The sequence below is a fragment of the Camelus bactrianus genome, chromosome 35 (assembly GCF_048773025.1).
Source record: "Camelus bactrianus isolate YW-2024 breed Bactrian camel chromosome 35, ASM4877302v1, whole genome shotgun sequence".
NCBI lineage: Eukaryota > Metazoa > Chordata > Mammalia > Artiodactyla > Camelidae > Camelus > Camelus bactrianus.
In genome coordinates this window covers 21,894,379-22,471,094 of record NC_133573.1, presented here as the reverse complement: position 1 = coordinate 22,471,094, position 576,716 = coordinate 21,894,379, and the positions used below count along the sequence as shown (strand labels likewise).

The 576,716-nt window shown below is 41.2% G+C and overlaps 2 protein-coding genes, 1 long non-coding RNA gene, 2 other non-coding genes and 7 pseudogenes across 12 annotated transcripts; 7 read left to right on the top strand and 5 right to left on the bottom strand.

The window, feature by feature from the left end:
- Positions 1-123,438: 123,438 nt before the first annotated feature.
- Positions 123,439-126,402, bottom strand: LOC105063495 (ATP-dependent DNA helicase Q4-like). The gene is given in 4 exon segments (XM_074358195.1): positions 123,439-124,743; positions 124,746-125,754; positions 125,756-125,897; positions 125,900-126,402. Coding segments are annotated over 4 exon segments (1,959 nt in total). The 5' UTR covers positions 126,144-126,402; the 3' UTR covers positions 123,439-124,179.
- Positions 126,277-138,878, bottom strand: LOC141573279 (ATP-dependent DNA helicase Q4-like; annotated as a pseudogene).
- Positions 138,879-143,424: 4,546 nt separating this feature from the next.
- On the bottom strand, positions 143,425-453,915 carry NEBL (nebulette). 8 transcript variants are annotated; one of them, XM_074358285.1, is made up of 29 exons: positions 241,954-242,027; positions 241,102-241,166; positions 239,514-239,585; positions 232,216-232,320; positions 229,946-230,056; positions 224,069-224,179; positions 214,314-214,415; positions 212,999-213,100; positions 209,023-209,136; positions 206,927-207,028; positions 203,008-203,112; positions 201,192-201,299; positions 194,953-195,063; positions 192,256-192,366; positions 189,843-189,953; positions 187,454-187,564; positions 187,178-187,288; positions 184,927-185,031; positions 183,342-183,434; positions 180,072-180,164; positions 177,634-177,726; positions 176,233-176,325; positions 174,832-174,924; positions 173,717-173,821; positions 172,558-172,729; positions 169,789-169,881; positions 168,402-168,551; positions 150,505-150,611; positions 143,425-148,838 (listed from the first exon to the last, which is right to left on the bottom strand). In XM_074358285.1, exons 3-29 carry the CDS (start codon positions 239,556-239,558, stop codon positions 148,662-148,664), a joined length of 2,934 nt encoding a protein of 977 aa, XP_074214386.1. In that variant the 5' UTR covers positions 239,559-239,585; positions 241,102-241,166; positions 241,954-242,027; the 3' UTR covers positions 143,425-148,661. The 8 variants fall into 8 exon arrangements, with proteins under 8 accessions (XP_074214386.1, XP_010946077.2, XP_074214385.1 ...); XM_010947775.3 differs by lacking the exons at positions 241,102-241,166; positions 241,954-242,027 and adding an exon at positions 239,670-239,867; XM_074358284.1 differs by lacking the exons at positions 206,927-207,028; positions 241,102-241,166; positions 241,954-242,027 and adding an exon at positions 239,670-239,867.
- On the top strand, positions 161,753-165,284 carry LOC141576041 (dnaJ homolog subfamily C member 4 pseudogene; annotated as a pseudogene).
- LOC141576042 (uncharacterized) lies at positions 282,405-287,278 on the bottom strand. Its single transcript, XR_012504262.1, has 3 exons — positions 285,258-287,278; positions 285,094-285,167; positions 282,405-282,464 (listed from the first exon to the last, which is right to left on the bottom strand). It is a non-coding gene; the product is annotated as an uncharacterized LOC141576042 (long non-coding RNA).
- Positions 333,006-334,316, top strand: LOC105063282 (DCN1-like protein 1 pseudogene; annotated as a pseudogene).
- LOC105063421 (inactive tyrosine-protein kinase 7 pseudogene) lies at positions 407,480-409,454 on the top strand (annotated as a pseudogene).
- Positions 409,471-409,842, top strand: LOC141576006 (inactive tyrosine-protein kinase 7 pseudogene; annotated as a pseudogene).
- Positions 427,297-427,369, top strand: TRNAP-AGG (transfer RNA proline (anticodon AGG)). Its single transcript has one exon. It is a non-coding gene; the product is annotated as a tRNA-Pro (tRNA).
- On the bottom strand, positions 431,587-431,693 carry LOC123614794 (U6 spliceosomal RNA). The gene has a single exon (XR_006722273.1). It is a non-coding gene; the product is annotated as a U6 spliceosomal RNA (small nuclear RNA).
- Positions 453,916-540,278: 86,363 nt separating the features above from the next.
- LOC105063319 (prothymosin alpha-like) lies at positions 540,279-540,737 on the top strand (annotated as a pseudogene).
- Positions 540,738-553,664: 12,927 nt separating this feature from the next.
- LOC105063324 (serine/arginine-rich splicing factor 10 pseudogene) lies at positions 553,665-554,645 on the top strand (annotated as a pseudogene).
- The last annotated feature ends 22,071 nt before the right edge of the window (positions 554,646-576,716 follow it).

Genomic DNA, 576,716 nt, shown 5'->3' with positions numbered 1-576,716 from the left:
GAGGACAGTGGGTTTTAAGGATAACTTATTAAAGTTAATGTTAAGTGTTGTCATGACAATGCATGCTAATATAAACTGGGAGCTGTGTACCAAGGAGACTCCATCCACCAATAAACAAACAAGAACCCATTTCTCAGGGTGAATTCTCAGGGTCCACGGGGCCTGACTTTTCAAGACTGGATTCAAAGATATCACCCACGTTGGATAATGTAGAGATGAAAATATTGACAAGAGTAAGAGGATAAGATGAAATACACAAAATTTGGTTAAGAGAGTAACAAAGCCCATTTTTCACTTGATGAGGGCCCAATTATATTTGCCCCTAAATACAACAAAAGTGACAGAGGAGACTACAGTGAAAGAAAACAATACTCAAAACTTCAATTATATATTCTAGGGGCCAGAGGAAAATGTGAGAGAGATTATTCAAAGTGAGATATGGCTAGCAGCAGCAATGGACTGACTTTTCCAACTAAAAATATATTTAACATAAATTGTTAGTGGATCAAATATACCAAATGGATGTTCATGATATAGTGGAAAGAATATCAATTTGGGAGTCAGATGCCTGCAACCATTTTATTAACAGGTTATATGATTTGGAGTGAAAAGAAGCTTTATTCATTCTTTTCAGCAAATATTTATTGATCCCTTGTTACAGAAGCAGGCACAATTGACTACTGTCCAATTTCTTTATCTGTCAAGTGAATGGAGTGGACTAAATGATTCCTAAATGACTTCCACCTCTAAGAATCTTTGCCTAAAATGTTAACTAATATCTTCTGTATCTCAGAACAAAATAGCAGTAGACTATGATGCATTTACCAACAGTACCTCCAGTTGTAGATTTTAATTATGCTCAGAGAAAGTTGATGCCAAAGAAGAGAAAAAAAATATAGAATACAAATATTGAAGTGATTTAGTTAAGTGATACAAAGTATTTCTTGGAACAGAACGATTTGAGGAATTTATCATGAGAGTGTAGAATACAGATATTAAAAGATTCTTAAATCACTTTTATGTAGTTTTAAAATGATCAATAATTGTCATTTGTCATGACACCAAATGTTCTATCTGTGCTTAAAATATCAACCTGTAATTATCTTATCTTAATGTGGAAATAGTTTATGATTTTAAATGAACACTTTTAGAAAATATTGCATCAATTTGTGAGTTAGTTACATTAGTGCCAATACCATACATATATTGAATTTCTTTGTTGGTAAGGTTGGAAAGACTCAACACATAGCACTGTGAAAAGGGTACTGGACTAGATGTCCAGGAATCTGAGCTACATGTCAGACTCTGGCACAAGATTATAGACCCGTCTCCTGTCCTGAAGTGCCCCTGTTGATAAAATGAGGGCATTAGACTAAATGGAGCCAGGATTTTGATGAAAAATAATTAAAATCCCTTCCTGTTACTCAATCCACCTTAAAGTTCAGGATCTCCAGGAAATGGTTAATCCCTTCAATCGGCTCTGGAAGAAGTGACTCTATATTGTCTGGTGACCTATGACCTAAGTGGCCATTATCTGCCTACACTGTCCCTGCTCCCGAACATGTTCAAAATCCAATAGTGCATTCAGGCCAGGGATAAATGCTCCCATTTGCAAAAGGAAAAGAATAGGAGATGTGCAGATGTCAATGATCCATGGCAAAGATGGACTCCTGCCAGCCAGGAGACATGAGATGGCCCTGCTGTAGCAGTGCTGGAAATTTCTTAATTAGACTCCCATTCTTATGTTCTGAAAAGAACTCACTCATCCATTTGCCCTGAACCTTCCTGGTCCTTTATCTACCATGGCCACAGCTGAACTTGGGATTTGGGAGCATGCCTCAGCAGAGAACACAGAGCTTTCTGCTAGTGCAAATTTGGAACTTCACAGGTGTTTCAAACTCAATTTTTTATTCCAGACTTCTCATTTCTTGGCAATACAGCTTTCTAAAAATTTACTAGACTTTTAAATCTATATTTGCATAGAAACATGCCTAAATTTCTTCTTAGATGTAATATTCCTGATTTTTTTTCTTTGTGTCTAAGCCCCATGCTTCTTTCTAGCCACTTAATGACACATACTTGGGAGCTATCTGAAGTAATAGGTGGAAAGGCCCCTCCCCTAACCTGATGTTTGCTGAAAGCTGAATCAAGTTGACTTGCAGCATCCTGTAGTGTCTTACTGGCCTTCGTCCTTCACTAAGGCTCTTATTCATTTGTGTCTCTTCCATTTGAAACATGTGACTTCCAAATTTGCTATAGATGGGAGCAAAGAGTTAATAATTGGGATTGAGAGGTTTTAAGACCAGGTACCTATTATTTTCACATCTCATTGACAGGAACTCAAAAATTGGCAAGGAGACTGAGTAATGCAATCTAGCTCAGCATTGCTCAGTAGTTTCTACAATGATGCGTATATTCTGTTTTCCACACTGTTGTAGAATTAGACATTCACCACCTATGGCCATGGAGCACTTGAAATCTGACTAGTACAAGTGAAGAATTGAAATTTTTTAGTGATCTTTTGTATTTATTTGACAATTTTTGATTTTATTAAAAGAGTGAATATTTTCCTATTTTATTGGCCTTTTTAAAAACATTATTTATTACGTTATAGTCATTTTACAGTGTTGTGTCAAATTCCAGTGTAGAGCACAATGTTTCCAGTTATACATGAACATACATATATTCATTGTCACATTTTTTTTCACTGTGAGCTACCACAAGATCTTGTATATATTTCCCTGTGCTATACAATATAATCTTGTTTATCTATTCTGCTTATGCCTGTCAGTATCTACATATTTGGAACTCCCAGTCTGTCCCTTCCCCCTTGCCCCCCCTTGGCAACCACAAGTTTGTATTCTATGTCTATGAGTCTGTTTCTGTTTTGTATTTATGTTCTTTTTGTTTGTTTGTTTTTTGAGATTCCACATATGAGTGATCTCATATGGTATTTTTCTTTCTCTTTCTGGCTTACTTCACTTAGAATGACATTCTCCAGGAACATCCATATTGCTGCAAATGATGTTATGTTGTAGGTTTTTGTGGCTGAATGGTATTCCATTGTATAAGTATACCACTTCTTCTTTATCCAGTCATGATGTTGATGGACATTTAGGCTGTTTCCATGTCTTGGCTATTGTAAATAGTGCTGCTATGAACATTAGGGTGTGGGTGTCTTTTTGAAGTAGGGTTCCTTCTGGATATATGCCCAGGAGCAGGATTCCTGGGTCATCTGGTGAGTCTATTCCTAGTCTTCTGAGGAATCTCCATGCTGTTTTCCACAGAGGCTGCACCAAACTGCATTCCCACCAGCAGTGTAGGAGGGTTCCCTTTTCCCCACAGCCTCTCCAGCACTTGTCTTTTGTGGACTTTTGAATGATGGTTATTGGCCATTTTTTAAAAATTAAAGTACTGTCTGTTGCAATGCATCAATTTCCAGTGTACAGCACAATGTCCCAGTCATTCATATACATACATATACAGAATTGAATTTTTAATGCTATTTAATTACATGTAAATTAAACTTCAACAGCCACATGTGGGCAGCGGCCACCATATTGGCCAGGGCAGGATCTTGTTTCCCCAAGAAGAAATGAGTTTGGTGAGCAACGTGCTAGTCTCTGCCCCAGCTGTGGGCACTCCCACTTGTGCTACCAAGACTAGAATGCCTCTGTATCAAGTATATCCCCTGTGTTGCCTTCCAAACATTGTTCTTATACAAAAACTAGAAGTCGTTCCTACCCTCTTCATCCATGCATCCCAATCCATGCTGAGAAAAAAAAAAAATGCACCACTTATATTTACAGTGGATTGTTTTAAAAACCCTACATAAGAACATTGTTCATGTTCTATATATAGAAACAGGAATTGAAAGTAAGAAGAAGGACCTATGCTGATCACAAAAGTTTCTCATTTTACCTTCCCCTTGTTTCATGAATAAGAAACATGTTAATCTCCCCATTTTCAGTTCTGAATGAGTTGCAGGTAGGCTTCAGTCTGTTGAAGATTTTTCATCTACAGTAGTTTGTGTGGGACAATGTCATGAGAAGGTTATTGTGGGCAGTGAAGTGTGTTAGCTACTCTCTGCCGAAAACTAAATCCTCATTGATCAAAATGCAAACCCTCCATAGCCAAGTGTGCAACAATAATTTGGAGCAAAGAATTAACTGCAGAAATAAATTTTTAAAATTTCCAATTGCTTCCTTAGAGAAAGATCCATTTATATTTTATTAGTTACATTTTACATCGAAAAAATGAAGTGAGTATCTTAATAAAGCTAGAAATCTTCTCAAAACATTCAATTTTAATTCTTTTTTTAATTAGCCACTTTTTTCTCCAATCTAAGCTGGTGCTCCTTCATATAGAATTTGTGATCATATATTTCTGTTTGTCAAAAGAATTGTGCACTTGAAAAAAAGAGAGAACCAGTATCTTTGTTGTGAGTTGGTTGTAGTATAATATGGGTGGAATTGAGGCACCTTAGAGCAAATAAAGAAACATTTATCTGCTTATGCAAGCCACAAGTACCCCTCACCCCCATTAAAGTTCAAGATGCAATACTTTAGAACCCCATTAACACTTTAGTCTAATGTATTTATAAGACTATGTTAATAATTATGTCATAATTAAGTATGATGTATTACTTTAGTTATATGGTCTTTCCTTAGCATCCACACAAACTGGTTCCAAGACTCCCACAGATACCCAAATCCGAAACTTCTCAAGTCCCTTATATACAAAATCACATAGTATGTGCATGCACATCCTTCCATACACTTTAAATAATCTCCAGATTACTCATAATACCGAAAACAATGTGAAAGTTATGTAAATAGTTGTAAATAGTATGTAAATGTTATGTAAATACAGGCACACCCCAGAGATACTGCCAGTTCTGTTCCAGACCACCACAATAAAGCAAATATTACAAAAAAGCAAGCCACAGAATTGTTCTGGTTTCCCTGTGCACATAAAAGTTATGTTTATGCTGTACAGTGGTCTATGAAGGTGCAACAGCATCGTGCCAAAAAACAACAAACATGCTTTGGTGAAAAATTCTTTATTGCTAAAAAATGCTAACCATTATCTGAGCGTTCAGCAGATCATTGTAGTAACATGCAAGAACACTGATCACAGATCAGCATAACAAATATAATAATAATAGAAATGTTTGAAATAGTGTGAGAATTACCAAAATGTGATACACAGACATGAAGTGAACAAATGCTGTTGGAAAAGTGGCACCAACAGACTTGCTCGATGCAATGTTGCTGCGAACCTTCAACTTGTAAAATGTGCACTATCTGGGAAGTGCAATGAAATGAGGTCTGCCTGTAGCTGTAAATACAGTGTAAACGCTCTGTAAATAGTTGGCTGCATGAGCAAATTCAAGTTTTGCTTTTTGGGACTTTCTGAATTTGGGGGTCAATATTTTCCATCCGAGGGCTTTTGAATCTGCAGATGTGGATCCTGGGATATGCAGGGCTGATTGGTTTGTTTGTTTTAGTAAAACGTAATTCTATGAATGACTGTCTTCATTTCCCATGTCATCTTTTTCTGAATAGCTGCAGGCAATAAGGAAAAACAACAAACAAAGGTACTTCTAAACAAAATTGTACAATAAAAAACCTACACTTCCTTTCCTCGACCATCCCTTTCTTGGATTTTTCAGCATCTTTGCATCCTCCTGCTTTAAATGAATCAAAACCTATTCACTTTAAAGGTGGGATGTGATGATTCTGCAATCATTTGAAATGATTTGAATTAGAATGTTACCCCTGTACCAGCTGTTTGTATTTTAAGTCAATCACCTGTTCCTGTACAGAGTGAAAATCTTCTCTGATGAAGAAATTCCAAGTGCAAGAAAGGGTGCTGAAGAATCTTTAATGGTGATCTTCACCAAAAGGGCCGCTAAAAGCCACACAAAAGTAACAGTCAAGGAGCACAGCGTGCCTAAGGCTGGTCCCATGGGAGCAAGTCTCTCAGTACCTGATTTCCAGCTTCAGGAAAATTGAGTGTTACCCATCTCTTTCATCTGTGAGGACATCCTGAAGGCTTGCCTAGAAAAAGTCTGCACCAGCTAATTGTCAGTATTACTGGCTTAAAACTAAACTGTGTGGATTTTTTTTTAATCAGTCGTCAAGTCATATAGAGCTAGAATCATAGCTGCTTCCTTTTCCCACTAAGCCCTGTCTTCTGGCTCCGCCTACAATTTGCAAATAAGTCTTGTACTTTCTTTCTCAAGAGTTGTCTCGGCCTTGGGGCCAGAGTACCATGACTTTGTATTTACAGCGCCTCTTTTTCCCAGAACCTTCTTGGAGATTTTCATCTAATGAATCTTCATGTTTTTATCCTGCAGTGAATGAGGACAGTGAGTTCAGTCAAGGGATTTTTCTAAGATCAATTGTCTTTTCAGGTTATTTGTTAAATCACTTTATTTTCTCTTAAATCAGTTGACCTGAAACCTCCTGACAAAACAATTGCCATTTCAGAAGGTTTTTTTTTAATTAGTTATTTAATAATTTTAGTTATTTTAGTAATTTAGTATAGCATTCATTCAATTGGAATGATGGCACTCATTCAGTTTGCATATTCATTCAATTTTCTCTGTCTCTCTGTCTCTCTGTCTCTTTCTCTCTCTCTCTCACACACACACACACCCCCACATAAACAATTGGCACTAAAGGTAAACAGTACATAATTCACAAGCTCTGACCACAAGTAACTCCCAGATAGTTGCTCTTACACTAATGATGCAAGCTTCACCCCTAAGATGCTGTTGATGTTTTTCTCAAGTTGCAGGAAAGTAGATCACTCTTTCTTACAACAAGGTGACCATCTAACTTATCATCCAAATATATATGGCTTTGAAGGTGAACAGGGGTACTATTACCAATTGTGCCTGGACCACAGACTCATTCTTTTTCCTGAGACACATCTTCACCCTATCTGACCCCCTCTTTGTACCCCATACACACCTACAGCCCTTTACTGGGTATGCTGGTTTATATGCCCACCTCCTCCCTCCAAATTATGAGTTTCTTGGATCTTAGCTTACAACCCACTTCCCTCTTGCTGATGGTGGATATAATGGTGGGTGTGATGGTGAACATGATGACCCATATGCATGTGTTGCTGGGAAGCCAGGCATCTTCTACAGAAAAGCATCACAGGCGCTGGGTAAGAGCCATTCTCAAGTCCAGGATGCAGACAATTCCTTCTAAAAAACTCAGCTGCAGGCAAGCGGCATGGCCCTTGGTGTTCTTGATGAATTATTTTATGAGAATGTTTGCAGAACTCAGATTTGGCCAGGAGGGCATGGGCTGACGTTCTTTTCTATTTTTTTTTCCAGTCAAAATAGGATAGAATAGGTTTACAGTGGGATTTTACCTCTCATCTTGTAGTTTTGTTTAATTTTGTTTATATGAAGAAATAGTCTGAAAAGATGCAACTGATGGCCTTAAAATTTTAAAAATACAGTATATTCCTTTCTGGACTCAAAATACAATTTCAATACAATAACAGGCTTTAATGAGGACAGAATCCACTTGTTTAACTAAACAAACAAATTGAATGGTAGTAGAAGTGTCAGTAGAGGTAAACTTACTCTGAGGCAGATGGTAGCTGATTTTTGGACACAAGATCGAAAAGAAAATTACTACCTCAGCCCTGGAGCTAACAAATTCAGGACAAATTTGGAGCAATTCAACAGCTTCATTATGCTACAATGTTTCATATTCCTAATTAGCACGCTTTCCATTTCCCACAGAAGAAAAACAAAGTTCTTTCTGCTCATAAATAGTCTCAATTTAGTATTCAGTAGTTTATAAGCTAAAACTGAGGACTCTGAGTTGCGTTGCTAAACACTTCACACTCATCAATTTGCTTATTTGTTTAAATGGGTTTCTAATGGATTTTTGTTTTAATTTTTTAAATGGATGTTAATTTAAACATTTTTATTTTCACACTGTTACTCAGAACAGTATATTCGGATTTTGTTTTAAAAGTTTACCCAACAGACTCTAATTGTTTGAAGTTCCTTCTAGGAAATAAAATTGTGCTGAGCAATTTTAAGTAAAATTAACCTCTGTTAAGGGGCTACTTTAGAAGTACAATGGTGGTTTATTTTCAAAGCTCACAGTGGCTTCAAATGGGGTTTTCTCATTTATGCCAGATCCCCAAGTCCTTCCTTCCAGTGATCCATAGGATTCACACAGATAGCAGATGGAAATGATTTGTCTGAAAGGAAGCCAGAGGGGATTCATTTATACATTTAGGTTCTCATTCTCAAAATAATTACACACCATTCAGGTACTTTTACATAGTTTATAGTCAAATGGGAAAAAAATCAGCTATCCAGTCCAGGTTGAAATCTCTTTTAAAAAACAATGTTTGGACAATGTGGTCTGCAGCATAATGCCCCCCCCACCCACCCCAAGATCCATGTCCTAATTCCTGGAAATTGTATGTTAGGTTACGTGGCAGGGGCGATTAGTGTGCCAATTGGCTGACCTTGAGATGGGGAGATTATTCTAGTGAGTCCAAAGTAATCACAAGGGTCCTTAAATGGAAGAGGGGAGCAGAAGAGTCAGACATTTGAAGATGCTACATGTCTGGTTTCAAAGTTGGAGGAAGGGACTATAAGCCATGGATGCAGGAGGCTTGGAGAAAAAAATAGATTCTTCTCTAGAAGGATTGCCATCCTGCTAATGCCTTGATTTTAGCCCATTGAAACCCAGTTCAGACTTCTGACCCCCAGAACAATAAAGCAACTAATTTTGTGGTAACTTTACAGCAGCAGTAGGAAACTAATACAGTCAGATATGGTGGCATTTTGAGATGCTCTCCAGAGTCTACTACCATCACTAATTCGAACATTTATTCTCTATTCAGTAATATAAGCACTTGCCGTGAGATGGGCAGGGTTATCAAGAGAACCCGGAATGGTGCCCCTGTCCTCCAAGGAGTTTGCGGTCCAGTGTGGAAATAGACTCATAAATGCACAGACACAATCAGTGAAAGAAGTATTGTACAGATCACATTTCACATGCTTTTAAAGAGCAGGTGCCTATGTAACAACCCGAGCTTCCTAAATTCAAAACAAATTATTTAATCTCTTGGTCTCTCTGAATAGTGAGAACAATGTATTTCACCAAATATAGCTTCAGGGATAAAGAAGATACTCCAGACTGATTTTCTCAGTTGTCGCCAATTGCATCTCTAGGTCTGACCAGCTTTACTGACAAAGACCTGGCACGAGACTTCACCATCGGTGACCACATGGTTTCTAACTAATTAACAGGTGATTGGCTAATTCCTGTCATAGGCAAATTTAACTGCAGGTGAAATTGTAAAGTAAGCTAACATTTAGTGGTTCTGATTTGCTATGTTCCACTTTCAAAGCATATTTTAAAAAGTGACTGTTCGAGATTTGCAGATATTGGCAGGTGTATATAAAATAGATAAACAAGATTATACTGCATAGCACAGGGAAATGTATTCAATATCTTGTAGTAGCTCACGGTGAAAAAGAATATGAAAATGAATATATGTATATTCATGTATGACTGAAGAATTGCGCTGTACACAAGAAACTGACACAACATTGTAAATAACTTAATAAAAAAAGGTTTTTAAAGGGACCAATACAGGTTACATGCCGAAGTAATTAATTGATTACTGCAGGTAAAATATCAAAACACTGTGACCCAGGGAAAGGGGGAGCTCTAGGTACAAATTTTATGTGGTTTAACCAAATTGCATGGACAATCTTATCAGGCAGTTCTGATCCCAGACATCCCAGCTATATTTATAAAAAAGATTCCACCACAGAGCAAAAGCAATTCAGAATTATGGGTCAATAAAACTAAACATGCATACTGAAAAGTGAAAATGTATAAGCTAATAATCATAACAATTCAAAATACGTAACTGGAGGGAAAAGGAATTGAAAGTGTCACACACCCAGAAAATAACTAAGTAATGATGTGCCTTGGGAGAATTAACTGGGTGATGATATAAGCGATTTAAAGCAATAAGCACTCTTCTTAAAAGAACATCCAAGCCCTGTGGCTAAGTTTAGAAGCATTGTCTGCAACACCAACTAAAACAATTTGCTCTGTTTTTTTTTTTTTTTTTCACTACTGGTTCAGAAATTCTGCTCATCAAATTATTAATATACCTGAAAATGTGGTCTTTTATAATTGTAATAACTCATCCAATTTTTTAAAGTGTTTTCCTTTCTCAGTTGTACAGTGACCCTAGAAATAATTTTCTATATGTAAAGCATGTTTGTTTTTATTGAACTGAATAAGTAACTTACTAAATAATGCATTTAATGTCTGTTAATTTCATACATTATTCTGCACTAATTATGTGATAAAGATATTGATGCCCAGCCAGCCTTCCTTTTTTGATAGAATTTTTCTTGGTAAAATAGATAGAAACAGTAATTGTATCACAATATTAGATCAAAAGAAGCCTAATGGTTTAAAGCAGAAAGCTTTGGCTTCATATTATAGTTATTAGCATCAAAGGTTGCCTTTTAGTCTCAAAAGTCCAAAGATAATAGTAGAAATATAACCAATGATTGGATAGAAAATCATAGTCTTTGAGACAGAAAAGAATGAAAGGGAACAGTTCACAACACTTTTCAATTATTCTGACTCAGCCTTCAGAAGTCCTGAATAACATGCCATGAAAAACGTGTCACGGGAAGATCATTCAGAGGAAAAAAATAATCATATATCCTTCCACAATGGGGGAAGAGGGAAAGGCTGAGGTTGGGACACAACAAATTTGGTTAGACAAATCAGGATTATGAATGAAAATGAACTGACCTTTTAAATGTATTTTGTTCATCATTTTCCCCCCCAAATGTCACAAATCTTATTTGTAGTAAAAGAGTCAAATGACAAAAGCTTTCAGGAAGGGGGAAAACACAAGATGATCTTTGTAAATTGTGCACCTTAATATCCACACCTGACATGATGGAAAGGACAAACGAAAACACAAGAGGCAAATATCTAGAGAATCATAGAACAATGAAGAACAAGCCTCTGTGTGAAGGGAATGTAGCAACGAATTCCCTCTCCGCTGTGCAATGGTAGTCCGCAGAGGAAGACTGATGAGTCAGCTGCTGAAAATTCAGGAGGGCTTTGAGAGCTTCCCATTTGAGGTTGCCAACAACAAAATCCAGAAGTGTGAGCTGATCACTATTACAAAACTATACATGTTCCTAGAAGATTCTATCACTGTGTGTTGCAAACCGAGGGATAAATTAGAGTGACTTTGACTGTTCTTACTCCTCGATTCTAGGTTGGGCTTGTGACTTGCTTTGGTCAACAGGATGAGACAGAAGTGACGCTGAGTCAGTTCCCACATGAGAACTCAGGAGTCCTTGCACAGTTCTACCTACAGCATCATGAGAAAGACAGGCCTGAGCTGGCCAGCTGGCCCCAGGAGGAAGATGAGATACAGAGACACGCAGGGCAGAGCTGCCCTAACTGAGCAGCTTGCCAACCCTGGCCCAGAGCAGAACTGGGAGCCACCCCTAGACCAGAAGGAGCCCAGCCACGATCAGCCACGTCCAGCTGAGATGAGCCCAGCCCCACCAAATCGGCTGATCCCCAGTCAACCCATAAATGCATAAGTTCTACAAATAAATGGTTCATTAAGCCATTGAGTTTTGGCTGGTTTGTTATGCAGTAAAACTTAAAACATGATCCCTAGACACAAAACCCTCCGTTTTTTTTACCACTAAGTTAAAGGAACTGATCAGTATGATTAAAAAACAAAACAAAACAAACTAGATTCCATTTTATCCTATCTCTGCTCTCCAGCTTCTCTGGGGGGGAAACATTTCAATAATTAATGTCAGGCCTGTTCTGTCTCGGGTAAAAGTAGAATTTGTGACTTTGTAAAAACATAGGAAACAAATTATTTGTGCAATTATTATTCCAAGGTCTGGAATCTAGTCACATGGACTTCTAGGATATGGAAATCCCCCAAATCATAGGCTTTGCTATAAATGGAAATAAGCCCATTAATACTTAGATATACTTTATAACTTTGCTGTTCTCTTTTAAACATTAAAAAAAATTCCTTATTTGTTGATAAAAGAGCTACATTGTTCAAAATCCTGTAATTTGAATATAGAAAGCTTCAAAAATAAATAAATAAAACAGGTGAATGGCATTACATTTGATGGAAAAGAGGATTATATTATTAATTTTGATAATGAAAATTGCAAGTAACGATTTCTCATGAGGCAACACTGCTGGTATTACTTTTCTTTCAACTGTCTAATACACAGAAGCTCATTGTATAGTGGCTTTCCATCAATAGCCCACTGTAAATTTTTAAAAAATCAATTCTCTTCCCTCAAGACAAAAGATTTATATGGTAAAAGTATTGAGGTAACCCATCTTCTACCAAGGTAATTTAGAGCTTGCAAGAAGCACTTAAGAAATCAAAGAAAATCTATCTGAAAAGTACCAGAGGGAAAAATTTCTGTATATGTTGAGGCTATAGATACAAACTGAAATCAACAGCTCTTTGGAAGAGACTAAAAAGATATACAATATTAACATACAATAAGATGCAAGCAAGTCAACTGATTTCTTTAAAACTCATTTCTGAAGAATTGAATCAAACTAGTCTGCTTCATTCATTTTTCATTTGCATTTGACTTTATAAAGCTTTCAATTCTTGGTTCTCAGCATCTACATATTGCTACTTAATAGAGGCCAAAATACCTTCTTCCTTCTTGCTTATGCCATTTCTTAAGTTCTCCTAATAGGATTTCAATGGACCTCTATTTTTTGGTGGTGTAAACAAATCACCCTAGCCATTCCTCATATTTCCTGTTGCCTATCACATCCATCCATCCATCATGGTGAAGGCAACAGCATTTTCCTTGTATAATTTTGGTCAAGTCCTTTGAGGGGTAAGGGTCTGCCTGTCTGCAAGGACATCCGAGAGGATGGTGTTGTTCGCAATCAACACGCTTCAAAGTTATTAAATTTATTTATCCATCCATTCATTTGGCAAATATTTACTGAGGGCAGTGATGTGCCAGGCACTGTTTTAGGCTTTGGGGATACAGGAGTGGCCAAAACAAATTCGTGCTCTCTCAGGTAGACAAAAATATGTATATAATATATCAGGAAGGGATAAGTGCTATGAATAAAAGGGCAAAATAAGGGAAGTGGGCAGTTATTTATTACCTCTGAAGAACGCAAGGGATTTCAGCTATGTTTGCTAATTGTCTCGGTTGTAATTTAAAATAGAATGCTAAAAGCTGAGGATATACAAACAGAGCAGATTTTGCTAAATACGTAAATGACACAGAGAAAAAAAAATGTTCCCAGGAAACAAAAATTTGCAAAACCTCTTCCACTGACAGCTAGTTTTCTAGTACCACTGATTTTATCAGCTGAAGTTAGAAATGGATGTTCCTAGGCATTTTGCAAATGCAGGAAGAGTCACGATGTATGGCCTCTATTTGGACATGCATGCGAGGTGATAGTGGGAGTTTTTGAAAATGAGAATTGTTTGGCTGTGTTTCATTACTCTTATCTTCTCTTCCTTTGACATCTTTTTATATTAAAGAAAAGCCTTCTGAACAAAAGGAAAGGAAAGAAAAAGAAAATGATTTTTCCAGTGACTCTTGCGCTAAAGCAAAAAAGAGTCAAGATGAAATCAAGCCTTGCGGTGTAGGTCCTTGATGGAAAATAAAGCTTAAACACTTCAAAGTGAAGAACAAGGTGAACACAGATTCCTCCCAGAAAGGTGCAGCCGTTGCTGCCTTAATATTCATCAAAAAGCAACTCCAAAGGTCATTGATCGCAATGAGGCCGGTCACTGGGTTGTAGTGCGTGACTGCATCCCATGAGCCAGGCACTAAAGGACCGCAGGGTGCAGGGAGCCTGCGCCAAGTTTCTACGTGGCCCCTACTTGCAGGAGCTGCCTCAGTGGTTCTGCCTCTAGCTCCCTGTCTCCACGCAAATATTCAAGCCCGAAGTTGCAAGACCTCAACTCCATGAATTTGAGAAACAACTTTAAATGGTCACTATATTATTAGGATAGCAATAGTGTTTCCTCCATAGGGTCATTAAAAGCAGAAAATGAGCCAATATTTGTAAAGTGCTTGAAGTGTAAGTGCCTGGTGCATAGAGAGTGCTAATATGCTTGCTAAATAATGTCAGTAAAAACATGAAATAAATCTGTCGTAAGAGTCTACTTTCTTTGGAAATTAAATGAAATATCACCTATGATAGTTTCACTCAGTTTCTTCCTGTGGACACTACAGGAACCTTGTTGGATGTCCACACATCACCAGAGCCCTGTTTCATTAATGTTCCAATATTTAATGAGCTGCCATTTTGACCTAACAATATGGTAGCCAAAGTGGAACCCATGCACTTTAGTGGGTTCATCTACTAAAGACAATCCACTAATCTGGGTGAATAAAGTTTTAGAACTTCTCTGGACATTCGTTTTTATCTTAAAGTAAGATACAAATTGAGGTGGGAGGTGGGTATAGCTTAAGAGGTAGAGCGCATTCTTAGTATGCACAAGGTCCTGGGTTCGATCTCCAGTACCTCCATCAAAAAACATAAATAAATATGTAAACCTAATGACCCCCCCAAAAAAGATAGAAATTATGCTTTTCTAATATTTATTACACAAGTTGAGAAGGATAGGAAATAGGCATTTTAAATAAATATGAATTTATTGGGGATACTTGCACAAAAATGTTTTATTTGATGAAACCCTCGGAGAGTACAGATCATCTACATGTTCTTCCTTGTTTCAGGTCCAACAACAGAATATGTATGTACATTTTTACTTAAAAAGCACAAAATGTAGTGGAAGCTTTCTTAATGTGGAGTTCATGTGTCCTTGGAGGAGCCAGGGTGGAATTCAGGAGGAGTACGAGCCCCTTGAAACCACACAAAACACTTTATAAGGCTGCATACATATTTATGAATTTTACTGGGCTTTAATACAACTTTCAATGAGCCAAAGACTTCTCAAAACTTAGTGAGATGAGAGAAACTTTTCAAAGTACTGAGAGTCCATTTGAAGGCATGTATTTAAATGTCTCTTTTCAATAAACACAATTTAACTACAGAATTAATCGTTTCTAAAGAATTAAATCACTCCAGAGATGTTACATCAGCATCATGGTGGCATAAGACGTCCTCTTTTGTCTCCCTTTTGTAGCAAACAAAAGTGCCTCTGTGGGAGTCGTGGGGCCCAGCACCGTATGCTAATAAACCCAGGACAAGTCTCAGTAACAGGCAGACACACCTAGGTGCAGCCTGCGGAGCCAGCCGCAGCCCCTCCCAGCCATGGTCCGGGAAAGCATGAAGAGTGTGATTTGAGCAGATACCCACGGATGAAAGAGAATTTGTAGACGTCCAGCTTCCCTGAAGGGAGAGTCCAGCATGCCACTGGAGCAAAAAATCATATAGGAATTTGGATGTAGCGGAGAGAGTAAGAGGAACTTTGTCAGGGCCACCCATCCCCCAAGACGGATCAGAGCAGGGCTGAACTATCCGGAGTTGAGTTCTTCCCTGTGGGAAAAGGAGAGCGATTGGTGAGCAGCTACCCCACTTCTCTCCAATAACATCCAAGTACTGAGGTGGGACCACCACGATTAGGGGGAGGGAGGAGATCAGGAAAGGGCAGGCAAGAGCACAGAGGGACTTTAAAGGATGTGGGTCATGCTGACTGCAATCAGGAAGTCAGCAGGAAGTTCACCCAGGAGTCTCTGCGAGGACCTCACCCAAAGATCTTCCCAAGGTCCGCAGGTACCCACAAAGCCCCAAGTGCTATACACATACCTCCCCCCCACCCCCACGCCCTGCAGCCAGCTCCTTGTGAACACGCAGGAGTAGAGCCACAGTGGAAGTCAGTCGGGTAAATGGAGTGCGATCAAAAACATGTGGGGGTGGGGGGAGAACCACAAACTTGAGTTATAGCGCCACCTTCTGGAAAACAAAAGAGAGCTTTCCAGCAGCCAGCCTGCTGAGTTGTAAGAACCAAAGACATAAAAAAGTAAGAATTCTTCCAAGAAATGTAGAGCAGATGTAGCCATACAAGGTCAGAGAAAACCCCACATAGAACAGAACCAATATAGCCCAACTGAAGGTCATTAGTAAAGATTTGAGGAAGTGCTTGCTACTTCCAATTTGAAAGCATTAATGCAAAACTATGAGGAACAGGAAGCACCAAGGAAATATGTCAACACCGAGAGATAACAATAATCCTCCAGCAAATGAGCTCAAAGGCACAGGATTTGTGATCTGACAAAAAAAAAAAAAAAATTCAAAATAGCTGTTTTGAGGAAATTCAGTGACCCACAAGGAAACTCAGAAAGACAATTTAATAAAATCAGGAAAAAAAAATCATGAACAAAATGAGAAATTTAACAAAGAAGTAGAGGTCATAAAGAAGAACCAAACAAATTCTGGGGCTGAAGAATTCAATGAATCAGAGAAAAAAATGTAACTGAGAGCATCAATACCAGTGAAAGTCAAATAGAAGACACAATGAGTAATCCAGAGGACAGGACTTTGAAGTAACCTGATCAGAGGAAAACAAAGAAAAGAGAATGGAAAAGAGCAAAGAAAGCTGGCATGACCTATGGGATTACACCAAATATACAAATATTAAAATAATCGGGATTCCAGAAGACGACAAAAATAGTGGGGGCAGAACGCTTATTTGAAGAAGTAATAGCTGAGAACTTTCTAAACCTGGACAACCAAGTTCATGAAGTTAACAGATCACCTTATTATCTTAATGGAAAAAAGACCTTCTCCAAGACACACTGTAATGAAACTGTCAAAAACCAAAGATAAAGACAGAATCCTAAAAGCAACCAGAGGGGAAAAGGTGGTAATTTACAAAGGAACCCCTTTTAAGCGATCAGTGGATTTCTCAGCAGAAACTCTACAGACCAGGAAAGAGTGAAATGACATGTTTGAAATGTTGAATAAGAAAAAAAAAAGAGCCAAGAATACTCTAGGTTAAATGATTATAGGTAGTGTAATTGGTTAGTGAATGCACAATTGAAAAATAGGTAAATTGCTACATCACAAATATAAAAAGGATGGAGAAAAAGCATGGAGCTTTTGTGTGGGATAGAAGTGAAGTTGCTGTCGGCTGAAAATGGATTGTTTTATCTATGAGATGTTTTATGGAAGCCTATAAAGCAAAAGCCAAGGGCAGAGTCACAAAAGATAAAGAAAGGGACACAGCATATCACTGTGGAAAATCACCAATGTGCAAGGAGGGCGAAAACAGAAGGAGAAGGAAGCAATGGAAATACAAAACAACCAGGAAGCAAACAGCAAGATGACATCAGTAAGTCCTTACATATCAAGTTACTTTAACTGTAAATGGATTGAATCCACCAATGAAAAGGCACAGAGCAGTTGGATGGATTAAAAAAAAAACAAGACCCAACTGTAAGCTGCCTACAAGAGCCTCTCTTCAGTTTTAAGGACAGACATATGCTCAAAGTGAAGTGATGGAAAAAGATAGTCTAGTCCACACTCAGCCTCTAGGAATTTGTCAACAGTAGCATTTAAGAGTTCTTCCCAGTTTATGGCTCTAGCAGCTTCTATTCAGTTCAACTCATCTCAGCTGTGATCCTCTACACAGGTTAGAGTTTCCAGCCCCTACTCGGTGGACAGAGCTTGTCTTGGGGACAAAAATGAGGTCCAGTGTGCATTTCTGCCCTTCAGCTTTATTTTTGGTGATGGTACCCAAAAGGCTTACTGCTCTTATGCTATTTGGGGTTCCCTCACTTTAAACACCTACGTAGGCCAGCAGTCCACATAATATTTGGGGTTTAGACTCCTATTAACACAGCTTTGGTTTTCTTTTTTTTTAAAACCTCTGATATAGAAGTCTCCCAGTAGAAAAACAAATAAAATAACATCAAAGATGTTTTAAACTGCAAAGTCACAAGAGGCATTTTAGAAAGTATAAGACTGAGATCTTGGATGTCAGAGTAAGCATAATTTTGTCAGTCCCACAAAGCAGAAACATAAGGAATATTAAGTAATAGAACCTAACTAAGAGTTAAAATAACTGGAAAAAAATTGAAATGTACTTAGGATTGTGTTAACTAAATGAATCAGCCAGAGAGTAATAGTTAGAAGAATTCAGAGGAAAGGGCGATCGTTTCAATCTGGGGGTGGTGGGTACCACTTGGTGACCTTCCAGCATCTTGCCAAGTCTCACTGCTAGCTTCTTGAACAATACCAAGAATACGAGAGAATCCCAGGAAGTGAAGGTGAGATGCAACCCACCCTCTATTTTGCTTCCTGTTCTCAAAGAACTTCAGACAAACTGGATATGTCAGCCCCATAATTGAGTCCAGGTCTCCATATACCAGGAGAGTCAGATGTGTGATGGGAACATCCATTCCATTCAGGTCTAGGCAGCAAGTGACAGCAGCAGTGTATTTTGTTCCCGACAGTTGGCCAGCCACACAGTTCATTAAAGAATTCAGACGTCTCATGGTTTTATCTACAGAGTTGCATCTGTGCTAGAGATGTTCACCGTTCTTATACACTCATTTTCATCTGTGTGCTAGGGAAATTGATTCAGGGAACCACTGGGCAGAATCTGCTACAGAAATCATAGACTGTTTTGCCACTGAAGAAATGTCACCACGCTGAAGTCTTTGATAAGACCCAGAGCTTTGGCTTTATTACTTAATTTTTAAAGATTATATGACCATACATTTTTATGGCTCTCATTACAAGGTCGTGTTTGGCCCTTTACAGATAATAAGAATAATTCTGGCTCTGACTTTCGGGGAGGATCTCATTACCTTTATTCCTATGCTAAAGTTGAGATTTGAACTTCTGATAGACCAGGGGAAATTTTATTGCTTTGATCTCTCAAGATCCAGCCCAAATGTCACTGCATCTTGGAGCACTTTGCACATTCTCTAACTGAATCACACCTACTTCATTGTAACTGGGTTATAGGAATAAGTGTCAGACCCCCCCGATTGGCTGTGAACACTTTGACACACAGGCTGTTCCTCTTCTCCATTGCTCCTCCATGTTGAATGAATGCTTTTGAATTGGTCACTTCTGATTTTTGATTAAATCAGACACGCGTGTATTCAGCCCTTCCACACCTTGAGCACACATATGACTGCAGTCAGCACAGATGAGGGGGAAGCCGAGCTGGGGATGGGCCGCTGAGGCTGGCCAGGGGCCGGGGGTAGTGTGGACGGCATTGAAATCCCCTCCTTGAAGTCACACTGGGATCAGGAAGAGCCAGTGCGACTCTTTCTGGCAGTGCATCCACGTTTGATTTTATAGTTCCCTTTCTCATCTTCAGATTTTCCAAATTTTCCTGAGGGATCATCTTTTACTTTTATAGTTGAACAAGGACCAGAAAAAGATGTACTTTCACATAAAATGAAATCAAATTTCTAAGGGACAAGCCTTATCATTTAGCAACCACTGTAAAGTCCTGCCTGCCTCTGTCATATCTTTTCCACAGTCAAACTTCCATAGGTGCCATAACCAAAACAAAGATGCAGCTTCGCAAGGTGACTGTTTTGAATGGCCAACACTCACTTCTTACATGCTTCTATTAGAATAATCATTATAATGTTTTATAATCACATAGTCTTGAAAACAATTTGGAGAAACCACCCTAGGACAACTGAAACAGTAGAAGAGTGAGGCAAAGCACTATTTTTTTTTTTTTGAAGAGTGACATTTATTTAGGCTTTTTTTTTGAGAGGGTGAAGTAATTAAGTTTATTTATTTCTTAATTTTTAGAGGAGGTACTGGGGATTGAACCCAGGACCTCATGCATGCTAAGCATGCACCCTACTACTAGAGTTATATCCTCCTCTCTGCAAAGCACTATTTAATTAAAAGTGTTAAGTTGATTGGTGATGGCAGTACTTGTTAAAGAAGTTGAGATTTCAAGACAAATCATAGAGAGATTTATGATCTCCTCCTTTGGGGTTTCTTGGCATTTCTACAGGTGTCTGAGTGGGAATCAAAGCCTCCTGGACACACCTCCTTGGATTTGGAGCTAAACAGGGAACTGCCCAAGAGCGCTCACACACATTCCTTCTATCAGCATGTGGCTATTAAACTTGTGATATAAACAAGACGGGGTGGGAGGGAGTTACTTAGCTTGTTTGTTACCTAGGAAGACCACCATTTTAGCTCCTTGCCAAAATCAGGGGTGACTCCCTTGTCTGAGCTAGATACGGTTTTAAGATGGACATTTTAGCTACAAGACACAGAGAGCCAAAGTCATTCTCTACCATCCCTTTACTCTTTGCCCAACCAATGCTATGCCACACACAAATATTACACAGACTGCCCCATGGGCCACAGCCAAGGGAACCTTCATTCCAAAGTCACCATGGTAGAACTTTTGAGCTGGCACAGCTCGCTGGTTGTGGAGACTAAGACACCCACTGGGAGTTGTTTGCCTCCCTTCGCCAAAAGGTGGGGGAATGACCAGGTGATCACCAAAATAGAAGCCTCTTTTATTACTTCCATGGGACAGGAATGTTGAGTGAGGATAATATTCAATCATATTACATTATTTCAATGGCAGAACCCTATTCTGCCATATTCACTAACAGCAACATAACCTATTCTGGACACAAGGATTTTTCTGCCAGATTCTCGGTATTATGTGTTTCACTGTTTGCAATACATATGTAACTGTATTCTAGGGAAGTTGCATCTTGGTGATAAGTGACAAGCAAGAGCCACAATTTGCTGATCCTGTTTGTTTCCATGGTGAAAGGGAAAGAAATCATCTGAAGAGTGTTGGAGAGATTCAAACTCATTGAAGGTAATTTTACTAAGAGTTCTCTGGGTTCCTACTCCATCCCCACGGAGATAGATTTCAAAGGCATATCAGTAGCAATTGGGCGGTCACTTTTTGTTCCTGCATTCTTAGCCTTTCTCAGAGTTCTGTAATTTTCATCCTGTCCACACACCTCAACTTGCATGTATAAAGTTAGCTACTCTCAAGAACACAGTATCATCTCCTTCAGGAAATAGTTCACCAACCCACTGACTATTGTGTCATCCTTTTCAACTTTAAGATCTTCCCTTCCTTAAAATTGAGGAATATTTCCCTTACCTCTCTTTTTCGATGGTATTCCCTTAATAGATGAAAACACAAATTGATTCATAACAACCTAAATCTTTTCAAAAGGGGAAAGTATGCTTTCAAAATTTTATCCCAAAATAAAGAAGAGGAAAAGGTAAATGTACTGTGGACTGAGAAAATAGAGAAAGATTTCATGAAAGAAGTCAATTTTGAGATAAGCCATTTAAGAAGAATTTGGATAAGTGGTTAAGATCAGTGGTTAAAATTATTGTTCAAATGACAACAGGTTGAATTTCCATGCCAGAAGCCAGCTACTCCATAATGAGTTAGATCCAAATACATGCTTACCATGCTACACTGGCCTTTGAAAAATAGCAATGAACTTAAAAATAATACTGACTTTCTGGAAAGGAAGAAAGAAAGAGATGCTACACGTGTTAAGCCTGCAATCTAAAGTTTATACATGCACGACTACCAAAAGATTTTCCCATCACATACTAATCCAGTAAATGTTAAATCACCGTATACTTGCCATAGTATGACTTTATGATGTTACTAGCTGCTTATTCATTCAGTTGCTTAGAAACAACAGATTTATTCTAGTTTATAATTTTAGCATTAGCCATTTTGAGCTTATTAATTTTAGAATTGTGCTCTCTCCCCCAAGAGTTACTGCCTACCATCCAGTGTATTTGTAAAAAATTCTTTTACTGTAACTCCCCAGTTGCTGACCAAGGTCAGATTCTAAACACTATTTAGCTTTTTTACTCAGCTTCTCAAGTCCCCAGGAACACAGGATTCCAGTAACTAGGCTCTCTCACTGTGCAATTTAATTTCATCTTCTATTTAGAATACACTTTCTCTCTTGACGCTTGAGTCTGGTTAATGCTGATGCGTTTAAATAAAGTCTTCCAAAGGTGAAAAAATTTATCACTTTATAATGACTGTCTGTGTTCTAATTCTTTTATAAAGAATGCTAAAAGTGTTTCAATATTACCACCGTTTTTAAACAGACTTTAAAACTCATTGAACAATTTGTGTGATACAAGTTGCAAGTTCAGATTCACCAAAGCTAAGCCAGCACTGACAAAACTAAAGAGAAGAAATGATCAGTTATCCGCTGAAATCAACCAGCGTGGCTTGACTAAGATAAAAATCTTGGTATGTAAATTGTTAGGGACTATTTCACGTTGCCTTCAATTGTCACGCGGACAAACTTTATCTCCCAACAAGTTCAAGTTCATGAGTATTAGGGCTACATCCCACATCTCTTATAAAGTCCTTTGACATGAGAGCTTCTTAGCAAATACGTATTGAATTAAACAGAACCGATCAAACTCAATTTGCTGTTACTGATAACAGTAGATTTGGAAAAATGTAATTTCAACTTAGAAGAAAACCCCACCGATTTCCCCTGCCACTCCCCATCCCTCCCCCAGACCCCACTCTTAGTGCCATGACAGCAATTTTCCTTCTGGAATTTACTGACTGACAAAATTCTATGCATACATTCAGCAAGCTCTTGCTGAGACACAGAAATCGCCCCCCCACAGCCCTCCTCTCCCTGCCCACCATCTGGTGTGAAGCAACACCCTAGAACCTGTCCAGATACTCTTAGGAGCATGTTTTGAGGATGGATCCATAGAAGATCATAAATTAGGATTTCCAGGGTATCTTTCTACTATGTTGGGAAAATATTTGGAAACTTGGAGAAACAGGGGAACAGGATGTATGATGAGGGGATAAAGTATTAAAGAAATAGAAAATTATAAAAGCAATAGAAAGAATCGACCCAGGCTTTGCCAACTGTTGACAATTCTCCAAATTTCCAGGAGAACTTTGCTGACATGCACTTTTCTTAGGTCTGCCCGTGTCCTTTGCTGTGGTTTTTCTGGGTCTCCCCATGCACTCTTTTGTATTTTTATCTCCTCAAAAGACTTGCTCTTGCTCATAGTAAAAATAGCCGTCTTTTTCTCTGACTATAAAAATATTGCACACTCTTTATACAAAACTCACACCGTATATTCAAGTATTTGGAAAAAAATAAATAAATTTGCCTGAATTTCTACCTCTCTGATATAACTCGGTACCATGGTAGCCGTGTGCTCACTGATCACTTGGATTTGTTCTTCTGTGGGTTATTTATTCACAACTTTTGACCATTTTTATTGTCTTTTCCTTACCAGGTTGTAAACACTATTTGTGCAGTACTAACGTGGACTGTCTTTGTCGGCTGCATGGCAAATATTTGTAGTAGTTTTGTAATCTTAAAGTTTTTATACTTGGAGTCTTTGTAAATATTTTGTGTGTTTGGAATTTTTGCTAGATAAAAGCCTTTATTCACAGAGAATCCTAATGCATCTGTTCTTTCTTTCGGAGCTTCTGGGGTTCCTGTTGCAGGGAGATGGGCTTTCTGAAACACTGCTGAGCTGGAGGCACCTGAGTGTCATTATGTTTCCTGCAGGAACTAAGAACACTCAAAATTCACTAAGTTTCCTGGATGCGTTAAGGTCTGTTGCTCCTGAAGGGTGATGTAAACTTATGTCTAAAGTGGCAGGGACATCACAAAACCTGGGCTATGTCTACTGTCAGGCTCTCACCTCCACAGAACATGTCACCAGCAACCACACACACCCCAGAGCAAGGGGAAAACAGCACAAAGACATGCCCATAAGCATTTGTTCTATAAACCCACCTCACTTCCACCCCCTTTTGTGTTTCTGTCTCACTAGACCAGAACCCAGCTGGCTGCTCGCCCTCTCCACCTGGATGTCTCCTAGATGGCTGCAACTTAAATGGCCCCGCAGAACAAACTCTCAACTTCCACACTCCCCTAAACTTGCTTTGCCCTCCAGTCTTCTTTATCTTAATAACTGCCAATTTTATTCAGTCTGTTCCTCTAATCAAAAACCTGGAAGCCACCCTTGACTCCTTTATCTCAGACCTCATAGCCAAACCATGGGCACACCTTGCTGGACAGTCCCTCAAAGCAGATTCCACATCTTACCTCTTCTCGCCTCACCACTGTTGCCACCCTGGTGGTGGAATTGGCTAGACTTCTTCAAGAACTATATGCCTTTGCTCTTAATCATCATGAAATGCCACCTTCATAAACACACACACATAAAAATACCTATATTTTATTTGAAATAATCACAGGGAGGATCTTCTCAAGATTATATTCCTTCCCACAGCTATTAAATATTACAGAGACAGACCCTAGTAGAGGATGAAACTCACACCCAATAAGGAAATACCTTTTCCCTTTCTATTACTTTTAATTTGGGGTGTGTCTATGTAGAAAGCGTGTAAAAAATAGTTTTCTATTTCAAAGAGCCTTTTCCCTAGAAATAAGAAGATGCTACTTGAGGTGAAGATATAGATCATAAATTGAGGTTTGCATGTCCTTTATTGAGCCTTAAGTTAATTTTGAGACGTTTAAGCAGAGCACTTAGAAGACTTTTCTCCTCTCCTATGTATGTGATCTGTGGTACATGTGAAAATATATTATTTCAGCCTATCATTTTGGTTACAGCTACTAGTTTTATCAGTGGCCATAAATAATCTAACCATCTGAAATAACTGGGTCTCATGAAGTACTTTTACTTTTACTGTTTTTTTGTACAGATACTGTTTCTATAGATAACATTTTTTAATAGACTATAGATTTTTTGGTTAACCTGCCAAAACTATTTTCTCCTTTTTATTTCTCTATGTCATGATAAAGTAGAATATCAAGAAAAGACAGACTTGACTGATATAACCAAGAAGTTACCTAACTTAAGAAAAAAAAACATAGCAGACCTCAGTAGAATGCCATCACCAAGTTCTAGTAATGAAGGGCCTGGCCCAGTAGACCCCTTGAAGACAACGAATTAGATGAGGAGCTTCTGAGAATGATACTGAACTTCAGGGAACATTGTATCTCACAGGGTTCCAGTGACTTTGATTGACTATGGGAATATCTTACCATCATGCACTCTGATATCCAAGCACACTACTTTCATTATTTTCTGAAGTAGAAAACACTTTTGTAAATACCCTAAATGGAATATAATTATTCTCTTTTGTTTATTTGAGTGGTAAATGACAGCACCTAAAAATCATAAAATTAAAACAGCGAGCCATTTCTTTTATGTGTATTTCTATCTAAATGAAATCTACCGTACCTCAGGGTCTATGTTCAGTCTGGTATTTTTGTTCAAGCTTTATCTACAGCTAATTCTCTGTGCTTCAACAGTCAGATTCTGAAAGCATTTTTTTTTTCAATTTCAGTTCTATTTTACATACTTAGAAGCATTTGCTAGAAGGAAAGAGGAAGAATGTCAAAGAGTTTTTTATTTGTGCTTTTCACTTACTATTTGAGTTTTCATAAGTAAGCCTCAAAAGAGTTTCTTTTCCTATTGAACATCTCTCACTTCTGTGAGTCTTCCCTCTAAACAGTAAACAGGGGTAGAATGTACCAAGTAACCTAGCAACCATCCAAATTCCATCCACATTCCTGCCTGTGCTCACAGGAAAGGACCATTCAACCCAGGAACAGACAAGAAAGAGAGATGAAATCTTTGTGACAAAGCTGGAGAATTAGCTGTGAGTAAAGCATTTTGCAACAACATGGCTTTGCTTTCTACAAGCACGCTGGGGTTTGGTTTTGTTCTGTTTTGTTTTTTTGGTATAAAGGACCAAGATTCTGGTTCAAGTACCTAAGAACAAAAGGGTTGTCATTTACTGAAGGGAGGGCAAGATTAAGGAACAGAGGGAATTAAAAGTTCAGTTTCCTACATGTTGAGTTCAAGACACGTTAAGAGGTGTTTCCTGCAGGAAGAGGATTGTAGTAGGCAGACAATGATCAGACAAGGAGACAGACAGGTGGAGAAGAGGTAAAGTGACTGAGGCGTAAGGTGCGCCAACACTCGGAGAGTGAGCGAGGAAAGACTGGCTAAGGAGATTGAGAAGAGGTCCACGGAGGCAGGGACATCCTAAAAGCCAAGTGAATTAAGTGTGAAAAGGAGAGAGTGATGAACCAGACCACATTCTGCTAGTAGGCAGGCAAGATGACCACAAAATGATTATTGGTCCTGGCATCATGGATGTCCCTGGGGACACTGAGAAGTGTTAGTTCAGAGCAGTGATGGGGACAAAAGCCTGATGGGAGTGTCTTCCCGGGAGACTGGAAGGGGGAAGAGACCCCTTTCCTCTTCCTGTGACTGGAGGGGAAGGTAATGAACAGAATGGAGAGCCGCAATCTCAATCTTGCACTGCCTTTAGCTTTGTGATTTGGGGCAAAACATTTAAAATTAAAATGCTTAACTATATGACACTGATCTTTCATTAGAACACTTTTCTACTCTATAATCCCTCAACTTAAGTATGCTTTTCCAATTTTGACTTTATTTTATATTTAAATTTGCCTGTTTTGATCTCTCTCTCCCTCCCTGCCTTCCTTTCTCACTCCCTCTTCCTGTTTCAGTAGCCAAGTAGAAGAGGAAACCCATCATTAATATTAGTAAGTCTATCAGGAAATATGAGCTAATATTATGAACCAAAAAGATATATGAAAAATGATCAGTTTTTAACTTCTGAAATGGAAACAATCATGTAATTTCTATTCAGGATATTTTCTACAATATTGTAAAAATAAACAGCCCTCCTTGCATTTAACATTATTTACCATTGTTATCGTTTTAAAATATACTTATTTATTTTGTGAGTAGGAAGGCAGATACTACTTTTTTAATCAAACACATGCCCGTTTTATTGGATGGGTTGAATGGCATTTACTGAATAATTTTATATTCATGAAGTGATTCGAGCTCCTCAGGAAACCTGTTAGAACATGAATAGACAAAGAATTAGTGGTGACTTTGATTTGTTCTCAAATTGAGTGAAATTTCTCCTTGTGATTGAGGAATAAGTATTAAACAGAGATAATCTCAGATTAAGATGAGTCATGATGCTAGCTTTTATGTCCTCCTTCCCCTGGGGGGGGGGGAATCCATGGAAACCCTTTGTAGAACCTTCAAATTCTTAAAAGCCAGGCCAAAATTGATCCAAAATAGATCTTAAAAATCCAGGAAGGACTCTTTCTAAGGTTTCAATGCATCCTGGGAGACGGAGCCAGGAGGTTGGGAAGGAGGCTGCCCTCTGGCCTCTGTGAATCCTTGTCTTGGAGCAGATGCCACCTGAGCCACAGACAATGGGATCTCAGCAGGCTCCAGCCAGAGTTGCTGCTGGGGTTCTGAGCCAAGGGCAGGGATGATGGGCAAGATCTCACCTCCCCATCAGCCTCAGAGTCTGGGAACCACAGAGACCCAATCACCTGGGCATAGCATCTGGCATCTCTTCCAACCAGTGCTCTTTAATATGTACTCAGTTTTCCTTTAGACAAGATATGGGACATCCTTTCTCCTTAACCTCCCTAAACAATTTGGCTCTGACCACAGACTTAACACCTCACCGTGTAAAGCAGAAACTCTGAAATTATGGCCCCACCCTCCTTGAGAAGTTACTTTAGGAATGCCTCTCTAACCAAAGCATGCCTCTCTCATTTCCTTTTTTTTTTTTAATTAGTAGACTTTTATAGATTTTAGGTTTGCCAAAAAATGGAGCAAAGGCACAGAGTTTCATACATCTCCTCTCTGTCTCCCACCTCCCATAGTTCTCCTATTACTAACATCTCACATGGCTGTGGGACATCTGTTAAGACTGATAAGCCAATAGTAGTATATGATTGCTAACTAAGGGCCATAGTTTACATTACATTACATAGTTTACAGCAACTCTTTGTTGCACAATTCAATGGGTTTTGACAAATGTATAGTTCCATGTATCCATCATACAGTATCATACAGAATGATTTAACAATCCTAAAAAATGAATAGCCCTCCCTTTTCCCTTTGAAGTAGCTTATCCAAGTATCCCTTATGAGAGTCATCCATCTCATCACATCTTCAGTGATGTGTCATTACCCGGGAGGTGTTTTAACATCCCTAACAGGGAACCAACTGCCTGACTGGTCCACAGTCATCAGACACTTACGACATGGATGGTAAAATTGCCAGTTTCTATTTCAGTCTTACTGAGATAGAATTTCAAAAATTACAGCCAGCAAGTGAGAAGGTGACTACATAGATCTAGTCTTTGTGCCTAAGTTCAAGCAGGAGCAAGAATCATGAAGTACAATATCCATGAGGAGCTCCCAGCACGCTAGATCCACAGAAACACTGAACAAGACAAGACAAGAAGCAATACCATCATTAAGGCAAGGTTAAGTTACAAGTCAAATTCTGGTTTCTTTTCACCAAATTCTCTAGAAGGAGAGTGGGTTTCTTCTGAAGCAAGTTCAAGTTTCCTTTCTTTGTAAAGAGGCTTAACTCCCAATCATTCGCTACAATTGTATTCAGGACAGGAGTTTTCTTGTTAGAAGATGCGCAGCTCTACATATAAAGGAAAGGCAGGTGGATCAGTAGTTCAAAGTACATGAAGAGGTCCCCCAAATTACCTGCACCTGGGACACTCCGTGTCGCATTTTGAGTATCAGGCTTATAGGAAAACTTAGGAAGAAAGTGTGACTTGAAACATTTGGGTTGGGGATAATAAAATAAAACTCAAGCTTTCCAGATCGATTCAAAATTAACACCATGGAGGAGAGACAGTGCAGTGAAGTGGGAAAAGATGTTACTTGGAATCAGGGCTAACTCCAAATCCCACCCCAGCCTCTCAGTAGCTGTGTGACCTTGCCTAGCTTAACTGACTCTTTGGACCTCCAAAGTTCTTCATCTATAAAATGAAGAAAATTATTATTTTGGTAATTAAATGAGATCAGCATCATAGAGTCTCAGTGAGTAAGGATAAAAATGTGACCCACTCTCTCTTTTTGTACCTCGTAGCCTATGAAGTAAGTTTATATTTTTTGATTGAAGTCCTTTTCTTTCTATAGAAAAACTTCATCACTGTATTATCTGTTTCATAGCACAGTATGCTTTGTGTTGGCTGATTGTGCATTGTGGCTTGATGAAAAATGTCTTCTCATTTTTAATTTGATTGAATTATTCTATTACTGTGAATAGACCATCTTCAGAGAAATAACAATTTGTCTCCCATTAGCAGAAATGAGTTTCACATCACAAACTTAAATTATCTGTAGAACTTCTTTTCAAGAATGGCCTTTAAAAAATTGATGATGATGATAACATGGGTACAGCAACTTTTTCTAAGCCAGCAAATGGAGGATTTAGAATATAGATGATTATCCTTTTGGAGAAAAAGCAAACAGCAAATTCCCATTTTAACCAAGCTTGTCTTTCTTTAGAGAAGTAGGCTGGGAGCTTACCCTCACACCGAGGCAGCCCTAAAGAGCAATGTGCTGCATAACAAAGAAGTCTCCCCAAAGTACAGATAAGGACGGGCACCATCTTTTGGGGGTCAATTGTTTTATTACTAGTTTTTTAGCCCCTTGGTCATGATTGGAATTGTAGGTGAACTTTAATTCCCCACATCTACAATGATGTTTAGGAAGAGATTAGGAGTTCCAAGAGAACTTTCAGATAAGACAAAATGTTTTCCTCAAGTAGTAATGAAGGTTTTACATAAACCAAGAAAAACAAAGACAGTTAAGAGGACAGTATTTATCACATATGAGCCAGTGAGCTCAAACCCAGTGAAACTCATTTTTAACAATTCATTTGACTTAATCGTAACACGTGTTAACATTATTTCACACTCTGTTTTTAATTTCATCACAGTATTGTTTGTCATTAATTTGTTATTTATGAAAGTCCGTGTAGGAAAACCCTAGTCTGCCTGTGTTTCACCTTTATTCTCACATTACCACCGCCACAACAATGTCTGACCCCAATGCCAGGGGTTTCCCACTCCAACACCAAGCAATTCTGCAGCACCAGCTGGGTGTCCTACAATGTACCTCAGTTCTGACACCATCTGCCCGGAGAGAGTGTCAGACCTCACAGGTGATGAGCTCAGACCCAAGAGACTCCCTCAACTTCAGATGCTAATTACAAGCAGTAGGTCCCCAGGTCACCACAACTTATGTCTGACTTGTCGACAGATCGGAAGTTCCTATGACCTCCTTCCCCTTGGATTCGATTATTTGCTAGAAGAGTTCACAGAACGCCCAGAAAAGAAACATAAGAAAGCTTAGGTTTACCGGTTTACCAAAGGATATAGATAAACAGCCAGATGAAGAGAGACACTGGGTGAGGACTGAGAGAGGGTCCTGAGCACAGGAGTCGGGGTCCCTTTGGAGTTGGGGTGCATCACCCTCCCGGGATATAGATGTGGTCACCGACCTGGGAGCTCTCCGAGCCCCGTGCTTTTGGGATTTTTATGGAAGCTTCATCACATAGGCATGATGGATTATTAATTCAATTTCCAGCTCCTCTCCCCTCTCTGGAGAATGGGAAGGTGAGGCTGAAACTTCCAAGTTTCTAATCATGATGCAGTCTTTCCAGAAGCCCTCCTGAAGTTGCCTCATTAGAACAAAAGTCACTCCTAAGACCCAGGAAATTCCAAGGGATTTAGAGATCAAAGACCAAATATTAGAACCACAGGCATGCTGGTCACTGATGAATTTGCCAGGGTCTCAGAAGCCCTGTGTAGGAACCAGGAGCAGAGACCAATATATGTATTTCTAATTATCTCACAATCCCAAATCAAACATTTTTCTGTACGTGGACAAATATTACCTTCAAATTAGCACATCACCAGAGTCTGCCCACAAGTACAGCGAATCAATTATCTATGATTTTAAAATGGTTACTCTTATGTTTCTAACTTTAATATATTCTAATTAAAAACTATTGGGAATAGAAAAATGAGAATTGAAAGTTCTGAGGATGCAGCAGTGAACAAAACTGAAAAGTTATGCTCTCAGGGGTCTTACATTCTAGTAGAATCTGGAGAAAAAATTAACACAAGTGTAAATCATATTTCAGGGGATGGAAAGTTCTGATGGAAAGAAACGAAGGAGGAAAAAAAGGGAAGGGATGTGCAGTTTTAGATAAAATGCTGGGGAAAGCTCCATGAGGAAGAGATCTTTGCAAGAAGTCTGAATGAAGTGAAGAAATGAGTCACAGGCATAGGTGAGGGACAAGCATCGCAGGCAGAAGGAACAGCAAGAACCGAGATGCTGAGGTGGGAATGTGCATGGGGTCTTCTATGACCATCTGATAGGCCAATGTTTCTTGGCCAAAGTGAGCAAGGGAAGAATGATAATAGGTGTTATGATCCATGGTAAAGAGATCTGATTTCACTCTGATTGAGATGGAGAGCCTTGGAGGAGTTCAAGCAGGCAGTGACTTGCTCTCTGACTTTGAGTTGAAAAGGCTGATTTTGCTGCTATGTGGAGAAGGGACCACAGGGAAGCCAGAAGGAGGCCAGGGAAATTGGTGGAGGTTTTGGTAATGGCACTGGGATGGATGCTGATGGCTGGAACAGGGTGATGGCAGTGAAGATGGTTAGAAAGGTCAGACTGGGCAGAGGGTTATGAGAGTCAAGGATGACTCCAATTCTCGGACCAGAACAATTAGGAAAATGGTGCTGCCATTTACCAAAATGAGGGGTGTGGAGAAGGAACCTGTTTATGTGATGGGGAATCCAGGCTTCAGTTTGGGACTTGCCACATTGGTCTGTCTTATTTAACATTTGAGTGGAGTGTCAGGTTGTCACTTAAATACACATGTTAGATGTTTAAAGGAGCAGTCATATTTTGATATTTATAATTTGGGGCCATCAGCATATTGGCAGAATTTGAAGCCATGTGACTATTTATAATCACCCAGGAACTGAGTAGCAATGGCAACAGCCATCAGCCTGGAGAACTGACCTAACGACAGAAGATAACACTTCTTTTTTTTCCCCCCATATCTCCAATGCAAAGACTTGACCGAACATTCTCAAGACACAGCTGCAGTCTTGGAAATCCAGTAGCCACTAGGAAGATGCATGTATTTGTAAATAGCAGTAACTCTTTAGAGCAGAAATGCTGCTCTGATAATTTCCTAACCAAAGTCCATCTTGTCTTCTAAGTATAGAGCACAGTGGAAACTACTTTGGACAAGGTGGTTGGAATCTGGTCACTTCTGTTCCCAGAGTCTCAGGTTCCTCATTTATAAAACCTAGTGGTTGGATACTCTGTAAATTTCCTTCATGTTTCAAAAGCTGATTCACATATTTTACTGTTTACTCATTGCATTCTACAACATTTTTTGTCAACTACTTTTTCTAGATACTCATACACACATATATACATGTATGTACATACAGAGAACAGTTTTTAGACCTAAATTTTGGTCTAACCAAATGCCTATAGGAATTCATATGCCACTTATCAGTCTTGTATTCACACTGAAAACAGTTTTTTCCTTCTTTCATCTTCTGCTTGTATGGACATCAACGTCACCATGGATAATCTAATTGATCAATAGACTTGTGTTCACTGAACTGAGCTGTGAGTCCAGAATTTTAGAAATTCCACTGTCAGTTACTGTGTGCTGCTTTCCTCCAAGATTTAACAATTGCTCTTTTTCTATAGGTTCTAACTTGTACAGTATATAAATGCATCATCTCTCATTTTATCAAACACTGTAAACACAGAATTAGATACAATGCCCAAAGGCAATGTTAAACTAGGCAGAATTCATAGTGAGCCACCAGGACAAGTTAGAGCATCATTTATACTCATCTACCCCGGCTCTTCCATAAGCACTAAAACCAAGTTCCCCTGAGGTCATAGGGAGAAGATGACAGAGGAATTTTGAGTTAGTCAAGTAAATTAAATCAGAATGTCAAAAAGTTTGAAACACCTACAACCACAATGTATTCATTCTTTTTAAGCTCTTACAAGATACAAATCATATTTATGTAGAAATGCATAAAAGACTGTTTGAAAGCATTTCTTAAAGTAGCTAGACCATGTCTATAAAAATCAGTTGCTTTTCTGTTGGTTTCCTTCTTTTTTATTTTTTTGCTTTTTTAATTAGCCCCTATTTTAGGCTATTTGATATACCTCCCACACACATATCTTCAGTTGTGCAATACATTTAACTAAAAGAGAAACTTTTAAAGAAATCACAATCTAATTATACAATTGGAAATAAATAGAGAAAGAAAGATGGTGCTTCCATACAATGGAAGACTAGGAACATTCATTAAACATTAGACTTTGAAGATTATGTGATGATATAGGGAAATCTCCTGACGATAATAAGTGAAAAAGAAATGTGCAAAACAAACATTCTTTCAACATTTTTACAAAGAAACATTTCAAATTAGTAATGGTTTTAAAAGGCCAAAAGAAATGTTGATTCTTTAAATGCAGGATTTACAAATTATTTTTACTTTATTTTTATTATTTATTGTAATCAGCATGCATTATTTTACATTAAGGACAAATGTTATTTTACATGGCTCAGAAATGCAAAGTCACCCAAATATTAGACTTATGTTGTAAACAATACTATGGAGGTAACAAAATCTCATTTGTCTTTTCAATATTGCTATAATTTTAGGATCACCTTTGTACCTGATATCCAACAGCTCTTCGTGTATAGGCAAATGTGTCTTATGACTATTTCCAGAAAACTCTGACTTGGATAGGTTCAGCTGTCCTTTTAGATAGGTCTAAATAAATCTTAACACTGGTAGAGAAAAAAAAATTATTCAATGACATTTGCTAAAGACAGTAGGAAAATCTTTATTCAGTGGGGTGGGGCAGTCATGGAGATGGGTGTAGGGACCATTCCAGTGGGGTCCTGCAGTGGGAGAGAGATTGAACTTAACCCAAATTATAGCATAGGCCAGTGGGATAGCCAAGGAGCAGGTGGGAGTCAGTGGATGGAAAATTACCAAGAGAAAACATCAGGGAGAGGGGGTTCTGGCAGAACAATTTAATAGGATTCTTGCTGAAGGCAGGCCATGGTGATCAAACATCACCTGGGGGGCGATGTAGGATGAGGAACCCTATTTAATACCTAAGGGGCTCAGATATGGAGGATGAAGGATTCTTGCTAAACCAACTTAGCAGAATCCTTGCTAAAATTGGACAATACAGAGACAAACACAGAAATCCAAGTCAAGTCCTAGCTGAAAAATTCAGGTGAACCTAAGTAGAGTTTGGTCAAGGAGAAAACCTTTGTCAGCATGAACTGGAAAAGACCATAAAATTGAAGTGGCATGAACTCCAGAACCCAGTTTATATCTGTTTTGTTTGATATCCATTCATGGACTAATTTAGACCAAATGATTTTCATATTCAGGATGTTCAGATTAGACACCTGGTTTGAATTAACCCAGATGTGGAGCCGGCTCCCCAGGAGTCTCAGAAACCAAGGGATGGATGTGTAGATAACAATTCCCTGTAATGCATATTCTATATTAATTCATAAAACATAATATGCAGCAGGTGTCAACGTGATACACTTATATGTAGGTGTGAATGTTGTTATATGGTTGTTAATTGAATCAGAGATTAACCTTAACATGTATTACCTCTAATTTTACCTTTATTCTTCTGAGAATAACTTTTGTGACTGGTTATACTCAGGGGAAATCAAATCTATACATTGAAAGGTAAACACTTTAAACTTCAAAAAGAGGAGGCTAGGGAGGGACTACATAAAGTATATTTCAAATACTGAAAACCGAGATGGATTTTTAGAAGCCAACATTTATAAGCCCCAATTTTCCCTTTCTCATTTAATTTTGCAAGAGTTCAACACTAAATGAACATAAATTTAATCTTTTCATGCGTTTATTTAATTATAGTCAAAGTATCTGCTCTATGATGGTGGTCCTCATTTTACAATTTAGGTCCCTAGAGGACAAGAGTTATATCTGTTTAATTTGAGTCTGTAGTACCTGAAATAGTGTCACTTGATTGCAATTATAAAGACACAACAATGATGAGAACTCTGCTGAGGCTTTTCCAAAAAGTCTCAAGAAAATCCATCCCTCAAGACTAAAACACAGTTTTGCTGACGATATATTATGAGCTCAGAGTGACTGCAGCCACTTTTCAGAAAGGCCTCAAATCATTGTAAAAGTACAGACAAAAGGAAGAGATGCTAATGTATTCACTTCAGGTGGCTTTTAGGCAAGACATTAATTCTTGAACATGAATATAAATAAATAATAAATAAAATGGAATTCGTCCCAATCTATCACAGAACTTCTTTGACAACATCCAAGTCAACCAAATAAATCAGAATAATAGGATTTTGACAAAACAAGACATTTATCTATTACCAGAGAAACATATTGGTCACACAACTTATAAATTGCCAATAGAGGGTTTTCCATCCATCACCAAGATTCCCATCTAATGACAGGGGAATAATTACCATACCTTCATCATGTCATGCAATCTTCTGATGTGTTAGGAAGTGAAACAAAGTGAAAATGTAGCCCGTAGGGTGTGGACACCTGTGAAGTGGGTAGATTTTCTTCACTAACGTCATCTAAATTCTCTCATGCATAAGCGTGGAGTGTTTGTCTGCAACTGGTCTCTGGTTTTGAGAAAGACTGCAGAGAGGCTTTCCTGGAAGAGAGAGAATCTTGGACTGTCCCCTAGTCTATTACAACCCTTTCCCCATGAACACGTCCAAAAAAGTATGCTTCCTAATATTCTAAAATAACAATGAATTAGAAGCTCCAGATTCATTTCCAACTCACTGGGTCTCTTCAAATTAAAAATAATTTTCTCTATTAAAATGAACATATGTATGCATATGCTTGACTGGGACATTGTGCTGTACACCAGGAATTGACACATTGTAACTGACTGTACTTCAATTTAAAAAAAAAAAAACAACAAAAAACGATTTTCTCTAACCTGAAATCTGTAGGTATTTATTAGCATTGAATTTGAATATTTGAATAAATGAATTGGGAACCTGTTTCCAAATTTTATGTTTATATTTTACACATGTATATAAGATAAACCCTGCCCAGAGCTGAAAGAGTGAAACTCAACTCAGAATGAAAAGGAAACAAGGGACCCCACTGTTAATCAGGCAGGGAGGACAGACACATAAAGTCAGCTGTCTAATCAACAGGAAACATTTCCCCCAAGGTCATGCAGCAGCGGCAAAATGCCATAACAACCCTCTCCTTGAGTTACAACTGCTTTGTCCCCACTGACACTCTCAGGCCCCCTTTGCTGTAACTCATCTCTAACTGGGAATACCCAACCACTAGGCCACCCTTGCCTAATGACAGCAGGCAGTAATCCCCAGTTCATCTTCATTTAATCAAGAAGTCCAGAATTGATCCCCACTGGCTTCCATCAGATCCTCTCCTCAGAATCCTTCAGTGAGAACTCAAACCTTGTAAAAGACACGCCCTCTGGTCAAGCAGCATGACCTCTTCTGAAGCACCCTCCTCACTGCAAGTCAGTAAATCTGATTTTGTCAGTCTACGGGTTTGTCCCCAGTGATCTGTGACTCATTAGGCTTTTGCCAGTGGGAGGAGTTTAACCGAGAATTGGATGAGTCTGTCAATGCCACGGACCAAGATCCTAATTCCTTAATAATGTGCATGTTTGAGACACCTTGAATCTCACCTACTCCAGGCTTCTCTGTCCCCACCACCCCCATCACCACGAATTTTGCACTGAAACAGGGGCTGATGATCTTTTGTCCTTCCTTATCAGGCTTATTACTGATCTCCCAAGATTTGGGGGTTACAAATATGACTTTGTCAGGTTACAAGTTTGTTCCTGGTGGTCTAGGAAAATTGACAGATGGACAGATGGATAAACAGATAGATAGATGATAGAATTGTTTCTTTAATTCAAACTCTTTTTGAGATTAAGGTATATTTTTCAATCACAGATTTAGATACCTAACTTTCTACTTAAATTTTAAATATTCCATTGGTTTTTATTAACATGTAATATAATGGATGTATTTATTATAATGATTTTCTGCCACAGTGAACTCTCAATAACCACAAACGAGTTCGAAAGGAGAACATTTGCACATGTAGGAAAGGCTATAAATAGGAAGAAGAAATAAAGAATTCATGTGGTGGGTGTGTGAATCCCTCCTGGAAAAAATTTTTTTGGAGACTACATCTTTTTCTGAGAATTCTTGATCACCTCCATAGTAACAATTGCATTGCTCTTGTTTGATTATGTGAAGGAGTGATACTCCTTGGACTTTTTATTCTCTTGATAGCTGATAACTTGTTTTTTAAATAATTTGACAAGATTTTTAAAATAATCAAACAGAGAAGACTTGGGCTGATGAACAGATTTTGAACAGAATTTTTTTTTCCTCTCAAACCACAATTACCTAAGATCAGAACCCTCTGATAATTTGTGCTGCTATTTTAGGATTCAGTTTCATCCTACAACTGACTGAAGCATGAAATGAACTAAAATAAACTGAATGGAATAGAGCTGAACTGAACTGAGATCCTGTGGTTCCCAGTATACTTTATGCCTTGAGGACAGAGCAGGTACCTCGCCCGTCTTCCTCCCAGAGGTGCGGGCACAATGACCAGCCCACACACGACTCTCAGCGGCGTGATTGTTGAATTTCACCGACAGCAATCCATTTCTCTCCACATAATCCACTCTGCTTTTACCAGGGCTGAGAACATCCCGAGTGACATTTAGAGAGATCTGTAAGCTAATTGCCAAAGCACACAGCTTCATTCAAATACATTCGTTACCGCGGTCAGATGTGAGAAAACACAATTTAGAGGACAAGCCAGAAAGGAAATGAATTCTCAGCACCAACTGTCTCCTGATTTACCTGGTTTCCTTCTCTTCATCCCATTGATCAATTTTTCTCTTCCCACCCCCTGTAATTTTCCTAGTATTTGTTGAATGTTTACTACAGGCCAGTCAACATGCTAAGTGAGGGCTTTTCGTGCGTTATCACATTTGATCTCTGCAGCAGTGCGTTATTATCAACATCATTTTACAGAGGAGAAGACAGACTTGTCCAAGGCCACTCTGCTGGTTCAGTTTTGAACCACAACCTGATAAACTGCAAAGGTGAAATGCCTAGTAGAGGCAATGCTCTTAGTCCACAAGCTAGCTACAGATTTACAAGCAATGATGTAGGAACTCTCAGGGAATCCAAAACATCGAGTTAGCCCTATTTCTGCCTCCCTTCCCTTTTTCCTCTGTTCTCCACCTCACTGCCTAAAAGCTCTCCCAGCACCTGAGGCCAACTCTAGCCTCACCCCTCCTTCCACCTACCCTCTCTTTTCATCTTGTTCCACCCAGCTCGGGACTGACAAAATTACATGAGAAAAAAAATACTTCATGATTCCCAAAGACAAGAGTTAGTGCCGTCGATAGTCTACCACAAGACCTAAAGTTTAGTGACATCTCAAATCAAACTGGATAAGGGAGCATTTCGGCGTGTCTTGCACAGGCACCCCTTCAAATACGTGCCAAGAGAGGACAGATGTTTATCGGGGATTTCCCTCCAGGTGCCTTGACAAAAATAAGCACAATATATACAAACAAGCTAATAAATATATTAAGGGTTTTCTCTTAACTGTATAAACAACCCACATGTAAAGTTACATCTGAATTTTAGGACATTTAAGGGTTCTTTTTTTTCTTTATCTTGGTTGCCATTGACTAAGCACATGTCTATTTGTAAATCATCAGACAATGAATTTATATTTAGGAACAGAAAATCATTTTGCCTGCTAAGGACGCAGGTGTTCATGTTCCAGAGCACCAAATACCAGATGCAGACGCTGAACACTCAGTTTCGTGGAAGGATTCACACTTGAAGATGCTCTGGGATACTAAGGCTTTCTGAAGACTCAGTTTTCAAAATAACCGTCACCATTTTCCCATAGCAGATCAGCAAATCATTCTTTCATTATAAATCTTTTTTTGCTGGGAAATAATTTACTCACTTGACTTCGGGGTAGCATGTTCACTTGAATGTTCTTCTCTTCCACAGAAATCCATTAAAAACAAATCCACAATCTTGGCAGATTAGCTAAAAGATTAATGTCAGACTTTTTAAAAAATGACTTGGGAAACAGTCTGACTGAGTAGCACGCACTTTTTTATTTGGGGTTCTTTTTTCTACTTTTTTTTTTTTCCTTTCATTTGGGTTTCTGTCTTCATCAAAGTTATAAACAAATAGACTTGAAAGAGTCAAATAATTTCAAAAGAGTGACAGGGCCCCCAAATCATTGCATTTCCCTGCAAACATATGTTTCCCACTCTCTAATGGTAACCATTTTCAATTTATAGATTTTGTTTCATTGCAGTTTACATTTGCCTCCATCACTCAGAAGAGCTTATGTTTTGAAAATAATTTATGGGTTTCCTCCCATGGGAGATGAAGATTCAGGTCTATTTCACTTTTGCCTCAACCCAGCTGACCTCCAGCATCATCTCATACAAAGTGTGGTTAGTTTACTCTTCAACACATAACCTTGTTAAATTTATATAAATGCTGGGTCATCCATTAAGAACTTTCCCTTACTTGCTGCATACTGTTTTTGTTTTACCCGGAGTTATGCATCGCCACATTTTTTTTGTTTGCTTAGCTTCATACATACTTTCACTAATTTATCTGCAAGTTTTCCCTCAAGAGTCTAAACTTCCTCTTAGAAGTTTCAAGCATCTCAGATACTTTTATCAAGTGTATCTCCTGAGAGACATCTTCTGACCTCTTCTGGTCTGGAAAGGGCCAACTCCTCAGCTGGGTCTTTCTTAATCATTAACTTAAGGTTGGACTGCCATGCCTGGATCCTGTATTTTCCTCATTGTTGGTTTAGTTCTTTTTTGTTTTTGTTTTTTTCAGTGGTACATATTCTTAATAGCATCCTATAAAAGCATGTGTGTGGGAAGCAAATTTTACAAAGCCTTAGTCTGAAAGTATCTTTATTCTTGTTTGAAATTATTTTCCCTTAGGGAATTTAAGGTATTATCACTGACTTCTTGTTTCCAATTTTGTTTTTGAGACGCCTAAAGCCATTCTGATTCCTGATCCTATGTGTGACACCTCTATCTGGAAGCTTTTGAGTATTTCTCTTTGCCCCAAGATCTGAAATTCACAGGTTTTGGGTGTATTTCTATTTTTAATCCATTCTGTTGTACTCTCAATGGGTCCTTTTCATCTGCAAATTCATATTCCACAATTCTGGGTAATTTCTTGAATGTTTTGCTTTGATAATTTTTTTCTTTCTTTTTTTCTCTCCATTATTCAAATGTTAGAATTTAAGGACTAATCTTTCATTTTTGTGTTTTCCCCTTTCTCTCTTTTCTCCTCTATCTCCTGTTGAATATTTCATTTCTGTCATAGTCTTATTTCCTGGAGCTTTCCCTTTTGTTGTTGTTGGCTGATTGTTCTGTTTGTACAGGATCTGCTTTTATTGCACAGATATGATATCTGCTCTTATCTTCTGGTGAAGAGTGTTTTTTCTCCCTGTGTAATCTCGGTTTCTCTCAAGTTGCTTTTTTCTCTGTGTTTGTTTTGCTCACTTTTTTTCTTATTAGCGGCCTTTCTCAGATGGCTAGTGATCTTGAAGAGCTTACATTTAAAAAGCAAAAGCTGATCGGAAAATCCATGCACATTGATGGAGTTTCTCAGCAGTCAACTGTGACCTTCACTGCATGGGGATCTGCTGGACTTTTTGTTTGGAAACCCTGATAGCAGTACTTTTTTTGTTTTTGTTTTCCATCAGCCTAGTCAGACTGCCAAGAGAAGACTCTTCCAATATCCCGCTTTGAGGCTAAAAGCCTGACCCTCTATTTGGGGAACCAAGTGGGGAAAAGTTCAGGTGTTTCAAAACTCATTTTGTCAACTTTCACTTAATCCTCTTGTTTACAGAATGGTATCTCCACCCTCAATTCTTAAAGGCTTCTAACTCAAAACCATCTGTTTCATCCAGGGGCCCTAGCATAAAACTCACGGTAATTCAAATTAGGAAAACTTGAAAAGTGTTTAATAGAGGGACTGTTTACAAAGGTAAGGGCATGTGTCAGTTGCCAAAACAGGAGAGAAATTTGTAGTACCAGGTATGGATGACTGTGACTTATGTTCACAGTGGTAGATATCTGAGGAGTGTGTATGCTTTGAGTATTTGTAAGTGGCTGTGTTCATTGGGTACAAACTTTCTGCTTTCACCTAGTGTTTCTTGCGGATTAGACTGTGCACAAGGAAACACAATATTCTCATGTTCCAATTATTCCCTTGTATCATGTTCCATGCATCGTGTTGGAACAAATTCACGTTTGGAGAACAAGTATTATAATAGAATTGACTACAGTCTCTTCCAGCCCAAGCACCTGGGCCTCTTTGCTGTCCCCAGGTTTCCCCTTCACCTTGGATTCTGCACACAAGACTTAAGACTCATGTGGCTGTCATGGAATCCTCCTCTTGAGATCTAGTGAGACACAGGGAGGAAGTCAGAACCCCACAGAGTGTGGGAGGAAAGAAAAGACTAAGTGCCGAAGTGCCAGCATCCAATAATGATTTTCATCTGGTCACATTTTAAAAATAAAATGATTCCACCAGCCTCTAATTCCATTAAGGAAAGAGCCTTTTCTCTTTTTATGTCTAGTAAGTTGCACACAGTAGGTGCCCAATGATGGCTGATGGTCATACGTGTGTACATTCCATTACAATCGCAGTCACACCCTGTTTCTTAATATCCCAATTCTCTTTCACACTCCATAAGTAGAAAAATAAGTTTAAAAAGGAATCAAGTGATATAAAGAGACTGGTGGCAATGTCTAAACACCAAAACACCTAATTATATACAACATAAGGCTTTCGAGCACAAGGATTTATTCTGCTATTTCACACGATGGAGGAGGGAGGAACAGGAAATCTAAAGACATATGGCAGGGCTTAAAAGAGTGTGTTAAGTAAATGACAAAGTCTAAAATGCCAGGTCCAGAGAGCCCTTCATTACTTTATTTCTGTGGAAGGAATTTATGGCCTTAGTTACCACCAAAATTGTCAAAAATTAAGTTCTTGCTTGTACTGATTTGTGTCCCAAATCTTCATCAGATCCTTAAAAACCAAGGAGATTTTTAGCTGCTTTGCAAAGATTTAAGAAATATGGAGCAGCTTCTAATCTGGAAGAGAAAGCCAAGTGGTGGAGCCAAGATTTTTCTGGAAAGAATGTTCTGTGATGTTCTTCCTCTGAAGCACTAAGTAGAATGTACACGTCCAGATGTTTCTTTCACGAAGCACCTACTTGGTTTGGTGACTGAGCTGTCTAATTCCCTATTGTTCATTAATGTTTACTCAGTCTCCTCTATCTATTTTTGTGGGGAGTCTTATCCTATTGATTGGAAAGATGATCAGAGTCCACATCTTTTTTTACATGAAAATATGTTAGATCTTAAAAACAGCAAGTGGCCAGTTTACATGTTATGAGGCCCAGGTGAAATGACAAGATCATCCAATCAAATGGCATCTATTTGGAGAAGTATGTCAACACATATTTTGGAAAGATCAAAATCTATTGCAAAATCATTTCAAAGACATTTACAGAAAAATCAACAAAGTGGGAGTCAAAACATATGCCAGTCATCATTTACCAGTTGGAGACTTAGAGGGGCCCCTAAATGCTTTTACTTATAAAAGAAGTAATTAAATAAAACTAGTTGCACTAAACGATAGATTCTAATTAGAATAAAAGCGATACCCAGTGTACCATTTCCCAAAGGGTCACTTTGCGGTGATCAAAATGCTTAACGGAGAGCAGGAAGTAAAGCGGTATGAAAGAGCCTCTGAAAATATGGGCCTAGTTTCAGAAAGGACTGGCCCTCGGGAAGACCAAGCCACAAGCTGGAAGACGCTCTAGATGCGTCCTGCCAGAAAGCCAGCTATCTGCCCAGCTTTTAAGCAAGAAAGCGTTAATTCAATCATTCTACGGAAGAGACAGAAGGTCTGTCTCTTTCCCATGAAAAATGTGCATGGCCCACAATCTCTGCCTTCCAAAAATCTACGATCTAAAATTAAAAAAACAAAGATCAATGCAACAACAGTAAAATATAAAGCAACCGTTCAAGACAGAACACAAAGCAACGTGCTGCTATTTACAAAGCGTTTGCGTAATCATAATCTTTGCCTTTCTTTTGGGGAAGGTAGATATAAAATCCAGTGCTTTTTTAACGATAAAAAAGTGAACTATATACTCAGTGCCCAGCTTCGCATTAACCTGCTTGCCCTACCATAAATATTAACTTCCTACACTATGAGATTCAGAACATAACCAGACTCAGTAACACACATAATTCAATAAAAAGAAAGAAATCCTTTGTCTCTGAGTCATAAGAACCCTATGAAGGATTCATATTTCTTTTGGCAAGATGAATTTTCAGAAGGTTTAACGGGGAAGTACAAAATTGATTTTGAATAAAAACAAATAATTTAATGAAGTGATTAAGTGCTAATCACTGAGACAATAGATGACCCGGCATTCCTGCAGATTTGCCTAAGCACTTGGCTGCACGTGGCCAGCAAGGAAAACGCATCTCAACAACAGAGCCAAGCATTTGGGTTGATCCTTTCATCGTCAGCCCCCATCTGCTTCTCCCCCAGGATTCCTTGCTTCGGTGAGTAGCCTTTCCTCCCTACAACATCCTCATTCTCTTCCAAACTTTCTCCTCACTACTCCTCCAAAGCTGCTCTCCAAATGATGACCTCCACATTGCTGCATCCCGTGATCAATTCTCAGTCATCATACTTGACCTCCCAGCAGCCTTTATCCCAGTTGATCATTCCCACCTCTTTAACGTGCTCTGTTCAGTTGGCAACACCTTCACTTGGTTCATCCATGACCTCAGTGGTTCCTCTGCTGGTTCTTCCTCTTCTCCCTACTTGTGGCTGTCGGATTGCCCAAGGGCTCAGTCACTGACCTCCGTCCTACCTCCACCCACTCTCTCTCTTCATGGCCTCATCCAGTGCCTGTGGTTCTAAAACACGGTGCTTATACCTCCATCTAAGAAGGTATAGCTCCAGCTCCGAACTTTCTCCTGAGCTCTACGACTTGAATATCCAAACGCTAATCTGATTCTTTCATGTTGAAACTGAACTCCTGATCTTCCCCAGCTCACACTCACAGCAGAGCCTTCATTATCTCAGTCGATGATAACTCCATCTTTGATCTTTCTACGTCAAAAACCACTGCTCCTTAATCTGTCAGGAAATCAGAGTCAGACTTTTGAACATAGGTCAGATCATGTCACTTCTCTGCCCAAATGACCCTGAAATGAATAATGGGCTCAACCACTTCCCAGTGGCTCAGACCAAGTACTCTGGAATCATCCTCCATTCCTCACTTTTCTTAACACCTCCCAGCCCATCAGAAAAATCCCGTCATTTGTGGCTTTGAAATATACCTAGGATTAGACCCCTTCTTACTCCATTGCCATTGCTGTGACACAGGGCACCATGTCCTATGGTCAGTACTGGCCCAGTGACCTTCCACTTGGCTTCCTTGCTTCCACCCTTGTTCTCCATTACAGTCTATCTCCCACAGCACAGGTGGAGAGATTTATAAAAACCTTAATCATCTAATGTGACTCTTTTCAAAAATCTTTCAATGATTCCCATCACACTTAGAATTAAATCAAAATCCCAATCTGACTTTCCAAGGCTCTTCTCGATTTGGATCCTATGGAGGCTCAAAATTTACTTCTGTCCCCTCTCCATTTGCTCACTCCACTCCAGGAACAGTGACTGTCCAAAGGTTCCTCAAATGTGGCAAATCTAGCCCTGCCTTAGAACCTGGGTACTTGTCCTTCCTTCTGACTCTTCTTCCAGATTCTGGACTTTCTCGTGGCTCCCTCCCTCCCTCCACTGAAGTCTCCCCTTAAATGTCAGAGCCTCAGAGTCCATCCTGATCACCCTACACAATAGTCCTTCCACCTGCTTTCAACAGTTCCCTTCTACCATGCTTTATTTTCTTTCATAATGTGCATTATACCTGGTAATATTACAGTATATGTATAGACTATATATTTGTCTATTGACTTCTTTCTCCAAAATATAACCCCCATAAAACCAGGAGCTTTGTTCTGCCCACTGCTCCACCTCTGGTGCCTAGAACAGTCCTGGTCCGTGGTAGCCGTCAACAAATATTTACTGAATGAATGAGTGAATGAATTCTCAAGAGATTTACTTTAATCCTTAGGCTGAATAAAATAAAAAATGAAAATATATCCCAACCTATTAGCCTTTAATGTTAATAAGTACTAGATTCCAATTAATTGACTGAGCTTTGGTCAGCAGAACAAAAACATGAGGTCACTCAAAGCAACCCACACCATTACTTGGTTCCAAATTGTAGACAGACGTAAGTCTTAGGCATAAAAATTGCTATGTTATACATATACATACATATGTTCATTTTCATATTCTTTTGCATTATATGTTACTACAAGACATTGAATATAGTTCCCTGTGCTCTACAGCATAACCTTGTTGTTTACCTATTTTCTATAGAGTATTTATGTATGCCTGAACTCTTATGCTGTACGCCAGAAACTGACACAATATTATAAACTGACTATACTTCAATTTAAAAAAATCACCGTATCTTTTTACAAAGATCTGTGACTTCTTTCTAAATGGAGTAACTCTACTCTGCAAAACTGAAAAGGTTTTTGTTCTCTCCCATCTAGCTATTATTTCATGTAGAGATTCAAATATGTACGTTTATTGCTGAAACAAGGATGAATAATCCCAGAACAAGGCTTTGCTTGAGATTAGAGTCACAAATCACAATCACTTGGATACCGTCCTGTCATCCAGATGTGAGACCAAAAGGCTTCTCTTTGAGGTTTCTTCCACTACAAATTTTTGCATCACAGGCAATGCTTTGCTGAGTATTTATGGCTGAAGTAGACAGATCCACCCCTAAACACTTAGTAAAATTTTATCTATCAAACTTCAATGTGTTATTTCCTGGAACTTTATCATCCATCTACATGGGTCATAACCAGAGTAAACAGTGATAGAGAGAAGAAAGTATGAGAAAAAATAAGGACTGACATATCAGATGATTGCTACTGTTGGCTTTATCCTATTTTAGATTTGAGTTTTCACTGTGCTGTTGTAACTGTTAATTTCCAATAAAGTTCCATCAAATGTTGACTTTCTTCCCTCAGGTTTTGTCTAAGTGCTAACCATGTGGAAATAATTACAATGTGCCATTATCTATACATGAATTGTTTTATTAGTAGAGCATAGAAATATCTTTGAGAATTGGCTAAAACCTCAGCAATGGTGGATGTAGTAATCCCCGAGCTATTTGCTAAATATTTGAGCAAACAGAGCATTGTTTATTCAGTTCCTGTCAGCTCCCATGGGCATTCTTGGAATGAGGTTGTAGGTTTTCTGTTTGGTTTTTTAAGGCAGGCCACAACCAGAAAATCATCAGCTTGAACTGGACAAGCTACACAACCATTCTGTGCAAAAAAACCTTTCTCTGACTCCTCACCCATATCCAGTGACTTCTGCAGCTCCATTGCTGTGTCATATCATCTCTGCTTTTGCCGGCTCACCCTTTACATGCGGGCACTGAACAATTCACTCTAACATCATTTTTCTAACTGCCAGAGGCAATGGCCTGTGCTGGCCGGGGGATTCCAAAGACTTGAAGGTCATGTGTTCCGGAGTAAAATCATCTTCCCACAGCTGGGCCTAAGAGGCCCCTGGTTGTCTTTGATTTCTCCCTTCCACATTTTCATCTGTAAACACCCACCTCCCAGTTCAAAACGTCAGAGGGAAAAAGTTTTCTCCAGTACTTCCTCCTTTGGTCTTCCTTGACACAATCCCGCAGATAATCAAAGCTTTAAGTAATGTGACAATGAAGGGTGGAGGAAGCTAAGAGCTTTTCTAATCCATCTACCATCCTAAAGCAGGATCACACCTTAATGGTGTGGAGACAATGACAGTTGGGTACCCAAAGAGCTGGAGAGCAACTTAAGACAGTCTCATCCTGAACTAGCCAACCTAGTTGTTTTACAGTCTGGGCCTCGCTCAAGTCACACTCATCAGGAAAAAAAGTCACAATAGTTTTTGTGGGAAAAAAAAATCTTTGAATATATTTAACAGCAATATTTGGTTGTATTGTCTTAACTTATTATCATTTAAAATTTAGAGTAATCATAAAAACACTAATTCAAAAAGATACATGCACCCCTATGTTTATGGTAGCATTATTTACAATAACCAAGATATGAAAGCAACCCAAGTGTCCATCAATGTGTGAATGGATATATATATAGAACACACACACAATGGAATACGCCTCAGCCATAAAAAAAGATGAAGTCTTGCCATTTACAGCAACATGGATGGGCCTTGACAGTATTACTGTAAGTGAAGTAAGTCAGACAGAGAAAAGCAAATGCCATATGGTTTCACTCATTTGTGGAATATAAAAAACAAACAAAACAAAAACACATAGATACAGAGAATGGAGTGGACGGGAAGGGGTGGTGAGGAGAGTGAAATGAGAAAAGGGATGAACTGCATGATGATGGGGAGAAACTCAACTTTGTGTGGTGAGCATAGTGTCATGGACACGGAAGCAGAAATATATTATACACGGGAAATTTACATAATGTTATCTATCAACCAATGTTAGCTGAATAAAACATGAATTTAAAAAATTAAGAGTATTCATGAAAATCATAGAGAGGGTTGTGTAAGCTGCCCAAGATCAAATCATTTAGAAGTGGTAAAGCCAGAACCACAGGTAAAGCCAGTGGCTTTTACACATCTTTTAAAATGGGGGTTATTTTTACTAGTACATCAGGCAGCACCCAACAGTCATGGAAGAAGAAAGAAGGAGCTGGGGCCCAGAAGCTCAGTGACTCAGCCACCTTCCTTCTCCTACCTGGTTCCCTCTCCCCCACCTCCTCCCCGGCAGCCTCTGATGAGATTCCATGGAAACCTGGAGTTCACTGACCTCAGATTTGAATTTCACTCCTGCCGGCTATGTTCGTGTAATCACATTTATGAGCTGATCTATATTTCACAATTATATCATACCCAATTTAGCATAAATTCCTTCTAATCCAAAAATGTCTTCTATTTGTATTTGTAGTTGTAGTTGTCTTTGGGCATCTTCATGCAAAATTAGATTCTTTTCTAGATGACTGCATTCTGATTTTTTTCTACATTCTTAGTCTAACTGAGATGAAACAAATTTGAGAGCAAATTGCTCAGAATTAGTCATCTGCTTTTCTAGTAAGCCTTGTTCACAAAAGCTTGTAGATTTCTCTTCCAAGCAAAGTGTACGCACCTCTCCCTCTGTCTCCCTCTTGTTTTATAATTATCATATTGTATCATCACAATATATACTGGCAAAACCTATTTCAGAATTACAAAATTCTTTATAAGGATTTATAAATAGAGAATAGATTTTGCTGTTGTTAATTGGAGGGAAGTGTTGAAAACTTTTACTGGGAAATTATTTTTCAATAAAATGAATTATTGTTGCTATTACTGTGAGAAGAGAAAAGCGCATCAATTCAAACATGGAGGAATCCAACAGAAGAGAATAATACTGTTGAAAAGTAGAGGATATATTAAAATCTCTACACCCTTAGTTTTCTATCCTCAGAGATAACCACTAAATGGATGGAGTAATTTTCTCACCTCCTAATCGTAAATGAGAGATAAATGGTAGATTTATCTGACTGCAAGTTATTCCAGAAAACAACGGATACATGTGTCATCAGAACAAAGTAAGAATGGGAAAGGGTCACCCTAAACTCCAGGGAACAAGTCTAAGTAACTCCCAGCCTCTGCTCTCCCCCTCTGACTCCCCAGGGGTATGGTTATGGGTTGGACTGAGCAGTGGTGATGTTCAGTATCTGAAATTAGGAATGAAAAAAATTAAAATGACACGGAGTTGCATGCTCACATTTTAAAAGCTCGTGACAAAAAATATTTTTTTAATTACTAGGAGATACAAAAGTGTAAAGGCAAATACTTCATTATTTCTCTTGAGCACGGAATTATCACAGCATAATAGCACATAATGAGTTTGTTATTCTAGCAACAGACATCTGTCAGAAACAAACTCTCAAAATGCCACTTGAATTTGCACAACTGACCAAAAGAGTGGCTTCTGGAATCAAAATCTGCTCCCTCACTTCATAAATATTTGACTTTGAATCAGTTAAATAATATTCTAAGACTCAGTGCCATCATTTGTAAAAAGGAAACAACAATAGTGCCTGTCTCAGAGCACTGTTTTACGTGGGGGAAAAAAAAATCCTTAGCAGAATGCCTAACGCAAAATAAGTCCTCAAAAATATTAGCTCCATGTGAGAAAAGCAATTATGGCCAAACAAAAGCCTGGAGGGGGAAAGAACAAGAAAATGGGTCCTTCTTTATAAAGTGAACATCAAATATTTAAAATCTGCATCACAATCAACTAAGGAGGGACATAGCACGATTTTTAAAAGCATCCCCCCAAAGAAGTATACATTAAAAACAGGTTGAGGAGACGTGTCAAAATGACAAATTTATGCACTAGAAATATATAAAAGGCTATTAGGGAAAAACGGGGATGCTTTGAGGACTATTCACATTTATTTTGAGAGTGTTAACAGAAAGAACTATGGCCCTGTCGCATGCTTTTCCAGCACTACTGCTCGGGACGAGAGCTCGCTGAATGCACAACTACACTTTTTTGTCCACTGATGAGAATCTGTATGAGGCAGATTTTCAGTGAGAAGAGTTACTATTTCATGACAGTCATTTATTCATTAGGTCAACAGCTATTCACTGAGTGCTGTCCATGTGCTGGCACCGTAAAAGGCACAAGGGATTGAAAAAAACAAAAACAGAAACCAATGAACATAAATTAACAACAAGTTCATACTGTACAGCACAGGGAACTATGTTCAATATCTTGTAGTAACTTATGGTGAAAAAGAATGTGAAAACGAATATGGGTATGTTCATGTGTGACTGAAGCATTGTGCTGTACACTAGAAACTGATGTAACTGACTATACTTTAATAAATACATAAATAAAAGAGCAAATGTGGCTGAGTTATTTGCGTATGTTGGCTCTTGTGAATAACGTCGTCGTGAACTTGGGAGTACAGATACCACTTCGAGATCCTGATTTCGGTTCTTTCAGATACAAACCCAGGAGTGGAATTCCTGGATCATATGGTAGCTCTATTTTTAATTTTTTTAGGAACTTTCATACCGTTTTCCAGAGTGGCCATACCAATTTACATTCCCACCATCAGTGTGAAAAGATTCCAATTTCTCCACCTCGTTGCCAAGACGAATTTTCTTTTCTTTTTTCAGTAACAGCCATCCTAACAGGTGTGAGGTGATATCTCATTGTCGTTTGGTTTGCATTTTCCTCACGATGAGTGATGTTGAGCATCTTTTCATGTACCTGTTGGCCATGTGACTGTCTTCGTTGAAGAAATGTCTGTTCAGTCTATAGAAGCAGAGAAGGGTGGTGGTTGCCAAGGGCTGGGGGGAGGGGGGGAGTGGGCAGTCATTGTTCAAGGGAATAAAGTTCCAGTTAAGCAAGATGGGTGAGTTTCAGAGATCTGCCGCACAACACCGTGCCTGTAGTTAACAACACTGCACACTTAAAAGTTTGTCAAGAGGATAAATCTCAAGTCAAATGAAAAAAATAAATATAAATAAATAAAAAATAAAATTGATTCTGGTGAAAGTTAAATTTAAAAAAAAAAGCAAACATGATTCACACTTTCATGGTACTCACACTACAATAACTGGGGAGAGACTGGACATTAATCAAACAGCAATCCAAATGGTTGTTTATTACAAACTGGGCAAAGTGCTATGAAGGAAAGAAAAGAAATGCACCCCCAAGAGATCAAAAGAAAACAGGAATTCCTGAGGGCAGGGGTATGTGATATCTGCAGAAGAAAGATGTGTACTGAAATCTGATGAATGGATAGTAGTTAACTAGGTATGGAGGCTGAGCAGAGGGGAGGAAGGGGTGTTTCTGGTCTTAGGGGACAGCATGTGCAAAAGTCCTGTGATAGGAGAGAGTAGGTTTAGCTGAAAGGCCAGTTGAAAGGCACATGGAACTAAAACAGGCTGGAGGGCAGGAAGGGGTGGGAGGTGGGGAAAAACAAAGAATCAGTGAAGCCCTCTGCTTTTGCTTTAAACCCATGTGAAGTAAATGACCCTCCGAACTGAGAACTAAATTGTGAATCTTTGTCTCAGCATCTGATAAAATTGTGGAAACCTCCTTTGAGTGGGGGTAAGCCAGTACTTGGATGCTTTTGATAATCATGAAATAGAAATATCGGTAATATCAGAGGCAGAAAACTGTCGAGAGTTTCATTGCATTCCCCCTCTATTCCTTACCAACATGTTGAGGAATACCCCACAGCTCCTGCACTCTGTCTAAAAGATGGGATTTGTCAGTTTTCCAAATGGTCTTGGGACCCCAGAGCAGGTGCAGTTCACTCAGAGGGCACCCTCTGTAAGGAGGTTTAGGGTGGAGCCAGTGTCCCGACCCATTTTTACTTAGGGCAGAAGTGAAGGGTAAGGATGGTGATAGGCAATCCCAGTCTTCTTTTATTTCACTTGAGACATTGGTAGACCAACTGTCCCCTATTCTTTTACAAAAACACAGAAGTAAGCAGCATAACTCCTAGAGGAGGGACATTTTAAAGGGGGTCTTTTAGAACTTAGAGTTCTCCTTATTCATCATGAATGGCAGGATCCCACAAGTGGCTTAAGGACAACATAGATGAGACTCACAACCCTTAGTCTTATCCTTGCCCAAGGAGAAACCATTGTATGGTGGCACTGGGGTGACATGAGGTCCATCAAGAGGACTTTCCTGAGGGAACCCTTAAACGGGCTGTTAGAACCACCCCAGGGAGAGATGATAAGGACCTGAAAATGCAATATGAGAGAGATGAAGGAGATTCATTGGGGGTGACTTAGGGATTAGTGGGAGAAATAAAATGAGATTATATTTGGACATTTTGAATTTTAGTACTTGAGGAATGTACAGTACTGTTGTCCAAAGGCAACTGGATTTTAGAGCCTGAGACTTGGAAAGTTCTGGTCTGAAGATTTCAGATCTCTCAGCTTAGAAGTAATAGGTTTGAGCATCCAAGGTGATGGAGACACCCACAGAGAGTGTGCAGAGTGAGACAGAGGGGCCAGACAGATGTGGTAAGACAGAGGAAAGGGCACCAGAGAGTTTGGTGAAGATGGAAATAACCAACAACATTAAAGTCACCAAAGAACTCCTGTGACAGGAGACCCCCCAAAATTCTCTGTTGTGTTTGACAATGAGTAAGTCTCCGTGGCCTTCGCAAGGATGATTTCATCAGAGGGGAGGGAGCAGAAGTCAGATTTCAAAAGGCTGAGGAATGAGTGACAGGTGAGAAGATGGGGCAGGGAGGTGTGGTCTATGGGTCTGAGATGCTTTGATGAAAGAGGGAATGAATTAGAGGGTTGGGAGTTGTGGGCTGGAGGAGAGCGGCCACAGATCCAGTAGTTTGTGGTGGTTGTTATTTTCAGGTGTTTTAAAGTAAAAGGCTAAAATGGAGAAAGTGAACATGGGTTAGGACGCAAGTCCAATTCAGTTACTGTATAAACTGGGTAAAATCATTCAATTCCTTGAGAACTGCTTCACTTTTAAAATTTCTGCAATTAAATATACATCTTTATAGCCTTCTCTTAGGAAGGGTCAGTGTTCATTTCAGGGGAAACTGGGGCAGCCATTTGGTGTCTTGACAAGGAAGATCGTCTTTTGCTGCTTTAAAAAGAAATGTTTCCAACCCAGGCCCAGCAATGAGAATGAACAGCACTCAGGGTTAACTCTGAGGCCAAGCTAAGTAAAGCCTTTGCCCAAGGCTTCAGAAAACCCGTTTCTGGAAGACAATAATGTCCAAATAACTGTTTCTCAGGGGGAAAAAATGCAATTTTCTCCTCTTGGGAGTAGGCATTTTTGCCTATTCATTCTTTTTTTTTTCTAATTATGGGTTTCATTACATTCTGTCAATTTACAAGCTTATCTCTGGTTGAAATACGTCTGCTTGTCAGAGCTCCAGTTTACTATGTCTGGGATTTAGCCTGGCTTTGCTGACCTCTGGCAAAGTTCGACCAGGACTGGGTCCCCTCCTCGCTGGGACTGTCCTGACAGATGGCCCGAACCAAGGGAGCTCCTGGGCATGGAGGATGTCCTTGCTCTGGGAGGTTTCTATTTACTTTCAGCCTTAGTGGCATTTGTCTAAGGCTGGGCCCCTTCTTTCAGAATCCCTGGCCCCTACATCTCTTTATGCTCCCAGGGCTGCACGTTGGTTACAAGCAGACCCTTTGCCCCCACTGCTGTTTACTTAGAGAGCTGAAAGATTTATCTGATGACCCAGAGAAAGGGTCTCCACGCATACCATCCGTTTGCTGTCCAAAGAAAAGTACTATTTGTTTCAGACTTAACATGACCACAGATCACAATTATGAACGTATCATCCTGGAGGTGTCTGAAGATGATTTTTAAAAAAGGAAGAAATTTAGAGGTCAGGAAAGAACAGAATGTTGTTGACAGAGAGATAAGGTAATTGGTATGCTCTGGAAGGTTCAAATCACTAAGAATGAGCTGACTTTGACTTTCAAAAGATGAAGTACAGAGAAACATGCTTTCAGCCACGTGTTCTGTATGTGACCGCGCGGCACTGCTAATGGAGGTGAATGCCCACCATGGTCAGATCGTTTTCAAATAATTAGCAACTTCTGGTTAATAGCCTCCAGGGAGGGACTCAGCTCTGAGCTGTCATCAGCCAGCACCCATGACGGCTGGGGCAATGAGTGTCTGAAGGCCTAAAGGTGCAACTGGACCACGCCTCACAGCATCCACTATACTTCTCAACCCTCTGGTGTATGAAACAGCACAGAGATTCAGTGGGAAGCAGAATTGCTCTGACTGTAAATGGACACAGAAACCTTCCCTCACCCTCACCTTCCCTTTCCTCCCCTTCTTCCCCCCGGGTAACTTTAAGGGTGCATATTCAGCTTCGACTATGGAAACAGCCCTCACAAGTTACTGGTTTAATTCTCAAGACTCCCCTCATCTGAGTCCCCTAGAGAAGCCCCTTTGGGGAAACCACACTCCAGCTCCAAATGAGAGACCAGCCCTGCCGCCTGTCATGACCTCCCTCAGTCCTGGAAACCCCAGCACCCAGCGCACCCCTGGGGAGGGGAGCCACAGCACCTCGGGGTGGCGGGCGTGGGGACTGCCTAAGTAGCTCACGTCACCTTTTGTGAAATGATCTGAAAGTCACGATCAAGGCTTCTTTTATTGTAAGTGATTCATCCCTCTGGAGATCGCTCAGGTTTTCTCTCTCAGAGGAATCTTCCCAGCATACTTGGCTTTCTCTTTGAAGAACAATATAATTATAGAAAAGAACAGGGAACACCATGCAGATGAAAATGACAGGGTCTTAGTCCTTACAGACACCTCGGTGCTGAACCGAACAGCATTCAGATGTCCCTTAGTTCACCTTCCCATGTGAGCTTTTTCAGAACTGGAGACTTTTTCCACTGAGGCATGCAAGAACTCTTTTTTCTTTTACTTAATCAAATCCATTTCTTGCCTCATGCTAAGGAGCTCATTAAATTGCCTCATACCTGTTTATTTTCCACAGAAATTGCCTCTTAGCCCCTCCACTGAGTTTCTTTGATATCTTTGTTCAAATGGAGAATAATACATTTGTGTCGGTGCTATGGCATTAAAAAAAAAAAAAAAAAAAGCTCCTGGTTGCTCAAAATGGTGTGTCTATTGCATCCATCATTTATAAGCTCTTTCCACAAAATGAGGTCGAGTTTGTATTCACGATGTCACTCTTTCCTTCCTCCCTGACCATCCCTTCACCTCTCCTCACCCTCCCCACTCACCCACTCTGCCACACACACTCAGATCATGAAGGCAATCCTCGGAGCAGAATGTATGCCTCTTTATCCCAGCAATGGAACAGCTTTTTGTTCTTTATCCCTAACAGTACATTTGGCTGGATGCATATTTATTCACTCTGCTTACTCAGCTGAAGCAGGGAGTCTGGAAAGATTTCAACCATCAAATTCAAGAAAAGGATCTTAGGACAGTGTTTGAAAACGAAGACACCATTATTGACACATGCTACAAACCCACAGTCAATGTCATTTCCATGAATCTTGTGCCAGGTTCTCTTTTATCAGGTTCCAAAATAAGAAAAGATGACACATAACAGCACAAAGCAGCCCATCAAACCACCAAGAAGCTGACGTGCTCAGCAGGATGATAGGGAAGTTGCTGTCTTGCCTGACAGGTATAACCTTTCCTTCTCAGTCCTGTACTTTTTCTGAAAAGGCGGGGAATGGTTGCTTATGCTTCTGAGGATTGTACAGTAAAAACTCCAGAAAATAGCACACAAAGCATTTGATGGTTTAAGTGGGACATTTTTTATCTCAATATCACAGGCTCCCTTCCCCCTATAAAACATGGCTCCCTACCGGGGCCATCTTTAGCGCTCTGCAGAAGCCCCAAACTCCACTACTGCATTAAATATTCACTTAAGGGGGAACTTCTATGCCTACTCTTAGGATAAACTCAGCAGACACCATAGTCAATAGCCTCTCCCTCCACCTACTTCAGCTGAAACTGGTGAAGCTATCATGCCAAGAATTATCCAATGAAAAACCAAAGTGGCCACTACACGCCACACCAGAATGGAAGTTTTTACCCTGTACACATAATAGCCCCTTTTCTCACAAAGCCCAACCCTTTTGATTTCATCACTCAATCACTTATAATCAAAACATTCAAGCTCAGGTTCAAACAGACTCAGCTCTTAGAATTGACAGGGATAGTCCATCAGATGTAGACTCACAGGGATAAACAGGAGAAAAGGAGGATTCATTAATTACCTCAGGAATTTTATTTTTAGCTGGAGAGCTGACCTAGACAGAAAAGTAAAATTGAAAGCTTATTAAGGATTTGCTGTTCCCTTTCTCAGCCCCCATGCCTTCGACTGCTACCATTTCTACCATGATCTGAAATATATATTCTTGAAAGTGATATCTGTCTGTCTAGTCCAATTTGTGTGGCTTCACAGGGAAGGAGAGAAATTTCTCTTTATATTTCATCAACCACATAATCAAATTAACTTAGAAATTTCATGTAAAAAAGAGTGGTTATTTACATCTGAGTTCATAGATACATGTCACGCAGAAACACTTGCAGAGACATGCCCACCCCGATAGTCACCAGGTCTAACTAAAGGAAACATAGGAGGTGGTTTTTTTGTGTTTTCAAAAAACAAACAAACAATAGTTGATGTTTTTATCTACGTTAAAAATCACCACGAAATAAGGTGACTTCTTTACAAAATGCATGATGCATATGCTCAGATTGAGTGGTATTTATGAACCAACCCATATTGCAAAGACTGAAAATGAAAGACTTTAGAACTAGAAGGGGTAAGTAGCTGAATCCCTTTTATTTTATGAATGAAGATACTGAGGGCTAAAAATGTTACCAACCGAGCATCTACTTCTACTTCCTCAGATAAAAGTAACAAACCCAGCAGTAAACATCCCCTCCCTCAACCTTCTTCACTTGAAATTTGTGAAGCCTTTATGATCGGAATCAGACCACAATGGACCAAAGGAGCAGCTGCATGCCACACCGGGATGGAAACTTTCCTCTGGTCAGAGAATCCTCACATCCTGTGGTCTGATGGAATCACTTCTCTTAACAACAGGGATTGAATATTGGTTTGGAAGGAAGACTCAGAAAGCCAGATCCATGCTGTTTAAAAAACAAAACAAAACAAAGACAATAATAAAGTGTTCTATTTTTAAGACACATCAACTGAATCTATAGCTTATAATTATTATACAGTTAAACAGCCACGGCAGTTTTCATGTGTTGTGGCAATTTTCCTTTGCTTTATAGGCTAGGTTTAATAACAAGGCCACCTAAAGGAATATCTTGAGATTTTCCTGTTTAAGGGTTTGCCAGATCTAGGTTATGCAGAAATATGAGGTTTCCTTATAAGGAAGAGAGATTGAAATCAGCTCGTCGATCCAGTAAGCGCACTTAACCGTGAATGGAATCTTGAAATCAGTCCTTTAGGTGGGGAAGTGTGGTTACAATTACTGAAGGAGGCATACTTCTTATTTTCATTTACATGACTTTTCTAGGTCACAGAATAGTAAAAAAAAAAAAAAAAAAAAAGAAAGAAAAAAAATCAACTTCAGCTTGTCTCCTGCAAAAAGTGAATATGAAAATATGCATTCAGAGATCCAATAGCCATTGGCATCTGAAATTACGTCAAAGAAGTGAAGGAAACATTGCCAGTCCTTCCCAATTGTCAAGGCCCAGCTGGAAATGTAACTGTGCAAAAACTAGGAGTGAGACGGAAGGTGCCAGGTAGATTCAATTTCTGACAGGCAGGGTCAGGAGTCGACGGCCAGTCCTGGCCACTACTTATTTTGGTTTTTACCACATTTTTTTTTAAAGTTCTAAAATAAGACAAGGCTATTGATATAAGGGCAGAGAAAAACTATACAGAGAAACCATAAAAACTGAAATTTATAGCCTATAAAAGACAGTTCAAGAGAAATTTAATTTTCATATTTAAGTCCTAACCAGCCTGGCTCATGCCAAACACAGTTACTACTTCTTCAAAAGACAGATAAGAAAGCTCCAAACATAACTGCAAAATGAAGAAAAATAAATTTGAAACAGATGTCATAAAAGCACCCCCAACTCTTACTTATTTTAATTGTAGAAAAATCATGAGCTTGTGTTTACAGGAGCTTCCTGGAAAAAGACAGCGAAATATAAACACTGGGAGATCTTTCAAGAAATAATTACTGTAACCAGAATCCTGAGGGAATTGGAATATTAAGAGAAGATAAATCTTAACGGACTGAGCAGGCTTCAATTATTCCCTGAGATTTTTTGATTTTTCCTAAACCTAAAAGGAAGTACAATAGAAAATGATAAATTACAAGGGCCCAAGCTAGTTGGTTTATTCCCCCTATAAACTTGATTTGTACTGAAGAAAGAAAGTTTAGATCTATATATATTTTTAAATGTTTGAAAGGATCAGACTTTTTTTTTTCCTTTAGGAAAATCCAATAGCCCTAGCTCTTGCCGAAGTTTTATTTGGCTGCTCCTAAAAGCTTTTAATATTGGTTCCATAGCTTAAGACATCTGGAAAGTTCCCAGAGAAAAAAAATCAGTAAATGTGCAAATCCCCACTGTGAATAAGAAAAGAAAGTGTTTACACCGAAATGTACCATCCTTGCACCAAATTTCCAAGCAGTGGGCTTTGACATCAATATTTTGCTTCTGAAAGTTTAAGTGATTCGGGCAAAAAAAACCTTAGAACTAAGTTAGATTTTATTTCCCACATGGAAATTCTTTAGTTGATAAGATTTTTCTCTTCATTTTGGTAGCATTGTTTGATGAAGTTTAAATTTAAAATTATATTTAATGACTGAATAGAGGGTTGGATAGATGCATGGATTACCAATAAATCAATAGGATAACGGTAGAAAAATGGATGTTCACTAGAAACTTTTTTTCAATCTTACTGTGTATTTGAAAAATGTTATAATTAAATGCTGGGAGAAAAAAAAAAAGTCACAGTTAAAAAGGAATAACCTGGGGGGTGAGATACAACTCAGAGGTAGAGAGTGTGCTTAGCATACCCAGGGTCCTGGGTTCAATCCTCAGTACCTCATTAAAAAAAATTTTTGTTTTTTAATTTTTTTTAAAAAAAGGAATGACCTTTCTGAACTCCACCACCACGAACAAAAGGTTTATTTCAACAGCTGCAAGTCAAATCAAACAGCAACAAACTTTCAAAAGAGTTCATGATGGGTAATTAGCTCATATTATGTAGAGGTATGAGACCCAGAGGGTTGAGTCCAAATTGAAGAGGCATTTGGCAGATATTCCAGGTCAGCAAAAAGCCTGGGTGTGTATGAGGACTGAGTATTATTCATTAAAAAAAAAAAAAAACATATATATATACACACAAAATTTCCGCTATCTGCAAAGCCCATACCCAAGAGATTAGGCACTTGGAAGACCTCACAGTGTCTAAGGCAGACAGGTCTAGACAAATTAGGGTCACGGGAGCCCAGGACTACCCACATCTGCCCAAGTACCTCTGTCTTCAAACCTGGCTCTCTTCCCTCTTTACCCACAATTAGCAAAGTCCCAGTCAGTTGAGAGCATCCAGCAAGCACCAAAGATGTCAGCAGCAACGGGCACCCCCGTGTGGAGACAGGCACACCTGCAGGTGGGGAGCAGCCGCGCCCTCGGCGGGTGCACCGGGTGGGCGGGGAAGCGGCGGGGAGCCCGGGGAGGCGGCGGGGAGCCCGGGGAGGCGGCGGGGAGCCCGGAGAGGCGGCGAGGAGCCCGGGCAAACGATCTAACTCGCCTTCTGATTCAAGGGCTCGCTTTTGGCCTCAGATTTGACACTTAGTCATCTGGGGGACATGGAGCCTTTAGGTTTTTTTTTTGTTTTTTTTGTTTTTTCACGTAGAGAAAGGCCAAGTCCCGCAGCTGTGACGACTCTAGGTTACCATGGAGCAGCATTTTGACCTCAGGAACTCTACACTTTTAAAAATAATTGAGAGCCTCCAAAGTGTCCTTGTTTATGAGGGTCACTTATCAATATTTACAACGTTACCAATTAAAAGAGAGAATTTTTAAAATACTTATTTATGTAGTCATTTATTTTTTAAAATGGCAATAATGAATGTACTACATGTTAATGTAAATGGCATTTTTAATGTGACATGTAGTCCCTGGATAACTCTGCTACTATTCACTCTTGAAAGAAAGAGACAGGGAGAAAAGGGGAATATCTTAGGATAGTTATGAAAATAGTTTTGACCTCACGGTTCCTCTGAGAGGATCTTGGCACTTCCTCCCCAAGTGGTCCCTGGAACACACTTTGAGAACCACTGACATAGAGGCAATGGCTAAGACTTTGAGGGTTCTTGACAATATCTGCAATTAAAATTGCCTCCAGGTTGGTAATGGCAGGATTCGTGCAAACACACTCACACGCCCTTTGTAGCAGTAATGAGTTTCATTACTTGCTTTCTGTGTGCTACCAAAAGGGCTAAGGTAACTTTGAAATCGTAAGCAAGTTATTTTCTAGATTTGAGGTCTTCAAGTTGTTCTGCTTTCTTCCCCTTCTGAGCCTTTAAAATTGACTTTTTTTTTTTTTTTTTAGCAGCTTGGAAACACAGTAACAAATGATTTCGTCTCGTTCCCATCCCTGTGATATGCACAAGTAAACTGCTTAAACCCAAGTCAACACAGGGACTGAAAGACTGGTCTTTAGCATCTGATGGCCAGCTAGGGGTGTCCTGCCTCTCTACGCGGGTCTCACTGAGCTCAAATGAGCGCACCAGGTGCATCCGGAGCCAGGCTGCTGTTCCTTTGCTCATGACCTTTGTGTAGCAAACTCTGACTTGTCCTAAAGGCCAACCCAAATTGTATTTGGCAGTCGTTCAGCCCTCCTTATCTAATAACTCAGAAATTCTAAACCTGTTTTTTTTTGTTTTTTTTTTTTTAAAGAAAGAACAAACTGAGCCTTGGGGAGGGAGTAAATCTCCCAGGATCTCATACAATTAATTTGCCCCGACAAGAGTCATACGAAGGTCATCTCTGATCACCATCATCCACAATCCTATTAATTGTCTCCTGTGTGTCTGTGTGCAAAGTACACCACATCCCCAACGCAGTGAGTCAGATGCATTGTCTTTCATGTTAAAACGAGAAGGGCACTTATTTACGTTGTACGTCTTTTTTGTGCTTCACTGGAAACAATGCAGAGTTCTATCACAACGAACGCGATTTGAGTTTAAATCTCAACTGCAAAGTTGTCCAAGAGCAAAGGCTGTCCTACGTGCCTTCAGCCTTTCCTCTGTGGATTTCCATAGTGCCCTCTCACCTTAGCAATGCCTCGAAAGTTAGAGTCACTCTACGCCTCTTCTCCTCTACAGAATTAACTGTTTAACTTCAGCACTGTTTGCTTCATTCATTAATTCAGCCAACAAATATTTACTAGACCTCAATCTAGTCACACGTGTCAGATTTTGGGGACACACGGTTTCCATGTGTCTTTCTTACAAGGTTATTTACACCCAGGGAGCATTCCAGAAACTTGTGTGATCCTGGTAACACTGCTGTACCTCTTAAACCCAAATCCTCAACGCCTTGCCACTAGCATCTCCCGAAAGAACATCCGGAAGAGCCCCAGCTGGTTTACTGCACTCACACAGATGCCCACTTCCTTCGGTACCACTATCCTCCATTTGCTGACACCCCTCTCCACCTCCTGAAGCCTTTCCAAATCCACATCCAGAATCCAAATCCAGCAGCCATTGTGCAGGCTTGTCAAAGTCTGTCTGCTTTCTTCCTAATCTGAGTGAAAGATTAGGAAGAAAGTCCTCTCCTGGCAGGCTCTCTCCTCTGCCCAGCCTGCCCCAAACTCAGAAACTGGAGGCATATATGAAGGTACATCCTCTGTCTCTTGCTCACCTGAGACGGCCTCCTTTTTAAGGGAAATTGATTCTTTTAGACGTATTTGAGTCCATAGCTAATCCATGGCTTTAAAGAAAAGTATGATGGGGGTAGGGGGAGGTTCACCTAAAAATTTCTTCTTGTTTCCTTAGAAATAAAGATACTCCTACCTTTTAACCAGAAACAGAAACCAGTACGTGTTAGTGATGGTTTATATTACAGCGTAGGGTAGGTGACGTACAATTTACTCCTTGCAGCCTTGTAAAATGACTAAGTGTGCTCCAGTAACATCAGCCATTTCCCCAAAGGGAGAAAAATGACATAATGTACTCTTTCAAGAAAAATAAAAAGGAATAAATGCTGCCTTGCATTCTAGTAATTGAAAAATAGCTTCATTGCTGCCACTGCCACTGGAAATTCCACATCATCTGTCTAAAGTAGAGACTGCTATTGTTACGTATTAAAGTAGCATTTAGTATAAATGGAGTTGGTTATAGGCAGCAACTGTTTGTAATCAAACTTTCCTAAAGATTTTGGGTCAGTGAACTGAAGATAACCACATACATACAATGAATGGGATGGGCGCTAAAGATGTATGATCCATCTTGGTCAAAGCTCTCCTTCCTCGGTTTGCATTAGCATCATGGACTTTAATATAAATGCAGTACCATTATCAGGCTATCAATACATTTTACAAATAGTTCTGAATACTTTATGGTTTAGAAATAATCTTCCAAGAAAGTATCACCTCTAGTAATTTACTGCTGCTACAACAAAGTCCTCCATCCCCTAAGCTGGAGGGAGCTACAAAGAGCTGGCTTTCTCTGTGAGTGAGAAACACTAGTTTGGAACAGATAAACATTTTAAAGTACCGTGAGTCTGACAGTCTGCTTTCTTGCCCTGGAGTGTCCAGAGCCAATCAATTACGTAGTCTCACCAAGCAAGGAAAAATGGAATTTTTAATCATTTTTATAGATGAAGGCTTCCTTCCATGACACCTATGTGTACTTGATGAATTATTCTTATAATTAGTTTCGTGAATTTGTTCTACGAAAGTTCTAATTTTATGGGGGTATTGATCTAGGAAGAGTGGCAGGCAGAACTCACTCCCAAGAGGTCATCATTTTAAATGAAAATTCTTGCTCTATGATCCAAAAAGAAAAAAAAAAAAGATTTTTTGAAACTTCTCATTGGGAACAACTTTTAAAGACTTTGGTGCCATGTTCTTTTCACCAGCAGCAATGGTGGAGCACAATTTTCCGTGAATAGTCGATTTGATTTTTGAGGACCTACATAACAGAAGAATGCCACTCAGTTAGGGGTATACCTTGCTAGAACACTTGTGGATGGAAAGAAGGTTCATACGGCATGGCCTGCAACAGTGGAATAAGACGTGTTTCATGACATGACAGGATCTACCGAAAAATTTTATTTTACCATGAGCAATGCACGTGGGTATTTCCTGTTTGGTTCCATTTTCTTAAAATACTTGTTTCAACTAATAGAATGGATTTCCCAGCCCACAAATTGGTCACAACCTGCAACTGGAAAAGCACTAGTCTAGAAGAAATCATTAAAACACAAAGAGAACTAATCTATTCTGAATAAAAAATTAGCAGGAATTTGGAGGTGAAAGGGAGGAGTGGGGAAAATGAGTGAAAAGAGAGGTAATGATTGAAGGACATGGTGGGAGGTTGGACGCTGGAGAAACTGGCCAGGGAGAAATCTTGGGTGACAAAATGCATGAAGCGGGAAGGGTATAGCTCAGTGGCATAGCACGTGCTTAGCATGCACGAGGTCTTGGGTTCAATCCCCAGTACCTCCATTAAAAATGAATACACAAATAAATATACCTAATTACCTCTCCCCTTAAAAAAATCTTTTTATGCATGAGGACTTCTAAATTGAGGGTTAATAGATTGTCTTAAAGTGTCTAGGGACAGCAGTGTAAATAACCACCCCCATTGCTACAAATCATCATTAAAATTGTGCTGCATTTTACAATGTTTTGTTAGTTGCATTTTGGAGAGACGAATGAGAGTGAAATGTGCATAAGGAAGAACAAAGAGCCTGCAAAACACGGCAAGATCGTTCAGAGACTGACCTAGTTCAGTGAAGTGACTCAGCCAGCAGAGATCAACAACTTCCTCCCTCCCCTAACCCTCCTCTGCAAAAATAAAATAATAACAACAAAACCCTCAGAGATATTTTAAGGACACTGGATGTCTTAGGACTTGCAGAATGGAGACAAGTCTATTTTATTTGAGTCATAAAGGCTAGGATGATTGCAGATAGGATCAAGGTTGCACATCCACAATTTTATTCAGAGTCAAGTCAGGTGATTGAGGAAAGTTGCCAAGCTGGGTATTTCTGTCTGAAGGAAAGAGTTTCACAGGAAGCATGCTGTCTGCTGAGCTCTGTTACAGTGAGAGCATCAAATATGGGGGCTTTGGTCACTCTCTTTGCTTTGCATAGATCTTCTTAAATACTTCATAACCCAATGCCCGGTCTGCTCTTGTGAAGACAAAGTCTGCAGAGCAGAGCCTTTGAGGTCAAAGAAACAAATCAACTCCGTCTTCACTTGTTTTAACATATGGACTTTCTTGTGTGTCAGATGTTTGGCTTTGACACTTGGTTTCTTGGTCAGAGCAGAAAGAATCTGTTCTATTCAATATTTATTCTTGCCTTTCCTGGCCCCTGTGTTAGTTTAACCCAACCAGATGTCAAGTTCCTAAATCAGTCTTGACCCAAGTGGGCCAGAGATCAGTAGGCTTTCATTGACTCACTGGTGCCACCTGAAAATGCTCTCATTGCTAATAAATCAGCATCCGGGGGTGGGGGTGGGGGGTGAGCCAAGGCCACCCGCCTGCTTACTGCACGCTGGCATCAGGTGACCTCTGTTCTTTGTCCAAGTCCATCTGATGAGGCTTCTGCCTAAATTCTTAGCAGACATTATCACAAACTCCAGTCAGCTTGACTTTGACACTAAGCCCCCTCTATCCACTGAATCCTCTCTCTTGTATCCCCTGCACTGCAGGCAAAAATCCTGATCAATTGTGTGGATACACACACACCTAACTGACACAGTTTGACACTCTTCCCAAGACCCTGGGGGTCCAGCTGCCATGTCCCATGTGGGGAGCAGGGCTTCCAAAAGACCAGCATTCATCCAGATCAGATCCAGACCTAATTCTTCTGCACCACCCCGACTCCCAACCATCCCTGGGCTGGCCCAGGGCTCCACTTCACCCCACCTTCCTCCTCTCACTCACTGTCCAGAGCAGGGGCCTCATGAAACCCATCCTGTGCCTAAACTCACCAGCAGATTCAGTCAACACGGGGCCATTCCGTCTGCTTTTTGAAAAGGGCAAGTATGTTTCGACCCTTTCTGTTTCTCTCCCAAGACATGGTAGGATTGTCATAGAAATGTTTCTTATGTTCATAATTTTCTTTCAGACCAAGCCTGTCTGTTCACCTGACTCTTCAACAATTTGAAAGCTGTCTGTTGGAGAAATTCTGGGAAGCTGCCTCAGTCTTCATTATAGACACCCACCCTTCCCCGTGAAACCCCCTCACTCATCCAATGCTCTAGCTCTTGGCTTGGCTTCCTGAATGTTCCCTCTACTCAGAGATTTTTCTTTTGCACTTTAGTGTATATTCTTTGCTCTAAAGAATAGTGATTTATTTTTATATTTATTTTTATGCTGGCATGAAATGACACATATAAAGAAACATTGTAGAAGATGCCAACACTGCAAACCCAAGCATGCGCTGCCCACCGATGATGTGACTCATACTCCACTGGCGGGAGGAGCCACATCTTTCCTTGATCATAGCTTATCCATCTTTTTAAAACTCAAGGATATTTAAATTAATTTTGATCTAACAAATTTAGTATCCTCTAACACCCCTGGAGATTATTGGTAATGCCTTGGAGTAATACCACAAAAAAGGACATGACAATTGATTCTCAATCATGTCACCAACTTACAGACACACAAGTCTGAATGTTCATAGAGTGGCTGTTTCAGAATCACAGATCTTTCTGTATTTCGGATCCCACAGATAAGCTTGCACTCAAGATACCCTTTTCCTCCACGGAAGTTCCTTACCAATCATTTAATGAGGCAACAATTCTGGTTTTGTTTGAAGTCAGAATGGTGAGTTCTAAACTTCTTAAATTCTTTAACAAAAGGGAATATTAATATCTTAAAATTTCTTCTCTAAGTGGAGAAAGAAAGCCAAATATCATATGTGATGGTAAAACACGCTTCTCTCAAAACTTCCTTGTACTATTAAAGAGGCACTTTACTGTCAATCTCATTTTAATTTTCTTCCATGACAGCAGAATAGCTCTCAAATATATTTTTGCTGGAGCCCCTGCTGTTTGCACACTCTGTGTCTCCTCGCGACACCGGGTCCGTTTGGGTGAAGGCGACAGAAGTCAGTGCAAAGAATCATTCAAAAAACAACAAGCAGCAGAATCTTTGGGGCTCATGTTGTCTGCAATCCATCTGTCAGACCCACTTTACCTTCCTGATCTGTGTGTTGTTGACTTTGTCACAGAAAATTAGCTTAAGTAATTTCGAAACTTATTCCTGGATTTCAAGAACAGATGACAGATTTTTATATGAATGCAAGATGACTGGGGAATTCTACAGAGCTCTAAATGCATCATGAATTGAGAGTTTTTTGTTCCCCTCCCTTTCCTCTTGCAGGAAACTGCAGCTCAGGAAAGCCTGACCTAAAAGCAAAGGAGCAGGAGACATTTGCACGCGTAGGAGGGTGCCCCCCGAGCTGCCCTCTCTCCCCAGAGAGGAGTCCGGATTAGGATTCCTTCTGCTGCTGCTGGGACAGAGAAAGGCAGGAGGTGGGAAGGAGCGAGTGTTCCTCCCCTCCATGCAAATAAAATACAGCAAGATGCAGGTTAAAATTACTATCCAGAGAAAGTTTTAACAGTTTCAGATGTTACGGCTGGCTGCTCAGAAAGTTCCCATGAGGTTGTGTTTACCTTGATGAATTCACTCCAGCCCAAGGTCTGGTCTCAGGCTTGCAGGTTAAGAAACCTGATTTTACTGAGCACGCTGGACATAGCTCTGCCATCCCTCAGAGACAGACTTGCCTTAATCAAGTTCATGGAGCCCGAATGCCTGTTTATTATTCTATAATGAGAAGCAAGCATAAGGGAGGCCACGTTATCCGAGGGTTTCATGGCGAGCATGGAAGCAGAACACAGGAGCGAGGCGATCTTAAAAAGAATCGCCCAGTGAACGATGCTTCAGACCCTCCCACCAGCCCCAGGAACAGATCTGCCAGTGAATCCAGGTCAGTTTATTGTGCTGAGGTCTCCTCCTCCCTGGGTGCCGTGTGGACATCACAGCGTTGATTCGGGAGGGAATTCCTTCTGTCTCAGCTTTCCGATTGGCCAGCCCCTTGGCTCACATGTATATAGAGTGCGTACCTTGGCTTCTAGCTCGTTCACGACCACAGCAAGTTAGCCCACCCCGTGTTCAACTCTCAAGCCCCTGAGATGATGGGACAGACGCCCTCTGCTTGCATGGGGCTTACTTGCTGTGGCTCCCAGTTACCCACTATGTCAATGAACAAACCCACTGATCAGTAATGAGCACCTACTGTGTTCCTGGAATCTTACTTGGTGGGATGATGCATACAAGGGACAAGTAAAGTCTCCTGCCCCCCAAATGCTCTTGTCTGTCTCTGAAGGGCAAACCACCACATGCCAACAAATTTAAACCACAAATGGCAGCATAAAACCTCAAATGCTAGAAAGAGCTTTAAATATGGAGGAATTACTTTTTGGGTGAAGATAGGAGTGGCTTCATAGAGAAAGTAGGACAGAGCTAGAATTTGAAGGGTGAGTTAAAAAAAAATAATAGGAAGCAATTTTTTGGTCTGGAAGAGTAGCATAAGCCAAGGAAATAATGTGGAAATTAGTACAAAAGTCTGGACAGTATTGGAACATAGTAGGCAACTCAGAAAACATATATTGATGAAATGAATGTAGTTAAGGGTGCATGGTTGGAACAGCATAAGAAATAAGATTCATTTAGTTATTTGGGGAAAAGTAGCCTAAGGCTTGAAAGCCAGAAAGTGTAACGCAGGCTTGATATCTTATTAGAATACAAAAAGCACTGGCGATCCACCGAGAATAATTACTCTCCAAATTCCTGTTTTTCTTTTCCAATTAAAAGCCAAGCATTTTTATTGTGGCATAATTCCATCTGCAGAAGTGCTACTCAAAACTCACAGTGCTTAGTAGGAAATTTGCAGACAAATTACTTGAAATGATCCAAGTAGAGAGTTTTATATAATAACCATTCACCTACAGCATTCTCTACAATTGTTTTTAAATTTAAAAGCTTTTTCCCACTTTAAAATTCTAAGGGTGGGGAAGACCCATTTATCCTCATTTTTCCCCTTTCCCTTTCCCTTTCTTTCTCATTTCTTGTTCATTGATCCATTCAACACATAGTTAGTGCTCCTCATTTTTCAGCCTGTGCTGAGAACACAGTGAGTGCAGAAAACTGACAAGATGCCCACCTAAAGGAGAAGACAGAAAGGGAGAGGGAAGGAAATAAGGGATGCCTGAGAGCAAAACTGTGCAACAGATGCAAAATACAGGAAGAGACGAAGGGCAGAGGATGAGAGGAGGGCAAACGCTTAGACACGGGCCCTCAGGAGGGTCCTCTGAAGGGGGGATGTTGGAGTCAAGAGCTGCAGGATGGAAGGAGCCATCTGTGTGCGTGCGTGTGTGAGTGTAATTCTGTGCATGACATCTGTGTCCACGTACTTGTGCGCGCACACACACACCTGGCAGGGCGTGTTGGGGAGAGCCGGTGTTCCATGCTGAATATGTGGTACATGGGGCAGCCCTTGGACAGAGGAGTCCTCGGCCTGTGTGCACACCCTGAGAGGAGAGCAGTTTGCCTAGAGGGTGTGGGGTTGGAGGCTGGGGGCATGGGAGCTCAGTGTGGTACCCTAGACACAGCTCACAATGCACATCCCAGACTGAGTTTGGAGCTTAGTCAAAGGATGAGCAGGACTGTGAGAGATGTCTGCTCTCAAAGATGACCCTGTTTTGAGTTGGAGGGAAGGTCTGAAGGATGGAGAGCAGAAAGCAGAGGCACAGGCGTGGTAGGGAGGGCTGGTGCCGTCACCCCGGGGTGCACAATGGTGGCTTAGCCCGGTAGTCGTGTTTGGCAGTGAGGGGGGTTGTTTCAAACATACTTTGGAGGTAGAAAAGATGAGACACACTGATGGACCAAAGCTCAGGAGAGAGGACAAGGAGAAGACAAGAACCCCTGCTCCTCTCTCTCCCTGCCTCCTTCCGGCATAAATCCCACGGTCTGTTCATGAATTTCATTATAGTACATATTTCATGGTGCCATCTCCCCGCCTAGGGTCGAACAGCAGCAAACCCCAAACAAATAAGCATTCCTATTTCAGACAGTGCTAGAAATAAGAAGTAGAAATATCTGAAATACAATGCTTAAATGACGCTTTCAATCGTGTAAGAAAGAAGAGCAGGAGGTAAAGGCGTTCCATCCATTTGTCATCAAACAGGAAACTGCGATTATAAGACAGTCCCACCTTTGAATACACAGACTGGTTTATGAGGAGAAACAGGACAGAAGTTTTTAAATGTTTTCTCAAAACCACCTTTAGAAATAGGCTTCTCCCCCTTGCCAATTAGTAGCCAGTTGAAAAATGAAGCCTGCAAGTTCCTTCATCTCCTGAGTCTTTGCCACAGTCAATACCAGAAAGGCTTGTTCAATTTCAAGTCTGATCATTAAGTTAGCAGTGACTTAAGAGAAGTAATTGTGCGCAGAGCTCCCTAACATCCTGCATTCTAAATCATCATCATGGCTCAAACGGATGCTGATCCAAGCACAAAAATCCCTCTTATATTTGCACTTCTGAATTAGAAGTGTCTGCCTGAATATTATTTTGTACATGAATGTTAGTAACACAAGTCAAACTTCTTCTCTTCCCCATTATTTTTGTGTTGTTCTTCTCTCATTTTTAGCAACCACTATGAGGCTGGTTACCTTTAGACAGAGTTGCACAAGAAATGTGTCTTAAAAGTTTACTTTTTGTTCAGGAACCGTATTTGTCTGGGAGAAAAATGTCAGAAATTCAGAATATCTGAAAAGCACACCTGGGTCACTTCTACATAAAGCAAACAGAGGAAATGGTGCTTCCATCCCTGCAGTGGTAGCAGCTGTACCTCGGTCTGACTTCCGGTTTAAACGGGCTTCAAAGCCAGGCGCAGAGCAGAAAGGAGACTTGAATTGTGTCCCCCACCCTAAAAATTCTTACATTTAAGTCCTCACCTCCAGTACCTTAGATGTGACCTTATTTGAAAACAGAGTCACCAGAGACGAAATTAGTTCAGACAAGGTCATGATGGAGTAGAGGGGTCCTCTAATCTAGCATAATCGGTGCCCTTATACAAGCCACACACACAGGGTGAACACCACGTGGAGGTGAGAGTTACGCTGACACAAACCCAGGAAGCACCAGAAGCTGGGAGGGACGGCTAGTCTTCGGAGGGGCCGTGTGGCACTTTGCTATGACAGCCCTGGAAATCTAACACAAGGACCTTGCACGTATCGCCCAGCACTGCCTTCTATGTTCTTCATTGAAAGATCCCTTTTTTCACTACTCTGTTTTCTGCTTACTCACCAACACCTTTCCCAACTCAGAAGCGCCTCCTTGCCTCACTGGGGCTTCTCCAACCCGAGTGCATGTTAGAAACTTCCGGGTGACTCTCAGGGTCAGCCTGGGTAGAAGTCACTGTACGTCTTCCCAGAAGCCTGAAAAGTCAACTGCGTGACCACACAGGGTAGATCACCTGGGCAAAGCCATCAACCCAGAGATGGACCCTGGGCCTCCTTGTTAGAAAGAGGGGTGGAACTAATGCAATAATTTGAGTGGAAATCCTGGTAGGATTTCCAGATTCACCTAAGTTCTATTCACTCTAGGATTCGGGAATGATGAGACAATGGGTGGGATGGGACCTTCGGAAGATCGCTGACAAGATGAACCAAAAAAATGTCCTGAGCTCCGTGGGGAGAAGGGAGGATCATATTGGAGAGAGTTAAGTTAAATGTGTTTGGTAACATTGGAGTGACCTTGTATTGAAAAGGACTATTTCAAGCTCAGTAGAAGTTCTGCTAAGTAGTGAGTGTTCTAACCCTTCACCCATGGATTCATGGACAAAAGTATAAAACATGAGAATAAAAATTAAAGTGTCTGTGACACTGAGAGTTCAAGTGCCAACAGCACTGATACCAGCAGTCAGGAATGAGAGCCTGCGCTCCCGGCAGAAGACCGCATCCTGATGAAGGGCACAGTGAGCCTCGCTGCAGGCTTCTGGGAGCTGCGTCTGCAGCATCCTCCATCAGCCACACCAGCAGGACCACCCAGCAAATCCCACAAGGAGCGGGCAAACCATGGTGCCACGTGGCGAGAAGAACTGTGTTCAAAGCACATGAGAAACATCTCAGAACTAACTTAACTTCTCCAGAGGAATTCAAGGAGGGGCTATGAGCAGGGCGGAGCTGTGGGGGAGAAACCGGAAAAAATATACTTATTTGTGATTCTTGGCATACTGATTTTATTCCCAGGAAAGGGACACAGCTTTCTTCCTCACTGTTGCTGACATTAATGGAGAGACATAGCTCAGTGTCACTCACAATAAACCCAAATCGAATTAGGAGTACGCGTGAGGGCTCTGATTATCTGGGATGCCTTAACTAGTGGGCTCATGCATTATTATTTAAAAATCAATTTCATGAATGAATGCCTATTTTGTTAACACTCTTGCCTTTTCAAGGGAAGAAAATATACAAATATATGATTGATATGCTTCAAGAGTCCTTACAACTCAGTCCAAATTACCACAGAAAAGACGGGCACAGAAGAGGAGAGAGATAAATGGAATCAAAGCTCTGAGAAGAAACACGGTGTAATGCTATCAAGACCAAGAGACCCAACCAGTAAAACCAGGGGGAAAAAAAACCTAGCCCATTAAAAAATGTCTAAAAGCCATACGATATACTTCCAACTTCTCTAACAAAGAAAAACATTTGCCTTTTATTAAGAATTACTCGTTATGATACTAGAAAAATTGAATCTCACAGGAAGTTGCTCAAGATTAAGTAAATTATTTTAAAAACTATGAAAAGACATGAAAACTCTTGAATTCCATCTGGTCCCTTGCTCTTGTCAAAGCACTAGCTTGTGATTATGTTTGCAACCCCTCTGAACCCCCAAAAGCCCTAAATCAGTACAAGGTCATTGACAGCCCTCCCTTCTAAGCACATGAATCTCCTTTTTTTAGCCCCAAGGACTCCAAATTTTTCCTCGTATTTCCCATCATAAATTCTGTCACCATCTGTCACCAATGCCCTACTTACAAGGCTAAATGCTGAACTGTTGGCTTAAGGTCTTCTGACTGAGAAATGGGTGTGTGTTTCTCATTTCTGACCCACTGGGTTTGGACACAGTGTCCCTGTGAGGAAACACTGGCTTCCAGGTCTGACTGGGCTTTTACAGCTGCCGAAGGGTGTGGGACCCAGTTTCACCCCATGGGGATGAAGGGGCAGGAGAAGGGAATGCCACTCAGCAAGGACTGGGATGTCCCCAGCTGCACGTGTGGTGTTGGTGGAAGGGGGAACTATTGAACAGGAAGGCACAGACACACTATAGAGTGAGCAGAACCCCCAGGATTACGCTGGGATCAAAACTCTACACTAACCAATCAGAATATCAGCCCACGAGATGTGATATAGAGGAGGAACGTGTCAACAAGTTAACCATTGTGTTCAGACTTCCTTAAACAAGGGAGGAAGGAAGGAAGGGAGGGAGATAGGAAGAGAGAGAGAGAGTGAGAGAGAGAGAAAGGACGGAAGGAAGGAAGGGGAGAAAAAGAAAGGAAGAAAGAAAGAAAGAAAGAAAGAAAGAAAGAAAGGAAGAAAGGAAGAAAGGAAGAAAAAGAAAGGAAGGAAGGAAGGGAGGAAGGGAAAAAAAGGGGAGGGGGGAAGGGGAGGAGAAAAGAAAAGGAAAAGAAAAAGGGGGAAAAGCCCTTACTACATCATCTTCTCTCTACCAGCCTAGAAGCTTTGTGTCACATTTTACTTTCTGTAATCGGTATTATTAAAACATAGGCATATAAAAAAATCAGCTACAAATACCACCTCCTCCTCCATGCCATCATATTCTTTCTTTTCTGTTGGGAGTCTCGCAACTTAGACAAGAAAACAGTAGCCTTCTCCGGGACACAATGTTGCTCGCTTGCAGTAGGTATGAAATGAGGGAAAGGGGTGTCCTCACCCAGAGAGGATGGTGCCATGTCACACTTGGAGCAGGGGGGCGGTCATAAAATGACTTCTGACACCACACAGAACGTTTTCAGCTCAGTCTCAAAGTTACTTTTCCCAAGTAAAGAAGAAAAATTAGGACCCCAGTTCCCATCCCTGCTAAGCAAGTGGGTCAGAGATGCCGTTGCGTAAGAGACGCGGATGAACAGAGAAGAGGTGTGGTACCAGCACGTCAGGGACCACACCATCCCTGTGGTGATAAACCACCGTAGTGGGTGTTTTTGCAGAATGCCGGATGGGGAATAAAGCACTTGGAAAGCAATGGATGAAAACACGGTATTTAGGGTGAACTGTGAGATTTTTGGCATAGGCTCAGGCTAAAGCTTTGGATTTTTTTTAAGCTTAAAAATAGTTATTTCTATATCTCTGTGTATGTACATTAGTCTGTTTCAGTACAGATTGACAGAAGATGAGTCTGGCGCAGGACTCCCCACACAGAATCAGCAGAGCATGAATCATATACGATGAAATAAGAGAATTTCCCAGCCAGACTTGGCTAAGGATGCCATCCCTTTCTAGTGAGGAAGAACTGAAAGTTCAGACATTGATATCAGAGTCTCATCGTCTAATACGGCTGGTTCACCGCACAGCTGTACTTCAGTTAACTGTATGGTGAGCTGTTATTCGCACTCCATAACTTAGTTCTGTTTCAAATAAATTTATTGGAAACCTTCTGTGGACCATCAAGTGTGCTAGGTGGGCCCTGGAGATATGAAAAATATGAGTTCAATCATTCTCAAAATCCTTTTATCTTTTTACAACTCCTAGTTAATTCCTCCTCCAAATATTGCCATAATAAGCAAGGTGGAGCCCATAGGACCAGTCACAACGCGAGGGGCCAGAGAGAACGTGCAAAATAGGGCAGCATCTCAGCTGAAAATTTCTGCCTCAAAGGTTTTGTCCAAGCAGGAGTGCTACGTGTCAAAGATGCATTTGCTTTTTTCATGATTGACTCTTTCCACGAATTACTTCTCCGCTTGTTTTTGGTAAGCATACAATCCATAAAAATGGTATTTTAAAAGTTCAAAGGCACTTTGGAAATTGGATCCCTCAAGCACATTTCAGACCTTCTGAAACGTTCAGGTGGCTATTTTTGAATTGTACTCATTAACACACGCTCGTCTACTGAACATGGGGCAGCCGTGGTTGTACTGATGTTTAGGTGATCTAACGGCCTAGAAATCTGGGGATTTCTAACACCTTGCTTTCATCTCTGGGCAAAACTATGAGCATTCATTAAAGTGAAAATCAAACTTAAATATCTTGGACAATTTCGAGCTGTGAACATCAACCATATGTGCAAACCTGGGCAAGTTTGGTCTCTGTGGGATTTTGTGAGTGGGAGGAGGATATGGCTGATCAGATGACTGGACAGATGTTCAGAAAGATCCTGGCATGGCAAGACAACCTGCATCCACTTCAGCCTCCTTAGAGGCAAACAGAGTGAACAAGCAAAGCCTGGAGGTAAGGCAAAGAAAGTAAATTGCTGGGTGGTTGATAAAGCAACTTAAAGACGCAAGATCCAATTAATAGCAAAACACATTTCCCCCCCTTAGGAACAAAAACATTCACTGAGAAAGAAAAATCATGGTGGTGGTGCCTAGTGAATGTGTACCCACCCCACTGGGTTTGAACGCAAAACAGATTCTCAAATCCATACCTTGCAGTTGATGTAAAAACAAAAGGCTAAGATTCAATCTGTACAGATCAGAAGTAACCTTTCCTCAGTCTTTGGTCTCCAAAGAAAGGTTGTGGGTAATGTTTTGTTCTGCTTTCAATGACTCACAAGTGCCTATGGAGGAAATGATCTATGAAAAGAAGCTGATGAAGGCTGCTTGAAAACTCCAGAAGAAAGTGAAAGAAAGTCTTAAAGAATCTTTGTTATATGTTATTCTGTAGGGGATCTTTTTCACTAAGTTTTCTTACTCTGGGCATCAGAATTATGACTGTACAGGACCAACAGAGTTCACAGTGGGTTCAATTGGTTAGAAAAGTGGCTGCCATGACACTTTTTGTAACGTCATTAAACAACTCACCTGGGTACCAACTGGGTAGAACCATTCCCACCTGTCTTCTCGGGGGCCACACTTCTAGCTCTCCAAAACCAACCAGCTTCTAATTTTTCTGAGTTACACAGTGACAGATTTTAATAGATGAGAAGTGTCACTGGAGCTGATCTCATATCCCCATCAGGCAGTGATGAGGATTAGTCAAAAAAAAAAAAGATATGTTTTACCAAACCATGCGGCTGCTTTCTTTACACAAGATACCTTGGTCTAGGACCTCCCCTCCCTTGGCCAAACACCTCGCTTTGCTTTGACCTGAGTCAGCTTCCAAAAAAATATGTGTTGCCAAAATAAATGCTTGTAGGCTCAGTTGTCAATTAAGAAATAATGAGATTTTCCTGTTTTTTCACTCCCCAAGATGGGTGCTTATCTCTTTATCATTTTCCTAAATAAGCCATTAGAGATTCTTCAATAAGCTAGCGATTCTCTGCTGCTTTTAATTACCTAAATCGTATTTCATATTAAAAATAAGTAAATAAGGTGTATACTTAGGTTCACACAAAAATCTGCACACAAACATTTATAGTTTTGTTCATAATTGCCAATAAACTATGACTATTCCAAAGGGCCTTCACCTGCTGAGCAGATAAACACGTGTATACAACGGGATGTTACTCAGCAGGCTTTTTTATCACTCCTCAGCCTTGGGAAGACGTGGATACGCCTACAATGCATTATGCTCAGTGAAAGAAGGGACTCAAAGGCTCTATGCTATATGATTCAATTTTTACATGACACTCTGCAAAATGCACAATCCTAGGGCCAGGAAACAAATCAGCGATTATCAGGGGAGCTGGGGAAGGGCTAAAACAAAGGAACAAAGGAACACGGGAGAAGTAGAGAGATAATAGGACTGTTCTTTGTATTGGTCACACAACTGCATGTAATTGTCAAAGGTGAGATTTTACTATATGTAAATTACATCTAAATAAAAAGGTTTTAAAATAAATTAATAACTGGATTCCATTTGAAATGAGAAGCACAAAATAACAGGGCACATGAGAACTGAAAAGAAATATGATGCTGTCTGAGTCTGAACATACCTGTGGTTGATGGCATGGAAGTCTCCAGACTTAACGGCATGACTAATGAGATCAAGAGGTTATAGGAAAAAATTAATTTAAAAAAATAGAAGGATAAAGTGAATACAATTTCTTCCTCCCTCAATGTTTGCTCCCTTATGGGTGCCTGCTCATGGCTTATCCTCTTAAGATAGGACTTGTAGAAGGGCAGATAGATCTAAACCTATGAGTTACTCTAGAGACCCCTTGCAGAAGTTGGTGTAAATGGAAGGCATGATACCATAAGGTGTTACAACTGGCAGGTGTGTTTCTAGGCGGGACTTCAAATTTTGCCTCCTACAAAGCAGGTCAGTAATGGAACTCTTGGTTCTCACCAGAGTGTGGAAATCAGTGGCCAAGAGGCGTATGCAGAAGGGAAATGGTTGCTCAAGATCAACTCATCCCTTCCTTGTTGCAGGGCCAGCCCTGGATAAACTTTAGAAATCAATGACTTGAGTCTTTGGTCTGCTGCTTTTTCCATAACTCCCTTCCCAATCACCTTGCCCCTTGTCTTAAGTGATTACCATCTTCAAGAGAGAGAGAGGGGGACAGGGCTCAGATTTGCCCTTCCCACCAAGTCCACCAACCAGGTTTTAGGAGAGAAATGACTTAATGATTGAACTGCTTCACATTAAAATATAAACAACAGAAAGAATATTTTGATTCTTCCAGAGGATGTATAATTAAAAAGAAATGCATCACTGAGTCAGAAGGAAAACTAATACTTTATCCAGTTTAACACGGCTTATTTTACATAAATACATTTCAGCCTAAGATAAAGTTTCTCGCCCAAGACAAGAATCTTTTTAGCCTGAGTGAATCACAAATTTATAACAAAGTAGAAAAAAAAAAAAGAAAAGAAAAAAAGAAAAAGAAAAGAAAGAAAAGAAAAGAAACTACTAAAAGAAGCAAGATTTTTATGTTCTGTGTTCATGAACAAAGTTAATGATTTGGATGGAATTAATTCCTCTTGTCTCAAGTTGTAGCCCCTGTAATTTTTCTCTTCTTGTTCTCCATCCTACAGTCTTTACATAAACAACGGGAAGGGCTTACATATGTAAATTCTCAATGCTTGCAAATGAATCCATGAGACAAAACTCTGGCTTTTTTTTTTTTTTCCATTTCAAATCAGTAGGAATTTGCAGTGATCTCTTTGCACAATTTCCCCAGACTCCAGTCATTAGGGCATTACCTTCACAATTTTTGCCACACCCGAGATCACAGTTCTCAGATGTCCTTAATATTTTTTATTTCTCCTTAGCTGAAATTCCATTAAAAGGAAGCGTTATACTACTACTTAAAATTGGGGGGAAGGATGAATAATTAATTAAAATAAATATGCCATGCTTAAGAAGAATCTGAGAACGTGAAGATCAGCCCTGTTGGGAGCCAGACCAGATGTGCCTAACAGAGCATCAGCAACGCATCTCACAGAACCCACGCAAAGCCACACGGCAGCTGCAAACGGCCAATGGTTCTGTCTTTTAAATGATCAGGGCTTTCTTACAATTACTGTTCCCAACGCCCCCTCATTCCCTCCATCCTCTGAGCAAAGATCACTGAGATACCATTTGCCAAACTTGACAGCAACAATCCAGACCTGAGCTCTGCTCACTCAGCCCCTTACTCGGTCCCTGGAACAGCTGTCCCAAAGTGCCACAAACTGGGTGGCTTTGAACAACAGAAATGGGTCCTCTCACAGTTCTGGAGGCTGGAAGGTATCACTGAGGCCACCCTCTTTCTTGCCCCTTGTAGCTTTTGGTGTTGGCTGACAGTCCTGGGCACTCCCGGCCTTGGAGACGCTTCACCCCACTTACATGGCCTCTTCTCCCTGTGCCTTCACATCATCTTCCGTCTGTGTGTCTGTCTCTGTGCCCACGTGTCCCCTTTTTATAAGGACACCAGTCATACTGGATTGGGATTCACTCTTATGACCTAATTTTAACTTGATTACTTGTGTAAAGACTTGATTTCCAAATAAGGTGACATTCTCAGATACTAGGGGCTATGATTTCAACATATCTTTTTGGGGAGGGAGATCATTAAACCTGCAAGAAGCCCTTCTTAGAACCTTCAGCAAAAGCCCAAACTCTGTAATAGGTGGCCCCCAACTCACCTACTGAGATGCTCCACGTTCTCTGGGCACCCTCCCTTCTGCAGGGAGTTGATCTATCTCAGCACTGACTTCAGATGTTCTCCGGGTGGCCATTGACTGCTGGACTTTGGAAGTTCTAGTATCATTTCAGGTTGTCTTACACACGACCATGATATACGCACCACGCTTTGCTAAACTCTGCTCTAACAATCCTGGTCTACGTGCAGTGCTGAACAAGTACATATGCTGGTGGCACGATGGTGACGGTGTATAACCAAACCACAAAACGCACACCCAGCATTCAGTCGGAAGCACCTCTTGTCTACTATCTGTAAGTTACAGATTCTTTCTAGCCCCCAGTCATCGTATCTGTAAAATAAGGGCATAATAGCACCTACTTCATCTGTGCTAGAAATGATGTGAAGTGATGCATACAAAGTACTCACTCTGCACGACCTGGGCACATGCTAATTATTCAATTAACGTTGGCAATAATCATGATGATTGATAGTGATCATAGTTACTAGCTTAAAATTGTTGGGAGAATATCAGAAATACTAACTTCTGGAACTTCCCAGTGTCAATAACATTTCAGAATAATGGTGCTAGACTGGTCCTTAGAGATCCTGGTCCAGCTTCTCCATCTGTTGAAGGAAGAAGCTGAGCACCCGATGGACTGAGTGTCACATCACAGGAGACCACCTAGAAGTGTCTGTGGTTCTCATTGTCATCAACACTCAAAATCAAAGAGATTTGTGGAACTCACATTAGACACAACCTTATATACATCCTCTTTCCTGAAAACAAAGCACAGCCTAATGAATTGTTTCCTATCTGATTCTAGTTTTCTATCAATTCCTTCAAATGTCAATGTTAAATCCTCAGTAGGAGGATTTAATCACACTAAGGGTGGAAACCAGAAATGTGGCCACAACCCTGCTTATATGAAGCATAATAAAGTCACTTTTAGAAATGAATTATATTGAAATGCCACTTATTTTCATTCCCCTACCTGGCCAAGCAAATAAATGAAATTAAGTTTTATAACTAACTTTTAAAATCCTAGAACGCAGAGTTTTTCTAGTCTTCTAAATTTAAACACATTCCAAACATCCAAAAGGAAGTGGGAGGAATGGGTTATTCTCAAAGAAAAGGAGGAAATTAAAAATTATAAAATCTCTATCTCTTTAAATTGTATTAACTCTCTGTTGGTAAAACAACCTTTTACAAGGTATAAGGTAATTCTTAGTATTTTCCTTTTCCCCCTGCTCTCAGGAAGTCAGCATTGAGCCTCGCACTAAATGCAACACAAACATGTAGCAACATCACGACTTTGGTTCCTGGTCTGATCTGTTACACATGCCTTTCTTCTCTTCTCTGTCCTTCCTCCCTTCTGACTCCTTCTTCGCCATGACCTAGGATCTCGGGCTCTTTCGTTTATTCCCCTAGTAATTGAGGCTGTACTTACGGACGAGGTGCTGGCAAAGTGAACTGGAAAGCTGTCACAGGCTCTCCCAAATCCACACACTGAAGTCCTAACCCCCGCTGCCTCAGAACGTGACCCTATTTTGAGACTGAGACTCTAAAGTGGTAATTAAGGTAAAATAGGGTCATTCAGCGAGGCCCTAACCCAATATGACCAGTGTCCTTGTAAGAAGAGGCGATTAGGATACAGACAACACAGACAGAGAAGATGGCTAATCTACAAGCCAAGGAGGGAGGGACCACAGGAGAAACCAAACCTGCCAACACCTTGATCTCAGAATTCTAGCCTCCGGAATTGAGAGAAAATAAATTTCTGTGCTTAAACCGCACTGTCTGTGATATTTTGTGATGGCAACTGTAACAGGCTAATACAAAGGCACAATTCCTACATCAGAGGGGTCACGATTTAGAGGGAAGGGCAGGCAGGGAACAGAAAAGTACACTGTGGGAGTTGCTGTAGCAATTGGAACACGGAGGTGTGAGAGAAAGAGCCGCCCTGAAGGCGCGAGACATCAGAGAAGTCTTCCTGGAGGAGGAGGAGCTACCAGGCATTGCAGAACGAAGAAACAGCCTGTGCTAAGACAGTGACAGAGTTACAACACACAGAGTGAGAAAGTGAACAGATTGTTATAACTAAGATGGGGGTTGAAGGCGGGAGGGGAAAGTAAAGAAGGGGCTGGAGGAGCAGGAGAGGGCCAGATCAGAAGAGACCTGATTTTCTTGCTGAGGCGGTTAGCCTGGCTCCACGGGGCAAAGGGTGACCACTGAGGAATTTCAGCTGGTGAGAGAGTGACAGTCAAAGATCACTACAGAGGGATGATAGAGAACAGACAGAGGTGATCCTGGAGACAAAGTGACCCATTAAACCAACCTGGAGGGGATAACGAGGATCTGAGTTAAGGCACCAGCACTATACGTGAACTTATGCGAATACTAACCAATTTTTCCCTAATTTTTCCCCTAAGCTTCTGCATTGAAAAGCCATGGCATTCATTTTTAAATAGCCCACATGGCATGACCTGACACATGTATTACATCATTTGGTGTTTTTTTCTCTTTACTCTTGTCCTCACGACATCTCCATCCATATCAGAGCCTGTAACCCGGTGGGGAACTATGGCAAACAAGACAGTGCCACCTTCATATCGCAGATCTACAGAGACCTGCAAGTTGGGCAGGCCAGTTTGCACTGAGCAAACAGAGCGTGGACTGTGTTTTCCCTACTCATTTAAATTAGCAAATGAAGAAGCGGATAAAACAAGTTTATGGCCTGGTCAAAGTCTGGCACTTCTTTGAAAGTTTCACCTCATTATGTGGGCTTAATATAAACATGAAATCAGTTTAATTAATCTTGACCACCAGAGCTATAAAAATTCCTGCCAGCAGGATTTCCCACAAACCCTGGGGGATAAGCAAGCCTCATTTAACCATGTAACTACCTTCCTCCTGCACCAGGACCCTGTGACTTCATGGTCATTTCTTCCTTCCTAATGAAGAAGGGGGAAAGGAGCACTGCACATAATTGGACAGACTGCAGAAGCGTGCCCTGTTTTATGTTTGACAAAGATAAATTCTCACTCAGAGTTTCAGCTCCTCGGGAATCGAGCAGTCCGTCTGCTTTCCAGCCTTAGGGCCTGAGAGGACTTGAAAATCTTCCTTCTCCAATTTTCTGTCAACTGAGATAAGCCCGAGTGTGAATGTGGACAGTCTGGAGAATGAAGACAAAGGCTTTATCCATGAAGAAGCCACATTTCTGAGCCTCCCTTCCTCTCCTGAAGCCATTTGGCTGGAAACTGCTAGCCTTCAGGACAGAGTGACCAGATTACCTGGAGTTCATTTTTTTTTCCCCCAAAGAAGAAAGAAAGGTTTTATGGGGGTAAGGCCCTAATTTTAATCACTCTGTTTTTTTTTTTAATTTCTGATATATCATTGCCCAGGTGACCCCTGACTATTCAACACATTGTGTTATGAATGTAAAATGAATAACAGAACGAAGAATCAATGATTCAGCTCACAACTGACCATCACAGCTGCCCACACTGGAAGTCAACTGCTTACACAAAGAAAAACAAAGTTGTTTGATAAATGAGCTTAAAAGTAAATCCCAAATCCCCATGCCAGTCTATTAAAATGAAACAAGTTTATACTGCACAGCACAGGGAACTATATTCAATATCTTATAGCAACTTATGGTTTAAAAGAATATGAAAATGAATATATGTATGTTCCTATATGACTGAAGTATTGTGCTGTACACCAGAAATTGGCAAAATATTATAAACTGACTGTACTTCAATAAAACACATTGAAAAATAAAGACAATTTAATGTAAAAAAATAATAAAAATGAAACAAATGAAGAAGCATTCATTCTTTAGGTGAGAAAAACATTCTAAAATTTCATCCATTCATTAATCAAAAAAAGAAAAAAAGAAATCCTAGCAAATCTGCTATCTGCAAAGTGTTTTGGTAAGCTCTGTAAGTGAACACAAAGACAAAACAAAGTTAGGCTCAGTCCTGAGGAAGATGCAGTCTAGTTTGGAAAATGCACATATAGATATGTAATTATAATGAAGGTAGAGAAAGATGATAAGTGAAATAAAATCTTTCAGCTACTCTGATAATTGCAGAATGAAGTCTAAACACCATAGCTCATCACACAAAAGCCTCGATGAGGTGGCTTCTGGCTACATTTCCTGCCTCATTTTCTCCCACTTCTGTATGTGCTCCATTTACTTCCACCAGAATGCACTACCAGCACCACGCTACTGCACATAACCTTTCCCTTTAGCTGGAATATGTTTCCTATCTCCCTTTTTCATCTAATCAACTCTTTACCTTCAAAATTCAACCTAAGCATCACTCCGGTAGGAAGCCCTGCATGGAGACTCGCCTGAAGTTGAGACTTTTCTTTGTCACTGCAATCGTCACAATACCCAGTAAACACTATTTTGTCTGTCTTTCCAGCCAAGTCCTGGAGGGCCTAGCCTAGACCCTGGGCAGTGAAAGAATCTAGAAAATTAGGAGATGATGAGGGATTTTATACATCACAGAAGCTGTAACTAGAAGAAGGCAGAGTTTGGGTATTCAGAGGTGAGAAAAGTGTATTCCACTTTGATGGGCGGAGTGAGAAGAGTAAACGTGTGTGTAAGACACGTGCAAATGGGGAGGTGATGCTGCACTTACAGAGCTTTTACCTCATGCAAAGAGTGTACAAGTTGCTTTATTAATTTAATCTCATTTAATCTTTATGGTAGCAAATAGCAAACACTATGTCAGCAGCTTAGTGCTGCCCCAGTGGAATAATGGAATATAGGTGGGAAAGGTAAATCGCGGCCCTACTCTGAAAGAGTGGTTCAGACTAGAAACATTACAAACCCCTGGGAAGCATTTGGACATATCTGGTTGTCAGAGTAACAGGAAGACCGCGTGGGCTGACATCCTGCAACGTACAGGACAACCCTTCACAATGAAGGATCATTTTGTTGAAATGTCAACACAGACCAACTAAACATTCTCAGAGATCTTAAAAGCCAGGCCAAGGAGTTGGAACATTATTTGATAGCTAATAGGGAGTGGCTGAAGGCCTTATAGTAGGCACAAGATATTCTGAGAATAAGACTTTCACCACTCGTACCGTTCCATGAAGTTCTAGGCCCATCCCAGTGGGAACCCAAGAAGGAATGGCCCTGAAAACAGAATCACTCACGTATCCTTCTCAAGCGTAGGTGGAGATCAAAACATCCTGGCCAAGAATTTCTTTGGAAATTTGTACCATGATATTCACCCTGCCCCAGATGTGCTGTGTGAGCAAACTGAAGCCCCACGAGAATAGATAGTCCTTGAGCCTCCTCGAGCTTTGCAGAAAGATTAAGCTTGGCCTTGGGGGGAAAAATGTTGTTTTAATCTGAGTTGCGATTGAAATTGAAAGATATTTTTATTGCTTTTGGGAAAGACTTCAAATGAGCAACTTTTCAAAAAGAATGCATCATTAAACAGATGTTAGAAGTCAAACCCTGTTCCAGAGGCGTCACAACAATGATGGTTAATTTTACTGTTGTTCCCTAGTGGTTCTGCTGGGAGATACAGCCCATGACTGCAAAGCACAGTAACACCCCAGGCCTCTCACACAAGAGGAACAGGGCCGAAGTGCTGTTCCTGAAGTCACTGGAGACCGCATTTGGGTAGGAGGTACGGTCCTGAGCGCCTCAGATCTGGACACTTAACAGTGGAAACTTCCAAAGTAATGGCTGTGTTCTTCTAACTTATGACTCAGAAAATGGGACTGAGCATGGGAATCGGGAGGGTAATTTAGTAATCTGACCATTTTGGTGGGCAAATTTATACCTGTGAGTGGCCCTGACGGCCCATTTACAAAGACGCTGTGGGGGAGTGTAAACCTCACACATCTGCACTCTAAAGATATAAAACATTCCACCCGGGGGAAAGCAAATGGCTACGCTGTGGTCCAGAACTTCACACCGCACGCAGACTAGATTTTGCATTTTATGTTTGCCTAAATGATGAGATTCTGTCTGTTTTCCACTCTTATCCTTGGTTCTTTGCATCACCTGCTGCTACATATTTATTTATCTGGGTTTACAAAAGCACTCCGAGATAAAAATTGTAAATGTCCTTCTATCCCCACCTGAATTCTGGTAACAACAGCTGGCTTAACCAGCTGCAAAATATCATGTACTAATGACTGGAGTGAGGTGAACAGGGAGAGGATTATAGATTTGAATTGCTGCAGTGAAGAAGTCAGATTTCCTTTTTTATGCCTCTTTTTTTTTTTTTTTTTTTTAAGTCCTCTATCTCTATTTGCAGATGCTAATTGTACTGAATGTGTGGGATTCTTAGTTGGGGCCGGGGTGCTCTCAAGAGTCCTTTCTTCCTTCAGAAATCCAGAATCAGAGAGTGTCAAGGAGAAGGGGGGATGGAGACTGGTTTGATTGGATGACTTAGTTACATTAAGATTAAGGTTGCAAGAAAATGTATATTTACATTTGAATTTCAGATACACAAAGAATACTGTTTTAGTACCAAGTATGTTCCATGTAATGCTTGTCCAGGTATCATGTGGAACAGACTTAGAATCTATCCTGAGTGCCCCGAGTCTTTGTTTGGTCTGGAAATCCTAATGAAGATGGAAAATTGATGAGCAGAGACATCCATTCAATTCCCAAATTTCAGTGTGTTGAAAGGAAGTAGTGATGTCATTCCTAACGAACACAAAGGCACAATGATTTTTAATTTATATTTAGCTTTGCAGTAAATTGGGGTATTTATATTTGAACATGCCTGCACTCTAATGTTCTAGGAATTCACATCACTAAAAACTGTAGTGAGGCCACTAAAGGAACCAAATGTCATCAATGGTTCCTCCAGCCTCTGTTCCCTCTCCTGCTTAATTATCCCTGCAGCAAGTACAGGCTTCTTCTCAGATTAATGGAAAGCAGAAATCAAAGCAGTAAGGTGCAGGTTTGCCAGTCTTTCCAGAATTTACAACTGAATTAAGTTTTAAAGTTTCAAATAGGAGTTTTTTCTTATTACAGTCTACACTCAACGTCTTATAAAAGTAGATAGCATATCATTTGCCTTCCACCAGGATAGTGCGAAAATTGTTGGTATGAATTTGGAAGAAAAAATTATAAATGATATGTGATGGATACATTGAAATATCAATGTATTGTGAAAATGAAGTGCTAGCTTTGGTCTCTGGTGAAAAGGGCACAGTAAAATCCCATCACCTACCAGAGACCCAGGGCGTCTCCTGTCTCATTACATGCTAGTTGAATCATGAAGAGAAGCATAAGACAGGGTGTGTGAAAATCAGCGAGTGTAGGGAAGGGAAATCTGCCACCAGAAATGCCTCGGTGGTATGTGGATTATTTCAAGCTGGAAATAATCAAGGCCCAAAAGACTCAGGAAAAACTCTGACCTTCCTCTTAACTGCCTAAAAGAATTTAGACAGAGGAGCTGTTCCCACTAGAGATATATGCAAAGAATATGGGCACAGTGTGGTGGGGGGAACGTGGCAGGGCCCAGGCATCAGAGTCCATTCTGTGTCCTGGTGTCTCTGCAGGACCCAGCAAACATGTTTACCAAGCATTTGCTTTTCTGTCTCCAATTCCTTCCTCCCCTTTGAAGTCCCAAAACATATCTCCAACCTCCTCTTTTGTCTTTAGCTGAAGACTTAAGGTGAAGGCTTAAATTCCCATGCAGACATGTTATTAAACGTTTATTGAATTTCCCCCTATTAATCTATCTCATGTCAACTTCTTAGATGAGCCAGAACCTAGAAGGGTAGAGGACAATTTCTTTCTCCTCAACACAAGGCATTGTGGATGAACCTCCCCTGAGAATTCTGAGGATGGACACAAATATCGGGGCAACACTATCTTCACAAAACAAAGGTCAGGGACACAAAGGAAAACTGTGCTGCAAAAAATCCTGCCTCTCAAGGTGGAAAAAACTTAAGCATGTGAAAGGCAAAATGACCCAAGCTGTCTGAGATTTCGGTGGGGCTGCCTGACTTAAGTGCCCAGCCAAATAAACATGATGAAACAGAGGAGGCAGTGTAAACAGTGTTTATCAACCATGTCTCCTCACGATGTTGTGGGAACAAGCGACAGCTGTATCTCCTGAAGGACCCAGCCAGCAGCCTGGAGCTTACAAATCTGGATTCAAAGAGCTTTTGTGAAGTGGGGGAAAGTTTCCAGAAGACACACTCCTGGAAACAATGGAAGACCAGATATGAACCCACAGATCGAGTGATATGACCTGATGAGACTAATATTCTAAAAAGATTTAGGGACTGGAACAGGATCCCAAAACCTTGACTGTCACATTATTTGGCAGGGATGTGCCTGGGAAAACACTAGAATTACAAAAATCACAAAAACAGAGTGGGCGTGAAAGTCATATTATAATTTCTCAAACACAGACAATTTAACCCCTCGAGCGCTTAGTAAAGCCCAGATGAGTGAGTTCGCGTAGCAGTTACCACAGATCCTTAACTGAGTTTCACACAAAACATGAGAGATTCCTCCCTTCCTTTTTACCTCTTTCCCTTTGAAAAACAAAAATATTTCCATCTTTTGGCCTTAAGTATAAATTTGAAATGGACTGGAAAATAGTTCAATCAGAGAGGGTCAACCTATGAATTAGATTTAGAAGAGTTTGCTAATGGTAGGTTTGATCTGGGAGGGTAAGGATAAATCCATCCTCAAGATTAAACCTCAGGATTTATCAGCAGGAGAATTTTGCTGATCTTCAATGCCCTCCTGGTAAAATGGGATAAATGGAAATTTTAAGATTAAGTGATTTAAAACTGTGACTCTCATAGGTAAAAAAAAATTAAGTAGAATCTACAAATACATAAGAAATTATTGCAACTTATAAATGTCGACATATTGAGACTATGATAAGGTTCTGTTACCAAGAACAGATCCCACCTAGCCTGACCTAAGGCAGCATATGGAATATATAGACTCCTTTGTATCCAAACAGTAAGAGTTCTGGTTAAAGGTAAGACTTTTATGAGAAGAACCATTAATTAATTTACATCCATTAGCACTGCAATGCCTGGTTGAGAAGTGATGAAGTGAGGTTTTCAGAGGGAACTGGAGACCTAGCAGACCAAGTGTGGACCAGATGAGGCACTGGGGCAGGAGGGAAAGCAAGAGGAGAGAGCTTGGAGGAAAGATGTTCAACAGCAGAATGGAAAAGCCTCAAATATCTGGCTTTCTGCCAAATGGATTCTAGACACATTGAAGACCGGAGGCGTGCTTCCCAGAGCTCAGCTAGCACATCATACATCCCCACCTGCGAGTCTAGGAAGGAAAACCGGGAGACTCACAGGCAATGAAAGTAAGTGGCGAACCAAATGAGAATGGAGTGGGCAGTAAAACTTGATGGTGATTTGGGGGCGAGGAGCTACAATTCGGTATGGCTGTGCCATCGGTGACGCGTAGGACTCTGTGACACGTGTGGCAATGAGAACTTTGCAGTTTCCAACATTATTTTCTTTCTCCCAGGATATTGCTGCCTTGGTTGCAGGGACACATCGAGCCATCCTTATTTACCACTTGAATAAATATTCATGAAGCACTTTACTGTGATTCCTCCAGGCGCCCACACTGCAGGGGCGGCGCACTTAAAGTCCCCTCCCATAGAAAATGCTGTAATGTGCATCTGTTTCTACTCTGTATGCTTTGGAGGTGCACTTACATACCTGGAATGTTTATAGCTTGGCTCTGAAAAGAAATGCCCTGCTACTTGAGATCAGGGTTCAGTACTGAGTGCTAAAAGAGACAAGTGCATGCAGACAACTTATCAATAAGCCTCAGAGGATCTGCTACTGTTCATTTTTCCTTCTCTAGCCTGTTGCCTGGAACAGAGAACTGCCACATTGACTTTTCTCCCGGTAGAGCTTCAAAAATGAAATTTTAATCAAAGACAGGCCTACATAGTCCCTTAAATTTACTAAGCCATGGGCGGGTACCAGACTTGCATCTGTGAAGGGTGACACATTGGCAAGAAGCCTGTATCCTAAGGAATCCTGCTGCGTCAACAAGATTTTTGACAGCAAGGAGCGTGCGACTGTCAAGCGCTCTAAGCCGACCCTTGGGCAGCATGCCTTTCCCTTTCCCCTGTTACCTGAATCACTGCTCCCAGCACTCAGCACCTTTTCTGACGCCTAGCTTTCCATTCACATTAGAACGGTCTTGTTTTGATGACTTGTTTGGGGATGGGGAGACACACTCTCTCTCTCTTTCTTCTTAGAATTGCTTTCTGGCACTATGTTGACTGGTCTCCGATCTTATTGATTTGGGTGTGTATTCTCCATTTTCCATTGTATCTGGCACCTACTTTTTCTTAGGACCTAAGTGGGCTTTTCTCCCCCTTGCAGCCTGCATTCTGTCTGCCCCTGCTTTAGCTAACACCATGCCAGCTTCAAGACTGCAGAGAATGAAGTACAAATCAGTGATTTCCACTCAAGTGTATGCTTTAACATGGGACCCTTTACTTCATTTTTATGCCATTTCTCTGTGTCAGTCATCAAAGCTTTCTGGGTAGTTCAGCAAAGAAGCATTAGTTGCCACTGTTATTTTGAGGTGGGAACGCCAGAGAGTTTAGGAATTATTAAGTCAACGAGCCCCAGATACTAAAGGAGAAGACTAAACTTTGGGTTAGAAAATTTGGTGTTAAGCCTAAAAAAGGGAGACCCCAGAGTTATGACAAGGATCAAAGGAGAAAATGACCAGAACAATATCAATGTCAACTGAACTGCATCATGATCATACTCTCGGTTAAACCCATTTGGGTTACAAGGGTTTAATTAGGAAAGAAGGTTCACAGGATGCCTGGTTCTCACTGCAGCACATTTCCTCTCAGTTGCAAAGATAAACTTAGGTTTCACAGTAAAACAAGAGCCACCTGTTGCCACCCTCACAGTGGTATTGTTGCCGCAGGTAGCAAACGGTTCTTTTTTCAGGATCTGCATGATTTGCTCATTTTATAGCCGTAAGGATCTCATGGGATGGGTGTTTTCCCTTCATTCATTTCTTTGGTCTCTACTATTCTGTCTGATTTTTAAATTTAACTACATGTTTAATTATAAAGATATTGTGTGTCATATGTTTGTACTTATTTTGAGCTTTGTCCTAAGCATCCTATATGCTATGTACCATTTCTTACATAATAGCTGGGTAAGCAAGCCTAGATGTCATTTTACAGAATCATCACAGGAAGTCCACTGCCTGCTCTGCCACAATTGCTAATGTTAGCTGTTCATATAAAATCAGAGTTCAGTGTTGTGTTACTCTGAATAGGTATTAAGTTGGAAGCCCAAGAATGCTTTAAAAGTTTTTCCATTGAAATTAATGGTAATTACATATTTAACTTAGAGAATTTACTTTTAGAGGGGCTTTTCAGGAACAAATAAGCCCTTGAATAATGAGGGAAAGGCTACAAATAATATGAGGAATTAATAAAATGATCTTTATTTTTAAAACCCACAACATCCCACTCACGGAGCACTGTTGCCCACACTGAGTTCAAAGAAGCAATATTGGGCCATTAGATGGAAAACACTGGTTGAAATTAAGTCAAATAAGTCTGTATTGTAGGATTTCTCACAAGATATACTACCCAAGATGAGAACATAGTATCGAGTATTTCCCAAAATTATGCACATCACACTAAAGTTTGTTGGTTAGAAAAGAATGTTCAAATATTTTGAAATTTAGCTGGTTGATAGTGAGAAACATTTAAGGATGCAATCTGTAAGCAGTGAAAAAAATAGTCTTTTCGGTCAAAAGACGAGTTCAAATGCTGGCTCAAAAGTTTATTAGGTAAGTGATTTAATTTCTCTAATTTTTAGCCTCTTCATCTGAAAATCAAAATGATAAAAATAAGAATGCCTATTCCACTGGTGTATGTAATCGAAAGCAAAGGGCTACGTCAATGAGAGGTAGCCTGGGGAAACAGTCACATTTTTCTAGTTCTTCAACCACTCAATTCAGGGTCACTAAAATCTGCAATGTGTTTTAGGTTTCTTAAGCCTTTGGACTAATTTAAAAGGTATTTGCTATAGCTAAAATAAATAATACAAGGGGGAAAATGTCCTCACCTTGGGAGGTCTCTACGCAAAAGTAGGGCTGACTTAGGCAAAAGAAATGAACTAAATATTATGTTAAAATCTCTCACATATTGTGGTCTCCTTCCAGCCCTTTTTAGCCGAACACATAAAAAAATCAGGAACATTTCTGTGCTTTCCAACAGCTTCAATGCTAATTTAACATTTTTCAACATAATTCTATTTTCATGTTAACAGTTTATCACATACAATATACTGAAATATTGTATAATTCAATCTTCATAAGTGACTAAGGCTTTATTTTCAACTGTGAATTTTAAACATGATTACTTTATGTGTGAAGGGAAGTAATATTCCTTTTCTCTTTGCATAATACTTGCCATTCCGAAAGGTATTTCTGATGAAAGCAAGTCTCCCATTTCTGAACGAAACACAGCCGCCACCTTCTTCACCTCTTTCTCTTTACCTTCAGCTAAGTCAGCACTTATAGCTTACACTAATTAGGTGGTGTGTCCTTCATTAAATGTGCACTGATTGGAGGCAGCAGTTAAGTGCTGAGGAGCTCACGAAGCAATTGCATCTACTCTCAGTATCATGGATCCACCAGGAGCATCGATCATTTCCTGACCTGTGGACTCCTAAGTTGACAATGACCACCTTCGGGTCCACACTGAGGACTGGTGGTCGAACTTGATCTTGTGGTAGCTCTGACCTTTTGTTCTGACTCCTAACCCAAGGACAGTGCTTCCACCCTTGGAATTGGAAATGTGGGGATGATGCCTATGAGAAGAGGGAAAGTGTCAGTTCTTCAAAGATGAGTTTCTAGGACCATAACCCTCACCCCCAGAGAACAAGCTCAAAAGTATGAGCTGCTGCTTTGAGCTCTCATTCCATTTCTGGGCAGCAGTTGCTTGTTCCAACCCTGCCCTTGGCATTTGTACACTTTCCTACAGACCCGTGCTCACAAAGGCCTATAAGATATCAGTAAACTATAAATCAGTTCATCTCCTTTCTGCAAGGTTAAACTGGAAATGGGTCAAGATTTCACCTTCAAGGTTAGAAAATCTTAGGGTTCCATCTCCAGATTCTGGCTGCATTTGTGTCCCAGACATGGGAATAAAACAAGATCCCTGAGAGCAAAGTCTTTCTAACTGAGCGCTGTGAGTCATTGGTGGGTCGTGAGTAATCCAATGGGACTTGATCAGCGATTTTTTTTTAAATGAAACAGAAGAGAATTGAAAATATCAGAAGAACATACTGGTGCTAAGCATAAGTATTGCTTTCTGAAACATTCACTTAAGCTGTCTGTGTATGTGGGTGGGTAGGTGTGGGTGATGGGTTGTGATGTAAAATACACTTTTCTTTACTCTGAGCAAGAATCAGAACAAGCTGGAACACCATTGCCTTGAGTAACTCAAGATATTTACTAAGAAACTAAACTTATCTGAAGGCCTGGGTGGGAAAAAGAATGAGGACTTCTTCTGTAGGGAGTATTAGAACCAAGGGCAGAAAATGTAAATTGTAAAGAACAAATATTGGCTTAGCCAATGGGAGAACAGTCCCTTCTTAGTCACGAAACATCCAACCTCTCCAGCCTCATGGGGAAATGGGTTTCTGTTTAGGAAGGAGCTAGCTGGGCACCTGCGTGAGCTGTGGAAGCAGTGATTCCTGCACTGACTCAGGGAGTAGCTGCAGATGATTGTTATCCACTTCTTTGATGTTTTTATTTTTCTACAATGATCACAAATTCCCAAGTAGCTGATTTCTGCTATGGAACTCTAAGTTTTTAAGCTATTAAGCATGTTTTTAAAACATTTTTTTTTATAACTTGGCCCTTTTTCTGCATTTTATTATGTACCCTTATTTTAAAAAGCACTTTTAGGGTTTGGGACTGAGAAATTTCAAAATAGTAAAAAAGCAATTGCCTAGTTGAAAAGTACTGCATGTTATGTTCCATCTTATTTCTTTTTCCTTTATGCCCTCCCCCAAAAAATCCATATATTACTAACTAGGCAAGAACAAACAAAATAATACCTGTTGCAATGGGAACACTTGGAGAGCAGAAGTTAAAAAAATAGCCTTATTTTCCACGGAAGGCAACAGCATATTTTTAAAATGAGAAACTCTATAAAAGTGGTCTGTATTAGTACCCTTGTGTTTCTCAATGAGGAAGGCATATAAATTCAGGACAGGATGTTATGTTGGACAAAGATGCCATCAAATAAAATAAAACGAGTACTTGTGTGGGTTTTGATTTGTAATCTCAAAACTCAACATGCTGAATTTATGGCTTCTCAGATACAGACCTGGATCCTAGTGTCTGGTCATAAAAGGTTTAAGCATTTTTGGATACAGAAAATCTCCAATAAATAGGATGAAACATCACCCTGGGTTTTACAAAGACCACTTTGGTAAAGAAAAGGTACAACTAGCGTTCACCTGAACTGCACCACATGGTTCCACAGTGGGCGAGGGTTACAGTACGGTGGCCCAGCTTGCTTGCCAGAGGGAATATACATTTGGAGCACCAACCTTCTGTTCCAGCTTTTGTTCCCCTTCTTCCATTCTATTCTATTTAAGCTCGTGGCCCCTACTTGCCAAGAAGAATCAAGTAATTCAAAATCCACGGAGAATGATACACAATGCTGGCCTTCAGGGTCCCCCATGGGTGATGTGAAGCAGGTGGAGACAAGTGACTCCCTGAAGCAAACTGTCAGTTCACCCCAATAGGATGAACCAGGGATGACATGCATATGGCCACAAGCTTTAAAAGGTCAGAACTCATTTTACGTTCAGTCAACTCAAAAATTCAAGTGCCATTAAGTTAGCTATGCTGATTAATTCAATTTAACTAAGCACGCAAAACAGACGTTCTTCAATATGGTTAATCACAGGGGCTGGAGTATCTACCAAATTACTTCACAAACATGGAAACCATAAATGTTCCTGGTATGGAAGCCCAAGTTGCTCACCTTGTCCAGCTTTCCATCAGCAATAAAATGTCCACTATAGCTTAAAAAAAACCAAAAAACTAGGTGGCATAATGAGTGATATACATGAAACCTAGAATATTCTCAATTTCTTTTGACTTTTTTCAGTACTGTAAATGCCTATGTGCCCATCACAAAGAAGAAAGAGAGAGGTTTGGTCCAGGGGTTAGTGGTCTACAGGATGACTAGATTTTAATTAATTTAGGCTATTTATACCCTAGGAATATGGAGTAACCACCTGTCATTGGCCAACATTTTCAAGAGCTTTCACAACCTCACAGACCACTGCTCCTTCCTGTTACAGGATCTCATTATAAAAATGATTTTATAAAACATACCCCATCTATGACCTTGGACTTGCCATTGGTAGGAAAGATATTGTCTTATTGAAGCGAGATTTTCTTGTCATAAGTTCCATCTTTTTCTCGCTCATTAAAATCTCTGCTGATACAGTATTACTTTTCTCTGATGTCAGTCTCTCTACCACCATTATTACTTTGATGGCAACCCTCATTTGCAGCTTCTTTTTCATATTCCTTAAATGTTCTAGTATCATTTCACAAAAATTCCTTTTTATTTCCTTTCAATCCCACCGTCTGCATTTCAGTTCATGGGCACTTTTTCCTCCAGTTGCTCCCTAACTAATGAGTCTTTTCTGTCCAACTACTCCCTAATCTCTTAGGCCTCGGCGAGGTTTTCAGGAATTCAGACTGAAGTGATGCAGGCCATCCCAACTTACATTTCTGTTTAGAGCAAGGAAGTCTGCTGTGTTTAATCATGCTGTCTCTTAGGATGGTCCCGAGTTTCTACTGCACTCATGAATTTTCCCTCTTCTTTCTAGTGCACTGAGCTGACTCAGTCTTGAAATTCACTTCCAAAAGGACTTCTACTAAGTGTAACTGTCGAATTTTGCAGCAATCTATAAAAACAGGTCTATGGAGCAACTTAGGGACACGGGTTGTGGGGTTTTGTTTTGTTGGGTTTTTTTTCTATTTCTCTGTCTTAATTAGGCCTTTTTTGATTTTATATCTCAAATCTATTCTTCTTTAAACTGAAGTATAGTTGATATACTATATTATATTAGTTTCTGGTGTACAGCATAGTGATTCAATATTTTTAGATTATGCTTCATTTAAAATTATTATAAAATATTGATTATATTCTCTGTGCTATACAATATATCCCTGTAGCTCATTTAATTTATACATAGTAGTTCATGCTTCTTAATCCCCTGCCCCTATCTTGCCCCTCCCCACTTCCCTCTCCCCACTGGTAACCACTAATTTGTTCTCTATAACTTGTCTGTTTCTGTTTTGTCATATTCATTTGTTTATTTTTAAGGTTCCACATACAAGTGATAACATACAGTATCTGTCTTCTCTGTCTGGCTTATTTCACTAAGCAGGATGTCCTCTAGGTCCATCCATGTTGTTGCAAAGAATTTCATTCTTTTAATAGATGAGTAATATCCCATTTTATATATCTCTCACATGCTCTTTATTCATTCATCTGTTGATGGACACTTTGGTTGCTTCCATATCTTGCTACTACAAATAATGCTGCTATGAACATTTCAATGAACTTATCTTTTTGAATTAGGAGGGTTTTTTTGTTGTTCAGATACATACCCAGGAGTGGAATTGCTGGATCATATGGCACTTCTATTTAAAGTATTTTGAGGAAAGTTCATACTGGTTTCCATAGTGCCTGCACCAATTTACAATCTCACCAACAGTGTACTAGGGGTCCCTTTTCTTCACATCCTCTCCAGCACTTTTTATTTATAGACCTTTTGTTGATGGTCATTCTGACAGGTGTGAGGTGATATCTCATTGTTGTTTTGATTTGCGTTTCTCTGATGATTAGGGATGTTGAGCATCTTTTCATGTGCCTGTTGGCCATCTGTGTGTCTTCTTTGGAAAAAACATCTATTTGCGTCTTCTGCCCATTTGTTAATCAGGTTTGTTTTTTTTTAATATATTGAGATGTACGAGCAGTTTCTATATTTTTGGTATTAACCTCTTATCAGTCATATCATTCAAATCTATTCTTGACCTGAGATAACCCATTGCCATTCTATAACTGACCCAGTGAATTCTAGGCAGTTCCTTTCCACTTAGGACAGGATGCACTCTATTCCAGCAGGAGAGGAATGGGGCCAAATCCCAGTTCACTTGTGCCTCTGACCTTCTGCCGGAAAGAACCAGCCACGTCCAGTGGTGAGATTTCTGAAGACTAGCTCTGATTCCAGGATTGTCTAGACAGTACATGTAGTAGGCAGAATGCAGCTTCTGGCTTGGTTGCTGGTAGATTTGCATCCCAGCTCTACCTCTTACTAACTGTGAGATCTTAGGCAAATAACTTAACCTTTCAGATCCTCAACTGCCTCCCCGGTCTGCAGCGAGGAAGGACAGACATGCTTATGACACAGTGAGTGTTAGCTACTAACCTTATCAGTAGGACTTCAGCAAAGTGTTCTCAGCTACTCTTTCATTTATTTAAAGCGTTTGGTATTTTAGATCATGTGGGGTTAGAATAACTTCCTCTGCAGTTAGAGTAATTTCTTTGAGTTTTCAAATACTGTGAAATGGACCACGTGGAAGAGAGGAAACTAATTCAAGACTAATTGGTGAAAAAAAAATAAATGCCTGTTACCTAGACAGTATATTTCTACAAAGTGGAAATTTTCTTTTATTTCTCTCTCCATCAATTCAATCAATAGTTATTGTGGAACTTGTGATTGCCAGGGGAATGGAGGGTGGGAAGGGGCAGACTGGGATTTCAAAATGTAGAATAGATAAACAAGATTGTACTGTGTAGCACAGGGAAATATATGCAAGATCTTGTGGTGGCTCACAGTGAAAAAGAATGTGACAATGAATGTATATATGTTAATGTATAACTGAAAAATTGTGCTCTACACTGGAATTTGACACAACATTGTAAAATGACTCTAATTCAATAAAAAATTGTTTAAAAAAATAGTTATTGTGGGCAATACCATGCTACACTCTTCGGAAAATCAAGAGAAGAGATAACCAGTCTCTGATTCACAGCCTTTACAAGGTGATTCAGGAAACCAGACTAAGGCACAAGAATGGTGTCAGCATAGAATGGAATGTCATAAAATGCCAGCTGATGTGAGCTGGAAACTCGGAGGGCCTAGTTCGGCACTCTAAACCCAGCTGATATTCATTCAAAGCTCATTAACCAATAACAGTAATAATTTTTATAACCAATCACATTGGAAAGTTTATGCCTGGTATCCCAAGATAATAATTTTCAGAACATAAAAATCCGTTGTCCTCACCATCAATACCAAGAAGTCTACCAAGAGTTGGCTCCCTGATTTTATTTTAATTAACAAATAAAAAAAAAAGAAAGAAAGAAAGAAAACAAAGAAGTTTAAGACACCGAATCACAGGAGAGCTGCACGGAGCTAGAGGAAGATGAACAGAGGGAGGGTCATTTCCCCTCCGGGGCCCCAGCAATTGCTGTGATTCAGACATATTTGAGATCCTGTGATACTCTGACTTCATGTTCCCATGAAACAATCTTATCAGCCAGCCTCCCTCCAGTGTTCACCTGTACAAAGGCACTTTCTTTCCCTAGATTCTTGTCATTGTTCCTGTCAACTGCTGATGAAAGATCAGCAGCCCAAACGTAACCTACAGCCCGTCTACCCAGAGCACAGGACCAGCTGGAAGGCTAAGAGAACACAATTGTTCCCCTCGGAAACGCACTTCTCCTTTGTTCCTTTATCCTCAGGTCTATGGACTCCTCTGGCTTGAAAAAAGAAACCCTCTTAAGAATCTCAATATGAAAAGAGGCCAAGAAAATATGACCATTCACCCACCTGAAGCGATATCCAGTTATTAGAGGACAGAGACAGAGAAAATCTGTGTTGGGTAGAAATTTCATTACCGTACAGGATATTAAAATCCTGATACCAAGGTTGTCAACAATGTGATAACAGATGCAGCCCTAAACGTGATTGCTTCTTGAGCTGTATCTTTAAAGATCACTTCTAATTCAGTAATATCTCTAGACCTCTGGCTGCTAATATTGATTAGTGTTCAATTCCATTCAGCAACTGCATACAACGAACAACTCGAGGGGTGAGAAATACAAAAATGAAGAGAAACCAGAAGGAACTTTTTGCAGGACCATTTCTACCAGGGGAAAAAATCATTTTGCTTTTCATCACCTTCTGGCTCTTCTGTAATAGTGCTAATAACCAAAAGGGAGGCACGGTTTCAATACAGAAGTGGGAAAGATACAGAGAATACACTAGAAACTTACTATAATATGGAACTTGGCTTCTATACTCTAAGTTTAAAAACAAAATAAAACCAAAGTTTATAAAGGGTTCTGCTGCCACCTGTAGTAAGAAATCCTTTATGGTAAGACTCAAAGCTGTTAGGCAGAGCTTTCTTAGAAGGTGCCTGTAGGCATTCCTCATGCTAAAAGAGCTGAACGCCAGTATTACTGAAAACTGTTGGGCAAGATTCACAATAGTAATGCTCCCAAAGTCTCACAGGTTTGGAAGATGGACCAGTGTATGCAACATTCAAGCAAATAACTCAAGAGAAAGACCTAAAAATGCTCTGTACTATTTATGCAAAAGGGCCAGGTGTGCCCCCTTGGAATGTCTGTTTCTAGAACGGTTTCTACCCCACCTTGCTTTGGGCACACTGGCTGCCGGATAGTACTTTAGCAAACCCCAGGATATGGGTGTGTGGAAAATTTGGGAGATTATAATGACGAGGTCACCCAATTGGCAACAGCCTCAGGACTAATCCTGCACTGAACCCCAGACCAAGAATGGACACTTTTAAGTCCCTGTATGGATAACAATGGACTCATCTGAACTCAAGGATGGGTAGGGTTTGAGCACCACTTGTGTAAGTGTTCCTATCACCATCATTTTTTTTATATTCCTGTCCAGAAACAATTCTTGGGATTCCCAGATCACCCTCTGTGTCCACCTGGGTCATGGGAATGCTACCTTAAAATGAACAACAGAGGAAGAGGGCCTAGTTGAGAAGAGCTTACACAACACTATAAGAAAGCATGTAATTAACCTTTAGTTTAAGGACCACATGAGCCCATACGATCAAGCCAGCCTGCTGTGGTGTGCGAGGCAGGGCGTAGAATATTTGCCGTTTCTCCTCTTGCTTGTTCTTAATCTTAACTCTCAGGGATTCCTCTGATCTTTTCTGACCTCCAGATCCAAGTAACTGTTTGGGGATTTTCTAAATCCTTTTGTCCAGTTCTCTCTCAAAACCCTATGCTCAGTGATTTGAACAGGCTGTTTCTCTTTTCTCTGTGTTTTGAAACTGAAGTTCATAGCTTCTGTGAGAAAGGTTTAAAGGAAAACTCTTCCCTTAGCAATAAGAGGTTACTTGTTTGTATTCTTTCTTCTTTTAAAATAACACTTCCACAATCCACCCCCTCCACACACACACACACACACACACACACACACACACACACACACACACCCCAGTATGATGCATGGGAAAGATGAGTATTTATAAAACAAAAAAATGAAGACCCTAGTGAGGTGTTAAGTTAGTTTTGTCTTGTCATCACAGAATTTTGGCTGAAGCTTCAGAGCTGAGAATACAAATATTTAGGTATTCACCTATTTTAAACAAAAGGGGATAGTCAATATAAAACAAGCTAAGAAGTGATTTTTAAAAAACCCAAAAAACTCCGAACAGGTGACCTTAGCTTCCCTAACCCCTCCTCAAGCCAAGTAAGGAAGGCTTCCAGAAAACCACTCACGGGCTGTAGGAATGCTTTCTAGGACAGAAACGTCTTCTGCTTGGACACTTGCCAAGCTATATAAATCCATGGGTCCCTCTGTATTAAGGGGCCTGGAAGAGTGTGGAGACAGCTATCTTGAAAGAACCCAGTATGTGTCCCCTTGAGTGTAAGCAACACAGAAACTGCTGTCTGACATACACTTGGAGAAACTCTGAAGATAAGAAACTGGCTGGAGTCGTCCTGCTAGCCCAGGAAGCAGAGAGGCTATGTGAAAGCAAAAAGCCTTTCCAGTGATGAATTTATGTGTGGAAAAGAGTAGACCCCAGAGAAGTCACTGGGCTCGATTCATCTTGAGAGGGACACTGTCCAAGATGTCTGCCAAGGAGCTGGTGATCCCCACAGAAAGAGGCTGAGAGGGGTGCATCTCAGAAGAGTAAGTAGTAAGACATTAGTCACAGGTCAGAAGTCCCCAGTGGGAGGATGTCTGACAAAATCTGTATTAGTTATAGTCACCTGCTGTTGTGAAAAAATAGGGGCACAAACTTTGGAAACAACCCAGTGTTAGTGGGTCACAAGCCCAGGCATGGCTGGACTGTGTCCTCCTCAAGGCTGCCATTGGGGAGTTGGTTGGGACTGTGGCTTCATCTGGGTCTCAACTGGGCAAGGACCCACTTCCAATCTCACGTGGTTGTGGGCAGCTCCAAGTTCCTGGTGAGTGTCATGTAGAGGGCTTCAGTTTCTTGCTGACTGTTAGCTGGGGACTGCCCCCAGCCCTCTGCCATGTGGCCCTTTCCATAGGCAGCTCACAACGTAGCAACCAGCTTCAAAGCTGGTAAGGCAGGTACAGTCTTCTCATGAGAAAAAGAAAAGCTTGTTAGGAGACAGAGAGCCAGCCTTGGATGTTCACGTGGTCAAGGGCAATTGAGAACCACCAGCCATCTAAGACTTCAGTGTTCTGCATCTTCCTGGCCTTTCTTCCCTTTCATCCAGTCCTGGAGGAGCCAGGACCGGCAGCAGGAAGGCCAGGAAACGAAAGATTCAAGAGAAATAGCTGAAATGTCCAGCCAGAGTCCCTTTCCTACCGTAGGCTTCTATTCCTACGTCAAACTGGGATTGGAGAGGGAAGGGACAAACTTCAAGGTAAATGTGAGGTTATTTTGTTTTTCTATTATAGCTGAATAAACTTATAAAAATCTGCACATGACTCTACATGAACACATGGAAATGACTGAAAAATCTGTAAGGTCATCAAAGATACCATCCTAGGAATATCATTGAGGAAAAAAAAATTGATGCAGTCTAGAGCCTGACTTCTATTAAGTCCAGTTTGCTCATTAAACTATTTTTCTTGAGCTTACACAGGAGGTTTCAAGGATCCGTGAGGAATACTGATATGCACAGTACTCATTGAACCAAGAAGAAGGAGAAGGGAGAGAAGGGGTAGTAGCAGAAGAATGAGGAGGAAAAATAAGAGAAGGAGGAGGTTGAGAAGGAAGGAAAGAGGGAAGGAGGAGAGAGGGGGAAGGAAAGAAAAACAGAAGAGACTGACTCAAAGAAACTGGTTTTTATGAGATGTCTGCCCCAGACATCACAGGGGCAGGTACAAGACAGGCTGTTTACTGAGTTGTACCCAAGCAAGTCTAGTTTGTTCATAAAACAGACTGCCACTGCCATCAGAGAGTTCACATTTTAGAAGAAAGTGAAACTAATTACTATTAAATCATTGAATTATTCCCTGCTCTGTCTTTTGGATTATATTTGCTCCTAATTTAAAATGCTATTCCAAAGCCAATCAGATAATGCCTCTTAGCAGTACTGTTTGGCTGAAGGATACACTCTCACTCTTTTTCAATTTACATAAATAAATTTATTTTAAAATTTATTTACATAATCAATTTCATTAATCAAAAGGGGGGAAAAAATCAAAAGTCCCAGAAGTCTTAAAATGACTTCTGTGTACCTCTCATCACCTCTAAGCCTAATTCCCAGGGGTGATTTTTTATTTTTTTCCAATCCCTAGGCTATGTCTTCTGTGAATAACCTCTGTTTTTCTAAATATCATGCTTTATTTTTGCAGCTTAATTCTCTCAATGTTAGACATTATTAATTTGTCATTGTGATAAAGATTCCTCTTTTGTATAGTATTAACACACCCTCCCCCACTAACCTTTCCATTATATCACTATTTTAAGTTAAATAAATCATTATTTGCTGTTGATTTATGTAAATAAGTATGTATGTATTATTTACTCCTGCAACACTAAGTATAAATCCACGACTACATTTTCTTTCTTTTTTCATTTTTCCTAGTTACCCTTGGAAAAAAAAAATCTTAATCTAATTGTTCTTCATATTTCCTTTCCAAATACAGTAGACCCTTGAACAACATAGGTTTGAACTGCAGGGGGCCATTGATATGCAGATTTTTTTCACTGAATACATGTTATAAGACCACCACATCGTGGTGGCTGAATCCACAGATGTGGAACCATGGATACAGAAGGCCAGCTGTAAAGTTAAGTGAGTGTTTTCCACTGCATGGAGGGTTGGTGCCCCTAACTCCCTGGCTGCTCAAGGGTCAACTTCCCTAAACAACACACCCTGTCCTCCACATCTGCCTTCTCTTTGGAGAACCTCTCTGGAGTTGTCCATCCTCCTGCTCCAAATTGAACCGGTTCTTTCCTATCCTTTTGGGACTGACCACTCCTTGCTGATCCCCTGGGTTGGATCTACAGTTTTCATAAGCCCATATCTTCTTTTATTTTGGTTTACTCTTCTGTTTTCCTAAAGCACATCTTTAGCTTCCGTTAAAAGGTGCATGGCAGAAAGAAATTTCTAACTTTTCTGTGCCATCATTTGCAGAGGGAAATTAAGTTTATGGAACAGGGTGAGAAAGACTGTTAAATATGTTTAAAGTACTAAAGATACACCAAGTTTCTTGATGATGACTGACTTATTGAACAAACCTTGGAAACACCTTGCCTATGGATTTTTTTTAATGTGATCATAAATATCTTCATTGATTGAGCCAGGTTTTTGTTATTTATAACCAAAAAGCTCCCTAACTTCTATATATCTCAGAAAGTGTCAACATGACCCAGGTAAACCAGGCCAGAGAGGAATCAATCTGGAGCCCAGGGGTTTTGTTCTAAGCCCTAATTTATACCATAAAGACTACATTGTCATAAAAGAATGTTAATTTAGAAATAAAAGTAAAAGACATCTATAATCAAGACTGGGATTTCAAAATGTAGAATAGATAAACAAGATTATACTGTATAGCACAGGGAAATATATGCAAGATCTTGTGGTAGCTCACAGATAAAAAAATGTGACAATGAATATATGTATGTTCATGTATAACTGAAAAATTGTGCTCTACACTGGAATTTGACACAACATTGTAAAATGACTACAACTCAGTAAAAAAAGTAAAAAAAAATTTGAATACAAAAAACAAAACAAAACAAAAAGTAAGCATTTAAAAATACATTTATAAAAGAATCATTCTTAAAGAACTCATAGTGGAAACTGCCAAATATTTAGCAGTGAAGGATAATTAAATTCTACATAGGAAGACTGGGGAAATTCAGCCAAAATGGCACATATTGATAAGTTAATAGTATTAAGTTCTAAGCTATTAAAAAATAAGAGAGACTTGACCTCAAGAAGCTAGAAAAATAAATGAGCATAACAAAAGAAAGTTGAAGGAAACAAATACTAGACAACAGATGTTAATGAAAAGAAAAAAAATAAAGCTAGAGCATCAAAATAATCTACATCTAATTCTTTTTAAAAATTAATGAAAAATAACTCTTACAAGACAGAGGAAAAAAAGAAAGGGCAGAAATAAACATTAACAGCAACAAAAATGGGCATCAACATAGATCAAATAAGCTACATATCAAGGGGACACTGAAAACCTTAATGCAAATTAATTCTAAAACTTCAACAAGAATAATACCTTTTTAGAATCCTATATACCTTCCAGTTCTCAAGAATAAAAAACCTCAATAAATTGACAATAATCACTAAAGAAATTTAATTGTTAAAAAATACAACTAAAAAAATCATAAACCTGTCTTACAGTTAAACTTCACTGGATGCGTAAGGAACAGCTCATTCCTATCTTACACAAGCCATGTCAGAAAGTAGATGAAGCTCTAACTTGGCATCAGTCTTTACTAATAGTTTCAAAGATAGAAGCCATCAAGAGGCACAGGAGAAGCAGAGAGGGGCCTTATACCTCCCGCATCTCACCCCAGAGGCTTGCCCCCCAGAACCACTTCTTTGGTGATAGAAGTGATAATGAGGCCTCTGGAAGGTATACACATTATCATCTCACCCAGCAGGGAGCATCTGGGTCACATAACATCTGCATTTATGCCCCAGATGGTTCAATAGTTTATGTACATTCCACATGCGTCCCAAACTCATAGATGCTAGGTTTGTTTACCATAAGTCATCTTCAACCAGAGACATCTAGCTAAGAGGATTTTGCAAATAAGGACTTTCCTCCTAGCAAGGACCATTTTAGTCTATCAACTGGGACATCCAGTTGTTAGCATGTTTACAAAGATTTTTAAGGATGCAGCCACGTTATCTTTTTCCTGGGAGAAAAAATGACAGTGCAGGGCATTGACTCCTTCCTCTACACTTATGATGCTGATTTTAGGTCACTGGTAAGCCCTTGATGTTCTAAACAAAGACAATACAAGGAAAAATTGAGACCAAACTCATATACACATGTGAGTACAAAAATCCTAAATAAAATGCTAGCAACATTTCTTTTAAAAATTAGCAAGATGCAAGTGGATTTGTCCTGGGAATTCCAGACAATCCTCTGTTAACAAATCCCATTAAAAAAATTCAAGGGAAAAACATGTTATCTCAGGGTCAGGAAAAGCATTTAATAAAAGTGAGTACATGTTAAGCATGTATCCAATAAACTAAGAATTCCTGTACATTTTTCCTTACACGAGTGTTATAAATATCTTTAATTATTCAGTATTTATTTAAACAATTTTTAAATTGTTTTAAATCCTAAAACCTATAAGAAAGGAAAAGCACACTGTTAAGTTTGCTAAAGACATGAACCATGTCAATTTAAGGAAGAAATTTGAATGGTACCAAAAAAATTGAAAGAGGCTCCATCTTACTAATAATAGGGGAAATGCAAATTAAAACAAACATGAAACACTTATGATTGTCAAATGTCAAAAGGCAATCCAATCAGCTGGGCCAAGTTCAGTAGAACTGAAGATGTGCATAACTTTGAACCAGCGATTCTCCCTTCTAGATACTACTCTAAGCAAATACTTCTACATCGGCACGAGGAAACCTGTACAAGAATGTCCACTGCAGCACTGGTGGTAATATTTAAAAATTGGGAAAAGTAGGAGAAAATAAATAACTTGTGGGCTATCCAAAATGGACCAGCTACATCTACTTTTTCTCAATGGATTAAAAATATATATACTGAATGAAAAAAAGTAAGGATTGTGGCAGTATAATATTGTTTGTAAAAAATGTGAAAGCATGCAAAAAAATTTTATTATTTATGGATAGATGTATGTATATTAATGGTATAAAAAGATGTATAGTTATGATCAACACAAAATTCAGGAGAGCAGTTACTTCCAGGAGAGAGAAAGGAAAGAAAAATGAGATCAAAGGGGCTTCCTCTATATTTCTAATCTATACTCCCTAAAAATCTTAAACAAATATGACAAAAGGTTTATAGTTGATAAAGCTGGTTTATGTTATGCTGGTGGTCAATTTCTTACTCATTTTTCTTTCTACTGATTTTAAGGAAGTATTAAAAGACTGACTGACAGCTTTGTGTCTGAACGCCGGGTCTGCTGATGGCTGGGATTCACTGAAGGGCAAGGGAACCAGGAGTTCCCAGTGCTCTGGTGTCTTCAGGCACCAAAAGGGGGAGGGCTTTTCTCTGGCAACTTTCAGTCTCCTCCTCCAATCCAAGAGTAGGAGACACTGAATGTCTGGTGCTGAGAAGCTGCAGGTGCCTGGAAAGGGAATGGGGAATGTATCCACCCCAGCACCATATCCTGTCTCTCTGATACTCTGGGCGGCTGGGGGACAAGCTGGAATGTAGTCCATCTTCGCATGGCACCCCACCCTGCTGCAGTGGCTTTGAACTCTGCTCTACCAGTTACCCTCTCCCCACCTGCTTTCCATCAAAATCTCTCAGACTCAGACTCTCCACTTCAGTTTGTCCCTGTAGGTTTCTCCCCTTCTTGCCCCTGTACTATCATTTTAATGGAGTCTTTGGAGACAGAAAAGATAACGTGCATGATAATCTGACATCCGTAACCCGAATGGATAATGAATGTGTATGAAGAGAAAAATGAAAGAGAGTTTTGCGACGGACTGAATGTTTCTGTCCCTCCCACATGTATAGTTTGACGTGATGGTATATGGAGACAGGGCCTTTGGGAAGTAACTGGGTCATAAGGGTGCTCTTATTAGAAGAGACTAGAAGGAGCTTGCTTCCCCTGTCTGTTCTCTACCATAGGAGTGTATGAAAAGCTGGCCACGTGCAAACCAGGAAGCTGTTCCTCACCAGACACTAGATCTGCCTACCCCTTGATCTTGGACTTGCCAGCCTCCAGAACCAAGAGAAATCAGTGTTTGTTCTCTAAGCCACCGGGGCTATGGCATTTTGTTATAGTAGCTGAAGTAGACTAAGACAGGGGTAGTGGAGTCAGCCACTTACATGTCCGAGGTGGCTTGGATATATTTTCACGGTTTTGCATGCAAAAGCTAACAGATATGATCCAATAACACAACATCAATATGGAAAAGTGGAATGAGAAATTTCCTTTGGAAATGCGTGCGAGTCATTTCCTAGACAATTCCTGCCCTTACTCCATTAAGCACCAGCACTTTTGATCTTGCATTTCATAGACAAATACCCTACTTAGAAGCAAAGTCACCCACATCACAACTGCCCTAGTTAGCTTCCTTTCCAGTCAATGAGGTGCTCTTCATGGACCATACCAGGAACCACAGATGAAAACCTAACGACTGGTATATATTTTATACTTAAAAATTTGTTTAATACCAAAGAAATATTTGGGCAGAAAAATAATACCAAACTGACATTTTCTAATTCTAAAAAAAAAAATCACTATATAAGTTATTCAAACAGATTTTAAAATAATCCAACAAGACTTTCAAAAATAAACTCATTTACCCTCGAATTTCTAATCTAACATATAAATGTACCCACTGGAAGTGAAACATTTAAGAAGAAAAATATAAAAGGATGAAAGGATGATCATTAGCTCAGGCAGGATGAATGACCAAAGAATATTTTTTGAGTTTTGTGAAATATTGATAGCCAGGGAAAGAATTTTCCACGGACTGCTCTGAGTGTAGGAAGCCAAATTCTCTCAGCCCTCTATGTACTTCCAAGAGCATCTTCATACTATTTGGATCCCTGGGCTGGAAAACTGAGTTCATCCAGAATCAGCCATCTCACTGCTCACTGAGAAAACATTTTGGTTTTCAGCAAGTTTGGTATCCAAAATATGAAATGGTTTGTTTTCAGTGATGTCATTCTCCCTGCCTACCACTCCTATACACACAAAGCAGCAATTAATTATCATAGAAAGAGCTCGTGTGTGTGTGTATGTGTGCGTGTGTTTAGTGCACAAGGCAGAGTGAGCCAAACCTTTCAAATGCTGCATTTGTTCAATCATCTGGAAAAAAAAAAACAAAAGAAATGATTTACATTTTCAGTTTAAATAATGTAAACCTTCTCATCAAAAGATGACAAATGCTTTATAAACACTGTCTCTGACAAACACCGCAAAATTACTCCCTGTTTGAGAATAAAAATACACGCTGCACAGGTCAACAATCTTTCCAGCATTAGCTGAGCTGATTTCCACCCCATGGTCTATGTCTCTCCCGGCAGTAACTGGGGAACAGCCATGTGCTGATTGTGTGGAGTTTGCTGCTCATTCTCCCCAACAAATTGCAAAGCATCGCATTGCCAGAGACAGATTTGATTTCCCATGATTTATGCTCAGCCTGATTTCCCTTTCATTCTTTGCTTAGATGCCTTTATTTTAAGCTCGAGGATCCTTTATGATCTTTCAGCACACATCTGTCCATCACCACAGCCTCTCAAATATCACAGGACCTCTGCTGAAGGGTATGCTTTTGACGAGTTAACTTGTTCAGTCTTTCAACATTTTCCAAGCCAGTTATCTTGCATCCTAATGCCAATGAACATATGCCACATCCAGACTGATGTAAGGTACGCTTTCATTATCAGGTACATTCATGTCCCCCAATACATCCAACAGCACGACTTCTCTGGTCACACTCACCATCACAGCAACAGAGGTTGGGCTGACCACCTCTCGCTGTCTGTTATCCCCACCCTTAGCATCCCACATTCTTCCATGCCATTCTCCACATTCAGGATCAAGGCAGAAAACTGAGAGGCTAGGAGAGTAATTCCTCATTATTTTGGGGGGTCGGAAATCTATCCTGAATGGAACCTCAGTGTTGGAGCTGACTAGAAGCTAGACCCTGAATCCTTGTGTATTAGTCAGGGTTCTCCATAGAAACAAAAGGATGTGTACATAGATAGATAGATAGATAGATTTTTTTTTTATCATAGGGAATTAGCTCACACAATTATGGAGGCTAAGATGTTCCAACTTAGAGGTTACCAAGCCAAAGAAGGCCCAGTATAGTCAATGGCGTAAATTCCAGTCCAAGAGCTAGCAGGTTCAAGACCCAAGAAGAGCCGATGTTTCAGTTCAAATCTGAAGGCAGGAAAAATACTAAGATCTCAGCAAAAGAATTCAAGCAGGAGGAGTTACCTCTCTTTTGAGGGTGGGGGCCAGGCTTTTTTGTTCTATTCAGGCCTTCAAATGAATGGACGGAGGAGGGCCACCCCCGTTAGGGAGGACAATCTGCTTCACCCAGTCCACCCATCCAAATGTTAATCTCATTGAAAAGCCACTCCCAGACACACCCAGGATAACATCTGACCAAGTATCAGGGCACCCCCTGGCCCAGTCAAGTTGACAAAGGAAATTAACCATCATCCCTTGGTCCATAATCTCAGCCGTAAACCAAAATCAACCGAGAGCTTTTCAAAACCGCAATGCCAAATCTGTACCCCAGGCCAATTAAATCAGAATCTCTGGAATGTGAACCAGACATCAGCATTTTTCATGAGTACCCAGGCCATTGCAATGTAAGCCCAAAGCTGAGAACCACTGCCCAAGAGATCATCCGAAATACAACTATGCTTTTTGCTGGGTAATGTGTCATTTGCATCTGAGCAGGAAAGCAATTCAGCGGATTACGACACCACGTGTAGGGCAGGACATGGAGGAAGTGAGACGCTTGTGCGGTGCTGATGGGAATGTAGGATGGTGTAACCACTTTAGACAGCAACTTGGCAGTTTCTTAAAAGTTAAACACCCACCAGAAACTGACACAACATTGTGAATCGACTATACCTCTAATTAATTAATTAATTAATTAAAATTAAAAATACACCTACCACATGCTAGTCATTCCACTGCTAGTTATTTGTGCAAAAGAAGTGGATACCTATGTCTGTACAAAGACGTGTACGCACGTGTTCACGGCAGCTTTGTCAGAACCAAACTCTGTCAACCACTCCAGTGCCCATCAACAGGTGAATGGACACATCAGAACATACTGCATGATTCCATTGATAGAAATTGCAAAAAAATGCAAAGTAAAATATAAAGACAGACAGCATATCAGTGGCTGCCTAGGAATGGGGGAGGGCAAGAGGACAAGGAGTGGAGGAAGGAAGGACATGGAACAGGGGATGAGGCATGTGTCAGCCCGTCCCCACAGAGGAGAGATTTCACGCATTGTGTTTTCCAAAGACGCCCGCAGTATCTCCCATATATGTGGCCCTCTTTCAGAGAATTTTGACAATTACCATTGAGAGGTTGGTCTATGTTGTCTCTCCTTGAATTTGGGCAGGCTTGTGATGAGGGCTGAAGTGACACAATGTGACCCCTGAGGCCAGGTCATAAAAGAGGCAGCTTCCGCCTGGGTCTCTTGGGGCACTTGCTGTTGGAACGCAGGCACCACGCCGTGAGGAAGCTCACACAGCCACATGGAGTGTCAATACCTAGGTGTTCTAGCCGATGGCCCTGGTTGGGATTCCAGCTGAAAGTAATGCCAGCTGCCAGTCATGTTAGCAAATAAGCCTTCACATAATTCCAGCTTCCCAGCCATCGAATTTTCCCAAATGAAGTCCCAGACGCTGTGGAACAGAGACAAGCTGTTCCCACAGGCTCTTTCCAAATACCAAACCAACAAAACGTTGGCATAATAAAGTGGTTGCTTTCTGTCTCTAAGTTTCAGGTAATTTGTTACAGTACAAAAATAATGAGAGCAGGAGGCCAGACCATCAAACCTTCATTAATTTCCATCCAGAGGAATCTGTCATTATTGCCACTGTTGTCAAAATTACTGTGAAGATACTTTCATTGGGAGGAAAACTCAAAACAACATGTCTATACAGCATGTTTCTGAAGAGGTCATGACCATGAAATCCATCGACAAGCGTGTGACTTCCATATATTGATGAATAACATAGGAACCAAACTGGATGCTTTCCATTAAAAATTCAGAACCACACACTCTTTTAATGAGGAATCCCTAAAATAAATTAATTAGTGAAGCTAATGTTCTTTGACCCACAAGAACAGTTTTATCGGTGCCCTTAATTTATTAATTACCATAGAATTGGAAACAGAAAACAAGCAAAAAAAAAATAATAATTAACATCCTTAGATTCAGTTAAGTACATTTTATAATAGATTCAACTTTATTTGCTCAAAAATATTTTCTCATTTGTATTTCATTCCAACTTCAAAATAATAATAGTTTTATCAGCAGAGGCACCGCTTGGTTGAAAGTACATCGATGTCACTTTGGTCTTCCAGCTAGGTGAGAAAATCACATATTCAGAAAGTGAAGACACACTTCAGCTTAGTTCAATAAAATTTATTGAGCACCTACTAGAAGCCATCAGTAGGATGGCACCATCTCCTCTGGCCATGTTCACTTGCCCACAGATATCCTAACACAGTCAGCTTTCTGATGGGAAGAAGCGATGAAAGGGAGGTCTGCCGACTTGAACGGATGGTACAGTCACTGGCAACTCCCAAGACACATCCTCCCAGCTGGACGCCATCCACTCAGGACACATGATGCAGTGTTTTAGAATAAACTGGCTCACTCAGTTAAATAAACTTTGGGACTAATGGCTTCTCTGAGACTCTTAAATGTCTCCCTGCACTGGTGGGTCTGCCTGGCTATTTTGGAATTCCACGAGTCCATGACTCTCCATACCTGTCACATCGGCAGATAAACAGTTTCATTTTCATTTATACAGCTTTCCCAAACAAACAGAAAGAAGGGCATCATGGTTCTAGCTCTATGCCAGGAATCATAAATGCATTTTTCAATATCATTTTTTTTCTGGCAGAAAACAAAACCAAAAACATGTGCTAGAAAGAGCACTTGTACGAGACAGGTGACATCTGGTTGGAGTCATGGCATTGTCACCAACTAGCTCTATGAGCTAAGAGAAGTCCTCCCCGTTCTCATTTTTGCTGTGGGTCTGTGATTCTGACAAACTTAACTCGGCCACTTTGGCTACGTAAATGCGCTATTGCCTAAGCTTTAACAAATATTGGAAATATCAAGTTACTTTTGAGATTTTTTGTTGTGAGAGTCTGAGTCACAGGATTTAGACTCCTGATCCAAGTAATAGAACGTCTGGGCTAAACAAGTGTGCTTTTAGACTTTCCAGCTCCCAGAGAAGCTGCTTACATTTGGTAAATCACAGCAAGCTACACTGGAGAGATAATTAAAAACCCAGACCTAGTTTTAGCTTTACTGCTATGACTACTGGTAACTTGGCTTGTTAGTTTCTGTGGTTCTTCATTGCTTTGGGTCACATTTCTTGGCCTTCACGATTTGGTTTGAAAGAACAGAAGAGAAAATAAGCTAATATTTACCAAATGAATAACATTTGTTGAGCACTTAATCTGTTTCTGGAGAGAAAAAAACTTATGGCCAGTATTCAAAATAATTCTGTGGGACAGAGACCATTTTCCCAAGGTCATCCAGGTCATAACTGGTAGAACTGGGACCTGAACGTAGGTCTCTCTTGCCACAGAGTTCATTTTCCACTTTTGGCACAAAATGATATTGGCAAAATATCGGAACAAACAATATCAGAATATGATTTCCTTTCTTCAGAATATCTCACCAACAAGCTTACTTCTAGAGCCCTAAATTCCATGTGATTGACATGTTTGATTGATCATATTGACTCACTGATACAATATACTGATGCCCATTAAAAGAATAATTGGTAAAGGAGAACATAATAAGCTAATTATTTCCATCTTGCTTTATCTTCGTGTGCATTTTATCAAGCTATTCCAGTGTACATTTCAATAGATATATACCAATAAATGAATGTATACTGGGAAAGGTCTGATAAAGGCTCTTTATCAAGTGATGAGGGCGCACAGATGTTCCTGGGCTGGCAGAACTCACAGTCTAGGGAGTGCCAGCAGAAATGTAAGTCTCTGCTCTGCAGTTGTTCATGATCACAGAAAGTGATGTAGGGAAACAAAAAAGAGTCAAAGAAGGTTTCAAGTAAATGATGACAAAGGTCATCGGAAGATTGGAATGGATGCTGTCAATTTCCTTAGGAAAAGAAAAAATGTTTAAAAAAAATATTAGTCAGGGTCCCAGGAGAAAAAGAAATGGCCCTCTCAAATTAGATATTTTGAGAAGAATAAAACCAAGGGATGACTTAAAAAGTATGTGCTTGGGTAGGGACTCACAGAGGCAGTGGCAGGCCCCAGGACTGGGTACCACCCAAGATGTGAAGGAGTGAAAGGAGAGAGTGGTTTTGAACATGCAGATGAAGAGGGCTACCTGACGAGAGGTATGACCTTGGCTTAGAGACACAGCCAACTGTTGCTGACTGTCCCTGAAGGGAGGCACCAGAATATACCTCGGCCTCACTCTCCTCCCACCTTCCAGCCTCCTGCGTGTGGTCTCCATGGGCCAGACCCAACCAGAAGCCAGAGGTCAAAGGAAACAGTTGACGTAGTTCGAACAATCTCACTTCCTAGAATAGAAAGGAGAGTAGAAAATGAATCTGGATGGACAAATAGGTAGTATTCAGGCAGGGAAGCAGGAACAGAATTTGTCAACACCCTGCATTGAGAGGAAGTAGGTCGGAGCCCTAGGTAGCAAAGCTTGGTCCTCACCCTCACTTGACACCAGCTTAGAGCCACGTGTTGATTTAAAACGCAATGAGCAAAGATAGGGCACTTTTGATTGCATGCTTGAAGCCGCCAGTCCTGTCTGCATAGCTCACGGAAAAGACTTCATCTTTTTTGAGGAAACAATGTAGGGGAAATAATGACCCACTTGGATTTGGAGAAAGAACAATAATACATTTTAAAGCCCTTTATCAAATGGAAAAAAGAACAATTCATCAGAAAGCTATGTTCCCACCAACTACATACACATGGAACAACCGCCAACCAGATTACCAGGGCTGAAAAGAATTTGTGCAATCGTTGCATTTTTTGAAAGCTAAAAATACACTTTCCCTAGAAACAAAAATAATAATCGAGTAAAAACTTAAAGCAAAGAATAAGACTTTTAGAGATTGTACCAGTTTCAGATGATGTCAGATTTAAAGATTTTTTGGTTTCAGGGAATTTACTGGAATCAACCAGTTTTATGCGCAGTCTGAAGTTCTTACATAGTGTTTCACTTCTTGTAGGGTCTTCTTGTTTGTTATTTTTTAAATCTTTTCCATATTAGCATCCTTGTAGAAATTTTGATGATTCAAGAAACTGCTAGAATTCTGAGTGTACAGAATTGGAGAAGCGTAATTCCAAGATAACACATAGGCAGTGCCTCTTCCTATTTAGGGCCATCTGCATTGAAAAGCAGTCACTTAGACAAGTGGGCTCACTTAACACACAAATGGGAAACAACTTTATTTCTCTCCTTCATTCTCTTAAAGATGCCCTGGTACATCTCCTTTCCTCACCTTGATATGGGAAGAACCCATAACTTTATCTAAGTACCCTGGGTACTAATAAACAAATATTAATAACCAGTCCATAACCAGGTATTAAAATTGTCCATTTGTCATCCTGCCTATAGCTTCTCCCCTTCCCCACTGCTCAGAGATTATCCACATTCAAAAGCCTGGGGAGGAAAAAACCCTTCTCCCTCAATGGCCTTCCCTACTCAGGAGCTGCTAGTGGTTCCTCTAGAGTTGAGGCCAGAAGAGTCAAAAAAAGTCAGAGACAAAAGGTGTTTGTGGAGTGGTGCTGGGGTGGCCAGGTGTTGGTGTCCCCCGTGCAGAAGATGCCCCAATGGCAGGTCTTCTCCCACACAGCTGCAGGTGGCTTTGGGGCTGTGGTGACCTCTTAGACACCTATTAGCAAGCCCTGCCAATGGAGGTGCCAACACTGGTCTTTAGAATGTGTTCTTCTCAGCCAAAACTCTGAGACCAGAAAAGTCCCACTGAACATCCCTTTATAGCATTAAAACTGCCTGTATGCTCGGGGGGGGGGGGGGTCAACATTGTAAGGTGACAGAATGTCATGACAGCAGCTTTGTCCTCGACATCAGGACACCTGGACTCCTTCTCCAGAACAGTTACAGTCCATTTTCGCCTGACCATGTCAGTTAACTTATCCCGGCCTTAGTTGCTTGGCTATATTCTGTATTTGGTTGGCTAAGATCTCAAAGTCCTTTCCCATATCTAGTATAATATTTTCCTATGAAATTGTCACTGCAAATATTACATAGTCCCCAAGTATTAGAAATGTTCCAACCCACGCAAGAGGAGAGCTCTACGAAGTATCTCTCTGGCCTCAAAGAACCCACGTCCAGGCGGGTGGAGGACATGAACACATCAAGCCCAGGAATGGGGGATTCTCGCTGTTTCCTAAAACCCGTCTGCGTACCCCCTTCCTGCCTGGCCTTAACAAACAGATTTTATCACCAGTATTTTCTTTTCCCATGCTTTTCCATGTTCACATGAATTTCTGCCGGATACTTAAAAATATACATATTCAAAAAGTAACCAAAAGCAAATAAAAACCTCATGAACTCAGGCTGTCAGAAAAAGTAAAACTGTGCGATGCTCAGACACCAGGGTTTCCTGACCTGAAACTGTCAGTCAATCCTTTTCCATCTGCCTCACTCCAATTCAACCTTTATCCAATTATAATTCATTAATTATCAAAACAGGAGAAACTGACAGTTTGTTGAAGGATATTCTTTTTAATCGCTAATTTGAAGAGCTTCATGTAAGAAGCAAAGAACTCAAAAAAAGAAATTGAAAACATTGACACATATTAATGGCATTAAGATAGTGGTAAAGAAAATCCTTGAGAGACAAGATTTCCACTGTCAGGACTTTTGATTAAATCAGACTCTAGGTCATGTGGCCAGCTAGGTGTGTACCATTCCGGGATAGAACCTACTATTAAATCTCAATTCTCCTTTGTAATGAAATAGATACCAGAAAATATACTGGAAAAAATGATCTGGCCACATAAATTCAGGCTACATTATATACAAACGAAAAGCAAACATACCTTGATAATAGATAAGTAAATACAAACAAATGTACCAAACTATTTTCAAAGGATCTACTGTGGACAATCCACTACAGACCACCAGTTAAGAATCATGGCCCATCTGTGTGACTTTGAGTAGTTTATTTAGCTTCTTTGGGCCACAACTGCCACCTTTTTCAATTTGTTTTCTCATCAATTTATCCAATTTATCCAGGTGGTCCAGCACTGGTCCCATTGAAGTACTGTGGCACCTTTGTCAATATCAATTGACAATATAAGTACAGGACTATTTCTAGACTCTGTTCCATCATTCCCATGATGTCATTATTATAATATCTGTGTTTCCATAATTTAAAGTCTTGAAGTCAAGTAGTGTAAGTCCTCCAACTTTCTTATTTTGCAAGACTGTTTTGACTATTTTAGATTCTTTGCAAATTTCCATATAAATTTAAAATCAGCTTTTCCATTTTGCTCCCCCCAAAATGCTATATTTTGAATGCATGGCATCTATAGATGAAACTGGGGAGAATTGCTCCCTTTACAAATATTGTTTTCTAATCCATGAAGAGCAATATTTCATAGTTTTCAGTAAAGCAATCTTGCATATCTTTTGCAAAATTTACCCCTAAGAATTTTAAGATTCAGGCCATTGCAAGTGATTTTTTAAATTTTATTTTCCATGTATTTGTTACTATTTATAGATTTGATTTTTGTATGTTGACCTTGTATCCTGAGAATGTGTTCATTCTAGTTGTTACTTTACATCTTCCTAAGATTTCTGATGTATGTAAATATATCACCTGCAAATAAAGGTAGTTTCATTGTTTCCTTTCTAATATTTACACCCTTTATTTCTTTTTCTTACTTTCGGATGATGACCTTCAATATAATATGGGATAGAAGTGGTGAGAGCAGGTATCCTTGTCCTGTTCCAGGTCTTAGAAGAAAGTATTCAAGTTTCCCTAAGGTTTTTTGTAAATGCCCTTTCCTGGATTAAGAACATTTCCTTCTATTTCTAGTTTGCTGAAAGTTTTTAATTATAAATAGATTCTGAATTTTTCTAATGCCTTTTCTACATCCATTTGAAACCATCATGTAATTGTTTCTCCATTCTGTTCATTGTTGGTTACGATGCACTTTGGTTTCCTAGGGCTGCTATGACAAAGTTCCACAGACTGAGAGGCTCAAAGAACAGAATTTTTTTTTCCTTACAGTCAATGATCGTACGATGCGGAGAAGAGCAGCACTATGATGGAATGATTGTTCACTTTCCGTAAGCTAAGTACCAAGAGAGGTGTAATATGCAAAATGGTGTGTCCAGGACAGCTGCACTCCTGCACACGGAACTAGCACGTTTTGCTCAGCAAACTGTCATTGATAATGACTGGGTGCCAGGATCTGAGATCAAAAGCAAATAAGACAAACCCTTCGTCTTCCAGGTGCTCGCAACCAAACACGGACAAAATTACAGACTCAAGACGGCATCCGATCAACATCGTGAAGTAGAACATTCGACTGAGAACCACTTCAGACTCCAGAAATATGAGGACAAAGATGTTACTGTAATTCCAAGGAAATAGAAATAGAGAATCCTGAAGTTCCAAAAGTAGGCTCAAATGGGGGCAGACATGACGCTGAAACAAACGTAGAACCGTTGCAGCCTTGCACCCCACGATTCCACACCTCATGTCCAAGTGCTCCCCTGTCTGGAGAGCCTGCCCTCCTCCAAATACCCAAATTCAGACACTCTCCAGACAATCCCTCCTTCTTTATGAAGGCTCCCCTACGCCCCCCAAGAGGAAGTCACTGCCACATTTCTCACCACCGACCTTTTATTGTGTCCATGTGCTCTCACTGCTACCAGAAATACTACATTCTTGGAAGGGAAAAGTCCTCATCCAGCATATCTGTGTGCGTCTCTCGGAATCTGAGATGCGGTGGATGCACAGTAAATGTTTAGGAAAGGTAAATGTTTCACCTCCTTCCCTGCCACGTTAAGTACAAATCTGTCCTACATTTGGGCATGACTCACCCACTCCTTCCTGTGTTCCATCAAGTCAACAGTTTTCATTTCACTATGAACCCCCCAGTCTCAGCATGAGACAACCTAAACTTGACAGCAAAAATATAACTGCTCTTACTAAACTATATGAACCTTTTCTCTTTAAATTTCAAAATCTCCTTTTGACTACACTGCAGAGCTTACATCAAAGACTTTAATTAAGTTGCTAGTTATTGGGGCAACAACACATCTGCAAAACTACATTTTTCATCCCTTTTAATATATCCTAATGTTGGCTTGTGATATCTACATGTATTTTATTACGATTATGAGCGCCTACCTTTTGATTTATTACCTTAGTGTACTAGATAACCTAACTGGCTGAAGTTACCAGTGCTTCAAACGCAGTCAGGGACCAAGTTGACTGGTAATGCAAACCAGACCCCAGGAAATAGCTGCTTAATGCGGGGCATCTGTCTGCCGAGTGTGAAATGGCAGGAATGGGTCACGGCGGATGGAAATAGATTCTCCCATCTCAACCTGCCAGCCAGTGAGATGGGCATCTGACCTACTGTTGTCTCCTTTTAAATGTGGTTACTTTGAGAACATAGCCGAAGAAAGCTCAGAGAAATTCTATCTGAAACAGAGGCTTAGCCAGGGAACTTGACTTGGCATCAAGAGTCATTATCCAGAGACTAGTTTCCCAAGTGATCGTTCTCTGCTCACTGGACTACTGTGTTTTAAGTGACTAGCTTAATATGCCGCTGTGCCTGTCCTGCCTGCCCTAGACTCCTGTGGTCTGCAACGGTGACTGCATCTTCCAAATGTCTGTGATCTATAGCCAGCAAGATTTGCAGCTGCAGTGGCCTCGTCTGTGTAAACAGCTGCAGGGACAGTTACCAAACATCTGACTCTCTTAGCCTTATCGCTAACTGGCTGTCTCATCTTGAGACAAACACCTAAAATCTCTATTTAACTGGTTTCCAGTCTAAAGAAATTTCTATACTATAAATGCCTTCAAGAGAGGGATGGGGTGTTTACAGCATACAATTCTAGCTGGATATATTTGATCAGAGATGTTTTGTCATGTCCTAGTGCTTGAGATGATAACAATTCCTTGGGATACTGGCTTGGGAAACACTAACCTGCCTAGATGCCACAAACAGCAGGCCTGACTCATCGGTTACACGTATAAATCACAACATTAATATTCACTGAGCAAGATCGGATCACAAAAGCTGAGGCACACCAGCGTCAAAGGCCAGGCCACTGGCTTTCCAGTTTGTCAAGCAAATGGGGAATTCTGTGAACGCCAGTCTTCCAGCTACGTTAGAGACTGGGGTGAGCATGAGTAAGAGCTATCTGATGGAAGAATGGGATTTTGTTAAATCTTATTTTAATGGCCATTGATGTAGAAGGCGATCAAAGAAAAGCCCTGTCAGGATTGAGACAAACAAAGCCTTTTTTATCCTCCTTGGGCAAGCTCCTTAGAGGACAGCGAGCTCCTTGGAGCGGCAGAAGGACGCAGTGGATGAAACAAGGGCTTCAGGTTGAGACAGAGCTGGGAGAAGGTCTGTCGCTTGGCCCAGCTGTGTGACGGCTGTACATTTGCGTGTAAGGGCAGGCCTTGGGGACAAAGTGTCCCCTGAGAAGCAAAGCCTAAAGGACTTGGATGAGTATGGCAGGAGGAGAGATCTGAGAGTTGGGAGGGGGCACACATGAGACTGGAGAGGTCAACAGATCACAAGAGAGGGTGTATGAAGACTGGGCTTCATCCCAAAGGCAGCAGGTTTCAGCAGAGAGAAATGACATAACACATGACTCAGGAAAGACATGCCTGGCTTCTCTCTGTGAACCATTAGAAGCAGTGAAACAAAGAGCCACAAGTCCGGAACGGCGGCCAGTTCTCTGGATCAGGCAATCGGGTGAATGAAGCAAACACAGGAAGCACAAAAATGAGTCCAAAAGGCAAAGTCATGGTCAAAGTCCAACACGGGGTTCAGATTCCTCAGCGACAGCTGCTCGTGGCAATGGCAGCAGAAAGAGTGACAAATAAACAAACCAGCTTCTTGCAGCTGCTAGAAAATATCAGCAGCTCATCAATGACTTGAAATCCAAGGAAAAATGCTCGCCACAGCACTGTATAGAGTGTCAATCAAGTTAAGTAATTTTGATAACGGGGTCACAGGTTAAAAATCCTCCTAAAGAACTCCAAGCCAGGCTGGGCACGCAGGAAATACCCGAGGCGGTGTGGAATATTTTAGAAGCCAACTGTCTGCTTTGCCTTCTGAGCATAAGCAATTCCATGAGCCTGGAAAAGTCCAGCTTCACCAGCCACAGTGTTGCAAGACCCACAGGTGGGAGTCACTGAAAGTAAAAGATAATTTCAGGCACTCGTTGTTAGGCTTGGTAATAAACAGTCCAGCGAAGGACACTGAGACCTTCAAAACAGAACACTGGAGGGGAACTGGCAGTGACTACAATTTCTGCAGGGTGGTGTTGGTTTTAACGAGAAATAGACTTTCTTAAAGTCTTTCTTTGTTTAAACTTTTTTAAGTGGCTATTTAAACAGTGTTGAGGTTAACTTAAGCGCTTAGAAGGCCCTCACCCCTCCTATGGAGAAGTCCTCGGTTGTGTGTTTCAGGGAAGGTGCCTCACCCCAGAAAAGTCAGAAGGAACACAGAGCTGGCTACGTTCTACCACTTTGCCTGGCTGTTTTGGGACAAAATGCCATCAGGCTGGATTATGTGTTGCAGCCTCATTCAGAGGCTCCCAGGGCCTCAGGGCTGCGGTGTCTCCCTTGTCCCTCAGCTGTCATTCTATTGCATGTTTTGGATTTCGATGTCCTCAAGGTTCCATTATGTTTCTTATTTCTCTGTCACTCAGGGACCTAAGATGCCACCAGGAATTTTTAAACGTGGGCTCCTCTTATCCCTGATTATCAAGCCGCACTCTGGCATCTCTCCTGCGCTGGCACTGCGAGCTTCACGCCAACCACAGCTGCCAACCAAGTGGCCTCCAGCGACAGTCACATCAAATCACACAAGTTAACAGAACGGAGACAAGTCAGTCCCAGGTCAGAACATCTTCCGTGGACACGCATGGCTGCATTTACTGGGTACTTACTAGGCGTCAAGTCACACTGAAGGAAACCTTCCCTCTGTACCATGTTTAGCAAGTTATTGGAAAATGTACTTACAAATTGCACTGCTTTTTGGAAAAACTAAGTATGACAGCCTAACTGAAATGCAATATTTAATAGCAATAACATTTAGAGCTTCGTACAGGAACTTCTATCCAATGATCTTAAAGACTTCTTTCCCTCACCACCCACCGCCATACGAGAGTTGTCTCTAAGACATCGAATTACCTGACTCTCACACACAAAAAACCCCAGTTGTAGGATATGAGGACACAGAGTTATTTCTAATACCTCAGCAGTAAACCTCAATGAAGCAATCAACCCTTTAATGATTCTTATTCCCTGAAAAACATGACGCTGGCAACAAGTCTATAAGCAAAGGCCAGATCGACATTAGCAAAATGAAGCAGAGAATTAAAGCAATTATCTAAATAATTTATCATGAGCCTAGTGTAGGTCGCTGAATTACTTAAATGAATATTTCAGGGAGGAAATGCATTTTTGGTTTAAAAAAAAGGGCCTTTGAAGACTCTTTCTTGGCTCACTGCACAGAAAGCAGGAAAGTCATTATAATGGTGAAGTCTACGTGTACATGGGAGGTACCCCCTGCTGGCGCTTTGCTTTGAAAATGTTCACATGTTACTGTGGTTTAGGATGTTTGGCATTTGGCTAAAAAAAAAAGTAAAAAAATAAATAAAAACTGAAGAGGACCCAACAATGACTCACTTATTTTGGGATTCAGTTCTTTGCACCATTCTTCTCTGGGTTCCACAATATAAAGACTCAGAGAAACTTCCAGTTGTAATTTACTTCCTAGCACTCATCTCATCTCTAGGTTAGTCCAAGGTCAGCGCTTCCCCTGACGGCAGGAGATGGAGGCAAATTTGAAAGTTTCTCAAGAGGAGCTGTTTCTTCACGTCCCTCAGTGCTCAGCCAACCTAGAGGGAAGGTTTCTGTTGCTCTAACATGGTCTCACTATGTTTCCATCTCTCCGTCACACACGGGTCTTGGGTGGTGCCCACTGACCAGAAGCAGCAACACTGTTGGAAACACTGAGTCCCAGGCCCCGCCCAGACCTGCTGATTCAGAATCGGAATGAGTTCCCCAGGAAACCAGCGTCTGTGACGCACTCATCTTGAGGATGCTGTGCGACCAGGAGAATAAGGGGGAAATTTTGAGCAAACTGGCAGAGGTAGAAGAAAAAGGAGAGACAGGTCACAGAGGGCGGCACAAGTCCAGAGCTTAGGAGTCTGAGGAAAAGCAAAAGAAATGAGAACAAGCCAGGTTGTTGAATCACGACCCCAGGGCCGGCTGTCCGATGCTTCCAGCCGAGTGTCAGCGCCGCAGGGTCACACGTGTTGATTATGGCCCCAGGATGCCCAGAGGCATAAATCATCACCCGGGTCCCTGTTCCAGCTTCCCTTCCGGAGCAGGTGATGCACAGAAGGGACAGCCAGTGCCTTGGTCTCCATCAGGAGCTGGGGAAGTGGGCGCAGCACAAACTGAGTATAGATGAGAATGCCCCGCTTCAGAAAACGTCCTCACCTGAGTCCAGCAGGACACGGACAGCCTGTCTGCACGGGGCCTTCTGCACTGGCTCCTCCTGGAACACATCATTGCTGCCGATAGTTTGATTATTTTATTGATTGATTTTGCAAAGCCTCCATCCTGAGGCCTTTACCTTTTTTTCTCTTTTAAGGATAAAGCTCACTTCTGGATGAATGTAGATTCCACATGTGGCTCTAATTTCCTCTTGATTTGCCCTCAGAAAAGATCGAAAGCAGCTGGCTGGCTTCCTCCATGTGTTCTTAAAGAGCACGACTGGGTCCCACGAATGCCCTCACTCCAGGCAGAAGGGCTCCAGGCCCAAGCCCCTTTCTCAGCAAAAAGGCCGCTGACTGACGCCAGCTCTGTGCAAACCACTATGCTGTTGTCCCTTGATTTCATAATAGACCCAAGTTCCCACTGGGTTCCAGTCTCGGCTCCCAAAAGTCCGCCATGTAACCTTCCTTTCCTGGAGACTCCGTGCCCTGGCTGCATACCAGACTTGTTTTAAGCATCAGATGAGAACACCCCTGGGGGAGGGAGCAGGGTACCTACCACGTAAGGGCTCATTACTCCCGTGAAGCTTCTGGTTTCATCTGGAACTGCTTCCTGGCCTCCACAGAAGCTCCCACGTGGGACCCTGAAGCAGCTGGCGACCTGTGCTCACTAAGGGAGCTACTGCTACCAGTAGCCACCTCTCCGGGTTAACAAGCCAGCCCTCCCACATCGGGCAACGGGGCTCTGGCTTTCCCTCCCTAAATGAATTACACTCTCTTGCTCATTATTCAACTTGTCAAATTTTGTACTTAAGTCCAATCCTGTCCTTTACACTATCAGCCCCCGCTGGAGCCCCACTGGGTCACAATCACCCCAACAGTCAGTCACTTCCTTCATCCAGCAACGGCAAGAGGGTTTAATTCACTTGAACATCAAATGTCTTGGTGAAGTCCGACTGCACTTGAAAATGTCTAATCAATACTTCAAATGCTCTGGGATGAAATCTGAGATTCCAGATAAGCAGTTTGGTGACAGAGGTCTCAGATTCAGTATAATGTTTATTAAATAGCGTCGCCCTCTCCACTGAGCCCTATGCCATTATTTCACCTACATTAGTATTACTTGGTCCTTGCAATAGCCTTAGGAGGTAAACGGTATTATCCCACTTCTACAGTTAAGGAAACAGAGGCTCAGGGAAGCTAAATGCCTTGTCCAGAATCATGTTGCTACTTGGAAAAACTGTAGTTTGAGTCCAGGACTCCAAATTCCCAGTCCAGATGGCTGCCCACAATGCCACAGTTACCATCAAGAGCCATGTGGGAGAAACATCTGCAGCGCTCTTCGCGGAAAGCCTCGCCTGCACCACATCCCGGAGCTTTGTAACAGAGTCTCGAGATGCTTACAGAGGAATGTCACTTGCTTGATTTAGCTCAATATCTATTTTCCCGTCACTACTTCATAAGGGTGCGAAACACACAAAGTCCTGACCGCAGTTCTTTACTGTGCTCGTCTAAAATGACTAAGTGTTATTTCATATTTGGCAGGACAAGTACATTCTGTCAGCCTGAAAGAATTTTTGGCCAACAGGTTTTGTTCGGTTCCACAGTTGTTAACTATTAGAGATGTCTGAAAAAACATTTCGGATTGGGCTGGTTGAAATGTTTAACTGATGGCCAGAGGCAATCAAAACTGAGAATCTCCAGTCCTACAATGACACTGGTGTCCAAAAGCAAAGGAGAATTGAATTTTCTCTCACCTCACAGGGCACAGATTTCTGGATGCAAATTAAACCTTTCTCTTCTAAGATGAGCTACAAGACTATACGGGTCTGCAGGTTTAGACTCTCCATCCTGTGGAAGGATTCATCATTTACGAGAGAAAACCCAATGAGATGCCATGCAATTACTGGCAACAAAGACCAGAAATAACAGTGACTCCTTTTATTTCTTTTTCCATAAGAGAAATTGGAGGCAGGCAGTTTAGGGCTTGTGTGGCAATTCTGCCATGCCATTGACAGTCCGGGGTCCTTCTGCCTTTCTATCGCTTTGCACATGGCTTCCACTGTCAGCACAGTTTCTTGGTCCTTGCTGGTCCAGCCAGTAGTTCCATGATTCCAAGGAAGATGCAGAAGGAAGAAGGACGCAGAGGACCTAACAGCTGTCTGGTGCATCCTTAAGAAGCCCTCCTAGACCTTCTACACAAAGCTTCCTAGCTTCAAGAGAAGCCAAGTTTCTGTCTTTTCATTCCCGGCCAATAAAAATTGGGCTTTCTTACTAAAGAAAAAAAGAGTGGATGGATACTGAATAGTTGACTAAGAATCTCTGTCAGTTACTAAGAGATAAAAGACTCTCTGTCCATTTGGAACACTCGCGGGGTGGGTTACAAGCATGGAGTCATAAACTTTTAGAAAGATCAACTAGTCCAACACCTGCATTTTTTTTTTTTTTTTTTTTTTTTGCAACCTGAGCATCTTTTATTCTGTAGCTGCCTTGCCCCCATGCTCCTGGTGGTGGGCTTTGCCCAGGGTGGTTGGTCACGGTCCTGGTCACTGATACCCCATTCTGCCTTGCTGAACTGCTGCATGTGACACCCTGCACACCGGCTGTGCAGCCCCTGCTCAGGCCGCGTCTGTGATGTGGGCGCACAGGGCCCCCTGCACAGGGCAGTCAGCGGCCCCACAGCAGGGCCTCCTCCGTGGCCAGGTGCATCAGGGCATGGAAGCTCAGGAGCAGGCACTTTCTCCAGAAGCACCGGTCCCGCCCATACACCTGGGCCAGACAGCGGGGGCTCCTGATGCTGTGGAAGACCCAGGCCACAGCCCTGCCCGAGAACTGCTGCTTTGGCCAGGAAGACAGGAGGTGGCGGATGTCCCGGAAGATCTGCTCCTCCCAGGCCGGGAGCTGGGCCTGTCCTGGCTCTGGGCCCTGCTCCTCCTCCCTGTCCCCAGGGCCCTCATCCTCGAAGTAGCGACTGAGCAGAGCCTTGAGCTGACTGCTGCGGTCCTTGCTGGGCTGCTCCAGGCATGGCCCGCAGCTGGGGAAGGCTATGCTGTGGAAAGCCCAGAAGGTACGGTGCAGACTGGCCAGGGCATCTGGCTCTCGAGCCTGCACACGGCCGTGTAGGAAGTCACAGATCTCGTCCTTCTCCTGGGCTGTCAGGTCCCCGGGGCTGTACAGGTGGAAGGCTAGCTCCCTGAACTCCACCAGCACCCCATGCCCTGAGGCACACTCTGGGTCCTGCTCTCTGGGTCCCAGTGCAGCTGGTTAAGAGCCTGCCACATGGGGGCCAGTTTCCAGCCCATTGAGTCCACCAGCTCGACCACGTCAAACTCCACAGAACTGATCTCCCCACCTGTGTTCTCAGGGGGCTGCCAGGCCAAGCACACAGCCAGGGGAAGACACCTGCGGGCCAGGGCCTGGAGTTGGGTGGCGCCCCTGGGGCAGCGCAGGTGGCAGCGGGCATAGGTGGGTGCCAGTAGCTTCAGCCAGCGCTGTGGGTACAGCTCCAGGTAGCAGAGCAGGGTCTCGATGGCTCCCTCCTGCTCTGGGGGCCTCTGCGCGCAGGCGCAGAGAGGGAACACGCACTGAGCAAGCTTCTTCACAGCAAGGAAGTCGACAGTATTGGCATGCACATGTCTACGCAGCTCCCAGAGATCCTCGCCCTGGGGCCTCAGGAAGAGGTGGCAGTGTGTGGGCTGCCCATCACGCCCAGCCCCGACCGCAGCCTGCACATAGCTCTCAAAGCTTGGGGGCAGCCCCAGATGTAGCACAGCCCGCACGTCCGGCCGGTCCAGCCCCATCCCGAAGGCCACCGTGGCCACCACCACCCACAGCCGGCCCTCCATGAAGGCCCGCTGCACCCGCCGCCGCTCCCAGCTGCACATGCTGGCATGGTAGGCTTCGGCCACAGCCTCCAGGGCTTGGCCTCCAGGGCCCGGGGCCCAGGCCTCACGCAGGCAGGTGCGCAGCAGTGCAGCAACACGCTCCGTGTCCTCTAGCCTGTTGCAGTAGATGATGACAGAACCCAGGGCATGAAAATGGTCACTCTGCAGCAGTGTCACCAGAGCCTGGTCTGGGTCCTTGTCTGTGGACACAGAGAGACGCAGGTTGGCTGGGATGGTGACTGGGCCGCCGAGGACATACTCCTCAGCCACACCCAGGTGCTGGGCCACGTAATGGGCGGTGCTGCGTGTGGCTGTGGCTGTGAGACCCAGGAAGCAGCTGACACCCAGGCGTTCCCTTGCAGACACGCAGGTAGCAGGGCCGGAAGTTGTGGGACCACTGAGAGAGGCAGCGGGCCTTGTTGACGCAAGTGAAGGCAACTGTGGGGAGCTGAGTGAGGAAGGCAGCACCCCAGGCCCCAGCCCCAACCAACGCCTCTGGGCCGATTGAACCTTCTGCAGTGCAGAGTCCCACTGCTTCCCGGTCATCCCCAAGTGGATGCAGGCTGCCTTCAGGACTGGGGGCAGGCCGGACACCTGGTTGTCCATAAGTGACATGAGGGGAGAGATGACAAGTGCAAGGCAGGGACTGCGCCAGGAGTAGAGCAGTGTGGGCAGCTGGTAGCACAAGGAATTGTCGGCTCCCGTGGGCAGCACCAGCAGCGTGGACATGCCGGACAGGATCCGCATGACCACACACTCCTGCCCAGGGCGGAAGGCCCGGTGCCCCAGCTGCTCCAGGGCCTGGAACACCTCAGCCGGTGTGTCTGCCACCTGCCCCGAGGGCCCTGGTGGGTAGAGTGGAGGCACGGTAGGAGGGGGACAGGGCACCTCGGGCACAGACTCCCCCAGAGGCAACAGCAGCTCAGACCCCACAGGCTCTGCGTCTTCTCTGCCAGAGAGTCGGCAGTTGGCAGCGCCAGTGCTCTGGAATACTTCCTCCACATGCACAGGGTCTGTGTGTCACCCTCATCCTTGCCGCCCTCCTGAGGAGCCAGGGTAGGTTCTGACTGAGGGCAGTGGGATGCCCAGTGGCTGAGCTGCTCACACTGGAAATAAGAGTCCTTGGCTGCGGCTCTGGGCCAAACACCCCCAAGACACTCCACTTTCTTCTGCCACTTCTGCCTCCATGTCTGCTTGCGGAGGAGCCTCCCCTGCAGGGCTGGGCCCCGCACACAGCGTTTCTGCTTCATGTTGAGTCGCACGTAATTACCCCTGTCTCGCACGGTGGGCCTGCAGGCTGTGGGGTTGCTGGGGGGCTGTGCCCTCACAGGCTCCTCTGGATAGTCTTTTGCATGCACTGCAGCCCCAGCTCCGTCAGGCAGGGGTTCCGCTTGGCCCGTGTCCTGCTGGGTCTGTGCATGGCATTCCTCCGGCTCCCCACTCCGTCTCCGCTTCTTGCCTTGACTGTTACCACTATGGGGTTTCAATGCACTGACACCAGTTGCTTGTAGGGCTGGAACCTCTGGGCCCTGTACAGGTACCTCAGGGCCAGTGATGGGTTAGAGGACAAACAGAGCACCTGAAGTCAGAGGCTGTGACTCCTCTGCACCCAGGACAGGCTGGCAGGCCTTGGGAACTCCCAGAAAATCTGGGGTCCCACTATGGCACCGCTGTAGCCATCCAGGGTCTAGGGAGACCAGTCGCAGGCTCAGGGATGCCCGCAGCTGCTGGAGCCGGCCTGGCCTCAGCTGGGGCTTGGGAGGTTGGGGGGGGGGGCACCTCGTCGTCATCTTCTGGAAAGATGGCGGCAGTCGCTGTGCCTGGAGGCCCTGGGGAAGGGACCGTGGAGGAGAATCTTTGGGCAAGTCGGGGTATTCGGCCCAGGGCTGGCCTGGCCTGCAGACTGTCCTTTAGGTTGGCCTTAAGCCTCTCCCCAAAGTCCTGCACGGACCCCTGAGAGCTTGGCTTCCACGTAGGCTGGGGACTCTGGGTCGCAGCCCGATTCAGGTGGGACACGCAGCAGCTGGGCTGCGTGCGGCACCTCCTCGGCCGCCGCGGGAAGGCACCGCTCCAGGTCGCCAGGCCCGCCGCCGCCGCCGCCGCCGCCGCCGGCCTGGCCCAGGGCCCCCTTCTGGGCACCGAACCCCCGGCGGAGCGCGCGGGTCTCCTCCGGCGCCGCCTCCGCGTCCCCCGGCCCGGCCGCCACCCGCGCTCCCGCGCCTGCAGCCTCCCCCGCCTGCAGCCTCCCCCGCCTGCAGCCTCCCCCGCACGGCCCGCAGCCGCTCCCCGGCCGCCGCGCACGCCGCGCCCCGCAAATCTCCCCCACACCTGCATTTTAAAGTTGAAGAAACTGAGGGCCAGAACAGCCACTGGGCTTGGAGAAGTGAGCAGGGGCGGCGAGCGCGAGGGCCCGGGCTGGAGCCAGAGCCTGGCGAGTTCGAACGGAAGTGGTTTTGACCGCTCCGCGCTTCCTCGGGAAGCAGGGCTTCACAATTCCTTTTTGTTGTTTGGGGTGTCTCTATGTAATATTCCTTTCTTCCCTTCTTTTTGGGGATCAGGGCAGAGAAGTCAAGCAGACTGAGGTCACATACTGGCGCTGTGCCTGACGGAGGTGGCGGGCAGCGTGGTTACGGGGCAGTCACCGTGTCCGTGGGCTCGGGCTGCAGAAACACACCAGCTTACTCCGGGGGTTCAAACAACAAACATTATCTCCCATGGCTTCTCACGGCTAGACGTCTGAGATCAAGATGCCAGCGGGTCAGGTGCTTGGTGAGGACTCTTGCTCTCTTCCTGGTTATGTCCTTATGGTCATTCCTTGGTGTGCACAGGTAGAAAGAGAAATCTCGTATTTCTTCCTCTTTTCATTAAGGCATTAATCTCATCTTTAGGGGCTCCAGCCTCATGACCTGATTTAACCCGAATTACCCTCCAAAGGTCCCACCTCCAAATTCCACCAAACTGCGGTTTAGGGTTTCAGTGGATGAACTGAGGGGAGGGGAGGTGGTCCACAGCACCCATCCACCCACCCACAACTAACTGCCCCAGACCTCAAGGCAGCCCCCTGGAGTGGGGGCGGGGAGAGGGCGTGGAGGGGCAACCAGAAGCCACGCTCCCTGCAGGAAGACTGGCTCAGAAGAGAAGGGACAGGGCTGGGCATGTTCAGTGCCTTCTCCCAGGGAGAGACATCTCTTCTCCGCCCTCGCAGGGCATAAGAGGAGGCAAGAAAAGACCACAGGTGTCCTCTGACAGGTTCCTCCAAATGGAATTGCCTCCACATGAGTCCAGAGAAGAAGAACGTCCCCTCAACACCTGTTTATTTGAACCCTTCATGTTTCCTTCCATAATATTCCACACAGCGACCCAAGCGTGCCTTCCCTGACTTACTAACAGACTTAACTATGAGGCTGGGGGTGAAAGATTCTGGAAGATAAGGCACAGAAAGGTTAGGAGACTTGCTCCAAATCACACAGCAAGTTGGGGGAGCAGCTGAAAGCGGCCCCACTTTCTGGGAGTTTTCTCTACACCTGGCTGCCTGACAAAGCCACTGTATACTCACCAGCTGGAGACCACACGGAGCGCTGTCCCTTGCAGTGAGCAAAATTCTCTGACCATAAAGGACACTCAAGCTTCATGACGATGGCTGGTGGGCTGGAGAATTCACTGGTCAAGAAACATTTTTAATCATCGTCTGGGTGCCAGGATATTAGTCAGATAAAGCAGTTTAAAAAAAAATACCAGCTGAAGGCTGTCTGAGCCTAGTGGGGTAGACAGACAAAAGGTTTTAAATGCAATGACGGACATGTGCTAGGGGCATCTGTCAGCTGAATAAGAAAACACCTGGAAGCCATCTATCTGAAAATTATTATTTTGCACCTCCTTTCAACTGTCGCAACTCCTGTGGTAAAATATTACTGCTGACATCAACACAGAGCCAGTGAAGTGACTGATTCTCCACCCGTTTCCTGTTGCGCAGACACAGACGTGCACTGAGTGACGCGGTGATGGATGCAGTGATGGATGCAGTGATGGATGCAATGATGCGCTTCCTGAGCCAGGCTCTCCCGCTGCTGCTCCCAGCGTTCTCACCTACACTTTGCTGGTGGCTCTGACTCTTTTCTGAAGAAGGTGGGCCGGAAGCAGGAAGTAAGTTCAAGTCGACTTGGCACAGTGGAGAGAAAGCACCCAAGCGGGGTGGAAGGGAGTTCGTGTTGCTTCATTTTCAGCTCCCACTTCAGGCTTCCAGGTCCTCAAAGCGACCTTCTACATTCAGGTTTTCAAAAATGCTAAGGCGCGAATCCCTTTTTCAAAAATTGTTTCGCTGAGAGCCTCATGGAAGAAGCAGATACCGTCCTGCCTTGCCTCTGTGCCAGTCCGCGAGACACCTGAACAGACCCCCACGTCCCCTGGGGAGACACAGTGGAAACCGCTGATCTCTGGCCGGTTTGATCAGGGTCGGGATCCGAGGGCAGGACCCTCTACAGAACCGTCCCCTGGGCACCTCAGCCTGGCCCCACAGATGAGTGGTGTGCAGATGAATGCCTGGCCGCCACAATCCCCTGCAAACCTCCATGCTCCTTGGTAAGAGCACCGGCCCTGGCCTCCAGCAGGGCTACGGGTGATCCAGGTCCGGTCCCCTGAGAATAGATGGAACCACAGGATCCCACTCACCTGAGGTTCCCGAGCTCGAGTCAGAGGCACATTTACTTTAAAAATAGCAAAGAAAACACAACTCCTGTCATTAACTTTTCCCTGCGTAATGTGGTTTCCAGGCCTGCTCACTACCTTGAGAATTTTCTCCTGGATAGATTCCAGTTTGCCAGAGTCTAAGAAAAACAAAAATTTAAGAATACAATTCTCCATAACTGGAGGGCAGAATTATAAAGTGTATACACACATATAAAAAATAAAAAATTATATGTATATATACACTTATTTTTTTGGTAGGAGAGACACATGGAAGACAAAAATATTAGTGATGGTTGACAATGTCTGGGCATTTCCCATAGATTACATCTTCTAATCTTTATGTAACAGGTAGGTCAAGGCTAGATCACCAGTAAGAGAGAAACTCTTCCTCTGCTGATTTCTCTCTCTCTTACAGAAAAACCAACAAACAACAAGAAAACAGAAAAACAATCTCTAGGCCTGGGGGTCTTCTTGGATTCTCTAGGGATCATGCTCCTTCCAGCTCACAATTCCGCCACCACTAAGGGAACAGCCCTCGCCCTCGTGGTCCAAGGACGCATTTCCTTCCAGGAGACAATGTTGACCAAGAGAAGGAAAAAGAGAGACGGACAAAGAGCAGGTGCCAGGTCTCTCTTAGGGAAGGTTCGCAGACGCGGTCACACATCTCTTCTCGTGTGTCCTGGTGGTCAGAACTTTGTCACGTGGCCAACTGCAAAGAGCCCAGGAAATGTATTCTTTTGTTTCATGGCCATGAGCTCAGCCAAAATTGATCTTACTCTGGAGGAAGGGGAAATAGATATTTGGGGACAAGCAGCAGTAGGTCTGCCACAGCTTCCAACAACTCCAGGAACAAGTATGGTTAAGCTCATTGAACAAACGGGGAAACTGAGGTTCAAAAAGGTGAGATAACTTGCCTGTGGTCATACAACGTGCTATAGCCACTACCTAAATTAGAAATTCTTACACCAAAGCCTGTTTTATTTCCTCTACACGCCCCCAAAATAGGAGTAGAATGATACATGTATAAGAAGTTGTCCGATTTTCCAGCAGTTGCATCGCAGCCCTGGTTGTCAGTATGCTGGGTGAACTATGGCCTGTCACCTTTCTCTTCCATCTCCCTTGTCACCAGCCTAGTACAACCACATCACCTGATTATTGCCGCAGCCTGCTATCAGATTCCACTCTCCTCTTGTTCCCTCTGATTTACTTTCCGCAGAGCAGAAGGGTGGGCTTTCAAGATATCATGTGTAATCATTTTATTTCACTGCTTAAAAACCTTTGATAACTTCTCATTGCTTTTTGGATGAGGTCCAACACCGTCCATGACGTTCCCAGGCCTTGCACACTCTGGCCCCACCGACCCCCCAGCTGCCTCGCCCATGACTCCCCTCCTTCCCTCTCTGGACGACTCTGGACTCCACAGACACTCCACGGTGCCTCCCACCTCGGGGTCTTACCCATGCTCTTCCCTCTGTCCTCAGTCTCTCCCACCTGCATCTTTGTCAAGTCCAAAAAAGAAATTCTTCATGATTTTGTTAGGATCTATTAAACTTGTAATTAATCATGGAAGAATGAACGTATTTACAATGTTTGATCTCCCCATTCAGGAATGGGGGGGGGTCTCCATTCATTTCTACTTTTACATCACTTAGAGAGTTCTATCCTTTTCTTCTTATAGGTCCATTCATTTTCTCACTGGAATTTTTCTTAGGTTTTGTTGCTCTTTGCGACTGGAGTCTTTCTTCCCATGCGGGGAGGTGGGAGGGAAGACATTCAGCTTCCTAGTTTTAAAGAATCTATGTTTCTAAAGCAGAGATGAAGCAGGGGAGGAGAAAGGAACAGGTCTTTCTACCTACATTTAGGCAATTATTTGTACATAACTGATTGGCATTTTTACTAAGTTCAGTTCAGCCTTGAATTTAGTAAAACTTCCCTCTTAATACTAGCATTAATGTGGTAGGCAGTCCTAATTTCAGTTTTCTTCCGTCCTGTGTGTTCATAGGTACTCTAGCAAGAATTTGCAAGAGCCAAGAGGGGAACTCATCAAATATCACTGTGTACTGAATCTTCTGTTCTTACATTCTGAGCACAGAGTTTTCAAACAGGTGCCGGCCATCCAAGAGTACTTTCATCACTATGTGTATTTTGCTGTATTACCCATAGTGATATCTTGACCAATTTTGCAAACATCTTCCTAAGACCGAGAAACACTAGACCTGTGTTAGTCCCCTGATGCCCCAGCTCAGTAAAATGCTTTCACAAAACATGAGGTTAGTTTGGCATGATTTGTTCCTGGTGACTCCATGTCTCCTAGCAGTCAACACATTCCTTTCAAAGTGCTCATAAGACATCTGCTTTAAATTCATTCTATAATTTGACCAAATGTTGCCCAAAGTTATTAGCCTGTAGTTTCTGGGACCCACCTTTTTTTGTAACTTGCGACATTGACTTGTTATTAACGTTCTGATTCTTCTCTTGTTGTATATGATTTTTTTTTAAAGATTACCAGTGGTGACTCCCTGATTACATATTTGAATTCCTCCAACACCCTGGAAGGAAACTTGGCTGCACCTGAAGGCATGAATTGATGACATGAATTAAGGCTCGCTCTCCATTTCCAGTCATTTGGGGCCACAGTTTCTTTATTATATAGATTGCTCTACTCTGTTAGAATTCGGGGACTCTCCAGAGAACCAGGAGCTGTGGGGGTGTTCTCGTCCTTAACCAGGAAAATTGTCTTAAACCAGCACAGAAAGCAAAGTGTGTCCTGACTTGGGATCAACACCATCACCCAGCCGAGGAGGCAGGGTTTACTCTCGGATCTGCAAGCTTTTCCTGATTTCTCCATTTCTGAGCTTTCCAGCAGCCTGTTTCCTCGCATTGAAAACCTCCATGCACCATGCCCACTGTGAATAGCCTACCCGTTTTGAATATCCAGCTCACCCTTCTGGATTTATGGCTTGTCTCTGACGCTTGAATTGGACCTGGCATGAAGACCTGAGGACACGCATCCCCACCGTCTTGTCTGTGGGTGACGGCCCCACAGCCAGTTCTTGAGGCTGTGTGTCCCTTCACCTTCTGGCCTGCCCTGCCCTTGCTGCCAGCGTGGGCTCCACCGTGCTTTCTCCCCGTGAAGCCACACACGCTGCGCCCTGGGCTCCCGGCTGTCTTCCCCCGGGTCCATGAGTACCCTCGGGAATTTTGAAGCCAGCACACACTGCAGCACAAACAACAGACCCCGTGCCACACTGTGTCCCATGACTAAGGTACTTAAACCATTCCCCACCCCACCTCTTCCATGGTCAGTCCGATTCTTGTCAGGAGAACTTGTATGGCTTCTTTACGCCCACATGATCGGGACCTGGCCGCTTGTAGGAAATTAATAAATGCCTGTTGCAGTGACACAAGCAACAACGAATGATCGATCCACGTTCCCTTTGGGAAAAGCTCTGTAAGTTTTGCAGCCGCCCGTTTTCACAAAGCAGATATGTCCTTCCAAAACCGCATCCGAAGCAGCTCCGTTCCTGCCCTATGCTGAGACACAGCCCTTTCTCCTATTGTCCTCACGCAAATGCCCAAGCCCCTTAAACTGGACGTCATTCAGACCTGGAACATTCCAGGCATCCTCAGGACCTGCTGGCTTGGGTGCATTATCCTGGTGCCCAGGACCTGTCTGATCCCCGACCCGGGATGGGACCCACTCACAGAGGTCACACCACGGCTCTGGTAAGAGAATCCACATTCCATGCAGGACATTACCAGCAGTGGGTTCAAAGGATGACAGTGAAAGCTATCAGAAGTCAGCCAACGTCCAAGATGCATGTCCAACCCCAGAGGACTGCTCAGCTCTGATGCATACGACACGTTTCATTCCAACACATAGGCTTCCCGCGGGGACCAGACTGTGCCCCGACTTACGAGCACCTCCACCCTCGCTCCCACCTCACCCTCAGATCAATCACATGCTCTTCAAGACACCATCAGCAGGTTCTATGTCAACATGGTAACTATGCATAATCAATAGGATGGTGACTGTGTCATTACTTGTCATCTTTTATTTGCCAACAAGGATTTGATATGGAGGTATATCAAGTGGTGTAAAGAATTAACTTATTTCTAAATAAAATAATTTTATTACATCTATATAATAAGAAGCTTAGGAGAGACAATTTTCTGATCATTCATATATTCAATTTCAGTCTAATCTATTGCAGCAAAAGGTATTCAGAAACAGTGCACAGCTGCCCTCTTGTGTCTCCTTCATATAATTAAATCTATTAGGGAGGGTTTAAATACTAGGATTCAATTAGCTATGCATTTTGAAAGGTCACCATGTACCACTACTTTTCTACTTGTGAAATTAATATCCTAAAGGGTAATTTACAAAGCACAATATGTAAAAATATGCCAGATCTCTCTATCAATTAAACAGAACTTACTGGCATAAACATCTAAATATTTAAAAAGTAATATAATTACTCTGTCCAGGTCTTCCCCTAACCCAGTACCCAGAAGTCTTTACATGCATTTGTATTGTCTCATTATACTTAATTCATGCTCCATTAATATTTAATCTGCTCTTATTGAGTGCATGGATTTGCACAAATCTTTTGCTACTGGCCGCTCAATGGCCCCATAGAAGATGAAATGGAAGTAAGTTCTCTTTTGTAACAATTGGCTACTGAGCACCCAGTATGAGCAAAGTCCTGTGCAAAGTTCTTTACAAATGAAATATATAGAACGTGCCTGAAAAGGAAACCTTATCTCCATTGAACAGATAAAGAAACCCAGGCACAGGAGTTAGGGAGCGCCTCCCAAGAAGCTAAAGGTAGCGTCATTCTTCAGATTCTAACTCTGCCGACCCAGACGACAGCTCTTTTCTTTGCTACCTCTCCACCGTAATAAGCTATCTCCATGAGTTCACAGTCAGCCAGCCATTCAGCATCCTGAAAGCAATCTGATTAAAGTGACAGGAAGCTCAGACAATGAAGATAAGTGCATCATCCAGGTATCATCAGTGTCCACACAAGTGGACATTCTGTTTCTTTATTAAGACACCATGTTTCCTTACTAAGTGCTGGATGCTTCTAGCTCTATATTGTTTTTTTCTATATTAAGAAAGAGTGGAGATAAAACATTGAAAGCAAGCCGTATTGTTTTGGGGAAATTGGGAGCTATCCTTCTGTACAAATCAGCACTGACGTGGTGGCCCCACACAATAACCAGGTAGAGAAGGGATCCAGGAGTGATGCACGGGGACCAACCAGCTGAGTGGTCTCCGTCCCTAACCTCCTGGGAGGGAAAGCTTCTGGGAGAACTTACAACAAAGAGACAGAAATAAGATGTAGTGAAGGAAACACAAGCTGAGGTGCAACAGTCTGTGACGATAAGCAGGTGTGCATGGAGGTGGGAAGGGGAGGATCCGGGGAGGCTGTGGGGAAAGGGTGAGGGATGTGGGATTTGAGGCAGGGAGGAGGCTGCACCTCCATACTACATGGTGCAGTACATCTCCACGTAAGCCCCGCTCCCCCAGCAGGGCTCCCTCCAGGGAGGGCATAAATGAAACCGATCCTGCGATCTTGACTCCAACCTGAGAGACAAGGTGGGCAATCATCCTTCTAGACAGTGCAATTAGCAACAGTGATCTGGGGCCTGCAGCAGTGGACTGCTTGTCTCGAGGTCACTGCCAACGGTTTGAGTCGGAGCCGTGAGCACAGCCTCCCTGCAGGGCCCAGATTCCCGAGGCAGGGCGGCACCACAGGAAAACCAGGAGAGTCGAAGTCCTAAGTCCTGGGCTCCGTCCCAGCTCCATAACCAACTTGAGTGTGACTTTGGGCCAACTCGCTCACCTTTCTGGGGCCTAGTTACTCCATCTTTCAGGTGTCTTCCTTGGGCACTCAGACAGTCCCTCCATTCTTAAAGTTCTCTAAACTCAGTCCCTTTCAAGCAACACCTGATTGTGCCCGGCTGGCCACAAGTACTGATTTTTTTCATTCCTGTTATGGGCTGAACTTTGTCCTCCCATAACTTGTATGCTGAAGACCTAACCCCCAGTATCTCAAATGTGACTGTTCTGGGAGAGAAGGTCTTTAGAGAGGTAAGTAAATTAAAATGAGGTGAGGAGGGTGGGTTCTGATCCAACAAGACTGGTGTCCCATCAGAAGAGGAAGTTGGGACCCAGGCCTATACGGAGGGATGACCACGTGGAGACACAGGAGGAAGACGGCCATTGCGGGCCAAGCAGAGAAGCCTCAGAGGAAGCCAGTCCTGCTCAGATCTGGATCTTGGACTTCCAGCCTCCAGGACAGTGAGAAAACAAATTCCTATTGTTTAAGCCCCCGAATCTGCGGTCCTGGCAGCCCTGGCAAACTAATGCAATTCCACACTCTTTTCCTAGTCATCCATCCTCTTTATGTCCGATTCCTTCTCTGCATTTTCTGTTTCTATTTCCCCTCGCTCACCAGTCTTCAACACTTATGGGCACCATCTTCACTACAGCCTTTCGCTTCTCCCCTGCAAATTCCCACCCCCGCCTCTGCTCGGTAGTGTCTGTGAGGTTTTAACACACAGCAATTGCATATGTAAAAATGATGGCATTAAAACGCACCAGACATAAAGCCATTTCTGTAACTAAAAGGGATGCTCAAGAAAATTAAAATAAACAATGGCATTCAATGTCAGAAAGGGTCTGATGGAACAGACAAACAGTTGACAGTAGGATAAATTAGAAGGCACTTTTGGGAGGGTAATCTGGACATATATACCAAATTGGAATAAAAACCCCAAAACATTCATGCCCCAGTGCTGAATATTCCAGGCAACTACATGGAAGTCCGGGAAGTTGGGGGTGGGGGGAGAGTGGGGTGGACTGCAAACATCCAAGAAGCATGTGAAGAAAATGTTCAGCTACAGAAATGGAAGACATAAAAGAGGAACAATCTACTGATAGCGGGTATCTAAGCTGTAAATTTTGCTGAGTGACTAGTTCATAACAATATTTATTAAAAAGCCTTCAAATTATATGATCCTTTTGCCCCAGCAATTCCATTTTGAGGAAATTTCCCCAATGGAAAAAATAATATGAAAATGCTCACTGCATCACTTTAAAAGGGAAACAATCTAAATGTCCAGTAAGAAGGTTAAATAATTTATCTATATGATGAAATCTTTCACAAAAATTATTTAACCATAAAAGAAATTTTCATTATACAATGTCAGTTGGGAAAAAGGTTCATAAAATTGTTTACAAGACAATTATTGTTAAAAATATGTGCATATGTATCAATAAATACTCTGCAAGGATACACATCAACCCCCATCATCTCTGCTAGTGGCTCATGAGTTATTTTTTTCTCTCTACTCTTCTGCATGCTTTACAGCGAGGACGGACTACTTTTATAAGTAGAGAACCAATACATTCTTTTAAAAACAAGAAATAGAAGGGATGGAGTAGAATGGAAAGGAAAGGAAGGGGAAGCAGGAGGGCACACCATTGGGAAGGAGGTGATCTGTCACAACGAGCCATGAATCTCTCTCCTGTGTCCAAATCTGAACCCTGCTGGCATCTCATGTGTGTTTTTAAAAATGCTTGTTGAAATGACATTTAAAAACCAAGCTGGTTTGAAGTCCTGATGCATTCTAACCACTCAAACTACAAGAGGTTTGAGTTTGGACCAGATGGCAGCTTCACTCTCCTCCCAAAGTCTCCCCGGGAGAAGAAAGGGCTGGACAGGGAACAGAATGCGTGCTGACTTCAGATCAGCACTCTGAAGACCCTGTTCTCCTTTTATCTTAATTTGCAGTTGCAGAGTCTTAAAGGAAATGAGATACTGCCTTCGTAATCTGTGATATGGGAGTCTGGACACCATCAATTCTGCTGTTGCTCCAAAGTGTCCTTGCCAGTGTCTGGGTGATCAAAGCAGGACACCGCCTGGCGCTCACAGCTGTGCAGCAGAGCCCTTCCTGGGACATTAAAGGAACCAGCAGGGCAGCCTCAGATAAGCACTTGCTCGCCTCCTCCCATTTTAGGACTGAGCGGACGCCCAGAGCAGCAGTGTGTGAGGGGAGAGGCTCTGTGATGGGAGACAGAGGAGCCAGGCTTTTATCCATCCTTCAAAGCATGGCCATTGGATGATGGCAGAGTCCCCAGTTTTCTCAGGCCCTGGTTTTCTCATCAATAAAATGAGACAATCAAGCCATGTCTTCCTCAAGGCAGGGGCTGGACTCAAGGTCTCTGCTCCCTGCACATCTATGAGTCCACAGGCAATGTGCATGGAAGGGCACACGTTCCCCGTTGAAATTCATCCACCTCAGAAACGTGAGGCTACCCAACTTCAATAGAACGCAGAGCCTACTCTGCTCCTCTCAGGTTAACATAGCTTTCTCAGACTTTAAATGGAAAACAAAAATCCTCATAAAGGCTGGGGCATCACACAATCCTAAAGTCAGGGAACAGATCCCAACTTGCACTCACACAAAGTCAATTTGCAGCATTTTCCAGGTGCTTTCTCAGTCTGCCTTTCCCCCAGAAGAGCTGAGCGACACAACTGGGTGCAGCACTGTTTTGTGGACACCACGAAACCACAAAGACGTGGAAAGATAAATGAGGCTGACAGAGACGCAATCTACTTCCCGACGGGGAATAAGTTTGAAAGATCCAATTCCACTGCAAGCTGAAACTCTGGGTCCTGCTCCACATGGGACCTGGCGGGTCCTCAGATCTGCCCCCGCCTTCCGCTCTCTCCTGCCAGCGATGCCGCTGCTCCCAGGGCTCACGCACTCACCTGACTCGGTCATCTTCGGCTTAGGGCTTCTTTGGCTGGTGACTCCCCTCCACCCCAATCAACCATAATGTAGATCCTGGACCAGAAATATAATTAAATTGACTCTGCCAAATTCTTTAGGATACTACATTACGTGGCTACCATTTTGGGGTGTCAGTCATGATTAGGGGGTGTATCAAGACCAGAAGCCCTGTCTGAAGTTCTGAAACATATCTCAATGTCCTTCAAACACGAAATCTTTTAATACTACTGACAGCCAACACAACATGACTACATTCTCCTACCATAAACATTTTTTATTTGCCTGCTTTGAAAAATAAATCATCATAGGAGCCATGCTCTCCCCGACTCTCACGCCTTTCTAGGATTTAAATCATAGAAGATGGATGAACCGTCCTGTATCCGGCCCTCATTTTTCTTGTTGGGGAGTGGCTGCAGGCAGAGAGAAGTCACATCGCCTGGACCATTGGGTGGGTCACACGAAACAACTTTGTCTCCAAGTTTTCAGGTACCTCTTCTCCCAGCTACACTAAAATTAATGTAAGCCAGTGGGAACATGGTTTGTCAACAAAAGAAATGATGTGTTACAAATCATCATCATCAGAGCCACCTTTTTGGGAAGAAAAGCAACATAACACAGAGATGCAAAGGTTCAGAAATCATTTTGTGTGGCACCGGGTTGAAAGTCAAAGCATTTCTTTCTAAAACAAAGATGTACACGCAGCTAGGAAGTGTTTATAAACATTGGAAAGTGTGGCTACAACAAGCCTTATACTAGGTATTGATTAAGGGAGCTAAGTGCATCCAAAATATTACTAATCATTAATTTAACTGGGGCAAGGGTACCCGAGATAAAACATGCAAACATACTGTCAGACTTTTAAAGGAGGCAGATGTTCAACATTCTTGCCAGAATTCTATAAACAAAGCTATGATTTCCCTCCGAGCAAGGACTTATTATAAATAATTACCAACAACTATTTTGCTTTGCAAGTGATTTTTTCCCTGTGTTGCCCAGTTAATGTTGCAAATCTGACTCCTATCAAGTACTAGATGGGAATGACAACTCCAAATCCATGAAACCTAAAACGGGAGATAAGAGCATTTTAATAAATGGTTCTGCTGCAGACTGTAGGACAATAAACTCCAGGAAGCACACGCTTTCCAAAAATAATCAGGGAGGAAGTAAGGATGCAGGAAAGTCTACGTAATAACCAATTATCAAAAGAAGGAAATGAAGTCTTCCACATCTGTAAAACTTTGGTATAATTAACTCTTTGCAACCTGCTGAGTTTTTTTTTTTCCAGCAGAATAAGTCATAATTAGGATAATCAAAGGGTACATCGTACACACAAACCCATGCACGTGTATAACCTGACTTTCGTTCAGGAAAATGTAATGTTATGAAAATTATGAAAACCTGCCATTGTTACTTAAATTAAAATTGGGCAGAAGACTGAAGTATTTCTAGTACCAGCTGTTAGTGACTAAATTTCCCCACACGTCTGATGCTTAGAGGGACCGAGACAGCTCTCCGGGCATCTTTCAGCTTTGCAGTCTTCAGCTCAAACAGCAGGTCCTCCAAGAAGTCTTCCACACCCTCCCTCGAGCCACAGGTCACCGCTTCGCAGCCACAGGACCTGGGGGAGCACGAGGCTTCCCCCTTCCACAGCGCCCCTCTAACTGCAAGTACGCATTTAATTGTGTAAGGCCACACAGGTGCGTGAACGTACATTCTTGGTTGTGTGAGTCGCCCCTCACTGCACAGTATGTAAACGTTAGGAGGAAAGTCCTGTGTCCTGTTCCTTGAATCACGCAAATGCTGAATAAACGTATGTTGAGGGAAAAGTTACAGCTACTGCTCCATCCACCTTAATCAAGACCTACCACTGAGGGAACTTGGAAGAACTGGATATTTCTGAAAGCTCTGAAAAACAATTCAGCTTTTGTCCCTGGAACACCCGTGTCTATGTCACTCTAACGTGGCCCGGTCATTTCCTTGTTCTTTGCCAAACATTTAGAAATCGAAGGGGGAGGACACGGCTGAGCGGCAGAGCACATGCCCCGCGTGCACAAATCCTGGGTTCAACCTCCAGCACCTCCATTAAATAAATAAACAAACCTAATTACTCCCCCCCCAAAACAAAACAAAACTTCGCTTTAGAAATTGATGAGAACACTCCTCTAAAAAGCCCAGTCCCTTCTTTGTACAAGTCCACTGGTTGAAGTTAAATTCATTTGCTGTTAAATGCTGATACCCTTCACAGGGCCCAGGGAACCAACTTCTAACTACAGAGAGTTTCAATAGGATATGTAAAGCATAATGTAACTGCAGAATAAAAGAAAACAAAAGAAAATTATTTAAGACAACCCTGGAACATTTCAACTGTAAAAATGTAACTGGCATTTCAATCACATCGGCCACTTGGTGTTTCACTTAGGGGACAGGGTGCAAATCTTTCCAACATTCATGAAATTTGTTCCTTATCAAAATAAGAGAAGGTGGCTTCATACTGGCAGCGGGGCCAGGACAAAGCCCTGAGCCTCTGACATGGAGTGTGGCTGCCCCCGCGGCCCCAGGGGTCAGGGCTCCCTAATCTTGGGGGCCAGCACTAATGAGCATCTCCAGGGGCTGGGCTGGCACCAGCCATCCACGCTGCTTTTCATTCCATCTGTCCTCAGTCTCTTTTCCCTTCTCAGGCACTCTGCTTGCTCCCAGCTGACGCTTACTCCTGACTTCTCCCTTCTTTCTCTGTGACTTTCAGCTTCTAATAATAAAACCATTTGGCCAACTGCTCTATACTGTGAACTCAGGCTCTTCGGGGAGATTTGCAGGCGCAGTGACCATCATGCCTGTGGGGTCAAGTTCTCCTGCAGCTCCTTCACGGGCTCCTGGGATCTCCTACAGATCGATCACCTTGATCCAGTCGCCTGTCACCAGAGTGGTGAGATCACGTGAGATTATCGAAAGCTACTGAGGCCCCATGGCCTTGGATAGCAACCCTCTGCACAAAGTGGGGCTAGTCTGGCTCAAGAACCATTTCAAAAGCAATCTAATCTCTAAATTTGGGATGCAGAAAAGTTCCTTATTTTTTCAAGTGGAATAACAGGCGGGCATTCAGATCTGCTCATTTCTCTTTTTCAGTCTGCTCCTCTCTTTCATGTTTGCCACTTTCAAAAAAGCAAAACTAAGACCAAAATGCCATGGTATAAACACAAAATCAGTAACTGGGTCCTTTGTTCTAATATTGACTTTTCACCCTTTAAACCCATGTTCTCATTCTATTTTTCATCAGAACTCTGCTGCTCCCAAGCACAAATATAAATGGACAAAGGCCTGAGATTTTGCTTAGAACTGCAGAAAGTAGCTTAAGTTCACACTTGGACCATATCCAGGTTTCTGCCATCACAAAACTCTTATTCAATCCCTCTGGGTAGGAGAAGCAGATTACATGAAGAAAGGAACAAAACTTTCCTTTTATCTACTTTTCAATTTATTATGGTCTGAGTATTTTTATAAAAAGTTATTTTGGTAGACTTCTGGTGGTCCTGGATGTCTCAATTACCTGCAAAACTAACTTCATGAGTTTTTAAGTTAATAAAATTATACACATGGTATATTCGAAACCTAAATTATTTTAGTTCAGGAAAAAAAAAAATCTTGCTAAGTTACTCACTTCTATGTGGCTTGGTTCCAAAGAGTAAAATTTATGAGTGTGATGGGGAAAAAAAAAATCTTGGAGAGAGGGGGAAAAAAAAAATCTTGGAGAGAGGGGGAAAAAAAAAGCAAATTTTTCAAATAAATAAATAAATAAGCTGTTTTGTCATTTGAAATATCAGTATGTTAGATGATTAATATCATAGAAATATTCACTTTATACTTTTGGAATATGAAGAAAAGGAAATTCAAGATTAGGAAGAGTGTCTGCTCTAAGAGCAAGTACACTAAATGTGTCATCAGCAGAGTTTATCAGTTTACAATTCAGAGGGGTTGGGCATCAAAGAGGAACTTGTACAAAATAATACAAGAAAGTTCAGATCCTAGTCTCAATAGATTTATATCAGGGCAAAAACAAGGGACTAACTCACTTTTTCCAGCTACGGGGAAACTAGGAGGAAAAGCAATTTTGCTCGATGATAAATGAGCTATTCTTGGCTGGGAAGTCAGAGCATCTCTCCGTTTCATGCACTCAGCTTGTGCACTTTCTATTCTCTGCTGCAAGCTGTTTCTTTCATCTTACAAATATGAGAAAATTAAAACCGTACTAGTGAGGACATATGAGGAATGTAATCTTGAAAGACGTGAACTACGACGATGTATTATTGCAGTACTTTGATATAAAATCAGAGAGGGACTGCTTGACAAAGCATAATATTGTTATTATTAAAAACTAAGTGTATTGGGGGAGGAGGACGAATTTTGGAGGACTCGCCCATGTACGCACACTGAAGCCAGCACACACCTTCGAGGCGATTCGACGTGAGTTGTCATGATAAACCCATCCCCCGAGCATTATCAATGACCCATGCTCCAAGAAACCAAGGTGAGAACCAAGAAGTGGAACCATTTTGTTATATCCTGCATTTATTTAAGCAAACCGAAGGTGTAGAGATAGGAAATTAAAGCGTTATAATGTTTTACAAATACAGAGAGAAGACACAGAATAATAATACCCTGGAGAGAGTGCATCTGAGAACACGGTTCTGTCACAGGAGAACACTTGCAGTGACCACGTGGAAGCCAGGGCTGATGCATCCATCTGTCATTCTTGTCCTGACATCGTTCCAGTTGCTTTAATAGATAAATCAGTGATCTGCTCTTACACGCGTGGTAATGCTGAAGATTACGGTAGCCTTGAAGGGTTTGTGAGGAACTGTACTATACATACATGATGCTAGGCTTAACGTGTTACCTCAGCGCTGCTGTACATTACATGGGGGGAAACCATGTCTCATTACACAACTACTTGACAACCACTAAAATGTGAACTAGTTTGCATAGGTTAGTCCTTTGGGCAGCACGATGTTGCTCTAGTCCACCAAGGCTTAAAGATTCACAGTGTAGAGGAAAAAAACATGAATTAAAGCATTTCTACTAAAATATATTTTAATAGCTGGTGTTAACAATTTGCACAACAAAAGCCAAATTATATTAATAACATTGTATCCTTCCGTGAGCCCCTTCGTTTTAAAAACATGAAGTGTCTCCGATAAAACTGTATGCTCTCAAAGTCAGTACGACCTTGCAAAATTAAACACCAACCGCAATTCAACATGTCTGGAAGCAAACAGAAGCCAATCTGCACAATGACTCGATTTTGCACTTTTATCACAGGTCAGAGGTCAACAGTCCCACACACGGCCTGTAACACGCTCAGTGCTGCTTCTAAATGCTCATCCACTCACCGTGTGGACACTGAAAAATCGGGACTACGGTGCACTTTTCTCTTTTCCTTTAAAGTAAAGCATCCTTAACAGCAACCGGATTACAAAGAAGTGTATACTATGCAAACTGGGTACCATACGTCAAACACAAAAAGCACATAGAACCCCCATGAATGTACTGGAGTAACATGGACAGCTGAGGAGATCTTTCCAGGCCTGTGGATTCCAGGAGTCTAAGCATTGTGGAATGATGGCTACAGAAGCGTCATACAAGGCCGTGATTTTTTTGATTATCACTAGTTGACAGTTGCCTGGAAAGAACCTTAATGAGCATGGGATACTTCCGAAAGAGACTTTCATTTTAGCATTCTCAGCTTGGCTTATAGAACTTCTTATTAACTAAAGCTTTCTCACTTCCATGCCGCCTTACCCAAAACAACCACACTCCAGCCACTGTCAGCTTATCAGAAGCAAAGACCTAAGGTATAATGGATTTATGGAGTGAATTTCATCTTGTGTAATGAATTCAGCCTCCTCGCATCATTCTTCTACCTTACCATAGGTATTTTAAATCTCAACCCTAAAGTTAATGTTTATGCGTCTCAACTATATATAAATCCACAAAGAATCTTTCAGAAATAGATGGAAGAGGTCAGTATTTTCTCAAGTTCTAAACCTCTAGAGGGAAAACAGAATCAGCTATCACCTTTCATGTCTGTCAGGAGCACCTCACTTTCCCACCATAAAAATATCAATCCTGTAATAAAATATTACCATAGAACAGGCAGAAACTTGCTTGCTCGGTTTGCTTTCCAAGACCATAGCAAATAAACAAGCGTGATCAAAAAGGCACCTAGATGTTTTTATATCTCTATATTATACTTTTGGTATAAACTATATCCACTCTATATAGAGGGGGGTGTTATTAAAGGATCACACACATTGTCTTTAGCTTTTCACAAAAAACATTCGACTGGAGATGGACAAACAAACCTGAAAAAAGAGATGTACCTCTTGAGCTTCCACTGTCTGTTTTCTAAACGTCTGCTTCCCAAATGCCAGCGTGCTGCCTAGCTCAACACGGAGAGGAAAAGGAAAGGAAGACCGCGGTACACCTGCCAAAACTGCATCTCCATCATCCTCAAACAATGAACCCAGGGGCAAGACAGAGGCCGGTCTAACCGCACCCATATCCACACAATGTGCTCCTGGAAATCGTGCTTGCAAGTTCCCGTGCGGTCTCTGGACGTGGGGGGAGGCCTGAGAAGATGCAGGGACGCGCAGAGATCTGACAAGCAGGTAAATATCTCAGAGATCTCAGAGTGGGCTACACTGCGGGGGTGTGAATGACAACAAGAAGACGTGAAGAATTCGTCTTGCCACAGGTTAGAAATAGAAAGCTTTCCTCGAGAACAAGAATTAGTAAAGTTACTTACTACAAAAACTTACACCCAGAGCAATAGATTCTGTTGCTCCGATCCTCTCTCAAGAGAGAGAGGTAACCCACGTACAGCTCTGTTTTCGGAACCTGTTCAAAGCATGTCAATCTGCCCTTGTGCTTTATTTATCAGGCTTGAGAACACATCAAAGTTGTGCATGCTCTCTGTGCTGGGGCATTTGCACAGTCTTCTTTGACCTGATTTTTAAAAGACTTGATTTTTAAACCCATCTTGAGCTATTAGTGTCATGTATGAAGCATCTGTTGCCAAATCGAAGGTGTGAAGGGGTGTGTGGAAAGGGGGAAAGCTATTCAGGAATGTAGGTTTGAAAATGATGTTGTAAAAATAGCACTTTGGTTCTACATATATTTTTTCCTATATTTCCACTGAAATGCTTAATATCCCGACAGGCCTTAGTAACAGTGATGACTGTCAAGTTATAGCATCAGGGACATGTGACATCTCGTTCTCCCTCAGTCTTTATAAATTAACTACCCTCTAGTTAAATCCTGATAAAATCTTAATTCCTTAACGCTTGAAGCAGAAACATCTGGCTATGCACTGTGTGAAGCAGAAAATGTTAGAATTATTCCCCAAATAAGTATTGACTTTTATATTGATTTTTACATTCAGTGAATCCGATTTTGAAATCAGCAAATGAGAAAAACAATGAAACATCCTGCTCCTTTATGGTAACTTCCCCGATAAATAATCATCATTTCAAGTCAGTCTCCTTTGAGCTTCCTATAAATGTGCTATTTATCAAAAATTGTACCCGTCTGACATTTAGTGTGCAAATTTAATCAAAAACTACTCTTTTTTATAATCACCAAAAAAGTGATCTGTCTGGGTGAATCATAAATATTTACTTAATGGTATAATAAAACTAAGCAAGCTTACTGCCCTCAGTTTTAATGCACAGAAATTTTTGCAAGAATATTGCAAGTTCCACTTGTCTTTGTACGTTTGTGCATAAGACAACAAAACAGATATGGGGTTCAGTCAATTAAATCACAACTGGCCATTTCAATCATAGAAAATCAGCCAAATCAGCCAAACTGGTTATGTGGTCATCTGTAAAATCCCCTCAAAAAAAAAAATCTCTAGTTATTTGCCTGAATTTTTCTCTTTTCCACTTTATGTCAGTGTCATGCTGATGCAGCTTGAGTGTAATAAAGCTTATTTAATTACTCTTTCAGCCTGATAAATAAGACTACAGGTTTTCAAAAGTATCCGCTTACTTTTCAAAGGTATAAATAAATTAATGTTTGCCTTTGGACTAATACACGTTTCCATAAAAGGTATTTTAAGGGATATTTTGTTAACTTCTTTGAACATATCACATAAGGCAGATATCCCCAGGACCCAGGCATTTGATTACATTTTTGTAACTCTGCTTTTTTCAGTTTCATCACAACTATAGAGTCAGACCATATATGAGGGCTACCCTGTTGCAAGTCCCAATAAATGGCACAATCAGAAAAACACAGAGTTGCTGACTAATGTTCATCTCTCCAGCGATCTTGACTGGGGACTCCAGGTAAAACTTCATGACATGACGGTCATGGCTGTGAATCCAACAAGAGCCTGCAAAGTCACTCATTTGAAAATGAAAATGTGACAACAATTTTTTTCTAATGAACAGGTAGGTGGGCCTGTACCTCAGATCTCTGGTGTCCTTTCTACCTCATCTCTTGAATGTGATTTAGAAAATAAAAACCAGAAAGTGGAAAGGAAGTCTTTTCGTTAACCAGTTTCGGTGGCTAGATTTCCAGTCCAGAATCTGAATACCATTTTCCACTAGAAGAAACCAGATCCTCTGTCTCTCTGCGTGGAGCTGATAATTTTTTGTTCACTGGTTTCCTCCAGCACATTTCGTAATTCGACTTTGTCACTGGCTCCTATGAAGTTTTCTTTGCTTTTAGATCAACAGTGGCATTAAGTTAATGAAAGGTGTTCAATAAATGTCTAAATCACTTATTTGCTAGAGTATACATCTATTTCCTAAGGTGTAAATCCCTCAAAACTAGAGTGCAATGCAGCAGGGGAATCTCAAGCAACTTTTCAAGTTATGTTTTTCTGATGAGCTGGCGGCTAGAGGAGACGGCTTTTAGATATCAGCCACGCTTTTTGTTTTAATAACAGAAATGGGCAGTGCGGCTGCCTATGTTACAGAAGCTTGAACCTACGGGACATGCAACAGGGTAAAAGCTATTAGTATCAGGGAAATAACAGAGATGACCTTAAAATTTGCCCTTTGCAGAGTAGCTGTGAAGGTATTTGGTCCTGACATTCTTTGGAGCCAAGCATATATACTTGGGTTCACAGAACATAAGTGGAAAGCAGGATATGCCTCGGTACAAATGAGAAATAAGTAGACCCAAGTCGGCCCAGGGAATGAGGAAATTTCTTTGTTCGGTAGAAGTTTCTAGATCCCTAAGGCCACAAGGCCATATAATTTTAACCAAACTGTCATTCTGCCACCACTGACATTTATTACATTTGGCAATTTTCACTTGAATTGGAAATTGCCTCATGACTCAAAAGCAAAATGGTTTTTAAATTATTGGCTGTGTTATTGAATTAAGAGAATTGGCTTCTGGTGATTCCAAAGTGACAGCTAAGAAGTTTCATATACTTGTTACATTTAAGGGACAATCGACATCTCTATTAAAGTCTACAAAAATACATTTTCCCAGAAGGGTTCAATAGCCAATCAAAGAAACCATTAACACAATTAGCAGCACCAGGTCTCCAGACCTAATTATTTCGTTTGTACGAATTACCGAAAATGCTGCTGTTTTCAGCCCAGAAGTCATTCCTTCTTCCTGGTACCTGTGTGTCTAATTGTCAAAGGAAGGATAGACTATTAGTAAAATAACTGCCAAGTTGTCTTAAAAGTATCTGCTATCTTTTAAAAAGATTAGGCTTAGTATACATTAGAAGAAAGCTCAAAGGGCAAGGAGAAAGGATTAATTAACAAACTCGATGTAATTCGCTGGAAGCATTCCCGTTTTCCCAGTTCTCTGCACCGTGCCGTACATCCAGCCGGCGTCGATGGGCTGCACGTTGACAATGTAGTCGCCGTCCCTGAAGGACACTTCATCTTCATCCTGGGCACTGTAATCGTACATGGCTCGGTAGGTCCTCTGGGAAAGGAAAGATGGGGTCACATGGCGGACATGAAACTAGTCACGGCTGCAAATGCCCATCACGACAAACCAACCCACACATAGAGGAACCACCAGGGATCTTTCCAAAAACATCTGTTTCTGGAGTTCTGCAAATCAGACCCTGGTGTCTGTCTTAATTGTGTTCAAGTTCACTAGTCTAGCAAAAGGCATAATATTTGCAGCCAGAATGGGGACAGAGCAAGCCACTAAATACAATAGCCTGCCCATCAAAAAGTAAGCTTTGATAGCACAGGGAAATATATACAAGATGTTGTGGTAGCTCACGGTAAAAAAGAGTGTGAAAATGAATATATGTATATTCACGTATGACTGAAAAATTGTGCTCTACACCGGAAATTGACACAACATTGTATACTGACTAAAACCCAATAAAATAAAAAAATGTAAAAAATAAAATTTAAATTAAAAAAAAAGTAAGCTTTGAGGCAGTCAAGCCAACTCCTCCAGCTTCAGATAAGCCCAGACACCTTAGATTACATAGATCCTCCCCTAGCCCACATTCTTCAGAGAACAAAACCCACCACAGTGGCAGACAAGTCACTACCACTGGTCCCCTGGCAGAGGTAATGGACTTTATCAAGAATTTTTGTTTCCTCTTGAAAATATTTAAAGCAAATTTTAAAAAATCCATAATATACTCAATAGGTTCTGTATCACAGTAATAGAAATTTAGCATATAAATGTCCTGAATATTGAAGTACATATAATTAAATCCTTGCTATAATGAGGAAACTTTAAATTGAGTTTTACTATATTTGTTTTCATTTGAGGCCAAGAGTTTAGCTAATATTAACATCAGGCAATCTCAAGATCAAGTGCATCCACAGACTGAGGAAACTGGCTGAGATTCAAAGAACTTTAGAGTGATTAAAGATACCTTATTACCAGTTATTAAAAAAATAAGTAGGTCACAGAGATGTAATGCATAGCACAGGAAAATAGTCAATAACATTGCAATAACTTTGTATGGTGCATAATCTACACAAATATTAAATCATTATGTTGTATACCTGAAACTAATATAATATTGTAAGTCAACTATACTTCAAAAAAACATATTAAATAAAAAGATATCTTACAAACTGCTTAGAAGGGCCACCTGCTTCTAAGGGCTCAAAGGCCAAGGGACTGTGGCAGGAACTTGGAGGAGCAATTGCAGCAGAAGATAGCCACATTTGGCTAAATGACCTGGAACACTGCTTCCAAACTCTCCATTTAATGAGTGACTCAGCACTCCAGGATTTCCAGGAGGAGGGAGGACTCAAAGACATGTGTTGGCCATGACATTTAGGTTTCAATGGCCATTCAGCTAACTAGTTAACTTGACCAAATATTTGTGCTCTTTTTTAACTAGATGAAGATCATCATTGACTACTTCCAATCATGAAGTAACAATTAGGATATACATTTGGTAGATTCTTTGTATGTTTTATTGTTTACATGTTTTTACATCATGCCTTCCCTTCCCAACAGTTTACTTCTATATGTCTTGATACAAGTCACCATTTATCCTTTATATAAAAGGCATCATATTCAATTCAACTGTATTCTGTGTGCATTTATCTTCTGGAGATAAAATGGGAAGAGCAGGGAAGAAGGAACACTTCAAGGGGACACTCACCAGATGTGGTGAATGCTGCACTGACCGCATGGATGACAGGCTGGTCTGGTGCATGTACCCATAGCCTTGGGAATGGCTCTGCTGGTAGGCTCCGGGAAGAACAGGTGCTGGACATTAAACAGACACACACACACACACACAAAGAGTCCTTAAACCCAGCCTCAAAACAAAACCCCTTCCCAGCCCTAAGTGACACCATGCTTTGCTAGACAATTCCGGAACAAAATGCCATTTTCAGTGCCATGTGAAATTTGAGCAGTGATGTTATAAGTGATCCCTCGATTAGCATACATTTCTGTAATGAAGGATATATATGGGTAATCAGTTTAACATGCAGTTAAATATGTATTAGAAATGCTTGTATTACTCCTTTGCAGATGCTATATTAAAATAACACAAATATAGAACAAAAATATCCCATAGTCACTTAACAAAGTCATTTTTCACTTGGCCATGTGATCCTTGTAGGCATTTTTCCAAAATAAGAATAAGAAATTTAAAGGACTTTAACTGGATTGTCAAACCAATGACAGAGTATAACTGTTCTCATAGGATACCTAAAAATGGATGCTTTCAATATTGTGAGACATACAGCTGAATGCTACCTCTACAAACATGGTAACCATAGCATATGTTCAGCAACGCAAGTTTGTTAAGCAGTTAATTAGTCTATACTCTTGGAGGAAAACTTCATTTAGCATCTATGAGTTACCCACTGTATTTTGGCTATAAGTCAGCTGAATAATGTTACAAAAGCCTGAGGAACCAAACCACTTAAAGAATTTCATAAACATTATCCTTCTACATAAAAAAGATAGTATTCACTTAGTTTGTGCTGTTTCCACCACTAATTATGGCATGTAAAAGACAGCTCCAGTTTTGAAGAAGACCGAATTCTAGAGAAACCAACACAGGAGCTACATAAGATCCCACAAAATCAGTAGAGTGTGTGTTTCTCTGTAAGTATGTTTCAGCATTTTTAACCATAATCATGAGCTATATGGCAGTATTTTAGTAGGCATACCCTTCATTGTGTTTTGAATAATTATATGATCCACTAGTAAAACTTGTATAGATATATCTGCTATAAAAATCCATAATAAGTTGCCATCTTTGTTCAATCAGGTTGAGTATATAAAGTAATTATCAGAGGCTGATTTATTCAGGACAGTTATTATAATAAAAGAATAAAGCAGATGTAATTCTTGGGTATGATGAATAATTAATGTTTTATAAGTGGCACATTCATTCTAATGATATATGAGAACATCAGACTTTAAGGAAGTTTAATCACCAGAAAATTACAAATCGTTAATCCGTTCTCCAGATAATTATGATATTAGGTTAAATGGGGATTTTTAAAAAATAGTTCTTGAGTTAATTCATATAACAATGTTGTTACAACTGTGTTTATTTAATGCCTTTCTAGAGAAAGATCTTTACTTGCCCAGTAGTATATTATAAAGTGATTTAACATCAAATACTTCAGAAATTAGCACTTTTTAACTCTGTCAACTCGGTGTAAATATTTAATGTCAATAGATGTCAAGGACATTGTGAAAATTCACTCAAGAAGAGGAGGGAGAGTATAGCTCAGTGGCAGAGTGTGTGCTTAGCATGCATGAGGTGCTGGGTTCAATCCCCAGTGCCTCCATTAAAATAAATTAATAAAAACCTAACTACTTCCCCCATTTCCCCCAAGAAAAGAAAAAAAACTTCACTCATGATGAAAAAATAATGAAATTCCCACAAACATCTAGATTAAATTCTGACTAAAAGACTTTTCCTTGTGTTGGAAGCCAGAAGCATTGACCATTCATTCACTTACCCTCTTGACCATCAGCAAATATTTAAGAGTCCCTGTGTGCACAGAGCTTGTGGCCTTGCCTGTCACTTGGTAAGCTTGCATAAATTTTAACAATTATCACTGCCCCCTCCATTCAAAGTACGCAAGCATAAGAGACAAAAACAATTGCCTTCCCAGAGCAGTGATGGCCCTGTACATCCGGCCTTTGCCCAATTAAGGAAATGGCTCCGGATACTTAGAGCATTTCCTTCAATACATTATTAGTCAATGCCTCCAACTGCATCCCCAGGCCAGCAGTCCTGAACTGGGTTTTATCCATTTAAACAAGTTATTTCTCCATTATTATTGAATTGGTAAATACTTAAGATTAAACAAGCAACCCTTTAAAATTAAAACAAAAATTAAGCCTTTAATCCTTTGTTACGCTTTTAACTAAAATCTTACATTTTGATGTACAGTGTCAAGCACAACCATCTTAAAATATTTTGGAAAAAATGCAGGAAAGGACAACGACGAAAAAAATCTCAAATATGCTATCTCGTAGGTGGTAATACGTTGATGTTTGCACAGGCTGTACCTCATAACCCCAGCTAGTGCCCATCAGTACTGACTACTTAGGACTGTCATTTAACGGTGTTCTCTAATTTAGGCTTTTAAAAATGAAATGAGTTCATGCCTACTCAATTGTTCGAACCTGACCTTCAAAGGGAATCTGTAGCGACTGTCAAATACAGAAGGCAGAGAAAGTAACATATTTGTCTTAAACATGGTTGGGCTGGAGAGAGCAGGAGAGGTTAGGGTGAGAAACCTTGGAGTAAATACACTCTATCTTGTTTGTATGGTTTCTCCTCATGCCTTATCAATTCTTTCCATCTTCCTCTCTAGGTACATTATTTAATCAAAGTCTCTTTGGGGTTATCAAACCTTGTTATCTCCCCTATACCTGGTACAGTACAAGAGGTTTTAGGACACCCCTATCAGGACTACGAAAAATATAACTGAGAGCTCAGAGGAATCAACTTACTAAAAGCAAATTTAGAAAGAGGCACAAACATTGCTTGTTTTCTTGTTCTGTTTTTTATATGAATTTTTTTTTTATAAAACATAAGTGAAACAAGCAAAAGGAAAATTTCAAGCATTGGCTTTGGAAATTGGGTTTACTAAGAATCTGGGTAAAAGATAGCTCTTCCATGTGAGTATGAGATTATCTTCCACGAAAATACGGAATTCAAAGGGTTTTGCAAAAGCAAGAAGTTAGCCTAATTTTGCCACAAACACGGACTTCTTATGAAAGAGAAGAACACACAGTGCCCTTTTTATTAAATAGTGGTCAGATGCCACAAGCCTTGGTACAGATGATGATAAAGGTGTGATGTTCTTCCAACCCAAGACTCTTGAGGTTGGGGGTTTCTATTTCCAAAACATAAAAGCCACAAAACAATAGCTTTCATTATTCTAAGGCAACAACAAAACACAACCTTCACTTCGCATTGGTAAGATTTATTGACAAGAGACCTGGAATCTGACTCCAGCACTAAGGACTCCAGGCTCTATTTGAAATGTCCCATAGTATTTATAAAACCAAAATCTCTCTTCTAGTGCACAGCAAATTCTTCCACAAACAGACAACACTCATATTTCCTATTTAAGGTTTATTCTTACAATGGAAGGAGATAAAACCAAGATAAAGTAGTAAGCAGACAAGAAGATCATAAAACAGAAGTCGAAAATGAAGAAAGAAAAAATTTTAGGGACCTTCACAAATTTGAAACTGGAAAAACAATAAGGACATTTATGTAAACATGCAAAGATTAAAGTAAATGAACCAAAGAAAAGCACCCAAAATAAAAGTAGAAAAGCACCCCTCAAAAAATGTCCACTCTGGGGGAGGTACACAGAGGAGGTGGGGGGAGACAGGGAGTATCACGTGAGCATCTTCCGTGTGCCTGGTGCTTTATGTGTTGCCCTTAAGTAGCAGAACAGACAGGTGTTACTCCCATTTTAGAGAATAAAAATAAAGAGGCTGGGAGATGAAGCAGGAAGGCAGCAGAACGATCATCTCTGCATAGTGACACATCATGATACAAAATAATTGCTCAAACTTTAGAAATCATATGTAAAAATAAAAGCAATCATGGCTATTTCATACTTTAAATTTTCATCTCCGGCATGGGCCCTGAACTGTGGGGAGGAAAGGAGGAAAGAGGAGGATTCGGTCACTTGCAGTGAGTTTCAACCCTGGCTGCACATGAAATTCACCTGAGATGTTTTAAAAGCGGGCTATGTCCAAATCCCCCAGATTAATTAAATGTCTCTGGGGTGGTAGTGGGAGTGAGTGGACCCTGGTGTTTTATCCTTTCCATCTTCCAAGTGGTTCAAATAGGCAGCCACAGTGAGGAACAACTACGCTACTGGCGGCTGCTTCTTCTCCACCTGAGACAAATTTAGGGGCACATGGGACACTATTTATGTTACTCCCAAATTCCCTCTCCTCCCCTGCAATGGACTGTTTGTATCCCCCCAAATTCATATGTTTGAAATCCTGGCCCCCAACATGATGGTATTTGGAGGTGGGGCCTTGGGGAGGTGATAAGGTCATGGGGGTGGAGCCCTCGTGAATGGGATTAGTGCCCTTATGAGAAGAGGCCAGAGACCTAGCCAGCTCTCCTTCCACCACGTGAGGAAACAAGGAAAAGGTGGTGGTCCATGACCCAGAAGAGGGCTCCCACCAGCCCTGACAATGCTGGCACCCTGATCTCCGCCTCCCAGCCTCCAGAACTGTGAGAAATCAACAGACGATCCTCCCAATCTAGGACTTTCTGTGAGAGCAGCTGGAACAGGCCAAATAAAGCACAGCACCAGCTGCCCCGTGACTTGTTTCTGTTCGTGGAGGCAGACGTTTGACCCGGGACTCAGCCCGGGATCGTGGGAAGAAAGCTGAGCCGAGAGGAGGCTCCCGATGGGATCACTGGGAGGCCAACGTGCAGCACGCCTGGCGAGGAAATGCCATGAGGCACCACCGGTGGGTGGCAGACTCCTAAAGCCCACCCCCCACTTCCCGGGGCGGAGCAGGTCAGGGCCTGGTCACCATCCAAGAGGAAAGGGAGACTGCAGCCAAAAATATGTCTTTATGATGATAAAGTCTCCCTTTCCTCCCCAGAGGAGGCCTGTCTCCTAACCAGGTTGATAAGGTCTTCTGCAGGGCAAAGGCAGGGCAGGTGTGCGGTGGTCCCCAGACAAGATCGGGATCTCCTAAGCTGAGCACTTCTCAGCGGTGACACAGACACACTGTGCGCTCTGCACCTACCTGGGCTGACTCCCAGGACCCACCCCACCCCCACCGCTGAGTTCATTCCAAGGAAGAACCTGGGGGTGGAGGGGTGAGGAGGATCATTACCACGGGAAGCCCACACTGCCTGTGGCGTGGTGGGTCATGAAGGTGTCTCTGTGTCCTTAGCAGCTGGATTTACAGAAGGGCAGCAAGACAGCCCAGCAGCTACGAGGTGCTTCCGGATGGCTTGATCGCTTGATTTAACAGTAGCAATCTGTGATTCTATTTTCTTCCATGTATCGCTTTTTCCTGGAGCTAACTGTTAATCTCTTTTATTATCTGCACTGTTCCAGTCATTTGAGGTACAATTTTTAAAATGTCTTTGCAAAATCAAAAATTATCCCTCAAGCCAATGCTACGTTCCTAACAGTTCCTCCTTCTAGACTCCCATGCCATCTCTGTTTTCATTTTCTAGTCTAGTCTTAGAGGAGTTTTATTACTATAAGGTATTGCAAACCTCTTTTAAGAAAATGTAGGATACATGAAGATCTTTAAAACGCCTGGGCACGTGCCTCTGTGAAACTTGCTGCAGGAAAGATGTAACATAGGATTCCCAAGGAATGCAAAATATGGACACAATAAAATTTGAATAACGTAAATGAAATGCTTACAATTAAGGAGACTAACTCAGTCTGCTTGGGACTTTTCTGATTTATGCACTGAAAGTTCTGCTTCCCAGGAACCCCTCTGGTCTTAGCAAATTGGCACCATTGGTCCCTCTACTTACACCATGCCAGGCTCTGTGCCCAGCGCGTCACAAGCCTTAGCTGGTATAATCGTCACCATTTACAGATGGTAAATGCCCATTTTACAGACAGAGAATCTATTGAAAGTTAGCAAGATTCAGTAACTTGGTCAAAAATATCAGAGCCACGTGGGAGCTAGTGTTTAAATGCCAACAATCTTGACTCCAGAAACCAAACTCTGGGCTACACCACACCAAAGTGATGATGGAAGAAATGACAAAATAGCATAAGATTAATTTACAAAGAAGCACTGGAAATTCAGAAGCGAGGAAAAGCACTGTGGTCTGAGAGGAGCTTCTAGGAGAAGTGGGGGCTTGATCTGAACTTGGAAGATGCAGCAGTGAGCTATGCACTCCTGCCGTGGGGCAGCCAGGAGTCAGAGGGAAGGGAAAGAAAAAAGGGGGAAAAAAAGAGGTTTAATGCTTGGGGAGATATGCAAGGCAGGTTTCTCATGCTTACAGAGGCAACTCTAGTTCCCCAGGGCAATTGTCATTCAATCACCTGATCCTGTACGAATAATTGTAGGTCTGTGTTCACATCAGGTCTCCGAATATGACATCAGCCGCCTTCCCACTGGGCAGTGGAGACCCCCATTATGATGCCACTTAACAATTTTCAAAATCATTTTGTAGAACACTGCCCGAAACATGTTACCTCCCCCAGTCGTCATCAGCATAGTGACAATCTCCACTTCCACAGACACGCTAAGACTCCAGCAGAAAATACAATTAAGTCCAGGAGACTATTTAACCATTTTCTTCCCTAAACTTAAATGATAGACTTACAATGTCACTTTAATCAAACGCAAGTTGAATGTTTAAAGATTCTTAATTACCTGCTAATTACAAAAGGAAACATACGTAAGTTAGGTACTTTTCAGAACTATGCATACATACATCACATTTGACCATTTCATTTATATATTTGGCTTGGCTGTCTCAAGTGAGAACTTCTAAAATACTGTTTTAGGACTCTGCAATTCCTAACTGTTGAAAAAGACACACAATCAGTTATATTTTAAATTACCTGCCATTTAAACTTTGTCTCGGAGGCCCAGCAAAGCAGTACGTTTTGATTTCAAAGCTAACTGGTTTTCCTCTAGAAATCGTTAAGTCTGTGAATGTTCTTTGACAAAACTGAGCTAAGACATCACATTGGTTTGAACAGAACTAGAGAGCTTTGGACTGAAGACTACCTGCTATTTAGCTTCAGAATAATCTAACCAATTTACTCCTATATTGAGATTTGAAATTTTGACTTGTGTAGTTTTTTTCTCAGATTTGTTTCTAATTTTTAGCTACTTAAGCCAGAATGAACTCCCCACCTTGTAACCATAACCCAAACCATAACCCAAAGATGAGCAAATAATTTCTGCTCCAAGTTACAGAGTCTTCAACAATATTTTTACAGCACAAAATCCATATGGTGTGTGTCTGGGTCTACAGGCATATGCACGCTATCCCCCAAAACAAGACAAAAAAAAGGAAAGAAAGGAACGTACAGTACAGGAGTGTATGTGGTTTCCTGACAACAACTATATAATTTGGGGCAGTTCTTTGATAAGATGAAAGCAGTAAGGAACGTAAGGACAGCAGGTAGCCGGGGACGCTGCTCCATTTAGGTGAACCGTATCGCTGAGACTAAGCTTTTGCACACACATTATGACTGAAAAGTCAGCTCACAGCAAATCCCAATTTTCCTCAGTGACTACTACTGCAGATATTGTGTAAATCAATCTTACACACCGTCACTCAAGTACAATGAAAGAAAATCTCATTATGCCATTAAAGAGACTATCTATAAATACGAATTATATCAATATAGGCGATGTATTCTTAAAGACTTAGAACTGGGCAATGATCTGGTTTATCCTCCTACTAATCAATTCAAACACTGACTCTTAGGGAGTACCATCAACCCACAATGTAATTTTACATTAGACTTCTTAGCAACAAGCCACACCCAATGTCATATCTAGACACGGCTCAGGATTGCCTGCATTTGTGAATGGGTCAATATAATTTTTTAACCAATGGACATTTATGAAACTGACTCACTGCACCCCTGACATGAACTGGAGGTCAGGAAATGTGGGAAAATGAGTGTTCAGGATTGTCCAGCTCTCCCAGAGCCCAAGCTCTAAGTTCCAGGTGAGTGGCTGGGGCCGGAGAAACAGGCAGGTACGAAGAGCCACAGTCAGGCAGGGAGGTGAGCAGAGGGTCCCTGTGACCTAAGGCCCAATTACAAGCACATGAGACAGGCTGTAGGAAAGAGCTTGACAGACAGGCCCGCAAACAGCAAGCTCGGTACACACGGGTCGGGATGTGACGTAAGACAAAGAACCAGAATGAAAAATGCAGCCTGAGCAGATGAGGGCTTTTTTGTGAGGGAGAGAGGGGGTCAGACAACAAGAAACGGGAAATCTGGCCACAGGAGAAGCAGCGCACAACACCGCACCTGGGCAACAGGACCGAACGAACAGAATGCAGAAACTCGATACATCACCCAGCTGTTTCAGATCCTGGACATTGTAAGTGGTTCCCGCAAAGTCAGGACCTAACCCCCATGACCTACTAGCCTGGGGCTCGGGGCCAGAGGAGGTGGGGCACCTGGATGAGATAGGAAGTCGGGGGAGAACAGGGAAATCCGGGACTACAGAGATAACAGCATGACTTTACTGTTTTACACGTAAGACAGAACCGTACATATGTAAGTATACTCAGTCTGCTATCCAAGCTGGATATCGCTGTTGAGCCATGGAAACAAAAACTGCCATTTCCACTTTTATTGCCAATGTTTAACAATACACAATAATAAATAATAAAGAACAAAACAAGAATGCCTACTCTCTCCTTTACGTGATAAGAATTTATAAAGCCACTTAGAATTTATAAAGCTCTTCCAGAGTCAACCAACTTGACACACATGCTGCAGCCATTCATATCCTTCCTGATGGTCCAACCTTCTCTTTTTTCCCAGTCAACTCAGCTTCACAGGAAATACATTTTTAAAGTTTTTATTGTTTGCTACTTTGTCAGATGGTTCTCCTTCAGACACATGTGGAACACTTTGATTTAACTTTGGCAAATCAATGAAAGACACATGTGCGTCTTGGGACAAGTGCTATTCATTAGTCTTTGAGCCCTTCCCCAACTTCACACTCAGAAAAGGAAACTTACAACGTTTCTTTCATTCCAAGTCTACTGATACTAGAGAGAGGAGTTTCTCTAAGGACTTCAATCAGAATCCTGAACCTTTGTGTTGGGGGAACAACAGAACTAACCACAAGTTTCTAACAGTTTACATCGTGTGCTTGCTTTCTAGGATAGATGTACTGACTAACGACTAAGTAGAATCACGTCATATTCTGCTAATTGGATTTTACATTACAAAGGAATCATTCATTTTCCTATAGATTAGTTTCATCACAGAGGTTTGGTATTTCAACCATCAACTCTTCAAATCTTCCGAAACGTAAATGAAGATATTAAACCATCCCTTTTTTTTGACCGATGCTAGCCAACATCTCAAATTCGGATCAGAAATAACAGTCAAAAACAGCAAGGAAATAACACAACTGGGAGTCTCTTCTTGAATGTATTTTTCTTTACAGAAGTCAGGCTGGGAAGGAGTTAGTTTTGTTTTTTTTTTTCCCCAGGGGATTGGGGTTGCCAATCAGTAATCAAAAAACTGAATTCGTGGCTAAAATAGAAATACTGGAGTTTATTTTCAATGAAGGCAAAGAGTTTAAAATCAGGAGCATGTTTTCTTACAGGTTCTTCTAGTTATCTAACTTTAAATAAAGCACTCATCACTAAAAACCCGTAACATGAACTTGGGGCAGGATGCCATCTCTAAATCATAAAATGTAAGTCCTCAGTGGGAAAGAGAATCAGCAGAAGAATTAATGTGAATACTGGGCCAAGGATTGTGACTTTATGGACACTGCTCATATTAAAAAGGACTTTGAAACACTGCTGGTTGGATTCATATCCATCACTTTCAAAACACATGAATAGTTTATTATGGCGCCTGTGGTTAATATTTCTGTTCCCAGTTTCATGGCAAATTCAGCTTTTAATGATGCCTATTGTCCTGAGGAACTTAAGGCAGACCTTAGGGGTCTTCACTGAGGCTGGGAAAGCAATGACTGCTCCTGCCTTGGCCTCCTTCCATGCACCATCTACTCATTGAGCACCCCGACCCTGTGCTGGGACTGGAAGGAAAGCCACATAGCACGTGCAACTCTCTGTCTCTGTGGACTTCATGATCAAAGAAACCAGAATACCCTGAGACAGAAACCACAAAAGGTATGAATTCCAGAATTCTGATAGGCACTTCTACTCTCCTGAGTCTCTACCGAGGACAGATGTCCCCCTAAACAAAAACACGGAAGGAGAAGTATTCATAACAGAATGGAAGTGCTGACGTAGGAATAATTGACTGATTTTTCTATTATGAAAGGTCATTAGCTGACTTTGTAATAAACAGGTCACAATGCTACATTCTGGTGATACACCCTACATGACTGCTTTTAAAAAAAATTACAATGAGGGTTATTATAACACTGTTACTTGCAAGTCTAACTTTAGACACTAATAAAGATGAATGCCAGGTTTTAGTGATTTAACACATGCAGCAAAGCTGTTTCTTTATATTTAAGATCAAATTTAATTTGAATATATTTATATATTCAACACTATCTACTGAGTGTCTAATACAGGTACTGTTTTAGGTGCTAATTTTCTGCCTACAATACCTTTTCTCCCATTTCACTGCTTGGCTAATTCTAACTCCATATTTTATTTACTCCATCATCATGCCTTCCTGAGCACAATGGGTTTATGCATCTGGCTCACCCGCCAGAACGTGAGTTCTCTGAAGACAATAACTGTATCTTTTATTTTGTGTTTCCAGCATATGGGAGATACTAGATAAATTTTTGGTGAATGAACTGACGGAGTTATGGGTGTTTACCAGGGCTACTGGCTACCTGATTGGCACACTGCCCTCTTGGCATGCCTACAGACAATATACTGAGAGTTCCAGAATGTACTGAAGCATCTCTTGCAACTTCTTTTGAGGACATATTACATGGGATGGGAGGCTATAAGCACAGCCTGGAATTCAGAAACTTGTTTCTCCATCAGTTCAGACGGGACTAGGTCATCCCAGTAAGATTCTTTCACAGCAAAATGGAAAAGCTCACAAGGTTGGAGCACTGGAAATGTCTGTTTTGAAAAGCGCACCTGCTCTTCCTTCCCCATCACACTCCCATCCCCTGTATGCTCCGGAGGAAAACAGACACACAAAAAATACCTGAAGCAAAACTGAACACAAGTTCAAACGGAGAAAGGTAAACACTAGGTGAGACGGCGAACAAATAAAAATACCGGCAACACAAAACACTGTGAATTAACGAAACTCGAAGAAATACAAAGCAGTACCAGGAGGCAAATACATGTTGTGGGCAAATGACCTAAAGACAAACACAAAGATCAAAGAAAACCTCTCAGTGAAATAAGCAGAAACCATCAGGGTTATTTCCACTCGAGGAACTGTGTGTCAAAGGAAAATACCTTAACCTCATCTAATACCAAAAGACTACAAAGATAATTTCAAATAACACTACTCAAGGATCAAAACAAAAATAGATGATGTTTAAATGAAAGCCTCATTGAATCAAAGTAACACAGTAGAGATGGGAAATGCAAACCCTTTGGTAACATAATACCTCGGAAAGTAGACTGAAAAGTACAGAAAGCCCAACATAATCACATGAGAAAATGAAAACATTAAGCCATCAAAGCAAGAAGGGAAAATATCATGCGAAAACGCATAACTAAAATAATGATAAAAACGTAAAGGAGCTGCCCCCGCCTCCCCAGCTCCCCGGGTGAAGGGGGGCATCGGCGCCCGGGGCTGGCTGTCCAGACACCGAGACAGGTATGGAGAAGGGCGCCGGACGCCCGGCTCAGCGCCGGGGAAGGGCTAGGATGTTGGCGTCTGGTCTTGAGCAAGGAAGCCCCACCCGCTCCTGGGTTCCCCGGGCCAGCTTGTTTTCCTTCGCAAGTAAACGAGGCCAGGCCCCTTCCCTCTGCCCACGCACCTCCCCGAGGGCTTGAAGGCTGGTCCCATCCTGGTCCCATCCCACTACTCTCTGCGGCCTCCCTCCACCAGCGGCCCGCCTGCCGCCATGCGGCCCCTGCGCCCGCGCCGGCCGTGGCCCCGCAGTCCTCCCACCCGGTTCTTCGCAACCGCCGCCCGGCAGCGCTCTGGCCCCAGTAACGACTGTGAACTGTTGGGGGTGCATCCTGGTACCAGGACTGAAGAAGTTAAACGAGCTTTCTTCTCCAAGTCCAAAGAGAATGGGTCCTGGAAAAGGGCGTGGAGAAGGACATGATGGGAGTGCTGCCCCACCCCGGCTGCGCCCTGCCCGGGATCCCGCGAACCCAGCCCCACACAGCTGCTTGGTGGAGCTGAGTGAAGCATACCAAGCGCTCAACCAGGGGCAGAGCCGCCGCAGCTATGACCGCCAGCTCCGCTGGGCAACTTTCCCGAAGTTTCCAGGAACCACAGTCCATCCCAGTCTGCTCATCAAACACACAGCTCCTGGACACCCCCCAGTGCACAATACTGGGCCCAGTTTCATGGTGTGAGGCCTCAGGGACCAGAGTCAAGGCAGCAGCCCCACAAACACAACCAGCGGGTTCTGGGATACTGCCTCATGATCACTCTGGCAGGCAGGGTCCTGCACTATGTTGCCTTCGGGAAGCTGGAGCAGATGCACCGTGGCTTCATGGATGAAAAGGATTGGATCATCACAGCCATCTAACAGTGATGCTTGGGCCACGGCCAGGGCCAGGGCCAGGGCCAACAGAGCCAGGCTCCAGCAGGAGCAACAGCAGAGACAGCAGCTACAACCACCACCCGGGCCTTGAGGAGGATCATGCCCCCTGGCCCTAGCCCCCAAGCCGCTCACCTGGATGGGGCCTGAGGCATGCTCCCTGCTTGCTTTCCTCCTGGGACACCCCACTCCCCAAAACGCATGGAATAAGGTGATTCTTAGCGCTTAAAAAAGAAAAAAAAGTAAAGGAGAAGGCTTCTATGTTAATGCTTATGAAAACCAAATGTGAGCGATGCAAACATTATACTTCTGCCTCAAGGAAATGAGCTGATTGTTTAACCCTTTGTCCTAACAACCAGAATTTCCTGTAACTCAGCAAAAGGACCCTGAAACCAAGACTCTCATAACTGCCCAACCACTTAATTCACAAGTAAAACAGATCACCTTCAGGCCATAAACACTTCCTCATATAAGAAGAGAAAGAAAAAAGAAAAAGAGTTTATTTAAATGTTTGGCACTTAGGTAATGTAAAACATCTTAGGAAAGCTACTTGTTCTACATCCTTCTTGTTACAGATGTGGAATCTGAGCCTAATAAGGTTAGGTGGCCTCCCCAGAACCCAGATCAACAAGTGGGAGAGCCAGGATGAAGCCCTCTGCTCCCTGCACAGCGTTCTGTCCACTGCCCCCCCCCCACCTGCACAGCAGGAAGACAGCCTGATGTTAAAGGATGTCTTTCTGGGACATAACACATTTTATCAAATGAAATTCTAATCTAAATTTAAAGAAATCAGCAAAATCTGGAAGAAAAAAATGGCATTTCTAAATACTTATATGAACATTCTCTTTTTTCTTCATCTTACTACTAACAAGTATTGTTCCAAAATCCTCTTCAATTTCTAGAATAGTATTTAAACAAATACATATGATTAACTAAGGACACTAAAGGTTTTCATCAAACAGCTGTCATCACCATAAAAGTTTCCTCCCTCTACGGAGTCACTCAGCACCTCCTTCCCAGGGCCCAGCATGGTGCACATTTCAAAGGGGACCCCAAATTTCAAAGCAACCAAGATGTCATGGATACTACTTCTTTGCCATCCCATCAGAAAAGAAAATACTCTGGGAATGTTTCCACTTTAGGTTTTTTTTTTAAAGCTCTGCTTTAATGTCACTGAAACATATCAAAGCATCATCCAAACAAAAATGGAAGAATTTTCTTGAAAGCTTTCTGCAACAGAATTTTATTTAAAAAAAAATTAAACTTACGTACATTTATATATGCAATTCTAGTTTTTAAGATATTAATTTTTTGCACACCTAAAACTAATACAAGGTTATATGTCAGTTATATCTCAATTTGTTTTTTTAAAAAAAGTGGAATGGAATTGGGGGGGAATATTAATCTGACCATTTCATCCATTCACCAAATATTTGCTGAGTGCTTATTCTAAGAGCTGCTGGAGAGAGAGTAGTAAACAAAACAGCCAGTATCCCAGCCCTTGTGGGGTTTCTGTCCCCGTGGAGCAGAGATGCACAAGCACATGAACAGATAAGTGTGTATCTCGGCGGGTGTCAAGTGCTCTGAAGGAAAAAAGCAAAGAGCGAAGGACCAGACAGGACAGAAAGGGATGCGGTTTTATCTCTGGTCGTTAGAGAGGGTCTCTCTGATAGATTGCCATCTGAGCAGAAACATGAAGGAAAATGGGGCCAGGCAAGCAAATATCTGGGGTGGGGTAAAAGCTTTCTTGGCAGGTGTGAGTAAAGCAGGGAGCCCTGGGTGGTCGAGCGGCCAAGGGCATGGAGAACGGCAGGAAGTGAGCTCAGAGTGGCAGCTGGGCCCATGGCAGATGAAGGTCCTGTAGGCGACGGTGAAGATCTGGGTGACATTCAGAATGAAACGGGGGCAGAATGACGTAATTTGACTTGTGCTTCACAAGCTCCTCTCGCTGCCAGGTGGAGAAGAGACCAGGGAAGAGGGTTGGTAGCTCGGGGTGATGAGACCGGAAGCAGAAAACTAGTCTGGAAGCTTCTGTGATGACCCAGGGAGAGAGGGCAGCAGCTGAATTAAGCAGCCAGGCAGAGGTGGGCACAGCGGTCAGATTCGGGATGTATTTTTCCCAGGAGATCTGGCAAGGTGTGCTAACGGTTTGGCTGAGGATGTGAGTAAAAGACAAGCGTGGAGGGTGATCCCAAAGGGTTTGGATTGAGTATCTGGAAAGTTGCAGCTGGGAAGCCCGGAAAGCAGCAGCATTTTATGGGGATGGTGCGGAGTGGGGAGGGGGGTGGTTTGGGACATATTAGGTTTGCTATGTCACTAATCGTTTGAAGGCAGACATAAGGTGCCAATCAGCAGAATAAATGAGTTTAGGAGCATGTCCCCAGGCATCCTAAAATCTTTTTGAATCAACTCAGATACCCTGTGGGCATGCCATCACTTGTGCTAATGTTATAAAACTTACTGGTACATCTTTACTCTTGCTTCACACCTCAGTATCTGTTTTCCAAAATTGGAAATGTCACCAAACACAGAGCATCTTGGCCTTGTAACAGGTGACCGAGAAGGACGGGTTATAAATGCCTCCAGAGTCAGTTCCTCTTAAAAGGCATTTTTTAAGTTACTGAGACAACTACTTCCTGCCAATTTCCCCCCTGCCATCTTTCACGGAGTCTGAAATTCCTCCGTTTAAAAGAAAAGTAATTATTCCCTCTTAACCATGTGTTACTCAAATTCTAGTGCAAATGCAAGAATATTTATGCATACCTTCTTTTAATGGAGATACTTTCTGATTCAATTTGGCGTAATAATTAGAACTAATTAGAAAAAAAGGAGTAGTGGCTTGAGAAGAGAAAGAGGAGATAAACCAATGTCAGTGGGTTTTTATAACGCAGCCTCGGAGGAGAGAATGGAATGGGAGACACGTGAATCTGGCGTAGAGGGAGCTGAGAAATTTGCGGGTATCTTTCTCTGCATAGACCCATCCAAGACCTTCTCAGGGACACAGATGATGACTTCCACATTATCTCCAGCACAGCCTCCTCCACTGAACTCTGACTGCCGGCACCATGCCTCCATTTGAAAGTCTCATTGACGCACCACTTCACTGCTCTGTTCTTTCTATGAGAAACATTATTTTCCCAGAGCCCCTTTGGCCAAGTTAACTTCCATTTAGCATTCACATCTCAGTTGAGATCTTCCCTCTCTGGGGAAGGCTTCCCTGACATCAAGGCCAGATGGAATCCCACCTTGTACCCCCATGCCCTCCCCTCAAAGCACTTACTCTGTTCATAATTATATATTACTTGGGTAAGTATCTGCTTAATGTCAGTGTCCCCCACCAGACCCCAAGCCCCTCAGAGCAGATGTATATCTCTCTTGCTCACCGCTATAGGCATGGCCAGATCCATGCTCTTGGCTGGTGTACAAAAGTCACTGGATAAATGTTTGGTGAATAAAGGAGTGAATGCTGTGAATGAAAAGGGTCCCTGACGAAACAAAGACTCTAAGGTGCATTGCACTGGGGAGAGACACCAGCTCCAGGAGGCTGAATTCTGTAAAGTTAAATAAGGTTGATCGAAATTTGTTCTTACATTTACTTCGGGTTTTACTTATTTCATCAGGCATCAACATTGTTCTGTATCTCCAGACCCACAGAGGTCACTGAAGGGAGAATTCCATAGCTCCAAGTCCAAAAAAAAAAAAAAAAAAAGTTACTGAATCATTTGTTAGAGAACCAGACACAGAAAGGGGAGCTCTCTCAGATCTATCTTATCTACAAGAAAGCAACACTAGTTTATAAACATTTCATTAGAATCATAGAGAAAGGAGATTCTTAAAAATTGTCTACCAAAGATGGAATCTTTAAAAAGAAAGAAAGAAAGAAAGAAGAGTCAAACTCATAGAAACAGAATAGGAAACTAGTTGCCAGAGGTCGAAGGGTGGGGCAAATATGGAGAGATGGGTAAAAAGGCACAAATTTTCAGCTCTACAGTGAATAAAGTTTGAGGGTCTAATGGAAACATGGTGACTATAATTGATAACACTGTACTGTATAAATGAAATTTGCTGACAGAGTGTTCTTGCCCACCCTCCCAAAAAAAAATGTGAGGTGATGATATGTAAATTAACTAGATGGAAGGAGTACTTTCGTGATGTATACATATTCCAAATCACCATGATGTACACTTTACATAGCTTACAATTTTATATGCCAGTTATACTTCAAGAAATCTGAAATTTAAGGGGGAAAAAAAAACCTTTCCACCAAGCTAAGGCCAATCTGAATATATAATTTAACACGTATTGACTATAACTGATTTTATTTTCATAGGTGTTTTCCTATAATGAATGCAAAAATCAATTACTCAATTATAAGAGATTTCCTAGTTTCATCAGGTCCTCAGTCACATGACCTTTTCCCCCCAAGATGTTAAATTGCTCAACTTCAAAATCTCCTGCATTAGAGATTTCTGCCTTTGGCTGAAAAGGAAATTCAGTAATCCTTTTGTTCTCATATGCTCAGTCCTCTCCCCCTCCCCAAGGCAGCAGGAGGAGTTTAATATCCAAAAAAATTTCAACTACCAATTTCTAGACCAAATCCACCAGCTTGGATGCAGAAAACAGGGGGAAGAAAAGGATGGTTATATAAAATACAGAGAAGATTATTAACAATCAACAGTATTTTCCATTAAAAAAAAACTCATATCGTAAGTATTTCTTTTTGGCAAAATCTAACTCTGTCTGCAAATGTGTATCAATATTTAAACACACAAATTCAAAGCAACCTCTTAACCACTCAAATATAAGTGTAAGATTGATTTTCCTTAATGGAAATCAGATACAAACTCCACAGAACTCAAGTTTCCACTCTGGCTTGTGTATCTATCATATACAACGCCTGTGAAACAGACTCACATAGCAGATCCCAAGACCTTGTTGCCATTAAAGATCCATGCGTCGTGAAATAAGTGAAGACAGGAAAAGCAGGCATGCAGATATGCAAATTAGTGGTTTAAAAAAAAAAGACTCAATTTTCTAAACATAATTTAAAATGTTCAAATACACCTAGGCCAAATATTTGTGCAAAAGAATTTATTAAAGACACACTTGTGACACACTAAAAAAAAAAAGAATTAATTTTCTTTGAGAGTGGTTACTGTGCGATACCTCCATCATCAGATGGTCTTGTTAGCTCACTGCAGCAGGAAAAGCTACGGTAAATCTCGGATATTTCTGATTTGTCATCTCCCAGACCTGTACCAAAAGTACTGCTCGAATGAGATCGAGATCGTTGTCTCCTGTAATGATTTGCCTTTTCTATATTGGAGGGAAAAATATTCATACTTGTGATTAAATGACTTCAAGAAAAAAAAAAAAGAAACAAAAAATTACTTAAAAATTTTAACAAGGAAGAAAAATAGCCCCTTATTAATTATAATCCAAAAGCTCAGCTAATATAAATTCTAATCGCCTATTCCCAAACTTCAGCAAACACTGCATCAACGGTATAAATGACTTAATGATCATTTATACTCATTTTCTGCCTAGATTTTAAAGGGAGATGGGAAATTGACAAGAACTGAGAAAACACTGGCAAGCTAGTGAATTTCTAATAAAATATTTGGTTATAAGTAATTGTTTTCAAATATCACCAAGAATACAGCATTGGTTGCCTTTTCTTTATTTGCAGAAAATTAAATGACAATTTGGCTGATTATGTGGATCAAATTAACCATAAAAGTATTAGAATCCTTACTTCGCCCTGGGCTTTCAACTTTATTGATGTCAACAATTAAATCTAGAGTAGAAATCAGGGGGCAGAATAAGACCTAAATGATGTATCTATTTATATTTTTAAAAATAATTGTAAAACTGTCAAAGCTTCAGTCTGCGAAATGTGGTCTGAAAGTCTGAAGGGTCAATCCATGCTGTCGCTACACCCAAATATCCAAACCATTTGGTTTTTGCTTTTAATTATAAACATCAAGCAGTCTAAGTTAAAAGTCAAGACAACTTCCTATGTAAACTACAAATTTTGCATTAAATAAAAACTCAGAGATAAACTTTAAGGATACTAGAAAGTCTATTTTATTTGAAAGCATTTATGATGCTATATAGAAAATCTCCTCATTGTTTTGCATATAATCCTTTAAATAAAAGAACTATACCTTTAAAATGTTGTGTTTTTCGTGAAACAAATCTCCTTTACGTCTTAGCAGTTAGTGCAACCCAAATAGCGGCATTTGAAAGGCCAGAAAACCTATAAAATCATATTCAACTAATAAAAAGCAGATGTAAGTAAGCTCTAGACACCTTGTTAAATAAATCTAGAACAAACTAATCTAGGATATATTAAATTGCCCTTTTGCAAGTTTTGTTTTCATAAATGATTAATGATACATTAAATAGCACAGTAACTTTTCTCAGTTTTTCAAATCACCAACTTAAAAATTTATATTACACAGATGGCACAGTGAACTTCCACAGATCACAGTAGCTTTACTTTGAGGACAAAACCACATAAATGGGGAGGAACGCAAGACGTAAGCAGTACCAGAGAGCATATGTAGGCTTCTAGACTGAATATTGTCTTCCAGGGGGTCAATGTCGAAGATGGAGCCAGGATCTGTGCGCCAAACTTTGAGGTCTTTTACCAAAAGGAAGAAATCAACAAATCAAGAATGAATTAAAACAAACAAAAAAAGGTTAGCACCATAGAGAGTCGAGTAAAAGTCTGGAAAGGGGTATATACAAAAAGCAAGCATGTAACAGGCAAACCCACTGTGAGGCAGACCTCAGCAGAGAACGAAGAGGTAGTCACACTCGTAGGATTTGCTAAGAAAACTTTGTGATCAAATTTAAGTTGCCTAGTTTATTCTTCATTGACCTTCTATGGGGAGCCTGGGACTCACCACCCAACTCACGTGCACACCAGACAACTCCCTGCATGCCTGACTGATCACACGTGCTCTCCACACACTGAAACGGGTCAAGTGCTTGATACAAATTCCTGATTAAGGACATGTGAGTAATTCATAAGAAGCCACTGCAAGGTTTTTGTCTAAGAAAACAAACCGAAACAAGAATCAAAACTTCTCTCCCGACAACAGAAACAAATGGCTGAAATGTAGGGAAGTGGCAGGCCTAGTTTTCATTCTGAGCCCATGAGCGCAGGCTCACCCACATAAAGTGCATTGATTACAGGAGTTCGGTGAAGCAGGGCACTGAGCAAGGGGCAGTGAGGGATGCAGAGATGAGTAAGGAGCAGCTTCCTGCTCTCAATGGACCACAGATTAGCTCTCTGCTGTAGTCAGCAATCAGATTGTGCCAGCCAGTTTATTCTCTTCTTCCAGTTGGAGGCAAAATCTAACTCTAATAACTTCTGGGTTTATCGGTCTCTCCAATGAATGGTTATCAGGTTCTGAAATGATCTGTAGGGTGTTGTATCAACAATGGGAAAATCAAAACCTGGTTACAGACACGTGGCAGAAATGGAGCTCAAGTAAAGAGAATTAATTATTAAACTGGAACTGGAGATCGGTTTGTCTGTCTTTAATTAATATTATGTAGCATTTACCACATGCCAGGCACTATTCTCAGTTATAACATAACATCACTCAAGTATCCTAAGATAGTAGAGCAGGTACTAGTACTATCCCCATTTTATAGATGAGGAAACTGAGGCACAGGCATATTAAGTTTGCTTGGCCAAGGTTTCACCACCAATAAGCAGCAGAGCCTTCAACAAAAACAGAAGAAGCACAAATTGGCTCAGTCTGAATTACCCAAAAAAATCTCTTAACCTGTATTTCCATGCCTGGCTCAGAACTTTAAGTGTCTGCTGAATGTACTTCCATGTGGTTTCATAACCAAGCCCTCCATGGAAAATAGTTTCCCCCAAAAAGAATAAATAAACTGACTTCTGGATTGCCCAGTAAGTGAATAATTTAGAGATCTATCTTATATATATTTTTTAAAAAAATAATAACCTCTATCTCAAAGGTAATGAGTATTGAATTCTGAGTTCAAAGTCTAGAAAATCTTACCATTTTTAGCAAGGATCTCACTGTCACTCCTGACCCCTGATCTAGGGTAGGACCCTGTGGTAAGCTGTGCAGACTTCAGCATTTCCACCCTCCTGGGATGGATTGGACCCTCTGTGCTATCCCTTATGAGATGTTCATACAAAACAATGAAACTTTAATTCTGTGTTACTATCAACGAAAACATCACAACTCATCCATCTAACTTAATGTGATCCCTTTTAAGTGATCAACTTGGGGAGTCAGCAAAGCTATCCATTGCCTACAAACACGTTTGGAACGTCTCTTTGGAAATTACTTTCAGAGTTGCTTAATAATCATCCAGGTATCTCAGGAGCCTGACTTCAGTACCCTTGTTTCACAAGAAGACACTACCCTGTCAAATGTACACTTTCCTCACCCGCTCATCTCTAAATGGCCTTTCACTGGTTCCAAAAACTCTTACCTTTAAAGATGAAGTTAACCCAACACTAAGTACTGAGAGGCATGTTGCATGCCTACCAGAAATGTTATTTGAGCTATAAAACTGAGCTAGCCGCAAAAATTCAGAGGCTAATTGCTCCGAAAAAGACAACAGACAATTGGAAGTATGGGTTGTTGATATGTATCGGAAACTCAGTAGCTCTCCTTTCCAGTCCTGCCTTAGGCTTTAGGATGAGCCTTGCTCTCCCCGTCACCATTCAACACCATGTCCCTAAGATTCTCCCTGGCTGACAAGAAGGAACAGCAGGATAAGAAGGTTCCTTCCTCTCTGATTTATGGGGATTTCAGACAGTTCTCAATTCTCCCAGCTCAGAGACACTATTCATAAAATATAAGCTATTCCTATTGTGGAATACCATCAGAATCTCTCCAGCACGACTGTTTGCAGTAGAAAGATTTAAAGGGGATTACTTCTGTGATGTCACCCGTGCAGACAATGTCTGTAGTTCAATTACTGATCGGTACACAAACTAAAGGAAAACAAAATAACTGTCCAACCTTCATTATCACCCATGTCTGACTCTTTGCATAACAAGTAGGAACACTTTCAGGACCAGAAAGTTATTAAAGACAGAGAACGTCCAATAACAGAATGGATTTGCAATGATGCCTGGCAAAGGCATGAATCCCACCCAGGGCGAGGCAAACAGTGACACTTTGCCTGTGGTCCACTTTCAACGGGGCATCACTTCAAGCATTTGAGGAGGAGTCCAACGAACAAGGAAATTAACCCTAAAGCCAGTGCGCGCTCGATCTTCTCGCCTGCGCGGACCTGCCAAGAAGGCCCGTGCGCTTACCGACAATGATGCCGGGCCTCCTGTCCATCTCCACGATGTGAGGATGGACACCTTTGTAGGCGGCATCGCTGACGACCTGGGTGTTCTTCCGCACTCGCTCTGTCACAGGGTCATCCACAACAGGAGTGAAGCCCCTTCCCTTCGTCTTTTCAAAATCTTCATGATATTTCACCTGAAAAGGGGAAAAACAGAATTAGCTCAAACTGAAGTCTCCCAATTGTTACACAGCTCACAAAATGTTGATAGAATGACATTTGTCAGTGTACCAGCTGCATCTAGATTATTTTCTACACAGACGCAGCTTTTCCAATTATTACAAAAAATAACGTCTGAATCTTCAGTTTCTGAGCATCAGAAATCAAGTGATGACATTTTTAATGTTTTTCATTGTTAGAGTTAGCAGCTCTTTTAATATATAAAACTGTACACCAGTAAGAAGTTTTAGAAGATGTATTTTTTAATACTGGTTACTTCCTAAAATATACTAAGTATAAATTACTTTCCTATCTCTTAAACTTTAACACAATAAAATGATAAGATACTTTTACACAATTATTCAAGAAACCACTATTATGTAAAATTAGATTATGAGAGTTATGAATAATTATATACATAATTTTCATATATAATTACAAAAACATATATATACTTCAAAGTAGACATTTTTCATGCTCCAAAATTGGATTAGGGTGATGGCTGTCTAAGTCTGTAAATTACACCAGAAACCATTGAATAGTGCACTCTAACAGAGTGAACTTTATGGTATATAAGATATATCCCATGTATCCCAAACTGTTTTTTAAAAAATAGATATTTTAAAAATCCTTTAAATATGTCAACACACCAAACTCCATCTTAAAATTAATTGAAAAGAAGGCCAAGCAAATGTCTTTCATAAAATGCATTTATAGTTAGTAGTCACGTTAGAAATAAAAACACACCCCGAAAAATCACTGAGAAAAATTATTTTATTAGACTAAATATTCCCGTTACATTTCAGTATGATTAGAAAGTTCCTCCTGCAAAGGAAGGGTTCATATCCACATTTCCATGCTTCGTTAGTTGTCCAGATTAACAGCGAACAGTGCCGTCAGTACACGCGGTGGTGCGGTGCCTTAGTACGTTTTAGTCATGGAAGGAGGATCTTGCTGGACCCTACCATTGAAATATGATTTTGTGCTTCTTTGACATGTCTGAGACCAGGTGAATCTAAAATCAGACTTGGTCTACCTTTCATCTGCTTCTGGTCCTGGGTATATTTTACCTGCAAAGTAAATAGTAGTACACACTTAACAATAAGACAAACATAATTTTTTTTAAATTACGTAACTTTTTTAAGCATTCCAAATGAGTGAAACATATACAACATATTCTGAAATATTCCCCAGGTAACTTGTTCAGTGAATTACATTTCGTTCCAGGATAACAATCTAAAATTTTACTCTCAAAGGTCTCCTTGGAAGGCTGCGGCAAAAATGACCTAAATCTACCCACTGGAAACAAATGTGTGAGTGGCCAACATCCACCAACAGTGAGCCAGTGAAAGTAGTTATCATACTTCAACAGGGAAAATCCAAAACTCATTGGAACCTAAATTTATTTTCCTGTCTCTGTATTTCCCCATTTTCAGCCCCACCACTGTGGAAGGATGCATACCAAACATCCCTGTATTTCCTTTTATTTCTCCCACCGAATTGCATATGTACCACTCAGAACTGAAACCCTCATATTCCCTGAGAGAAAGCGCACCATCACTAGGACACTGGTGAGCACGATGGGACTTTAATGAGTAACTGAATTCTATGTGAAACTTATTTAAAGATTTTTGTTTTTCCTCTAAGTCCTTACTTTGGAGCGATGATTCATTTCTTATTTTGTTTCACAGAGAGGATTTAGCAACCCACATTCAGTGGGATACATCTGTAAGATGACAATTGTTTAACTTACGCATCAAAGACTTAACCGCTTTCAAAGACACTGGCTAAAATAACATGGATCGTTGTTTAAATGAACATAATACAGTTTAAAGCAAAACTTTGGATGTAAATGTTGGTCACATCTGGGAACACCAATTGAGAGTTGCAGGCTAATGTAACGTTAGCCAGCAGCAGCTTTTGGAAGTTGTCTGAAATAACATGTGTACTATTGCACATATTACAAATGTTTCTTGGAAATCGATTTCATTTTCACAAGGAAAAAAAAAAAAACAAGTCTGCAAGTAAATAATAAGAGACACATCTTTTGCGACAGCCCCAAGTGAATAGAACAACTTGCCGAACTAATATTTTCTTGATTCTTCTTTACTCTTTCCATTTCAGGAGTGACGCTTAGAGCCGTAGCTCTTCCCAGCTGACCTTTATAACATACCTATCATTTCGGAAAACAGAAAACAGAGCGCTGTGAATCAATTCAACTAAATAAGAGTCTCATAGTATTTATTTGAAAGAGCTAGCCAAGGAAAGGAAGCTATGAAAAAAAAAAAAACAACAGAGGATACCATCAGAGGTCTAGTCATATTTAAAATGCCTGCATCTTAAATCAATCTATTTTAATTCATCCCATGGCACTGAATCGCTGTGAATGAAATCATGAATGTGCTCAAATACATGGGCGTACCCTCAGTGAAGCTGTAACAAGCATTTCATCACAAGGGAGTATGACAAGCAATGTCGTCATGGATGTCACGTGAAGGTACTCCTAACCCATACGGAATGGAACGAAGCTGTTATGGCTTCTTAGTAATAACTGTGGCAGAGCGGCTGGCAGGAGGCCTGAACAGTGACCACAGTCATCCCTAAGGCCACGCACTTCCCACCTGCTCCATCCCTCCTTCTCGGGGACCATGTGCCTTTTGGAGAGTAAAGGGGTCACATCAACCGTGACTCTGAACACATCGGGGAAAGGTGAGGCTCTGCTCCCCCAGAATACAGTTGTTAGGGGAAGTGCCAAACCATAAACTGCCTTTCCTCTGTAATCTGGTCAAATGACTTTAAAGGTCTGAAGAATAAAAGATTTCTTTGAACGTAACAGATTTCCAAATTTCCTCTTCCAAAGAACTCAATTTATATGTTAATGACTTCAGAAAAGGATTCTCTCGCTGAACGGCATCCCTGGGTTACAGAACAGCAGGGAGTCAGGGCAGGCCAGGAGCTGCTGTCTGCGTGAAAATTCACAGCCCCTGAATCAGGGCCCTGAAAATGGGCCTGTCCCCTGTGACCTAGTCAGCCAGGCACACTGTCTAATTTCTCCCGAGACAGCATCCAAAAATAAGGTGACCACAGCTGGGAGTGGGTGATGGACTGGACAGGCTACAGAACAAGACTACACATATGCAGATACATAGGAAAGGGAGTGGAAGAGCTTATTTATAAATAAGCCAAGATGCCAGGAGCTGCCACTGCGTCCCTTTGGGGAAGCACAGAAACTATGAGCCTGAAGACCAAATAAATCCGCCTGCAGACGGAAATCATACCGGCAGTCACTGGGAACTCTGAGCAGGGCGGGCATGCCTGGCTGGACAACACCTAAGACCCTGAAACCTTTCAAATAAACTGGCAGTTAACTGAGAGCGGAGTGTCAGCTCAAGGTCACGAAAACTTTGTAAACACAATCACTTCGCTGACATGTTGACGATACGTTTGCCAAACATAAGACAAAAGTTAACTAAGGTCACACATTGCTGAGGTTCTTCTGGTTTTCTTTAACCCTCTTCAGCTCTGGTGGATCGGAAATCGCAGTTGCCTGTTGAATCTCTCCTTTATATTTCACCTGTGGAGGGGACATGAGAATTTTAATCAACAGTGGAATGGTCTCCACCCAAACAGCACAGATCGTGAGCCTCAAAATTCACCCCATCTTTTCACACGTCTCTGCCCATGGCAGATGTATGGCAACCTTTCAGTTCAGGTCCACACCTGGATTCTGATTCTCCTCACTCAGGAAGCACGAAGCGTTGGTTGCGCTTCTTAAAAATGATTTTCTAATAAAAATTTTGCTGTTCAATACCAAAACTAACTGCAAATGCCACGACGAAATGTGATGGAAATAGAAGGGGAAAGCATTGCCATGGAATCATTAAGGGAGAACCACAGTGAATTAGCCATGGCAGCCTGCGAAGGCTGTTTACTCTCCTTCTGAGCCTGGAGCCTCCACCTTCAAAGGGGGCTGAAGGCCCCTCACTCCTCCAGCAGTCAGGGACATAGTAAGGACAGACCCTGACTTTCTCCTCCACCTGGGAGAACTCACTCTTAAATTTTAAAATCTCTCAAAATTACCTGTTTCAGGAGAAGAAGGTTATTGTTTACATTGGGGAAAGTTCCATAAAAGGGTCAAGGGATGGGAAAAATAACCATCGGCAGACATATTTAAAAGGGATTTCTGAATTCAGGGAGGCCTGGGTTCAAATCCCAGTTGTCACAAGCCATGGGTTCCCAGCATGTCCTCTGGCCCCTCAAGGCTCAGGTTCCCACACCCACAGACGAGAAGACTCACAGGTTCACATAAAGCACTTGTTACATATTAGAGGGACCCCATGATTGTTAACTGTTACTGCTTCATTAGCAACAGATCATCGAATGCTTGCGTGATGTTTTCTGTCTTATTTATTTATAAGGTTCCGTGCCCTGACATTACATCTTGGGACCCGAGGCCAGCCAGATCTTCTTCCGCCTTATTCCAACAGACAATATTTTTTTCTTAAGCTTGACAACAGACCCGCTACACTATTCTCCAGGTCTTTTAAGTCTGGATGTAGTTTAAGCAATTTAACAACTAAACTACAAGGTCCATGAGGATAAGAAGTGGGTCTTCTCCATCTTTGTGTACCAGGGACCAGGATCACACCTGGCACACTGAGGTGCTTAAGGAAGATTTCCTGAATAAGCCAATGGGGCTGAATGATAGCAAGACAGTCTCAAATTTCCTGGACTAACACAAGAGGGCCAAGGTTCATGCCCTTCCATATGTGAAAAGGAATGTCCAAAACGCAGAGGGGCTAAAGCTTTTCAGAAAGCACCATAAAGAATAAAAAAATAAGTAACGTTTGATCAAATAGAAGAGAGAAAGGGAAGGACTTGCCGCACTCAGCTGCTCCTGGTTCCTCCTCACTCTCTCTATCTCCGGGGTCATGCTCACTGGAGTGGCTCTGCAGCTTTGTTCTCTGTACTGGAGCTGGGAGACAAGGTGCAAGACAGTGTGGGTTTATGGGAGGGAAGTGTGGGCTCACACACTGGACCTGGTTGCAAGGAATGCCACACTGCGACAGAGCATTCGTTAGCTCAAGTCTTTGTTAGGATCTCACAGCAAAGTTTGCTTTGCTAACAGACCTTGTCATCACAGTGATCACAGATCTAAGCTGCTTCTTGCACAAATGTTTTGAATTCCACCTTGGGTTGTTTTTCTTCAAACTGTATTATTGACTGGTGGCCTCTCCGAGTCTGATCTTATCAGCAATGATAAACGATCCCTTCTGTGAGTTTCTCTCTTCCTAGCACTACAGCAACATTACTGAAGGACCATTATATATTTAAAAATTAAAATTCTGCACTCTTCGCATTAGAAAGGAGGGTTACACCAGTCCTATGCCTGCACCTCCGTGAGTGGCTGTCACTATATAAAGAAGCCCTGAACCTCAAAGTCTCCTTCTCTGCAAAGTTCCCGCACTGGAAGCCCACTCTCTGACTGGCACGAAGGAGATGTTTCTGACCTACAGTGTAGAGATGCTCTTTCTCAGCTGAGGGGCTCAGACCCAACGTCTGTGCTCAGCTTTCCCCGCAGCTCCACAAGACTCCAGGAAATAAATGAGGACCCAACACAGACAGACAGAATGGCATGTCCAGAAAATGAATTTCTGACACGTGAAAGTAAAGCTAGAGGTTAAAATCCCACTAAAAGGAACTCCACAGAAACAGCCTTCTTGATATTTTAAAGTTTAAATTTAGTGACAGGGAATTTTGTTTTTGCAAGCCATCCCAAGGCCTACGGGACCTATGGATACAATGGACATGAGATGCACGCGCTCTGCAGAGAATGTGCGAGCAAAGGGCAGGTTGATAAGCCTGGAAAATAAATAACAAAGGCTCAGGCCCTGCCGGCGTGACTTCTCTCTCTGCCGTGGTACGTAGTTTGAGAGTTTAGGCAGATTCTGTGTCGGATAATTATCTAAGGCAAGGAAGGCGCAGGGTAATCTCTATTGATGGCAGGATACAAAGAAAGATTACTCCGGGTAGCGTTCAGAGGGGAAATGTTTGTCGAACAGCATTATTGAGGCAGAAAACTGCTGTAGCTGATTTCTGGTAGATCTAAATGTGGGGACAGAAGTTCGATATAGAGAGTCTTCCTGTCTTGCATTCAGCCATTCACAAACATGCTAAGTGCGCTGCAGGCAACATCGCACATAATATTCTAGTTCGTTTCACAGATGCGGAAACGGAGGCTTGGACAGGTCGGTGGCTTAAGAAGGTTATACGACAAATAGGGCCTAGAACTGGGCTCAAACCAACCGTCCAGGGCCCACATTCTACCCGACTCCTCCAGTGATACCCAAGTCCCCACCACGTCCTCACCATGTCCCAGACGCCATGTCTGATACCACCTGGGCTGTGATTCACAGTCTTCGTTTTTAATTAAATTAACTTGCTATTATTTTCAAATAGTTATTTTAAGGGAGTGTTATGTTTCTATGATAAATCAAAAACTAGCAAACCCTTTTTGAGAAAAAGGGATACATTAAAACAACTTAATCCCTAAGCCCAGGCCTGATCACCAGTGGACCGTTTATCACCCGTAGCTGAACCACACGGTAGGGACCGGGGCACCCCCAGAGACCTCCTCGTGGCCTGAATTATGATTTCTCTCTCTGCCATCTTCCTCCTGCCATCCTTCACCCCGAGTCCTCATCACACTAAAACTTCCCTCTTTGAACTAGACCTCTGATCCTGAGCACACTTAGTGTACCCTGCCAGGAAGGCCCTGCCGCACAAAATCCACCCCAAGTTTGTATTAATTCTTCAGGATCTAATGCAAATGTTACTTTCTCCAAAGATTTTCCTGCCTCTCACTGGCACAGCCTCTCCTTCTCTGCATTTCCCCGGCACTTTGAGGAAGGAATGATTACTTCACATTAAATGAGATATTGCGTGTAAAGAACTCAAGCAGAGCAAACACTCAGTAAATATTACTTATTGTTATAGCACTTAATGGGCATTCTTTATTTATTCCTACAGCTGTTTCTCCTCCAGACCCTGAGAATACTCACAGCCCCTAACCCTGAGGTATGTCTCACACCTCTCTGAATTCCCTCAAGAACAGAGTAGGCATTCAATACCAGGTCCTTTCATATGCAAAGGACTCAGTGTAATGCTAGCCCCCAACACAAGGCTGTGTGAAATCTCAGCTCCGTCTTGCATCCGCCTGCCAGGAACTGGCCCTCCTACAATGGCATTCGTTGTCATGGGACTTCACATGCGTAAGTGTCACGCTCACTGAAAACAATACTTAAAGGAACATGATCACACATTGCTGAGGTTCTTCAGGTTCTCCTTAACTCTCTTCAGCTCTGGTGGATTGGAAATGGCTGTTGCCTGTTTCATCTCTTCCTTGTATTTCACCTGCATAATTTATAATAAAAAAAATGAGTTTTATTCAACATAAGGCTTAAAAAATCATTAAGAATTCATTGTTTGTAACTGTTGCATAGTTGACTTTTTTTAGTTCCAATATTAATTTTCCTTCAATGGGAACGCAGATTTTTATTCCATCTGATGCTTTCAGGATTCCTTTATCCTAAAGCACAAATAAATGCAGATCTATTCACCTATCCGTCACTGAAGTTTTTCAATTAAAATAACATAGATCGCCTATAAAAATAAATTTTATCAACAGGCAGCTGCACCAAAAACCTCAGGAATTATCTGCCTTTAATAATTTATTATTTTCTATATGAAAAGCAGTTTCTCTTTATTAACAAATGAATTAAAATTCACCATGTATTTAAAGGCAAACATCAAACCGAGTTAGCTACAAAGTCTTGGGAACACTGCTTGACTGAGAGTACACAAATAATCCAGAATCAGAAAAAAAAAAAAATAAAAGAAGAGCAAGGGGTGGTGGAGGAAAATGTACTACAGGCAGAGGCCACTGAGTGCTGATCACGACAGAAGGGCCAGAGACAGAAAGTCAGGAAGTGCCTTCTACCCTCACGATCCTGTTACGTAAACCCACCTGTATCCTGGCACCCACTTCAATCAATCAAAAGCTCCAACCGCTAACTCATACAACTCAACAGTAAAAAAAAAAAAAAAAAAAAAAAAAAAACCCCAAGCAATCCAGGTTAAAAAAAAAAATGGGCAGAGGACCTGAATAAACATTTTTCCAAGGAAGACACAGAGATGCCAACAGACACAGGAAAAGATGCTCAACATCACTAATCATCACAGAAATGCAAATCAAAACCACAGTGAGATACCATCTATGCCTATTAAAATGGCTATTGTCAAAGAGACAAGAAACAAATGTTGGTGGGCATGTGGAGAAAAGGAAATCTTCCTGCACTGTTGGACTGAATGTAAACTGGTGCAGCCACTGTGGAAAACAGTATGGAGGTTCCTCAAAAAATTAAAAATAAAGCTACCATGTGATCCACCCAAAAAAAAAAAAAAAAGTCCCTCCTTCAAGTCTGTTTAGAAGAAGAGCAACAAGACGGATGGCAATGCCAGCACGTGGTTACGCATGGGACAAGAAACAGCTCTTTAAAACTTATGAAATCATTAGCAATGTCACCCTCTCATGTGGTATTTCAATATGTCTAAAGTCCATGGAAGACTGGATTCAAGACACATCTATGTATTTGTATGTATGGAAACATAGGCTAGACATAAGAGGCATATGCTGAAATCTAGCAAAGACTTAGATCTACACCGAACACGTTTTAGAAATCACTTGGTAACATTTGAAATGATCAAGGCTGAAATCCATGCTGACTGTCATAAAGAAACGATACCTAAATGTCTTTGCCATCATCTGTGTCTTAGTATCTGTACACTTACTATGAGATATAAGGAACAACGCCAGATGTTTAGTCTAGATCCAAAACAGTTCAACTGAGAGTACACTGAGACAGGCTACTTCTAAATAAGTTTCAGAAATAGTTCTTAACAGAGAAAGCTCAGAGCTGAAAGGCTTGTACTCTGGAGGTGGAAAATGTCAAGATCTTCAAATGTTAGAGAATCCTATCTCGGTTTGACAGATCTAGCTAATCTTGAAAGGGCAACTTTCCATTTGAATGCTAAGCAGGACTTTATGGCCCAACCTCATAGAGATACAGAACTATGCGTTTGTTGTTTGCTGGAAGAGGCAGTGGGATGCCGGCAGAAGAAATGATAAACTGTACAACTTTGTGCGGTTTTCCTCGGGTGAGAAGCTAAATATGATTCAAGATGAACATTTTTGTTTTTCATACAACTCCAAACTAATCCTAATGGCACAGTCATTTCACTGTAGGCAATGGAAACGCACAGTACAGGACACTGATAACACTGTACCCCAGTACAATGATGGGTACATTTCAAATATTATCATTTGGAAGTGAAGGGAAATGACCATTTTACATTGCTCAGCTGAACTAATTGCTCCACCAGACTCGACTGTTGTCTGACACACGTAGTGGATCTGAATCCTCATCAGAAGGTACCCCTCCTTACGCATTCTTCCGGGGACAGCTTCATTCACACTACAGAGGTTTTATTGCACTAATGTTCTGCAGATTTTTTTGTAAGTTCACTTTGAAATGTGTTTTTACCACAGCAGTAACCTCTCTCTCCTACTTGGTCTCCACAAAAGCCAGTACACGCACCTTCCAGGATGCCGGGTAACTAGCGGGGTTCCTGATGGAGGAGTTCTACTTGGATGATTAAAGAAAGCTCTGGCTCTAAGGGGGAAGATGAAGAGAAAGGTCTGGGAAGGAGATTTAAGGGAAGAACCCTTTTGACTTCCTCAGCAAGAAACTAAATACCATAGGCCCTCCATATCCTCAGATGTGGACCCTGTAGATACAGAGGGCCAACTTTAAGGGACTTGAGCATCGGCAGATTTTGGTACATAGCTGGGGAGGGGGGTCCTGGAACCAATCCGTCATGGATACCAAGGGATGACTGTATAGTAACTATTACCAAACATACCTACTGGTAAGGACAGTGATTACCCACTGTAAATGTCAAACACTGAATGAAGAAGTTTTTATCATAACATTAAACACCTGTTCTGCCCTTCCCCCAAGCTCAAAGGGAACTGCAGGTGGGGCAAGAGTTATTTTACAAATTACAGTAAAGGTGCGTGCTTTTCTTTGCTGGAAGCTGGAAGAGGCAGAAGGCGAATGAGGACCTTGAACCCTTCTCTTAAGCCACCAAATAAATGTTCTAGGGCCTTTAATCATTCTATCAGGGTAAAATTTCTTTCCTCCAAGTTGTGGAGAGGCACTGAAATGTATCCTTTCTCTGAAAAATTTAATACAGTTAAAATTCTGTTCAAAAGGATGAAATCTAATCCTAGATCTCATTACTGTACTATTAAAGTGACCTATCTCTTACGCACTACGATACATCAAGATGAAACAGTGCTTCAGGCTCAGGGGGAACAAGGCTACAGTGTCCTTCTGAGCGCTGGACCTTTGATATTTGATGAAATAGTGTTTCAACAAAGTGAAGGAAAAAGGAAAAAGGCAGCCAGTTTAGTAAAGAACTGAAAACACTCACCGAGGGACAGGATAATGAATGCTACGGAGGACTTACTGAGCTAATATTCTGCTGATTTTTCTTCACTCGTTCAATCTCTGGAGTGTCTTTCACCGCTGTGGCTGCTCCTACTTCCTTCCTGTAAAGCACCTTTATCAGAAGAGAAGGAACAGGGTAGCATATCAGCTTATTAGAGTTCAAGTCTTAGATCCAATTCTTGCAAAAGAATATTTCTTGGGTTTTAAAGCAATCTGAATACAGCCTCGATTTATGAGTACTGATGTTACGTTAATCAGTTAAATAATCCATTCTGAGAAGAAATGCAAACTTTGGTTCTGTTTTCCATAATCTTTTAAGTAAACCCCTCCTGCCTGGCCTACAGCACGCTTAGTACCTTACGTGGCTGTTGATAACTTGCTCTAAGAATATAAAGCAGCAAACTAGAGTTTCTTTCTTCAAATACAAATATATGTCACGTGTATTCGAGAAAAATCAAAGGACATATTATAAGAGCTCACTAAGCAGTCATCATTTAATTCAAAAACAGCATGAAGTTTTAAGCAACTGCTACGCTCCCAACGAGAGCAAAGATGTTCTCATTCTCTTCAAAGAACATATCAGCTCTACTGTCAACATCAACATTCATTCAGCTCGGTTTCCTTATCTTCTACTTATTCCTTAGACCCGCCCACATCCTTCCACCCCTACCAACATCTACCCCTTTCAAACACAAAGCAAAAGAAAAATCAAAGGGTTCTATAGAAACACAGGATAACTATAAGGAAGTCATATGAGGACAGAACGACTCCCTCTCTGATACTCGGCAAAACACAGGCCCCAGTGGGGGTTAGAACACATGAGAGATGTGGAAGGTGGCAGGATCACAGGAGGTGGGGCCACACAGCCTTTCTCCCGCCTCCTCTCCTCCAGCAGAACTTGTCCACTGCTTGGCACAGCCTGCCTGTGAAGACCCTAGAAGTCCCCAAGCAGCATGTCTTGAGCGTTAGAGCTTGCCGACTTGTTAGAAAGCAGAAAATATTCCAGAAATCTTCAGAAATAATAGAATTTACAGTTTAATAACACATTGGCTTACCTACTTAAATGAGTTAATTCTTCATTAAAATATTGGCTGTACCATCGATTTTTATTTTAGAATTCAAGTTCATATATCCATTAACTATAAACCCAATATCTTAATTAACGGTACTGATAAAATTCCTATCCCTCAAAATAAAAATATGAAAGTTTAGGAATTGGTTACAAACTAGTAAATCCCTAGATATGTTAGCAAAGCAAATGATCAACAACCAGGAGGGAAATCACTTCATGTGACTATTTTCAACTTCAAGGTAAAAATCTGTGTGGAAGATAAAGATCTCTTTCTGGTGTGAAATCTTCAAATTCAGTTTAAAAGAGCTGTTTTTTATACCAAAGAAGGAAATTTGAATTTGTAATTCTGAAACAATCATAATAAATTACAACTTGTAAGAACATTTGGTTTTCTTATTGTTTTATAGAAGTAAAGATATACATTTGACAGAAAACTCAGCAGTGCAGCAAAAAGTCGGACAATGACGAAAAAAGGGTCTCCTTACAAAACATAACTTCAAAGTGGCAAAGAGAAGAAATAATGGCTACTCACCGCACTAATGTTTTGTTGAGTTGTCTTAACTCGCTGAATTTCAGGTGTGTCTGCTACAACAGAATAGTTGGAAAGCATCTTCTCTGCCTCATCTTTATATTTTTTCTAAAAATATAAACAGAATGTGAATCTGAAACTCTGTATGTGTGCATGTACAAGAGAGAGGCAGAGAAAACGGCACTGTTTTTTCCAACTCTACTGTACCGCGTGGCTCTAATTTATATCATATGATTCAAAGCAGTTGTTGATGGAACAGTAAAAATAAAGGGAATACGCAAACAGAGCGAGCAAACAGTCTCAGAAAGCAGTCACCTCTACTCGGGCAATGGTTCCCATCCCAGACCTTTCAAAAGCTTTATCCTCCACAGCACCCCTAAGTTTAGAACCTCCTCTCTCATGAGCAGCCCCAGCTCCTGTTCAACGTAGTCCTGTAGCTCCTACAAGTAACCCGACTCTCTGTGCTCGCTTGTTCTCTGGACCTTTGCTCTGCTTCCTATTTCAGATAAAGATAATTGTTGATAAAAGGAAAGGTATTAGTATTTTTGTAGTTGAGATAAACATCTCAACTTTCTTTCTACTAAATGTACCTCTGGGAGCTCTGATCCTTGCTGGGCAATACCTTCCACAAGCGCCAGCATTTACACAGTGGTAGGTGTTGTTCTAAATCCTTAACACACGTTAACTCATTTAAATAACGCCACAAGCAGATACTATCATTATCCACGCGTAGAGATGGTAAACTGAGGCACTAGTTAAGTATCAGAACTAGGATTTAAACCCAGGCACTGTGGTTCCAAAGTCAGAGAAGTGAACTATTAGTGACATACGCCTGCTGACTGGGAAAGGTTAATTGTCCATGTTGAAATGCACCACAGCATCACTACATCCTCTTAAGTATTCCGCTGTACCCAAAATAACTAAGTTTCCTTCCTATCAGATGCACCCTCATGCCACACTCAGAAACTCACCACTGTTAAGTTAAAGCAGGAATGCCACCAGCCTCAGGCATCACTTCCTATGGGAAGCTTTTACTCTGGATATCTTTACTTTCTGGCAAGCTGTATCATAGTTTGTCATACTATATTTGCATGATTATTTAATTAAGTGACTAGCTTACAGCTCGCCAAGGGCAAAACCATGTTTACATTGCACGTAAACGGGTGCTCAGAAAGTATTTGCTGAATGAATGAATGAGCTTGGCAACTTTTCTCCACCGATTCAAACGGCCATATGCATATTTTAAGTAGTTATCTACGATTTTGGTTCAGCTGATACAGCGAGAGCCAACTTCTCCAAGCTCACATGCCACCACGAGACAATGAGGATGGATGAACACGCACTTCAGGACCATCCAACTGCTGCATCATTGGAAAAGGCTGAGAGGCAGCCAGCTCCTTTGATCTTGGCTCTGCCATCTTGATTTTGAACCAGCAAATGTTTTAAACTCCTTGCTCATGTTTAGCCAGAATTTTGACAAATCTGGTCAAATTTTGTTAAAAATTATTTCTGCACAAACCCCATTAACCAAATTAGGTTCCTTTGTCACTTTTCTTTAACCATTTTATTTTTTTTCCATTCCCTTTCGCTATTGTTTCTATTGGATTCATTCTTTTCAATGCAACTTTTATAGCAAAGAAATTATTCACAAATGAATACTTTTGCCCAAATCATATTTTATCAATAACTTTCTTCTTCCATTAAATACTTTCTTTTGTGGTCATAATTTCTCTTATATCTAGTTTTCTAGAGGCTAGGTCATAGGTATACTTGGCAAGCTAAATATTACCAAGAAAACTTAGTTCTTCACTTAAATTTTAGTTAATACTCAATTTCGTCTTATACCTTGTGCAGTTTTATTCACTCTTAGTTTTAGTTGGAGCTGAATATTTCAATTAAAATATTCTTGATGAAATGGATAAAATACAGTTTGCAATTTTTTTCTGTAGTCTGAGCATTAGAGCCAAGTGCACAACAGAATCAAAAAATAAAAAAGGTCAAAATGTCCTTGGACTCAAAACAGAGGCTCCCACAGGGGAGTTCCGACACTCAATAATGTCTATTGAACTGAATCTACCCAAGTTGTCCCTGTCACTAATGAAGTAATCAGGTTTGGCCAGTGGTTCCTTTATCACAGAGTGCACTGACTTTAAACAGAATGCCCTCACAAAGATACCAATCATAGAAACACACACAGCACAAGGTGAGTGGACGTTACAATGCATTCTTCCGAGCATCTTCATTCTCTACCAACCTGGCTGTAGATTTCAGATGCCCTCTTGGCTCGAAGCATATCCGGGATATCCATGCTCACTTGCATTCCTTTCCCTTTTATTTCATTTTCCAAGTCTTTCTTATAGTCTTTCTAAAAGAACAGAAAAGCATCTTCAGAGCTTTGCGTAGCCTTCCATAGCATGGAGATATTTACGTGTTTGAGTCTCAATGACTACACATGGAAATACCATTTATACTTTTTCTGTATACAATCCAACGTGTTTGTTTTAAACTCTGCGTGCCATTAGTTTCTTACCTGGCTGGCCATTTCAGATGCCTTCTTCGCTCTCTGGATATCGGGAGTGTCTGTGCTCACCAGCATGCCTTTCCCTTTAATTTCAGTCTCCAGGTCTCTTTTATAATCTTTCTGCAGAAAATAAAACCTGCAATTAAAGCTTCACAGTAATTTGAAAATCCGTGTTGAAAAACTTGATTCATTTTTGACATCAAGAGATTGGCTTTTAGAAACAAGTTGGACCTTTACTTCTTTTATTTCTGTGGAACCACACACATTTGTAATCCAAGAAATGAACACCAAGGAAGAGCACAAGACAGAACCAACCATGCAAAGACCAGAGGAAGGGCTTTCAGGAAGACAACAGAGCTGTGCAGAGACCCTAACACTTGCAGAGGTGCAGACTGGAAGCCTGTGAGGCTAGAACAGAACGAGCAAGGGGAGAAGGGTACAGGATTGAGGATGAGCAGGAGGGGGGCTCTGAACACCAGAGCAAGGGGTATGGTGCCCACGCTGCACAGGACTGGAAACCACTGGAGAGTTTTAAGTGGGAGAAATCATACAATTTAATTATTCAAGGATTGTTCTGGCTGCTGGGTAGAGAATGGATACTGAGAGGTCAATATTGGAAGCAGAATTCTGGTTAGGAAGCTATTGCAATGATCCAGGTGACAGAGGTGGTAGCGGGGACTAGGGTGGGTGGGAACAGGCAAATGGACTTAGGAAACCATTATGAGGGTGGGGTCAATAAAACTTGCTGACAGGGGGAGTCAAAGTGACTTCTTGGATTTCACTGATACCATTTGTTTATATAAGAAGGGGGTGGAAGAGGGAAGCAGATCCAGGGGGAAATTAAAGGTTCTGGTTTGGGCATGTAATGTAAAGTCTCTGTTATAATATATTTGTATGTCATTTTCATGTGGTGTCTATGAGACATCAAAAGGTGCATGGTTGCATATTCACATCCATATTAAAGAACACCTAATTTTTCTATAGGAATAAGATAGAACTATCTGAAGTAACATGGAAAAGGGTCCGTAATACTAAGTGCGAAAAGCAAGCACAAAGTACATGGTATTCAAGTTTTTAAAGTCTCTGTATGCACAAGTGTTTATTTGTCTAAATACACATTGAAATAGATCTGGAAGACCCTACAGCAAGTTCGTAACAATGGCTGTCTCTCAGGAGGATGACAGAATTAGGGGTAGAGTCAAAGAAAGTTTTCAAGTGTCTATTCAGCATGCATCCTCCCCCCGCCCCACCATTTTTAAATGGAATCCCAGTTGGTCAAGACTTGTACACCATCTCTAGCTTCTTTGTCTAAATCAGTTATGGTCATTCCATTTCCCTGGCCAGTACCTAACCCTGGGGACACAGGTAGATCCCAAAACAGAAGCCACTCCCCTAATCAGCTACCTCTCAACTTCCAGATTTCACAGGTGGGAGTCAGCTCTAAGCCAGCCCTTCCTAAATGCAAGGGTCACATTATAGCTCTCAGAGTGACCCCACTGAAGCCTCCCCCAACCAGCCTTGAGGTAAGTGAGCCGTACCCCTTAACGCACACCCCAACTTTCTCTTTATATATGTTTCTTTTAAAATCATCTCTTCCCAAATACTCTCTGCTCCAGTGACTTTTGTATTTTCAAAATTTCTGGAGGAGTTCAAGAGGTGCAGAACTGGAGCTGGGGTATTTTTTTATTTTTGAAAAAATACACAAGTGATCTGACTCCTACAACTTTGTTATTTAATATCTATCATATCATACCATCTAAGACAAAACTGCTAAATTAATATCCTGTCATTGATGAATGACATTAGATGAATGTACATGGTCATTCGGGCTATATAACACCTCACCCCAAAATGCTGACTATAGAAATTTCAGCCATGTTGATGAGGTCAACTGAGAACATGCAATCAAGTCACATAGAAATGACATCACAGTCATGTTACAGTCTCAAAGTGTGACTTTCAAGTTCTGCTCACAAAGCTGCAAACACACATATGCCAAGCAGCACAGGATCCATCCTTAAAGAAAAAACGGTATAAAAATATTTATCATAGCCTAAAATTAACATGAAACTTGTTGTATTATGGGATAAAGTAAGAAGAGGTGTGTATGTGTGTGTGTGTGTGTGTGTGTGTGTGTGTGTGTGTGTGTTTATTGTGTATGTTCTATTAAAATGCCTTTTTCCAAGTTTTCTTTGATATACTTGAAGTTACTAAGCAAAACAGAAACTAAATTTTTCCAATAAAGGGGATGATGGGTGACTGGGAATGGTTTCCATTCCAAACGGTGAAACTAGTCACAGAACGCTTTGGAAAATTCCACGTACTAATCAGTTTGTTAATATGATTTGCTAAGTTGCAAATTCTGACTTTCAAGGTTGGCATTATTCACTCTACTAACCTCCCTCGCCATCTCAGAAGCTCTTTTGGCGTGCTGGATTCCAAGAGTGTCGGGGCCGACTTGCATTCCCTTCCCTTTAATTTTTGACTCCAGATCTTTCTTGTATTCCTTCTGTAAAAAAAAAAAGCAACATTTCACAACATTCAGACATTCAGTGGACAAACATATATCTATATTCAATGATATCCAAAAAATGGCTAAACCTATTTTTTTTAAAAAACAGAAGGAAAACACGGCTTACTTTGTACTATGAATGATCACGTAGAACTAAATTTTCTGAACCGCTTAGAACTCTAATCACTATTCTCACTGAGGAAGGGTATATAAAGCTCTGAAGATTTTTACTATAAACAGGTAATTGCCAGGTGAGAATCTTCACTGGAGGACAGGGAGGCAAGTTTAAATGAGCTGATGTTTTAGAAAGAAGACTGACTTTGAGGCCAGAGTCCTTCATGGCTGTGTGACACTGGGAATGGTTTTTTGCATTTCTGGTTTATTCATCTGCAAACTGGGGAAAATAATTCCTCCACATGCAGGATCGCGGTGACGATCAGCATGTATCTAGTGCCCAGCACGGAGTGGGTGTTCAGTGACGACAGCTCTTCCCGCTCTCTTACTCCTGAACCCACTGCTAAGACCCAGTTTAGTGCTGCTCCTGCCACCCCTTCCATTTAACTTTATCGGGCTGAACTCTGCCACTTAGAGTTTAAAACACATTTTCCAAGTATTACTGACAAGTGATTTATGAGATCTAACTCTGAGTGTGGACGGCATATGTCACCGCAACATTAGTAATTAGTAGAAAATTACTAATGTAGGGAATTGTCATGACAACATTAGCCAAAGATGTCACGATGGACATCTGCTTTTTTCGCCTGACTGGCTCCCATTCCTCCCGCTTCTGGCAAAAAGTTGCACAATTTTCTCTTGAGGAATTACCTCTAACCACTCTCAATCCATAAACTTCGGGTGGGTTGATTTCCCTACTCCCCACATCTACTTTTAATCCCACTAAAGTATTTTTCATGTTTCCTTTAGTTTATTTAAAGAACATGATGAGCCAAAGGTGATTGTAAATCTTTAAAAACACACATCAACTTAGAATTTTATACTTGAAACACCATTAAACTACCTAGAAAGTGAACTGAACGAAGGAGGGATCATGAGAAAGACCCGAGGCCACCGGCACAACGCACTCCCCTGACTCCAGACAGAAGGAGTGGGTCGGGCGTGAGCACAGGACAGAAGATGAGCCAGTGAGAGTCAGTCCTTAGACCTGAACTGTATTTGAAGGAAACAGATGGTCACTTCCCACTGGGACCGCTGGCCACAGACATGAGTTATCCTGTCTGTAAGAGGAGCCATCACATAGAAATAGCCTCCCACGAGCAAAATAACAGTGACAATAAAAGAACTGAGAGAGGAAGGAAGAGAGACAGCATGAGAATTCCAACCTGAAGGAATCGTGACCTTTGGACTTCTCTGTCCTTAAGCCAAAACATTTCCTCGGTTGCTTCACCCAGTTTTAGATGGGTTTCTGTCATTTGCCACCTGACTGATGGGGTCACCGTCATCTTCATCACCTTCATCACAGTTTATTAACATATAGGGATAAAGCCTTACATTTTTTTCACTGCTAAAGTCAGCTAGATTCTCCTCAAAGCACAGTGCCATTATCTGCTACCAAAGGGACACCATGAGCCAAGGATTAAAGGACGTCAAGCACCTTGGAGGCACTTCATTCTTATAAATGTCATGTAAAGTGAGCAACGACCACTTTCATTGTATAAGGAGGTTTAAGTGAACTCATTCAGCAGCCAGGCAAGGACCGGGAGGGACCGTCTGCTTACGCACAGGAGAGCATGTGAACTTCCAAACCGCAGTGACTGACAGGCCATGCTAACACACCTTCCCAATCTGCCTTGCATTTGCTTAAAAGACCAAGTTAACTCTAATAAACTTATTTTGGTAGGATTTTCTCTGAAATGAGGAAATGGTCGTTTTTTTCTCACACCACACAAAAAGGAGATGGCGAGCATCATTTTTATTTTTTAATTCACTGATTGGGAAAAGACTATTAGGACAGAGCTGCTTAAAATCTGCTTACAATAAGAAGTTGCGGAACATCATATATATACAGTTGACCCTTGAACAATGAGGGGGTTAATCCTTCTATAACTTGTAGTTGGCCCTCCATATACAAGGTCCCTCTGCATCCAGAGATTTGACCAACCACGGACCATGTAGAGCTGTAGGATGTACTACTGAAAAACGTGTGTAAGGCGACCTGCACAGTTCAAACCCATGTTGTTCTAGGGTCAACTGCCAACTGCACAATCTCTGAGAAAAAGGCACAGACAAGGAAAGCAGCTGAAAACTCATACATTCTCAGATGTTAAGTGAATATACTCACCTCACTGGCCATTTCAGATGCTCGTTTTGCTCTTTGAATATCAAGAATTTCTGAATTAAGTTCCATTCCTTTCCCCTTTATTTCATTTTCCAAATCCTTTTTATATTCTTTCTATGAGACAAGAATATTACTGTTTGAAATTTACTGGGAAACTCTTTAATTTATATACTGTTTTACTTTTTTTTTCCCCAGAGGCCACAGAAAGGAGAACATATTTCTAGAAAGGAATTAACCAGATTCCTGAGCATTCATGCTCTTTATTTCCTACAAATACTTCATTTTCTCTCTTAATCATGTTCAGAGTGTTTTCCAACAGGAACAGTCTTTCTTCTTTCTTCCTTCTTTCCCACATATTTTGGTACCATATTGGTGCCATATTTTTTTAAAACCATCTTCCCTTTAAATGGTGAGGAAGATCTTAGAACTGCATGCTTCTTATTAATTATTTGAAGTATTTCTTTGAAAGCTGTCTATAAAATATGAATCATTCATCAAAAGAACATAATTGGAAAAGAATGAAAAATTACAAAATCAAAACAATTGTAGCCAAAGTTTAAAAAGGTTCCATTTTACTCAAAGATCTGCAAAACTAAATAATTTCCTACAGATTGATAATATACAGTCTAAATTTCACCTGTTTCAATATCATATTTTAAGCAGATCCAAATGTCTTTCTTTATGAATCCTTATATATAACATGGGTGTTTTGTGTTCTTTTTTTTTTTTTTTTGGTCTGCGCTAATGGATTTCTTGTTTTCTTACTAACTGAATTATGAAAGCAATATATATCTTAATCCAATTCAACTCAGTTGCCTTTATGACTAACTTGTCGGATGAAAGACAAGACTTTCTTTAATGATAAGAAATCGTGTTCTAGTTCTTTTGACGTTATTTTCTAGGGTTCATTTGATGTTATTTTCTCTTTATCCAGTGTAATTAAATTAGCTGGTCCTCTGCTTAACTAACAGCCTACAAGACATAGTAATGACCTGCATGTAATTTTTTAGAGCGCCGGAGCCCAGCGACCTGGATGAAAGTCAGATTTCTGGTACTTATTTGGTCATGTGACCTTCAAGGGGACTTGAAGTAACCGAGCCTCGATTTCTGCAGAGGCCAAATGAAAATAAAAATACTTGTTCTACCGGAGTCAAGGACAATTGAGGGAATCATATGAAATGAAGTATAAATTGATACTCTGAATACTTGAAATGGCAACAGACATGCAAAAACCATAAAGAATGCAAAGACAATTTAAAGCTAAGTGCTTACGCTTGGAAAGGGAAGTCACCACTTCATTGAGTCACTGAGTCTCTTTTTAAAATTAGACATCGCTATGACTTAAAAGATTTTTAATCATAGTCTCTGGGCCTTCTTCCTACCCTGAAGCATACATTCTGAGTCAATACACCTAAAATAAGATTTCATTCAAAAAAACAATAATAAAATGGCAATGGCTCGTGTATTAAAGTCATTTGTGAATGTCAAAATAGATCTCATATTGTCATTTGTATGTAAATAATAAAAAGATTCTCTTCTAAAAAATTCATATAAATAGTGCATATTCTTCAAATGGAAGACAGTAATAACAGGAAATTGCTCTGTGAACACTATCCAACTCCAAAAAATTTTATAGGAACCAGAAGTGAAAAAAGATGGGGTAGCCAGAACGCTCTTCTGTAAATTACATGCCTATTTCAGCCCAACGTCTATTATAACAGTGAGTCACATTACATTTCTAAAAGCAGTTAAACGGTAGAGGCCAGTTGGCATTTGGTTATTAATGAAGTTCATGGTGATTCACGTCTACCTCAGTAATTATACTCCTAATTTATTTCACTGGTTTAAGACGTTTCAGGAATAGTTTCTTCAGTTCAAAATTCAGGATGAAATGCAGTTCTCTAATGCCTTCTCCTAATGTAAAGATAATCTATTTAAAGAGAGAATTGGGAGAGCTCCAGGTTTCTGAGCAAGTAGCAAAAAAAAAAAAAACAAAAAACAAAACTTTTAAACTGTAAGCATATTTTCAATGGTTAGACTTGAGGGCCTTAATGTTCAACAGTTTAATACACTGTGAGCCAAAATGCACCAGCAAATTTGGGGAAAGGGAGATTTGTTAAGTAGAAAATGAAAAATGGACATGAATTCCCACAGTCCATATGCTACTTATGTTATTTTTCTCTCTACTTAGAAGACAAACAACCCATAAATGTACCATTTCTTCAGACATTCATACATGAGCACCTCATTTCTCAAATCAAACGTCATGCGAATGCTGCAGAGAAGTTACAGAAAAGGCTAGTTCCGATATACGTTTTTACAATAACTCAATTTGAGAGAATCAAGCTAGCCTCATCCATGCTCAAAATATTTTTTTAAAAAACTAACTGCTATAAAGCTATAAAACTTCTTAAAGAGCTTCTAAGTTACAACTCAAACACCAAATCAGAATATTTTTCACGTTTCTCCAGGAAATCTGGGTAATTTCTTCCCTCACCTTTGAGTGGAAATGTTAACACTTTCCTGTTTTTAATGAAAATGAAAAACTCTGTTCATAAAGGTCAAAGCAAAGAGTAATGAATTAGTATCTCAAACACTGAATTAGAGAATTAGTAGAGAACTGTTTAGCACATACATATTTCCTGGGTTATTTCTTTCAATTCCTTTTGTAGAATTTTACAGTAAATAGTAGGGTCATACCTCCTTCAGAAGGTGGGTGATGTACTTTACATGTAAAAACTCTGGAGTCTTGTCTAAATCCAGTGACGACCTTCCTTTAATCTCTTTCTCAAAATCCTCTCTGTAAACTTTCTGTTAAATAAGATCACATAATTTGTAAATTTAGAAAGTATTAGTGACTGTGGAGAAGATATTAGAACAAGCATATACCCAGAACAAAACTGATGTTCTTCTGATACAATTCTACCACTGCAGAGTCTTCTTATCAACAGGAAAATAACTCCAACCTTGCCATCAATTTTAGAATTCTACCAAACAAAAGCAGGATCACCAAGTCCCAGCTCCCTCTGGGGAAGCATCCTGAGTGGGGCTGCCGAACATCCTGTAGTCCGGTGTTGCTGGTCATCAGCCCATCTCGGGAGGAGGACCAATAAAACCAGCTATTTGACTAGATCGCCTGACTGGTTCATTCAAAACAGTGGCTCCATCCCCTGGAAGAAAACCTGGAGCCATGGAAGTCCACTGAAACCAAAGTGGAATTAATGTTTATGTCCTCATCAGCCCTTCTCACTGTCAGTCTTCTCTGAATTCAAGAAAGACCATTGCTCAAATGTAATGCAGGCTGGAGGAGATATTCCTTTAATGATATTGGCATGGAGAATGTTTCTCCACCATCTGTGGAACTGATATGAATCAAGTTACATTGTGAGGACAATCTTATCTTAAACCTGATAAACTGTTCTCTAGGTGAGAGTCCACACCAAGAAATGGAAGACTGTGGAGGGTCTAAATCCACATCCCACCTGCTCTCTTCACACCGCCATTCTTTGGCTATGATTCTCTAAATTCTACATTTGACCTACGCATTTGAAAATCCTTGGAAACCCATGTTTTTATGACTATAAAAACAGTCTCCCTAAATAACAAAAACATCCATCTGTGTGAAATGTTTATGAGACAAACAAGGGCCTAGATTCTGCTAGCTAAATATTTTATTCAAATTGCAATGCAAAGATGATTAAAAAAATAAATAAATTCTGCATGAGGTTGTCATTAATGCAAAATGAAAAGCTATTTCCAGGTTCATTATGTACTTATTAGAAGGATGGATAACTGTACACAGAAATTCTCCAAACTGAGGGAAGATAAGAGGATAAATACGATAAATACATCATCCCCTCACCTACATTTGAGTTACATACAGCCATTTACCATTTAACAAATAATCTAGGAATAGCCACAGGAAACGGATGCTCTGTAAAGACTAAAACTAACAGAACTAATTAAGAAGTTGCACTGAAAACACCCTGAATTAAAGAAACTATAGACACACCAATGAACAATGATGAGAAGTGGGCCTCTTCCTTATGTGGGACTAACTAAGATGATAGTTACGGAAGGCTGAATAGAGGGCATTTTGAGGCCAAAAATGACTCTTTTAAAAGTGAAATATAAATACATGTTATTTATGTCTGTGAGTCTGTTTCTGTTTTGTAAATAAGTTCTTTTGTCTTTTTTTTTTTTTTAAGATTCCACATATAAGTGATATCACATGGTATTTTTCTTTCTCTTTCTGGCTTACTTCATTTAGAATGACATTCTCCAGGTCCATCCATGTTGCTGCAAATGGCATTATTTTATTCTTTTTTTACAGCTGAATAGTATTCCATTATATAAATATACCACAGCTTCTTTATCCTGTCATCTGTCGATGGACATTTAGGCTGTTTCCATGTCTTGGCTATTGTAAATAGTGCTTCTGTGAGCTTATTTACAAAACAGAAACAGACTCACAGACATAGTAAACAAACTTATGGTTACCAGAGGGGAAGGAGGTGGAAAGGGATAAATTGGGAGTTCGAGATTTGCAGATACTAATATACATAAAATAGATAAACAACAAATTTATACTGTATAGCACAGGGCACTATATTCAATACTTTGTAGTAATCTATAATGAAAAATAATATGAAAAGGAATATATGTGTATATGTATGACTGAAATATTATGCTATACACCAGAAATTGATACAACATCGTAAACTGACTATACTTCAATAAAAATACATATATATATATATATAAAGAAAAAATGTGTATTTATTTTTTTTGGGTTTTTAACTTCAAAAAGCCTTTCTCTGAAAAAAAATTATTTGATATAAGTAAGTCAATAAGAAAGGCTGAGGATGATGAGAACTGGCCAATATATGAGTAGAAAAAAAAAACCAAAAAACAAAACCTTAGTATGCTTTTTGTTAGGAGAGCTCTATCTGTGGAACAGAAGACAAAGAACTTTTCAAAGCCAGATTTAGAGATTTCTTCTAGAAAGCACACTGCTTCGCCCTGTATCTGGAATTAGAAAAAAGTGAGAGAAGCAGTTTCAGCTGTCACAAAAACTTCAGTGACTTTTCCTGAGATCATCCTTCGCTGTATCCAGAGGAAGCGCTGAAAGAAGCCGAAGGTCCAGCTTACCCCTTAGGAATAAAACCATCTTTTTGTATCTACTTCATTGGTCTTGCATTTAAAGACATCTTTCACTTCAAACTTTGTCTAAGATTTTTTAGATACTTTATTTTTCTAGTATAAGATTTATAAGCCACATTATATAGTATTAGTCTTCACAGTATAAATGTAGTCCAAAGGTATTTTCCATTGGAAGATTTCTTTCTCCTCAACACCCGCTGAGCAGAAACATTAATTGTTGAGCCTAAAAATCCAATCTCAATGGCTATAATTAAAGGAAAAACACGTCTCGGCCCTGGCAAAAATAATTCTCCCCTTGTGACAACGCTGGAAATCAGAATAGCAAAAATTGGAAGTCAGTAATAACAAAAGACCTGCACAGTCCCCAGTGTACATTAATTCCACAGCATATAATAAATGTGTAACTATGGTTAACCATTAAAGCTGATTTACACCTAATGTCAAGGCAGCCAACCAAAAGCAATGAATTTGTTCGTCTGTCTGACTTTTTTTTTCCCCCAGTTGTCAACATTTAATTTTCCCTTTGTACTGTGTAGCTGTATAATAAAAGCAAAGGGCTGGTTACTAGATTTCAAAATCTGCACAAGGAAACATGCTTACATAGAAGTTACAGCAATTCCTTGGTGTTGAGGTTGCCTTTAAAGTCCCTGTCAGCTGTACGGTAAAATCTGTACTTAGAGGATCTTTTTTTCTTGAGGGTCCATCCCCAATGGAAAAGGAGCGACTGAGCGTTTCACGTAAAGAAGGACTATTTGGTCTACGTTGCCCACTGATTCTTTGAGAAGCAACTGCGTGTATGTTTGAGGAAGGGTATTTCGTATCCATCTGGTTTTTGTGATTTTAGTTAGGGAGCGTTCGCATCCTTCAATGAGTCCGTTTCTCGGAGTGGCTCCTGAACCGCCTTCGTGGGCGGCTCCTGGGATGTTGTTCAGACACGATTCCCAGGCTCCGCTGCGAGGCCCTGGGACGGGGCTGCTGAGGCCCCCGCGTGGGGGGCGCTTGCCCAACACACGTCCCCAGGGCGTCCCCGCAGACAGTCTGAATCCTACGGCCACAGGGAGAAGGAAGGGGAGGGGAGATGGGCATTCGGAAGAGGAAGTGGAGAGGCTCAAAGAGAAGGGAACGTTTTCCTCCACAAAGAAGACAAGGAGAATGTGGCGCACAGGTCGGAGCAATAACAGCCTGGGCTGCGTGGGGAAGAGCCGTTGGCAGGTGCTGGTCGGCTCCACAAAGCAGGAGGCGTGGCCGCCAGTCAGAACCCGCCCCCTCGGGGCGACAAGGGCACAAACGGGGAAAGCTCCTGACCTCGGCCCCCTAAGAAAGGGACCGCCAGACCCCATCTCACAGGCTGGCTCTGACACTCAAGTCAATGGGAAGAAGATGAAATGGAAAAAACAGTCCAGGAACATGACTGTTACCTCTGTGCAAAGAGCACGCTTGGTGACAGTGGGCGAGCAAGTTGCGTGAAGAGAAGACAGACTAGGATGAGACATGAGAATCTAAAATTCCAGAGCACAAGCTACCGTCATTCCCAACACAGAAACGCGGCGCGAGAATTAATATTAATCGCGCATTATAAGTTCCAAGATTCATTGGTGAGAGGAGAGGAAATGAACCAGTATAGAAAAAAAATCAAGGAACCACGAGGCCCGAATGGTGCAGGGGTCCTCAGCATGGATGACCCTGTGACTGAAGATCAGAGATGAGAGGAAGGGGTGAAGGGAGGCGGAGGGCAGAGCAGGGCACGGGGCAGAGGAGGGTGAAGCTGAAATGCTGGTGTCACCCTCTTGATGTTGTTTTCAGAAAAGTAATGTGGTTTTTGAAAACTGTGTCTCTTAGTGCAAATTTACTTAACGACTTCATATTGTCTTAAACTTCCAGAGACCCCCATCACAGCTCACGGAAGTAGAAATCTTTCTCCGGGTTGTGGATCAGGGACAACGAAACAGAGGGTACGTCACTGGAAATGTGACACTAGCAATGAAAGAGAAGAAAGCGATGTAAAGGATACATATGATACTTTATATACTGTTCTCAGAACGCAGAAGAGGTGCTATGGACTGAGTATGTCCGAAATGGATATGTTGAACCTATACCACCCCCCAATGTGATGATATTAGGGTGGGGGGGCCTTCAGGAGGGGATGAGGATTGGATGAAGTCATCATAAACCAGACCCTCATGAGTGGGATTAGTGTCCTTCAAAGACACTAGAGAGCTTGCCTCCTCTCCCTGCTCTCCATCCTAGAAGACGGCAGCAGTCTGCACCCCAGAAGAGGGTCCTCACTGAACTGAGTGTGCTGGCACCCTGACCTTGGCCCTCCAGCCTCCAGAACTATGAGAAATAAGTTTCTGTCTGTTGAATCACCCAATCTGTGGCACTTCGTTATAGCAACCCAAACTGACTAGGACAAAAGATAATTCCAGTAAGTTACCCCATTAAAAGTAAGTTTCTGTAGGGCTTCTGAGTTTTGACCAAATTTACCTGCCCTGTCAATTCTGTTAAAAGAAATGACTAATTCAGTCAAAATATTCACCTGACCATTCCTGATCAAATTTTCCTTGACTGGCTTCAGAAGGTATGAGACATGAAAAATTCAAGTAATGATTTTCTCCTTTCTTCCTTGAAGAAGAAATTAAACAACGCTGACATTCAACAAGCCACAGTAATATCTGAGTGCCCTTTCCCTGAGAAGATGAACCATAACAGTTCAACAAAGCACATGTTATGTTTACAAAATTCCTATGAGAGTTTTACTGTCCAGAAATTATCCTTTCTCCTTGCTGATTTGGCTTTTGAAAAATAGAAAAGATCTTGCCCATTAAGCATGCCTGGCGTGGAGCTCTGGGGTGGTGACCCGCTGAGAGTCCTGCCCGCTACTTCTGTCCCTTTGAAGTAATAACATGGTTGTAACCCCCAGAATTTGGAAGTTGGCTGTAGACAAAACTTTCTGTATCTGGTATCTGGTTCCCCCCCCCCAAAAAAAAAAAGAAGAAATCTCACTGGGACAGAGAGGAACCAGTGTGGGGAATATCTGGATGTGACTCAGCATTATTTTAAGCAGAGAATTAAGTGGATAAGTATAAAAAAAAAAAACTCTTAACTTGTATCTTCTCCTGATGTTCTGAAACTTCCATGTCACTGTTTACTGGCCAGGGGTCAGGGAGAATCACTTAAATAAACTAACAGGGAAAAGGGAAACATTCATGATTTTTACCTGGTCCCAAAACATTAGCATTTACTAGATACATCATTTTAGTAAGACAGTTAATGTCAGTGGCTGCATGATCAATCTAGGGATAATACCTGCCTAGCATCATTACCTTGAGAGGATTAAATGAGCTGAAATAAATAAAACACTCAGCACATCACCCAGCACAGAGTATTTAATAAAGGTTAGTTCTATTCTCATTGTAAAATAAAAATAAATGAATAAAAGGAAAGTAAAGCAAGCAGCTCTTCCATTTTCTTTTAGTTTTTATCTGCTCACCGTAGTTTTAAATGGACACAGTCTGAAAGTCTCAATTTTATCATCACAGAATGTGAGCGCTCACCTGGCCTGATACCCATATTTGCCAAATGGGAAAAACTGAGGGCCAGGAAAACCAAAGACCTGCCCCAGATTCCTGGGTCTAGAATGCAGGTTCCCTGGATCTGGCCAGTGCAGTGTACTGTCTTTCAGACCCGCTAAACATTCGGAACCACTCTGTCGGTTCTTTCATTGGTGAAACATCAAATCTGCATTAAACAGCTGATAACAAAACAAAAGGACCCACCTCACTCTGCATCTTCTGGGCCTCCTTTGAAGCTTGATATGATGGTGTCTCAACAAATTCAAGCATCGATTTCCCTTTGTTTTTCTCATACTCTTCTTTGTACTTAACCTTCATTGAGAAAAAGCAGAAAAGGCACCTAAAGCTCACCAGCCCTTACACCAATAGAGCAAAGTAAAATAAACATACGGGTTTGATCGCTGGGTTCCCTGTGGATAATGATATACAAAGTAAACAGGTAATACATAGAACATGTTAAGGGATAAAAATGACTTAGAACACTAAGTAATGTAGTTCTAGGACTTGTCTAAAAGTATTTAAACACCTGAGATATATAGATGTTCATCGTATCTGCGGGGTTAATATGTATACACATGTTATACACACATATAAAACTACATATATGCAGACAGAGACAGACCAAAACAGAGAAAGAAGGAGAGAGGGAAAAAAGAGAGAGGTACCCACGATGGCTCTGAAAGCCTATCAGTAAATCAGGAACAAGAAGCAGAACAAAGCTGTGAACATCCATCGCTACGTCAAAGGAGGGGACGGTGTTCTTTGGGACCACTGACTTTCTCCATAGACACTGAGTGAAACACACAGAGCTTTTTATGTGGCTTCTTTCAGGGTTGCTAAGCATTATTTAATAATATCCTATCACTAATTATTTATTTCAATGACAACCAATCCCCATCTTATTTACAAAATAGTTGGTCTTTTCTATCGCCTACTAACAAAAACTAGAAATATACTCTGTAAGCTGTCAGAGTGGTTGGTTTTTATGCAATTTACCTTTTTAAATTAAATTCACAGAAAAGTTACAATCGTGAGTCATTTCACTCAGAAATGTATTTTCATTAAAATCCTGTGTAATCATTACTTATGCAATGGGTTCTTAAGTTTTATAATAATAATAATAATTAATAGTAATAATTGCAATGATAACTAAATCCAAAAGAACATTTTCAAAACTTAGAACTTTGTGGTGGCAGGAAATAAACCAAATTTTTTAAAATCCTATTTTTTAGGAATATTTTTGTTTTATAGAAGTGTGATAGAATGATCAATGAAGTATTTGAGGTATAATAACACACTATGTTAGGATAAAATTTTGTGGGGAAAATAAAATAAAAATAAGAACACAGAAAGAAAAAAAATGTACATTTCCAAGCCTTGAAGGAGAGCTGGTTCGTGTATTTTTTAAATAAATGAAGGTGGATATCAAATGATGACAGTATTTATGTTCCATAGGATACATTTAAAAGAGTGATGTAAAAAATTCTATCTTAATAGATGCTGGAAATAACATCTTTTGCAACTACTGAAATTCAAAATAAAAAATAGCTATCAACTTTAAAGTGATCAAGGAAGAAGATATTTTTAAAAGTTTCTTTTAGAGAGTATACAGAATTTCATAGTTGAGAGAAACATTAACAGAATACATTGGTAAGATAGTTTTCCCTTTTTAATACACTTAAAACTGAATTGGGAAATTATTATAAACTTTGTGCCTGGAAAATTACTTTTGCAGCTCAAAATGACAAATCAGTACACTATAAAGATTGAAATTAACATGAGATTTGATCATCATTTAACTAACTCATATATTGTAAGTTTTAAATTGTGTATAGTAACTGTTATATTACAAAATGCCTGCAGATGGAAACGTGGTTCAAGCTTTCCCAACCCAATAAATACAGAGAGAATCGTTGTTTGCGACTTTTCTCACGATGCACATTCTTTCCAGCAGCTGCACGTTCTCAGTCGAGGTGCCTGGCAGTGAGTGGTCCAGGGTCCGGGCAGGGAGGGCATGTACCTGACTCTGGAGCGTGGCGTTGCCTTTATGATGCAGGTGTTCTGCAGCGTCCGCGTCGAAATGATACATTCCTTTGTTTTCTTCAAAAAGCTTTCTATACTCTCGCTAAAATAGAGAACATGAAAATAAAGTCAGAAGAAAAGAGGCTGATTAGAGCAACTAATGGTTAGGAACGCAAACTGGAAGACACAAGCCAACGAGAGCTGCACAGCTGCAATCAGGTTCCCACCTGCAGTCGGCTGGTCATGTGGATATCTGACCCTGAGCTAAACCGGCAACGCAAGAGACCAGCCCCATGTGCTCAATGTGAACAGCATGTAAAACACTCAAGAGCAGCAGAGGGCAATTGGTTGTAAACACATAACGTAAAAGATACTCATGACACCACCAGGGAGTGACAACGGATAAGCCTGTGACTCGTGAGGAAAAGCGAAGTGGGCAAAATAACGGTCGTTTGTCCTGCCCTTATCCTAGAACAGAAGTGTATTTAACTGCATCTCTAAGAAGGGGAGGGAAGAAAAGAAGAAGAAACAGAGGAAAGAAAAGCTGGAGGCAGGAAAGAAAAAAACATCATATACAACAGCTCAGCCATGAGAAAGATTGGAAGTCATAAGGAAAAAGAGGGGATGAGAAATAATTCAACTAATTTTCCTAAAAGGAGACGGCAGGAGTTCCTAGAAGAGAAACCAAGGAATCTGCGTATGGTCGGTTGAATTTTTAAGGTGAAGAAAGAGGATTAAGACTACTATTCAGACATACAGACAAAAAGGTGAATTTGGAAGAGACCAGAATGGATAAGGATGCCAAATTTGGCAAATGTAGGACTCTAAATACAATGAGCAGCAATAAGACAAAAGCTGCTGCATTACTGTTATCACTGGAGATTGAACACTTAGTTATTCTGCCCTGTTTTAGAGATAAATGGTAACTCTGTAACTCTCAAAAACTCATGTCTACAGAGACTTAAGCTAAAGCTGGTTGCTCCTTAGACAATGAACATCTCAGTGAAGGTGGCAGTTTTGTGTAAAGTGGAGAGAGAGGTAAGCAGCACGTGAAAGGGAGCAGGAAAGAGCTGGGACACCTGGCTCTTAGGAGATGCTCTAGGGATCTGAGAGTGAAACAGGAAGAAGGCTCAGAGCCAGGGATGGGAAGGATGGAAGGTCCACATGGCCCGCACAGGAAAACTTCTTTCCAAGGGGACACAGCAATGGTCCCCAGAGGCACTTTCAGTCAATTAGGAAGCTAAGATATGTGTCCTCCAAAACGCTAACCAGAACACACTAAGGGAGAAGCTCATGAAAATGTTCACATGGTACATCTTGACCAAAGAGAACAAGTTACTAATTTTGGTTTCTCTGCTAGTTTAAAAAAAAAAAAAAAAAAGCTAATCTCAAAGGATAGCAATATACTTAGAGACTTTATAATTTGCCTAGAAGTTATTTTATAATATATATCTATAAAATAATTGTGAATTGAATGTAACAAGCTAGAGTATGTTCCATTACTGAGTTTAGATCCAGAACTAATAAAGCCTAGGATTATGCCTGGAATAAAATGGGCATATACTAAGAAAAGGTCAAAAAATATTGTCCCCAGTACAATGACCTATTGTAATCACAGAGAATTTCAGAGACAGCTATTTGTAAAACAAAACAAAAACAAAAACACCCTAATTGAACTAAGATCTGCAAAAGACTGATCAATGCTTGCTTCTGATATAACAGCCTCTGTTGCCCCCTAGTGGGAATTACACAGAGTAACGCACAATATATATTTTTAATTTATTATAAAAGAAACAGAAAGCTAACAGACTATTTTCCAGGGGAAGTATTTCCTCAAAAACTTAACCGATGTGGCTATACACACTCACTGGGCACTAATTTTACTCTACACATTAAAAAATTTTTAAATTATGATTTATATCAAAGACATTTAGAGGTCTTTAAAAAACAGCCATTAATAACAAACTGACAACTAATTCTGGCAGAATGTTTAAGTATTCTCTTAATCTTCTAATAAAATTAAGTTGCCTTTATAAATCAACAAAATTCCAATTCTCTTTACATTAAAATTTAAAAGAAGGCAATTCTGACGTACAATAAATTTGAGCCACTATAATATCGTGCAACTTTAATAAGTAGATACTTCAGAGTAACACCTCATTTGAGTTTTAAACTTCCTCTCCCATGAAGTAACTGTTGAGTCACAATTTTTCTATGGGGGAAAAAATCTATAATCTAGGCAAAAGCACCACGTGGATGAACGTTTAAATTTTACAAATGGTGTATAAGACAAGTGTAATAAATGACTTTGCTGGGTGTTCTCTGTTGAAGAGATACTGGGAACAACTAATATTAAATTATGGTTTTTTCACCATTATTATAAAATAAAGGTCAATATTCTTGAAAAGAAAGATTGCCTATGAATGGCATGCATTCTTCTAGCTACTAAAAATTTTTAATTACCACTGTGACATTTTTATTGGCTTACACACTTGTGTCCTAAGGAAATTTAACCCAAATAGGGATGAGGAAGAACCAAGGTCAGATGCTACTGCAGCGATCAAACTGGATGAGCAAAGACTGGACATGAAGAAAGCAGAGCTCAGAGAACAGAAACGTCAATTTTTAGAAGCATACTTAAGAGAAATGATGCAATATGCGAAACTGAAACAGAGCCACTCAAGGAACAGGGAGTAGGGATGAGTGTTGAAACGGAGGACTCCACAAATTACGTGTCCTGGGACTGAGTCTAATTCTCCTCCTGACAGTCTCCTAATTCATCCTGCTCAACAGATGGGAAAGATAACCGACTGCTTTTCCTCCAAAGACCAGTGATAAAAATTACTTAATTAATTAAAAAAAATCTCTGTATGAATTATTTACACACAGATTACATTTCAAGAAGAAAGGAGGATTACACAATAATGAACAGAAGTTTCAATATATCAAAGTCAAGTGTAGACATTTGTTTAAATGAACTGAAGCTGTTGTCTCATTATTGAATAGTTTGGGAACCGGGTTTTGACTACAGATTTTTCTCATCCGTGACTGTGGGCACATGTCCTGAAGACAACTCTTTTCACTTTTTCACATTCTCTACCCAACATACTTTGCCATCAAATCTGTGCCTGACCCAAAGCAGATATATACTAATCATAAAAATTTGGATAAGTTTTGAGTGAGTGAGTGAGTGAGTAATTACTGAAATAGGCAGAGAAATAACTTGAGGTCAAATCAGACTTCATCATCACCGTGGGGCATTCTGAGATGTAGGAAACAGAGGCACAGGTGAGCTGGGGTCATCAGTAATGAGAGCCAGTGAGGTCAGGGCCCAGATGCCCTGCGTGTTGGAAACACCTCTAACTAAGAGGTGATTTCTGTTAGAGTAAATCACCCTCTCCTCCTGGTTGAACTGAAAAAAAAAAAAAAACCATGGAAACCTTCACAACTCTAAAAGCACAGTATCAATGCAAACATCTTTGAAACCTGTTCTTAGAGAAAATACCATTTAGACTAAGACAACTTTTACGCTAACAAGACCTACTGAATACCAGACACTCTGCTCTGGCCAGCATAAAATAAGAGATCCCAAGAGCCTGACCTTCAAGTGGCTTCAATCTACTACAGACAAAGAAAGGGGAAGAAGACAGACAGAAAGGATGCTCGCACAAACACTTTGGAAGTGTAGCTGCTCAACAAGAAAGTCTCTGTTCAGGAGATATTAAAGAGCTAGCAAGAACCCCGTTTGTAAAGCGACAGCCTGGGTGGGATTTAAATAAGCAAGCAGACTGCTACTTTTCACTGAGTTAGTCACTGAGGGAGGAGTGATGCCCAAACTCGCCTAAGGAAGCAGGTGCGCTCATGATCACTGCACGGAGTCACACGACATCTACAGTTGCCGACAAACAACCACTTACTCCGCTGAGCATTTTGCTGGCTTTCAAAGCATGGTCTAAAAACAAGTCTGGGAAATCTGAAACTGGATCATGCATATTTTGAATGTCTTTCTTGTACTTCACCTAAGAAAATAACATGGAACAAAATACCATCTAGGAGAAGAAAATAGTATGCTTTTGCATTATGGCCATTTTTTTTTTTTTTTTTGCTTTTTTTTTTTTTTAATTGAAGTATAGTCAGTTACAATGTGTCAATTTCTGGTGTACAGCACAATGTCAGTCATGCATATATATACATATATTAATTTTCATATTCTTTTTCATTAAAGGTTACTACAAGATATCGAATATAGTTCCCTGTGCTCTACAGAAGAAATTTGTTTTTAACACAACAAAGTATTATCTAGCGGTAAATTGACGGATGAATTTACAAGTAGCCACTAGGTGGTGCTCATTTACTACAAATGAGTTTTTTTTTTTTTTTTTTTTTTTAGTGTTCTTTCCAGAGACTTGAAAATATTTTGATACTTCCTTTTACTGTTGATGTGCTCAGAAAGGGTGATGTTAACAGAATCAAGTAACTTTAACATAAATTCCACTTTCAAAAAATAAAGAAAATAGAAACTTTACTCTTTAGGAATTACTACCATCTTTCAATTATGTTTTATGTTGATTTTAGGGCTTTTGGTGGCTTTCATCTGATTACTATACACATTTTTTGTCTTTTTTTTCACACATTGCTTTGGAAATATAATAATATTAGTAATAGTAATAATAATAAAAGTTAATAATAGAAAACATCAAGCACTTACTGTGTGTCAAACACTTTTCTGTTTAAACACTATATGTATTAAGTTTTAATCTCCACAACCCTAGTAGGTAAATACTTTAAGTATCCCTAGTTTATAGCTGAGGAAACTGAATCACAGAAAGATGAAAGTATAATATTAAGTATTAAGTGGCAGAGCAAGGGTCAAATCCAGGCGATCTGATTGCAAACATTAAGTTTTCTTTTAGATATATTTCAACTCTATTTGTCTTATGTTTGTACATAGAAAAAATAATCAAATAAGAAAAATAAATCATTAAGACATTCTCAAGGGCCCTAAAAGACAGAAACACACATTTCAATTGCTGGTAACAAACAAAAGTTGGTCAATGAACACAAATAACAATACCTTCTAAACATTAGAGAAAGTAAAATATACTAAGTTCCAAGGATATGACAGGAGTTGAAAGGTTTCAATGCTCTAACAAAACAAAAGTTTAACAATAGTTAATATTTTAAAAGGTACTCTGTACACCATTCAACTACAGCAAAATGATCAATTTTTTCCATGCTTCTGCTTTTATACTCTTTCTAATTCTAATTTAAAAAATTAAGGCATCTTTTCTTGTCAATTGAAACTTTGTCTTTAAAGATATAAAATGAAAACAAGTCTTGCAAAGAAGCATGTCACAGAATTTACATAAGGGATAAGAAAGAAATTGTAAGTCAACTTCTCAAGTATAATTTCTGAAAACTTCTTTATGATAAACTACCACGTACCAGGCAGCACTTTACAATATAAGCAATTTCACCAGCATAATTACATGAGTTAAGGACTGTCAAAATCACTAATTTATGATACTACCCAAAACTTTTCTGAAAAACTCTATAATCTATTTCTACTCTTTTTTTTTTTAATTGAAGTACAGTCAGTTACAATGTGTCAATTTCTGGTGTCCAGCACAATGTCCCAGTCAAGCATATACATACATACATTTGTTTTCATAGTTTTTTCCATTAAAGATTATTACAAGATTTTGAGCACAGTCTCCTGTGCTATTATTTCTACTCTTGATCAGCTATGAAAGTTTTATTGGCAATATACTAGTCCTATTTATTAGTTAATTAGTAATCAGTAACCATTAATAGCAAATTACAGTAATACATTTTTCTCAGAAAAGCCTCAGGAAAATATGCTTCAGTGTTTTCAACTAAAATTATTTGGAAATTACATGATCTTGATTAACTATCACAAATACCACACCACCAAGTCTGAGAAAACAAGGATCAAAAGACACTGAAAATAATTTTCTGTGAAGCACAAGTCATGAAGCAGAAAGTAACTTACATCACTCGCCAGGGCAGTGGCCAGCTGACTTTGCCTAAAAGAAGCACTTTCAAGAGGATTGTAATGATGTCTCTTATCCTTCATTTCATTATCAAATTTTTCTTTATATTTAATCTGCCATGAAAGAAAAAAAACAGGATAAATTAAATACCACATTTGTCTTCAAGCTTTCAAAGTTAACACATTTGATTTTTAATTAGATCAGATAAAAGCGACTTTAAAAACATATGATAGCTAAGTTTAAATTCCTGGTATTTCCTCCCATATAAAGCTTAATTAGGCATAAAGGCTTTTTTTTTTTAATTAAAAAACACCTCTACTTGAACATGGATCATATATGCAATTAGGCATGAACTCAAATCCTATTAACAAGAATTATATACTAAGATCTTGGGATTTTTAAATGTCAGTTTCCATTTCTGTATTCCTATTTAATCTACGATCAGTTAGAAACTGAGATCACAAATGTCTTAACATCTACCACATTTAGAAAATGGGTGTAAATCTCAGAATCTGAATCTGAATTTCCCTAAGAGAATTATTCCAAATGCAGGACATGTCTCATACCATAGTTTTTCTCATTATTTCCCATTCGTTCAAAAATTCATTGTCAGGGATTACATTCTCTGAAACATCCTGGGTCTATTTAATGTCATTTTTTTTTTATTTCTCTGCTTTAACAACACAGTTGTATTCAACGACAGAACCACCTCCAATCTTCACTGTGGATTTTTTTAAGTAGTCTTAAGGCAACCAAAAAGATCCGGATTATCAACTTATCCTGCAGAACTGTTTTTCTTCATGAATAGAGAAATATGTGAGTGTATGTTATGATAAGTAACTGGAATACAGATACAAGTTCTTTACAAAAATAAACCAAAAATAACTCATCTCATTTCACATCTGCTTTGATTCCCGTAGCCAGGAAAAGAAGCCTCAAAAGCAAAAGTAGGCTGTTGTGTCCTCTCATAATATTTTTATTGTATCATGATTCTTAACACAGTCTGTTTTCTTACCACATTCAGAATGCACCTTTATTCGTACATCCTAAGACCCCGCCTTGCAGAAGCTTTACAAAAAAGCAGTCTTGGAATGGCTCACATTAGCTCTCTTAATCGAGTGTGTATCGGGTGATGGTCTGCCCCCAGGGACACAAACCAGGTACCTGTGGGAGGGAGCTAGCCAAGACCCTGGTGGGAATACATTTGGAAAATATTGCAAGATGGTTCACAGGCAACATTTTCTGTTGTGGTTGCACTGGCTAATGGTAACTTTTTGATAGTCACGTGGCCTTATAGATTCAAGCAAAATCTCCTTTATTCTAATGAGTTGGCAAGGCCTCTCTGAAACAAGAAAAACTCTAATTTTTAAACAATTATTTTGTCTTGAAATCAGGGACAACATCACCAATGGAATAAATGTACAGTTTTTCAATGAAAGAACCCCTCCTCAATGCAATCCATCCACATAGTCGTATAGATTTTAAACAGGTCCCCTAGCCCACCTTCTGACTACATGTTCACATTGAACACTCTACCTTACTTTCAACCCACGGTTCGTTCACACATCTCAGTGTCTACCTGCTCAGCACACTCGCATTTCCTAAGGGATCAGGGCAATGCTTTCCTTTCATCACAACTGGTGACCCCACCATGGAACAAAGTATCTTCCTTCCAGTTTTAAGATCATTTGAGACAAGAAGAAATAAGGGTTGGGTGACATCGCTGTGGTTTTAAGGCTGCATGTTACCCCTTCTGCATAAATCAATCACTTTGGAAACAAATGAAAAGTGATTTACACCTCAGACTGACTTGATCCACACTATGAATACCATATTTAATGGTCCTGATGACTACCAACTTTTGCTTTTTACTAATTTTTATTTAAAAACAGGTTCGGTATATAAGATGAAATTCCTGAAAGTTTTATGAGGAATTTTAACAGACCCAGAAGGATTTTCAGAGGCCCACTCTTGGAGAAAACACTGGAACTGTTCAAACACAGCTTAACCTGGTTCCTCATAACTGCACCTGAGCAGGGCTGGGGTTTAATGGTCCAAAGCCTGACTCCAAACTCAGTAGTTCAAAGCTTTCACCACGAGGGATGCTGGGCTTCATGACATCACTCATGTATCAGATTCACAAAGTGCCAGAAAAACAGGAATAAAAAAAACAGCCCCTGCACAAAGCTTTTCAGCACAGCCACAGAAACAAAGGCTGGGGAAGAAACGGAAAACTGGATAAGGACACTTAATTATCGGTGAAAATGAAAAGTAAACAACAACCCAACACCACATGTCCATAGGCTTCAGTTCCTGCTGACTGTGGATCAAAGTGATCTAAAAGCTATTGAGGGAGGGAGAAATTATGCCATTTGTTCAAAGTCACTCCCGGGCCAGTGGCAGAACCAGGAGCTGTTCTCAGGCAGCCCGGCTGCACCACCCATTTTCCTAACTACTCAGCCGAACCGCAATGCGTTGCAGGCGCCTGCCACTGCTTCTATACAACCAATGGGAACTCTCTGCCCCCAGAAAAGGCTGAAATCATAAGTCAGGAACCTAAACTGATGCCAGGAGAGCTGCCAGGTGTGTGCCAACATCCCCAGCTCTTCAACGAGTGTTCCCTGGACTGAGAAGAGCTTGGAGGAGTCATGGCCCTTTGCAGACCCTCCCAAGCTAAGAACATAGTAGGTCTTCTTATTTGCTCAGACATCATTTTACGTTCTTCAGTTATAGTTGCAAGACTTTTGCAACTTGAGCAAGGGACATTTTCAAAGCTGAAAATACTATCAGTGCATACAAACTACTGTTCGTTGTCATTACAGTTGACTTTGCAAATGTTACATCTTTTTCCAACAAGAGTTTTAAATTTTTGCTTAGTCAAGCATGACTACTCTTTTATAGCTTCTGGATCTCCAGTTTTGTTTAAGAACAACTCTGTTACCCCTATGTGGTATATACAGTCTTCTGGATTTTCTTTTAGGATTTTTAAATTATTTTATTGTTTACATTTACATCTTTAATCCATCTGGAATTCATTCTGTAGATGGTTTAAGATTCCGGTCCAATTTTTTTTTTTGTCCTGATGGATGGCCAGCTATGTCAGCAACATCTATTAACGAGCCCCACTTTTTCCCACTGACTTAAACCAACACTTTCATTGTATATTAAATTCTCATACACACTGGAACCTATTTCAGGATTCCCTGTTCTAGCCTACTGATTATTTTATTTCTTACTATACCGATCCCATATTGATTTAATTTCATTGGTTTTATACCATGTTGTGGTGACTCATAGTTTAAGTTCTCCTTCACTTTCATACTTTTAAAGGCTATTCTCAAGCACTTCCTTTCCATTAAAACTCTAAGATCGTTTATCCATACTTAAAAAAGAGAACGGTTGGATTCTAATTGAAATTGCATGACATTTATATATTAATTTTGGGAGAACTGAAAATTTTTATCTGTTGAGACGTTTAGCCAAAATTATGGCATGTTTTTACACTTTTTCAGATTTCTTTTTTAATGATTTCAATGTTTTCTTCATTAACATCACCTCTTTTTTACTTTGTGATGAAAGCATTTAAAATGGAGAATATTGCTATTTTTCTTACTAAGTCAGAAGTTGTGTATATGTGTGTATAGGTAGCGATTTAATTACTAATCTAATCTAATTAATAGGACTACGGCTAAATTCTAGAAATCCTAGGAAATGTGACAGCATGGCTGAACTCACTGGAAAAGGTTAGGACTTGAGCCAGGAGAAAAGAAAACTTCATTTTATGCTTAAAATTAGACTTATTTTATCCCTTACTGAAATTTACAATTTTTGTAATCCTATCTGACATGGCTACAGAAACATTATCGCTGCCTATTCTTGCAATTAAAGATATTATCTAAAATAAAATATTTTTCAGTACTGCTGGAAACAAAATCTCTCAATAAAATCATTGTGGAATCATCACTAGAGTCTTACTTGACTAGAAAGTTTAGAAGCTTCCACAGCATGTTCAAAATCTGGTCTTCCAATTACAGCAGGCTCTTTGTTCATTACTCCTTGTCCTTTCTTGTATTCAGCCTAAAATGAATAAATAAGAGTATGTTAGATATTTCCACTTGCCAATGAAAAATTGCATTGACAATAGCCAAAATATAATATAACAGACCCTCGATCTATAAAAAAAAAATTCCTTACAACTCACCAAATACTAAAATGCTGACCACTAAGCTGAAACTGATTTTATAGTGTGATTATTTAAATAAACAACTTTTTGTAGTAAAATAATTACTAAGTTTGAGTCTATGTGTACAGTCATCATCATCATTGTGTTTATGTTTTCCAGGAGAAAATTTTAGATCACTGAGACCCTGCATGCTACATATATAGATAAATCTTATGGCTCTGTTCAGTCTTAGGAACTGATCTAACCCTGTTTGGTTAACATGCGGTTGAATTTAGTGAATAGTTATTGACTTTGTTTAAGGGGAGTAGAGCTTATGTTACGTGAATAATTGGTTCAAGGTAAGTTATCATTTTTAACCAGATGTATAGTATGTTTAAGTAAGATGGTGTTAACCAAGAAGGAGGTCTCAGAGAAAATAAAACAGCTCTGATGTATAGGAAAATGTCAGCTGAAGAGGATCTGCACAGTTAACAGCAAAGGTGGAAACACTGCCAAAGGATGGGGATGGGAAGGGACAGACTGGGAGTTCAAAATTTGTAGATACTGACAGGCAAATGCAGAATAGATAAACAAGATTATACTGTATAGCATAGGGAAATATACACAAGATCTTGTGGTAGCTCACAGAGAAAAAAATGTGACAATGAATATGCGTATGTTCATGTGTAACTGAAAAATTGTGCTCTACACTGGAATTTGACACAACATTGTAAAATGACTATAACTCAATAAAAAAAAGTTAAAAAAAAAAAAAAAGGTGGAAATAGAGCCAAGTGAAGTCCTTTGGGACAGAGTAAGAAATAATATGAGACCAGATGATGGACAAACTTGACTTTCAGGCTGAGATATTTGAATGTTATCTGACACCTTATATGAATGGTATTTATTTCTTTAAAAGTAGGATAACAAAATCCATAATCAAGCTGAGTTTGGGCAGTTTCTGTGCATACCCAAATAATCTGCATAGTCACACAGATAAATCAAATAAAAAACCTGAGATGTCATTAATTCAAATTAATTAATTTCACTAACTAAATTAACCATCCAAATACCAAAGCCATGCTTCGTCTCCTGCAAGAATAAGATAAGATAAGAAAGAGAGATTACACTGCTTATGATCTTGCTGTTCTGCGTCGCCATCTTGATGTCTGGTCTGTCAAGCCCCGCCTTATACGTGTGGGTGTCCTGCACGTCCTTTCTGTAAAAAATCTGATCAAAGAGACAGTTTTAATTGAAAAAAAAAGAGTAAATTCATGCAGTTGCTAGCCTTGCTGTCCATATCATTATTTATCCTTGCCATAATCATTTTAGAAAGCCCAATGAATACACTTTTAAAAAAAAAAATTTATGTGCAACATTGCCTGGGATAGATATATTCTCTTTTTACTATGCTGATGCCTCACTGCATATGAACTGAATTTTTACAACATAAGAAATATGACACCAAGACCTTGACTCAGAACCAATCGTAGTGGGGAGGGGATAGCTCAGTGATAGAGCACAGTGCTTAGCATGTACAAGGTCCTGGGTTCAAGTACCTCCATTAAATAAATAAACAAACCAAACAACTAATTACTGCCCCCTCAAAAAAACCAGTCTTACGAGATTTTATATATACCACCCTCATAAGCATGTCATTCTTTGTAAGTGTATATGTGTGTAATCATACACAGAATATCCTTATCAAGAGTGTTAACCTACCCATCCCACAGTCTTGAACCCAGCAGATACAGGATAAGCCCCAGCCCACGAGTATAGGAAAGTCACTTCCTGGGATGAGGGTGTGTGAAATTTTGGAACTCTCCAACTTTCACCCTCCCAACCACACCTTTCTCTTCCTTTTCTGATTGCTTCAAATGCTCACAGCTGGGAGGCCCAGTCTTAGGTGCCGATAGTTGATTCTAGTAAATATCATTGCAGTGACTTGATCCTCCAGAAATAAAAAGATTTATGGTAAGGAATATTCATCCTCTGAATGCACATTAGATGCAATCAAATCAAAGTGTGGGAAATGGAGGTTTAAAGAGAAAAATATATACATATAAATTTTGCCAAATGTGCTTCAGGTGATAGCAGCTGGTTAGATGAACTTGATTGACCAATGGGAGGAGACACCAGAAGCAAACTCATGTAACGCCTGGTGAGCAGCATCACAACATCTCTCCAGTCTGTCTGCTTCTCTGTTTCCTAAGATCAGTCATGAGCTGAAGGAATATCTATTTGCCATGTGGAGTTCTATTTGACAAATTCTCTGGTGGGTAGTTGACTCATCCACTACACTAGGTTCTACTAAATTTTTAATTCAAAGGGTGTAGTGAAAGTCATTCTTAGAACCTACTTACACTTTTTCAAGGCATAAAAGGTAGAACACAGAAATGTACAACTGAACATTTATACGAAATGCACAATAAATTGCATTTATATAAAACAAGGATTCCTAATGCCGCCTGCAAACTTGCTGGGTCACTTATTAAAACTTTAGATTCCTGAGGTCCACCCCTCGTCCTCTGCAATAGAATTTTCGTAAATAGGGCCCAAGAATCTGTGTTTTAATGAATTCTGCAGTTGACCACTGTGATTCCGTGTTCTGGATAATCTCAATGTATCTTATTTTCCTTTGAAACTTGAGGTGTTTAATTCATATTTTGTGGTTGGCTTTATTCCTTTGATAACTATGTAAGCTTAAAAAGCTAAAGCTCTAAATGTCCTTAGAAACAATGAACAGTACATATATGTAAATTTAAAAATATATATGCAGTGAAAAAAAAAAAGATTTATCAAGCCATGAAAGACATGGAAGAAACTTAAAAGATCAAATGAAAGAAGCCAGTCTGAAAAGGCTACAAACTGTACAATTCCAATCGAAACTTGAGGTGTTAAAAAAAATTTGTATTCTTGTTTCTTTCAAAAATAATATCAAGTTTAAGAAGTGATAATGCATTAATGTATCGATAGGCTCCCTAACACGTTATGTTATTTCAATGAAACATGTATACACAGTTCCATTTAAGAGCTTGCATTGGCTTCACCACTGATTATTTTATAAACTATGTTTATAATCCTGAACCTGTCTGATAAGTGAACACAGCTTTAAATACAATTAGCAGAATTTTGGCAATAACGTCTGTTTTCTTCACCACGTCTATTTTCATAGGCTTTACCATAGGTTTTGTGTGCACCGGTAGCAAAAGAAACAAAAATAAAGGGAAAGCTGAGTTATTTTGTTGGGTGAGTTTTAAATCTTTAGGGATTTAAAATCAGCCAATTGCGATTGCTTTCAAAAAGCAACACACTCATCTACAAATGCTGGCCGGTCGACCTCAGCCTGCACCGAGTTAAACACAAGCCAGAGGTGTAAACAAAAACAGACTCTCAGGTGAAAACAAACAAACAAACCAAAATTATTACCCACCTACCATACTAACTGTTCCTAAGTTACCACATTCAGATGAAAGCCATAGGGGGGAAATGTCTTTTTGTTTAGAAAAGAATGAAGGTAAAAATGGAAACCCTTAGTTTTTGTAAAGAGCTGCAACCTTTCAGAAACCTACGCCTCACATGGGTTACCTAATTATACGCTGTTCAGCCTAATGACTGCATGAAGAGAGGTGAGCAGCACAAAGGCGGCGGGAGCCGGACTCTGAATAGGGCCCCGTCATCCATGTAAATTGCAAATTAGAGGCCGGCATATGTGACTCAACACAAATATGAAGATTGACAGGAGCTGCACATTCAGACAAGCGGACACCACCGAGCCACACAGGAGGAAAGCTCAGGAGCCTGGCCACGGCAGACCTTCCAGAAGCTCGGGGCTTGGGGATGGTCCAAGGAACGGGGGTTACGTTGAGGGGCACTGGAGGCAGTTAAGACCCCGATTCTCGCTCTTTGCAAGGATGTCTGAGCTCAGCTGGTGTGGACACGTGGCGGCCTGAGCGGACTCCGCCCCTCCCTCCACCTAACCTGGGACTTAGGGCCGAGGGAGGCTCATCTGACATTTCTCAAATGTCCCCAATATGCATTTACTCCCTCCTGCAGCCCATCAGAACAGAGGAAGAATAAAAATGTTACACGACAGAAGAGAGGTGCGTCAGCGGAAGGTCAAAGAATGTATATATGTATATATTTTTCTATTTCCTGAATAATTCAAATCCTACATGCTCACTGTATTGAAACAAGGGACAGCCACCCCCTCCACCAATTCTCCAGGCAGTCTTCTCATGATGAGATGATGTTCTTTGTTTTTTTTTTTTTTTTAACTGTTTTGAATAAGAAGAAAGACAGAGATTCCTGAAAATCATCAACCCAGGATGGGTACAAGCCAAAGGGTCAATGACTGATTTTACCTCATTTTATTAAATGTTTTCTTCCCTACTATATCAGCAGAGTGCAGGAGAGAATGAAAGAGAAGATGGAGGGGGAGAAATAATAACAATAATAATAATAATTTTCAATTTTGGCCATTTATTATGTACCAGGTACCCTACTAATGACTGAACATTCACTGCCTCACTCACACATTTCTTACATGTATGACTATAAGGATTTACATCCATTAGACCAAGTTCCCTTCACTATTCTTCTATTTCCATTTTTTTCTTAATTTTAAACTAGTTCTTCTCACTAATGAACATCAGAATAATCCTGCTAAGTCCCATGAAGGAAACAAATGGAATTTTAATGGACATCACACTAAACCTACCAAAATATTTAGGGAAAAATGATATCTCAACAATATTTCATTCTGTTTCCAGGAGAAGGTATATTTCTCCCTTTCTTTAAATCTTTTACTGCAGCTTTCCATGAAGTTTCATCCTTACCTTCTACAGGTCTTGAACAGGGAAAATACAACAGTTATCCTATTATCATAACTTTTACACATTTACCTTGTGCCCAAGATAAACTACTTTATCTTTTTAGTAGTATATAACCATATACGATATTTTCTCAAACACGGACTGGTTCCTTCCTCAGGTTTACCCAGAATTATCACTTTACATTCTTGATCTCTTTCTCCTGCGCTCGTTTCCCCCAACTGAACTTATTTCCTGGCCCTTTTCCACGTACCGGGATCATTTCCCTAAATTATTCCTTTGTTGTGGACATGTGCTATTTTTTTTTAAATCTGCCTAGCATTTTTTGTTTGGAAACTGCCCCTCCCTCACTCCACATAATCTGGCGAGGCTTCCAATGCAGCCTTTCTTCCTAGTGACAGGAGTGGCCATGTGACAGCTGTCCAATCAGATGCCCCAACCCTTTGGAAACCATGATTAAATAGAAGGCAGAAGCCCAGCTAAGCAAGGCCAGAGTCATGGGTGGATCTGAGGCTGGGGAGAGGAGCCTCTGCCCCTTCCTCCAGGATCAGCTGCTGAGAGGATGGCTTAATTTTGGAAATACCAGCCATTGCCTTGAGACCACCTACACTGAGCCTATCGGCACATAGAAGCAAGCAGAGCCAAGAGACGGGGAGAGAGGAGAGCCCTCCTGACACTGTGGAGTCTCTGGATCCAGTCATGCCTGAAGGTGGCCTGAACTTCCCAATGACACAAGCCAATACATTCTCATTTTTTCACTCGAGCCAGTGTGAGATGGATTTCTGTCACTGACTCTAGAAGGTCCAAATGCAGCCTCCATTTCATGTTTGTCCAGAGTGTCAAATCTGTTCTTTATTGTCTCCAATAAAGACTTGAATTCTCTCACCTGAAACTAACACAATATTTTAAATCAACTATGGTTAAATTTTCTTTTAAGTTTTTCATTCTACCAAAATCTATCATTGAATTTCTTCCTTATCACCATGTTCCCTTTCCCCCTTGGCTGGTACTTTCACCTCATTTTATTGTCTTTTCATCTCAGATCGTTCTCCCCTTATCATCTTTCTACTCTCGTTTCCTAAGGCGTGTTTCCTACCTTCATGCAGAGGGTCCCACGTACTTGGTGTTGTTCCAAACACTTTACATGCATTCATTTATTAAATCCTCACCCCACCCTTGTTGTGTTGGACAGTCTGCACTCAACTGGGCTCCAAACACTCGCTCCCCAGTCTGGAACTAGTCATCCGGAAACCCCTTCCTTGTGTTGTTCTGGGTTGGACTTGGCCGATAAGAGGAAGCTGTATTAGATATTGAAAATGGAAATGAAATGGATGCCTGCCTTCTCCACGTACAGCCAGACAAGCTGGGCAAAGGATCCCCAGTGATGCTGCCGCAAGCTTGTCACATTTAGACAACAGTGATTTGAGTGAGATTCCTCAACAGGTGAGTTAATAAACTAGAGACAAGCAAAACCTCTACCATGATGGTCTTTATGGCAAAATCCAAGCACTTGGAGATGCAAAGATTGAGAGCTGAGGGATGGCATCCAGGATGGAAGCCATAGACAGACACCTGGGGGGCTCAGGGCAGCGTGAGCAGACAGACAAAGAAATCAAACAGAACTGACCCCAAACTCATCTATTCCCGTTGCTACTCTGGTGATGGTTAAAATGATTCTTGGTGAGAAGAAACTACACAGAGTAAGTTTGCAGGACAGAAGTGAAGAGCGTAGCCTGTATTTAGTTATGCTCTCAAAACACCAGTTCAGTCATTCCCAAGAAATTCTTTTATCATAAATTCCCACAGAAGAGAAGCCTCCAAGCCATCATCAAATAGGCACAAGGACTCAAAATTCTGTCTTAATAAGGTTTATCTCTGTTTGGGCATGCTGCATGTACAAAAAGGAAAGAAAACTAAATCATTAAAGCGTAAATACTATTTTTAAAAGAAAATATAAACCTTTTAAATATGAGTAAATGCAGAATCTGATATTTATCAGAAAACAAAAAAATTTTTTTTCAATTTTCTGAACGATGGTGTAAAAGATACAGCTGTATCTAACAGTTTGTCTTTAGTGGTAGTATTTCCATTGCTTATAAAAGCATTTTAGGGTTGGTAAAAGTTTTCTTACTCACGATTTAACTTCTTCTTATTCGTGATTTAATTTTATCACCACCACAATCTTCTAAAGAGAGCAACATAGATGTTACTAACTATTCTGCCTTAGAGATGAACAAAATACTAATATACCCATTTCAATGCTAAATTCTAAAAGCAGTGTTATTGTAAGTCGTATCAGAGAATCACAGAGACATAAATGTTTTCCCAGTATCATTTTATTGATTTATCTTTAAGCTTTTCCACTTTCTGATGGAATAGAAATTTGGTCTCCTGATAAGTATTTATTAATGTTAAGAAAGTACATTTATCATTCTTGAAAAGAACATTAAGTCTCTGGTTTCCCCTGCTGAATACTTCTTTCTAATACACACTGAACTGATTACCAATATGGTGTTTTGGGAAAGTTTACCACTCCGATTTCATCACAAGTCTACGCAGACAACATTATTTATAAAACTTAAAACGGCAGTTTAAAATTTGTTTGACTTTAGAAGTATCGGACTTCACGCCTCTGATAAGATTGATGAAAATTAATAATGTTACTGGGGTTTTCATTTCAAGCCCATCTTTAGGGAAAGTCACAGGATAGAATATCTCAGCTCCTCTAATGACATTAGAAAAATTTGGCAGGGGTAAATTCCTTAAGATACCAAAAAAAAAAAAAAAAAAAAAACCAAAGAAAACCTTAGATTGGCTGTTTTTAATCATTTTTTGATTACAGTATCAAGATAGGTAGTTAAATGGGTTCAGGAACCTTTTGAATATGCCCTTCTGACCTAAATGCTGCTTAATATAAATTTCATATTGATTTGGCTTTTTCATAAATCTAAGCTCATTTCATTGTTTTGAATTAACTATGATATCACCCTAAACTCTTAAATCACCCTTTAAAACTGGAGGAGGACCAGAAAGAACAAATATTTTCTGGGTGGGCTCTTGTACAAGGCCCTTCACATATCGTATCTCTTTTAACACTTGCAAGAGCCCCGCGAGGTAGACAGCATTGCCCCAGTTTTACATGTGAAAAAGCCCAATTTTGGAGATCTCTGTCCCTAGTCCAAGGTCATCCAGGCAACATGTAGCCGAGCAAGCATTTTAACCCCAATTCCTTTTCTATCCTATGTGACAGGGCAGGATGTTATGAGAAACCTTTTTTTTTTTTTTTTTTTCCTATTTCATGATCTTTGAATCCAGGGCTGAAAGAAGAGGCTACTGACTTCAGAATACGCTTCCCCTCGGAACTCTCAGTTATTCCGAGGTGAAAATTCAGCTGGCCAGTCACAAAGAATCCTCCCTTCATGCCCCGTTTATTCACATCTCCAAAGGCATAAGGGACAGTAAGGTTCTGAAAGAAAAATTGTTCCATTTGGCCTACAGATGAATGTTCTAATAAAAAGCCTGAACACAGATAAACAGCAAGGTCCTACAGTAGAGCACAGGGAACTATATTCAATAGCTTGTAATAAGCTATAATGAAAAAGAATATGGAAAGGAATGTATATATCTGTATAACTGTAACACTATGCTGGACACCAGAAATTAACACATTATAAACACCATCTTCAATTTAAAAAAATTTTTTTAAAGACAATCAACTAACTTAATAAAGATAATGCAATAAAGAAAACAAAAAGTTTGACCAGAAAGGAGGGAGAAATAAAAAGCTTTGAACTACAATTGTCCCAAGCTCTTGGTTCTCTAACAGGTATCAGAAAGCTGAATTGGTTTTGATGGAAACATAAAAAGCTACGCAGAGATGCTGACATGCACTGTTTCTAGGTAAATCAGATGCACACGGGACAACATGTTTTATTTTAAATTAAATGAAGTCATTTATAGGCACAGTGCAAAGTGACACCCCACATTATGAAAAGGTAATTCTATTAGTTAAATTCTCTGCGAGTGAATCTCATCACCCTTGAGTCTTACGGGAGACACGGTTTTGTCTTTCACGGGGATGCTGCAGCCACACTTACTGAACTAAGAGACCTACTTGCTTTCCGGTGGTTTTCCAGACCCACGTTTAAATTTCATATCGTAGGGACAACAAATGTATTATTCTAAGTGACTTGACTCTCAGGGAATATCAACGACTTCACAGATAGGATACAAATATCACTCTCACTTTAAATCTGAGTAAATAGTCTTAAACACTTTCTAAATCCTATTATGTGTACAAACTTTGCATGTAAAGGTTGAGCCAAGGAGGCAGAGGAGTGTAAGTAAATACATTCATCTCCCATAAGTACACAGTATTGAATGAAGGAGAAAAGGGCTTTATACGCTATTCCCCCAATCCCTCAATCAAAGACCTTTGAAAAGAAAAGGCAGAGTTAAAATAATAACCTCGGTTCTATGATAAGGAACTTCCGTATTTGAATTTCATTGAATTACAGAGTTAGAAAAGGCCTCCCGAGGACCTGGGTAATGCCAGCCTCCTTCCCGGACCACCAGTACCACCCTTTAAACCCACAGTGTTTATGGGAATTCAAAGTTTCTTCAGCTCCAAACAGTGGGAGCTCAGTGTCTCGGTGTTTCTTTTCTGCAGTGCACTGCATCCGCGGATCTGAATTCTGGTGAGAACCTATTCTGCCCTACATTCCTTAAATTCCATTTAAAATCTTGACCAATAACCAGTGACCTTTATGAGGGAGGCAGCAGGCTGTAACAGAAAGAGTGGACTTGGGAGTTTGATTCTTTGGTCTCATTTCTTTTTTTTTTTTTTTTTTTTTATATACAAAATGGGAATCAGTGCATGGATTCTGTGAGCACTGGAAATGCTCAGAGTCTTGGCACAGTTCCTCGTGTGTGGCCGTGCTCGCTAAGTGGTAGTTATTAAGACTGCGACAGTCATTCTGCCAGCAAAAGTTCTTATAAAGCATCCTGTTAAAATGGACTTGCTGGTAATTACAGACATGTGACTTTTTCATCTCTTATCAATCTTAAATCATCCTACAAAAGCACTTTTGGTTTTGGCATGTGTTTATACATTTGGATTAAAATGTAAAGCCTCACTCAGTTTATACTCAAGCATCGATCTATTACAATTTAGCATCAGGGAGTTGTCGCCATCCTTCAAAAGGACACTGCACAGCGGGGGCGCTGCGGCCGCAGAGGCGGCAAGTCACCATGCAGGGGTGCGACAGCGCCCGCGTGCCGTGACGTTTCAGGTCCTTTTCCAAGAAAGGGACTTTCTTGACCCAAGCAAGGCGAACTGTTTATCTTAACTGATTCTAACCCATAAAGAACAGTTCCTATGTTCCTTCTAGAAAGCAAATAAGTCATGACAGGGAGACAAATAAGCTTCTGCTGAAATTTCAGGAAGAAACTATCCTTCCAGGTCCCCAAGACGGCAGCAGTAATTGAGCCAACTCATGAAAGTTTTGATGTACTTGCTTCCTTGTAACCAGAGCAGAAATGTGTTTTCCACAGGCCTGTCTCCTCTCCCTTGGCTTCTGCAGCTAAGGCAGCCATTAGGCATCTATTGCTCGCCTGTTCCTCTTGGGTCGGACGTGTGGCCACACACATCCCAAACGAAGCCACAGTGGGCTGCAAGCTCGCTAGCGCTGGTGGGCCATTCTCCCCTGGCCACTGATTTCCAGTACTCTTTCTCCCAGTTCTTCTGAGAGTCCAGACTGGACACCCTGGGAGCATCACCATCAAGTCAAGGAGGCTCTAGGAAATGCTTACAACCCAGTGCTCAGGTCTGCAGGTGCCTGACATTCTAAAGGCCTTCCACAAGGTTCTAATGACCACTGACAATAACTCAGACATGCTTCTGCCCGAACACTGAGAGAGAAGAATAAAAGAAACTTTCAAGTCCTTTGTGAATAGGAGTGTTGCCATATTTAAACTCCAACAACATACCCATTAGCCCTGACATGGGTAAACTACAATTTTGCAGAAAATCATGAGGAATGGCTCCCTTACGTTACTCTGGTGCTTGGTGACCTCCGTGGCATGTCTGACCTCGGGGGGCTCCTTCATGTGGGCGTAATCTGAGATCCCTTTGGCAGCGTCGTGTTTCTGCCTGTAGGCAATCTTTAAAAAAACACAAAAAATTATTAGTTTCATTTAGAGGTGTGTGAAATTCTTACCAATTAAATTTCAGTGTTTTGCTAGGATTTTATATATTTGAATACCACCATTGATGGTCAAATTTGCCTGGGCCTCTATAACAAGATTACATACAGAAGACTTTCATCTTTGTGCTTCCCTTTAAACTCCTAATTCTAACTCTTGGTCATTTTATGTGAAAAGTCTCTGCCCACACGCTGAAATCCCCACTTGTGTTTATCCAGCTTAAACCTCAACTATGGTTTTGGGAAATATTGCACAATCCAAGAGGTTTTAGGGTCACAAATGTTCACAGTTTAAATCTTGGGAAAGCAAATGACAAAACTGGGAAAGTGATTGGATATTTAAAAGTGAATTGTTCATTGTTTAATTGATCACTACGACTTTATGGAGGCACAGTTATAATATAATATAAAGCTTATCAAAAGCCCTAACTTTTGGATATAACAAAATTCTCAGGCACGTCAAGCCTTGTTCTGTGTTAGAGAAAGGGGCAGTGCCACCCACTGTCGCCACCCTGACTCTGTCCCACCCGGGGATGGAGAGGAGCGATGAGAAGGACTGCTTCAGAAGTGGAAGTAACCAACTAATGGTGAAAAAGAATATGGAAACGAATATCTGTATATTCCTATATGACAGAAGCATTGTGCTGTACACCAGAAACTGACACTACATTGTAAACTGATTATACGTCAATAAAAATATATTTTGAAAAAAGGAGAAGTGGAAGTAACCAAACTCAACAATGGAGTCAGAAATTAAAGAGGAGCCACAAGACAGCAAATTATCCCCTTACTCTTAGTCTATTCCCATAGTAGCCTATTTATTCCCTTCCCAAGTTTTAATGCCTTGGTTGAATTTCTATAGAATTATTTATTTTTTTGTCTTCCTTAATTAGAACATAACTGTCTAGTTCACTATATGCTCAGAACCCAGAATAGTGCCTGACACAAAGGAAACTGCAATAAATATTTGCTCCATTAGTGACTACATGAGTGAGTGAATAACTAAATGAATGAGAATAAAAGAAGAATAACTGAATGAGCTTTCTAAAAGTTAATTTAAAATATATATTAAATGTTTAAATAAGAAGAAGATAATCAATGAAGTTGGAATTACTTGGCACAGAATAAAGGAAATTAAAAAGAAAAACTAGAACAGTGTTCACCAAAAACAAAACAAGATCTAATTTTGAATGAAAGAATACAGTTAAACTTAAGGAAAACATTTTTACCAATATGAGCTCCTTGAGAGCTATTTCTATATCTTACACATCTTTTAATATCCTGTGCCAGTCACAGTGAATGACACAGAACAGAAATGCAATAAATGTTTTGTGAATGAATGAACAGATGAGTTTATTAAACTTTCCCATGAATTTGAAGTCCTTACAGACTTTAATAAATAGAATTAACCACCCAGTTAACTTAGATCATCTGTATTCCTGAAGGATTAAAGTAATAATTATAAAAATAATTTTTTAAAATAAAATCATCCAATCTTACCATAAAAAAGGAAAGCCACCTAGGACAATGACCAATGTATCAATCCCTTCTCTGGCTCCCCCACTGAGTTTTTCTTGAAAATTTCCACTGAAGGAGAACTCAACCCGGCCATCACAGTCTCTAAATTTTGCAAGTTCTGGTGCAAAGTTCCTCCTTTAATGAAACCCAAATCTATGCCCCCATAGCTGCATCCATTTGGCCGTAAGGAAACAGCCTAGTTCACAGGACAGAATTCCAGACGTGGGAACACAGCTGTCAATGACTTCTGTTCCTCTGGACAGTCTGCCTGGACCTAGGCACTGACCCCCTACACTCTCTAAACGCTCCCCAAAGTACAAATTCCAACTCTTCCTTCCACCTCCTTCTTAAGGTGTCCACAATATTTCAGATACAGCCTGACCCATCCTAATTAGAACCGTTCAGTTTAACAGGTTATCGTCTCTCCTGTGCTGCGTACTATTAATGCATCCACAGATCACACCATTTTCCTTCTGATTACTATGTTGAGATTTCTGTCAACCAATGCCCTTAAGTCATGTTCACTCCTGCTCAGCCCTGTTTCCACATCTGGCTAATTATTACAACTTCAAGGCAGCATCTCCCATGATTCCAGGGACCATTCATCTTGCTAGAGTCTGCCCATTGATTTAGTCCATCAGGATATCTAATTCTGATGAAAATATGTTTTAAATTTTCACCAATTAATTATGTTAAACAAGAAACCCATTAAGAGCCTCCATTCAGGCTGAGAAAGCCCATTATCTCAGTTCCATTACACTCCACATTATAACTTGGTGGGGGGAGGAGGAATTTAATGTTGGCCAAGACTCCTCTGTCAAGAAAAAAACTTCTGTAAGATTTGTTATAAGTAAAAAGAACTAGCGTGTGCCTGTCACTTTTTTGCTGGATGCCTGGTTCATTTTGTATTTTCGAACTATGGTACTTGTGACCTTATAAGCATAACCAGTGCAGCTGATCATTTTGTGGGCTATCACAGAAGCGGTGAGTCATCGAGCACAATTTTAAAAGGCACTTTTTTCTTAAAAAGGCGATGTAATTCTCTGCTTGCGGCATTAAAATAGTCATTTCATTTATAGCTGCTACTAAGCACCACTTTAGAATTAAGATTACATCAAATGGGAGGCAGCTGAACTTTAATTTATCGGATTAATGTTCATCCTGAAAATAGCTAATGGGAATTTATGGCAAGCTAATCAATTATCTGATAAATTTGGTTTCTTGGGATTCGTCACTATTGTGTGGCGTTTCCCTAGATTAATACTGTTTTCTTCACACCCTGTGAATTAAGGATGCCAGGGCACTGACGTTGGAAGATACTTGCAACAGTCTTGTATAAATTATATATAAATGTTTATGCAAGTAACATATATATTTATCTTATATGGCTGATCTTATATATCTCACATACATAGGTAAGATGTACATAAATTTCTGATTGACAGTATATTTCATAACTACTATATAGGTACTTGTGCTTTTAATCCCATAAGACAGATCCTCTGAAGCTCCTGAAACTGGACCTTGTGGCCACTACAGATAAAAACATAAGCTCTCATAAATCTCCTCAGTTCAGATGCCTGAGTAGCCTGTATCACTTGTGGGATAAGGGATTATTTAGCCTCTGCATGAAACAGCCCTGGTATGAAGGGCCTCACTCCTTTATGGCACAGCTCATCCATTTCCAGAAGCTTCCAGAAGCTTTCCTTGTGATCTTTGTTTTTAAAATTTTTAATGGGGGATATCTACGAATGGCCTCCTAAAATCTCCACGTCTGTCTGTCTGTCTCTCTCTCTCTCTTTTTTTTTAAGGCCTTTTTTCCTATTGGTCATTTTCCACATGGAGTATTAACCTAAGCTAACTTCACCTCATCACTCAAGTTCAAATGTAAGCTTCTGAGAATGTTGACAAATTGATTTTAAGATAATATTTTGTTCCAATGTGAAAAGTTTAGGATGCTTTTCATTAGAACCTGGAACGTGGTTAATTTCAGAATTTGTCTAATACTCTAATTCAGGCCGCCCCAAATCTAATACTATTTGGACACAGTAAAAGGTTAGTTCTTTAATTATCACAGATGCTGTCAAATAGTCCTGGTTTCTTGCCTGTCTTATTACCAGATAAGCTCTGAGAATTGCAATTTTAACAAAAATAAAATTGATTTATGTAAGTCTAAAGGAACGTTATTACAATTACATAAATCTTTGAAACAGGCACCTTCTTTGGAATCCAGGTCTTTCCTTTCTAACAAGTTCAATGACTACTCACTACACCGGGCAGAGCAGCCCCTTGGGAACACCTATATCTCTTTCCTAGGGTGCACATTCTACCGTGCTATGATGCCTATGTTAACAATGTGAGTGCAACCTATTCTGGAAAAAAAGAGATAGGTTCCAAGATACACAATATGGATTATTTTTCATGTCAAGTTCTACGTGCACATATTTGTGTACTATAGATGCGCTTATGCCATAAAAATGTGGAAAAAAGTTGCGTGATTCCAAAGCAACAGAGGTTGTAAACATCTGAAAATGTTACCTTCCCAACCAAGTGTAAAAACAAAGACTGTTTCTTTTCTGCATTGCATAATTGCTGCTTATTGTTCTCATTGTTGCACAAATGTTGTCAAACAAGTGTTGTGCTGTCATTATTTGCTTTATAAATTTGTCCATGTTATCAGCAAATGGCTGGATGACCAGCATTTGGCAGGGGAAAAAGGGGGCATATTAGTCATGTTCAGCCATGCAGAACCCTGACATGTATTTTTAGCCTCATGTTGCACAGCTGAGATTAGCTTACTGCTAAGCTGGGTACACAGTGGACATTTAAATTTGTGATAATGAAGTACTTAAAGATGTTCTGCAAAGGATAACTATACTTGGCATTGCTCAAGAGTAATCTATTTTCAGGCTATTTTAAAATTATCTAGGTATCTTCTACTTAAAAGTAAAAAGATTCTGGAGAAAGAAGTAAACCTGTTAAATAAGAAAAAGAGGGGTAGAAATAGTAAGAAAGAGGTAGTACAGTGTATAGTTAACAATCCAGACTCTGGAGCCAGTCTATCCATGTTTATGTGCTGGCTCTGCCATTTATTAGCTGTGTGACCTTGGGCAAGTTACTTAACCTCTCTGTGCTTCAGTTTCCACATCTCCAAAGTGAGACTATCTCATGGAGTTGTGAGGATTAAATGATATAAATATATGGGAAATGCACAGAACAGAACCTGACACAAAGTTAAGCATTTCTATGTGTTTGCTATTATTATTAACCAAAAATGTAGCCTGAAAAATATAAACCAGGTACAAGGAAATATTTCCTTAAAAAGGAAATCAATAAATTGAACAAAAATCCATTGTACAAGTATTTACTGAATACTCTCTGTGCTCCACAGGCTGTTCTAAGCATAAGGTGGGGCAGGGAACAAGACAGGAGATCCCTGCTCTCCTAGGGACTAATAAAGTAACAACAACAAAAAAAATTCAGATTGTGCTGTGAAGAAGACAAAGCAATGAGTGAGAAAAGATGCGAAAAGATTCTATTTTAAAATTCTGTTTTAAGAAATAGATTAAATGCACTAAGGATTTCTTCTGTGTTGCTGTACTATAAAGGGAAAATTACTCCTAAACTCTTGGGGATTCAAAATGAGTTTACATGATGACAGTTCTCAAGCGCATCTGCAACTTGCAACAGCTAAAATGGCCATTTCCACCTGATGGAGGCTTTTTTTGGTAGCCTGAGATATTCTAAATGAAAAACACCATCCACGGAAAAGAAATTCAGGAACCATTTGTCTAGCTGATGGAGCCCAGATCTGCAGATCCTAAATTTAACCATTAAGTCTTTATGTGACTTTTAATAAGCTACTGGAATGTTCTCCACTTAGAGATCACAAGTTAAATCAAGGACTAGTTTAATGTCTGCTGTAAGGTTGTAATGAAAGTAAACTGCCTAAATAAGATTAAAAATTGCTTTATTAACAGTGGCAAATGGGACTAGGAAGAAACATGATGTAACTAACACAGTTGCAGGTCCTCTTCATTATCCGTGACTCCACCAGTGGCTGCTGACAACACAGGAATCAGCTGCTTCCAACTTTTCACTCCATATTTAACATCTAAGTTAAACAGTTCTTTTAAAAGTACTCAATAATTTGTATTAGGTGTATGTTTGATGTACACAATTATATAATAATTTAGGGAAATCACACCTCACTCTGCAGCTGCGTAACTTCTCTTGCAAAGACACTGTCAATTGTGGCTGGCATCTGCTTATAAAGAGAATTGGAAAGGTCCGCCTTAATGGTGCCCTTGTATTTTGCCTGGTGGAGGGGGAAAGAAAAGAAAAAAAATAAATATTTCTTGTTTCTTTTTTTACTGTGAATATTGAAAGAGAATAAAGAATACTTTCTTCAGAAAGAGAATGAATTTAAAAATATGAAGACCATTTTAATCTTAGACACTGAAGCTGATAAACATATCTGAAGAAAGATAAATAAATCCAATTTATCACCGCAAAACCTTTTCAAAAGAAACATGCAAGAAAATAACGACTGGGAACGGGTGGTTGGGGGATGGGCAAAACGGGTGAAGGAAGCCAAGAGGCACAAACTTGCAGCTATGAAAAAAATACATGGGGACAAAATGTCCAGCACGGTGACTACAGTTGATAATACTGTACTGCATATCTGAAAGTTGCCAAGAGAGTAAACCTTCAAAGTACTCATCACAAGGAAAAAAGAAAAAAATGTGTGACTTTGTACAGTGACAGATGGTAACCAGACTTACCATGGTGATCATGTCACAGTGCATACAAATATCAAATCATATACACTGTACACCGGAACTGAATATAATACTATATGTCAATTATACTCCAAATTAAAATATTTAATTAAATCAATTTGGTTTAAAAAGAAAGACTATTTTTTCTATTTAAACCCACGCACATTTCTAAAAGTAAATCTGTGTGTATTGACAGTTTCATGTTTGATCAGCAAGGAAGAATCTGAGAATAATGAGACAATTGAGTTATTCCAGAAAATACAAGTCATTAGAATTTATAGTCTAGAACCTGAATGCAAAGGACAGAGTTCCTTTATTCAAGTCTTCTGAACTCCTTCCACCATAATGGCAGGGTGAGGAGGGGGGGCTTTTTTGCAACTTCCCACGTCCAATCTGCACTGCCTCTAATTGACCTCAATCATTACTCATAAAGAGAAACACTCATTCACTATTTCCTCATGGGAAGATCAGGTTCAAAGGAACATAACAGATTGCCCTCTTTCTTTTTTTTTTTTTTTTTACTCTGCAGCTGACTCCTTCAGGAGAAGGAATCAATTAATAATTAAAAACACCAAGCATTTCTTTGCACAGGAGAAATAATAACTAACACAAATAAACAAAACCATGTTTTTCCTCACTCTGTCAACAAGCCCCTGAGATTACTCCCACTTGGGGCTAGATCTGGGTGTTGATTTATTGAGTACACAGTCTCTGTTAAGACTTGTGTTCCCACAACTCTTTGGATTTTGGTACCTGAGAGAAAATTTACCAATTTTCCTCAGAATACTTTCATGTTGGCAGAAATAATCCTGAGAAAAATCACACTGATCTTTTTCCAACATAACTTAACAAAACACTAGAGGTCAGTCACTGACAACACTATTTAATTCATCTTCTTTTCAAGTTTCTCTCTTCAAAGTGATCAATTCGTGGACTCCAGCAATGCCTCATCACAGAAATCACTGTTAACACTGTGCTTTATCACACAACATATATTGCAGTTTTAAATGCTCTTAGAAAGAGGCTGTATGATTTTTCAGCTGGAAAATGAATGTAGTGCCTTTCCCACTCTGTAGTTTCATAATAGGTATTGCTGTTGAACTGATCCTACTTAAAAATAGTTTAAATTGATTTAAAGTTGCTTACCAAAGATACCACATTGTATGGAGTCTGCTGGTAAGTTGTATTTATTTTCAAAATGATATTCAAACTTTTATGTCTACTAAATGTGTTAATAAATAATGGGAATTCTAAAACGTGTTACCAGTACTTTCTACTTACTGAATAAAAATATCCCTTTTTAAGAGTAACTTGATGTAGGGGGAGGGTGTAGCTCAGTGGTAGAGTACATGCCTAGCCTGCACAAGGTCCTGGGTTCAAAATCCAGCACCTCCATCAAAAATAAGTAAAAAAACCTAATTACCCCCCCTTATTAAAAAAAAAAAAGAGTAACTTTATGTAAATAAGAAAAGATTAGAGTCAAAATAAACATTTAATAAAACATATCAACCACAGATAACATGAGTCAGTTTACATGAGTTACTGACATAGTGCATAGAATTACCTAGTTATACAGATATTACCAACATTCAGTGGTGTTACCAAAAATATTACTCTTCAACTTTAATGCACAGACTTTTATCTACATAAATAGAAAAAGAAAATGCAAGCCATTTTGCAAGTTTTGTCACCTTACCTCAGAAATAAAAGCGCCAATATGTTTTACATGGTTTAGCATAGGTGTGTCAGTCACAAATGTACACTTGCCCTTAGACTTTTTATACTCTTCTTTGTAATGGATCTAAAAGAGAGAACAATTTCTATAAGGAGAAAAACAATCTTAATGCTCTTTTTTGAACAGAAGAATTAAGCTGAGAAAGTCTGTTTTCTGAAGTAGATACTCAAATGTAGAGTGACGCTCAGAACAAGCCAAATCAAACTAACACCCAGCCCAGCACTGCAAAGGTGACGAGGGACAGCAAGGAAAAGGCTGTTCTTTAGATAAACGAGGGTCCAGTTATTTCATCAAGGATCATGCGTGTTGGCCCCACATTGACCAAGGGTCCTGTTTGCCCAGCTTGCTCATCGTAATTATTAAACATTCTCCATTTCACGTGTACAATTGTCCTATTTTATTGTTACTTTTAAGCCACATACCTTAACAGGTAAGCCTACGGTCAAACAGAAGCCCAGCTGCCTGTCTCTAGGTTTCAAACAAGGAGTCATCAGGACAGATGTAACCAAGAAGCGGTAGAAAGTAAACAAAGGGAGATTGCCACTAGCATCATTAGCTATACACGCTGGATTAGAGGGAGGGGCTTAAATTGTGGCCATGATGGGTTTCCTGATACTAATTTATTACGCTCCAATCAAACTTGCCAAATTTATGTGCCACTCATAAGTCTCCCCACCCTTTTCACCTCCCCCAGAATAGAACCCTCCCAGAAAGCCTGCCGCCCGGTGAGACCAATGCAGATCGCCCCCTTGTGGTGGGCAGGCAGCGGAGCAAGACAAAGTCCAAAGAGGCTTATTAGCCAAGCGGTGCTCATTTCTTCTCTTGAACGCGCTAGTGGAATGAGTCATTCCTTTTCCACTGGGGAGAGCCCAGAATTACTCTGGGGGAATACCCTGCGTGGACATAGGAACCAAAAAGAAGTCAGGAACTATGGAGAAGGACCTAAAATGTTAACCCCACTGTCACACTAACTGCTGCCCGATCTGAAAACCAGGCAGGCAAAACTTACAACTAGTCGAGAGGATGAAGGTCATTTGCTGGAAGTTCTGCCACCCTGTAATAAAGCCATGTTTATCTACCCAAGACTGTAAATACTTAGTCTGAAGAAAAGGTCCTAGTTCAGATGATAAATTACATGGTCTCCCTAATTGCAGCCCCAAAGTGAAGTTTAATTGTATACACCACCTGGTTCTTAAAGGACACAACTCGTACTAATATCACACTCAACCATGGCATAGAGATTTCACCATATTCAAACCTGATCCGAGGGGCATTATCTGACCTGTGGTATAACCAGATACAAACACACTAAGGAACGTTATTTTAAAATGCTGCATTTCACGGCTGGGTGACTCTTGGGTATTAGATGCTGACCATATTAAACATTTGCTCTATTCGTAAAATCAACATTAGAACATATTTATCTTATCTGAGCACTAAATTGCTTTTTTTTCTTCTCAGAGATTAGCCATAATTTTAGGTCTCTGCAAATCACCCTCCTCAGTCACTAGTAATTAAACCGTTAATGGCAGTGTGATAAATAGTAGACTATTTTGATCACAAGGAGGGAAAAAAAAAAACGTATCTCCGTTATATAATTAAGTGTGAGAGAAAATAACCTATCATTAGGCTTAAGTTTGGCTCATTATTTTTATCTCTTGCCACCATCTCTTCCCTCTCCCATTCACATTCCGCACTGCAGTGGTATGTGCTGGGGCTACTGGCGTCCTGATAAGCTCTGACCCGAACAGTACATCCAGCACAGGAGCTCTGGATAAGGGTGAAGTGTTCACTTCCTTTGCTACGCAGATGACAGTTGAGTCTTAAGTGAGCCCTCCATTCCTTTCTTTGGTCTTTACTTAAAAGGTACACACACACACACACACACACACACACACACACACGTTTTATTTGCTTATGGTCACTCACGTTGCATTTCCAAGGAATTTTACAATAGGAGTGACCATAAGCAAAAGATTTAAATTTTTATATACAGAATACAACACAGTAGCCTTCCTGTACCCAGAGAACAGGAAAGGGCAGGTGGAAGGGGACTGCCTCAATGGCTGACAGAGGTAAAAGAAAAATCACTAAGCAGACAGTCAATTCCTAACACAGCCACGGCCCCATCTATTAGACAGATTGTCTATCTAACCTCTTTCTTTCCTAATCACAGAACCCAAATGTATTTATGAGAGGAGCCGCACCCCTACCCCAGCCCCAGAGGACAAACTGCGCTAAACCAAGCATGGTTTTCTCATTCCCGTGGCCCGTGACTGGCCGGAGAGGCCAGGTGCTGAGCTCTGGGGATGAGACACTCCTGGAAGGCTTTCCATTAGTGTTACTGGAGTCCCTGGTGTAAAGGGGGAGACCTGCTGACACAGCCCTTTGACACCCGGCCCCTCCACCTCTGTCTTCCCCAATCGCAGGGATGCACAGCAATGATGTCATCATAAGACAACGAGCCCCCGTACAAATGATGGCAGAGAAGACACAGAGCCTGAAAGACAGACAGCACACACTGCGCCAAGACTGAAACCCCCACCTCCAGGACTCGTATGTGAAAAAAAAAATAAACACCTGTTTGTCGAGCCCCTGTGCTATGATTTCTCCGTTACGTGCAGCCGTCTGCACTCATAACCAATACACAATCCAAATTTGATGACTTAATGGATCAGTAAGATGCCCTGAATAGTCACTTTCTGCTTTGACCTCACCCATTCATCCCACCACATCTCGACTACAGTTGGAGTTAAGTCAGTTGAGGGGTGCTTCCTCCTCCTCGTCCAGGTCCTTTCACTTGGTGTGAGATCAGCTGACAGGTGGAGAAATGTTAGAGGGTCCTTCCTTTTGCAACCATTCTTAACTAAACGGACACAGAAAGTCTTCTCATAAATGGAGCCATTCTGCCCAAATGCAGCAAACCCTGGAGACAGAACTGTGGCTCCAGCCGCTATGTTAACGGGGGCGCTCAGAACCAAGGCTGCCGTCCCCGGTTTCCTAACCCCACCAGAGCTTCCTCTGCACGGGTAACCATGGAATCCTGTGCTTTCAGCACTGGAAGTGTTTACCCACAACAAACAACATTCACATGCCTGGAAAACGTTCCTTCTGCTGCCACACAAATGAACACCCTAAAAAGATTTGAATCAAAACACTGAGTCAGAGGCTTCATGCAGGTGTGGACTCACTTGCTCCACAGAGACTCTTTATCCTAACTTACAAGAAACATACAAAGGGTCCCTTTTAACCTAATGTTTTTTATGACTGCCCAACAAAAGGCTTCCAGATCCATGATTCTGATGGTTCAATACCGTCAGTAGGTTTGATTTATTCAAGGGATTGATCAGATAGCTGACTAACAGGACAAAATTACAGAGGGGGGATATCTGGGGAAATAAAAAGCATTACATGGTTTACAGAAAAATAAAAAAGGCTGCCTCAGAGGACCAGGTGTCTCTCAAGATTGGGAAGTGAGTTATGCAGAGGGAAACCCCACAATATGGGCACAGCAAGTGCAGAGCAGAAACGAGATGAGGCAAAAAAAAAAAAAAAAAAAAAAAAGAGAAAGAAAAAGAAAAATGCCTCACACTGATCCCAAAAGTGAAGCCACCTGATCTGAAAAACAGCCATTTCTTTCTATGGAGAATTCTGAACAGCGTAGGTCTCCCAGGATTTACCTCCAGGCCATTCTTATTTAACATTTTAATAAATTATCTGGCAAGGGCATGATACGGCGAAGCCTGCAGGTCTGCTGATGACCCCACGCTCTCATGGAGAGCCGACCGGGAAACTCACAGAGATGACCGGTGGCCGCTCTCAGAGGGCCACGGTGGAGGGCGAAAACTACAGCTGAGAGTCATCGCTAGCAAAAGAAAATCATTCAAACTGTTAAAGGGAGATGGGCCCTATGCGATTAGCTACAAATCAGAATTTAGGCCTGAAAATGGCTGAGGGTGATGTCCTTACAGACGCTGATCTAACAGCTTTCTGCGGCCCCCAAGCCCAAGAAACTCTATCATCACAACGGGGGCAGGAAACATCCTCGGGCCCTACTCAGAACCACAGCCATCCACATCTGGACTGCTGTGCACAGTTCTGGTTATTGCATCCCGAGAAAGACACGGGGAAGTTAGAAGAGGTCCAAGAAAAGATGATCAGAACGATAATGAAGGGGATGTAGAAAGACGGCTCTGGGAAAGGAAACCCACAAAGACACCCTTCTCATCTCAAAAATGGAGCAGAGCGGCGAGTGGCTACCGGCCAGGCTCTGGACTCGGCCGGAACTAAACCTGAACCTCGTCCCCACCGCTGTCTAGACAGGTGGCCGTGGACAAGCTACTCAAGGCTGGGTTCCACCACCTCTGCACTGAGGCTCACAGAAGCTACGGCACTGGCTCACGGTGGCTGGGAACACGTGGCATGCCTGGCACACATGCAGCAGACAGGACAGCGTGGTGGCCAAGGCCCAGGAGTCGGACAGACCTTGTTCCAAATCCCAGGTCACACTAGTTGTATGATTTGATCAAGAAAATGTGAGGCTGCTTCTTAAAGCCTCAAGATGTAGAATTCCACAAAGCAGGCGCACGAAACACCAGATTCACACATGGTGACAGAGGCCTTGAACAGACTGCCTTCAAACAAAAAGGCTCAGGTAAACACATGGATTCCCTGTTGGGATATAAAGGATTACAAGATAAAACTAAAGTCCTTGAAGGTTTGTCTTTAAATTTAAGTTTGAGACCAGGGAGAGGACTGGGGCACTAAATTAAATGTGGGGCATGAACAGAGACATTACAGAGACATTGACTAGAACCCTAAGCCAACTCAATTTTGTCATTTTTTTTATATTTGTTTTTAGCTCCGTATTGATGCAATTTCAAATACACATTTTAGACAACCAACCAGTCATGCAGACAACAGAACAGAGAAAAGAACTTCACTTGCTCCATATAAAAAAGCTGACGACACCGAGAGTGAATGAGCGAGTTACTAGTTAATAATACTATTTAACCACACTTCCAAAAACCTATTGAAATTTGATTTAGTCTAATAAATGAAGCCCTTCCAGGAAGGATAAATTAAAATTTGTTTTTAAAATGACTGTACAAACTCCTCTTTTCACACTTTTTTCAGAAACAAAAAGAGTAACTGTTCAAGATTGTTCATTAGCAAATACAGAAATTCCAAAACTTAAACCAGTATCTTAATAAGGATGGAATTCTCTTTGGAAACAAAATGTAAACAGGTACACAGATATAAACTCAGCCCCAGTAATATGATCTAAATATTTAAGTAGTATGTGCATTCTGCCGTGCAACATAAATCTATAATGAACAGGAATGACTCCTGCCGACTTGATTTCACCGACGTGAGAGTGGAGTAGCATGGCTTTTACTTTTGCAAACCGGTAAAGGCCATCACCCCTCATGACAAGGTTGGTTTGAAGTCACTGAGAAACGCTCTTATCCAAAACAACGCCAACAAAATCACCTACTAACTGAAGTTGCCACTTTAGTTTAATGGCTTATATAATATAATTTATTTTAGTTCAGCCATAAACACGCTTCGAACAAAACGTAACAACACTGGCAGACGTTCTATCACCAGAGTTATGGAAACTAAGGTTTTAAATGGTCGCGTGACTATTACCAATATTTGTGTAACACATGGTGATACAACTAAGATAAACTCAGCATGCAGGCTACACTGAGAGCTAACACAGCAGACTGGTTATGAGAGAGGGCTCGGTGTTCAAGTCCTGCTCCGTACCTTAACTGTGTGCCCCAGGCAAGTTACTCAACCTCTCTGAGCCTTCTCCTCTTCACCTCTAAAATGGGAAGACAATAATAACCCACCTCACAAGCTGCAATGCGTGGCACACGGCACTCAGTAGATCTTAACTGTTGCTGATAATAATATCACTGTTGCCACTATCATATCCTTATTATTACAGTTTATAAAGAACTTTTATATCCAGTAGCTTGTGACTATTACTAAATAATGACACAAAGAAATACTCAATTTAAAATTTAATTACACCACATGCCAAGTATCTGGGAAAGAGTCTGATTCCCACAATCTTTGGCTTTTTCTGACAAACCAGAAGGCAATACAGAATCCTATATAAAGTGTGATTGGATGGATACAAAATGAATTTACAGAGGCAACAGTTAATAACAGCTAGCATCTCCTGAGTACTCACAGTGTTCCAGACAATTTTCTAAACACTTCCGATGTGTTACCATTTCTTAATCTGACTATGATAAACGCTGCCCTTGAGGGGCTGAGCCCAGCCAGCCTGCCCAAGGTTACTGATAAACTGACTTCAGAGAACAGGTCAGCACATTACCGCATGCCCCAGAGTTGACTTCCTTTGCCAACAAACATTTGTAAAATATTCTGATCACTTTGTTCCTTAACGACAACAGGAACAACCAGCACTCTGCTCTCCTCTCTTAAATATAGACAGGCACCTGCTCACGCCTTGTAAGACACCCTCCTCTGTACCTATGACTCTCTTACAATGTTCTAATGAGGGTCATCTAGATCTCATCTCTAGTGAAAAATACATTTCCTTGGGCTTCCAGAACTCTAGTTTACATATTTACTCTAGATAGATAGGTAGATAAACATATATATATATGAGTCTATTAAATAATTCCAGGATTCCCTTGAAATAGAACATAAACTGACTCCAGTTAATGAAAAAAGTCACAACAGAAATGCTCCTTCCACTAATATCATCATCACCACCTAGTCCAGAGTCCTCAGCGTACAGTTCAGTAATCTGTGAATCCTAAATTATAAATGCATGTGCATGTAGGTGTACTCATTTTTCTAGTTTGGAAAAAACTATTGCATTCACCAGATTTGGCAAAAGTCCCTGAACTGCTAAAAATCATTCATTTAGATAGAGATCGTCTCAAAACAAATCACATCATTATGCAAATTGTAAAAGGCTTTGGGTTCTCAGTGGAATACGCTCTGAAATTCGATGCTTTATGATTTCATGCCAGAGTGACAGCGAAATTCAGAAGGGACAGGATTTTGGCTGAAGAACATGGAGACCTGCCCCCACAGAAATTCCCTGTCTGAGTGACCTTGGGAGAATCACCTAAAATTTCTAAACTTAGTTCCATGATCTGCTGTGTTTTATTCGATGACTTCAGGGTTTCCTCCTCAGCCCTCTGGCTCTGTGACCTAACAGTGCCACACATGCAACGCAAAATCAGACAAAAGTCACTTAAGCCACTTACGTCACTAATGAGTTTGGTGCACCTTCTGGCCAATTCCATGCTCATGTCTTCAATAACGGGCTTAAAGAACGCCTGTCCAGAAAAGAAGGAAACGTTTTTCTAACTGTCCACCTCGAGGAACAAACACCGTTCTTCCGCAGGTGCTTTCTCACTTACCCTGTCATCTTCATCTTCTTCTTCCCCTGCTTTTTCTTCCTCAGTTTCATCTTTTACATCATCCAATACAGGGACCTTCATGTTTACTCTTTCTATATATTTTTTTTCCTTTGTTAATTCACTGGTGGAGCAACCCCTTTATGTGCTACAGCACCCCTGAGATCTGGGAGTCAGTACTCTGGCAGAAATGACCTTGCCCAGGCCTCCTCCCTATTTAGCTCACACTTTAGCCTCCTTATCACAGCCGCGTGTGAGTGGATGGAACAGGAGCCCTCAGGTCGGCCAGGGCTAGCCTCACAAGCGGAAATAACATTTTTAACGGGCAAAATTCAATTTTGCGAATTTTAAAAGTCAACATTCTTTAAACTAGTTGAGAAATCCAAAAGAGACAATTTATCCATATTTTGTTAATTCAACTCATTCATAAAATAGTTTGAAAGAAACTTAAAGATGCTGGAAAAACCACTCAGCTTTAACACTCAAGATAGCACAGTGCAAAGCCTGTTATCTTAAAGATTCCTCAACTCCATCTAAATAAAGCTCACCCTGGAATGTCAGACCTCTCCCGGATTTGGGCTGGTGAATCTGGACCATTCAAATTCAATTCACCAACCTACATTAAATTTTTTATGAGACATGTATGTACTTCTCTATTCTAAAAAAAATACTGCGTATTAGCCGATTAAAGGCTAGTAATTTATTATGAAAAGCCCTTTGAACAACTTCAAAGAATCCATTCTGAGTTAATTACAACTGTTAATCTTATATGGCTATTGTATTATTTTAATTGTAAACATCATTAACCGTGAGAAGCTGTAGTTAACACAGACCGATATATCATGGAAGAATTCTAGAAATGTTACTGTTTCAGAAAATACTAATTACCTTCTTTCAACTTTCCCCATTGTGTCAATTTTTACAAAATTCACAAGTTATTTGTATAGTTCTCAACGTGTAATGTACCCTTGGAAGAGTTTGGAAAAATAAACTATAACAATATTTATAATGTGGTATGTGTCATCGGTTATATAATTTAAAACATATTTCTCAAAGCAAATCCTTTAATTCCAGTTGAGGTAATTCTAAGACTACACAATTTATAACTTACTGATTTGGTTATTTAAATCCTAGGATAAATTAATATTTATAAAGCCATAGCATATCAATGTAGGATATAAAAAATATACCCTACGGTGAATAATGAAACTAATGATATAAAATATAACTTCAGTTCACCAGAAATTAACACAACATTGTAAATCAACTATACTTCAATTAAAAAAAAATAAAAATAAAATATAGCTTTAATAAAAAATACATCATTCTAGGTAGACAAGCATAATACTGTTTTCTCTTGATATCACATCTAGTTTAAAAAAAAATTTTAATGTCTTGGCCTTGCCTAAAAATTCTGAAGAGAAAAAAATTCCACCTGGTCATCGTGTGTAGATTATTTCTTAAATTGTGTTCCGTGAGGCCAAAGTTCCACAGAATACTCTGGAGGGGAAAAGGAGGGATTTCTTAAACAAACATGTTTGAAGAAACCCGTATACTAATCTCTGTCCCTGCCACTTAGAAATCCACATAATGGCACAATGGCATAATGACACATTAAAAGCTCTAAGAAGACCCACAACCAAGAAAACTATTTAAAGTTTGCTTAAGCCATCATTTCCAGAACACAAAATCCTATTCATCTAATCTAATCTATCTACCTACCTACCTACTTATTTTTTTTTTTTTATTGACATCCAATACTCCAGAAAACTAATATTCTTCTGTGAACTATTACTTAGGGAAACATTCTGGAAAATGCTGCATTCCATAAGAGTGGCCGATCTTTTCATGAAATGACTTTTAATACAGGCTAACTTAACAGCATCACATACCCTGCTTACCAGCAAAATGCCAAGACGAAATGGCCCAAGGATGCTGAAACTGGAGGTTTTAACTTTAAAATATAACAGTCATGCCATGCCAGAGTAGAGAATTCTACAAAGAAATTCTCTGGACATTGTATTTTGTTCCATAAAGGAGCAGAATGTGTAGACTCTTCTTACTTCCCTTAAGTCCTCTGCCAAAAGACTATTCTGGTGTTCTACAGAAGATCTATTACATTATTTGGAAATAGGGAAGAGCATTTTCTATAAGCTTTTCTTGCAAACTTCTAGAAGCATAGGGAGAAAATCTTGCCAAAACTGCCTAAGATGCACCACTTGGTTAGTGTTTGAGGTGCCAATATTTGCGATGCCTGTGGTGACATCTATTCCCCACGATGATTTACCTTTGTCAGGCTTTGTTGGCTGCTACTTTCTCATTTCCCATCATATAACAAGTTCTTATCGTCTCTCCACTGTGCTGGAAGAAAATAATCTGTTGAGAATATGCACAAAAGTTTGGAAAGCAAAAACAAACACCATATACATACAATGTGAACACAAATGTTTCCACTTGAGATTTTAGAATCAGAATTTTAAACTACAGAGGTCCTTAAGAAATAAATCCAATTGAAGCCCTCTCTTTGACAGAGGACAAAACTGAAGTCCAGAGAAATTAATTGTCTTGTTCACAAAGTTACTCCATAGAGCACTAGGACCAGAACTATCTAGAGTTCTACCTTCATTCATTCAAAGAAATGTGGTTATGCCAGGCACTGTGCTTGGTGTTCGAGACGCAATGGTGAGTAAAACATACTCTGTGCTAAAATGAGGTAGATTAAAAAAAAAAACCAAAACATCATTCAAGACTTGCTGGAGGAACTCTTTGATGGATTGTTTGGAAAGCTAGGCACATTATTACTTTTGATTGGATGAATCTTTTTTCTTCTCACCTCTTTTATAATATAAAATTCATGTAAAGTTTTCTCTAAAAGAGTTTAAATCCTGCACTTTATCACAGAAAAGTTCTCTTGTCAATAGCTCCAAGATCTGACTTGGGGAATCCGAAGAAAGGGTTCTTCATGGATAGCTTTCATGTTCCAAAATTCCCCATTATCTTATTTTTTTAAACCATGTTAAATGCTGTATTTTAATAGATATTTTCACCTTGGGGTGCCCCAAAAGGAAATATCTGTACAGTCGCTAACCCCTTTTACTTATCAAGCACTTCATTTACGGTGTCTACTCTTTACGTTGGTACTCATCCATGCCCTGACTGAGAATGAGACAAAGATGGAGATCACGTTCCTTTACAGCTAGACCCCCCTCCCTCCTACCTCCAGGCTCTGGCTCTCCCACATCCTCTAGGGCAAATCACTGAATCCCTCTCTGCCTCTTACTCTCCGTAGCTCAACAGAAAAACTGAATTTGCCAGACGTTAATAAAAGGAAAGTACCTAAACAGGAAAGGCCCTTACAAACACGAGAGTTTTCAACTCTCCGAGAAAGGTACACACTTCCAGGGAAAGGACCTGATGTGAAAGAGTTCTTATTCAAAAGGGTAAATTCTACACCCTCAGTATGTTCTTAAAGGCCAGGGGGGCCTCAGTCCACATGACAGCCCAAAGATAAGAGCTGACTTGTATATTTGTAGTGCAGAAGTCTTCCATCTTCTGATAGTTTGATGTTTATGTGGAAGCAAATATATTTCTGTAACAACTGCCGAGTCCTATGGGTAATTCACATCGCTGGGGACACAGCCCTTGGCCAAGCACACAAGTCAGTACCACCATCACGCGTCATGCAGGGCCAGGCTGTCTTCATGTTCTTAAGGTCACAGACAACAAGAATCTCTTGGATTTTGATAAACGTTTCATACTTATTTCACTTTTTTCTCTTTTCTTTTCTCTACAGTGATATGAACATGTGTTTTTCCCCAACATGGTGATGAGGAACTCGCAAATGAAAATCCACCGTAAATGAACGAAACCGATTTGAGGTGTAGCTCCATGTTGAGGCAAATTCAGAGATAAACTGAATTTTTCCACTTAAAAAAAATTAATTCAACATATCTTAATATAAACTATTCCCCGTAAATAGTAGATGAGAGAGAAATTCGTTCATCTGACTCGTTTGCCTGCCTTGGCAGTCTTTTCACGTACTCATTTTTAGTTGCCTGGGTTTTTTTTTTTTTTTATATATGACTATTCCCAGAAGGTTCTTGCTTCTCAGCTGAATCCCTGGTTATTTCACTTTTACCTCATATACTTCTTCATCGTTTGGCATCTATCCACAAGGGAACTTCACTAATAGGTGAAGGAGAGAAATCGTTTCTTAAAACTAGAAATGCAAGCCCTCCAGAGAAGAGTTCTGTTTATTATTAGCCCAATCTATTTTTACATTTAACACTCATTAAGACTATCTCCTCCTTCTAATGGCTACTTCGTTACTGTTTGTTAATTAGAAATCAAAAGAATACAAAGCAACCTGAATAACGGTCACCATGACCAATTTTGCCATTAAAATAAGATTTAATAGCATCTTTCTGTATTCACACTCCCATTTTCACAAATATAGATCCCACTCACAAATGAAAGCTACATATCTAGACTGATGTTGGCAAAGGAGAAGATCAAGAAACTGCAAATAATTTTTGGCACAGTTTTCAGGCTGGGCGTGGTTGGGATGTCAAAATTTAAAATATCTATTTTTCTAAGTATATTGACAGGGAGGGGGGGAATACTCTTATTCGGAGCCTAGATTAACAGCACCCAGTGAACTGAAAGACTTTGGTTTAATTTGCTACTCACTTGAAATATGAATTCTGTTTTAATAACAACAAAGCTAAAACCAGAATCACCTCCACAATCCTTCCCACAGAGAGAAGCCCCAGGTTTGAATGGACTCTGTGTGGCTTGTCATCAGAACCAAAGGGTCAAGCACACACACAAAAAAACCAGCTTGGCTATCCCCCAAAAATATCCCTTTCCTTGAGTTTCATGTGAGAGGTGTCAGGAAAAATTGTGAAAGGCTTTCAAATTGGCAAAAAAAAAAAAAAAAAAAAAAACCAACTTCCTGCATTTTCTTATCTAGTGTTACCTTCTGGCTAATTTGGCCTTTCACTGACTTTGAACTACTTTACCACACCGAAAATTGTTGAAAACTGATAACAACGCTAATGATGCTTTATCCATACAAATGCAAATTAATTGCATCCTGGGGAAAAGCAATTGATTATTGCCTTGTTGATAGACCCTTTTGTATCTGTTTGTAAATGCAATTCAGTATTCCTTATTACTCATTTACATTTGGTTCCTCAAATTCATCTTTGCACCAATTGAAACATCTTACTGGTGCCCTCATTAATTAATGAGTTAAAATCTTTGACATGTGTTGTTCATTTTACGTTTTATGAGAATCATGATTTCACCTCTTATTTTTAAAAAATCCTTTAACAGATACAAATGATTTAGTTACCTTCACTTCTTCCCTTTAACATTCAGCAAAAATAGAATCTGAGAAGGTATTACAGGATAAAGCCCTATTCTCTAAATTGTGAGCTGTGGCTACAAAAATTTTTGGTGTTTATGAAAATCAGCTTTTTGTTTTTTGTTTTTTTTAAAGTTCTGATCTCATTTGACTATTGGCAAATGCCACATGTGTGCTTGTATATATGTACATTCACACACAAAACACACACACAATGCACACATGCACTCAGGCAGAGTTAATTCATCACAGCTGCCAGCTCCCTCTTGAAAGGCATACAAGGCTTCAATAAATGCAAAGACTTAATTACTTCTCACATCTGGAAAAACTTGAATATGAGAGTGGGTTTATTGAAGAAGCTCTTTGCTTGGCTATCAACACCATATCAAGAGCCAGAGAAAGCGGGCTTGATCAGTGCTGGCAATTCTTTAACCCTTTAGAGATAGATGTTCCACCAATTAATTCATAACATGTCCTGCTTACATGATTTATGAATTTTATGAAAAAACAGTAAATAATTTCCTACTCATTTATGGAGAAAAGCTGTTTCTGTCATGTTTCCAGAAGGGAAGAATCGTAAATTGAAATGTGGAAATAATAAGGAAGCCCTTACAGTCAAAGAAAAAGGGAAAGGTTTTGGGGTTGAAGAGCATATTGAAAACAGCCATTAGAACAATAACTTATGTAAACAAATGGGAAACAAGACAATTCAGCCCTTTCTAGAGAAGGTGTAACAACTGCCTCTAAAATGCAAGTGGGGCATTACATGAGCTCATAGCAAGAAGATTTAGCAGAAATCAAGGAGTGGGCAGATGTCTCCCTAGAGAGGATATTTAAGCCAGAATTGGGCAAAGTAATGGGGTGCAGAAATCACATCGAAAGGACATTTGCAAAGACCCAGAGACAAGAGTTGGAGGAACCAAGAGTTCAGTGTCAATGGAGCATACAATGGGGAGAGACGAGGGGGGCAGATGAGCTCCAGGAAGTAAAGGTATGGAAATCACTTTTCTCAACACAATAAGCTCAAGCCAGCTTGAACCATGAATCCTCTACAAACAACACAACTCCTGGTCAGTTAACTGCAGAAACATCACCTTTACACTACTCTATTCGCTTCATATGCCTTCAATTTCATTGTTACCCCTTCATTTTATCAGTTGCCAGTTGAAATATTCCTCTTATCTGGACTTTATGAAAACTCATAGTGAAGAAATTATTCCCGTTTATTAGTCTAATGAAGAAACATATTCATGAAAAATACATTTATATTAAATATCCCCCAAAATAAATAGAAATTATGTTAAATGTGTTTAAGATACAAATTTTACCCTTCTACATTGCTACAATTACAGTTTTATTCTTGAAATGCAACTGTTTTTTCTGCTTTTTACTAAATAAGTGTTACCAATATTTCTACTTGACCCTTAAGCATCCAATTACTACCCTAAGTATAGTAAGGATTTCTGTCATGATTTCATCACACGTTAAGCCAAGGAAAACAACACAGCTGACCCTCACAAGTTTGGAACTTTTGAACTACTAATTCCTGAGTTTTATTCCAGTTGTTTCCATGGAGTTTCTTCCTGTGTAATTCAAAATACAAGATATGATCAAACTAGGACCATAACTGAAGTAAATGTATCATTAAAACAGCTATAAAGTTAATGATGTTTTAAAATAACTGGTACCCTTTGAATAGTGAGAATTAGTTTGACATATATGGGTGGTAATTTCTCTCTGACGACTTCATCTTCTTTATGATTTAATGTGTTCACATGTGTGTGTGTGTCTAACTTCATTCATTCATTTCACAAATGTTTCTTGTGTGCATTCTGTGAGCTAGGCACTATTTTAATTTTAATCTCTTCAAATTATCAATGAATAACACCAACAAAATCTCTACCCTCTCTTATTTCAATCACATATTCATTCATCAAATAATTTATTTGGCATCTACTTTATGTCATGCATTGTACTAGGCTTTGCATCTGTATTGTATTTCAGACAGTGAATATACATGTGATAGTCAATATTCACTAGTAAATGCAATGAAACATATACATTTTATTATACTATGATAAATTTGTTTGACTTATAAAAGTCTCATTTTCAAAAAAGTAGCAGCATGTTTTAGAAAAGTTTTTATCAATGTTCAAATAATTTCATAGATATTATTTCTATCCTATTTTCTACACTAGTTATACCTACAGATGGCTTTCTCCATCTTATTTTCTTAAATTGTGTATGCAGAATTTTTCTTTATATCTTCAATATGCCTGACTTATTTTTGATTTGCCCATAAAGTGACGTCTTCCAGGCAATGTCTATCTATGTTGTTTTAACTATTTCCAAAATCATTCCCTGAAGTTGCTCTGTCCAGCAGAATTTTAACATGAGTCACATATGTAATCTGAAATATTTTAATTGCCACACTAAAAAGAAAAAAAAAAAGACTGAATTGACTTTAGTGATATATTTTATATAACTCAATATATCCAGAATATTATCTTTCAACATATAACCAATATAAAAAGTACTGTGATATTTTATATTTTCTTATACAAAGCCTTTGAAATCCAGTGTGTTTTAATTCCATGCTTACAGTACATCTCAAATTCAGACAAGCCACACTGGACAGTGGTTCCATAGTGGACAGAATAGCTGTACGTAATGCTGAGAGCCTGGAAACCACTAGCTATTTTTCATCACATATACCTTAAATATGAAAAAAACACATTTAAAATTAAACTTCTTAAGATGAGAATTTCAGAATCCTAATATGCAAGCAATAAAAACTGCAATCTACTTTAGTTCCCAGAACTATCTAAATCAGAGCCCTCTGTATGGGAATGTGTTTTATTAAAAGTCTAAATTGTTATTATAAATAATGAATTAACTCTTTAAATTGTGTTTTAATTAACTTCATCAAAGGTGTATTTTCAAAATGCTATCTTGTTTCATTAATGAGAATGACATATTTAAAGTCCTGGCACTTTCCAGGATAAATATACATTCTTTAATTAGCTATATAATAAATTGATAATTATATGAGTGAATAATAGATATTCATTCTTTTTCTTTCTCTATCTAATTAGAAGAAGCCCAAATAGTGAAATATCTCCATCAATACTCTCATTTATTTTTTTTTTACTCACATTTTTAACTCACATAACACAAATTAAAAGACACCAGCAATTTGCTCATGAATTTGGCCAGGTAACTTCTTTTTAAACCACATTGTAAAGTAATGTCACAGTCAAGTACAAGATTTTAATAAAGAAGCTGATGGATCATTTAAAGAACCTAAGTGCTTCACTGAAATGAGACTTTTCTATTAAAAACTTGAAATCTTCAAATACTCAACAGAAAAGCTCCAGAGCAATGAGGGGAAACACAGCATCTCTTATTTCTGTTCCATGGAGGACCCAGCTTTTTCCCTTGACGGAGCCAGCAAACTGGGTATTTTTTAACTGCTGGGATCTGTAATAATATCCAAATGCCATGAAGTGCTCTGAATCCTTGAGCAGACAGGAACCTACTTTGCAAAGCTTTCCTGCTTTTCATTCATGAATGGCACACTTATAAGCCAGTAATGAGCTAGAAAATATTTCACAACCATCTCTGCCAGGGAAAGGAAAGAAGGAAGAAAGGAAGGGAGGGAGGGCAAGAAAGAGCGAGGAGCAGAGTTAGCTGGGAGGGACTCAAAGGAGCCGGCACCATGCATGAAGGCAGATTTCATTGTACCCAAAAGAGCCTGCCCTTTCCGCATAGCTGCCTAGACATCCAAAAAGATGAGCTGTGTTTTCTTTTAATGGCATTCAATACATTGAAGTTTCTAGATTTAGACTAGAATATTAGAAAAATTCCTCCCAAAATTTAAGAGCAATAATAATTGTATAAAAGAAATACTGGTCTTACTTGTACTCCGGAGCTGAAAATGAGAATTTCATTTAACAACATGGATAATTTTTTAATGTAGGTTCTCTAGCCATTTCTTTAAATTCTATCATTTTTAAAGCATGATCTAGTGATTTTTAAGGTTTCCTATTTCAAACTGTCAGAAAAGTGAACTTTTGAAAGAGAATTCCCACTCTGAGGGTCTTTTTTAATGTCAGAAATTTTACTTAGGTAGAAAATTTGCTGGAAAGGAGGTAATTTTGCTGACACATGTTAATGAAGTAACAAGGACATCTTTTTTCAAGATTTTAATTAAGCTTTGATGCTAGATCACTATTATAATAATCCTATGAAGTATTTTTTTCTTACAGAAATATCACTTATGTGCATTTGATCGAGGCTGTACTTGGTTTCTTATTTTAAGGTTTAAAAATCACTAAATATGTTTTCCTTTGAAAATTCTTTATGATGTTTACGTTACTCACCAGTACAAAGAGTGAAGGAAACCTCAGGTTTTAATTTAATCAGATTAAACAGCCAAGTTTTATAATCCCACCCTAAAGTATTCATATGTACGGGTTTTTAAAACATTATAATAGCTTTAGATTTTCTTAACAAATCTTACAAGATTTTTTTTTAGAGACTATCTGATTACCAATTAAGTGTGGCCAACTCAAACTACAAAAATTCCTGTAAGGGGTAAATTATTTGGTATTATAGAATCTAATCTTCTGGAATAGAGTTACAAAAGACTTTTCTTATAAAGAAGATTAGACATGATTATATGCTTTAACTAGCTCTTTATTTAATTTACCTTTTTATTATATCTTAAATTCAGGATTTTATTAATTTTTTTTTTGTTTTTTACTTTTCCAAAACACAGCAATGGTGAACATCATGTTTAAACAAACGAACTTTGTTTAAATATCCAAAAGTTCAAATGTTTATGCTATAAAGACTAAACAGTTTTCAAAACATCATCAAAAATATATCTTTTAAAGTATATTACAGGCTTTTATAATGTTTGTATTTCAGAGACAGGACCAGTGATTGTATTTGGGCCATGATTTGACAAAGATTATCCCTGACTCATAAAATATGTTATAATGGGGTTTCTGCTCAAGTTCTTTATGTTATACTTAAAAAAAAAAAAAAAAAAAAAAAAGAACACACGTGTGAGATTATATTCCACATTGAATTGATAGCAGAACTTCATTCCAGCCTGGCTAAAACACTATGACTGGCCAGCCAAGAAGGACTAAGGACAGAAGAGACCTGAGGCCCATGAGTTCCTCACTGAATGAGCTGTAGTCACAGAGTCATCACTTGGAAAGGGTGAGCTGCAAGCAGCACCCCTGGTGTGCAGAGTGCAAAAGTGCCCCTGGAGGCGGAGTCCCAAGACGTGCGCTCAAAACCCCACTCTGCTATTGACCTGCTATGTGGTGGCAGGTGGGTCACTTGAGGACCTTGGTCCTTTATTTTCTCCCCTGTAAAAACCTAGGCCAGCTTTTCTAGTTCTAAGATTATATGGCTCCCTGATTACCAAGTTTATCTTATCTACTAATCACCATGGTAAAAGGGTTCAAAGATGAAAACATTATCAACAACAAATTATTTTATCAAATCACTTCTTTTGGGGTGGGTGGTCAAAAAGGAATAGAAGTCACCTATGTTGAACAGGAGACACCAGGGTAAGTCCTTTATGCATCTTATCTCCTGGCATACTCATCAACTCTCTGGAAAGCAAATACTCTCAGGCTCCCCAAACTGAAGCTCAAAGAGGCACAGTAACTTGCTTAAAAGTAACATCAACAGGACTGGAACCAAGATCTTCCATATGTTTATGTATTGCCTCACCATTTATTCCCACTGTGTGCATTGATCACTGTGATGTCATACTGCTGGAATCTACTTTTAAAAAACTCCTTCTGTATTTTGACTACAGGTCAGAACCTAACCAGGTATGACTGAATGGCTGATAAAGTACAGGATATTTACAAAGCCCATTCCCATACACATCAAAATGCTTTTAACACATTAAAGACATAACCTTTAAACAACTACAAGAACAGTTTCATAGTCTAGTCTAAAAACTAGAGCATTTAACTCAAGGTACACATATATAAGAAAATAAAAGTGGATTCCATACGCACATAAAACAGGGATGTATTCCCAAGGCATAGGAAATCGTCAGTGATACAGCTACACTGAGTATATTCATAGCCATGTGTTCCAAAATCTATATAAACATAATCAGTGGGAAATTAAATTCTGATAGAGCCAAGTGTATGGCTTTGAAAAGCTTTTAAGCATTTATCTCTCCAGTGATCTCGTGGGGAGTTCAAGCTTGCTTTTCAAGCAATGACACTGTCCAAAGCTCTAAAAAGCAGATATTTATCATAGCATTCAATCTGTTGCAAGAATTTCTTGGCAGTTTGACTCAATATAAGAAAATAAAGTTTTCATGTCATCACAAATGGGGAAAGAAGTTATCTTAAGCACTACCTTTCCTTATCCTTCAATTTAATTAACATACTCTCTCAAGGTTATAACAATAACTTCTGTTATTCTTCACCCTAATAATATTTTAGTTGTCCTGCAAACATGAATGTAAATGTGAAAAAATAAAAGTAACTTTTTAAAAACAACACTAGATGACTAACACAAAATAGATGACCGACTATTTTATATTAGTTCTGTTTCATATTTTCAGTTGTATTACCGTTGCCTAAAGGAATGCTTTGGAATCAGTGGCACTGAAACATCTGAAATACAAATGTGTACTGCCCATGTATATATTCTTTTCAAGTAATTCAGTATTCAATTCAAAATATCCATATTTGAACTACTATGTATACATCACTATGTTAGGCATCGTAAAATCTAGACTTTCGTACTCAAGGAGCTTATAATCTGTGAGTAGAAATGAAACAATCAGAAAATATACTGAAGTCATCAGGGAATTACAGGACGGAGGAAATCACAAATATCAGGGAGACTCTAGAGTTTCATGAACATTGCTTTGGATCTGCACGTTATGCAGATGAATCAGTTTTTCAAAAGTGAGAAAAGGGAGTTGGAAGATGAAACACAAGGAAGGACAACAGAATGACCACACCATGGCCCTGTGAGAGAAGAGTTCAGTGCACATAGGGAAGGAGTAGGAGTAAGGAATACAGGGAGGGCAGAATGAAGACAGCTTCAAGTGCCAAGCCAAGAATTTTACACACAATTCAATCAGAAGTGTTGCCTCACAAATTGTTAAAGCAGGGAGTGACATATAAATCAAATACAGAAAGATTACTCTAGTTGCAGTGTAGGTAAAATCCACAGAAATGGAAGGAAAGAGGGTATCAGAAGACTTCTGCAAAATGATCCAGGCAAGAAATAAAGCCCAGGGTCATAAAAGTTGGTAAAAGTAGAGATTTGGGATACACTAAAAATTTCAGCTGAGCAAAAGAGACAAGATGTGAAAATGAGAGAAGCGAGGTCATTCTAAGGTATTTTGAGTTGTTTGGCTAGAGAGGGAAATAAACTCAGACACAGGCATGTTGAATCTAATATGAAGGTGTTCAGGTGGATTATCCACTATCAGTTAGACATGCATAGCAGTCCGATTTGGGAGCTGGCTTAACTCAGGAAAAGGGGTCAGAGTTCAGAGAGGTGAACAGTGGAGAAAGTAAAGAGAGAACAATTTTCAAAGACATCTCCTGAAGAAAAGCAATTCATCCCCAAAGGACACTGCTGACCATTCTTGCTGTACACAGGAAAAGGTACACTCCTGAAACAAGGTGTTCCATGAGAAAAAGAAAAAGAAAAATTCTCTCTAGTCTGTTTTCTTAACAATTCTCAAACCTAGACTACTTTATTTTAATGGACTACATCATTAAAAATACTTATTTTGAATAAGGAATTTGAAATACAAAAAAAATTATCTGCTCCAAGGGGCTTTTAAAACCTTTTACATACTTTTGTCTGCTTATAAAAATGATAAATGTTCACAGTGTACTGGAAATAGCAAAAAGCATAAAAACCAAGTGTTTAAAATATTGTATCAGGAAATGCTGAATTGTATCAAATGGTTTTTTAGCATCAGATAGCTTTCCTTACTTGATTTTTTGATCAGCATGGACAGCATATTGGTTTTATCATATTATATTAATAGGTGTCCTAATATTGAACCATCCTTGCATCCTCAGACTAAATACTTCTTTTTATAGATTATTCTTTGAATAAATATGATTTTATAGTGTTTGTATAATAATGTGGGTGAAAATGCATAAATATGTTCATGACTAGAGCCATTTATGTTTGTGAACTAGAGTTTTCTTTCAAGGCTGTTGCCTTTTTTTGTGCTATCTGCCAATTTATGTACCTTTGAAATGGCTGTTCCCTACAAACAGGATCAACACATCAATAAGCTATAGCAGACATATCAATAGATTTACCAGTGTGAACCATGCTCAGGTCCCAATTGCTTATGAGGCCATGAATCACATGACCTGACTAATTCAGCTATAGCTCATTGGACCTGGAGTAAACACCTCACCTGGGGAGAAGCACATTGGCCATTCACTGACCAATAAGAAAGTGTTTATGAGTTTGAACCAAGAGACATTTACCCGTAAATAATCAGATGGTGGTTATTTACCAGAGCTAGAAGGCCAGATAGACACAAGTGGGTGGCTATTTTTCAACCTTAGGCTAATAAGTGGCTAAGAATCCTGTATTCAGAGAAAAACAGAGACAAATAACTGTATGTATAAACCCAAAATACACAGTGAAAGAGATTTGCTTTCTAAGAACTTCATGGTTCCCATGAAGTCCAGCTTTAGCTGTTAGAACTGCTTTCTATGAAATCATCCTATGTCCCTCTACAAATGCATTTTTTCCTCTAGCTATTTCTTGGCATCAAACATTCCTAAGACAGTATCAGGGACAGAAGCCTTTTATAAAGCTAATTATTTCATATTTTTCAACATTTTCCTAAGTTACTGCTTTGCTCAGCTTTTCTAATTCTTCTAGCATCAATTCTGTCTACATATTTCTTTTTTTTTTAATTTGTTTTATTCATATTTTCCAGATTTGTTCATATAATGGCCTATTACAGGCTGTCAATTTATAGATAAGCTAATCAGACTCTGATTTAGAGGTAACTGTACATCCAAACAGATGTTCAAAGCTTAAAAGGAATGTATAAGAGAGTAAAAATAATGAAAATTATTTCAAATTATCAGGACAACTTTAATAATCAATTTAATATACATTAACTATGCTAGCTCTCAAGATTCATTCTTTTTATATATTTTCTTAATAACAGTTCTTTATCGTACAGAGCTGGGATCTATTAATGAAAAATAAATGAAAATAAATGAACCTATCATTATAATAAGATTTCACCAACAAATACTTTTTAGACATTTAGCTATGAAAGACAATAGGCTTCGAAAATTTTAAGGTTGACATTTTAAATTAGACCTTCAAGTTAACAGAACATATTTGGATCCAGAAAGTAAATGAAGATTCTATTAAAAACATAATTGTTAAAACTCATTTCCAAATGGTATCATAACCTTATCACTTAGTTATACAGCAAAGTGAGACATAAAAGATTATCTTCATATGATAAATCCCTGTGAACTGTCATTCTTCATTTCAGAAATAACTGGCCTTCTATTTCCTAGGTAAGAGGTGAAACATAATGAATCATGAGGTGATGAACCAGTCATCTAGTTTGACTAGACGTCTGATGAGTACAGACTGCTAAGTGTCAGAATTCTAGAACTATTCTGGAGATTTGTTGCTTATGGAGTTCCCAACTTCTTAGTCTATGCAACCCTGAAATATAACTATACTGCAACAGCCACAAAAGGAGGAAGGGTGGAAATAATAGCAAATTATCAATTTAAAAATATTAAACAATTTAAATGTAGGAACGTCTATGGTCTTATTACGAAATCTTTCTTAGGCAACTCTGAAGAAAACAATTTAACTTTCAAAAACCTCCCTGGATTAAAAACTTCTAACTTTTTGCTTATGGATAAAATGTGTCCCCAGCTGAAGGTCCTCAAAGCAACAGAGTGCTCTATACTCTATTACTTGAGTGACAGATCAATATTTGACAGGATATATGCATCCTGCACAGCACTGACATGCAGGAAAAATCATTAAAATGTTTATCAACAATTTGTTTTTACTCTTAAAATTTAAGATAGAAAACTTTACTAACAAATCAATCTACAGTAGCACACATATGTAATGTATAAGTAAATATAAAATATACCAGGAAATGAGTTCAGACTTTTATTTACTGATAGGGACTGTGTGGTGAAAAAGAAGAGTTCAGAGCACTAAATCATAAACTTCTTGATGGCAGAAACTACCCAGGTTTAGCCTATTCTTCCACGTGTACCTAGAGCAGAGTTTATGAGAGTATTAACTCTTTACAAAGTTACAAGGCAGGTTGTGAATCCAGAACCTATCATCCTGCTCTCTCCCAGCACACAGACGTACAAAATTCCACTTAAAATGCTACCAGCAAAACACTGTCCTCTAATTACACTGTCACTAATAGTGTAATCTCACACTGGCCTGATATATTTAAATCATTTCTCTCTTCAAAGTGTTCTCTCTGCCATTTTTCATCTTCCTTACTGACATGTCTATTGATGTCACAACTGAATGTACGTTGTTGAGCTAGGGTGCAATTTGAGGCAGGTTCAGGAAGTGTCTATTTTATTTACTTCAGATTGCACTTAAAGGTCCAAACTATTCACACTTCAGCCACACATCTCCATGAATCAGGTACCTCATGGCTAACTCGGAATTTGGAACAATTTGGACCTGGGAAAGACTAGGGGAAAAAACAAAGGTGGCCATGCAAATTTTAATGTAAACAAACTTGCAGGGGGGTTGTTTCATCAACATGGGAAAATAAACTCCCTCTGAATATCAGGTAGAACATTGAGAACAACCATGTCTAGAAAATCAGTGTGATTTTCCTGCCTCACACTGGCCTTTGGCATAATCATTCTATTTTATTTTCAAGATACATCTTTGTGTAGACACCAAGATCTTATGAATAATATCTGAAGGAAAAAAACCAAGAAAAAATATTTTTAACTCTCTCTTCTTACAATCGGACATAAGCAATTTAACTGTGTTAAAAGAAAGGTGGTATTTTAAATGAAAGTGAATATGACCACCGAGGAAACAAAAACAAATGTTCCTGTTATATTAATAAAATAAGAGGATCTGAAATGATAACATGAGACGCAGTGGGCGTAGTGCTTAAAACACAAGGGCTGGGAAGGGATAAATTGGGAGTTTCGAGATCTGCAGATACTAATATACATATATATATAATAGATAAACAACAAGTTCATACTGTAAAGCACAGGGAACTATATTCAATATCTTGTAGTAACTTATGGTGAAAAAGAATATGAAAACAAATTTATGTATGTTCCTATATGACTGAAGCACTGTGCTGTACACCAGAAATTGACACAACATTGTAAACTAACTATGCTTCAATTAAAAAAAAAAACAAAAAAAAACACAGGGGCTGGAGTAAACACACAAGTGAGAATACAGGCCCCACTATTTACCAGCTCTGTGAGGCTGGGCAAGTTACTGAACTGAGAGCCAAGCATTCTTCATAAGAAATACTGAAATAAGAAAGACTGCACCCCCTAGATGGGCTTTGTGATAATTAAATGAGAGAATGTAACTTAAAGCACTGTAATCAGTGCACCTAAGTAAGTGTTTAATAAATGTTTAATTTTATTGTCATTCTCTCAATATTGTTGTCACGTAACAGGATCATAATAAACGAAAGATGTTTGGCATTAATACAATTCCAGAAAGTATTGGCCAAAATATTAATATATTTCTGGGGGTCAGTAGTAAGATTCTTTTCCAAATGCCCTAACATGAATACATTATAATTAATAGAAATGAAATCATTTTAAATATTCAAAACTGAGAAAATATTTTGTGGCAAGAGAGGGCATCTGACCTGGGTCTAGGTCCTTGCTAGGAGTCTAGGCACCCATACTTTCTGAGAGAATCATATCTTTATGAGAAAATCATGCAATGTATTGGTTGAAAACATGGGTTCCAGTCCCACTGCTGTCTGTCTGTCTATCTTAGTGATCCTGGATGAGTTTGTACAACCTCTATAAGCCCTGCATCCTGTCTCTGCAAAAAGGAATAATAAAAGTAGCTCATTCATGTGGTATCTTAAAAACTCTTTCATTTCAAACTTTATGCTTTTATAAACACAGGAATCATGTCACCATGACTTTTTTTAAAAAAATATTTTGAACACATCTTATAATAAAGTTTCCGTATTAGAACTGTGTCCTCCTGGTGCGTTAATACATACAAATAGATAAACTGTTCAGAGATAGACCCAAACAGATAAAGGGCATTCCAGCCAATAGGAAAAAGGAAGATGCCTTAGCAAGTAATGTGAGAACAATGTGGGGAAATATATAATTGGGTCTACTCCTCATACCTCACACCAAGATAATTTCCAAATGAAATCTAAATGTACAAAATGAAACCCTGGAAGAAAACAGCTGGACAGTGGGAAACCATTCATATCTCAAAACCCAGATCCAACTGGAAAAAGAATGACGACACAAAGATAAATTTGACTACGTAAAAATAAGCAGTAATTAAAATTTACATGTAAAAATAAAACACTGTAAGCAAAATGAAGATAGTAGGGAAACAACTGCAAAGTATCATGAAGGATTCTTAGCCCCAGTTTATAAGGGATTTGTGAAAACTGGAAGGAAAAGATCAACAGCCCGATTTAGACAAAAGACGAACACATAGTTCATAGAAGAAGAAATGCAAATGGTCCTCAGTACAAGAAAAGATGCTTAACTTTGCTAATGATATGAGAAATACAAGTTAAAACAACGTGAGATCCCATTTTTTTACATTTCAAATTAGCAAAAAAAATCCAAAAGCTTACAACGTACTCTGCTGGTGAGACTGGGAAAACAGGCTTTCTCATATATTACCGTTGGGAACACGAAACTGTTCAACTCCAGTGGAGGTGAATCTGGCAATTTCTATGAAAACTACACACGCATTTACTCGTTGACCCAACAATTTCTCTTATAAAAATCAACCCCCCAAAGTACTAGCAAAAAAAAAATATATGAGATAATATATGTACAAAACTATCCATTACAAGACTGACAGCAAAGGACTGGAAATAACCCAAATGTCCATCAGCAAGGGACTGGTTAAATAAACTGCAGTGCAGCCACACAAGAGAGCTGTCAGATACATAAGGCAGAGCTCCACATACTGCTCTGGGGTGCTCCCCAGGATACATCAATAGAGGAAAATGCAAGTACGGAAGACTGTGTGCTGAACGCCACCATTTGGGTGAGAAAGGGAAGGATACATGCTGTATAAACACAGCTATTTGCATGTTCAAGAAGAAATAAAGGAAAGATGAACCAAAACTAAGAAGAAAAAAACAAAACAATTTTTGTCAAGAAAGGGACAGACCAAGAAGGAAGAAATGGTGATAAAGTTGAGCTCTCTCCCAGTATACTTCACTTCATAGTTTTGATTTTGGAAAATCACGTAAGCATGTTATATAACTGAAAAATACAAATAACTCAAAAAGAAAAAAAAAACAGAGCAACCTCTAAAATTTAAAATCAAACTGAAATAAATGGGCCAAACTGTGTATCAAATTAAGTAGCAGAACCACATGGTAATGACAAGCCAGTAAAAATGGGTGATCAAAATATTAGAAAGACTATTTTTAATCTGTGTTCACAGTCTGAGATAATCACCGAGAGTGAACGTATGCCATTTTCTAATTCAGGAAACAAATGTCGAGATTTTACTTAAACTGTTAAGTGAATAAAGAGTAGTGTTGATCATGGCAAATTTTTCAGGTCTAAGGTGAAATCAGAAAAAAAATAAGGATGGGGGTGTGGGTATAGCTCTAGTGGTAGAGTGCATGCCTAGCATGCAGGAGGTCCTGGGTTCAATCCCCAGCATCTCCACCAAAAATAAACAAACCAACCTCCCCCCTAAAAATAATAAAAATTTGGGGGGGTGGAGTACAGCTTAAGTGGTAGAGTGCATGCTTAGCATGCACAAGATGCTAGGTTCAATTCCCAGTATCACCTCCAAAAATAAAAAAAAAAACCTAATTATCTCCCCCATCAGGAAAAAAAAAAAAAAAGTCACCTAGAAAATGTAAAGAAAAAAACGAATTAAAAATAAAGACAAATACACACACAAACCATTAATATTCACATCTAAACAGACATATACTCTCCTATATTCCTGTATACACACACAATCACATATACACACACGTATAAATACACATATATGAACGTATATGTGTGTGTGTGAGGTTGGCAATAACCCCTACCACAATTTTATGTGAAAAATGCACTTTTTTTGGAAGTAAAAAATAGTTAAGTATTGGTCCTAAGTAGGTTCCCCCAAAAATTGTTTTTAATTTTTGGGCTCCAAATCAAATATCTGGACACCATCTGACAGAGCAAACTCCACAAACACAAAGAAGCACAAGGCTCAAGAGACAAGAGCGTGAAGCTGGGGAGCCAACAGCCAGGAATGGCATCTCCGCTCTGCATCAGCTGGGCTGTGACTCTGGGCCAACAGCCCAACATCTGTGTGCCTTGCTGACTCCTCTGTGCCACAGGGACCCCAAGAAGGGCCCCACCCACCTCACAGGGTTGTTGCGAGTCTCCAAATGCACCAAGGGCTTCAGGAACATGAAAAGCATGAGAGTTACGTATTTCTTCCATTTAACCAGGGTGTGTACTGTGATCCATCAATAAAGCCACAGAGTGTCACTTTACATCCCTCCTCCCCCCCACCAAAAAGCAAAGCGATTCATTTAAGAGCACTCAAGACAGAAATGAACCTTGACAGAAAAATCTAGCCTATTCCTTCTAATCAGCAGGACTGCATCGAAACCATTCTGGACAGATGGGTATTCAGTTCTATTTTTAAAGACCTCCAGGGAAAGAGATTCTACAAACTGCCTTGGCAGCTGATGCACCAGTGCATTGCAGGATAACTTACAACTGTAAGAACAGTCAAAAAGGAAAGGGTCTCCAGGATGCAGCCCAGCGTGTGTGTGCACTCACGAGGACTCTCAACTCTGAAAATTGTAGCCATCCATTTGATTGCTCTTCCTCTTCCTTTTAATTATAATTGTTCCTTCAGAAAGCAAGTAAATTAAGTGCAGGGGTAAAAAAGAGAAGGCCTTGTGTTAATAAGAAAGATTCTGAATAATATAAAAGGATCATACCAAACATGCCGCAATAGAACGCTGCATACAGAAATAACGGTGGAGTGGAAAAGAGCGTCTTCCCTCCTGGCACATGGTGGATGCTCAGTAAACACGTGTTAGGTGAAGACATCTGAGAAGTACACTCTGTCTCTTATCCGTATCGATGAGGAGGTGACCACAATGCAGCTAAGTTACTGCTGAAGCCAGTTAAGTCCACTGTTCCATCCTTCCACATGGTTACTGGCTCAGGCAGACTTCTGGACTTAGCTCCAGGCCACAGAAAGTATCCAAAAACCCACCAACAACAGCAGGAGGGGGCAAATGGAAGATGAAACCCCACCTGATCACCCTTCCGGCACGCCTTCCAATTCTGTACAGAAGCACTATGTATGCTCCCAGAAAGCCTTGCTGTGTCCACCTCAAGGTCTCCAAGATTTCACAACTTCCCTCTCAATAAAGAGCAACTCCTGGAGACCAGAGAGCAAATCCAGAATCACTCCAAATCAGTGACCGTCAGTTAGGGCAGTTCTGCCCCTAGGGCATTTGGCAATGTCTACACTTTTTATTGTCCCAACTGGGGGCTCATATTGGCATTTAGTGGGTGTGGCCAGGGGTGCTGCTAAACCTCCTAGGATGCACAGGATGGCGGCCCCACAAAACTTTGTCAACAGCACCAATGTGAGAAGCCCTGTGCTACATTCAAGTCCTTTCTGCAGGGTCTCTGAGGCCAGGAAAGTTTTATCAATGACAGTTCACAGTGACAGATCAGCTTAGGCATCCACCTCTTAACTTCCTGATCCCACAAACGCTTACAGAATGCCTCTCACTCTCTACCAGGCAGGCAAATAAAAGGCACTGCCCTTCCTCAGAAAAACATACCAGCTAGCTGGAAAAGAAAGTGCAGAACATAATGGTATTTTGTTGGAAACTAAGAAACAAAAAACCCAGCAGGTTTTCAAGCACGTAACTGCATACAGTGTTTTTGCCATTTCTGATGAGATGAGTGAGAATACGGTCAGACAGGGCCTCCTGGAATAAGTCTAAAATCCTTTATGTTACGGAAGGAAATTGAGAGAGAACGGGGGAGACAATTTAGTTGAGTACGCTCTCTGGAACACTGCAGAGTCCCTACAGAAAGAGATTATAAATAGTAGTTCAGTTCCAGGTCAGCCCAGAAACGCTTATTTAACCGTAATCCAGATGAGGTAATAAAGCCAGAGGCGTCCTGGGGTACAAGAGCCCTGAGCTTTGTGACTTGGAAGAAAGAAGGATAAAAAGATTAGCTGCCCCGTCTCCACCTCCCCCATCCCCTTCCTCCCTTCCCCCACCCCCCACCAAATATCCTAAGGCTAAGAGAGTAACCCTAGACATTTTTTAAAACTAGTTCTCTTTTTTTTTTTTTAAGCTTAAAAGTAAAGAACATAACAATTCAAGCTGTACCCAAAAAATGGGGGAAAAAAAAATCCTCTCTCAGCCCCAGGTTCCCAAGCTCCTTTTCCAGAGGCAGCCAAAGTTACTGCTTATTCCATTTCCTCCAGAAATACTCTCTGCATATATTCATGCAAACAAATACACGGCTATATACCTTTAAAACTTTTCAACTTTATCCACAGAAATGGGAGCATACTATACAGTCTGTTCTACACTTTCTTTTGAACTAGAAATCTACCTTGTTTCTTTAACGGCTGCAGAATATTCCATCACATTGATGTACCATTTGTATCAGCATTAGGATGGCTCCTGGGAACATTCTGAAGAAAGCAAAAGTTTCCATTTCTCCTCTTACACCCCAGGACCCCAAACCCCTGGATTTCCCTCTCCTCAGTGTAAGGCTCCCCCAAACCCTTCATTTTCTCTCTCTTGAATGCTTCCACTCTATCTCCTTTCTGAAAGCGTCCACTTTCCAAAAACATGCACCTGTCTCCAGCAAACATGCTCATCTCCTTTCAGAGTGGCCGACCTCACCAGCCTTATTTTGAAGAAGGCAGTCTGGTGCATACTACTGATTATGTGAATTACTGGTGAGTGCGTAACCCTCACATTCAGAAAGGAAGTTTGTGAACTAAGTTCAACCCAATATCTGTAAATCCAGGCAGTACAACAAAATTTTAAAAACAAACTAAGCTAGAATAGAAGCTGTCCAGAGTACACAGTTTGGGGTTGAGAGTTACCATGCTGACTGCTGGCTCATGTCAGGGAATCTAGGCAGAGAGAACTTCCTCTAACTAATGATATTTGGGGCAGTTTCTTCTTCATCTCTGGCTAAGCACCCTATCATTCTCCCAAAGTTCTAAGATTTTTCACAAAACTCTTATTCAGTAGGCTGTCTGTAGGTATGATCAGGCATAAACAGGTATTTGTAACATAGGGACCCACCCTTCTGAGACTCGCCACAAGTAAACTGAGAAAGAGCAGAAAAGAACATTTTGTTTAACTAAACTCTCCATCATACCTCTTATGAAATGCCGTATGCCACACAAAAATACCAGTATCTCTTCATCAGAGGCGCAGAAGACTGCCTGAGTAGCCACTGGCATCTTGCTGCTGCTCTATACACAGAAATAACTGTTCCCTTTTCACCAGGGGCAGGAGGGGTGCAGGCTCATTTCTGAAATTACATCCCTTTTGGAGAGAGACCCAATGTAGAGGCTGAAGTAATAGGGTAACATGGAACTCCAGGCATTATTTATATGAATGGCATTCTTCTGCCATCCTTATGAAACTTGACTAACTTCTCAGAGGACTTAACTTGTGATTTGATTATATGGATTTCTGCTTCTTTTACAGTCCCTTTTCACTTTTCTTTTTCTTATTTTTTTTTCCTTTAGTTCCTATTGCAAGTTTTGCTCGTAAACAGTGAGCCAGAGGCTCTGCCGATACACCTATGTGGAAGTCATTCCCCCTTTGTCCCAAGGTTATTGACTATTAGACACTGTATTCTAAGGATTTCTATCCAATTTGATTCCCCAGATACTTATTACTAGAGGACTTAAGCTCCAAGAAAGACATCTGTCCCTCATTAGCTGGGGGAGCCAGGGAGACATTTTTCCCTGGATCCACATGAACCAAGCGGGAGCATGGGTACCACGTGTGATCTTGCGTTCAGCCAGGGTCGGCAGCAGTGCCACTGACTGCGCACCAGCTGGAGACTTGTGCTGACTAAGCTTGGCTCGCAGTGGTCAGGAGGGAGGCAGAGAAGAATGCACACAAGGAGAGGAGACACAGCCTCTGAGCATCCTTGTCAGCAGCACAAGCTCTCAGCTAAGCCCTGAGCACTCAAACGGGGTGAGGGACAAAGGCCCCTCTCCTGCAACTGATGAGCTTCAGGAAAGGCAAACAAGTGAACAGTCACAAGTGAGTGGGGGCAAGAAGAAAAGCGGCAGGTGCAGGGGGTCTGAGCCAGGCAGTGGCAGTGGGTAGAAAGGAGGGGTGAGAGACTAGGAGAGTCACTTCTCTGCGACAGATGATGGCATGCTGGGGGCGAAGGAGGAGAACAGGAGTTGAAGACGACTGAGGTTTCTGACTTTGGTGAGTAGATGGGAGGTGATGACACTAAATAAGACAGGAAATGAAGAAGAGGAAGGGCTGATTTCCGTTTGAGATGTACTGACCCTCAGACACCCACAGAACATCACGGTAGACCATAACCCTTTGAAATGTATATTAACTTTAAATTAGTCCTATAAAAGTAAATCTTTTCTTCACGAGAATTCCTAATGAAAGCTTAACAATCGCAAGACAAAAGGAATGTGCCATCAAATATGGAACAATGGACTAAGTAAGTGCCTGCCAGCACCTGGTGCTAGCTAGCAGACCCAGTGCACAGAGCGAACGGTGGTCATTAGCCGTAAATAAGAAACATGAACGAGCTGACCGTTAGTCCTTGAGTTCAAGGCCAGGGAGAGGCCTTGCTATAAACTGTGTATCCTCAGTTAAATCAAAGCAGTCAGTAACTGCACATTAAAACCATACCCCGAGAGTCATAATTTCAACTGCTTGAGTTGAAAACCAAATTCTGTCCTTTAAGTGTCCACATAAATATCCTTTCCTAGTGTAAACACAGAATAACTCAAGAGGAAGAATGCACAAAATGACTTCCATGTGGCGTGAGGTCCGGGGCACAGCCTGCAGGCAGCCAGGGAGCCAGGGTTCAAGTCCCAGTTCCGCAGCCCTGAGACCTCAGAGCAAGCAGCATCAGCCCTCCGAGGCCACGTTTCCCGAGCTGCCACTGCTCCTTGTGGAGACCAAGTATACAACTAAATATGAGCCTTTCTTACAGGCACAGCCCCAGGACAGTGGCCCCCCAAAAGAAATAGGATGGGAGCCACATTTTAATTTTTACCCATCTAGTCGCTACTTTTTAAAAGAAAATGTTTAAGAATCAACTTAACAATATAGTTTAACTCTATATATCCGAACCATTATCATCTCAATATGTAGTCCATTTAAAATTACCAACAAGATAGTTTACATATTTTTTAGCTAAGTCTTCCAAATCAGGGTACAGTTTACACTCACAGCACATCTCTCAATCCAGACACTAAATTTTATCAGAGGGGAGTAGGGTATAGCTCAAGGGGTAGAGCACATGCTTAGCATGCAGGAGGTCCTAGGTGCAATCCCCAATACCTCCATCTTAAAAAAATTAAATAAATAAGCCTAATTACTACAAAATAAATAAAAATCAATTTTATCATAGATACTCAGTATAGTAGAAAAAGTAGGTTTACATATCGACACTATCCCAAACACAGTAATAAATTTCTCCAATAAGTGAACCAAGTATCAGTTTTAAAGCTGAAATGAAATTAAATATTCAATTCTTTTGTTGCACTTGCCACATTTCAAATGCTCAATAGCCATTTGCGGCCAGTGGCTGCCACACTGGACATCTCAGCCCTTGGGCAAAAGAAAAACTCTGAGGACCACTCAGCCCATGCTTGCAGACACCCACAAGAAGACTTGGACATGCACAGGATACGACTGAGACGAGACTGGACTTGTGCAGAACCGATTTGTAAGCACTGAGAAAAGGGATTCGGAGAAAGGCAGTGGAAAGGCAGAGCACACAGAGTCCAGAAACACAGATTCACAGAAAGTGGAAGCAACCCTCTGTGACCCTCCAGCCTTCTTGACCCCAACCATAAACCCACCTCTAACTTGATACATATTTTCTGCTTTCCTCCTGGTACAATGGAAGGACTATTCCTGGATCCCATCAAAACCAACCTCCACACCTGTGCTTAAATTCCATCCCCACCATCCTCTTTTTGCTGTTATTCCTGTCTCTCCTGCATCACCAGTTTCTCCTCCTCCACTGGATCAGTGTCATCAATGTCCATTCAAACAGGCTTTAGTAGTTCCCGTATGAAAATAATGAACAAAAATGATAAATACAACAAAAATTTTTTCACCTTAAGTTTACCTCCACCTTCCTTGCTACCCTTCCCAGCAAAACTTCTTGAACAATTTACCTCTATTCACTCTTTCCCATTCATCGCCTCCATTCCACTGAACTGCTCTTGCCAAGGTCAGCAGCTCCCTTGATGGTGCCAAATTTAATGAGCATTTCAACATCCTCCCTTTGACCCCCCCTCAGCAGCATTTGCCAGTTGACCTCTGTCCTTTTTATAAACGGTCTCCTCCCTTGGCTTCTGTTTCCTAATTTACCCAATTCTCTGCCATCTATCTAGACACATCTTGTCTTGTTCCTCTTTTTCTACCACATCTCTAAAGGGTGGAGAACTTGCAGCTTGGTCTTGGCCCCTCTTTTCATCTTGGTGCTTTCTTTCCAGGTGACCTCAGCTAATTTCCAGGGTTTTAAGTACCATCTAAAGTCTGATGAGTCTCTTAAACCTATACTTCCTTCCTGCTCTCTCCCCTGAGTTTCATGATGTAGAGAGAAGAGCTTAATGGTAGCTTCTGCTTGGATGTTCATAGTCAACCAAACAGGGTTCCACTTGTTCCTTCCCTAGTCCTCCTCAATTAAGTCTCATGGCCACGCCATTCAGTCATTTGTTAGAACCAAAATTGGGAGACACCTTTGTTTTCTCTGCTCCTTCAGTCTCAATATTTTGTTTTTCAGCAGAAGGCTGAGGGAACCCTACCTCCAAAGTAAGCCCTGAAACTGTCCTCTTTTCCCCATTTCTATTGCCACCAGCTTAGCCAATGCCACCACATCTTAGCTGTCCTCCATGCTTACTCCCTGTGTTCATTCTGGGCACCAAGCAATCCAATTTTTTCACCCATCAGCCAAGTTAATCTTCTTGAAAATGTAAATCAAATTCTGTCACACCCCTACTTTGAAACTTTCAATGGCCTCCATGATAGTGACAGTAAAAGCCCGAGTCTTTATCGCGGCCCTGCCTAGTCTCCTCCTCCATCCTACATCACTTTCCCCTGCACTGTGTCCAGCCTTCTCTTCATGCTTACAACATACCAAACTCCTTCCCACTGCAAAATTTCTACACTGGCTACTCCTTCTGCCTTGAGCCTAAATAGGTGGCCTCTGCTTAGAAGTGGACCAAGTAAATACTCCCAAGAAAGACAAACTCCTCCTTGCAAATGGTTCCAAGCCTCCCCCAACACACAGAAGCATATGTGATCCAGGCCCTGAATGCTACACCACAGGGCTTGCCTAGAATGATTCAACTGGAAGATGTTCAAAGACGTAATATTATGTGCCCATTAGGGATCTGGAACATTTCAATCAGCCATCTCTGCTATGTGAATCCTGAATGTGCTTTGCCGTGCACGTATGAAACACAGGAACAGAAACCTGCACCTTCACCGCAGCTGATCGTGGGAACTAAGTACTATTGGGGCTTTGAGAAAGGACAGTATAACTCTGACCAAGTAATTCCTTTCAAATTCACACCTGTCATTCATAATTCTCTCAACCCTCCTTTTCCATAGGAAAAAAATGAATAATAATTCCCTGGCATTTCAGCTGAAAATCAGGTAAGCACGATTTCACTGGGAAGATGTTGTTTAAAGCCTGACAAAGACACACCATAATTCTCCATCTCTTCCAAACAGCTGGTAGATTTTAAATTCCTGGCCAATGGGATGCAAAAAAAGAAAACTTTCACACATCTTTAAACTGCAAAACTGATATTTCAGAATCAACTCTGTTTATTCTTGTCCTATCATGAACTGCTGACTGGGGGAGCTGGACACTTACCAACAAATAAGTTTATAAATCAAGAGAAACACTTTGCCAGTTGAACCTAATAAACAGACAAAGCGAATAAGAACTATGAAGAGATCAAAGAGAGGTTTTTCCTCTAGACTAACAAAAATACAGGGTGGGGATCAGAAGACCACGAAGCAGTGAGGACTGTCTCCGTGCTGCACGGCAGTGCCCGGGAAACGTCCAGGCCTCCTCGGGGAGGCTCCTTAGCTTGCCTCGGGAGGCTGGACCTGAGACGCCAGGTTTTCCGATCTGAGAAAGATTCCAGAAGCCAGAATCACCTGAGATGACAAGGACAAGTGTTATCAACAGTGACCACGAAGGATTTGAAATTGGAACCTTTCTTTCCACCCAACCCCCCCAACCCCATCCTGTCATCCTTTACATTCTTTCCTGCACCCTTAAAAAAGGCCAAGGAAGTCCTGTCCTAACCAAGCCAATTATTTCTAGGGGTCAACTTCAAGCTTAAATAAATAAACAATAAAGAAACAGAGTTTCTCTTAACAAAAATTATTTCATGACTAACGGAATATTTTTTTTTGTACTGGCAATCTGGCAATATATTAGAATAAATACTCTTTGTGAAAACTGCTACATATTCTAAAATTCAATTGCTCATTAAAGACTGTTAGTCACCTCTATTAAATACAGTTAAATAAACCCATTTTATTTGTCTGTATTAGTATTTGCGCTATTTGTGTGCCTGCATTTTCTAGTCGAAGAAATTTTGTCAAAAGGACAAAAGTTGAAAACTGTAACCTCAGCAGTCACCAACTTTAGGGACTTATCCCCTGGTACAAATGTTCATGCATATGCATATTTCTATCACATATTCAGACAGATGCCCTTGCATTGATTTGAATACTTGCATAAATATTAATGTGTACAAATGCTTGCATGCAGAAAACCCATTTATGAAATATCCAATTGCATAAATTAGGAACATTAGATACTAACTGTATTAACACTTCATAAAATACATGCATAAGTTTGCATGACCAAAAAAAAGAAAAAGAAAAAAAAAAAGAGGCACAATCCATCGGAAGAGGCCAGATTTTCTCAATGTGTTGCCGTTCGGTTGGTATAAACTGGGAATTTACACAAACTATTTGAAGCTTCAGGTTACTCATAATTCATTATTTACATGCATCTTTCCTGGCCTGAAAACTAAAGTTTTTTAGAGTAAATTTATAAATTGTTACCCATGACCCCAAAAGAAAGTGTTGATTTTTTAAGTCACTGAATGGACTCAGAAACTAACTTTTTCATAAAGAATAGAACTCACAAGTAATTTTCACAAAATATCATCCTCAAAATTTAGCTGTATGTCATTATATTACATGTCTGATTCATTCCTAGAGGTGGCAGGCAAATGTAAACTTTACAAAGTAACCACCAAAAGTACAGTAAAGCCCGACAGTTCAGGAAATTTGGATTCAGCACAGTTGGCAACTGGTCCCTGTCCTCACCCAGCTTCTGTTTTCAAATGCGGGCAGGCTCAAGTGTCTGGAGGAGATGCCTAAGGGGCTGGGAAGTAATTTCCCTCCAACCGTCAGGGACTTCTCAGTTCCATACATGGCCAGCTGGGTGCGCTGTCAGTTTCACTTCATTTTTGTACTTTTCATGACAGCACAGATTGACTTTAAAATACTTTTTCATTAACTTCAAAAACATATCGAGTCTGCATTTTACACTCAATGGTCTTGTATCCTTGCTATCATATTATTGCAAGGTCTCAAGGCCCACCTTAGATTGGACACTCGTCCCATCTGTGACTGAGGCAGACCTAAGAGACAGGTCCACAGTCAAAACAAAGGGGAGAGAATGGGCTCTCAACTCAAAGTCATATTTTACTATAGAATGTTTCCTTCTCCCTGAAACTCAAATTCAACTCTTCTGAGAACATGGCATGCATCCTGGAGGCTGAAAGGAGACACGAAGTGTGTGGCACTATTTCTGCCTCTAAGTAGGATAGACCTTTGATAAAAGGTTGCATGGCAGGGACTGACTGTGGCCACCAACATCCATTTTTTGCCTTCCTCCTTGGCATACTCCATAGTTCCAGCCCCTTGCAGTCAAATGAGTTCACAGGACTGAATTTTGGCCTGTGGAATATGGATGGATGTGATGTATGCAACTTTCAGACTGAGTCCCGAAAACCATTCACGCCCCACCATGATTCCTCTCTAAGACAGACCGCATTCCCAATGCAGCGCATCCAGTGGAGAATTCCAAGGTCCAGGCAATAGCAGAGGCATTAGATGGAAGCGGCCCGGATCACTGAATGACTACATGGAGCAGAACCCTTAAACACCCCACCCTTACTACCGTCACATGGGCTTCTTAGGCGAGAGAAGAATAAATTTTATTGTGCTCAGATCTGAGGACTGTTTATTTCAACAGTTACTCTCTTCTGATTCCTATAAGGTGCAACCATCGCACACACAACATACCTAGCATTTCCTTAACAGACAAATCGTTAAGAGACTATGACATAACTCTTCTAGGAGCCAAATGGGAGAAGAGATATAAGAGTGTGGCAAGACAGGGCAGGACCTCAAAAACAGTCTGAGTGGTAATGAATCTGGAAATAAACTTATACTCCTTGCATTGGTGAACAAAGGGCCACACAATTTTTATTTATTCATGAAAACATTTATTGGATGCTAACACATGCCAGGCACAATGTCTGGTGCTGAGGTTCAAAATATGACTGGCCACATTCCCTGAGCTCAAGGAACCACAGTCTAGCTGACCGGGGAGAAAGAAAATTAAATCAGTTCTTCGCCAAAGTGTGGTAAATGCTGTAGAAGTCGCCCTGAGGAGGTGTCTGCTGTCCCCTCTCAGATGTGGATTTTGTGTGATGACACAACAGGAGTACCACAACAAAGGTCACAAAACAAACTCATTTCTGGATGAAAAATAACAAATTTTTTTAATCTGCCAAGACTGTGCTATATGTGACAAATGGCAACTAGGAGTGTACAAGTAATACTGATATTAACCAACGCTGCAGACGATACTCGGCATCTCCCTATCGAAGTCGCTAAGCGCTGCATGGGAGAAACAGGTAACAGAACTGCAGACGCACCCGGTGAGCAAGTGACACACCCACCGCAGTGACGCGCCTTAAACAAGCCATATGGCCTGCACATCACCATGGACACCGACAGATCTCCTCCTGCAGATCAAATACTCAGTGTGGAATCTGTGCCTTCTAATGAAGCAGAAGCAGAATTTAAGCTTTAACTCTTTTCAGTTAAAATACAGAATTCCAGCAGAAACATAGGTTTTCCTCTATCCTCCCTCCAACTCCTCTATCCTATTTAAAAGCTGGCATTTAAATTACCATGTTGTTTATCCTAATGCTTGTGAAGAAGCAAAACATTATTAGGGATTTGTCTAAAAATCTTAGATCCTGGGCCTAAATTGGGAAACAATTCATTTGTGACACGTGTTATGCTGAGCTGCATCAATGAGAGTTTTTTCCACCTTGAATACATGAGAATCACGAACTCAGTGTGCACATTGTCACTGACAGGACCAAACTCTACACTTACCAATGAAAATTCTGTAATAGACATTAGTTCCCAGGAAAATTTTGCAACATTGATTAATGAAGACGTTTTATACAAAACTATGAGAGACCGTAATCAAAACAATGTTACTTCTAGGATGTCCAAATAAAATGAAATAAAATTTAAAAACCCTGTTATAAATAGTAATAAATTTCAAGGTTTGAAATACTCTTCCTATTTCTACAAAAACAAAATGAAGTGACTCTAAACATTCTCACGCCAAGATCTTTTCTCAATTTTCAGTCTATTTCACAAAAACAAAACTATCAGTCACCTAGCACTAGGCCAAGTGTTTTAATTACATTATAAGAGCTAATATTCAATTTTCATACTAATCCTCCAAGTTCAAGTATTTTTTGCTTCCATTTCACAGATGTGAAAACTTAGATACAGTGAAATAAATGAGACAGAAACCCCTCATGACTTTATTTCCTAGAGAAACAGAGGAAAGAAAAGGAGATGCTGTCCTTTGAACCCCAGTCTTTTCTGCCTCTAGAATCAGCTTTTAAGGCCCAAAGGTCTGCGGAGGACAGAAAGTAGAAAATAGCACATAGTGGGGATGAACTTGGCGCAGTCAAGAATCCAAGCTCAGGTCTGCGTGTCTCTGTGGTTCCTGTCTTCTCCACCCTGAGCCACACCGTTAATTGTGTCTGTTCTCCCACTTCACTCTACAGTTAGGTCTGACCTAAAAGCAAGAATTAAGTGAGAGCTTAAATCTGACTGACAGCTTCTTCTCTAGTCTACAAACATTCCAAAAAAGCAGAAAGCCAGCTGCTTCTCCCTTGGCACAGTCCAAATAAATCCAAATAAATAATGCAGTGTTTTCTGTGTTTTAATTTTCTTTAGGATTACTGTTCATTATGGTTTAATTTCTGCCAGTTTTAATTATTGCCTACTCTGTCCTTCAAAATGATCTCATCATCCAACCTTGTTCAACAGACTTGAACATCCTCCCACCTTCATAATGAGGTCAGGTCGCCTCTTTTTCAGGGCCAGGAACACCAGTTCCTCTTAAATATTCTTTTTAGAAGATCATAACCATAAGGTAGAAGAAGAATGGATTTTTCGTAAAAGAGAGGACTTTTTGCCTGGTATTAATCCCCCTTTCAGAATGAAACATTTTGGGATCCTCAGGAATAATTACCACCGCTTGGCTTTCGATGTGTGACGCGGGGGGATTTCAGGGAGCATCTGGCCGCACACGGAGCTCCCTGATGTGCGCCCGGCGTCCCCTGCCCCCTCCACCCACGCATTTCCCAGGCTCTCTCCAGCCAGACTACACGCTCTCCCTGTGTTTCTCAATTATGTTTTAATAAAAGTATAAAAAGCCAAAAAGGAAAGCTAATCATCCTTCCACATACCTATCGCCTTAGAGAGAGCTTGGTTTCGCATTTTTCTGTAGCAGTGCCTTCCTTCTGCAAAGGGCTTTCAAGCCAGGCTTTCACTCCTCCTCTCAACTTAAAATAAGCATCAAATATTGTCACTCCCATTTGAGACATGGGAGATAAGAAGCATAAGGAGATATAATGTCCTGCTGAAACAGGTCATTTTCAAAGTTCAAAGAGCCTTAAGACTTGATCATATAATCCACATATTGTAGGAAGTTTTTTTCTTGTTTCTTACCCATGTATCTTGCTACAATTTCAAAACTAACTTCCTTTGCTTTTAACTAGGATCAAGTCCTCAATTCCATACACACATAAAAACCGAGTCTTTCAAAAATACTCAACTGCTAGGATTTTGTTCCTTTGCATCCTGTCTTGAGGAATCAAAGGAAAATAATCTCAAATGGGCATCCTTCTAAGCTGCTGAAAAAGATGATTTCCAGCCAGTGTCCTGAGGATACCAGGGACCCCAGGTCATCTCTTGGATCATCTGCATGCACAACGTGGTCATCTGTGCTGACTGATGGCTGTGATCTCCGGCCTGTTTGATGAGCAAGACACAGTGAAGTTTCTGAGCTAAAGTTAGCTGCTCTTTGGTTTGCCATCTAACTTTTGGAAACAAAATAACAAAATCTTAGGCTTAACCTTTATTAAAGCAAAATAAATTTACCCCAACTGCAGGCATTTTAGAAAGGGAGATCTTTCTCTGCATATTTGTATGGAACTAATGTAGCATCTGCATGCGATGCTAAAGGCATGCATATTTATACGGGTTTACACTCTCAGACCTGCCAACCTGACATGGCATCTGAGACTAGCCATCCCAGGCTCGTATCACAGTCGGGGCGTGAACACACCACTGCCCTATTTACATACCACACAGACACCTGTGCTCAACCTTTGTCATTTAATTCTAAATCCATGCAATAAAACTGCTTCTTTTTTTTCAAATTGGCATAGCTCAAAAATACGGAGATACAAGAAATCACAATTTTTGTTTGTTTGTTTTTCTGCAAAAGCAGAGCCCTAACAATACTAGTGCTATCATCACCCCAGGCCCAACAGCCAGACGTGAGGGGCTTCAAGATCCCATGGAGACAGTTACAATGACAGCCCACCCATGGAAGGGCCAAGCTTACAACAGGACTAGATAAACCACTCCCAACATTCAGACGGTCAATAACCCTAAAATCTGGTGTCTTCTCACACTAAAAATATCTTCTAGTTACTTCCTCAAATCTTCAGGATAAAACTCGCATTTGCTGTTTCTCACACACACTGTGCAATTTCATTCTTGACTCCATGTATAGGCGGTTTCTCTATGTTGTGGGAAGTTTTTCACCATCACCTCTTCCTCAGTTATCTCTATCCTTATTCATTTTTAGACGCTCATCTCTTGCCACCTTCTGCAAGCCATCCATGACCAGCACCACACCCACCTAGGGCTGAGTACCTGCCTCCATGAGCCCCAAACACAGACACTTCATCTCTCCCCTAACACACGTACCAGGCTGTGCGGTGTGCTCCGGGCTGAGAGGGCCCTATGCTTAGACCTTGTCTCCGCAGCTTGCAGGTGCCTTCAGAGGAAGGTGGGACAGAAAAAGTAAGAGCATCTTAAAGGAGAATCTGCATTAAATCTTAACCTCAAGTCTCACATGAGTTAAGTCCCAGGCTCACGCTGCCCCAGGGGCAATGCAGAGCCTTCATGTGCTCCAGACATGAAGGCATGACAGGATGGAGAGCCCTCTCCTCGGTGATAAAGCTGTGTTCCCGGTGTTAACAAACCTGAAACTTCTAAACGTGGTCCTGACATCACTACATGGGCTCCAAAATGCCATTTAAGGACAAATTCACTGCTGCGTTAACAAAAAGCAGCTCACGTCTTTGACATCTGCTCTACACAAGGGCCCCAGAGATAACATATAAGCAACGATCCCCAGATCCTGGTGCAGAGGGAAAAGTCTGCATTTTGGAGTCAGGAGAACCCCTGGACGCACATCCCCACTCTGCTCCTCACTGGGTGTGTGCACTTAGGAAACTTACTAACTCTCTCTCGCTTGTTCCAGCTGTGACACTAGGCTAATGGCAGCTGATTTTAGGGACTGTTGAGAAAAACAAATGAAATAAATGCAAGAGATGGTGCCCGGCGCAGTGAGCCCCTCGTGAACGTCTGCTCCCACCCCTCGTCCTCCAATCAGGGAGTGGGTGTCATCTAAGCACAAACGGGGGGCACAGTGTCACAATGACAGACAGTCTCAGGCTTGAGTCCGGAATGGCTGAATGGGGGATAAACCTGCCAACCGGGTGTGCTTCAAACCTGCAGAAGCCAGTTAGGTTTCCTCCAAAACGGGTACATTGCTTCCATATATGGGAACTGCATTTTCATATCATCTTTTTCATCATGTTGATGTGAAAATCTGTGTTTTCAAGATGCAGTGGCCCTTGCGTTGCTGGGAGCTGGTCATGGGGATGAGGTATAAACCTAAGGGAAACACAGGGGCCTTCAAAGGTTTCCAAAATGTTCTGTTTCTTAAGCTGAGTATTGGGTACTTGGGGGCCCATTTTGTTACCATTCTTTAAACCGTACATAAGTTTTAGTAGACAGCTCTGTTTGTGTAATAGAATTTACAGTTTAAAACTGGGGGGATGTGGTCTCAATACTGGGGGACTGAAATCAGGAGTCCTAGGCATGGAAATCCCAATGACATTTACTAAGGTTGACACGTTAATACTGTGTGTACTTGAACTGATGAGTTTTTCTGAGCCATTGTGGTATTTTAGAGGATTTACAGTGTAATAATTAGGAGTCCTTTTCTTTTGTCTAATGCACCTTGAAAGTCTACTTCTGAATGACTGCAAATTTCAACAGTGCTCACCAATGTGACTCAGAGTCATGCATCCAAAGAAAAAGACAAACCAGGCCAGAGGTCAAAAGACCTCGGCTCTAGACCCAATTATTTTACTGACAGTGTGGTAGAGCTGCAAGTTAACATCAAAAGTATTCAGAAAAACACAGACTTGAGGTCACGTGGTTCTCTGTCTAACACCCTCATCTGCGGTAACCACAGAACATAGGCTGTTTTATGAAGACAGGCTAAAAGCTGCCAAACCGGTACTTCTCCCCTCTTCTTGTGCCTTTTCTTGGGACATTTTTTTACCCCCAGTTTGTGCTTATGGTGGTTAATTTAAAAAATAATAATTTAACTAATTATTTAATATTAAAATTATTATTATAGTAATTGCAGTTATGACCTAGGGAGCAATCTGCAACAGTAAACACAGTGCTCATCAGTGTAAGAGCCTTACAGTTGTGTCATGCTTTGGCATTTACAAGTCACAGTCACAGACATTTTTACTGAGAAATCACACACACACACACATACAGGAGGTGTCAGGAGACAAGTGGGTAAGAATGTAGGAAGCAGATGGAAGGACTGTCTCACAGGCAGACTGAGCACATGCTTCATAAGCATAAGTGAGGTGAGGGGTCCCCAAAAATAGAAAAGTGTTCGATGAACTTATCCAGAAGCCTGCGATCAGAAAATCTAACAGACGACACATCATTTTCAGGTTATCTGTGTGTTCTCTGCGTTAGAGTTTAGTATTGTTATTGTTGACTTGTTAATTTAGTTCATTTAAGGAGAAGCACCATAATCTTTGGAGAATTTAGAATCTTCAAAGGTTATTATGACCTAACCCTAGAAGCAGAAATAGTAATGGAACAGAGGTTGGAAGCAATGCAAATAATTTTAGCCATCTGTCCTGCCTCTTGCTAAATATTTCACTATTTTTTGACCAATAACATAAAGCCTATGCTCAAAATGCAATATGCTAATCATTTTACTCTAAACAACCCTGTGGTGTAGTTTATTTAGTTATATAAGTGACATTAAATTATTTTTATAAGTACAAAAAAAGGTTTTCCTCCTTAAATAAATGCAGTAAATAGTGACCTATCCTTCCCAGTGCTTAGTAATTTAATACATCAATGCCTTATCTGGTGAAACATAAATGTGAAATAAAGTTATGAGCATGCTTACAATAAATGCCCAGGGGTGGACTGGAGCAACTTTTGGAGAAAATGAGGGAAATAAATGGTTAACTGCCAGCATCCACATTCATGCTGGAGGACACAAAAAGGTTCACAGCAGTTGCTAAGTTCATTTAGAGAAACTCACTTTATTTTTCCAGCAGAGCTCTCACCGGCTAATCTGTATTACAACCTGCAGGAGTCTTAATATTCTCAGCAGGATCAAGATTCGGGCCACATGGATACAGCTATTTAATCTTGCAAGAGAACAATATTTGGCAGGAAAAGACCCCATAGCACTGAGGGGATGTCCCAGAGGTTCGTTGTCAGCACAGAGTGGGCCAAGAACACCGAAGGTGGAAACCAAATAGCACCAACTGATGTTTCCCGGTTCCTTTCAGTAGCTTGCTACTCAAACACATGTGTACACGGCACATATGTTCACAAACACACACATCACACACGCACATGTGGCTCTTCAGAGGCATGTATGCTTTTATAATCAAAATGTTTTCTCAACAGTTTGGACCCAGTCAAGAAAAATGTTTAACTCAAGACTATCACTACAGAGGCTGGGAATAGGAAAGAGATGACGAAAAATGACCACAGTTTTACTTTCAAAACCCTTCAACTTCTTGAGCACTGAAAACCAAAACAGAGAGAACATGTATCTGAACTTTTAAATGCATGCAAATATTTATATATTAATTTTTAGCCATCCTGAAATTAATATCTGATCAATACTCCTGTACAAATGAGCATTTTTTTACATTTTATATGTAATCCTACATGATTAATTTTGATTAATATTGAGTAGAATTTCTGGAAGCCCAGAATTCACGGGCAAGCAGGGAATAAGGAAAACACACACAGAAATTTGAAAACAAAATTGATGCACCTACTGAGACACAGACAAACGGCATGAATCACTACTCAAGAAAATGAATCAGTAAAATCCTTCAAAACCTATCTTCAAATAGTGACGGCAAGGGTTCGATTCCTTTACCTCCCAAACTTGGTCAGTGAATTCTCCGATACGAAGTGTTTCCCGCCATCAAGCATTTATCTCTGGGCTGCAATTACCTGCTCACCTGTTACAGGGTAACTTGAGAGCTCCATGAGGTCAAGGGTCACATCTATTTTATTCCTCCTTATAGCCCACCTCCTAGCAAAGGGCCTGGCACATAGCAAACACTCAGAATGTTTAAGTCAGCGATTGCTTTCAAAGGTGGTTCCTTTCGGAGAATTTGGCAGTGGGGAGGGGGTGGGATTTAAAGATACACATTTGAAATCTGCACATTGAAAATATGAAAACAATCTTGCCTCAATGTACATTTCAGTAATGATGTCTCTCTCTGCACTCTCACAAGTAGACGCCGCATGTTCCTAACCTTATATTCACTCCTACCTTCCTTTGCTCATTTCAATGCTATCTTCTCCCTCATCTGTGCCTTCGAGTTGCACTAAGGCTCTCCTTCTCCATGAAAGCCTTTTCCAACCTTCATGCATCCTACCATGGACATAAATGCATGCAAAAAGTGGTTTCTCATTTTCTTCTGCAATCTACAGAGCCTGGTGGGATGTGATGTCCACAGCAAATGTTTCATGTGTAACAAACACACAGGCACAAGTAAGGGAATTGTGAAGGCAATTTCTACTTCTGTCTTACTCTTTATAGTCAAGGCACCATGTTCTGGAGGATTCAAACATGATCAAGGAATGCCACTTGCCTTCAAAGACCTCACAATAATTATACAATAAAAGTAAATATTTAAATTACTTTGGGGGAAATCAATTCTATCAAAAATAACACATGTTAAGAGAAACAGAATAATTTATTTTTAGGTTTTTTTCTTTTATTCCTTCTTCTAAATCTAAACCCTTTTTCATAGTTTACTAATTAAACACAGGCAAATTCTGATACATTTATAATTCCAATGATGCAATGATACAAACGCTTAATTCAAACAAATTAAAAGTTGACTTCATTACACTTAATATAGCCACAAGAGGAAAAATAAATCATAAATATGAGCAAACAAAAAAAATGATTGTAACTTCTGGTTTCTTGTCCTTAGAAATGTCTGGGGGTACTTTACAAAGCAACAGGTCCTTCAAACAGAAATTTGGAGCCTTCCTTTGACAAATATCATTGCATGTGACTCTCTACAGAAGAGGAAAACCCTACAAAGCAGCCCTGACATTGCTGAAAGAAAAGAAAGCTATAGTAGAAAATACAAGTAAAAATAAAGAAAAACAATTTTCATGGCATAATTCTTCCAGGAAAATGAAATGTAAATTAAAGAACATATCTACATACACTTAAAAAAAAGACATTTTTGCTTCTAACTTCCAATCGTGCCATCTTTTCTTTAATTGTATAAACTTGGCTTGTGTTACCAATGGGTTTTAATTAAATCCTTGTATAATGTCTCCCTCAACCCATGACCTCTTAATAAGTTAAAATGACACTTGACTATTACACTAATTAACTGAAAAAACAGCAGGCTTTAAACCTACCTTTAAAATCCATTGAAATGATAATTGTATGCCATAATTATTCACGATAATCACATCTGGGGACTCCACAAATATATTTGTAAGATTTCTGGGTTTTCTTCAACATTCGTATGTGCTCACGGTAGATAGGGTCCCAAGAGGTACAATAAAACCTGGAAGAAAATTGAGATACTTTTTAAGTTTTAAATCTGTATAATTCACTGGAAATTGAGACTTAAAAAAAATAGTCTTTCTTAGACTTTCGCCGTGGTATGAGGCTGTCTCTTTTCTATTGTCACACCTCTGCCCTTGGTTTCTCCACAGCTGCCCAGGCCAAAGTGCCAGCACAGGACATCTGAAATCTATACATTCTGAGCTACGTAATTCAACTGAGGGCCGGGAAACTTAAAAAGAGAGTTACTACTGTGAGTTGTCTTTGCTTCTATAAATGATTATGGATCAAAACCACAAATAAAAAGAGCTTGAAGGGGCCAATTAAAGATTAGAAATAGGACCTACAGGGAATGTTTTTGAATTTAAGATGATCCGGTTTGAAAATAGGAAAAAATTTAAACACTGAATGTACAAGTTTTCCCGGAACAGCAACAGTCAGTCCCATCTACGCCACTGAAGACGACAGTTTATGATGGAAGCTTACATGTCAAAGTGCATCTAAAACGTATGTTGCTTAATTATCTCAGAATTATCCTATGATTTACGTAGATCCTTTCTCATTTAGCCCTTCCCCAAATTCATCTCTTAAAGCCCTAACCCTCAGTCTTCAGCTTCACAAAGTCAGAGAGGCCAAACACATACCACATGAAATGCTAATTAAAACCAAAACGTGGAATGCATGTGTGAAGTGGGTGGAACAGGTAACAGTGCTACCGTACAAAGCACTGTTATGATTCAGGAATGAGAAAGATCGCTGAATCTGAGGGTCTGAATGTGGGTCTGGGATCAGGGGGGTGGTGATGTCACAAACAGACACTGTGAAATTGTTCCAAACAAGAGGAATGACTCATGCAAAAGCCCAGAACAGAGTAAGGAGCCAGGCCTAAAAGAAATGGAAGAATAGTGTTGAAGGGGAGTGAAAGATAAGGTGAAAAATAATTTAGAAGCAGATTGTGGAGGGTCCTTAGAGTAAGAAATTAAGGGTTTAGGAGATGGGACTTTATTCCACTCAAAGTGGAAGTCCAAGGAAAGTTTTTTACTGGGTCATAATTAGGGTTATAATGAAAGAGATTTTTAGAAAGAGTCATCAGGTGACTGCGTTTAAAACACAACGGAAGGAGCAGAAAGAATGTGAAAGGAGAAAAGGCCAAATCGAAGATTCCTGTGATAACTTAGGCAGGATGAGGGCGTGAACACAGTAGGACTGAAAGGAACAGGGGGGGGAAAGGGACTTCACAAAAGAAGGATCTTCAGAAACTGTTTGCTGGATCTTTGATCCCTGTTTCCAAAAAGATGTCATACATATTAATACTTTTATTATGGGGGGGGGGGTCTGTCCCCAAACCTCCCCCTTAGACAATGCTATTTTACAACCAGAATCCTTGTACTTGCCATGCACAAGTAATTACTGGTCTGGGATATATTTGTTTCTTTAAGTGACTGTGGCTTAAAAAAAAAAATGAGGATAAAAAGAAGAGTTCAACCTTTGAAGTTCTGCCCTAGGTGGAAAAATAAAGCAAAACCAGGTGTAAGGGAAACCACAGATTTAGAAATGAGAAAGGACCAAGAGGTAATTTTCCGTACATTTTTCTCATAAAAGTGTAAGTATTCTTCATAGAAACACTTTCCCCAAGGAGAGGCTGTTCAGAGGCTCTAATTAGACTGGGGATGTCAAAGTGTTTTGAAATGAATAAACCACTCATACATGTGGTAGGTATTATAAGGAAAAGACATGGTACTGCCCTATCACTTTCTTTGACATATTTGATCTTTGCTTTAAAGATAAAGCTACTGACCCACTCTTACCCCAGAATACATCGGAGTTACTGGCTGAGATGGGTTGGAGATAAAGCATGAAGTAACACATAAACTCACTTTGTGAAAATATTAGATTTCAAGGGCTTAAATCTAAACCATTGACCTCATCACTAATCACCTATGTTAATCAGCCCCGTTATGGGTTATAACAAAACTACTACCCCATTCTCCATTCAAGCTACTTGGTGTACTGGATTTCGCTACTCAAAATCAGAAGATTTCATATCAGCTTTTCATAAGTTATAAAACAGGCTTCTTGCATGAGGAACAAAATTCACAAGTAATCTATTTCAACACTGAATGTTGGGGGGAGGGTGTAGCTCAAGTGGTAAAGTACATGTTCAGCATGCACAAGGTCCCGGGTTCAATCCCCAGTACTGCCATTAAACAAATAATTAAATAAATAGATCTAATTACCTAACCACCCCCCCCAAAAAAAAAACACTAAAAAAAAAAAACCCACTGGAAGTTGCTTTCTTACCTTTCTTGACTTTAAAAAAAAACTTATGTTTGCTTAATATATTAAAAAAAAAAAGAAAGAAAGAAAAACCCTGTGTCAGTTGTTCAGGTCCACATAAGACCAAATTGCCTCATACACTATAATTTTGCTACCAGTTCACAATTAGCATGCACGTCTCATGCATGAGTTGACCCAATTACATAACAAATTTTGCCTCTGGGGACTTCTCCTGACTGCTTGTCTTCTGTCACCATATGACTCAATTTCACACCATCAGCAGCCTGAACGTGGCCACAGTCAGTCTCTGTCAAAATGATTTATTTAAATTACAAACAGAGACCAGATCCCTAGGTAATCCTCCCTACCCTCTTGCTCACCCTAACACAACCTAACTTTGAATCAAATCTTTCAGTGGTCCATAGGTACTCCTATTCAATTATTAGGCCATGGTTACCGCCAATAATCTAATCTTTTTTTGAGCTAACTCACAAAGTCTCAGGGATCTAAGTCAGCAGTATCCACGTGTGCTGATTAATGGGCATATAATTTATTTTTGCATTCTAAGAAGTCAATGAAAAATTATGTAGCTGTCTCAGAAAACAAAAATAATTACAATTCAATATCAAATTACAGAAAGACTCTTTTCTATAATGTTTAAAAAAAAAAAAAAAGACTTCAACCTTAACTTTCCTTGTAAAGCAAGTAGACATTTCTGGGTATCCTAAAAGTGAAAATGGTAGTAAAACACACTATTTAGGAAACAGGATAGGTAATCAAAATTATACATACTTACAGGGTGTGTATAGATACAGAATACAGAGCAGGTGAACACACTCCTGTCTGTTTTGTCTGTGGGCCAGTGATCTACGGAAAGGGAGTTCTAAGGATTCCCACTGACACCAACACACACAGGCACACATGCACACACACACATGCACAAGTACTCCCGCTGTAAGTCAAGGCACAAATCTTGACGAATCACATAATAGTATGCTTACCATTTGAATTAGTCTGTAAAATACAAGCTTTTGTCATCTGGGTTTTTTTTTTTTCCTCCGCCTTCATATAATATTTCTCCATCATCTGAAATAAATTAGAAAATAAACATCTAGATTTTATCTACAGCACATTTATCAGAGTCTCTCGGGGTTGAACTTCACCGTATTACTTCACAACTTATCCCCCAGACTGTCTCAGCTAATTGACAATGTAGCTTATACTGGTGTGTAAACAGGCAGAATGAAACGCGTTGATAACCTTCTCCAGAATGGACTGTGTCCCACAGATGTCTGGGGGTGATTCAGCCTTGCTACCCTGCTGCAGGTTTCCTGAACGCACTGCTTATGGACATGAAGGTAGTGACCACATGAATTAGAAACAGCCTTTACAACTACCCACACAAGCTAGAGCTATGGGACAACAGAGAAAAGGTTTTTTTTTTTCCTTAAATGTTCAAAGGCACGGGAATTATTCAATTCATGTTTGTATGTTGTCCTTTAAGAACACTGTCCTAAAATATCACTACGTACAGTAACTGAGGAGGTGCACTAGGACATTTCTGCCGTTTCTGAATTTATGCCCTAGAATTTGGTGGGGTAGAGGTACAGGCAATCAGAGAATTTCATGGAAAAAAATTTTCTTTATTTTAGGAATCAGTTCTGTTTCTTTCCAACTATTCGGTAAATTGTGAAATCCTGCCTCTTTTCTTATTCTTTCTGCAGCTATACTAAGTGAGTAATAGAGCAGAAGTTTAAATTGCAGCATTTAATAACTCTCCAGTGTTCAATATGTTGGCATTATAGACTCTGAAAGAAGCGAGTTAAGGCTGGATCGGCTCTCACCCTGGTCATTGCACACAACTTCAAATTTACTGTTGTATTTAATCCCACACCTCAGTAACAGACACAGACTGAGTGGGCATTTCCAAATGATTTCAAATCTTTGACAAATGAATATGAGAGTGTCTGAAAGAATTTCATGAAACTGACAGAGACACGAGCAATCAAAAATGCCCATTCATCCATAGCATATCATCCAAAACACCTAGGAGTTGTCATTAAATCCACTGTTTTATGTCTTTATACTTTCCTAACTCCAAAAGGGATTAAAGGCAGTTTAGAAAGATCCAGCCAGTATTCAGAGATAAACTAAAAACAAGTAAGAAAATGAAGCAAATGGTAATATAAGGATTGCCAAGACCCTGACTTAGTTAACCCATCTACATCAACCTGTATTAAACTTGGAGCTCAAATCCCAAATTCCTTATGATTTTCAGGATGAGCCCACTCCATCCCAGCATCTCCAGCAGGAAGATTCTGGGGTCTCTTCCGTCTGCCCTTTTTTCTCTCAAAACAGACACAATCCAGGCCACTGTCAAAAATATCTGTCTGGAGTTGGCCAATATATTTCAGAGTTTGGATTTATCTGAATGCGGAAAACTGGACCAGCCAAAGTACCACCCTTCAGATTAACCCAAGTTTCTTATAGAAAAAAAAAAGCCCTTGAGTAATATGGAAAACCTGTGAGGTTGCGGGAAAAGTTCATGAAGTTGTAGCCTTATAAATGAATAATAAATTCACTAGACCTCAGAATATTTAACAGCTTCTTTTCTTCAAGAGTAAATCCCTAACCACTTGTGCACTGTTGGTAGGATTGTAAATTTGTGCAGCCACTATGGAAACCAATACAGAGGCTCCTCAAAAAATCAAAAATAGAACTAACATATTATCCAGAAATTCCACTTCTGGGAATATATCCAAAAACACTAACTCAAAAAGATATCTGCACTCCCATGTTCATAGCAGCATTATTCACAATAGTCAAGACATGGAAACAACCTAAGTGTCCACCGAAAGATTAATGGATAAAGAAGTTTTGAGATACATGTACACATACACACAATGGAATATTATTCAGTCATAAAAAATGAGGAAAGCCTACCATTTTCAACAATATTGATGGGTCCTGAAGGCATTATACTAAGTGAAATAAGTCAAAGAGACTTATTGACAAATACTGTATGATCTCACTTACCTGTGTAATTTAAAAAAACAAAGAAACAAAAGACCACACCAAACTCATAGAAAAAAGGATCCATTTGATGGTTACCAGAGGAGTGGGGAGAGGGAGAACTGGAGGAAGGGGGTCAAAAGGTACAAACCTCCAGTTATAAGGTAAATAAGTACGAGGGATGTAATGGACAACATGATTGTATTAGCACTGCTCTTATGATATACAGGAGAGTTGTTAAGAGAATAGAACCTAAGAGTTCTCATCACAAAGAGAAAATTTCTTCTTTCCTTTTCATTGTCTCTACATGAGAGGATGATGTTAACTAAGCCTACTGTGGTCATCACTTCACAATATACGTAAACCAACCATCATGCTGCACACCTTAAACTTATACTGGGATGTATGTCAATTATTTCTCAGTAAAACTGGGGGGGGGGGGAGTATACCCCTAACAGTAATATTACAAAATCTATATACTTTTAAGGCTATCCAAATGTTAATATGCCTCATCATCATGGCCAAAAGAACTACTTATATGACTTCTATGGTTGCTAACATCAAGGCAATTGCACAATTTTTTAAAAGATATTATCTAAATTCCATACTTCTAAAAAGTCAGTGTTGTGTAAATTATAGGCTTAATCTAAATGGCATTTTGCATATACTACTATGTATATGATAAATATAGACTTATACATACCTGTTATAAGGGTTTTTTGCATATTTAAGAAGGGATCTGCAAACAGCCTCTGGTATTGAATAAAATGTATATTCCTGCTAATGATAAAGGTTGGTGAAATGATCAGTTCTTTTCTTATTAAATATGAATATTGACTTAATTTGAATGTAAATTAAAAGGCTTACCTTTGAATCAACTGCAATCCTTATGTTAGCTGTCGGATGTCTTAAGTAGAAATGTTTAGTTCTTTTTGAAATAAATGTCTGTGATAGTTGAAGATTTATGATGTAACTTTGTTTTATGCAGTGTTATTTTTATTTTTTTTAAAAAATGTTCTCCAAAAGTGATCCAAGGAAAGAAACATTACAGAATATAACTGCCAGTGGAACATATCTCTAATTTGCATTTTAAAAAACAGAAATAGGATTTTGATTTAATGAAAGAATGAAGAGGAAGAAAGACAATGAAAGTGATCTTCAGAATTCATGACTGGTGGGTTGTTGGAATGGGGGTAGGAAAACTGAGGGACAAACGCCATGAATCTTTAAAATTCAAACCTTTCTCTTCAAAGGAAAAAGTTCTTACTGAAATAAAATGTCCATTTAAAGAGCAAACAATGAATAAACCTTAGGGAGTATGGCAAAACAAAGTGTTTCCTCTGCCTTCTCTCACTCCTTAAATAAATATTTTAAAATATCAAATAATTCCATTTTTGAACTTTTGACAAATACAATTATTTCTCAACTTATATCCTATGATTCTGTCTACAAATTTCCTCTATCTATCTATCTATCTATCTGTATGTATGTATATAATGATAATGGCCAAATACAAGTGAGTTTAAAACAATCTGCTAATTAAACATTTCCTGGAAATCAATGCTACATAACTTAAAACACTTAGATATACACATTTTGGTGACTGTACAAGTGATACACACAATAGACTTCTAGTGAAAAATGGTATAAATCCCACATATTTGCCCAAACTTTCACATCAGGTACATAGTTGCTGACTTTAATTCTTATTTCCCCTTGAATACCTAACATTGAACTAATTTTTTTCTGGAAAAAAATTCATGTCAACACACTTCATATAAAACTTTAGAAGAAACATAATTACATATATGGATCAGAAAAATTAAGAAGAGCTGTTTATCCACCTTTAATAAATACTGGATTAACACATTTTGGTCCCTCATATGTTTTGAACTTCTCTGCTAGTCTCAATTTTCTTTTTCAAGAAAGTCTTATTACTAAACAAGATGCAGCTTTCAAATCCAAAGCAACTTCAAATATAAATGTTTATTTCAAAAATTAGATGTAATATGTCATTTCAGCAAATACCTAATTTAAAATATGAAATCTTATATACACACAGTCAGCAAATATGAGATTTCTCCAGATACCAATAACCTTGTGTGTATATTTTGTACACTTATCCACAGCAAAAAATTAACTGATAGGTTTTACTATTTACCTATACAAGTCCTATTTTGGAAAAATTCAAAAGCTGAGAATCACTCAAAATGGAATAAGATGCTAAATTACAATAAATTCTTTTAATAGCGGTGACTATTATTTCTGAATACACAATTAATTTATATAATTAAATTGATGTACTAAATAAATCAATTTACTAAACACATCAACTTAAATAAATTACAAGTGTATTCAGAAATATACAGGCATATCTCAGAAATATTGTAGGTTCAGTTCCAGAGTGACTCAATAAAGCAAATATCACAATAAAGCAAGTCCCATGAATGTTTCAGTTTCCCAGGGCATATAAAAGTTATGTTAACACTATAGGGCAGTCTGTTAAGTATGCAACAGCATTATGTCTTTAAAAAGCAATGTACATACCTTAAGTTAAAGATGCTTTATTGCGAAAAATGTCTAAACATAATCTGACAACAAAGTGTTGCCACAAACTTTCAATTTGTTAAAAAAAATTATCTGTGACGTGTAATAAAGCAAAGCACAACAAAATGATGTATGCCTGTTGTCACTGCTGTTAAAGTGTTAGGCTCCAGATAACTGTGATCAAATCAAAGGGAAGGAATTTAACAGATGAACTTGGCATATTTTCTGAGGACACTGAGTACTCCTTGCAGCCCATAGCAATAAGAACACTTCCAAGTTGCCCGATTTCACTTTCACACCAGAACTACAAGTTAGGGTATCACGTCACTGAGCAAATGGTCACCTACATTACTGATTTGTTCCTGAGTCCTCTTCAGCCTCTGTAGTTCAGGAGTGTCTGTAACGATGCTGAAGCCCCTCCCTTTGCTTTCTTCAAAATCTCTTTTGTACTTGACCTAACAGAAGGAGAGTAGAAAAGAAAGAAAGAAAAGAAAGAAAAAGAAAAGGAAACAGAAGAATCACAAATCCCACTCAGGATAGGCCAGGGCCAAGTAAGCTGCTAAAACTGGAAGCAATGCCTCCAGGCACAGCGCTGCCGGCAGGCGGCACAGTGCACAGCTAGACTGCTTGCTCTGTGTCCCAGCAGCCACTGGGCGACCTTAGGCAAGTTACTCAATCACTCTGTGCCACGGTGGTCTCATCCGCAAAATGGTGATAATGACAACAACAATAATAATACTTAAATAATGCTATTTAATAGGTTGAATGACAGAATCAAATGTCTTCATTCACATAGGAAGCAAGCCCATAGGAAGCAAGCAAGTGCTCCATAATAGTTATTATTATCAACATTCGTAGTGGTACAACAACTAAAAAAAAATGTGGAAAAAGAAAGCTAAATCTTCTACTCCCATGGCTTGTCCTGTCAGTGACAAAGCATCGCTTTGAGCCTGGACCACACTATGGAGGAGGGAGGTATACAAGATTATCCACAGCAGCCGTGTCCTAGCAAAGTTTTCCTTCTATTTCATAAGGCAAAGCATATGGATATGGTTATACAATGTTGCACTGCCAAATGTTGAATGTGCAAATGCTTACAGAAATATTTATAAAACAGGCCACACCTAGGGATTAAAAGGCTTCAGCACAAGCCCTTGGCATACTGTGTGCTGAGGTACCTAACTTTTTTCCGGTATTTTAATACATTTCTTTTCTAATTACAACCCAGTGAAGCCGAATTTTACAGTTTCATCATGGCACTGAAACAGCTAATGCTTAATCTTACCAGGGCCCCATCTCCTATTATTAGCATAATGACCATAACTGTCACACCAGTTAAATATTCTGCTTCTTAATGACTGAGACAGTCACACCAGTTGGACTATTCTTATCTCTTTAAAAGCCTAAATATCAAGAAATATGGAAACATGTCTGATAACCCATATAATCTCCCATTTTCACATTCATAATTATCAGCTTCAAATTAAACTTAAATTAATAATTAACATTTAGGGTGGCTAATTAAAAATTAGATTCTGTGTTACTTTCTGTATAAATTTGAAAAGTCCCCTTAGCTGAGCACGGAATGACTGTTTTTGTTGAGTCATGTTTACATTTAAATATTCAGTTCTTTCAGGCACAACTGTCCTTGCGGCTACTGGAAGATTTCCTTTCATCAGAAGAGCTTAAAAGAAAAAAAAAAATCCCAGTTGACAATAAATAAAAAGATACAGATACTTTCATCACTTTTAGGTGACGAATATCTAATTTTCCCTCCACGTTTTCATTTAGATGTATAAAACCCTTCCTTGAATTATTTCCATAAATAAAAAGTCAAATAAACTGTATTATTTTTCTTCTACAGAAAATACTGAATGAGATTAGCCTTCTAACCTTCAATCTCCCAGCATGTGTGAAAATACACAGCAGCACATGCTCAGTGTTTTATGCCTAACTAAGCAGGGAAGCCATTTAGCTTTGCTTGAAATAAGCACCAGGGCACAGCATAGTAAAGTAATAAAAGTAAAAAAGATGACAAGATTGCAACAGCAACAGGCACAGAGAAGAAGGGAAATCTATAAGCCAAGTTCTGACATCCTTAACACCAGTTTCAGAGAATCACATATTCTTTTTGTGATTAGCTTGGGGTTTCTGTTTTTGTTTTTGTTTTTTTAATGGCAATTTCCAGAGAAAGAATTGAAAAGAAAAAAAAAAAAACATTAAATTCCAGAATCATAGGTTTTGAGTTAATTATCATTTAACGGTCCTTTCCACATTCACAAGACACATAAGAATCATCTGACTGGGGCTTGCCTCATTAAATGAATAGTTTCAAAGTGTATAATACAATCATCTACATGACTGGTTTGCAGAGTTTTAGAAGATGTTTAATCCTTTTTAATGGTGTGATCCACAACCAAGCCTCCTATACACTTAGCACCAGCTCAAGCACCAACCCACCCAGTAAATCTTTACTGCATACAGGCAGCCTTGAAGCCATTGGTCAGCCTCTCTTTTCCATACTCCCAGCCACTTACATCCTATCTCTCTACTTAGGTCTAATTTTAAATGTTATACCTGATGGCTTGCCAGGTCTGCAGAATCTGAGAGGCAAGTGGATATAAAAAGAGATCAGAGGACAGGGAGGAATAAGTAGACTCCTCCCTTCAATCTCATATGTCTCCTTTGCCCTCACAACACGACCGAATCCAGCCAATAAGCGCCCTGCACCCTGGACTCAGGAACTGACACACACATAATCCAGCATGTGTCCAAGAGCCCACAGCTGGGGCTTCGGCAGGAACTCTTGGGAAAGCGGTGCTCTTTCCCCATGGTCTGGCTAGTCTAGCAGGTGGAAAACTGAAGCTGCTGGCCATCATCTGGCCCCCACCCAATGATGGCGAAGCCCAGAGGCAAGCAAAGCAAGAGGCCAGGAGAGACTCCTGACAACATCATTCAAGCACCTGGATCCAACTCTTCCTAAAGCCAGAACTACTGGGTTTATCAGTTAAAGTGAACTAATTTCTCCCCTTTTAATAATGAAAAGAATTCTGATTAATACAACCCAACCCCCCATCATGCCTACAACGTATACACAGGTACAAGGTTCCCAGAGATATTAACACGTGAATTTCTCCTTGTTTACTTCTATGCTCCAGTTCTTCCTATTTGTGATACAAGATTTAACATTTTATAAAAATAGGGGATTGTATCAGGGAAAAAGCATTGCTTTAGGGGACAAGAGCCTGGATTTCTCATCCCATCCTTGTCACTCGCCAGTCACCTCACAGGTCTCCTAGCTTCTCTGGGCCAAAGTTTCCTCATCTCTGATTAGAGATTCTGGTAGCTTCTTAACTAACAAGGCTGCAGGGACTGAATGAGATAAGTCACAGGAAAGAACTTCAGCAAGTATAAGGTGCTGTGCAAATACCCAGCATTATCTTCGTCATATTGGTTTTGCTTGACTTGAAAGGATTAGCTAATGTCAAAAAGAACAGTTCTATACAATCAAACAGATCGTGGTTAAAAAGCAAAATATATCACATTAAGAATCAGCTCTTAGCTTCCATTTACAAATTTTACTAAAGTTATTCTTGGATAGATATTCATTTTTTGTTGGAGTTGTGTGAATGACCGGACCCCTACAAAACACCTTGGATGTGTCATCTGGTGACCACACAGGTGGCAATGAATCCTGAGCTCCATCTGTGCAGGTGCTGGGCGACAATCTGTCTTTGCCAAGAGGCACACCGCAGGCTGTGCAAATCTGTAAGAACTGTGTGAAGAGCGCTCTCGTAAGACCACTCAGGGTTCCTTGTCACCGACAGAATGTTTCCTACCCTCAGCCCTTGGGAAACATAATCCATTTATTCATTAAAGCTCAGCGCCAGCAGTGTGCCTCTGTGAGCTGGACTGGACTGGCCTCCTCCCAGTCCTGAGCCTCATAGCTTGACACCTGCCTATTAGAATGGTTATCACTCTGAATTGCAATGACAATGGAGTCACAGCCCCCAACTCTAGAAGAGATGCAACTCAGGGACACAGGCAAAGTTTTATTGAGCTCTGTGATCCAATAACCTAGCACAGCACCTGGCCCATGGAAGCTGACTGATAATGATTAAGAAAGGGAAGGGAGGGAATGGGGGAGAGAGAAAGAAGAGGGCCAGGAGCAGACAGAGGGCATGTGGCCCAGATCCAGAGGGAAGAGAGGAACCTCACATCCAGGGACTGAAACATGGCTCTGTCTGGCTGGAGCATCTGAGGGCAGGGGGTGGAAGGAAGGGGAAGAGCCAGGAGATTAGGCTAAGAAACACAGATCTAGATCAGATTTGGAAAGAAACTGCTAGCCACGGTGCTTATCTCAGCCCATTTGGGCTGCTACAACAAAAATGCCGTAGACTGGGTGGCTTATAAACAACAAAAATTGATTTCTCATAGTTCGGGAGGCTGAAGAATCCAAGATCAAGGTGCAAGCAGACTCAATGTGTGGTGAGAGCTTGCTTCCTGGCTCCTAGCTGGCTGTCTACTCACTGCAGCCTCACACGGCAGAAGGGACATGGGGGCTCTCGGGATCTCTTTTATAAGGGCACCAATTCCATTTACAAGGTCTCCATCCTCATGGCCTAATCACCTCCCAAAGTCCCCACCTCCTAGTATCATCGCACTGGGGATTAGGTTTCAACATACGAATCTCAGTGGGACACATTCAGTCCAGCGCATGCTCTTGTATGTTAACTTACTCCACATTTACTCAACAAGTATTCATTAAGCCTTGTATAAGCTGCTTTTAGAAGAACTCCTGCTCTGTCCCCACTAAAAATGCCTTTTCTTCCCTTATGTTCCAGCATCGGATATAAAATCACCTCCAGTCTCTTGTCCTCTATTCTATTAGAAAGTATTTTTTGATGATTCCACGAATAACAATGGCAGTATTCTAGGAATGTCATTCTTTGGAATCTCCTCAAGTATTCACCTCCTCAATCCTTTGTTCATTTAACAAATATTTACTGAGCACCTACTATGAGCCAAGTACTGTTCCAGGGGTGGGAACAATGCAGCAAAGAAAACAGTCAAGGAGCCCTGCCTCATGGAGCTGACATTACAGTGGGAGAGAAAGAAAAGACACAAGATTTGTATCAGTTGAATAAATGCTAAGTCAGTGGTAAGGACTAAGAGAAAAACAAAGCAAGAAGTGACATGAGGAGAGTCAGGGATGCTGCTCTTTTAGACAGGGTGGTCAGGGATGGCCTCAGTGAGTAAAGACCAGAAGGCAGTGAGGGCTGTAGGCAGGGCAGTGAGGGCTGCAGGCAGGGCAGCAACATGCTGGGCTTCCGGCCTAACAGGCTCTTTCTGGCCACCGTGTTAACCCACTCGAGTGAGCAGAACAGAAGCAGGAGACCAGTAAGGGGACAGGCAATTCTGGTCCTCCTTCCCCACTCACCCACTGTTAGAGAACAGTCTCAGGACCACAGAAGGCAGAGAGAGTTCTTGGGCCCAGCCTCAGACCCTGGCCCCCCGGGAGACTGAGCCAGGTGAGCAGCATGCGCTTGTCAGAACAGGGCAGGAAGGGCACAGGAGGAAGCACACAGGATCAAGACACTACTGTGAGTCCAGACAGAGAAGGTGCTGCAGCTGGAAGGGAATGCAGTCCCAGACTCCATTAGCTTATCCCTCCAAGACTAAGTAAAGGCACTTTGAAAAGGCACTTAGAATCAAACGCAAGAAATATGCACAATAGGCAATTTGATTTGCCATATTTTTCTTCAGAAGCAGCTTAAAAATGTATTTCAAATACTGAATGCTGCCTAACCCTGACATGTACCAGCAGGTGTATCCACACGCACACAGAGTTATCGTTCTATATTATAGATTAGAACCCTAAGTCAAGAATCAAAAGACCTAAATTTAAACCCTAATTCTGTCCAAGGATCTTAATTCATTCCATTTCTCTAACACTACTGATCCTCAGCTATAAAATGGAAAAAGAAAAGAAAAAAAGCAACATGCCACACGATGTTTGCAGGGTTAACATAAATAACAAGAAAACATCAAGCAGGGACATGCCCTTACTAGGTCGTTAGCAAATATCAGTCTCCTCCTTCTTACTAAATTTCAAAAATGACCTTTATTGCTTAAGTATGATCATTTTGTCAACGTGTGCGTGCTCAGTGATATTTTGTTTGGAGTCATCAGCAAGTAACACTCACAAGTTCAGACAGAGGAAGAGCCTGGAAACCAGGAGGGTTCTTGCCAGGCTTAAGAAAAAGGCTCACAATGTCTGAAAAGGAAAAGTGAAAAATCAAAAGAGTGAACAGAGCTGCCACTTGAATTATTTGCTAATTCTGAGATACAAGTTCTCTCCCCCAAATGCTGCAATTACCACAATTATTGATACTATAACAATACAAATAAATGAAGAAAATGAAAATGACTAATGAGAAAGGCTATTCTTAGACAGAAAGCCATTTCTGATGGTGGGGGAAAAAAAAAGAAAACCAAGTGGAATCAGAGACCTGTAAATCATTGAACAATAAACCAAAAGGAGACTAAGTGTGGCCAAAGACAGACACATCCTACAAAGATAAGCTCAGCATCTCCTCCACCCTCCTCTCTAAATGAACCCTTGCCTTTGAGCATCTGGGGACACAGACCAACATGTTCGAAATAACATTTGTATTATCCAAAAAAATTGGAGACAACCTAAATATCCATCCACAGGAGATGAATAAACTGTTGTATATTCATACAGTATAATACTACCCAGGAGTGAAAAATAAATGGACTACAGCCACATGGATCCCTGTGGCTGAATCTCAGAAACGTTTTGTTGAAGGAGAAAAAGGCGAGGAACACATGCATATGGGGTACATAAATGGGGGGGCAAGGGACCTGATAAGCTAACGTCCAGGCAGTTGTGAGGAGGTCTGCTCCTGGAAGGAGGCCAGGGGGCCTCATTGTCCTTGGTGATGTGCAGGTTCTTAAGTTGGAAGGTAGATTCCCATGCGATCCTTCTGTTATCCTGCAGTAAAAGTTACATGTACGCTCCATATATCCTTCTGTATTGATCAAATATTTGACAATAAAGTGATTTCAAAGAAAGCAGAGACAGAGTTTTAAAATCCTGGATGGGGAATCTCCACAGGTTTAAAAAAAAAAAAAAAGTCATGAGCAGGAGAATAGACATGGAATATTCGGTTGATATTTTCAGTCAGCTTAAAGACCAGACTTGGCTTTTCCATGAGTGGCAGGTGACCTAGTCAGCGGACATCTACAGGCTGAAAGTTAAAGTAGTCACTCTAAGCTTATTCGTCTTAATGAAGCTGTGTCACTCTGCTGGCAAATACTGAAATGAAGCAAAAAGACAGGAAAAGAGAAATTGAGAGAGGATGAAAGGGTGTTGTAAAAGGGATTCCAAACACAGGTTCGTGAGCAGTTTTTAGTAGCAGTTTGAGAGGATCCTGGGCAAATCACGGTAGACCAGTCAGCTAAGAAGAACCTGGGGCAGGAGAGTAAACATAAGGAAGACATTATTTAGCCTTAAAGCAGCTGACCTTGTCAGAATGTGTTTAACAGAAGCCTAACATCCACAGGCATGTTTATGACTGACGCATGTTATTCTGCTCTTTATGTCACACATTTTGAAGTCTCCATATGACACAATAAGATCAAATGACCAAGTTTATTATCTTTCATGACACGATGGATATTTTACATTTCTTCCAGGGGAGACTGTGAGGGTCCCATCATTTTTAAACTACATGCAAAATTCTTGGTTGGATCTGCAAAATTCAGCACTCAATTTTGCACCATCTCGTGTAGTGCAGTAGATTTCAAAGTGCTGGAGAATGTGCGCCATATGCTTCTTTCTAACTCATTGCATTTTGCTTGGTGCTAAGCATATATTAAAAGCTTAATAACTATTTCATGATTGATTACTATTGAGTTTGGTATTTTTAATGTCTGAAATGCAGAAAATTGGCTAATCTTACGATGCTAGATGGGAATTAAACAACTACAAAGGGAAATCTGATTAAGGGCTTTTTTTAAGGTGAAGTTAATTTTAACAAATGTTAAATGAGCTCAAAAGTGAATTTGTTTTTTATAAATTAATCACATAATTTGTAAATTTATGGTTAATTAAATAAAATTAAAATTTTAATTACCCTTCTAAAGATAATTAAAAGGCATTAAAAATAATTTCCACAGATTTCTAGGCCTTCAATTAGCCTTCCACTGCATCTGCGGGGGTGCTTACTGAATACTCACAGATTTGTGAGTACATTCTAGGTATATTCACAATCCAACTTCACCAGTTTTGGAGTTCCTTTTTAAAAAAAAAATGGGGTGAGGGTTAGGTAATTCAGTTTATTTATTTATTTTAATGGAGGTACTGGGGATTGAACCCAGGACCTTAAGCATGCTAAGCATGCACTCTACCACTGAGCTATCCCCTCCTCCCTGGAGTTCCTTTAAAAACACTGAAATCTAGATTTTACTCTAAATAAATACTCTGAATATGTAATAAAAAGCACATTGTCATTAATTTCTCAACAAGCTAATTAAAAATCACCCCTAAAACACTGAAGTGTAACTTAGAGGTTACCAGTTCTGTCTTAGGATTTTGAAAAACTCGTCTTGGGCCTTGGCTCCGCCTCTTAATAGCCGTGTGACCTTAGGCAGGTTACTTAATCTCTCAGAGCCTCAGTTTCCCTGTGTAGAAAATAAGCAGAATTGTAGTACTGTATTGCTAGCATGTTTGTGAGAATCAAATGAGATGATACAACAGTGTCTGACACCTGTCAGCTCTCTACCACATCCCACGCACTGCAGCCAGTGGTTTATAGATGATGCTCACAGAGCCAGGAGGGAAAGCCAGCAGGAAATGTGTCAGGAGTGCTCAGCACTCCGTTCCCACAAGGACGCTGTTAACTCACCCACAGTAACTAAACATCCAGAGAACACTTCCTACTGCGTGGAAATACCAGGGAGCTCCTGCAAGTCTTTTAAAGATCAAAATAGAATATAAATAAATAAAAGAAATGGAAATTAAAATAAGCTTTATCTATATTATTGTCAGATAAATCCTAGCAGCTACACAATTTAATGCTCATTTTTCTAGATGAAGGAAGGGAGTTTGAGGAGGTGACAGAGCTAATAGGAGGTAGAAGTCTCCCTCTAGCAACCTCCCCGGACATTTTCTTTCAATTCATCGGACAATGAAAAAAATGCCAAAATGAAAAATATCAAACTGAACACCCATGAGATATAAACAATGTCCCATAAAAAAGCAAAGGGGAAAGTGGAAGCAACTGAACATTTCTTAGAAGAGGATGCCAGAAGATTTGCATAAATTAAAATTTTAGCTAGTTCACTCTCTGTAACGGAACCTGTGGTGCCATAAAAGGAACAAAAACTATCACCCAAAGTAAAGTTTACCACAGCCCATGCTTTTTATTAAAAACATCTAACTGACATGGGGGAGGGTATAGCTCAAGTGGTAGAGCACATGCTTAGCATGCATGAGGTCCTCAGTTCAATCCCCAGTATCACCATTAAACAAATAAATAAACCTAATCCTCTCCCTGCCCTCCCCAAATAACAATAAAATAAATAAGTTTTTTAAAAAACTGAAAAAAATTAAATTAAAAAAGTGTTTTCGGGTATTTCTTTTGAAGGAAACAATCGTTTAAATTTTCTATTAGTAAGGATCAGGGGAGAAGGCCACTGCCAAGCCTACAGTGCAGGCATACACCAGAGACATCACGGGTTCAGTTCCGGATCACTGCAATGAGGCATATATCACAATAAAGCAAGTCCCAGGAACTTTTTGGTTTCCCAGTGCATATAAAAGCTATGCTTACACCACACTGTAGTCCATTAAATGTGCAACAGCATTATGTCTAAAAAAAATGTGCATATGCTAATGAAAAATTTATTTATTGCTTAAAAATAAAAGTTAACCATCAACTGAGCCTTCACTGAGTCATAACAGTAACATCAAAGGTCACTGATCACAGATCATCATAACAAATATCATAATGAAAATGTCTGAACTATTGTGAGAGTTACCAAAATGTGACACAGAGACACGAAGGGAGCAAATGCTGTCGGAAAAATGGTGCCGACAGATCTGCTCGACACAGGGCTGCTACACACCTTCACTCTGTAAAAACACATATCTGCAAAGTGCAGTAAATCAGAGCACAATGAAACAAGGCATGCCTGTACTGATGGGACTACTGATTCAAACCAAAAAGTCATGTCTACGCCAATGAAGAAAACTGGTGACTAAAATATATACACCAAATGCATATTTTCACCAAGAAACTTACAATGGAGAAATGTAACTAATCCACCAAATTCTGCCTACGAGTTGTAAGTGACTCTGGGGAGTACACTAAGTATTTGATGATTAACTTTTCCAAGCAACTAAAGTATCATCCAATTAACTCTTCAGGTACTAAAGGAACAAAGAACAATTAATATTCTAATGTCTGATGTAGTCTCGAGGAGTGACTGACTCACAGAGCCTGACTCTTGCTGATTTATGTTGCCAAGTTACTTTTTAAATAACATATAATAATGTGCAGTAAAAAAAAAAAATCTATCAAGCCATGAAAGACACAGAAGAAACTTAAAAGACATATTACTAGATGAAAGAAGCCAGTCTGAAAAGGCTACAAACTGTAATATTCCAACCAAATGACGTTCTGGAAAAGGCACAGCTACAGAAACAATCAAAAGATCCATGGTTTCCAGAGGCTTGGGGAGAGGGAGGGAGGGAGGAATAAATAGATGGAACAAGAGGGAATTTTAAGGCAATGAAATTATTCTGTATGATACTCTAGTGGTGGCTACATGTCATTATGCATTTGTCAAAACCCATAGAATGTACACCACCAAGAGTGAACCCTAACATAACCTATGGACTTTGGTTGATAAGAATGTGTCCATGTTGGTTCATTGGTTGTACCAAATATGCCACACTGGTGAGAGATGTTGAGGGAAGGGGAGTATATATGTATTTTCTGCTCAATTCTGCTATAAACCTAAAACTGCTCTAAAAACTAAAGTCTATTAGGGGGAGGGTGTAGCTCAAGTGGTAGAGCACATGCTTAGCATGCATAAGGCCCTCAGTTCAATCCCCAGCACCTCCTCTAAAAAAATAAATAAACCTAATAACCTCCTCCCCTAAAATTAAAAAAAAGAAATAAAATAAATAATATAATAATAAATAAAAAATAAAGTCTACTAAGTAACATATAATAATTCAGGCAATTTATGAATTTTGATTTCTGGAATTTTGTTCTTTTAACTATTAATCATCCCATTACATGATTATGATTTAAATGTTTAAATATAAACAGCCTAATTCACACCCAGGGTAGAATATTATTCAAATGATTTGGACCAGAAGATATCATGCAAGGTTAAATTAAGGAGAGGATAAGGAGTTATAACAGGGAACATTCCTGTGTGCATATTCTGAATTACAAAATGGATAATTTTCAGTTAGGAAAAAGCTAATTAGGAATTAGTCATTCAGAAAAGAAAGCCACATTCAAACTACGGTAAAGAAAAGAAGGATAAAATCAAGAATCAAGCAAATGTAAACAAACAGAGCTGAACCAGCACAGAACAGTCATGAAAGTGAAAATAACCTGTCCTGACTCCCAGAGTCACAGCTGATGAAGTGACAGATGATCCCCCATGCTTCTTACACACGCCTGCTCCCTAACAGATTGATAATGTCGTTAAAATTGGCCCTAACAACCCTCCCACACCTGCAATGGCATTCTCCATCAGGCAACATCGGCTGTTTTTCCGTAAGAAAACATGCTTCCTCCACGTCTACAAAACTGGAGAAAAAGGAAAATCAAAACTAGAGCACACAAAAACAAACAAAGAAAAGAATGCAAAAGAAGAATAAATCTAAATACATTATATACTTAAGATGCACGCAAATGACACTGAGAATAGCTTCCATGAGCGAGAGCTTCTGCCACCCGGAAAAACCCCAACAAGCCTTTTTAATCAAACAATTTTAAAGATGAAATCCTTAATACAGAATTTTATTTAAAACACACATTTCCTAGAAATGTTTACAGGTCATTAACATATCCATGCTACAACTAGAAACTTAGTACTAATTTAGGTCTTCCACGGGGAAGAAATGATCAGAAATAAATACTTGAGCAGCATGGAAGAAAGAAGTGAAGAATCGCGGTTTCTTAGTTAAGAGTGAGAGCATCACGCTGATTACAGGTGTCAGTTTTGAGAAATGCTGGCTTGTTGCCTCCCTGCTCTGTGATGGCAGCTATGATTTATTAACAACGTCCGAGGCATCAGACGTTGTACTAGGCATCTGACAGACTATCTTGCTTCATCTTCAAAATCATACTGGAAAAGAGATGTCTCTGTTACCACTGTTTACATATGAGAAATGTATTGTCTGGTCCACCCACGACCTCCTCCTTCTAGTAATGGTCCTGTGCCTCAACCACTCATTTCAGTTTTCACAAGTGGTGTCATTTCCCCACAGGACCCACATCCTTAACCACCGAGGATGGACCCAAAGGCAGTCAGTCCGTGACCTAAGCTAGTCCAAGTCTAGACATTTGAGAGGGCTAGGCATTGGGACCCAAAGTGTAAAGCAAGTCTCTTTCTGGCACCTAAAACTCTAGAGATATAAAATATGAACTATCGACAGCCAGGTTTGCCACCACCACAACCCAGAGGGGCAGGTGCAGCTCATCTGCCAAAAAGAGAGCCCTAGGCTGGTGGCATTTGAGTCCTGATCCAGACTGTTCCTGAAGCTCAAACAGGTACATTCCTGCCCATGGATCTGTGTACCCTAACATCCTCAAAAGAAATTACCATCTTGTTCAAGTGATCGAGGGTTAGGTTTTCTACCTCTTACAGCACAGAATCCTAACTAATACAGAGTCTGCAGCCATACCACCCTGACTGTGCCCCTACCTCATCTAACTGATACAGGGAACTGTGATTGAGTGATTGAGACACAAACCTAGTGTCACCTACTGGCAAGCAGTAGAGTCAGGATTCAAACCCAGGTTTGACATCTTGAAATCTTCGCTATTTCTACCCTATTATGTACAAGATGGTAATTCAAACATTCTGTAAACTTCAAAGACCTTGGCTTAGACTGAAACGTAATTTTAATGAAAATATATCATTACTTCTTTAAAAAGACTAGATTTTAAACAACACTGTAATCAGACCTTAATTTTTAAACTGCCTTCCATGTTACATACATTAGCCAGTAATGGGATCTTTAATGGTTACAGATAGTGCCAGTTAGATGTTCAGTAGGTGTTCATCAAATGGATGAGTAAAAAACTAAGGTAACCACTTCAACATGAAACTTTAACATGATCACCTTTTTAAGCATCAACTTAGAAAGGTTTGTAGATTATTCAATATTTTCACTTTTAAATTCACTCTGATTTCCAACATGAAAAATTAGATACTAAATAATTCAAGAAAATCCCAAAGTTTAATTTTAATATTATAATTAGGAACATTACCATATAAATCTGAGCATCAATTAAAATATTATCTTGGTTAAATTTCTATGATGTTTCAAGCTTTATGATTCAGTGTCATTTCATGGTGTTACAGGTACAATTATATTGCTGACAATCACTTGCTGACCTAAAAGTCTCCTGTATGGTCTGAAAACACTAATGGAGTTTGGGTGAGTCTGTTTCCCAAAAGGACAAAGGACCTTTCTTTTTTCCGCCAGAATAAACATCTCAGGAAGCAATAGCATTTTTTGTTTCTCTGCAATGTGGAAATAAAGAATTGGGCTTTACACTTACACAGAGAAAGAAGGGGAAAATAGAAATGGAAGAGAGTTGCCAGTTTAAGCTGACATGGATAAGTGTTTTAATATCTCTTAATAATCCTAATTTTGGAATGTTACTCTGCCCATGAACGTCTCACTTCTATACTTCACAGTCCATGAGAGCACAGCTATTTGAGAAACAGGAATATGTTGGCATTGCCAAAGAGCCAGGTGGTTCCACTGTTTGGAAACCATCTGGTTTGAGTTTTCTTTTTGTCAGCACCATCAATACTTCAGTAGCAAGAGCTATTATAGGGATTGTGTGTGTCGCGTTTCTTTAAATAAACTCAAACAAAACTTCCCTGAATATAAATTCGTTATTTCTTTGAATTGTGCTTGCAGAGTATAATGAAACCCTTGTCAAGATGAGTTACACTTGAATGCCTACATTCATTCCATAACTTCACAAAACCAACTGGCAAAACACTAGGGGTATGCCTACAATTCCAGTAGCATCTCTTTAAAGGGGGTCACTACTGTCCAACCTGCAGACAAAATGGAGAATCTCCTGCTGAGGCAGATGCCAATGTAAACTGTTCAGTGTGGGCTGTGAAGAGGTTTAGATATTGGCATAGTTCAGAAATACAAGTTATTTAATCAATCGAGGAAAAACAGAAAGGCTCTAAGAAACTTAAACCTATTAATCCTAGGCTCTACCGAATCCTCATCCAACAGACAATCTGCCCAACCAGTGAGCAGTACCTATCAAACCACTGCCTGGACTGGAAAACATAGGAGGACAAAGGTGCTGCCAGGCACTGGGCCCTTCCCCCCACCTGGAAGACAGAAGCATTGTCGCCTACGAAAAATACCCGGCTCTCTGGAATACACAAACGTGAACAGACACTGGCATTAATAAACCTTGTCTTCTAAGACCTTAATCTCAGCTTCCATCAAAGATAAAGTTTCCAGACCCAGATGTTTTTATCAGAATATCCAAAGTCAAATCTCCCTAAATGCCAGCATCCACCTTCCGACAGCAGGCCTCCGTTTCACTGCCCTTTAGACAGAAGCTGGAAGTCGCCATGTCACAGCCACTTTAGAAGGGGCAAATTAGAGAGGTGAAAGCACTGACCTCGAGTTAAAAGAGTAAGAAAGCGAGGCCGTAGGAGATTTTACTTTCTTCTCTTGGCAGGTCATCCTCGCCCCCGCTCTTTGCACCAATGTTTGACTTGTCAAAATTGCTTTGCTGGATCTGCACCTGACATCTGAATCATCTGACAGGCACATAACCTTATCAAATTTCTAGTTATGGTACAAATAGAGGTAACAAACCATAGCCACTGGAATTGGTAACAGCTCACACAAAGAACCACAAGGCTGCAGTTGCAGCAGAGGAGAGAGCCACCACCCAGCCTGGGAGCCCACAGGAAGAGGAGGAGGATGAGCCTGAACCAGAAAAAGGTGAATTCCACCAAATCCAGTCACTGCTCCCCTTCTTCTGAGGAGACTGAAGCAACCAAAAGGCCCCTTACCCGGGGGGGGAACAAAATTGTGAAATGACTGATGTTTGTCCCCTCCAGCTAGTATGTTAACCTAAAAGGCAAATGGAACAAAAGCATCAGAAGGGTATCTCTGAAAGCCCCCTGCCAACCACCAATTGCCCTCACACATCATCAGGTACCATTTCTTAATTCAGGAGCGCAGTGACAGGAATAACAAATACATCCTTGGTTTCATCTGTTAACTCAAGCCAAAAGCTCATCTCTAGCATTTGCTCAGGAACAAATACAGAAAGCAGTGTTTGCCAAAAGAGAATAAAATATTTTGAGATAATACATCACATTAAAAGATTAATCTCAAAACATGGCATGAAACAAAAAAGCCTTTTAAAAATCTGTCTTCTTCACTTAAATGATCCAAATACTTCTAGAGACACTGCAGAAAAAATTAAGGAAATAAATATGAAAAATATACGTGACCAGAGAGACAATCCCCCAGTTAAAGGACAGATCCTAAAATTAGATTTAAATTCACCCAACCATAAATATCCCAGCTTCCTAAAACAGCTCCCTGGTCTGAAACCTTTTAATCCCAGTCCCAGGAAAGGCTCATACAGGATCAAATACTCTAATCAGAACACCAGATCCTTTTACGTTTCTGACTGGAGACTGTCCAGCGATTAACATCAGGTGTTAATGGCTGGACCTGTCCGTCCTCCCTGTTCATGACATTTCTAGGTGAAATTAACAAGTTACTTTCTGGGTCTCCAGTTTCCTTGCATTTCTTTTCCTTCACCTCATCCCATCCAACTCCCAGCTACAGATGCTAATGAGTTTTCTCTCATCAATATCTCAAATGCAACCCACTCTGCTCCACCCCCTTCACCACTACCATGTTCAGGGCGCCACTGTCACTCACTCGAATGACTGCAGTTCCTGCCTACTAATCCCTCTGCTTGTCATCTTGTATCTACAACCCACACCCAAAGTGAGTTTTCACAACTGCAAACCTGGGAGCCCCCATGTCTCCCCTCATTGGTTCCACTTCTTGCCACAGTGGGTTTCTCAAGAACCTAAGGTACCTAAATTGTGACTATATTATATATATATAATATTAAATGGTATTTTCAGGTAGGAACATACATCCATGTTTAAAGGAGGAAATGGGGATGATGAGTGTGAAAACAATAAAAATGCATAAAATTATTACACAAATTCTGAACAACTGAAATTTCTATGGGTCATTGCATGCCTGGCATTGTCCACAGAGTATCATATGATGAACTTGACAAAAACATGATGAATGTGTGAATATTCAGTAGGTAGTAAAAGTCGATCTGAAATGTATAGCATGTCCTCGAGTGTTTATTTAATAAAGCTCTTCCTGCTGCTTTTGTTAGCAAGAGTTAGAGTTATTTTTTAAGTATCAATACTTTTTGAATTGTCTTATAGACTGAGGATATTTTAAATTGATTATTCCCCTCTTCTAACAGGCAAGAATTTCATTATTTTCCCGAGTCTAATCAGAACCGTTCAGACATCATTGAAGCCTCAGCTTCTGTTCAAAGCTACCTCACAGAAACCCTGTGGCCCCGCCCACTTGAACACACAGGTCATTTCATTTACTGTCTTACTCTGTGGGCACAAGCTCAAACCTCACACGTCAGGAGAGGCATGGGCTAGAGAGCACATAACATTCAAAAGCAGACTCACTGGTTCAGCGACAAGTCCTTCTGGAGGGACAGACTGCCCAAAGGGGCTTCCAATACTAACACTGGCCCCTCAAAGAGACATTTTTATATTAGCTTCACAGATGGAGAAAAATAGTTGATCTCACTCCCTTCCTAGTATTATGAAATAAAAGATTCTACATTTCACAGTAAATGCAAAATTATAAAATAATGACTTGATGAGGTGGAATACACAAAATATCATCTCCGTTGTGGTCAGTATTTGTTATCCTGTGAGCACCCAGCATCCATCACCCCTTGTTTTGGTACAACACTCGTACTTTGTTTTGAAAACTCAGCTCTCCCCAACTCTTTCCAAAGGCGAGTTACATGCCTCGGAAGTGGCCAGTGTAGTGCAGCCCCTTGTCAGTGATGGGAACCACAGATACGACACCCAGTCAGGGCCAGAGAGAAGCAGTGACATTGTGGGTGGGGGCCTCCCTCTCACTGAATTAACACCTACAGAGAGACACAGGCTGAAGGTGCGGCAGCCAGCTTTCCGCCACATGGGTCAGCCAGCCTGAAAATGAGATTGTCATGAAGACACTGGATTGAGAGTTGGAGAGAAACTGGGCCCTCACAACACCCTCTGCCTATAGGCAGCCCTGCCTCAAAGCCAGTTTCACCCCTGGGCCCTTCAGGCTCTGAAGCCAACAATTCCAATATGTCAGGTGGGACTCAGTTTTCTGGAGCTTGCAACCAAAAGAGCCCTAATTAATATGCTCATATACATTTTGTTGGCGGATAAAATTTCTAAATGGGTTTTAGACCCAGACAGCTTTCCTCTGAGTATCATACCTTTCTTCTGTCGGGCTAAGACTTAACACAGCTGTCTGTAATCAAAGCTCAATTATATACACCAACAGAAAAGTGGTTCTGATCGTTCTGAGTAGCGGATACCTGCAATCATCTGCGTGTGGTTTGGGAATCCACCATGTAGTTAAAGAAACAAAATGGTCATAAAATACTGTTTAAATGTTTTTAACTGACTACTCAGATGGGAGTCCCCTTCTCCAACTGACTGCAAATAAACAGAACTATTAGCCTTCAGCAAGAATTCTGTATTCCAGAATTTGCTGGGATGTCACTGTTGGAGCTGCTCGTGAAAACCACACTTAATTAAGCAGAGAAAACAATAATATAACTAAAATGTTATTTAAAACAATTTTCAGAAGAGGAGATAATCCCACAAAGTGATTGAAAACAAGATAACTGTGATTTAGTTGTGCACTCACTGTCTCTGTTGAAAAGGTGTTTTCTCCATTCTAAAAATCTAAGACCAGGAACTGGCAAGCATCCCACTTCTACTCTTTTGAATGACTTAGCACGTAGTATTTGAAAATTCTTACTATCTCCTTCCCCAAAATCTTTCCTAGCTTTTGTGTTTTTTCTATCTACTTTGATATTCTCTTATTCAATCATAGTTTTGTTTAGAAATGCCTGCAAAAAGAAATAATAGATACATTTTCATATCAGGACAATCAGGTCATAAGTAAAAATGCCAAGTTTTACATGGATCTGAGCAGACTGACAACAAACTTAAAATGGCTCACAGTAAGACCTCACAATACTCACTAGAATGTTTGCCCTCTACCATCACCCCTTGGCATCCAAGAGGGGTTGATTCCAGGACCCTTCGTGGACACCAGAGTGTGCAGATGTTCCAGTCCCTTCTAGTCACCCCTCCATACCTGCGGATGTGAACTCACAGATATGCAGGGCCAACTGGCATTTAATTTAAGTAAAGAATAAGGAAAACGCTAAGGCTGGAAGCTGATCTCTGGGGTCAGGAGAGACCCCACTCCCAGAGAACAGGCCTGGGGGGGCGTCGGTCAAGCTGGTGATGGAATCTGGGTTCTAAACTTGGAGCTGAGCCTCATAAAGCCAAGTGATCTTAGCAGGTTCCCTGAGAATTGTATTTTTTCATTTTTAAGGTGAGAAAATTAAACTACGTGATCTCAACAGGTCTTGGAGAATGCTAAAAACATGTGTACTTCATTCTATAAAATCATCTAGAGAATTAACAGTGAGAATATCTTATAATAAGCACCAAATAAAAATATTATGAGTATGCTTCTATTCTAGTGGGAAAATGTGCACTAAGCTTCAATCATGGCTTAATATCAATGTATTTTACAATTCTTTTCCAAAATCATCAGTGAAGTAAAAGGTATTTTCTGATTAACCTTTGGCTAACCGTAACACTGAACTTGGAGGAAAACCTCTTTCCTTAATCACTCCAGATCTCTATAGCAATAAACATAACAGTTGTTCTCAAATTGCCAAGAGTTGTGCCCAAAATCTTTGTTTCTAAGTACTCGCAGGCATCCAGTGATAACTGGTGCAGAGTGATGTGTACAAGGTAGAGAGAAATTACAGTAATTGGCTCACCCAGGGACAGAACCCAAACCCTGGCCACATTAATAAACTGAATGGGCCAACTGGGCAGTCCCACCACAAACTAATGAGACATATGTACTTACCTCTGCTATGAGAGGCTCCAGAAAAGTGCTACACGTGATACGCACAGCCAAGAAAAAAATGCCTCAACACATCAGATGCTAAGAAAGACTAGCTTCTTACGGTCAACTGTTAAGTTACACTTTGGTTAATCAAGTCCTGTTTTAGTTGCCTCAGGAAGCTGGTATTTAAAATTTTTATAGTAATTACTCTCTTAAAAAGAAAGTAATTTACCCTAATTTATCTATGTGGTAAATCCATGTCATTTGTCAAAAGGTAAAAATATTGAACAGCTCACCCAATTTTCACTCAAAACCTGTAAGGAGTAAACAAAAGCACTTTCTAATTCTGAAGCTTTCCAGGCAAACATTGAAATTTTTAAATCGAACAGAAAATTTAGTTTAAAGAAAACAAACTCTACAAATTTCTAAAAAAAAAAAAAAAGTAAAGACTATATTAAAAACGGGTACACAAAGAACACACAGTAAAAATCTAATATCAAACTTGTGAAAGCTACACTGACTTCCACCATCATTTTAAATCAAGTTATCATGATGTTATCATGATGTTATTTCAACTTAATAACAAAATTATTTGTTTCCAAGCTATCCGAACAACATAGTTGTCAGTTTATTTGACAGGGTCCAAGGGACAAAACTAAATAATCTAGTGGAATAGAACGTTATTTGTATTTTTCATATAGAACAAAATAAAATTTTGAACTAAAACTATTACTTCTAGAGAGACAGCAAACTGCTAAAAATTTTCAACCTGATGAAGAAGTACATCTTTGTTTCATCACATTTTGACAAGGAGAAATTTTTCCCTACCAAACTTTAAATGCAACTTTTTTTAAGAAGAAGAGAAGAACTGACGATATTCTATAAGCTGAGGTCATTTTTTCCTTCTAACGTTTACAAGGAGCCCTGGAAAACCGCCTGCCAGGCATTGCTGAGCTCCTGTCTGATGCAGCCATTCTTACCCCAGTTTTATGCTCTAAAGGAAATGCCCCCCCATTTCTATAATGCCCCCAGTCTGCCCTGGATCCTGGCAACTCCATCCTTATGGGCAAGGTGATCAAGGACGGAAGGTGCCTTCACCCACAGAAAACTGTGTTCAGAAAATAATTGTTTTAAGCAGGCTCTGTGACATTCGAATAAGATTATCCTCATGTAAAATATCCAAGCATGGATCCACTTTATTACCATGAAATCTCAAACTAAAGTGCTACTTAAATATCAGACAAACTTCTGCAAAATTTCTCCTTGAGTCTTGTAACTCATTGCAGTTAGTCAGAAATGTCCATAGTAGTGGAAAAATTCTTCTGTTCTATGTGATCAAAAACAAAACAAAACAAAAAACACATCCCACAACTACAAGCACTCATCGCTGCTAAACATACAACATTCAGGGTGGAGGGCAGCACTGAATAGATTACATGTTAGCTAGGGCTAAATTATGTTTTTTTAAAAGCATACATCCATATATAAAAAAGACTGGAAGCAAAATAAAAACATTGATGCATTAGATCACCTCTAGGTTACTTCAGATTTTGATTTCCATTATTACTACCATGAAATTCTTCGTGTGATATATTAAAAGTATAAACATACATCCCTTCAGGTAAGGGTAACTGCATATTCTGGGGCTAGAGGCATTACAAGCATGGAGAATGGAACTTGCTCTAAAGGGGAGGGCAGATGACACTAAAGCAGGTGAAGTGCTAAGTGAGGGATCCCCAACCATATAATATGTACCATATATATTATTCACACAAAGCAATCCACATATACAAATACGGATTAATCTACATAATCCATATAACAAAAATATATGTATATCTAATAATTCATATATGATATACATAATTAATGCAAAGCAACCCAACAGTTCAAAAGTTGATTCAGTTGTTGTAATAACCAGATTAGCCCACCCAAAAACAAATACAAATTTTAAAATAGGGCTAAAAGCAGTGGAAATGTCACATATCTTATTGACCTAAGCAAAATAATTAAGCTGAACATAAATTCAATAACTATTCTCATCTTTTCAAAATTCTCAAAGTACTTTTGGGTTAGATCCTAATGGAGGCAACTTAATATTAGGATTACAAGCAGCCTGGCCAGTCTCTTTCCAAGCATGTGGGCACTGCCATGGTTTAATAGCATAAGCAATGGCTTAAGGAAGATTAAATTAAATGATATCTAAATCTTTCAAAAATAAATTGTTTGTTCTCTGCTTATCTGAATATATCAAAACACAGATATACACATACATGATTTATGGGTTCCTGAAGTAAACTAGCATCAAATCATAATGAGCAAGTCAAAGTTTCTTAATTTCATTTCATGTATTTACAAATTCATTTTTTAATAGCCCAATAACTTTATTTTAATATAATTTATTTCCTTGTAATCCACTGTATTTTTTGCAATTAAAAACTTTTTTTTTTTCTAAAAAGGGAGACCATAAGCCTCACCAAAGTGCCAATGGGGCCCATGACACACAAAATGTTAAAAGCCCCTTCTCTGGAATGCAGCAGTACTTGCTGCTTTGGCCTGAGTGTTTGTGCCCTCCTAAAATTCGCATGTTGAAGCCCAGTCCCCAGTGTGACAGTACTGGGAGGTGAGGCCTTTCTGGAGGCCACAAAGGTGGACCCTTCACAATTGGGAGATGAGCGTTCTTACAAGAAGGCCAGAGAGCTAGTGCTCTCTCTCCAGCAGGTGAGGACACACAAAGAAAATGGGCCTCTGTGAACCAGGAAGCAGGTGCTCACCAGGCACAAGATCTGCCAGCACCTTGGTCTCTGACCTCCCAGCCTCTGGAACTGTGAGAAATCACTGCTTGCTGTTTAAGCCACCCAGTCCATGGATTGGTTATAGCAGCCCAAACTGAGATGCTGATCTTCAAGCCAAAGAAATCTCAGAGTATTAACTCCACGTAGACAGAGAATTTATACAAGTCAAATAAAATCACTCACCAAATCGAGCTTAGCCAGCCTAGAAAATAACAGTTTTCTTCCAATCTCACCCCTAGTGTGACTTGCTCGCTAATCTCTGGCCGGAGACACTATTCGCCACTTTCCGCTGTGTCAGTACTTATAAGCCTCTGCAGGTTAGTCACCTCTTCTCTGGTTTTCTGATTACCAGTCTGGCCACTGCATCCTCTCCAGATTCTCCTGGACTCCTCCAAACAGCTCTCTCTCCTTCCCCCACCCCGCTTCCTGCCACACATCCGGGCGCTCTGGTTGGCACGCCCAGAGCATCCTGTCCATCAATTACACACTTCTTCATACAGCAAATTAGCATCCATAACACACTCTTACATTTGACAGCTCTTCCCCACAGGGACACGGGGGCTATAATCTAACATCCAAGACATATAGAGGGGATTTGGGATATTTCCTCACAGGTTCATTGAACAAATTTCTCTGCCATGAATGAAGTGTTCTAGACTTCAGTCCCATTACTAAGTGGGGAATTCAGTCTCTGACTTAATGAAAAGCTTCTATAGTAGATTTTTTTAATGGTGGATTTATGACTGCCAAACCCTAAAGGAAATCACACAATGCTACCAGCTTGATGGAAAAGAAGAATGTTGAATTAAGTAGAATTGTACATAGATGATTCTAAAGTTTGAGAATTTTTTAACTTAGTGATATAAACACTGCCATATTGTGAAACTGATAAACCAGTTTAGTCAAACTGATTATCACAAATTTTGAGTAAGCGTAACCTAAATCAATGAGATTTTGATGTTAAAAAAAAAATTTACCTGATATTTGTTTTGGGGGGATGTTTTGAAGAAAGTACCCCATTGAGAAATATATGCCTATAAGGCCAGAGGTTCTTCTGCAGTTCTGTTTTTTGTTTGTTTGTTTTGTTTTTTAAACATTTTTTATTGAGTTATAGTCATTTTACAATGTTGTGTCAAATTCTAGTGTAGAGCACAATTTTTCAGTTATACATGGACATACATACATCCATTGTCACATTCTCTTTCCCTGTGAGCCACCACAAGATCCTGGATATATTTCCCTGTGCTACATAGTACAATCTTGTTTATCTATTCAACATTTTGAAATCCTAGTCTGTCCCTTCCCACCCCTCATCCCCCTGGCAACTACAAGTTTGTATTGTATGTCTATGAGTCTGTTTCTGTTTTGTATTTATGTTGTTGTTGTTTTTTCAGATTCTGCATATGAGCAATCTCATATGGTATTTTTCTTTCTCTTTCTGGCTTACTTCACTTAGAATGACATTCTCCGGGGACATCCATGTTGCTGCAAATGGCATTATGTTGTCAGTTTTTATGGCTGAATAGTATTCCATTGTATAAATATACCACAGCTTCTTTTTCCAGTCATCTGTTGATGGACATTTAGGCTGTTTCCATGTCTTGGCTATTGTAAATAGTGCTGCTATGAACATTGGGATGCAGGTGTCATTTTGAAGTAGGGTTCCTTCTGGATATATGCCCAGGAGTGGGATTCCTGGGTCATATGGTGAGTCTATTCCTAGTCTTTTGAGGAATCTCCATACTGTTTTCCACAGTGGCTGCACCAAACTGCATTCCCACCAGCAGTGTAGGAGGGTTCCCTTTTCTCCACAGCCTCTCCAGCATTTGTCATTTGTGGACTTTTGAATGATGGCCATTCTGACTGGTGTGAGGTGATACCTCATCATAGTTTTGATTTGCATTTCTCTGATAATTAGTGATATTGAGCATTTTTTGATGTGCCTATTGATCATTTGTATTTCTTCCTTGGAGAATTGCTTGTTTAGGTCTTCTGCCCATTTTTGGATTGGGTTGTTTGTTTTTTTCTTATTGAGTCATATGAGCTGCTTATATATTTTGGAGATCAAGCCTTTGTCGGTTTCATTTGTAAAAATTTTCTCCCATTCCGTAGGCTGTGGTTTTGTTTCACTTATGGTTTCTTTTGCTGTGCAGAAGCTTGTAAGTTTCATTAGGTCCCATTTGTCTATTCATGCTTTTATTTCTATTGCTTGGGTAGACTGCCCTAGGAGAGCATTTTTGAGATGTATGTCAGATAATGTTTTGCCTATGTTTTCTTCTAGGAGGTTTATTGTATCTTGTCTTATGTTTAAGTCTTTGATCCATTTTGAGTTTATTTTTGTGTATGGTGTAAGGGAGTGTTCTAGCTTCACTGATTTACATGCTGCTGTCCAGTTTTCCCAACACCATTTGCTGAAGAGTGCAGTTCTGTTTTATATTAAGGCTCACTTTTTTAAAAAAAAAAAGTAATTGGGGATTGTGCTCTACAGTGGAATCTGACACAGCATTGTAAAATGTCTATTACTCAATAAAAAAAAGTTTAAAAAATAAATAAATGAATGAATAAATAATAAAAAAACGTAATGGGATAAATTACCTTAACTTTTACTTTATAAAAATTATTATAGTAATTAATAGTAATTAAAGGTTGGTTTCAAAGGAGATACTATGAATTTATATGGACATTTTTCATGCTTTATGACTATCTGGTGTCTTTTGAACAACTACTCAAGTTTCAGTAATTTTCTACATTTTAAGTCTTGCTTTCACAAGGCAGAAGCCATAAACTCACTTTCTCAGCCTCCCTTGCAGCTAGGATATGGGCATGTGACATAGGCACCCCAATCAGCTATACCCAGAAGAGCCCTTCATTCAGGAGAGAACTTGAGGAAACAATCTTCTTTCTGATAAGGGTGATGACAAAGGTTCCTGGACTCGGGACTCAGAGGCAGAGGTTCTAGGGTCCAGTAGCCCATTAAGGCAGCAGGATCCATGAGGTCCCATCAGCAGATATAAAGGAGTCCATGCTGATACAGTCATGGTTCACTCTGAGAACACTGTTCCTGGCAGCTTAGCCTCCAGATTTCTCTCTCCTGTCCTTACCTTCAGCTACCTTCTGTGAACCACCTCATATTGTCTACTAAACTTATTTTCTCCCTAAACCACAGTGAAATTAATTACATGCAACTAAAAACTCTTACAAAATCTTTGAGTCATTTAAATTTCCTTTTTAAAAACAATCAAAAGTCCTACATAAATTTTTAAAATATGTAAAATCCCCCAAATACATAAGTAGGAGTGTCTAATTATATTATTATTTAAGAGAATATATTCATGCAACTTCTGGTCATGAAATGTCACCAGCAAGTGGCATCACTGCATTGTAACCAAAGGATATCATTAAGTCATGAATGACACAACATTGATTCAGATCCTATGAAGGGTGTAGAAACAAGAATCTAATGTAAAAGGAGCCTGTTAACCCAAATGAGACTCTTAGGAAGGCAGGATTTTTTTTTTTAAAGAATGCACATCTATTAGCTATTTCCACAATTACGCTGCATAACAAACTCATCCAAAATTCAGTGGCTTATAATCCTAAGCATTTACTTCTCTTGCTCACAGGTCTGCAAGTCACCGTGTGCTTGGCCCTAGGTTTCAGATGGGGCTCACTTCTGTTCCACGTGTCTCCACATCTCCTCAGGTCAGCAGCAGCCCAGAATACGTTCTCCCATAGTGGGTGCAGAAGCATCAGAGGCCAACCACGGGAGCATCCCTAAGATCTGCACAGCCACCATGTCTGCTCTAAGTCCACTGACTGCCATGAGTCCCATGGTCACACCCAACATCAGTGGGGCAATAGTACCTCATCTAATGGAAGGTCCTACGAAGGTCACAGGGAAAGGTGTGGGCATGCAATTCTAACAGGAAGAGCTGAAGAATGGAGGATAACACTGCAACGAACCAAGAAGTCACCCCCTCCCTACTCTCGGGCACTGCCACCCTAATTAACTCTCTAAAGGGCAAAATATATTCGCTTATCATGGCTTAACAGGCTTCAGCCTCATATCACTCATCCGCCCTCCCTCACCTTGGCCGATCATAACGCGTATTCTGCGTAAAGACTGCACCAGCACATTGTCATGTTAAACGATACCCACAGAAACACCTGCACTGGTCTCACAGCAGAATCATCTCACAGCAAACACAATAAATATTACATATCTCCAATTACCAAACCTCAGAAGGCAAAGTGATTCTTCCCATCCAGTAATTTAAACTGCCTTTCAGTCCAGCCAGTGAAATCACATTTTCCCACATTTTGAACTGCACTGACCTAAACAGAATATACCTTGTCACTAAGTTATTTGTTTGATGTCATACCTAATTGCTCTCTTTAGTTCCTCCATGTGCAGTCAATTTATCAGACAAAATATATCTGAGCTTGAAACAGACTCCATGTAAGAGGAGCTAGAGACAAAGTACAGCTAAGCCATCTCCAGAGGGATCTCTCACTGAATTTAATCTATGGAATCACGCCTACAATATACATTCATCCAAGCCCCTAAAATCACTGCAGAAACTGATGAATAGGAAGATGATTCAAATGCAACTAGTTCAATGCCTTTTTGCCTTCAGAATTCAGATGACAAGATAATTGGTTTCACTGGCCATAGTAATCTAAGAAGCCAAACTTCATAAAAGTAATTAGCAAGTGGTGATTCACTTACAAACGCCTCACCTGACAGCCAACCACAGACACTTATCTTGGGTTGGAGAAACCTGAGGCCACTGGGAACCCCTCACCTTTGAAGCAAAGGCCAAATCAGGAAAGGGAAATGCAAAAGGAAAATGCTCTTGAAAAAAAAGGGTTATTCCCCTCTGAAAGATGCCCAGCACTTCCCAGGAAAGGAACAGGAGTGCAGGGCTGACAGAGCCTGTATATCAGAGCACGTATATCAGAAAAAATGGCATTTATGGTCCCCGGGGGTGGGGACAATGAGCCCTGTCTCCTTGGGAAGGAAAGATGTTAGTAATGGTATCAGATGTGCAGGTAGCTTCTTGACCATCCTGCCAGCGAGACAAAAGGAACAGGACAGGAGCTGTCATTCTGGTGCAAGATTAAAGCTGCCACACAGAAGAAAAAGGGACCCTGAGCCTGAGCAAGGCCTAAAAAGTAAAGGTGTTCTCGTTCCCGTGCAATTATGAAGGGCTTGGTGGCAGCACCGCACGCTGAGGAATACCAATGAGCAGCGCTATGGTAACCGAGGAGACAAATATATCAGGAAGATAAATAGGAAGATGCTGTGGAAGCGAAATGAATTCCCAACTTTCCTGTTCTATATTTTTGTAAACTGTTGCTAATAACCCCTACACATCAAAACATCCTTGACTTTTTTTTTTTTCAATTTCCACAACCTACTTTTATGGTTTATTTCTGAGCAGTTTTCACACGTTCTAAAGCTGACACAGCTGTTTGGAAGCTCTCTCTCTCTGCAAATGCTGCTCGGTTTGAAAATAATTATTTCTGAGTGGATAAGGCGAGCTCTGAGCTAGATGCTGTGAGCAGCAATTCTTACTGCTGTCTCAACCCACTTACTCTTTGTGGTACTAATTCTTTTTCCTTCACAGTATATTAAAAAAAAAAAAACGCGCTTCCATTTTTAATCTTAAGAAGGGAGCACTCCCCTCCCCATGGCCAGCTCCGTTTACACAACTCATCTCTGCCAGCAGGCTGGGAGAACAGCTCCCTCTGGATCGTAACTCAGCCAAGACTAACAGGGCGTCTGTGGGCCATTCACACTCATCATCAACCTTGGGAGGTAGAGACTTCTAGATGCCTCTTCCGTGGAACCACACAAAATCAGCTCAGGTACCACTATTGTCAGTGCATTGTCGCAGCCCAGGGCTTTAGAATTTCTGTGTAACACCCAGGCTGTAAAAGACATTTCCTTTTCAAAGGAGTCGACTCCACATCACATATACCAAAACTGCTGGGCCTTCCCGCAAAACTGAGACCTGCCATTCAGAATGCCTTTTGGCAGGAATATACTTCTGCTTGATTTGTTCAACAAAATGGTACTATTTTAAACCTTGCTCTTGGTTTAAGTCATGGAAACACACAAGAAGCAGCAGACAGGTCTTAATCATATTGATAATACCTTATGATTTGTCAAAGGTTTCCACAGATTTAAAAAATAACCTTACTTGTTTTTATTTTGTTTTAACTTCCTCCTTAAAATTCCACTAATTCAACAACTCACCAAAAAGTAGGCAGACACTCCTTTATTGAAAGAAACAATCCAGGTCGTGAGAAGTTACTGACTGATTTATCTTTTCTCTAATAATCTCTCCTGAGACCAGTAACATTCTCTAAATTCTCAAATTATTACAGTTCCTTGGATATTTTCCATGAGGTAATAGATTATTTAGGCATTCATGATACATTATTTAATAAATAACTTGACTATTTTTATAAATCAAGATTTCACTAAGCTTTAAAAAGATGAGCAAGTTAATAGCTTTTCCCCCCTTTTCTCTTTTTTTAGCTTTGGAAGCAGTAGCACCAGGAACACTTAAATATGCCCTAGACTGTCCCCGTAATGTGGTTCTCCTGCTTCACTTTAAACCACTTTCCTGCCAAGCCCATTGCCCTGCCCCACTGGACTGCTCGGTCCTCAGACACACATCATCCCAGGTGATCCTCTCAACATCCATGTTTGTATTTATTATCACCACCTTTTGCAGAAATGGACTCAAAACTTAAAACATTTCCCAAAGCCATGTAGCTAGCAAGTGGCAGCCAGCATTTTCACCCAGATTTGAGTCCGTGTTCTTTCAACTCTACCTTCCCTGTCCCCTATACCAAGCTTCAGGAGCGAGCTGTCTCCAGGAAGTGAGGCCAACTAACAAGGTTTGGGGATGTTACTTCCAGAATGCTTTTTTGCTTATAAGCCCTATCCTGCTTCCAAGATTAAAGAAAACAGCTGTCATTTTCAAAATTGATCAGTATCACACTACGGATAGTGAGTGTCCTGGAAAAAGTGACTATAGTTAACATTTACGGGGCGCCTGCCATGTGCCAAGACCTGTACTGGGCCGTCTGGCTCGATATATCATCACTAACCTCATGGTAACCTGTGAAGAGAGAGAGAAAAATCACCATTTAAAAATGAAAAAAAAAAAAATGAGAGTTTAAGAAACCTGTCCAAGACCACATAGTGTTAAGTGGTGGAGACAAACTGAAACCCAAGTTTAACTCACTCCAAACCCTTACTCTTCCCTTCACATTCCACTGGCTCTCAGTGGCTTACACTGTCTAGCGGTCAACCTTGTAACCAAGCTGTTGAACTGCCTGAGGTACCTTCTTGAAAGTGTTGTAGCGATCACCTTTCAAAAGACCTAAAATCACCCAAAGTTTCACAAGGGTATTTTTTATATCACTCAATAGCAAGACTAAATGGCAAAGCTAAAGAAATCTGAAGAGCAGTCAACCCCCCAAACTAATTATTTTTGTGCTAAGATTCCCCTCTGCTCTCTTTCTCTCTGTGTAAGCCCCAGAACAAATTCTGAAATGTGTGTGCAATCAATCACCGCCTTGGCCATTTTGCAAAACAAATGTTCAAACTGGACAACAATTCATTCTGTATAACTTTATAATAACACTCACGTAACTTATCCACGCATCCTAAATGTTTTCTTTCCAAAACCCAATCCTTCTATGTTACAAGTGAACATGGTTTTAGAAAGCTTTAGTCACTAATAACTGGCTTTCTCCTGAATGTCACTGTTCATCCATCTGTACGGAAGTCAGTTCCCCTTAAATAATCTCCAAGCACTTCAAGTCAGTGCTAATCCTGAACTCACTCATTCTCAATCCTTTAGTCCTTCAGACATTAGTTGTGGGATCACAAAGGCACCGGACCCCTGAGCAATTGATCTCTGAACACACGCATGACAACAGTCCCAGTGACTCAGGACTAGGAGTCTCAAAGGCCTCAGCCACACTGGACTCCATCTCCAGGGGCACCACCAAGGGGCACAGCACAGGGAGGCAAGTGGCCAAAATCTCCATCAGACAACCCCCTACCACTGCAAACCACACCAAACCAACAAACAATCTCAGTCAAAACAGCAACTTGCTGTGTGAACACAGCAGCCAGACACGCTGCCCAAAGGCCTCTCCCCACTTCCAACTGGTTCGCCAATTGGAAAGTTCCTCCCACAGAATCTTGAGAGCCCGACACCTTCCCTCTCACATACAGTCACTCTTTCTAACATGCCTCCTTCCTAGTTCTCTCTCCCTCCCTTTCCACTCCCCTGATGATCTGCTTGATTATCAGGCACTGTCATTACAGCAAACATTTCCTAATTTGGTTCCCTACTTCAGATCTCTCCCCATCCAATCCATTTTGCTGCCTGATTAACCTTGCTATGACATCATTTTCAGCAAATCACTCCCCTGCTCAAGAACTTACAGACTTCCCCAGGCCTGATGAGAAAGCCCAACTCCTTAGCATGCCATTCAGGTCCTTTCCAAACAAACTTACCTCTTCTGAATTTTATGTAGAGTCCCTGGTCCCATGATGGTCAGTCATCAACACAGCTATCACACTCCCAGCTCCACCCCCAACTTCCTGGGTCCTGCCTCCTCTCCCACCACCTGTCAAACCTGGTCCTCCATTAAGGCTCTTCCTCCACTAAAAGGCCTTGCTTCCTTTCCATTATACTCATAAATACCCTCTAAGTGTTTTCCATTGAGAGTGATCTTAAATCCTCTTTGGCACAAGCAGAGCACAGGATAAAGATCTTACACAGGTGTGCAGATGTGCACACACAGAAACCCCAGGGAAACCTGTCCCACCCCCGGCAGTGATGGCATCATTCTCTGAGCACCTCCAGGGCTCCTGATGACTTCATCCCACAGCCACTAGCCAGGTAAGCATCTCTCCTTAGTGCTGAGCAAAGTCAGAAACCACAGCTCCAGCTGCTCTGATGCTCTGTTGCCCCCGGAAGAAGCACCATAATCGTCCTGGAGTGAATGAGTGCTCTGGGTTGCTGAGTAGTCTCCGAAGAGAAAGGCAAAGGATGTGATGAAATGGAAAACATCTTTGCCAATAAAAATTAGCTCCTGAAGAATTTATGAGTAGCGACCAATTCACCAACACACTATGTATTGATGTCTTTAACCGGTTCTTTGTCATTATTTGGTGAAATATAGCTACATAGAAAATCAGATTTCTAACATAACTTGGTATTTTCTATGATCAGACCTACTTTAAAAAACATTCTTGAAATGTGAATAATTTACCCATCTTTCAAAAAATTAAATGGCAATACTTCGATTAGTAGTAGAAATAAAAAGTTTAAAAATTAGATGCATAAGGTATGAGCCTATATAGAATTAGAATTTAAAAAATCAGTAAGCTAAAAAAAACATGAGGACATGTATTCAATACAAATGGAAATGGATAAAGCAAACAAAATAGCAGAGCTGTGAAAATAATAACTGGCCAAAACCACTGACATGTAACCAAAAAGTTACTGCATAACTTTAGCATTTGAAAGTATTTAAAAGCTCCAGGAATGATATAAACCAAACTGAGTATCAAAATAACCCCCAAAATAAATGAAATAACATAGTAAGATATTTACCAAAAATGACAATTTTTAAAATCCAAATATAAAAACTTTGCCTCATGAAGAGACATTTAAACCTAAAATGTCATAGCACTGCTACAACTTGGAATCAAAATCACAAAAATGTCATTTAAAATCATGGCTCTATTGGGATAGCCTGGCCTGGTAAGGAAGAGATCAGGTTTTGGAGTCAGAAAGACCTGAGGCCAACTGTTGGCAAGCACCCCAACTAGCTGTGTGACCCTGTGTAGTTTACACAGCCTCTCTGAGGCACAGCTTCCCCACCTATAAAATGAGAATGAGCGTGCTTACCTACGAAATTTGTCGTGATGATTTAATGAGACACTCTATAGGAAGCCCTGAGGACAAATGACTGGCTCATGGTGAATCATCACAGAATAATGTCTCATGTGGTCTCCAATCACTCGCTCACTCATTCATCTAGAATCTATGGGGGGAACATAGAAAGGATCTCCATCCTTGCTGAGTGCTTACAACACGGGACCTTGGAACCACAGGCTCTGGCTGCCGCAAGAATTGCACAGCTGAAAGGGGGCAGGAGGAATGGCAGAGTAACACAAATGCTGTATCTAAGTCTCATACTTGACATCAGAACAAACAAATATATAATTCAGCAGATGGATGTGAGGAAAAACAGAAATTATAATAAAGCACACAGTAATAATACTCTCTCTCTGCCTATTACATTCCAAACCCAACTGGCTTTGCTTCTAGCCCTCTGCAACTTGTCAACTCGGATACCACAGTCTGAGTCCATAACTAGCCCTGATTTAGCCACTAAATTTGATCACTTTATTTTCCATTAAGTGGCTCCTATTTGTCTAGTATGTAAAGAAGGAGGCCGGCAGCAGAGATGACAAGGACAGACCCGGGAGTTGGTCACACTCACAACAGGCAAGGTCTGCTGCCTGGAACCAGTTATCATGTTGGATATTCAGGTCAGGCAAGGCCCAGGGTCAGAGCCAAGTAAATAAGCCCAAGCAGGCAATAATTCTCTTTTCCAGGCTGTTGTTTTAATTGCTTACTCCCATCTGCAGAGCCAAAATGTTCCCAATCCTAGGACTGCCGTTAACCGTGCGGAAGTCATGGAGATGCCCAGGTGTACATGGGCAAGAAAAGGTGGGGGGACCCTCTCCGAGTAAAGACTTTTTCAGTTTATTTCAAGAACCATTGATAGATTGCCTACTGTGTGTTACAGCCTTGAGATAAAAACCAGAACTATCAGTGATGCTGTGTTCTCCTACCCGCCCCCCACAAGACATACACAGCAAATGATCATACGTCCAGGACTGAGACTCCCAGGATTTGAAAAGTGAAAGTGTTCTGCCTGCACTCATTCAGAGACGTGTCTAAAGCAATGAGGCAGCAAGGTTCCATGTTCTCTCACAGCCTCTGCTTTAACTGCCTCTGAGGCCATTAAGCTTTCACATTTATTCAAAAATAAACATGAACATCTCCCCCTTGATGTCTTTTCTCTCCCATAATAATCTGCACTCTAATTCAAAGAAATGCAATTTCATCGTTGGTTCTCCAGGCTGATGTTTGAGAAAAGATCGTGTGATGCAAACCATAATGACTAAGGGATATAATGAAGACTCCACGGGCAGATGATTTCAAGCAATACAGTCATTTACTACAAAGCGATTCCTTCCCTGATGAAAGGTTTAAGGAAATTAAGCTTCAACTGCAGCCATGAATTGTTATATTCTAGATGCCAGCCGTCACCATCCTTGTCACCGGTGAATCTCTAACTCAGAAAGGACTCTGGCCAGTAGGCAGAGGGGGCCGAAGAGGACTGTGGCCACATGACAGATTTATTATTGTTCTGCTGGGAAGTGTTGGTTTAGCCCTAGCATGACCTGTGTGAACGGCCACACAGGGGGCCCTGAGCTACAGCTGAAGCAGGTGGTTTAGCTTAGTGCCTGGATGCTATACTACAGGAGATTCTGGTTTCACTCATATCCTCAGTCAAAAGTAACTATTCCTGGCCAAATAACATCCATCACTCTCCCGTCTACAAAGGGTTGCAGGATGCTGACCTCCTGCAAACAATAGGCATCTCTGGAGAGGGAGAAGCCATTCCCAGGTAAACGAGTAACCCGGACATCAGCATTTGCAAAGAGGGAGTGAAACATCTGTAGAAAAAACTCAAGTGGTTGTAGAATCTGTTTAAATCTGAACTCTGAACATTTGGAGATGGAAGGGTCAAATGCGTATTGCAAACAGAAAAAAAAAAATGCCCTTGAAGTAAGAAAGTCATCTCCCAAAGTGGATCTAGGTAAGCAAAAGCTTCACACGGACACCACGTAATGTATCTCTAGTCTTCCTGGATGCTCCGCTGCTTGGGAGATGGACAAGGAGCAGGAAGGAAGCCGAGGCCCTGCAGGGAAAGCAAGTGCACTGAAGGAGGAGAGGAAGGCAGGGCAGATGGTCACGAGTGTCCCAGTGGGGAGCCAGGGGCAGAGGACATGGACGGGAGGCACAGGGGAGAGGTGGAGAGCCAGTAGAGGGTCCCCTATTAGCTTCTAGAGACTCCATGTTCTCCCCAGAAGGTCACAGGCAAGAGAGATGAAGGCTGCCAGGAAAAAGTGTCAAATGTAAAGTGTAAGGTCAGAGCCTGGACAGGAGTTTCCACCCACTGGGGCCACCCTGCTGACCAAGAGCCGACATGTCTGGCCACCTCACTCCCTGGGGAGAGGGGACTCGGCACAAGAGGGAGCCTGGCGCATGAGGAAGAGCAGATGCTGTGTCACACAAACGTCCCACGGGACGTGTTGGAGAGCCCACGTGGCAGGTGGGAACCAGAGAGGGTGCAGAGTGAAGCACAGCCAAAAGGTCCTTCCACCCAAAGTTCTTCCAAGTTGTAAGGTGGACAGAATTTCACGGTCTACCAAAATAAATGATGTGCAGTGTAATATGCGGCATTATCACAGAGACTCCAGGGAACTAAAAACCCAGGAAAATAACATCACTGTTGGTAAAGCCATCACCAGTAATTAGGAGGTGACCAGCTCAGCCCCATGTGAAGACTGAACAAGCTTAATGGTCCTCGGCAAGACAACACACTCCTTCCACACTGCCCTTTTTTTTTTTTTTTCCTTTTGAGTAAATCATATGCTTTGCTTCCCAGTAGAAAACATGAACTGGTTTCCTTGCTCTGTTAGGTAGCAATTTGATGTACCAATTCTCTACACCCACTACACCAAATACCCAGTTTCTAATACATTTCTCATATATGGGTTGATCTAAAAACACATGCAAGAAAAAATAAATAAATAAAGCCAGCTCTTTTTCTCCATAGGCAGTAATCAAGGTGATTTGTTTGGTTAGTTAGGTTTTTCTAAGTGTATTTTCTTTTCCCTCTCCAGAGGAAAAAAGGACTGGCTCCGTGTAAATGCCAACTTCTCAAAAGAACTATGTATTTTTTTTTTATTGTAGTTTTTACTGAAGTGGTGTTGATTTACAAGAAGTATGCACTTTTAAGACAAGAGGAAACTATCCCTGACGTGGGAAGGAGGGAGGTTTTTTATGCTGATGAAACATTGTTCTTTTAAATGGCAATTTACAATAGTCTTACTAACATGAGTCAAAAAATTATTCACAAATAATTGTAGCAGGAAAAAAAGTGTCTTACAGAATCGCAGATTACTTTGCAAGATAAACACCAGAATTTAGTCATCTAGCATTTATTTACCACCTACTGAATGAAAACCTACAGTTATCCTAATTAACTGTATATTTACCATGTCAAAGACCTGTTCAATGATATTGGCATTTTATTACACAAATGAATTTCAAAAATCATAAATTCACAGAAAATTTGAAATTTAAAGGTCGTTTAATCAATTTGTTTCCCAACACTAGCCAGCATTTCCCCTCTCATTTAAAATGTCTCAAATTGAACCCACCATGATGAGTTTAATACCTTCACAAATATTTTCACTGCATGGCTTTATTTGGTTTCCAACTTATCCCCAGTATCCAATTTTCTACAAGTAACTCTAAGTTTTGCTTCCCTGTTTTCACAGCCACCATCCTGATCCAGCCTCCTCGCTTCCTCCAAGCTTTGCATTTCATAAAATCCCTCGACCATGATTCTTCAACAGCTTTTTCACTACCCTGATTGAGGACTTCGTCCTTTCTCTGCAGAGCTTCTCCGCCCTCCAGAACACAGACTCTCCTGAATGACCGCCCACACCAGCCATGACATCTTTGCATCTTTGGGAGGGGACAGCTTTATGGCTGCCCTATGTCTTGCTCCCATTCAGCTGTCTCTCTGCCATCCCATGTGCCTGCTCTGCAATACCCCCCCGTTCCCCCATCACTTCTCTAGGTTGGTGTCCCTAGTATTTGTTGAAAGAAACTTTTGTTACGGAACCACAGCATAGTGTGCACTTTTGAACTACTTTCTGAATTAGATTATTCTTCAAAGACAGAACCATGGCCATTCCTCTGTACACCTCATGGTGTCTAATACATAGCTCTGAAACCAACTCTGCTCAATCGATGATTATTGATTGAGAGATGATGTCATGGGTTTTTTGCGTCAACTCGGGTTGTACATATCCCACTGTGGAGATAAAATGTTCTCAGAGAGGGCCTTTCTAATCAGAATGGCACTAAGATCCTTGTCTACACAGGTGCAATCATGTGAGGAATGTAGGAAAATAGTCACATGGTTCTGTTATTCATACAAACTGGCCTTTGCTTCAGTTACTTTGACCCTTTAGATAAAAGGATTGGTGAAGAAACCTGTGTAAGGGGGTAAACCTCAGAGATCTGAAAAACACTTCCAGTTCTTGATTCTATGATAAATATTTATAAAGAAACTAAAAGTAGCTAAAGAATTAAGAATTCAAAAAAACTTACATCATGTATGCAAATTCTGGCTTTACTCCTATTGTTGCAAACAATAAACTGCAATGTAACCTGAAATTCTCTCTTATATGTATGTATGCACTGATTTTGTTCTATAAAAGACATTTGATTTTGACCATCAGACTGTTGATTTTTCAAACCAGTCTAGTCTTTTTCTGACCTACATGATTTCTTTTCAGTCAGAGTGAAATTGTGTATGTTCGGTAGTGACAATGCTGTCTGAAAAACTTTCTCTTCATAAAATCTCCTCTAAAAGGCAGGAATCACTAATGAACAAAAAGAGGAAAATAAAACAAAGATATTTTGATATTAGGAAAATTCTTGTAAGAGTTATCTGCTGAGTCAAATATCTGAATGTCTTCGAATTGAACTAAAGCATCCCGTCTCCTGTCTATATGCCCTCGCCTTGGAATGAGCAATGGCATAAATTTTCAAGGGGCTGGAAGCAGCACATGACTCCAAGCATTCTACTTTACAAACATAGGGCAGTCCTACAAAGCAGCAGCATGAGACACCAGTGGACATGGACCAGTTTCCACATGGCAAAATGTCTAAGCTTTCTGCAACCACATGGAAGAGGAGCTCAAGGATATTGAAAAGTCTTAGTAAAATTCTGGGGAACGATGCCAGGAGGACTCAATATTTGAGGCAAAATTTGATGGAACTGGCTCTCAAACGTGAACATGTATGAGAATTACACAGGACACTTAAGAACAATGCAGATTTCTAGGCCTCCCTCCTTGTGGGCCTAGGGCCAGGCCCACAAGTGAGCATGATCAACACACTCACCAGGTACCTGTGATGCAGGAAACCACAATTTTGAGAGACACTGGTCTACGGGAAGCACCTCATACTTCTTCTTCCTCAAAAAACCTTTTAGAACTGGAGAATTAGGCAATAGGTCATTTAATGGAACTAAAGAAGGAACAGCAAGATGTTACTCCAAATTCTTAGGTTCCTATTAACATGAGAGCAGCCCCCCTGTTCTCCATTTGACACACCCACAGCCAAATACACAGACAAATAACAGGTTGAGAGGAGGACGTTCACTGCACCTGCAAACAGTGCCTGACTTGTGTACACACACACACACACCGCTCTTAGTTCTTTGAGTCTCCCCAGCACAAAGCCTAGTACATGACATAAAATAGACATCCAACAAACATTTGCTAAAAGACCAAATAACTTTAGAGCAGTAAGTCACAGGAAATCCACCTAATAGATCAGCAGGGAAATCCCAGGCTGGCTAAATTGGCCACATACGCCCCACCAGACTGAACTGAAAAGCTCCGGTGATACTGGCTGTAAAAGAAGTAAAAGCATGGAATGCTGAATACATACAAGCAAATATGTTTCTAAGTCATTGTTTTATTTCTTCTCACATATACCCACCAACAGATAGATAACACAGAGAGAGAGAGATGTATAAAAATGCATTAATGCTATCATATACATTTTTTAAATTATTGCAACCTTTTCCCCCTTTTTTTGGTTCGCCTCATTCTGGGTAAGTCCCCAGAACAAATGCTAACACCCTAGTGTACATTAGTCCATATTTTTTCTCTACACATACAATCTTAAACATATGCAAGTACAGACACACACACATGTGCACAGAGGGAGAGTTTTGTGATTTATACAATTCTCTGTATCTATATTTCTCACTGAGCAATACCACACGGACATCCCAAAAGGCATCTGGTATACTGCTATTTCATTCTTTTTAACAGCTGTATAATATTCTATGGTGTGAGTTATCATAATTTATTCTACTACTGCCTTGTTGGTGGGCTTTCACTTGGTTTCCAGTTTTTTGCTGCTGCAAACAATGCTGTCCTAGAGACCCTTGCTCATGTACCTAACATATTGATATTTCTGTTTCTACGGGAGAGATTCCCAGGAGTGAAACTGCTGGATCAAAGAATATATGTATTTTTAAGGTTTAACAATTGTTAAATTTAAGACAGTAACATGTCACATTTCCAAAACAATTATTATTTTAATCAAGATAAGAAAATTATACTTAGAAGGCAGAGAACACATAATCTTTCTGCACCAATCTTCTAGTTTCTGCTAAACTTCTAAGTTAAGCCTGCTCTGCTCTGGTCTACCTGTTGGCCAAGCTTCTCATTTCCCCTAAAGCTTGGGACTCTGATGGCCTTTGCTGTCCCACGAACTCCCTGCAATCATATTTTAAAGTTGGCATACTTTTGCTTTTGTACCTTTTTCAAAGGAGAAGTTCAATCACTTTCATCAAACTTCCAAAGGGGTTCATGACCCAAAAGGGGCTAGGAGTCAATCCTCCAAGTCGGGAGGATAAAAAATGGACTGGGATGTTGCTGATGACATAATTCAGTTTTCCTGATGATAACCCCCCAAAAGTGGATTTTATTGAAGAAGCTTTCCTGTGTCCATGAAGCAACAAAAACATTTTATCCACGTTACTTTCAGAAGGAGCAAGCTCTACAAATAGTTTACAAGATACAGGTACTAAGGGTAAAAAGAAGTTATTTCCAAAACTAGCTAAAAGATCATTCCTTTGATAACTGTGTAAGTTTAAAAAGCTAAAGCTCTAATCTGTTCTTAGAAACAACAGTCAGTACATATATGTAAACCAAAAATGTGCAGTATACTGTATACGTGTATTTACATGCAATATGATGTGTATGTGCAGTCAAACTGTAAAAATTCTACCTAATAAAACTGAAAAGAAAAAAAATCATTTCTTCCCCAATATACAGTTCCTCAGAGCAGTTGGTATTTGATCTACATAAAGGGAAAGAGTCATTCTGCACTTCCATTTGAAGAAAGAGTAAACATTTCAGTGGAGAATGAGAGGGGAAATCTAAATGGAGTACAGGAAAAAATAACTGTTTACAGAACTGGGGAGAATATCTTTTGAGGAGACTCATTAAACACCTCCAAGCCAAGGGCTGTGTTTCCACCCCAGTGCTGCTGGCTTCCCTGCACACACACCCTCACCCTGAGAGCAGGCAGCATCTGACCAAAGGAGGTAGTTAGTAAATGTAGATTAAACCAATAAATAATTGAAGCAGCTTTATACAGAATTAAATTACAGGAAATACGTGTGGGTCCTTAAATGAGATTTCTTTGCTAATAAAGGTCTGAAAACAAGAATGCCTTGATTTTTCTTGATTTGTAATTAATGCCAAGAAAGAATTGGAAAAGCATCTGTCTCCTTCTCAAGAAAGTATCTGATTCTTCATTCTTATAAGGCTCCTGATTTTCATGAAATTACTTTCTTTGTTTCTACTTCATTTCATACATTATTGCCTTTATCATCAAATGGTATAAATACAATCCTGATGACTGTATAGTGTGGTTATTAAGTAGTAACCACTACATTAATAAGATCTCTAACTTCTAGTTTAAAATCTAAACAAAAGGATAAAGAAAATAGATATAAAAAACATTCAATTTATTAACAAGTTCTAGAGAGAATAAGGTCCATCAAAACAGATAGAGCTTTAATGATGTCTCTGCTCGTTATGCTGTGAAATGAGTGATCTGCCCTCTGGAATAGGAGATATTTTGAAAAAGATCTGATTATCACACTTCCAGAAACAATACCATCTCTGTGACACTTTGTCACCTTAGCTATTTCCTAAAACATACGGAATGACTAAAAGACACGGGAGCTGCTGAGCTAATTTACATGACGGGAATTTAGATTGCAAATGGTGCAGCTGTTTCAGCGTCCGGCAGTGAAGTAAATCAACTTAGCCACTGATAACAAAACAGAAAAGATAACTCATCTTTTCTCATTCTTCCAGGTTTTTAGGGAGACTCTTTTCCTTTTTATTCCTTTTTTATTTTTTTAATCCTTTGGGGAGAGTTAATTATGTTTGTTTAATGGAGGTACTGGGGATTGAAACCATGACCTTGTGCAAGCTAAGTATGAACTCTACCACTCAGCTATACCCCCCACCATGGAGACTCCTCTCTGAACATTGTTTTTCCAAGTTAGCTTTATTATATTATATATATAGCATATATATGTATATGTGTATCTGCATATTACATACAGATGCACATACATGTGCATACATAAAATACACAATGGATATGTGTGTATTACATGCATGTATACATGTAAACATTTTATATGTATTATATGTAATAATATATACAGTGTGTAGTGTACACATCTAAGACTTTAAGAACTATTCTCGTGGGGAATAAAATATTCTAGAATGAAAAGTTCTCTCAGAGACTTGGAGATTATCCAATTCTAAGGAAATCTTGTAAAGTATATGTTCTCTGTCCAACAGAAGAAACATAGTTAAGATTTACTTTAGTTTTAAGTTTAGTGATTTATAAGCATTATAGCCAGCCTAGACATAAAGAAAAAAAATCTGTATAAGGGCTCTAAGATTGTCTGTTTAATTAAAAATAGGATAGGATCCTTGGTTTCACTATTCTTCACTTCTTTAGTTTAAGTAAAGAATGTGGAATTTGGTATATTTAGTTGCTTGGTGTCTAAAAGCACCATGTGCTTAGAAACCTAAATCTGTAGCTGAAGATGCTTGTTAAATTTCCCTTACAAGATGTTTGCAGATTATAGACTCCCTTGAAATAAAAACAATTTCACATAAATAGGAGCTCAGAGTGTCAGTCAAATGGAGCCCTGACTTCCCTACTCGTTAGATCAAACTTGTGTCACCTTAATTTCTGATTTACTATCATCCTCACCCTTGACTTCACAGAAAACCAAAAAAGAGGCAGGAAGGAATGAAGAAAGGGAGGGAAATTCTAATTGCTCTCCTCACCCATTAAAAAAGCATAACTAATATTTTAGGAAGCTTAAGTAGAGATCTCATTTCAGAATACAACACAATGACTGTTCCAAATGGAAGCTTTTTTTAAAGAATGAAGCCAACATAGTCAACTTTCTGCACAGAATTTCTTGAGCCAGTTTCCATCCGTACAAGGCCTCTGTAGAAAACTCCAGTGGGTGGTCCTTCTGAAGACAGTGGACGCCATAATCAAAGTTCTGAGATAATGTTAAATGATAATTAGATCATGTAATTTCTGGCAAAAGAAAACACGGGTATTTTAATGAGAGCTGAAAGATTCAGTGCACTCATCAGGCCTACTGTGTGTTGCTGGCTACCACCAAGAGGACTTCTCTGAACCCAACCCTACACCGCAAATTTGGTTTTGTTGTCTGACTCCATGACGAAGCAGTGATTTCAAAGCAGTGTCCTCCATTCAAGAATATGTTATAAGGAAATTCAGAGTATTAATTAATGATGAGTATTAAGAAATACTCAACCCCCTCATGAACCTATTAATTTAATGAAACGGGGTCTCTTTAGGTGAGCTTCTCTGTATGAGGAATTGTGGGAAAATAAGCGCTGGACTGAGTTTTACCCTTGAGCGACTGCTCGGATCCATGTAGTCAACTCAAGGCTGTGGGTCTCAGCAAAACAAACTGCTTCTAGACAGGAAAAGGGGGTGGTAAAGAACAAACAGTGCCACCGTGGAGAGAAAAGACCAACTTTCAAAGTCCACGAGCCACCACATGATCAATCAAAGCCATTCAAGACAAAATTTGAAAATTAGAAATCATAAGAGAAGTGAGCTTAAAATCACTAAGACATTTCCTAAAAGTATACGAATATGTAGAGTAACTCTAGTTACTCCTGCATAGAAAAGCTGAAAAATAGCCAGGATTCCAAACGAGACGAGTTGCTATCAGTGGATGTATCACCGTAGCTATTTTGTCTTCTTTTGTCCTCTGTTGTTTTTAAGTACACTTAGTGCAAAATTAGACACATCTTCCAATGTGAAACTGAGCCCCTTTCTCCAACCTATGCCCTCCAGCCAATATCTGAGACTGGTCTAGGAAATGAGCTTTTAAAAAAAATAGTCAAATGAAATGGCAAGTCTGATCATTATTATTTTGGCAGAAAAAAAAAAAAAGAATAGTAGTTCCTTTTTTTTCAAGTTCTTTTATTGCCCACTTGAGCTATTACTGCAGAATGTTTTTTGTGCTATAATCAAGATCATTACAACTGGAAGGGATTTCAGGGATCATTTAGTACAACCCATTATTTTTTGCCCTGAAAAGGTCAATGGTGCCCAAAATCACACACAGTAGCAGAGACAGGAATGAACCCGGATCTCCTAATGGCTGATCCAGTGTTATATTTTACCAGATAAAACCAAAGGTTAGCAATTTACTCACAATGAATTCAGATACAAAAAATAAATCAGTAAGTCTCTATTTCCCACAGCAGCTCTCCTGTTCCTCACAAGTCCCTATCACACTAAAGTAAGAGAAACTAAATCTAGTCCCACTCATGACACCAAATCCATTCAATGATTTAAACAGTCAACTTAGGTCAATTCACATTTCCTCTGGCTTCCTGACTCCTCTCCAAGGGTGGGTCTCAGTGTGTGTGAGCAGGAAAGGCTGGGTGACCTTGGGGGGATGGGGAGGTGAGGAAGAGTGAGATCTTGGACCCAGGCCCATGTTCCCTCATTCTCTCCTCTAACTCCTTTGGCCTCAGTGGCATCTCCTTGTCCTCTTGCTCACTGGGTCCCCTGCTGGCGTCCCTGCTGCAGACTGGCTGGTGACCTGACGGTGCATTCTCCTCTGGCTCAGAAAGGGCCTGGTGGTATCAATGCTAAATCTGTCCAAGCTCACTTCAATCTGAGGTCTTGCCAGTACCCCCTACCTCCCTGAGCCACGCCTGGCTATCAGGGCACTTCATTCCCACAGCAGCACAGCCCCGCCCTACAACTCACCCAGCACCCTGCCTCCACACCAGATCGGCATCCCTTCCACGCCACATGTGATATTAAAATTCAGAGGAAATGTTCTCTGGGGTGGTCCTCTCTGCCTCTGGTTTTTCCCCCTCTACATGCCATGCTCCCCCGTCTTCCCTCTCAGAGATTCCACCCAAAGAGAGGGAGGAGCTCATGTTTCAGTCTCTGATTCTTCCTGCCTTCTTCCTGCACATGGCCAGAAGGAAGACAGGCATCCCCGACCCCTGGGACCACATTTCCTCCTTCTCAAAGTAGGGTTCACTCTTCTCCTTTCTTTGAAGCCAGAAGCATGCAGTGGTAAGGCAGAACATGATTTATAGAGGAGAAAGAGGAAAAACACAGTGATTTCACATATTTTTTTATACATTCTCCTCATCACAGCTGTTATAGTCATGACCTCAGAGCCACAAAACTGATAGGCTATCTACTCAAAAACTTAATTAAGCGAGGAGTAATCTGACTCCAGCCTACAGAATGTTAACAAGTAAGCCTGTCCCCTGCCCACCCAGAGCACAGCACCAGCACCCTCCACCACGAGCAGGGGGAGTGATGGAAAGGGAGGCAGATGAGCCAGAAGGGCACCCAGGAACCACCCCACAGGGACTCTGAGGGCAGATGGAAAGAACAGGGGTCATTTCAGGAGGGTGACAAGTGGAAGATCAGGCCCCTGTGATGAAAGGCTGTGAAACTCCACCATGACACAGCAAATCAAAACATCTTGGTGATTCTGCTGTCTGCCACTACTGACATCTTTGGCCCTGACATCATTTTATCCAGAGGTAAAACAGAAAAACAATCTGACTGATGGGAAATGGTGGGGGTTAGGGTTAACATCTGCACAGCATGTTATGTTCCCTGAAAGAAATGTGCCGCATCAAGTGAACTGATGTTTCTCCTTTGCAGTACTTACTCACATTCAGCCCCTCCTATATGTGAAACATAATCTCTCATCATTTTCGCTGCCTCAAAACCTTGAAAAGAAACATGCTGAAGCTTCTCCCTGTGAACTTTTACCTTCACATATGCGAGAAAGCGCTTATTGTGGGAAATAAGAAGCATCTCCCTAGGATCAGAATACAGCATCAAATGGTGAAAAATCAAAAGATGGGCACTAGAAAGCTGCCAAAATTAGGTTCAAAGAAAATGGCAAATTAAAAAGCAAATATGAAAGGCTTCTTGTCCAAGATCAGCGGAATGTAAGAATTACGGAAGAAAACCATCTGGAGAGACAGTCTTCCTGTTTAGAAGTTCGGGGTTGTCGGATGAGATAAGGGATGGTAAGAGGACCCAGCAAAGAGCAAAGAATAGCCAGCTAAGATCAGGAAATGGGGGGAAAACCTAGATATGCATTTAGAAATGGGATCCACAGCTGGCCAGGATGCAGAGGGCCACTCCGAGATCCCATCACGGGCAGAAGAGCACTCAGGCCTCCAACCCCCTGAAAATGTTTTTAAACATAATTAAAATACACACAGCTCTCTCTGTAGGTCTTTCACAGTGGCAATTTTGCCTACATTTGTTAGCTTTTTATTAGTGTCCTCTCCCCCGCTGAACCATAAATCCCCAGACGGTGAGGGCTCTCTCTGCTGATGCTCGCTGCAGCAGCCCCAGTGTCCAGCACAGGATTCGGCTTATCACTGGCGCTGGGTGGCAAGTGAAATTCAGGTCAGATTTATGCCTGGGAGGGGGCCATTGGAGTGGGATTTGACATGTACACAGGGGATGCTCTCCAAAACAGCTCTCCAATCACCTTTCAACAATTACTGAAGTTCCCGAGTCAGGGATCCATTGTTCTGAAGGAACGGAGGAAGTCAGTCTTCAATGACACCCTTTTAAAAAGCCACTGCCACCTGAGAGGAGTCTTGCTTTAGGTAATAATTTAACACCTTACTGGATGGTTAGATGACAGGTAACAGAGAAAAAAACTCTGCAAATGGAAGACAGGATGAGGAGGTACAGAAAGGTGCCAAGGGCAAGGCGGAGGAAAGGAATGCTGGACACAACCCCGCCTCCTTGACCCTGTAGAGGTTTGTGTCCAGCGTGTGTTGTCATTTCTCCCACAAAGATATGTAACTATGATGTTCCCTACAAAAGCCCTCGTTACCTTCTCACCTTACTACTGGCATGTACCCTGCTGCCCATAACATGGATGATTAAAAAAAAGAATCAACAAAGATTACCAAAGAAAGGCTCAAAGGCTGCAGAACGACTGGCAGTCTATCCATCGTCTTTTTCAATCTTTCATCTTCTCAGCACTCATAACTTACACACACTCCAGTTAAGGACACAGTGAGTGCCAAGCCTCCATTATTTTCAGCCTGATGGCAAAACAGCTAAGCCAATCACATTCACAATGAACTGAGAAAGGAGGCTAGCATTTTATCTCTGAGCAGTGCTCTTCAGAACTCTGCCCTACAGAGGCCCGGGGCTTCCCAAGACTTTCATCACAAGGCCCTGTGAGGGCGAGGATGGGAGAAGCGGGGGGGAACACAGAGAAGGCAGGTTTGCCTCCTCCACACTTCAGCCACAACCCTGTTTTGCTCTCTCTTCTATGAAGGCTTCTCCTCAAAATTCCATTTGAAGAACCATTTCCCCTGCTTTAAGAAGTGCACAGGAGAGGCCTGGAGGACACAAACATGAACAAGTTGAAATCATCACAGAAGGATAAAGTTCGTCAGTTTATGATCTTCACACAATCTAGTGAAAAAACAGCAGTAAGTTGTCTGTCTCAAAATGACTGGAAGTTAGATGTTGCAACAGACAATTTTTTCCAAAATCCTGAACTTTATATATGAGAGAGTGTAAAAGGATCATTAGATAGGAAGAAGTTAGAACAACTATACAATAGATACAAAGATCCTCAAGATGAAAATAAAATTGGAATAGATGGTACACAGCAGTTCTTGATCCAGCCAGCATTAGTGTATTGATCATCGCATGGGGTTGAGAGCAGCAACACAGTGCGAATTCTCCAAACAGGAGTTCATGGATGGCATGACAGAATTAGGATGTGACAGCATAGAAAAACAAAAGGCCCAGCTACCCAAGATGGAACAAGAATTGAAAGAACCAGGATGATTTAAGGATTTTTACCAGTTTACTTTTAATTTTGCAAAGAACCCAGGACAAAAAGGATTAGATCTAGAAATGGCCATTGACTACTAGAATTTAGTGCTTAATGGAAGATTTAAATTCTTAGACTTATGGAATAAATTTTTCTTGGAAAATCATAAACAATCAATACCAAAAGATACTTGGAATCTTCTTTTAGACTTCAGTTCAATGACTGCAGATGACATGTCGAATTATGATGAAGAAGGAGCATGGCCTGTTCTTATTGATGACTTTGTGGAATTTGCATGCCCTCAAATTGCTGGGACAAAAAGTACAACAGTGTAGCACTAAAGGAAACTTCCAGAATGTACATAGTCTGTACAATAAATACAACAGAAAACTGCACAGTCCATTTCTGCTGGCTGGACTGAACTGAAGATCAATCCTCACAATTCAGACCGAGGGTTGAGACAAAACTTTAAGGATACATCTTGGACCATATTGTATTTCATTCTTCTAATGGTGGTTTGGGCTTGTCTTCTAGTCTGGGCTGCTCTAAACATTTATTATTCCAACATTGTGGATTTCATCTTATATCTGTGGACCATCCTAGTTTATCCTCCCATAAGTCTTAGAAGCTTTATGGTGATTATTTTGAGGTTTCCATTCTTGCATATAAAGCACAATGCTTTCCTCATCGGAAAACAGTTTGGCATAAGAATTAAACGTATGAAGATCAAAAAAAAAAAGAAGTGCGCAGACTCCAGATGGAGAGTGTTCAAACACCTGTGCCTTCTCTGCCACTAAGAGTATACTACACAACTCGAAAAAAAAAGAAATGCTTGTTACAATATCATGTGAATTAATGGCTATTCTAGACAATAGAATTCTAGATAATGTTTCCTTTATTATTCTTATTCATATTTCCAACTTTTCTGTAATATACAATTATTTGTTCATTTATCTCTTACTCTGCTCCTTAAAGGATCAGGCATAGCTTAAACAGTAAAGATAATCAAGTTAGTAGGTGTTTTATTTTGTGTGTATAAATGAACATAAGGAAGTATTAAAGCTGAGTGGTTAACGAAAAAAAAAAAAAAACAATATCGTGAGAAAACAAGTGAAGAAAATTTCTCTCCTAAGGGGCTTCTCACCTCACCTAAGTTTTTAACGTTTAGGGATTGACCGACTTAGAAAGAGTTTGTGTTCCAGAAGTTTAATTTATAACGGCAAGGCTTTGGAATTCAAGGCTCACTTCTCTACAAAAAAAAAAAAAAAAAAAATGCCATCACGCTGGTCCCAAGGCAGGCAGTGACAGCCCGATGCCCACAAGTCAAGTACAATGTCACTAACACCACTAGAAGGGGAGGAGAAGTCCCCCTTTGCCCCTTATGGCATGCGTCACTGTGGGCCGGTGGGGGTGCCTAACCTCCAGTTAACATGTTATTTCTCTAAAGCAGTTCACCCTGTGATTTGTGACAGGAAAGGAGCTAGTGACAATGGAATGGCATCTCCTCACCCCTCCTGAATGCAGAGTCCAGCCAAGTCCACACCCACCATGGTCAGCGGCTGGCCAGGTGGCCCTGCACTAGTTATTTGCAGGCTGGATAATGCCTGTAAGTCACCACCTGTCACCAGTTCTGAAACACTAACTCATGTTTGTTTGTTTAACCTCCAGTATTTCGTATCATTTTATTATGACAATTGGCACCTAATATAGATCCCAGAAAAGCTGGAGAGGATCTAACACCTAGGCAAAGTAAAAAAAAAAAAAAAAAAAAAAAATGCTGGCATTGTTCATAAACCCCTCAAAGAGAGAGAGAGAGAGAGGAGAGAGAAAGAAAGGAAAAGAGAACAGAGTGCAACTATCAATAACTTCCTAGGCTGGGCCTGAAAATGAGTTTTTCTTTTTCCTTCATTTGGGCTCATTTGATAAGCTAATGAACTAAAAGAAAAGAATTGGTTTTAATCAAACAATTCTAAAGGATTTCAGAATTTCAAAACTTAGAGTAATAAACAGATCTGACTCATTTACCATCACACGTTATCAAAACAAGTAAATAAAATATTAATAGTCAATTTTCCACCAAAACTGCTGAGCTGTTCAGAATTCTTGATATCAAAACACATTGTAACTGACTACTTCAATTAAAAAAAAAAAAAGCACACACAAAGGAAATGCTTTCCCACAGCACTGAATCATTTAATATGCTAAAATTAAATGAACTGCCAGTAATGAAAACTACCTTTAGGGCAGATATCTTTCCATGTCTTTGCCAAAAAATAGAAATGCTCTTATAGAAGTGTTTTTATCACTTATGAGGAAGGAGGAGGAGGAAGGGGAGAGAGAGGAGGGAAGGAGGATTTCTTCCTATGTGTGAGTTTTGCACTTTATGCATAATTCTACCTTTACAAATACTGTGCCATCAGCTTGTACTGCAATTATCTGCTTACACACCTCCTATTCTAGGAGCTTCTCTGAGTAATGCGGCCGGAGCACCAGTTGAGATTCTGGACACTGGGGGCTCACAGATCTAGGTTCTAGTCCAAGTTCAAGTCCTTGCTAAGTCTTAAAGGGCGAGTTCTCTAAAGGCCGAGTGCTTCATCTAAATAGGGATGATAAATACCTGTCTCATAGGGCTACTTGAGAGGAAATGAAATACACATGTAAAACTGTGTGCCCCGAACACAGCCACATGGGTGATGACGGTGATGATGCCTTTCCCTCTCCAATGTGGAGCACAATTCCTTGCACGTAGTAAGTGGCCAACACGTGTTTCTTGAATTGAGTTGACTTGCCCCAGGACATCTGTCTGATAAAGTCCTACATTTTCTGTCTCAAGAAGATGACCTTCGAGCAAAATCTTACAGAAAATCTGGTGCCTCCACCTGACCACTGCTTGGAGACCCCGGAACGCCTGGTGCATCTCTCTGGGAACTCCTGTCCCACCAGCCAGGACCTGCCTGTGTGCCCTGCCTTCTGAAGCTTGTGGCTTGCTCCTACCTCGGGGAGAATAAATCAGCCTTTCGTGAAACAGAGAGCTCCTTTTTCCCTTGCTTTTCCAGGGTCAGGCATGTGGTAGGAAAATAATAAATGTTTATTCCTGAGCCAAGGGGACGACACCTATAACCACTAACTGAGCCCAGAGAGGGTGGCGTGCTCTCTAAAGGAAGGAGGCAAGGGTTCACATCAGCGCCTCTCTCCACCTTCAAGGCTTGGCGCAAATTCCCCCTCCAGCACTAAGCATAACCAGTCCAACCCCTACTCATCTCTCCCTTTCTGAGTCCTTACTATAAATAGAACATAGTTGCGCATGGCGGCGGAGGGGGCGGCGGCGGGGGGCGGGGGGGAGGGGAGGGTTATGTTAGTCTTGTTTCCCTCAGACACCCCTGAGTTCTGTGTAGGCAGGATTAACTAATTATAAATTCTTTTGCACAGAACAAGGACATGTAATAGGCAGGAAACAAATATTTGATTGCTTGATTTAGTTCTGTTTTCCAATGTGCTCCAAGTCCTTCTCCAGAATTATCTAATTAATCCGAACTGGATGAGAAGAAAGGCATATTGGATCTGCGCAGCCGGGAGCCAAGTCCTGGCACCCACCCTCTGCGGTGCGAATGCGCAAGGGGCCTTCTCGCCCGCTTCCCGGCACTGCCTCTCTTTGGCAGCCGCTCAAATTTTTGAACTAATGGCTTACCATACAGAAAATTAGCATTTTGCATAAACCAAACACTAACTGCCAACCAAGTCTTCGTGGCATCATTAACCAGCAGTAAACTCTACTCTGAGTTCTATTTCCTCTAATTAAGTGGACTGAGAAGTGGTCCCGAGTGCCCCGGAAAGAGGGTGAAGGGATCCAGCATCTTGCCCGGGACCGGATAAACCCACGTGGAAATAACGAGATGCCAGTGCAGCTGAGAGCTGACCACTGCCATTAGGAATGGCCACAGGGTTCTCAGGGTATTAACTGGACACCTCTTTCCTTCGCAAATTCTGCTCTTCTCCCTTTTTCCATATCAAGGGTTCCCAGGGACCACAAACATCATAATCAGCCTCCACAGTCATATAGTCTTTTAACTTTACAAAGTGGTTTCATGCCTTTTTTCAAGCCTATGTGACACTTGCAGCCACCCTCCAGACAGGCGGGCAAGATCAGAAACACTGTCTCACTTTGCAGGAGCACAAAGAATCAGAGCAGCTGGTGCAAGGTCACAGACAATGAACAGTGGAAGGGGGACCAAACTCAGCCTCGCCTCCCCGCCCCCCAGCAGCTGACCAGTGGGCTGCCACAGAGTCGCAGCCCTGTCCCACACAGGGGACAGGGGAGATGGCACCTCTGCAAGGCAGCACTGTAGGCTTCTCAAGAAGAGACTGGGTGTCCCTGAAGACAACACTGTCACTCGAACCCCTCATCTTAATCGATGTGTCTCACCATATTGAAGGCAAGTCTCCATCCAACACGGCTGACTGGGAGCCAGTCATGGCGTTCTAATCTTTGTTCCTGCTGTCAGGGTGACATATGAAGGAAATATGACTGAAGTGACAGGATGAAAACAAAGCTAGTGGCTGGTGTGAGACACACAGACAGGGTGTTAGCCCCACACTCACTGCAACTGGGTCAAGTTAACACCTCTTTTTTCCCCCCTACATATGCAGTGTGGAAAAGCTATTTATAAAATGTTTTTAAATATTTAGGACCAAATAAATCAATATTGTTGGGAAACACTTACTCGGACCAGAACTCATTTACTTGCCCGAGTCCCACGTGGATAACAGAACGGAGACTACATCAGGACGACCCCAGCCCAGGAATAACACAGGTGTTCTGCCCTGCTGTCCGGAACGCCCACCCAGGTCTGCTTTTGTCTGCAGACTGGCTGGTGACCCAGCAGGAACAGTATAATGGCCCAAGCTCATAAGAGTAGCCTTGGGAATAATATTCAGAACCGATGGAACAAAAATTGGCCTTTCAGAAATTACCTGACTCTGCAATTCACTTTGCTGCTTCAGGCGAAGATTTTCAGGTGTATCTGCCACCGTAGTGAAGGACTGCTTTGGGTAGTGTCTGTGGAGAAATTGTTTTAAAGAACATAATTAACACCATTGTCTTATTCTTTCCTTCTGTCACAATGGAGGAGGCGTCTCTCCTCTTAGCTGAGGTCATTTCTCTGTCATTCATCCAGGTCCCAAACCCTCCTCCATTCTCATGACCCTCTGTGACCCAGTTATCCCTACCATCTCCCAAAATGTCACCCTGTTCCATTAGCACCTCTGCCCCATTAGCTACTTCACACCAGCATCGGAGCACGCTCAAGGCTCTCCTGACTTCCCCAAGCCCTCCCTCCACCCACACCACTCCCGCATGTGGTCCTCAAATCTGTTCTTTCAGCCAAAGTTCCGTACAAAGAGGCTTGCTCTCAGTCTCTGCTCATCTCTTCCAACTCTGCCATCAACTTTGTGCATTCTAGCTCCTGTTTCCAGACGTTTCTCTGGATAAAGTTATAATGACTTCCTGTGGCACAGAGGACTCAACAGACATTTTTTTGGTCTTCCTCTTGCTTCGGCTCTCCTCCACCTTGAAACATCCTCCTCCTTGACTTCTATGTCTGCACACACTCCTGGCCTGGCTTCTCCACACCAGCTGTTCCGTCTCATCTACTGTGGTCTCCTCTCTGCCCATCCTCCTTTGAGGGTCTCACACAGGCTTTCTTCTCTCCTCAGTGAACACCTGGGTGATAACCTGAGTGATCCCATTCACCCTCACAGCTTCAGGTACCATCTATATGCCTGTTGACTGCTCCTAGATCTATATCTTGAGCTGAGCTTTCCCTATTGCATTTCAGGTCCATTGGCATTTCCACTGATGTATACCCCATACGCACTACAAATTCCAACAGTCTGAAACCCAACTGGCCATCACCCCACCACAACCCCAAAACCAGTTCTGCGTCCTATATCCTCTCTTTCATTTATTAGTGCCCAGGTGCTCACGCCAGAAACCAGGGAGTAATCCTGACCCCTCACACATCTAATCAATCATCACCAAGTCTATCTCCTAAATATGTCTTGATTATATTTACTTCTCTGTCTCCACTGCATTTTTTCATTTTAGGTCACATTTATCTTTTAGATGACTGTGACACTTGCCAGCCTGTCTAATCCAACTTGCCAAAGCAGACATTCTAAAATGCCAATCTGATCACATGACTCCTCTGAGTAAAATCTTTCCATGGCTTCCCACTGATCTGAGAAAACAGTCCAGCCTCCTGTCCCCCGAGGCCCCCATGATCAGCCTCCTGCAGACTTCCTGCTCACACCACATGCTCTGGCCATGGAGTTAACCCTTCTCCTTCCCACCTCTTCCCCCACATGCCTTTCCCCAGCCTGGAACATCCTACCGCTCTGGCAAGCTCCTCTTTATCCCTTAGGCCTTGCCTTAGATTTCACTTTCTCTGGGAAGCCTTCCTGGTCTCTCAGGTGTGCCCTGGAAGGTACTTTCCTTCTCATTATGATTTTTATCACATCCATTTGTACGTTCCCATTGACATGTCTCTGTCTCACAGCACAAGGAAAGTCCCGTGGCAGCAAGAACAGGCTATCTTGTTCCTTGTCAGAGCATATTCAGCACCTACCAGTGTCTAGCTCATAGAATGACTTCAATAAATATTTGTGGAAAGAAGAAAAGAGAGGAGGGAGGAGGGTGGGAGGGTTGGGGAGATAAGAAGCCACATGACATAGCACACGTCAGGCTACAGCAAAGCTTCACCATGTTGCATCATATGTAATCACATATATGCTAACACACAGGCCCTCCTGGTGGTGCAGGGAGGCAGCTACTCCCCACGGGTGGTTAGTGACCCCAGCAAGTGCCTCTGCCCCACTCACTGCTCCCCCCACCAGTGCACACTGAGGGCACACCTCTAGCTGCTGTGACTCTGTCACCACCAAGCTGTGGGGCTCAGAGCCTCCTTCCCCCATTTCCTTCTCCCTGGCCCCACCTCAAGGTGATGTCCACTCTCTGTCTCTCCCCGTGGTTTCTCAAAGGTCCTCTAAGCCTCACTATTTCACCATAACTTTCTTGCCTTCTTAGAGGGGATACAAACCTAATTAAATTTTGTCATGATAACTTAGGATCATCTAAAAAGATGTCATCAGATCATGATACAAGACAGCAGTGCCTTCAACATTTTCAAAGGTTGGGATGACCTTGGTCGCAGGGGATCATTGTACTTTTACGTCTGTTGGACTGACAAGAGGGTGTTTCTCTCACACAGCATTCAGCCCGGCACAGGCTTCTTCCCTTCTGGTTTCCTTCTTCCAACCCAGGCTAAGAAACTAGAGAGTAGTCGAGTTTAATGAATTGTTGGTAAAACTAGAGTTACTGATTCAAATGGGGAAGCTGTAATAGGCAAGATCTCTCCCTCTTCTTAACCTTAAGTCAGACTTTGCATCAGCCACACCCTCTGGGGGCCACTGGTTTGTTTTGTTTTTTTTTTTTTTTTTCACTTTATTGACGTATATTTGACTTACAATGTTACATTGCTTTTGGGTGATTCAATATTTTTGTAGATTATTTGGGGGCTCCTTTGGAACTGTGCTCCAGGCAGGTGGAGCTGGACAGACACCTTCAGTGTGTTCCATAACGTTGGCAACTCAATCTTGGAAAGCTGAATTTTACTGGACTTTAAAATGTAGCCACTATGAATGTACTGCTATACTTCAAAGTGAAAATAACAACTCTGCACATTTTTTAAAAATACATGCTGCAGAGTAAAGTTTCACAGAGATTTTCTGGAGTTCCACAATATTTAATTCAAAAATTTTATGTATGTATTTTAATGACTTTTAAAACTGTAATTAAAATCTACTCTGATGTGTTATGGAAAGTTTAACCAGTTGAGATCATACTATACTACCCTTCAGGTTAACTCAGTTTAGGGGCAGACTTTGAGGGGACAACCTTCTCCTATCATGTATGTTTAATTAAAATTATATTTAAAAATTAAAAATTACATTTTTAATTAAACATACATTATATATCAAACAGGATTTTTAAGTAGACATAATTTTTAAATTAAACAGAATTTTTAATTAAATGGCATCCTGAGTGGAAAAATGAACTGTTGGGGGTACAGTTTGCAACAGCTTCTGTGTATGTACATGAATTTCTTCTGCACCAGGCAAAAATAATTTCTACTTTGATACTAACAAAACGTCACTTGCCACTCATACCTCTCATTTCAAAGTTATTGTTTCATGAACATAATTATTCTCACCATTTGACTTTATAATGGGAAAAGGTGATAGACTTCAACTTTTAAAAATACATGCATATAAATAAAATACCACTTTAATGTGTTTGATTTTGACAACCCATGCTAAGTTCTGTTTGGAACAAGGCTTTACACTGAAAAGAAAAACAAACTGAAAAGCTTCTACTATGTTTCTTTTTTTCTTTTTTAGAAGACATATGCTGCTCACCCGATGGCCAAAGCAGCAAACTTACTAATACGCCAGGCAATTATATTGAGGACTATACACAGATTACAATGCTTTGTATTTTTTCCCAACATCCTTCTCAATTCTAAAATGTAATGAATTTGTAATAGTGGGTAATAAAACTTTCTCTAAAGATGCATAACAAGAAGAAAATGTCCAAATGTTTGATCCAGAAGAAACCATTTAATTTAGTACTAATAACCAAAACAAAAAATGCTGAGGAAGGAAGGGATTCTTGTCTGAAACTACCAGGAATCAGGAGTTACTGTTTAATACTGGCTTAAAACCTAAGATGTGGACCACAGTTCTTTTCAGAGCTAGCAAAATTCAAGCGAGTAAGGTCTTGGGAAAGCAATGTCTAATAATCAAAGGGGAGTGGAATGATATCATGAGTTGGAACCACGAGACCCAGAAGGAGTAAGTGTAACCACAGACACGGCAGCACACACTCTTTATATTAAAGATAATAACAGTAACATCTGGAGAAGCCTAGTTAATTTTGCCAAACTGGACATATCTGAAAACCCTGGATTTCTCAGTATCACGTCCATGTGACAATGCCCATCTAGACTAATCCAACAATATTCTGCTCTGAAGTCATAGTCTCAACTTGCACTCACTCCCAACCCCACCTGCAAAAGAACACCAAAAAAAAAAAAAAAAAAAAAAAAAAAACCAGAAATAAACTGAGGGCTCAGTGGTCCTTCACAGGATCATAGGAATGGCAAAGCAAAGCGTTTTAAAACTAAGTGACGGTACTATACAGTTAATCCTAGCTCTTCTCAAATACCGCACCTAAGTGGTTGTAGAAGGTCTTCCTAAAACAAATGCCTTGAATAGAAAGCGTAAGGAGAGACGATTTCTTCACTAAGCCTAGAGAAAGAATGACATTTTTTTTCCTTTCTCATATTAGGGGTCAGAACACAGGGCAGAAGGTGTGGGGGCATGAAAAATGGATGTTCCAAGGGAATCAAGAAGAAAGTTCTTAAAAAATACAAAAGAAGGGAGTGGGTGAGTTGGCCCATTAATAAATTTCCTGGAAAATAAAGTAAAATCTTGGAACTATGACAAATAACACATTGGGAGCTGGTGGAAAAGATGTGAAGAATATCGTGAAATGTTTAAGCAGCATAAACAGAGCCTCTTAGCTGAAATACGCAGGAATTGGATGACGTATATGTGTCAAGATTAGGCTGACAGCTGCAACAAATCCAGATTTCCATGAAATGCTACATTAAAAATAAATTAAAGAGAAAGAATCCAGGTAGTTACAGAAGACTTACAACTGAAACAGCAAAGTTAGGTCGCAGAGAGGACCATCCAATTTTTTTTTAATCTCTGTGAGATTCGGCTGATAAAGGAAGAGTGATATGCAAGCCAGGAGACCAGAGCCGGGCAGAGTGAGGATGTAGTGTTATTTAATACGCTTGTGCATGGCCACCACCGTGGAGAGAGTAACGAGAAAGAACACCCCCGGAGGAGAGCGGGAGTCCACGGCTCTCACTGAGCATCCAGAGCCCAGGGGTCACGAGAGTGCTGGAGTCAGATGGCCAGAGTAGGACCTGGCTCTTCCACCTACTGTGTGCCTTTGGGCAGGTTTCTTAAGCTCTCTGACCTCAATTCACTCAACTGTAAAATCAGCATCATAATGGCACTTCTTAGGCTTGTTGCAAAATGAACGTCTGTAGAGCATTTCAAACAATGTCTAGGGCTCATAGTAGGCACTCAATAAAGTATTATTAATAACAAATTATTGTTATTATTACTGTTACTTCTAGTACGACTTTCTTTTTGCTTTACTGCAAAGTGACTTAACCTCTGTGTCTCATTGCCTTCATTGCCTTCATCTACATTACAGAGATAAATACTCCTAGCTTGCTAGAAACACAAGAGCTTTATAAATGGAAAACTATGAATGCGACATATTAGTAAACCACTTATATATATAAAGCTAAGATCATTATTAATTTATTTATTGTCAATCCTGTAGTTAATACAGTGGTTCTCAACCACTGTCCCTGGAAGACATTTGGCTGCCACAACTTGGGGAGGAAGTGAGGAGGCAGGTGCTACTGGCATCTAGTGGGAAGAGGCCAGGGATGTTGCTAAACATCCTACAATGCACAGGACCACCCCCAACTCCTGCTGCAAGAAAGATTTACCCTGTCCAAAATGTCAGCAGTGCTGAGGCTGGGGAACCCTGAATAATAGGTCTAAATCTCTAATATTATAAGAGGCCACTAATTTTAAGACTGCTAGCTGTTCCCAACCAATCTCCAATCTTTTTGTTTTTTTCATTCTCATCTGCCTGGCAAAGCTAAACGGCCTGCCATCTCCCCTCACTCCAGGACCACAGGGTGGGTTGGTTCCTCCTGGGTCTCCTCCCTCACCAGCACTCATGTCTACCCTCTCCAGCCTTCTGTTTCCTGACCACTATTACAGTTCTGCTCAAACTAGAAAGTCTGAGAGCAGAACTCAGGTGTCAAAAGCATTTGTTATGATATCATTATCTCCCGATGGGCCCCAGGCAGAAAAGCGTAAAGACAGCAGGCCCGAATGCTGTATATACGACAGGCCAGCTTCCAAGGCTGGCCCTTGGCTGGTGTTGAGGACCTTGGATCTGGGGAGGGTTCCCGCCACCATCGGTTGAGAATAGTGGAGCACTGTGCATGAGCCATTTGTACAAACAATACAGCTGATGTGAACACTCGCCTTCCTCCTGGGAGTCTGGAATTAGGGTGCATGCCAGGCAGTGATGCCTCTATAAATAGCTCCGGGGTAAAAACCCTGGGAGTTGATTCTCTAACGAGTTTGGCTGGTTGGCCACATTTGACACATGTTGTCACAGCTCACTGCTGGGGGAACTAAGCATGTCCCATGTGACTTTCTGGGAGAGGGCCCTGGAAGCCTGTGCCAGGTTTCCTCTGGACTCTGCCCCATGTGCCTTCTTCCTTTGCCGGCCTTGCTTTGTATCTGTTCACCGTAATAAATCACAGCCAGAATATGACTCTGCACTGAGTCCTGGAGACCTTCTAGAGAATCATCAAACCTGGGGGTGGTCTTGGGACCCTAGGCCCTCTTCTGCCTAACAACTTACCATTCATGAAAGAAGGGTATTAACATTTTTAATATATCATCTACTAAGAAAATGCAACTTTATCTCTTAAGAACATTTAAAAGGCAAAATTTATCTAAGCTGGCTCTTCCTCTCTGCCTTTCTGAGTTTGGTGAGGACTTGATGACTTTTCTTTGGACCTTCTTTTTATGCTCTGATTTTAACCAAGGAAGTAATTTTATCCAAGGGCCAAGATCGTAACCATATTAGATGGTGGAGAGATGAGAGAAGGTTTGAACAGAATTTTAAGTACTTCTCCCAAATCTGAACAATGCCATCTTGTAAGCAACAATAACTGTTTCACGTCATTCAAAATTATCTTTAAAGAATAAAAAATAAAACATTTGAAAGTATCCAGACCCTGAGAGAGATTATCACCCTCAGGTCCTCTGTGAAGCTACTTATAAAAGATGCACTTTAGCAAGAAAGAAAGTAATTCCAGAAGCACAGGCTAAAATGCAAAAAGGAATGGTAAGCAAATATAATGGTACGTGCAGTGCAAACATACAGGCACACACACACCCACATACACACAACACTGTGTGGAGTAAGACAAAACTAAAGTACTAGACAACGAGGTGAGAGAACACTATGAGAATAACGCACTCTACATCTCATTAGTATTCATGAGAAAGGTTAAGACATTATTGAAATTTAAACTGTGCTTCAATAAATATGATAAAAGTCTATAGGTAACCGCAAAGAATGGAAGTATAGCACACAAATTCAAATCCTATAGAAGGGGGGAAAAAGGTCAACCTTTATAGAAGTACCAAAACTCTTAATAAAATATAAAAAAAAAAAAAGGAAAGAGAATGGAAAGAAAAAGAAACATAGAATAAATGAGACAAATAGAAATTTAACAGTTGGGAAAAACAATTCAATAGTAACATAAATGTAAATGAGTTAAATCTGCTGGCTAAAAGATTGAGATACAGTCAAATTTTTTAACTCCACTATAGAATGGCTATATTAAAATGAGACAAAACATACTTTTAAAATAAAGGCATTATTAAGAACAGAGATACTACACAGTGATGAAGGCTCAGTTCACAAAAAAGCATCATCTTAAATGTAAATTTTTTAAATATGCATGTGTGTATATATACACATATATGGAGAAAGAGAGAGAGAAGGAGAGAGATTGACTGTGTGCACGAGCATGCAAAATTGATAAGACAGGGAAAACCAGCATATTCACCAACATGGCGAGAGGTTTCAACACCCTTCTCCCATTTATTGCCAGATCAAGCAAGCAGAGCAAGATGAGTAAATATATCAAATATGTGAAATATGGAATTTGTGACAATAACGCTAGTAACGTCTCCACACAGGGATGGTTTTCAATCTGTCTCACAACCAGTACATCATGGGCACCCAAAAATCCAAAGAGCTCTCAGAGCCAACCTGGCCGTGAACCACTGGCAGGACTCACCAGTGTGTACCAAGGACCACCAGTCTGCCTTCAAGGCAGGAAAAAGCAGGATGCCATATGGAATGACAGTAGAATCATAAAAAGAATGGAAACCCGTCTCTTGTAATATCGACTCTTTATATGTGGATCCTGCCCCATCGGAGCGAGTTTCCCTGAGGATGCCTGCATCGGAGCCCAGAGGTAGCGAGAAAAGAAAACAGCATGAAATGGGGGTGGGGACAGAGGGACAGGATGAAAAGAGAAGGGGAGAGAGAAAGACTGGAACCCAGAGTGGGATTCTCCGTCATACACTAAGTGTGGGAAACAACTATTAACACTGCAACGACCCGCAGGAAGAAAAAGCCTTGAGCAGGAGGGGCCCAAGCAGCCACCTGTTGTGCACAGAGAGGTTTCTAATGGCAAAGGAACAACAGGGACAAAGTCAGCATGAGGACACACAAGTCAGGCACAGCTATGAAGCCTGGATCAAACCAGACCTACTCGGGGAGGGACAGGGGACCCTGGGAAATGGGAGATGGAGCAGCTCCAGACAGAATATGAACTGGTGCACTTATATCCACATTGTGCTATGTTCCCCCCAAAACTAAAATGCTAACAGATTTGTTTAAGGAAGACCTCCTCCATTGCCTAGAAAGCCTGAATTAAAACTGAAGCCAGCTCCAAACTGCCGCATGCCTTCCCGAGTAAACACTTTTGCAGCCTGAGCACACTGCCAGACGCACAGGGCAGTTTCTCCTGCCATTGTCTCCCTCACCGGGAGCCCAAATCTCAGGGGGCCCAAAAGCCCTAAGCCAAATACTGGGCTTCCTTGATTCTTCAAGGGCAAAGCATGTCCGCATTTACATTCCTGATCTCCGTTTATATTTCCTCCCCCAAAAGACTATCTTAAAACTCATTCACTGTATTGGAAGGATTTTATTTGTTAGTTTAAGAGTGATAATGGAAAATGGCATATTATACAAGAGAAGGAGAAAACCTGGAAGTTTTTTCCCTTGAATAAAAAAGTTCCTAGGAAATTTCATAACTATTAATAATTTGCAAAAAAAAAAAAATCCTACTTTGGTTATCTTTTCAGGTGTGTAAAATGGTATAAATAAAGTAATTCTCATATCAAATGCTTTTAAGACTTCAGTAATAACATGAGCAAGTGAACAATTCTACCTTATTTATATTATTTCTTATTTCTGATTTTCCCGTCTGAGTGCTGCCAGGGAAATTAACATTTAATGGGGTAGAGGCATTTTCAGACAATATCCTTTTCACATGTTGGGGACAATCGGGTGTTTGCTACCTAATAGAGCACCCAATTAAGTAAAAATCTGTTAGTGTCTGTCTGATTAATACTATTCAGCCTCAGCTGAAGACATATTATAGTTTTACTCGTGACAGTTTTATTCCAGCATCTTCAAGTCTAACGTGCATCCTTCACCCACTCACTATGTCACCGATGTGATGTCTGTCCATGAATTTCCCTTCACAGCCACCATCTCATTCTTAATTCTACCACTAATCTGCTTCCCTGTAGCACCTCCATAAACAACTCACCTGTAATGCCACTGGTTGCAAAACATCAATTTGTATGATTCAGGAAAAAAAAAAAAAAAAAAGATGGTGAATTAGAGCTAGTAAGTGGGGGATGCTCTTCAGAAAAAAGGCTTATCAGAGCTGCTGGTAGACCACATAAAAGCAAAAAATGGATTATGATAATGTGGGCCTCCCATCCGTGAAATACAAGCCCAGCTGAAAGGAGGTACCGAAAGCAAACCCCTGACTCTCAAAAGGGCAGTCAGTAACCTAATGATTTACCAAACTGTCTTTCTGGCTGTAACGGTCAAAAACTTGCCACCCTCTGGTTTATTTCCTCAGTGGAACTCCATTATAACCTCTACCGTGTATTCACGAAAGAGGGCGTTATCCAAGGGGTGACCCAGTAAACCTACCACACTATGAAATGCTTATCAGCTATTGGATTTCGAATTGTCACCTAGATTTTGAATTACAGTGTAAAAGATGGGAAGTTAATGCACACACACACATATGCATGAGCACACACACGTGTGCATGCGCGCACACACACACACACTTCTAGATGCTGTTTAAGAAAAGTAGAAGCTGATGGAGGAGAGTCTGTGCCCTAAGCCGTCGCTGTTGTTGACCGTGGGAACGTACAAACAAGGGTGCACGTGGGGCTGGGCAGCTCTGGGATCTGCACCCGGGAGCACCAAAAGGCACTGGGGATTAGGGCCAAGAAGAACACGTGCAGATCTGGGACTCAAGTACCTAAGGCATTACCATGGACTGAAAAATGTTAAAAACAAAGTTTATGGGAAAACATTAGAAACAAACCAAAAAAAGATCAGATGATCTTCCTTTGCTAAAAATAATAATAAATATAGTACCTAGAGTAAATGCTCAGTATCAGTAAAAATAATTATTTAAAGCCTAAAGAGGAGGGGAGGGTGTAGCTCAAGTGGTAGAGCACTTTTTAGCAAGCATGAGGTCCTGGGTTCAATCCCCAGCACCTCCTCTAAAAAAAAAAAAAAACCTAATTACCTCCCCCTGTCAAAAAATAAATAAATAAATAAATTTTTTTAAATAAAAAAATATATATAAATAAAGCCTAAAGAAGAGGGGGAAGCATAAGATAATTTTTTTTTTTAGAAAGATCTATGCAAACCTAAAAATGTGATGTTACACCCAGCTGTGTATTTTTGGTAAGAATGTTAATAGTCTCACAGATAAATGTATGGACCCAAAACAAGTCAAATAAATTGTGAGAAACTAATGAGAAGAACCACCACCACCACCACCACCTCTGGCATAAGGGTCTGTTCTCTGCCCACGTGCTCTGCTCAGACATCACGAACCACACCACTCCTCCCAAAGGGTCCAGAAAAGACCCCACGTTCTTCTTGATGTAGTACTCCAGGCAGCCACCGCCAAACATCCTGGACCACAGGCTCGATCTCCTCACCCTCTATAGATTCTGCTTACTTGATAATGTGAAGATCGGTTGTTTCCTAACTCTTCAGTCTATGGAAGTGATATCAGGAAACTGAAATCCACTTAACCATCGGCCTCCACTCCTCCACTCTGCAATTAGAGAGATGCTCTTAAGGAGCAGGGGAACTCTTCAACACATTTCAGTTTGTTCAGTGCCAAATCATGTACTTAAAATTCATTTGCTGTGGTTTCAGAATAGGCCTGGGGGACAAAAAGGAAACTGTACCCAAATCAGCATTTTTTTAATACCAGTGTGTGTTAAAGAAAATAAACTCATTGTCGGCTACATCACCAACTATTCAGTGTCCCTGCCTGTCCCCCTTGCCTCTTCAAAACAATTCTCTAAGCAAGCCACACTCCTTTCCCAGGTACCTCAGGCAAAGTCTAAGCACAAAACAGATCAACCCTTCTCTAAATGTACTTTTTTCTGGCTATTGATTATATAATTAAATGAAAACCCAATACAGGTCATTACACTGCTGCTGTGTCCAGTGCCTTAGAGGAAGAGAAAGATGTGCAGCTTTAAACCTTTCCATCACAGGTTAATGGCACAAGAAGAAAAGAGGGACTTTGTGAAAGGTCTGAATAAAGCGCTGTATTTTAAAAGGAGTAGTCATTACCTACAAAATTGTACGTATTCACTTCAATATGTTTGACTCAAGTGGCAAACAAAGCATCTCCCACCCAAAGCCCAAAGGAAATATTTTTAATGTACATAAATACATATATAAACAGATACTATACATACAGAGAGAGAGAGAGAGAATTTTAGTTGTTTAAAAGCACCAACTGTAGGGAGAAGAGGTTAAAGATACCTTAGCTCACAGTCAACAGATGGGGTCAGAACAGTCTACCAGATTTAAGGGGGCTCTGGAAACGTCACCAGGGACACCAGGCTACTTGAAGAACTGCTTTTTTTTTTTAACTGAGATACAGTCATTTTACAATGTTGTGTCAAATTAGAGTGTAGAGTACAATTTTCCAGTTATACATGAACATGCATATATTCATTGTCACATTTATTTTTTTGCTGTGAGCTACCACAAGATCTTGTATATATTTCCCTGTGCTGTACAGTATAATCTTGTTTACCTATTCTACATTTTGAAATCCCAGTCTGTCCCTTCCCACCCTCCACCCCATTGGCAACCACAAGTTTGCATTCTATGCCTATGAGTCTGTTTCTGTTTTGTATTTATGTTCCTTTTTTTTTTTTTCAGAGTCCACATATGAGCGATCTCTTATGGTATTTTTCTTTCTCTTTCTGGCTTACTTCACTTAGAATGACATTCTCCAGGAGCATCCATGTTGCTGCAAATGGTGTTATGTTGTCGGTTTTTATGGCTGAATAGTATTCCATTGTATAAATATAATCATGTTTTTGCTTCTTCATTATCAGTGCATGAATTGTTATACCAGTAAATAAATATGAATTTCTTTTTCACATTATCTTTTCATTTTTGATGTCTAGTGTTGTAATATGTACAGTATCTACAGTGCTTTATATCATGTAAGACCATTCTGATGTAGGTACTGACAGATAATTCATCTTACAAACAGATGACATAAACTTACTGCATCAATAAATACAATATAGTACTTTGTATTTTCTCTTCCTTATGATTTTTTTTAATAACACTGTCTCTTCTCTAGCAGCTTTAACATAAGAATACAGTATACAATACAAATAACTTACAAAATACATGTTGATCAACTGTTACTGGTAAGGCTTCCAGTTAACAGGAGGCTATTAGTGATTAACTTTGATGGGGAGGGGCCTAAGTCATACATGAATTTTCAACCACACAGGGGTTCAGTGCTCCTAACCGTCAGATTGTTCAAGGGTCAAGTGCAGCTTAAAATAACTAGAAAGATACTTACAGAGAGAGCCATTTTGCATACCTTTACTGTGAAAGATCGAACACTAATAACTACTTAACATTTATTGGACTCCTACTATCGTGTCAGGCATTACTCCAAGGACTTGCATTCAATATCTCACTTAATCATCCCAACAACCCTGTGAGGCAAGTCCTCTTATCACACAGCTGGCAAGTGCTGGACACAGAAATCTAACACAAGTCTGCCCTACCAATGGTCTGTGTGTACCAGAGCCCACTCACGCTGGCTTATGAGAGCCAATCGTTAAATTTTGGGTAGTCTCGTGGGCAAGTTGCTAAATGCAGCCATTTTAAAATACTAAGTTACATAAACTTAAAAGTTTAAATATATTATAGTGCAAGCAAAGGTAATAAAGACTCAATCTCATCCTTTCCTATTTAACTACACTGTGTGTTGTTATCTGTGCTCTTGGGGTTATTTGCAACTATTGCGCTGTAAAGGAGAACATATTATGTGTGCTGTTGTGTGGCTCTTCCCAACTCCACGTTCTGTGATGTCTGGTTCCTGGCTTGCAATTAACCATCGTGGGAGTCTCTTCACTACGGAAAATGGCAAACGCTGCAAATCAGGCCTTCTGTTCCGAGGGAGCCAGTTGTTAAACATTTGCCAGCACCCCCCAGATTCCTCCTGCAGCCCACAAGCTCTTAGATCTGAAATTTTCTCTTCCACCTGATAAGCATTATACATTAATTTTGATTAACAAAAACAAATGGCTTTCACAGACAGGCTTGGCTTTTACTTAGAAAATTAAACCACATGAAAAGTAGAAGTAGTTCACTCCATTGAAGCATTTAATTAAGTTTTCAGAGGAAGACTTCACCTTTCTGGTTCAAAAATAACATTTCCCAGGAAATGAAGGCGGGTGGTGGAGGGGACTGCTCTGTAAACAAACAAGAAAGGAATATGTTTTCACCAGTATCTTCCTATAACCTATTTACACGACTTCTAGTAAAGATTTAAACCTGACAGTAGTTCTCTTTCCCGAATGCAGTCAAGTTTGCATCTCAGAAAGGGTCTGAGATTAACGCTCAGCAGGAGCCTTTCCTCACCACGTACCATCACCCCGCCGTCCAGTGCTTCACATCCAACAGACGGTGGAGACATTTCTGATGCTTTTCTTCTTTCAGTAAAATGAAGCAACACCAACCAGTTGTCAATCTACAAAAAGATAGCACTTGACATTGACTAATTTAGAAGCAGCCTTGTCAGAATTTTGAAAGGCTGCAATCCTAAAAAATCCAAGATCTCCAAGTGTGCTTTCTATGCACAATGAACAGGATAATTAGCTCCTTTCCTTGAATACTTAACTTCCCCATTTAGGAGGGACAACTGCTGGATATCATTCTCCAAAATTTAATTTTCTCTTTAACAAAATAACATGCACATGACTCATATCTGTGCATAGAGACACACATACACGATTAAAGGAATAATTCATTTATAAGCCAGATTTTCTTTTTATTTCAAAAAGATGGGAATATTGTAGATGGAAATATTTTAAGACCATTGCCTTTCCTACTGGGAGGGCTGCAAATAAATGTTGAAACTGTCACTCTCAGTAAAATATCTGCCAAGCCAGAACACTAGGTCTCCCAAACCTTCATTCCAGCAACAAGTAGTGATTAGGTATCTAATAACAACGTTGCTATATTTATTCAACATAGATGCATCAGACTATGTAATCATATCCATATTATTATGTACCTGCTTTCTATTATCACCAAATACCATAAAATAAAAACAGTTGCTGAAGTTTAGGGTGGGAGGAGAGAACTGTAAAGTGAGTTACACATACCTCTACCCACCAGTCTTTATCCACAACAGGATTGCCACTCCCTGAAGCGCCCATCTATAGAACTGTTTTAAAACAAGGTAGGAGATGTCTTTAAACAGAAAGCTAAGGTTGAATAACATGATTGTTGACCAATGTCTGCTAAATAATGCTCCACGCAATGTAGATTCCATGGGATGCTAACAAACTGTTGTTCAAAATAAAGGAGGGCACTCACTCTGTCATCAGAAAACATTTGGATCAACAGAAAGAAACAGGACCTTTACATCAGGACTGCTAAGATTCAGCGCTCTTTGGCCAAGAGTGTCTCCCACAACTGCTGCTCCTCAGAACATATCTGGAGAAATGCTCATTTGTGCAGCACCTTAGTCTAAGTATGTAGATTGGAAAGGAAAGCTTAAAAGAACAGAAAATGAATTCACAAGACGGTCCACGGAGTCTTTCCTCAGCACTGAGATTTCCAGCTGGATGCATCTACTTTTGACTTTCTTTGAGTGTGCGCTCTCCCTGACGGCTGGATGGCCAACACTGATCCACCCTTTCAGGCCCTATTCAGAGGCCCCTGGTCCATAAACCATTTTCTGTCCTCCCAGCCACATACTCAAAGCATCATTAGTGCAACTCACTCAGGACAACCCATGGTACTGACATTTGTGTCCATGCCTGTTATCCCTAACTGCCTCTACATTTCCCAGAGAGAGGAGAGGAAAGTGCTGAATGAATAGATGAGTGACTAAAAGGCTTCTTACCTGAAAGAGTGACACAGGAAATAGCTCAGTGGAAACAGGTAGAAATAAAAAGGTGTAACTGACTCAAAATAGACATTCTCAGAAGAATGTTAATTACAGATCACTTTGCTAAAATGGAAATTAAGCTTTTTTATTCCAATATATCTGGATTCTTACAGGCTTTTATAAATTGTTAAAATTAAAACTGTGTCTTTAAAATTCTTTGAAATTATTACTTTCACTCTGTATCACTTGTTTAAAGTCAGTAACCTTTTTTATGGTTTCTGAATTGTAGGCAATACTACAGTAAATTAATAGAATCCAAAAATTTATGCTCAGAGATTGACCACTCAACTATTGAACAAATCATAATTCATGGGAAAATTCAATTTACACATTTAAAGAAAGTGTTGGACTTCTTTTAGGTGTCACAGCCCTAGTCTTGCTGAACTAACTGCTAGAAACTACAAACCCAACCCAAAATGCTATCAATATGAGTACAACACTTTTCTTTCCAATTCACAATAAATTTATTTTACATAAAAGAAAAAGCTTGCCATTAATGAAAAACTCAGCAGAAAGACAAACACAGAAAAGAACAAAAAAAGAAGCGAATATCTGACCTCTTAGAAAATAAACCCTCTTTGGCCAAGAAATAAAGGCAGACATGTGACTTTTCATTTGCTTCCTGCTTTAAAAAAAATTGTATTCTTTAGTGCCAAGTTATAACCTAATTTTAATATTTTTATCATTTGCTACTTTCTCTTAATAATTAAAGGGGAACATGTCTAATGTGGATGGGGAAAAGTAAACATACAGTTTTAGTCCATCTTTTATAGTTTTATATTTTCAAGGAAGCATGATTTACATAGTAAACATTTTATGCATATGTCTCTGCCAAGCAGCCTTTTCAAATACACTAGAAGTTGATCACTAATGACATCCTGATAATGAAAAAAGCCACAAATATAAACTGTGGGGAAAAGCAGATCATATATTTAGTCACTTTTACTCAATACTTTCAGTTAAAATATATATATATTTTATATATATATACATGTCTTGCTGATTTCCTCAGGAGCAAAAACAAAAGATTGTAGCAAATTATGGTCATGCTCAAAGCGAAGACTGAGACATCCCTTGTCAAAATGTCTGCCAATACTCGACCAGATCACATCCTACCTGGGAGCTCTATGCCCAAGGATAGTATCCAGTCAGGCACCCGGTATGAGAAATGGCGCAGAAGGCAATAAAAACATCTATCAGACTCTGCAATGTTTTAGTTATTTCAAAAGAAGTCTCTATCAATAATAAACTCACATTTTTCTGAAGCTCATTCCATAACAGATCTCTTTGTACCTAATACCTCCCCAAATGAACTTATAAAAAGAACTGGGCTTTTTCTAAATATACTCATCTTTATCCCACAAATAAATTAAGGTAGAGATAAAGTAAATACTGGATACATACATAGTAGGGACCAAACAATGTCCTGAAATTCTATGGAAATCTGGTCCCTAAAATAACCTAAGCAACTGTTATATGAATCAGAAGAGACACGTCTTAATTCTCTGTGACCTTGACCAAGTCACTTCATCTCAAGAGGCGCCCTTCCTCATATTGTAAAGAGGGATTGTAGTAACTTTCCCACATGCCTGCCTGACGCTGTCAAAGGCCGTGCGATGAGGTAAATCATGAAAGGGTATATAAATTTCAAGTATTTTTCACTTTGCCAAGAGGGCCACCTTTATCCCACAAAGATACTGCCATATAGCTCATAAGCTTCCTTTCTTTGTGGGACATGAAAGTATCAGAGAATATTTATACAACTGATAAATTCAGAATCTACTCAACAAAAGACTCCTGTGTGTCACAATATCAACACTTTTCAGTGCAAAGTGAGCAGACTTCCAGGATAAAAATTTCTGCTGTGGCGACTTCCCCAAGAGGAGCATCCCGCACTGGGTCCTCACAGCCGCCCCTGTCATTGGCACGGGCACTTGCAATCTTGCTGAGAGAGCTGGTAGCCCATCAGTCACCGCGACAGCCCCACGCTCCAGATCAATGTAATTTGTTTATTGACTTCTGAATACCAAATTTCTCCGAGGAGAGTCACAGATCCCCGACATGCGGGGAAAACATGTAGATACAGACGCGCCCTGACAGCTCCTGATGGCTGCCGCTCAGACTATCTCCCAGAGTGCACTGCTTCCTTCCGAGGCCACTCTGCCCTTACACATGAGAAATTTCTTCCCGGGAGGAGGGTGGGAATAGATAATCAAAGGTAAACAATAGATTCAGTGTCACATGAGTTTTAAAAACACCAAAGTGGTAAAGATATAAATCGTTGCTGCATTAGTCAGGGGGGAAAAAAACAGAATGTGTATACATATAAACAGAAAGAGAGAGAGAGAGATTTTAAGAAATTGAATAACATGATTCTGGGGGCTGGCAAATCTGAAATCTGAAGGCCAGTCCAGCAGGCTGGAGCCCTAGGGAAGTGCGGAATGTTGCAGCAGGAGCCAGAAGGCAGCAAAGAGGCAGAATTCCTCCTGCTTGGGGAGATTCCCTACATGGGGAAGGAACTCAGTCACCAGCTGACTGTCACCAGTGAGGCGCCTGCATACAGGGCTCTCTGTATACAGGGCTAAATCCACAGAGATGCTTGAACCAAGATTAAATGGCACTGTCTTGAAAGAGTATGGCTAACCCAGTGAAATTACCCACAATTCTGTTTTCCAGAATGGGTCCTGCTAGGCCACTGTCTGTGGAAAAGCCACCTCCTTAAATCCTGCATGAGCTGGAGCCACAGGTGAACACAGCGGCACCGGCATTAAATGCAGACAGGAAATGCTCAAGACCCATCTACTCTGACCTCATTCCCTGATGACCACAGCAAAGGACGGGGGGGTCACCATAAAGCATCCACTGACAACATTCTTCACCCCCAACCATCCTGACCGTGTACAATACAAGATCTGCAGTTTGGAGATTCCTAACAAGGAAAAAAAGAGGATGAGGTGTTATGCTATCTTCTTGCTTATAATCTCACATCCCACTTTTTTAAAATCATGGATATCTTTCTAGGTGTTTTCTGCATGTCTGTGAGTACGCACACAAACTCACCAAAGTCTGGAAGGAAACACACAATAATATTATCAATGATTGTTTCCGGATGATGGGCATTTCAGGAAGTTTTTTTCTTCTCTGTCCCTTTATATTGTTTAAAACATTTATAATGAGCACCAATAGTTAACCAATAGTTAGGGGGGAAGAGAGTAGAGCTGTTTTCACATTTCAGATATAAAAATCAGCTATTCCCTTGGATTCTTTGTAAGCCTCACCCAGCAGTCTCTTAGTATAACAATTCCCAGGAAAGTATGCAAATCGAACTTTAAGCAGTTCATTTTTAAAGGTGTCCCTGAGACTTAAGCAAAACCAGTGAGGGCTGTGCATGAGTATGACAACGTAAAACTCAACAAATATGCCTAAACCCTCAGGAGATTGGGGCAAAGGGAGCAAACAGGAAAAAAGGGGAATTTTTGCTAAATTTTTTTTCAAAAGAGCATCTAACGAACTTGTCATAAGACAGTGCTGTGACAAATGAGCTAGAAATGTCACAAAAGTGGTTTTGAATCCACTGACAGTTTTTCTTTTTTATGCTGGTTTTGGTTTCCTGTTGGTTCTTACTGTTATTACTATTAACAAGAAAACAAAAAGTGCCAGCTAAGGCAGAGTCAGGTTGGCTATGTTCAGCGGCTATTTTTCCCAGCTGGTTTTATGACATGCAGGTGACTCTGCAGGCACTGTCCTGAATCTCCAAGTCATGGTCAGCCTCAAGCGTTGGCCCAGCACAGCGATCCATTCTGCAGGGCACTTGGGCAGCTGCACTCAGTCTTAGGACAGTGGTCAGTGGCCAGAATATTGTTCTTCCCTGGCTCAAGAACAAGCTTTTTCTGTTTTCTTTGAAATGTGAGAGATTCAATGACTTGTTTAAAAGTCCTTTTCAGTTCACATTTTTTATTTAAATTAGGTGAAAGGAAGGACCACAGCACAAAATGTTCTAAGAATTTTGGGAAACTATGAAAATACCAAACTCTGACTGAGATCCCTATTAATGCCATTTCAATTAATTGGATTTTATTGAAATTCCAGATTAAAAGAAACATATGACTTGGCATTTACTCCAAGGCATACAGTACTATTTTGGTACCAAAGGAAAAAAAAAAAAAAAAGCCCAAGTGTTCCAAGGTCATGATACCTAAGAGTTAATTATCCAGGCACTGCAAGATAAGTGCTGTATAAACACACAGACAGACATAGATATCTTAGTGTTTATCTTATAAAATGAAGTTGTTTTTAAAGAATTCTTACTCCTGGGCTGAAAATACAAATGAATGAAGTTTCTGTCACTTTTTTTAAAGGAGATAAACTTCTACACTGATGCTGAAAATGTATCCGGTTAATTTCAAAATCAGTATAGATGATTCTATCTGGAGAAGTCATTGGTGCTGAGAGATTTTTTTAAGCTTCTGCTATGAAAAACTTTTCCAATAATGCACTTCCTTAATTTCATCAGAAGCACTGTAACAAGTTACAATCTTGAGCTTAGAGTAAGAAAACAGAAAGAGCCCAAGTAAATCTTTAAAAATCCATAATTTCAGGAAAAATATCTACGGTTTTGAGGACTGGTAAGAATTCTTTGAGACCTCAAGAAATATTATAAAAAGGGCAATGTTCAGTTCACAATAAGTTTTTAAATCTGCTAATTCACATACCAAAGGAAGCAGGGCTGGGATGGGGGGCTCTGGTGTTAAAGTGACAGCTCTTTTAATTTTGATGTCAATGCTGTTGAGGCACAAAGTGATCATGCGACATATATGAAAATCCACTCACCTGCCTCACTCGCTTAAAGTGACCATCATCCATCTAACTGCTCCTGGCTTTCCCACCACTAGCTCTGGCACCTGAGCATGTTATTTAATCTCTCTGTGTCTCAGTTCACTTCAGTCGGTACCTCACAGAGTTGTTATGAGGATGATATGAATTAATATTTATAAAGTGCTTCAAGCAGGTCTGGCACATGGTACATGGTTTGGGTTAAATAAATGCAATTTACACAACAGCTTCCACCATCCAACTCTATGATGAGCCTACTGTCCAAATGATCCGACCAAATTAGCCCCCAAAGTAGCCACAATTCCTGTAAGATTGTTGCAGGAGCTCCCAGATGAGAATGAAAAGAAACTACCCAAAAGGACTCAAAATAGATGCACCACAGTGACACACACAGGTCAGCCAGAGTAGCTTGGCCGCAGGCTGCCCTGCGGCTACACAGACAAATGCTTTGTTTGTCCTGAGGCTCAGTTGTCTCTGGGTGATTTATCAAAATGCAGACCAACGAACCATGTTCAAAATGCCCTGTATGAACACTGGGGCTGAGGTGGATGGGCGGCTTGCATGCACTCAGCGCCGACACGGGCTAGGCACTCCGTAAGACACCTCGGCATCATGACGTCAGGCTGACTCTCTGTCCTGCACAGTGGACACCATTTTACCATCATAGTCAGTGAGTGGTGGGGCCAGCGCTCACACCACGATCCCTGCTTGGACTTTATCCTACCCAGTGTTCCCTTCTGTTCATAAAAACTAGCACAGAATACTTCAGAGAGGAAGGGGAAATTTACTCAATTCTTGAATCCAATGTTTCCCAAATTTGTGCATGTTTCAATATTAAAACCTAGATATGCAAAGAGGACTATGGCAACTGTCTTCCAGGCACTTCCAAAGTGGTAGAGGAAAACAATCTGAAGCAGCAGGAACAAGTTGATGCTGCTTGTGGAAAAATAAGTTAGCACAACCCACAATGGAAAATGAAATGGCATCACACTCAGCAATGCCGGAAACACGAACACAGACCCAGCAGTCCCACTTCCAGATAGATCCTCTAGACGGGAACTCTTCCACATTTACAACCACACTGTCATATCAAAAAACTGGACACACTGTACACTGGAACACTGGACAACAGTGAAAGTCACAGCACTGATGTACCTACAGCAGCGTGACTGACCCCCAAAAGCACAATACTGAGTGAAATAAAGCAAGTCATGAGAATGCATGCAGTTTTGTTCCACTAGTACAGGGTTCAAGAAGACATACAACCAAGAAATAAGGGGGGAGGGTATATAGCTCAGTGGTAGAGTGCATGCTTAGCATGAATGAGGCCCTGGGTTCAGTCCCCAGTCCCTCCATTAAAAACAAATAAATAAATAAACCTAATTACCTGCCCCCCCCCCAAAAAAAAACAAGAAGTGTCTTTTTATGGAATCATCCACATGCTACAAAAGAAAGCAAGGAAATTATAAACACAAAGTATAGGCTGGCAGTTACTCCATGAGGGAGAGGAATGTGGTTAAGGAGAGTGTTATGGACTAAATGTTTAGGTCCTCCCCAGTTCACATGCTGAAATCCCAGTCCCCAGTGTGATGGTAACAGGAGGTGGGGCAGCAGGGAGGTGCTTAGGTCATAAACCTTCATGAAAGGGATCAGTGTCCTGGTAAAAGAGGCCCCAGAGAGCTCCCCCATCCCTTCTGCCTTGTGAGGGCAAAGCCAGAAGACAGCTATGAACCAGGAAGTGAACCTCACCAGACACCTGCCGGCTTTTTGCTCTTGGACTTCCCAGCATCCAAATTGTGAGAAATAAATGTTTGTCATTTAAGCCACCCAGGATATGATACTTTTGTGACAGCAGCCGAATGGACTGAGACAAAGGGCTCCATGCAGTACTGGCCGCCTTTTTCTTAAGCTCAGCAGCAGGTATACAGATGCTAATTTTATGATTATATAAAATGCCAATAAAATGTATAGTCTTCTCCACATGTATATTTTTTCTAAAATAAAGTATTGTTAAAACAAGTAGGAAAGATGAACTTTATTAATTGCTAAAAGCAAAATAGTCATATACACAAATAGCTACAAAATAAGACAAAATAAGAGCAGACATTCCCTGAGTGTCTATGTGCCACATCCATGCTGGGGACTTTCACATAAGTAATTTCTTTCTTTTGTTTTTTTTATTTATAGTAATTTCATTTTTAAAAGCACAAAGGTTATATGTGGTTTCAGAGAAAAGAGAGATGACACTGGCGGGAGGACAATTTCCTGAAGACGGTGGACCTCTGACTCTTGCCATAAGACTGGGCAATGCTTCTGAGTGAGTAGCAATGGGGAGACTGGGCATCTCGGGGAGACAAAGCAACACTTCCAGAGAGGGCAGCAGAGGGGCACCGGGCATGTCCAAAAAGCATCAGAAAGTCCACTTAGGATCCTTGTCTGTTGGATCTTGTACAGAGTTAAGACAAGAGTAAGAGATACAGGTTACTATGAACTGGTTCCCAAATCTAAGATCTGTTAAGAGTCTGTATGACCCCAATAGGCTATGAACTACCCAAGCCTGAGTTCCGAGTAAGACTCTGGGAAATGCATGTACTATTAATTTATTCATAACAAAAAACAACATGAAAAGAATGTTTAAAACTAGAGTTAGTTTTTTGGGTTTTTTTTTTTTATGGATAGACAATCTTTTTTGTTTGTTTTTTTGTTTTGTTTTTTGTTTTTAATGGAGGTACAGGGGATTGAATCCAGGATCTCGTGCACGCTAAGCATGCACTCTACCACTGAGCTACACCCTTCTCCCAAAACTAGACTTGTTATGCTTCTCCAAACTTCTTCAGTAAATCAAATAGTCTTGAATGTCAACTTACTCCATTGCCAAAAGGGAAAAAGTTCTGACTTTAAATCTATTTTTACTGGAAGATACATCAATTAACTAAAAACAAGACAAACTTCAAGACATTTTTACAGTCAACTGTAATCGGTTTTGTGTGTTTTCTTAGAAATATGACTAAAAACAGCTACTATCAAAATGAGTAACATTCATTCTAGACGCTTTGGGACCTGGCTACTGGTGCCACAATCCATCAGCTCCCCCCAGTCTGGTCGAGAGCCAGGGTTCATTCAAATGTGTTAGACTTGTCTCCTTTCATCCTGCCTGTCATTCTGACAGCAGCACACTCTCTCTGCTCCAGAAGAACACACAGACGATCCACTCCTGCTCTTCTGGGCTTTTGGAAGGTGCTTTAGCTAAAACATGGCATTCCACAACTCTATCAGATGAAGTTGCACTGCAAGTTTTATTTTCCTTCTCTCTTTTTTTTTTAATGGAAGTATTGGGGATTGAATCCAGCACCGTATGCATGCTAAGCATGAGCTGTACCACTGAGCTCTACCCAACCCCCTCACTGCAAGTTTTAAAGTAACCAAACAAAAATAATTTCAAACACACACAAAACAGCTTCACTTACAAAGATGAGGCTTTAAAATATGGGGAAAGAAAGGAGGGAAAAAGAAGGGGGGAAAACTATCTATTGTAACATTTCATATTAGGGAAACTACAAGCCAAAAACTTCTGTGGAAACAATGAAGAATGCATTAAGTTTTATAAAGCCAAAAACTTCTTCGGAAACAGTGAAGCATGCAGTAAGTTTTATAATGCATTTTAAAAATAACTTCTAAAAAAAACAACATTATTTTATGGCATGCTTATCAAATGCAACAAAATTATCTCAGTCAAAAACCCAGAACTAAACTTTCCTAAAACTTCACAAAACTATTATAATATCAGAGTTGCATCTAAAGATTTACAATTTCAAGGGAACTTTAAAAAAAAAAGTTCAAACATCCTTTAAGTGACTGCCAAATTGTCAGTTGTTCTAGACCTGACTTGGTTCATTTTGGAACCCAAGATTTCCTTCCCTATGGGTGTCAAACATTTGGACCAAGAGTCAGATGCCCTGGGTTTTAGGCTTAGTTCCTGCACTTACCAGCTGGGTGTAGGTCACAACTGGTAAGCACAGGACCTAAGCCTAAAACCCAGGGCATCTGAACTTGGGAGGTCAAAGGTGCTAAGCCTTGATGTTCTCTCCTAGTCTGCTGATAGATAGGGTGTTTATAAGGATAAAAGAGATGGATATAAATGTAAAAATTGTAAGTTATTATTAAGTATTTAAAAGATCACATATTGGAAAAGCCCCACTATCGTGCTCCCCCATTCACCATGCTTACCGCTGACCGCCACGCCCAGCTGTCAGGAGTAAGCCCCCTGGTCCCACAGCAGGGCACCTGCGCCTACATCTGTGGTCACTCTTACTGCAAAGGATGCATTACAAATGCTACCTGCTGGACTGTCAGCCCCACCAGCCCCCGTGCCCCTTGAGCTCTGCATCTCCTGTGGTGGGCACTGAGAGACCCTCATCTGTGGGATGTTGATGAGTGCTTCCGAGTAAAAAAGTCAACATTTGATTACCACACAAGCAGAATACAAAATCCCAAGGCACTAAAAGGTACCAAATTTCCTTAGACTAAACATTTAGAGAAACTAAGGAAATACTTTCTGGTACTAAAAGGTGATTCAAATCCTTGCTGACCACTTCAGAATGGGAAGGGGGATAAATGTCCACTTGATAAATGCAAATCTCAGAGAGTGTGGGATATAAAGCTTTAATAATCTCATATTTTCTACCAAATAATGTGCAGTCTGTATTCTCAAATTAACTTCAACAGGCAGTAAGGCATAATTACCCCTATGCTGGCCAGACATCATTCACACCAAATCATTTTACTAAAACTGAAGTTAATTGCTGCTTTGATTAAAACTCTCCACTGTCTCAACTTTTTTTCAGTCCTCTGACATTAGGAAAATGAAAGTGAACTGTAATCAACTTGAGAAAGAAAATATGGCTCTCTTATTGGACACTGCATATTTTAAAATAAAAGTGAGTCCAAAGGCAATTACATGAAGGTGATAACACCAACCTTCAATTCTGAGTGAACAAAATAAAACTGTACACTGGTGACAGAATCCAAACTGGAAGGTTTTCTTTGGAAGGGTATTAATGGAAATACTAGGTCACATTTTATGTTAATTCAATACAAAAAATTTTATATAACAGCATCTGGGTATTAGGACATTAAATTGTCATACAGCATTTAAGTCCCGCCAAGTACAAATATTTCAAGTCCCCATGACACACTCTTCACTCTACTGGGGTCTGATGAATGGTCATCTAAAAATAGCAGTGGAGATGCAGTCAGATCTCCCAAGCAATGCTGAAGAGGCGCCCTAAATGGCAGAAATTGTAGTTTAAAGAGACAGTAGAGCTTATTAGACAGTGAGCTGCTCAGAGTAAAGCACAGATGGAAAGCCACCATCCCTGCCGCACAACGTGGTCCTATGCCATCTTAACTCATTCTTTGTGCACATTAGTCAGCAGTCGTTATTCTAAACAAAAGGGATATTCCATACTCAGCTAATGGAGTAAAATACATCACAAGGCATAGAATTTTAGAGGGTCCTAGAGATGATCTGGAACAGTGGTTCTCCACCTTGGGCAAGCACCAGAATCTCCCGGAGGGCTTGCCCACACAGCTGCCTTCAGCATGGCTGTTAGACTCCGCACCCTCTTGCTGACTCAGACATCACTCTAGGAATTGCCCCCTTTCCTCTGTAATAGTTATCCTGCTGGTTCACCCACACAGGTATGTAAGCCTGCTGCTTTCTCTCCCATTGTTTTAAAATGTCTGCTCTGAATTCTGGTTTCTCCACAGCCACCACCCTATTTTTCTCTTGCCCTAGCTGCAAAATGTCTCCAAAAAAAACCCAAAACTGTCTACAGTTGCTTTCTCTAATTCCTCTGTTTCCATTCTTTCTTGAACTTCAATCCAATTCTCACCCTCACCACTTCACTGAAACCACTCATTGCGAGGACACCAATGACCCCGACACAGTCAGCCCTCGGTCCCCGTCTTGTTGCTCCTTCAGCAGCATCTGACTCAGTTTATCCACCCTTCCTGTCTGAAGCACATTCCTCACTTGGCTTTCAGATTAGCACACTCTCCTGGGTCTCTTACCACCTCACTGGCTGTTTTGAATTCAACTGTGTCCCCTCAAAAAAGATTTGTTGAAGTCTTAACCCCCAATACCTGGGAATGTAAACTTATTTGGAAATAAGGTCTTTGCAGACTTCCCAAATAGAACCAGGTGAAGTTGAGGTCATTAGGGTGGGCCCTAATCCAAATGAAAGGTGTCCTGATGGAATGGGAAGACTTGGACACATGCAGGCACAGAGGGAAGATGAAGTGAAGATACGGGGGGAAAGATAACCGTGTGACTGGGGTAAAGCATCCACAAGCCACAGGAGACCATCGGAAAGCTAGAAGAGGCAAGGAGGGACTCCCTCCAGAGCCATCAAACGTTGACAGCCCTGCTAACACCTGGATTCAGACTTCAAGCCTCCAGAACTGTGAGACCATATACATCTGCTGTGTAAGTCACCCAGGTTTTGGTACTTTGTTACGGCAGCTGCAGGAAGCCAAGACACTGGCTAACAATCCTCCTCAGCACCTATGCTGGTTTCTCATCCCCCTGACCTCAGGGTGGCTCAGGACTCAGTCACTGTCCCACTTCACTTCCCTGTATGTATCCACCCCAAGCTGATCTCAACTACTCTTACAGCTTTAAATCCCTTCCCTATGCTCAGGATTCCAGCCTCGACTTGTCTCCTGGTCTCCAGACTCATGTATGCACCTGCCTTCTTCACACATCTTCTGATGGAAATCTCATACCTAACCAGTCCTACATCCAACTCCCGATTCTCCCCAGATAACTCGTGCCTCCTTCCGTGTCTCCTGTTCCCATAAATTATTACTCAATGACCAATTTCTCAGACCAAAAAAAAAGGCGATATTTGTCTCCTTGCATTTTCTATAACCCACATACTAAAGGTAAATGCTGGGGGCTCTACCTCCAAAATATATTCAGAACATGACCGCCTCCAGTCTCGATCACTATGACTACCGTGGCGCCAACCCCACTGTTTCTCACCTGGATTACTACCATAGACACGCAGGGGGTCTCCCTGCCTCCGGCCCTGCCTCCGCCCCTGCCTCCGCCCCTGCCTCCTACAGCCTGTTCTCCACACAGCAACCAGATAGAATTTTGAAGAAATAGATCCATCACTCTTTCCTCCCCACCCAGTAAAAGCCAAATTCTTTAAATCTTCTAAAAGACCTTTTATGATTCCTGCCTCCTCCAACTCCCACCTCCCGTCCCCTGTACTCCCTCCGTTCACTGTTCTTCTTACTGCTTCTGACACACCGACGTGCCTCCACTTCCTGTCTTTAACCTCGCTCTTTCCCCAAACAGCACAGCTCACCCCCTCGGTTCCATCAGGTCTGCTCAAATATCCCATCATTGAAGACCACCTCTGACTGTCCTGCATAAAACAGGAGCCCACCCCTCAACCCAGCGTTCTCTTTCCCTGCATGACTGTTTCCATAGCATCCAGCACCATGTGATTTATGAGCTATTTACCCTTTTTTTAAAATCTGCCTCCTTTCACTAGAATGAAGTTCCCTGAGAGCAAGGAAACTGCTATCTCCCCCACTTCTAAACTCGACCATGTACCTGGCAGGCACTTAATACACATGTTGAGTGAATGAATAAACTAACAGATTTGTAGAAACTCCTAACATGAAGTGACATTGGCCTTTTTATACAAACAGCTTTCTCACAAGTTCATCTACCTAAATTTCTCCAAAGCTGGCACACGCACAGCTCTACCTCAGGATTGTAAAGACTGTGGCCATAAAAATAAAAAATAAAATTCAGAGATCCTAGGAGGAAGGAAAACTGCAGATTTACGCCCCCCCAAAAAAAGAATACAAATATCATTCTTCCTTTAAACAATGTTTTTGCTCCTAAAGATGGCTGGGTCCTGCTCAGCTGTGCAGTTCTGAGGGACTGAGCCACCTACATAAAGGGCCCCCCGGCATCACTGTCTCCCCTGCAGAGGTTGTACCTGCGTCAGCTCCGCTCTGGGGACAATCATCTGTAAATCATCGCACTTTACATGAACAGAAGTTAGAGCTGCCATCACATAGCCATGTGAGTCAAGTGTCTGCAGGATGGAATGACCGTCCTGAAATGCACTTTCCTACTTCCCAACATGCAAAATGCAAGCCCAGTGGAAAGAGACAAGAAACAAGACTATCGAAGCTGTCACCGATGACGACGCTGGTCGTGTTGTATGTGTACACAGCAGGTGCATAGTTTGTGCAGTTTAATTCTATCAGACTGACTTCTATTTCATGTGCCTAGTTTTTTTTTTTTTTCCCGTTAGGATTTCAGCAGGTGCAATGTGACAAGTCAACACAGCTAAATTCTTAGCCACTGAGCTAAGAAAACTCTCTATTGCTAAGTGTTAGGGTGAGAGACAGCAGAAGCTGGGGGAAGGGGAAGAAGAAAGAGGCAATAAAGAAAAAGAAATGAGATTTTTAAAGAAATCTGTTATGTATGCCCAGGAGTGCTGTTAGAAATTTTATTCCTTTGTTTCCATATCTGAAGGATTTAGATACGTGGCTTATATGGCCAACCCCAGGTTCCCCCTCTAGTCTATCACTACAACACAGCAGAACTAGCATTCGAAATGGGGTCTCTGGAAGGTAACAGTGTTGTGACATCCATTTTTTAAATGTTTTGAGTATTTGAGACGAGTGTACACATAAGAGGCACAAGGAAGGGAAAGATGGCCGAGTTGTGGTCAAGAAGATGAAACTACAAGAGTGATTTTGCTGCAAAGGAGACCCGAAAGTGGAAGTTGAATATACAAAAGATAAAGCAGAAGAAATAAAGGTTGCACAGGCCACAGGCATATGAGTTGGAGTGATTTCAGCGTGGGGACACCCAGGACGTTACTATACACATGCCCAAATGCTCCAGGGACTGATAAAGGACACTGCAAAACTAGTGGCATTGAAGCAAGACTCTGAGCCACACGCACAGTTATGATCTTGCTCCCTTATGCCTTTCAACCTGACTTCCGACCTCTTCAGGTGCCCATCCTTTCACACGTCACACACGTGACACCCACCTCGTGCCACATGTCCCACAAAGGACACATGCAGTGGCTTCTGCTCTGCGTCATACTTAATGCTCTAAGTACGCAATTAATATCAAATCGCTAGTAGTCATTAGAGATCTAATATTTTAGACTAACAGTAGAATGACATTTAATTGAATTTAATAAGTAAATCACAATGAGTTACATGGAGCTGGAATGCCTCTTTATTGAAGTCCATGGAAATATGACTGAGATCAGAGTTTCCCATTCAAACCTAGAGAATCAACGTTGATTATACTTTCCTTCTGATTCTCACAGCAGAACAGAAATGCTTTTATGTATCTCTGGAGTTACAGTTTGGTTTTTCTTCTTTCACTTGGAGTTTTGGAGGTTTTTTGTTTTGCCTTGTTTATAAGTTGCAGCAATGGAGGCTTAAGATAGAAAACTACTACCTGTTTAAATATATAGTAGAGGTCAAAAAACAATTTGAATTCAAATGAGATTTCTAAAAATACATACATACTTCCTTTCTGATTTCTACAGATTTGTTCACTCCTTAAAATCTTTTATGCTATTTCGGGATTTTTACTGCAAAGCCAAGATAAGCACTGATTTTTATCTGGGGAGGGTGTTTCCTACTCAGAAAAACAATCCAGGCCAACCACCGCAATAATAATAAACACAATGGCCAAGGATACAGAAAAAAAGACAATTCATGAGTTCACAATCAGTACATAGGGCTCTGACTCAACCTTAAGAAAGATTAACAACACACAATCCCCTTTAGTTTTATTGACTATTTAAGGCAACTGAAAGCTTTTATTAACTTTTCCTAATTAAATATATTCTGCTTCTTTATTAAGTGTTATTGATGTTCTAAAAGTAATGATTTTAGGAGACGCATTTCTAATTACTACTCCTAAAAATATTGCAAACCATGTTTTTACCATATCAAAATTAAACAATTACCTATAAATGCCCATGATTGGAAATGCAGTATAAATTCTGTTCTAACAAACCAAGCCACTGTGTCTTAAAGATAGAATAATTAGCACAGATACTATCAAACGGGTGCTATGGTGATGGGTGCCATAGAGATACAAAGACAGATGGGGGGTAGGGGGAAGAAGCAGCCTGAAAAGGAAATTGATTTGTTGCAAACAGAAAAAAAAAAATCTTTGAGAATGAGACAGGCAACAGGAGGGAAGAACTAAATCAGCAGAGGGGCTTTTTAACTAGCGTTAGGAATATGTGTTGTACTAAATATTTAGTACAAGTGGTTCTCCCTGCATATGAGTCTGCCCAATAGTGAGTTGCTGCAACTTGTTACCAAATTGAAAGGGTTTATTCCTGGATGGCGATGAACTAAACGTGGAAGCACCTTTAAGGAACCAGGAGAAACCTCACTTTGAGTGAAGAGAAAAATCTGCCCCACGGCATACACTTTAGTTTCAGAGGAACACAGAAATCTTTCAAGTCTGTTTTGCATTTACCTTGTGACATTGATCACAATTTTCTGCTTAAATAATTTGGGAGGATCTGAGATGGTTTTTTTAAGCATATGTCAGAGGGCAAAAAATTAGGTGCACAGCCTCAACTTCATTAAAAAATAGGGATTACATGATTGTTTTTCCATGCACAGTGCCTAAAATGAATTAAGTACTTAGCAGGTGTTCAGAAAGTATTTGTTTAAGAAGCAAGGTGGGAAGGACTGAATTGTTCCCTTTTGAATTGCAGGTAGAAACTGTTCCAAAACACGTTCATGTCTTAAATTCATGTTTCGTATTGCAAAAGCTGCCCCATCAATCACTAATGTCTTCACTCAACTCCAATGGCATTTATTGAGCACCTACTATGTATGAGGACTGCCCCTTCTGCATCTGTCACTCAGGATTAGTCTTTAATCCTGCAGCTGCAAAGCCCCAGGGGCAGTGAGCAGATGGGACCAGTAATAGGGTATCACTCGACCCAGTAACACTTTCACTCCATCTGGCACGTTATTCCTGGAACAGTCACTGGAAAAGAAATTGCACTAGGTAAGAACATTAACGAAGCCGGGGTGATGGGTTTCAGTCGAAATTGCCTGTGACAAGTCACTCTTCTGGTCTTACCATCAGCAGCCGCACGCCTCCCTTCCACCCAGTTCTGTGTTAGCTCTCCTCTCCAGCCTCCCACACCTGCATCCTCAATTCATCCTCCTCTTGGCCTAATAGTTCTGCCAACTCCGGATCCATCACTCTTTCCACATCAGCATTAAGCTGTATGGAAAATGGAAGAGAGAGTGCAGAACAATCTTCCTAAGATTTGGGTCACGTTCTCATAGGCTTGGGTCATTCATTTAAAGTCGACTCAGTTTCTCTCCTTCCTATTTTGTAAGAAGTGTAAACTTAAAGACGCCAGATTTCCTCTTCCCTGTACTTTTACCCATCACACATATTATATGTTGCACATGTTGGAAAAATGCTAGTTATTAGTGAACTTTTCAGGAACATAATCATCACCCAAATAAATGATTAAATCTGCTACTACTCTATTTCTCATAACGATGATAGCAATTCAATATTGATCAACCTTATTCATGCTAATGCTTACAAATGAAAATAAAAGTTAAGAATTAACAAGACTTAGTGATGAAAAGAGATCTGATTTAAAGTAGAAAAACCAGGAAACAGAACAATATACACCGTTTCTAAGACAAATCTGTCTAAGAGATTTAGCTAAAGGAAAATGACTCTGGTCCAGAAATGTAAATGGCTAATGCTAAGCAAAGAATCATTAATAAAGGAGTTTTATTTTAAGTCTCTGAATTTCCATGGAAAAGCCAAGATTTTAATATTCCTGGCTTGGCCTTACCATACTAAAAACACAGTAACACAAGGAAGAACAATGAGACATCCCTTCTTAAGAGTTCATTTACTAGGTCAAGTGTGCATTAGAATCTTAATTCTGATCTACAAAATCATTGTTCTCTTACAATTCAATTGAATATTTATATCCATGGACTATTTAAAGACCCTTCAGAATTAGTGTCATCATGCCCCATTTGCTCCACCTTTAGAATGTTTAGAACACCCACCAAAAAAGTTTAAAGGTCTATGTTTCTGAAATAATTTGACTTTACTTTTTAAACTGAATACAGAAATGTTTGAGAGTGCTGTTTAAAAAAATCACTTGCACAATAAATTCTCTATAATGAGCCCCAAACTGCAATTCATAAAAAGCTTGAGAAACTTCTAAAAAATGAATTTACACATCCAAAAACTGCCAAGAAATTGGAGTGACAGAGTTTCCCTCCAATAATGAGTTTTCTTTATATGATAAAGAAGAAGGAGCAGGAGGACCGGGGGGGGGGGGGGGTAATGGGGGCAGGGAGAAGGGTACAACATAGAGAAATAGAGGCAAAATAGACTTTGAAACAAGAGCAGAGAGACTATGGCTTGGAAAGATTAAATTTATTCCAGATGACCCAAAAGGCAGGAAAGAACAGCCTATAAAATGGAATAAACTCCCTTGTGGAGTAACAAACTTAAGATCTCCAGAGGAATTCAAGTAGAAGCTGAAAGACTCTTTAGCACTACTTCGGACACTGAAATTGTGAATTTCTCTACTGGGTGGGAAACAATACTAGAAAGCCAGTTCCGTGATTCTACATATGTTACATAGTCAAATGTGTTGAACCCTTTTATTACAGAGTTTAAAAAGTACACGTGAGCACTTTTAAATAAATGCATTATAAGTTACATGTCAATGATGGACGTCCACATGTGGTGCTCAGCATCTAGTTTCCTTCTTCTGGCAGCATCAATCTGCTCTTCCCTTTGGAATGACCCAGTCCCTTGAGTTTGAGTGTGGCTGGTCTGACTCCCACCCCTTCATTTTGTATCATCCTCTCAGCCACAGAGACAGGCATGTGACTAAAATTAGACCCAGGCAAATAATCTCAGAGCTTTCATTTGAACTATTCTGCTGAGCTGGCTAGAGTGTAAGCCTGAAGCTTGCTTACAAGCCATCCTGCCATCACAAGGAAAGAGGCAGGAAAAGAGATGAGAGAGAAAGAGCTGATGATAACCCCAGGACCCACCGACACCTGGACATTTCAGCCATCAGATATGCAAGCCAGTACCTACACTCTTGAGCTTCAGGCTAGCTTGTGTTGAGTTTCTGTCACTTGCAACCAGAAAGTCCCGACCAACATCAATGGAGGAAATAATGAGAAAAGAAGTTTGAATATCTAAATGCTCGTTAATAATCTAATTCACTGTAAGTTTCAACCTTCAAAACCCAAAATATTTAGGGTATCTCCTGGTATCATTTGAACTTTCTCATCGTCTTCTTCATGGCTATTTTCCAATTTGCATTGAGCCAACTTTTCTTCTGGATTTCTGCGTTGATTTCCTTTAACCACTCAAGAGGTTCTCTTAATTTCCTGAGAAAGAAATGACACGGGGCACTTCCAAGAGTCATCAGCTGTCCTGTTCATGCAAAGCAGCCAACTCTTCCTTGTGGCACCATACTCACACAAACCAACTGGAAATTTCCCCTCTTAAGTGAACAGACTGTTTCAAAAAGCAGGATTCCAGAAATAGTTTGTCAAGCTGTCCAGGTTTGCTGTTATGAAACCAATGCCCAGGCCAAAAGAATTAATCTCTTTGCTCCCAGAATCAAAATTTTCTCAATGAGCCTTAGGCCCATTAACCAGGGTGACCAGCATCTCCTCATCACTCCACACTTAAGTCTTCTGCATTTCTGAAGCATTTCTAAATCTTTATTTACATTTTCTTAACAAACTAAGAAATGCTTGATTTCACGAATTTTAATATAACCTGGCATGGACCACTGGTAATCACAACTGCTTCCAACCTTCTACAGAACAAAATAAGGTACAAATAGATTAAAATGTACATACTTGCATTCATAGCTGATCATTATCTAATAATATGGATCACACCATCTTTTTTTTTTTACAAAAGAGGTAAACAAGTTTTCTATAAGAATAAATCTTATGCCATTTTCCCCTGCTTGTGCAAGTCATGCAAATAGCCCCCACCACGTACTTAGGGCAGCTTAGCCAAAATGCAGGCACTCATAATAGAAATGAAGCATCGGATTTGCTGCACACAGTGCCACATCCGCACAAAGCCTCACACTTTGGACAAGAAGGGAAGAATAATACTGTATCCACTGGCAGCTGCAGGGGGACTTTTCGGGAGACAAAATGGCATTACTGGAGTTGGAATTTGGCCAGGACACTGGGGCTAAATACCCGGACTCTTATGAAAAGTGCCCTGGGATTGTTAATGCCCTCCAGTCATCAGGACCTCAGTTTTGTGTCTTCTATGAAAAGAAAAGCTGATTAGATCATTTAAGTAAATCTCTCGGTGGGCTTCTTTAGCTTCTGATTATCTAGGTACGCTTTAATCACCGCCGGACTGCCCGGGTGAAAATTAATGACAGATTAATGTGAGACACTCCAAGGTATCAAACCACCAAAATATATACCTCGATAATATATCACATATATATTTTTCATTTGTTCCCCAGGGGATTAATTTAGAGCCCCAGCAATTCCTACTTGGACTAAATCAAGCTGTTTTAAAGAGGACATAATATCCCAATTATCCTGTTACCCCTATCTTTATGAGTCTCCGAAGGAGCGAGCGCCTAAGTGTGACGATTAGATTTAATACCACAGCCCCGATCCAACGTCCTGTTTCAACAGACACTCTTTTTTTTCCACAATTACTTTGAACATTAAATCTTCTACGTTATTTACTAAAACACTTACCCATAATAAGACTTTAAACACAATTATTCATCTCCTTCACCATACAGAAATCTAGACTCTATTCAGATTTCTTGAGGGAATAAAGAAACTGAAAATCTCCACTTAAGGTAGTAATAATATTCATAAATGTTTTACACTGGCATACGTGTCTAAGAAGGGAAACATTTCTTGTACTATGGGAACAAATTAAAAAACAAAGCTGGGGGAAGGACCCTGGAAAATATCAGCAGATGAGTTCTTCCTCCCTCTCTTCATCACAAGTGCCTACAAAACCCAAAAATGAAGTGAATTCTCTAATTTCTTCCCCCTTTCTCCCTAAATTTTTATTTTACAAACACACCCATTTGTCTGCCTTGAATGAGTTGTTTTTCTCCTTCCCAAGCCTCACAGAAAGATGTTTTAAGGTTTTCTTTGGACCCACAGGGTTGCTTTGAATCTTAGTTTCCTCATCTGTAAAATGGGACAGTTGAAAGAAGTTGGTGGTTCTGAGCCCAGGCTGTGCATTAAAATTCCCTCAGATGCTTTTAAAAATATCAATCCATTCCCCCAGCCCCCAGAGATTCTGATACGGTTGCTTTGGGATAGGGCCCAACCATCCATCCTTTTTAAAAGTTCTCCAGATGACTGTAATGTGTAGCCAGAGCTTTAAAAAAATGACTGACTTGGTGTCTCCAGGATTCTTTTAGTCCCAAAGCTCTCTGTGTCCATCTATTCACGTAACAACCTTTTAACTAACACAGCCAGCACTCCAGATGAGCCACCACAATAAAGTACCACAAACTCGATGGCTTAAAACAACAGATGTTTATTTGCTCACAGTTCTGGAGGCCTGAAGTCCAAAATCAAGATCTCAGCAAGGTTGGTTCTTCCAGGAGGTTCTGAGGGAGAATCCATCCCAGCATCGGGTGGCTGCAGCCATGCTTGCTGCTGGCTGCATCACTCCACTCTCTGCCTCCATCTTCACACGGCCTTCCCCTCATAGTCCCTGCATGTCTTCTTCTTTTCAGTCTCTTACAAGGACACCTGGCATTGGATTTAAGGCCACCCTAATCCAGGATGCTCTCACCGACAGAGCTGTACCTTCATTACATCTGCAGAGGCCACTATTCCAGAGAGGGTCACATTCTGAGGTTTTGGGTGGACATACCTTTCGGGGCAACCATCCAACTCACCACCCCGGAGGTGCCACTTTCATCAGAAGCCGGTAACAAGTTCCTCGCATGCAAGTGCTAGGACACGTGAAAGGCACACTGCGCAGCGGCAAGACAGGCCACGGGGCTCCTGGCCGCCATCACAAGAAGACAAGGGACAGCAGGGGAGCACACGAAGGGCATGCCAAGGTGAGCCCAGGCCAACCCCTACAAGCATCTCAGGGCTCAGCTGTCAGGTCACCTCTACTCCAGTTACAGACAAAATGAGCCAGTGCCCTCTCTGTGCTGGGACAGAGGCTGGGACGAAGAGGTGTGTGTTGTGTGGCCTCCGTACAGAGGGAAGGCCTTCTGTGTCAACCTTTCAAGAAGTTACGTGCTCCTCCAGGAAAAAGGCCTCCATTCACTGTATTCAATAATCCCATTGCTTTCTTTCTCCCACTACCCCACCCAAACAATTCTTCATGCCTAATGGATTTCCAGGAACCCTGCTATATATACACAGCAAGGAGAAAAAGACACAGCAATGCTATAAATGCCTGCTACAGCTATAAGTTTGTTTTTATGCCAATTCATGTTATTCCTGTCTTTCAAAACTATGCTCCAAATCTTTGTCCCTTCACAGCTTCTCCCCACCTCCAGGCCTATGGACCAGCCCAGTTCACATCCTTTAGCATAAACATGTATGATTTTAACCATGCCTGCTTGTGCTTACAAATATGTTTACTCCACACAACCCTGTGCCTTTTTAGACTTAGGCCCAGTGAGGCTGACGGCTCATCCCAGGCAGAAGTCCTGCCCCTGGCTTCTCTGAGATTCCTCCCAGAAACCGACACTGCCCTCTTCACAAAGGATGCTCTTTGCTGAGAGATGTTACATTCGTGCATCTCTCATCAAATGTTGTTTCTCATTCACTCGTTTAACTTCTTTTAGGAGTATCACCAAAATAAGAAGAGGAGAAAAGAAAACAGAACAAAAGAAACACTTCTCTCTTCTGAACAAAGAGAGGCATACCTGTTGTCAAAATACCGTAACAGTCTGAATTACAAACCCATGAAGGAACACAGCAACAAATACTCACACAAATAAATGCTAAGGGAAAAAACACCTGCCAAACACCCACCAGTTTCTTCCTTTCTCTAAAATGGCTGTGTCGCTGGCTGATAACAGACAGCTTGCTTTCTTCTTCAGCCCCTGAAGTAACAAGACCAAAGAACAGCTCCTTCGTTAACCTGATCACCTGGGTCTCACACGGTTACATTCGCGAACGTGATGTCACACCGAAGGACAATGATTTCACACGAGCAGCTCATCATGCTGCAGAGAAGAGGTCGCAGGAGCTGTCTGACCCTTGGAAGGACCGAGTCATTCCAGGAGCTGTGTGGTTGCCCAAAACTGAACGGTTCTGCCCCTGCTCTCCAGCACGGACTGTCTGTCCAGAGGGTAACCTTCGTTTTCTTCAAACCGTAGCTTCAGCAGCTGTCTGCTAAGTTACTGCACCCCCAAACTTCTGGGGGGGGGATCTTCCCAACCTTAGGCATCATTCACTTAAATCACCAATCCCCTTAAATACAGCCACCCTTAGAAAATATCTACAAACCATTGATCTAATAAGGAATTGGTATCTAATAAAGAACTCCTACAAGTCAACAACAAAAACCCAATTTAAAAAGGAGCAAAGGATATTCATGTATGACTGAAAAATTGTGCTCTACACTGGAAATTGACACAACATTGTAAACTAACTATAACTCAATAAAATAAAATCTAAAAAATAAAAGGAGCAAAGGACTCGATGGACATTTTTCCAAAGGAAATCTACAAATGGCCACTAGGCACGTGAAAGGAAGCTCAACGCCACTAAGCATCAGAGACTTGCAAGCCTAAACCACAATGAGATACCACTTCACACACATCAGGGTGGCTATTGTTAAAAAAAATAATGCTAAGAAGTGTTGGCAAGGATGTGGAGAAACTGGAACCCCTGTGCGTTGCTGCTGAAAGCGCAAAACGGTGCAGCCGCTGCAATTTCTAAAAACATTAAGCATAGAATTACCATATGACTTAGCAATCCCACTCCTGGACACAGACCTAAAAGAACTGAAAGCAGGGACCCCAACAGATAGTTTCACATCCGTGTTCATAGCAGCATGATTTACAATAACCAGAAGGCAGAAGTAACCCAAGTGCCCGCTGATGGGTGAATGAACAAATAAAATGTGATATACACACATAGAGATAATACTATTCAGCCTTAAAAAGGAAGGAAATTCTGACATATGCTAAAACACAAGTGAATCTTGAGGATATCCTGCTAAGTGATTTAAGCCAGTCACTAAAGGACAAATATTGTATTATTCCATGTACATGAGGTACCTCCAGTGATCAATTTGTAGAGATAGAAAATGATGGTTGCCAACGGCCTAAAGGAATGAGAATGAGGAGTTATTGTTTTACCGGTACAGAGTTTCAGTCTGGAAAGATTACAAAGTTCTAGAGATGGATGGTGGTGACAACTATATCACAATTATGAACATACTTAATGCCACAGAACTATACACTTAAAGATGGTTTGAACAGTAAACTTTATGTGTATTTTATCACAATAAAAATATATATTAAAACAATGGCCACCCAAATCCAAAAATGATCTACATTACAATACTAATTTTTAAAATAAGGTTAAGTCTATCTTACTTTTTGTTCTGAACAGTACTGAAAAATCATGCTTCATCTACCTTTCTTCTTAAAAAAAAAAAATAAGGGGAAAAAAAGAAATAAAAGCTTCTTCCCTCACTCATCTTTTTCATATTTGCTACACAGTAAGTTTTGAATTGCCTTTGATAGTAAAAATAATACCAGCATCATTTTCATAGCTGGAATTCAGCTGATGTTCTGTTGGCTTCTCTCACCTCCCTTACTTCCATCTCATTCATAAATCCCCCACCACCAGTCCCTCCACCCACACCCCCAAAGAGCAGGGGGGAATCTCTCTCCTCTGGGGTTAATGCCTCTCGGGCACAATAGGATTGATAAGCCTTTTAGCAGCCCAGCCTACGGGCTCCCCAACACCATTTATAACCACAAGAAAGTGCTTTAGCTCTTAGAAAAGCAATACTACAAATCGCCAAAATATCAATATAAAATGAATCCTGCAGAGTCAGGGTCATAACAGGGACACTGAGAGATTGACTCTAAATATTGGCTCTCAATACAGTTACTATTCTGAAAGTCAGGTTTTGTGGGGCATGGAGGGGAGGGTGGCTATAGAAAATGGTTTAATGGGTGAGCAAGAAGACAAGTCATGGGGGAGACAACAATCAAATATGGATGGTTAGCTCATATTTTGCATCTAAAAGTAGACCTAAAAATGAACACAGCAGCATAAGTGCAAATATTTCCTTGTCTTAATGATAGAAGAATGGACAAGGATGAAGTGGGTTTCTACACATCTCGAAAATCTTGACATCTTGCATTACTTACAAACTGTTTAATAGCAAGTAAAATGTATCATTTTTTAAGTAATAAACTTCCCAAATTATTACAATGAACACCTTTACAATCAGAAAATCAAATCCTCTAAATAAAAAATGAAAAGATCACAGACTGTGATAAACATTTTCCTTTCCCAAATACAGGCATTTTTTACTGTCTCTGGTATTTAGAACTGTTTATAGTATTTCTCATCCTGGTCCTTCATTCCTGGTCAACGCACCCTGAAACATTTCTCAAATCCCAGCACACACAGCCGTACGCTGATATCCAGGATGATTCTAAATGAGCTGCATACACGTACCCAGAGGTATCCACTTTATGACATGCTCAGTTGGGCAGGCATTCAACAGTTTTGATTGCTTAATAAGGGAGACTCACCTGTCTATACTTTGCAACATGCCAGAGGAAGGTTCATTTCCCAGGTACATTCTCCCTATATGCAGCCAAGGGAAATATACTTGATCTTATTTTTAGAGAGAAAGAAAGAGACAGAGACAAGACACTTGGGCAACGCGTGGGAAGAGGCTCTCAGTGTTTCCACCTGCTGGTTAGCCTGCTGCCACTTGGTGGCACTGTTGGTTCCAGTTTGCTCCCTGATCCAGGGATGGGTGTATCAATTGATCCAACCATAATCAGCACGTGTGGCTCTGGCTCCAAGAAGAACTTTATTAAGCCCTGACAGCCTTAATAGAAACATCAGATTGTCTGTATTCCTATGACTCCCAAATCTAGATGGTAAATTCTATCATAAATGCTCTTCTCTTGGAACCTTCCCCTGTTTTCCTCTCTAGAAATCCAACCTTTCCTTCGAGGCACCTATCTCAGCCTGCTTCTGTGAAACCTTCCTTATTAACACTGGCCAGGGTCTCCCATAGGGCATGGCAATTGGGGAAAGTAGCTTGTATACCACTCTGGTGGAGAGACAAGAGGACAGGAATTGGAAAAGAAAATGAGTTGGTGAAAAGGAAGCAGTACCACCATCTTGAGATTTTTTTTTTTAATACAATATAAATGAAGGGGAAACAACACTTTGATAAACTTTCATTTATGTGATTTATTTAGTGAGTGTTTCCTTCAGGCTCCCAGCACTCCTGGGTGAGCATCCTATTTTGGAGACAGGGAAGGGAGGTCCATAGGGATTAAGTGACTTGCTCAAGGGTAGGCACTAGTTAGAATTTGTGGACTGAGGACTGAAACTTCATCCTCTTCTCCAAGTTCCAACACCACATTGCCTTGACACAACAGGGGATCTAAAATAGCTCCTGACGTAAACACACACGGAGGACCAGGAACCTCCAATCCAAATCGAAGTACTCAAGTGGGGCAGCGACCCTTCCAGAAGGTGTACAGTTTCCGTCTTCACTTAGCCGCTTCCCACGTGCCCCACATAGACCCACGTCCTGAGCTGCGTGTTCCTTCATTGGGTCAATGTTTTTTTCTTCCTTCAAAATTTCCAAACTTGTTAATTTTTTAAGATCTCACTTACATAAACGTTTGGAAGAAGCAACACACGCTGACAGACACCATCACTGTTTTGTTCTCCGAACCCCTCAGGGCAGCTCTGCTCCTGCTCTGTGTTGACCTTCCCTCTTTTGTATAATAAGCGGGTGTGGTGGAGCCTTGAACAACGACAAGACACAATCCTCACGGGGGGACAGAATACAGGTATTTTATATCAATAATTATTCTGTTATTGCTTTGAACAACATGTATTACATTCTTCAGTGATGAGAACAGCATTTAGGATGCTGCAGCCAGCTCAGAACATAAATCATCATCAGTGAAGGATGAAACATAGGGAGATATTTCTGGTGGCTGTGATCTTACTATCAGCATTTAGTTTTTGATGCATATAAAATATGACCTACTATAAAAGAATGATGCTACTCTTTTAACAGAAACCACAACTCATATGCACAATAAAAGAATGTCATCACCTTCTAAATGGATACTTTGGAACATTATACACATATTCCTGAGACTGCTCAAAACTCTGTAAAAATTCCTCTTTTGATATCGCATTCAATCCCTGAGATATACATTTTTGATTCTTCTCAACCATGGTAAATATTCATATGTTGAGGGCGGATTTCATTTTTGGTAACAGCTGAGTCATTTGAAACTAAACCTGGCACATAAGCTGGAGAAAACTGCTTGAATCAAAAATAAGATTCATTCATTGAATTATTCAACAATTATTGCGCTGGACACTATGCAAGATGAAGTCAGCCTCCGCTCTTAGGGGGCTCACAGTCCAGAGGGGAAGATGAGCATGTAAATAAATAATTGCAGTGAAAATAATACAATTTTTTCAAAGATGTTTTAGCAGCTCCAGTTGCTTTTAAGTAGGACTATGATGGCAGAGTTCACAAGGCTGAGTTTCTGGATTGGCTTGTAAAGCAATTATAAAAGCAGTCCCAGGAGGAGGTGTTCCGAACCTGTCTGAGCAACAGGAACTTCAGCGGCATGAGTATATGCCCTCCCAACAGGGCTGCTGCAACAAAGGATGCTCGTCCAGATCATAACGTTCTGGTACGTGTTACTTTTACAATTTGATCCAGTATGACTTTACATCTACCACCATTTGTTTCCTAAGCTGGCCGAAAAATCAATGTGGCCACCATTAAAGGTAGGGGAGAGCCACAGTGCCTTGGCACAGGATGGCAGGGCCCCCGTGGTTGGTGGGGTGGGACACCCAGCAGCAGTGACATGCGACTTATTTACTACATACTCAGGGGGAGGGGATGGAGGTATCAAATAAGTAAATATATAGATGACAGGAGCCAGGCTTCTCACTGTCAAAGAAGGGAGTTACAAATATGGATAAGGAGAAAACTGGAAATGAAGATATTGTTATGAACTCATAGGTATAGAAATTAATGATATTTAATACACGCATATAAATATAAATATGTATCTCCTGGCCCTGACAACTAAGAGGACTTGGAAGCAACAACAATCCAACAGCACCTAAATGCCCTAATGCTTGGTTTCTAAACACTCTTCTTCACTAAAAGGAACCAGGGATCCTTGGAGAAGTAGTTGATTCCAAGGATAGACAAGGAAAATATCAGATGAGCCTAGAACATCTTAATGTGTCAGAAACCAAGGAGGTGCCCAAAGAATGACAGGACTGTGTCAAAAGAACACAGAAACTTGCTTACAGAGGGATCACACTAGCCAGGTGTGGGACCACTGAAGGATCAAAATAAATAATGACAATGGTGGATTATAACCCACTGAAAGAAGTAGGGAATCATAAGTCTGTACTGAGAAAAATATATGAATGAACAAATTAAAACTTTGATGAGGACTAGGATTCACATCTAGTCTCAAAGGACTCTCAACAAAGTTCATGTTAATTACAAAGGGAAAAACGTAATTTGACAGTGGAAAGAGCCTGGCAGACACAACCTTAATCAAGTGATTAAGTGAACATCATCAGTAATGGAACAAATCAAACATGTGTGTCACCTGGCAGGGGGCAATGACAAGACCACAGCACCACGTCCGTGAACCCCCCACCTGTGATACCTAACCAGAGTATAATCATGAAGAAACATCAGCCACACTCAAGCTGAGGAACATCAACTGACCCTGAAAGGCATTGTGAAAGTCACTGAATGATGAAGGAATTGTTCCTGGTTGAAGGAAGCTAAAGAAACATGAGAAGCAAATGCAGCCCATGATTCTAGACAGGATGCTTCTGCTATAAAGGACATTATTAGGACAACTGGCAAAACATGAATGGGGTCTGAGGATGAGATGACAGCAACAAATCAGTATCTGTTTCCTGACTTTGAGCAGCGATACTGTGACTATGCGGGAGAACAACCCAGTTTATAAGAAAATCACACTAAAACATCTGGTGGTGGTGTGACATCATGCTGGCAACTTACTCTCAAATGGTTCCGGGGCAAAAGAAATGTGTTTTTATACTGTACTTTAAAGTTTTGTAAGTTTGAAATCCCCCCTCCCCCAAAAAATATTTTTAAAAGCATGTGTAAAGAGTGTACTATACTATACATCAATAAAAAATTAATAAATAACATGGTTTATAAAAGATCTCAAGAAAAAAATAGTACATGTAGTTCATTACTTAAATGGTAATGCTGTATTATAAAGGGTGACCCATTCGAAACGGGCATCATTCACAGCAACTAATCATCACCCTTTTACTGAATCAGTGTTCTGTGAACTCTGAGAAGACGGGGTTGTGTTCATTATTCCATTCCTTCACTTCTCAAAGTGCCCGATACGAAGAAGGTGCAGTAAATATTTGTTATATTACTGAATGATACCGTAAAATTTACTAAATTGATTTATAATAAATCTCCGATTATTGCTTTTTTTAAAAAAAGAGGAGAGTAGAATAAATCGTTTGATGCTGCAACTGGTCATCCCCTAACCCCACTCCACTGCCGCGCTTGATTCTGTACCAGCAAACCAGCACAGGAGGGAAAAACACTGTCCCTACCACTAAGGGCTTAAAAACATATTTATCTAAAAAGGGAAGATTGTGGGAAATGCAGGAGGGATGGGCCCTTTTCTTGTTGACTGCTTCTTGGACTGAGGGCCAGGGTGATGAGAAGAAACAACAATTATCAGAGGCCATCAGAGCTCCTTTAGGTATAGAAGCTTTAAAGATTCTCTAGGGCATAAGAATACAAAGTTAGGAGGGGAGGACTTAACAGGGTAGAGCCAGGCGGTGCAGCATGATCCCAGGACAAGCAACAGTCTATTTAAATTGGTTGAACTGTGTAGTTACTGTGTTTGTCCAGGAAGTTTCCCTTCTCTGGAAATAGATCCTAGCCCTCCCCTCCCTCACCACAGCACCCCACCTGCCACAACAGTCATCTGCTGAAGAGGTGCATGTGACCCACAGAGCCAATCTGAGTTCTTCCTGAACTACGTACACAATGCTAGATGAAAGATGCCCTCTCTGCGTACTGTGGTCACTTAGCTCTTCCTATGAGTCCAGCAGATCTGGTATCCTTGCAGAGTCTCTCTTACTGAAGCCACTATGAACTGGGTTTCTCTTACCTGTCCCCAAAGAGTCATAACTAATAGAGCCGCCATCTTGGAAAAGATAATCTCTGGTGTAAATTTGCAACCTGAATTTCCAGCACCAGGTCCCACATACTTAGGAACCATATGCTGATTTCCAGGCCCTTAACCAACTGCTGGATGGGTCCCAGATTGATGGAACCAGGAGAGTAAACCCTGGAGTCCAGAAAATGGGAGTGGCCTTGAGACGTCCTCCAATTTCTCTGCCCCTTTAATTTAACCACAAATGGCCAGCTCCACTCAGTGCATCTGTTTATGGTCTGAGTGTTGGATGCAGTTGTCCACATCGTTGCCTTGTCCCCCAACTGCCCTCTCCTCCGTTACACCTTAACTGCTCTATGGGCAAGCACCTAGACCCCCTTTCTCTCTGCCTGCAAATCGCTGGGCAGACACTCAATAAACATAACTGAGTGGTTATTCAAGTGTAAAAAGATCATATGAAAGTTCAAGGTTTTGAGTTAAAAATGAGACTAAAGATAACTGTAAAGAGCTTCACTACAAACACACAGTGACTTACTCGGGACAGACTTCCCAGAAACACTGAATGGATGAAGTCACCTTGCTGTCTCCCTCTTGTTAAATCCCCAGCAACACTCGCCAAAGCACTGGGGTCACACACACCAGCCCGGAGCGAGCCTGCTTGCTGCCAAGCCTTGACGTGGCTTCAACCACCTGGTCCAGTCATGGTCCTTGGGCAACTCATTAGGAAGCCTGGTGGGGAGTTCATGCATGGCTAGCCCTGCCGCACATGAGTGCTTTTTAGAAAAGAGACCAGTGGGTTAGTGCAGAAAAATGTGAAAGGGCTATGTCTGCCTGGCCCCCTCTCTGCTGAGGCAGTGTCACCGTGCTTGTCATGCTCACTGTGCCTGAACAGCTTCTTCTTCCCAGCCGTGTACCAATACCTGGGAGCACCTGAGAGATAAACGACCACCGGTTTGGAAAGAACCTCGCCCTCTACACCTGCTCAACTTCCATGGGAGAACCCACTTGCTTTCTTATGCTACATCACAGTCTATTCTTGAAATATTTGTATTTCTTCCGAAAGTAGAATGTACTTCAGAAACTTTATGAAGTCACATCAGCCTTCTTCTCATTGTTTTAGAAACACTGAATGTTTACAATAGTGTGTTTTCAGCTAATACGTTGTAAAACACCAAACATGTAAATGCTCATTTAATTAAGACATTTAAACCATTTTTTTCTCCATGAAGGTTAAGGAGTTTACATTTGTTAAAGCAAAATTTTATTCTAATATGAATACACAACTATGAAAATATATATATAAATGAACCTCATGACAGCCAGGCAACAGGATGAAAGGAGGCAAAAATACTTCTTCCTCATTGGCATCATCTTCCGCGGGGTAGACAAGTCACTCAGACATCATGAATAAACATAAAAATATTTTAGTTACACTGGGAGGAGCTGGGTATGGAAATCTGCACTTTTTCACTTAGGATTTTCTTAAAATGGGGCTACCTCTCTGCCTTATCTTCACAATATTCCTTTGATAAAATGTATTTTGAAAAAAATCCACAAATATGTTTCCCCTGGGCAGGATTTAGCATTCCACTGGTGTAGTGACACCAAAACCAAACAAAAGAGCCAGGAGCAGCCCCACTGGGTGTGCTTCATCGTAATTTTCACATGAATTTAAAGGTTCAATTCCATGCTATTCATCGTTTGGGCCAATATAAAACAGAGCTCCTGTGTATTTAGTGTTTTGTGTTTGGAAATACCCATGCAGTAAATATTAGCTTATGCAAAACTGGTTGTGAAAGGAGAAATCAGTGACGTGATAGATTCTTAATTTTCTCGCAATTGCGTTAAGACCCCATAATTCAGGCAGGATGATGCTGTTTCCACAAGGTTATCAATGCCCCTGATCTGTTTCCTCTCAAACATGAAGAAGAAATTATACTTTAAAACACTGAAACCAAAGAATGGCCTGAGAATTATGTTTCTGAAGGTGCGAATTAGAAATCGGACTTCTGGTGAAACTGAAAACCAAGAACAGTTACCCGTTTGCTGAAGAAGCCAGTCACACCTCGTACAACTGCCACGGCTGGGGCAAGCGGCAGGCCAGCCTCGCCCCTGCAGCACAAGCACACTGCCCATTTTCATGCCTGGGCACCTTGGCACTGCCTATCTGTCCCCCACCCCCAGTGTCCCTCCTAACCAACTGGTTTGTCTGCCAAACTACCCATCTAGACTCAGCAGAACTGTTTCTTTTGCAGAGGACCTTTCTTCATCCAGCACCCACCCTCCCTCACCAAGAATCTGCCCACCTCTCTCCACCGAGGTTCTATCAATCCTGTGTAGACCCTCTGGGGAAACACTCAACAAAGTGTCACATTTATGTATTTTTCTGTCTCTGTGAACTCCTGGAGGAAAGGGACAGTTAACATTTCTTTGTGCTCCTAGTGACTAACAAACTCTAATGTCGTGAACAATAAATGTTTGTTGAATGACTGAATGACTGAGGTTTCTGAAAACTAATGCTTACCATTTTTTACCTCACTTTTACTTTTTATGGTTAATCTTCCTAAGGCAACCATGCCTGGTTAGGGTATAATATACATGATTAAACCTTTTTTCTTGATGACAAGTTCATCCTCATTTTATTAAAAATCATTGAGGCCCTCTGGCTACTGATTTGTATAGGACGGCCTGTTGCAATCCTAAAAGCCTCCCCGTGGCAGGGATTTATGAAATCCTGAGTCATTTCTTAAGTTTTCTCTGTCTCTTCTTTCTTTTCCAGACTTTCTCTTGGCCCTGTTTTTAGTGAAACTGCCTGGAGTAGTACTCACCATCCACTTCTCTTAATTAGTTGCCTTTAATCTGCTAAAGGCAGAGGAATTTGATAACTAAGCTTGTTAAACTGTGCATCTAAAACTCAATAGCCTTTGAATTGGTGCCTATAAAGTAATGTCTTGGGGCTCTGGTCTCTGGAATGTGTGACAACTACCTCATATTTGAGGTTTCGGAAATTACATGACATGTTCTCCACCCTGTTTTGCAGTCCTGACCACCACATAACTGAGATTTTATAATAATTAAGCACCTGAGATATGATTTGCCACAATCTGTCCTTAGAAGAAAAAGAGTCACAAGGAAATTACTCAGAAATTAGACGTTTAAAAGGAATTCAGTGGTTCTTGGTACATTCTGAAATAGGCTAATCGATGTCTGCACTGAATCTAACCATCTGTAAAACAGAAAACACCGCTCAACTGCTGCACAGAAATACTGTCCATCAGTCGGGTTAGGCTTGATGATGCTGAGGGAACAAACTCCCCAAAATGATCAGCAGCTCTCACCGATGGTGGTGTTTTCTCACTCATGCTACACATCTATCTTGAATCACCTAAGGGCCTACCTACGTTCTCACCCCGGGACCCAAATACCTATCTCAATACTGTCACTCCTGGTGGACAGGAAGAGATGGGGGCACCATGTACTGGTTCATAAAACTCTGCCCAGAAGTGACATCATCACCTATGCCTTCATTTCATCGGCCAATGCAAGTCGATGCCACTCTGAGTTCAGCCAGCCTGGAAGGTACAATCCTCCTGCAGGGAAGGGAACCGTGGCAAAGGAAACTGGAATATTTGGTCAACAGAACAACGTCAAGTAGAGTTACACAAAAGAAGGGATGCCGAAATCAGGCACGGGTGAAGCGGACAAGGACCCCTTTCCACAGAGGACGGACTTGACCTCAGAGTCTCACACTGACATTCCAGACAACTGGTTGAGGATGGCAAGCGAAGTAACAAAGCAATTGCCAACCTTTCTCTAAAGAGTCAAGTAATCCCACATTGGGGATTAAAGGAAGGCCTCCTAGAAGTGATATCTGAAATGAGGACTGGTGACGTCCTGACCAGGTGCCGAAGAAGAAAAGGCTGTTTGAGCAGAGGCAGCAGCCCCTGCAGAGCTCTGGGGTGGGATGGTGTGCTCCCAAATCAGTTACGCAGCACTCCTGCTGACGAGGGGTGCACTGAACTCGTGCGGCGACAGAGGAGAGTGAAAAAAGGAGGCCTCACAAGGAGACCCAGCTGATGTGACTGGACCTTGTATGGGCTGAGGGAGAGGAAATCAAAGCTGACGTCTGTTTTTCTGTCCCGAGGAGAGTCTGGACCACACTGACATTCAGGAATGAGGCCCAAGGAGGAGGAGCAGGTCTGTGGGGTACGTGGGAGGCCATTCCCAGGCACGTGAAGTTTCAGTTGCTTGTGGAACATGCATTTTGATGGGTAGGTTGGGCTTGTCAGGGCACAGCTGGAGAACTCAGGTGAGAGCTGAACGCCAGAAATGGACCATCAGCTTCGAGGAAGTGAGGTCCTGGGCCTCGTGAGCCTGCTTAGGGGGAGTGGGAAGCACAGGAGGTCAGTGTGGAACAAGGAGAGTGGGGGGGTGTGAGGACCAAGAAAGATGGACTAAAGGGGAGCCCCTGGACTCACCCACAGAGCAGGGCGCTGGTGACCCCTGGAGAGCAGGTGAGGGTCCGGGGGTGAGGACAGGAGCAGAGCTGCCTGCAGCAACCGAAGAGGGAGCTGGGGGGGCAGCGGGCCCCAGGGCAGCCCTGCTCCCTCTCGCATGTCCCGGCCGCATACAATCACATGTTCCTCAGAATGAAAGTCCCCATGAGAGTTAAAATAAGAAGATGAAAACAAATGAGTTTTTAAAAATATATATTTTTTACGGGTGATATTTAAGTCAAATCTTTGTAGCACTGCGCCGTCTTTGAAAGTGAAACTTGTCTGCACAGCAGGCAGAGAGACAGCGCATGCGCCGCTCGCACTGCTGACTCCCCGGCTGGTCCCTCCGGCCCGATCGCCGGCCTCACGGCCTGACTGTCCCTCCGGATGTCCCGCTCGCCGCCCAAACCCGACCTGGCCGAGGCTGACCGCCGCACCGCCCTCAAGTGCACTGTGAGCCCCGGGAAAAAGGAATTGCTGTCCAGTCTGGCCAATGTGGCACCTACGTCGTTCAAGAGCGGTGGTCTCCACAGTGAACTGCTCACAAAACAGAACCGCCCCAGGAATCCCTGCCCAGGGAAACTGCAAGCGTGGGGTCTTGCTGCAAACAAAGACAATGTTTTTATCTATCTGTCTTTTCAATCACAAGTACCTGGGCATTCATTCCCTCCCTTGTGTTTCCCCTTAATTACGAGAATGTATGTTTTCAACGAACAGATTAGTCACACATAACATTTTCATTTCAGTCCTTATCCCCTCACGGACCCGTAATATGCCAAGACACCTGGGGCCAAAGGTCAGCTATTAGGGATCAGAAAGTGGAGCAGCCTCCCTGTCCCGCCCAGTTTTGTCATCAGCCCCTTCCCACTTGGCTCAGGACTCATGGCTCCTGGTCACTGGCCCCTGCTCTTCACCTCCTGCTGTTCAGTGTAAACGCATTTCCCTGCTGAACATCAGATACACAGAACCAACTGGCCAGCAGACACTTCACGCTCAACACGACCAAAACCAAGTTCATCTCACACACACACTTATAATTTCCCCAGTGTTCCACCTCCATCTAACCAATCATCCCAACTAGAACCTCAGCATAACTTTGACTTTCCCATTCCTCCACCACCCAAGGTCAACTCCACTTCCTGAATCACTCAGATCTGTCAGCATATTTCCCTTCCTACCATCCCTGCCTGGGCCGGAGCCTCCATCCTCTCCTGACTTACTAAAATAGCCCTGACCAGAAGGAAGCAAGGAAACAAGGCAGCATTTCACTATTAGCTAAGAAGACTTTCTGTGTCTACACGTGCAGAATTCTGGTGTTTTCTGGGGGCTGGAGGGGTTGCCCCTCGTAATGTCTCAGCTACAACATATATCCTGTTTCAACATTGAACTTAGAGCCTGATTCCCCCCCCCCAAAAAAATCTTGAGAGTGTTTATGTCATGTGACATTTCAATAAATGGAAGAATGAATAAAGGATCAAGGATTCTGGCTGGGTTTTATGTTTTTTCTACTACAAAGAAATGGAGTATGAGGCTAATACAGCACTGTACAGAATATAGGGTGTCAATTAAAACAAAAACATGTCTTTATCCAATCAGTTATCAAGTACCTTTAAGTTTTCCTCTAAAATTTTTCCCAAATTCAATCATTTGGTCTCCATCTCTCCTACTGAGATTCTTCATATCTTACGCTTAGATTGCTACTACAGGATAGTTATGGCTTTTTTGTCTTGTATTTGCTACTGATATCTTACCCATAATTAACATAATCCTATATAGCATGTCATTTTTTCAATTTGTTAAGGTCAATTTGAATTCATTCATATTTTATTGAGTATCAGCAACTCCATGAAATCTGAAAATCTGATGTCATGTTCTCCAATTCTTAATCAAATTACCTACAGATACACTAAGCAGAACCGACAGCTAAGTGCTCTCTCTCCTCATATCACTTCATTGGTTGTGGGAACAAAGATACATGTTCTGTGGATGTGACATTCATTCATTCATTCATTCATTCATGTACCATTACTATAGTCAAGCGAAAGTACCTGCTGACTGACATTAAGATGAACACAGCTATCATTGTCCCATTGTTTTTCTGTCCTACACACAGAAGGCAGTTAGATTAATCCACTTCTGTTTGTTTTATGCAAAACTCAGTTCATCACAGGGTTCCTCTAGAAATGACAGTAAGTTGTTTGACAACTTGATCTGATATCTCTTGTTTTTATCATCTATTTATTCAACATTTGTCTGACTTATCTATAATTCCCACTGTCAATCTATTTTGGCTGTGTATTTTTAAGCTAGTTACTATAGTTAACATACTTCAATTCTCAGGGACTTCTCTTTATCTCCATAATTTAAAAAATAATCATCATGGTATCTGCCAGTTATTTCAGTACCCAGCGTGCCTGAGTAATACAAATACTTCCAGCTCTTCAAAGCACTTTTTAACTCTTTTTCTATTTTGACTCTCTTTACTTTCATCAAAACTGGGAGCTGTTCCAGGCCCCTTCACATCTGATATTTCTTATGAAAAGTGAACTGAATAAGACATTAAAAGCCTCTGCCTTTTCACCAGCTTCTGTTGTCAGTTTTCTAGTCCTGTCCATCAGGGACCCATGCCAAGCAACTAGTGAAATTATATTACAACAAAGCCTTTCTAAAACTTGCAGTCACTCGCCCTTATGGACAGGGTCCAAAGTGGATGTACAACAGAGTCTCTCTGATGTGGGAAAAGTTTATACAAGAGAATAGGAGGGAATACAGATTGCTTTTTTTCAATTTATTGTATTTTATTTTTTCTCGGCTTCTTGTGCACTTTCCAAGAGGAAGAAAAAGGAGGAGAAAAAAAAATTTAGGACCCCCTTCTAGTCATTTAAAATCAGGTCAGTGTATTCTGTCATTTTTAACACAGGCAAATGAAGATTCTTCAAGATTTGGTCCCTTTTCACCTGACAGTGTCTATCTGGGTGACTCAGAGGAGAAGTATTTGGCAAAGAAACCCATGGTGGTGCCAGACTCAGTGGGCCCAGAGGATTGGGGCATCTTATTAGAGGACCGTGAGTTGGACAACATTTTATGGGTGGAAAGGAGAGAGGTCAGCAGGAAAAGGTGGCTTCTGGTCTCTCTCTGTTTTCTGCTTCCTCCTCCTCCCGTCACACAATCCTTCGAAAGAACAAAGTACCCAGAGCCAAGCTCATCAGCCCTCTACCACCTGAAAAAACCCCATCCGTGTTTACTCAGTCTGCTAAGCCCGTGAAAAACTGAGTAACATTTCCAAAATGCCACTCTTGCCAACAAGCTGAAACAGGAGAAAGCATATGCAACCCTACGTGGTCAAAATGTTTCAAGTGCTTTCTTCAAGATTAAAGAGAGCTGATAGAGTCAAGAAAAGGGGAAAGATACACAGACCTTCGTTGGCTCCTGCATCCACACATTTTGATCAAATACATCTAAGTTCACCCAACAGAAGAGGGAAAAAATAGCTTTTCCTTAAAAACCTACTGCTTCATACATAAATTCTATCCACATCTTGTGAAAATCTTTTTTTAAATGTCCTAGACCAGTTTCCTAAGCCTCTACTGCAGAAGTTTTTCATACTCCACGAATCACACCAAAGTTCTCCCTGACCTTCTTTTGTACAAAGATAACTTTTTTCCTCAGAACAGAAAACACTTTGTCATTTTTGTGAAAGACTATTTTCCATTCCCAGCTTTCCCTAGAAAACTCTATGTATCCGTGGTTTGACACTTTAAGCATCATTACTCAGATTAATTTGTTCTCATGAGCTCTTAAGAGTCTTAAAGAAGGCTGGCAGTCAGCTATTACTTAAAGCCTGGTTCTTCTAAAATGTCATTCTTTGGTGGTAGCATGATGTGTTTTCCAGATCCCTTTTTAACAACAGTTGGCAAGGTGTGGTCACCTCTTGGCTTCCAAGCCTCACAGTATTGAAAGTGAAATACACTGAGCCAGATTCATCAACTGGAAGAGTGACAATACTGTACGAGAAACTAGAGTTCTTCTCCAGCAACTATTCTTAAGTGCTAGTGAAGTGCCAGGGCACACAGACAGAACCAGTGGCTGGAATAGCACAGAAAAAGCTCCTCACCATTAAGTAAAGGCATCCAAAGTGTCAATGTCCCTATGACTGATATCAGTGCATCCAAAATTTGACACCATTAAACACTGTGGTTCATGGATCACCTGCATCAAAGTCAATATTAGTGTTTATCTAAGATACAGGTTCCAAAGCCTCCTCTAAGACCAGCGGGATCAGGAGCTAAGAGTGGGGTCTAAGCGTAACAGGGACTCCTCTTAGGTCGCCTAAGATTTCAGGACCGCTGCCCTGAAAGACAAATGTCCTACCCAGTACACAGTTACCAAGTGGGCAGTAAAAGGAGAAGACATTTGGCCGAGGTGTGGATCGAGATGGGGAAAGTATAGCCTAAGAAAAGTAGGTAGAGGGAGGGATAAGGTGATCAAGGTCAGAGTGAAGGAAGCAGATGAGCAGACGCGGTCAAAGCCAAGCACAAGTCCCCTTAGCTGCAGAAACTCATTTAAATTCTAAACCAACAAATGTTTGGAAAACACTGAGTTAAGGGTGTTATGAACTATGATAGTCACATAATTTCTACCTTTTAAACACCAAACCACTAAACTGCTGTTCAAATTGTTGCGCTTAAGAAATTCGAAGCAAATCATAGTTAGTGCATAACCTGAGAATGGGACGTATGGCTCAAATCAGACTGGCAATTTTCTCCTGAATCGTGAACATTTTCCGTATTAAGTCACCTTGAATTGAATGGAGAAGCAAAGACAGAGGGATAGCCGGCGGTGTTCATCTCTGGCCCCTGGTTGGCCTCAGTCTGTCTCAGTCGGGAGTAATCCAGGGACATCAGCTTTTGGAGAAAGTGACAGGAAGACGTGGGTTCGGCTTTCTCATGCCTCCTCCCCAACCAGTCCTCAGAGTACTACACAAAAGAGGCCAGAACTGGAATGTAAGTAAGAAAACCTGGCTTCTGGTCTCTACTAATCCAGTAGCCAGACTGAACAAGTCATTGAACCTTGCAGGTTGCAGCTCCCTCATCAGTGCAGTGAAGAGGTTCCACCAGATTATCTTCTGGCTCTAAAACTCTAAATGTAACATTATCCACAGCAGTGATGCAGCACTTTTTTCTTCAAGGTGGTTGGAGCTCACATGCAACCCAATTTATTTTCCCCCATAGAAAGATGTACTATGTCAAAGCGATCCTCTTGTTAGCATCCTGGACTTTGGGAAGACAAAAGACTGACTGCTTTAGCTTGAGCTGGACATAACACAATCTACATAGAACACCTGGTCCCAAAAAGTTTTGCTGAGGGTAGTACCTTCAATTCACCTGAAGAAGTCACTCAGACATTCTTAAAGGGTCTGTAAAGAACAGAATATTTAGACAAGATTTTAGAGCTACTCGATTTTGAGTGTATATTTTTAAGAGATTTAGACTGGTTTCATCCCATCGGTCTATCTTTCCTTAACTTGTCTCTACTTTTAAAAAAAATGTATTTATATATTTATTTTTTAAATGAAGCACCATCAGTTACAATGGGTCAATTTCTGGTGGCCAGCACAATGTCCCGTTCATGCATATACATACACAGATTGGTTTTCATAGTCTTTTTCATTAAAGGGTGTTACAGGATATTGAACAGAGTTCCCTGTGCTCTACAGAAGAAACTGACTTGTCTCTACCATCTCCTTCATTCTAGCTCCCCTGCCGGCTCCTCTGCCCTGCTCAGTCCCAGTAGCAATAATCCACAAGATGTTCTTACAAACAAGAAAGTCCTCTCTCTCACCTTATATTTCATTTAACTACAGTTGTCAGAGTTTTAACTTCTCAGCTCCCACAACTTTGGGAATTTCTGCTCACACACTGTCAATTCTTTACTGTTTCCAAATAAAAGTCACAATCACTAGTTGCCTGTTAGCAAATAAAATGAACTTGACAACAGGGTGCATCCCTTCTGTTCCCTCTCGCAATCGGCTTGTCTCCTTTTCAGCTAAACTAGTCATTTTTTGTATTGTCAGGCTTTGGGGGCCCTGCCCGTACTATCCTGCTTACATCATGACCAACAAAAGATTGACAAACAGGTTTCCATGGAGAGCAACAGGAACAAATGGAAAAGTCCAAGAGAAATGGAAACAGAAAAGACATGGCTGAGTCAGTCCATTTCCGACGGCACTGGAATGCCACCCTCCCCAAAGCAATGACTTTCATCGCAACAACTGAAATTATTGGCTTTTCCCTGAGACATGACAGGAACCACGCAGTAAATGAAGACATTAGGCTTTTTTATTGATGTAATAGCCACAGCTCCCTGCAAAAGACTCTAATGACACAGGGGCAGCCACCTTCTGCATGCACATTCTTGTTTAATGGGCTAGACAAGGGTTGCCATCCTAATTCACGGCCCTACATAAAACGAACACTTACAATAATCTCCTTTTGAATCTTTATGTTTTCTGTAACCCTGATAGCTAAGGGCTGCTACCAACAATTCTGTAAGCATAAACAGTTGTTAGGAAAGGCAGAAATCAGTAACCGTGGGTCAGCTGGAAAGAGGCAAAACAGTGGGTTGGGTGTAGATTTACAGCAGTGTCAGGACGCAGGCAGTAGGACCCACGCAGACTACAGACATGAAAGGAGACAGTTTCATTCATTTACACAAAAGACACAGGCAGAACCATGACAGTTTTCCTCCCTGTAGCCCTAGAACTCTTCTGCGCACACAGTAGGCCATCAATAAATGCTCACGGAATGAAATAATAATGCCAAATTCAGTCAGGAAACCCAGTAATGTGAAATAATTATTATGCAAGTAAAACTACATTCTTTTCCACACAGAGACTGTGGATGGATTTCTCTGTCCCTCTTAGTAATGAGTCCACTCTGGACATCTTAACACCAGAACTGGAATCATTTCTTGTTCCTCAATTTCCTCTCTCTCAATAATTCTTCTCCTTCCAATCAATCCATGAAGATGAATTCAGGTCCTAAAGAAGTCTATAAGACTGTTACAGGAAAGCATAAATGTTCTTCAGTATGTAGCACCATAATTTGAATGTATACAGAAAAAAAAATGATAGAATCTTCCTCTGGCCCCCTTCCTCCAAGGGCTCTCATCTGTGAACAAGTTGAATATTGTTTTGCCTAGAACCACAGCCTTAGCAAAGAAGTCAGAGGGAAGTTTCCCTTTTTCATAAACATGATGAAAGCCTATTAAAAGACATGAACTTACTGAGTAAATGATTAAAGTGTAAGTGATGGGCATGAGTTCATTCTAATTCCTTTCTAGACAAGCTCAAAAGCTCCCAGGGCCCTGCCCACCAGCATGGCGGCCTCACTCACTGCCCCCCCAAGCCTCTTTCTCCTGCTCCCACCGCCTGCTCCCCTGTCTGGTGCCAGCCTGCGTTCTATCCTTTGACACCAGCCTGCCACTGCTATTCCTGCCATCTGGAGTCAGTCCTCAGCATCTCTGTCTCATCAAGTCTCCATCTATTTTAAAATATCATCTGAAAACATATGTTTCCCCCACACACACCCCTTTCAATTTCCTCTCTGCTTTTATTTATTTCATCCTCTGACTTCCTTCAGCTCTGCAAAAACCCATCTGATTCACTTCAGAAAACCGCTCTACAAAGGGCTGTAACTGCATTTGATATGAAAGATTGTAATCTCTCAGGTCTAAAATGTCTCCTGTGAGTGGTCAGCACATGCTCCTCCATCCTACCTCCGTGAAATGATGGAAAGAGCGAGAAAGAATCTGAGCCAGGAAATGAGGGCATTTCTAACATTAAAACTGCCTCAAAGGCTGAAGAGCATCTCCCAGTGTCCACAGGAGCCACAAAGAGGCCAACTCCTGAGCATCACTCAAACTTGCTGTCCTAAACATCTTTTTAAACACTCAGAACTCAGGAATAAGCTGCTTTGCCCACTTTTAGGGTTGCCAATAAGTAAGTTGGGGAAAACTTTAAAAGCTTCCCTCCAACCACTTCTATCTCCCTTCAAAAACTTCCCCAATAACCTGGACCAAAAGGGAAAAAAATAAAAGAAACAAACAAAAATTCCCCCAAACAGAGAGAAGATGAAAAGTGCTCTAGACACCCCGTCGATCAGAAGCTTCCAGACAGCCCAGCCACCTCATTCTGCTGCCTCTTTACTTTCTCTAATTAACCTCTGGTGCTGTGATTATTCCCTTTTAATTCTCCCAGCCAGCATTTATTAATCACGTGTAGGATGCATACGACTCGACCATTCTCCACCATCAGCCAAAGGCCTCCTGCACCGTGCTGTTTGTTGACTGTGATTCCTCCATCTGATTTGCCTTGTCTTTCTCTATTCCCCCTCACCACAACAAAGAAGCTGAAAAATGAGGATCTCGCTCTCAAACTCCACTCTATTGTCAGTTCCATGGGCTGCAGCAGTGGTGAGAGCTGGAAGAATCACTGTTGCTAAGCAACACTTTTGCATCCTGCTTAAAAGATAAAGAGCACCGTGTGTGGTTCTGAGGACCAGGCAGTCCAGTTTTCCGTGAGCTCTAGGGGGTCAACCTTGGGACAATCAACAGAGAAATGTCAAGTCTATTAATACAGGGCTTGGGGAGGAAAGTTCTTAAATTTTCTTTCTTTTTCTTTAGATCATCTCTCATTTTCTCCAAAAGAAAAGATGACCTAATGGGCAAAGAAATGGATGGCAAACCCATAATTTGAGTTTCCAGGATTGATCTGGGCCACAAGTTCACTCCTCAAACAGAGCTGCTTCATTAGACACCCTCCTAGGACTCGGTTTCTTCCCCTTGAAAAAGTGAAAATGAAAATCAGCTGCTTCACAAAACTGTAAGCAATTGATTCTTTTTAAACAGTAATAAAAAGTCCTCAGCAATGACTAAACTACCATCTGTTATTAAATGCTAATAACACATTTCCTGCCAGTCTGCCTCAGATGTCCCTTGTAGCAGTTTTTCTTAGCAGAGATTTCATTCCCGCCTATCGACCTTCCATGAGAACATTTTGTGGCTTTTTGGAGGAAATAATAACCATCCAAATGTAACTTCAGAGACAGAAGGTCATCCCCTTCATTCACAGCCTGAAACAGAAGTGGGTGTGTCAGCGATGGGGAAGAAGACTGAGCTACGTCCCTCAGACTTTTTCCTCTTTGTCCTTCTGAATTGAAGCAAAAAGGGAAGGACTGGGTGACATTACACTATCATGACCTTCTTGAACTCCAGTCCTCTGTAAGTCGAAAACTCCTGGATACTCAGATCCTTCGCTGCGGCTCAGACTGCTAGTCATCCCCACAAAACCGATACCCTGCTCTTCCAAGATCAGGCCTCATGCCCAGCACTCTGGCAGCTAGGTGTGGCCAAGCAGCAGCCCAGGCCAAAACAATCTGCACCGAAGGGATGGGTGCAACTTCCTGGTTGTACGTTCCATTTCCCTTTCCTCCCACCCCTTCTTGTTGGAGGGAAAGTAGACACCGTAGGAGTCACCGTGACACATGTGGATGAAGAAATGGTGGAAAAACAAGAATGAACCTGGGTCTCTGATGGTGTCACAGACTTAAGTGATAGAGAAATACACTTCTATCCTTTTTAAGCTGCAATTATTTGGCTTCTCTGTCACTTGCAGACCCTGAGTAGTACGTACCCCAATCATTTCTGTTCCACCTCAGAGGCTTTCCTAGACCCAAGCAGTGCCAAGCATGCCAATAAAACAATTTTGTGCCCAAAGGAAACTCCCAAAAGTTTAACAAGTGGAAACTGTAATAAGATCTACCACTTAACTGAGTGTATCTTTCCACTACACCAAGAAAGTGAAGCGGTTCTCATCTATAATTCCGCTTAGGAAACATCAAGCTTTCAAATAACCAGCATACATTTACTAAGCACCACTGTGTACAAAACATCATCTAAAACAGATGGAAGCCACAAAGCTGGACAGGATGTGCCAGTCTTCCTGGAACTGACATCCTTAGGGGAGTGTCACAAGATGCAGCATTTCAACAGGCTTCACTGAATGATGTGTGACTGTCCTGGACAGATCATTTCCTTCTCAGTGCTGATAAAGATCATCTCTAAGGTCTCATCTGCTCTGAATTTCTAGGCTTCTACCACAACTCTTAATATGCTACCTCAGCATCTCACCAGTGGTAAAAGTCAGGATCCTTTTTACAGCTTTAATGAGGTGTAATTGGCACACAGTATAATGCATATATTTAAAATGTACAATGTAATGGGTTTTGACATATATATGCCATGAAACCATCACCAGAATCAAGATAATGAGCATTTCCATCATAACAATTTCTTCATATCCCTTTGTAATCCATCTCCTCTTCCTCCCCCACTAACCCGAATGCAGGGAACCATCAATATTGGTTTGGTTTCTATGTATCAGTTTGCATTTTCCAGAATTTTATTTCTACATGAATCACACAGTATATACATGTTGCAGCCTGATTTCTTTCACTCAGTATAATTATTTTGAGACCCACATTGTTGAGTGCATTGATTGTTTGTTCCTTTTTATTGCTAACTGGTATTAAATTGTAATGAACACACCAGAAGTTATCCATTCATCAGTTGATGGACATTTGAGTTGTTCCCAGTTTGGAGCTATTAGAAACAAAGCTACAGGTGTATGAACACTCGTGGACAAGTCTTTATACACATATGTTGCACGCACCTGTTTTGCTTCTCTCAGATAGCTATCTTAGAGTGGAATGGCTGTGGGGTACAGTATCCAACTTTTTAGGAAACTATCAAATGGTTTTGTAAAATACTTTACCATTTTATGTACCCACTAGCAGCATTTTAAAGTCCCAGTTTCTCCATATCCTTTCCAACTATTGATATGGTCACTCTTTTTTAATGTCAGCCATTCTAACAAGAATGCAGTGGCATCTCATTGTGGTTTTAATTTACATCTACCTAATGACTAGCCTTGTTGAAAAAAAAGATGCTTCTCCAACTCCTGTGTCCATGTTTGAGTTTTCTGCCTTCTTACTGTTAAGTTCCTGAGTTCTTTATATATTGTAGCTACAAGCCCCTTGTATGATACATACTTTGCAAATATTTTCTCCCTGTCTCTAGCTTCCAGATTCATTTTCTTATTTACCATCTTTAAAAAAGAAAAAATTTTAGATCACTCATATGTGGAATCTAAAAAAAAAAAAAAGCATAAATACAAAACAGAAAGAGACTCATAGACGTAGAATACAAACTTGTGGTTGCCAAGGGGGTGGGGGGGTGGGAAGGGACAGACTGGGATTTCAAAATGTAGAATAGATAAACAAGATTATACTGTATAGCACAGGGAAATATATACAAGATCTTGTGGTAGCTCACAGTGAAGACAAAATGTGACAATGAATATATGTATGTTCATGTATATCTGAAAAATTGTGCTCTACACTGGAATTTGACACAACATTGTAAAATGACTATAACGCAATAAAAAAATGTTTTAAAAGATAAAATAAAATAAAAATAAAAAAGTTTTAATTTTCATGAAGTACAATTTACCCTTTTTTTTCCTATAGTTTGTGCTTTTGATGTCATATTTTTTAAATATTTGTCTAATTCATGGTCACTAAAATTTCCTTCTACATTTTCTTCTAGGAATGTGTCTTAACCCTTACATTTAAGTTGTGATCCACTTCAAGTTAATTTTTGTATGTGGTGTAAGAAGGATTGTGGTCCTTTTTTTTTTTTTTTTTCATGTATATGGCTATACAGTTATTCCAACACCATTTGCTGAAAGAATTTTCCTTACCCAATTGAATTAACTTGCAGTCTTTATGGAAAACCACTGCTTTCCACTGCTTTATGTATCTCCTACCTTTATGCTACTACCACTGTCTTAATTACTGTAGATTTATAATAGGTCTTGAAATCAGGTGGTATATGTTCCAATTTTGTTTTTCTTTTTCAAAATTATGTTTTTGAATCAGCAAGTCAAATTCTATAAAACAAAAAGGCTTCTGGGATTTCAATTGGGATAATATTGAATATACAGATCAATTTGAGAATTGACAAAATAATATTGAGTATTCCAATCCATGAGCTTGGCACACCTACTCATTTATTTAGACCTTAATAGATTTTTCTCAGCAACATTTTCTGCATTTTAGTGTAAAGGTCTTATTTTTACACAATTTGTTAAATTTATCCCAAAGTACTTCATATTTTTGATGCTATTGTAAATGGTGTTGTTTTTCAATTTCAAGTTCCAGTTGTTCACTGTTGGTATAGAGAAATATAAATAATTTTGTACAGGGATCTTGCATCCTTCAATCTTATGAAACTCACTTATTAGCTCCATAGCTTTTTTTTAGATTCCCTAGGATTATCTACGTAGAGAATCATATTGTCTGTAAACAAAGGCAGTTATCCTTCTTTTCCAATCTATGTGCTTTTCATTTCTTTATCCTGCTTTATTGCATTGACAAGAACCTGTAGGACTATGCTGAATAGAAGTGGTGAAAACAGGTATCTATCATTGCCTTGCTCCTCATCTCAGAGGAAAGTGTTCAGTCTTTCACCATTAAGTAAGATGTTAGCATTACATCTGTCATAGATGCCTTAAATCAGGATGAAGTTCCTCTCTATTTCTAGTTTTCTAAGTTTTTATCAGAAAGGAATGCTGGATGTGGTCAAATGCATTTTCTACATCTATAAAGATACACACATGGTTTTTCTTTTTTATTCTGCTGATATGAATAACACTTACTGACTTTTTATATTTTAAAACAAACCAGCATTCCTGGTAAACCCTAGTTGGCCATAATGTATTATCCTTTTCCTATATTGTTGGATTTGACTGGTGAAAGTTTGCTAAGCACTTTTGCAGCTGTGTTCATGAAGGATATTGGTCTGTAATTCTCATTTCTTATTATTTCTCTGTCTAGTTTTAGAATTAGGATAATGCTGGCCTCATGGCCTCTACGGTTCTCTGAAAGAATTTGTGTAGAATTGATATTTTTTCCTTAATTGTTTAGTAGAATTCACCAGTGAAAGCAATGGGGCCTGGAGTTTTCTTTGTGGAAATGTTTTTAAATACAACTAAGTCATTTTTAAAGAAATATGGTTACTCAATTTGCCTATTTCTTTTTGAGTTTTTGTAGTATGTATTTCTTTTAAGAAATTTTTCCATTTCACCTAAAAGTTGGCAAATTTATTGACATGAATCTGTTCATAATATTCCCTACTGTCCTTTTAGTATCTGTAGAATCTGTAGTAATGTCATGTCTATCATTTCTCATATTGGTTATTTGCACCTATTCATTTTTTCTTAATCATTCTAGCTATAGATTCATCAATTTTCTTTTCAAAAAATTAGCTTTTGCTTTCATTGTTTTTCTTATTTTTCTATTTTCTATTTCATTGATTTCTGCTCTTACATTTTATTTCTTTCCTTCTGCTTACTTTGGATTTAATTTGCTCTTTTTTTCCTTAGTTTCTTATGGTATATTTAGGTCATTGATTTTAGAGCTTTCTACTTTCCTAATATACATATGCATTTAATGCTAGAAATTTCCCTTTAAGCACTGTTTTATTTGTAACTCACAAATTGTAACATGTTGTTTTAATTTTCATTCAATTAAAAACATTTTCTAATTTCACTTGTGGATGTCTTCTTTGACCAATAGTTATTTGGAAGTATGTTATGTGGTTTCCAACTATTTGGAGATTTTCCAGATATCTTTCTGTTACTGATTTCTAATTTAATTCCACTGTGGTCAAAAAACATACTTCATATGACTTAACCTCTTTTAAACTGATTAAGATTTGTTTTATGGCTAAAAATAATAGTCTATCTTGATATGTGCACTTGAAAAGAATGTACATTCTGCTGTTGTCAGGTGCAATGTTCTACAGGTTACAATTAGGTCATGTTAATTGATAATGTTGTTCATGTACTCAATATCCTCTCCAATTTTCTGTTTACTTAGTCTATCAATTATTGAGATAAAAGTGTTGAAATCTCCAACTATAATATGGATTTGGCTTTTTCTACTTTCAGTTTAAAATAAGCATCTCCAATCACATTTAGGATTGTTATATCCTCTTGATAAAATGATACCTTTATCATTTTTAAATGACTGTCTTTATCCTGATAAAACTCCTGCTCAAAAATATGCTCTGTCCCTGGCTGCTTTTAAGATATTTTTCTGTAATATTGGTGGTTAAGCAATTTGGTCATGATGGTCAGTACACTGGTGCAGTTCTCTTCACTCTTCTTCTGATTGCGGCTTGTACAGCCCTTGGATCTGTAGGATTAGTTCTCACCAAATTTGGAAATTTTCAGCCTTTATTTCTTAAGGGTTTGGGTTTTTTTTGTTTTGTTTTGTTTCTGTTTTTGGGTTTTGGTTTTTTTTTTTTTTTTCTGTATCTCTCCTACCTCTCACCCCACCCTCTTATGAAAATAACTACATACACGACAGGCTACTTGTTGTTGTCCCATAATTCACTGATGTTGTTAATTTCTTTCCATTTTTTTGTTTCATTTTTGATAATTATTACATCTTCAAGTTTACTAATTATTCTATTTACAGTGTCCAATCTGCTGTTCATCACCCCACTGTATTTCTTAGCCTCATTATATTTTTCAGCTCGAGAAGTCTGACTTGGGTCCTTACTACATCTTCCGTGTCTCTCTTTATCAAACTCATGTTGTCCTCCACCATTTGAACATATGGAGTACAGCTGTGATCGCTGTTTTAATGCCCTTGTTTTAGCTAGCTCAGTTCACTGAGATAAAACATCATATGGACTGAGTAGCTTTAATGACAGACATTTCTTTCTCACAGTTCTGGAGACCAGAAGCCCAAGTGCATGGTGCAGCCAATTCAGTTCCTGGTGAGGATCCTCTTTCTGGTTTGTAGACAGTGGTCTTCTTGCTGATTCCTCATGAGGCAGAGGGAGCAATCTTTCTCTCTTCCTCTTCTTATAAAGCCACTCATTCCATAATGAGGGTCCCACCCTCATAATCTCATCTAACCCTAACCACCATACTACCAAAGGCCCCCCTCTACAAATACAATCTCATTGAGGGTTAGGACTTGAACATAGGAATTTAGAGTGTCATATTCCTGGGCCTTTTTCTATAGATTGTTTTTCTCCTCATTATGGGTCATATTTCTTGCTTCTTTAAATGCCTGGTAATTTCTGATTGGTTGCCAATGTGAATTTTAGATTGATGAAGTTGGAGGGTTATTTATTTTTTAATATTCCTTTAAATATTTGGGGGCTTTGTGTTGGATACAATAAAGTAACTTGGAAACAACTTGATCCTTCCATGGCTCACTTTTAAGCTTTGTTAAGCAAGACCAGAAGAGTGTCTAATCTAAGGGTTAGTTTTGACACACAACTGAGGCAATGGTCTTCTGAGAACTCCAGCTGATACCCTGAACATTAGCAGGTCTTTCCACTCTGAGGGGAGGAAAATACAAATGACTGAGCTCCAGGGATGATTTCACCTGTTCCTTTGCCATGTATCCCCCTGGCCTCAGACAGTTTTCTGTCCACTGAAGACTCTGCAGATCTCTGGAGCTGGCTGGCTGTGCACATCTCTCCTATCCAGGACCTGACACTGGGAACTCCAGTGGTTGTAGCCTCTTCAAACTCTGAACTGTGTTTTCTCAACTGAGGGTGATGGCCAGGCTCTGTTATATGTCTGAAAATATAACACATACTCCAGGCGGGAAGACAGGCACTCTCATTTGTTTCCCTTCTCTGAGATTACTGTTTGTGCTCCTTGTCTAATGTCTGAAAATTGTTGTTTCATATATTTTCCCTAGTTATTTTTTAATTTTTTTAAGCTTTGAGAATTACTTCAGTCCCTTTTACTCTATCATCACTAAAAGAAAAATGTGTCTTACCTCTAAAAAGTCTCCACATCTTCTTAATCTGTTCTCTCCAGTATCAACTCTAGAGAGTTGGTAAGTATAGTGTTGTGGTTATAAAAATGGGTTCTGGAGTCAGACCACCTGGGCTTCAAGAAGCAACTTTGCCACTACTTTCTGTGTGACCTTACACAAGTTATTTAACCTCTCTGAGTCTACCTTGCTTAACTGTAAAATAAGGATGTTAGAAGTATATCTCTATCTCAGAGAGATTTACGTGAGGAAACACACATAAAGTATTTAACATTGCTCCAAGTACACAGCAATTACTCAATGAATGCTATCATTTAAAATATTCATCATCATAATCAACCTCATATGCCAAGTGACAAAGACAGAAACCTAGTGTCACTCTGGCTAACTACCAGTGAAACCTGTGCCCACCACAGGCTATGCCCAAACTGTCTACACGAGCAGAAGAATCTTGCCAAGTTCAATAACCAACAGGAATGTCTCCTCTAGCGAATGGATTCTATTTGTTTCCCCTAATTCCTTCCTTGTCATCATTCTTTCTATAGTTTCCTTTCAGTCAGAGATAAAATATCACCATTTTGTAGATATCCTGGCCTGTCTGCCTCTGAATGGGCAAAATGTTCATTTTCCACATTCAATCCAAGTACTCCATACATACTGACTCAACTTTATATTTAGTGTAATAATAAAATTCTGAAAGCATACTTAAAAACCTAAATTGAAGCTCTCACAGGATAACAACAGCACAGCAAGCAACTCTAAGTTTTTCTCTATTTAATGTTTTATTAACTTATGTTAAACCTCTTGTTCGCTCTTTCTCCAACCTCTAGGGAAAAATTTTCCATAAGTGCAACTGGTTAAATGAGCGAAGAAGTAAGCGAAGTTTCGTTTCATTAATGAAAAGCTAATATTGGTTTTATATGTATTTAGACACTGTTCTAGACATGCCATAAGGCATACCTACATTAATCTCACCTACATGGAGGCAGCTTTATTTTTCTAAATTACATATGTAATGGAATGAGTCTTAATAAAGTAATTGATCCAGTTTGTCTTCCTGTGAATGCATATTCTGAACACTGATAAAATACGACACTGGGTGTTACAGTTCAGTACAAGTTGTACCCTAAACACAGAAACTTGGAGATGTTATTTTTACAGCTTACAGAGCACTTTTACATACATTCTCTCATCAATTTTTACAACAATCCTGTGAGCTAAGGACTTCCAACAGGAGAAAGTCAATATTGTCGGAACAAAAAAGACTAAGACACCCAACTGCAATCCTTTCTCTACACGAAAAATATTTAATTCCAGACTATCTGAGTCAAGCTCACTCAACAGTTTATGTTTGCGAATACTTATTTTCAATGGACTGTATCATCTAACCTTGCTTCACTCAATAGTAATAAAATGCCATTTTTCATGCACATGAGTTTATTAGCAGCTCAGCTTTTTTCTCCATTACCTCATCCCTAAAACAAAAGTTCTTTTTCCCTCCAACTTTTTATGTTGAAAAATTTCAAACCTCAGAAAGATTTCAAAATAGTGCAATGACTATGCACTTGATCTAAATTCACCAATTGTCAACATTTTGCCGTATTTGCTTCACACATCCACACAAATGCATGTGTGTTTAAAGCAAGTATGTATAATATATTTAATATAATGTATTATACTTGAATGTACATATGTTTTTATTTATTATATAAATTATATATAATAAAAATGATCATATGTAATATTTTTATATGACTCATATGAAAGTTAGTAGCAAACATCATGACAATTAAGTAGTAAATATTTCGATATGAATCTCTTAAGAACAAAGGCATCCTCGTACATACACAAAATTATTGCACTCAGGAAATTTAACACTGATACATTGCTATTATCAAATATACAGTCCACTTTCAAATTTCTCCAAATAGCCCAATAAATGTCCTTTATAGCTGTTTCCCTGATCTAGGATGCAATCTGAGATCATACACTGCATTTAGTTGTCATATCTCTTTAGTCTCCTTTAATTAAAAAGAAGCTTCCCTAGCTTTTTTTGGTTTATAATGATTGGCATTTCTTAAGGAAACAAGCCCTCATGATTAGATTCGGGTTAAACATTTGGAGCAGGAATGCTGCCTAAGTGACAGGCAGAGCCATCAAATCAGTGGGTAAATGACATCAATTTATTCCTCTTTTGGTGATGTTAGGTTGCTCAAATTCGATCACATGTTTAGTATTCTCCATCTTCAAGGTGCCTTTTTCCCTTTGTAATCAAACAGTCCAAAAGGTGACACTTTGAGAATATTCTGTTCTTCAGCAATCTCACCCACTGACTATCATCCACTGATTATTCTTTCCTGAATCACTGATTAATTAAAATATGGATTTTTCTCTTCCATCATTCCTTCTACATTTATTAATTGGCGCTCTTCAAAAGGACTCTGTGAGAGCAAAAAACACTGAGGACCACCTCCGTGAGAGGGGCAGAGTGAGAATGAAGATGCTCACTGCAGAGAAGTATGCACTCCAGAGTGAAGCCACACGTCTTAAGTGAAATCTGGAGCTAATGTCAGATACACACAGCTCTGCATTTGCTGCTAGGAACATATTTTCTCCATGGTCAATCTTGTTCAAAGGAATTCTTCCATTGTGTAAGCTATGGGTGTTTACCATGTCCTTTGTTTCAGGACGATGATGGAATACTGGCAAAGGATCTAAAGGAACAACATTTTCAAGCTCCATACAATAACCTCTAGCTTCCTCCCTGAAGTAGAGGGGGATCTTTGAAGGTATCAGACTGAGAAAACCAGACATGACTAAAAAACCTAGCAGAACCCAGGAGATCAGTCCTGAAGTGTGCTTGGCTCTGAATCTTTTTATTTTTTATGGAATACATCAAGCCCCCCCCCAAATTACACCCTTTCATAGCTTCAGTTCAAAGAAGGAAAAGATATTTCTTTCTAACCCCTTCTACCTCTCTTATGGAGAGACACCCTGAGCCTTTATAACTACATAACTTGAGAAACCTGGTCAGGCTAACTGTCCATGGACCACCTTAATGCCATGAAAATGCTAATAAACCCAGTCCTTCCAAGGTTCAGCAGACACCTACCACTGAGTTCCATGCCGACAAAGTCAAAATAATATTTTAGTTTACTTCAACAATCACAGTGTAATCCACACTCTGTCAATGGAGCCACCCTTGAGTGTCATTTGTAAGTGTTTAACCTTATACTTTCCAAGGTGCTATATAGAAAAAGCCAAAACAATACCTGGTTATTGCCAGTACATTATATAACAGTAGAAATAAATCACTAAATAATTCTGATGAAGCACTATAAAAAGATAAAATCTTAATCTTAGAAGGGGTGATAGAAAGCTAGTCCAGTCTTCTACCGAAGGCCAGGCTCATGTGTTCAGTATCTGAAATAGCAGTGCCATCTCTGTTCAAATACTATCAGCAAGAAATGTCCTATGACGCAATGCAGCTCATTCCACAAATCATCAGCTACACATGAGACAGCCTGGAGACCACGGAGCTGAAAATCAATGTGTTTGGCCTGTAAAGTTACCAGTACACCAGAAAAGCACAGCAGTAGAAAAATGTAAATTTAATAATAGGCTTCAACACTAAGCTTTTCCAAAACATTTAAAGCAAAATTCTATTAATCAAAATTTGATATACCAATATTAAGCAAATCAACAGGTAACACACGTTTCAGGCCAAGGAATGTGGGGATTTCTTCCACTGTATCTCTTGCCTGGAAACAGATCTTTCTCAGCACTATTCAGTCGAAACTCTACTGACCGTGTCTTCCATCAGAGTTCCAAGAACATCACTTTATTTCCTTCTGCCCACAACACCTGCTCTGCACATATGGGCTCACTTAGTTAAAAATCTCTTCTATTCTCTTGATCTGCTCACAACCCAGGGCAGAGTGGCAATGGCAATGGATGAACATAAGGAAATATGCATATACAGAAATAATCAATGACTTTGAGCCTGGGTGATTAGAACAGAGATCCATTATAGAAAAAGGAAAAGGAACTTAGGGACTCCGGCTACGGCTGCTGCAGCGGCGCCCGAGCTCCAGTGCGCTCGGCCTCCTGGCCCCCAGGGAGCGCCGACCGCGAGCCCGCCGTGCGCCCGCCCACTCAGTTCCCCGGGCCTGTGGCGATGGGAGTCGCGCGCGGAGCCCCGAGGAGCCCCCGCCGGCTGCCTCTGCTCAGCGTCCTGCTGCTGCCGCTGTTGGGCGGTGCAGAGGCAGCCATTGTCTTCATCAAGGAGCCGTCCTCCCAGGATGCGCTGCAGGGGCGCGGGCGCTGCTCCGCTGTAAGGTCGAGGCCCCAGGCCCAGTGCACGTGTACTGGCTGCTGGATGGGGCCCCTGTCCAGGACACGGAGCGGCGCAGGACTCAGGTGCCTTCCAGTGCGTGGCTTGGGATGACTCCACCAGCGAGGAGGCCTGCAGTGCCAACGCCTCCTTCAACATCAAATGGATTGAGACCGGTCCCGTGGTTCTGAAGCATGAAGCCTCAGAAGCCGAGATCCAGCCACAGGCCCAGGTCACACTGCGTTGTCACATTGATGGGCACCCTCAGCCCACCTACCAGTGGTTCCAAGATGGGAGCCCCCTCGCTGATGGCCAGAGCAACCACACAGTCAGCAGCAAGGAGCGGAACCTGACCCTCTGGCCGACCAGCCTGAGCATAGTGGCATCTACTCCTGCTGTGCCCACAATGCATTTGGCCAGGCCTGCAGCAGCCAGAAGTTCACCTTCAGCATTGCTGATGAGAGCTTTGCCAGGGTGGTGCTGGCGCCGCAAGATATGGTCGTGGCAAGGAATGAGGAGGCCATGTTCCACTGTCAGTTCTCCACCCAGCCTCCCGCGACCCTGCAGTGGATCTTTGAGGATGAGACTCCCATCACTAACCGCAGTCGTCCCCCGCACCTCCGCAGAGCCATGGTGTTTGCCAGTGGGTCCCTGCTGCTGACCCAGGTCCGACCATGCAATGCAGGGGTCTACCGCTGCATCGGCCAGGGGCAGAGGGGCCCTCCCATCGTCCTGGAGGCCACACTCCACCAGGCAGAGATTGCCGCCCTTTGAGCCACGGGTGTTCACAGCTGGCAGTGAGGAGCGTGTGGCCTGCCCGCCCCACCCCAGGGTCTTCTGGACCCAGTGTATGGTGGGAGCATGCAGGATCCAGCTGCCCACCCATGGCAGAGTCTACCAGCAGGGCCACGAGCTGGTGTTTGCCAGCACAGCTGAGAGCGATGCTGGTGTCTACACCTGCCACGCAGCCAACCTGGCCGGTCAGTGGCGACAGGATGTCAACATCACCGTGGCCACTGTGCCCACGTGGCTGAAGAAGCCCCAAGACAGCCAGCTGGAGGAGGGCAAGCCAGGCTATCTGCATTGCCTGACCCAGGCCACACCAAAACCCACAGTTGTCACAAGGATGAAAAATTGAAGACTCAGCCCCTAAGCATGAGGCAGAAGGTGGCAGGTGGCCCTGGGCATGGAGCACCCGTCCAACAACCGATTTGTACGCAAGGACCTGGCCGCTCGCAACTGCTTGGTCAGCGCTCAGGGACAGGTGAAGGTGCCGGCCCTGGGGCTCAGCAAGGACGTGTACAACAGTGAGTACTACCACTTCCGCCAGGCCTGGATGCCCCTGCACTGGATGTCCCCCGAGGCCATCCTGGAGGGCGACTTCTCCACCAAGTCTGATGTCTGGGCCTTCCGAGTGCTGATGTGGGAAGTGTTCATCCACGGGGAGATGCCCCATGGTGGGAAGGCAGACGATGAAGTGCTGGCAGACTTGCAGGCTGGGAAGGCCAGGCTCCCACAGCCTGAGGGCTGCCCTTCCAAGCTCTATAGGCTGATGTAGCACTGCTGGGCCCTCAGCCCCAAGGACCGGCCCTCCTTCAGCAAGATCGCCAACACCCTGGGAGACAGCTCTGCAGACAGCAAGCCGTGAGGAGGGAGCCCAGGCAGGCTGTGCCTCAGGATGGCACGGGCAGGGGAGGACCTCCTGAGGGGTGCCCACAGCATGACGGGCAAATCCCCGTCCTCCTGGGCCCCAGGGGCCCCGCCCTGGCACCCCAGGCACTGCTGAGGTCTGGCGGGGTCCGGGCTTTCCTCCCCTTCCCCATCCTCAGCCCGTGGGGAGGCTGATTCAGACCCAGACTGGGTGACTAGGGCCTTGGGCTAGGCAGCTTTCTCTGCCACCCCTTCCCCCACCAGGGACAGTGTGGGTGCCTCAGGTAACCCCAATTTCTGGCATGGGTCTCCTCCCCTTGACCGGGTCCAGTTCTGCCACTCACCTGCCAACTCCATCCCCGGAGGGCTAGGCTGGAGGTGAGCCAGGTTCAAGGGGAGCTCCTTCCTATAATGAAGTTCCTGGTAGTTCTGGCGCCCGGGGCGGGCCCACTTGGGGGTCTGCACTAGGATCACGGAGGACACAGCCAGTGAGTCCTCCCCCCGTGGACTTGTGCACACTGACCCAGACCCGTGCCTCCTCCCCACCCTTCTCTCCTTTCCTCATCCTAAGTGCCTGGCAGATGAAGGAGTTTTCAGGAGCTTTTGACACTATATAACCCGCCCTTTTTGTATGCACCATGGGCGGCTTTTGTAATTGCAGCGTGGGGTGGGAGGGCATGGGAGGTAGGGGTGGGTCCTGGAGGAGATGGGAGGGTGGGCCACCCCAGCCTCACACCTTTATTGTTGTCATTGTTGTTTGTTTTGTTTTTTGGTTTGTTTGGTTTTTTTTACATTCGCTGCTCTCAATAAAGAAGCCTTTTTTACAAAAAAAAAAAGAAAGAAAGAAAAGGAACTTAATCTGGTTAGGTTTAGAGAGATGAGGTTTGAGATGATGGAAAAATACTCTGTCCAGCTATGAAATCTGGAACAGATATCAGTATGAGTCATCAATAGAGACATCAGTTGAAAATATGACACAGATCAGTTTCCTAAGGAAAAGAGAAAAGAAGAAAAAAGCAGCAGTGAAGATGCTTATCCTCCTCTCCAGTATTTCTGCCTTGTATACTGACTTCTGATTTTCTAACTTTTTCCCAATGAATACCCTTATCTTCCTGTCATAACATAATTTCTGTAATGCCAGGAATCAAGTCTCATATTCCTTCTGTTACTGGAGTCATAGAAGATAACTCAATAAAATCATTTTGGCTGGTTCTAAGAACCACCCCAAAATATTTATGAAAAACCTGGTAGCAGGGAGACTTTACCAACACATAACATATTTGCTGGACAATGAAGCCCATCTTCTGAGGGTACTCTGGAGTGTCATTTATAATGGCTTTTTGAGGCCAACACCAAAGGATGTCTTTATATTAAATTAATGCATTCATTCCACGAACACTGCTAAAAATCCGCCTTGTGCAAGGTAGTGTGCTAAGATGCACCTCCTGGGAGACACAAAGCTAAATCTGACAAGGCCCTCATTCTTGTAGCTCCTACAATATTGTAACCATGTGTGCAAGATCAAAGGTAGACTGGTGCCTTGAATCACTTCAGGGTACTCCACTGTGTTTGCTAAAACAAGTGCTTATAATTTTATAGTTTTCTTTCAACTTCGGCAAAGTCTAAACTCCTTAAATGAGTAATAATATAGTTTGAGTATGATTGCTACTTACTTCATATCTGTAGATAGAGCTTCAGATTTTTAAAATTCTCTATCATCAACTTCATTCATACACTGAAACTGCTGGTAAGAAGCTCCCAAAAACTTTTATGTACGTAAGTCATCCTGGCCATCCCAGTGGCCCATAAATCCTCTCCAACTGGTCCTTCTATCTGGACTTAGCAGTTTCCCATGTCTAGAGTTCTGCCTCCCCCCAACTACACAAATTATCCAAATTCTTCTTCCCTCTCATGTGGCATCTCCCAGTCGTCTACTGTATCGTCTCCCTTCTCTGAATCCTGATCATTTTATACCTAGCCAGCCTCCACCAATTGAACATTTAGACTTAAGTTTCCTTATGTTATTCAACTAATGTTTCATGTAAGTTTTTTTTTCTCTACTGGAATAAACCACTACGCTCTTTGAGGGAAATCCCCACATATGTTTGTGTGTGTTCATTAGCACCACTGTATGCAATTTTGTACATACAGAAGTTAGACAATACATGCAAATGACAAGTACTTCTTGGTTTTTATAGAATTTCACTTAACACTTTCTATACTTAGCCCTTTGATAAATGCTTTTAGATCATAATATTGCTTACTAGACTAACATATATTCATTCTATTCAAACCTGACTCTTCAGGGAAGGTTCTATTTTAACAGAGCATGAAGGGGGTAGGGGTAAGTCTGTTAGCATGTTGATATAAGTATTATCATTACTGTATTACTGTTCTTTACAATTTAAGGCAACATCACTAGCAGCAGTTAGAAAAAAAGACCAATGAGTTATGAGTTAATATGGGGATTAAAAAGAAGTCTAACACCAAAGCTATCAGAGTTAATATCTTGCCCATCATTTGCTGACCTGTCATAATGAGACCAGGGCCACGCAGTGGCAGCTTCTTCCTGAGAAAGACCCTTAGGGCAGTGAAAGCAACCACTTGAGGTTCGTGAGAATCACTCTTTAAGTCAAGCTGAACTACTGCCCAACTATAGCAGGATCCAAAGCTCCAAACAGAATAGGGAATATACAGTTTGGAAAAGAGTCATAAAAATGATAAGAAGTAAACAGGCCCAAAAGAAATAAAAACAGGAGAGCCTGAAACGGTCTGCCTTGAAGCCCGGTGTGGAGGAGTAGCTAAGAAAAGGCAGGGCAAAGAGACCACAAAGGAAACTTGCCCCAAAAACATGCCTGAAAGAGCCAGCTCGTGTTGGTAAGGGACAGACAGAATCCTTGAAAACAACCTTGGTGTCTCTAACTTCTAGAATGAATGGAATCTCTGAGTCTCAAGGAGCTTACACACACACACACAGGTGCATATGCAGTAGGTCATTAGGTCGGGACTATGTCACTCATCAACAAGGTGTCCCGTCAGATTGAAATGAAACCCGGAGCTCCTTTCTACAACTAAGACTCCTACTAAATGGGTGTTTCACAGTTTTAAATGGTTTCATAAACCACTGTTTGAAATTCTGAAGACACGTATTAGGGTGGAAAGAAAGAACTTGGCGAGGGGGGTGGGGGAGCGACAGATGAAGTGGGCTGTCCGAGGCTTCATTTGAAATCATCTGGTGTCACCTTTTTCCTGCAAAATAAAGCCTCAAAGTATGGAGAACACACAGGTTGAAGAAAGTGGAAACTGTCACTGTAGGAAAACAAAGGCGGGCCTGTCAAATGCAAGTGAGTCCAGAGGGAATGCAAGTTTTGTTCCCTGGCCATCAAAAATAGTTTGGAGGATTTCTGCCAAAAGCAGAAATAAAAGCATGCTCTTTTCCCTCTGCACCCTACAGAGCTGCCTTTGAAGTTATATGTGCTCCACAGCGCACAGGCAGAAACAAAAATCAGGCACTTCTTAAATTTTATTATAGGCGGTTCAGTATGAGCCAGTGTCCTTCCAGCATTTATAAAAAAGTCATTTTCAGCTCCCTCTCCATAGATATAATGAGATTTGTCTTATGCCCTGGAATTTGAATTCATGCTTCCCTCTGGTTATACCTTCTGGTCCCAGGGACAGCCTCGGGGACTTGGCCCCACTGCCTGGATCTGGTTCAGGCACTGCCTGGATGGACAGGCTCCATCCAGCTCCCCGCTTGTAGGGACTGGGGCTGACTCTCTGCAGCCACCTGGCAAGACTTGGCTGGCTTTGCAGCCTTCTGGACTTCCCTGAACAGCTCCTTGGGGTGCTTCAAGCCTTCCTTAGCTCCCCATTCTGCCTTATCAGGACCACAGGATAAAATGCAGCTATCCATTCTTGTTGCCTGGTGCCCCAGCGAGGTGAGGAAAATGTCACATTTAGAATAATAACAACTCTAACGCTGATATATTTCAAAAACAATCATCTTCAAAATCAGGCATTTCCTCGGTAAATGTCGTTACAGCCTTAAGTATAGAAATGTTCATGTTGTTTGTTTTGTTTTGTCTTGTTTTCTGCCTAGATACTGGGCTTAGAGTGTGAAAGTGTCCTGAGCCAGTGTCACATAAGTGGAGGCTAAAAGATCAGAGGGGAGAAACCAAAACATTTCATATTTTCCAATGCATTCATTCACCCACGGTGTCAACTCAAAAGGGGAAAAAATCAAAATAGTGTATTTCATCATAAAAGAGTTAATTGTAGGATATTAAAATTGGCCCTTTTTTGGAAAGAAAGTTAGAACTAAAGGAATCTTAAAGACCAACTAATCCAATTACTCAACAAGGTGGAAAAGACTGCCACCGCTCAGACTACTAGGGTAGTGCCAAGAAGACACACAAGCCATTTAGAGGGAGCCTCCACTGGCTGAAATTGAGACAATCTGAATATCAAAAAGAATGACTGTGACTGATTCAAACACATCAAATCTATAAAGTCCATGAGTTTACAGTGAGTTGATAAGATGTCCTCCCACCTCAACCCCTAAAACAGTGGAAAACAGCTCACTGGTGACCACCAGTAGAAGGTGCTAGGGCCCCAGTTCATCATTCGGACAAGTGATAAATAAAAGGAAAGGTTGAATATTGTATCCTGCTTTTTCTTTTCAAACTATATTGCAGGATAACCAAATCATTAATGATGGAAAATTCATCCATATAAAAGAATTCCAACTAATAAATGCACAAATAATGATGAAACTAGAAAAATTCCATTTTGACTTTATCAACTGAAGTTTAGTCTTTAAACCAGGTCCTAAGAGATAGAACATAGGACAGCTAAGAATCAGTGAAAGTAGAGGGGGATAAAATTCCACAGTCAAGGTAATTAATTAGTAAAGATGTAAAAGGAATGAGTATCTGGAAAAGAAAGTTCAGGATGGAAATGGAGCAGCAAAAGAGGGTTGCAGGAGACACAGAACACCATCAGTACCTTTTCTGTGTCTCAATTTAGCCCAGGATTGTTTAAAAAGAAAAAAGTGTAACAAAAGTGAGAATGAACACAAAACACAGAAACATAATACTGAGGTGGGGGAGCTGGCCCCCTTCACTGCAGCACTTTTCACAACAGCCAAAACAGGGAAGCAACTCAGTTCTACTGACGGATGAATGGATAAAGAAAATGTGATATATTTATACAACAGAATATTATTCAGCCATGAAAAAGAAGGAAATCCTGACATTTGCAACAACATGGATGGACCCTGCAGGCATCATGCTAAGTGAAATGAGTCAGACACAGGAAAACAAATACCACATGACCTCACGTATATGTGTCATCTAAAAGCAATGGAACTCACAGATGCAGAGAACAAACTGGTGGTGGCCAGAAGTGGGGGCAAGAAGTGGGTGAAATGGGTAAAGGGGGTCTAAAGGTACAAACTTCCAGTTATAAGTAGGTTCTGGAGATGTAATGTACAGCATGGTGACTGTGGTTAATAATACTGTAGTGTATATGTGAAAGTTGTTAACAAAGTAAATCTTAAAATTTCTTATCACAAGAAAAAAATGTGTAAGTATATGTGGTGACAGATGTTAACTAAACTGATTGTGATCACTTCACAATATATAAGTATATCAAGCATTATGTTGTGTACTGGACCTTAATATCATGTTATATGTCAATTATATCTCAATTTTTTTAAAAGCTGGTGCTCAAAGTCCCACTTGGTTCCCATCTTTAATGAACAGCATGAAAGAATGACTTGCGGGCATTAAGGCTGATGGTGGGCTAAGAGCCCCGTATCAGCTGAGCCCCATGCATATTAACCAGCAACAACAACGTTTCTGAAACAATAATCAAGTGTAGCCTCCACCGTTATGTCTCAGTGGGCTGTACTTGGCTCACCATGAGGAGTCTCTCTGTCAAAGTAAATAAGCAGAAGCACCAAAACCAAACAATCAAGAAAACCAACCCAGCCAGAGAAAAGCGGAGCACAGCACAAAACTATTACAGGCAGTGAGGAGAGGGTCAGCATTGTGAAATGTAGTTGTTTTGTAATACATATGAACCTCCGGAGTGTTTGACAGGTCGTGACACGGAACACTGACCTTGAGGTTGAAACAGAAGCACTGTCTTGTTTTCCTCCCCACTGAACTAGTCATTTCTTCTAACTGCTAAGTTTGAGAGAGGGAGTGAGGAGAAGAAAAAGAGAAGCGAAGGGAGGTCATCTGGCGAGGAGCCGGATCCCAGGTTCCTTTGGTTCCCACCCCCCCACACGAAGTTGCTAACATTTTCTGCTGCTGTGCTTTCTGAAAAGTCAATAGTGATACTGTTTCCAGCTTTTTCCAGAAGGGTAGATAGAGCTTTGGGGTTTTGTTTTTGTTTTTGTTTTAGTATGTATATATATCTATATATTGAGATAAAATTCTAATGCCATAAAATTCACTTTTTATGTGCACAATTTAGTGGTGTTTAATATATTCTCAAAAAAAAAAAATCACCTGTAGATAATTCCAGAACATTTTCATCACTCCAAAAAGAAACCCTATACCCATCAGCAGTCACTCCCTTTTCTTCCCTTTTCCCAAGAGCCTATGGCAAGTAACCATCTGTCTCTATGAATTTGCCTCTTCTGAATATTTCATATAAATGGAATCACACAATATAAAGCCTCTGGTGTCTGGTTCCTTTCACTCAGCTTAATGTTTTCAAGGCTTATAATGTGAATTGTGTATCAGCACTTCATTCCTTTTTAAGGCTGAATAACGTTCCGTTGTACAGACACACTGTATTTTGTTCATCCATCCATCATTTGATAGGTATTTCCACTTTTTGATGAATTCACCTTTTTTGATGGATAGTTTCCACTTTTGGGCTATTATGGTAATACTGCTATGAATACTCATGTAAAGTTTTTGTGTGAAGGTATGTTTTCTATTCTCTTGAGTATGTACAAAGGAGTAGAGCTGCTGGATTATATGGAAACTCTAGGTATAACTTTTTGAGGAACTACCATATTGTTTTCCAAAGTAGCTGCACTGTTTTACATTCCCACCAGCAATGTGTGAGAGTTCTGGTTTCTTCGTATCTTCACCAACACTTGTTACTGTCCATCGTTCTGACTATGTATATTCCAGTGGGTGTGAAGTGGAATCTCATTGTGGTTTTGATGTGCATTTCCCTAAAAACTAGGCCTCTTCTCTTATGCTTATTGGTCTTTTGTATGTCTTCTATTCAAATCTTTTGCCCAATTTTAACTGGGTTCTTTGTCTTTTAATTACTGAGTTGTAACAGTTCTTTATATATGCTGGAGACAAGTCCTTTATCTGCTACATAATTTGCAAATATTTTCTTACACTTTGTGAGTTGTCTTTCATTTTTTGAGAATGTCCTTTGTGCCTATTGACCATTTGTATTTCTTCCTTGGAGAATTGCTTGTTTAGGTCCATTTTTGGATTGGGTTGTTTGTTTTTTTTCTTATTAAGTCATATGAGCTGCTTATATATTCTGGAGATCAAGCCTTTGTCAGTTTCATCTTTTGCAAAAATTTTCTCCCATTCCGTAGGTTGTCGTTTTGTTTTGTTTATGGTTTCCTTTGCTGTGCAGAAGCTTTTAAGTTTAATTAGGTCCCATTTGTTTATTCTTGCTTTTATTTCTATTGCTTGGATAGACTGCCTTAGGAGAACATTTTTGAGATGTATGTCAGATAATGTGTTGCCTATGTTTTCTTCTAGGAGGTTGATTGTATCTTGTCTTATGTTTATATATTTGATCCATTTTGAGTTTATTTTTGTGTATGGCACAAGAGTTTGTAAATTTTGATGAAGTCCAACTTATTTTTTCCTTTGTTGCTGTTGCTTTTGGTGCCATATATAAAGCCACCACCTAATCCAAGGTCACAAAGATTTGTGCCTGTTTTCTTCTTAGAGTTTTATAACTTTAGCTCTTACGTCTAAGTTTTGAGTTAATATTTTTAAATGATTTAAGATAAGAGTCTCACTCCATTCTTCTGCCATCTTTCTTTTTGTGACACTTTCAGTCTGTTTATAAGGCTACAGCCCTCACGGCATTTCTCAGTACAAGTCACTGCTTCGAGGTAAAAGCAGCAGGTACTATTTTTAACAAAATGAAATGACTGGGGAGACAGTACACAGGGCAGTGGGGAAGGGCACGAGCTCTGAAGCCAAACATCACCTCAGTTCTACCACTTACACTATGTGACTGAGTGAGCTACTATCTTCTCTATGCTCAGATCCGCCCCCATTTTAAAATGAGGAGAGAAAAAAATACAGCATTTTCAGAGAGTTGTAAGGACTATCTGAGTTAATACAGGCCAAGCACGCAGAACACTGCAGAGCTCACTGTGAGCATCAAGTCCGTGTTAGCTACTCTTATCAGTGAAGGTCCGATTATATTCATCCTAGGGCTACAGTTTTCCAAAGAAACACAGTTCTCAGAACAACAGCAGAGTAGAAGCTGGACGGGTGATGTGGCTTCCATGACAACATCTCCAATTCTCCCTGGTGTCCTTGCATCCCAGAGCCTCCCACTGGGGACCACTTGATGTTGACAGTCATCTTTGTCCTGTGTACAAGTCTCTCTGTGTTTTGTTTTCCACAGACTTGCAAGTTTACCTGTTAGGTGTCAGATTTTTCACGCCACATACACACAAAACTACACTTGAATCTACTGGAGTAATTCTTTACTCTCTTAGACTCAGAGCTTCTTTATAAGGGTAAAGTATTCTTTCTCTACAGCCTCTTTGTTTCCAGGTCATTTTAGCAACAGTGTTAGAAATACTTGGTAACACCAGAGTAGGAAGGCAAGATTGATTCCCTCAGTCTCAGTTTCTTCAGGAATCTCCTACACATTTCATGAATTTTAGGAGGCACCATTCAATCTGTGTAAACCCATATCACAATATAACTGTCAAGTCTTTCAAGGGCTGCCTTTTTTCCTTCAATCCCTAATTATCCAGGTTTGGACAAGTTTCCACTCAAAGATGGTTTCCTATCCATTAGAAAGCTTCTGGAACATTTTCCTTCCTAGTCTCCCAAATATCCCATTAATTAGTGTGTGTTTAGCCATTGCAAATTACTTTTAATATTAGTATATGCAAAATATAATTAGATGGGTAACCTTCTGGGATCAAATTATGTCCTGGGTGATTACTGAGTTCTGACACCACTGTAACAAACATCTGGATTCATTCATCTGGGAGCACACTGTGCCCTTTTTCACCTGGGACATGTGCTGCTCTGATTCCACAATGCTAGTTTGGCTTAAAACAGAATTCCTCTTAAGAATTCCTTTCAGATTCTGTTTGCTATCTCTGTCCACGCACTTCAATATTTTGTACCTCTTTTAAAAACCAAAAGTGGGTCTGTTCAGCCCACTTGTTTGCCCGGTTCACCCTCACTGAGGACAAGGCTTGTCCTGGCTCCAGCCCTCTCATTCACTCCCTCCTTGGACACCCCGACTGCATCATTTTAGTTCAAACCGAGCTGTGTCTGTAGACCCTGTTTCATCCCAGAGCCCAAGCTGAGAACAAAGCAGCCTGAACTCCACCCGCAGGACATTCCTCACTCAAGAGAACACATCTCCCTCTACCAAACTGAATTCAGGAAGACTTATACTAGGGTCTCACTGAGCTAATAAAAGACTAAATCCACTGGGCGAGGTGAGGCCACAAGGCCTCTGCCACCAGGACAGCCCATCCTCCCTAAACCCTTTTCTCTGATGTTTCCCCATCCTTATCCTCCCACGGGGCTGTTTTAAGGTCTGGTTTCTCCAGTCTCAGGAAACCCACATCCTAGTTACAGCCTCAGTGGAGAATGAAAACAATAAAAGTTAAAAATAAAATGGAAAGCTGGCAGTGGGTCTTGGCATAATAATATTTGACCCAAATGAGGCTTGAGAACTTACTTCTTGGGCCAGGTGAGGCTACCTGCATTCAGCCTCCTGGAGCTGCACACAAGGAGCCTGAAGGGCCAAAGAAATAGAACCACAAGGGGCTTCTTGGCTAAAGAAAAGGAACAGCTCCAGCTAATATGGAACATGCCTGCTGAGCTGCTCGTGGGGCCGAGAGAGATGCCACACACAAGCCCTCTGCATGCGGAGTGGGGCAGGGCAGGACTACACGAGAGGGCTTCTGTGCAAGCAGGGGGCCAACAAACCCAGATGCTTGCAACTGCTCTGGTTTCAACACCGAAAGGTCCTCAGTGGCTACCCTGCCACCATCGGCTTTCTGCAGTTGGCTACTCTCATCCCAAACCAGACCAGGACAAAAGAGGAGGCCAGAAATAAGCTAAGAGATGAGGAAGAACAGGGCACCCTGTCCCTGAGGCAGGACTTTCTGGATCTTAAAGAGCTTTGGTTAGATTCAGTGCAGTTCTCTAAGAGAGAAAGCTCCTTCTTTTATTCAAGCACCCTCAGGCGTGCTGCCGGGGAGCCTACCCTCTCCTAGAAGCCACCAGGTCGAATCTGCACTGGGCTGCAGACTTCCTATTAGCTCAGTGGAAGAGACTTCAATCCAGAGTTTCCAAAAGTTTGGTCTTCAGGCCATCTGCATTAGAATCACCTAGTCACACCGATCAAATCTAGTTCCCGGGGCCCATCCCACACATGCTGGATCAGATTCCCCAGCAACAGAATTCAGAATCTCCATTTCTTAAGAAAGCCCCAAATGTGTCTGCTGATTACCGAAGCCTGAGAACTGCACTTCCTGCCTATGTCTTCCTTTACTCACCCACACCCTCAGTTACACACCAGGGCTCAACCTGGACTCCAGTATCAGGAATCCTCAGGTCAAGGAAAATCAGAAGAGAAGTGAACATGACATGGGGCTTCCCCACTTCTCCCCCACATCCCTGCCCTTTTCCAGCTTCTAAATCCCCTCACTCCTTCCTCCACCTCTCACTCCCTTTGGCTGCCCTCTGCGTAGACAAAGCTCATGAAGGCCTGCTCTATTCTGGTGGGGGGGAGGTCTTTGTGTTCCAAAATTACTTCCAATCTCTCCTCCCTCCACTAATCTCTTATTCAACAGCACATTGCAGTTTGTTGTTAGGGAAGCAATCCAGATAAATTCATAGTTAGGGCGGAATGACCAATAGAATATCTCACTCTGCTTCGGAGTTGCTGCTAATCACCCTCAGTGAGTCACTGATTGGTAGAATTAATGGACATCTGGGGGAAATACTTGGGGGGTTTATGAGGGTCTTCCTTAAATCAGTGCTTTCTGATGGCTTCCCTGATTGTCACAAAATCTTAATTTGGCAAGGAAAAATCCCACTAAGAAAGTCATTACATGACTCCTTATAACATATGCCTACAGAGAAGTAATTAAACATGGCCTTTGGTCCTAGGAAGACGTAGGTCTGAATCCTGACTCCACCATTGACTGGTCATGTCTGGGTGACATATGTAACCTCTTACTCCTAAAGCTGGAGATTATGACAATACTTACTTCAGAAGGTTGTTAAATTCAACAAAATTTTTTTCAAAGCATTTGGTATATGGTACTTAATAAATAGTTACTATTATTATTAGCATTATAAGAATGTGTTTATATAATAAGTATTCAACCAAACCACTCTGCTGGATTCAACTATACGAAACAATTTTTCTGTGTTTAGTCTTCATGGTTAACTGTTCAGATAGTCTTGGTGTTCATTTACGACTCTAAAAAACCGGGAGAAACACTGGTCATCGCCAACCTGGTTTTGCCTTGGACAAGGAGAGATTTGTAGAATTAGTCCAGTTTACCAAACGATCCCACTCAGTGTCTAAGGCTACTGCTGCTAATTTCCTCCCGGGTTTTCAGCCTTTAAAATCTATCCAAGGTCAAGGTCACTGAAGCAATTGCCTCAGTCATGTCCTATTAGTGGCACCACGTAGCAAAAGTGAAATGGAGCATGTGGTGGGGACAAGGGCACTGGGATTTCTAATGGTTGGTGCTCAGCTCCTCTGTGCCAGGCCCTCTTCTGCAGGGTAATGATGATGTAACCATGAAGGACAAGGTAGGAAGAAGCATAAACCTGGCTTCTTCAAACAATAGAAACCAAGACAGTCTTGCATTATTGAGACAATGGATGGCAGTCCCAACTCACACTAAATAACTAGAAAATATGTCCATTTGCTGCTGGGAATTTCCAAGACCAAGAAGAAATGGACACATTCAAGAAATAGCCCTGTGAGGCAGAGGTAGTTGATGACCTTTGGGCTTCTACCAAGCTCAATATATGGTGACCCAGAAAGTAAAACCAAGAGGCTCCCCCCAGGAGACACAGAGAAGAAATCTTTCCAACAAATGGGCCCTCAACTATGCCTTTACCATGATTACAAGGTAAAAAATATATATAGTAAATACAAGCAATGCTTAGCTTCTAGAAAAACTAAGAGAGGGGTCAAGGTTCAACAAGATAGGATGTCAGAGGAGGAAGTGAGACAGACCAGAGGCAATGGATGATGACAAAAACACACGGATGGCAACTTAGAGAATTAGAGAAGAGGATAGTGGGACAGGACACCTGCCAAGAAAACAGTGACTACTATTAACCCAAACACTGTAAGCAAGCAAAGCAAAATTAAATTTTAGCAAGTACACAGCACATCATAATAAACAGTAGCCACTATCTATGACTTCAAGATGTTCTTATACAGCATCTATTCCTACTTGATCCTATCTGCTCAATTGTGATCAAGTCTTCAAATCTGCTCGAAAGCAATTCAATGACAAAATTCAAAGTCAACACACTTTGTCATCTCTGGTTACATACATACACAGAGCTCTCAGATGTTAAGAGTGGTGGCTGGCCTAGGAATTTTCATAATCAAGTTACACAGCCCTAGTAGAACTCCTTCTGGGAATCTAAGTCAAGCTCTAAAGGCTCTAATTCTAAGTAACATGGAGAAATTAGACAAAGACATTTTCATTAGCGTGAAGCTTTAGATTTCTGGCCAAAGATTTGAAAGGAAATGCAAAATCCAATCAGACAGAATAAAATGACAATATAATGCTGCCAAGAGCTAAAGAAATGCAGAATGCAATCAAGCAGGAGAGGAAATTAGCTGCAACCTGAATAAGAATGCAGACGTATGTCTGCCCAAATCAGATGAAAAAAGAACACAAGGCTATCTACTCAGAAGACCAAGGCTGACAATCCATCTTACCTGAAGGGTATGGCCTACAAATCTGTTGTCATAGCAACTATTAGACCCCTGTTGTCATAGTGATTATAAAATGGACTTACTGGCAGTTCTAAAAGAGCCTGGACATATGCCTCTTCAACCCCAAATCTCTGCCAGATAAACAACTGCATGGAGGCCCAGTCACCCCAACTATTAGCAAGGCAACCTCAGCTGACCTCACATAATGTATCTCCTTCCCTTAGTGCACATGTATCTTGATAACCCTGGGAAGACTTCGAATTAAATATAGAGATGCTGGAGTAAATCAAAGCAACAGTATTAATAATTTGTATTGAGTTGAGAATAATCTTTGTACATTAGGTGTCAAATTGTACGGAATGCCTGAGGACCTGCCACCTTTGGGAATGCGCCAGATTGTAACTGATTTTAGACTCGTGATTGAGTCAAAGGTGAAAATATGAATGTTTTCAAACAGTATTAGAACCCTTAGAAGAACATGAAAGCCTTTCAGCTTGCTCTAGCAGGCATTTAAAGTGATTAAAAGGAGATTGGATATATTCATTTACACATGAAATTTTAATGCTTAAGGAAATGTGATTAACTTTTAAACTAAATGGATTAATGGGAAGTTAGCCTGCCCAACTTGAATTTATTGGCCACTATTTAAAGCAAACATCAAAAAAGTGTTTGTTCTTGGACTCACAGACATAGAGAACAAACTTACAGTTACCAGGGGTTGAATGGGGTGGGAAGGGATAAATTGGGAATTCAAAAGTTGCACCTCTTGGGGAGCGATGGAAATGTTAGCGATCTTGACTATGGTAGTGGTATACATTTATTAAAATTTATCTAATTGTGTATCTGAAATATGTGTAGTTTACTGCACAGGAACCAAACCACAACAAAGATGTTTTAAAAAATTGTTCTTATTTTACCTATTACCTACTAGATTTATATAAAGAAAAACAAGTATTTTAGGTAAAATAAAGGCATAAAATAAAAATAAATCTAGTTTTCAACTTTAAGAAACCAATACTAATTAAAAGTTAATATTCATTTTTAAAGAATAATCATTTTAGTCCTTCCAAAAATAAACAAATGTTAAATAAGGGGCATTCTACAGAAAGAAAAAGAAAGAAAGAAAAGAAAGGAAAAGGAAAGAAAGAAAGAAAAAGAAAGAAAGAAAAGAAAGGAAAAGGAAAGAAAGAAAGGAAAGAAAGAAAGAAAAGAAAGAAAGAAAGAAAGAAAGAAAGAAAGAAAGAAAGAAAGAAAGAAAGAAAAAGAAAAGAAAAGAAAAGAAAGAAAGAAAGAAAGAAAGAAAGAAAGAAAGAAAGAAAGAAAGAAAGAAAAAACTACTCTGCACTGCTCAAAAATGTCCCTGCTGTAGAAGAAAAGAAAGAAGTGTTCCAAATTAAAGAAGACCAAAGGGACATGACAATTCAATAAAATGCATGATCTGGAAGCTTCTTTTGCTAAGAATGTTTCAATTAGTAAAATCTGAATAAGGTCTGTAGATTAGGTAGTACTATGCTATTAATGTTAATTTCCCAATTTTGAAAACTGTGTGGTATTTATCTAAGAGAATTCCATTGTTTTTAGAAAATACACAGTGAAGCATTTAGGAACAAAGAGACACCATACCTGCACTTATCCTAATGGTTCTGGGGGAAAGAAAAACAGAGAAAAGAATAAAATGTTGTCATTTGAAAACTCTGGGTGAAAGGTATACAGGAATTTTTTGTAATATTCTTGCAACTTTTCTGTATGTCCAGCATTATATTTTTTAAAAGTTCAAAAAAAAGAAACACTAATATTAAAGTAATAGTTTTTTTTTTTTAAAGGCCACCCTTGGACATCAAGAATCACTCACCAACAGAGAAGCACAAAAAAAGATGATTAAAAACTGGGGAAGTAAATCTGAGGGAGTAGAATTGGACTGAATAAAACGGACAAAAGGAAAACCAGAGAACAGACTATTTAAAATACGTTAAGCTTTCCTCTACTTTGAACTGAAAGTCAGAGATATCCCCTGAGATGACCAAGAACGTGGGATGCCCACAGCAAATGCTTGCCCCAGAGTTTAACCCAACAGGGTACCTGAGGTTCAGGGTTACTCCCACCACCCCACTCCCTTCAGCAGAACTCCTCTTCTAGAAAAATCTCCCTCTAGTCCTGATACCAAGAAGAAGAAGGCAGGTCCCACGCCTGGTATCCCCTATCAACCCCAGGCAGGCCAGGACCAAAGGGCTGTGAATCACTCTCTGTAACAGGACAAAAGACCTTATTCACTGGGGAAACTTGCAGGAACAGTAGTTCTCCTGGCGTTCTCCTTGGTAATACAACCCTCCATCCCCAAGCATTCCCCACTGGTGGTGTTCCCAGTACTCAGATATCTGACTTCAAACGTGCCTGGCCCTACTCCGAGCCCATGACTAGACTGACCAACCAAATACAGCTCCACCCTGGGTTGCACCAGCCCCATCTATTAGCAAAACCTGAGCCACCCTGTGTCCTGCAAAACAGAGACTAGAGTATACAAAGAAATTTCCTAACAAGATCAATTATTAAAAATCAAAATGAACGTCAAAGGGAATTTGTAGTATCCCTTTGTGCAAATTCTTTAAAGTCACGGGAGAATTTTATTTACTCAGTATTTCAAATATTCCCATGTCTGATACCAGGAGATAGACTTTATTACCTCAAAGTGGTTATACAGTAGTAAATTTAAAATTAAGGAGGGGTGTGTGTGTGTGTGTGTGAGAGAGAGAGACTGAAGTATAGAAATACATCACAATTATCTTAACCTTTCATTAATTCAACAGCTGTCGACTAAGTTCATGTTATATGCATAATGGAAGTTGGGGAAAGAGGGGCTTTCAAAAACACGCAGAAATGAGGGAAAAATTCAAACATGAAAAGTGCTTTTTTAATAACTACTTAGCAAAACATTGCAATGAAATAAGTACAACCTGTCTCACTTTCAAGTCAAGAAATCGAAGAAAAAGGAGGAAAATATAGACAAATGTCAGAAAGATGTCAAATGGCACAACCAGAATTCCTAATAGAGTTGAAAAGTCCCCAGTCCAAGTCTCTGATTTGGAATAACTGGGTAATCCTGGCAAACCACCCTGCTTTTCAAGACTCGGTAGGTGAATTGAACCAGATGGCCTGTAAGGTTGCTTCCAGCCTTTAAAAAAAAAAAAAAATTCTAGAATCTGTGTGCTAGGATGTGCCCCACTGAACATACATCACGGGCCAGATGAGGATAAGAAGAGGAAAAGCCTAAAATAAAGCCATTTCAGAAAATCTTTACATCTAGTTCACACAGAAAAGGAAATGGTAATGATTCCATCAGAAAAAGTTATGAGTATTCAAATGAGGTGCTGCAAAAAAAACTCAAATAAGGAGAAGATCTCTGTTCTGTTTCTCTCGTGATTATTGAGAATAGTTACATCCTCCAGTCTCTGCAGTGCAGACAGTACTTGTGCCCTCGGTGGGAGGAAAGGCAGCGCCCTGGAGGGGCTGTCACTCTCACTCTCCTTTGTCTTTGCATCACCTCCTAAGGAACAAAGACAGTCACCAGCCCCCAATCCCTCGGTTACCTTCACCTTTTCCCAGGATTAGGTAACTCATGAAGGGCCGCTGGCCCTTGGAGAGGCATGTGTTCCAGCCATCCAGTTGCCCCACTGAGGTAACCCACCCTCCCTGGCCTGCTGGGCCTCCCAAATAACCGTCTCTGCTAACAAAAGCAGACCAGACTAGGAGGACCCTGGTTCTAAACCAAGTCCCATTGTTAACTGGCTGTGTGACCTGTAACTAGCTATCTAGCTTCATGGGCCTCTCACCTCCTCTGAAAAACAGCGACTGACAATTGGACCTATCATCTCAAAAGAATGCACAATCAAACATGCTTTAGATATATCAAATGCCCCTTCAAATTAATAAGAAATACATATATATATTTTTTATATATATATATATATATATATATATATATATATATATATATATATATATATATATATATATATAAAATCCTAGTAGGTAAAGAAGTAGATAAAAAGGCTAATCACAGAAGAAGTAAAGATGGCCAGTATACAGTAAAACATGTTCATTCATAAATCAAGGAATTGAAAATAACACAACCATGAGATACTACTTCTCATCCAAAAGACTGGTGAAATTTAAAAGATCAGAGGGATGGTATAGCTCAGTGATAGAGTATCTGCCTAGGATGCACAAGGTCCTGGGTTCAATCCCCACTACCTCCATTAAAAATAAAGAAATAAATAAGCCTAATTACCACCACCCCCCAAAACAAAACCGAACAAAAAAAAAGAGTTAAAAGATCATATTAGCAAGGGTACAGGAAGATGAGTATTCTCACACATGTTGGGTGGAAAGAGAGTCTGCCATTACCTTTCTGGGGGAATTTGATGGTACCCAACAAAATATGAAACATGCACACATTTGATCTGACAAAATCTTCTGTAGTACTCTTCCAGAGAAATGTTCTCATCCATGTCAAAATCAAATATATAAAGATGTTCAATGCAGCACTGTTTATTCAAATGTCCATTAATTGGGAGATGGTTAAATAAATCACGGAACTCCTATACCATGGAATATTAAACTACCATGTAAAAGAATTAAGTAGATCTATTTATTTGTGCTGAAATGAAACATATTATGAAACTAGAACAATGCCTGGCACATAGGAGCCACTCAGTATTTGAATAAATGAATACATAGATGCCTTTTCACAGCACTTTCACATATTCTATCTTATCTAATTCTTATGGCAATCCAACAATAAGAGCCAAGCAGGAACGACTGCCCCAGTGGAGGGCAAGGAAATTAAAGTTCAAGGTGGTTATGACCTGCCCAGGATCATAAACCCCAGGCACTGGTCAGTGCTCTTTGGCGGCTGACACTCACTCTGCCTGCAGTGAGGCCAACCTGGGAGAAACTCCATGGAGAAGCACCTAGTTTACAGGCAGCTGGAGGGTCACTCAGTAATTGCTCCTTGCCTGGGAGACAGACTCATCCCTCTTTTATCAGCAAAGCCTTCTGTGAGGTGAGGCTTGGCTCTCTGGACCTCTGCTGCGGCCCATTAGGCATCTAACAACAGGTCTGAAAGGAGGTCATTCAACACCAGGTCATCATGGAACCCTTACCCCCCACCCCCACCCCCTTGCTCCTGGAAGAGAATAGAGCAGGAAGGCAAAGAGGAGCACCTGTGAAGCACCCGCTACGTAGCCAGGCACGATGAACAGGAAAAAATTCATCTGAGCCTTCCTTTACAAATCACCAAGAGAAAAAGACACTGGGTGTTGTTAAGCAAAGTACAGAACATGCCTGCATCTCCACTTAATCTAGGTCAGTCGTGGCTGCAAAAGAAGTCGAGGTCACAGCGAGCTCACTCTGGTCACCCTGCTTGCCAGTGCACACGTCAGAAAGTGCGGGTCTGGGTACCACGTGGCCAGTCGAGCCACTGCTACACAGGTGCCCTGCCTCCAACAGGTGCTCACCTATTCAAGTCAGGAATGTGTATGTAAGACACAAAAGAAAAAAAAAATCACTGGCTGATCTGTAAAACACACACATTCTGTCCCGGACGAGGGAGAGGAAAGCGTATTCACAAATTTCAGACACTGGGAGTAACATTTCACTTTTATTCACCCCACTTTCCCATTATCAGAAAATGGTGGAAATGGTACTGTGTTTGGGCATTGTTACCTTGCAAGTTTCATCTTAATTACAGAGGCTCTTGGTAACCGTTGCTTAGTAACAAACACATCTGAAATAGACTTGTTGACTTATTATGAGATACTCTTGAAAAGACCTTAGCCCGAAATTCACTGATGGAAAAACAGCAATGGCCTGGTAAAGTAAAAATATTTTTTAAATGAAAAAGAACTCATAAACCTCAGATTTTACCAGATTCCAAAGACATTACTGAATGTCTACAGTAGTTTCATAATATTTTATGATACTTTGGTACTGATCTATTATTTTCCAAAGCACTTCAGATGCAGTTATCTGACTGAAAGGCTAACTGAAGCTCTGTAAGACAGGCCTGAGATTTAGACTTTTTAGTCAAAGCAGGATTGTCACAGAAGAGCAACAGCTTCTGGGTTTCCACAGGACTGAAATATCCTCCATGGTACAGTTCTGAACACCTTTTCTTTCAAGATTTCAGGAACTGTCTAAGGCTTCAAGTTTTCAAGTCAGTAAGAAAAAGCAAAAGAAGCTTTCCTTCAATCTTTCCAAGAATATTTCTTTAGCACCTGTCAATAAAATCCGTGATGCAAGTGGAAATGGAAATGCATTTTAGGACTCCATCCCACACACGTTCCCAAGAGCAAAACCCCAACCCTGCATGCTCTCCTCACTGAGTGCGTGACCTCCACCTGCCTCCTGACAGGACCCTGCTGTCTGCTCGCCGTTTACACCTCAGGACCTGGGCACCTTCACCCACTCTGCTCTGCTCTTACTGTCTCAGAGAAGCGGATCCCTATTTGTGCAGTACATTCCTCCTACCTCTTGTGTCTTTCTGGTATTTTCCACAGCCCCTGCTTCTGCTCAGTCTCTTTTCTTCCTTTTTTGAAAAACTTCTCGAAAGAGGAGTCTGCATTCACCAGCTTTTGTTTCTCACTTCCCACTCAATCCTCAACCACCAGCAATCTGAGTCTGCCTCAGGATTTCCTCTTCCAGTCACCATTTCTGTTGATTTGAGAAAGATTTTGATGGGGAGGAGAGTGTAGTTCAAGTGGTAGAGTGCATGCTTAGGATACACAAAGTCCTGGGTTCAATCCCCAATACTTCCTCTAAAAATAAGTAAATAAGTAAACCTAACTACTCCCCCTGCAAAAAAAATTAAATAAATTAAATTTTAAAAACAAAAAAAGAAATTTAAGACTTCAATTAAGAGCAGTGTGTCTCAGAAATGTGTTTTTCTGACATGTTTGTCTTTGTATTTGCAAAAATTCATCTAGATGTTAAATTGCTGGTTCTACCACCACACTCCTCTCAGTGCCTGCTTCACGTGGCTCTGGTGTGGACTCTTAGTTCAGCCTCTAACCTCCTAGTCTCCTGTTCTACTGGAAGACATCCCAGGCTGCCAAAATTTTCTTCCTAAAGACTTTCCTCATCTGATGAACATTCACCTCTGCTCAAAACCCATCTTGGCTCTCCCGGTCCTCCAGCACCGGCTCCTCCAGTCTTCTCACTTCTCTCTGCTATTTAAGTCCACTCCACCCTAACCCTTCTGCCCAGGGAGTCCCTCAAATTTGCCACAGTTGAAGCCTACACCCCTATGATGAGAAGAATGAGCCTCCACTGAGGCAGGAAAGAGAACATCGGCTCAGTGGACACCTGTCCAGGGCATTCCATCTGGTCGCCCAGCACATCACAAGTCACCTCACCAGCCTGCTCCACTCATGTGCTGGGGCTGCCTGGCCCCACCGGCATTTGAACTTGAGGACATGGGTCTAAGCCTTTCTACTGGCCTTCCTGTAGCCAAAGTCACTTATTCATCGATTTCTTCATCGAACAAATACCTATCAAGCGGCAAAACGTATCCATGTGACAGGCATGGTTTGTAGGCAGTGGTGACGCAGTAACAGAAAACAGTGACACTCTCCCTCATCTCACAGAGCTCCTAGAATAAAGCGTTATTCAAATAAGTATAAAGTCAGTGCTAAGAAGAAAGATACATGGCTTTAAACATGTACAGTAGTGAGACCAGCCAAATCAGACAGGACATCCCTGTGAAGAGATGAGAACCAAAGCAGAAAAAGGCACCAGCTAAGCAAAGTGATGTGGGGGCAGGCAGAGGTGAGGAAGGTGGCGCTCCGGGAAAAGGAACAGCGCGTGGTAAAGGGGCTGCTCCTTTGCAAATTCTTTACACTGTCTACAGTCATCCCTCAGACTTCAAGGAGGACTGTTCCGAGACTTGTTGTGAAGACCAAAACTCACGGATGGTCAAGTCCCAAGGCCGCGACCCCAACTCCCAACACATTCACACACAGGAGCCACAGTCGGATGCATCCTCAGAGGCTCAGCCCACAGGGATGGAGGGAGCGCTGTACTCATCACTGGAGCCTGCCAGCCTGCAAAGTTACACTTCTTTTTCAGCATGTCATGCTGACTTCTAAACAAAGTTGTTTAGAAAGACTTAACACTGAAACAACAGGGCCTAGGTTTTAAAACACATATTTACAAAAATATTTTTCTACATCTCGATACCCAAGTTTTATTCACAGCTTGCATCTTTTTTTTTAATTGAAGTACAATCAGTTACAATGTGTCAATTTCTGGTGTCCAGCACCATGTCTCAGTCATGCATATACATACATATATTCGTTCTCATATTCTTTTTCATTAAAGGTTATTACAAGATATTGAACATAGTTTCCTGTGCTATACTGAAGAAACTTTTTTTTAATCTATCCTTATATATAGTGGCCAACATTTGTAAAAAAAAAAAAAAATGGAACGCTTCATGAATTTGCATGTCATCCTTGTGCAGGGGCCGTGCTAATCTTCTCTGTATCATTCCAGTTTTAGTATCTGTACTGTCGAAGCGAGCGCTTGCATCTTTTTTAAACTAAGGATTTATATCAGAGTATTGTAAGCATTCCCTTCTCTTCCACTTCCTGACAAATTCCACTCAAAACAGCTGGGGCCATAAATTTTAATTTGCCATTTCCTCCAAAAAAAGTCACTTTGATGTAAAATAACTTTGCCTTCCTGCTAATATTTTATAAGGAATTAAAACTGAAATGATGGACTAAGAGTCCCCCCAGTTTGGCTCCATCCACAGACCTACACAACAACAGTATGTGGGGAAAAAGTCAGTCATGAATTCTGGAGAACATTCAACGTGTCTCCAAACATTTGCACTGCCAAGAAACAAAACGAGTGGGGATGTTTTTGGCAAGTGTAAAAATGAGATGTGAAAACTTCAGAACAATGATCTGTGTATATCCATTGGGTTCAAGAGACAGTCATGATGTGCTCCCAATTAACCTTCATAGCAACCACTGTTTGTACACCTTCTGCACAAAAATCACCACCGAAGCCAACGGTGCTGGCAGACCACTTTAAGGCATTTATTATGAGTCCACAAAATGAAAACTTTCTTCAAATGTTTTCCTAGGTGCCTTAATTGTACAGGAAAATTAACTGGAAGTAGAACCGTGCCAACCTTGAGCTGCAGAACAAGGTTGCATTGTCAAAATGCGTACACAGCCAACATGGTACTCTGCGTTCAAGAGAGGTGACAGGAACGTTTCTTCGGCCAAGCCGAGGGAAATTAATGACCACCACTCAGAAATACCTGGTCTGTGAGGGCAATGCCCTCAGCCCCGACTGTCACGGGAGGGCAAGACAGAGGAGGATGGAATGAAGAAGGGCAAAGAAAGGAAGGAGGTCCTCATCTGCTGGGAAATCAACAAGACTCGATCATTCTACAGGATTTTTCTAAACTAGCCTAGACCTGCAGTACATTTGGGAAATAAATATCTATTTTTGCACATAAAATAATGCCCACAAATATCCACCCCACTTAAGTCAAAAGTAGTACTTAGTCACTGATGAAAACAGAAACCCCCTCCCTCCCACCCCATGCTGTCCCCTTCCTCAGACCCTCATTGTCCTGGCAACTTCTCAGGATAAAACTCCCTTAAGGATTGGGGCCTCATGAAAACTCTGGGTTCATTTTTATGATAAAATACACTCTTGTTTACACTAAAGGTGATACCAATACACCCAGTATGGGACTGTCCCTCTGGCATATACACACCAAAAAAAGCCTTTGGGGGGTCCGTTTGTACATTATTTCCACAATAGCCAGTATGATCCTGTTAAAAACTTCAGTCACACATCACGTTACTCTTCTGCTCACCCCGTAGCCTCCCCCCAAGTTTTGCTCAAATCATAAGAACTAGATTTCCCTGACCAACAGATTCCTAATTGCAAACCATTCTGCAACCACCATTGACAAATATCCAGCATGAATCCAGAACAGAAAAATTCAAACAGAGAAAGAAAAGCATGTCATGTCATCCAGACATTTCACTAGCCTGGCCAAGTGTAGATCGGGTAATATATTTGGTTCTAGACACAAAACTCTATGCAGAACAGAAATCTGACTTCCTGTTTGGAGGGGATAAGGAGACATGCATCAAGTTCTAATCCAGGAACTCAATGACTACGAATCTTTTCCTATTTATTCTGCTAAAGTAAAAAGGGACTTCAAAAAAAATTCTGCATCCACTTCCTTGTTTGTAACAACACAGAGTAATCCAACAGCAGCACCTCCTTTCGTACTTAGAACCAAAGTCTTGGTCTCCTTAGTCTCAACCTCCCTTGCCATCCTTTGCAGATTTCTCTGGCCTCGAATCCCAGATCTCTGATCGGCCAGTCCCAAACTGTTACCCCACACCATGGGCCCTCTGTCTCATAAATGTGCACTGATAATGGGGACAGGTAGCAGGTGCAGGTCAGGCTCTTCACATGCACTGTCTCATGTAAAATCTCCCAACAGCTCCAGGTGGTAGGTGCTTTTATTATCCTCATTCTACACATAAGGACCCTGAGGTTGGAGAGATGAAGTGACTTTCTGATTGAGTCCAGAGCTCAGACTGAAATGTCCTACTTCAAAGCCTGGGCTCTGAATGACTGCACCATACGGCAAGGTTACAAAGGCTAATGTGTTGCAAATTGACTTCTCAAAAGTACCGTAGTCTTCCCTTATCTGTCATTTCACTTGCCACAGTTTCAGTTACCTATGGTCAACCCAAGTCCAAAAATAATAAATGAAAAATTCCAGAAGTAGGGGAGGGTATAGCTCAAGGAGTAGAGTGCATGCTTAGCATGCATGAGGTCCTGGGTTCAATTCCCACTACCTCCTCTAAAAAATAAAAATAAAAAACCAATCTAATCCACCCCTGCCAAAACAAAATAATAAAATAACACAATAATAAATAAATAAAATTTTTAAAAATTCCAGAAGTAAACAATTTGTAATGTTTTAAATTTTGCGCCATTCTGAAGACCCTGATGAAATCCTGAGCCACCTGGTCTCACCCACCCAGGACATGAAGGACCCCTCTGTCCAGTGTGTTCCATCCATTAGTCAGTCACTCAGCAGTCCTCTGGGTTGTCAGATTGACCATCACGGTGTCACTGTGCTTGTGTTCAAGTGACCCTTCTTCCACTTAATGACAGCCCCCAAAGTGCAAGAGTCACCATGCTGGCAATTTGAATACACCAGAGAGAAGCAGTACAGGGCTCCCTCTAAGTGAAAAGGTGAACGTTCTCAACTTAATAAGGAAAGGGGAAAAAATCATATGCTGAGGCTGCGAAGATCCACGGCAAGAACGAATCTTCTATCCGTGAAATTACGAAGAAAAAAAAAAAAGAAATTTGTGCTAGTTTTCCTGTCGCCCCTCAAATTGCAAAAAAATTAGGGCCACCGTGGGTAATAAAAGCTTAGCTTAGAGGGAAAAGGCATTAGATTTGTAGAGTAAGATATTCTGAGAGAGAGAGCAAAAGACCACATTCACATAACTTTTACTACATTGTATTATAATTGTTCTATTTTGTATTAGTTATTATTGTTAATCTCTTACTGCACCTAATTCATAAATAAAACTTTATCATAAGTGTGTACATGTAGGAAAAAACACAGTATATACAGAGTCCAGTACACCTTGAGGTTTCACGCATCCTCTGGGGGTCCTAGGATCTACCCCCCAGGATGAGGGCAGACTACTGTAGACAGGGAAATAAAATGCCAGTCTTCACAGTGTAAAAGGAAGATGCAGGGCTGTGTTTATATTTGTTAAATGATTTAAGTGTAATAAGGCCACATAAAATAGAACTGGCAAAATAGGAAAGTTCATCATGAACAATACATGACATATTTTTCAGAAATGCTTCACCTTCCTCAGTGTTTTTAAGAAATGTTTGCTAAATACTGACTTAACAAAAAGAACCATTCCCCAGCTCAGAAGAGAATGCTTTATAGTATTAATACCACACAGAAAATAAATACTCTTTAAGGCAAACACTAACGTCAGACTTAGAAAGTAAGCCACCACGTAAATGAGCTGTAACATTAAGTCTTCCTCTGCTGCACTCCTGGGCCTGCACACCACCTGTACGTTCAGAAACTCGTAATATAAAACAGAGTATGAAAAAAAAAAACCACTACAACACTCAACACGATTCAGAATGTTAAAGAGATGAAGTATGTGCATTTTCCTCAACAATATCATAAAATAAGTCTTCAATATTTTCACCATGAGGTTTTTCTTTTTACTTTTTTAAAACTTAAGCTTAAAGCTAACAAAAAAACAAACAAAAAAAAGAATGTCCCTCTCAAACTCCCCTTCAAAATCTCAGTCTTACAGAAAATCTAAAACAATTTGAAAAGGCATTCCAATTTGAAAAATACACTTTTGGAAAAGAGTGCTTTTGAGATCGACAAGTACTGTGCCCATAAAAATTTAACACTTCAGCTTTAAAATTCACACTCGAAACCCAGGTAATTGCTGCGTTGCTAAGGCTCAAACAATTGCTACACTTGAAGAGGACACTAGAGCAGCAGAAGGGGTAAAGCATTGCCCAGTTCTACGAAGAAGAGAGACTGGACAAGAGACACTTGGAAAAGCAAGTCGGGGTCATGAAAGGTCCCGCTGGTGGAGGGCTGCACCGTGATCATGATAAACACTCATCTCCTCTTCCTCCCGTGATCAGTCCCTCTGCAGAGACAAGCCCCACTGCATGAGGACAGAGGTGGCCGGTCTCCAGGCCACCTGCCTTTCTGACCCTCAAAAGCCAGATGGGTCACCACACTAGTCTCAGGCCAGGCCCAGAAATCCTCTTTGGGGTCAAAGGTTTTTAGAAAAATGAGAAAGGTCCGTCACACCTCAAGGCTGACTTTCTGGCCACTCAACTGGTAGAAACAGAAAGGACCAGCAGAAACTATAAGAAAAAAGAGCCACCGAGAGGCATCCCTTTACTTCAGGGAGGAGGAAAGATACTAGTGTCACTGGAAAAAGGCAGCTCAGTCCTTTCTTTAAAGGCCATAAGAGCTTTAGGATTTGGCATCTGGTGGAGTGGGTTGTAAGCACGTGCACAAAGCAGCACGTATAAATATACGGAGAGTTATCGAAAAATTAATTCAGGATAGAAACATAAACAGGACTTGGGAGGCCCTGAGAGTCAAGATCTGATTACAAGGGGGGAAAAGGAGGTGTTTAGGATTTATTTTCACAGTCAGCGGGTGAGGGTGGAGGAGTGATGCTGTTTTTCAAAATACACATGAACTCCGTGGTGGATAAGATTTCTATCTGGTAATAAAGTTCACCTGGGAGAATAGGTTACCCAGGACGCACGTCTATGAAAACAAAGCAGGACCCACACAAGGTTCCTCACGGGCCCCCCTGCGCTGCAGGCATGTATGTGAGGAGCCCAGCTCTTCTACACAAATGGCAATGTTGCAAAAGTCAGTCTACGCAACCACCTCTTGCCACACAGATAAAAGTCTTCACCACTTAACAAAATGATAAAAGAAGTTTTTAGAGTGAAGCCATCTCAGGAAGTGTCACGGTCAATCATTAAATTCTGAAGTGGAAATATAAATCCTAAAATGCAGGAATATCGCAATGATAAATCTCCACACCCGAATCTTTCAAATGAATGAAAACGTTAAGTTGCAGTCAGGAGATTTTTTTTCCCTCCTTTTCAAAATAAAATGATAAGAATACTGTCACTGCCTATGAAATTTTAAACTGTATTTCTTCTGGCCTTTTCCATTTGAAACTGAAATTCATTTCCCTATAAATATTTTAATGCCATTCTCCTGTGAGCAGGAACCATCCATCAGAGAACAATTTCATAATTGTTTCATAGGCTTGCAATGCACACGATGTCACAGAGTAAAGGTCCTGAGTGGACTAGAAAGTGGTTATCATACCTTTAAAATAAGACTGAGGGTGAGGGTATAGCTCAGTGGTAGAGTGTGTGCTTAGCATGCACGAGATCCTGGGTTCAATCCCCAGTACCTCTGTTAAAAATAAATAAGTAAACCTAAGTACCTCCCTACCCTCAAAAAAAAAAAAAAAAAAAAGAAAGACAGAAAGAGAAAGAAAAGAAGAATATGGCATCAGACAGATACTGTGGCCAAGATGTAGTAATTCAAATGCAGATTAAACCAGTGCCTCCATGGTAGGAGGACAGGAGATGCGCTCACCATAAATTTCATTTATGAAAATTAAGAGCATTGAATACCTTTTTCAAAAAATGCAAAGTGTACTATGTATTTCCCTTCTTCTATACCATAAAAATAAATCAGGCTAATTTTGCTTTGCTTGACTTTTATTAATGAATCTGTTAAGATTCAAATCCCTTAAAAAAGATAAATTCAAGTCCTAACCCGCAGGACCTCAGAATGTGGCCTCATGTACAGACAGGGTCTTTACAGAGGGAATCAAGTGAAAGCAGGGCCATCGGGGCGAGCCCTGATCCAACATGACTGGTCCTGACAAAAAGGAGAAACTCAGCCACAGAAGCACATGGGGAGTGTGCTATGAAGAAACACACGGAGAAGACAGCCGCCTCTAAGCCAAGGAGGGTGGTCCAGGACAGATCCTGCCCTCACACACACCCCCAGTCCCCAAAAACCCAACCCCGTGGACACCCTGATTTCAGATTTGTAGTCCCCACAACTGCGACACAATGCATTTCTGTTATTTAAGCCCCCAGTTTGCGGTTCTCTGTCCGGCAGGCCTAGCAACTGACACAGAAGCCACGAGGATGTTTTCTTCTGAGCCTCACACACTGCCTCGGGACTGATCCGCAGGAGAATTCTGCCAGGAATTAGTGTCACATTTATTAGGCTGTGACTCCTACAATCTGTCTCTCCTTCCGCTTTCTAAAACGTGGAATATTTTCCCATCTCCAAAACTCCCAAAGCTCTCTTCTGCAGACACTTTCTCACCGCGAAGAGGCAGTAAGGAGTGTAACTAACGCTTAGACAGTATTGGGTCTGAGTCAACCGTTAACATTCATCTCTCTTCCTCCCAGTCCCAGAAGAGGCAGTAAGTTCTTACTGTCACCAGCCTCATGTGGCCAACAGGCCAACAACATCATTTTACAGGTGAGGAAAGGGAGGCACAGCCAGGCAAAGTAAGTAACCCAGCTGATGACCAGAGTCCGTTCTCTCTCTCTTTTTTTTTAACCACTCCTTTTTTTATTGAAGTCTAGTTGATTTAGAATATTGTGTTAGTTTCAGGTGTACAGCAAAGTGATCCAGTTATATATATTTATATATCTTCAGATTATTCTCCACTACAGGTTATTACAAGATATTGACTATTATTCCCCATGCTATATGGTAAATCCCTGTTGATTATCTAATTTATATATAGTAGTGCAGATGTTAATCCCAAACCTGGAGTCCATTCTCTTAAATTTCTCCACCACCATCCTAACCATCACACATTCAGGGCCAGGGCTCTGAGCCCTCAGCTCCAGGACCACATCTGCAGGGCCTTCTCTGGACCTAAGATGACATTCATCTGGATCCAGAGATGATCCGAACTTCATCCATTACCGTGAAGAATGGCTTGACATCTTCTTACTCTCGGGTCTCCTAGCCTCTACTTCTTAATGATGTTTGTGGGTCTTTTCCAGTTTTAAACATCTTCTTCTTGGCTGAAAGGATGAACCCTGACAAGGAGCTGAATAACTCTACTTTTTTCTTCGTCATCTGTTATTACCCCAGCATCGTCCCCAAGCCACGGTTCAGCTTTTTCTCTCAGAACATAAGTGCTTTTAAAGCTCTTCTGTCTCTAGAATTTTTCATGAGCCATTGCTCACGGTGACCCTAGGCTTTCGTGATCCTAGTCTTCTTGTGTGTGCATTTCTGAAATCTCAGTTTCCCACCTTTTAAACTGTGTGTCATCCTAACTGGAGCTGGGAAGGCTCCAGGGGGTGGTGCCCTATATTGGTCTTTTTTGTCTTTTGGGTTTTAAGACACATTCCTCATTTTCTCCCTCACTGGAGTAATTAACATGTCTTCATGTTTCAAAGTCTTCGATCTCACAGACCCACCTTTCTTTCTTTTTTTTTTTTTTTTTCTTCTTTCATTGATTCAGTGAATCTTTATTAAAGGCTGACTATGAGCCAAGGACCATTCTAGTCCCCAGGTCCCCAGGGGGAAGGGAACTCTATGTGGCTCCCACCTCACAGAGTGTCTCAGAACCTAGGGTTCCCTGAACACACACGCCCCCTCTCGCTTCTCACACACCGTGAACAGGCTTCCTGAAGCCTGGGATGTGGTGGGACCAGCAATCCCTCCTTTCACGCCAATGAACTTCAAGATAAGAGAGCACTGGCTCCAAAGTCCTCACAATCACCACATCTCCAACCCGCACTTCCTTAGTTTCCACGGTAAGTCTGAAGCACCTTGAAAACAGTGAAACTATAAACAAACGCAGAGCAAAAAAATGAACTGATATTCTTTCTTCAACTTCCAGTATCTGTCTCAGTAAAGCCTCCCTTTACACTACATCCTGCCTCTGTGCCAAAGTGTAAGTCTGTTGAGAAAGCATCAGTTACCTTCCCATCTGGACCGGTGGCCCCCTAGTCCACCTCATCACAGTTTCTCCTTCATTTCATCCTCATCCAAGTGTTCTCCATCATTTCTTCACCTCCCAGCTTCTTGCCTTCTACACAGGGACTCACCTATTAGAACTGCTTCTCTTTTCGCACAGCAAGCCCTGCCGCCTCCACGACTGAGTTATCACTCTGTCCCAGCCACACACTGGCCATATCTCTGGATCTTACGAACCATCATTAGTGTCCATCCTTCAGCGCAGACGGGCAAGATCATCCACATTCCCCTGCTGGTCTCTCTGGGAAGGACTGGATCCTTCCTCCATCCTCCATTCAGGTTCTTCTACTTTTCTTTTCTCTTGTTCAACAGACTGTTGTTTAAACCCAAGAGGGAGAATTGTTTCATAACTGTCTTTGTGTCCCTCAGAATTTTGTACACGATTGCCTTGTATCTGATATGGGTTCTGCAAATACTGGTTTGGAGGGGAGGCTACAGCTCAAGGGGTGGGGCGCATGCTCAGCATGCACAGCGTTCTGGGTTCAATCCCTGGCACCTCCTCTAAAAATAAACAAATAAACGTAATTACCTCCTCCCTCCCCCCCAAAAAAGAAAAGCAAAACAAATTTAAAATAACCTCACAACCTGGTTTGACTGAATTGCTCAAGCATATTGTGAGGTCCCATGTTTATATCCTCTAAATGAAGACATCCCCTGCCAGAAAACCTAAAGCAATAATGATAAACACTAAACTGAATATAGATTCTTTATCCTCAAAGAGAATAAAATGGGGAGGGGACACCAAACTGTAGACTTCCACAAACCCCTCCCTTAGAGTGAACATGACACACAGGGTCCCAGCACCACCTCCCCAGCCCTCCCTCTGGGTCGAAGTAGAAAAACCATAAACTTGGACACAGTGGGTGTCTGATGCACCCCAGGGCTGGGTGTGTTTGATTCTAGAAATAAGTGGCAAATGTAGGCAAAGATTTACCCGAAGAGACCTGGAGAGAAAAAAATGACAGTTTCTACACACTGAGAACTCATAGGTATAAGGTGCTGTGCTGAATTCTTCAAAAAGATCAAGCTTGACAACCACTGCCTCCCACCTACAGATGAGGACAGAGGAGGACATGTGACCAGGAACTGCTGAGTAATGCTCCCCAGGGTTGGGGTGTGAACTCAGGCTGCGGGGCTCCACAATTGCTACAGTCTGTGCTACGCTGCCTCTTCAAAATCATCATTAACCTTTCCTCTTCTTTATTTTTTAACTTTTTTTAATTTTTATACAACTTTCCATTTACAGCTATTACAAAATGTCGGGCACATTCCCCACAATGTACAACACATCCTTGGGCCTGTCTCACACCCAGTAGTTTGTATACTCAGGTCTTTCCTTTATGTTACCACCTGTTTTCTCCTACCAGGGAACTGAACTTTAAATCCTGAGGAGCAATCTCTCCTGACCCACCAGCCTACACCAGAGAAAGATGCCAGCATGAGGAGGCTTACTGTCCAATGAGGGACTGCCGCATCCCATGCCACATAAATGTGCTTTTAGAGTCAGTCTAAAAGTCGTGTCTATTCAGGACTCGTACGTACCCATCACTGCAGAAAGAAAAGACACAAACTGCTTTTCTTTCAACATCTGTCAAACTGCCATCACTTCCTGGGTAGCAGCCCCTGTGTACAAGTGACAGGTGCTTTCACTGAGCCCTCAGGTCCATGTGACACAGGAGACACACAAATAAACCAGCTTCTTGACTCCTGGCCAAGCAAACCTGACGTTACGTAACTACCATTGGAAAAAAAAAAAAAAAAAAAAAGACCACAGAGGCAAACCCTCTAAACAGGATTTTCCTTCTTTAGCAGCCTCTGAGGAAGAATTGTTCCAATGTGGTGTTTCTATTCCTGACAGGAATAACCCTTAATTATTATGTGCCTTAAGCATCTAGATGTGTTAAAATAGAATTTCAGTTAATGTTAAGAAAATCGGAGACCTACGTCAGTGGCAAAAGAGATTTTAAACACAGAAAGAGAGAGAAAGGGAGAGGGCACGCCTGGCACGGGGACTGGGGAGGGGGAGGGGACAGCACAGTTTCCGCTGAGCCATTTGTGAAGTTCTGGAAATCTGGGAGAAAAGATAGCACTGAAGAAAGACACTTAAAAAAAAAAAAAAGTTAAATTCTTCCATAAGAGAATGCAAAAGACTTTTCCTTTATCAGGGATTAATACATTAATCTCCAATTACATTTTGTTTCAGGAGATAAATAAATCATGCTTATTTCCAGGAAAAAAATATACAGCTATGCCAGCGAATGTCTACACGGCCTGATGTCTAACACACAGGATCCACTCCGAAGACTTCGGGAAAACACAGTCGCAGGAAAGAGATTTTACCAACTACCTCTGCAGACATCATTCTTGTCATCTTTCGTTTGGCTACATGTCAGTGACCAATAATCTAGCTATAAATTTCAATATTTCACCGAAACAGAGGAATGGTAGCTACTGTTCATGTGTCTTATCCGTCTGAGCAAGGCCAACTCCACAGGGGTCACCACATGGATGCTCATGGAAGGAAAGCCTGTTCGCTCCGGATGAGTCTGCTCTCAGCGAGGAGTGCCTGAGGCTCGGCTATCCCGCTCAGGCCCCCCAGGGGGCTCACTGCACCCCCAACAAGGCCAGCAGGGCAATGTGCTCCACGGCAGGGACACTCCCCAAGCACACAGTAGGTGCTAAAGTATACAAAGGCGATTGGGACCATGCCCACCCTCAGGAATGTAATTTGCCAATAGGAAAGACTTGCTTATTTATAAAAAATCAAATCTAGACAGTTCTATCAAGGGTCCGTCCACAAACAGGTCCTCCCACCACCTCCTGTGTGTGCAGGCAGCGAACCATCCTGATGCCTTAACCAACTTCTATCGATCAACTAGGTAGATACGGTGGGCTTTAGATCATCATTCTTGTCATAACTGGATAGAAAGGGTCGTGATACGAAAGAGCAAAACTGTCCTGAAAGTTCAAACAGGACATCCCATGAGGACTCCGAGAAGTACGCCTGTTGTATAATAAAGAATCTGACTAGCATTTGTCCCTGGTTCCTGGGACATACTCTAAATAGTTGGAATTTCCTGAGCAACTGGAAATATCTTTGATATTCATGAGTCCCTGGGTCCATACCTGAGTTATACTAATGAGATGCTCGCGCTGGAGCTGGCCACTCCACAGATCCTGTGATTAGAGGCTTGGGGGTCTGAGCAGGGTGAAATGAGTGGACCTCATCCAGGGAGGGGAGCAAAGCTGGAGGACGAATAACCACACAGCCAAAGAGTCATCATGCCTGCACAGTGAAACCCACTGAAAACTCTGGACATCAAAGCTCCAGATTTGGTGGAGATCTCTGGTTTGTCAATGCATGGATGCATCCAGAGAGACACATCCTGATTCCACAGGGTGAAGGCAGGAAAGCTCCATGTCCAAGACCCTCCCAGACCTCGCCCTACGTGTCTCCTTATTTGACTGGTCCTGCCTCTCATCCTGTATGATAAAACAATCATCTTAAACATAGAACTTTCCTGAGTTCTGTGATTCATTCTAGCAAACTGTCAAATCTGAAAGGGATGTGGGACACCCCCCCACCGCCCCCAAATTTGTAGCTAGCTGCTCAGAAGTGTGGTCAGCCTAGGGCTGCATGAACCTGCAGTGGCGTCTGAAGTAACAGCTGCCTTGTTGGGGACTGCAAGCTTCACTTAGGGAGCTGATGCTAATTCCGGGTGGTGAGCATCAGAATTGCACTGCAGCATTGCAACACCCATTCTCAATTCCTGAAACACAGGCCAGAAATAATCCCTTTAAGAAGCAAAGCTCTTGCAGCTGACTTGACTTCCCCCACCCCCAGCCCAGCTCCAACCCCAGGCTGAGAACTTCCACGGTCCAGTCTCAGCAGGAAACCACCTTGAGTGGGCAGGCAGACGCAGTTCCAGAACAAGGCAGGCTTTCGGGTCGGTGATATAATTGAGGTATAAAAACTGCAATGGTCACACAAAGAGGGAGTCCAGTAATTGACTGAGAGACTCAGAATGGCTTCACAAAGGCTACCACAGCTGTGTGCCTTTCAACTTTAAAACAGGGGAGGGCAGGAGGGCATGAGAACAGCATGAGAAAAGGGTCAAATCACTGTGTCAAGCTTTGTAACGATGAAAATCCTACCTGACTTTTATTACCTCCTTCCTATGTGCCTGAAACTGTGACTAAACTTATTATCTGGATAACCCAATGAATCCTGAATCCTATGAGGGAGCTTCTACTATCATACCCATTTTACAGGTGCGGATACTGAGACTTCGTCCAAGAAACTGGATGAAGGCATCAGAGCTGGCTTTTCAGTGTAGCTGGAGAGGAGGAGGGTGAAAGGATGTGGATAAAGTGTGAAAAGCCCTGGGTATCAGAAACCCAATTTTTTTTTCCTGCAGGCAGTGGGGAGCCACCAGAGGTGTGCATACGAGGGAATAATATGACCAGAACCGTGGTTTCAAAAGATAAACCATGGTAGCAGGAAAAGCATTCAAAACAGAGAGACCAGGTAAAGGACGGCAGTTGGATCACCAGCCAAATATGATGGGAACCGGAAACAGGGTGAGGACAGAGGGAATGAATGTGGGATGGGGGTATAAGAAAAGGAGGTAGAGGAGATGACAGAGATACATGGGGCTCAGGAGCCTGGGTGGACGGTGGGAAGAGCAGCCAGGAGAAGATGGCGCAGGCGTCCATGCAGACCATCAAAAACACGTCTGCGTATACATCTCTCGGTATCGATGGTGCATTTAACCACACTGCTCTTGGCGCTGCTGTGCAGTGCCTGAATTTGGTGGTGTTCACACCCTTGATCCAATAACAGATCACGAAGGCAGATTTAAGGATGGAATTCAATACTGGCAGGCGACCATCTAACTCCACATCCCAGCTCTCTGGCCCCTGGCTGAGCACGGCCATCCCACTTCTCCACCCTCTCTGTGTGGTTGACCCGCACCTGCGTTGAAGGGATAATGAGCATCAGGGGAGCTGACCAGGGGTTTTTGTCTAGATGGCTTTTTAGACTGCCGAGCTGACGCAGAAGTATAGCAGGCCACCAGTCTGGGGATCACCCTGAGGCCATCACAAAGTACACACGTCGAATTAGTTTTCTTTCAGCTCTTCTTAGGGTTCAACAGCAATGAGCGGACAAAGAGTGTGGAAAAGTAAACAGAAGCTGAAGTCGACGCAAATCCCTCAAGGATTCCCCCCTAAGAAAAATGCACAGATAAAATTAATGCTGGGTTTCCAGTGCTGGAATAAACAGTCCTTGCCACTCAAACCTGGTCGCTCCCACAACTTCCTGTTTCCTGGTTCTGTCTGTGCCCCCTGACGAGGTTCCATGAGAAAGCCTGCAGAACTGTCACATTCATCAGCAGAACTTTAGAATCAAAAATCATCCTTTTACCAAGTCCTCGAACTGTTCTGGGCACTCAGCTCACAAATATTACTCTGGATCCCACTTCTCACACTGCAGCAAGCCTGCTGATGACAGGAGAGCAGAAACAGAAAGGAAAAGAAAAGAAATTCGACTTCCCGTTCCTCTGGAGACGGAGCTTGGAGGGGACCCCGAAGCTCCGGAGGATGAGGGTGAAGCGTGTGGCTATGTCTGCTTCTCTCTCACCCTTGACATTCCCAGGAACCACTCATCCTTTGAAGCACTCATCTGAAAACGTTTAAAGAAGACATGCAGAAATGCACCCTCCCCAGGCCCTTGACACATAATCAATATCCCGTTAAGCACATACGTCTATATCTTGCATTAACCTTGCATTTCGATGTGATTTAGGAGATATTTGCTGTGCTTCATCTGCAGATCTCTTCTAATCTGACATGGCTCCCTAACAGATACATCATCATAGAGAGACGGAAACACTTCCCAACGTGACAGAACCCAGCATGTGATTTGTAAACGTGGTCTTCTACAGTGATTTCAAAGGATACTAAAATTCATGAGGTGTCATCAATGGTTCAATAAGGTAGCTGACAATCAGATCATTCTGCACATACACTGGAACCTTTTTATGTGGTTCAAATAGTCTCCCTCCCTCACTTTCAATCATCCAAAATAAAAAACAACTGTCATCCTCCCACACCAGATCCATGTGCAAAAGGTCTCATTTTTTCCTGCATAGTATGTAACTAAAAAGTCACACAAGGCGTATTATACCTGATGCAAGCTAGAACTCCTACATAGCACAGCATCCTTCCATAGAAACGGGTGCTTTTAACAATGTGACTTTTCTCCTCTCCTTAAGGGGGAAATGGGAAACAACAAAATTTTCAATTTATTATAAGAGCTGGGACTAACATTTGGGTACTAATAGGTGTCCTCTGATGTGCTAAGGCTTACAAATATTTCCCCCACTTCACTTCTAAAAAAGTTCCTCTTAGGTAGAAATTATTATCCCATTTTACAGACTATAATTAAATCCAAAAGAAGCTAAACAAGCATCCATAAGAAATCCTGTAGAAAGGTATCATATTTTGAAACCAAGCCTGTACGCAGTGAAAGGAAATGCCACCACGTTCATTTTGGATTGGCAAAGCGAGCCTGTTCCTTCTGTATGGACACTTTATCCCTGGGTGTTCAGACCTGGTGAAACCTGCCACCAGACCACCATTCAGTCTCCACAGGGCCTGCTCTCAAGCCACCACTTCCAGGTGGCCCAACCTCTGTCTGCCTCCCCAGAAGGAGCTGTGCCGGGCGGCATCCTGAGCTGGGGGATGAGGCAGGGACCACATTCTGGGCTGCAGCATAACCATCACTCTCACGGATGCCGCCAATCTCTATGGAGCACAAAGGGCCCTGCTCTATGGATACAGGGCGAGCAAGACAGGTGTCCTCAGAGCCAGCCCTGCTGGAAGAGGGCATAGACAGGTGGGTGCGTGGTTCCTTCGAGGGATGGGGAAAGCTCTGATGGCTGAGCTGAGTCCTGAAGGATGACTGGGTATGGGGTAGGGTGTGCTTGGCATGGGCAGAGACAGGGAAAGCGGTGGCCATCTGAATCCATGAACTCACCGCACCATGGTGCACTTCCCAGCAACTTTCAATGCTCTCTGAGATGCGGGGCGTTAAGAACACAGAATGAAGCTAGTGCTTCTCAAACTTTTTTGGACCACCAATTCCAGTAAAAGCATTTTTCACATCATGACGTGGTACACACTCTCCACACATGACTGGAAAAAAAGCATCTGCCAGAACAATACTCTAACTGCTCATCGAATGCACACTCATACTTTCTCTCTTCTCTCCCTCTCTCTTTTTCCTTTAGTTCTGGATACAACCCTCTAGTGGGTGACAACCTACAGTGGGAAAAACATTGTTATAAACCTTTTAATAAGCATGACTATCATGTCTTTGATATACAGCTGACCCTTGAACAAGATGTGCTTGAACTGTGTGGGCCCACTCATACACAGATTTTTTTTTCGATAAATACTGTGGTCATAATCCTATCTGAGGTTGTTTGAAACCTCGGATATGGAGAGGGTGGGCCGTGGGATCGAGAAGCCTTAGATTTTGGTATCCGAGGCGGGGTCCTGGAACCAGTCCCTTGAGGATACCGAGGAATTTCCTCTTATGCCTTCTATTCTGTTTCCCCTCCCCATCACCCCTTGAAAAAGTACTGCCGAAGAAATACAAGCATGATGGTTTCCTGAACGCCCACTACGTGCCAGAAACTGGGCTGGAACCCTGGCATGCACTGTCTCAGTAACCCTCCCATGGCCCCGTGGGCTAAGCATTACTGCTCCCATTTTACAGATGAAGAAACTGAAGCTCAGTGATCAAGAGGCTCACTCGGTAGACCGTGATGGAACCAGGCCTCAAATCCAGTTCTGTCTTACTTCAAAACTCCAATCAGCCCCTTGGGCCTTTCATGAAAAACTCTTAGGTTAATTAAGGCTAACTTAATAGCAAGAATTTCCTAAGTCCCCTTGAGATAACTCAAGCCCTTGGAGTGTTATCGAACTAGGTTTGGGAGGCCTAAGCGGAGATAAGGGAACTACATGGTGGAAAACCTCTCAGGTTTAAATTTCATTTCTTTCCATGTCCTCTGAGGACCCCTTGGTAAAGGCACTGATGGGGAGGGACCAACAGAGAAACGCTAAGTGAGAGCTACTGGGGCACTGGCCTAGATAACCACCCCCAGGCAGGCTGGCTGACGGAGCTGACCGTTCTGAATGGCCCATGATCAGGCGCACCTTGCACAGCATCTGCCAGGCTGCAGATAGTCAGTAAATATTCACAAGACAGGAGGCTAACACGGGCAGAGCGAAAGTCAACATGGGGCACAGCTCCCCGTGGTTTATTTTTAAATTGTTCCAAAATTATGTTAAGTGAAACTGTTTAGTGAGATGGAATCTTCTTTGGAAGGATACTTAAACACATTTAGCACTGACCCCCTAATTGAAGATACATTTGACTCAGATACAAGGGATATTAAACATGGGCAAGCCAGGACAAATGTTGAGCCCCCCAAAAACAATTTCTGCAAAAGTGATGATTTGGGGAAATGACTGGCAATGTTCCACTAAGCGATTGCACCGTAAACTGGTCCCTCTCTGACCTAAAATAACTTGATGTTTGGTGACAGCACATTAACTGGCCAGTCATTGACATTGCTATTTCTAAGTGATGACATGTCTCAGAATATTTTAAGAACTGATGTATTTTTTTTACACACACATAATAAATGCAATTCTGACACTTACACACAATAAATTAAATTATTTATTTGACAAATGACCTTAGGGGTTATATTCTTTGTGGGCCTTGTTGGGTAGCAATGCATTTATGGTTTAACTTGGCATACCAATTCCCATACGAAGATGAGCTATGTTTTTTGTCTAATCAGCTAGTGTTATTTTCCCAGCACCTCTTAGTAATAAAAATATTGCCAAGTTCTCTTTTCTCTGCAAGTCCCATGATGGAAAAAAAAATTCTGAATGTGCAAAAGAATCCACTGCCTGCTGATGAAACGTACAAGCTTGTGAAAACATGGCATGTCCTCAAGTAGATCAGTCTGTTTTTAAATATTTTAATAGGGCACACTGCTGCATTAGGAACTAAATGTGTATTATGTCTAATCTTACATCTAGTATGTACTATACTTTGATCATTCTATCAAAAGATCAAAATTTAAATATTATGTAAATTATATTTTATACATGTTCTCCTTTGCATGAAATCAAACAGAAAACTTGTTTCTTCTCTAAACACATGAGAATATAAACAACCAACATATTTAAACAGAAGATAATACGCACTACTTCATTCCATTAAAAAAAAAATGCCCCTGGGTATTGACTAAAGTAAAAAACCTTTATGTTTTCTTAAAATAATGCTAAATGTCTATGATTTCAAATTTTTACGCATATTTTAATATTTATTTTAAAGGTTCTTAAGTTAATGATGTGTGTTATTTTCACAAGAAATGCTTGAGGACTTAAGTCCTCTTCCTGAAAACTCAGGTTATGTAACACAGTAGGAATGACAACAGAAGTTAAAGAACTGATATTGAATCTCCAATAATCATGAGAAGCTGTCATTTTCATAACAACTAAATGTAAACTATGAATCTTAATTGGATCCTGTTTTTTTAAAAAAACAGCTATAAAAGACATTCTTAGGACAATGAGGGAAATGTGAATATAGATAAGATTTTTAAACATTATGAAAATTTTGTTTATTTTCTTGTGTGATATTAATTTTGTATGTGTGATACACGTTTGTATATATGAAAATTTTCACAATAAAAAGTTGCAGGGGGGGAAGAACTGTCATTTTCATTTAAGTACGTATGTATATTGACTCCCGAGCCAAACTGGATGCAGATAAACTATTGCTTCACATGGACATAGAATGTTTCATTTTCCAGTAGCAGTATGCTTCAGAGAATCAATTTTCCACCACTGACCCAGAGAAATTATGGCAACCCTTCTGGCCAAGACCAAGGGGAACAGCTGACTGACACACACCACTCGATTTAGGGCAGAGGCGTCAGGATCCCCAGAGAGTAATCCACGCTGACCAGCAAATTTACATGGCAGCCTGTGCCCTTGGAAAAATAAGGGTCGGGAATAGGGGCCTTCCAGACTGGAACCTTCACAGCAGCCAGAACTTGCAACTTTGCCAGGATAGTTTTCTGGGAGACAGCATATATCAAGCTATGACATGAACGTAAAGCTAAATTAAACAAATTTAAACCATCAGCTCTACTCATTCACCCACTCAAGATGGATTCCTGTCTTCCTCTGTCTCCCTGCTCAATAAATTGGACTACCAGGTTCAACAGTAAGCAAAAAATCTAAGATGCTATCCTAAAAACTCGACTTAAACCTAGTAACAAAGCACTAAAATTATGTAAGAAATTTTAGAGAGAAAATCTGTAAGCATTCCATTTAGACATACTAAAGTGTTAAAAATAAGACTCAGACCTAGAAACAACATAGCAGAATGTTTCCAATCTACATATAGAGGGTTTTTTTGTTTTGTTTTGGGATCTAAATCTTTATAGTTCTGGGCACCAGTTCACTCTGAAGTCAGAAGGCAAACCAGCCATCCATGACTTGCTGCAGAATCTGATACTTTAACTGGAGTGAACTGAAACTCAGCAGTAAGCATTGAATTTTCAAGTGGCCCGATGCAATCAAAGACTCCAATTACACTCCTTTTTTCTGTCCTTTTATTTTTATCATCTTTTTCTCCCTCATTCAATTCGTTATCTATATGTGTGTATATGTTTGTGTACGTGTGTATATATACGTACACATATACATGCATCATACATATATACACACGCACATACATATATATTTGTTGCTGTCTTCACTTTTTCTTTTTCTCCTGTCTTTCCTCATTCTCCCAACTCTGCCAAGCCTATCAGAGCAATCCAAAGGCACTGTTATCACCTGGTTAAACTTCAGGCTATGAAGCTATAAAGAATCCTGATGCGGCCCATGAAACTTGATGGAATTAGGCCATAGGTTGGAAGAATGGTTCACTTTCCTTCAACCAAAGAACAATTATCCTGTTTATGGGGTATTGGGATGGGGAGGTCTCTCGCTTCTAGTTGCAGCCACCTGCCTTTGATCTTTAACCAGCCATCTATACATCTCTTTAAGACAAGCAGGAGACCTTGACACTCGGAATCTCATTTATTGCCTCATGTTTTCCTAGTAAGAAGCACAGTATAGGAAGGCTGAAAACATCAATGGTTTGGGACTATCTGTGGACTTCACTTTTCCAAGTCCAGAATTCTGTCCAGTGACACTGTTTTCTGATTTCTTGAAAAGATTCTGGTCTATTTGTAAACACTAAGCTAGGACTGAAGGAAATACAAAGAGTTTTTTTTTTTTTTAAGTTATTTGCTAGAGAGGTACGAGCACATTACATTTGTTTACCAAAAATGTACTGTCTATGAAAACTCACTCCCATGAGCAAAGCGTGCATTAACCACAGGTCTCCATCTCCAGGAGACCCGAATTAACCTCCTTCAAAAACTCCAGGGAGAATGAACCTGTGGCAACGTTCCAGCCGGAAGGCTGGGGAGCCTCTGCCACCTCCAGGCAAGATAAGCCCCCACAGGGAAACTGGGAAGAAGAAGGCTTTACAATCAGGGCCAAGAGCCCACAGCTGAAAATAGTCTGGGTGGGAGGAGGCTCAAAAAGTGGAGAAGCACCACGTAACCAACCTGTGCAAAACAGGGGCCCCCCAAATCTGGCCTGGCAGAGCATCCCTCTGACAAGCACACCCCGGGAAACTTTAGCCTTAGGCTGGCTTCCCGTAGCCCCAGGGTGACTTCCCTGGTCACCGAGGCAGTGCACGCATGTTTGCCTTACCTTCAAAACAACTACTTTAGTTCTTGCCTTAATATCATTCCTTATAATTCTCTGGTTCCCTATTTAAGCTCCAGCATCCAGAGTGGTCTCAGCAAAGACCAAGGGAGCAAGACTCCTTTCTCTAAGTAGGTTCAGACAGAAAATTGCAAAATGGCCACATCATTATGATTAAAATGGAAACTGACACGTGAAAAAATGCAAATCTATCTGATACGCATTTCAGAACCCACATGTTCTCAGTGTGGAAGTTCTGCAGCTTCTAACAAATGTCCCTAACTGCAACACTGTGAAACTCAAGAACTAACCTTCTGGTTGAAAACACACAAATTACCCTACACATTAGAAAGACATAAATGCAATGACCTTCAACAAAGTACATGGCCCAGAGTATGAGGCATAAACAGGTAACTGGGCGCTGCCACACCTGGGCGACACAGTAAGCCGAGTCTTCAGAACAGGCAGATCCACTCACTGTCACGCTCTGAGGCTGTGCCACACCTGGCACATGATGTTGACAATACTTACGCATTACAATAGGGCTTCTTTTCATAGCCTTTGTAGTTGTTCATATTGAGAGCCATCTTGCAGACTTCACAATGGAAACATCCTTTATGCCAATACTGAAAAAAATTAATGTTTAAAATTTTAGTACAAAGCCGGTTCTTTTCAGGATGGGTAAAGAAAGGAGACATTTTTAGTGCATCACAAGTTCCCATTTCTGAAAATACTACAACAAAATGATTGTAGGTATCAGTGGACGTTTGTCAGTAAAGGTAAAGCAGGTAGTCAATAAAATTGAGTTTTAAGTGAATCCTCATCACAATATGCAGACTTGGATGGAAGAAATGCCAAGAGCTGTACCCACACTACACTCCCAGGAGCAGCCAAAAAAGGAATTCTGCTCTTGGTTAATGGAGAAAGGGAGCCTGTGAAGTGGCTTCAAAAGGAAAACGAATCCAGTTCCGAGTGCCAACACTGTTTTTAGGATCTGGATAAACATATGTCCGCCGGAAGTCAGGCAACTCGAGGTGGCAAGAGGCGCACGATTAAGTACCCCGGGCCCCCTGTTCCCGTACAGCTTCCACTATATTGCGGGAAAGGTGGACTCTGTCCGGGATGACTGTAGGGATGACGAGGTGCTCCTAAGGGCCATTTGTATAACCGCATGCAGATTTCACAGACAGAGCTCCAGCTCTCAGCGGCTCAGGATAGCGCCAGGGTCTCTCGCCCAGGCTGTTCAACTCCATCCACGCCCGGGAAGGGCAGGCGAGCGGGGCCGCAGGGGCCGGGCTGAAGCCGCTTCCGCTGGAATTCCCCAGCCGGGTGGATTAGCCCCCTGTGGGTCCGGCTCGCTGCGCTCAGCCCAGGCTCTCCGGCGGGGATTATTCTTAGCAATGCGGCAGCGGCCGCCCCATGACATATTAATTACTATTTGCCTCTCCACCTCGCCGCCGTCATGGGAGGTGCTGGGGCGGGGGTGAGGTGGGGACGCAGGCGGAACCTTGGAGAGGGGGTGCGGGACAGTGAGGGGCAGGAGGGGGCACGGCTGACAGAACCGCCCCTGGGGGCCCAGCCCCGGCTCTCCGGGCCGCGCGCCGCGCTCAGCCTGGCGCCCTCCGCAGCCGTTCTGACGCTGGCGGCGCAGCCCCGCACCCCCGCCGCCCGCACCCCGACAAAAGCGCTTCCCGGTTCCAACAACACGGTCGCCAAGCGTGCTGACACTCCTACGGGCGTCTTCCTTCTCCTGCCCTCACCCGGTGCCAATACACACACACACGCGGGCGCACAGACCCACTCTTCTTCCACCCCAGACGCCAAAACTTCTCTGAGCAGGTGCAGCCCAGCGCCCGCAGGTCCGGGCTGGCCCGGCGCCCCCTCGCTCACCTTATCCAGACAGTTGACTTTCTCCGTGGGATACACGACTTTTCCGCAGCGGGCGCACTGAGGGTTCATTGTCGCGGTTTCTGGGGGCGGCGGCTGGGCGGCGGCGGCTGGGGGCTCCGAGGAGCCTCTGTGACATCCCCCGGCGAGCCCCGCACCGCCTCCGGGCAGGCTGGAGGGCGGCAGGCGGCCGGGCGCCGGGGTCTGGAGTCGGCGCGGGGCCCGGGGCGAGCGGATGGCGGGGCGCGTTGGGAGGCGGCAGAGGCGCGGGTGGGTGCGCAGCGGGGCCTGGCGCCGGGGGGCGGACGCGCTCTCGGGCTCCGGCTCGGGCTCCGCGCCGCTCGCTCTGCGTCGCTCGCACTCCAGGTACCGGTGACTCACACAGACACTCGCTCCCGCCCCTCGCGCTCACTCGCTTCCCCGCCTCGCCGCCGCCGCGCAGGCCAAACCCACCGGCGCGCCCGGACCGGAGTGGCAGGGAACGAGCACGTCGGGCCCCCGGGGAGGGCGGGCGAGGCGGGGGAAGGGGGAGGGCAGAGACCCGGAAAGCTCCTCAGACAGCGCGGGCTGCGACCGGGAGGCCTGGAGCGAGCCTCGGCCGCTGCCGCAGCGGTGGCGACCACGGGGGCGGCGGCGGGGACGGGGAGCGCTGTGGGCGGAAGACTCAAACCTGCGCAGTCCCGTCTCCCTCCTCCCCTCTCTCCTGCCCCCGCCGACTGCACCCCCGCTCCCAGGCTGACTGATGGCACCTGGTACCCAAAGGTCATGGGGAGCGTGGCGCGGGGAGCGGCGGGCCCAAGCCCCACGCAGCGCCCAGTTCCCGGGTGGAGGCTGGTCCGGGCGCGCGCAGCGACGCGTTCGTGCCCGGGAGTCGGAGGACTCGCGGGAAACCCGGAGACTCAAGTGCCTGCGGCGCCCGGGGCCGTGCGGCGCCCCCTCCCACCCGCCTCCTCGGAGCGAAAGCTTCCCCCGTGTGCCTGAGCGAGGTCCTCGGACCCTGGATGGGAAGAGACTTCTCTCACTGCCCCCCCCCACCCCTCACCCCTGCACTTTTTATATCCATTCTTGGAGAACGATTGGTTACTTTAGGCCCAAATCAGCCTTTCTTGATTAATAAATGGTCATCGTTCATTTTGGTGTGTGTGTGTGTGTTTGTGTGTATACACTGTATATTTTTTTTAATTAAACACCATAGGGTCTATGAAAAGTTCTTTGCCTACATTAAGGGAAGCGATTACTAACTCCTAACCAAAGGGGCCAAAAAAAACAAGCTGAAGTCTGAGGGTAGGATGGAACCAAATAAACGGAATAGGAATTGGGTTTTATTTTTAATAAGGTTATTGGACTCGCTTTGTACAAAAGGCAGCAGAATGGAGCTACACAGCCTGAGTTCAAAGCCCAACCCTGACATTTACTGTCATGTGACTTGATGCAAATACTTAGCGTCTCTTTGCCTCAATTTTCCAATCTGCAAAATGGGGGTAACATAGCGCTACTAGACAGCTCCTGTCCTCCTCATGTGAGGATTATGAGTCAGCAGTTCTGAAGTGTTTCAACCTGCCTGGCTCTTGGTAAGCACTACCTAAGTGTCAGCTGGGATTATCATAGTTATAATGGCTATGGTTATAGTTATAACCATGTGAGCAAACACATTCCTTTGCTAGCACACAGATTAAGACTCAGTGATGCCACATAGCAGCTACGGTGACAAATATTTGTCTTTTTTTTTTTTTTAATCAGAGCTGCAGCTTTTCATGAAGAAAGAAAGCTATTGATTTATGAGCTTCTCAGGCAGGCTGCACTGATGACATCATTCACCGCGATGCTGTGCTGCTTAACTTTTCAAAAGAGATCATTTCTTTAAAAGAGATCATTTCTTGAACCAGTCTTTGCCCTGATCACAAGTCTGCCTCAAAAGCAAATAAAACAGTAATTTGCTGTCAGAGAGGATCAGTTGTCATTTAAAAACACCTAAGAGCTATTAAAAATGCTTAAGACCATGGGTGAAAGTGGAGGATTTTATGCTAAGTGAATAAGCCGAAGGCAAATACTGCATGGTGTCACTTATACGTGGAATCTTAAAGGGGAAAAAAAAGTGGAACTCATAGAAAGAATAAAAAGTGGTTGCCTGAGGCTGGGCAGTGAAACAGGGAGAGGTTGGTAAATGGGTACCAACCTTCAGTTACAAGACGAATAAGTTCTGAGGATCTAACATATAACGTGTTGACTATGGTTAACACAATATTGTATAATTAAACTTTGCTAAGAGAGTAGAACTTAAATGTTCTATCAAAAAAAAAGGGAGGGAAAACATGAGAGGTGATGGATGTGTTAACTCCATGGGGCAATTCCTTTCATAATGTATACATACATCAAATCATCATGTTTTAACTTTAAATATCTTACAATTGTATTTGTCAATTATACCTCAGTAAAACTGGGGAAGGAGAAGGACCTACATTGAATATTTATTCTTTCAAAAAAAAAAGAAAAGAAATTCTTGAGGAAAACAGTATACGATCATCTGAAAGACAGTAATATTTTTAGCATTTAGATTTTCCTATGTGTAGTTCATAAAATACAGTTTAAATATCCTTTTGCCTTTTTTAAATGGTAAGCAAAAAGTTCTGAGGAAGCATGACAATGATGTGCGACATTTATAGCTGATTTATCAGATCTTTTAACTGTGAATTATATAATTTCTTAGCCAACCAGCACCTACCACAATGCCTGACACATAGTAGGTACTTGTTTGTTGGAAGTATGAATAAGACAAGTGAACATTACGATTAGAATTAGCTATGATGTTTTATTCTCTCAAAAGTAAACAGTGAATACTCAAGTTATATTTTCCTCTCATACATGTTTTTCTTACTATTTTCATTTTCTGCATGAAATTGGCTTCTAAACTTCTTAGTGCCATTTTACTGATGTAAGAAGAATTTTAATACCATCTGTCTTTAAAGAGCTTCTTTATTTCAAAATTCAAAGTATTGTAAACAGAGAATTGGCAGAAACCTGTCATCTGGTCCAGCCTTCCTCTTTCAAGCAGATGAATGATTTGATTATCCGCTAAGGAGAACTTTTGCCCCTTTTGTGTCTTTTTCACTTGACTGGCCAAGAAATCAGTCCTTATGGTAACTATACCCCAATATCTCTATTTCAATTAAAGCCTTTTCTGCTGGCTTAGAAATCTGCAGATATAAAGAAAAACTTAACCATCATGACCTTATGGAAAACATTTACATACTTCAAAAGTTTAAATTTTTCTTCAGTTGAAATTCCCAGATCTGTTTACTTTTACTTCTGGGACCTATTTATATAGAACCTATTGAAGTCTCTGTAATTACCTTTATTGTTTAAGCTACATAAATTGAACTCCAAATTAAAATCCTTAAAGAGTAATTAATATTACAAAAGGCCAAATAGTGGTTTTGGCAAACAGTGGATGCAGAGTGTAGTGGATTGTATCATTGGTTCACAATTTTGTGTTCCCTTCCAGCCTGGGAGCACTTTCTGTAGGCAGAGTGTAATTTCCCCACTGCAGTGACACTGAGCTAGATCATGTGACTTCCTCTGGCCAGTGGAATTCCAGTAGGCATGACATAGGTCATAGCAGAGCAGAAGCTTTGCGTGGTTTGCCTCTGTTCTACCCCCTCCTTGAGCTTTGGCACCTGGCTGTAAGAAGAGCATATTCCAGGGGGCTGGCTGCTTCTTTGACTTTTGTCCAGGAATTTGAAGACCTGTCTAGCCAGCAAATTCAGTAAGCTTACCTATGCCCAGCAGAGCCACAGCAAGCCCACAACACTCACGTAATGGGAGTGAGAAATAATTCTTTCTGTGAGCCATTGAAACTTAGGGGGTTGTTTTTACTGCAGCAAAAGCTGACTGATACACCAATGATGAGAATAAAGAGAAATTCTTTCTACTTCATTACCAACTAATGGATTTATTTACATACAAGTTTCAGTATGGTTTTTTTTTTTTCTAAAAGTCATGTTAGAAGTATAGCAGCCAATAAGGCATCATTCTTGTTACTAATTAATAAATGATTCATTGTCTCATTACACAAAGTTTATTCTGTGCCTTGTATTTGTCAGACATTGTGTAAAGTTGTGTACATTTTTCCAGTTGGCTCAAATTCACCACTGAGGCAAGTTTTCCCAGCCAACAACTTTGGTAGGTGAAACTAAAAGAAAATGGTAAATTTGAGCTCACAATTTCATTTGCCAGCTATGTAGAAGCCTTAGCCTCATGAAGTATTTCTCTGAAGATTGTAAGCACTTCAGAGAAATTATCTCATTTACTGTTATAGTACCACTGCCAGTCAATGAGGACATGTAAAATAAAGACATTCGGGGAAATTCAAGATTCAGAAGCTGTTATAGAAACAATTACTTTCATTCGTCCATTCAAAATGTAATTATTGGTAGGCAAAACGTTAGGTACAAGAAGAGACAATGGAGAATAAGGCACTTATAATAAAATCTAGCAAGACAGATAAGCAAGCAATGAATTACAATACAGTGTGATAAATGCTCTAAACTGAAACTCTGCCTCAGACACCGTGGAAGAAAGAGGAGGAACTTCTAATTCAGCTGGGAAGTCAGAAAAATGCTACCTAGAGGCAGTGGTCACTACACTTCCTACCAGGAATGAGCTGGTGCTATTTGCCCAAGAATAGCACCCCTAAAGTGAGGGGGCTAGGGAAGTTAGCCCATTTGTTCCTGTTTTAGGGATGGAATTATTATGCTTTTACACACATGCTGAAATTTTACTTACATGACTTTCACATCCCCTCCCAACATAGCATAGCAACAAACTTCAAATAATAATTTCTCTTTTTTCCAGTATTATTGAGATATAACTGACATACACATACACCACATAATGACCTGACTTACATATATTGTGAAATGATTTCTCCATAGAAATACTTCTTGACAGATACACATCTCATCAAAATAAGATCCACCACGTCTCTAATTTACCAAAAACATTTGTAGATATCAAGTCATTGTAAGTTTGACTCAAATATTTTAGGATTTGGAAAGAGGGAAAAGAAAGGCAGGAGGAGCAGCAACACCTTGTTCAGGTCCTCACAAAACTGAGCCCCTCAATGAAGGACAAGACAGACCTTCTGTGGTAGGCAAGGCAACGGCCCCTCAAAGATGATGTCCACATCCTAATACCCAGAATCTGTGAACATGTCACCTTCCATGGCAAAAGGGATTTTGCAGATGTGATTGAGTTAAGGATTTTAAGATGGAGAGATAATCCTAGATTATGCCAGTGGACCAATGTGATTACAAGCATCTTAATAAGAGGGAGGCAGGAGGATCAGAGTCAGAAAAGAAGATGTGACAAAGGAAGCAGAGGTCAGAGAGAGATTTGAAGATGGGGGAAGAGGCCACAAGGCAAAGAATGTAGGCAGCCTCTGGAAGCTGGAAAAGGCAAGGAAGCAGATTCTTCTCCCTGGAACACAGCCCAGAAGGGACACAGCCCTGTCAACATCTTGATTTTAGGACTTCTGACTTTCAGAACTGTAAGATAATAAACTTGTGTTATGTTTAGCCAATAAGTTTATGTTGTTACAGCAGCAGTAAGAAACTAATACACCCTCTATGTGTGAATTCTTTTCTGTCTCTAGGAGCACAGTGAGTGCCAGGACTGCTAAAAGAAGCAGCTGGAAGTCAAGTTGGCTAAAGTTCTTCATCACTGTTGCCTCCAACAGACAGATCCTAAAGCAAAGTGGTTAAAACACAGCACACATTCATTCTCTCCCCTCCATCCTAAAGGACTTATTTCACTGGCAGTCTTCAGATAATTGCCTCACTTCTCCATTTAATTCTTTCCATGTAGATACAAATATTCTGGGTGGCTCAAAAAGTCAACATACTTCTCTCCATCCCCCTCTCTTCCTCTTTAGAGTAACTCAGTGAGTAATATCTGTATCTTCCCAACCAGAACCCTAAAAATCAACCCAGACTCCTCCCTCTCTTCCTAACCAACTCTGTCCAGTTACCCAATCCTGTCAACTTTATCTCCAGAAGAGTTTATGGACCTGTCTCCATAACCGTTGCCACTGCCTGAGCTTAACAATTTATCATGTCCACCTTGAATTGTTCCATAACAGCCCTCTAAGAAGTCTTATTATCATAAAAGATGAAGAAGGACTCCAGAATTGTGGGAAAGTAAATTTCTATTGTTTAAGCCACCCGCTGTATGGTATTTTGTTACAGCAGTCTGACATAACTAATAATTACCTCAACACATCTTATGGTCAATTAAGAACTAGCCCAAGTTCTCAGGGTGGGGAGAGGGCCAAATGGGGGATGGCGGTCAAAAGGTATAAACTTCCAGTTATAAAACAAATAAGGCCTGATGGTGTAATGCACAGCATGGTGACTGCAGTTAATAATGCTGTATTGCATATTTAAAAGTTGCTGAGAGAGTAGATCTTAAAAGTGCTCATCACAATAAAATTTATAACTGTGCACGGTGACAGACGTTGACTAGTCTTATCGTGATGATCATTTCACAAGATATACAAATGTCAAATCATTATGTTGTATGCCTGAAGTGCATATAATATTACATATCAATTATAATTCAATAAAAAATAAAAAGGTTGCTGTCTGCCACTAAAAAATTAAAGTACTAAATAAATTAATTATGAATTAGATCAAGGCAAATGTTCTTCTTGCTCAGTTAAAAAAATAGTGCTAGAAAAAAGATTTTTTTAAAAATTCCTTTGTCAACTGAAGAAAAAAATGTACAATGAGAGAGTTGTGAGTTATGTTTTATTTGGGGCAAAATGAGGACTAAAGTCTGGGAAACAGCCTATCAGAAAGCTCCGAGGAACTGCTCCAAGAGGTCAGGAAGTTCAGCACTAATCATGGTCTTAGTGAAGGTGGTACGTGCCGTCAAGCACATATTTTGGCAGAGGCTTGCTGCTAGTCATGAAGAGCAGGTGTCATCCTGAATAATTTTAGTGCTTTTCTAGATCTGAGAAGATGCCAGGATCTGGACTCAAAACAATCTTCCCCTGAAAATATCCAACTATCCAAAGGCCTGTTCTGCCAGTTTTTCCCAGAGCACAGAGAGCCTTGTTCCTGACCTCCACCCTGAGCTCCTTTCAGGGTGTGTTGAAGGTCAGCGACTGCAGAGGCTAGTGACCACATCCTTGTAGAGGCAGCTGGCAAGTGACAATTTTTATTTGACACCTTCTAGTAAGTTCTTATACTTTTTACACCAAAGCCTTGACTCACTAATTAGCACCAATTTTGAACTTCATAGGAAAGTAGATTTCTAACCTGCTTGGCAAGAATTGCAATTATGTTCAGTGACAAATTAAGGGATCATCCCCCTCTTAACACATAAGCAAATAAAATTTAATTAAGTTTAAGGAGTAATATCAAATTATACGGTTTAGGAGCAGTTGATGAAGGATTGTTTTAAGAATTTAAAAAGACTAGGGTTAGAGTAGCTTGGTTACAATTCTGTGTGGACCTAACAGAAAGTGGGAGCAGAAAGGGGCTGGAAAGTATCTAAAACTCAAAGCTATTTTAGGGGAGACAGGAGACCCTAACTCTACAACTTCAAAATAAAGGTGGTGTTTCCTTTAGACTCTGGTTACATGAAAAAGAGAGCCACTTAAATATTCTCGATGAGAGGAAACTCATAGTGACATTGACATATGCAGAAACCCAGGAAAAGTTAAACAACCCAGCTTCTAAATGAAGGAATCTTTGTAAAGCCACCAGGAAAAAAAAAAGTCAGATCTATAATAGAATTGATTCAATGAGCTTCACTTTAGTGATCTGTTGCTATGGTCTGAATATTTTTGTCCTCCCAAAATTCATATGTTGAAATCCTAACCCCCAATGAGATGATATTAGGAGGTAGGTTTTAGTCCATGATTAGATCATGATGTGAGGCCTTAATGAATGGGGTTAGTGCCCTTGTAAGAGACCCCAGAGAGCTCCCTCACTCCTCTTACCACATAAGGACACAGCAAGATGGTGCTATATTGAACTATAAAGAGGGCCTTTACCAGACACCAAATCTGCCAGTACCTTGATTGTGGACTTCCCATCCTCCAGAATATGTGTGAAATAAATTTCTTTCATTTATAAGCTATCCTGTCTGTGGTATTTCTTACAGCAGCTTAATCGAACTAAGACACCTGTTATTAGGATAATTCAGCTGATCTCCACATGTCTGCTTCTCTCCATCACCACCAACTTGCTTGTCCTCACCCTCGTCTGTCTATCTCACATGCTTCTCCACAGATAGGTTTTCCTGCTCACAGATCCCACTTACTCATACTCTCTTCCTGATCAGTTTGGTTGCCCATGGCCACCCGTGGCTCTGACTGCTTCTCTTAGCATATTTTCCTCTGTATCTCCTACAAATAACAGCCTTATTCCTTCCCTATTTCCAGATCAGGAAGCCATGCTGATGGACTCAGCTCATGTCTTCACATCTTTGGTCCACCTCTTGGTTTACCCAGTCAGGTCTAAGCAGTTCTGGAGGAAGTGGGGAGGGGAATGTTGACAAGGTAATGTCGTCGACACAGAGACCCGGTAGGCATCCGATGACCTGACCCAGCAGAGTACTAAGGGAAGAACAAAAATGAGGGAACAGCTCGGTTCAGTTTTCAAAATCTGGATATCATTATAGACCAAAATCTAACCACGAATAAGATGTGGCTATAGGGACTTTTTTTTCCCTTTAAAATTAAATTTAAAGCAAATGAGCAGAAGTATATATATATATACATTCTTGTGTTTAAGACATACTACTCCCATTCCTAGGGAGCAAGATGTGAATAAGAACAAAGAAGTCATAATGGCCTCAAAAGAAAGCTCTGAGCCTTTAGCATTTGGAAAATGGCTGGTTCTGAGCAACCATTCAAAGCCCTGTCCATGTGCTGTCCAAGAGAAACAGAGCCAGAGCCACAAATGAGAGCCACATGTGCAACTTCAAATTTCCTAGTACCTACATTTTAAAAAGTAATAAATTATGAACAAGTGGAAGATATTTTAGTAATATATTTTATTTAACCTAATTTATCCAAAATATTATTACTTCAACATGTGATCAGTATTTTTTTTATTAATGTCAGAGTTTACATTCTTCCTTTTCATACCAGGACCTCGAAATCCAGTGTGTGTTTTACCCTTACAGCACCTCTCACTGCGGACCAGTCACGTTTCACGTGCTTAATAGGCACTGGTGGCTGCTGGGAGAGCATGGTACACGTTCAGCCTAAGACAGAAAGCAGGTAGCATGAACGGGGTCAGGGTCAAAGAATAGGGCAGGGGTGAGTGCCTGCTCGCTCCTAAGGGCTCCGGGGGGAGGGGTTAGACCCGGGACAGCCCCGCCCCTGCTGACGTCAGAACTGCTGTTCCGCTCACCTCTAGCTGGGCCGTCAGACCCTGGGGAGGGGAAACCTGGAACAGGAGACGAGGGCAGGTGCAGGCGAGCGAGTCTAGGGGAGAGGGAGGGAAGAAGCACGCAGAGGAAAGACGGGAAAGAGCGACGGAAGAGGGCGAGGGTAGCAGCCACAGTGCAGGAGGGAGTTGGAACAGCATCAGAAAGGGCACCGTGATGTGTGGGAGGGAGCTGGGGAGCAGGAACCTCCGAGCGTGCCCAGCAGGGATTACAGAGGCAAACAAAAAGAAAAAAGGGCCCGCTGAACTCCGGGAAGCCTGCCTGGTGCCCTGAACCACATTGGGGCTGAAGTCACCAGGCCCAGAAATGCAGTTCCTAAAAATCAAATGCCAGGGAAAATCACCAGACAGGTATCAAGGACAAATGCCATGTATGTAGTTGACAAAAGTTGAATGTGTTTTGGTTTATAGGAACAAATCAATTCCAATGGAAGGCTTTGCATAAGGAGAAAATAATTGCTGGGCAGGTTTTTCATGAGTGAAGAAACACAAACCTGTCCTAATGGAAACTGAGCAGACCAGCACTTTTTTCTTTCATTTTTATTTGGTCATCATAATCATTTTTCAGTGGACTGTGGGTTCAAGCTCATCAGAAGAGATTTTCCTGTTTCAAACACTGCAGCAAAAGATGTCTTGTGGCAAAACTACATCAGAGTCAACCCAGGCTGATGCAAAAGGGAGATGAGGCCTCAGGGAAAGATCAGGAAGGTGGCTTTCCCTTCTGTTTACAGTGACTCATCAAACAAAGAAGTTTGGTGTCTGCTCTTAACCATTTTACAAACAGGCGAGGTACAAATCGTGCCCATTAGCAGCAGTAGGTACCAGAGCAAGTAAGTGCTCTTCAGTGTGAGTAATACAAATGAAATTAAATTAATGGCACTGACTACACGGAGATGGCAGGAGGAAAGAGCCTTCATTATATAAAAAAAGAAACCTTAGCCCCTCCTGCTGCTGCCACAGCAGCTTCGTCCAATAAAAATAGGTATTAAAGCTCAAATAAAACAAAACAGAGACTTAATACTGTAACACAGTCCCTCTTAAAAATTAAAATGAAAAGGTAAAATATAATGTTAAAGAGCATTTAATGACATTGAAAAGATGTTTCTGATATGTTGCTAAGGGAAAAAAGCAGGTTATAAAAACATATGTTTGCTATGTCACTTTTGTTGATTTTGTGTAAGTAAATGCATGCAGAACGTGTTGGACTGGTGTGCACTCAAATGTCCACAGAGGTGGGATTCTACTTGGTTTACATTTTCCTTTCTATCTGTATTTTCCAAATGTACAGATTTTCTACCATAAATATTGTTTTACCAAGAAAATTCTTCCATAAAGCATAAAGGGGCTTTGTTTTTGAGACTGCTGTCTAACGTTATTCTGGCTCCACCTTCTCCACATCAGCCAGGCTCCATCCAGCTCCACACAACAGCCATTCAAAGTGGCAGCTGGACTTGCCACTCAGACAGTCCCTCATTTGCTCCATTACAGAGAAAGGTGGCACCCAGAGAAAGCGATGACCAGTTTTCAGGACCGATTTTAGGGTGCGGGCTTTTGCTTTGTTTCGGTCACATTTTAAAGAATGTGCCTGGTAACACCCAAGCTTCTCATCACACAGCCCCTGTTCCAGCTGCTAACAAGAGCCCAAGGGTGTGGAAAGGTCACCAGTTCCCAGAAAGATTGCTAAGACCTGCTGGGCAAGAGCTGATGGGGGAGAAATACAGGTCCCACCCTCTCCTGGGACTCCTGGTGGTCAAGGGATGAAGGAGGGTGGGCCTTCTCAAAGTTCACTAGCAGCCTATGCATATAGAATTTCAACTTCTCTTTCTGCTCCATTTTCCTCAGACCCTATGACACCTACATGGCTTTCATAGAAATTCCAGTAGTATATGCAGTAGATTATGCTATTTGGAAAATTCTCATGTCTGACCTGTGTAGACCTTTCATTTTGTCATTTTTTTAACTTTTCAACATTTAAGCTGAAAATGGAAAATTCAATTATTTTCCTGTGGCTGCTTGAATTCCCCAGGAAGCTTACTAAAGGCGTCAGAGATTTGGTCCACAGTGGCTTCTATTTCTGGTAATCAGACTGTTGTTTAGTAATTCCCATTTGCATCTCTCTAAATTCACATCATTTAATAAAACAGCGAAGCAAAAGATGACTTAAATCTCAAAACTTATGATAAAATTAGTGCACACTTATAAAACTTAAAAATGTGTCTATGTATAAAAAAGATGTTAGAGATATACTGAATGTGAAATGTAAAAGCAGATGAAACAGAACATGCATAATAATCCCCTTTAAAAAACTGATTCTATGTCTATACGCATTAAAAGATCTGAAAGGCCGTTTATCAAGGTATTGACAATGGTGGTTGTTGAATGGTGTGTCTTTTTCTTTTCTCTCTCTCTCATGCATAGGCATATTTGATGTATGTTCTGATTTTTCTATATGCACATATTGTGTAGTATAGTATTTTTATTTAATAAAATAAAAACAATCCGAATTGTACCAGCTTGTCACCTACATTATGCCTTACACATAATACGTACGTAAATATTTTTTTCTAATTGTGTCAGAAAAGAATAGTAGGTAGATTTGTTGAGTATTTATCATGTGCCAGGCACTGTACTAAAGGTTTTGTATATATTATCTCATTTAAACCCTACAACAACATCATGAGATTGGTACTATTATTCTACCCTTATAAAATGATGATGAAGACAAAGAAAGCTTAAAAAATAAAGTCCCAGAACACTGGACAGTCTAGCTGCAGCCTGTGCTCTTAACCACCCCACAAAGGAGTTGGTTTTATAAATAAAATCAAGACTTTTGATATAGTTGGATTAGAATCTACCATATCTATAACTGTTTCCCAGTCCTTGCCTTTGTTCTGAGATCTTTTTTTTTTTTTGTCTTCCACTCTTTTCTGAGCATTTTATATGATTCCATTTTTTCTCCTCTCTTAGCATATCAATTACACTTTTTAAAACTTTTTTTAGAGGTTACCCTTGAATTTGCATCATACATTTACAACTAATCCAAATCCTCTTTCCAATAACATTATACCGCTTCACAGGGAGTGCAGACAACTCACAGCAGAGAACTCCCAGTTCTTCCCCTCTGTCCCTACAACATTGCTGACAATCATTCATTTATCCGTAAACTAAACTCACTGAATACATTGTTGCTGTTATTTCTCTGAACAAACTGTTATTTGTTAGATCAATTAAGAACAAGAAAAACATTTTATTTTACCCTCCTTTATGCCTTCTCTAACACTTTTTCTTTTTTATATAGACCTGAGTTTCTGACATATATCATTTTCCTTCTTTCTACGTGGCTTCTTTTAATATTTCTTTCAAGGCAGGTCCACTGGCAACAAATTTCCTCAATCTCTTATAGTCTGAGTAAGTCCTTCTCCTTTGCTTTTAAAGGATGCCTTCACTGGATACAGAATCCTAGGTTGGTGGGAATTTTAACCATTTAAATGTCTCACTCCCGCTCTCTTCTTGCTTGCATGGTTTCTGAGAATTCCAATGTGACTCTTATCTTTGTCTCTCTATAGGCAAAGCATTTTTCTCCTGTGGCATCTTTCAAGATTTCTCTTTGTCTTTGACTCCTACAGTTTGAATATAATGTGTTTATGTGTGGGTTTTTTGTTTGTTTTTGTTTTTGGTATTTATCCTACTTGGTGTTCTCTGAGCTTCCTGGATCTGTAGTTTGGTGTCTGACACTATTTGGGGAAATTCTCAGTCATTATTGCTTCTGTTTCTTTTTTTTTTTTTTTTTTTTTTTTTTTCTCTTGCTGGTGTTCCCATTACACATAGGTTATACCTTTTATAGTTGTCCCAGAGTTCTTGGATATTTAGTTCTGTCTTTTTTTTTTTTTTTCTTTTTCTTTTTTTTCTCTTTGATATTCATACAAGTGAAGTGGAGAAATAACAGACAAGCTCAAAATTACTATTTTAGAGGAGATATTTTTGGCATCTGTATTTTAGCAGAGTACATAAGATTTTTCTGAAGATTTAAAACAGTCATAAAAATATTGAAAATATACTGTAAAGACAACTGTGGTGGGTTGAATGGTCCCCCCCCAACACCCACAAAAGATATATCTTTATCCTAATCCCCAACACACGAAAATGTTACCTTATTTGGAAAAAGGGTCTTTACCAGTATAATGGAAGATCATGAGATGAGGAAATCATTCTGGATTATCTGGGTAGACCCTAAATCAAATGACAAGTGTCCAAATAAGAGAAAAGCAGAGTGTTGAGAAAGGCAGAGAAGAAGACAGAGGAGGAGGCGATGTGACCAAAGGGGTCAGTGATGTAGCCACAAACCAAGGAATGCAGACAGCCACCAGCAAGTGGTGGAAGAACAGACTCTCCCCAGAGGCTCCAGAGGGGGACTGTCTCTCCTGGCTTCTGCCCTCCAAAGCTGTGAGAGAACACATTTCTGCTAATTTAAGCAATCACATTTGGGCAATTTTCTTAAGGTAGCCCCAGGAAATTAATCCAACAATTTAGAAGTATTTTCTAAATGGTTCATTTCCCTATGTCACAGCTTCTCACCAGTGGCTGATGCAAAATAACAGTGTAAATCAAGCTACTCTTTTGAAAATTTTTCAGAATTCCAGATGTCATCCCAGAATTGATGTATTTTGGGTGAAAAGGCCTTTTTGCTTCAGGGTTAAAAGGAAGCAGTATCTTCTACTAAAATATAAACTCTTTGAGTGATGGGATAGTATGGATAATTCATCTTGCTACCCCAGCACAAATGTTGGCCAATTATAGGCATTCAATATTTGGTGATTAATTAAAAAGATAACAAAAGATCCTGGATCTGGTACCCTCTCAGATTAGTTGATAAGTATTTGGAAAGTAGGATTATCCAAGGCTAATTTGAAGCACAGATAATCCATTTGCTGATCATTAGAAGTGAACTGTACAATGTAATTAATCTCTTAATGCAATTTGAGTGTCATGATCTGCTTATATGAAACATCTAAAGGAAATTAAGAAGAGACTGAAAAAGAACAAAAAATCTAGAAGTCCAAACTGTTACCAATAAAGAAATGTACTCATAGAACATAGAATAACTATAATCATGCTTATAGAAAAAATAAAATGCTAATTTTATTAGCAAGGAAATAAAGCTAAATAATAGATGTGTCCTTTCTACTAACCAGCTATATTTTACTGTTTGAGGGAAGTGATATCTGAATGCTTCCAAATTACCTTCTCAGGATTCAATTTTCCCCCATCTCTGAGGACTGAGAATATGTACATTTCCAGAAAGGAACTGGGCATTGCTCTCTGATCAGTTTTTTACTTTGTAACTTTCCCCCCTTTATGACTGATGATGCATTTAAGTAATCTCTGTTGATGGAGGAAACTTAAAAACTACCTACAATAGAGGGATACAGTTTTAAAGATGGTCAGTATTTGGTTCAGGAGTATTCACAGGTGTTTTTATGCATATGTCAATTTCTCACCTGGGTTCCCACCCCTAAGCATTCCTAAATCTGGCATAGCATTAGTTAACACTTCTGGACTGTTCATGATATACCAGGCACTCATCTAAACACATCACATATATTGGTTAATTGACTCCTCACAAGAATACTAGTAGTATTATGATTAAACCCATTCTACAGAGGAGGAAAATAAAGACATGTGGACGGTAAGCCACTTGCCCAAAACCACACAACAAATAAATGCAAGGATCTGAACTTAAACCCCAGCTATCTGATGTTGGAGTGTGAATCCTTACCCACTGTTCAAGATTGGAATGAGCTGAAACTTCTTTCTAGTACCTGGATACCAGGTTAGGAAGTCATACCCAAGATTTTTCCAATCAGTGAAAGCTCTGATCTTTGTAATGTCCTGTCCTATGGCCAGGATAATACCTGAGTTTAGTGAGGAGGACTTTTGTTGTTGCTCTTCTGGCACACGTAGGAGAGGCCTGTTCAGCAAGAAAACTATGAACCCAGTGCCTGCTACTGGTATTTGCAATCCCATTATGTAATTATTTGACCTTATGCCCAAAACCTTGAACAATAGGTACGTTTTTAAAATATTATTGTTTTTAGCTGAAGGCATTCTATACAGTGAGTCATTCTTATCAAAAAACAGAACAAAAAGATCCCATCAACTTCACAATCATTTTCCCAGCCCCTCCCCTCATAGGCCCCACCTGCTTTCCCAGAAAACATTGGATGACAGAGAGCTTCCCTAACTTGTAGAACTGGAAAATTGCACAGGAGAGCTGGAGGCTGTGGGAGGTACTGAAAGAATGACAGTAAAATGTCTGTAAAGCCAAGTCTTTAGAATTTCTCTTTTACAGGCTTAGCGGAAGCATTCCTTAGGGAAGAGGATTATTGATTGCTCTTCTCAAAGGAGCCCCCAAGGTTTTTGTTTCTTTAATGACTTATCCAACAGAGGGTGTCTTATGGGTAACTCATCATCCCCATGTTCTCAAGAAATCTCCTTCTGAAAAGGTGGGTTCTTCTGGGTAATGTAGTTTTCTAGGCCCTTCATTTATTCATTCCTCCAGTTCAACAAAGGTGTATTTCTTTTTTTTTAAACACCAGTCATTGTGATGAGCACCAGTGATAAAAAGTTACAGGACAAAATTCCTGACCTCAAGGTGCTTGCCGTCTAAAAACAATAAAACAAATAAAATACATAAACATTCTCAATCCAAGGGACATGTTCCAAGAGCCCCTTAGAGGGACTGCTTTTGAAGGCAACCTTGCCCCAGAGATGGAAAATCTTCACAACTGACTCAGAGTTGGGTGACCAAGGATGAGACGTTTGCTGGGCAGTCAAGATGGAACAAGGCATTCTAGACAGAGGGCAGAGCGTCCAGATGCCCTGAGGAGGCAGTCATGCTCTCAGGAATCAGTGAGCTGTATATCAGGGAAGAGCACCTTTTCCAAAATTTCACAAAACCATCCTAGGAGTCAGAAGCAACCCTGGGAGAGAAGCCAAGAATGGAAGTTGCATCCATTTTTTGAGACCATGCCAAGCCTCTCCTGAGATCTACCCCTGCACAATTCAGTTCTCTTTTTGGGGTTTTTTGTTGTTGTTGTTGTTTTGTTTTGTTTTTTGTTTTGTTTTTTTGCATCAGCTACTTTGATTTTCAATTTTCGTTTTCACTCATTGGCTACCAAAAGGACCCTAACCATTACAGAGCAACATGGAAAGACCTGCAAAAGCCACTTTCGGGAAATCAGATAGGAAGCTAATGACATGAGTGAAGAAAGAGAATGGGGTTTGTCACATGAGGCACCACCATGGGAATGGACTCGACAGGTGGTCAACAGCCAGTCTGGCTGGATGGGTCCTGGGGAGACAAATGGGATGTAAGTGAGGAAGGAGAAGGAGTAATCCAAACTGACTCCCCCTTCCAAGGGCCCTGTAGAATTTCATGAATTATTAACTGATAAAATTAGAAATGCCCTATGCCTGGCTCACACCCTTTTCTCCTGCCAAGACCATGGTCAAATTACTCCAAAAATTCACCCGAGAAATGTCAAGTAGATACAGCCATCCTTATGAAAGACAGAGCCTCAGATTTTTTGAAGAGATATCACTCAGCAAGATTAAACCACAAGGAAGAAAAGCAGATGATAATAAATGAGGAAATAGACCTGGCTCAACTTGAGTGACAGCCAGAAAATTAACCCTACTTAGAAGGTTTTTAAAAACATAAATCTCCAAGTCATCAGGGTGATGTTCAGCATAACAATCACAACATATCCAGATATACAACATATTCTAGTAATTAAATTGACTATCTGTCACCAGAAAGGACTTTTATTCTCTGAATCTCTTCCACCCATGAACCTGCCAGGCCACTTCAAACAAGAGACAGGTGCTTTCAATGACTACCTAAATACTGGATGTCAGCCATTTTATTGCATAACTGCAATTCCTGGAGTTGAAAAACAAACTCATCTTCACTGTTTTTATATCATGTAACCACATCCCTCCCTCCCACTATCCCTAAACATGGTGTTATTCTGTTAGCTCTAAGTAAATCAATGTTACCAAAATATGCTATAACCAACTGGAAAAACTGGTGCTATTTGATATCAATTATAAAGATTCTGTAAATCAAAGACAAATACTGTAAGATATCACTTACATGTAGAATCTAAAAAAAAAAAAAAAAAGAATTAGTGAATATTACAGAAAAGAAGCCAGACTCACAGATGTAGAGAAGGAACTAGTGTGACCAGAGGGGACAGGGAAGGGGGAGGGGCAAGATGGAGGTGGAGGAGTAACAGGTACAAACTGTCAGGTATAAAATAAGCTACAAGGATGTACTGTACAACATGGGGAATAGAGCCAATAATTTAGAAAAACTATAAATGGAGTATAACCTTTAAAAATTTGTGAGTCACTATATTATACACCTGTAACATATTGCACATCAACTCTACTTCAATTTTCAAAATATGATATTGTAAAATAAATACATAAATCAACTTTTAAATGTTTTTTTAAAATTATAAGGATTCTGGTAGGGATGTTAAAATTTATTTCACAAGGGCTATATCTACACACAGCCAAATTTTTAAAAATCAATTGAAATTACACCTATACAAACCCTCCAAAGAGTTTGTTTCATTGACTTTATTTTGACACTATTGATGCTGGCAATAGCTCTTTATTTTTGGATCTTGCTACTCCATTGGCTTCAAGGACCATTCAGCCTCCATCCTATACCAAGATTCTTCTTAACAACTGATTTGAAAAATAAAAAAAAAAAATTTAAACCACTCTTTGGCATCACTTGGACCCAATCTCATAACTGAGCATTCTGTAAGTAACATACTTGAGCTCAGCTCTTTAAAAAGCTTAGGATCTTGCTCTAAGTTTTTTCTTTATAATCCTTTCTTTTCTTTACTACACATCTAAGCTTTGCTGCTAAGGAAATGCACAACACCATTTTCCATAAAGTGCAGTTTTTAGGACGTTACTTCATTTTCTCACATTTTTGGTTAGCAGTTATGACGGATCTCCTCCTTACCAAGAAAAAGCATGACGAGGCTTTTAGATTCCCCTAAAAACAATGACATATTAAATTTTGATCTTCAACTTGTGAAAAGTGGTTATTTCTCTTCTGGTGAATTTTATCAAATGGCTTTCTACAGCCGTGGCGCCTAGCCCTGGCTACGCATCAGAATCCCCATGAGGTTGTTTAAACATACAGATGCCCAAGGCCCTGCTGCCAGAAATTCTGAATCTGTAGCTAGGATTTGTATATTTAAAAGCTCCACAGGTAATTTTGATGGGCAGCCAGCACTGAGAACTGCTGTTCTGCAATATGTCCAAGAGCTTTTCTTCTCAGGAAGAAATGGAGTCTAAAGATGAAGTAATTCCTAAGTTTTGAAAGCAGCAATTCAATATTGATGCATATTTTTATGAGATGACTCAAATGGAGCAGGGGCTGTGTAAGTAAGGTACAGAACACAAGGGGTCCAGCCTTGATCCACTGCAGAGTCCTACATGCTGCTTATCACACCCTTTGCTCACCTCCTCTGAACACAAGTTGCTTCTCTGTCACACAGCTGTCTGCTGCCTGGACATCCCCACGTCCTTCAGCCTGCATGGAGCCCCTTCTTTGAGATCTTAATAAAACTGACTTAAAACCTAATTACCTCCCCCCCTAAAAGAATTACTTGGAGAATTATTTTGATCATATAAATTGTCTAAAAAAAACAGAATTAATAGAAAACTGACTTAAAACCATTTCTTTAACAGGGGAAAACTCAGAGACCTTTCCCAGATCTTTGGGATTTATTGGGAGGAGGAACAGGATGATAGAACCTTGCATGTTTCCTAGGCTCTTTGGTCTTTAAGTCCATCTGGGCTGCTATCACAAAAGTACCATAGACAGTGGCTTAAACAACAGATGTTTATTTCTCCATCCTGGAAGCTGAGAGTTCCAAGATCAAGGCACTTGTAGATTCGATGTCTGGTGAGAACTCATTTCCTTGTTCATAGACAGCTGTCTTCCCACTGTGTCCGCATGCAGTAGAAGGGATGAGGGAACTCTCTGGGGTCTTTTCTATAAGGGCACTAATCCCATTCAGGAGGGCTCCACCCTCACAACCTGATCACCTCCCAAAGCCCCAACCTCTAAAGCCCATCACACTGAGGATTAGACTTTGACCTATGAATTTAGGGGGGATTCAAATATTCAGTCCACTGCTGTCCCCAAGTTCCTACTCCTTCTGGATTCTCCCCTCTGCTTGGTTTTGCCTCCACACACGTGGTCCCTTTTCTGAGCCACCCACCCCACTGGCTACAGTTTTGACACCCTTCTTCCCCACAGCACCACCCAAGTTTGTGTTTGATTATTGATAGTTTAGAAAAGTTTCTTTCAACTTCACAAATTCCTGTTGGCAATGTCAGATAAAAATTTAGGACTGTTGTCAAGGTGAAGAAAATAAACTGTATCAGATTTTTTTTCATATAGATTTGAAAAAAATATTCTACAGAATAGGCTGTGGCTCCATGCATTTCACACTTGTTCCTCTATCTACATTTTTTCCATCAAGTACCTTACACTGTCCTCCAGTTTCCTCTCGTGATTCAGCATCTATCCCTGCATCTTTATTTTACGACACCAGGTAATCAATGATGTCGGCAATAAGAGAAAGTCCGCGAAAGCCACAGAGAATAAGCCTGCTCTAGGTAGCACATAAAATGGTTTTGTTTTCTGTAATGTAAGTTTTAAATGTGAATAGATGTGAAGAGCACTTTACAAATGGAAGCTAGTTTTATTGTGCTTCTGAAAGTATCACAAAACTGGTAGCTACTTTTATTACTGTTATCATTTTGGTGAGGGAAAGGGGATTCCCTGGGAATTGCATGTTTTGTGATCTCTTCTTAACCCGCCCACATTCTTGAAGGACATGTGACCAAACATCTGGCATCAGCTTGGACAGAATAGAGTGGATTCACCTTCTTTTTTTTTTTTTTCAACTTTTAAGGTACATATTAAAATATTGAAAATGTTTTCCTTAATAAGTAATGATATCATTGATGAGTGTATACCTAGGGCAATTTGTCTTGCTTCCAAAGAATTTTTACTCAGACCACAGAAATCTCTCTACAGATGAGGAACAGAATATTAGGATCAGTAGGTCTGGTGATGCTTTTATTGGAAGCACATTTTGCACACTCATTTTTAACATCAACACTGTAAGACTGAGAGTAAGTTCTTGAATAGAATTCCTATGCTCTTGAAGGTTCCTGAGTCAAGTCATTACCGTAGGTCCTTTAAAAACTCTGCACTGATTAACATGCTTCTTGTTCTCTTACAATAAGGATTCTCGATGAGGAAGAAGAATGCTACTGTGCTGTTCCCTCATTACAAACAAATTGTCCCTCTCTCCTGAGACATTCCCTGTAGTCATTAGCCAGGCCCAGATGGCCAAAGTCTCCCACATCAGAACTTCAGAAATCCTGAGCTAAGGATTTTTCCCAGAGGATCCGCAGTCATCTATGTAAGTTAGTGTAAAAAGGACGAAGAAATTGCTTTTATCAAAAAAGTTCTCCAACTTGTGGACTGAAACCCCGTGGGTGTTTATCTGGGAAGAAGAATTTCTCACTTCAAATTTCTCTTTTAGCCTAAGAGTGGTCAGTAGACAATTTTCTATTTTTGCAGAACTGCAGCAAATGCCTTATTACTTACTCCCTCTGTAACTGGAGCAGAAGAGTGGGGCTGAATGACAAAAAGTAAAAGAAGAAAATAACATCAGTATTTTCTGTGCTAACAAAGGCTTTTTCAACAGGTCTGAATGCAACCTGTTTCCGTACTGGGAAAACAGAGCAACCCGGCAAAAATACACAATCACCCCTCCTAAAGAACATTTATTGTTCTTTTGGACTTCCCAGTATTTGAACCTCCTCCCTGAGTCTGACAGCCTGGAAACTCCGTTGACTGCCAGATACTTGCGTCTCCAGGCTCCCTTGCAGCCAGTGTGCTGGCAGGTAAATTGGCTTCCTTCCCGGACGTGGACCCAGAGCACAAGAAGCAGGAAGAGTGCAGCATGCTGTCTATGCTTTTTCTGCAGTGTCAGCAGCAGCTTTGTTTCAGAATTAAGTCCATTGGCTCAAATAATCTATCAAGTCAGACTCCCCCAGATAAGGATCTGAAGGCAAGTAGTTTATTTGAGCCATGATCTCCAAGAGCACTGGTAGGGATGTTGGAGAACAAAAGAAAGCCAGTGTATCTTGGTGAACAGATTTCCCTTGTGGGCACAGAAGGTCCAGTCCTGCTGGGACCTCCAGGACATGCAGCAGAACGGGCCTCAGTGTTTCCTTACTGGAGTGTTTATCCTCACTTAGGGACTGAATGTATGTCCCCCTCAAAATTCAAATGTTGGAGCACTAACCCCAGTGTGTCAGTGTTTGGAGTAAGGAAGTAATTAGAGATAAATGAGATCATAAGGGTGGGGTTCTGATCCAATAGGATTAGTGTCCTTATAAGATGAGACATCTGACACCTGCAGAACATTTGTTTATTTTTGCTTTTGTTTCCCTTGCCTAAGGAAACATATCTAGAAAGATATTGCTAAGACTGATGTCAAACAGCATGCTGTCTGTGTTTTCTTCTAGGAGTTTTATGGTTTCAGGTCTTACACTCAAGTCTTTAATCCATTTAGCATTAAGCTTTGCTTATGGGATGAGAGAGTGGTCCAGTTTCACTCTTTTGCATGTGGCTGTCCAGTTTTGCCACCACTGTCTGTTGAAGAGACTGTCCTTTCCCCATGTATGTTATTTGCTCCTATATCATAAATTAATTGTCCATCTATGCAAGGGTTTCCTTCTGGACTCTCTGGGCTTTCAATTCTGTTCCATCAATAGATGTGTTTTTCTGCTAATTCCATATGGTTTTGATTACTCTAGCTTTATAATATAAGTTTGAAATCAGAGAGTGTGATACCTCCAGCTTTGTTCTTTTTTTTTTTTTTCTTCTCAGGACTGCTTTGGCTATTCCGGGTCTTTTGTGGAACAAACAAAAACAAACATGTAGATACAGAGAACAAAGTCGTGATTACCAGAGGGAAAGGGGTTAGGGGGTGGTCGGGGAGGGTAAAATGGATAAAGATGATCAACTGTATGGTGAGGAATGGAAATTAAATTTTTGGTGATGAATATGCTATAGGTATATAGAAGTAAAAATATAATGTTGTACACATCAAACCTACATAGTGTTATAAACCAATGTTCTCTCAATCAAAAGTAAATTAAAAAAAAAAAAGAGAGAGAGAGACAGCAGAGAGCCCTCTCTTTCTTTCTCTCCCTCTCTTTGTGTACTCTCAGAGCAAAGACCATGTGAGGAGCCAGCAAGAAGGTGGCTGTCTTCAAGCCAGGAAGAGAACCTTTACCAAAAACAGAATCAGCCAAAACTTTGATCTTGGACATCCCGGCCTCCAGAAATTTGAGAAAATAAATTTCTGTTATTTAAGCCACCCAGTCTGTGATATTTCATTATGGCAGCCTGGGCTGACTAATACATCCTTCATTTGTCACTGTCCTATAGTCATTAACACTCCAGTGACATCCCAGGCCACCCCCTTGGGGTGGGTGGAGCATCAGCAGAGGCAGCCCCTCCATGGAGAATGACATGGATGGAGCAGTGGGTACCAAGGGGCCATGGAGAGGTCACAAACAGAGCCCGCTGCTATGGCAATCATGAAACAAACTATGACATTCAATGTTTTGTGGCGGCAGGAGTGGGGTTTTTGTTTTGTTTTGTTTTGTTTTGTTTTTTACCAGACCAGCTCTGCTCCATCATTTTCAATCACTTTTCCTGGCTGCTTAGCTTTGCACCAGGGTCTCCTGCCCTCCCAAGGATTCAGAGCTGCCTTTATTTAATAAATCACTTTCCTGCATAAATAAGCCAGTTCTGTTTCTGTTGCTTGCAACTAAGAACACTAACTAGACACTTCAAGTTAGATTTAGACATGAAAACAAGAATTTATTAGTCTCATCTGCATCTTACGATCCAAAATTACAAAAGCAAAGTGATCTAATTCATAACTGAATTAAGAAAAATTAATTAGATGACCCTGAAAGTATACTTTCTGCAAAACAAAATTACAATATTTGCCCCAAATAGGTATCAAAAGCCTTAACACTTTGTTTGCCGTGTGGCTCAACATATCTGTTGCTAATTAACTGTCCTAAGGAAATAACTGGACAAGAGCTCAAAGGTGAACACACAATGATTCTTCCAAGGCATTATATGTAATAGCAAAAAAATTAGAAACAAATCAAAATCAAGGCAGTATTTAAATAAATTATAATACATCTGTAGTGGAATACTTCACAGCTACTAATAGTGCCGTGGCATTACAGAAGTATGTTTTTTAATATGGAAAAAAAAATCTCATGTGCAAGTTAAAAAAAAAAACAAGGTCGAGAACAGTCTATTCAGTGAGACCCCACTTTTAACGAAACAAAAATACATACATTTTGGAGAAAATTCTGAAAGGATATATACCAATATATTAATCAACATTATACTGAGGTAGTAGAAAAAAGACAATTTTTATTTTGACCTTATAGTTACATGTATTTATGACTGTTCTGGACTAAGCATTAATTACCAAATTTTTTATAATAACAATAGATGCTCTAAGGCACAAAAATATTATAGTGTAAAAAAGAATGATCGTCACTAAAAATTTCATAAGCCTGCAGTTAAGGAAGGCCTCCACAGGAGAAGATATATGACAATCTTCCGAACAATTTAACATATAATTTAACAATGCATTACTAGGGCTGTTATGATTAATAACAGTGGGCACAAAAATAATGCCAAGATTATGCACAAACAATTAGCTGTCAAGTGTGAATCAATATGGGAATTCATTCAATACTAAACGTATGAACCTAAGACTGTCTTCAGCATCAGTAGCAACAAGATGTCTTGGAATAAAACCAATTATAAGGGATCAAAATGTACTGGCCAATAAAACAGGCACTGGATTATGTAAAGATATTAAAGCAGTGGATATTACTGATACCATAATTACTCCTAGCAGGAACACTTTTAAAACCTAAGGAGACAGCATTAAAGAAGCCACTCTGGCAGAAGAATTAAAGCAAATGTGTAAATCGAACATTAGTAAATTAAATTCTGTTGTCCTGGCAACTCGAATGCGCTGGTAAATAAGTTATTCGACATCTTACAGAACTTGGAATTTATCATGCGTTAGCAAAAATTCAGAAGTCATTCTTTCTGGCTCAGAGTAAGCTCTAGTCATGGAGTTGGCCCCCAGCACCTGAGAGGTAACCAGTGAGGGTAGTGAATCTCTTGCACCCACAGCCTGTGCCAGAGGGAGGGCCCCTCCTGATCGGCTCTCCTGCCTTCCCCACCGCCTTCCCCACCGGGCTCTGACCCAGGGCCTGACCTACAAGGCCTACATCACAGGCACTCATGACCTTTCTTGGGCTTCCAGTTGGGTTTCGCCGGTGGGAAACCCCTGCTGGAGATCAGAGGGTGGGACAAGAACAAGGCCGAGGTAGTGTTCCCTCTGGCCCCCTCCACACAGGCTGGCTGCTTCCCTCGCTGGAGGCCACAGGACTGGAAACACAACCCTCTCTCCATGGCCTGTCTGTACCTGTGGTGCATTTGACTTAGTTGACCCCAAGGAGCCCAGCACCTCAGTGGCTTAAGTCGAGAGAAGTTTATTTATTGTTCACACTGTAGTGCAATGAAGATCAGCACGTGGTGGGAGGGGTCTACTCCACAAAGCCATCAAGGGCTCCGGTCGCTTTCTTCTCACATCCCCACTCTTCCTTAGGGCCCCTTGTTCTTGCTGCAGACATGGGAAGAGCCAGAGCACGGACTCGGGCCTGGAAGTCACATCCATGACCCCCGCTCACGTTCCACTGGCCAGAGCTCACTCACACGGCCCCACCTAGCTGCAGGGGACTGGGAAGTGCAGTCTAGGTGTGTGGCAAGGAAGAAAACAGGAGAGTCCGGTGAACCACTAGCCAGCCTCTACTTCACCCTCCAGGGGCAGCTGCATCAGTTAGGGCTGCATTTGGCACTATGTGCCCAGAACTGAACTTCAGTGACTTAAGCAAACAAGGGCTTTCGTTGTTCGTTTTTATATACCATCTGGGGGTGGTGGGTGATTGAGAGCTGTTCGAGGAGCCAGGATTCTCCTCCTTATTCCTCTGCAATCTTTAAATGACTCACATTCTCCTGGTTGCAAGATGGCTCTAGATCGCCTGTCCAGAGGGCAGGCAGGAGAAAAGGGGAGGGACAAAGGACAAAGGACAAAAGAGATGTATCTGACAAGTTTGGTCCCTTTCTTCAAAAGCTTCTCTAACAGACTGTCTCCTTCATGGCCATGTGACTTTCAAGGAAGCCTGGGGTAGTGTTGCCAGATAAACCACTGGACATTCTATTAAACTCAAATTTCAGACAAGTAACAAATTATGTTTTGTATAAGTATGTATGTCTCATGCAGGGTATCCAGTTTTTTGTATGTTTGTTTTTGCTAAATCTGGAGAGTCTAGTCTGTGAAGGTGTGTATTTTTTAAGGGCCATATTGCATTTCTGGGGGAAAAAAAAGTCCAGGTTCTGTTGATTAGGAAGAAGGAGAAATGGACATTGGGTAGGCAACTGGAATCCATGCTTCAGTAACCATGTGACCCAATTACTCACCAGTAGCACATAAGCAGAGGTCCAAGGGATGCAGCTTTCAGGAAAGTTTTGTCTTTGTCCTGATAAAACTGGGCAGACTTGGCTTTTTCCTGAACTGCAGGCATGAGTCTTATAAGCCCAGCAGCCATGTTGAGGCTTCGAGGTAGCAAAAATGAGGACGTGTAGCAAACCCTACAAGCTGAGGCTTGGGGAGCAGAATGATGCAAAGCACCCAGGTCCTGAAGGGATGGTGGCACTGCTGTGCCACCTGGGGGCCTGCCCCAGCCCAGACAAGATGTACGACAAACTGCCATCTGAGTCATTGCTACGTGGTTTGTTCTTTGCTTCCTTCTCCCTCCTCTATCCCCTCCCTGTTCAACAGAACACATTCCCAGCTGGAACATCTCTCTTTCCTCGGTGTGGATCCAGGAGTGCTGCTCTGCCTCTTTGTCAGGATGAGAGAAGCAGCCTGAAAATTAAACCAAGACCCCAAAGAAGGTACAGCTGATGGAATTTCCTGCAAACAAATCCAGACCCACCAGGATGAGCTGACCCTGATGTCCACCATTCCTCTAGTTGCATTAGCCAACAAATAAATGTCTTTATTGTTTAAAATCATCTGAGTTGGACTTTCTTTTCCTTGGAGGAAGACCATTCTAACTGATAAAACCAGATTCTTCAGCATAACACATATACTTCTAATGGATTTGACAATATTTATCTCATTATACCAAGACATGGAAATAAAATTAACATGAGGTGATATAACATGGCAGACATCTTTAAGTAGGAATACGTACGCTTTTTTAAAAACAAAAGTTCAAAGTGAACATCGTACAATTAAATGTCTTTGTCAAGCATATTTTTTCCCTATTATTCTGTGTGTTTTGCAAAGCCTGTAAATAGATTTAAAAATTTAGTATTAATTATTCCCACTGGTTCTGTAGTCATGCACTGAAGGGCTGCATTTTTAAGTTTCAATAATTGGACTCTGGAGACTCACAGAGAAGAACATACGTTAAGATGTCATATTCTATTCTCAACATGTGACTGTCATTATCTTCCAACTCAATAATGCTTACAAATGTACAAGCTATGTATGAGCTACTGAAAGTCTTTAAAACCCTATAGCTTGACATTTATAGCTACCCTACCAGCAGGAGCTCATTTCAGCTGGGTTGCACTTATTGTTTTAAGCGTGCCCTCTAGGTTTTTTGGAAGCACTGTAAACTACTGTGGCAAAAAAACAAAACAAAACAAAAAAAAAAACCACCATCCATATCCTCCATCAGGTTTTCTGTGACTTGAGCTGCATGTAACAGATTGAGTAGGAGTAAAGGCCACGAGGGGGAGTGGGTGATAGGCTAAGCCTGAAGCCTACGTCTGCACCAAGTGATCTGATCATTTTTATCAACGCTATATAGGGAGGGCAAGTCAAGGAATGAAACAACAGTCAAAACAGTTAATTCACTGGATTCACTGATACACACAATCAAAATCCTTGACCCCATCTAACCAATGCTGCCTCCTTTAACAGTTTTGCTTCCCTGATAAGAAACATCCACTAGCCATGGTCTTCCCTCACGTAGCAATGCCAAACCCACTTACAGCAACTTCAAAAACCCGTCCAGGTCCAGGTAAAATTTTGTCACGTCAAAAGTGCGTTGTCAACTAAGTTGGCCATTGCCAGGGGAGATCTTTTGCTAGACAGGAATCCTCAAGCTAACAGCTATTGTGTGAACATGGTGGAAATTCACCTATAGGCATGGCTACATTCATTCCTGCATGGTAGTTGGGGAAACACAGAATTTTTCTATGATGCTTCGGATCAGAAGCCTTTCAGAAATGACCTGCCAAGCTACCATCAGTGCAGCTGCTCTTTTCTAAGGTTATCCATGCTAGGAAAAACATTTCAGGGTTAAAATTACCAATTCTCTCTCTTTCTCCCTCCACCCACCCTATACACTATGTTATACATTTATTATTATTATTATCATATATTATTATACATTATACATATAAATACACAGTATTATACATACAGTACATATAGTACTAATTCTCTGTATATCTGAAAGTTAGTACTACATAGGTGCTGGATGTTCAACGCTGTATACATTGTACAGATAATACATCAGAGAGTATATTGAATACATTATTATATATTGTATGCAATATGCACATATAACAACTTGTAGATTTACATATACCTGTAAAACAAAATTCTCCAAAACAATTTTTTTTAATCTTTAAGAAAATTGATTGAATACATTAAAGAACAAATATCTCCCAATGAGGGCAATCCTTGTCCCAGCCCACCTTACAAGGATTTCCAACACCTAGCACATTCTGGGGCAGACAGCTCTGGAGAGCCTTCTCCCCATCCCCAGACTTATCAGAGGAAGGCAGATTATGGCTGAAAAGACATACTGAATAAACCATCACTAACATTTCTCAAGATTTGGTGAATCTTTCCATTTTCTTCCATTCCTTTAGAATAAATTAAGAAAGCTTTGGTGGAGGGGGTAAAATTACATAGTCCTTCAGCTTCGCTTTGCTCATTGGGTGATTTAGGGAAAGTCTTCAGATATTCATTCCCGTGTCTGCCTCCTTTCCCAAGGGCTTCCCACCAGCCCTGTGGCTACTGGACTCTCGCTGGCTTCTCATGTTTCTGTTCTCATTTTATTTTTGAGATAGTTGCCGGTTTTCATCGTACCAAATAGCTGGCTTGACTGCATTTCTCACTCTTTTAGCTGCTGTGTCAATACTTCAAAACATCCAGTCAGTTAACTCAATTCAGTCAAAAATTGTCACAATGTTTACATTGTGTTGACACAGCCCATGGCATTGGAGGAAATACAGCTCATTAAGTTCTTAGTGCTTCTTTAAGGAGCAGAGCCACACACTGTAACAAATGTGACCGGACTACCGTGACAAAAGGAAGGAAATGATTACTACTGGGGTGCCAACTATGTGCCAGGCACTGTGTTAGAATTTAGCCACATTTTAGTTCATTTAATCACACATTCATCCAAGCCCTTCCTGCCATCACCCAGAGTTGGGCTGAAAATGATAGTTTGTTACGGAGTTTCTCTTTACACACTAAGACTCACAAAGAATGCAGAAAAACTAGGCTTCACAGGCAAGTTTCACTTAATTTCCTTTAAATTGTACTTGGTTTTTTTGCAGACTGATCTGGCTCCTTTAAGAAATCAGGGCGCAGAGTGCTCAGCCTGAGGGTATCACTCACCCAGGGAACGCGGACTTGAGAGGGGATTGGACACAGGCAGAGAGGTGGCGCTGGGTGAGGGGAGGATGGGGAGACTGGAGGGAGGCATGTGCTTCAAAGCGAAAGACAATATCTGTGAAACACATACTCAAAACAACCCCATCTGAATGCCTACTATGTGCAGTTACAGGGCTAACCCAGAGAGTTTAAGGAAACAGGAGCAGACACTAATGGGTAGCCGGGGAGTGTTAACGAGACATTGAGCGAAGGCTCTCAGGACCCTGCAGTGGGAATGTCCTGAGGCACAGCGCCAGGGCAGAAGAGGGCCTGCAGCAGCCAGAGGAACAGAGAATAAATCAAGAAACCCCGGGAAACTGTCCTATAGCAGCTGTTACCTGTAATATAAATGGGGTTTATATTTTAAATGAATTATTCTAGTTTTGCTCAAAACGTTTGTCTTTAAAAAGAACAAGTGAAACAGCCACGCCTTCTACACCTGCTTGTCCTCGACGTCCTGTGCCCAGAGGAAACTGAGCCCTAATCGTTTGGGAAGCAAAGGAAGCACTTGTCCTGAAAAGCAACCAGTCCAGCTCTCCCGGACTTTCATGAAAATACCAACACGGTAAGGGAATTGTCGCAGGCAAAACAGATTTTCCCCACAATTATAGAACTCGGCAGATTCGTGTCTTGAATGACAATCATAGAGACAGATAATTAGATCCTAATGTCTGCTCCAATGTTCTGCAGTTCTCAACAACTAATTGGTAATTTACTCATGAATCTCCCTCTGCTTGTATCTCACATTCACACACCGAAAAGTCAAAGTCAGAGGAAATTGCTTCCTATCTTATGTTTTTTCCTCAAATTAAAAAATTTGTGTCTCGCACGCAGTTTTAAAAGGTATGAAATAAGGCATTCTTTGAGGTTCCCAAGGAGTTATTAAAATGCTAGTAAGACTTTACAGATTTATTCCAAGGGAAAAAGGGATGTGGGGGAGTGGGAGGAAGGAGAGAAGGAGGGACAGAAGGAAAATGATCTCTGTAGTAAAATCACGCATACACAGGACTGTGGGTGCCGGGGGAACAGGTCTTCAAATGCTTCTTTTTCTTATTGCTAATCCATTCGATTGACAGAAAGATCAGAAACTATACATGTAAAAAGGAGTGAAAAATAAAATTCACTTTTAATTCAATCTCCCAGAATTAACCACTGTTGATATTTTTAGGTTGACCCTTAGCATTAGATTCTTTGAAAAAACATCCTATGTTCTTTAAAGTTAATAATAATAATAAATTGAAGGAGGGATCCCACTGCGGCCTCCCTGGCCCATCTCCTAGGATCCAGTTCCCTCACCTGCCGGTGAGTGGCAATACAGTGTGATCCCCACACCCACACCCACAGCCCAGCTGCTCACCCAACTCTACCCTGATACCTCCAACCCTGTGTAGGGACATCAGCTGCCACTTGGCCAAAGTCCTAATGCCCATAACAGGAAGGCGGTCAGATCTAAATAATTAAAATGAACTTTTGGTTTCTCTGTTCTCACATCGCATAGAATTTGGTTAGACACTTTGTGGTGTTTGTGAAATTCACTTTGGGAGACCCTCTGGAGCAGCTGCCTCTGGAAAAGAATTTCCACCCAATTTAAGAGACAGGCTTAATTTTAACAGGGCCCGAAGTGTCTACAACTTAGAGAGGCAATTTTATTAACAAAAAGAATACAAAATCATGAATGCAAAGTGTACCCCAAATGAATATTTATTTAGAATGAAAAAAGAATTTGCAAGTAATAACAAATCTTTAAAACCTGACAAATACCACAGATATCACAAAATCCAAACGATATGATCTGTTTATGAACTGGCTGACCCACCACTTGGGTATTTTTCCACAGACTAGCTTCTAGCTCTTCCCGCTTCTCCTTGGCTCCCAGGCTCCCACAACTCAGCCTCTGGCCCTAAGCCTTTGTGTCATAGAACCAGACAAAGTTGGCACCGTGGGCAGGAGGGCATTCCTGAAACCCATTCCTGCACTAGACAGCAGCTACAGTTAGTCTAGAGAGTGACTTTGAACCACATGAACATGTCCTGCTAAGCCCCCTAAATGTATACTCAACTCAACTTCCTTTAGCCAGATCCCAAAATGGACTGTGGCCACTGCAGGGCCACACAGCTTGAGGGGAACTATGACAAGAAGTCAGAAGACAGACACAAATGACCGCAATGGAAGACCCAACCAACCACAATGGAAGTGTCTTACTTTTGCCAATTTCACTAAAAACAACTACCATATGAACACAGTGCCTCCGGGAAGGGGTCACACCCGGGGGGGGGGGGGGGCTGTTGAAGGCTCATTAGCTTCTGGATAAACCCACTTCTGGCTCCACAGTGTCCTCACACTGCTCAACAGTACTTTGTCCAGCCCCCCAGAAGCTGGCATCCTCAGAAAAGCCAAAACCAGTGACAGGTGGACATGTCACCAAATTAGGTGACATGTAGAAAATGTACTTGAGAGGTCCTGGAGAGGAGTTCTAGAAGGTTCTCCCAAATGGAGAGGTGAGAAGCCACCCACAGTTCAAGACAGAGAAAACAAACCAAACATGAGCCCACCAAGAAAAGTCACAAGGGACACCCTCCAAATTACAGGCATGGATTTGCAAAGGAGCTGCTCTTAGCGAGGGTAACTCAACACGGTTCACTCTGATGAGGAGCAGGAGCTGTTTATTTATTTAAGTGTGGTGAACAGTTCTCCATGCCAGGGAGGCCAGCAAGTTCTAAATACAAATCGCCTTCCAATCATCTGAAACCCTTCATCTTGATAGAACCGTGCTGTTGGAAAAATGCAGGTTCAGGGCATCTCACAACTCCAGGCTCTGCGAGTTATTGGCTATGTGACCCCAGATAAGGTACTTAGCCGTCCTGAACCTCACCTTCCTCACCCAAAAAATGGATTTAATAATGCCTGCTCTCTAGGATTGTTGAGGCTTCATGATATTTGTGATCATTATTCCACAAATGAAATTTCCAGCCAATACTAGCCATTATTATAAAGCTGTCTTTCCCATTTACTTTGCCATGATGCAATGAAGGCACCTGTTAGGTGACCTTGACTGTTATGCAAGTAAATAAATGCTAGGTTGTTAAATAGAGATTAAAATCGCACCTGAAAATTGAGAGCATGTGGTCAGGCTAGATATTGATCAGCCTTTGGTTTATTAAAAATAAAACCTTTCCAAGGATGTGAGTTGGGGGTGTATATCTGGGGTGGGTGGGAGTCGAGTAAGAGAAAAAGGATCAATTACAAGTAACAAGTAAAGTTGATCTTTCTTTTATAACTGAAGACTCTATAAATTCCAAAGTAGTCAGGACTGGTTTAAAGACTAGAACTTCTGCTACTAAAATATGTACGCTGGGTGTTAAAACTTCTTGAGATTCAAGAGTATCAACATTTATCACCTTATGTGAACTCCTAGACTCTATTATCATTTTATTTTTCCCTCAAACATGCTCATTTTAGCATTTTAACAATAACTGATACACATTGTTAATTCGTTGCACTTCACAAAAAATTTAAAAATAACTGATATAAATGTGCTTGCCTACCCGCTGAGAGCTAAGCTCCCCACAGCCACAGCACACCAAACCACCATCCAATGAAACACGCCCAAGTCAGCCCTCATTTCCAACCTCCCAGTGCCTTCTTTCAAGTCCTGCCTATTTTACAGGGAGAACAGATGTGCAGTTTCTTTTTACTTTTTCAGAAACTTTTCAGCAAGTTTTATCAGAGAATGGAGTGTTTACATTTCAAAACGCTCTGGACTTTCTCGGTTCTGTCGTCTCTTATGGATCTTTATGTTGTCCCCCTTTTCAAGTAAACGTTAAGACCCAGGAACCCATTGTGGTTGCAAGCTCCTTGCTGATGAAGGACGAGGCCTGTGGAAGGAGGCAGAGGAGGTAGGAAGCCTTTTCTCTGTGCTGCCCCTGAGAACCGCACAGGGAGTCATTTGGGCTGCAGTGAACACTGCCAAGCTCACTTCAATGGGTTTTAGATTATTATCTTCTTTTACAGTTTCTATTTTTCAAGCTGTGGAATATCCAACATTAAGAAGGGCTTTTGAAAAGTTTAAATTCTACAGAGTAATTCATTCCAACGACAGATTTTGCATCATTTCATTTGTTTTCACTCCTCAAGCCTCATTTTCTCCTGTGAAATCTACAGTGTAATTGCTGCAATTACTGGTTGATAGCATTAATTTTTTTGCCACTAATACTTTATGGCTGCTAAACCTAAAATTTCTAGTCCTGCCAAATTTACTATTTACTTAAAATATTACACTCCCCCCGCCACCCAGTATATCACATACAAGATTTCACCAAATTCTTGATACATTTCCCTGTAAAACAGCTGAAATTTCAAAACAATTTTTTGCTTTCACTGGATAGCTAGATTTGAGCATAATTTTTTTTCCTAACTGGAAATTTTCTGATCTGTGAACTTAAAGACCCATTTACATAACAGTCCTTGATCACACTGCATCCTTCCTCGCCTGAGGACCTTTTCAGGACCTCCTCCCCATCTCCATTCAGAAATTCCATATTTTAGGGCTATTGTTTGTCTGCTGCAAGGACTCCCAAATTTTAAAGAGTTTTTCTGTTAGATTATCACTCCTCCCTAAAAAAAAAAATTAAGTGGAACATATCTAATTTAAAGAAAATGAGTATTTATTTTGTGTCCAAAATATTGATTCTCCTCATGATCATCAGAAGTGATCTCCAGGCACAGACACCTTTCCCTTGGAGGTGTTTGATGTTTCACCCTCTCTGGCTATAAACCATCCCCCCAGGTCAGAGAAAAGCTATCAGCTTTTCCAAAGTGCATTTTACTTTGTCACGAACATCACACTGTCCTTGAATATCACTACGGGCCATTCAAGAGCACTTGCTTTATCAGGACACCTTGAGAGAGAGAGCTGTGGTGAAATGCAAATGTTAAGATTCACAATTTGGAGATAAGCCCTGATTCTTAAAATGATATTTAAAATGTTTAAACGTGTTTCTGGAATGCTCAGATTTTGAGAACCAGAATTAAGGAAGCAGAGAATGATAGCGTTTCCATCCACAGAGGGTGTCCTGTTCCACTCTGCTTACTTGAAGTTACAGCCAATAATCCAAAGTTTTTAATGGATGTTTTGGCCAAAGACTAATCAGGCTGTCTTGCTGATTTACAGACCTATCTACAGAGAAGCATAGTGCTTGGTACACTTTTTTAAATTAGAACTAAATGCAAAGCAAAATGACTTTAAAAAACCACTTTTCCCCCCAGCTCTCCGCCCCCCTCTCGCAGCCGCACCATCTCTAGCTCCAAGAGCAGGGAGCTGGAACACACACAGAGAGAAACTCCTTAAATTGCAGCTACAGACACCCTGAAAAACAGTCAACTAAAACTAGATATTGGGAGAAACAGTGAACAGAGACTCAGAGACTCGGCCAAAATTGCCGTAGGTGGTCTGATCTTCCGAGGGGGCTCCAGGCAGAGGGGTGCAGGGCCCTCCCTGAGCTCCTGCACTCGCCTGGGCCCCTCGTGGGCTCCGCTCGGCCAGGGAGGCACACGGGCTGCAGGGCACAGCAGGTCGGCGGGGCCTTCACGCGTCAGGCCGCACTCAGGGCGCGGACTCAGCCGCGGCCCTGGGATGGGCAGCGGCTCAGGCCCAGCGCGTCCAGCGGCGCGGGGTGCGGAGTTTAGGGTGTTCAACGGAAGTGACCTCGGCCCCGGCCCCCAGCATCCCGTTCTCTCTCTCTCAAGCCCTGCACGGGTCTCACATTTTCGGTTTCTCTTTCCCCTTCCTGTGACGCAGGGCCGTGGCTTCCTCAGTGGCGGTCAGAACAGGGTCTTCCGACCTGAATGTCCAGGACCCAGACGCTGCTGGAGCCCGTCTCTTCCCCCATAATGTGCGGGATTCCGTCTTGTTGGCACCTGTCTTCCCCACGCCAGCCCCGGTGGCCAGAGCGTCGGCCCGGAATCACTTGGAGGGAACTGCAGGCCCCACCTGCCCGCCCGGTCACCGCCCTCCAGATGGCGATTTAAACAAAGGGCCCAGGGAAAGACAGTGGAAGCGCTCTGTCCTGACAAGGAAGCATCAGAAAGTCTCTTTTTAGGTAAAAGTTGAGAGAACACCAGTGCAGCGCACGCCACTCCCACAGGATAGACAGGGCTTATGCACGTTTGCCTGGACGCGCCCCATCTCTGTCGCCACCTGCATACCTATCTGCAAACTCCTGGGTGCGCAGATCCAGGGCCGGGAGGGAGGCCTGCATGGATGTCTGTGGTTCCTTCTGAACGTTACACTCCAGGAATGAGTCTCCTGTTTTACAGAAAGGTTCCTCCGCAGAAAAGTAAAGCTGCATTTTCACCTGCTCTCTTTCAAAGAGGGCAACTGAAGCCCAAAGAGGCCAAGGACAGAGTAGGGCCAGCTTCCAGAAGAACTGAGCAGGAGCACAATGAAACCTGTCCCCCGTGGACCCTCGCCAGCCATGCCAGATGCTGAAAGGAGGGCAGAGGAGTGTGCCCAGGGCCCTCTCTCCACCCTCCCACCCAACCAGTGTCACCCCAGCACACTGGACTGAGCCCCAGTACTTGGCTGACTTCCACCTCCAAGCTCATCTCTGGCCCCAAACCTTCCCCATCGGGGCCTCCAGCCTGGAAGCCCCTAGCCCCGACTGCTCCTTAAATCCTCTTCCCCTTCAAGACCAGCCAGCACTAAGCAAGCACTTACTGATCACCTGCCTGTCAGGCCCCAGTGAAACAGGTGCATGAGACCCACACAGTGCCCAGGCCTGGGCTTGGTGTTGAATAAGTCATAACCGTCTTCCAGAAGTTTTCTCTGACTTCCAACTCCATCAGCATTGACACAGTACCCATCCAGGCCGAAAGCTGCACCCGGTGTTTTACAAATGTCACCCCCGTCTGTCCCCAAACATGCCCATTGGTGCCCATGACCCCATCTGACAGAGGAGAAAACAGAGGCCCAGAGAGTTAGTAATGGCCCATGGTGGGAGCAGAGCCCCCACCAACCCATATTATTTTTTTCTTAGAGAGGAAAAAAAAAAAAAACAAAAAACACTAGATGTTTTAGACCACAAAGATTTGGGACTGTTTGTTGCCGTGGAATAATCTAATCTATTCTGACTGCTACACGTTCCATATAATAAGAAAATATAATAACATTTAACCAATTTAAAATAATGTAAAAAAAATAATAAACTGCAGCAAATTAGTAATTCCTTTGAATTACAGAATTTTTAAGAAAAAGATGTTATTTCTGGCAACAATCAGCTGTGATATTTACCCGACTTGATTTCACCATCTACTGGCACTCTCTCAGCCCTCAAATCACTGGAGAGTAAATGGTGTTATTTTCAATGGTTTTATTCCCAGTTGTTTCTAGTCTGTGTCTATTGAGTAGGTAGGAGGCAATATGTCCAAATGGGTAATGGTGTAGACAAAAGCAGATGGACCTGGCTTTCGGTCACATCTCTGTAACACACCAGCTGGTAACCTTGAGCATGTCATGCCCCTCCGTGTATTTAGAAAGGGGGGGAGGGCGAGGAGAAACCTGCCAGAGCCTGGCAGGAAGAAAACCTGACTAGTACATGGTAAACCTCAGATCGAGGCCTGACATTTTCAGAAATTGTCCAGAACAAGAGCCTTCCCTTCCACATGTAACTCACTTTGCACCGCACACTGCTCAGCCTGGGGTGGCTACCCTGCAGATGGAGTTGGCAGACAGTGTATTTCAAAATGAATCAACCTTTCTTCTTCCTCCAGTTCATGGTTCATCAGCTAATTCCATCTCTTGGGTTGGAGATCCCTGCTGTGGCATTTTTAGATGCACACATTCAATTTCATTTTTAAATTGGAATTTTGATAGCCCATAAAAATAATTCAGATATACCAAGAGAGTCTCACTTGAGTATTCCCTGGGGGAGGCAGTGTCGGGAGACATAAAGAACACAGGTTTGGGAGTGAGTCTAGGCAGGGGTTGAATATCAGTTCTGCCTTTGACTACGACCTGTAGCAACCACATCCCTCTCTGATTCTCAATTTCATTATCTCTGTAAGGGGTAATAATGCCCATCCTAGAACACGGTCATAAAAATAAACTGAGATGCATGCTAAATAAAGCACGTTACCTGGGATACAGTAACTGCTCACTTAAAAAAAGAAAAAAGAAATGTTAGTCTCCCTACACGTTGTGCATCTGAGTTTCTGACATGGTTTATCAAAATGTAAATTACTATGAAAAGAGCAGTGGTTTCAAGACTGAAGATGTCAACAGTATCTCTTTCTTAGAGCACCTTCTAGTCTCTTGTATTGAGAGACTTCAATGCTGTTTGGACTTCAAACCTAAGATCATCCACAAACTGGAAATCAACAGTCACTAGTGTCAAGAAATGAAAGCAAACTCCATGCAAGCTGATTTCTTCTTAATCACTGGGTTAAACTGAGCTCTATTACGATTCTGCTTTATTTTCTGTTTTCTGTCCAAATGAAGCATCATCCATTGAACAAAGGAAGATCAGTTGATTCATTATAATGCATTGCTGAAAACATGGGGACATAGGTTCATTTATTCATTTTTGAACTTTTTTTTTTTGGAAGAAGGGATAATTTGGTTTATTTCTTTATATATATGTATATATATATATGTATGTGTATATATATATATATATATATATACACACACACACACACACACACATATTTTAAAGGAGGTACTGGGGATTGAACCAAATATATAAATAATAAAATATTTGCTGTAAAGAAAAATAAAAGAGGACAAGAAGCTAGCATGGTGTTGGGAGGGCAGCGAGATCAGTCAGAGCACGAGGTCAGTCAGAGTCAGGCGAGAACATGGGAGGAGGTGCTGTCAGCTCAGTGATACAAACAGGCAAGCTAGTGATGACCTGGAGAAAGAGCCTTCCTGGAAGGGGCAATAAAAGCAAGCCCTGAGGCAAAAGGAATTTACCAAGTACGGGGAACCGAAAGCCAGCCAGTGTGGCCAGCCGGAGCGGGCCAGGAGGAGAATGGTGGGAAATGAGGTTAGAAAACCAAGAAGCCACCAGACCGGGTGGGGCTCTAATCCATGCTACCAACCTTGGATTGGATGTTAAGTGTTCTAGGAAGACTTGAGAGGGTTTTGAACAGGAGAGTGACTTGGTCTGACTTAACAGTTTTAAATAATCACTTAAGTTTCTAAAAGAGAACGGACCCCAGAAGAGCAAACGTGGAGGCAGGGAAGCAGGGTGCCGTTTGCGGAGAAAGACAACACTGGGGGGAAGCAGGTTTAGGTGAGAAAGTTAATGATTCTGTCTTAGACATTAAGTTTGAGTTGCTTTTTGACATCCAAGAGTAGCCAGCAGGGTATATAAATCTGACATTCAAGGAAGGAGTCTGGGTTAGAGATAAATCTGAGACTCACCGGCATTCATGAGTCACTAAAGCCATGGGACTAGAAAAGAACAAATGAGCTCTGATGGATCCAGAGAAGCCAAATGAACCCACAGGAGTCCCCTCCAGTGACCTGTCCCTCAGCAGCACTCTCCCTTAAAGTTTCACAATGCTTGAGAGTCACTGATTTGTCCAGAGGGAAGTGACATGAAACAGCTGGCTTCCTCTGGAAGAGGCCAAAACAAGGCTTGGCTGTGAACTATAACCAGCATCTGAGGCCTCTTGAATAGAGAGACAGGAGCAGACCTACAGAGGTCAAAGCACAAGGGCCAGCAAGAGGTCGCAGCAATACGTCCAGAGGTCAGGAGAACCGGAAGCATGAATGTTTTTAGAACTCAACAATTGTTCTACAAAAAGTAATTGTGAGGTGGCCTTCGTCTTTCAGGGCAGTAGATCAACTAGCATCTATCCACTGAGAATGGCAAAGAAAAACATTTCAGGTCCCTAAAATTCTAACATATTGCTAGTTGTTAAAAAAAAAAGTTTCCCTTTTTCACACCTGTTAATTAGGGATCAAGGCTGCATCGAGGCAGGAAAAGTGTTTTACTCCATCATATATTGATTTATGACACACCTATCTCATCTGAGATGTGGAGATCATTCATGCTTCCTGAAACACAGGTCATCAGTCAAACCTCCCAGAACATATTACAAAACGGAAAAGAAATGACTTTTTTTTAAAATGATGTACGGCACCATCTTGTAGCCCTTTATGGCAGGGAAGGGTTCAAGGCCACTGGCTTTGACATTCATAACCCCCCATGGTTTTTATTTATATGATAAACTAGAAGTTTTTCCTCTCCAGATCGATTTTCTCTTCACCTGTGCAAGATTAGCATTCAGTAATTCTTTCCTACAGGTGTTTTGTAGCAAATCAATTCCCAGCGCCTCTCATAATCTCAATCACTGAGGGGAAGATTTCACATGGTTAGCAGTTGGGGCGATGGTTGGAAATGTAGCAAAAAAAGACTACACCAAACATTTAACAACTGAATTTTACAGTGTTGTGCTTCATGATTTTTTTTATTCTGTGCTATTTACTTACCTACTGATAAAAGGTTTTTAAAACATAAAAAACTCTAAAGATTCTCCCACTGATTATCAAATTAAATATAAACTTAAATCTAATATATTTTAGGCCATAAAATAAACCCCAAACTCTCTCCAGTCTGATAATCACTGCACCTCCTACTAAACCCCAACAACAACAACAGCAGCAGCAATAATCATAGATAACACTTTTCAGGCATTTACTATAAATCAGGAGGGGTTCCAAGAGTTTCACACATCTTAAATAATTTAATCATCACAACTATCCAGTGAGGTACTATTATTATCCCACTCCTTTATAGAGAGAGGAATGAGGCCCAGAGAGGTTAGTGACTTGCCCAAGGTCACACAGTAGAATGCAGGAGAGCTGGGATTTAAATGCAGGCAGCCTGGAGCCTGAGCTTAAACACCTTACCACTTCCATCCTTGAACTTGACGATTTCATGGGTCCAGTGTCTTCAATATCCTCCTTGAAAAAAATCCATTGTAGGAGTTCTGTCAAGACCCATTTCATCCATCGACAGATGACTGGATAAAGAAGTTGTGGTATATTTATACAATGGAATACTATTCGACCATAAAAAATGACAACATAATGCCATTTGCAGCAACATGTATGTCCCTGGAGAATGTCATTCTAAGTAAAGTAAGCCAGAAAGAGAAAGAAAAATACCATATGATACCACTTATATGTGAAATCTGGAAGAAGAAGAAGAAGAAGAAGAAGAAGAAGAAGAAGAAGAAGAAGAAGAAGAAGAAGAAGAAGAAGAAGAAGAAGAAGAAGAAGAAGAAGAAGAAGAAGAGGAAGAGGAAGAGGAAGAGGAAGAGGAAGAGGAAGAGGAAGAGGAAGAGGAAGAGGAAGAAGAAGAAGAAGAAGACAAATGAACTTAAACACAAAACAGAAACAGACTTATAGACATAGACTACAAACTTGTGGTTTCCAGAGGGGAAGAGAGGTGGGAAGGGACAGACTGGGAGTTCGAAATTGGTAGATACTGACAGGTACATATATAGAATAGAGAAACAAGATTATACTGTATAGCACAGGGAAATATATACAAGATCTTGTGATAGCTCACAAGGAAAAAAAATGTGACAATGAATATATGTATGTTCGTGTATAACTGAAAAATTGTGCTTTTCACTGGAAATTGACACAACATTGTAAACTGACTATAACTCAATTTTTAAAAAAAAGACCCGTTTCAAATATCACATGTTCCCTGAGGCCCTCTTGGCTACTCCCATCGAATTAGTGTCTAATCCTCCTTGGAGTTCATGCAGCCTTTTCCTCATGTGCTCATATCTCCCTGATGACCCTAAGCATATTCCACCTTTATTGATTATTGGGGGTTTTGCCTTAGACCCTCCAGGGGCCTGGAAGCCGCTGAGCATGGGGACTCTATCATCTGCATCCCTGCATACCGGGCAAGAGCTGGCAGAGTCCCTAGAACACAGGGCTCTGGATAAATGTGCTCAGTTAACGAACTTCCTTCTTTGTTTCTGTCTAAATTTTCCCAGGGTACAAAACAAAAACAAGCCCCCACTTCCAGCTGTGGCATCATGTGGCCTGGTCTTGTGTTACCACGTCAACCTCCACACAGTCGACAGAAAGCCAGATAAGCCCGTTTCCCATAAAGTCACTTACCCATAAAGGGTAATTGTGTGGATCGGCACCTGCCACGTGGCCAAGGCAAAGGTCTTAAATACTTGTACATTTTTCCTTAGAGCTTAAGACATAATCCAGTTTTGCAACTTCACGAAAGTGAATCCAGTTTTTCCTCTAAAATAAAGAAGGATGGGGGATGGGGATTGGATAAAGTCAGTCAAAAGGTACAAACTTTCCATTTATAAGTAGGTACCAGGGCTGTGATGTACAACGTGACAAATGTAATTAACCCCACTGTACGCTATATGTGAGAGTTGTTAAGAGAGTAAATCCTGAGTTCTCATCACAAGGCAAAAAAAAAAATTTTTTTCCAGGTATTTAGTTTTATATCTATATGAGATGACAGATGCTCACTAAACATACTGGGGTAACTGTTTCATGATGTGTGTAAGTCAAATCGCTATGCTGGACACCTCAAGCTTACACAGTGCTGTATGTCAACTAAATCTCAATAAAACTGAAGGATAAATAAATAAATAAAGGAGGATGAGGTTAGGGGAAGAAGAGGAGAAACTGGACTTTTCTTTTAGGAGATTCAGTCCAAAAAGAGAAAACAATAACAACACCATGTAAGTCAGTGGCAGGTGGCTGACTAGCTAAAGCATCAGGTGTCTCTAGTTGGTTTGGCAGTTTCAAGTTACCGAGAAAACGGAGGCTCTGGTTACCTTGACAACGCAGGAAACCTAGGGCTACAGCATGTTTGACTAAACTCCCTTCGAAAGCCTTGGTGGAGTTAGTACCATTTTATCAGAATTACACATCTGCAACTCTTGTTTCTATGATAGATTAAAATGGCACCAGAAATATTTTGTCAGGTAAATATACTTTTGTTTCATGGATAGAGTTACACAGCTTTAACAATCCTGATCTCGTATCTTGAGCTGCCTCGGCTGGTTATATTTACTGCCCAGAGTCTCTGTTCCATTTTAACCCAGTAAGATGGCAGAGCGCATTTTTACTTTCTTTTTTAACAAGGACGTTACAACGAGCTTTGGCCTAATGTTCAGATGCTGATTATTTTATTCTTCATTAAAAAGAAAAATTCCCAGAAGTTGTAATTTGATGAGATCAAATTATTTCCTTGGGAATCTAGTCAGTTGTTGATGACACCAAGGGAAACAGACACCTCTGAGACTCCTGCCCCCAGCCTGTGGCCCGAGTCTCTGCTGCCTGGTCCCTCCTGCCTCAGCTTCTCCAGCTCTTTGCAGACTCATGGGAAGGATCTGTTTGCAAGACTTCCAAACCTAGATTTTCTGGAGTGCTCTAAGCACTCTGGGGGGTCCACTCTTTGGGACCACCCCCCACATTCCACCCCCATCTTCCAGAGCCTATGGGGCCTCAACCCCTCTCCCTTAAACTTCTGGAAGATGATCTTGGCCAACTTGGTCAAAACTCAGGACAGACCTTCCCATTAAAAAATGTTGTAAATGGTATATATATATATATATACAGTGGAGTATTATTCAACCATATAAAAGAATGATGTTTTGCCACTTTCAACAACACGGATGAAATTGGAGGCTACTATACTTAGTGAAGTAAAACAGAAAAACAGACACTGTATGTTTTCACTTATACATGGAATCTAAAAAGTAAAACAAGTGAATGAATATAACCAAACAGAAACAGACTCACAGATACAAAGAACAAACTAGAGGTGACCAGTGGGGAGAGGGTTAGGAAAAGGGGCAAGATATGGGAAGAGGATTAAGAGATACAAACCACTATGTATAAAATAAATCAGATAGAAGGATGTAATGTACAACACAGGGAATAGAGCCAAAATTTTATAATAACCTTATTTATCATTTTTATTAATTTTTTTAATGGAGGGACTGGGGATTGAACCAAGAACCTGGTGCATGCTAAGCATGTGCTCTACCACTGAGCAATACCCTCCCCCCCTATAATTACTTTAAATGGAGTATAATCTACAAAAATATCAGCTCCCTTTGTTGTACACCTTAAACTAAACAGTAGTGTAAATCAACTATACGTCCACTTTTTTAAGTTTTGTAAGAGGTAGTTAATAGCTGTATTCCTGTTGGTACCATAAACATGAGCTAAATAAGATTTTATAGACAGTGAGGAGGGTATAACTCAGTATTGGAGCACATACTTAGCATGCAAGAGGTCTTGGGTTCAATCCCCAGTACCCCCTCTAAAAATAAATAAACCTAATTACCTCCCTCACCTACCAAAATAAAATAAATAGTGCAATAATAAATAAAAAAAATTTTTTAAAGATTTTACAGTTGGGCCTAACAACCCCTCCATGCCTGACATCACTCTATCAGGAACATTTTCAAAGTTCAAACCAGCTAAGTTATGAACTCTTAAAACTTAATATTCAGTTGTATTCTGACCATATTTATAGTTTTTCAATGTACTCTGCATATTGGAAATCCCTTCATTTGTTTAAGATCATAAAGATTCATTGCATATAAGAAAATTAATCCCTTGTTTTGCTAAAAAAAAAAAAAGGCAGCCATTATGTTTGCTATATTAAATATAAAAGTAACACAATATCTTTACAGGTTATTATTGGATTTATTTTTTCATATTTTAAAAATTTATAACAAATGGAGTTACAAGCTCAGAATTTAAAATATCATCTTAGTTTTGGCTATTTTATGTTAAGGAGAATTCCTAAGATTAGAAGAAAACAGCGTAACAAAGTTCTGATTCTTGGATTTAATGTCTTCTATGATGTCCCCCCAAAATAGGGGGAGGGGGCTCATTTTTAAAAACAGAACAAGACAAGAAACACAGTATCAGAACTTCTCCCAAACTGTCTACAACTTTTGGCACTTGGAACATTTTATATTGAGCTCTGTTTTCTGGGTTTTCACGCTTCTATTTCCTACCTCTTCTGTTGCTTTATTTTTATCAGCTTCACAGATTTGTGAAAAGGGGATTTCTTCCCAAACTGAACCATGTTTCTCTATCCTTTCACATGTTTAGTCCTGGGCATATGTTCAAGCTTACATTCTGATTTTATGTTAGTATTTCTCTAACATGCAATGAACTCCGTCACAGACTCAGAAGCTAGAAAACCCTGATGCCAACAAAAAAAGAAGAGCAAGAGTCCAGGCCACCAAGCTGCCCGTGGACCAGACTCATTCAGCTCCCAGATCCGATTCCCAGGCAGCACATCTGAGGCTGTTCTGCCTCCCGCGGCATCTGGAAACAACTCTGCTATTTGGAGCCTCACGAGTGATGGATGTTCTGCAAAGCAGTCAACACACCATTAACACAGTCGTGGCTGACATCTCTGCCTTTGTGCTAGAAACACGTCCTCAGTGTCGACTCCTGCCAGATGTTCTGTGGTTGATGCTTAATTGTCACGCTCATAAGAAGTCATTTGCTAGAATCTGGAAAGAGAGGATGGCCTGCGAGATTTCTCCCTACACCTGGAGAGCAAGATCCTAGGTGAGGAGGTCCATGTCCTACAGGGAAATCAGGCCACAGGGGCATTTGAGTCCAGGATGGCCAGCAAAGAGGTGACAACCCTACCCAGCATTAAAGGAGGATGAAAAGACTAACCTGCGATGTTTTGTAAAATCAGAGCAGCATCTGGGCCCCACATCTAACTCAGCATATCAGTTCTTGAATTGACCTGTATTGCATCTAAGAAATGTTCTGTTGCACTGGTTGGGGGATATACAGTTTATCTGTGTAAATAGAGGAAAGGAGGCATTTTACTAATAATCCTATAGGTAGTTTGTATTTGCAAAGTATTTGGAGCATTTCAACATATCAAATGGCTAAAAGAATTGACTGCTGTTTTTCGAGCCAAGACTGGAGAAAGAACTCATTTGTCCAAACACTTCTCTCTAAAGGAGTTGTAAACGAACTCACAGGCAGAGAGTGACCTATGAAATGTTCTCAAAGGCCTGGGTAGGGAGGACCAGAAAGAAAAAGCCACAGAGAGCCCCGAGCATATCACTGCCTTGGAAATCTGACGGCTTCCTTCTCATGGCCGGGTTTGAGGTCTATAGGATTTCTAATCTCAGGAAGGACTGAGAATCCTTTGACAAGTGCTTTCTCAGCCATGCACACCTGAAGGAATGAATGACCAGGGACCCATTGAGAAAGGTGATTTCCTCACTGGTGAGTCTCCAGTTAGAATCTGTTACAGTTCCCGTGTTCCAGGAGTGAGACGTATCCAATGAGTATGGTTAAAACCACTGTGGACATTCATTCAAGACGCCCAAACCCTTGATGAAAAAGAAATAACCAGTCTGTCAATCTGCAGGACCAAGCACAATCTAGCCTCTTCATAGACAAGCTCTCCTGGGTGAATTATCATATTAACATTATTACTAACCAGCAATAGATATTGAATCTTTGCAACATGCCAGGAACCACACCAACCACTTTAAATGCATCATCCCCTTAAATATTCACAGCCACTGTACAAGCCGGGGGCCACCGCCCTACCCCCCACCAGGTGTTAGAACATGTGTAAATATCCACCTGTGCGCCTTCCTCCATCCTGCCCCCCCCCCCACCCAGCAGCAACTAGCACGTTCCACACTCACGGACCTCAATGTAAGGATGTTCCAGAAAAAATACAAAAAGTCTATTCTCGATTACCAAATACACTTACAAAACTCAAAGAAAATAATTTGAGACAAAAGGGTGCTTTTATGAAGATGTACTTTATTTTTCATTTTTACCTGAAAGAATGATAACAAACACTAGCAATCCTCCATCCCACCCCTTCCCACTCTTCTCCAGCCTAAACCTTGGCAGTCACAGATGTCGAGCATCTTTTCAAGTGCTTGTTGGCCGTCTGTAGGTAGTCTTTGGAGAAATGTCTGTTTGAGTCCTTTGTCCATTTCTAATTGGATTGTTTGTTTTGTTGTTGCAGAGTCTTAGGGGTTCTTCATATATTCTGAATATTAATCTTGTATCAGATATATGATTCACAAATATTTTCTCCCATTCTGTGGGTTGGCTTTTTACTCTGCTGATAGTATCCTTTGGTGCACAAAAGATTTTAATTTTGATAAAGTCCAGTTTGTCTATTTTTTTCTTTTGCTGCCTGCACTTTGGGTGTCATTTCCAAAAAAAAAAAATTGCCAAATGTAATGTCATAAAGTTTTTGTCCTGTTTTCTTCTAGGAACTTTATTATAGGTTTAGGTCTTATATTTGGGTCTTGGATCCACTTTGAGTGCATTCTTGTATATGATATTAGCTAAAGGGAAGATCTTATTTAAATATTTTATTTAATTTTTATTTAGCATCATTTAAAACAATTGTTCAAATATTAAATTTATCTTTTCAAGCCCCTCAAAATATTTCATTTATCTAAAACCTTGTATTTTAATGTACTTCTCTTAACAATCTGCATACTGAATTGTTTGCAGAACAATTCTTACCCAAAGGGTACATGCATAATATTCCTGGAGGGTCTATCCCATAGAACTTTCTATAATGCAGAACATTTCTTTGCACAGTCCAATACCGTAGCCAACCAGACACATGTGGCCTCTGACGAGTGTAACAGAGGAATTAAATTTTAAATTTCATTTAATTTTAACTGATTCAAATTTGAATTTAAATACGCTGGTGTGGCTAGTGCCTACCATACTGTGCAATGTCTAAATAAAGTACAATGTCTAGATTTTCCAAGTTTTTTTCCCCCAGAAAGTTATATACTCAGACTATATTGTTGTAGCTTTTCACACAAAAGCTTTCAGAACCTCAAGCTGATACTACACCCTGAGTTTAAGGTTAGATATAAGAAGTGTCAAAAGAAACATGTCCTTGAATTTCCTGTACAGTTCCTACTACAGAAATCACATTTCATGACAGCCTCTGTCTCCTCTATAAACGCCCTTTATGACAGAGTCCTCTCAGGGCCAGTATTTTTTAAAACTTTTTTCCATCTTTTGGCTTTAAGGTATGTTTCCTTGTACTAAGTAATAAAGTCCTTATAATCTTTTCCTTTTCCCTTCTTTTCTTTAGTCGCCAGGGAACCCAGTACTAAGAAGTACTTTCTGATGAATTGTAGTTATTCCTCTTAAACTTACTTTTCTTTTCTTTTTTTAATTCTTATTTATTTATTTATTTCTTAGTGAGGTCATTAGGTTTCCTTATGTATTTTTAGAGGAGGTCCTGGGGATCAGGACCTTGTGCATGCTAAGTATGTGCTCTACCACTTGAGCTGTACCCTCCCCCTAAACTTATTTTCTAGTTATAATCATTGTCTCCTCTTCTTCCCCCTCTTTCAGCTCCCATAAAATGCACTGCCTTTGCTTGTGATCTTCGACCTTGACTAGTGATTTGGTAGCATCTGTTTCTTTTATTTCCTTTTGGAGCAGTAGCTAGAGAGATATACAGTGATGTGGCAATTTTAACTTCAAGCGCCACTCAGATACAAACAGAAAGCATAGCTTGTTCCTTTTCTATAACAGTTTAACCTTCCTCGGGAGCCCCCATCCCTGTGGGTAGTAGCCGGGGGGGGGTGCTATTTAAACTGCCAGTTCGTGGTAGCTCAGCCACATCAGCTTGAAATAGTCCATGTCAGTTAGGTCGGTGTCTTTGGGGTGAATGTTCAGTGTTTAACTTTCTCTCTGCCTGTGTAGTAGTCTGACTCGTGTCCCCCCAGAAGTCATGTCCACTTGAAACCTCTGAATGTAATCATATGTCTTCTTCCTTTCCAAGAGACCTCAAAATGGGGGGGCAGGGCACAGTAAGCCTCCTCAGCTCTCAGCTTCCCCCTCTCCCCATCTAAAGCCAGCCCCGCAACCCGGGATGCAGAGCAGAGGAGAGAAGTCAGGACTCGAGTGTCTGACGTTGCCTTCCTCCTCCTATGCCTCTTCACTCCGCATCCACATATATCACAGCCCTGGCTTACAGAAAAGCCTACTTTCAAGTCCCCTAGCTTTTGATGCATTAAAAGAAGCTTAAGAAACTTAGAAAACACTTCCTCTATTTCAAAGTCTGGTCTTCAGTAGTCTTACTGGGGACTCAAACGTCCTATTTTGGATATCAAACACTTAACATTGATTCCTCCTTTCTTTTTGCATTTCTGTGTAATAATCCTAATCCTCCCCAAGGCGAGTAAATGCCCCTGGCAGAACAGGTGGAAGTTCACACAAGCACTGAGAGCAGACAAGAAAAGCCAAGAGATGTCAGTAGACAGATGACAGATGGATATAGACAGATGATAGAAAGATAGATAGGTATAGATAGACAGACAGACAGATAGATATTTTATATTAACCTCCTTACAAGGAGATAGGAAAAAAATTCCACTCCTTAATTACAGGTAAATTCATTTTGGATCTTGTAATTCTTGTTAAGAGTTTCTAAGGAACTGAAATATCCAAAAGTACAGGTCCATAGATACTGCACTTAAAGAAGGTACAACTTCATTGGAAAGAAAATATATGAATGTACGGAACAATAAGACAGCCACAAGAAGGGTGCCTTAAAGCACATACAGGTAGCAGGCCCTGCTTACCAAAGCGAGGCAGAGCCCAGAGCCCACTGGCTGTGGGGTGTCAGAAGCGAGGAGGGCACGAGGCACAAGCAGAGGCAGCTTTAGAGAGGCAGAGTGGAAGGAGGGAAGGTGATCTGGGCACTTCTGCCCAAACTTTTCCAAGTCATGGCATAGAGAGAAAGAAAGAATGGCTTGGCATGGTGGGAGAAACTAGACAAGGTGGAGGGAGGGGCTGCTCACTTAGCACTTAGTGGGGGAAATGATTACTTTCAACTTTGTATAATGATAAGAAAAAATGTTAATTGTTAGGAAGCATATTAAATATAAATTTGCATGAATTCCAAAAAAATCTTTGTGATTTTTTAAAAAGAGAAACTTGAGCTTACTTGCAAGAATATAACTTACACTAAGTTAGGCCCATGATGGCAAAAATGCCCACTTTTTAAGGAACACATCTTCAAATTCTTTAAAGTCATCATCAGGGAGGAACTTTGCACAGACAGGTGCTAAGGAACATAAACTGCTTTTACAACTATCAAAAGTGTACAGCAAAGGGACAGACTGGGATTTTAAAATGCAGAATAGATAAACAAGATTATACTGTATAGCACAGGGAAATATATACAAGATCTTGTGGTAGCTCATAATGGAAAAAAAATGTGACAATGAATATATATATGTTCATGTATAACTGAAAAATTGTGCTCTACACTAGAATTTGACACAACATTGTAAAATGACTATTACTCAATAAAAAAAGTAAAAAAGAATGTACAGCAGCTGAAAAACTATGTTTAAAGACTCTGTTAGTGATTCATATTCTTTACTGATACATGTGATGACATTTAAATGTCTTATGAGGATATGGATGGATTGCTAATTCAATCAGACCTCTATAGGTAGAATTTCAAAGTAATGACAAATTCTTCATCTGCAGACAGCGCATGTGTTGTTAAGGCAAGTGACAGCAGCTAGCTTGGGCACCACCACAAGGACCTACCAGCCGCAAGTGGACAGAAGTATCTGAACTGGGTAAGGAGGAGGATTTAGGGCTGCCCCTGGAGTGTGCCCACTGGGAGCCTCTGAACTCCCCACGCCATACGCCTTGACTGCCCGCCCCATGGGCTGGTGTCTCACTTCCTGGGGACCTGGAACACACCAGGGCTGCTTATCCACAACAGGCAGGACCCACTCTGTGGCTGGCTGCTGAGGTCGGAGTCCTGGTGGTGGAGTGTCTCGTTAGCCGCAGAGTGTGCTGTGGGAGACCCGTGGGAAGCTGACGTCGCTGGAGCCCTCCATCTAGGGCCCCAAAGGACAGCCATCAGACTCCTCACCCTCGGAGGGGCCCCAGACAAATCAGCTGGAGTCTGAAGGTAATTTCCCCAGGAGCTGCAGCCACACCAGGCCCTGCCGGGCTACCCCAAAGTTGAAGAGAGCACTTAGTTCACACCCATGAGAGGCACATGTGGGGACTAGTGGCAGCATCACACCCAACGGCCAGATGTGAGGCTCAGCTGCGGATGCACATTAGAGATGAAAAAAGACCAGCAGAGCTGGCTGGCGGAAGCTGTGAGCAGGAAGAGGCAAAAGCAGAGGCCAGCCGAGGAGCTGCCGTGTGATTTCACGATAAGACCCACTCAGAGGTATTGACCAGAGTGTAATCTGTGCTGTTCAGTTGGCCTCTTGGACTTTAACTCCCCTGAACCTCCAGGCTGTGTCTCGTGAGGCAGAAAGCAGCGCGATTCGGGGTGTGCATTGGCGGTGGGAGGCTGACTTGGGTTGAAGCTTGCACAGAACTTGCCTCTGAGGCTGAGGCTGAAGTGAGGTGATGCACGAGGCAATACTTCTATGTTCCCCAGAAGTTCAGAAAAGAAAGGGGCCGTATTAGCCGGGAAGGCTTCTGAGGGTAGCTGGGCTGCATCTGGGTCCTGCAAGATGGTGGAAATTAGATGGAAAGAAGTCAGAGGACCTTCTGAGCAAAGAAGTCATATGACCCAAGGCTGCAGGGTGGGTGCAAGTGTGACAAAGGACATTGAGTAGCAGAAAGAGCCTTGTCAAAGGAAGGCGTGGGAAATTAGGGCCGGGTAGAAAGGGGCCAGGTGCCCCAACGCCTTCATGACCAGCCAACTGGAATAGAGAAACTGAGTCACCTGACTTATGGCAGAGAGCACTTCAGCAGGGCCAGCCTTGCAGTCCCACCACGTGCTGCCCAGTTTTAGGTCTCCCACAGCCCTGGCCAGCTACCATTCATTTACGTACTGATTCATCCTACACCGACCTGCACGGCCTTCTATGCGGCCGGCACTGGGCTGGGAGCTGAGTGTGCACAGAAAAGTAAGTCAAAAGGCTTCCTTTGAGGGAACTCCAATCTTCCTGGCCACCAACCCCCGTGTTTGGGTGGGACTGGCCCCAGCTCCGGGGGAGGCCCTGATTGGTCTAAACCAGTCAGCAGCGTTCCACCCACCTCACCGCGGTGAAGGCTGCAGGGATGGGTAGTGATCCAGGCCTGACCCAATCAGCCCTGGCACTTCGGTGTCCACAGTGATTGCAGGTGGACACCCGGGGTTCAGGATGACCTCAGGGAGACTGGGAAGATGCAAGACTTTGGTCTGATGTTTGGAGGAGAGACAGCCTCTCACTCTCTCTCTGAACACAAGTAAAGAAACACATCACCAAAGGCAGCTGGCAACCACTTGCAACCAAGACGGAAGCCAGCCTTGGAATAAATCTGACACCACTGGGGGCAAAGCAGGAAGAGAAAAAGAAGCCCCGTCCATGGTGATTATCACTGATCGACTGGCTCCAACCAGCCTAGCCCTGCCCTACGTCTGGGCTCTCCCGTTCGGCAAAGCAGTGTGTTTCCTCGTTGCCTGAACCACTTTGAAATCAGGTTAGGTTGAAACAAAAGGATTCCTTCATGATGGAGATCCCCAGGAAGCCCTCGAACTGAACAGTCCATCCGAGAATCTAGTCCAGACTTCAGCAGCCTCTGGCCCATTGAGGATAACTCCAGGCAGGAGTGGGTCATCCATCCAACTCCATCTGCTTCAGAGCCACTTTCCCAAAGGCGCAGAAGGCTCTGGAAAGAGCCCAGGACCCATGGTGTGCCAAAGTGGCCAACGGGGCCCGCTGGCTCCGGACACAGTCTGACGGGCTTCTTTCATGTTATTACGTTCTCCGTTTTCTTGTTTGCAATCAGAAACATTTCCTTTTAATTTACATAATTCCCCCCTTTTTCTTCTGCCTGCCTTTAGAATAGATCTGTAGCAAAATGCCACGTTACAAACTGCCCGGGATTTGTGTGTGTTCATTTGTTCAAGTGTTTGGCAGGTTTGCAGCCAAGAAGCCTTAGGCTCTGGATCATTATGTTCCTCTGTTTTCCCTTTTCAAGTCCTCAGTTCAAGCCCTTGATGAAACCAGACAGGCAGGGCTTTCAGACATTCTTCTGAAGGTCGAGCCCTCCTCTGCGGCACCCCAGTCAGCCGGTGCTTGTACCTAGTGGCTCCTAAAAGCAAAGAATGTCGCCCTTCTGCATAGCCTTCATGAAACCAGCCACGCACAACACAGCAACCCATTTGGGTCGGAGGAATTTTCTTTGGAGATTCTGCTAAAAGCTTGAAGCAACGGACAATAAAATCTTGCATCATAACATGCAAAACCCTGGAAGAAACAGGCTGTCCCTGTGCTTACAAATCCCACAGAGGCATGCAGACGGGTGGCTGTGGCCACAAGGACAGGGAGCCTTTCCATGTAAGTCACTAAACAGGGAGAGGTGATGGCGCTGGCTCTTTGAGCTGCGGATCCCGGCATCACCTGGCTTTCTTTGCATTTTCTCCTCACGGGAATAGGTGTTCATTTGCATCACTAATACATTTTGCAGGTCTGGGCTTACACCTATTAGGCTAAGCACACCCTGGGGAAGTGGTGGCTGACTGCAGTCTGTACACACAGGAAACGTCAGAGCAGTGGGTTCACCAGACTCCAGACCACTCTGCTTATGCATCTCTGCATGGAGGTTGACAGAGAATGCTCTAAAAAGGGAGCAAAACTGTTGTGATTCCAACCTTCAAAAATGGACCCTGAGCCTCTGTGATGGAAATGTTTTCATCCTGAGCATCCCACCTTTAACCTAAAGAGGCAGGAGTGTCAGCTCCCACACACGCCCACAGGCAGATGAAAAGGAGCTTCTCGTGGCCTCCTCCTCAGAGCCAGGCAGCCAGGCGCATGCCCCCAGCCTGTCACCAGGGCTGGGCCAGGGTGGCCGGAGACAGCACAGAAACTACCCCGCGCTGGTTCAGTCCAAACCAGCGCCTGGGATAACGAGCAGAGGCCGAAAAATGTTGAAAGCCAAAAAGCCCTCTCTTTTGAGAGGCTGCCCTCAACTGAAGGCAGACAAAAAAGGCAAGGATGAAATAAAACGGACTTTGTCTTATTAACCTGGCACGCTCGCCTGGTGATTGGTGGCTTAGCTGGCAAATTGCAAGGACCTCGATGGGAGGTTGAAAACTCAACAAGTCACGGTCACTATGGAAACAGCTCAAAGGAACCCCAAGAATGAAGGACCTCAGCCTGGGGAAAATGTCGGAGGAGGATGGATGTCGCCTGGAATCTGCCATCAGCTGAAGCAGCCCTGGGGAGGAGGTTTAAGGGATGGAACAAATGCCTTTGCATCCTGAAGTCGACATAAGAAGTCTGCCCCAGGGCACAGGATTTAGAAGCACTCTCTCCCCTGGGCTGCTCGGGCCCAGTCTGCGTGATCCTCTGCTGCCTGCAGGGTTCAGCTGGCTCTGGGCTTGCGGTGGGCCTCTGAAGAGTGTGGCCTTGCAGGGCCTGAGGCGCCAGAGCTGGAAACCCAGTGAAACCAGGGGAAGCAAAATTCATCTGGGATAGGAAACGAATCTCGGCCTTTAACTAATTCAAAGCTGTGGGCATTTAAGTACAGAGCTGTTCCCGCAGGAAGTGATTGGGTTCAAGGTCACATTTTTTTTTTAAAGAAATTTCCCCAGAAAGCTTCATTTGTGAGATAAGGCCAGGCTTGTGTCTGAGCTGGGGGACAGGGGTGGAGAGCTGGACTTAATGACATCTGTCCTTCCTTCCAGCCTGTGATTCTGTGATCATTGCTGGCAAGTGCAGTGATTTCCAGTACACCATGATTACAAGACGCTCTTTAAATGCACAGTGTAGACATTCTAATAGCACGTTGGAGACAATTACCCAGACAGGGGATTACACAAACACAATAACTAACACCCGAGTGGGGTCCTCCTCCAGCGTCGGGGGCAGAAGAGGCCATCAGAAAACAGTTCCCATGATCCCTCGGCGGGGCAGGGAGGGTGTCTAAGGAGGTGCAAATGTGTTGTTCACTTTGAGTCTTTAGTGGGTGCACAGATACAGTTCTGTAGTCCATGTGCTCCTAATAATAGTAATGGCAAGAGTAATAATAACAACAGCAAATGAACACCTACTATGTTCTAGGCGTGATTCTAAGCACTTCCATGTGTATTGTCCCATTTAATCCCCATGGTTACTCTCTTTTCCAGATTATGCATTTGAAGAGACAGTTCCCAGTCTCACACTTAGAAGCTTACACGCTGGCTAGGGGTTGAGGCACGTCCACTTTTCCCTGTGTCAATGCTGCAGTAGCCCCATAGGGACCCTGCCCGGGACAAGAGATGGGAGGGGAGGCTGGAAAGGAACAGATGATGGACAAAGGGCGTCTCGCATTGGCCCCCAGAATGGGTTCTGGGACAGTGATGGCCCACTCTCCAAGGCTTTTCAGGGGCCAGAGGAGAAGCATTTGCTGGACCTCGGTCCCAGGAGTGCCCCCGGGCCACTCCCCACTGACCCCACCTGCAGACATCGTCCTCAGCTCCTCCCATTCACTCAAAGCATTAGCTGTGTGGGTTCTTCTGAAATGTGAGCAGAAGTCTGGCCCAAGCCAGGCTTCCTTTTCAGATGCCTGTGTCTTTTATCAAATAATCCCAAAGCTTTAGGGAAAACACTATGGTTCATATCACTCAAACTCAACAAAAGAAAAAATCTTGGGCTTGGTTTTTCAACCTTTGGAGTTTGAGGTGCCTTTAAATACCCAAGAGTGGGCATCTGGGTCCTTAGCTGGGAACAGAGGAGATGAGGATGGGATGCGGGGGTCCTCTGCCCATGGGGACCCTGAATCTCTAGGATGAATGCCATTCTCGAGGGAGAGGAAAAGGTCCAAAACAGAGGTGCTGATCAGTTGCTACCCTCTCCCGCTCCACATCCAGCCACTGGCTGGCACTGTTCAGGGCCAGTGAACTGTCCTGGTCCTTATAGCTGCTCCTACACCTATACCTGCTCCTCCTCTCCCTCCACGCTCACCTGGAGGAGGGGTCTCCCTGCAGGTCTAACACTTTCTGGACTCTGAGAATTCTGAATTACGGCCTCCAGATGAGATTCAGTCTGCATGTGGCCTGCAGGGAACCAGAAGCATCCACCTCCCCCAGACCCACCCCCTAGGGAGGTGGGAAGGACCCAGCACAGGCAGCCAAACAGGACCCAGAAGACAGGGCAGGTCCAGCTCCAAGGCCACCCATGGCTGGAGGCATAGAAGCAGGAACTTGTACTCCCCACAAGGAATACAGCAAAAGGCTATGCGTTGCTTTTGAAATGGGGGAATTTGCCATCCATTCAGAAGATAATATAGCACGATAATTAAGAGAATGGATTTTAGAGTCAGACAGATCTGGATTTGACTCCCACCCAAATCTGCAACAGACTATCTTGATGGCCTTGGACAAGCTTATAAAAACCTCTGAACCCCAGTGATCTCATCTGTAAGATGTGATCAATAAAATAGACTCCTGTCTGTTAAATTGCTTTCAGCTGCAAACAATGGAGACTCCTAAGTCAATGGCTTAACCAATAAGCAGATTTTTTTTTTTTAATCTCACATGACAAGAAATCCAAAATCAGGGCAGCCTCTAAGCCCAACTTCTCTCCGTGTTGGCTTCATCTCCAGGCTGACAGCACTGTGGCTGCTGCAATTCCAGGCACTTGATCAAGATAACGGTGACATCCAGGGGGACAAAATGGGGAGCTGTTTCTTCTGGTGTGTATTCTCTGAACTGGAAAAAAGAAAGTATTCCCAGAAGTCCCCAGCAGTCCTGACCTCCCATCTCATCATGCAGATAAGGATCACATCCAGGACTGCAGACTGAAGAAAGGCACCTCTTCCTCGAATAAGATGTGGCCGGTGGGGGGCACCCAGCTGCGTGCTCTCGGCACAGACTGTGTACATGACTGTTCTCCTAAAAGTGTTCTCACCATGTCAGTCCTGACATGGACTGATGCTCTAGAACCGCCTTGTCCAGCATGGCAGCCATCAGCCACAGAGGGCTTTTTAAATTTAATTTTAGATTAATTCAAATTTAATTAAATTTAAAGTTAAATTCCTCTGTCACACCAGCCACACTGCAAGCGCTCAGCAGCTACACGTGGCCAGTGGCTACTGTACTGGAACACCCAGAACATTCTCATCATCACAGAAAGGTCTATGCCACAGAAGTCAGCCAGAATCTTCATTCTTCGACACTCGCATCAGTGAATACATGTCTGCGGTGTGAATGGTGCCCCGTTAGACTTGGTAACCTTGTGCGGTGCTCAGGTTGATGTGGGGCAGCTCCGATCACATGCTCTTTCCTAAGCCAATCACTGGCAAAGAGGACAAGACCCTAAGGATTGATTGGCTCAGCCTTCAGCCAACCATGACTCAGCCCTAGTGTTCAAAAGACACCCCTCCTGTGGTGCATGGCCACTCAGAAGAGAGAGGAAGTTTTGAAATTAAGACTGTGCCAGCAATAGAGCAGGTGGACTTGGGGTCAGCATATAACTCACAGATCATTGTAAGAGTTAAATAAAATAACAGATCTATAGCAGATTGTATGATGCCTAGTATGTAATCATTATATAATGGACTGTAGCTGTCAACATCATTATTAATTGATAATTACATCTAGAGGGGAGGGTATAGCTCAGTGGTAGAGTGCGTGCTTAGCATGCACAAGGTCCTGGATTCAATCCCCAGTACCTCCATTTAAAATAATAATTATTATTATTATTACATCTAAATCGTATTTGGATCACTGCCAGAACTCAGCTCAAAACAAAGGTGAAGAAGTACCATAGGGATTCCCCAGTCCCTGCTGGGAACAACAGAGAAATAAAGGATGCTTGTCATCTGTCCTCCCCAGCTAGCTTTCCATGAAGACATCCCCAGGAGTGTCTCAGCCTGAGTCCTGGGAGCCAGGCTAGCTGGGTGCAAAGCCCAAAGAGCTGGCTCAGGCAGGCTGGGCTCAAGCAAACGGGCCCTCCTCCCACCACGAGAGAATGTAAATGAATGTGCTTGTCACAGCCACCTCCAGAGAGAGAGGGCTGGGTTCACCGGGGTGCGATCTCCCAGATAAAACCCTGCAAGAGCTTTGGGCTTCTTGGGAAACACTCCCAGTGAGCACAATGGATGTGGTTACTTTCATCTCCTTCACCCCCTAAAGACTGGGTGTTTAATATTCCAAAGCAAGCCAATTTGTCAAACAAAATAATGAATGTTCATGGTTTAAAATATCCAGCAACACCAGAACATTTTGACTTCAAAGGCTCTATTCTCTTTCATTATCAAATATTACAAAGTATCAACACATTAGGATGGAGCCCACAGCTCATTAATGCTGAATATAATTGCATCGGGCTGTCCACACTGGCTTTTCAATGGGGCTGAATCTGTTGTTTATCAAGATTTGCTGAAGGGAATATATTTGCACATACAGTGAGCACCAAGGCCTAATAGAGTAAAAAATTTACCTGCAAGGTGGTAGCCCTCCCTCCCAGCCTTGTCTCCAGGAATGGCTCTCTGCTGCCTTCTATTAAATCCCATGGTTACTTTATTTGCACAGAGGGAATACTAAAAGGTGGTGAGACCCAAGTAGGCAAATGAGACAATGTACAGAATTTACTTAAGAAAGTTGAGTAGTTCCTTGTTTGTTATCAGATTCTCTATTGCTAATGTGCATGAACTCCATGGCAAATTACAGTAAGAAAATGATTAATGTCTGAAACATGTTCAACTGTCTTTCTAGTCGTTCTCTCAAACTTAGCACAACAACGGTGCTTGCATCCCCAAAGCAAAACTCTCTAGAATTCCACTGAATAGTGGCGTCATCTGCTGGACAGAAGCGATACTGCAACTCCCCAACAAGGTTTCGCCATCCTTCTGAGAAAAATGTTAATTTCTTAATTGTGCCAAATTGCTCAGGAATTACCGTAAGCTACTGACGTTTCCCCTGTGAAACATCTTCAGTTAAGCAGCCTGTCTCCAAATTAGTAGAGCACTTACAGACCCTTGTGCAAGCTTGCAATCTGCTAGAGTCCAAAGGTGTTCTCTAGACTTTTCCAGTGGTTTGGTGCATGGATCTTATTTCACCTCAAAAGGTCATGAACTCCTTGAGGACAAGTCTTTCAACTCTCGTAGGCTTCCTACTATCTTAGCGGGTTCCAGTAAGGACTTGCTAAGGACCGAATAATTTACACAGCACGTACACATCTATATTAAGGAGAGCAGAACTGTACAGTAGAAAGCATACAGAATTTGGAAACAAAACACCAGGGTTCTTTTTCCAGATCGTCCACTGGATAGCTATGTGGCATTGAGACATCTCTAAAAATCAGTTTCTGAATCTGTAGGTTGAGTTTATTAACAGCTCCCTCACAGCATTATTTTCAAGAATGAATGAGCTCATCCAAGTGAAACAGCAGCGTAAACCGTGAAGTCATCCTCAGTCGCTCTTAGTCTCCTTTATAGCCATCCTCCCTGGACAGTTCCAAATGCATGTTTGCTTTAAGTTATTGTTATTATACCCATTATGGTCATCCTGCCATTCAACTGCAAGATAAAGTCTCCCGTTAAGCCCGGGATCATGCTGGTCATGCCTCTCCTTGGGGATGCAGAATGGTCACATCTCCTTTGATCGCCCCCCCTCCCCAGCAAGAACAAACAAATGCCCAGGTGCCAGAGAGGGGAGATTTGACTCAGTGTTTGCTCACTGAAGACAACATGGGTCAGCCATTGATTGGAGGTTTCAAATAATGGAATTTGACAACCAGCCAAAAGGGGTTGGGGGGAAGACCACTGGGCTCCTGGGTTCTTGGACAAGGTTAACAGAAGGGTGGTTTGTGGGGAGGTGAGTGTTCTCCCTCACCCCCCACCAACATCCACTCTGAATAGACCACGTCCAGGACACTATATGCGGTTCTGAGCATCAACTTTTAAAACTCAACCAGGACAGCTACAAGGATAAATCATACAATACAGGGAATATAGCTGATATTTTATAATAACTGCAAATGGAATGTAACCTTTAAAAACTGTGAATCACTATGGTGTACCCCTGAAACTTATATAATATTGTACACTTTCTAACAGTCCTAAAGGGAGTGGGATGGAGAAAATTCCCAGCCTGGGGAACCCCCTCCCACTGAGCTAAGCCAAAGGGTTGAGCATCACAGAACATGCAATCCTTTGGGCTGTGACCTAATTTGAGATGCAAGGGTTCCATATTCCATCTCTGTTGACCTTGACAAAGGGACCTTCCCTCCCTATGTCCTACAGCCTCTACCAAGCATCACTGCAGTCCAGCAGTGATAGTTCTACAGGGAAACACAAGAAAGACCACCAGGCGGGGAGCAGAGCACCTTTCAGGATGCAAACGTGAGGCATGTCCTTGGGGGGCTGAGACGCAGGGGCCAGGGTGATGCTAAGTGCTTCTCTGCCTGGCCACGGGGGGCTCCCCTTTTCTGAGACTGACAGCTCTCTGGGGTTCTCAGCCTATCCTTGCATATGACTTACCCTTCACCTTCCTCACCATCACCCTTCCCCTTTGCCAGAATTTGCTTACCCACTGCTGGCAGATGCTGTGAGTTCCACAAACATTGGCTCCAATGAGCCCCACTTCCCAACAGTCACAGCCTTTGTAATCCTCTCCCCTGGAATAACTTGCTTCTAACCAATAGAATATTGCAATGTTGAGGAGATGTTGTTTCTATGCTGAGGTTACAAAACATTCTAACTTCCATTTTGTTAGGAGACTCCCTTGCTGTCTTTAAAAGCAAGCTGCCAGGCTGGAGAGGCCCATGTGACAAGAAGCTGTGCAGAATCCAGCCAACAATCAGCAAGGAGCCACAGCTCTCACTCCAAAAGCCCTTGAATATGTGAATTCTGCCAACAGTGAAGTCTGTGAGTTTAGAAGTGTATCCTTCCCCAGTTGAGCTTTCAGAGAAGACCCTTATGCTGGTCAACATGTTTACTGCAGCCTCATGACAGACACTGAAGGATCCTCAAACAAAGCCATGCCCAGATCCCTGACCCACAGATCCTAGAAGTAATAAATGTATGCTGTCTTAAGCCATTTAGGCTTTCAATGAGTGCACTGGCTCCCTGCATCTGTCTGCCTGAGGACATTCTCTTGCCTCAGGGGCATCCTTGGCCCCAGCAGGTAACACTGTAGGAGCCATCCTTAACCACTGGAGCTGGATAGATTTCCCCAGCTTCCCAACCTTAAATGGGATGATTCCCTCAGTGAGCTCCCAGTGGGCCTCCCCCATCATGCCTTCCAGAGCACAATGCTTTTGCTTCATTCTGGAACCTTCTACCCTGCCAAAACTCACTCTTGAGCCATTTGGTGTTGGGTGGCCCAAGGTCCTTATGTGGCTCCTTCCTCCCCATTTGAGGTTGTGTTGCTAGAATTCAGCAATTAGGGACCTGTCAGCTCCGTGATTCCCAAGTGGGGCCAGACAAGCACATCCCAACATCCCTGCCCCTCCTCGACTTGCTCGCAAGACAAATGCAGAGGCAACCCTCTGATGTCCAAAGGCCCTCACTGGCCTTGCCTGTGCACAGCTTCATCTCTAATGATAGGAGCATCAGGCCTGGTTCCCACTCAGCTGTTTCCCGCCTGTGAAACCCTGGGAGTGCTCCCTGACCTCGGAGCTTCAACTTCCTCATCGGTGAAACAGGGCCGTTGTGAGGCTGAAACCAAAGTGTGGAAGTTACGCCGAGAGTGAGCTTAGCTCAGGAGCAGTCCCCACCCTAACTGCTCTAGGCCTGTGCAGCCCAGCACAGAAGCCACTAGCCCCACGTGGCTATTTCACATTGAAGTGAATTTCACATTTCAGTAACTCAGTAGCCACAAGGGACTGGTGGCTACCATGCTGGATATTTCTATCACTGTAGAAAATTCTTTTGGGGAATTTTTAAAATTCCAACACCCAGGCAACACCCTAGAGCCACTAAATCGGAATTGCTCAGAGTGGGGACCCTGCCTTGGGGGGTTTGTTTAGGTTTGATTTGGTTGTTAAGCTCCTCCAGTGGTGCCAATGCACGACTAGGGTTGAGAACCCCTGCCCTTGACAAACTCTCCACAGCTGAGCTCTCTGCTCCCGAATGTTTTGCCTGCACACACGAATCCCTGGCCTCCACCTGGAGAACGTCTCAGAGGTGTGGCCCCCTCCCAAACTCCATGTATTTCCTTACTCCCTCTGACCCTCATTTGGCACAGAACCCCCTCCTCCCTCAGACCATTTCTCCTTCTTCTACATGGCTTTTTTTTTTTTTTTTTTTTTTGTGGCCCTGCTGGGCTGTGAGCATCTGGAGGGTGAGAACCAGGCGTGTTCTTCCTCCTCTCAGATCTCCCAGAGCACTGGCCGAGGTCTCAAGCACATCCCACACACGACTGTGTCTCCTGGCTCCTGCCAGACATTCAGGCCCTTAAAGACAGAGGACCTGCTTCTATCTTTAGAGACCTCTTGGCATCTTTACAGATGAAACCCTTCAAGAAAATGGGCATGAGCTGAGCTCAGCCACCCTCCATAAAATCAGCAGACACAAAGTGGGGAGGGGCAAGACAGGGACGCAGGATTAAGAGGTCCCAACTACTATGTATAAGATAAATGAACTACAAGGCTAGATTGTGCTGCATAGAGAATATAGCCCATATTTCATAATAACTCTAAATGGAGTATAATCTATAAAAATTTTGAACCGCTATGTTGTGCACCTGAAAATAATACAATACTGTAAATCAACAACAACAGAAAGAAATCAGTGGGCATGACATTAAAGATGGTCCAGGCAGCTACATTAACACAGGAGGGCTCAGAGCCTCATGTTAAGAGGAACAGAAAAGGCATGAGGCAGTGGGTGACGACTGGTGGTAATAACAGAAGGTAATGGTTATTGAATGCTGAGTCATACCAGGCTAACTCTTACCCACTAATGTTTTATCCCACTAATCTGCACAACAGTATTATTGGTCCTGTCACTCTTCCCATTTGACCGGTAGGGAAACTGAAGCTTCGAAAGGTTAAGTCTATGCCCAGACTCACACAGCACGTGAGTTATAATATGAATCCTCATACCTGTTGATTTAAAGATGCCTGAGAGACAACAAGTTGATACTGTACAGCACAGGCAACTCTATGCAATGCCTTGTAGTAACTTACAGTGAAAAAGAATAGGAAAATGAGTATTTGTGTGTTCCTATATGACCGAAGCACTGTGCTGCACACCAGAAATGGACACAACATTGGAACTGACTATACTGCAATGAAAATATATATATATAAATAGATAGATAGATGCTTGAGAGGAATGAGGCACCAGCACTCGCTGTGAAGGCATGGGCTTTGGCATCACATCGCCTGCGTCTACACCCAGCCCCCACCCCCCACCCCTCACAGCGCCATGTTCCTGGTGCAGGACACCCCCTATGACTGTGTTCTCATTTGTAAAATGGGAGTAACCCCAGTGCCTGCTTTGTTGGGCTGTTAATGATAAAAGGCACAACATTGAGGGTAAACAGTAAGTGTTCAGGAAATTTTAGCTGTTTTTTTTTCAATTGATATATAGTTGATTTACATTATTGTATTAGTTTCAAGTGTACAGAATAGCAATTCAGGGTTTTGTTTGTTTGTTTGTTTGCAGATTATATTCCATTATAGGCTATGACAAGATACTGGGTATAATTCACTGTGCCAGCCGGTAAATCCTTGTTGCTCATCTAGTTTATGTACACTAGCTTGTGTGTGTTAATCCCATCTTCCTGATCTGTCCCTCCGTGCCTCCCTCTCCCCACTGGTGACCACAGGCTCATTTTCTGTGTCGGTGAGTCTGTTTCTCTTTGTCTGTAGATGCATTTGTGCCATTCTTTAGAGTCCACGTGTGTGAGTGACATCATGCAGTATTTGTCCTTCTCTGTCTGACTTACTTCACTCAGCACAATACTCTCTGCCTGTTGTTATTATTAAGAGCATGAGTCATGATTGAGTCCCTGAGGGGAAGAGCCAGCACCAGGCAGAATTCTGGTTGATCAGGCCAGATCAGAGTCGTAGGACTGCTCAGGGGGTCCCAGCAAGCTCTCCAAGAAGAACCAGTCTGATCTAGCTGTGGGTTTGGGCAGCTCTGGGAGGACGCCTTGACCCACAGAACCCTTACCTGGTTGGCCTGGGAGGAGCTTGCAAATTCCTTCTGGAACACCCGCCGGGACCCCCTTCTGGCAGGGCTGCTCCACTTTTAGCTGTCTCACATGTCAGGGGGTCTGTGTCAGAATCCATTTGAGTAAAGAAAGGAGGGAAGACGTCTAAGAACCACTGGAGGTACAACCCCCTCCTCCTGCAGATCCCAGGGCTGAGGCCCAGAGCAGTTAGGCCATCTGCCCCGAGTTGCCCAGCCTGGAGTTCCTAACTGGGCCATGATCAGAGTCTGGCCTCTCTGCCTTTCCACCACCTGGGGCTGCATCAGATCCAGGGCCTCCTGCAGGGGGCACTCTTCCCATTGTATTTTATGTGAATGGCATTTCCCTGAGGTCCTGCAACCCCAGGACCTGTCAGTTAGAAAGTGCAAAGTCCCAGTTCCCTTCAGAGAGATCACAGCAATGACCAGAAGGTCATGTGCATCTTGCGCCATAGTGTTCAAATCAGAGGGCACCAAACTTTCCAGACAGTTAATATTTGGCTTTCACAGGCCATCCCATCTCTGCTGCACCCTCTTGGGTCTGCTGGGGTGGCACAGAGCAGCAACAGACAAGAAGTAAAGGAATTGTGGCTGTGTTCCAATAAAACTTTATTTATGGACACCAAAATTTGAATTTCATTTACTGTTCATATGTCACAAAAGATTCTTCTTTTTTAATGTTTTCCAACACTTTAAAAATGTTAAAGCCATTCTTAGCTGACAGGCTATACAGAAACAGGCAGCAGGATGAATTTTGCCCATGGGCTTTAATTTGGGGACTCCTGGTTCTCCTGATTTGTCCCTATTCTTGTCTCTCCTGAGCTTTGTAAGAATTATGAAAAGTTGTGGAGGGGGATGCAAGTGTAAAATCCACTTCCTACAAACATAAATGGATCAAAACTCAGAGAGGTCAATCTTGCACAGTAGCGTCCAGTCTCTGGGATGCCTCTGCCTGTCTGGGGAAGCTACAGGGTCCCCGAGAGACCCTAGAAGGAGCCAGCTTTGAAGTAACCTTTCTCTGGAGGCTGCTTGGAACCTGAGCTGATCTTGCAAGTTATGGTCCCCAAGGTTCTTTTCAAGATTTGTTCCACAAGCATAAATCCAGCAATGCCCCCTCAGCAAACTGGCAGCAGCCCAGGGCCACAGGGCACACAGGGAAGAGTCACACGACGTCTCTTCCAGGTGCGCAGTTCTCACCCCTCCGTACCAGAGTGCTCACCCACACGCGCCCGGGAACACCCCGCACAGAGATCAGAGCTTCATGACACGTCTCTAGCACAGCCCTCGGCGCTAAAAGAACAAAATAACTTTAAGTGCCTACAGGAGCTGGACTTGGCGGGGAGAGTGAGCGGGAGGAAGTCTCAAGGGCTTCCAGCCCGGAGACGGACAGAAGTGGGGGGAAGCAGAATGAATCAAAACAAGTAAGAAAGACAGTTGGCAAGAAGGTGTGGACGGCAAACGGAGGTTTCCCAGAGTCGGGAAGGAGCCCAGACCTGGTGTAAGAGGCACTGCAGGGCTTCTGAGAAGAGAAGTGATAGGAAGAAAGCAGGGAACGGCATTTTCATCCGGCAATATTGTATCAGATGGTAGAGGAAGAGGCAGAAACTCCAGGAGAAATATCTATATCCGGAGACTGGTAGAGAATCCCAGCGGCGAGCTACAGGGAGCCTGACCCACAGCTGTGGCCAAGGTCATGCACAAGGCGGAGTGCAAAGGCCCTTCAAAAGGAAGGGTGGGGACACCCAGATTCACTGGATCTGGAGGACCCAGCAGACTCAACAGCGACTCCAGCGGACCCAGCGGGGCTGAGCGGGCCGGAGAGGGCACGTTGGTAGAAGCAGCCTCTTCCTCCCTCTCAGGAGCCTTCCGTCCGTGCAGCCACACTGACTGCAGTCAGCACAATGTAGCAAGCCTCCCACTCAAAGTCCCTGCACTCAGGCACAGTACAAGCTCTTTTCTTTTTTTCTTTTCTCAGTTAATAGACTATATATATATTTTTAGAGCAGCTTTAAGTTCACAGCAAAATTGAACAGAAAGTACAGGAAGTTCCTACATATCTGCCCTCCCCTCCTCGTCCCCACACATGATACACCCTCCCCCACTAACAGCATCCCACACCAGCTGGTACATTCAGCCCAGTCAGTCATCCAGCCTCCCCCCAAGTCCACAGTTTACGTGAGGGTTAGCTCCGGGTGTGGTACGTTGCGTGGGCTTTGACAAATGTCCTTACACGGAGCCCCCATTTATCGTATCGGACCGCACTGCCCTAAAGATCCTCCGTGACCTGCCCTTCCCCACTCCCCCCCTCACCCCTGCTAACCACTCATCTTTTTCACTGTCTTTATATTTTTGCCTTTTCCAAAATGTCATAAAACCCTTTTATTTAAAAAAATAATAATAAATGGTTTTATTTTTAAGGAATACACACAGAGGTATCAATCAAAAGATACAGGTTTTTAAAAAGTCTCTTTCCTTACGTCTAACGGACATTGCTCATTCGCCCGGCCCCTATACTACCAGTTGACACATATGCGTGCGTGCGTGCGTGCGTGCGTGTGAGACTTTTGAGGGGAGATGTTGAAAATGAGGTGCTAGCAAGACCCTTAGGTAGAGATGGGTAAACATCTGCAACAGGGGAAAAGGAATTCTAGTGACAGGTCAGACCTGAATATGCAGATTCAGGTCCCCTGCCCAGCGGGGGGTGGGGAGGGCTGCTGAAAATGGAAGCGCTCCCCCAGGGAGCGCAGGGAGTGTGAGGACTCAGGCCAGGCAGAGATTTCTTAGAACCCACTATGAGTGAGGCCCCATGGGGAGCACTGGCATTTAAGGAAAGGAGCAGATAAGAGGTCCGGGCAGGGGGCTGCAGGGAGGGGTACACGCTATGGAGGTCTTGGAACGAAGTCAAGGACAGAGTCAGCACAGAAGGAGATGTCACACCTTTGCCACCGGATCCAGAAGAAGTTAAGATGAGCAAAAAACCAGGAGCCCTGGCAGAAAGAGGCAGTAGTGAGAGCAATTTCAGCTGGACCCTGGTGAGCAAAGCCAGATATTGAACGAATAGGGGATGCATCGGGGAGAAACGGAGGCCAGGAAGAAAACATGTTACACCAGGTCAGAACACTTTCTCCAACACCTTTGGAGTCGGATGAATTTCAGAATTCAGGTCTTTTTGAATTTTAAGAAAGCACCACAGTGCACACCACTACGTTAGGTTAGATGTTAACACAGCCAGCAGAGCCAGGGATAAGCCCCTTGGCAAACACGTTCATGTTTCTGCAGCAAGTCTACGAAAATCCACACCAAGAGGGGCAGATGAAGATGATAAAGTTTGAGCTCCATCTTAAGAAGGTCTTTTCGCTTTCAGAGCCCTGGGGTCTCAGAGCAGGTAAGAGCCACGTAAGGGACCCGAGCTGAATTTCTTTTCAGTCTTTAGGTCAAGCATCACAGACTGATTTAATATCTGGAATAAAGTCATTTACCGCCACAGACAGTGAAGGTCCCTCAAGGGGGATCACGCATGTGTTCTTCCTTTAAACTGGACTCTAAGTGGCTTGAAGGCAGAATTCAAGTCTGATTGTCATCAGGTCCTCAGCACAGGGCATAGCACCTGACTCCTGGTATGCGCCCCATCATTTTGGCTGCACTGAATTTTCACAACATCTAATAATTCTGCACGGGCCTGGTCCCCTCCCAACTGGGCTCCTCCTGCAGCCCACCCTCCGGCCCCGGTCCGCCCAGGCTCCAGAATCCCTCCTCAATTGTTATGCAGCTGGTACTTCCTATTTCTCTTCTTAAATCCAAACTCAATAGCCATCTGTTTGTTCTGGTATTCCAGCACTAATTGCCATTCCTGATTTTGTTTGATATGTTTGACCTGGTATTTTAGAACTAACTCTTAATTGTGTTTTTATTTAATATGGATGGCACATATAGAGCAGGAGCATAAGGAATGCTATATAAATGCAAATTTTATTGTATTTCACTCCAGACCTCAGAGACTTGCCAAACTTGGTTCTGCTCTGAAGAAGTTTTCCCCTGGGGGCTTAGCAAAGTCTCCTCTCACTGTCTCCCCAGCTTCCTCAAAGCTGGGCGCATAGAGACAAACACCCATCACACACAAGCCAACAGTCCACCGACCCGTCCACCCACACCAAGGGCTTCAAATTCTACTGAGTTGTGCGTAAAATCACCAAAACTCACACTATGTTATGACATTTTTTTTAAATCTTGCTTTGGTGAACTGGTTGAGTGAATTTTGCAGTAAGAAGCATCATTCTAACTGGGTCACTGACATTATATACAGTTTAAGTTTGCAAAGAGGACCGTGTTCATGTTCCACTTTTTAAAGAACAGATTCATCATTACAAAAATGTGCCATTAACCAGTAGATCAACTGGTGCAATTTGTAAAGTTCCACTGAAATTTTTCAAGATAGGCTACTTCATCCACTTCCAGGAAGTGTCTGAAGTTATTTTAATGAGATTTCAGATCCTGTAAGGGTTGATTAAGGTGTCAGTTTACAGCACAGGGATAAGGCTTGTGACTTGTGAATCATGCCATTCAGGGGCCACTGAGTCACCACACTCGGTCCCTATGTCCCAAGCAGCCGTGCTGGCCCTCATGCTACATGAGGGCTCAGAGCTCCCACTGTCCAGGGTCTTCATTTTGAACTTCTCACCCTGACCCATTCCTCGGGCCACATTCCATGCAGCCTTCACGCCTTCTGGCTTTTTCCATCATTGCTCATTCTTCCATTTCTGGTCCCTCCTCTCTTTATAGACTTGGCCCTCAGACTATCTTCTTAGCTCCGACCTTGGCTCTCTCTCAGCCTATCCACGGCTGGATGAATGAATGGATTTTATTTTCTATTCTTTCTTAGTCACCAATTCCATCCCATTGTGTTCTTGAAACAGTCCAATAGGTTATACATGTCTGCAATGTGAATAGCATATTTGGTTTCCATTGCTGGGGACAGAAAATGCCTGCCATTTCAGGAATCTATCTTTAATGGTTTGTTTAATAACATTCTTTGTAGCCCAGAGCTGGTCATGGAAAATTACTAACATTCTCCATTTGTGGGGCATGGCCAGGCCAATGAAAAGCTACCAGTGTTATGATGAAGTATCCATCGGTCTCTGAAAAGAACTGCCGCATTAAGATACTCTGTTACCCCATATGTGAGCTCAGCTGTGTCACTGTGAGGTTGACTCTGTACCTTCACTATCACTGGTCTTTAGGATACCAGGTGTAGGTCACAGCTGTAAAGACTGCAGGAACTGCATGGGGACTGAAAATTCCATCTGTGTTCACACTGGGGCGGAAGCAGCAGAAATGACAAGTAATGACCCAGAACGGTGGTGGGAGGCAGACTGCGAGGGTCAGAGGAACACAGAACTAGATGCCAGCAAAAGCAGCAAGACCCAAGTGATTAAGGTGACAACCTGACCAGGATTCTATGAGACACCAAGGCCCGGTAAGGGTCCTAGGAGCTGAGGAGCCACTACTGGGAGTAACCAGGACCGGACAAGCAAGCCCTGGTATCCAGGAACCCTGAAGGCCACCGGGACATCAGCAGAGGCACGTCAAAGTCAGGAATCCAGGAAACTGTGGGAACAGCATTGAGAGAGGTGGCAGTGACCGGCCTTGGATAAGAGTCAGACAGATGCTCATATGTGGAATCTAAAAAATATAACCAACTAGTGAACAAACCATAAAAGAAGAAGACTTACAGATACAACAGACAACAAACTAGTGGTTACCAGTGGGGAAAGGGGAGAGGCTGCAGGAGATTAAGAAGTATGAACTACTACATATAAAATAAATAAGCAACAAAGATACAAAGCAGGGAAGACAGCCAATATTTTATACCTATAAACAGAATATAACCCTTAAAAATTGTGAATCATTATATTGTACACCTGTAACTTATATTATACATCAAATATACTTCAATTTTTTAAAAAGACTAAAAAAAAGAGTCAGGTGAAGCTTATGTTCATATCCATATACTTCATGAGTGACTCTGGGCAAGCTAATAATCTCTCTGAGCCTCAACTTTCACATCTTTAAAAAAAAAAAAAAAGGAATAAGAATAGTAGCCTGTATCCCCACGGGGTCTGAGGATGAAATGAGACCAGGCACCCGGATGTTTAGCCAAGTCCTGGCACCTAGAAACCACTGAATACGTGGTGATCAGTAAGACACCAGCTATCAAGAGGGGGGAAGAAATAACAAGCCGTGGAAATGATTGCTGTCTGCCTTCTTTTTACATTTTATGATAGAGCAGGAATTGGGACCTGAGCCCGACTGGTCCTAAACCAGAAAGAATGAGCAGGAGCCTAACTGCCCCTAGTTGAGTGAGCACCTTGTAGCCACAGGGGAGTCCTGGCACCTGCCTGAAGCCGGGTGCGAGCAGAACCACCCAGTGTCCAAGGAGGCATGTCTGGGCCACAGAAGAGCAGCTCCTTCCTTCAGCTAAATGGTCTCCGTTTTACACTGATTCCAGCCCAGATCACCAGCAATCCAAGTGTCTTGTCTTCAGATTCATCTTTTCTGAACAATGTTTGGCAATCGTGCCCTTGGCTCATGAAGGGGTGCTTAACAGTGGCTCTGTGAACCTGGCCATTGAAAATACAACACTGTGGACTTTGTCCCTTATACCTCATGACGTCCCTTTCTTGGGACCTTCAGGAGATGCTCAAAGCCACAAGGCCAGAACTTCTCCAGAGCAACTGGTGTGCTTTCATCTAGTGGGAAGTGTGGTTTTTCAACATAGTCCTAGTGTTCCTCTTTGCTCTGACCTTTAAGAACTCGTAACTAAATTTAGACCCCTTTGAGCAATTATGCAGGCTACACAGTTCATGCTAATATATTTTTGTTAGCTGAATTTTTAGATTCTGAGCCTAGATCTGAGGCCAGAAAATGACAACCCATCAGCAAATCCAGCCTGCTTCCCATTTATGGCTCCGATGAACACGCTGGACAATTTGACTATTTTTTTTACTGCTTTGGTGGTGCAACAGCAGAGCTGATAATTGTAGCAGAAACTGTGTGGGCCAAAAAGCCCAAAATCTTGCTCTAGACTTATTTCTTTCCAATCTTGTTCTCTTGATTTTTACCCTGTTGTGTGTTTTGTAAGCTGCCTCAGATCCATTTTGGAAGAAAGCAAATTACAAATAATTTAACATTAAAGAGAGGCAGAGAGGGCCACCAGACTCACTATAGTTCTCAACAACACCCACCCACACACAAACACACACACACACACTCATGCACACATATGCACACATGAGACTGCAGGAAATTGGAGCAGCCCTCCCTGGTGTGTGCACCGAGCTGTAGTCAGAGCGAAAGGAATCATCGCACATCCCCCAACTGGATTTCAGTCCTGGGTCTTGAGGATTCCTCTCTCCTAGAACTCATTAAAGTTGTTCTCCCTAAGAGCTTTACCAAGTTCCTCCAAATAATCAGTTTTCAGAAGGTCCCCCAGAAGCTGAGAGAAGAACTCCTGAGCATGGAGAAGGAGCGGCACGGAGGCCAGGCAGCCTGCGATACCTTCCACTCAGTGCCGAGCTTGACGTGGAAATTGGATCGTGATGATGACAATTATGAAAAATAAAAACCTGGGTGTTTTTTTTTTCATAATTAAACCCACATTCAGATGATAATTGCTGTTACGAGTTTAATGCCCAGACTTGTTTCTCTTCCAAAAATAAGTGAAAAATCAGTCAGGCTATGACTTAGTAATGCTCTTAAATCTGACTTAATAAGGAGCAAAACATCTGATTTGCAAGGAATTTGGTGTTTGGTTCCCTCTAGCTGAAAGTGGTTTTACTTTTCTCTCCACACAGGGTATTTCTAGGGAGAGCCATTCATCAGAAACGACCAATCTTAGGGCGTGTGTTTATTTTGTATAAGATGTACATGTTTTCCAGGATCAAGTTTAATTAACAAAGCATTGTATGGTCTTATCAGCAGAATCCTGAAAATGGAAGCTGGCCATTAAAGTGTACACCAGCATATCATTAAAATTGCACAATGATCTTGGTCTCTCTCACTGCCTAATGTCAATGCAAAAAGACGGCATTTAGGAAGAAAATTTATGGCTGGGGTAAAATAAACAAGAGGCCCCTGAGAAATTTACTGAGAAAGTAACTTTAGGGATTTTTTCCCTGAAAACTGTTCAAGCCTTAAGCAACTGCAATTATACTTTTAATCTTACAGTAAATACTGTCTTTATAATTAAGAAAAAATCCCTTGTTCCTATTCTCTTAAAAGGGACTCCCCCCCCCCCCCCCATTCACTTAAGAAGAAAACCAGTGTTTTCTATTTCCTGGTGAAATCATAAGAGAAACCAGGAAGGTATTGATCCCATGAAAGAAAATCACTTGCACATCAAAATTAAAAATTACACCTTGGCAGAATCGTAAAGATACATTGCTTCCTTTGGTTCCTTTAGAACATAAGAGAGTTTGAATCACTCACATTCTTGGCTGTTTTTTCCCCACTCACACAGGGAAACCAGGAGGAACGCAGGAATCAAAGAGCTACATTCCTCTTCGCCACAAAGTACTTACACTTGGCAAATGGCGAAGATTTGGGCCATCCTTTTTTAAATGATTGCCTAGCAGCGAGGAGTTCAGGCCGAGCACAAATAAGAACCTCCATGCTTCCTTCTAGCTCTATGTCCGTGGCATCGACAGAGCCCGTGGTGCAGGGGAAAAAATCCAAATTTCTGTATCCCAAGGGGAGGCATGCATTACTCAGCAGCACCGGCTCTGACATCGTGGAAGTGGGACAAGAGTCATTTTCTCGGGCAAGACTTTTTGACGTCCCTGTAAATGGTTTCTGCATCTAGTCCAATTGAATGGGTGTGGAAGTGTATTTACTGCAATCACAAGGATGTGCAAATTTATTTGTAGTATAAATGGTCCTTTCCACAAGTCCTGGCTGTCAATAGCTCCCTGTTTTCCTGGAGTGCCCCAGGAGCCCAGTATGTTTTGTTTCTGAAGCGTGGTACCTGGAGAGCTAAAATAACAATCTTGTTAATGAGAAGACCATGGGACTAACTGCTGTTTTTCAGTGTTTCCACGGGCCTTACCTTTTAATTGCCAAGTGCTGGCAACTTAACAGACTGTAATGAGTACATTGTTTCTCCCTTTTTGCACAAAGCCCCTTAAGCGGGATGGAAACGGGAGTCTGTTTTGTGTACAGAGCAGTGAAGACTCTTATTAAAAGCTGACAGAAGCGTTTGGAATGAGGAGTTTATTTTGACTGGAGAGGTGTGTCTCGATAGTTTGCATTCAGATGCAGGAGGGAAAAAAAAGAGGAAAAGTGGATTAGCCTCAATCATCTGTGAGATGACATTTCTTGTCGTGTTTGAAGTATTTTATGAATTAGAGAATGGGACTGATTTTGAAGCCTAAATTAATTTAATCTGTTTGCTTTTGTTTGACACACCAGCTGCAGCGACACACCCTCCTTCTTTGAAAACCTCCAGCCTGGAGGGTCTGGGTTTGGAGTGAGTACAGCCGTGTGGGGGTGCCTGCCTTGGCGGGGGGAGGGAACCGGTTTTCAGTGTCCTCCGTGGACGCCGGCATTCCTGGATGGGGCTGCATCTCCAAGTTCAAGGTAGATGCTCTCACATTCACCCACGAAGCTTTTTATTAAAGGAGAACTTGCCGGCCGAAGACAACAGGAGGGAAAGAAAGGAAATTATTATTCCAACTCCTTTCCTTCCTAGCACATTTTTAATAGGGAAAGAAAAAAAGAAAGAAAAAAGAAAAACAAACAAAAAAATCCCTTGAGGGTGAAGATGAAAAAGGCAGAAAGGTTCCCTTCCGTTATGGCCCATTAGCGGTGACTGACACAGTTTGCCACACATTCCGTGCATCCGTAAAACCCCAGTTGTGTTTAGAATCAGGATTTCTTTGGTGCTGTAGACAGGCCAAATCGCTCGAGTTCTTGGTAGCAACCATGCATCTGTGTCCCAGAATCTTCATGACTCCACCTCGGAAGGTGGACAGAGGTGTCCTGCTTCTCAGCAGGACAGAGAGAAAGTACTTCTGTTTACAGTGACACCGTCTGAGTGTTCACAGGTCAATGCTCCCCAAACTCTCCGTTACTCAAGAGGAGATTAAGTTAACCTGGTTCATCTCAGTATCAATCTATCACCAAATCAGGTTGGCTTCTCACAGCCTAATACACTGAGGAGAGATTATTTCAAAGCTGAAAGAAAGAAAAGTGAGATTTGCCTATGGTGGTGCTTGATTCAGGATTTCAGATGACGTAGGTCTGGAAGGAAAGCAGGCTAGCCAGTTTTAGAAAAAGAAGTACTTGTAGAAATCAAGAAGGGGCAAGAAGTATCCGAGGACAGTCGCATCCCACTGGGCAGTTTCTGGTGGCAGGACGTTATTGAAAGTCCACAAGGCATTTGTGGATTCACTTCTACAAGGACCTTTGAGGTTGGAAGGCGGAGAAAAGGATACTTGTTGAATTTCCTGATGAGTCTCATTCATCAGGGCATTTGCACACGTCGAGCTGGACACCTCTTCTAAGGTCTGCCACCGGAGGTGCACATAGAGCTGAGTGCCTGGTCTCTTGCCCTCCAGGAGTGGCACCTGCAGAGTCTGAGCTGAGTCCCTGCCGGTGCCGTCCAGGGTAAGCCCAGGACGGTAAACCAGGCTGCTTTTCTCCAGAGCACTTCAGCTCCTCCGGAGAAGCATAACTCCACGTGCATAATAAGTACAGCCCCTCAGCAGCCTTCCTCTAAAAATTTCCTCTCTGCGTTGTGGAGTATTGTTTAATGTTGACTTAAAAAAAAAAAAAAAAAAAAAGGAAACTGCTTCCACCTTTGAAAAGAAATGGCAGTTTCTTAAAATCGATGCAAACGTGTTTCATTTATTTTCACAAGTCCGTCCTTTCCAAGATATACATTCAGACCAAATGGTGTGGAACTTGGAGGCAAAAATGTGTGAGTGAGCTTTGCTCCACTATACAACTGGTTCAGGCAGATCCACTGGCCCTAACACCTCCACCGAGCAGGTTTTCAGTGGGGAAGGGTAGCGGACTATGGTCACCCCAAAATATGAGTGTAGGTGTTCAGGATGGGTCACCCCCCAATATGCCGATTTGGCATATTGATGATTTTGAGCTGTAGGCACTTGAAAAATAGCAAATAGAGGGAGAGGCTTTCTCTGAACTCCCCTCCTCTGCCTAAAGACAGATCCTCCAAAAGGAACTCAAGTGTCATAGGTCCCCTGCCAGGCAGTTTCCTCAACCAGGGAAGGTGCACTCTTGTCACTGGAGAAGAGACGAGAAGGTGACACCACACCCAGATACACATGGTCACCAACTACCTCACCTCCCATCTCTTCTTCTAAGGACCCTCATGTCTCCTAAAAATCATGTACTCTTCCCTAGGAGCCTTCGTGCTCCCTCCCCTTTCCCTACTAAGACAGTGTTTAGGCCTGAATTCTAAGCCACCTCAAGGAGTTACCCATCACTCCTGGAGAATGTCCTGTGGATTCCTGAGGTCTGCCTGTTCATCAACTTCCATTTGTTTTTCTTTCATTCATCTGTCTTTTCTTACACGGGTCTCAACCAAGAACTCAGAAGGGTAGAGGGAAGATTAGCTTTCCTCCCCATGTAACATGCAGTTCTACATTTCTGAGATTGAATATTTCTATGTGGTGAGGGGGAGAGAGAGCACAAACGCAGGAAAGTCAAATTGGGAAGCCCAGGGTACCAGGACACCAAAAATAAGCAGGAAGCTGGTGCAGGGGATGCTTCTGCAGGCCCTTTCCTCCCTGCTTCCCCCACTTTCCTGCCCTATAGCCCTTCCCTCTATCTCTCCCCACCTCCTCTTCCAAGGGACTATTAGAGCAGATGTTCACTTCAAATGGCAGCCGTGGCAAGTAAGCAGACAGAGTGAATGTCCACAGTGGGTTCAACCCTTAATATGTGGCAGGGCTGAGTGGCCACAGGCCACGCCACTTGAGGGCCCTGCCCCAGGGCCTTTTCACAGCCTCTGGCCTAGCCACCATGTCACCACAGGCTTCAGACACAGCTCCTGTGCATTCAATTGGTTTTAAAAGAGATCCCCAGCAGGTTGCTTGCGGGTCTGTTTGCCAAGCTGGAGGTCTGGAGCCGCTTTCTCCATGATGACGAGGGCAAAAGGGTGCACGGCTCCTTTTAAAGGGCAATCACTTCATTACTCAAAAACTATTCACCGTATTTCCACTATGAGGAGATTCCAGATGTGAATAGCTCCACCCTGTATGTAAAGTGTTTTGGATTCAGGTTTGGAAAGCTGTTTCTGCCACTTGGCATTGGCAGGTTTGGAAAGCTGTTTCTGCCACTTGGCCTCCTGACTTTTTGCACAGGAATCCTTGAGCTTAGAAAGTTAAAAAAACACTGATAAATTTCTTTAAGCCTTTGAGATGGCAAAACAATCCCAAATCTGCAGAGAAGGCCCTGAGAGGGTCCTGATCTCCCCCAGCAAGAGGGACAACTCCCAAGGGAGCCCAGCAAGAATTCCAGGCTTTTCTCTAGGCTCCTGCTCCAATTTTCATGTAAATCAATCTCTCTAAGCCTCTGTTTCCTCTTCAGTAAAATGGGAAGGATAATTCCTACAGGACAGATACTGTGCAGACTCAGGGAAAGGATTATGTAAAGCATTTAAAACCCAGCTTTGCTTGTCAGTGTTGTGCTGTAATTATTGTCACTGTTACTATTACACCCATCAAACTGTATCATCTCCTCCCCACTGGGAATTCATTTTGAGGTTATACCTTCTGGTCTTTTTTGTACAAAAGTTATTTGCAAGCAAATGGAGGGTAGTCCTAGCCAATATAAAATGAGAAACGATTCTTGATTTGGTTTTGGTTTTAGGGGGAGGGGGGTAGGTAACTTGGTTTATTTAAGTATTTATTTTAATGGAAGTACTGGGGATTGAACCCAGGACCTCTTGCATGCTAAGCATGTGCTCTACCACTGAGCTAGACCACCACCCGCCAGATGATTCTTCTTGGAATTCATATCCTGCCATCAGTGGGTTTTGATAGAAATGTCACACTAGAAAACAAAACACTTCTAATTAATACTCGTCCAAGATTGCAGCTTTGGTCAAAATACACTTTTCTATCCTCTTTGTGTTATGTGTTTGTGTGTTGAGGATATCAAGTCATCTAATTGCTGAGCATCTACTCTGTGTTAAATGTCATACTAAATATTGAGGAGGACATAGATAAATGTTAGAAAAAGCTATCTTAATGCAATCCATTTATGAACCCACTGTCAACATAATATAGTCCCTGTACTAGTCTGTCATTTGCAAGTGACAGATTCCCAATTGAGGCCGGCTTAAGAATAATTTATTAGCGTGTGTGCCCCATGGAGTAACAGAGGAATTCACTGGAGGAGAAAGGATGCTACCCAGAAAGAAGAGAGATGTCAGTGCAGGCGATTACAGTCCACCATCCCCCCCAACCCCCACCAACCAGTAACATCATGAGTGCCTTTCATGTAAGCCACGCCGAGAGTTCAACAAAAATAGCACACAAGTGAGAACTTCCTTTTTAAATGGATAAAATGATGATGCTTGAATCTTCCAGGAATTAAATCAAAGCAGACAAAACATTCATACCAAGGGGTCTTCCATAGGGAAGAGTATTTCAATGCCTCCGCTCAGCCTAATTCTAGAAACCTAGTACCTTTGAACAGATGGAGAGGTGGGAAAAATAAAAATGTGATCCTTCTAGCCCCCACCACACCCCCACTGCCACAATCTCACAGAGCTGCACTGGGCAAGCCGGGCACCTGCCCCAAGGTGAAGGGCCGCCCCCCTACCTGTGCACACTGTGCCAGAAACTCAGAGACCAGGTGCCTTTTTGCCATCAACTGTCCCTCTAAACAGTAAGCTTCTGAGGGACAATGGTAGAGTCCGCCCTGCTCACAATTTATTGAGTACCTACTATGTGCCAAGTGGGAGCAGAGAAGTGAAAAAAACAAAGCCCTTTTTCTCAGGGAGCCTGCCTTCCCGTGCAACAAAGAGGTGCATACATCAGATGTGAGAGGTGCTAGGAAAGTGAAGAGATGGGAGTGGGGTGGTTAGGAAGGTGCTGGGAAAGGCCTGGCCTCCCTTGGAGGTCTGGGAAGCTCTGGGGAAATAGGCCCAGGGCCAGAGGACACAGCCGCACTGATGTCGTTGGAGTCAAAACCATTCCCCAATCCGGCCCATTGGAAGAGCAGCCCAGGATGGGGGTGGGAGTGGGGGCTGGGGAGGGACCGTGGGAAAGACTCAGATTTTATGCCAAGTACAATGAGAAGATGTCAGAGAGTCTGAACAAGATAATTTGTAGTTTTAGAATTCGGTTCCCTGAAGGAGAGCAGGATCTGACACCAGAAAATATGCCACTTTGACATAAGAATTATTTCGAGCTGAAGGCATTTGAGTTCCTGAAATCCCTTATCTGCCTAAAAACAGAGCCATACCAAAGAACTCAATTGTCATACAGCCCTTTCCAGAGAGCAACTCTATTCTCTCCTAGAGATAGAAACACCTCACCCAAACGGACATTGTCACAAAACTATCCTATCTCCCATCTCTTCTCCTATGGGCCCATTTCTCTTTCAAAAATAAATCATTTGTTCTCCCTGAAGTGCCCCTTTGCCTTTCCCCATCCCCTGCAGTGATGACATAGACGCCCTAAAATCTAACCATCTCTGAGTCATATGTTTCCTTGTGAACTCCCCTGCCTACGTAGGTGACTCAATCTGTTTTATTCTCTTGCTAACCTGTCTTTTGCCGATTTACTTTGCAGGCCCCCAGGGAAAACACTAAATTGGATAGAAGAAGTCTTTTTCTTCCTGACACTTCCTGTCTTCTCTTTAGATATCTTCTTTTCCACGACTGACCCATTCATATGTAGACTGAATACATGAAGAGAGGTTTATTCTCACAATCTGTGAAATGATAAAAGTATATAAATTCCTACCTAGAAACAACCATTACATAAAGTTTTTTTTTTTATTTCAAAGGTTTATTAAGAAGTTCTGGTATTCACAGTCTCTCTCACCTCCTTGTCAACTAATCTTATAATCGGAGACAGTTCTTCAAGGGGCCTACCTGGGCTCTAACCTCAGAGCTGTGGAATTTCACTCTTTCAGTCTGTTCCTCTTTTTTCAAAGATAGGGAAACCAGGCCCTTGCTGGCTTAGCATTTGGGGGAGGGCAGGCAGAGGGAGTGCCCAGAGATAGATGACCCAAGGTCAGTGGGCAAGTGGAGTGCTCTGGGATGGATTTTTTTCTCCTCCTTAGAATGTATAACCACTGGGTAGAATGTTCTTTAGTCCTGCATCAACACATCATCACTGTGACCTTCCACGCCAGAAACAATCCTTGTAATAATGCTGACACTTTCTTAAGAGAACGCTGAAACACTTTTCCAGAGATAGCACCGCATTGTCTCATTTGGGAAACAAGTGGGGCGGAAACTCAGGGAAGTTAAATACTTGACTGAGATACTCAGAAGGTCAGCCGCTGACACAGGAAGGGCTCATAGACCACAGCTTGGTGAGCCTGGTTCCCATCACCTGCAGACATTTCATCTTGGTCGAAGTTCTGTTCTTAGTATCTGTGTAACTTTATCAGGTAAAACTGCACACTCTCTTGGTCGTAGTCCTCACACTATTTATTAATCTGCTGGGCCCTTTGATGTTTTAATTATATCTGAGTTGCCTAGATTTAAATTTCAGTGGCCAGTATCCAGGGTCTGGTCTCCCTATGTTCCAAAGAACACAGAGAGCAACACAGAGACCAGGAAAGCAAAGTGTCCCAGGAAAAGGCTTCCCTGACCAAGTCAGAAATGGATGAACATTGTGGGGACAAGAAACCAGATCTTTTTCCACCTCCACTTCTTTGCCTATCAAAGCTTTATTTCTTGTTACTTTAATTAAGTTTCTGACATCAGCCTGGGGGAAGGCTTGTATGCATGCAGCCTTGCAGAAAATAGCCCAGAACCCCACAATGGCAGCAGGAAACCCGAGAACTCAGTCACCCACCCAAGCCCTCCACCCTTTCCCGGGCCATTAAAATATCAATGTTATTAAATGCAAGAGTCAGAGAATCAAACCTTAACCTGTGCCTGTCTTGCGTTTCTGTTCCTCCTTTCTCCACCCGCCTGTTGTCCCTCCCACCCGTACAAGGATTGAGCTCTAAGCCTAACAGCCTTGCACTGCTGAGCTGTACATGTACAATGTGTGTCTGCGTGCACATGCTTCTCCAGAGCTGGCACACCTGCTCTCTCTCTCTGCAGAGACATCCTTCAGTAGTCTCTATTGCCCCGGTGGGCCAGCCTCAGGGATCACAACCCCATAAGCGGGGCCCTGAGCCCCACAGATTGGCTCCTGGAACTGGGCCCCTTCACATCCTGTCCCCAGACAGAGCAAAGACGGGGCTACTCCGGGGAGAACACACGCTGGAAAGAAGCAAACTGCATTTCAAGGCACAGGAGTTATCACAGGGAAATCATGGCTTTTTGTGTAGCTTGAATACTGGTGACTTGTTCTGTTTCTGGCTTTTGCTTACAAAAAAGAGACATCGGTCCAAAGCTCTGATGGTGTTTTTCTACTCAAGGCAACATAGACTCTAATTTTCAGCAAAAGCCACGAGAATGTCTTCAAGTCAGCTGGAGTGATTCAGCTCTTGAATCTGACCCATAATAACATCTTGCGTTTCTAAAGAACTTTCCAGCTTGCGAAGCGCTTCACATAGCACATTTCTTCACCAGGCGACTTTTACCAGGGCTTCTAGCTGCTGGGGGAGCAGCCTTCACACCAGAGCTGCTGAGATGGGGGAGTCTCCCAAGAGCACATCCAACTAGCCAAGTTTCCTTCTAACAAAATTACACAAAATGCACAGCTACTTTTAAGACTCTTGCACATTTCATTCAACCAGTATTTATTAAGGCCCTGCCATGTGCCACCCTCTGGCCAGGCACTGTGGATACTGCCAAGAAGAAACAAACAAGAGGCACGGTCCCCTTAAATGCTAATGGACAAGTTACACATTAATCTGTAATCACACAGAGTAAACGTAAAGTTGCAACTTCTAAAGATACAGGATGATGACTTAGTCAAGGAGCGCCTCCCAGAGGAAGTGACCCCTGAGCTGAGATATGGAGGACCCTGGCATCGGGAAAGGAGAGAAGGGAACAATACTGCAGGGAGAGCGTGTATGGTTAAGGGTCCCCGAGATGCATGGGCACAAGATGCATGGCACGGGGGGCAGGATGAGGCTGGAGAGGGAAGTGGGGCCCGGGTGCAGGGATTTGTAGGATGTGTTACAGAACTGAGTCCTCAGCACTAGGGTAGCAGGAGCCATTGAAGTGGAGGGTCCTGATGAGATGGATATTGTAAAACATCACACTGTGGGATTAGGAGAAGAAAAGAATCAGAGCGGGGAAAGGTAAACAAGTTCAGATGCTACTGAAGCAATTCACGTGAGAGACTACAGTGGGGAGACAAGGAGGGAGAGAAATGGCAGGATTCCAGAAATGGGAAGTAAAGCCAACAGGAGTAAATGATGGACTGGGTCTGAAATGAGGAAGAGGAAGATGTCCAAGTGTCCTTTTTAAAGGAATACTTTGTACTTTAATGATATTCACTTAAAACAGTTAAATGTATGTAAAATCACAACTAATGTCCCCTAAAGCAAGTTGTAGCAGGCTCTCTCTGTGCACCACAGTGGAGTTCTTAGACTTGGAATTTGTGAAGTGCTCCAGCAGGTTCTGACAGCTTACAGAGCATCTGTTTATCAGACCTGATTGGTTCTTTAATGCACTGAGTGTTTAAGTAACTGGCCCAAAGTGATGCTGGAGCCAGGATTCACTACCAAGATGAAACTGGATAGGTTGAGACATCGTGGCTTAGGAAATTAAGGCATTGCTATTTCCAGAATCTAAGAGTTCATGTCACATCAATTTACAGAGAAGTAAAACAATATTCAAACAAAAACTCATTAGTGTGCCAATGAATCACTGCTGAAGGAGAAAGAAGGTGCATTCATCAATTCACCAGACATACTTTCATACTTTAGGGTTTTTAAAGGTACCTTGAGGTATTTAAAGCTGAATGCAGAAATCAACCCAATTGCATGCTGAGGAATAAAAATGTCCCCAAGTTCAAGCCAACACCATGAGGTCAGTGCTTTTTATTTCAATCAACAAATGTTTATTAAGTGAACTACCTTGGGAAAGTTACTTAACATTTTGGGTCTCAGTTTCCACATTAGTAAAAGGTGAACCCTAATAGTACCTGTTTTAAAGGACTGCTATAAGAATCAAGCAAATTAATTGATGTCAAAGACTTAGACTAGCCCTGGGACCTGGCTGCCTCTTCAACTCCATTTTGAGCCACTGTCCCCTGCAAACTAAATCTAATATAATCTTTTCCTTTCCTCAAAGCCTTCCCACATGCATTTTCCTTTGCAAAAACACTCTGCCTCTGGCTGGTGTATCTTCATTCTTCACGTGTCATAGGTCAAGAACAGCAGAAAAAGATCCAGGGGCCAAAGCTGACCACACACACAGAGTATACAAGTAGGTTTGTGTGTGCATAGGCACACAGACACGCACTTGTTTCTACATATATAAGTCAGCAGTCCAATGCTGTTAGGGTGAGAGGCAGTGTCTATACAAAATCAGCGTTCTACTAGGAGCATGAGACCCTCATGCAGGAAGTAACCCCACTATTGTCCTCTGTATTAGCCTGACCTCTATAAGAATATTCCATCCTGTCGTGGGTCCCCTGATGTCTTGGATATTTTTTTTAATGCAGTTGTGGATGTATTAAGGAGATGCCTAAAAAGTGTACCGTGAATTACTAAAAGCATGAAAAAACAGTGCTGCAAAGAAAGTTGTAATGATCAGAAGAAAGACAAGACTAACAGCTGACCAAATGCCTGCCTGTAGAAAGATAGGTAGATGCCACTTTAAGGAATGCTGTGTCTGTGGAAGACAGAAAGAGACAGCTGCCTTATGCAGCAAGACAGACCATTTTTACAATAATACAGCACACTGAGAACTGGATCCTTGGTATCTGCAACATCTTTCCTAGAATTTAGAAGCTCTGAGTTGGAATCCTGACCCTACCACTCACTAGCTGTATGACTTCGGGCAAGTAGTTAATCGCTCCAAGTCTCAAGTCACTCTTTTCTGCCAAATGGGAATAATAATATCTACCTCATGGGTTTTTGTAAAGTTTAATGAGATAATAATTCGTTCCTGGCTTTTAGTAACAATTCAAGGAAAGCTGGCTCTATTGTCCGCTTCCTACCTCACTCCCCTCAGGACTGGTCGATCACTATTAAGAAACTGTTCTCATTTTATTTCTGCATAAACTATACATAAGAGTCACTGGGGAAAATAAAAAAGAATCACTGAGTGCAAAGAATACTAAATACCAAATGAAATTAATCTGCAAAGGATGCATCTGGAAAAAAGATGGTTTGTTCCAGAACAATCATTTTAAACAAAAACAAAAAGCTTATTAGAAGGTGAGAAAGGCATCCTTGATGGATAAGCGGCAGCCCAGAAGGTCCATAAAAATGTTCAGACAGTCAGCAATTTGGCTAATTCACACAGGTGACTGACTAGGGGGAAGAAGGCTGAAGAGCTCAATTTAGATAAGGAAACAGACTCTTCCTTAGAGAAAGCTTGAACAAGAAGATTGCACCACACATCTCTGAGTGATAGATAGAAATAGAAAAGATGTTTGCCTCCTTTGTCCTTATCTTTTAAGGACAGCTGAACAAATGGTATCTTCTTGAGGAATAGAGTAAGTGGCAATGAACCACATGTTTTCTAGTATGACCTGGAAAATGAGCGTCAGCATCTGCCGTGGGGGTCTCCAAACCCCGGGAGGACCCATAATGCTGATGTACTGAAATCACAACCGATGACAGAGAGGATTGTTTTCTTTGACGTCAGGGGCATTGTTCATGCAAAATTCATTCCTCTAGGTCAAAGAGTCCATCGAACTTATGGTGAAATCCCAAAGCATTTGATAGATTCTCAGCGTTGCAGCAAGAGGGAATTCTAGCTCAAGGCTCCAACTCAAACTAAGCCACTGTAAAGTACTTTTGATATAAGGAAAAATAGAAAACAAAGATAGAAGGAAGAAAGAGAGGAAGGAAGGAAGCAAGAAAGGAAAGGAGAAACTGACAAGACGCCTCCTTGTTCAAACTTTAGTCAGGCTCCTCTGCACCTTCTTCTCAGCTTAGCCTCAACCTTGGGATGTTATGTCAATTTTACGTTGCTCAATTCTAGCAAAATTCCTGCTAAATCCATTTAGCAAGGATCCCCACCCTCAATATCTGATCACCCTCCATATTGGGTCCAATTCCTCATCTCCTATGCTTGGTATCATGTCACCCTGGTCTGCCTTCAGCAAGAATCATAGGTCAGTTTAGCCAGAATGCCCTTTTACCAGATGTAATTTTAGTAATTTTCCAGCCACTGACCCGCAGCCTGCTCCTTGGCCAGAAATCCCCAACTTGTCCATTCAGAATGGAGCCCTAGTCCAAACTGAGGTCTCTCTACCCCTATTACAACCATTCCTGAATAAAATCTACGTTCACTGCTCTATCTTCTGCCCAGCTCTGGTTTTCTTTAACACTTCCCAGCCTGATCACTCATCTTTTCTCCAGTCTTGGCTCCAAAAACATCTAGCTCTTCCTCAAAGTCAAATACACTCTCAGAAGATGAAGATCCCCATCAATAAAGGTATATGAAAGTCTGTCTATGCTATAGGCTTAGAAAAGAAAACCAAAAAAAGGGGGAGTGGAAATATTCACATTGTTTGAGCAAATGGCCCCAGGTGACTGCTTTAAAGATGAGAACAACTATCTGACTGTTTTGTTTTTTAAAGCTCATACTGCAGTCACAGCTCTGGCATTCATTAGGCAAGTCACAGATACATGGCATCCAGTTACTTGAACTAACTTGGCTGAGGGTCTTCAGTTATCTCCCGTTTGACTTCCTAGCTCACTTTTGCAGATTCCTCAGCCTCTAAATAAGGCACATTTTTAACCTTTTGGTCTCTGACAAAGCAGAGCTCTTCCTGCATGGGTTCTCCTTACCCTCACTCCAGGCCAACAATATTCTAAGGATTTTACTAATACCCTTGCCTGACATAACCTGGGATGTCAGACCTCCCCTTCGATTTAATCTCGATCTCTCTTTCCTCTCTCTTTTTTTTTATTTAAAATATATATATATATCTTTTTATTGAAGTATAGTCAGTTTACAATGTTGTGTCAATTTCTGGTGTACAGCATAATGCTTCAGTCATACATGAATATACATATATTTGTTTTCATATTCTTTTCATCATAAGTTACTACAAAATATAAAATATAGTTTCCTGTGCTATACAGTAGGAACTTGTTTACATATATATATGTATTAGTTTGTATCTGCAAATCTCAAACTTCCAGTTTACCCCTTCCCACCCTCTTCACCCCCTACCTGTAACCATAAGTTTGTTTTCTATGTCTGTGATTCTGTTTCTGTTTTGTAAATAAGTTCATTTGTCTTTTTTTTTTTTTTTAGATTCCACATATAAGTGATATCATATGGTATTTTTCTTTCTCTTTCTGGCTTACTTCACTTAGAATGACAATCTCTAGGTCCATCCATGTTGTTGCAAATGGCATTATTTTATGATATTTTATGGCTGAGTGGTATTCCACTGTATAAATATACCACAAGTTCTTTATCCAGTCATCTGTCAATGGACATTTAGGTTGTTTCCATGTCTGGGCTATTGTAAATAGTGCTGCTAGGAACATTGGGGTGCAAGTGTCTTTTTGAATTACGGTCCCCGCTGGATATATGCCCAGGAGTGGGATTGCTGGATTCTATGGTCTCTCTCTCCACTTTTGATTCCCTTCAGCTACCCCTTCATTTACACCTGTCACTTCCCAAGCCTTTCCCTACCACCTCCATCACCAGTGTGTCCCGAAGTCTGATGAGCAGATGCCTTAGTTTCTGTTTGAACATCTGTTCCTTTAACTACCTTATAGCCTTCACCCTCATCCATCCTCAGGCATCCACCTGGGACCTCAGTCTCACATCCCTGGGCACCCAAGCCCCCAACTCCACTTTCCCGTCCCTTCTGCCTCCACCCCCACCCCCACCCCCACCCCCACTAACAAGGCAAGGTGCCTGAGTCATCACTCTTCTCAGTATAACCACTAGACTTTTCTGGACTTGCTTTTTTCTTTCATTCTTTTTTTAAGGGATTTTTCACCAATAAGCAATCGGGGTTTAGATTGCCCAGTCTGTCCAAGAGAAGTCCAGATGAGATAACACAGGGACAAGGGTTCATTACCAGTAAGTCTTTGACAACCTTAGAACCATCGGCACTGTTTTTGGTTCAGGTGAGATGGATGCTGACATGGCGCCTCACACTATTGGCCTGTGGTCCAGCCAATGAGCCCGCTGGTCTCTTGACAGGCTGCTCAGCCCTTAGGCACAGCCTGGCCTGAGGGTCAAGGCCCCAGAAGCCACCCAGACAGTGGGAGCTAGAGGCTGGTGGTAAGGTGGGAGAGTAGCCAGTCCTGAGTACATCTAAAGAGACTTCTGTTGTTTTCCTTCAAACAACTTTCAATGGGGAATATCTTAGAAAACTCTGAGCACATTCAAAGAACAAAGATGTAAAAGGAGCTGGAAAATAGGACCCATGAGGGATGGAGAGGAAAAGAAGAGAAAGCCTGGAGGCCACTTCACAACGGCCTACAAAGTTTAAAGGGATATTCCTCAGAGGATGGAGACCAGCTGTTCACCGTCCCCAGCGAGGACGGAACAAAAGGAAGTGAGCTTCAGCATCCACGGGAGTGACTCAGGCTGGAAAATAATCGCTGCCAGTGAGGATTTCGGGCTTGGGATGAATTATCGGGAGCAATCAGGGCCTCTTGTCCTCTGGAGGTCTTCAGAAGATGAAGGAGCTCCCCACTGGCTGCTCTGAAAAGCCATCTTTGCATTGTTCCTGTGTCCGCCTCCCGGTTTGCCGCCGCCGCCGCCGCCGCGGCGGACTCCAGCAGCTTTATCGCCAGAGTCTTCCAACTTTCGGTTTCTTTTTAATCCTCTGCATAGGATCACCGGCGTGCCCATCATGTCAGACGCGGCCGTGGACACCAGCTCAGAGATCACCACCAAGGACTTAGAAGAAGGAAGTTGTGGAGGAGGCGGAGAATGGGAGAGAAGCACCTGCTAATGGGAATGCTAACGAGGAACATGGGGAGCAGGAGGCCGATATTGAGGCAGTTGAAGAAGAAGAAGAAGGTGGGGAGGAAGAGGAGCAGGAAGAGGAAGGTGATGGTGAGGAAGAGGATGGAGATGAAGACGAGGAGGCAGAGGCAGCTACGGGCAAACGGGCAGCTGAAGATGATGAGGATGACGATGTTGACACCATGAAGCAGAAGACTGATGAGGATGACTAGACAGCAAAAAAGGAAAAGTTAAACTTAAAAAAAAGGGGGGGGGGGGCACCGTGACCTATTCACCCTCCACTTCCCGTCTCAGAATCTAAACGTGGCCCCCTTCGAGTAGAGAGGCCCGCCCGCCCGCCTGCCGCGGACAGCGCCACCTGCAGATGACACGCTCTCCACCACCCAACCAAAACCACGAGGTGAATTAGCAACAGGGGAAGAAAAAAGAACCAAAACGTCCAAGGCCTTGCTTTTTTTCTTAAAGTACTTTAAAAAGGAAAATTTGTTTGTATTTTTTATTTACATTTTATATTTTTGTACATATTGTTAGGGGTCAGCCATTTTTCATGATCTCGGATGACCCAACCAGTCCTCTGTCCTGCTTCTGACTTGACTTGTGGTGTGACCATGTTCATTGTAACCTCAAAGGAGAAAAAACCTTGTAAAAAAAAGCAAAAACAACAACAAAAAATCTTATTCCGAGCATTCCAGTAACTTTTTTTGTGTAGGTACTTAGCTGTACTGTAAGTAGTTGGTTTGTATGAGATGGTTAAAAAGGCCAAAGATAAAAGGTTTCTTTTTTTCCCTTTTTTTGTCTATGAAGTTGCTGTTTATTTATTTATTTATTTATTTTGGCCTGTTTGATGTATGTGTAAAACAATGTTGTCCAACAATAAACCGGGATTTTATTTTCCTGAGTTGTTCTAACAAAAAAAAAAAAAAATAGAAAAGAAAAGAAAATGAAGGAGCTCATCTTCCTGGACAGGTCAGGTGTGACCCTGTCAACAGGCAGAGGAGAAGAAGAGGACCAGGGTCCAGTGTTTCACCAGCCACATGAGCCTACGACGTTTGCAAATAGCCAGTGCCTTAGTCCTTACAGTATGTCCGGCAGCATAATAGTTTTTTGGACTCTGACATTTGCAGAATTGAGCCCAGGGAGAGGTAAAAGAGAAGGCATGCGAGGAATGAGAAATGGGAAGAGAAATGGAATCATTTTCCACAGGAGAGGGAGGGGGAAACTGCAAATAACCAAATGCCAGCCCTTAGTAACTATCAATTTCTAAAGTGAGAATCTCTCACTTTTTCATATGAAAATTAGCTTCCATATAAATACACTAATTGGCCATTCTTGTCTTTTCTTTTGGGGTTTCCTGGCATCCCTTTGTGTGCTCTCTGTACACCTTCAATATTAGCCTGTCTCAGTTTCCTGCACAGTAAAAGCCAAAGACAGATTCTTGCCATTGAATCCAATGCTTTACAAATCCAAAGCCAGAATCTTTGGTCTGACATTACCCGTCTATTTAAACTCAATCCCAGCACTCAATTTCTAAAGATATTTTTCTTATTTTTAATTCCTTAAGACCTTTGGGTAGCTCTCCAGTCTTTTTCATTAAGTCCAATACTGAAGGCCTACTCCTATGTCCTCAGAGACAATGTCTTTGAATCAGATGGGCATCCAGGGACAGCCATGCCCATTGGGCTGAAGTGCCCTGAAACACGTCCCCCCTCTCACTGGATGCAGGGCTGCTCAAGGAGCCGGCCGGTGGCTGCACTCACAGTGCAGGAGCGTGACATTGTCTGTCTCTGCCATCAGAGCAGGCCCTGAGGATGACTGAAAGGAAAGGACCCTTGTCTCTGAGTCTCAGCCAGTACCCGGGGGCCCGCTTCTAGAGCGACCACCGTCAGGATCCCCTTCCTCAGGCAGCTGTGACTGCAGGCACCAGGCTGCGAGCCCCAGAAGAGCCAGGTCTCCTCTGTGCCGTTCAATGTGCGTGTCCCTGGTGCCCAGAACAGTGCCAGATGCGTCACAGGGGAGCATCGATATTAATATTCAGTGACTGAGTAAACAGATAACCAGAGCCTTGGAGACTACCCCCCCAATTCCACAGTTCAGCACGAGGTTCTTTCTTAGGTTTGTCATAATCCTATCTGCACTGTCTCGTTTCCTACCCCTGGAAATAAATACCTTTTCTGATGAATTAGTCCACGCTAAGATGTTACTGGGTGCTAATGGGTTCATCTCCCTCTCTCTCTCTCTCTCTGGCTCTAGGCCTGAAGCTGACCTTACCCCAGACCCTCTTACACCAGCCCCTCCCTTGCTGGGCTACAGGCATTCATCCCCAGATGCAGAGAAGAAAGGATCCCCCTCTGTCGTGCTTGAATTCTTGAGTCGATGCCAAGAAATGGCCAGCAGAGCAGAACTAGTTGAGATAGAATTTCACGCATCTGCCAAGGACAGATTCCACCGGCTGCTCAGGAACTTGCACTCACACAGCCCTGTCCAAGTAGCGTGAACACAGAGTAAGCCCTCACCAGATGTAGGAAGCGAGGGGGTGACCCTCAGCGGCCCTGGGAACCCCTGTCATCACCCCAGCTAGAGGTGCCAGAGGGAATGGGCTGTGCTCAGGTGAGACTCAGGGTAAAAGAATCCGACTAGTGCGAGTTCCAGCAACCGAGCCTGTGTGCCCAGGACCACCTGGGGGCTTTCTGCAGCACCACTGCACCCTGGCTCAGAGCTACAAACTGTGTCAGAGTCTCAGAAGGTAGGTCCCAGAATCTGTGTTTTTCAAAACACTGTGATTCTGATGTCCAGTGCAGTTTGAATAGCTGCCCTACTGGCTGATTGACCTACATTCTCTACCTACAACTCTTTTTTCCCTTTTGGGAGGGAATCTGGCTCCTCATGTTACACCAGGAGACTGTCAGCATCACTAAAGGCTTTCCTGTCATTTCCAGGTTGAGTCTGGCTGTGCTCTCCTGGGTCACACGTAAGTGGACATCCCAGAGCCACCATCTCCACTGAGTAACTGACGTGAGTTTGACTTTTCCTCTGTCAGGAGTTAGGAGATGAAAGGCACGTGCAGAAATGTGTTTATTCAGTTCAAGAAATCCTAGCACTTTCTCTGTCTTGGCAGGGATAGCAAAAGTACCTTGCCACTTGCTTGATCTCAGGAGCTGAGGGTCATGGTAGGAAGCTGGACACATAAATGGCTGAGCAGGAGGAGAATGCTGATGGGAGCAGCTGTCCCCTGGGTGGAAGCAGTCTTGGTTAGGACAGGCAGGACTCCGCTCAACCAGAATCAGAGAAGTAAGCCGCCCTTCACTGCACCTGCGAGCTCTGGTCTCAAGCACATTCCAGGCACGGGAACTGCCATGGATTCCTGGGGTATCTTTCCTGTTTCACCACTCGACTGGCTCTGGCCCTCTCTGGGACTTGTTCACCTGGAGCTGGGTTCTTGGCTGACTCCATGGATGGAGCCCTGTGTTTAAGCTCCAATCTGAGCATCTGAGGTTTCACCTCTTTCTGTGGCCGAGGCATCGTTCTGACACTTGCCCCTGACCCCTGTTCCTTCCTAGCTTCTCTTGCCTCATCTCTGGCCCCCAATTCCTAGTCCCTATGCCTCACAGCCTCCACACACCTGCGGGACTTCATCGCCCATCTGCTGCCAATTCCCTCTGTCACATTTTTCCACAACCTGCCGCAAGCCCGCTTGTTGCCTCTTGTTGGCTCTCCATGACCCTGGCCACCTGCCTTTGGAAATGTCACTCTCCCCTGTCACCCCCATCTCCTGATACCATACTCGGCCTGCTTCATTTTCTCCTGTTCCCTTCATCTGTCATTCCCCCTGCTCCCACCCCCTCCCCTTATTCTGTCTATAAAGGGAGCTTCTGATGATATGAATCGTCAGTGGAAAGCACACACTTAGAGGAGTTTATGAATAAATGGCTCTGCTTTCTTTCTTTATTACTACTGCCATGCAATTAGTTGCCCTTTAACCAATAAGTTCTCCCAAAACAATGCTTTTTTTTTTTTTAAACAATGTCCTTTAAATGCTTTCATCTCTATGAGATTTCTGCTCCTTGATAATAATGGTGGTTGCTGTTTCTCTTATAGACCTAATGAGTTAGAGAGTGTGTATTTATGGGAATCCTCAACTATCACTATGCCTCATAATTACCTAGGATGCTTTTAAAAAACACAATGCCTGGTATCTACTTTCAGACATTTTTCTGCTCAATTGATTTGAAGTTGGACTCTGCATCAATATTTTAAACATACTTCCCAGGAGAGGCTGATGTGCAGACAGGTTTGAGACTCACTGATCTATAGGAAAATCATTCATGATAAATGTGTATTCAAATAGTGAATTCCAGGGGGAGGGTATAGCTTAGTGATAAAGTGCATGCCTAGCATGCGCAAGGTCCTAGGTTCAATTCCCAGTACCTCTGTTTAAAAAAATAAACAAATAAATAAACCAAGTAGTCAATTCCTGGGAGTTTTGATTTAAAGCAGTGGCTCCTAACCAAATCCTTCTGAAGCAAGGCAAAATATCTTAAATCTCACCCTACTCCACCCACTCCCAATTGCCAGTAGGAAAGAACTCTGTGATAAAGAATTAAAAGGAAACAAACCCATGATTTTGCATCTAAAAGAATGCTCTAAGTACCTTAAATGTAGCCCACAAGATTTGTAATTTGCTAGTGTTTTGTAAGTTATTTTAAAAACACAAGTTATTCAAAGAACACAAATTCAATGGTAACATATCACCAATGATCTGTCCCCAAAGAAGGAAATGTTAGCGGGATTGTATTATATTATTGGCTTCAGCAAAAAAGCTGATGGATGAATAGCTTATCTGCAACATTACTGGGAAATAATGGGCCAACAATAGTGTTTATAAAAATATGCACCATAAAAACTGTCACCATCACCAAAGATTACTCCAAAGAACAGGAATTTATTACTTAAAGGCATGACTAGCAGCCACTTGTAATCACAGCCACACCTAGACAAGTGATATAAGACATCCTTTCCTCAGGTTGCAACAGCTCCTTGAATGCCTGTCTTACCAACATTATTAGCATGGCTGCCAACATCTTAAAATACTGATGTAGTATTGTCAGTAAATGCTGGTAATGAAATAGTCAACATAACTATTCTTTACGCATTTAGTAACTTAGTGATAAGAAGCTCTATACATTGAACAGAAAAGTGAAAATTTATGAAATTTTGCCTCTTTTGCCCAAAAGAAACTTCCCCAAAACACATATTTTTAATGTGTATCCATGAGGAAAGCACTCCTGGTCAAGGACCACCCTATAAGAGTCCTAGTTTTTCTGAGGGATGTATTTTACTGCCTTTTGAGACAAGAAGAGTGTTTTATTATTCTTTTTAAAATGCACATCCAGGTCCAAATCTGATCTGCCTGGTTACAAATACCTCTGGAAGGAAACTTTTTTTTTATCCTAATAAAGGTATTCACTTAATCTTTCAGACAAAAAACAAAATCATGTTTTTTATAAGTGAAAAGGTGTACATTAGCAAGTGAGGGGGGAAAATCAACTTTGTTTAGGAAGTTTTCCAAAGGCAAATTTTGTTTAGCCTGCATGACTTATCCAAGTCTTTGATGGAAAACAATTTTTCCCCAAAATGGCAATTTCTTTTTTTTTTCAATAAAAACATTTCTTTTTTTTCTTTTTTCTTTTTTTAAACTTTTATTGAGATATAGTCATTTTACAATGTTGTGTCAAATTCCAGTGTAGAGCACAATTTTTCAGTTATACATGAACATACATATATTCATTGTCACATTTTTTTGCTGTGAGCTACCACAAGATCTGGTATATATTTCCCTGTGCTATACAATATAATCTTGTTTATCTATTCTACATATGCCTGTCAGTATCTATAAATTTGGAACTCCTAGTCCATCCCTTCCCACCCGCCTCCCCCTTGACAATCACGTTTGTATTCTATGTCTATAAGTCTGTTTCTGCTTTGTATTTATGTTCTTTTTTTTTAGATTCCACATATGAGTGATCTCATATGGTATTTTTCTTTCTCTTTATGGCCTACTTCACTTAGAATGACATTCTCCAGGGACATCCATGTTGCTGCAAATGCTATTATGTTGTCATTTTTATGGCTGAATAGTATTCCATTGTATAAATATACCAATTTTTCTTTACCCAGTCATCTGCTGATGGACATTTAGGCTGTTTCCATGTCTTGGCTATTGTAAATAGTGCTTCTATGAACATTGGGATGCAGGTGTCTTCTTGAAGTAGAGTTCCTTCTGGATATATGCCCAGGAGTGGGATTCCTGGGTCATATGGTGAGTCTATTCCTAGTCTTTTGAGGAATCTCCATACTGTTTTCCACAGTGGCTGCACCAAACTGCATTCCACCAGCAGTGTAGGAGGGTTCCCTTTTCTCCACAGCCTCTCCAGCATTTGTCATTTGTGGACTTTCAAATGATGGCCATTCTGACTGGTGTGAGGTGATATCTCATCATAGTTCTTATTTTCATTTCTCTGATAATTAGTGACATTGAGCATTTTTTGATGTGCCTATTGATCATTTGTATTTCTTCCTTGGAGAATTGCTTGTTTAGGTCTGCCCATTTTTGGATTGGGTTGTTTGTTTTTTTCTTATTAAGTCATATGAGCTGCTTATATATTTTGGAGATCAAGCCTTTGTTGGTTTCATTTGCAAAAATTTTCTCACATTCCGTAGGTTGTCATTTTGTTTTCCTTATGGTTTCCTTTGCTGTGCAGAAGCTTGTAAGTTTAATTAGGTCCCATTTGTTTATTCTTGCTTTTATTTCTATTGCTTGGGTAGACCACCCTCAGAGAAATATGGCAATTTCTGAAGATTGAGATGTAGGAAAAAAATCAGCCTAAAAATTTAGAACCAATATAAACTCAAATATCCAGACCAAACAGGACCAGTAAGCTCTGAAAATAAGAAAATCCAGAAAACCTTAGGAAATCTAAAATCTCTGAGCCCCTTTGCAAAGATACTAGAAATTTGAGCTTAACTAAAATGGAGAAATAAAAGTTTAATTTTTGTTCATTCTCTTTCTCTCAATTTCCACATACAAAATAGCTGCTAGTTCTTGGAATTTGAGAAGCTTGCAATCTGTGCATAATTACTTTAATAAGTATAAAACATATCCTATAAATATGCCATAATTGATGACATTTTAATTCTGCAAGTTTAAAACTGAGAATTGCTATTTTCAAGTTGCTGGAGAACAGGAAGTTCATTTAGTTTTTATCTCAGGACCTTCCGATACCTGGCGCAATACTTTTTATATTACAAGTATTACCGAAAACATACTGCTTCAACTTACTCATGTGACTTTAATGCTTGTAAAGCAGGGAAGACCCTAAGCATGAACAGACCTTCCAAAGAGCTGTCTTGCAGAAGTTACCATAAACACAACAGCTTGGAAAGGAACCTGTCCCTTCGGTTCAGTTAAGGGACATTTGCAGTTACCAGCGCCTTGTATTTTCATGTAGATTTGCCTCTAAACTCACCAGAGCAAGCGACCCCTCAGGTTTTTGGGGATTCATCCTCATGACTGCTTTCCAACTGTGTGGCACCAACAGAACCCACATCCGAAAGGAAGAAGACTCAAGCTCCCCAGGTTTTTGCCTCTTTTATAAGGTCATCAAGCCCATACTCTCACTATGCACCAGTATTTCCCAACTGTCTTAACTTAAGCTCCCATAACATAATACCGTAGATTGGGTGGCTTAGACAACAGAAATTTATTTCCTCATTGTTCTGGAGGCTGGAAGTCCAAGATCAAAGTGCTGGCTCCCGGTGTGGGTCTTCTTCCTGGCTTGCAGACAGCTGCCTTCTCACTGCATCCTCACGTGGCCTTCCATCCGTCTGCATGTGTCTGTGTGTGTCCGCGTGTGTGTGTGTGTGTGTCCGCGTGTGTGTGTGTGTGTGTGTGTGTGTGTGTCTGTGTGTGTGCGCACACACACATGCACAGAAAGAGATTATCTCTGGCTGCGTCTTCACATGGCCTTCCCTCTGCATGAGTGTGTGTCTGTGTATGTGTGTGCACACACATGCAGAGAGAGAGAGATGTGGTATCTCTTCATCTAAGGACACTCATCCTATCAGATCAGGGCCCCACTCTTATGACTCCATCTAACCCTAACTACATCCAAAGGCCCCATTTCAAGTTACTCTTTGGACATTTGGGCTTCAACATATGAATTCTGTGAGGACACATTCAGTCCATAACCCCAAACTTTTCTGATCATTGGAACCCCCCCCCCAAAAAAAAAAACTTGATTAAAACAAACCCAAACAAAACCAGATTCTCACTACCTGCCCGTGATGCTCTGACTGCAGAAGCTTCAGGTGAAGCTGCGAATTGTCCAGGGTGATTCTGACAATCAGGCAAGTTCACGAAACACTGATCAGCCTGACAACATCTAAACTGTAAGCTGACTTTCTCCCCATCCAGACTCTTTTCCTTGTCCTATTTCTGCAAACTGGCAGGCTGGACTGTTAGGGCACCACCACACCTGGGCTCAGATGCAGTTCAAAGCCAGGTGCAGCTCTTACACTGAACACAGCATCCCTGCAAGTGCTAGCAGTCCGCATACATGGGTCAGCCTTCACGTTTTCCGGCTGGGCTGGAGGAGGTGACAGGCTGAAGTGGGCCTTCTGTGCTACTGAGACGACTCAGTGCTGTCCGCAGGCCACCGGTACAGGAGAGCCACTGAAAGGCTGTGTTTTGTAAAATCACAGTGTAAGAGACTTTCTTTTTCATAACATAAAATTTACCATTTTAACCCTTTTTAAACACATAGCTCTATAGCAATGAGTACATTCCCACCATTGTGTGACCATCCCCAGCATCCTTCCCCAGAACTTTTTCATCTTTCCCAACTGAAGCTCCGTCCCCACTAAACACTAGCTTCCCATTCTCCCTCCCCAGTCCCCAGCAACCACCACTCTTCATCCTGCTTTCTGTCTCCATGAATCTGAGTACTCTAGGTACCTCATGTAAGTGGAATCAGACAATATTTGACCTTTTTGTGATTGACATTTCACTTAGCATGTCTTCAGGTTTCATCCATGTTATGGCATGTGTTGGAATTTCGTTCCTCTTTAAGACTGAATATCCCATCGTATGCATGCATTTTATTTATCCATTCATCCGACGATGGGCATGCCAGTTGCTTCTACATTTTGCCTTTTGTGGACAACGCTGCTATGAACATGGGGGTACGAATATCTGTTCAAGTCTCTGCTTCTAATTTTTCTGGGTGTCTACCCAGACATGGAATTCTGGGTCACATAGTCGTTCTAAGTTTCAGTTCTTCAGCCACATAGTTTTATATTTTGCATTTCCTCTAGCACTGCACACGGATTCCAGTTTCTCTACATCCTCATCATTATTTATTATTTTCAGGGTTTTTTTTTTAAATAATAGCCATCCTAAGCCCGTAGGGGCTTAATTTGCATTGCCTGAATTATTAGTGAAGAGTCTTTCTTTTAGGGAACAAAAAAAAGAAAAAAATGTAGCCCCAAAGATTTAGGTTGGAAGATGGTCCCAGGAAACAGAGGCAAATGTGCAGAATCACAATAAAAGAGAGAAAATGATGTGAGAATGCAGACTTACAAATGTTAATCTCCAAAGCATGCTTTAAAAATAAAGGTAATGCTACCTTAAACAAGACAAACTCAGGAGGGTATCACTTCTCCCAAGGTATAATAAGAAATTGAATTGCCATGGATAAGCTTACAATGTACTTAAGCTGTCTGCATAAAAAAAAACAAGAAATAACTATGGTAACATTTCTCCCATATATAAAACAAGAATCAATTTATTCATTTACCACTTAAAAAATTCAGAGGAAATTCAATCTACCATGAGATCACTTTCACAGTGATGAATCAAATTGATAAAAATCTTCTTGCAACTTGCCAGAAGACAGCAGCAAAACTTCCTAACACAGCATTGTAAACAGACTATACTTCAATTTAAAAAAAAAATTTTAATTTCTTGTCACATTAAAACATTGAAACCTAGTGTTTTGTCAGCCAACATTCTTTGCCCAGAAGATCTACAGGTTTGGGGCTGGGATCCAGAAAAGGGATTAGCAATAGGAAATTTGGCATCAGGCAAGGGAATGTTCTGGAAAAACATCAGTGTCTAACTTCCTTCCCCACGTACGCATAAAGCAGTGTACATTCATAGCACAGCCAGTGGCTTTAGGAACGTGGACTAATTTAACTTAACAGACAGGTAACTACACTTAGAACGGCATTTGAATACTCACTCTAAAGGGAATTGATATGGCAAATTCTGCACAAAGTGCAATATAAAAACAGTACTGCATACACTGTGATGTGCACAAAATCTGCATTATTCTTTGTGGTTTCTTTTATTTCTAAGATGCAGTCGGTTGCCATGTACCACCTTACTTGGCCAGGAACTTAATTCTCATGCTTCTCCCTCCCTTCTCAAATCACATTTTTTTGTCTTATGAGGTCAAAAATAAAGCCTTTTGAATGTTCCAGGGTTTGCATTTATTATGAGTCTGAGGCAGAAGTTCCACAGGAATCATCATTCATGGGACAAACTGGTTTCAATCTGATGTTAATTCAAAGTTCCTCTGTTCAAAAAGGCTGGGGTGGGGGCGTGCCAGGTCGCACACCTGTGATTAACATGCCCGAGCCCTGGGGCTGCAATTCCTTCTTCACTTGGCTGCTGCTGAAACACAGTCTTTGTCAGAAAAATAACTGTAACCCCTTCAGTGCCTGGACCAGTGGATAGTTGCAGAGAGAAGTGATAATGGGAGGTTAGGGTCCTCCCCATGGTCAGTGAGAAGACCTGGCTGTGGGGGAAAGTCAGGGAGGACCAGAGAACTATCGTCCTGAAGGAAACAGATGGTCTCTCCTTTCTAGGCAAGCAGAAAGATTCATTTACCTTCATCAAAACCAGAATAATGTGTTCTGAGCTTGGCTCCTACAACCCAGGTTTCCGCTGGGATAAACTTCCTAGAGTCAGTGATTAGCTGTTTTGTCTGAGCCCTTTGAACAGCACTCCCCTCATGCCTGCCTCAAATGGTCACTGTTAAAAGAGAAACTAAAAATGTGGAGAGTGTATTTGAGCAAAAATTGACTGCAACTCGGCAGTACCAAACTGGAAGTGGTTTTGAGGCTCCATCGACAAGCTGGACTTTTTTTAGAGGAAAGGCAGAAGCAAAGAAAGGAAATTATTTGATTGGTTAGAGCTTGAAGCCTAGTTGGCTGTGACTGATTGTCCTTACATTACAACTGCATGACCCTGAGGCACTGACAAGCAGATTTGGGGTTGTCTACGTAGGCCACCGTGATGAGAGAGCCACCTCGGTCTAATGGCCTCTTTGTCTAATGTGGCATCACTAATATTAAGCAGGAGAAAAACAAAATAAATAACAGTCCTGTGTGTAGGACTATTCAAAGTGCTAATCATTCATTTAAGAGCCGACACCTTTGTTACAAGAATTAGTTAATAAACTATATTGACTGGGGGTGGGTACCAGACAAAGAGTAGCCTCATTAAGACAATTCAAGGGAAGGCAATATACCTGATTTTGCCTATTTGTGAGATTGGATTACCTTCTTTTGAGAATCTTTTTTTTTTTAAACAATATTCAATAGGGTTTTTAACCTAAGACAAAGTGGAGATAGCAAAAGTGTCACCAGTACCAAGGATTTCAAAAATGCTTAGATATAAGATGGCCCACTCTAAAGTCACCCCACCACAGATAATAGATAGGGAGGCTCACCCCTGAAACAAAAATCCATAAAAATTTCATACATAAGACTCCAATGGTGCACTGCTTTAAAATTCAGAGTCCCAGGCCCATCCCCAGAGATGCTCTTTTAGACCATCTCCTAGGATGAGATCCAGGAATCTGCATTTTTAATCAGCACCCCTGCCACACACACACACACACACACGATCCTGCTGCATCTATTCAGACACTTACCCTTTGAGAAACATTGTCCTAAAAGATGGGATGATTCCCAGACCCTCACGCTTGATCCTACCTGACAGTCTGCATTCATAAGCCTATGGTGAGAGCACAAGACCTTAAAACAAAAAAGTAGAATGTCAGAGGCAAACACTGGCAGTGGCCCCTTGGCCTGGGCTGAGGAGAGAGAGACATGATCTAACCCAGCAACTCCCCCTGCCTGGGCAGAACGGCAAGTATCTCCCGTTGTGGAGATGGATGCTTCAGATCATCTTAGCCTGGCATCATTAAGCATCTAAATTATAAAAGAAACTCCCCTTGTTCCAATTTATGTGGTCACTAAGCAACTTTTTCTTATAGAATTTGACTTCCCATAAAACATGCCTTTGCTGTTGGCCAAATACTGCTAGTATTCAGTCCCTTTGGCCCTTTTAGTAATGAGAAATTGGCAGTTACTTCGGCTTTTCCATCATTCTTTGAGTTTGGTTCATGGGACTCCACCCTTGAGAAACATTCCACTCTCCACAATTCATGGATTGATAAATTAGGTGTCTGTGCTTCCAAGGCTTAGGAGTACAGTATTACATGATTGGTTGACTCTGTGGATGTGGAACCATGGAGACCATGGGCCAACAATGGGAACTGAGCATCCATGGATTTTGGTATCCACAGTGCATCCTGGAACCAATCCCCGAAGGATACCAAGGGTGTCAGTGCCCTGAATCCCCCTCATTGTTCAATGATCAACTGCATTCTAGTTTTCAGCTTATTTATATTCCCACTTTATATGCTCCCTGCCATACTTCCAGAGGCAGGAAACATGTTTATTCATCTCTGATACTTCAAGGATAGCCAAGATATATTATTGAATGAAAAGTGTAAAATGCAAGGTAAAAACTGTAGAGACAGAAATGCCATTTATTTGTGTTTGTAAATTTCATATATATGCATGTATATGCATTCAAAATTTTTAGAAGGATAAACAAGAGACCATTATGAGGATTTACCCCTGGGGATGGGTGGGGAGGAAGGAGAGGAGACTTCAACTGTTTCTGTTTTATGTTTTACCATGTCATGCATTAAATTTATAATTAAAAATAATTTAAAAGAAAGTTATATACATGGTAGTATAGTAATGTTAAGATCACTCATCTGAGGGTTGCCATAGCGGAACCTTCTGGGTGTGTGTGTGTGTCTGAGGAGCCACCGCCGGGGCCACCGAAGGTTTGCTGAGCCCGTTAGTGTCCCTGCCAGACTCACGCTGCCATCATGTCCCGGTACCTGTGCCCCCCCAAAACGTCTCTGTTCGTGAGGAATGTGGCCAACGTCACCAGGTCTGAAGATTTGTGACGCGAATTCAGTCGTTATGGTCCTATAATTGATGTATACACATCAACTTGATGTTCCACTTGATTTCTACACTCGCCATCCAAGAGGATTTGCATATGTTCAATTGGAGGATGTTCATGATGCCGTAGATGCTTTACATAATTTGGACAGAAAATGGATTTGCGGACGCCAAATTGAAATACAGTTCGCACAGGGGGATCGGAAGACTCCAAATCAGATGAAGCCAAGGAAGGGTGGAATGTGTACAGTTCTTCATGGTATGATGATTATGACAGATACAGACGTTCTAGAAGCCGAAGATACAGACGTTCTAGAAGCCTTTCATAAAAGGAGGAGATCAAGAAGTCGGTCCTTTGATTACAACTATAGAAGATCTTTTAGTCCTAGAAACAGTAGATCGACTGGAAGACCTCGGCGTAGCAGAAGCCATTCCGACAATGATAGATTCAAACACCGAAATCGATCTTTTTCAAGATCTAAATCCAATTCAAGATCACGGTCCAAGTCCCAGCCCAAGAAAGAAATGAAGGCTAAATCATGTTCTAGGTCTACATCTCACACCAAAACTAGAGGCACCTCTAAAACAGATTCCAAAACACATTATAAGTCTGGCTCAAGATGTGAAAAGGAATCAAGGAAAAAAGAACTACCTAGATCCAAATCTCAGTCAAGATCACAGTCTAGGTCTAGGTCAAAATCTAGATCAAGGTCTTGGACTATTCCTAAGTCCAGTGGCCACTGATAGTATAAACCATGATATTTTTAGGCATGTATCATTCATTTACTCATAATTTGGTTTACTTAAATTATCAGGAATACAATGTTGCAATGATGCTTAAAAATACACTTGTCAGTTTTCCCTGTAGCAGGCAATGATTATAATTAAAATGATATGCTGTTGAGAAGCCACTCTTAAGAGTCCAGTTTGTTTAATGTTATGGGCAGCTACCAATTTGTGGTGTCTCTGTATATTTTTGTAAAGATTCTCATTTTTTTATGCTTGAACTATTGGTGAAAAGATGTTGGTTGACCATAATTTGCAACATTGTCTTATTAAAAATAAACTTTCATATCCATATTTGGTAGACTGTTAACCTAGAAATGTAGCTTGCTAATAAGATAGACTGAGACAAAAGTGAAGTTGTAGCCACAGTACAACACTGACCCACCAGACACATTTAGGTTCAGGGTGGACTTTTTATCTTGTCAAGATGTCTAGGCCCATGGCAGTAATTTATGGCACAGTGTGGAATAGTTCTTTTGTTAACCTCACTGTCTTGGGGAATGATGCCAACTAGGTTAAGTAGCATTTTCAGGGAGGTTGAGTTTTTAACTGAAACATGGAGCCTTCCCTGCTTTTTTTCTCATTTCTGTGAAGATTTGAAACTTACAAATGTTGGAAAAACTCACCTTAAAATTTGGGCAGGTTATGATGGCAGAAGTAATTTTAAGGGGAAAAGAATGCTCTTACGAAGTTACTCCAAACTTTAAGGAGCATTGCTGGCCATAATCTTTAGTTTTCTTACTGCTGTTAAAAGCAAGTAAATTGTTCCAAAGTAGGATTTGTTTGTGTGTATGCATAGAGTAAAAAGATTGAATTTTGATGCTTAGAGCACTTATATGCGTGCATTGGTATCAAAATTTACCCATCTCTTTATGAAGAAGGCTTGTCCACACCTCTATTTAACATGAGGCAAGTTGAAAGACAACAAACACTCCCACTCTAAGTGATTCTGTGGTGCCATGAAATTTAAAATAATTTGGAAAAAAATTAATTCTAAGAAAGTCTCACATCTCTTGAGTTTTTGATTATCAGTGTAGTACCTGGTAGTACCTGATGAAAATTAAAAAATAACACCCTAACAATTTATAATTTCTAGCATTTCTCTGAGAGATCAGTTTGGGGGCAATAAAAGTGACTTGATGTGTCCAGTCTCATTTCAGAATAAAAGCTAGCATCTTTAAAATTTTTAGATTGCTTGCTTACAGGTATAAGTAAGAGATGTTGTGAGGAAACGATTCCTTTTTACAGGATTACTTTTTTCAATTTTGGTTTTAGTAATCTAGGCCTTGCCTGTAAAGAACAAAAGATGGTTTTTAAATACTGTTTGTGGAATGTGTTTAAAGGATTGACTCTAGAACTTTTGTATATTTGATAGTATTTCTAACTTTCTTTTCTTTACTGTTTGCAGTTAATGTTCATGTTCTGCTATGCAATCATTTATATGCATGTTTCTTTAATTTTTTTAGATTTTCCTGGATGTATAGTTTAAACAACAAAGAGTCTATTTAAAACTGTAGCAGTAGTTTGCAGTTCTAGCAAAGAGGAAAGTTTTGGAGTTAAACTTTGTATTCTTTCTTATAGAAGCTTCTAAAAAGGTATTTTTAATGTTCTTTTTACTAAATATTGTGTACAACCTTTAAAACATCAATGTTTGGATCAAAACAAGACCCAGCTTATTTTCTGCTTGCTGTAAATTAAGCAAACATGCTATAATAAAAACAAAATGAAGAAAAAAAAAAAAGATCACTCATCTGAAAATATAGATCAAAAGAGGAAATTTGAGAATCTCCAAATCTAATCCAGTTGAGCAGGGCATAGGGAACATGACTCCAACCCAAGAAGCCTGCAGCTTAGACCACTTTGATTAGGATGTTTTAGCACAAGAAGGATACTCTGCATGGAGACCAGAAAAATCAGAGCCTCAAAGAAGAAGAATTGTTAGTGTTTACCCAGTACCATCCAGGTAGAGAGCCACTAGCTATGAGAACATAAACACGCTGGTTTCTCAGAGCTGGACACCATTGTGGACAAGGAGCAGTTGACCAGATTCACCACCATCTGAATGGAACATTCTTCATGACTACTCAAATTCCTTTACTCTAATTTCATGCTCATCAAGTTACACTAGCTGCTATAATGGGTAATCCTGAGACTGCCGTGGTTTAAAGCCATAAAGTTTCATGTCTCTGTCATGTCACATCCCAAGGATGGTTGGAGCACAGGTAGGCTCTGCTCCACACAGTCATTCAGGGACTCAGGATATTAATATTTTGGTACTACCTGCCCCTGAGTCCTTGGAGTATTGTCCATCAAGCAAGTGGCTGGGGAGGGAGAGGGAAGAGAAAGTACAGCCACTCTTCAGACTCCTGGCTCAGAGGTAACACCTCACTTTTACTCTCATTCCAATGGAGAGAACTCCTCATGCAGCCCAGAAAGGGGAGAACATGGACACAGGTGAGCATCAAGCAATTTTTCAATGATTAATTTGGTTTGTCTGGAATCTAAATCTAGAAAAGAGGAGACTTGAACAATGTATAGAAGCCTTTCTATCACTAGGGAGCTATGTCTCCCATCTTAAATTAACACATCATCTTTTTAGTTTAGAATTCTCTGTGTCATGACTTTTCTTTTACTGCAACTTATCCCCTAAGAACTTATTCAACTCTAGATACATTCAAAAGATAAAAGTTTCTGAATGTGTAAACCTGAAGACATAACTTTGGACCAATGGTGGTCTCACCAGGACATTGCAGACCTGTGTTTTACTAACAAAGCAGTGAAAGTAAAAAATGGGAGATGAGCAATGATGTAGGAGAAAAGAAAAAACAACAACACTTAGAAAACAAAAATCAAATGCAGTGTGGGGACCTTGTTTCAGTACTAACTGAAAAAAAAAACTGTAAAAATGCATGTTAGAAGTGATCAGGAAAATTCATTCCTTCCCTAGAAGAGCGTCCATGGAGGAGAGGTGGCCAGGCTGGAGGGGAGGGCGCATGCCTACAGGCTGAGCAAATGCTACGATCCTTTGCTTGGAAGACACCACATCAGGCTGTCGTTTCAGGGAGTTCATTCAGTTGCTGAGCAGAGGGTGGGCTTGAAGAGAAGGTGCCAAAGAAGTGGGGCCAAACTGGAGCCTATAACAAGAGTCTAGATGAAAAAATGAGGAGGTCCCAACCTCAGGCAAGGGGTATTAGAAGGGACAGTATGAAGAAAGAGACTGAAAATCAACATATTTAGAAGAGGAAAAAAGGGACTCCATGATCAAATTTCTTCACATCTTGCTCATCATAACAGTCCAGTTTGGGATTTTCCGGTGGGTTTACTTCCATTCCAGAGTGGCTGATGGCCGCTCTTCAATACAGGGCTTCCACGGTTGCTGGAGTTGTAGCAAACCAGACTGCAGGAAAGGGGCGCAGAGTTGAGTCCAGGGCCAAGTGAATCAGGAGTTGCTCCCAACGCTTCTGCGCATGTTCCGTTGGTGAGAGCTATCATGTGGCCACGTTTTGCTGTGAAGTCAGGAGGGGAGCTGGGAAATGCAGTCCCTGGAAAGCAGCTAAGATTCCCCATGACCATTCTAATACTAGGGAAGAACTGGGGAACAGAGTTTGATAGACAGCTAGCAGTCTCCATCACTGGTCTTCTTCACCTAGTAATGCCTTTATGGGTAATCACTGACTCCTTTTTTTGTTTGTTTCTATTTTCGCAAAACAAGCTACCCAGCCTATTGCTAGACTAGATGAGTGTTTATTCCAAATTGTGATTAATATATGAGAATTGAGGGCTTAACCTTATATGATAAAAATTACCATTACCTTGTTACTGTATAATCTGTTTTCTGAATTTATTGATACTATATGAATACTGAAATAACTAGACATTAATAGGCAGTGCACATATTTGATATATCTTTGATTTTCTCCTGTTTTAGGATAGTACTTAATTCTTTAAGTATGTATGTCAGTATTGGAAGCAAAATAGTTGTAAGCAAATACAATGATATATAAGAAAGAAATATAAGGATTGTATTTCATTTATTAGATTTCTACTATTTTCAGTGGCAGTATACAGAAAACAATTTTTAAGTTATGAAAAATAGTTTGAAAAAGACTCCTTTAATTACACCATAGATTTTTTTCTCTTCAGGCAATTATGATACTGTACATTTTCTTACAGTAATTCAATTCTTCCCTTTTCCTTATTTTTTCTAATGTATCTTTAAATTATTTTCAAGTATAAAATTGCTTTGCAAAAATACCTACATACTGTGTGGGATAATCATTATCTTTTTTTTTCTCCACTACCTTCTCATCAAATTAAAAAAGCCAAGAGTGACATAACAGTTGCCAAAGAAACAAAAAGCATCTCAGTTATCTCTAGGCTGGGATGGCTCATGGCTTGCTGTTACTAAAAGCAAATAAGATATAAATATAAACAAATAAGCTGTGCTGTTGTTTAGTTGGAAGGAAAGTTTGGGGCACATGCAAGGTTCAAGATGACCTTCAAAGAGATCACAATGTCAGCATCCCAGCCAGTCACACACAAGGGGATAAAATGTAGACTGATAGTTAAAATCTTTCTTCTCCCAGTAATCTGCACCATCCTTGTCATAAACAGAAACAACAGCACAGGAAATATCTGGTCCTTTCACCACTGGTGGTTGCCAGTTCCAACGTGGCTAATTGCTAGAGTTTCTGAAAAACAAGGAGTATTTCAGGAACCTCATTATGAGACGAGATATTTGCAATTTACAGGTCAATGACGTAAGTATCGTACATGCCCAGATGTGACCAGGTCTCTGTTACGTGAACTCTGGCAAGTTAAACAGGCCATGTCTTATCCTGTGAAGCAGCTAAGAACGCCCTAAGCTCACCACAATGGCTGGGAGGCACCAGAGCTGACCCTCAGGGGAAAAGGTTTGAGAACAGACATGAAAGATTCTCCCTAACCCACAATGTTATCATTGCAGTTTTAACAAGATAAATTAAATACTCTACACTTTAATTCTCCATGAACTCACTTCAAAGTTTATTGCACTGAATTCCCTGATACTCTGTACAAGGTGCCTGGGATGCAGTTTAGGAGGGAGATAGTTACATAGACAGATGATGACAGAACCTGAGGAGGAATCTAAGCCAAATTCCAGAGAAGGAGTCAAGATACCTGCCTGAAGACAGGAAGGGCTCCCAGCCATGGATGCTGGAGCCGAGGCAGAGAGCGAGGGATTCCACTAGCTTAGATTGAACCCAGAAAACACTTGGAAATTTGCACGTGACTTGCAGGATAACAAGTGGGATTTATTTTTGCATACATGCACATATATCGTCTGCTAGGGCTGCCATAAGAAAATACCATAAACTGGGTGGCTTAAACAACACAAATGTATTTTCTCACCACCCTGGAAGTAGGAAGTCAAAGATTCAGGTGCCAGTGGGGTTGGGTTCCTCTGAGGCCTCTCTCTGCAGCGTGACACCCTCTTACTGCCTCATCACATGGTCATCCCTCTGTGCAAACACGCCCCTGGTGTCTCTCTGTGTATCCTAACCTCCTTTCATAGGGACACCAGTCATGCTGGATTAGGGCCCACCCTAATGGCCTTATTTTAACTTAAGTACCTCTTTAAATGCCCTATTTTCAAACAGAGTCACATTCTGAGGTACTGGGGGTTAGGGCTTCCCCGTATGAACTGTAGGGGCACATAATTCCGTGTACAAAAAATACATATGTCTGTATATATTTAAGTAGAATTTAACCTTCCACAACCCAGGATGCTGCTGCTATTCCATTGTACAGAGGAGGAACTAATGCTCAGAAAGTTTAACAATTCATCCAGCATCACACAGTTGTGTCAAGAACTGTAAAGGACTGCCTGCCCACAAAGCCCCTGCTTTTACCACCAAATAATTCTTTGAAAGGAGAGAAAAATAAGTACCAGTTGTGAAAATTCTTCTGTGTTACTTGGTCTCCATTCGCACACTCAGCTGTGGCATTAATCTGACCCAACTTTTATGGAGTACACACTACATATCCCAAGGAATGGCTTTGAAGTTGTGACTCTTCCATGAGAGAGTTGCAGAATTAAATTGGAAATAATTTTAGTATCTGTAAGAATTGTGTACTTCAACCAGACAAGGACTCTGTGGTGGGAGAGTGGGAGGAATACAGAATTCTGTCAAGTTCAAGGATCTTTAGATGTAAGAGGAAAGATTAGCATGCAAATCCAACCAAAGGATGTGGGCTTATGTAAACTGTTAAGAGATAGAAGATTGGTAACATGTAACTTGAATCTAAAGGATGTAGAAGGGGTTGGAGGAATAGCTCAGTGGTAGAGCATGTGCTTGGTGTGCACAAGGTCCTGGGTTCAATCCCCATTTGAAGAAAAGATACAGAATTTCTTTTTAAAAGAAAAGATACAGAATTTCTGTGTCCACCTTCTTTAACTTTTGGAGTCACTGACATAGCAGCTAGACTCAGGTCAGGGTACTCCTATCATGTTGCAGACATGGATTCTCTCTGCAAAAATAAATATCTTGGGAAGGCAATCCCTAACTGTGATTGTCCTTTAGCAGGAAGCATAAGGAGGATTTAGAATTAAGCGTCAAAATGTTTGAGAGAATGGAACTTGTATCACTAATGGCTTGATATTAAAGAATCTGTACATATTAACAGTACAGTACTCATAATACTTAAAAGATTTTGGCCTTTTAAAGTTGTCAATCTTATAATTCCTATTTGACATATATACTTAAAGAATTAATTTAGAATTCCAATTTTGAATTGAAATTTTATGAAGTTTGCATATAATATTAGCACTTAGAACTAAGGCTGACCATATTTATGTGCTTAATTATCGGGTATGCAGGAATTAAAACATTTAGGAAGGTTTAACAGCCAGACATCTGAAGTACTTAAAAAGAGAATCAACATATTTATTGGTCATAATTGCAATTTGAAATATGTAAAAGTTTAGATTTGTAAATGGGACCAAATATTAAAGCCTTTGCTGTAAGTGATGAGATCCGTTAAATTTGTAAATAAAATAAAATTTCTAAACTGACCTTAGGAGAAAAAACTTGATCTTTGGATATGTAGCCTAAATGAACGATAGTTTCTAAAATCAGAGTTTAAGCCCCCAAATGAGCTTCTCGGTGGACAAGACTATCCTCAGAGACACCAAAAATCTTTTTATTTAATACCAGGTACACTATGAGGCACAGAGGTAAAATGATGAGAAGGGGGTCCCTGCTCGTGTAACCCCAGGTAAGCCCAGCAGGGAAGAGCCGACAGTCGCGAGGCACTGGTGGCTGTGACAGAGACGCGCACAAGCACGGCTGGACCCTGACTAACGGGGCATCTGTGCCGGGAGGCGGAGAGGCAGCTGCACGGGGAACTGAGGACGAGCCTGGGTCTGCCCGGCAGATTAAGTGGGGAAGGGGGCACAGTTCCCGCGGGGGCAGAGAATCGTGACAGCCACTGCTGCAAGTAGCCCTGCATTCCTGAGCCAGACCTCGAGCGAGAGCGGGCAGACGTACAGATGAAGTGAGATAAGAAGGCAGAGGCTGGATCATGAAGGGACTTGTGTCCCGGGGAAAGGCGTCTCTGTTTTAACCCGTAGGCAGTGGTGAGACATTAAAGAATTTCCATCAGATTTGATCCAATTTGCCTGTTACAGGGTTCACGCTGGGAAAATGAAAGTGAACCGAGATGAAAGACAGGAAAACGATTGAAGTCTGCGTAAGAGATATTGGAGAGGGAGCGGGAAAATGAAAGCAGAAAACAGAAGACCAGGCTAAGGGCAAAATTAGTACCTAAAGTATGTTCTCTTGGGCCATGTACACCTTGCTGCAAAATGTATCAAACAGAAGAACAGAAGGGAAGGGAGGAGGGAGGGAGGCTGAGTCAGAAATTGAGAGGCTTGGGCTGGAGGTAGGTTTTAGGTGTCAGTAACAAATAGATGGTAATCGAAGCCATGGGTATAAATGAGATTTCCCAGTGAGAGCATGCAGAAGACAGGGCAGAGAGCAGGGCTAAGGATGAAAACGGGCAAAGTCCACACTGAAAGTGCAGGAAGCAGAAGAGGAATCAGGTCAAGGTGATTGAGAGAGTTCAGCCCCAGAGAGAGGAGGTAATCCTGAGACTGAGGGGTCATGGTCTCAAGTGAGGGGAGGCTTGAAGAAGGTGGAGGAAAGTGAACTCAGATGCTAGAGAGAAGACTTGCAAGACAAAGACAGTACAGTGAGGATCTGTCCAGCGAGCATGTGAAGATCCTCCCACGCTTACCTTTGTAACATTTCTGATAAAATTATAAAGGGGAAAGGAGTTTTCTCTGCCTTCCAGTTGCCTCTTCTGTTCTCCTTATCGGCCCATTAAACTCCGAGACCAACAGACATTTGTCAGTGAGCCCTTCTATAGCGTTTGACCCCCAGTGACCACCTCTGCCTTAAGAAACTCTGCCCTCCTCTGGCTTCTGTGATTTAGCCCTTTTGTGGCTTTTCCCTCCTCCTCCCCTCTCCTTTCTTCTTTTCTTCTTTCTGTCACCCCTTCTCTGCAGGCATTTCTCAAGGCTCAGGGTTCACGCCTCTGTTGGCCTTGCTCTCTGCTCCTGGAATGATTCTTTTGGACTGATTTCATTCCCTTCTTCAGTTATAATTTTTTTGCCGATATTTCCTGGAAACCACAAAACATTGCTATTGTGGTCATTCAGTACATCCTTGCAGGGAAAGGACTGCTAGATGCACGTGTCCTCCATCCAGCATCACAGACACAAAGGCTGCACATCTCTCTTCCATTATGCCCCTGTTCTCTTTTTCTATTATTATTTTTAAGTAGTTCTAGGCAGCTTGGTGCTTCCAAGCTTTGGGACCATTGGCAGGAATAATAATGACTTAACCAACTGCAGCGACAAATCCAACCACACAACCACCATTTCTGCAAGTGAGTTGAAAATTGTGTATGGTCCTGCCTGCTAGGACTCACCCTGAGAATACTCTAGACCTGCCAAGAAATCACATTGTCGGCACCACCCATACAAGCGGGTTACACAGCATTGGCCTCTTATTTCTATAAAAATTGGTTCTACAGTTTTATGATATTTCCTCGCTTCTGAGACTTAACATACTTTTCACATTATTACTTCTCAGAAATTGAAATACGCCTTACAATTATAGTTAGCAGCACTTCCCTTATTTACTGGAATGTGAAATAATGAGGTGTCTCACAAGCTATGGCATCACAGATCTGATGCAATTTGGGTACTTAAAGGATAAGATGCAAAAGTAAATTGGTCTCACTCTGGGAGGAAGTAAGTGCAGTGATTAAAAGGTGGACTTAGAAATCACAGACTAAATTCCAGCTCTGACACTTAACTAGCTCTAATAACTTGCAAAAGTTGCTTAATCTCTCTGAGACTCCATTTTCTAACATGAAAAACTGGACTAAGGAACTAAAAGTGTCTGTTCCACAAAGTTTCATGAGATGGAAACATTGTGTGATGTTCTTTAAATAGTGCCTGGCACCTGGTAAACACCGAGAACATCAGCTGCATCCCTGTCTTCTTGCTTTTTCAAAAGGAAAAGCTGCAAGAAGCATAGAAGCAATGTTGAATTCTTATTTTGAATGAACTAGGCAAACAACACTCTCACCGCTCCAATGAGAGAGAAAGAAAAAGTAAATAGCCTGCAACCCAGAGTTGAATCAATAGGCTAAGAAGGTTCTCATGCTTGTAAATTATGAGCAGAGTTTCCACAGGTGACAGATAGATCAGGGCTGTACCTTCTCCCCTACTTACAGCCAGATGAAGCATATGTTACCATTAACCCAGATTCACCCAGGAGGAGATTTCCTTCCCTCTGTAAGAGCCAAGTCTGGCTTCTGCTGCTACCAAGGTCATCACCTTAGTCAGTCAAAGTGAGGTATTTACCAAAATGTTTATTTTTCTTCTAAGGGAGAAATTATAAAACTGTATACAACATAGTCTGGTTTTAGTAAATACACATATAGTCATAGAAAAGTCACTGAAAGGATGTATACCAAGATGCTAACTGGACAGTAGGATTATGAAACATCTGTATTTTCTTCTTTTCATTCTATTTTTTAATTTGTCAGTAATTGAAATGATTGCTTTGTAAAAAAAATTTTTTTTTCTTGATCTTTTTCTTTTATATAATGAAAAAGGGTGTGCTTTGTTTTCAACAGGATTTAGGAGAAATTCTCCTTAGTTGATATCCCAGAGGTTATTTTTATGAATTTAAACACATTAGTATTTCTTATGAAGGCTATTAAAAAGCCCCCAAAAGGCTATTGCAGGATTGACACATAGGGGTGATAAATTCATACTAACTAATGAAAAGTTCACTCTAGCAGTTCAGAGTGAAAGAGAATTTTCTAAGCAGATGTAAGTGAACCCATTGTAGAAGAGACAAAATAATCACTTTACGCAAACACAGCTTGATAAACTAGTTTATTTTGGAGTATGAAGAATTGTTTTTTTAAAAAAATTGTATAGCAACGCAAAGTGATATTAGTATCTGTCACCCAGCATGTCTCAGCAAATAGACAAATGGGAGTAGTAGCTTCCTTCCGAAGCTTGTCTGTATTAGTTCATGTGTGAGCTAAGCTGCTATAACAAAGAGACTCCAAAATGATGACTCAAACAATACAGTTTATTCCCCTCCCCTGTGGTCCAAGTAAGGGGGTGATTAAGGGAAGAGGGTGGTCCAGAGTGGTGAAGCAGCTCTGCTCTGGCACACTGTCTCATTGTTCTACCGTGCAGGAGGGTGGTACCCTCACCTGTGTGGTCAGACTCACTCACCTTCACATCTGCATCCCTTCCCAAAGAAAGGGAAGGAAAAGGAAGTAGAAGGCAAGCCATTTCTCTTTGAGAAGGTGATGTGGAAGTTGCCCACATCATGTTGACTCACAGCCAGCAGTGAGGACCTGGGTCATATAGCCCACCTGCTACCCAAAAGGCTAGTTACCATCCTCTCTACCGGCTAATGCTCAGGAAAAGGGGTGTACACAACTAAAAGAAGAGAAAGGATTGGAGGCTAGCAAAATTGTTGCAATTTCTGCTGCAAAGAGTAATTTTTAATGGCATATTTCTGTCTTGAAATTTTGCATTCTTCTCTGTCCACCCGGTTTCAAAATACAACTGATAAACATTTCAGGTACAGCAGCCAAGCAGCGCTGGCAGCTGCCAGCACCATTTCCTTGCTGAAAGAGGCAAGGGATGGATTCTCCCCTAGAGCCTCCCGAGGCAGGGAATCTCTGCCAACACCTTGGTTTCAGCCCAATGACACTTCTGGCCTCCAGGACTGTGAGAGAATAAATTCCTGCTGTTTTGAGCCACCTCAGTAATTTTACAGCAGGAAATTAATACAATGCCATTATCTTTGATTTTAGCCTTGCAAGTTTTTTCATAGCCATAGCCCTTGGCCAAAATGTTCCAACCTGATTCTAATATTACCTAGAAACTGGAGCTAGCAACTTGAATTTAGCTGAGCATTTACCTAAGAAAAATAAATCTCTACATCTCTCTAGGCAAAAGGAGTGGGTTATAATTGATACTCAGTTTCATAAAAATCAGTATAAACACGGGTGCCCTGGTTGGGGAATTTGGGGTTGGAAAGAGAGAAGAAAATTCCCAAAGTTCATTTTCACTCATTAACTCATTCAGTAAATATTCACTGGACACCTGCCATGGGCCAGGCACTGAGCTCAGAACTGGGGAAACAATGATGTATAAGATAACGTTCCTCAGAGGACTTCATCTAGTTTCGTTCTCAGTGAAAGAGAGAGAAAAGGGAAAAAAAGCCTAAAATGGAATAAATAAATTTGAGAAGTCCACTTTATCAAAAGATGCAGGAAAACACCTGAAATACTTCATAACACTTCGCCAAGCATTGTAATACTGTCCACAAACAAAACTAATGTTTTATGAAAAAAGAAAACCTCCCTGAATGTGGAAATTAAGCCAGGAAAAGGTCAGCGTATCACCTGACACAGAACAAGCCCCCAGGCCAGACGCAGAAATGAAACATCCCAAAACACAAGACATTATAAGGGAATGTGAAGGTGGAGCAGATGCATTTGCTTTCTGTTACCTCGTGTTTTGCAAAGGATCTCAAGATCCTATAAAAGACAAAAAGCATGGGTAGAGTTTCTTAATTTATGAAGCTGAACTCACTTTAGCAGCTGAGTCAAAGGAATTAAAAACTAAACTATCACACTCACTCATCTACCTAAAACAATTTTTCTATATTTAAAGCCTATCATAACCCAAATTCTACTAGAGGTTTAAAAAGTCTGAAGCTGCCACAATGACCTTCGTATATGGAGGGTAGGGGAGTCATAATAATCAAGGGGGCAAACCCAGATTGCACAAGGGATTCAACTACATAATCAAATTATCCAGTTCAAAGGGCAAGTTGCATAATGCAAGACCATAAAGGGAAAGAAGAGCCCCCCTGTATTGCTCAGTGAGTCTGCGGCTTCATATTTTCCTGTGAAATTGCCTTGATTCTTCATGTTACTTTGCATTTTTTTAGACACAATCGGCGGGCAGCTTTTCATTGGAGAGTGGCAAAGTGACAAGCATTCTTGCTAAAGAAATCTAATATCACACATCCTGACAAATCTCTTCGGACTTTCCTCACTTCATTCAAAGATTCAGAAGTGTCTGACAGGCTGGTAGGCAGGCCAGCAGGAACCTTATTTGCCTGAGGGTCTGAATAACTTCCTGGGAAATTCTGCCACCCAAGGGAAGCGCTCAAAGGTCAGGCGTAAGCTTGGCCCAGGAACAATGCCTCCCTGGTCCCAGAGGAAGGGTGATTCTGAGTGCAGCCTGGTCTGTGAATTAGATTTGTCCAGCAGCCCAGCCCCCATGGACTCAGATCAGAATCCTAGAGAGGGACAGATATAAACGCCAACAGCACTTCCAACTAAAATTTGCTGATCCACTGTAGCATCACTGAAAGGGAGTAGCCAGATGTTATACGTCGCATAATGAGAAGCCTTAGAAAATTCTCTGCCCCCCAAATAATAACAATAATAACTGAAGCAGAATCCAGTCAAGACTCTGGGCTCATTATTACCAATTTCCAGGAAACGCAGGGAACAGAGAAGCATTTTGAACTATATCACGAGGTTACAGTCAGCCACGTCCAGTGTGTGGAAAACTCCATGGGAAAAATGACCAGCTTCTTTCAATGAATACATCATTTTTAAAAGGAGTAGTGGAAATTAGTGTTGATGACAAGAGACTCAAGAGACACAACCAAATACATGTGTGGATCTTCTTTAGATCCTGATCCAAACAAATCATATGTACAAAGACATTTTTGAGACAATTGGAGAAAATGGAACATGGACTGAGAATTAGACAATATATTAAGAATTTATTATTTTGTATTTTTTAAGGTATGGTAATGTTATTGTCTTTATTGGGGAAAGAGGCCCCTACTTTCTAAATAGCATAATGAAGTACTTAAGAGTAAAATAATATAATGTCTGGAATCTGCTTTAAAATAGTCCAGTGTCGGGGGTGGGGTAGATGATGAAGAGTAAAGTAGGTAGATAAAATAAAAACAATAAACTATTGATTATTATTGCAGCTGGCTAATGTCAACAGGTGATCATTATACTAGTCTATGTTTGAAGTTTCTATAAACTAGAATTTTCAAAAAGGTACATAAAGCATCATTTTACCTTTCGACACTTACCTCCTACTGCCCTGCTGCAGAAACTCTCCACCCTCAGTAGTCTGCCATCTCCATGGCTCTCTACACCCATTGCAACATTCTTGAAATGCTTTCCTGAAGCACTTTTCTGAACTGTCCTTCAGTGCTTAGCTCAGACCCCTGCCTCCTCCTCTAAAGCTTCCCATATAGTCCCCAAATATCACAAGCCTCCCTCCCGTCTCTGGCCTCACATAGCACTTCGAGTCAGTTGGCATTTGTCATAGCTCGGTTTACTTTCTTGGTTCATTTTTTAGTGTTTTGCATCCCCGATAGGGTTTGAGGCTCTCATATAGCAGGACACACATTCGTTTGTTATTCTCTTGACTCAACAACTTCACCCCGGAATCTGCCCTAAATAGTTTTGACTAGTTAGTACCTCATGAAGATGTCTCTTGAAAAGCCCTGACCGAAAGAATAACACATTGAAACAGGCCCCTGGAAACCGGAGCTGGTCCTTGCTTTAGTCAGGCGTGCAAGAGACAAAAAAGTGGACCATAGTGATTCAAATAACTGAAAAGTTGAGGTGTAAATTCAGAGACCCGATGGTATTTTTAGTCCCCTATCCCCTTCCCCTTTTCTCCTTCTCTAAGCTGTGCTATTTGTGACAAACTCAGCTCCTTTCAGCCTAGCTTAGAAAGCCTGAAAGAGAAGGTAATTTTTTCTCTCAACATGCATATGTCCAAATCTCAGTGAAAGATTCTGATTGGTCCCGAATGCAACTCAGTGCCCATCCTTTGCCCAATCACTGTGGCCAGAGAATGAGATATTACAATTGGCCAGATCTAGATCACATGTGGTGAGATAAGCAGACCCATGAGAACTGCATGGAGTGGAGGATTGACAGTTCCCAGAGGAAGGTTACCAAAGGAAAGGGGAAAGGAATTCTGGGAGGAACCCTTCCATCCTCACCCCCGGAAATGACCTCCACCACAGCCCTAGTTCTCACCTGACAAATGGTCCTGGCCCAGCTGTTTAATCACCACATGGTAGTTGTCACACTTTGTTGCACTCTTACTATGTGTCAGATAATGTGCCTGTACTTTGTAATATAATTATGAGGACATGTATAAAAGAATATAATGTCTACGTAGTGTCTCTAACCCTGTGAACAAGGTGAGCAAGTGAACAAGGCTAATGTTATCTGGCTTATATTACAGTTGAAAAAAATTGAGCTTTAAAAAAGTCCAGTGACCTGTGTCTTAGTTCAGGCTGCTATGACAAAGTACATTAGACTGGGTGGCTTATAAATCACAGATGTTTATTTCTCAAACTCTGGAGGCTGGAAGTCCAAGATCCGGGTGGCAGCATGGTCAAGTTCTGGTGAGAGCCCTCTTCCAGGTTGCAGACTGCTGCCTTCTGTGTGCATCTTCACATGACAGATAGAAGCAGATTCTCTCAGGACTCCTGTAAAGGCACTAACCCCATTCTGCAGGCCCCATCCTCATCACCGCATCTAACCCTAATCATCTCCCAAAGGCCCCACCTCCTGCTACCATCAGTGGGGGTGGGGCAGATAGGTATTTTTTATTACTTTCTTTTTTTTTTTTAATTTTATTGTATTATTTTTTTAAACATTTTTATTGAGTTATAGTCATTTTACAATGCTGTGACAAATTACAGTGTAGAGCCCAATTTTTCAGTTATACATGAACATACATATATTCATTGTCACTTTTTTTTTTTGCTGTGAGCTACCACAAGATCTTCTGTATATTTCCCTGTGCTATACAGCATAATCTTGTTTATCTATTCTACATATACCTGTCAGTATCTACAAATTTTGAACTCCCAGTTTGTCCCTTCCCATCTGCCCCCTCTTGGCAACCACAAGTTTGTAGTCTATGTTTTGTATTTATGTTCTTTTTTTTTTTTTTAAGAGATAGGGTTTTAACTTACGAATTTTGAGGGGATACATTCAGTTCATAACAACCTGCTCAAAGCCAGCTATGGAATTTACAACTCTTAAGTCTGTGCTTCAATTTCTCTCTGTGTGGGGTTCTTAATATCTCTCAACTTCACAGAGATGTTTTAAACATGAAAAGAAGTACGCCGAGGTTTTTGAGACTTACTCATTCCTCCAGCATGCCGTGCCCTGCATCTTCCCACCTGCAGCCTTCAAGGCCATGTCCTCCAGCAAGCTCTCTCAAGTCCTTCACTGATATCAGTGATGTGGCTTATTCTGAATTCCTTGGCAACACACCCACAGCACCCTCCTGCATGTGCCAGCTTTTCCTCTGTATCACAGACAGGGATGTTATCTCCTCCACCAGGTAAGATATTAACTCCTCTCAATAAATTATTGAGAAAGGGGACCATTCCTAATTTAAGTTCATATACAGCATGTGTTTAACCCATCCATGACAGGTTTTAAATAAACATTTTTCAATTAATGAATAAATATTTAAAAATTAATTGATGTGTAAATAAGAAGTTCCCCTTAAATTCAAAGCACAGATATTTGGGCTTCTAATAAGAGCACAGAATGTTAAGGCTATAAGAGGTCCCCCGAAATCCAGGGCCAGTCTGCAAACTGTTACTGATCCACAACAAACTAGGTCAAGAAATTGAGAATAAGCATGTAGCAACTTTTATAGCAATCTGGCAATAGTAAAGAAAAAGTTAGACTTACATTCTGTATGTCTTTGTTTTTAGACATATTTTTCTAACAACTCATTTTTACTGTACCTTATAAAGTATCAGCCCAAAATGGATTGGGAATTTTAAAAAATTATAATTCTTCTCCAGAGATCATTTGAGCAGCAGCATCTTGTCTAAACTCTCACTCAGAACAGAAGCCTTTTCTCTATTCCTGGCCAGGCAGCCTCTAACACTTTCCGGTAGAACATTCAACATTTGCACCATCCAAATTCCACTTGCAGACTGTTTTGTAACTTAACTATTTGTATTCTGACCTTGGAAGGTTGTCCGGCTCTGTCAGAGAAGAAAAAAAAATTCCCCAGCCTTGGGTGGAGATGGGCTTGAGAGGCCTCAGCGAGGCTGACCCGGATCTGAGGCTCAGTTTTCTGCAAAAGAAGGAACCTTCCATTCCTAAGATTTTATAATCCTGAGATTCGTTCATGAGCTTTTCTACTTGTCTGAGATTTGAGTGAGACAAGTTCTTGTCTCTAAAGAATAGTCCACTGAAGCCCACGCCCTTGGAAAATAGCTCCCATGTTGACACTTAATGAGTTGATTATACAACTGCAGTAAATCCCATGTATAATTTACATGGTCTAAATAATATTAGATTACTCAAAATCCAAAGTAAAGGTTTATAGACCTGCTGAGGAAAGTAGATCTCTGCTCTCCTCTAAATCATGAATTTAGTAGTAGTAGTAACAACAGTAATAATCACAATAATCATACAGCTAAAAATTATTGAGCACCTATTCTATGCTAAGCATTGGGTTAATTGCTTTACATAAATTATCTCATTTAGTCAAAATAACACTTAGGAAAGTAATGTGATTATTCCCATTGTACAGACAAGAAAATTGAGATGTGGAGAGGTTACGAAACTTGCCCAAGATGCATGACTAAGGAGGGGCTGGGCCAAGATTAGAATCCTGCTGATGTGAACCCAGAGTCTGCATCCTTAACCACTGCATTATGGGGAGGAGGGAAAAGAAAGGCATAAACAAACAAATGAACAAAAAATAGTGAAGTATGCTGACTTTTCAAATACAGGTGCTTTATTTTTCATGTCAAAATTCTATTCAACTATTTATTTAAAATAATAAATTTACTTAAATTCATTTATTTAAGTAAAACAACATAGAATTCTTTCAGTATTTTTAGGCTGAACAAAACTAAAATTTCTCACGCTTATTGTAATTAAGCCCATCTTCATGCAGACTAAAAGAAACCGACTTTAGTATTAAGATAGAGTTTAGTTTAAAATGAAACAATAGAAAAAGACATGATCTGCAAGCACTAGTCACAAGAAAGCTGGAATGATCATATTAATATCAGCCAAAGCAGACTTCAGGTCAAATCATATCATCAGAGAAAAAGAGAGACATTTCATATTGACTAGAGGTCAATTCATCACAAAGACATAGCAATTATAAATGTGTGTGCACCTAAAAACAGGGCTTTAAAATACATGAAGCCAGGGGAGGGTATAGCTCAAGTGGTAGAGTGCATCCTTGGCATGCACAAGGTCCTGGGTTCAATCCCCAGTACCTCCTTTAGAAAAAAGTAAATAAACCTAATTACCTCCCTCCCACCCCCACCAAAAGATAAAATAAAATAAATAAAACACATGAAGCCAAAACTGACAGAACCAAAGGGAGAAACAGACAAGTCCACATTTGTTATAGAAGATTTCAACACTTTTTATTCAGTAACTAATAGAAAAAGTGTCAGAGAATCAGTAAGAAACCTCACTATCAAAATCAATCAGATCGACTCAGTTGACATTTATGGAAGCTACATCTAATAACCACAGATCACACTTTTTTTTAAGTGACATGGAATATTCATTAGTAAAAATCATATGCTAGTGTATAAAATAAGTCTCAATAAATTTAAAAGGATTGAAATCACACAGTGTATTTGCCAACAATAACATAATTAAATTAAAAATTTATAGCAAAAAGAAATATGTGGAGTAGCTAATTATATCAATATTAAGAAACACACTATAAAATAACTTGTAGTTTAAAGAAGAAAAGGAAAGGGGAGGGTATAGCTCAAGTGATAGAGCACATGTTTAGCATGCATGAGGTCCTGGGTTCAATCCCCAGTACTTCCTCTAAAAATAAATAAACAAATAAATCTAATTACCACTGACCTGCCAAAAAGAAAAAAAAAAAAAAAGAAAGAAGAAATGAAAAGGGATATTCAAAAATATTTTTAATAAAATGACCATAAAAGCACAACACATCAAAAGTTGCAGGATGCAAACTAAAGCAACTCTTAGGAAATTTATAGCTTTAAGTGTTTACACTAGAAAAGAAGAAAAGTTTAAAATCAGTGATCTCTGCTTCCACCTTAACAAGAGAGGAAAAGAAGAGCACGTAAAATTAAGGAGAGGAAGGAGGTCAAGATAAGAATAGAAATCAGTGTATCAGAAATAGGCAAAGAATAGCGTAAAATCAAAACTTGGGTTTTTTTGACAAAATAAATAAAATTGAAAAACCTCTAGCTAGACTGATGCCAGAAAAAAGAAGGTAAAAAACAAATTATCAGTATTAGGAGTGAAAGCACAGGCAACACTATGTATCCTACAGATATCAAAAGGAAAATAAGGAAATATTATGAAAAAGTTTATGCCAATGAATGTGACAACATAGATAAAATAGAAAATTTTCTTGAAAGATACAAATTACCAGAATTATTACAAAATAAAGAATCTAAATAAACTTGCATCTATTTAAAAAGAAAGTTGAATTTATAATTAAAGACTTTCTTATGAAGAAAATTCCAAGAGTTCACGGGTGAATTCTATCAAATATTTAAGGAAAAAATACTACCACTTTTATACAAACTCTTTCAGAAAAGAAGAGGAGGGAATGTTTCTCAACTCATTTTATGAGGCCACCGTAACATTACTATCAAAACCAGGGAAAGATGTTGCAAGAAAAAGAAACTACAGATTAACATCCCTTATGATCATAGATACAAAAATCCTCAAAGATTAGCACATTGATTATTAAATATTAAAGAATATATTTAACAGATGATAAATACATCATAACCAAGTGAGGTTTATCTCAGCAATGCAAGATTATTTAAACATTTAAAATTCCATCAATATAACTCACCATAACAAAAGAAGGAGAAAAGTCATGTGGTTATTTCAAAAGACGCAGAAAAAGAATTTGACAAAATTCAACAACCATGTATAATAAAAATAAATGGAAACAGGAAAATAGGACAAAGAACATCTACCAAAAATCTACGGTTAACATCATATTTAATGGTGAAATACTGAATGTTTTGTCTACTCTTGCCCTTCTATTCAGCATTTTATTCAAGTTCTTAGTTATTGAAATAAGACAAGAAAGATAAGTAAAAGACATACACAGATTGGAAAGAAGAAATTAAAACCATCTTTAAACACAGATGAAATATTATGAACATAGGAGTCGTGAAGAATCCATGAAAATCTAATTCTGTTAGTTCAGTGCTCTGGGGTTTTGAGTCAGTTGAGTCTGAAGTGTTGGGAAGGTTCCTGGTTGGAAAAACTTTACAAATTTGTCAGACAGCACCATCTAGAAATACCATTCGGAAGTGTAAGGCAATCAACTATATAAATATTTTTTGTTCCAGATATCTTTACCCAAGCGCCTGTAGGTTTAACTAAGATGCAAGTGAATTAACAGGTATATTTGTAGAAATCAATGTTAAGAAATTCCATGCAAAATGTAGAGAAATGTCTTAGAAATCTGAGTTTAGGAACCAAAATTCAGAGATTCTAGACACTTCCTAAGCAGTATGCCCAAAACAAAACTGATGGAATCAGGTAAGCAAGAGCCTGGATTCTGTCTTTGGTTTATGACTACATATGAAAAATAAAATAAATTTGGAGAATAGATTCCATACTCTTTAAATTCTTTCTCACACATGAAGTTACACACTTTATTAAATGCTTTAGAAACATATGTAATAAATTAATAATATGGCATAGACTTTACCACAATTAAATAAACAAAACTTTAATTGTAGAAAATGTGTTTTACAGTAAAACACATACATATAGAGTCAAGAGCCTGCCCTTTGACCTAAAAATTCCATTTCTGGGATTTTAGCCTAAAGAAATACAAAAATTCATAAATTGTTTATGCACAAAAATGTCCACTGTAACATTTTTTATAACAATAATAGAATGAATTCTGCCTAGACGTCCAACAAAAGTAAACCCGAGTTCAACCACAGGGCAGACAATTACATAGATGTATATGATATACATACAGAAAGATGTAATAACATGGGGGAAATAATCGTTGCTAACATTTACTGAGTACTTTCTGAAAGCCAGGAACGGTGTTAAGGGCTTCACACACATTAGCTCATTCCATCTTCACAAGAGTCCTGTTGCAAAAGTCCATTCATTGCTCCCTTTTTAGAAATGAACTGGGGAGGGTGTAGCTCAAGTGGTAGAGCACATGCTCAGCATACACAAGGTCCTAGCTTCAATCCCAGCACCCTCTCTAAAAATAAATAAAGTAAACCTAATTCCCTCCCACCCCACCCCCCAAAAAATGAGAAAGTGATGCATCAAAAGGTTATTAACTTGTCCAAAGTCACACAGATATTGAAGAAGCTGCCATTTAAAGCCAGGCAGTGATACTTCAGAGACTTTACCAGCGTTAAACCAAAAATATATAATGCAGAATTATAGGAAGACATCATCTGTCCCACATTTTCAAAAGGGGAAAGGAGGATAAAGGGGGGAAATGCATCAGAAGATTAGCAATGGTTTACTCTGCATGGGAAAAGCATGGGTTTTCTGCTTTCTGTGTATTCCAGTTTTTCAATAATATAAAAAAGATATTTATTGCAGACATTCATTTTGACCCACCTTCTAGTCCTTGATTACCTTTGGACTTCTGAGGTAAAAAGGAGATCACCCTCCCCCAAACCTCCCAGCCCACACCGGGGAGGACTGGCTGCACCCACTCAGGCTGCCCGGGCAAAATGTACAGCGGGACAAGGTTAGGATGAGTCCGTGGGTGGAGACTTGTTTGACTTGCGTGCACAAAGCCCTTCCATCTCGTCCCACATCCTGTGACCCTCTCCACCACGCCCCCATCCCATTCCCCACCTACTGACTCCCTTTGAGGAAAACCACCTAATGTACTTCATCTCTATATCCCTCTCCAGACCTAGACCAGGGCTCCACATATAATTCCCATACAATTTAATAAATAAAAGCCTGAAAAACCAAGATGTTGTGATCAGAAGAAAGAATTTCTGAGAACAAAAAATATGACTATGCACTTCAAAGGGGAGGAGGGCTTCTCTGACCAGATGGCTCACATCCTGCTCCAAGAAGGCACAGGGAGCTGTCTTAGGCCCATGGTACCCATTGTGATGCACACCCAGACTCCCTCCTGTGGGGTGGGGCTGGGTAGGGGCAGGGAAGACAGGGGAGGACAGCCATCACTCTTCCAGCTGCTGGGAGTGGTGGCTGCAAAAGTTCACAGTTGAATCTCTCCACACTCCCCAGAGGAAGACCACATCCACTGACTAGTCGGTGTCCTAGTACAAAGACCTAGCCCGCCGTGCCTCCATATGGGACAACATCAAAAAGCCATGCCAGCTCTGGGGCTCCCCTTGGGGTTAGATGAAGCCTTTGTTGTTACCACCTTGCAGCTCAAATGCTCCCTCTGCTCATTCCTGCTTCCTTCACTCCTCAGAGCTGTTGACACCAAGCACACTCCTCAACTGAACTTCTGCATGTGAATCTCCATCTCAGAGTCTCTTTCCCAGGAACCTGACCTAGGA

Bases quoted from the DNA above. Each gene is read 5' to 3' on its own strand.
- NEBL (XM_010947775.3), bottom strand. From the start codon at position 239,750: ATGAAGGTCCCTGTATTGGATGATGTAAAAGATGAAACTGAGGAAGAA. The intron at 189,954-192,255 runs GTGAGTATATTC...TTTTTTTTACAG, and splicing joins CATCTGAAATGGCCAGTGAG to AAGGAATACAAGAAAGATCT. The intron at 168,552-169,788 runs GTACTGCTTACG...CCTCCAATATAG, and splicing joins AAGCCTACATATGCTCTCTG to AAAAGGCAAATCATTACAGG.